The sequence below is a fragment of the Vicugna pacos genome, chromosome 1 (genome assembly GCF_048564905.1).
Source record: "Vicugna pacos chromosome 1, VicPac4, whole genome shotgun sequence".
In the NCBI taxonomy this organism is placed as follows: Eukaryota; Metazoa; Chordata; class Mammalia; order Artiodactyla; family Camelidae; genus Vicugna; species Vicugna pacos.
In genome coordinates this window covers 87,914,552-88,491,267 of record NC_132987.1, presented here as the reverse complement: position 1 = coordinate 88,491,267, position 576,716 = coordinate 87,914,552, and the positions used below count along the sequence as shown (strand labels likewise).

The window sequence follows — 576,716 nt, the reverse complement described above, 5'->3', positions numbered from 1 at the left end:
ATAACAGCTCCTGAGCCAAACAAAGGGAGGTGATTTACACACCTTACATCATATTAGTGAATAGAAAGTCTCTAATCTTCACTCTGTATCACACTTCTGTATCATATTTCCCAAGCTCCCCAACTGGCATATCCATAAAATATCTTATATTTTCTTCCCTTCCTTTATAAAATACCATTTTAAATGTATGTATTCTTGTTGCAGTGTAGAAATAGTGGCTTACTAAAAAGTCAGAATATTGCCTAGGGAAAGGGTGAATGACTAGTCGCCAAGAGTCTCTACCATATTTCCTTGATACTTTCACTAAAATGCAAGTTCTAGTTCTCAGCTTTGCAGTATCCTGGAATGACTAGACTGAAGTATATCCAAAGTCAAAGGTATGCTGGAAAAATATTCAATAGTTGGCTCTAAGATTGGGAGAAAAAAGCTCTGGTTTGCAGGAGTTGTGGATCTAAAGCTATAAATAAGTATACATGCACCCCAATGTTCATAGCAGCACTGTATACAATAGCCAAGACATGAAAGCAACCTTAATGTCCATTGGTAGATGATTGGATGAAGAAGTTGTGGTATGTGTATAGAATGGAATACTACTCAGCCATAAAAAAGAATAAAGTAATGCTATTTGCAGCAACATGGATGGACCTAGAGATCATCATTCTAAGTGAAGTAAGTCAGAAAGAGAGAGGAAAAACACCATATGATATCATTCATAGGTGGAATCTAAAAAAAAGAAAAAAAGAGGACACTAATGAACTCATCTACAAAACAGAAACAGACTCACAGATATAGTAAACAATTTTATGGTTACAGGGGGAGAGAGGGTGGGAAGGGATACATTTGGGAGTTTGAGATTTGCAAATGTTATCCACTATACATAAAAAGAGGTTAAAAAAATTTCTTTTGTATAGAACAGGGAACTATATTCAATATCTTGTAATAATCTTAATGAAAAAGAGTATGAAAACTAATATATGTATGTATATACATGACTGAGACATTGTTCTGTAAACCAGAAATTGACACATTGTAACTGACTATACTTCAATTTTAAAAAAAGTTGGAAAGAGAGGCATATGATTAGCTATCAGGAGTGTTGATGTCACATATAAATGTATAATGAACTAATTTTATCAGTAGAAAGTCACCACATCTGGATTATCCATTTTGGGAGAGAAAGAGAGAAAGTTCTGACTTTTTTTGCATTCATGGTTCAGAGAAAAATCTTTGCGTTCAGAGACTGGAAACATCAAATATGTATCTATATAATCTAACCAATAATAATTCTATTGACAAATTTTTGAACAACAAATTATAATTTCATAAGAAGTTAGATTGATACAATTATCTACTCCAACTAGAATTACAATAATGTTAAATAGGGTAGAGAAAATTACAATGGCTTCTGAAACACAATGTTAAAATTTTCCTAAATATGTCTTTAAAAAGTGAATACAAATATTTGAAATGATCCTCCTCAATTTTTTGAGAAAAATTGATGACATTTTCAGCATTATTTTTATATCTTGTAAAAATTATATTTTTTATTTAAGGTATGGTTTGTTCAATGATTAAGTTCAATTTGGGGACAAGGAGGAAGGGGGAAGGCTGAACATATCACCTATTAAGATGCATTGAAAGTCAAATAACAACTATTAGGGTTTTTTTTAACATTTTATTTATTTATTATTGCATTACTTATTTTTTATTTTGGCAGGAGGGGGAGGTAATTAGCTTTATTTATTTTTAAAGGAGATACTAGGGATTGAACCCAGGACCTCATGCATGCTAAAGCATGCACCCTACCACTCAAGCTATACCCTCCCCCCAAGAACTATTAGTTTTAACAAAGTAATCTGAAAACTTCTCAATACTCTTCAAAACTACCTACTAATTCTGCAGTGTGTTATACGCAGACTTAAAAGTAACCTTGACCGTGAATAGTTCGACATCAATTGATGTTATTAGATGTTTCTCTGGTCAATTATTTTGTGAAACACTGCAATTAGATAACTTTATAAAGTTTAAAAAGCATACGGTTTTAACATTAGCATGTTCATAATCATCATAATTAAACTCGACTTTGAATCCACTACTTGCTAATTCTTTGACTTTTGACAAAACTTAACTTTCCTGAGCATAGCTTCATTATTGGTAAAATACTGGCACTAGGTATGTAGCAAGTATGCAAAGTGTTTTAACAATGTAACTAGTTTCAAAAATATTTTATTAATATTATCATAATTATTTACATCATTTAAATTCCTGAAAGTACTTTGGCCAGTGAAAAGTAGGAATACATTTCCTTTTTTCTTAGGCTTTATGTGATAGAATCATCTTTCTGTTTGCACTAACATACTTTCAGGATGAATTGTATCCATCACAATGTGGCATTTATATCTTTACGTTCTATTTATTGCTATAAGAACAGTTCAGTAAAGATATGATGTGTATTATTCAGGTTAAATCTTGGATAGAGTGTATTTCTGATAAAATTGCTCATAAGGATGTAATCTAATGTAAATTTCTTGTAACTCATTGCTGTATACTATATCCCTTATCAACATAAAAAATTGTGATTGGAAGATTAAGGAAATGTTTTAAATCTGTGCTAAACCCCTCAATGAGTTTTCTCACAAATTAATCCACATTTTAAAGGTGTAAAATTGTTTTTTAGATTCAATAACTGATCAAAGTGTAGACATTTGCAAGACTACAACAGAGATTCTAACAACCATATGTTAATTATTTATGTCTTATATAGTTTTGTTTTCTTAATGCCTCTGTTCATGTTACAAAGCTCCCTTTAGTTTTTAATGTTCCTTTTCTTCTTAAAAATAATGAAGTTATTGGAAAAAATAAACTCATTTTCATTATTTTAATCTTCATTTTTAGTGATTTTCAAGCATTCAAAAATATATTTGAAAATGTATGGCAAAGCACCAAAAAACTAAAAAGACATAAATTCTCAGAATCACTCAGTACTAAATCTTGTTATTGCTTTTTATTAATATAATAGTGCTTATAAATGACAAAAAGTAAAAGAGTGCGTGAGAGCTTTGCACAAAAAACAAAAGCAACAATTAAAATTTGAAGGGAGAATCCCATATAGATTATATACTGATTGCCCTAAATTTCAGATAATGTTTTTTAAACTACTCATAAAACTGAAAAAAGTGTGCAAGCAATTCTGCAATGAAATCAGTACGTTTAAGTGTATCTTTTACTTTTGAAAAAATGTGAAAATATAACAGATCGAATTTTATTTAATTAGGACAAAAAGTTATTATCTACTCCCACAGTAAAAAAAAAAAAAGTTTTTAATTGCAATTGTTCTAGCAATCAAAGTTAGAACCTTCTTGTACTGAGTAAGTTTCATTTATGTTTGCCCTTTCTGAGTTCTCTACTTTTGTGACTTAGGGCAGAAATGTATTTTTATTTTTAGTTAAACTCAATATTTGGCACACATTTGTGAAACTACAATCTTAAGAGATTTAAATTCAACAATATCTTTGTCAGGAAGATAATTACATTAAACAGTTATATCAGTAGGCTAAACACCTTGACTTACAGTTAAAAAGGCAAATGTCTAAACATCATAAAGGGTGAAGAATCATTAAGCAAAGTATTCATGCAAATTAGGAAATAAACATACTTCGCAGAAAATTCCTATCCTGGAATTTTATTGCCCTAATCATCATCTTCATGAAAACTCTAAAGTTTACTCACAGGTAGTACAGGATATGTTCATTGATTTAATCATTTGGTGAAATTTTTTTAATCAGTTAAATTCACAGGGAAGCATCCACTCACCTTGCCTATATGTGATCCAGCATTATTTTACATTTTTTAAGACTTTCCCAGATGTTTGGTTATAAAGATCAATTGCTTTCAGTGTAAAACACTGTGAATCCATTTTCTGGACATTAGGTTTAGTCAGAGAATAAACATAGCATTTCTATTTTTTAAAAGCTTATATCATCAGTCTAAACTCAGAAACTTCCACCTGAAACTGATTTCAATAAAATGGATCTACACACCGAGACAGAGTACAGAAGTTTAGTTTGGTACAAGACAAGCCAGACCCCTTCCTCCTTGGCAGCTTTTACTGCTAGACGTGCCATGAGCTCATCTTTAACAATGAAGGCAGTGCAGTCTCTAGGCTTGGCCTTGGCTCCACGTGGGGCATCAGGTTTCCACTCTGCCTCATCGTCTGTCTGGATACTTTTCCTGCTGTTGAAATCGAATAAACCGGATGACTCAGTGAACCAAGTACCATATACACTTAAGTGATTCCTTGGTAACAAGTAAAAGGGTAGTAACTCCATGGGTTCACTAAAATTTAGTATCCTGGAACCACAGATTAATAAATGGCACTTGGTCGACAACTAAAAACTAATTACAGGTTTCTACGTGTTTCCTACAGATGGGCAAGATGTTTCCACTTTTACATTTTATTTTAATTTCATCCATTGTTTTTGCTGTTGCTGCTGATATAATGTGATTGCAGTTATGCTTTAGGTCATTAATATTTGGAAGAATCTAAAGAAAATATCATTTTCTATTAACTATATACAGAATAATATATAAAGGACAGCTAAAATTAATATTGAGAAAACCTGTTAATATTTAAGAATTATGAAAGAGGAGCAGATATTAAAACACAAATTAGAGCAGTAATAAAGTAAACAGCAAGTGCTTTGTACAAATAAAAATGATCAATGAAAGAGACTAGATTTCCCTTAAATAGAATGTATATATACAGAAGTGTTATGTAATAAAGAAATGTCATAAACCAGTATAAAATAAATATTCAATACATTATGCTGAGAAAACTGGCCAAGGGAAAAAAATTACATAACTTCCTCACCTGCTGTATGTCATGATAAATTTGACCTAATGCTGCCCTTGCTCGTATTTCATAAGTTTCACAGAAGTAATGTGACACACATTGTTTTACTGTAATGTGTTATTTCACAGTAGAGAAAACATAATATTAATTATGACTAACAAAACAGAAGTCCATTTCTTGTGGGCAGGTCCATGTGTAAATATAATTGATCATTTCAAGGCTTTTAGTATAGTGCTGAGCCCATAAATTAGTGCCATCCAATGTTTGTCTAACTGATGGTTATGCATTGAGATTACCTATCCAAACCTTCTAAGTACTATTGCAAATCAGAAAGTTTCTTGCAACCGATATGAAAGTTTGGGCAGATTATAAACACAATGAATAAAAACTGTAGGCTACTTGAAAAATTATAAAAGGCATCTAGTATTCCTCAGACCACCTTCAAACAGTCTTTGCAGAAAGACAGAAAACGATAATTGCCAGCTTTCTTCTGCGTTTGCATTTTGTTTGTTTCTGTTTCATGTTCTGCTGCATTTTTTTTCTTCTCTCTCTCTATTTTTCTTTTTTGGCTTTCAAGACCTATTTATAATATATGTAGCATGTAGTTTTCCATAAGAAGTCTTCCTTGTGTTAATTTCTCTTTGTTCATATCCTGTAACAAACTTTTGTTTTTGAATTTGCACTTATACAATTATTACATTATGCTGACTTATCTTTATCTCACTGCATGTGTCTTTCAATTTGCCATGAATTTACCTATGAATTCTTAGAATGAATAAATTAACCAGAGTAAGTTATATGTAGGAAGAGAGAGATAAAAGCCACAGTCTATAAAAGCAACAAATGATTAACATTTACCTAAAGTATAACACTTTTAAATTCAGGTGTACAGAAATATAAGTTTATTTTGCTAGAACTAAACTTAGTTACTTTGAGCCTTAATCCTGCTGAACTGCTAGGAAACTTTTACCTTAGTCTCCTCAGTAAAATTCCTGGTGGACGTGCGTAAGACAAAAGGGCAAACAGGAGCTGAGGAAAGGAGGGTCATGGAACGCTTGGGCTTTCTGGGGCAGGAGAGCATCTTTCTCAGTCAGTAATTCACATAGCTCTCCATCAAGATGTCCTGTCTGCCTGTGTTTCCTGCCTGCCTTACTGTGCCAACTTTAGGGATCCTGGAAGCTCGTCAGTATTTCACAACGTGCCAAAGGGCTCTTAAGTTTGTAAGAAGCTCTCTGCTGTCACACTTAAGAGTGACAAAACCATTCCTTCTCTGGAGTGTTTCCACCTCCTCAGTGCACATCCCTTTTAGAGGAGTTACATATTTTTAATTTTCACTGCCTCCTGTCTACTTCTCCTCACACAAAATCTCAAACTCTTCTAATCTGAACAAAATGAGTTTGATAAATAGGAAAATGCTTTCCCAATAATAGTTTTCAAAGTTATTTCATCCTTAATCTCTCTCCAAAACCAAAATTCATGTGGTAAATTCTAAACCAATGGGAAAAAAAAATCAACCCCAAATATCATCACTCTTTGATATAGGGAGGATTTTCTTACATAATTTTATTAAAATAAATAAATTTAAATTATTAGCTTTAAAATCTGGATTTCCAGCTTCTCCTAGAAATTTTTAAAATTGGGTTTCAGGAGACCCCCATTCCTGTATCACACACAAAAAATATATCATACTGAGTTAGAGCTGCTCACCTAAGAAGAAACTCATGTTCTCTATTCCATATTCTCTAGTTCCCAGCACTCCTGAAAACTGAGACGAGTTTCAGTCGCCATTCATCAATGACCTTTCACTGCTTTTCTTCTTACACCTGCTCATTTCCCTCTTCCATAGGTCCTGTCTTGGCCGCTGTATGCATTTGCTTTTCATATAGGACAAAGAGCTTAAGTTTTAGGGAAACAAACACAGAAATTCTGGAAATCTTTTTTCTATCTTATCACGTCCCTCCTTGGAGGGCAATGAGTTCAGATTAGTTGTTTCTGAAAAACCAAGGAAAAGAAGGCATACTGGAGAAATAAAGGACATAGATTGATATCTCAAAAACATTATTCCATTATTGACTTGTCAAATTATTTTGCACATTATTTTAATTATAACATAAACTTTAAAACTGTTAATTCTGCATAAAGCCCCCAAGTGTAATGCCATATAATCAAACCCATCGATACGTATACAAGGTGTTAGATTTATGGATGGTTTTAAGAGTCAACCATGAAATTCAGCACCTTTAGAGATTTCATTTTAAAGAAGACCCAAATATAATTAGCTCAAAATAAAACTAAATGACTTAAAATCTGCATGAAAAATTTGAAATTAACAGCTTACCAGAAAGTTTTTTACAAGAGATGGCTAACGTGGAGTTTCAGCTATTATGTCATGCTAGTTAAAGCTGTATTAAAACAAAACCAGAAATGTTTGTCTTTCAGAGGACCAGATCTAGTCTGTAAAAAATTGATTTCCTTGCAGGTGGATACTATAAACATGCTGAAGTTATGCTAATACCTTTCAGAATGCTATATGCATAGAAGGGCCTTGGTATAATTGGGGAGAAAAAAAATGACTGCACGCTGAATGAAAAGGAAAAAAAGGACCACATGAAAAGTATTTCATTTTTCACATAAATATAATATGTCACATATATTGAATATAAAATATGCCTTACACAGGCATATTTTAGAATACAATTAGTATTATTCAGACACAAAATAGAAATCCCTCAACTTACAAAGAAGTCGTATGCATTTAATAGTAGGAGATGGATTTCTAGGTATGTTTCTATACTAACCCACACTTCCTGATCTGTCTTTGCACGCAATAGACTTCTTAGTGGAGAGTTGGCTTATGTCATATTCTTATTTTGTTTTTTTCTTCTAGATGTTAATAGTCCTATTGTACATATGAAGAAATTGAGTCCAAGTGGTTAAGAACATGACCCTACATTCAGACCAAGTAAGTAACAGAGCTAAAAACTGAGTTAACATTTGTCCATGAGACTGTAGTTTGTGTTGGGTTATCACACAAGTTGAATCTAGAGTACTGTATTTCTGAAGCACGCATTTTTGTGTGTGTGCCTCACTCATTCTTTATATACATGTGGAAGAAACAGAAATGTTTTCTATTTTACCTCCTTATTTCTCTTTCTTCAATCTTAGAGAAAAAGCAGTCTTTGTTCAGATAATATAAAGACAGAGACCCTTTTTAAAACCATACAATCTATTAAAATTATGCTAAGAAAGAGGTGAGCAGTCAGTGATCTCTGTCCTTTAGTTTATAAAAGAGGAGACTAAGTCCCAAAGAGTATGTGCTAATTCAATTGAATTTATTATTGTTTGTTTATAGCTCTTTCAAAAAATTTAGACAGGTCATCAAAAGGGCAAATGTCGGACTATAGATGAAACATAAAGGAAGAAGGAGAGCTTGAATTAAATGAAATAAATAAGTAAAGCAACATGACTGAAGCATTGCCTGTAACACCACGCTGCATTAGAAGAAGGTAGATGGATGATAATAATGGCATATGATAAATCCCATAAAAATATTTACAGTGTAAAGTGGTAAACATCAAGAAATGTTTAATTCTATATTGGGGAATCAGTGGGTCTCCACAAGGAACATACACATGAACAGGAATTGGAATATCACAGTATACCCTCTTATAGATATAGAATAAATGTGTCAAAGACTTTGTTATTCAAGTTATTAATTAATGAGGGAACCAGTAAAATGGTCAACCTATTACCAGTGGCATTCAAGAAAAACAGTTTTCTGTAAGCCATCAGGAATGGCATCACTATTTTTAAAAAATATCAAAATAGTATTATGAGCATAGATACAAAGTTAGAGATCCACTTCCAGAATGGTGGTGTGAGGAGCTCTGTGGACCCACTTGCTCTACAGCCAAACAACCACAGCTTGAAAATTTTGTTTTTAAAAAGCAAAACAAAAAAGCCATTTAAAGTCTCTGAAATCATTCTAAGGGCATATAGGCACCCAGTATATGAAGAAACATTTATTCAAGAAACTCTACTAAATCTCAGTAAGAACAGTGAGAATCTGTGGCACTTGGGCCATGGCCCACTCCCTCCCCCACTCCCACACACACAGCTCAAGGTGATGGAAGCTCCATTCTGAATAATTAACACCAAAACAGTGGGATTCTTCTACCTCCAGTCCTTAGTCAGGGGCCACAGTATTCCCCTGGAGTGTCAAGCTTCCAGTATTTCTCATACCTGTCCCCTACCCAGCTGCATGTTGTAGAAGCAAAATTCCAGGTAAGTATAGCTGAGAGACTGGGTTTCCATTTATCTACCCAGCACTCACTGGTAGATGGATGCTTGAGGCCAGAAATAACAGGCAGAAAATACTGGGCCTCCAATCACCTTCGCTCCAGCAAAATCACAGTGTGGAGGTTCTATCAGAAGAAGCAAGCCAAGAAGACCATCCCTGTCCTACAGCTTACTCATAACAAGAGGTCTCATTCCAAGAGAAGTAGGGCTCTGTCTCTGCCCCCAGCTCCAGAACCATGGCTCAGAGATTTTTACACGAGAGGAAAGGCCGTAAGAATAGAGAGTTCCAAAACTCTTCCCAAAGGAAATGCCTTTATTTAGAACAGAGTATGGGGAAGTTTACAACTAAAATTTGAAGACAATGGAGATTCTGGTGGTCGCAATTAAAGGGAGGCTGGTGGCTCCCTTAGAGCAACAAGTTAAACCATAGGTTAGAGAGAAAGAAGGAAATAGGCAGCTAAGAAGAGTCTTCATGAAGCCACAAGTCTCAGAAATTGGCCTCAAAAACTTTCCCTACAAAGGGCCTTGCATTTAATAGAATCATACTGTGAAGTTATTTTTGCTCTATGTCATTAACAAAGACAAAGGAGCAATCAGCTGACAGTGAAGCCTAACATCTGGGTCTGATACCAACAGAGGTGGACAGCTGAACAGACAGACCAGGAGAAAGATAGTTAAAGAAAGCCCTGCTGACACCACTGTCATACCAGGTGACTATGCTCAGGCCCAAGGAAGTGCCCTATTAGGATGAACATCAGACTCACAGGGAGAGAGAAACAGACTCCACTGAATTAGTTGAGCCAAGTCACTAGACAAGTACATAAGCAAAAGCAACGAGTCCTGGAAAGGAGACAGAATCAGTACCCAGAGTTGCTACAATTTATGATCTAAAATACTCAGTTTTAACAAGAAAAAAATATGAGTTATACAAAGAAGCAGCAGTGAGACCCACACACAGGGAGAAAAGAGACGCAAGAAGATTCAAATGATGTTCAAACTGAGTCAAATACGTAAAAGCGCATATTGCAAATGTGCCCAAGGAACTAAAGGAAATCATGTTTAAAAACAAATAGGAAGTTATGAAATGTCTTATTAGGTACAAAACAAAAACAAAGTTAATGTTCTTCGTGGCAGTAAAGTATATCCTTTTGGGTTATCTCCTCTAATAAAATCATTTGCTTCTTATTGGGCGCAATATGCAGGTTAACATGGAACTTCAAAGAGTCTGAACAATTGATTATTAGGGAATAGCACAAACAATGGCATAGTCTTCTAGGAAAAAACAAAAACAAAAACAAAAACCTTACGTTTATCCTTGGGCAGCCCTAATAAACAATTCTTCAGTATGATTATGAAAGGAACTGCAGGTGTCCTCTTTACTTTATTTGAAAGTTTTGGATAATTTATCTTAAAAAAATCCTCATTTGACTAGAAAGACAAAGATACTCAAGACAGAGGAAACAACATGTACAAAAACAAGCAGTAGAAAATAACAGAGTATTTTTGGAGAACAAGTAATGCACTATTGATTAAATGTAAGTTATTAGACAAAGAAGAGGTTGGAGAGTTAGCAGCAAGAAACTACTTGTGTGGTAGAAGTTTGCACTTTATGTGAATATTAATCTGTATCCTTTGCAGATTTTAAATAAGACTGAAACATAATTTTAAAGAACATAGTAAAGAGAAAGGTAGAACTGAAGGGGAATAGACTAAAATCTTACATAGTTGTCTAAATCCATGCTTCACTACACTTAACAAGCATACAAATCACTTGGGGAAATTGTCAAAATTCAGGTTTGTATTTAGTAGATCTGGGATGGAGCCTGAGATTCTGCATATCTATGAAGCTCCCAGGTGATGCCAATGCTTCTGGTTTGTGTCTTACAAACTGAGTAACAAGAATCAAGATCAGCACTAATAGAGTTATAATGCAACCCAAATATTTAAGTTTATTTTTTAGTAACCACATTCAAGAAGAGTAAAAAGAAACCATTGAAGTTAGTATCAAAAATAGATTGTATGTAACCCAATAGATCCAAAATATTACCAGTTCAACATGTTATCAATTCGAAACATTAACAATCAGATGTTGTGAATTCTCTTGTTCATACTCAGTGTCAGATACTCAGTTTGTCTTTTACACTTACAACACATTTCAATTCAGACTCTAAGATTTCATTGGAAATACCTGATCTGCATTTAGATTTCAAAAAACTTACACTTGAAAAGTCAGTCTTATTTCATCATGTTGTCTACTTGTCAGCACTATAATAAAGTCATGACATTCTATTTTATTCATATATTGTATTCTTACATATTATGCCTCATTTGTTTTTATAACTTTAAGTACCTGAAAATAGTAGGTGCTTACTGTGTAGTCTCTAAATTATTTTAAAAACTTTTGCTTTGTTCATACTTGTGGGAAATAGCCAAGAGTGTCCAAAGTGGCATTCCACTTAGTGATTATCTGGGTACACACTGAGAGACTAAGACATTGGGGAGAGAGCTAATACAAATTCAAACTGAAATTGTATTACTCAACTGAAAGTCAGAGCAGAATAAAATTAAAAAGTAATTCAGAATAACTGAATGCTGACTTTAATCACTAAGCTAATTTTTACTCTTAATGTCTACATGTGTGCATTCACTAGGGAGTATTCTGGTTATTATTAAAAAGTCTGTCAGTTGGAGATCAAAATACAAATTGTAACACATAGGAATATTATGTGAATTTGTGTCACTCCCCTGAGAACTTCAGGTCTATAAAAAGCAATGAATGGATTACACGAAGACATAAATATGCTCCTGCATTTTCATCTGTGACAGCTATACTCTTACTGCAATGCAATCTTAAAACTACACCACCCTGGGCTATGAGCTCATCAGAGCTCTCAAGCTCAGCAGGGTCAAATCTGGCTAATGTTCGGGAGGATGACCTCCAAGGAAAATCCAGGTGCAAGGGGATATAATGCTAGTAATTCAATAGATGACATGGTTCCCTTTAAGTCACTAATAAGCAATTTCCCCTCAAGGCTGTTATTAGACACCATGCTACCGGATGCTTCTTCTTAAAGATTTAATATATGTGGACATTTAAGATCTCATGCATTTTTCCTGTCTTCTTTATTTCCATGATAATCATTCTATGTTAATTTTTTTTCAATTTTTATTGAGGTAAAATACATGTTTAAGTATAACAGGGATATTAAGTGCATTCATACTGTTGTGCAATCATCACCACCATCCATCTTCAGAACAGTTTTCATCTTGCAAAACTGAAACTTTCTGCCCATTAAGCAATAACTCCCCTTTCTCCCTCCTCCCAGCCCCTGGTAGCCATCATTCTACTTTCTGTCTCTATGATTTTGACTGCCCTAGGTATCTCATATAAGTGGAATCATACACTATTTATCTTTTCATTATTTCACTTAGGTAATGTCTTCAAGTTTCATCCGTGTTGTAGCATATGTCAGAATTTTGGTCTATTTTCTTGATCTTTCCAAAGAACCTAACTTAGTGAAATTGAGTGAAGAAGGCTGATTACTTGTCATGGCTAATTTTATGTGTCAGCTTGACTAGGCCATGTGATGTGAAGATATTTGGTTAAACACTCTCCTGAGTATGTCTGTGTGTTTCTGGATAAGATTAACATTTGAATTAGTAAACTGAGTAAATCAGATTGTCCTTCCCCATGTGGGTGGGCCTCATCCAATTCTTTGAAGGCTTGAATAGAACAAAAAGGCTGAGTAAGGGATAATTTGCTCTCTCTGCCTGTCTCTTAGCTGAGACATTGGTCATTTCTTGCCTTTGGACTCAGTTGGAATGAAATTTTTACCATCAGCTCTCCAGGTTCTCAGACCATTGTACTCAGACTTACCACTGACTCTCCCGGCTCTCTGGGTCTCCAGCCTGCTGACTGTAGATCTTGGGACTTCTCAGTCTCCATAATTGTGTGAGCCAATATTCATATATTATATGCAATACTGGTTACACCACTGGTTCTCTTTCTCTGGGGAACCCAGACTAATACACATATTACTGCATGCCCAGTTCTATGAGTTCTTTTATTCCTTTTTATACTGCCTGCTTCATAATTTTGACATTTCTACTTTATTTTGTGTGAGCCATTACTTTCTGCAAGTTTCCAAAAGCCATCTTAACAACATGTTAGTACTGTCTCCCATAGTCGTTACCAGAGAGCTAATATATATTTGGACAAAATACCTTAAGATGAATATTCCCTTATTAAACCTTATGTTCTGCCCCATCAATTCTGCAACCTTAGAATCCAGTCCCATGCACACTTCCCTAACTTTGCCTATGCATATAGGTGAGGTTTGACATTCAGGGGGAGTATTCCCTTTTTCTTAGTTGGGTCACATTTCCTTAGCCTGCTTATGCTGTGATTTGATGTACTTACTGATTTGTCAGCAAGAAGATAAGGTGAGTATAGGATTTGAGGAGGATATACAGTGTATATTTTCCTTAAGCAAGAGGGATACTAGTCTTTAACAAGGAGGACTGGCCATATTTGCAGAGTTTAGAGGGATATGGCATTTTTAAATACATAGTTCTTGTTTTTGATTTTTGCCCAACCAAAGCCCTGACCCTGGCAAAGCAGATGAGTAATTGAGAACTCAAATCTCTCTGTATGCATCTCTATTACTTTTATTATCAATTCCTAAGCCTGGATCTCAATTATTTTCTGCCCTTTGGGTGCATGCAAGAGATGAAGGACTTTAAAAATTTTGCTAAGAAGGGCCTCTCACATTCACATTCTGCCTTCATTTGATGATCAGGTACCCTTAGCTTTTCGTTCACTGTATTTTTCCAATAGGGTAATGGTATTCAGCAAAGCCTATCTGATTCCACTGTTGTTATAATTAACGTTTCCCCCAAACCCTCACTCTTCTGAGATATTATACCTGCCGTTGAATTCTTTTATAGTAGTAGTCCATCCTAGTGGACTATCAATAAAACTTTCACAATCGCATTGGTGCAATCCACTGGGGTTATCAGTGTGCCATCCACTACCAGTGAAGAGGTGCTCGTTACTAACTTACCAATGAGTGGTCCAAATCTGGAGTTTCATTTCTGAGTCTGCTTCCACCGACCAATCTAGCATCAATTGTCTTGAGTTAGATTTCCTGGGAAATGGATTCTGAAACAAACATTTGCATGCAACGCTTTAAGTGGGAGTATCATTGCTATCAAGAATTCAGGAGGAGGGAAGAAGGAACTGGCATATAGTCACAAAAAGGGCTCAGTCAATCTTATGGGGTGTTCCTTCAGAGCTGTGCCCCTACAATCAAATAGGTCAGGACTTTATATTCCTACATCAACTAGTTCAAGGGTCAGCAGACTTTTTCTTTAAATACCAGGTAGTAAATATTTTTGCCTTTGTGGGTAACATGCATTCTCTTTCACATGTTCTATTTCTCCTCCTCTCCTTCTCTTCTTCCTCTTGCCCCCTTTATTGACCTTTTAAAAATGTAAATACCATTTTTATATTCTGCACCCAATGTAAATGGAACCCAGGCCACCTCTGAAGAGTCAACAAGTATGTGCTTCCTTCATGAATGGGATGTGAGCTTAGGCCAGGTGGTCCTCTTGGACCTAGGGAAATTCCTAGAGAAAGATCCATCTTTGTGTGTCAACCTCCAACATTTGCAGGAACTAAGTGTAATAAGTGACTCGGTTCTGAGTGGGGACTCTGGGTAGCACACCACCACATATACTACTAATGGAAGCTGTATTTTAGCAGGAGACTCAGACAGTAAACCATAAACGTAATAAATAAGCAAGTAAATCAATAAATAGTACATTAGAAAGTTATAAGTGCTCTGGGAAAAAAAGTAGAGTAAGATGAGGAGGATCAGAGATGCGAGATACATTTCATTTAAAGTAGTTAGATAAACCTCATTAGGATGTTTAAGTACGTCTTTTCATGGAAATACAATAAAACCAACATTTCACATCCAGAGTTTGATGTGTTTTGACAAATATATGCAGTTGTATAAATATCATCACAATTAAGATACAGAACACATCCATTACCCACTCCCAAATTCCCTTATGTCTCTTTGTAGTCAACCCCCTTTTCCATCCTAAGCTCTTGGCAAACACTGTTCTATTTCTATCCCTACAGTTTTGTCTTTTCCAGAACGACATATAAACGGAATCACGTAGTATTTATGTTTTCCTCTTCTTCCGCTTAACGTATGCTTTTGAGATTCATCCATGCTGTTGCATGTATTAATGACCCATTTCTTTTTTATATAGTTGAATAATATCCTATCAGTTTTTTTATCCATTACCAGTTCATGGGTATTTGGGTTGTATTCAGTTTTTTCTTTCTCCTCTTTTTTTTTTCTTTAAGAATAAAGCTGATATGAATATTCTATTGTAGGACTTTGTGTGAACATGTTTCCATTTCTTTGGGGCAAATTATCTTGGGATTGAATGGAAGGATCATAAGATAAATGTTCACATATATAAGAAACTGCCAAAATGTTTTCCAAAGTCACTATCCAATTTTTCATTCCCAGCAACAACATATAAGATTTCTAGTTGCTCCAGATTCTGAGCATCTTTAGGTATTATCAATTTTATCTTAGCCATATGAGTAGTTGCACAGTGATATCTCAGTTATGGCTTTATTTGCACTTTTCTGATGACTAAAGAGGTTAAGCATATTCTTATATGGTTTTTAACCATTTGCATATTTTCCTTGGTAAAGTATTTGTTCAAATATTTTGTCCACTTTATAATTGTTTTTCTGTGGTTTTATTATTGGGTTGTGAAAATGTTTCATATATTTCTGGTGCAAATCTGGCATCAGATATGTGTTCTGCAAATTTTTTTTTCCAGCCTATGACTTGTTTTTTTCCTCTACTTGACAGCAACTTTTAAAAAACAGAAGTTCCTAATTCAAAGTCACAAAGATTTTTATCTACTTTCATTTCCTTTTGAAATTTTACAGATATAGTACTTCCATTTAGATCCCTAGTCAATATCAAGTTAGTTTTTATATGTGAAAATCTAATTTTTCCAGTGCCATTTGTTGAGAAGTCTCGCATTTTAACCACTGAAGTATCTTGGGGTTTTTCTAAAATAAGTGTTCTGTTTTATTACTGATTATTTGTCTATTTCATCGATCTATACACCCCTACGTCTTGATCATTGTGTCTTTTAACTATGTGAGCATAGATCATTTAAATGTGGGATTAGGAGGACAATACAGACACTAATAAGAAGATACAGTATTTTATTTTTAAGCAATATGACAGAACTTATTTCTTATGAGATATCATCTGCTGAAAATAAGGCAATGAAATATATTTAATAAAGGTATCAAGCACATGCATAATATCTGTCATATTTTCAAATAAAAATTTAAGTAACAAGGGTTAGATATTCAAGGATTTAAAATATGTAACATTATTATTCATAAACTTTTTTGCCTCCATCAAAATGAAAACATTGCATATCGGTGCTTTATTAAATTTGTTCCTCAAGGGTTTATTAAGATCAAGACATTCACTTCACTGTGTTTGAAGATGGAACTCTAAAGATTGTCTCTGTCCTCAAGGTTCAAGGTGATGAGGAAATATATACACATAATCACAGAATTCTGTGGTTAGTACTATAAGCATGCAGTCTTTTCATTGAATTCAGGAGGGCCTTCCAGAGGAAAGATGCTCGCACTAAACTTTGGAGACTGAATAGAATCTTTCCTGATAAATTATTAGATTGAATTATATTGGGTGAAGATGACATTTGTGTGAAATTTTGCTTTTGTTTTTCTTTTTTTTTTTAACTGATGACCTGAAAAGTCTTTTTTTTTATTTTTGTCATGCCCAAATTACATGTTGAAGACAAAAATTAGTCAAAAGCTTTTCTCAATAATTTCCTTAAAATATGGTGTTCTTTTCCCTTTAAATGATTGAAGCACTTGCCAAGCAATTACCTGTCTTCATTTCAGAGATAAGAAATAGAAGAATGATACCTACTCACCCTACTGCCTAATAAACATTCAAACCAGGTTCTATCGGCTTAATTATTTTATCAGAGGGCATTTCAGAAGCTCACAAATGTGAATGCATTCTCTAGTGTGGGTAGCCACCTCTTGAGCAGTAATTTATACTGTAGTAGGTTCTGAATGCCTTTGGATGACAATGATGATGATACAGTGCAAGGAAGCTATGATTTATCACAAATTATACACACAACAAACTACTGGAGAAGCATCCAGTGAGACCTAAAGATCTCTGGATCCCTCACTCATCACATTGAGTCTTAAATGCTGTTTCTGTTTTCCCTCCTAGTCTGTCACTGCCACTTGATAAATTATTTAAAATGGAAGGGATTTGATGTGATATTCAAAATCTAGTTCATTAGGTTATGAAATTAAATGAGCATAAATTAATTTTAACCATAGTTATTTCCACAAAATAACCATTGCTTTGACTGTGGGATTAAAGACATTTAGGTGATTTTTTTTTCCTGAAAATATTCAGTTAAATATGATTTAGGAAAAAAAAACTCATTTGTTGTTATCACTGTGTCCAGAAATTAATACAGGGTTATTGAAAGGTAGTTTTATTATTTAACAAACATTATAAAGCTAGCATTTATTTGTATTAAAGCTGCAGGTTATGTAAATTATCTTACTTCCATATGTTTGATTAGAATTATTTTCATTTAAATCAACAACTGATGTTCTAATTCAAAAGTTTTGGTTTGAAATTATAATTACTTAAAATGGTAGAAGAAATAATTAGTTGTTTAGTAAACACGAGACAGTCTTAGGAAGACAAATAACAAAAAGAATACTTTGGGGATAACAGTTTGAGATCACGACACAAGGTATTGCATCACCGTAACTGGGACTGAGATATGTGAGTATCTATAATATTGAATAGCATCTACCTCCTTACATTCTGAATCAAATATGAAAAACATATGCTCAAAAATATTTATTTGTCTTGTTTAAAGAAGTGTTGAAATTTCCTTACCTTCTTTCCCAAAGAAAACTGAAATTCCCATGAAAGCTAAAAGGTTTAATTAACTGTACAATACAGTTATTTTTTGACTTAGAGATTTTTCTTTCAAAGCCCAAGCATATTCTCAGTGGTGCAAGACTCTAGAAGTAATATAAAAGGGAAAACTTAGAGGACTTTGAAGCTGGTATCTGTCCAATAGCTAAATTACATCAAAATTTATACTAGAGTTTATTTTCTTCTCTCAGAAAGTTTCTGTATGCAGTCCTCTGCAAAATACATGTTGGTAATAAAAGGCACATAGACTAAAAGAGCTCCAGAATAAGAGGGGGAAGAATTAATTTTGAGTACCCAAGATATGCCCTCAACTATACACATAAATCGCACAATAACCCTAGGACTGGGCATTACTTTACATGATAGGCAACACACACACACACACACACACTGAGATTAAATCACTTGTTTCGTTTCATACAGCTGATACACAGCAATGTCAAGATTCACATCTAGATACATATGAAACACATTTTCTCTGTAATGTAAACACTCAAGAGGACCTAAAATATATAGGATATATAGGATACAGAAATACCTCATTTTATTGTAGCTTGCTTTATTGTGCTTTGCAGTTACTGTAATCTTTAGCAACCTTGCATTCAGCAAATCGATCGGTGCCATTTTACCAACAGCATCAGCTCAATTCACGTCTCTGCGTCCCATTTTGGTAATTCTTGCAAAATGTCAAACTTGTTCTTTATTATTATATTATGGTGCTGTGTGATCAGTGATCTTTGGTGCTGCTACTGTAATTGTTTTGGGAGCACCATAAACCATTCTCATATAAGACAGTGAACTTAAGCTGCAAATGTGCCTGCTCTGACTGCTCCACCAACCAGCTGTTTCCTGTCTCTCTCCCTCTCTTCAGGCCTCTCTATTCTCTGAGACACAAAAATATTTAAATTAGGCCAATTAATAATCCTACAATGGCCTCTAAATGTTCAAGTGAAAGGAAGAGTCCATCAACATGGCAAACTTCATTGTTTTCTTATTTTAAGAAATTGCCAAAGTCACTCCACCATGATCAGTCAGCGGCCACCAACATCGGGCACAACCTTCCACCAGCAAAAACGTACGACAACCAGAAGGCTCAGATGATGGTTAACATTGTTTAGCAGCAAATATCTTTTAATTAAAAGTATGTACATTGTTTTCTTAGACATAAAACTATGACATATTTAATAGACTATAGTAGAGTATAAACATAACTTTTATATGCACTGAGAAACCAGAAAATTTGTGTGACTTGTTTTCCTGTGATATTCACTTTACTGTGGTGGTCTGGAACCAAACCCACACTATCTCTGAGCTACACTCTGTATAAGAGCATAGACTCCCTAAGAGGTGAAGTAACTTATAAAAATATGTAGATAATGGATTTCTGATCCTGAACAAAGATGGAGTAGATGCCCTTCTTCCTATTTCTCCCCTGAAGTGCAGCTAAAACCCTGTACATTATATATTAACTACACATAAGAAGGCTCTGAAAGGCAGAGAGAAGAAAGCAGATCACCTAGGGAACTCAGGACCCAAGGAAAGACTTGGCAGTGTGTTCCCTGGGTCTTCATTTTGCTTCATATATCACAAACAGAGCTCTGAAGAAGTTGGCAATTTGAAAACACCAACGAGCACAGAAAAAAGTGCCACACTGAAAACCTGTTCTCTGTAGCCTAAAGACCAGAAAAAGGTCAGGAATGCAAGAGAGATGTTTGAATCGTAACTGCTTTACTCCAGTCAAACACCATGGCTCCAAACACAGTGGCTCCATCCCTACTCTCATCAGCAAAGGCTGAGTGGGGAGTCAAGACTTCCAACCATATCAGGCTATAACAAGTTATCTTGTTTCTCTCACAGAGAGTTGGTGTCACCAGACGCCTAGTGAGAATCCAGAATTTCCATCGCTACCCAGCAGTAATGTGCATCCCTGCACCTCTGAGTCAGAATGTCAGAGAAGTCATGGGAAGCTGTGAACCGCATCCCATTCCACCAGTAACATGACCTTCTTGTCAAGTAAGGAAAAGTAACGAGGTGCTCCTCACCCTCACAGAAAGGTGGATGCCTAGAAAATATCCTGAATTCCCACCTACACTGAGGATCCTTCTCCTCTATTCCAGGGTATCAGCAGAAGTTGAGTGGGGAACCTAGACTTCTACCACTACCTGGCAGTAACAAAGCAGCTTTTCCTCTCCCACAATCAGTGGGAAGTGTCCAGAAGACACTTGATAAAACAGAAGATTTAAAACAGATCCAGAGTGTCCTAATATGAGATATAAAATGTCTGGGACAATAGAGAAAATCACATATCACCCCAAGAACCAGAAACATCTCAAGTTGAATCAGAAAAGACAATTAACAGACAGCAACACTGAAGTGATACTAATGTTGGAATTATCTAACAAAGTTTTCAAAGCATCTATTATAAAAGTACTTCAGCCAGAAATTACAAGCACACTTGAAACAAATGAAAACAAAATAGAAAGTCTCAACAAAGAAATAGAAGATATAAAGAAAAACCAAATGAAAATTTTAGAACTGAACATAAAATAGCTGAAATAAAAACTCAATGAATATGCTCAACAATAGAATGGAAAGAATAAAAGAAAGAATCGGTGAAATTACAGATTACAGGTCTGAACAACTGAGAGAAAACACACTGAAAAAAAACAATCAAAAGATCCTCAGGCACCCACGGGGCTTTAACAGAAGATCTAAAATACATGTCATCAGAATCTCAGAAGAAGAGAAAGAAGGTGGTACTGAGAAAATATTGAAAGAAATAAGGGCTAAAACCCCCAACCTTGGCATACAAACAAACAAAAAACAACCCATAAAAACTTACAGATTAAAGAGGCTGAGCAAACTCAAAATAAGATAAACCCAAAGGTATCCATGCCAAGACCCATCAGAATCAAACTTCTTAAAATGAAAGACAGGAAAACAAAGCCCTGAAAGCAACAAGGGAGAAACTATACCTGACTATGAGGGAAGAGGGTTCTAATAACAGTGTATTTCTGATTAGAAACCAAAAAGAAATGATACAGCATTTTTCAGGTAATGAAAGCAAGGAATAGTCATCCTGGAATCCTGTATCTTGCAAAAGTATCCCAGTCTTGCAAAAGTATCCCATAGGAATGAAGCAGACATAAAGACATTCTCAGACAAAGGTAAACTACAAAGAGTTTATCACCAGGAGACCTATCCCAAAAGAATGGCTTACAGAAATTCCTAAAACAGAAAGAAAATGATAAAATATTGGAGAATTAGGAATAAAGAAATAACAACAGCAAGTAAAAATATGAGTAAATACAATGGCCATTCATTTCTGAGGTTTCAAAATTATGTTTGTTATTTGAAGGAAAGGTTATAGCATTTTTCTAATGTGCTTCTCAAGGTGTAGAAAGGAAGTATTTAAGAAAATTTGTATTATAAATGGGTGAAGAAAAAGACTTTAAAAGGAGTTAAGCTTTCTGTATTTCACTGTAATTGGTAAAATGTCTACATCAATATGCCATGATAAATTATGTATGTAAATGTAATACCTAGAGTAACCACTAAAAAATCAATACAGAGAAATACACTCAAAAACACTAAAGATCAATCAAAGGAAATTCTAAAAAATGTCCAAGTAACTATTGATACAAACAACTACTTGGGTGGATACCAAGGACAGTTTGTAGAGTGAAAAAAAAGCCAATCTCAAAAGGTCATACACTATTTGATTTGATTTGACTTATATAGCATGTTTGAAATAACAAAATTTTATTGCTGGATAACAAATCAGTATTTTCTGAGGGTTAGGAATGGTGGAGGAGAAGTCTGGGTATTACTATAAAGAGGTAGCATGAGAGGAATCTTTGTTGCGATGTAGTAATTCTGTTGTCTTGATTGTAGTGACAGTTACATGATTCTATACATGATAAAATGACACAGAACTATAAACACACATTTTATCAAGTCACTTTCCTTGTTTTGTTATTACACTACAGTCGCATAACATAAAACCTTTGGGGAAAACTGGGTTAAGGGTACATAATTATCTGTCTATAATACCTTTTTCAATTTCTTGTGAATGTATATTTCAATAAAAATTTTTTAATTCATGTTTAATGGCAGAACTTGTTTGAGTGTAGGTTTAAAAAATTCCTTGATAATAGCAAAGAAATGCATAGGCTGGGAGTCAGAATATGTGGAATCAAGGTAGCCATATTTTCTTTGAGATTCCTCATCCATTTAAAAATGTATTTCTGATAGTTAATATAGACAACAAGGAAACTTAATTAGACCACCAGGGTAGGAAATCCATATCGAGATACTAGCCAGTCCAGGCCTAAGAACACATTATTACATGGCAAATATTTTTGAGAAAGTGGCAGACTTGCTCTCATTCTTGAGAAGTAAACATCAATTCTTATTTTACGATCTTTATGGTAAAGTGACATTTATAAAATTCATGGCCTTCCATACATTGTCTCTTTGGTGTGACCTATCTCAAAAGGAATGCATTGTACAATTTCTGGGATTTCACTGACTTGCTATTACATCTGATGGGATTCCCACAAATCATCAAAGTGCCTGAGTTTGGGAGGTGAACTTTTCACACACCCTCTGTTTAAAAATACAAGACTCAAAAAAAAAAAATAGTGAAAACAAAGTCGTGCTCTGGAATAAGGCTCTAGGATATACTGGAAACTCATAAACCTTTTTGGCTTCTCAAGTAAGACTAACTAGGTGGCTGTAGTGGTTTTAAACATAAAAAGAAGAAATAAAAGGCATGAGTCAGTATAATGATTATTTTTTAGTATTTATATGGCTACCTAGTGTTTACTAGTTGTCTAATTTATTTCATATGATAGAATGTCAAAATCTTCTTGCTAAATTTTCCAAGTCAGCTAATTCTTTTGCAAGAAAGTCTTCCCATTTCATAAATATTAATACATTAAAATTTGCTTGATGCAAACACTACGTTTGCATCAAATGAATACAGAATATTATTACTTTTATATTTTGCTTTAGTTTAGATTTGTGTCTACCCAAGGAGAGATGATTCTTTAGTATATGTAATAAGAAAAATGTAAATTTTAGGAATGGATGTAGTCACTTATTATTAAAATATTATCAGTGACTATCTGTACTTTTATATATATAGTGAGTGTCAATAGTCATTGTTACTAATTTTATAGCTTATTTCCCCTCTTTATAAGATTATTCTTCCATTATTTTTGTGTGATGGCTATATTTATATTACTTATATCAATTTAGGAGATGTTTCAATGAATAATATAAAACACAATTTAAGTTTTTTATCTGAATATTCAGTCATATTTTCTAAGAAATATATTAATTGATAACTTTTAGTTTTATTTGGACCATGCAATTCTACAAAACTAAAAAAAAATGACCTAAGCCATTTTAATCTTTGCAGAGCACATAGCTGAAATACAGTACTTAATAATTATTAATGAATATGTCTTCATGAGAAAAATAAACAAAGAGTAAATACTTTCAAAAATGAAATAACAGTTTATATGCGTGTAGCCATGCTCTATTTTTAAGCAAAATATGCCTATATGTGTTTGTGTGCACGTATGTGTCTGAAATATCTGACAAGGTATTACTATTCAGCGAGACATTAATAGCTGTATTATGTTAAAATTACCTCTGGAAGGAAATTAAAAAATGAGTGTATCCATAATATTCCCAAAACTCAAAGGAAAATAGCCCTAAAGAAAAATATTCAACAAGCCAAAAATTAGACTTAATACACAGTATCTCTTCTTTTCTGGTGTGCAATTATCGAACTGACTTCACTATTTCTTACTGTTAGTAATGTAAGAGATCATGAGTGTATTAACATGTAGAAGCAAATAAGATTCCTCACTAAAATTTCTATTGTTAAACCAGCTTAGTCATTGTATATAGAAGGGAAAAAAATTGTATCTTGGCTAATGCCTAATTCTAGGAATGCTACACCACTTTCTCTGAGTCTATTTCAGAACCATTTTATGGAATGGTAAATACTTATTACATACACCAAAATTCCCAGCAACCCCAACAAGGCAAACATTATTTTGAATCACAAAACTCTCTTCAAAATTTAATCATGGCCTCAAAATTCTTAAGAAACTAAGAAACTATTGGCAATGGAACAGAAAAATATGATATTCATAATTGAGATCAATTTACCATTCTTTTTTTAGGTAACATGCTAAAGACTTCCTCTAACATCTAAGCCCTACTGGTTAGTGCATCTGAAATGGTTATAGTGAATTTTGTACTATCACAACACATAATAATGCAATCCGTGTCTAAATGTGAAGTAACTGTTGTACATTTCTACTTAGCAACACTGAAATAGAACACATGCATCCCAAATGAGACAGCAATTTCCATCTCTAGTTCTTCCACTCTAGAGTATCTCTTATAGGAGTGGACAAAGGATATATGTAGAATTTAAGTGTTGATAAGAAAATCGATAAATAAATTGCAGTATATTCAGAAATTGGAATATAAGCAGTTAAAGTTAATAAATTAGTACTTTCTATATTAATTCTTTATTCATTCAACAAATATTCTTTCAGCATTTTCCTCACTCATTCCACCCTGAGTCAGATACCTTCCATAATACTTTTCCATATTAGCATTATTTCTTATTGCTACTGTGCTTACAATATAAACAGTTGTTACCAGGTGAAAAGTGGTAATCATTAAGAAAATAAATTTCTCCTGCAAAATGAATAAGTGAATAAGCATTTCATCTATCAATATGTTTTCTTTCATGCTTATGAGAAAACAGTAGCAAAGACACATACATTTACAATTTTTTTTTTTACTTAAAATCAAGTAAGGAACAACTCTCTTCCTGCACTCCTTATCCACTATTTTTCTCAATATGAAAAACACATTTGCCATTTTCTTTCTCCATTATATAAATAAAAAAAAATTCCCATGTAATCTTCTCATTTGCAATGAATCAAACTTTAAAAAACTCTAAACAAATGTTTTTAAAATCTCATAATGTCTTACATTGTGCTCAGTAGAAACAAAAGTTCCCTTTAGAAATGTTAGCTATTATTAGGTTATCTGCTGAGATAATATAAGTAAAAGTGAAGGTGAAACATTTATTATTTCTGGAAGCAACCTTTATTTTTCACTTTATTCAATAAGTCCTGAAATGATACCTCTAATTTTACCCTTTTTTTTTTGCTTTTTCCCCTTTTTCTCATTAGAATACATCATAGTCATATGTAGAAGAAAGTCATAATATTGTCATCAATGCCATTTTGAATGACATCTTATTCTAATAGCATGTCTCTACTACTTCCTGATTTCCTGTTAGACTTTCAGCCTCAAGTTTGCTTTTATACCTGTGTTTGCATTCAATGTATCAATTGGCATTATTTGAAGTGTAATTTTCTTCAATCCAATTCCACCCATATATTTTTCACAGTTATTGGATAGTACATTCCTGAGAGTAGAAGTTTTGCTTTATTTAATTCTGTAATTTGCCATGGAAATTGACATTTCATTCATTCATTCATTTATTTTTAATTTTTTTTTTAAGAGGAGGTACTGAGGATTGAACCCAGGACTTTGTACTTGCTAGGCATGCACTCCACCACTTGAGCTATATCCTGCCTCCTGAAATTGGCATTTTTATCTGCCAACTAGAAAGTAACTACTAATTATTTTTCAAAGAAAGAAATAATGTTCTTGTTTTCTGAGTTCATCTGACTGCCTTTGCCCAGTGAAATTACATTTCTATTGAAGATTGTATTCATTATTGGGCTAAGATAATGTCTGTTTTGATAGCATTCTTTTATTTTTCGTTAACCATAATATCCTTAAATTAATATTTTAATTTCTCTGAACTTTTTAAAACAACAGAAATTAAAACATGTTAATTGTAATTCTTATAAGGAGCAGAATAGATTATATTTTGAATTACACAAATAACTTGGAACTATATTCCTACAATTTAAATATGACTTTCATCTATTTATATACTCTATATGATTGGCTGTTTTAAATAATATGTGTCATATTTCATTTTTAAGATTTGATTCATATGCATGAAAGCACTTTACTTAAGGAGGACTTCTTTTTACCAATTCTATCCTTTAAAATATATTTCTTATGGATTCCAAACAGCAACATTGCATAATGAACCACATAATCAATTTTCTGAATGTATCAGGCTTAATTTTTTTTCAATTATAAAACTAATTTCAGGTGTATTCTAACACTTAATCTTTTTCCAGTTTTATTGAGATATAGTTGTCATATAACATTGTGTAAGTTTATTTTGTACAATGTCATGATTTGATACACTTGTATACGGCAAAGTGATTACCACCATAGGGGTAGTTAACAACTATACCACCTTACATAATTACCATTTCTTTTTGTGGTGAGAAAATTTAAGATCTACTCTCTTAGCAACTTTCAAGTATATAATAATAATATATATAATTATAATTACTTACAGTTATATATTTTATAATATAATACTATATAAAATATAGTGTTGTTATTATAGTCACTATGTTGTATATTAGATACTCAGAACTTACTCATCTTATAACTGGAAGTTTGTATCCCTTGACCAACATCTTCCCATTTCCCCATCCCATAGCTCCTGAAAACCACCATTCTATTCTGTTTCTGAGATTACCATTTTAGATTTCATTTATAAATGATATCATACAATATTTGTCTTTCACTGCATAACTTCATTCACTTAGCATAATGCCCTCAGGGTCCATCTATGTTGTTACAAATGGCAAGATTTACATCTTTCTCGTAGTTGAATAATACTCCATTGTCTATATTTACCACATCTTCTTTATCCATTTGTATGTAGATAGACATTTAGTTGTTTCCCTATCTAGGCTATTGTGAATAATGTTGCAATGAATGTGGGAGTAAAGATAATTAGAAAGTCTAATTTTATTTTACTTGGATATATACCCAGAAGTGAATTTCTGAATCATACGGTAGTTTTATTTTTAATTTTTTGAAGAGTCTCTATACTGTTTACGTAGCAGATGGTACCAATTTACATTCCCACCAACAGTACACAGGGGTTTCTTTTTTCCACATCCTTGCTGAATTACCCCCTGTCTTTTTGATAATAGCCATTCTGACAGGTGTGAGGTGATACCTCATTGTGATTTTGATTCGCATTTCCCTGATGGTTAGTGATGCTGAACATCTTTTCCTGTACTTGTCACCTCTTTGTTTAAATTTATTCCCAAGTATTTTATTGTTTTTGATGTTATTGTGAATAAAAATGTTTTATTTCTTTTTCAGATAATTTAATGTTGCTGTATAAAAATGCAACTGATTTCTGTATGTTGATTTTTGTACCCTGCAAACTAAATGAATTTGTTCATCAGTTCTAATAGTTTTTTTGGTGGTGTCTTTAAGATTTCCTAATATTTCTTAATTTCTAAATGATCATATCATGCACAGAGACAATTTTACATTTCCTTACTGATTTGGATGATTTTTGTTTCTTCTTCTTGCCTGATTGCTCTGACTAGAACTTCCAGGAGTACATTAAATAGACGTGGTGAAAGCAGGCACCCCTGATTTTAGAGAGTACACATCCAACCTTTAATTATTAAGTGTGATGTTAGTTGTGGGCTTTTCATTTATGACCTTTATTATGTTATGTTCCTTCCATACGCATTCTGTTAAGTTCTTAAAATGAAAGGATTTGCATTTTGTCAAGTGCTTTTTCTCCAGTCATTGAGATTATTATATATTTTAAATCTTTTATTCTATTAATGTGGTATATCATATTTATTGATTTGTGTACGTTTAACCATCCATGCATTACAAGGATAAATCCCTCTTGATCATGCTGTATGATTCTTTTAGCAAGCTGTTAAATTTGGCTTCCTAATATTTTGTTGAGAATTTTTACATCTATATTTATCAAGGATACTGGCTTATAGTTTTCTTTTCTTGTATTGCCCTTATCTGGCTTTGGTACCAGCATAATGTTGGCCTCATGAATGAGTTTGAGAGTAATCCCTTCTCAATTTTTTGGAAGAGTTTAAGACTGACACCCATTCTTCTTTAAATGTTTGGTAGAATTCAGCAGGGAAACCATCTGGTCCTGAGCTTTTCTTTGTTGGGGACTTTTTAAATTACTGATGCAATCTTCCTACTCATCATCGGTCTGTTCAGAACTTCTATTTCTTTAGGATTTAGTCTTGGTAGTTGTATGTTTCTCAGAATTTATCCATTTCTCCTAGGTTATTCTTTTTTTTTTTCCATATAATTCTTCATACTAATCTCTTATGAGGGACTTCTCTGCTGGACTCCTGAACTTCCACAAAGGCTGTCACATCCTGATTGTCTGGGACAGCATTCTCCAGTGGCTCCCAGACTGTGGCTGAAAGGGGCTGCAGCTGTCACAGGTGACTGCTGGATACACAACTGGCAGTGAAGTCTGTAGACCAATTACCCCACCCACAAGTGGGTGAGCCTCCTCCCAGATCCCTTGGCATTTAGTTCTGGATCCCACAGCTCCCACAAAGGCACTTTTTTTTGTCTGTGGGTGGATGCCAAACTGTTGTTGAAGGGAAGACACATGCAAGGGACATTTTACTTGGCCATCTTGATAATGCCACTCCTCCAAAATAATATTTTAAAATAATGCGTCTATTAATTTGAAAACTTAATATTTTCACTAAAAATGATTGGTAATCCTACAATTTTCCTAAACCTAGATTCAGCCAATATTATGTAAGTGCTTTTCTATATGATATTTAAGATGATTTTTACAATAATTATGTGAGGTATATAGCAATGTCCAATTGTATAAAAAGAAAAAAAAATGACTTTCAGAGAAGTTAGCTACTTGTCTAAAAGCACCTCTCTAAAGGTGGAAAAGTGAAGAAATCAAAAACACAAAGACAAGAAAATCAAGACTTTTTTTCCCTATAAGGAAGGAAGAAGTATATACACATTTTTAAAAAATCCCAAATAATGTGTTGACTTCATTTGGTATATCATGTGACTTTGATAATAATTTACTAAAAGTTTAAAACTTTCTTTTGCTGAATAGGTAAAGCATACCAAAGTGGTGAAACAAACTATAGAAAGCAAAGTCAGCTCAGTCTATTCAAAAAATAATTAAAAGATTAATAGAACATTCATCTCCCTCAGGTTGGCATGATTTCATCTCTGCTTTTTTCCTATTCTCATCCTGATGATCAATCATGTTATGCACAGCAATCTGTCAAAATGTGCTATATTAGCAAATGTGGGATGCTTTGCTCATCTTCCCCTCAGAGCCTATGCATTTTAATGGGAAAAGTGAACTCAAGTCAGTATTTGGAAGGAAGTAAATGCAGAGAGTAAATCAAGATTATCTTGCTTTGATATTCTTTATTTTTTTTCCTATTGTTTAAAGAAGTGTTTGGTGATCATGCTTCGTTCAATCAGAAAGTATTAGTATCCTGTACGGAAACATATGTTATAGTTTTAAGCAAAACAGGAGAAAACATACATACATTTTTATTTTAAATTCCTATAATGACTCACAGCAGTCTGTAATAAACAACTGACGTAAACTCCTTTTTAGTTAGAAAGAATCTTGCTCATTTGACATTTCTTCTGTCTATAGTTGAACTCTTTCAAGTTAATTCCTTTCATACTAACAATTTATTTTACTTCTTCAAGGATTAGTAACTTTGTCATTGAAATAATGGCACATAGAAATTCCCAAAATGGCAATAATTTTTTAGACCTCCAAAAGAATAACATAAAAATATTTTCTAATCACTTAGAGTCTCTAAGATTATCTGCTAAGCTATTTTATCTCTTTAAAGACATTTATTGAGGCATAATTGACAAATAACATTATATTAGTTTTAGGTGTACAAGATAATAATTTGATATTTTTATATATTGCAAAATGATCACCACAGTAAGTCTAGTTATCATCCATCACCTTACGTAGTTATAACAGAATTTTTTCTCTTCTAGTGAAGACTTTTAAGATCCACTCTCTTAGCAACTTTCAAATATGCAATATAGTCTAACTATTGTCATCATGCTGTACATTATAGCCTCATGACAATTATTTTATAACTAGAAATTTGTACCTTTTGAACCCCTTCAACCATTTCACACACTCCCAACCCCCACCTTTGACAATCACCAATCTGTTCTATCTCTGAGCTTTATTTTGTATTGTTGTTGTTGGTTGTTTTTAATTCCACATGTGAGAACATGTGGTATTTGTATTCGTTAACCTATTTATAGCAGTTAGGCTGCATTCTGCTGTGAGTAATGAAAGACCCAACTAAGTATAGCTTAAAAAAATAAGATTTATTCTTTTATATAATAAGATTTATTAGTTCATATAACAAGAATTCTGTAGAAAGGATGGTTTCATACTGGCTACTTAGAAACTCAATGTGTTTTCCTTCAGAGTCATAAAATGGCTACAGAAATTCTAGGCATCATCATTTTACTCAGCAACATACAAAGGAGCAAAAATTAGGAGAATCCCTAAATTCTGTTCTGTTCTAAGATTGAGAAAACTTTCTGGGAAATGCCTCAGCAGATATCTCCTTACTTTGTATCCATCAGGTTTGCATCACGTGCTAATACCCAAAGCAATCAATGTCAAGGGGAATGAATCTTTTATGAGTGGCTTAGACTTTATTCACTGGTCAAATCAATGCCAATAAGTGAATAAAATCTGGTTTCTGTTATCAAAAAATAAGGGAGATGAGAAAAAGACAAGTATCATATGATATCACTTATATGTGGAATCTAAAAAATGATACAAGTGAACTTATTTGCAAAACAAAAACAGACTTACAGACATAGAAAACAAACTTATCGTTACACCGAAGGGGAAAGGGGGAAGGGATAAATTAGGAGTTTGTGATTAACAGATATATACTACTATATATAAAATAGACAAACAACAAGGATCTACTGTGTAGCACAGGGAACTGTATTCAGTATCTTGGTAATAATCTATAATGGAAAAAGAATCTGGAAAAGAATATATGAAAATATATATATATATATATATACATAATGAATCACTTTGCTGTACACCTAAAACTAACACAACTTTGTAAGTCAACTATACATCCTTTTATAAATGCTAAAATCTCCAAAGCATTTTCTTATTTTTTGTGTGACATTTATTATCAAAATACAAATAGGAACTTGTTGGTCTACTAATTTCACAAATATAATTATTTTGCACCCTCTGAGTGTTATTCTGGTATGTGATATCATGAGAAGATATGTGTGTGCGTATATATATGTATAGTATGAGCATATGTAAAAAATAATCAGAAACATGTCAATGAGGTAGAGAATGGAGAATTGTGAGGTTCATTTTATTTTTTTAGGTGAGTAAAACACAGGCAGCATAAAACAAGGGAAAATAACGTAGCAATGGCACACCACAAGAGAATGACTAATGAGGGCTCAGAATACAGTGGGACGTTTTATAGATCTAGACATTGAGCCCAACAGTGAAGTTTAGTAGATTTCAAACAAAGGAACTGCAGAAGTAAAGTTTCGGTAGTGGTGGAAACAGAATGAACAAGGATGGGCTAAGTAGATCGAATCAGGTTTCAGGGAGAATGTAGGTCCTGGGTGACAACTCTGAGTAGAAGATCAGTTTTGTAAAGTTCACCCTTTCAAATAACTATTTCTGCAAATCAAACAACATATTCCTATGGAGAGGTGACTATGGGGAACAAAAATAAAAAATGCTCTCAATTTCATTTCAATGACAGATTCACTAATTTACTCATATTGACTTTGGGTAAGCTACTTAACTCCCTATGTCACCACCTGTAAAATGGGAATAATTTTCACACCTATTGCCCAGAATTGTCATGATGTGATAAGCAAAAACATGTTAAAGAAGCTTTCATAAATCTTCAACTTTTAGTAGGTGAATTATATACTAGTTATGTATTAGTAATAATACTACCAATTATTTCCTGTGACATAAAAGTTTAGATAGATAGATAGATAGATATAATCCTATTAATAGCTCCAGGTAAACACTTTGAGTATTTCTTGGCACATGGAGTTAATGATGTACTAACAATATTCTGATTCAAAGGAATTCATAGTCTCAAATTGAATATTAATGAGCAGAAATGTTTCCAACAAAAAAATCTATCTTTGTGTTAGTGTGATTTGTAAAAATGACCATATTGGGATAACTTTAGAGTTTACATCAAAACTCTATGTATTTGTTATGAAAATAGGTGGAATAACACCTTTTTTAAATTTGTAGTATTAGTACAAAAACAATATTTTATAAAGTCACAATTATGTATGTTTGGAACTAAGAAGCTATTTATTATTGTAATGACTTTAATCCTCATAGGTTCTTTGGGCAGTATGCTCTCTTAAAATTGTATTTAAACTATTAAGAATAGTTAAAAATAAAGAGTAGATGTCTCATTTGAAAAGGACCTGCCAAATTACTGATATGTGCCATAATACTTTAAGTCTGAACTTAATAGCACTACACAGCCTTAGAAATAGCTGAATCAAGAGCGAGTCTTTGCAGGGCTGTACGTTATTAAGTGATACCTGTTAATAAACAAGCCGCTCCATCTGTTGTATGGTGATGTGTTCTCTCCAGACCTCACAGACTCAAGTTTTACATGTCAGTGTTCAAGTGTAAATCAGAAAGGGCCACCCAAATACTCTGGAAACTGAAGAGCTGTTTAAACTAAATAAAGGTGCATTCAACATGATAGTCTTGTGTGGATTACTTTTAATTTACTGCACTGTGGGGGCATTACCTCACTAGATAAAACTGCATTGTTCTAATGTCAGGTTGCATATTTTAATTCAGGTTTGTTTTTCTTTTCCCCTCAGGCTACATGTATTTTAATTTCATTTACACATGTGTTAAGTGACTTTAAAACTCTATTTTATTTACACCCTATTATGTAAATCCCTCTTCTCTACAAGAATGCCAATTGACTCTTGAATATCTATGGAGTTTGAGAACTAGAATACAATTTCCTTCCTCAACTTCTCACTTTTTCTGTAACACAAATAAATCAAAATAATTTTTTAGGTGGAAACATTGAGTATTTATTGTTTATAATAAAAATAAGTTAACCTTTATCCTCACCAGAAAAAGAGAAGAAATATCTAGAGCTAAAAGGTCAAATTAGTATGGTGTCTATTTCCCTAAACAGATATCTGTTAGTCTATATAGCATATCTTGTTATTCCCACTCAAAATCTTTTGTATATCTGTTGTGGCATGTTTCAAGTATGAACATGTTAGGCAGTTAGATAGAAATGAGCACCGGGCAGGAGAGAGAGGGGAAAGGAGTAACCCAGAAAATGTATGCCTGCACTCAGGACAAGGGGCTCCAAAAACTTTTGCTTTCTCTAAATAAGGGTCAGCAAAGAAGCTGGCTAGAATCGAACACTGAGGCTGCGCAATAGAGAGAAGGACTGGGTTTAACTTGACCCAATGCTCATTACAATGTAATTAACATTGCAGTTTGAGCCCCGTCCTATAGGTTTCTCTGTGTGCATCATGGGTAAGAACATACACAAAAGGAGTGGGCGTTCCTGAGCACAAGAAAACTGAGCTGTCAATCAGCCTGAGCATTCAAAGAACCTGTGCCATGAATCAATCAATCATGAAAACAGCCTCTACGCCAGGATATAAAAACAGGAAAAACAAAGGAGCTGGGCCATTTTTCCTCTCTTGGACTGGCCTGTTCCCAATTCTCGGGAGTGTACAATAGTTTACTACCTTTTTACTTTACTAATAAAATCTTGTTTATATCAGGCTTTCTGTCTCTCATTAAAAATTCATTTTTGGGGGGTGACTAAGAACCAAGGTGATTCTTATTTCCCTCCTCCTGGTAACAAAGAGATTTCAAAATTTTTGTTTTATTCATTAAGTATATATATTGAAGAGCTAAGTGTCAGGGCACTGGGCTAGGCTGTAGACATAGAGTCCCGAATAATAATCACTCCTTTTACTCATAGAGGAAATACATCACCTAGTTTGGACACAAACACACCAATTAATTAAAAATTAGGCATACATTGATTTGTGAAAAGAAAAAAGCACATTCAGGAAAACTGAAATATATACATATATAAATTCTTTCTTACAGTTTTTTTCTCAGTATTTATCAGTGTTGATAAAATGAGAACTACCGGTGAAAGTTTTAGAGAACGTGTTAGTGCATGAAGCACCAAAACCTGAAACCCAGACTGGCTGGAACCAGAAGGCTGATGATTGAGATTCCTGGAACACCACCCTGTTACCTCCCCACCAACCAATCAGAGGAGGGTCACACACCCTGCTGACTTTTCCCCAAATTCTGCCTATAAAAACTCCTCCCTGAAAATGGTCAGGGAGTTCGAGTCTTTTGAACACAAACTGCCCCATTCTCCTTGCTTGGCCATTGCAATAAACCCTGCTCTGCTCCAAACTCCAACATTTCGGTTTGTTTGCCCTCACGTGAACTTGGATTCAACAACACTCCAATGTGTCTGGATTTTTCCCCTTCATTTTGTTAGTCATAAAGTCCACCAAATACAGTAATTTGTATGAATACAAATCTATTTTCGAATTATAAGTGTTCTTCAGACAATCATTAATCTCATTAGTGTAAAAAGAATTAAGCTACATTGCTTTCTTATTATAACCTGAGATCAGCATCATCAAAAGTTGGAACGTATCAGTGATGGGAAAGGAGAGGCAGATAATTCTGAAATTGCATGAATTTTGCCAACAATGGTCAGGCCAGAGTTGTAGTCCTTCAGGGTGGCTGGGGCTTATGAGGTCTCTTGGAAAAGCAGACTAGAAAGGGGAAAAGGCTATCACTAGTGGAATCTAAACAAATGCCAGGAAAGGAAGAGGCTATTTTCTCCTCAAATCTCTTCTCTAGAGACACAGGAATAATAGGCAGATACTATCAGCCAAATAATGGGTTAAAGCAGCTCTTTGTGGGCTTGCTTGGGAGACACTAACATTTAACCTAGTTTATACATAAAAATATGTTCTTAGTCCCAAACAAGTGACTCACAAATGCACTTTGGAATACAATCCATTCATAAATTGTGGTCTCCTCCTATAATTACATTCAGACAAAAATCCTCTGACTCATAAACAAATTAAACAAATAATTTCCTTCCCAAACATCTGTTAGTATGAATTGCAATCTTGTACACCAGCCACAAGATGCCTTATAATAACATGTGTGGTACAACCTTAGCATATGAACAACATGAAGTCATGAGTTCTTATGGGCCTGGTTAGTCACGATTAACCATTTATTCATACCCTTTCCCCAAAGACTTTAGTCAGGACTTTATTAGGGCAGTAGATGGTATTTCATTTCTTTCTTGGACAATCTAGAGGAAACATTATTTTTGAAGATAATAAACTCTAGGACTATTACTAATAACCTTATCTTTTCTTTTATTATCTCCCAAATTCCATTTATATTTTTATAGTTTAAATTAATTAAATCCATTTGACATCAATAGAAGTAGTGGCTTTTCTGCAGAGAATAAATCCATTAATTATTGTCACAGATTTAGAAGGCAGTTGATTCCAGATAACACAGAAATAAAGTAGATAAAGGACATCATTAGACAGAATGTTTAACTAAGTTGGCTAATAAAGAGCCAGCCCTCCTCTAAAATTACTTGCCAGATCTAGTATCTTAAAGTGATAATGAGAAAAGCCAGGTCCTATATCATGTGATAATAATACTTCTTAATAGTTATTCAGGGCTTATAATACCCTGAATCCTGTTCTATAGCTATTTGGAAATATGATATCATTTAATAATAAAAACTTATAAGATAGGCATCAGATTTATGAGAGTCTTAAAATGAAGAAAATGAAGTAGAAAAAGATTAATCTTGTTCAAGATTACACAGCTAAGTGGTAGAGTACACATATGCCATTAAGTTAAGTAAAAGAAATATTTTGTATCATTGATTTTTAAAAACTTAGGTGCTACATCAAAGTATACATTAAGCAGTTTAGAAGCTTTTTGAGGAATTTAGAATTTTGCTGTACTATCTTATATCTAGAAGCTCCTAGCTCCAAAGGCCATATTGCAGAAATTATTTTTCTACTCTTACAGTTAAGAGAGCCTTTATTCTTTTAAGTAAAAAATTATTTGGGTCTCTTCAATAAAATGTACTTTTGCAAACACTATAAGAAATCTGTAGGAATTTAGGAAAAGAAAAAAGAGAAAGAAGGAAAGATGGAAGGCAGGGAAGAAGAAAGGGGTAGGGAGACCTAGTGAGAGAATAATTCGAGTTGTTTCATAATAGACATGTTTCCTGCAATGCCACACCCACTCAGGAAATTAAACCAACACAAATGCCTGCAGTATAATACATAACAATGGTCACAAAAAGAATTTAAATAAAGTGAACAGCCAAAGGCAGTAAAAGTGCATGCAGATACCAGTCTAGGAAAAAAGGCCTTAAAAAATGAACATGTTTAGCTGGTTTAGACATGGACATGACAAAGTGCAAACTGCATTTAATGCATAGAGCATTCCTAAGTTTATCTAACATAAACATTAAAACATACAGAGGAAAAGTAAAAAGTAAGATTTTCAAAAAGGTGTTTGGGTTCTCTACCAGTTATCAGTCATTGTTAATAAATTACCTCAAAAAGTATTGACATACAAACAGTTATTCCCTGTGTCTCATGGAGAGTGGTATGGCCATGTGGGCGTGGCTGGGGAATTACTCTGCTGCTCAGGGCTGGTGTCACTCATCTAGCTGAAGTCATCTTGAGATTTGACTTGGACAGGATTGTCCAAAGTAGCCTCAAGCAAATGTCTGAGGCTTGGAGACAGCTGTTTAAATGTTGGGGCAGTGTTCCAAGAGGGTAAAAGCAGAAGCTGCAAGGCTTCTTAAAGCCTAGCCTTAGAAGACATACATTGTCACTTCTGCTGCACTCTGTTGGACAACACAAATCACAAGGTCAACCCAGACGCAAGAGTTGGGGGAAAAGACTCCACCTCTTGATGGGAGCAATTTCATATTGCCAAGAGGCCTAGAAACAGAGATGCATAATGTATGAAAGGCCATTATTGTATCAGTTCACAACAGGGCCATTAAGTGTTTTGGCTTCTTACTGAATTTTTCCATCAGCATACAAACATGCTGCTAAATTCTTCCAACTTTCAAAAGAAAAATACTTTTTCTTGACCCCACTTGCCTCTCAGATAGCTCATCATTTCTTTCGTTTTCCTTCGTAACACACTATCTTCAAAGAGCAGTCTGTTCCCACAGTCTGATTTCTCTCCTCCCATCATTCACTGTTAAACCCAATCCAATCAGGCTTTAGTCCTCACCACTCTATTCTTGTCAAATTAATCAATAAGCTCCATGTTGTTAAGTCCAGTCATCAGCCCTTAGCCCTCTTCTTCCACCTATCATCAGCATTTTACATCATTCAACACTCCCTCCTTCCTGCTCCTCACTTGCTTCCTAGGACCCCACACTGGCGCACTGTTCTGATATCCTGCTGCAGGGAGCATAGCTGGAGGACTGTCCGCCCCAGTGCTCTCGGATCCACCCTTGTGATTGGGTGTTGAATCTGTGCTTCTGACTGGCTGCTACTAGCCAGGGCTGAGCACAGCATCAGCACCAACACACGATCCTGAGAGATACAGAATTCCTCAAATAGGGACTTCGGCTTTAGAACTCACGGTCGCCTGGCTGAAACGTCCTTAGAACTGCATTGCAGTCTAAGACTCATTCTCCTCGATCCTACTTCCTCTCCTTCTTTTTCCACGGTGCTCAGATCTCCATAAAGATCAGAAAGTTCTCTTTACTCCCTTTGGCTCCCTCCCATTTTTCCTTTTTTGGAGGAAAAAAAAATTTCCCTCCAAAAAAAATCTCTTGTACATCTAACTTTAGTTGGTATCTGCTTCTCTTTGGACTCGAATTAACACACACTTCATTGGTTTTTCCTCTACCTCATGGGTTTCTCCTTCTTAGCGTATTTTGATGACTTCTCCTTTTTTGTACTACATTCTGAATGTTGAGTGACCCCAAAGCCAGTTGTTGATCCTATACTCTTCACAATCTATACTTCTTCCCTAAGTGATCTCATTCAGACCCATGACTTTAAACCTAAAGTCTAAACCTAAATCTCTAAACCAGTAACTATTCTATATGTATATACATATATATAAGTATATATATATCTCCAGTAGAGAACCCTCATACAAGCTCTACACTGATATATCCATTACCTGCCTACCTGAGATTTCACTCTCATATATCCAATGGTAAGTTCTGACCAACATCCTTCCTGAAACAAACAAAAAAAAAACCCCCAAAACAGCTATTCACATACTCTTCACAACCTCAGTTCAGCACTCAGACCAAAGAATTGAAGTTATTCTCTCCTCTGTTTTCTTTCTCTCTCACAGCCCCTATCCAAATCACTACTAAATTCCATTGGGTCTACCTTCAAAAAATTTTATTCTAACAAAGTTTCACTTCTCCAATGGTGCCATCCTGGACTGAGGTACTGTTACGTTGTATTTAGATTCTAGCTTGTCTTCTCAGTTCTAGAATTGCTTAACTACAGCCTGTTCTCATTACATTCAGTAGCAATAAGTGAGTATTTTAAAACCAAAGCCAGATCATGCCACTCCTCAAAACCCTGCATTGGCTTCCCATTTCATTCGGAGTAAAATACAAAGTCCTTGGAACAGTCTTCCAGTCTCTACACAATCCAGGACCCTGTTAGCTCTTCCACATCTCTCACACTCGCTTTTAATACTCCAGCTTTACTGACATTGCTATTTCCAGAACATACCAAACCTCCTCTATTTTAAAGTTTTTGGATCCACCATTACCCTGTCTGGAATAATCTCCAATTATCCATAGGAATACTCAATTATCTGTGTGGCTAACTCTCTTCAAGACTTTGTTCCAATCCATCTTCTCAAAAATATTAACCTGATCACCATATTTAATACGAAAATCTGCACCTATGTCCAATAACTATTCATCAACAGGACAGTTCTTATTCCTTTTAATATGCTCAACTTTGAAATGTTTTCGTAGGCCTGATCACTTTCATACATATTGCTGCCAGTGGATTCAACCGGTGTTCCAGGGTCTTGTCCCGTCCCAGAAAGAATTCAGAGACAAGATGTAGAGGTTAAAAAAAGTAAAGTGAGGATTTATTAAAGGGTGGAGAGTTACACTCTAAAGGGGAGAGTGGGCAGGCTCAGGTGAGCGGCTGCCCTGTGTTTCTTTGACTAGTTACATAGGGTGTAAAAATGAATGGGCAGAATATTCATTGGGGAGGGAGGGGTTTGGGATCGTATTCCCTGATTATCATCCCAACTCCACCCTCCCAAAAGGAGGAGGGATTTTTGTCCTTATTTAGTCTGGATCAGAAGTATCATGGCGTTGGTACATGATGGGTACTTCTAATCTGCAAGGCTAATTTTATTGAAATGAGGACACAATGAGCAAAAGGTTACGTTCAGACACTGCAAATTCCTGTCTTTTCTCACCTTTCTTTGTTCATCTCCAGGCCACTCCTCACCCCAAAAGGTGTGATCCCTTATCAGCCCAAAGGTTCCTGCTTTTCTTTCTCTGCCCAGGGACCCCTGGAGCTTATATGATGTATATTTTCCTACATTTGGCTTGTGCCCCTCCTTTCTGCCCAATTCCTGCCATTTGGTCTGTGTCCCCCTTTCTCTGCTCATATCTAGCTATCTGCCTGCTCTAACAATACTGCATATAACATAATTTATTATTTTTTATCTTTTATTATGTCTCCCTTCTCCAAGAACATAAGTTCTCTGCATAGAAATTTTATCAATTTTGTTCACTGATGTGTCCCAAGCACATGAACATTGCATAGCAAGCAGCAGTTTAATAAACATTTAATAATTCATGATTATTCATCATATGAGTAATATACTGTTATATATGGCAGTTTATTATTGTTAAAATGAAAGTTTTAAGGAGTCTTTGTCAAAGATAACTTTCTCAGCCCAATACTCTATCTTCCTCTAATAACCATGTTTAGTCAAATGCCAATGCTTACATTATGCAGCACTGACTTATTAGAGTCCAACACAAATTACTACTTTAAGTCCCTCAGTAATGCCAGAACTTCAGAATTCTTTAACTTCATTTACATTTACCCTGCTTTTTAAATTGTTTTTGTAATGTTTTAGCTCAACTACATTTTACAACCCACAATATATTACTATTCAATATTTACTCAATATTCAGTCAATTTTTACTTAAATATTTAACAACATATTTATCCTTTCAGTACTCTTTATTCTTTCTTGGTGTAGTCATATGATTGAATATAATGTAGCAATGAGAATGAACAGACTATAGGTACTCCCAACAACTTGAATAAATCTCACAAACGTAATGTTGACCATAAGAAACCTAACACAAAAGAGAATCTACTGGGTTTGCATTTTTGTCAAGTTAAAAAGCAAGCTAAAGTAAGCTATGGTGTTACAAGTCAGGTGGTGGTTGCCCTAGGCACAGTGGGAATATTGTTAATGAAATAGAACACAGGGGACTTCTGAGTACCTAGCTGGGTTCATTTTTTAAAATTTATGACTTTTACCACCTTTCTGTAAGCATACTCCAATGAAAAGTTCATATTAAAAGAAAGTAAATGAAATTTGAAATACAACATTTCTACTTGTGCAGTCTTGTCCTCATACATAAAACACAGATACTAACATTGCCCTTACAAAATTATTGTAAGGAACTAGCAAGATGGTGTATATTAAAAACTTTAAAAATGATAAACATTATTATCACAAAGTAGTTTTATATATAACAAGCTAATAACTAGGAAAAATGAATTATTAATATAATTTAATATGCTGCATTCTCTAAGAAAGCTTTATATATTCAAATGTATTGTATTCTAGATTTTTGTACAGAGTCATAAGTAAACCAAGGGAATAACTGAAAAATTCTTTAACCCCAAATTATATTAAAAACACCGCATAATGTACTAGTGCTTACACAGACAGAAAATGACTTTTCTCAAAGATTCTACTTACAAAAGAACAAAATGTTTACTCACGGCTAAAGAAAACTAACCTAGTATAGATATAAAAAATTAAATAGTAGATAATTAGTATTGTTAAAATTTTCACATTGTGGTTTTAGTAAAATATTGGCTTGAAATTATTTGAGGATTTTGCTTGTTTGCATGAAGCCATTTGTAAAATGCCTCAGTAGTTATTTGGTAGCTATTTATTTGGGTTTATGATGGAAACTATCACATCCACTTTGAATCAGAAAAGAAAGTGAGTCAGTCAATATAGATTTCCTGAGTTCCACTTAGGTTACACTGTGAATAATATTACAGAGGCATGTTAAGTTAGAAAATTAGACTGAGACCCTACAGTGATAATTACAACATTCCAATTACTGACTAACACATAAAGTTGTTAAAAATTAAATATCTGAAACTAGTTTGGTGATATTTAATCCCCTTTCCCATAGCTAGGAGATAAAGGCTGGAGATTTACAGGAGGATTTAGAAAGGTGCTATTCGTGTTCTTTTACCTGCTCTTTCTTGGGGGGTAGAGTAAGGGGTGCCCTTTCCTTCCCTCAGCCGCATGAGAGGAGTTTGACAGGGCCTCCCGGAGAGCTGCATATAGTCCCCTACAGCTGGAGGTATGTTGCTCTGGGGTGTAACCCCTGCTGAAAAATCTAAAGCAGCTTCAGGCTTACATTCTGCAAGTTAAGGAGAAAAGATTCGAAGAATGTATATGTATATGCATATTTGTATTTATATGTTTCATTTATATGTGCCATTTAAAATAATCCATTTATTTTTTTCCAATGAGATACCTAAAAGCTGGTATTTTATTTTCCCTCAGTATAATTATATTATATAAAAGAAAGAGAAAATGGGGGAGAGGGTGCAGAGGGAGAAAAATAAGGGGAAAATATAATTAACATTTCATTAATAAATAGTGAATTTATTAATGAATAGTGAATAAAAAGAAAAAGAGCAAATTGGTAAGCGGATGAAGCAAATGAACTCTGCAATCCTCAGAGAGACAAGAAATAATACTGAAGAATCACTTTAGTAAAAGGAAATCATTTTTCCCAGAATTTTTTGGAATTCTCCTACTGTAACTGAAACCAGCAGAAGGCAGTGGGGTCTGTATTAGCTATCAGTGGCTCAGGAAATCACCCACCGTGATTAACCTCACAGAAGAAAGTGGTACAAGGGCTGGTATACCTTAATTTCATTTAGTTCTACACTCAGAAAAACCCCAAAGGGAAGAAATTAGGTATGTTTGGCTTTGAATACTAGCTAGAAGAAAATATTCTAACACAACAAAAGGAGTGTGACAAGTGATGAGCCCATGTCAAATATTTAGAGGGTTTTATGTCTTCAAATAAGAATATATTCATCAGGGTTTCTCTGGGACAAAAACATCACATTAACAGTTTTTCTTTTACGTTACAGAGACTTTTCCAATTGAATTCTGGCCTGTTGCAACTAAAACTGAACACAACAGAATAGCTGTTTTGAAATAAACACATACATACATGCATGTGTATGTACATATATACCAGTTATGAAAAGTGAACACATATTAAATAGGATTTTAAGATTCTTCAAAACATAGGGGCTAAAAAGCAACAACAACAAAAATACTTTCCCGTACACATTTATTTTAAGAAAGTATTTAATTTGCATGCTATGCCATGCTGAAGGACAGACTTAGACCCTCAGAATGAGCAAGATTACGTTCACATCACAGCTGGAGGAAATGCAGCTGGCTGTGTTGGTTGTCCGATGTCATACAGTAAGTGGTGAGAACTGTGTTATGCTGGTTCTGAGATAGTCTGCTACTTCAAGTGCAGGGGGAAAAAAAGAGAGAGAGAGAGACAGAGAGAGAGTGACAACAACGGTATCAGTCTAGGTGGAAATGAAGTTCCAGTGGAGCAGCTCCAAGAGAACCTGCCTAGCAGGACCTAGGCCCACCCTGTGCAAGAAGCCTAGCTCAGGAGATGCAGGGTGCTGTGCATCTGCAAGATCGATTTATGACAACAGTTCACAGGAGGGTGAAAATCAGCCCATTCAAGTAGGGTTGCCAGGTAGAAAACAAGAAATACAGTTACAATTTAATTCCAGATAAACAATATTTTGCGTTTTCTCTTGCAACCCTTGGAACATACCTCTACTATAAAAGCTATTTGCTTTTTATCGGAAACCAAAATGTTTCCTATATTTTCATTTGGTATATCCAGCGACCCTCCATTCAGGGCATTTTCAGGAGAGGAGGAATGCCGGTAGACCCAAGCACACAAGCAGATACCAAGGTCTCTATGAGTTTTCTGAGACAAGCTATGTCATCACTGATTAGGTGAGTGTGAAAGGATTTTTTTAAAGGCTGCAGTGACTCAGAAATTATCTATGCCTATTTCTAGAAACTTTGAAAAAGTGTCTCAGTTCAACTCTGAAGAAAGAGAATCTTTATTGCCATTTTCTATATCTCTCTCAAGAGTTCTGGGAAAAGAAGACTATGTCAATACAGCAATTTTCTGTTAAAATAAATATCTGCAGAAAAAGAATTATGAGACAATCATGTGGGTGTTACCAAAAAAAAAAAAGTCTTTCAATTTAAAAATAATTACTCTTGCCACTGAAAAATGTGGCTGTTTGTATTAATGTAACAAGTTTTAAGTCAACAATCTGTAGAATAACCTTCAAATTCTGTACTTTTGAAGAAGGGAAGGTTATATGAAAGAATTTATACTTTTTGTTTTCAGGGCCTTATTGGGTGCTTCACAGAGAAGGTGAAATAGATTAATTAATAGACTGAAACAGTCCCATGACAATGATTTCTCATCATATGGTCTGTTCCAACTCATGTAGCTGCTTCCTCACAACATAAATTTGTCTTAATTATTTGATTATTTACAAAGATACAAAGTGATGACAAGACAAAACAGCAAACCACTAATGTCTCATGTGTCGTTACTCTTTTCCATGGTCATTTTTGGTGCAGTTTAACATCACGAGCTTTGTCTTCATAAGGTGGTTCAGATACTTTTAGAAGTTGGAGCAAAGGTGGGGAAGGGACAGTGTTGGAAGCAGGCAACATAAAAAGGACTTGCTCAGTCTCCAAGTTTGGACTCAATTTGTTCAGGTGGGCAGGGTCACAACTAGCTTGGCCTGTTACAATTAACCAACTTCCAGCAAATGACCAAGTGAGGAATTATGTTCTAGATTTTAGGTCGCAGTTTTACATCTGCGTAATAGCTCTGTAACTAGAATTAAAATGAACACACCATGGCTCAAAGTATTTTCCATGATTACGCAGCCAGGAATTGGCCTTGTAAGACTTGACTGCTGCCCTATCAGGACCAGAAGGCAGGCTCTTTTTGCCATAGTGCTCTCTAACCAAACTCTTATGATTTGTGTGGGGGTGGGGAGGTGGGGGGAAGGAGAGGGGGAGGAGCGTCAGGGAAATCTGATTTGTTTTCAATCCTTCCAGAACATACAATACTACAAATAGGTGAATCCCTAGGCAATGTGTGGGTGGGGTGGGGTGGGTTGGGGGGAGGCGGTAAGTTTGACTATAAAGGAAGCATGAGCAAAATTTTTGTGGTGATGATATAGTTCTGTATCTTCATTGCTTTGGTGATTATAGAATTCTACACATGAGATAAAATTGCATAGAACTTTACACATGTTTTACCAAAATTGATTTCCTAGTTTTGATATAGTACTGTAATTGGGTACAGTGCATTGTATTTTCCCAATACATTGGGAAAACTGGATGAAAGTTACACCAGTCTCTCTGTACTATTTTTATAACTTCCTGTGAAGCTATAATTTTTTCCAAGTAAAATGTTTAAAAAATTACCCTCTCTTATAGTTCTGATTACTGAGGTGACAGCTGACCTCCAAGCCTCATGCTAGACACAGCTCATTCTGATCCTTATTTTGCAGACATTCCTAGGGAACTTTCAATGTTTACCTAAGAGGTGAATCTGTAGGGGAGAAAAATTTTCCCTCTACCCTTCTAGGCTGGTGACTGAGACACTCCCTCCCCCTTAATAAAACAGCAGATTAAGAGAAGAAAAACAAACAGAAGTTTAATAACATGGATACCTCTTACATACAAGGGAGAGACCCAGGAAAACTGCGCAACTCCTAGAAATGGCCCGACCACCACATTAAATGCCACCTCCAGCTACAGAGAAAAGATGTTGGGGGAGGGGAGCCGGTTACCATAGGTAACCAGGAAAAGCCACAGTACACAGGGTAAGGCTGTTATGCAAGTTTAAGTTTCTGCTCTCTCCACTGATAAGAGTTTTTAGAGATACAGTTATTTTCCTCTTTTTGGTATAGAGAGGAAGGTATCCTTACAAATGGAGATTTCTTTTATAAATATGAATTTCCCTTGTAAAAGGATGACTTTTACTAGGTTTTCAGAGCTTCTCCTGTGTCTGCTGATTCTTAAAAATAACCAACTCATGATAATCATTTTGCCAAAGAAGCATATTTTGAGGTGGCAAATTCTGCTCCTCTTCAAATCAAACTGGAAGCTTCCTATGTTCTTTTTTTTGATTGCTTAAAGAGTATTATCTCTACAACTGGCCTTCCACATATTCAACATGACATGTTTTGTTATGGGTTGAATTGTGTCCCCCCAAAATGGTATGTTGATGTCCTAACTCCTCATACCTCTAAATGTGGGGTAATCTGGAAATACAGTCTTTGCAGATGTAATCATGTTAAGATGAGGTAATATTCAGTTAGAGTGAACCCTAATCTAACATGACTGATGTCCTTGTCAGAAGAGGAGAAAAGACAAAAACACTGGAGAACACCTTGTGAAGACAGAGATAGATGCTGGAGTGATGTGTCTGCAAGCCATGGAATACCAGAGATTGATGGCTACCACCCAAAGCTAGGAAGAAGGAAGGAAAACTTACTCCCTAAGGCTATCAGAGAATCATGGCTATGCCTACCCCTTAATTTTGAACTTCTAGCTTTCAGAACTGTGTCTGAACACATTTCTGTTGTTTTAAGCCACTCAGTTTATGGTAGTTTGTTATGGTGGTCCCAGGAAATGAATATATATGAAGGCCTATAACCTTTCCCCAAAGTACCATATTGCTCTCTATATAAAGAACATTCATTATAGAGAAAAGGAAAAAGGAATAAAACTAATGGATTCTAAAGACTTTTAGTAAATCAAGTCTTTCAAAATATGATTATAAGAAGAATTTAAGCATAAATAATATGTGTTTGTTATATGTAGAGAAAATGCAAAGTAGAAACTATATGTTTTATAAACTTACATCTTTCATGATACCTTTTTTGTGCTGGGTTCACGTTTTGTCTGGCATAATGCAAATAATTTGTAAAAGCCTGAAATCAATTGTCTAGTTTATGAAATGCTAGTTTTTCAATCAGGACCTCTAATGGAATATTTTCTCCTCTCCTACAGAAAAAAAAAAGCATCTGTAATAATAAAAGTACAGCAATTTGTTATATTATGAGAAGGTGTTTATTAATCAAAGAAAACATCAAGTTAATGTATTGTGTTGTGTTAATGTTTAGCTAATGGACACATTTTTTATTATGTGACCATCTGCTGTGAGGCTTTTGTTAAAGGACTTTTTCAAAGAATTGCTGATTAAAATTAAAACTACTAGATGTGCTAGTTTCATGCAAATCTCTTAAAGGAAAAGGTACCCTTACTAAAATTTAAATCCTCTTTGATTAGTTCAATAAAATTAAGGACTTCTTGACAAAGCTTTGAGTCATGCAGATTTTGATGGACATGTTTAAGTGCACATAAAAACTAGTTTTTAAGAAATAGCTACAATAAATGATTTGATTCATTTCATAAATAATTATTAAACACGTTAGACTTTTGATGGTAAGAAAAACCTCCTGATAACGCCTTATATTTGTATGACATTTAACAGATTACCAAATGCTTCTGTGTAAATCATCTCAATTATTGTTACAAATATGGGAATCAGCAGATATTCTTTTCTGTAACAGATGAAACAGCATTAGAGGAGTAATGACTTTTTCAAGATAACTAAACTAATGAAAGAGAATTTGCATCCCATTGCCAGTGTTCTTTTCATTTCTGTATGGCTAGCTGTCAACCCATGACCACCTCGCACTCTAATATGCAGCTATCTGAACAAAATGCCCTCTCACTTTCTCACTGTTTTTTCCAATTATACCAGCTTTGCAGGGACATATAAACCACACCTTTTGATCACTGTTCAGGTGTTTCAGCTACTCCACTGACCAAACGCCCTGCCAAACTGCCCACAAATTCTTTAACCTGGATAAATTGTTATAGTCCACTCTCTCCATCATTCTAACTAATCCCAGGAGGACAAAATTATATACCATGGAAATTAGAATCACTACAAGTTTCAAACTGCTAACCTCAGTTATATCTATTATGCCACTTGTCATTTCTTTTTATTTCGAGTTGGCCCTCTCTCACACTTCCGTCCAGGAACCCCTTTTTAAAACTTAACTGTCTGCATGTGCTTTGCTTGTTTGTTGGTTGGTTGGTGAACAGTTAGAGTGGGGAATAGGGCTAGTTTACATTTTTCCTTTTTTGAGGTATGATTTACATGTAGTATAAAGCATAGATCTTAAACATCCAATTTAATGAATTTTGAAAATTGTGTCATACAAGTAACACAAAAAAAGAGATAGAGGCTTCCTTTCCCTCCAGAAAAGTCCTTTATGTTCTTTTCTAGTAAACACTGGCCTTCTAGAATTTGACTGAAATGAGTTCAGAAATGTTGTTTGAGACAACAAGTTTACACAACTATTTCATTATGACTTTATGCTTCCAACCAAGTAGTCAATGGAGAATAATAGATATTCAAGAAAATTTATTTTAAAATGAACAAAATAACTATGTATTTAGCTGGCAATTATTACTAAAGAAGGTTGATGTGGAATACAGTGGGAGTAACTGAAAAACTGGCATAGTTTAGAAGGCAAGAGGGATGGACTGTAGCATACATGTGAATAGACTGGTTTAGCAGGAGTACAGACATTAGCTTCATTGTGGCAAGATTAAAACAGAGTACATAGATATAAATGGGATTAAGTCAGTAGGTCTGTCAGAAAAATCATGCAGTAGTTTTGGTTTTATTTTTCCTGATTTTTAATAATGACTTTTAATAGCTAAGTAAAAAGCATTGCCACCAGCTGGAAATTGGATGGAGAGGGAATTACTTGGCATTTGAGAACAAAAGAAAGGAGATGCAAGAGACTTCTTAGATAGGGAAGTAAATATGAGACACTTAACAGATTACACTAAGGACCCATTGTGTGTAAGGGGTTATGAGTTTAAAGGAAACAAATCAGTATGGTCATGGGGTTTCCTTCCAACAATGTTTATTTGGCTGGGCAAGATATGGGCAGTATACGCAGAGTGTTTTATGCAACGAGCATTGGCATTTTCCAGGTGGGCATAATAAAGGGCAAAGAGGCTAGAGAGTTAAGACACTGAGGCCAAGGACTGATTATAATCAAGGACTGACTTAAATTAGATAAAAGAGAAGTGAAGTTACTACTACAAGAGTGAGGCAAAGGGAGATGATGGTTAAATCAACACATGGTTACACCTTTTAAATCCTTTTAAATGATCACATTGTGTTTGTGTGTGTGTTTACTATAACTAAACACATCATTTTCCAAACATAAAAGGGTACCTGCTAAGTAACATAATCCAGAAATTTAGGTAAATCCCCTAAATTTTATACTTTCTATCGCATATCTTCAAATATGTTAGACTTTTTTGTCTTCATCTTTTTAGACTAAGGTATTCTAATTTTAACTTACCATAAACTGTCTTGGTCATTTAGTTGTCTTTCTCTTAATTTTCCCTGCTCTGTTATATCTTTCATTAATGGAATAACAGCTGTGCTGTGACTTCTTAATATTAAGATTTTGTTTGTTGCTTTGTTTCTGCTAACAACATAGGCAGAAGATAATTACTTAAAATATACATCCTCAGGTAAACATAAAGAACATAGTTTATCCCTATAATACAAAAACCTTAATTTTTAATCTGTCAAGGTCAAAAGTGACTTTCACTTTGCCAAATGCAGTGGCTAATTCTCCAGTGAACATGTTGAATCACCCAGTCACCCAGACTTCCAGTCCCCAGAACCCCTGCACTGTCCTTGGAATGCTTTCTTCCCACAGCTTCTTGGTTCTTCCCTTACTTCGCAGGCCATTGTTTTCTCACAGAGTATAGCTTCTTTGCTTGAGCGTTTACTTAGGACTTTTTCTGGTTATTTATACTGACTTTATATGTGATTCATCCATTCTCCTGCTTTTTAATATAATTTATATGGTGATGATTCCCAAATTTACTTCTCTGGCCCAGACCTCTTCCCATGAACTCCAGATTCGTATCTCTAACATCTTATCCAACATCTCCATTTAGATATCTGCTAAATTATTCAAACTTCATATGTCCAAAACCAAATTTCTGATTTTCCCTCTTAGAATTGTCCTTCCTTATCTTTGTTAATGAGAACGCCACTCTTCCAGGTATTCACTCCAGACATCTTGGAGGTGTCCATGGTATCTTTCTAACTTACCAGCATTGTCTATTAGTTCCACCATCAAAGTATAATCATAATCTAACTACTTCATCCAAATACAGTATTACCACCTGTTTGTGTTCCCCCAAATTCATATGTAGAAATCCTAACCCCCAAAGGTGATGGTACTAGTAGGTGGGGACTTTGAGGGTGAGTAGGTCATTAGGGTGGAGCATCGTGAATAAGATGAGTACTCTCATAAAAGAGGTCGTACAGAGCTCCCCAGCTCCTCCCGCCACGTGAGGATACAAGAAGGAGGCTGCAGCCTGGAGGAGAGCCCTTGTTCACCATGCTGGCACACTCATCTCAGACTTCCAGTCCCCAGAACCGTAAGAAATAAATTTCTGTTGTTTATGAACTACGCAGTCAGTGGCATTTTATTAAACAGACCAGAATGGACTAAGACAGTAAATTTTCCCAGCTCACCATAATTCACCTGGAAAACTGCTATGGCCTTCTGCATATTCTCCTGCTTTTGCCCTTAATCCTCTAGAGTCTATGGTCATGATAGTCAATGTGATTCCTTTTAAAATATAAATCAGATCATATCACTCCTCTGTTAAAATGCTTCCGTTAGATTCCTTTCTCACTCGTAATGAGAACAAAGTGTTTACCAGGACCTACAAGGCTCTGTATGGTTTGGCCCTGCTCTGTCCCTGATCTTATCATTTCATCTCCCACTACTCCCTTTCTCACTCACTCAGGACCAATCATATTAGTCTTCTTGTTCCCCAAACACTTCAAATATAATTATAACTCAAGACCTCTGTACTTGCTGTTCCTTTTGCCTGGGGTGCTCTTCCTCATGATATTCATATAGCTAACTCCTAACTCCCCTCAGGTCTCTCTGCTCAAATGTTGCTTTTCTGGTAAAGACGTTCCTGAGAAACCATTCAGAACCCCTACTCTGGTACTCCTGGCTTCCTGAAACTTAGTTAACATACTGTACTCAGATTTTCTTATCAAGGGTTGTACTCTTAGTTTATTCCTTAGAGAGGAAATAACTAGCCCTCTGATCCATGGGGCTAACCTAAACTTGGACTTGAATTAGACACAGCTCACTAGGCTTCTGATTCAGGGACTTGCAGTGGTCAAAGCCCAGAGGCAAGCAGGTAACCAGTGGTAGTTCTAGGTGGTTCCATCTGTGTGGAGGATCCAGTCAGTGGCCAGGGTCCAGGAACACTGGTGCCACATTAGCTGGACCTCTCAAAACACAACACTGTCATAGCCTCGCCAAGGAGCCTCGCGAAGTAGTTTATCATTCAATTCAGCACTGTCATCCTCATGGAGGAAATAAAACGCTAATCAGGAGGCAACCAAGAAACAGACTATAAAAACATCGTAGGAATTAGGTTAAGGCTATGGATCTAAGTAAGCCCATGAGTTCAAGGTTCAACCCTGGCATACAGGATGTTGTACTGACAATAACAAGACTAGTTCCAAACTTTACAGGGCAACGTATCTGCATTTACATATACACTGTCAATGTTGGTTAGGATTACTTGAGCCTGTCAAAGCAGTGTCTGTAAAGCAGAAGCTCAGAGTAGTCCTGGACTCACTTAAAATCTATTATTTCTTTAGGATGGGTTTTACATTTTGGGTAAGGGGAATATAATTTATAATGCCTAATATAATGTAATGAGTAGGGAACAGGAATAATAAAATACAGGAGGATTAAGGGCAGAGGCAGCATACTTAATACCCTAGAATTTCTATTTTGTTTATATTACTGCTAGGCATTTAGAAGTCAAACGATAAATATGAGTTGAATTGAAGGTACTATATCTAAGGTAAAGCTTTTTAAAGCATATAAGCAAAGATATGAATCAAAAATGCAAAAAACAAAAAAGATATATTTGACTACTTAACAAATGAAACTACCATGTCAAAAATAATCCGAAGTTCAAAAAAAATGATAAACTGGAAAAGAATTCAATGCACGAGGCAGACAAATAGCATTATTAATCTTTTATGAGATCATACAAATATGTCAGATGAAAACATATGCCTCAACAGAAAAATGTATAAAAGGCACTGAAAGGAAATTCACAAAAGAATAAATATAAATGACCCATGAATATATGAAAGGAGTCTAGCATCATTAGTAATCAAAAAATGAAAAATAGAATAATATGAAAACTTTTTTTGGGGGGCGGGGTCTAAAACTAACGGTGTCCAAAGTGACGAGAGTTAGAGATAATTTTCACTCCCTGCCCCAGTGGTATAAATTGATACAATGTTCCAGAATTTCTTTTAACAAATTTTCAAGAGGTTTAAATATGTTTGTAATATTTGACTCAGCAATTGTGCTTATAATAATTTAACCTAGAAAATAGAAGAGCCTTAAATTACATGTTTACAGTGGCAACATTGTTACTTGAAACAGAGAAAATTTATAATAGAGAAATTCAAGAATTTTGGAAATTTTAAATAGAACAAAATTTTTCTCTAATATATTCTGTATAATCATTAAATAGCATACCTTTGAATAACAGCTAATAACAATATATAATGCTAATAACTAGTAATAACTTTTAAATTGTATAGAACATCTTATAGAAAAGACAAAATTATAAAATCATATACAGTATATTAAATTTTTTGGAAAATAATTTATACACATGGAAAACAACACAAAAGTAAATTGTGAATGGTGGTTAAGCTTTTAGGTGGTAAGAATATTGTGGTTTTTTTCAAACTTTTCTCAATTTTCTATCTTCCTAAAATGAACTTATATTACTAACAAAGAAAATACTTTATATAATAAAGGTCTGAAAAAAATTAGGCCTGAAAGAACAGAGAAAAACAAACATCAAGTTTGTCCTGCGAAACATCTCCCATTGCCATGGACAGAAAGAAAAAAAAATCAGATGGGATCAGCTATTGATATAAGCCATATTGCTGACTCAATGTCTAACAATTTTTTTAACAAAAAGATTACTCTGAAAAATCTCAAGACCCTTAAAACACTAGTCAGGAATAAGCAGTGATGTTTTATTTTCTACATAGAAAGTTGAGGAACAGTATAGAATTTGCTTAAATTTGAATTTGTAGCTTTTTTTTGTAATTGCCAATTTCTACCTTTTTTCAAATATTCAGGCTTAGATTGGATAAAAGGTATTAATTATATTTTGGTCAGTAAACTAAATATTTTTTTCTATAAAACCATTGTGCTCTTCATGATTGTTATTGGCTTTCCATCAACCACATGACCATCAGCTTAAGCAGCAAATACAGAATCAAGACACTTCGGACAAATGTAGGGCATTTGTATGCACAATCACATTCTAAACAGAAACAGAAAGTTTGCATTATCCTCCCTCTGAGCACTGTCAAGTTCACTGCTTTCCTACTGAAAAAGAATGAGACAGCTATTGCCTTAGCACTTTATACTTAACTTGAATTTGCCTGTAGTCCCTTATGCATAATTTGAATAAACATTCAAAAAGATAAAACACAATGATTTCTAAGGTTTATATTACCTGGTATCATTAATCTATAGATTTTATTGACCTTACACTTAATCAACCTAAATATCTGAATAAACTTTTTTTTTAATTCCACAAAAACATTACATGCTGTCCAGGAGTTTAAAACCTAAAACAGACCAAGATGTACTGAACAACAGGAATAATATCTTCATGATTTTTGTGTCTTTCAAAATGTTGCTAAAACACAAAGTGTTAAACATTGTGGAACCGATTTTACTTCACTGTGTGTTTAATTTGCTTTAAATTTGTATGCAAAAATCCACACTATAAAAAGGAGAATACAGTTCTTTAAGGGGATTTTTCTTGACAAAAGAATTCAAAATAAAATTGCATTAAGTATCAATTTCCTTAGCATAGTTACAAATGCGAAAATTAAATGTGCATCCATTTACAAAAATATTTGTGTAAATTTTCTCAGTTGCATGTCAGATTTAGTATATATATATATATATATTGCACTATTCAAATGTGTCTTACAAATGCATCCTTTTTCAAAGGTGACCAAATTAATCTTCCTAAAGCATAGTTCTAAATAATCACTTTACACCTTAAGTTCCTTTTTGGTTTTTCATTACTTCTACTTTTACTCCAAGAACAGTCCTGGAGAATTCACCTTGTTCAACCATATATTTTCTACTCAACATTTCTAATCTTTTCAAAAATTTTTCCTTTGACCAAAACAGGCTACTTATTTTACCTGGAACATGCCCATATTCCCTTGCCTTTGTTGTGTTGCCTATGTTACTCCTTCTATTCTTATATCATAATTTCCCCACTTCTGTTGGCTGCCATATTGTCCATCCTTCAAAACTTCAAAGGTCTTTTCAAATATTTTTAAACTCGATTTCATTTTTCTCACTAAGAATTCCCTTGATTATTCTCCTATGTCATTTGTACATTTTATAATTTGCTTTGGTTACATTAATGTTTGTATTAGGCCTCTCATTCTTCCACAATCTGCGGAACTGGCAGAATACTTTGCTCAATAAATATTTGTTGAATTGATGGGCAAGGATACATTAAAAGGATAGTATAAGGGAAGGAATGACAGATATAAATGGATATAGCATAAACATCCCTACATGAAATGGAGAGGAATACGCAACCGGGCTTTAGAGGACATGGTCATTATGCAGGCTAGGAAAATCACATCCAGTTTTGTATATGTTCTTAACATTTTACTTTACAAGTATAAGTTCTACTGGACAAGGATCATGTTCTATCCATCTTTGATTCATTTTCTAGCATTGCCAAATCACTACTATTTACACTTATTGATGAATTCACCTCAAGCTTCCCCACAATAATCAGGCACATGCTAACTAAGAATTCATTGGCTTTTGATCAGAATTTGGAAGTTATGATCTTAAATGTCAAAGCCATATAATCTATATTATTTTAAGAATTAAATTGCCTTTTTTGTATGTGAAGACATTTTTAGAATAGTTTTAGGTTCACAGCAATATGAGTGGAAGGCACAGAGATTTCCCACATCCCTCCGAGACTTGACATGTGCATAGCCATTATCAGCATCACCCATCTGAGTGGCACACTTGTTACAATGAACCTATACAGATGCATCACAATCATCCAAAGTTGAGAGTTTACCTTACTGTTCACTAGGTGTTGTACATTCTGTAAGTTTGGAAAAATGTATAATGGCATGTATATAACAACATAGTATCACACAAAATAGTTTCACTGCCCTAAAAATCCTGTGCCCTGACTACTCATTACTCCACCATTCTCCTCCCTTCTATCATTCCAGGGCAATCACTGATCTTTTTTACTGTCTTCTTCATAGTTTTGCCTTTTCCAGAATGTCATATAGTTGGAATCATACAATACATACCTTTCAATATTGGCATCTTACCATTAGTAATATGTATTTGAAGTTCCTCCACGTTTTTTCATGGCTTGATAGCGCATTTCTTTTTAATGGTTAATAATATTCCATTGTCTGGGCCGTTTATTTATACACTCATCTTGAAGGGCATCTTGGTTTCTTCTGAGTTTTGAATTATGAATAAAACTGATATAAACATTTGTGTGTAGGTTTTCATGTGGATACAAGCTCACAACTCCTTTTTGTAGATACCAAGCAGCATGATTGCTGGATCATATGATAACAATATGCTTAGTTTTATAAGAAACTGCCAGACTGTCTTCCAAAGTGTCTGTACCGTTTTGCACTCCCATCAGCAATGAGTAAGAGCTACTGGTGATTTACACCCTTTCCAGTATTTGGCGTTTTTAGTACTTGGGATTTGGGCCATTCTAATAGGTAGGTAGTGGTATCACATTGTTATTTTAATTTGCAATTCCCTAATGACATATGACGTTGGACATTTTTTCTTATGATTATTTGTTATCTGTATATCTTCTTTGGTGAGGTGTCTGCGCAGGTATTTTCCCTATTTTTCATGGGGTTGCTTGTGCCTTTATTTAGAAGTCCCTTGTATATTTTAGATAACAATTCTTTATGGCTTTGCAAATATTTCTTCCAATCTGTGGTTTGCCTTTTTATTCTCTTGACATTATCTTTTTCAGAGCAGAAATTTATAATCTTTTAATTTAAAATTTAATTTTGAAATCCAGCTTATTAATTCTTTCTTCAATGGATTATGATATCTAAAAAGTACTGTATATAAACAGTCATTGCCATACCCAAGGTTATCTAATTTTTGTTTGTTTTCTTCTAGCAGTTTTATAGTTTTGTGTTTTACATTTAGTTCTATGTCCATTTTGAGTTCATTTTTGTGAAGGGTATAAGGTCTGCGTCTAGGTTTACTTTTTGCATGTGGATGTCCAGTTGTTCCAGCAATCAGTTGACTATGTTTATATGCAGCCTTAGACTTAAAAAAGATTTTTCCAGTGGTTGTCCTACTCAAACCATATAATTACAATATTGACTTATGACATTTAAAATTTGAGTTTAAAGTTTAATTTAAACTTTGAAATTTTACATATTTAAAAGACAATATTTTGGAGCTATTTTTATAACAAAATAACACATTTATTGCAGAAATATTATAAAACAAAGTTTAAAGAAAAATATTATAACACCATCTCTCAGAGACAATCACTGTGACATATTTTGGTTTGTATATTTCTGACCATTTTATGCATATTTGTATCTTTTTTCTCCCACAAAACCATGAACTTAACTTACAACATCTTTTTCTCTGAAATACATTGGAAATATCTTTCAATACAAGCAAATATACCTCTACAATGTGTTATTTGATGGTAGAATGCATTTGGTTTATTTTGATATTTTATTTCTTTAGATAATTAATTCCTAGTGTTAAATCTTTGTGTGAGTGTTTGGTTATATCCTTAGGAAAAGATCTTATAAATGAATTGTTGGTTCAGATGTCCCTACCCTCCATGTTCTCATACTTGAGGACTTAGTTGTGTATAATATCTAAGCTTCTTTCCTAAATCTCCAGGTCTGGCTTGTGACGGAACTGGAAAGCTTTGGTGCCATACTGGTGAAGGCATAGAAGGTAGTAATAATAATAATAATAATAATAATAATAATAATAATAAAAGAAGCTTTTGCATATTATGCCATCAGGTGACTTAACAATGAGGTTGAAAGACACTGCTTAAATCATCACCAATGTGGTCCTTCTTTGTTTTCTACTGAAACAGTACCATAGATGGAGTTGCTAAACAACAAAAAATTATTTCCTTGCAGTTCTCGAGGCTAGAAGTCCAAGATGAAGGTGTCAGCAGGGCTGGTTTTGTCTGGGAGCCTCTTCCCTTGCCATATAGTTTCTGCCAGTGTCTTCACTGGGTTTTCCTTCTGTGTCTATTTCCAAATTTCCTTTTCTTATAAAAGTAATGAGTCATATTGGATTACAGTCTACCCTAATGATCTCATTTAACCTTAACTACTTCTCTAAAGACTCTATCTCCAAGTACAGTGACATTCTGAGGTACTGAGGGCTAGAACTTCAACATACAAATTGTGAGGGGATACAATTCAGCCCATAACATTTGCATATTTTAATGTATTTTCTTCTTGTAAAAGAATAGCCATCCTTTTATTTTCCTAAGTTGTGATAGAAGAAGATTTAAGATAGGCACGTTTTATCAATCAGTAAGTAGATCCTCACTTAACCACTAAGATTTATAAGAGTGGGTACTGGAACTGTCTTGTACATCCTTAAACTCATTGACTAGTATGTTATCTAAAACACAATAGGGACATAGTAAAGATTTATGGATTAGATGAATATATGAAGGATATCCACTTACTTAAGAAACTGTGATAATTGGTACTAGGAAATCAAGGAAAATACTATTTTGCTTTCAAAGAGTGTGCAATATCAAAGGAAGGATTATAACATTTGAAGTCTGATAATTAAGCCATATTGCAAGCTCAAATGCCCTCAAAGTTTAGGCAACTAATTTAAATGTGTGAAGAGGCTATTATGAGTAAGAAAATAAGCAATGATAGGGTTTCTATAAACTAGAAAATCCATGCTAAACCAAATCAAATTAGACTTCCTTGAACAACCACAACAATACTGTGCTACGCATCTGAGGGTTTATTTAGGACCACAGGGTATCAGTTCTTGACTCTTACTTAGGCTACGCAGTTGCATTATTTTACAGATTTATAAAAGATAATTAAAATCAAACAGCCAGTGAATAGCACGTCTTCTACAATGTAAGTGGTAAATCTTGGATCTGAGAAAGCATTGTAGGCCTGATAGTTCATTCTACCCATCAGTCCAATGCCAGACAGCAGTAGGATCTGGGCAATCTTTCAATGTCTCCAGTGGTTTAAAATATATAAGTAATACCATGTAGAAATCTTTACCAATTTATAAACTACATTAACTAATAATAGTAAATCTAATTTTTCCCAGATATAATCATCTGTGAGTCCTTGAATTTATACAATAGACTAACCTTACTTAGTCTTTACCCAATTTTTAAAATGTGTTTCTGTTATTCTGCAGGGGCTTACAGATTATTTACAGAGATTCTATGTGGTTAAAAAAAAACCCACTTTGGATCCATTCCCACAAACTAATGTTATGTCTTTGTTTTTTCATAGCCACTATCAGTTCCCTCTCTATTGTAACTATTCATGGTCTCAACTAAAGGAGTATCCAATATTGAATGAATTCCTCAACCAAAACATATTCTCTCACAAAAGAGAAAGTAAATGATGAGTATTTTATATTCTACATTAGTCCCTTGCTTGATTTAATCTAGGAATATATGCACATATAAATTTTCATAGACACAGTTAATATGTTCCAGTTTTATAGCCCTCTCAAACTTTTTAGATAAAGGTGAAGGGCTATAATCCCTTCTCTTTGATAGATTTATGAATAGAATATATGTGTACGTCATCTGACCTCCTGGCTGTACAGTTGGCTTCTTTTTGAATCAGATATTAATTTGGGAAGACATTTTAAGATTTTCAATAAATATTACATGTTGCTGTTTAACACAAGGGGGACTTTTCCTCTTTGAATGAATTTAATATTCCTGAAAGGTTTCAGATAGTATTCATTGAGATGCAAAATTACAAGTTGCAACCAGAAGCAATGGAAATTTCTCCGAAACACTCAGTGAGGACCCTGCTGAGCTCAAACGTCTCCACACACTCTCCTTCTCATATTTAGGAGAACTGTAAATCGCTGGAAACAGCTACTTCATTTCTGTTCTCTGGACAGTGCTGGAATCCCAGAAGACATTCCAGAGGATATGGGTTTGATGGCTTCAGCACATCCTCCGGAGGACTCTGCATACAAACCACAGCTGAACTGGCCGCCTTTGGAAAGAAAGGGCATGTTTCCAGCCAGCAATAAGACTGCATTATCTCTTTTCCCTAGGGAGAAAGATCCCTTTTGATCAAGTCTTGCAGTCACCTCAGGGTCAGAAGAGAGCACCTTGCATTAGTCTTGTTGGCTCTTCCCCAGGCCGTGAGTGGAGCCCATCTGCTTCCCTGCCAGCATTTGTTTAAATTTGAGCAGCCGCATTAAGAAGGGAGGGGTCAGGGAAGGATGAGACGTAAAGAAATCCAGGTATGAATTGGTGACCAGATGTTTCAGCTGGAGGGGGTAATCCCCCAATCTATTGCTAGAAAGCCCTATTTTTATGTTGCTGAACTACACCAGTTTTTAGCACCCCAATTTATGTGCTCTCTCAGATTGAGGGTTCATTAACCTCCCTGCTTTAGAAGCACATTTGCAGGATAACAGATGAATGAACAAGGTTTCCTGCCTGACCAGAGTAGCATTTTTCTAGAAAAATTCCATCTATGTATTAAAACAAATTTTAAACTAAAACTTTGAATTCAATTATCTTGAAAGGGAAAAAAAACACACAAGATTTTATTTTATAACTATCTTTCTATTAGATAGTATGAAACCATATTCAATGAAGCTCTTACTTTACCTATGGAAATTTGTTACCTATACATTTCCAAATGTTTAATAAATCACCATATACACAGTATCATGGGTGATTGGCAAAATATTAAATATTTACTTTTAATTAGCAACAAAACCTCCAAATATTAGCAAATATGGATCTCATCACCTTCTTTAGGGAAGTTATTTCTTTGGTGAGCAGCAAAAGTTTCTCTAGATTCCAAAATGATATGCAAATATTACCAATGTTTGAAGGTGTACTGGAGGGAAATATGGCTTATGGTGGCAGAAAAGATAGAGGGTGAAAGCCAGGGCAGTTAGTTCTTCTAATCCAGCGTCTGTCACTAAATATACAAGGAACACCAAACACACTGTCTTGCATTAAACAAATGCCTGTGACTTCTTTTCTTCCCCCAGTACTCTGAGAAAATTGCCTAGACTAGAACTTTGCTTCTCAAAGCATGGGATGCAGACCAGAAGCTTCCAAACTACTCCAAAGCTTGTTAGAAATGAGAGCTCAAAGCCCTGTTCCCAGAATCACTGACTCAGAATCAACATGAATAAATTTCTCTACCAAACAGGTCTCCCAGTGACACGTACACATACTAGAGTTTGCAAAGCACAGTGCAGATTAACTTCAAGGACTCTGTATGGTCAGGCCACTAAAGATGGCTGTTCTCTTGCTCTTTGTATATCCTCTGATTGACCAGTGCCTGCTTCACCTATACCTTACTCACATGACTAACCTTCCTACATACTTTCCACAGGTCCCAGCTAGTGATTGTTGTAGCTTTAGATCAGAACTCTCCACTATGCTTATCAAAGGGGCAGTAAGGGAGCATGCCCCTCTGCTGGTTTCCCTGGTAACCAACGAGCCAACCAGATGTCAGTTCTTCCCAGAACTGCTAACCTCTCCCTACCCCCGGAGTGAAACCTGCTACCATGTCCTGCCTACCATCTGCCGCACACGGTAGGGAGTTGCTTCAGGACCTTGCTTCAGACATGTAAGAGTCTCTTATCCATTAAACCACTAATGTCTCTGTCACTGACTCTGAGCTCTTTGATCTTGAAGCTGGGTGAGTACAGGACTTGTAGGCCTGCAGGTGCAGCCCAACAGAACCCCTTTTCAATAATCCATGACTGTATGGAATAAAAAGCCCATGAGGTATTGATACATCATCGAGGTATCCCAATTTAGCTCAAAGGAAGATTTTTGCTCTTGTTTTTTGTAGAACTGGAAAGTAGGCAACCACCATGGGCATTTGTCTTTCTACATGAATATATGTGCATTGTGTGTTTGTGTTTCAGTCTGGAAAGAAGGAAAGGCAAAGGGATCAGGGGAAGAGATGAAGATGGCAAAGAAAATGGAAGGAATGAGATGACTTTTGTTCTTGGTATAGCATTAAGAACTAGTTTTGAAGTTCTAACAAAGAGGGCACATAACCAGAAGTTGAATGCCATCATGATAACCCACGATGATTTGGTCTGGGGCAATAATTTCGAGCAGATGCACCTCCCCCAGTTTCTTCAGTAGGGACCAGCAGCAGCATCAGCAGGCATTGTGGAGCAGCAGATTTAAGTACTGTGCCCAGAAGACAATCAGGGAGTCAGCACGGTTAGGGAGCACAGCACTGGCAGTGAGCCTCCCTCAGACTGCCTTTGGTTATTGCACTTATGGCATGTTGCTAGAACAGAAGAAAATGCATGGACCATGGACAGATTTGGGAACACATACACACTGAGGATGCCTAGAAATAATTGTTCTCTAGTCAAGCACTGGTAGTGAATCCATCTTTCCCTTCACACCTGCAAATGTTTTAGTGAATGGTACTCCTATCCAACCAATTGCTCAAGCCAGGAACTAGATAGAATCTTTGACTTTCCTTCTGTGTCATTCCATCATGATACAGTCAATGAGCAAATCTGATCAATTAAAACTCTAATATTCTTTATCTCCAGCAGCTTACCTCTAATTCTCACTATCACTTCCCCACTCAGGGTAACATCTTGTTTCAAGAACAACCTTGCAACTGGCCACACTGAAACTGGTTTTGTTTTCCTCTAATCCATTTATTATGGTCTGAAATTCCATTTTTAATCTTGTTTCTGTATAAGTCACTAGTTTCATCTTTTTTCCATTTCCTTACAACCTATGTGACATTTATGTGTATGAATTTTAATTTTCAAATTTTTTACACTTTGGTTCCAAATCTGAATCTTTCTACATCTCTCCGCAGTTGGGTGGGCTATCCCTTCTCAATTTAGCCAAAATATTGCTCATCCTTCAAGATTTAACTTAGATGAAGGTGAAATAAACTAGATAATTAGGACTCCACAAAAAGTTTTAAAAAGTTAAATGGGACATACAAGTAGAGGTTGCTTCCTCTCAGAGATCAAGGGGAGGTTCCTAGAGGTTTACTGAGACCTCAATTAACACTCTCATCTTTAACAATAAACTAGCTAATGGATTTTAAAGTCAACACTGTCCTATCAGAACTTTAATAGGTGGATGATACATTTCTTTCATAGTACAATTTCTCAAACCACTTTTCATCTGTCGAGCATATGACACATAAGCTGTGACTAATTATAAGTAAATCTGAGTTACTAAACAGATGGACTAAACTACTATTTCTACTTAATCACATGCCCTGTGTTAATGGTTTCTACATGGCTTTGAGCATACAATATCAGAAAATAATCTAATTAAAGGTTATTAGGATGGCTCTATAATAGCTCACTATTCCTGTTTCTTAGCAGATGCTTTGTTACACAGAAAAGCCACCGAGAATTACAGCAACCTTATTCTCCAAACTCATCCTCTACCTCCAGTTACATAAATGACTCTAGCAAGTGGCGTAGTAGGCTTCTCTCTCTCTCTCTCAGATTTCAGACTCACTCCAAAAGGGAAACTTTTAACCCCAGAACTAGAGCATGGCACAGCTCTATAGATTTACTTCACATGCATTTCATGTGACCAGTTCTCTCTGATGTTTATCACATGGTTTTGCACATAGACTTTTCTCAAGGTCAAAAACACTATCAAAATCAAGCACATTAATCTACAATAGCTTTAAATCTCAGATCTCCCCACTCAAGGAAACTGTTTTCAGAAACAAAATTTAACTATGTGGTACACAGTCAATTTAAAATAAAAAAGACTCACAGTCCTGCAAAATTCTCTCCTGCAGTTTACTCACAATTTAAATTCTTCTAAGAGAAGCAGAAAAAATGAAAAAGGCAGTGAAGAAATTCAGAGTCCTGCATCTGTGTCTTTTGGTAGGGGAGGGAGGAGAAGGTCCTTATTGACTCCCAGGTGTGTTTTTACCATAAATGAGTATTATTTCTAACTCCTCTAACATTCACACAGTTTTCAATATTCGGAGAAATCTGAAGCCAAGTCAGCTTTACTTGGTTCCTCTTTTTCCTGGTGAACATTTTACATAACTATTGTGAGATGGTGTCTTCAGAAATTCCTCTCTTCAAAATTCCTTTTATTGGACATAATATCCCTCCCAACTTGGAAATGCAAGCAGACCTATATATTTCCCATTTCTTGACTGTTCTGGCAATTTTCCCTGAAAGGGAGGAAAAACCCTATAAAATTTCTTTTGGCCCCCCAAAGCAGAAACATCTGCTGGAGTCATGAGTAGCTTGCTGGCGCTGCTTCGAAGTCCCAGCCTGGAGTTGATTATCTCCCCACTTCACCAGTGTCCATGCACTCAGCAAGGAACGCACTGAAAGGTTTCTGGGAAGACTCATTATAAATAATGAGAACATGGAAGAGAAGAAAGAGGGAAAAGGTTCAAGCTACTCTGGCCCATGTATTTTATGAGTTTCACAAACTAAAATCATTAGACCACCAAACTGCTCAATTAGAAATCAAGATTTAAAAAATTAGGCCATTGCTTTCTGTAAATACAGCTGCTTGGCAAATGCGAGTGAAAAGAGTGAGAGATTGCTGGTTGATTTTTTTTCCTATCAGAAAAAAAAAAGTTATTTTAAGGGACACTCTAGGGGTTGCTACTCTGTCTGTAAGTTGCCAATTGCATCTTACCTCACAGTGGGGCTGGCAGTGAGTAGAATTTTCTGGCTTGAATGCACTGGTATTTTTATTCTTTGAAATAGTTTAACAGGTGCAAGTCAAGTCTTGCTAGGAATGCTTATGTATGACAACGTACTGAACTCTTTCTTAAATTTATTCACTCCAACCAACGTACAGTATAACTTGTTGCAGAATTTTTAGTGTGCTGTCAATTCAATCAGTTACTTAACAGATGAAAATAACCCTAGTTCTTAGCATCCTCCAACAACTCTGACAATTTTATTATTTTTCTACCATCAGTTTTTCTAATGTTAACAACTGACAGGGTCAAAATGCTTTGTCATTCTGATAGGATTGTAGGAAAACAACATGAACAAATTGGATTTTAAAAGGCCTCATGTAAAGATTTAGATTAAAATTTCAGTGTAAACCCAATAGGTACAAAAGAAAAGGTTAAAAACTAGTGAGCCGTGAGAGAGGAGGTCTACGGGATAAAGTTCATTGGTATAAGAGGAGGCGACTTATTCTCCAAGACAGGCGCTCTCAAACTTGACTGCATCGCAGGCCCCTGGAGGGCTTGTTAAACACATAGTGCTGGGCTACAGCACAAAGTTTCTGATCCAGTAGGTCTGAGGTAGTGCATTTAAATTCCCAGGTACAGGTTATGGAGCTGGCCTGGAGACCACACCTTTCCAACCAATGCTCTAAGGAATAGTAGCAGGAACCACATCAAAATCCCAGAGCATCTGTCTCTAGGAAGGAGGCTCCTCAGATGTCCAGGCTAATGGGTGAGCGCACAGGCTCACTTCTTCTAACCCTGGGTGCCAAGTGCGTCTTCACCTGTAGTCCACAAACCAAGGGCCATACTTTCATGCTAGGATGGTCTAAGCTGACTAACCCAAATGTTCTCTTTTTCACATCTCTATGTCTGTATTATTGTATGTATTATTTTATTCAAATGTCATTTTTTTGACAACTAATTTGCTTTGATGATTTAGTGACTTTTAATTTTTTCATATTAAGGTAAATTCTACCCCAGTACCATACTAATAAAAACTCAGAGACAAACACCACAGGCAAGTGTCTCCTTAAAAATTTGTTTTCCCATCATACACTGAGATGAACTCTTCAGTTGAATAGTCCCACATCAAATCTTGGCCTCTCTTGTATCTTTCAGCTGAGACTCACACCCTGTAAGAGTGTCCTCTGCCCTGTTATCTGCCAATGCTCACCTACTTCTGAAACTTGTCCTTACTAAGTCCCCATATTTCTGCAGTACCTCTTTAACAAACCTCCTCTGCTCGACGGATACGTATACAAACACCAGATTTTCCTGGAGTCTTTAGTTGCTCTGGTGAATTTCTCACTGAAGCCTATGTTGTAAAGTAATTTTTATAATAACTTTTGTGCTAATATGAAAGTTTGGTTAGAAGTGTTTCTTGATAACTCAGAATTTCTTGATAATTATCTTAATAAACTTTTATTTTAGTAGTTTATTATATTTGTATACTTTATTATAGGGACATTAAGGACTATTGAGATTTTTTTAATGCTATATTAAATAATTCCAGGCCAAGATTGATTTCTGACTACTTGTGTCTTTTAATTTCTAACATTTTATTTTGAACCAATTTTAGACCTACTGGAAAATAGCAAACTAGTATTAAGTCTCCTTGTGTCCCTTGCCCTGCTTCCTCTAATTTAATGTCTTACATAACCAAATTATTAAATATAGTAATTACATATAATATAAAAACAAAGGAAGGTCAATATAGAACTTTTATACCAACATTGATCTCTTCTGATAATGCAGAAGTCACTTTGGATGAAACCGAACGATGAATTCAAAGATCCTGCATTTTTCATAGGTACCAGGAATAAATTTCACCCCACACTGATTTTTCTCAACCAATGTAAAGTCAACTCCCAACTCCCACTCTTCAAAGTGTGATAATTATTATCTGAGGTATGTTTTAAGCCTATTTCTGTCTTCCTTCTTATTAGAGTGACCTAGAAATATAAATAAACAATTGTGGCATTAAAAGAAATGAGGGAAGGAACCTTATCACTCAGTGCAGCTCTATGAGAGCCCCAACAACGCCCACTGCCTGAGGGGTCCGTTGGGGACAGACAGCTCGGCTCTGCATTGCAAAGCCAGGGCACAGAGTCTCTGCCAAGGCTGGAAGCAGCAGTACCATATGTCCAGGCTCCCTACACGCATCTTATAGTTAATGCCATCCAATCCTGTCACCCTCACCTGGGTGCCACAAGGTGGTGCAGTGCTAATCCTGACATGGGCTTGCTAAACTCCCGTATCCTTGCCACACAGAAGGCACTCTCCTCCCTCAGAGCCAGCCACTCTCACTTCTGCTTCTCCAATTATTCCCTTTTATCCTCTCTTCTTCACAGTACATCTTCCATCTTAAAAATCCACTAAGGGCTTTCCTTGGTAAACTAAAATGTAAAGCTATTCTCTCATACCCAGGGAGGGTTGGGTAAGATGTGCTAAACTCAATCCATTATTTCCCCCCATAACATTCCCTGTAATACATGTATCTTCAAAGTCTACATGACATTATTAAGAATGTTAAGTATTAAATTGTACTAGTCCTTGATTCCATAAGTAATCTGTTTTTTTTTAAATGTCCTAAGTCTTAAACTTCCAAAATTATACAGAAGAAAAAGAGGATTCGTGTTAAATTCCCAAACTTTTGGTTTGGGGAAAAGGATGGTGGGAAGTAAGACAATGTAGTATTTTGGGGAGGGAAGTTAATTGGCATATCATTATTGTAGAGAACATCAAATTTTTTTAAAAAAATTGATGCTTCCAAATCTCTAAAGACAAAGCTGTTACATATTGCATGCTGTGCATTAATATTCGATAATGTTTTAATTTTCTAGACAAGACAGGCACTAACGTATTTACTTCAGTTTTGGCAGATACGTGAAACACTTGTAACCGCTCTAAATCTTCTTGCCATGACAGCCGTGCTGACGGATCACAGCGGTCTGTAGGGCTGCATCCTGAGGAATGCTCAAAACCATGTCAGCAGAACGCTCCAAACGCCGTCACTGGTGGGCTCAAGTTATAACGGGCCTGCTGGGTCTCTGTGTTTGCCTTGAGGGAGGTGTTACCGTTTTAGTCTACGTTGCATACATTGGCATTGTTATTACTTAGGTTTCAGTCAAATGCTACAACAAATATGATATATAAAATTATATGCTATATAGCATAAAAATACAATAATATACTCAGAAACAGATATTGTTGGAATGTAATAGATGTTTCTTCCCTCTTAAGGTAACAGTCAAAAGTGTTTATTTCTGGTTGACAAGAACTGCATTAATATTAATATGCAATGACCCAGGCTCCTTACATCTGTGGCTCCCTTCTAATTACAATTGCCTCGTTGTCACCGACATCTTCATGTCAGCAAAAAAGAGAAAGAATATGAAGGAGGCAAATATCCATGCTAAAAGCTTTGTTTCAGAAGTGATTCACATCCTTTCTCCCATTTTATTGATAAGATCTAGTCACGCAGACTCACTCAGCTACAAACCAGCCTCAAAAATGTATTTTAGCTATGATCCTAGCCACAATCCTACTATCAGAGGAGAAGAGGATGGACTGGGGTGGAGGGCCAGTAAGTTCTCCAAAAGTTATCAAGACAACAGGACAGTGATGGTCTCTGACACCAAGTGCTTGAATTGCAAGTGCTAATTTCAGAAGACAACAGTACAGCTCCATCTTCTTGCACATCTTACTGGAGAGCAGTTGTGGTTTTAAGGCTTTGGACAGTTAGGAAGCAAGCACAGAGACATGTTTGGAAATATGAAAAAGATAAAGTTGAATTAACATTTTTATACAAGAAAATATATCAGTGTTTTACTGTATTTTAGAGTCAAAATTTCACACTTTGAATACATGGGAGCAACAAATTATTTATTTTCTAAAAACTATACTGAAATTAAACTTCCAAATTTGCAATAGACTATTTAGACATTTGAAAAAAAGCAAGAAAAAGTGATGATTTCTATAACTCATAGTAGATTTTGTACTGTTGTACATTTTAATAAATTGTTAAATGACACTCCATCACTGCAAACAAAATAGGAGTAAGTCTAAAGGTAAAAAAAAAATTGCTTTATATTTACGTTAAATTCCAAACACAGAGAATGTTGATTATTTTCCATTTTTAATGCCATGTGTTCTATTATTTGCATCTCAGGATGTTAGAATGAGACAGATGTAGTGACATTTTCAAAGCCAAGAAAGCTCTTATTTGAGAAACAACCACAAAGAAATCTAGAAATAACTATAAATCCATGGATTAGTCCTAAATTGGTAGAGAAGGGCTAGAAAGGAATACAGTACCATACTTACTCAAGTTCTACTCCACAATAGTAGGCTACAAGTGTGTGTTCATTACACACAATGCAAATAACATCTCACAATGTTTCCCACCCTGTTTTCCTCTCCCAGGTCTTCTATTGGTTTTATAAAATACAAAAGCACATGCAAACACACAAGCTACACAATCAAATGCAGTTTAAGTTTCATATCGGAATCAGACTACATATTCAAAAATTCAGTTACGAATATATTATGCACAGAGAACTAGAAAACTACGAAAAATTTCCAAAACTGAGCCCTGTGCTCTGTATCTTCTATTTGCTTATAACTATAAAAGGTCTTCCTCCTCCCATAGGACAATATAACTAAACTTTTAAACCCCTCAAGATGGCAAATGCAAACAATTTTAAACTTTTATTCTTCAATTTTTGATTATAATTACAGTCAATGATGCTGTTGACTATAATTATAATCTTCACAGAAGGATTGTTCTAGAACTGTATATACATATATAAAAGCCTAAATAAGTATATGGTTAATATGCAGAAGACAATTGATAAATGTCAGCAACATTTATAAATATTTATATGGGAAAATATTTATGAAAAATTGGATGAATATATTAGCTTCATTTTCAATCACATACTGAAAATGTAAAGGTAAACTCTAATATTTGTTCACAGAATGATAACTCACAAGTGGTTCCCTTCATCTGTTTGGTACACCAGTGCCTCATTAGGAAATGAAACACAACACGCCCTACACTTAGCACATGAGAACTCTGCCAGCATGGAACACATTAAGCTTCATCAAAATGCTTTTGGAGTCCATGAAATGCAGTGCTACAAGGAAGCCACACCAGAAGCAATTATTAAGTGACTGGGGAGATAAATGTAGCTATTAATACGGCACACCTGCCGTTCTTCCCGCTGCACTTTGATCTAACAGATGATGATTTGTAATGGCACAACCTCAACACCCGCCCACCTGTAGTTTATTAGGAAATCAGCCAAGTAACAGTATTACTTAGTTACCAGCAGCAGGGAGGTAGGCATGCAAAGAGTCAATTTTTGTCACTTCATGTGTGACACCTTCATCTAGAAATCACCCTTTGCATCTGTGCTGCCCTTGGCCAGTGATATGCAAATTAACCATCCCAGTGGGCATAAACTTCTTCTTCTTATAGAATATTGCATTGTTTTAAAAAGAGATGTTAAGTATGTATTATTTTTGTACAGTGTGTGTTTGCCCAATTTATACCTAAGGAGAGAAAACCATTTTATGTATTCTCCCTTTATTAGTATTTTTCACACACTACTTAAACTTCATCTAAAGGTGGAGCTTTTGGAGATATTTTAAAACATTAGAATAATGACATAACTGCTTTTTCAGTTACAAGAGAGAAACTATTAGGTTGTTTCTGCATTGAACAATGTGGGAAAAAATCATCACAGGAAAAAATTTCAGTATTCATGGAGTCTTTGCACTGACTTGGCAGTTTCAATTATTAGATTGTAATCAGGCTTCAAAATACCCTCATTATAAAACTAGCACTGTAGACAGAGACTTTTTATGGTTATACTTTTATTTTTTTAACATTTTTTATTGATTTATAATAATTTTACAATGTTGTGTCAAATTCCAGGGTAGAGCCCAATTTTTCAATTATACATGAACATGTATATATTCATTGTCACATTTTTTTCTCTTACCATAAGATCTTGTATATATTTCCCTGTGCTATACAATATAATCTTGTTTATCTATTCTACATTTTGAAATCCCAGTCTATCCCTTCCCACCCTCCACCCCCTTGGCAACCACAAGTTTATATTCTGTGTCTATGAGTCTGTTTCTGTTTTATATTTGGGTTTTTTTGTTTTCTTTGTTTGTTTGTTTTTGGTTTTTTTTAGATTCCACATATAAGCAATCTCATATGGTATTTTTCTTTCTCTTTCTGGCTTACTTCACTTAGAATGACATTCTCCAGAAGCATCCGTGTTCCTGCAAATGGTGTTATGTTGTCAGTTTTTATGGCTGAATAGTATTCCATTGTATAAATATACTACCTCTTCTTTATCCAGTCATCTGTCCATGGACATTTAGGCTGTTTCCATGTCTTGGCTATTGTGAATAGTGCTGCTATGAACATTGAGGTGCAGGTGTCATTTTGAAGTAGGGTTCCTTCTGGATATATGCCCAGGAGCAGGATTCCTGGGTCATATAGTAAGTCTACTCCTAGTCTTTTGAGGAATCTCCATACTGTTTTCCACAGTGGCTGCACCAAACTGCATACCCACCAGCAGTGAAGGAGGGTTCCCTTTTCTCCACAGCCCCTCCAGCATTTGTCATTTGTGGATTTTCGAATGATGGCCATTCTGACTGGTGTGAGGTGATACCTCATTGTAGTTTTGATTTGCATTTCTCTGATAATTAGTGATATTGAGCATTTTTTCATGTGCTTTTTGATCATTTGTATGTCTTCCTTGGAGAATTGCTTGTTTAGGTCTTCTGCCCATTTTTGGATTGGGTTGTTTGTTTTTTTCTTATTAAGTCTTATGAGCTGCTTATATATTCTGGAGATCAAGCCTTTGTTGGTTTCATTTGCAAAAATTTTCTCCCATTCCGTAGGTTGTCTTTTTGTTTTACTTATGGTTTCTTTTGCTGTGCAGAAGCTTGTATGTTTCATTAGGTCCCATTTGTTTATTCTTGGTTTTATTTCTATTGCTTGAGTAGACTGTTCTAGGAGAACATTTCTGAGATGTATGTCAGATAATGTTTTGCCTATATTTTCTTCTAGAAGGTTCATTGTATCTTGTCTTATGTTTAAGTCTTTGATCCATTTTGAGTTGATTTTTGTGTATGGTGTAAGGGAGTGTTCTAGCTTCACTGATTTACATGCTGCTGTCCAGTTTTCCCAACACCATTTGCTGAAGAGACTGTCTTTATTCCATTGTATATTCTTGCCTCCTTTGTCAAAGATGAGTTGACCAAAAGTTTGTGGGTTCATTTCTGGGCTCTCTATTCTGTTCCATTGGTCTATATGTCTGTTTTGGTACCAATACCATGCTGTCTTGATGACTGTAGCTCTATAGTATTGTCTGAAGTCTGGGAGAGTTATTCCTCCAGCCTCTTTCTTTCTCTTCAGTAATGCTTTGGCAATTCTAGGTCTTTGATGGTTCCATATAAATTTTATTATGATTTGTTCTAGTTCTGTGAAATATGTCCTCGGTAATTGGATAGGGATTGCATTAAATCTGTAGATTGCCTTGGGCAGTGTCACCATTTTAACAATATTGATCCTTCCAATCCAAGAGCATGGGATATCTTTCCATTTTTTAAAGTCTTTAATTTCCTTCATCAGTGGTTTATAGTTTTCTGTGTATAATTCTTTCGCCTCCTTGGTTAGATTTATTCCCAGATATTTTATTACTTTGGGTGCTATTTTAAAGGGGGTTGTTTCTTTATTTTCTTTTTCTGTTGATTCATCGTTAGTGTAAAGAAATGCAACTGATTTTTGAATGTTAATCTTGTAACCTGCTACCTTGCTGAATTCTTCGATCAGCTCTAGTAGTGTTTGTGTGGACCTTTTAGGGCTTTCTATATATAGTTACTTGTTGTTGGCATATAGTGACACTTTTACGTCTTCTTTTCCAATTTGGATCCCTTTTACTTCTCTCTCTTGCCTGATTGTTGTGGCTAGGACTTCCAAGATGATGTTGAATAGGAGTGGTGATAGTGGGCATCCTTGTCTTGTCCCAGATTTTAGTGGGAAGCTTTTGAGTTTTTCACCGTTGAGTACTATGCTGGCTGTAGGTTTGTCATATATAGCTTTTATTATGTTGAGATATGTTCCTCTATACCTACTAATTTTTTTTTATCATAGAATGAGTGTAAGAATTCAGTAATAATAGACAGGAAACACCTGGAGCAGAAGAAAATGTCACTCCAGACTTAAACTAGATGTCAAAGTCCAGTATTTCTGATACTATTTTGAGAAAACTTAACATATATTTAGTGAATGTCTCCATGGCAAACAAAATAGATACAAACCAAGTGATTGTTTAACATCTAAGATAGTATGATTAAATTTTTTTTGAAACTTGTTTCCATTTATAAACAATATTCTTATCATTATAATTAAAATTCCAAAATCATGAGTTAAGTTGTGTGTTTGTGTGCGTATCTCTGTATTTGAAATATACTTCATCCAGATTCAATGCCAGTGTCACTTGGAAATTTTTAATATATCTACAGTTTTTTTCCTCCTAGAACTGTTTTACTTTTCCCATAAGAAAAAATAAAGTCATTCTTTAATCCACTTTACAATGATTTATCTGATCATTTTGCTTATAACTGTGAGATCACTTGAGTGGTAAGGTCTTCATAACTTGGCATTCACATGCTTCAGTGGAAATTTCAGTAGTTTCAATAAAAAGAAAATAAATACAGTGATTTGAATGTGATAAATACCACACATAAAACAAACCTACACAGTTTAAATTGAGTTTGTGAGAGCAATCTTTGATAAATAGCCACACATCTTAGTCAGCAGGTCTGCTATGGGAAAGAAACTGCTAAATAACAGTGGCTAAAGTAACACCAAGATTTACTTCTACATGTCCATCAGAGGTCAGCTGTGGTTCTACTCCCAGCAATGTTTCTACTGGGCTGAAGCATCAGGCTGGGAAGGTGTAACCGTCCCACAGGAAGAGTCTGAGGGTTAACCTTTATTAAACTTACTCTACTTTTGCTATAATTCATGAGGAAAATATGTTCTGTATTTATAAATAGACATATGGAAAAGTATAAATTATTTGAGAAACTCAGTAGTCAGTCAATCACGTAAAAAACTCATCTATAATTATCTTTGGGCAATGTACTAAGAATATAGAGTGGACTTACATTACCATATAAAAGCAAAGTATGTAAAAGGCAGAGAAGTATACACAGAAATTTTGAGATGAGCAGAAAAGTTTATAGGTATTATGTAAAACTGTGAGAAGAAATATGTGAAATGATGGATTTAAATCAAAATAGCAATATAAGAATAAAGTTCGAATTTCAAACTAATGTTTTTAAAATTTCAAGATATGCTTGATTTTATATCTAAACTTTTTTTTAATACAACAATCAGTAGATTCCAATCCAGTATATAGGGAGCTTAGAAGTTGCCACTCCATCCTAATAAGAAATTAAAAAGATGAACAAACTGAAAAATCAGTAACTCTTCTTAGGTCTGTCAGGAATTGAGGTCACAGGGCAAAGCACTACTCACCAAACTGAAGAGACAGAAAGGTAGATACAGAGAATCAAAATCAGAGCAGAATCCCCCAAGCAAAAACCTCCACTGCAACCTGAGGTAAAAAACCTGAACTATAACTAACAAATTGCTGGAAGTTTAGTTTGGACACGTTCAAGAGACGAAAGCTCCCAGGGGACCCAGTCACAGGAGGGCCCTTACATCTTTTTAAGTTTTATCTCCAGGAATTGGAGCAGGTACTCACAGTGAATATCAGTGAAAAATCTCCTCATGCTTCTGCCAGGGGGAGGTGAAAAAAGGACCAATTTGAAGTACTCCAGAGCACTCTACTTAACAAGGCCTGCCCTCAAGGAAACTAGTTTACCAGCGACTAAACTATGGGATTTTATAAAGCATATGCTTATGTGTAAGTGAAATGAATGACAGCAATGATATAAGGGATGGGAAGAAGAAATCAGAATTTTTTATTATAAATCTATCTATTTTATTATAAATCACACTATCTATGATGTGGTATAGTGTTATTTGAAAGTAAACTTGGATTAGCTCAAAAAGTGTACTGCAAACTCTAAGGCAACCACTAAGAAAAAATTTTAAAAGACATATAACTAATATGCTAAGAAAGGAGAGAAAACAGAATAATAAAAAACACTTAATTAAACCACAAAAGGCAGAAAAAGAGTGGAAGACAAAAACAGAAACAAAGAACAGGAGCAAGAAATAGAAAACAGTAACAAATATGGTAGATACTAATCTGACTATATCAATAATCACTTTGAACATCAATGGTCTAAATATACCAATTAAAATAAATGACAGAAATTGTCAGAATGGATTAAAAACACGACCCACCTATTTGTTCTCTGCAAGAAGCCCACTTTAAAGTCACATATATAGATAAGTAGATGGAGAAAAATATACCATGCTGACACTAATCAAAAGAAGGAAGGAGTAGCTTTATTAAATTCAGAGAGAGAAGACTTCATCAGGTATAAAGAAGGGCATTACATAATGATAAAGAGGTCAATTCTTTAAGAAGACATAACAATCCTTAATGTGTATGCACTTAACAGAATGTCAAACTGTGTGAGGCAAAACCTGATAGAACTGTAAGGAGGAAAAGATTAACCCACTACCATTATTGGAGACTTCAACACTCTGTTATCAGAAGTGGACACAAAATGTTATGATAAATCACAGAGAAAAAAATGTGACAATGAGTGTGTATATGTCCATGTATGACTGAAAAATTGTACTGAACACTGGAATTTGACACAACACTGTAAAATGATTATGAATCAATAAAAATGTAAAAAAAAAAAAAACAAAACAAAATACAGCTGAAAAAAAAAAAAAAAGCAACTGCAGTCAACTCACATAAACTCTTAACGTAAGTTGAATCTATACATGGGAGGTCTTGATACACCATGAAGTGGGGATAGGGAACTTATAAAGTAATAATAAAATGAGGATGTCATATAGGTTTGTAATTCCTTATCTGAAATTCTTGGGGCCAGGTGTGCTTTGTAGTTAAGAATATTTTGAACTTATAAAGTTAATAGGGTGTGTATACCACATACTATGTAATAGTCCAGAAAGGTCTAGGGCAACTCCCCATAATCAAAACATTAATACTTCTGCAAAGAAACTTGCATGTGTACATTAAATGGGATAAAGACTAAATGGCCTCATGTCAGGTCAGATCAGGTTTGACCTCCAAATGAGCTAGGAAAAACCATTGCTTATAGATTTTGGGATATGGAGAATGCAGATAAAGTATTGTGGAGCTGTATTAGGTGCTTTCCATGTGCTATTTCATTTCCTCACAGATGTCATAAGTTAAATATAAGGATATAAGAATATGGGGAACCTGAGTGTCAGAGTGGTTAAGTAACTTTCCCAAGGTCACACAGCAGAGCCAATATTCAAAACTTGGCCTGACTCCAAAAGGTGAAATTTTACATTGTCTACTACATTTACGAGAGATACTAAATATTCTAAAATAATAAAAACACTTTAATTTCAAAAAAAAAAAAAAAAAAAAAAAAAGAAGTGGACAAATCCAGGAGATAGAAAATCAGTAAGGGCATAGATGAACTCAGCAACACCATCAATCAACTTGATATAATTGATATTTGCAGACTACTCCATGCAACAATAGCAGAGTACACATTTTTCTCAAACTTATGTAGAATACTCACCAAGACAGACCACATTCTGGGCCATAAAACATATCTGAACAAATTTAGAAAAATTAAAATAATACAATGTCTACTCTCAGATCACAAAGATATTAAGCTAGAAATCAATTACAGAAAGATGGGACATCTCAAAATACACAGAGATTAAACAACACTCTTCTAAATAACATACAGGTCAAAGATTTCAAGAGAAATTTTAAAAGATTTTGAAATAAACAAAAATGAAAACACAATTTATCAAAATTTGTGGGATACAGTGAAAGCAACAGAGGAAAATTTATAGAATTGAATGCATATACTAGAAAAGAAATATATATAAAATCAGTAAGTTTTCACGTATGAAATCAGAAAAAGTAGAATATATTAAATCCAAAGTAAGTAAAAGAAAAGAAGTAATAAAAATTAGAGGCAAATTTGTAACATTCATTACTAAAAAATAAAATCTATTAAAAAAAGTAATGCTCATATATAACTGCTTTTTAAGGAATTTCTAAAGATATTTCTAAAGGTAAAGGCAAGATTCTCTTTGACACATATGGAGAAATTTGAAAATCTAGATTTCATTTGAAAATCAGAATTTCCATTTGAATACTAAAATTTCATGTATCAATATGTAATTTAATGTTTAAATACTAATACAGGCACTAAATAATACGTAACATCTCTTCCTAAGAAATGTAATTATTGTTTAAGTTTGGGCATGATTAATATTCAAAATTATAAATTGGTACAACTACATCTTAATATACTAGATTTCACTTAGACTGTGCTGCCCAACAAATCACTCCAATACTTACTTGCTTTAACAACCACTATTTTCTTGCTCACAGGTTTGTGAGAAAAAATTAGGGCAGGGCTCATTAGGAGAGCTTTTCTTCTTTCTACCTGCCGTTGGATCTTACGGCCCAATTAGAGATTGTGGGTTCAAGGCCTTATTCACACGCCTAGAGCTTTGATGTTGCTTTGTCGGGAGCCACGCCACCAGACCCTGAGGCTGTACGCACAGCGAGGCCTATGAGGGGGCCACTGCACAGCAGTGGTAAGAAAAGTTGTGGCGACGTTCTCTGCATCTTCTTAGGATTTTGCTCAATATTTGCTTTGCTATGTGGATATATTAAGAATTATGATTCTAGGGAGTCCCTACGGGGACAAGATGGGGGATTTCAGGGGAAGACTGGGGCAAACATGACTAAGGGGCAATTCCATATAAATGTGTCCCAAGAAATCTGTGCAGAGCTGTCTCTTTTATTGGGAGCCAGAGTAAGGGCAAAAAGGATACCTAGAGGAAATTGGGCTTGGATTGGAGGACCATCGAATGTTCCGTGGTGCTGCCATAGTTATTGTTGCGTATCTTGAAGGGAGGACTCTAACTGAATGGGTTAAGTAAAGTTTAAATCAGGCTTCAAAGAATTCTGATGTCAACCTGTTAATCAGCTATTTGAGAATGGTCTGTCTAGGTCAATATAATCTTAAAAATTCTCGGAGCCAAAAAGAATAAAGAGGAATTGGTCGGTCTGAACGTTCTGGTACAGCAGAGTTAATGGAAGAAGGAAAAGGAACAAGATTAAATCAAGATCCTCATGAACATTGAAGCGGCCAAGTGGAACAAGTAAAAGGACAGTGAAGGCGCAGATTGTTCGAGCTGTTCCGGAAGAGCTAACCGCGGAAGCGTAACAAAGACTGAAATTGTTAGTACTGTACTTCCCCCTCTGTACTTTGAAACCGCAAGTGCTTGTAAGCATAAGTATAAATACCACAACATGAGTAAAACTGGCGGAGAACCTGCTGCCATGAGCTGCTGAAGTGTGTCTTTCTTCGCGCCGACGCTACTCCTCCCTCAGGTTCCTGAACCCGCTGGGGCTGGACTCCGGCATTGCTTGAAACTAAGATTCTTAATTTTTTTTTTTCCCATGTGACCTCTCATTCATCAGGGCCTCTTCCTCTAAGAGGTTTGCCTGGACTTCTCTACATGGAAGTTAAAAGTAGCAAGTAAGCAAAACTGGAAACCACTAGCTCTCTTAATTGAAACTCACAGAGTGTTACTTTCACCAAATTTTATTTGCGAAAGCAAGTCACAAGCCCAGATCAGAAGATAGTGGAGGGGAAACAGTCCTCTTAATGGGGGAAGAGGTATGCATATACAGGGAGACAAGGAATTGTTAACAACCATTGCGTATGATAGAGTTATTGTGTAATTGAATCTAACTTGTCTACATTGTTTAGGAATCTATAGATAGATTACACCCAGTTAAACCTGTTGCACAGTGTGATTTGGCTCCATGACTGCTGGGGCGTAACAGACCCTCCTGGAAAACTTTGCCTAAGCTATCCTGAAACCAAGATTTCTCACACTTATCTCCATGGCTCACAACTCAGAGACAAAGTACATCTTACATGACCAGGAACTGGGGAGCTGCATCTGGAACTTTCTAGGGCACTTGATGCTTGCCTGTGTTTTCCTTTTTCTTCTTTACCACATCATTTATTTTTACTGAAGCCTTACATTTGTATACTCAGCAGAGTCTTGTGAGTACCTTCAATTATCTCACCCTGTGTAATCATTTTAGACAATCTATTACAACTCACTATAAAAAAAGAAATAATATAATCCTTTCATTTATAAAACACACACAAAAGTTAGTCCCTAGTGAACTGCTTATAATCTAACAATAAATTGTTTAGAATTTTACATTTTCTATTAGGTGGGAAGGGTCAGAAGTATCTGCTTTTTAAAAATAAATACTAATTTTACTACTATGGATCCTACAAATAATAATAATAATGGCTAATTGGGTATTTACCATAAGTAAATATAATTTATTTGTCACAGAAATACTATGATACAAACAATGCCATCATTATTTATAAAATTATTAGTACTATATATAAATTTTCCAAACACATCAACATTCCTCAAATATATTATACAGTTTATTTGTGCTAAGTGTAGTATCTCTCCACTGTCTTTGATAGTGTTTGTATTTATCAGACCAATGAACTTTCTAAACTTTTCTTTTCCAAATCATGTAAGCATAGGATATTTCTGAAACATGTTTCCTTCTAGACAGATTGATAAGAATACTTAAATTGTTCCTTCTGAATATTCTACATAATTAATTTTGTTTTTCCAAGATCTATTTTACCCAGAGTATCTTCTTCCAGATCTGTCATTAAGGAGCATTCATTACAGTATTAATATTCAGCTACTATCTGATTTGGAGCCCTAATTTTATGACCACAAGAAAGGGTCCATACTTCTAGAAAATTGAACTCCCTTAGTCACCATTCTTTCTTTATCCAAGGGCTCTCTTTTTTACAGTGTACTGAAACTAAAATCTTATTTTATCTATATTCATCTTAAAAGGAATATTTTTATCCCATTTCTCAACACATTTTGTATTGAATTTGTGAAAAAATTTTACTTGGGGCTGAACTTCTGTCTCCCCTTGAATTTTTAGGCACTCTGTTTTTCAGAAGAGTCCCTTTCAGTTATGAGGGTTCCTTCTGTATTCCTGGGAGACATTTGTGTATCCTAGAATTCACTGAAAAATCCCCACTCAAAATAATATCAGTGAAAGCAGATCAGATCATATATTGCAAACACTCCCCAGAAAATGCATAAAAATGAGTAATAAACCCACTGGCCAATAAAATAAACCCCTAAGCCAATAAGAGGAAATAGGGTACTTGGAGAAATAGCTTGTTCTAAGACTAGGGCAAGAAATATACAAGATAAGCCTGGAGCAGCTTGTAGCACCATTAAAAAAAAGGAACACAGATAAGAGAATATCAAACAGACACAGGAGCCAACTGAAAGTGTTCTCAATGGCCAAAACTGGAACAATTTGAGGAAAAAAAAATCAATTAAAAATATGAGTAAGTCTAAATTGATATAAATAATGAAAAAATACATAAATTGAGGAGAAGATACAAATCTCCAATGCAAAAGAATTTCAAATAACATATATAGATACTCCACGTTCAAGGAAGTTGAGCACAGCTCCCCACCTTTTAAAGGCGGGCCATGCATAGTGACATCTTCGAAACAGTATGGTATGAAAATGGGGGAGCAGGGGATGAGTAACTTTACAGTGAGGAAAACTGGCAAACACTACCTCAGCCAGTGACAAAGCTCAACATTAAGGATAAGCGTTAAGTCATGTTGATAATATGTATCCTTGATAAAAATGACATTTCGTCTTTATGGTCTTGTTCCTCAAAACCCATAACCTCAAACTAAACATGAGAAAAACATCAGGCAAATCTCACTAGAGATTTGTTTTACAAAATACCTGATCAATAACCTTAAAAACTGTCAATATCATGAAAATCAAGGAAAATATGAGAAATTGTCCAGCCAAGAGGAGTCTAAAGATATAATGACTACATGTAATGCTAAATCCTGGATAAGATGATGAGACAGAAAAGAACTTGGGTGAAAACTAAAGAAATCTGAATAAACTATAGACTTTGGTATACTGTAATACATCAGTTTGTTACATCGGTTTGTTAATTATAACAAATATACCACACTAATGTAAGAAGTTAATGATAGGAAAAATTAGGTATAAGGATTATCTTCACAATTTTTCCATAAATTTAAAAATATTCTACATGTTAAAAAAAAAAATGAAAAGCCTAGTGGAAGCAAGATGGCAGAGTAGAAGGATGCTTGTAGCTCACCCTCTCCCACAGATACACCAAAACTCACATCTACGGACCTACTCAGCCAACCAGAGCACCTGCCAAACTCCGACAGACCATCGCCCTCTTCGAAAGACAAAGACACCAAAAATTGGTAGGAGAAAAGGAAAAAAGAAAGAAGAAAAAGCAAAACAGTGAGGGACCAATCCCGCGGGGAGGGAGCGGAAAAGGAGGACAGGCGCTCATGCACTGGGTCTCCTCTCTCCAACAGAGAGGCCAGTAGGACAGAGGGGGAGCCTCCGAGGCTCAGATCTGCCCCGAGCACCTCTTGACAGAAAGAACTGAGTTAAACGGGCAAAAAGGGTCCCTGGGACACCCAGCCTGAGACGTGAGCCAGCAGCTGGGGGCCAGGACAGGATGTCCGAGCCATGTGGAGGATTGGGGCGGCTGCATGGAGGCAGCCCCAGGGGACTGCAGGGTGCTGCATGCTGTGGCTAGGAGGGGATATGAAGCAGAACCACCTCAGTCCCCCATAAATTGCAAAAAAAGCAAGCAACACGGCTGGTGTGCCCTGGGGGGAGGGGCGCCATAGCCTTTGTCTCTTCAGACCTGCACCACCATATCTGGCGCTTCTCACGAGAAGAGAGGTGGGGCGCAGCCACAGCCATCATCTCCTCCTGTGCACAGAGCCTGGGCGGGGGCGGGGCGAGACCAGAATCCGCACCAGGGGGCTCCACAACCTCCTAGGCAGGATTGAGACTTGTTTACAGCCCAAGGCAGATAGGATCTTTCTGGCCTGGCACCTCAGAGAACTCGAGCCGCAAAGACAAACAAGGAGCTGAGATTTGGCATGGAGCAGGGGCAGGGCTGTTCTGTGGTCTTCCCTGAGCCCGCCTTCAGAGCGCCCACCCAAGGCAGAGTGGGCAGCTGCACAGAGCAGCAGAGTGACCTGCGCCGGGAGAAGGCAGGGGCCACCCACCTCCCTGGCAGGAACACAGCACCTGACCACAGTGCTTGGAGGGGGCACGATCTGCCCACCTGCCTCCCCCGAGCACAGCATCTGACTGCGGCATCGGGAGGGGGAGCGACCCGCCTGCCCACTGGGTAAGAGCTCAGCACCTGACCCAGTGTTGGGAGGGGGCACGATCAGCTAGCTGACAGCCACTGGGAGCAGCACAGATGAGGGCGCCAACAGACGGCCTCTGGAAACAGCAAGCTGAGTTCACAAAACAGGGTGAAGACACAAAGACCTCTCAAAAAAAATCATTAAGAGCACACCATCTCCAGGAGAACTAGATAACTGATACTCCTTAAGCCACAGTGCCAGAGAGGTATGAGCAATATGAAGAAGCAGAGGAACCACTCCCAACTAAAAGATCAAGAGAAATCCCCTGAAAGCACAATCAAGGAAATAGACATTGATGGCCTACTAGATCAAGATTTCAAAAAAGGAGTGATCAAAGTATTGAAGGAACTAAAAGAGATAGTGTTTAGAGATATAAAATATGTCAAAATGAAATAGAAGTTTTAAAGAAGAACCAAGTAGAATTAGTAAACTCATTTGCTGAGATGAGAGCTGACCTAAAGGCTGTACAAAGCAGGCTAGATAATGCAGAGGAATGAATAAGTGATCTAGAAGACAGGACAACAGAAAGCACCCAATCAGAACAGCTGAAAGAAAAACAAATAAAAAACAATGAAAACAATATAAGGGACCTGTGGGATAATATAAAGTGTACCAGTCTACACATAATAGGGGTTCCAGAAGGGGAAGAAAGAACAAAGGGGATTGAAAAGGTATTTGAAGAAATCATGACTGAAAACTTCTCAAACCTAAAAAAGGGAACAGATATCCAAGTACAGGAGGCTCAGAGGGTCCCAAACAGGAAGAACCCAAACAGACCCACACCAAAACATATAATCAAGATGGCCAGAGCCAAGGATGGAAAAAGGATCCTAAAGGCAGCAAGAGAAAAACAAATAGTGAGTTACAAGGGAACCCCCATAAGGCTCTCAGCTCATTTCTCTACAGAAATGCTACAAGCCAGAAGGGAGTGGCAAGATATATTCAAAGTCCTGAATGAAAAAAAAGATGCAGCCTAGGATACTCTATCCAGCAAGGCTATCCTTTAGAATAGAAGGAGAGATAAAGAACTTTACAGACAAGCAAAAACTAAAAGAGTTTAGTAACACTAAACCTATGCTAAAAGAAATATTGACAGGTCTACTCTAAATAGAAAAGAAGCAAGATGCTACAAAAATAAGAAACTCATAACTGGAAAGGTGATAACTACCATAGAATAAACACAAAATTGTGAAAGAAGACATCCAAATCATTAAGAGTGGGAGAGGGAAGCAAGGAAAGCCACTGTGGGAAACAGTATGGAGATTCCTCAAAAGACTAGGAACAGACTTACCATACGACCCAGGAATTCCACTCCTGGGCATATATACAGAAGGAACTCTACTTCAAAAAGACACCTGCACCCCAATGTTCATAGAAGCACTATTCACAATAGCCAAGACATGGAAACAGCCTAAATGTCCATCAACAGATGGCTGGACAAAGAAGAAGTGGTGTATTTATACATTGGAATACTATTCAGTCATAAAAACTGACAACATAACACCATTTGCAGCAACATGGAAGTTCCTGGAGAATGTCATTCTAAGTGAAGTAAGCCAGAAAGAGAAAGAAAAATACCATTTAAAAAACCCCATAAATACAAAACAGAAACAGACTCATAGACATAGAATACAAACTTGTGGTTGCCAAGGGGGCAAGGAGTGGGAAGGGACAAACTGGGATTTTAAAATGCAGAATAGATAAACAAGATTACACTGTATAGCACAGGGAAATATATACAAGATCTTGTGGTAGCTCATAGCAAAAAAAAAAAGTGACAATGAATATATATATGTTCATGTATAACTGAAAAATTGTGCTCTACACTAGAGTTTGACACAACATTGTAAAATGACTATCACACAATAAAAAAATGTAAAAAAGTAAAATAAAATATAATCTAAAAAAAAAGTCTAGACACTGACTGAAGTCCTTAGAACAGAGGAGAAAATCAACCTACATTCCTAAAAATAGACTAAACAAAGAATTTTTTTTAAATCATGAGATCAATCCAAATTAAGAAGATCCAAAAAATCTAATTTTCTATGTCTGTGAGTAATAGTTTGGAGATTTTCAATTGTTATAGTTCATAGCTTTGTGAACTTTTCAAGTCAAAATCCCATTTATAATAATACAGTTATAAAATGTCAGTAAATTTATAAAGAATTGTATTGTAAGCTTTATAAAACAAGGACCTACGTACCAGGATCTATGTACCAGTTTGAAGTGCATTTCACTGAAAAAACTTAGAAAAATTTTGATTGTTCAAAAGAAAATTGATGGTTTGAAAAAAATTAATGGTTTGAAAACATTACATAAATAAAAATCCTCAAACCCAAAGTTATATTAACAGAGAAAGACAGAGGGAAAGAAAACAAAGGCAAAATTGAAGGAAGAAAAAAAAAAGCAAAAGGCATTGACAACAGAGTAATTCTTATTATAATAACTATGAAGCAATAAAAGAAAAATCTGTAAACTTAAATATGGAGACAAAGAATAAAACCCATTATTTAAAAATGATTAGAATCATAAGAATATATACAAGACAAAAAAATAATAAAAAGTGTTAAAAATCAGTATCAGTTTATGGTACAACATGCAGAAAAATAAGAACACAGAAGACTTAAATGGAAAAGCAATAATTAATAAAAATGTTTTAAGCAAAAATTTTAAAATATATTTGAAATGATCAGTTAATATTCATAAAAATTGATCATGTGCTCAGTCATCAAGACAAAGATCACAAACAGAAATACCAAAACCCCATTCAATGATCACAGAACGATAAAATGAACAATAGAAGTATAAACAAGAAACTCACAATCATTTAAAATTTTAGAATAAGCTTTTAAATAGCAACTAAATCATGATGGAAATTTAAAAAACACATACCAGTATATTTTGAAAATAACAAGTTGTGGAAACTTACACAACAAAATTTTGCTAAAGATTTTTAAAAATATAGAAGATATTCTAGATGCAAGCTATTTTACACTTGCATTCTTACAAGTATTCAAGGAAAAGATTAATTTCTATAATAAAAAGATAGAAAGTTTCTTAAATTATCTCATGAAATCTATCTAAACCTGATGCTATGTCATTCAAAAACAGTACCAGACATCAGTATCTATCACAAATATTTATGGTAAAATCCAAAAGAGAAAGTCCATGCAGCATTATGTAATTTTACACAGAAAATACAAAGATGATTTTACTATATAATTAGTAGATAATATTAAAATTTAAGGCAAAAATCATTCTAAATCAAAACTAAAAACCATACGATTGTTTTATTGGATGCTAAAAAGTTGTCATAAATATAACCCATAGGATTTATTTATAGTATTTTTTTATTTTAAGCATTAAAGTAGAATACTTACTCTGTTAACATGAATCTTTCTGTAATCAATAGCCAGTATCATTCTTAGTACTGATATTCATAATGAAACAAGATGACTACAGTTAACATTAGTCTATTAATTTTGATCAATGGATTAAAGATTCCAAGTGGATATTAGAAGTATTGGGAATATAGAAGAAAAGTTACCATTGTTTGCAGAAATAATAAATTAGAGAGTAGAGTTTTTAATAGTCTAAATTTAGTATCCCCAAAATTAAATTCTCTCCTGGAACACATATCAAATAGTGTTTCTCTACCAGTCTTCCACATTTCAGGAAATGATAACCACATCCAGCCACTTGGAGAGATTTTTGATTCCTTCATTTCTCTTATCACCCTATTCAATCCATGAACAAGATTTGGCGGACCTACCTGTCACTAAGTTAGTCCATTATCTCTCACATATCTATATGATAATATCCAAAACTGAACTATCCCACTTCTATCCTACAGTTCTTCCTTAACTTAGTAGCTCTAGTAATTTTTAAATCAATTATAAGTCATTTTCTAACACTTTCCATTGTGTTTATAAGTACATCTAAAAATCTGAGTACATTATGTTGTCTTGCCTCATTTACCTTCAATGGGCATTCAACCTAAAGGCAAGTATACAGTAAAGGTAGGAAATCATTCTTGCACAAACTAGTAGAAAGAGCAAAAGACATTAGTAGTAAAATCATCAGTTTCTACAATAAGCAGTTAAGAGATACACAAAACAAATGTAAAATGTGACATCAAAAATGTAATCATGAGAGGCGGAGAGTACAAATGCAGGGTACTTAAAATATATTTGAAAATAAGAGATTAGCAACTTAAAGCAATCACATATACATATACAGAGTGTTATACCAAAACCTTATGGCAACCAGAAACCAAAAATCTATAATAGACATAGACACAAAAAAGAAACAGGAATCCAGACATCACACTAAAGAGAGTCACTTAATCACAAGAGAACAAAAGAAGAAAAGGAAGAGAAAGATCAACTAAAACAAATCTAAAACAATTAACAAAATGGCAAAAAGAACATATATGTCAATAATTACCTTAAGTGTAAATGGTTTAAATGCTTCAACCAAAAGACATAGACTGGCTGAATGGATACAAAAACAAGAGCCATATATTTGCTACAAGAGACTCACTTCAGATCTAGAGACAGACTGAAAGTGAGGGGATGGAGAAATGTATTCCATGCAAATGGAAATTTTTAAAAAAGCTGGAGTCCCATTACTTATATCAGGCAAAACCAACTTTAAAATAAAGACTGTTACAAGAGACAAAGAAGGACACTACATAATGCTCACGGGATCAATCCAAGAAGAATTAACAATCATAAATATGTATGCACCCAACATAGGAGCACCTCAATATATAAGACAACTGTTAACAGACATAAAAGGAAAAATCAACATTAACACAATAATAGTGGGGAACCTTAACACCCCATTTACATCAATGGACAGATCATCCAGACAGAAAATCAATAAGAAAACATAAGCCTTAAATAACACATTAGACCAGATGGACTTAATTGATATTTACAGAGCATTCCATCCAAAAGCACCAGAATACATATTCTTCTAAAGTGCACATGGAACATTCTCCAGGATAGATTACATGTTGGCCCACAAAGCAAGCCTCAGTAAATTTAAGAAAACTGAAATCACATCAAACATCTTTTCTAACCAAGCATTATGAGATTAGAAATCAACCACAAGATAAAAAAAAAACTGTAAAAACCACTAACATGTGGAGGTTAAACAATATGCTACTACACAACCAATGGATCACTGAAGAAATCAGAGGAAATCAAAAAATACTTAGAGACAAATGAAAATGTGAATATGACAATCCAAAACCTAGGGACATAGCAAACACATTTCTAAGAGGGAAGTTTATAGCGATACAAGCTTACCTCAGGAAATGAGAAAAATCTCAAATAAAAAACTTAGCATTACACCTAAAGCAACTAGAGAAAGAAGAATAAACAAAACCTAAAACATTAGTAGAAGGAAAGAAATCGTAAAGATTAGAGCAGAAATAAATGAAACAGAGACTAAAAATTAAAACAAACAAAAACACAATAGAAAGGATCAAAGAAACTAACAGCTGGATCTTTGAAAAGATAAACAAAATTGATAAACCTTTAGCCAGACTCATCAAGAAAAAAGGGAGAGGGCTCAAATTAATAAAATCATAAGTGAAAAAGAAGCTATAACTGATACCACAGAAATACAAAGGACCATAAGAGGCTACTATGAGCAACTATATCTCAACAAAATGCACAACCTAGAAGAAATGGACAACTACTTAGAAAGGTACAATCTCCAAAGACAAAATCAGGAAGAAATAGAAAGTATGAACAGACCAATTACCAGCACTGAAACTGTATCAGTAATTTAAAAACTCTTAAAAAACAGAAGTCCAGGACCAGAGAGCTTCACAGGAGAATTATACCAAACATTTACAGAAGAGTTAACGCCTATTCTTTTGAAACTATTCCAAAAACTTGCAGAGAAAGCAGCACTTCCAAGTTCATTCTATGAAGCCACCATCACCCTAATACCAAAACCAGACAAAGATATCACAAAAAAAGAAAATTACAGGCCCATATCACTTATGAACATAAATGAAAAAATCCTCAACAAAATACTAGCAAATTTACTCCAACAATATATTAATAAGATCATACACCATGATCAAGTGGGATTTATCTCAGGGATGCAAGGATTTTTCAATGTCCGCAAATCAATCAACATGATATATCACATTAACAAACTGAAGAATAAAAACCATATGATCATCTCAATAGATCCAGAAAAAGCTTTTGATAAAGTTCAACATCCATTTACAATAAAAACTCTTCAGAAGGTGGGCATAGAGGGAACATACTTCAACATATTAAGGGCCATATATGACAAACCACAACCAATATTATTCTCAATGGTGAAAAGCTGAAAGCATTTCCTTTAAGAGCAGGAACAAGACAGCGGTACCACTCTCACTACTTTTATTCAATATACTTTTGGAAGTCCTAGCCACAGCAGTCAGAGAAGAAAAATAAATAAGAGGAATTCAAACTGGAAAAGAAGTAAAACTGTCACTATTTGCAAATGACGTAATATTATACATAGAAAATCCTAAAGAGATGACCAAAAAACTACTAGAGGTCACCAATGAATTCAGTAAAGTTGCAAGATACAAAATTAACATACAGAAATCAGTTGCATTGCTGTACACTAAGAAAATGAAATAGAAGAAAAAGAAATTAAAGTAACAATCCCATTTACCATCACATCAAAACAAATAAAATACCTAGGAATAAAGCTATTCAAAGAGGTAAAGGACTTGTACTCTGAAAACTATGAGACACTGATGAAAGAAACTGAAGATGACAGGAACAGATGGAAAGATATACCATGCTCTTGGATTGGAAGGCTCAGTATTGTTAAAATGGCCATACTACCAAAGGCAATAGACAGATTCAATGCAATCCCTATCAAATTGACAATGATATTTTTCAAAGAAATGAAACAAAATTTAAATTTGTATGGAAAGACAAAAGTCCCCAAATAGCCAAAACAATCTTGAGAAAGAAGAATGGAGCTGGAGGTATCGGGCTCCCTAACTTCAGACTATACTACAAAGCTATAGTAATCAAAAAGGGTATGGTACAAGCACAAAAACAGTCACATAGATCAATGGAGCAGGATGGAAAGTCCAAAAATAAACCTACACACTTACGGTGAATTAATCTATGACAAAGAAGGCAAGAATATACAATGAAGAAAACACAGTCTTTTCAATAAGTGGTGCTGAGAAAACTGGACGGCTACATGAAAAGAATGAAATTAGAACATTAACACCATATACAAAAATAAACTCAAAATGTATTATAGACCTGAATATAAGACTGGATACTATAAAATTCCTAGAGCAAAACAAAGGCAGAATACTCTTTGACATGAATTTCAGCAATATTTTTTCTGAACCAGCTCCTAGAGTAATGGAAATAAAAGCAAAAATTAAAATATGGGACCTAATTAAACTTAAAAGCCTTTACACTGTACAGGAAACCATAAACAAAATGAAAAGTGCCGGAGTCCAGCCCCAGCGGGTTCAGGAACCTGAGGGAGGAGTAGCGTCGGCGCGAAGAAAGACACACTTCAGCAGCTCATGGCAGCAGGTTCTCCGCCAGTTTTACTCATGTTGTGGTATTTATACTTATGCTTACAAGCACTTGCGGTTTCAAAGTACAGAGGGGGAAGTACAGTACTAACAATTTCAGTCTTTGTTACGCTTCCGCGGTTAGCTCTTCCGGAACAGCTCGAACAATCTGCGCCTTCACTGTCCTTTTACTTGTTCCACTTGGCCGCTTCAATGTTCATGAGGATCTTGATTTAATCTTGTTCCTTTTCCTTCTTCCATTAACTCTGCTGTACCAGAACGTTCAGACCGACCAATTCCTCTTTATTCTTTTTGGCTCCGAGAATTTTTAAGATTATATTGACCTAGACAGACCATTCTCAAATAGCTGATTAACAGGTTGACATCAGAATTCTTTGAAGCCTGATTTAAACTTTACTTAACCCATTCAGTTAGAGTCCTCCCTTCAAGATACGCAACAATAACTATGGCAGCACCACGGAACATTCGATGGTCCTCCAATCCAAGCCCAATTTCCTCTAGGTATCTTTTTTGCCCTTACTCTGGCTCCTAATAAAAGAGACAGCTCTGCACAGATTTCTTGGGACACATTTATATGGAATTGCCCCTTAGTCATACTTGTTCCAGTCTTCCCCTGAATTTCCCCATCTCCTCCCTGCGGGGACTCCCTAGAATCATGATTCCTAATATATCCACACAGCAAAGCAAATATCAAGCAAAATCCTAAGAAGATGCAGAGAACCTCGCCACAACTTTTCTTACCACTGCTGTGCAGTGGCCCCCTCATAGGCCTCGCTGTGCGTACAGCCTCAGGGTCTGGTGGCGTGGCTCCCGACAGAAAAGAAACCTAAGTTAGTCAATTTTAAAACACTGATATTTGCCTTCAGAAAATAATTCTTAGTAAAGTGGAAAGAAGCTTTATGATATAGTCCCTTGATGAAGTTTTACTAACATAATATGTTATAATATAAACATTTTAAATAAATATATAATGAAAAAATATTTTTCATAGTCTTAAGAAAAGAAAGCCAAATTGACAACTGTACCTGTGGTAAGGTTATAATGGTCTATTAATCCTATGCATTTGAAAATAAAAGGCAACAATAAAAATTTAATTATTTTCTGCTGGAATTTTCTGCTAGAGATGTAAACATTTTTTCAGCTTCTCATTAAACCATTAAATTTCTGTTAATTTATTATTATATCTTTAAAATTATCAATATGATGGTTTTATGAATATAGCTATAATAGTACAGAAATTATTTAAGTGACTTGCTCTTAAAAAAAGAAATTTAATGAAAACATCAAAATGAACAAACCAAGTCAAAAAAGAGACATATTACTCTAACTAGGAGAATTCTCTTGGACTTTTTTTCCTCTCATAAAACAAAAATATATGTCAGATTCTGGGTAAAAAATAACTGCAAGTTTCAGAAGCACAAAATGAAGAATCTATTTCCTTTCTCCAAGTCATATTCCAAAGAAAGGAAAAGAATGGTTAAATAGATAAATATTGATGACTGAAAAAGAATAATCTAGATTGGCATTACTCCAATATCCTGATAGAAAATAAGACTCATAAGAGATTACTGTTTTGAGTGAGAATGCACCTGAAAACACTTTTCAGGACAAATGTGTAATGTGAATCAGTTAACAAGGATTGTGTTTTCTAAGAATCATTTATAACTTGTCAAATACTCAAGCCAATGAATCAATATGTGTATAAGTGAGTCAGTATGAGCAAATGACCATTACTCCTAAAAGATCATGCACATAAGTGGATGGATGAATGAAGGGACGGGTGGAGGGATGGAGGGATCAGGATATAAATAATTGGGATAAAAAGAAAATATATTCATTGACATGGAAATGAGCAGGCATTTCTTTTACGAGAACAATCTAAAGCAATCCTTTTAAGAACCACAAAAGTATAATCATTAAGTCACATAAAAAGCTATAAATAAATAACATGTTTTTCTTTGAGTTAAATATAGCAAGATTGAGGGTTACAGATTAGGAAATAAAATTATGTGTTTCTTCCTTGAAAAGCAATGTGTAATATCTTTTTCTTTTAAAACACTAACATTTCTGAAAATTGAAGTGTATATAATAATGTTAATGCAATAAGAAGTCTTATAGAAATTCTATGTAGAAAATGCAATTAGAGCCAAATGGTAAAAATGATAATAATGTGATGTTGTACTAATAAGAATACATGAAGCCAGACTTATACACCTGACTGTAATTATATCACTAACACCTGAGAAACTGAAAGTTGATTAATGAGAAACAGATGCTAATTTTGAAGCCTGAAAATTCAAATATGCTCAATAATGTGAAGATGATATGCAAATGAAGTATGAAATGCATCATATACCAGAAATTATAAGAAAAGAAAAAACTAAGATGTTTTAAAGAACTGTGTAAAATTTAACATCGGTAGGAAAATGGATCAAAACTAACATGAATTAAAATTTAGGAGGCTTTATTTTTTAGCTATTTGAATGCTACTTAATAACAAGAATCAAAACCAAGAAGTTCATAGCTACAAGAAATGCTAATGTGGTTCATTTCATTATGCCAACTTTATTAATTACATATTTGTTCAAAAAATTAATCTGAATCTTAGCCTATAAGCAGACGTTGAGATAAAACATGAAATTAACATTTTTAGAAAGTGTATATTCTGCATGTGACTGAAGTTCCAGTAAACCACATCAACACTGATGGAAAAAATGTCATACTAATTAAATAATTGTACAGCGAAAAATTCCATTTGGATTGATGAAGACATTATAAACTCTGATTTTCTTAATTTCTTAATCACTCAATAAAGTTACTTTTTCTTAATTTCAGCAAAGTCCTTCGACTTCTCTAAGATCTTAAGGTAGATGACACTGACCTATTTTTCAACCTCAGAATAACAACCATAATTAAGATGTACTCTGCATCATTTACATCATTACATTATGCAGATAAGCTTTCAGAATCTTAACGAGGATATTTTACTCCTTAGCACCTGCAGTACAATTTTATTCTTTGTATCAGGAATTGAAGCACCTGCAGTTCAGCAAATCAACAGTATTAGAAAGAAACAAACCATCAAAGTATGATAATCCAGAGAAATCTCTAAAACTTTGTTATTGGGGAAATTTGACTCACTAGGGATGGGAAGTGTTGTGTCATAACTAAGTCAAAGAGAAAAAATAGTATTGAAAATTTGTTCATTTCTTCCAGTGCCCTGAATGGTCAGCATCTATTAAAGAGCCAGAAAATGTCCTTCAAATAAAGGTCCCTACTTTCCTGGAGGCAATAAAATGCATGACACACAAGGAGTGATGAATTTCTGAGGCTCCTGGAGAACATTAAGTCCTTGTAGTTTTTTCACATTTTGTCCTTTAAAACATTAGCTTTGCATTTATGTCTATTTCCTTGAGAGTTTAGTGAGGCTTTTTAAGTATTAATATCATAAGTATTAATACTTATTAATACTTAAGTATTTGATATAAGGCTAAAGCCATAATATATGCTTCCTTGGGAGACAATTTTAACAACAGCAAGGGAGCCTACATCTTTAAGAATCTTTAATTTCCAATGATGTTATTAGAAAAAACACATGCTATTTCTTTGCAAGAAATACTGTTCATAAGAAAATAAAAATAATTATATCAATAAAAATAATTGCTTCATTAGTTTCATATACCTTTGCCTACAGCAGTAATATATATTAAAGATTTTTAAAACTGAATAAAAATAAAACACCAACTCAATCCATTTCTATCAAAGGCACATTCTTTCTTTCCCAGCAAAATAAAAATAATGTCATACTTACTTGAACTGAATAGCAGAAATAGTTCTAAATGAACTCCCATTTTCAAACAAAACAGAGGTATTTTTAAAAATTAAATGTATCATAAAAATTAGGGTAGAAGAAAGGGGGTTTTTTTGCATTTCCAAACACTTAATGTACTAAATATAAAACTTGTAAGAATTTTTAAGTGCTTATAGAAAACAGTCAGAATTATAATTGGAGGTGAGGAAACATCAAGGGCTTTTTCAGCATATCTTAAGAAAATGTAAAAATCTATTTGGTCTGGATATCAGAAGACAGCTAAGTTTAAATGTCCTTTGAAGTGATTTTCTATTTTGCCAGAAATACACACACATACAAACAGCTGAACTAAATGCAATTTAACAAGACCTTAATGGTTTTGTACTTGATCAATTCTTCTCTTGTAAATGATAAGGAAAGGTTTATTTTAAATATTTTCCAACAAAGGCAGAAACATTTACCTCTAAAGATTGGAATCGGCATTTTAAATGAATGCTAAAACAAAAATATACCTAGTGCACACCAACAGGGAGACAGCTGACAATCTCAAAACAAATATTGCACAAATCCACCAATCATACTAACATTAACTCATACAACTCAGTGTTACTTTAACTAAAAGATGCAGTTCTCCATGGTAGCCAGTGCACAATAAAACACAGAATTCCTCCAGGGATTAATTAAAATTAACTGCCTGCACATAAAGGCAGGATTCTAGGAAATAAAGTCGCTGAATAGAAGGCAATGGGAAATGCCCTTTATTACGTGCAAAGAAAATAAAACACAGGAAAACAGAAAACAGCACAGATCCCTCGGGTACACATCAGCAGAACTGGAAACGGAGGAACTTGATAAGGATTGGGGATTAGGTTTACCTTTTCTAAAAAAAATCCAACTTTTGAAAGATTCTCTAAAATCTCCTTTTTCTTTTATTTTTCAGTTAATACGTACATTTTAAACAAGCGGCATTCCTAGAGCAACTTCATTCTCAAGATTAAAGCTAATGTATTGATCCTTGGACTCAGTCCTGGGCCAATTTGAATTCAAGTCTTCATTTTCAGCTGCATCATAAATGTTATTAATTGTGTTCAAGGTTTAATTCAGTACAATTGGCAAGATGACCTTAATGTTTCCCTTGGCTTGACTAAATTTTAAACAGATTTCTCCCTAACTAGAGGCTCCTGACCTTCCTTTTTGTTAACAGCATTTACTTTAGGAAAAACTTGCAATTGTAAATTTTTTCTTTGCCCCTTTGAGATGTAAATTTTTTTCCCAGACTCCTGTCAGTTTTACAAACCAACAAGATCTTTCTCAAGGACCTGAGAAACATCCCTTCGAAATTTAATTATCTAATCAAATGGAAAGGAAAGCAGCAAGAAAGGGCCCCTATGACCCAGTCTCTGAGGGAAGGTAGGAGCCTAACTTTTTCAGTAAAGGTCAGTTTGCAAGCACTAGCTCATCCCAGTGCTTAAAACTCCTCATTGGTTAAAACTCTCCTCCCTGTCATTTCCATGAAGTTGAGTTCAATCTCCCTTGCCTAGCCTTGACCGCTACCTCAATAGTCTTTTTATTTTTTTAATTTTTGTTATTGAAGTGTAGTTGATTTACAGTGTTGGTTTCAGGTGTATAGCAAAGTGATTCAGTTATACATACATAAATATATTTTATTTCAGGTTATTTTCCATTATATGTTATTACAAGAAATTGAATATAGTTACCTATGCCATAAAGTAGATCCTTGTTGTTATCTATTTTATACATAGTAAAGTATCTGTTAATCCTCAACCCTTAATTTATCCTTCCTTGACCTTTCTCTTTTGGTAACTATGGCAAAAATCTTGAATAAATTTTTCCTTGTCTGTTTAACTCCATCTGGTGCAATTTTTCTTTGACAAAATGCAAGATTGACAAACAGATGATAAAACTACTTAGACTGAGAGTAGGTAAAAAAAGAAAGAAAAGGTGCTGGTAGTTTTTCTTAATTAGAAAGAAGAGTGATTTACTCTAAAGATCAGACAACAGAATTAAAACGAGCAGTTGTTAAATGTAAAACACTGAGCTCAGCAGTAGTGTGTTATCTGTCACTATCCTTCCTTAGGGTAAGAACTAACGTCTACTGTATGGCATATAGATGGTAAAAATAAATATATCTGCATTGCAGAGTGAATAAGTAAAGGAATCAAAGGATCAAAAAAAGTGCCCCTCCAAAAATAATTCATGTAGGCAATATTTTTCTAAGCATCTCTTTTTTTCTCTTATATTTGCTCTGCCTTGTCTTCTCAGTTTCCAAAACCAAATTGATTCTCTTGAACATTCCCTTAGCTTCTACAAATATTAAACAAGAGTAGATTTGAAGCCAGTAGTAATGGCAGGTTTGAAATACAACTTATAGGGACATTCTTTTAGAAAAATTTCAAATACATGTTTTCATATAAAAATTTCCCATGTTTTAGTATGTATCCTTAAACAAGACTTATTTTTAAATGTTATTTAATTCATCAGACAATTATGAGTAGAAATATATAATAAAATAATGAGATATTCTATCCCAAAAGAACTATATTGGAAGACAAATCTGTACCTGTAAGATAAGGCACAAGAATTCAAGAAAGAACTCAAACCCAAAATATACAAACAGCTCATACACCTTAATATTAAAGAAACAAGCAACCCAAACCAAAAATGAGCAGAAGACCTAAACAAGCAATTCCCCAATGAAGACATATAAATGGTCAATAGGCATGAAAAAATGCTCAGCATTGTTAATTGTCAGAGAAATGCAGATCAAAACTACAACGAGATATCTCCTCACACCAGCCAGAATTGCCGTCATTGAAAAGCCTCCAAATGATATATGCTGGGGAGGGCGTGGAGAAAAGGGAACCTTCCCACATTGTTGGTGAGAGTGTAGATTGGTGCAGCCACTGTGGAGGATAGTATGGAGGTTCCTTAAAAAACTGAAAATAGACTTACCATGTGATCAAGCAATCCCACTCCTGGGCATATATCTAGAAAAAAGTAAAAATCAAAAAGACTCATGCACCCCAATGTTCATAGCAGCACTATTTATGACAGCCAAGACATGGAAACAACCCAAATGTCCATCAACAGATGACTGGATAAAGAAGATGTGGTACATATATACAATGGAATGTTACTCAGCCATAAAAAAGAATAAAATAATGCCATTTGCAGCAATATGTATGGACTTGAAGATTGTCATTCTAAGTGAAGTGGGTGGAAAGAGAAAGAAAAATGCCATATGACATCATCTATATGAGGAGTCTAAAAAATAATAACAACAAATAATGACACAAATGAACTACTTATTATTTATAACTAAGATGATTGATTTCTTGAATATGTGTAAGCACACTTGACTGTCCTTTATGATTGAGTTACAGTACTCTGTTAATTCTAATTTCTTTGATAACTATGTAAGTTTAAAAAGCTAAAGCTCTAATCTATTCTTAGAAACAATAATCAGTACATATATGTAAACTAAAAAAGTACCATATACTGTATATATATATATACATGCAATATAACACGTACGTGCAGTCAAACTGCAATAATTCTACCTAATAAAACTGAAAAAGGAAAAAAAAAGAACTCAAACATCATTTTCCTTAGAAAGGAACTGACTAACCTACATTTCTATTTGAAATATTTTAATTTGTCTGAATTGCAGATGTGTGTTCTGAGCTAATTCACATATAATTTAACCAATAAACCAGGTTTGGACAGAATGACAAATCAGGAGAGGGATTATCTATAATTGCTTTCAAAATTTTGTAATGCCTCTGCATATTTCTCATATTAAGAATAATTTGCATTTGTTATTTAGTCAATAAAACATCAAACCTTAAATATAACTGTGAATATAAAAAAAACTTTAAATTCTATGTAGTAAAAAAGCAGTGTGTATCTGAATCCCACTATTCTTCTTTTCTAAAAGGGAGATTTGAGAGGAGTAACACCCTGAACATTACACTAGGTACATGCATTCTACATGTTGTTTTATTTTTGCTTAGCCACCTACTACAATGTTCATAATGTTTGAACTACACATATAAGTTAAAATATATATAAATCTTGAGTCTTCAAAAAATAGCTAAATACATGCACATTCACAGATTTTGCAGATGTAAACAACTACAATACTCCACTAAAGATCCATTTAGAAAAAAACAGATTTATGTGTGTGGGTATTCTCTATACAATAACAATGCATACAAAATAAAAATATAGCTATGTGAGATATCATGGAATCCTAGATATGACTATGTAATGATATTGGCAAAGTTTATATACAGTTTATGAAATAAACAAAGAAATGTTCAAAATGATAAAACATAGACAAGGATTGTGTGGTTTGAATGGTGCTTTCAGGAAACAATCTTTTGAGGAGGCTCAAGCTTGTATATAGTTTCATCAAATAAAATATTGAACTAATTAGTGCCATGAAGCTCAGGCACAGAAAAAAATGCCTGCCATCTTGCCTAGAATGCACATCTATGGAAATCAGAGACTAGTATCTCTCAACTTGATTTCCCTATCTTATTAATGTAACTCAAACTGCTTGAAAAATTATGCTTTAACCAATTTTTGTATTGCCATCACATTTTTTAAAATTTCTTATTTCTGGTTGATTTCTATACCATATACAATAAATCAGTAAGGTAGCAACAGGTAGATGAAAATATAATGGATGATAAGTTTCAGAACAAATAAAAGAAAGTAAATCTTCAGATTCAGGAAGTCCAAAGAATCTCAATTAGGATAAATAAAAATAAATATACATCTAAATATATGAGAGTGAAATAGCTTATTACCAAAAATAAAAATAAGATCTTGAAAGTAGCCTGAGAGAAAAACAAATGATTTGCAACAATGCAACGTAAGACTAGTTTGCCAACAACAGTGAAAGACAAAAGAAGGTAAAACTATATCTTGAATGTGCTGAAAAGAAGTAACTGTCCACCTAGAACATATTCTCGAGGAAATTGCCTTTCAGGAATAAGCATGACATAGACATATTTTCAGACAAAAATAAGAGAGTTACTAGCAATAGGCCCTCCACAAGCAAAATTTTAAAGGATATCCTTAAAACAGAAAGAAAATGATCAAGAGGAAAAGTCTAGAAGAAATAATAAGCAAAGAAACTGGTAAATGTATGGGAAATTTAAGCAAATATTAAGTATATTTGATAATATCTGAATTATAGACTAGTATACACATTAGGAAGAAAGTCATTATGGTAGTATTTTTCCAAAGAGAAAGAGAGCTGATTAATTTTAACAGTTAATTGAACTTTATTTTATTTTTTTAACATTTTTTATTGAGTTATAGTCATTTTATAATGTTGTATCAAATTCCAGTGTAGAGCACAATTTTTCAGTTATACATGAACATACATATATTCATTATCACACTTTTTGTTTGTTTTTGCTGTGAACTTTATTAAAATTAGTATGAACATTAGAATTTCTGTTTCTTAAAATATTATAAATACCTTATAAATATGGTACTTACATACTATATATATGTCCAACTAGTAGAGAAAAATATTGAAATAAGTAGACAGGAAATAACACAATTAATCCAAAAAGGCATAAATGAAGTACAAAGGAAAGTATAAAATAAAATAGGCATGAAGCAAATATTCCGGTAATTAATTAAGATAAATATAAATGAGTTACATCTTCAGTAAAATACAGAATTTAAGACTATAGTTGGTAAATCAGAGATATATTCATTATCTGATACATGCCTACAATATAAGGATACACAAAGCCTTTTTAAGATGTGGGAAAACATACATCAAGTTGAAATTGAAAGAATGCTGGTATAATTATTTTAATATCATACCAGACTGTCTTTGACAGAGGTAAGCCACTTCAGAAAAATGGAGAACAAATAAAATGGAACAAATAAAATAAAACCAGCCTCACACCATAAAAATTCTTCATGGATTAAGGACTCATGTATAAAAACGAAATGCTTTAAACTTTTTAACCAATACAGAAATATACCTGTAAACTTTGGGGTAGAGAAAGATTTTCTACATAAAAAGTACAAAGTGTACAGAAAAGACATGATGAATTTGAATATATTGAAACTATAAATTTCTGTTGAGAACATGAAAAAATAATTCACAAAATAAGAAAATATTCACAATGCATAACACTTACAAAGGAATAAGCATCCAGAATATATATTTTTAAACTCACAAATATCTTTAAGAAAGAGACTTTGAAAAATCAAAAAAGAGCAGGCAAATGAATTTAATAGGTACTTTATGAAAAAGGAAAAAAATAATGCACAGTAACCACACCAAAAGGGAGTCAAATTCAATAGAAATAAAGGGAAAGCAAAATATCTGAGATAAGATTTTCCTTCCACCAGATTAGCAAAAATTAAAGTCTCTCAATATGAAATATTTGCAAGGATGAAAAAAATCAGAATGCATTCACTGTTGATAGTGCAGAACATTGGTACAACTGTTTTGAAAAACAAGTTGATAATATTGAATAAAGGAAAAGATCCATACAACTTTGGCCTGAAAAAAATCACTAATAGGTATATACTATGAAGATGTTTTGCTCGTGTACACCAGGAGAAACGTACCTAGATACTCATGGCTTAATTGTTTACAAAAAGATAAATATAATAATCACCGAAATATCCATTAACTGTGGAATAGATTTTATATATATATACATATATATATATATATACACACACACACACATACACATACACACATGCTCCAGATGTTTTGGAAAACATAGGTAAAAACTAACTCTGTAACTAAGTTCATAAATATCAAATAATTCATAAGGAAGGAATGTGATTTTTCTGCTCAAGAGGTTTCAGATGTTAAGTTTTACAGTGATGACTTTGACCACGTAGATGATGGTCATGAAGCTCTGTCTCCTTACCAACTATGAACATATATTAAAGAATCCATATTTATCTTAAATGAACATAGCGAAGGTTTTCTTTAATAAAATTTCTTAAGATACAATCTATAGAAAAATCTTCAAAATTAGCCATTTTATATGTGTCTTTCAAGAGAGATTTTGGTATTGTAGCAACATGTAAACATATCAGATTTATTAGGAAATATCTCACAATAGTTCACACATTTTCAGTTGTCAGTGACTATCTGCTTCCCACTTCTGCTTCCAGACTAGCTTCTTAGCTGCTAATTCATCCCCTTTGACAATAAAACTCAGATCTGTTAGGTTTATAATGCTGAAATTATCAGTTTTCCTCATCAAGTTACTATTTAATTATACACATTCTTGTCCACAACTGTCTTCCATGCATTTGTATGGAAATATGAAAGTATAAAGAATGTACATAGTGTTAATTAATAATGAATTAATAACTCAATTAGATAAAAGCTAACATTAACTATATAATGATGCTAAACACCAATTCTGTGGTTAGTAGTATTCTTTTAAGAGAATCATGATCTGTGCCTCAAAATTAGAACTCCACCTAATTACCTCCCCCCATCAAAAAAAAAAAAAAGAACTCCAGAAAGGAAGTGGCCTAATATGACATATATTCTTAGTAAGTCTAGCCAACATGCTAACCAGGAATTAGAGAGGGACAAGAAAGACACAAAAAGAAAAAGAAAAACAAATACACAATCAAAAGTGTCTGAGTTGATGGAACTCTGAACCTTTAACGGCAGTAAGTGTGAAAACTAGAGAACCGTGTGAAGTACAAAGTAGGATTGACAAGATTTGGAAAGTGATTGTATGTCAACTATGAGAGAAGAGAAAGCTGTCAAAGACGACCCAAAGTTTTCTAACTTCAGAATCTAGGTGAAAAGAAAATCTACAATAAGCTAAAGGAAGAATATGTTTGGAGATAAGAAAAATCATGAATTTGGTTTTGCATACATTTGAAGTTAAGATGTCAAGGTATTACTCAAATCAAAATGTCTAGTATACAACTAGATATATGAAGTCAAAATGCAGTACAGAAATGATAGCTAGAGATACAAATTTTAGTGGGATGTGAAGCCTCAAGGTTAAATGTGCTTGTGTGAGAAAATAAACATTGATGGGGGCTAATACAAGAGTATGCCAAAGATAGAGTCATGTAAAATTGCAAAATTTTAGAGGTTGGCTAAGGTAAATAGTATATAAAAATATAGTCAGAGAAAAAAGTTATTTCTTTAAAGCAAAAGAGGTAAACATCAGTAGGTGTGGCAAGTGGTCGAGTTGAAAGAGGTTGACCATAAATCATTAAGCATGAAAAAACCATGATATAATGAATAGTCAGAATTCACAAGAGAAAAAAAAATTATGGCAAGGTAATACAGGCAACAATGGCTTAATTAAAATCTACATCATGGCTTGACCTTTAACAGGTCAAGGTAGAATATAGCCAGATTTTAAAAGGGGGGGGGAATATTTGATGAGATAAACAATACCTGACAAAGAACAGAAGTGGGTGTTGAGCATGGGTCTTGCAATACAGGGAATGCTACAGGCTTCCACTGAATGAAAACAATAGGTAGGAATGGGCTAGATTAGAAGAAATATCATGACTGGACAGAAAGAAAATTATACTAAGTATAGCAGAAAGAAGAGAAGAGAATGGAGGCTTTTGTGTAGGGAAGCAATGTATAAAACTGTCATCCAATCATGGATTTTGCCAGAAATAATGAATAAATCTAGCTGAATTAAAAAAGCAAACTAGGGGACTACTCTTGAAAACCAGGAATAAGTGGTAATGAATTTGACTAGGGTGATAAGAGAAGAGAGAGAGAGAGAGAGAGAGAGAGAGAGAGAAATATTTTGAGACAAAAAGTAAAAGTCTGTTCTTCATATCCAAAAAATTAAATGAAAGAAATGAGTAGGTCAAAGATGACTCCAAGATTTAACCCTTAAGTGACTGGGAACTTAATGGAAAGACGATATCTGATAAGAAACACTAATTCATGTTGGGAAATATGCTTGCTTCGGTATCATTTAAATTTCATTGTGATGGAATCCATCCAAGACAATATGTTCATTAGGCAACTGGTGAAGGAATTGGAACTTGGGTAAATGAACTTGAATTATGTTATTAGATATGTAAATACATGACAATTGATGATACGTTGTTATAATTTATTCATAGCCATTTGATCATTTTATATATTTCAAACATTTCAAAAATAATATCAGGTATGTACTGAACATGTGAAATACTCCAGGGAACAGTTTCATCTCTTTACATGTCATTTAATCCTTACAACAGACCCTCAATCTAGGTATTATTGCTATTAACCATATTGTAAACATGAAAACACTTGAGACACAGAGAAGTTGAGTAACTTGCCCAAGGTTACACAGCTACAGACAGTGGGATACTCTGAATCCAGAGCTGAAACTGCAGCCAACACGCAGTACTTATTGCAGGTGTGAAGGGGAAATACATTCCAAACACTCACAGAATGAAAATTAGTTGATTCTGCTGAAACTGAAAGACTAAACTACTTCCTTAAAGGTTGTCCAAAAACACTTGTAAAATAATATGTGTCAAAGAATTAGCAGATAATACTAATCATAAGACTGATTTTTTTCTTCTTCCAAAACAGGAAACACTTCAGTTACTCAAAGTGCATATTCATTAAAGGAAGCATACCTTAAGCAATATAAATATGTAAATATTATCTATGTGTATGTAGATTTAATTTTTATAAATTTTTGTAACTTCCAAAGCTTCATATGTTTTAAAAGACTAAAGCAATGGTTTTAACTTTTGTACTGAGCTGTATGCAGAATTTCCATTTACTGATTTGAATTAGTTTTAAAGATTTTATAGATCACCTGGAAATTTTGAATATAATAATTTTCTCTTCATAAACAATGACTATTATGACAAGACAACACAGCTGACGATAAGGCTGCATAGTAATGATAAGTATTTGAAACCAGAACAATGCATTTTCTCAAGATGAACTTTTCAACATACTCCTGTAATTCTGCAAGAACTATGGGGCATGTGTTATAATTATGTGTTATAGAAAATGAATAGAAGATGTTCTTCAGAAACAAATATAAAGCAATATTAGAACTCCCTCTTTGCTCTAATTTGCGACAACACTACCACATGTAATCCAAGATAAATTTTACTTTAAAACTTTCGGAGTCACATATAAACTAGTATAAATACACAAATACATTTACACACACAATAAAATATGGCATCAACACTTTTTTTTCAACAGGTAAAGTTAAACCATCAACATTTCCTTTATTTTTTTCTACTGTGTAAACTAAAAACTCATTTCAAATATTTATATGCCATAGGCTACACATTAGCAAATTCTCAAAAGTGCAAGACAAATTGTGCTTAGTAATGAATTCCAACTTGGCAAATCATGTATTTCCTAAGATATCTCCAATAAACTACAATTGAATACATAGTAAATGCACTTTAAAAATAAATTTCTTTCTTTCTTATATTAGCATGAATCTGTCCATGGGACTTAGTAAAAACTATAGATCAAAGATTGGATTCAGTTAGGAAATTAAAATGAGTTTCTGAGCACTGATAAATTTAATATTTTTGAGTACTTGGTAGAATTGGACATGTTGCATACTGGTATCACTTTATTACTTCCTAGAATTACTGTGTCCTGCTTATTCTTGAGTAGCAAAATATAGAATCTAAGAGGTTAAACACACACCTATATGAGACACTAAGCATCTTTACTGGATTTAATATCGACTAAATGCTGTTGGTCTTGCCCCCAAAACTTCTGACTATAATCCTAAATCCTAGGAAAGTTTAAAAAAAAAAGAAAGAAATCCACTGTTAGGCAATCAGAAATTCCTCTTACCCTGGCATCGCAGTGGAACTTCTAGATTAAAAATAATAGATTCATAAAAATTATTTCTGAAATAATTTGAGCTCATGTCAGTTTCTCTTGTCAAAGAAAAAAGTGTTTTCCTCCTTAACAGTGGTGTAGAAATGTTTAGGCCACTGTACGTTTTCTTGGATTAAACAAGAGTATCACATACTGTTTAATTATTACTTTCTACCCAAAGCCTGATTGTTCAAGGTGAAAGATACTCTGACCAGGAAACGGAGTCACGAACTGCAAATCTTCTCTATCCATCTCATCAAAATTGTCACTTCATCCTGTCAAGTCCACTTCCTAAGTATGAAAATCGATAAAATTTGTTTCTTCTCCTCTCCAATCTACATTCAGTCTATGTTCTATTCTCACTTTACTATATAGGTTTTTCTAAGAATCAGCTGATAAAGAACACCATTTTATTTGATTTTAAATAAGTGTATCTACAAAGCACTTTCACCCTTTCACAATGATAGTGATCTCAGCAGTCCTACCTACTTGCCAAACAATTTCTTTATTCCCTGACAGATTTCTAGAAAAAGTGGTCCATTCCTACTGTTTCTACTTCCTCAGCCTACCCTTTTTTGAACTGTCTCTAGTCCCAACTCTACCCTACTCAACTCACAAAATGCTCTGAAAAATAATCAGAGATTCTCCAAATTCTCCAAATGATGATCCACATTATTTCTTTTGTTTCCTTGTTTTATATAATGTTGGTCCTCCTAGTACATTCACCATCCATTCTTCTTACTCAGCTTCCTCCTGTCCTCAACAGTCTCTCCTTATCTTTCTGTTTTTCTCTATACACTTCTTTTGGTAGGTTTCTCAATCCCATGGCATCAGAAATCTACATTCTATACCTAGTGTTCAAATCTACATTTTACTTTCTTTCAGCATTCCCATCACCATTTCTAATTACTTACTTGCTGAATATTTCTGCTTGGATATCTTACTGTCATAGAAAACCGAGCTTATGTTTAAATATTTAAGTATCATTCCGTTAATCATACATCCTTCCTCCATTTCAACTTCCTTAACTCTCTTGCTACCTATATCATAAAGTCAAACCTCTTTAGCCTATCAGTTTCAAGTAACACCCCTATCCTTATTACAACTACTCATCTTTTCAATAGTTATACTTCAATATAACTTAGGCACTGACTGAGTGCCCCCAAGAAACCTTGCCATTTTCTTTCTCTTTTCTATATACCATTTTAATTACTCACAATCTTTCCCAATTCATGCTCTAAAGCCCATGTATGACTGAAATGTTATGCTGTGCACCAGAAATTGACACAACATTGTTACCTGACTATACTTCAATTTAAAAAAAGCTTATCCATTCTCAAAGAACATCTTAAATCACTTAAATGGTATCTCTATTGTTCTACCAAACTCAGTTTATTTCTTCACAATTCTTAATTACCAAATTTATATATGCTTATTTATGATTATACATATATAATCATATATAAACCAGAGAGACCAGTAGATTATAAGCTTCCCTTTATCACAGTATATGTCTGTTAAAACGTAATCCCCACTGACCTCTCACTTCCATGAATTTCTTATGATCAGAAGCATCCTAAAGTTATTCCTCCCATAAGTCACAATCCTATGTAATACCCTCCCCTTGAGTGCGAGAAAAACCAACAACTTTCTTCTAACCAATAAAATATGGCAAAAGTAATGGAACCCCTCAGGTTATGCTATATGGCAAAGACAATGACATAGTTACTCCATGATTATGGATAAGACTTCACTTTAGCAGACTGGAGAGAGAGAGACTCTCCTGATGGCCTTAAAAAAGAAGCCACCATGGTATTAAATAAAATCTGTCTTTGGGCAATATGCCAAGCAACTGTGGGGGACCTCTAGAATTTGACCTCTAGAAGATAGATGACAGAAGTGAGAAAATGAAGACCTGAGTCTTACAACCACAGGAACCTAAATTCTACCAACTGCCAATTGATCCTGGAAGAAGACTCTGAGCTCCAGGAAATAACTCAATCTGGCTGACACCTTGAATTCAGCCTATGAATGAAACCTTGAGCAAAGGACCTTGTTACCATGCCCAGACTTCTGACCTATAGGAACTATGAAACTATAAATATGCTTTAATCCACTAAATGTGTGGTAACTTGTTACACAGCAATAGAAAACTAATACAGGCCCTGATGCTTTCTTCCTGGACTATCTTTTCCAGAATGGTTGTTCCATAAATAGCCTTGGAATATGAAGTTCCCCATAAACTTGAGGAAAGGACTGCTTACTGACTAGTATAATAAATGTCTCCTTCCAGATCAAAAGGCAGGTGGATTTGCTTACTGCCCATAACAAATGATTTGGGGTCCCCAAGCCCAGGGCTCCTAAGCTGTGATGTACCTGTGCAGCATTGATCTGGGCCCCTTCATGTCACCTCCGTGGGACTTGGAGAACAAGAGAAACTGACCCCAGAGTGAAATTTCTTCTTCTTGCTGTGCCATAATTATAAAGATTTTGACCCAGACCAGGAGTCCCCTACCTATCATCCATGAAACTATAGCAGGGTGATTCATCAGTCTGCAAATAGGGTAACATCACAGAACATCCTCAGTTCTTAACAATCTCTGTCTTATTTACCTGTTTATCTGCAACATCTAACATAAGACTTAGCATAATGCTTACCATTATAGCAGGCATTCAATTAAAACATTTTAAAGTAATGAATTTACTACTGAATCCAGATCAACTACTATAATCCAAAGGAAATTCTCCTCATGAAATATGTCTTTTAAAATCTGTCTAATTAAGATAAAATATAATTTCCTATAATTTGTTTATTAATAAATTTTAAATAAGTAAATTTTATATTTAACTTTTATTCCAAAATAAATCACATGTTTTCTAAAAAATGGATTTTTCCAGTCTATACTTCTGATAGTGTGTACAAAGGAGAGCATTTAATAAATTAAGTATCTAATAAATATATCCATCAATTTATTAAATTTGACTTTTAATGTATCACATACAATTCAAGAAGCAGTAAATTTTCCACATCATTTGCAACTGATCTGCTGACTAATCTGCCAACCTTAAAATAATGAATAAAACACAATCACTATTTGAACAGTTTTCAACCCTGTTAATATAAAGACTTCTAGGGTTAAATACGGTGATTTCTTTAGAAATATTTGGATTATAAATATGAGTGTCTTTTACAATACTCTCACACTTTACCTGTAGCATAAGGGCCCAGGGTGCTATGTTCTCAAAAAGGCTAATCTGACAATGTGATTTTGTTAGAATACATTATATAACATTATTTTTCTGCTTTTGATAGCATTTTCTATGTATTGAGTGAACATTCACATGAATTATCTCTTTCATACTCACTAGGTAGGATGGGTCATTGGTTTAAATGAAGAAACTGAAAAATACAAGTTGTCTGCATCACACACACATGCACACACATGCACCAATAAAAGACTGGTCTCTACGGTCATAGCCCAGAGCATTTTTAAGTAAGTTGCCTCCTTTACAAGCCACAGGAAGTAGAGGAGGACTCATGGAAATCTTAACTATGAAGAAAGAGAAATATATACCTTTGGCTCAAAATATAAAGATCTTTTTAGTTGGCCAGTTACTGTGTAAAATTAAGGATACATGTATACGGACTTATCCTGCCTATGGGCTGACTGGTTTGGTATGTCCAGAAGGGACCTTCTGACTACGGGCATTTAGCCCTAGAAGAGCAATTCAAAAACTAGTAACTGGAATTTTCCATTTTTCACTGGTCATTTCACGTTTTTAATGTATTGAGCTGGAATAGACCTAAACAATCTTCAAGTGACAAATTATCTCCCTAGAAAATAAGAAATTTACTCCGAGGATAAGGCATGGCAACTATGAATCAACAGTAAAATCAGTCTGGTTTTTTAATTGTTTTTCAAAATAAGTTTCAGGGCTAAGAGGTTGCTTTTCAGATTTTTTAAAAGTAACACAAGTAAACAAGATTACACTGTATAGCACAGGGAAATATACACAAAATGTTATAATAAATCACAGAGAAAAAAATGTGACAGTGAGTGTGTATATATCCATGAATGACTGAAAAATTGTGCTGAACACTGGAATTTGACACAACATTGTAAAATGATTATAAATCAATAAAAATGTTAAAAAAAAGTAACACAAGTAAAAAAAATAATTTATATTGCCAATTAGAAAAGATAATTAATATATAGCTATCTGCCCTAATTTAGCTCAATTTAAACATAATTTAAGTGTGTATAGAAAGCTTATTGTAAACAATATTTTTGTCTATCTCAATATTAAGGGAAATTTGTATTTTAAAAGACTTAATCTGAAATGTATCAGATTTTGGGTTAAACTATGGACAATAAATTATTTAGTGCTCTTGGATTATGGAAGAAGTGTGCAAATTACTAGCAAATAAAAATGTGGCAAAGGTGGAGTGATAAAGTATAAAGTATTATTGGGGTAAATGTTATTATTACAGTAATCAACTTCAAGAAAACAAAGGCCATGGTTCACTTATATTTATTTTTCATTCTTAATATTTGACAGCATAATAATTTTTCTGGTTTATCTTCTTGATACAGCATGGACACCTCTCAAAGATCTATTTTGCTGTTTAATTTTTGTCTTATCATTTTAGATTTATAATAGAAAAAGAATGACTTTACACCCCTTAATGCCTTAGCACCTAAGTAAACTCTTTAATAAAGGTCTACTGGAGTGATCTGCATTTTTGCTTCTGCAAACCTATACATGAAAAATTAGTAAAGTGTAATATTCTGTACTGAAAAAGTGCATATAGCTCAGAATTATTAGTTTGCTTTACCTTTTACACTTTCTAAAACAAATTAACCAAATATATTATTAAATGCAAACCAGTGGTTGATTAATATTCTTTTTAAAAAATTAAGCTCCCACATATTCAAAGTTGGAGTAGTGTTTTTCTTCTTTTATGACCTACCAAGGATCCACAACTTTGTATTGTACTCTCCCTCTAATTAGGCTTACCCACCATTGTTTAGGAAACAGGCAAAAATCTGTTCAACATTATCTTCATGCCATCATGCTTTTACGTTTCATTTTTTTCTTACATAAGAGATAACAAGGAAGCTTATGTATGCGTACATTTTCAGAAACTGTTTTAGAAATTCAGCACAATTGCTTTGCACAGAAAAGCATGTACTGAATGGTTTAATTTCACTGTTGTCTGAAAACCAGTTTTACTTTTTCCCTACATAACTTATAGATCCAAAATAACTACAAAAATCTCCTTTGAAGTTGGTCAGAGTTCTGAGCTGAAGTAAATTCTCCTGGGAAAAGAAACAAAAGCTCCAAGATGATTTTTAGAATTGTTTTACTCAACTATATGTCCAGTATTCCAAATTCTATTAAACTTCTAATGATATTGTTGATACATAGACAATTTTGAAAGTTCACCGACTTGCACACTTATTATACTAGCTACTCAGACCAAGCATTCTTTAAAATATGTAGGGGCCCAAATCTTGAAGATTATTAATATTTTGAGTATACTTGTTCTGCCATTTACACAATAAAGCACAGTCTCTGATAATCTTTGATACATTGCCAGCTATTATGTACTCCGTAAATTACTTCAATATGTTCACTTAAGATATCCATTTAACTGGGAATGTCTTAATATAGACAATGCTTGGTACTATGCAATGTGAAAATGAGCTTTTTTCTTTACTGTTTATTATGTAGGGCCATTAATTCACATTATTGGTTGTTAGAGTCATATTGGTTGACAAAATGTATATTCTCTCTTATATTTCTCTCTATTGTGAATCTTGAGCTATTATATTAAAAGTCCATTTAAATGGAAGTAGTGATTGGTTCTCCATTTTATTCTGATGTCTTTTTTTTTTTCCACTTGGTCTTTTTATCGTTTTGACCTTAGGTTAATAAATACAAGAAACAATCTAAATGGAAAGATTAATTTAATGTTCATGTTTTCCTGGTATTAGATCTTTCTGCTCTGCTGGGTAGGAAGTAAACATTAAAGGGAAATGAACACTTAAAAATACTGTTTCATCACTCTCTTTGAACCCTCAAGGTACTAAAGGTAATAAACAAAAGGGGAAAAGAGATGGAATCAAAACGTGCAAGTGACTGTAGTATATTTGAAGTTACTTTGTTCTTTGAAGGTTCTGCTTATTATCAGAGAAAACAAATTCTCCCAAAGCATGAAAACTGAGTTTTGATATTTTGTGAATATTGTTTTAATGGGATTCTTTTAATAAAGTACCCAAGATTTTCAAACTATCAAAGCTGCTTTAAATAGCAATGGGGTTTATCCTACGGCCAACAGGTAAAAATCTATAAAGACAGGCTAAAAAAGATTAAGTGCTCTCTTGGGAAAAACATAATTAAGAAAGATTTCACTGAAATACACAGAACTGAACATGATAGAAATAATGTCAAGCAGACTATTTTCCACTTAAAGAAGATAACAAGATGAGGGTTCAGGAATGGGACTGGGGGAAAAAGGAAATTCAAGGCAGATGTCAGGAAGTACTTTTTCATGAAATAGATCACAAATACTTTGGAAAGAAGTCTAAATAGAAAAACTAAAGGCAAAGTGAAATCATTGGCTGTAGGGATTAAAGAAACTTAAATACACATTTTAAATGTAGAATATAAAATCAGAGAACACATGATTATTTTTGTAGTTTATCATGCTTTTTTTCAATTTTAATTAATCAAACCCAAAATAAAGTAATGCAACTCAAACTAATTTTAAATTATGAAAAAGAAAAAAAGAGGATGTACTAGTTTTACTAAATAAATTATTTGATCTACTACTTGTAAATCACTTATTCAAAAATGTGACTCTGGACCTGTCATGGTCCTTTTTATTGAGTGATTATTCCAGGGGCTCTAATCAGGTGCCAATGTTCTATCTCAGAGTTTTCTTAAATATAGTCACTTTACTTAAAATCATAGACTCATACACTTTTGATAACTGCCAGTATTTTAACACTTCTTAGATTTGATGCTTTAAATTTTATATAAATTAAAGAAATATATTAAATTGCAAACAAAGCGAGAGTCCAAAATCAGAACTTCTAAGACCTCCTTATAATTTCATGTCCTAGCAGAACTCAACCAACAGATCCAAGACTCTTCCCTTCCCTCCTCTCCCAAACTGTCTTGACCTCCTATTTTGTATATTTCTAACCCTGGACCTGGAATCAGTTATTCTTGGAAGCCATTGTTCTCTGCAGTGGGGAATAATTTTTATAGAACATAATTTGAGCTTTTCCAGCAGATAGAATTACAAACTACTTAATTTAAAAAATTATGATATCATACACACACACATACACATACACACAGACACACATGCACGCACACAATGGAATATTATTCAGTTGTGAAAAAAGGAAGAAAATCCTGCCATTTGCAAACACATGGATGAAACTTGAGGGCATTCTGCTAAGTGAAGTAAGTCAGACAGAGAAAGACATGTGATCTCATAATATCATTTCTATGTGAAATCTAAACAAAACAAAAGAACAAAAACAAAAACAACAAACTCTTAGAACAGACAACAAAGTGGTGGCTGCCAGAGGCAGGGCAGGGAGGCAGGGGTGAAATGAGTTAAGGGATTCAAAAGATACAAACTTCCAGTATAAAATAAATAAGTCATGGTGATCTGTAAGATACAGCATGGTGACTATAGTTAATAATACTATATTGTATATTTGAAAGTTTCTAAAAGAATACATCTTAAAAGCACTTATCACAAGAAAACAAATTTTGTAACTGTGTGGTATGGATGTTAACTAGACTTATTGTGGTGATTATTTTGCAGTATATACAAGTGTCAAATCATTATGTTGTACACCTGAAACTAATGTTATATTCCAATTGTTTATCAATATAAATAAATACATAAATAAAATTTTTAAAAATTTTAAGGAATAAAGTGCCTGTATTGAAATAATATCACATACTTGGTGAATGTGCAATAAATATATACTAATTACATACTTAAAATTCATTCACTTAAAAAGGGTTTTACTAGCCATTAAATCCAAATAAGTATGCCAGGCTATGGGGAACAGAGAGCATTAAAATGAATAAAACTGCATTACCGTCCTTAAGGATTTGACAATATAGGAAGGGAGAAAGCATAATAGTAGCTGTTCCATAAAGCAGTTAAAATAAATGCTATAAAATTCTCTTGCCCCTCCCCTTGAGAAGAACAAAAACAGATGAGGAAAAAGCAAAACAACTTAGAAGTTTTTGTGGTGGAATTTCAGGTATTAGATGGAACAGCTTGACAGAAGAAACATAATAAACAGTGTCCACGGGACAAAGCTAAAGGATAGGAGAGAAGCTAGAGTTGAATAATAATACTATAGGAGAGGACTGCAGGTCAAAGAGACTTACTCCAAAGCTAATGACGGCGGATGTCAGAGACTGAATGGAATAGGATGGTAGACGTCCTTGAGGAAAATGCTAACTTAGAAAGTGGACTAATTGTGAACCAGCCAGTCTTTATACTCCAAATGAAATCTCAATATGTTGTTCTGGGTCTTGTTAAAATTCTAATCAAATGTGAATGTTTGTTGCTTGCTGATGAGCTAGCCTCTTTGAGAAAAAAAGTGTGTCAATAACTGTGAAGGGTCTGAAATTTACCCAACTTGCAAGTTAACAAGTTAGCCTCCCAGTTTCATGGATTCTGGCAGAAAACTTAAGACTCCTGGGCCAGAGGCAAAAAACATTATGGTTCACAGTAACTGCAGTAGCAAGAGTCAGTATTTTCTTTAGCTGGTTCCTCATGCCCTAATTCCTGAAGGAAGATCAAGTTTTTCTTAATTAGGTGCTTGGATCCAAGATGACACTCTCCTAGGAAGATCTGGGCATTAAATCCAATTATATGTATTATGAAAAAATTTCCACAGATAATTTTGATTTAAATTTTTTACCAAAACAACTTAATAAAGGGTGAATTTGAAAAAAGTTCAGTAAGCTTAAATCTCATTGGAAATACATCAATTACTGGTCAACTCTTTATTCTAAGTAAACTTTGTATGTGTCTAGCACCATGACAGAAGTAGAAGGGACAAATGAAATTTTAGTGAAATCTATGTTTTCTAAAAATTTGCATTTTAACTGGAAATATAAAAATATAAATCAGAAAAAAATTAAGTACCTGTAATACAGATAAAAAGATTAAAAGTAGGTATGTAAACAGAAACATTTCAAAATAATAGTTCTTATAACAATGTATCAGATCATGGTTTATTAGTTAGGAATTGGTTATCACATGTGCAAAAGATACTTTTTAAGATACCAACATTTTGCCATGAAACTAGAAATCAATGACAGAAAAACAAAAGAGAAAAAAAAGATTTCAACATTTATATTTGTCTATGCTACATGTCATGAGAGGCAATATACATAGTCATTAAAAGTATGCACACTGGAGTCAGGGCTCCAGAGTTGAAATCCAGCTGTTTGTCTTAGAACAAGTTATTTTAATCTTGCTAAACCTCTAAGTTCTCATCTGTAAAATAAGCATTAATAATTGAATTGACTTCATGCACTGTGATAAAGATTAAAAATTTAACATATGTAAATTCTTATAAAACTATCTGTGACACAGTAACTGCTATATTCTAACTTTCACCATTATTTTTAGGGACTGGATAGTTGTCCTCTATCAAGGCATATATATAACTGTTTATTTACTTGACTCTATTTCCTATAAGTTGGTAAATACCATGAGATTAGGTACCATATTGGATTTATCATATCTGCATTGTCAGATCTATTATAACCATGTTACAATTACTTATAAAAGGATGGGCAAGAGGTAGGGGGTAAGAAAAGGAAAGAAGGAAGGAAAGCAAGCATGAAAATTAAAAAACAAAGTGAATGAAAATCGTCACTCACATTTTATCAAGAAGACAGATATACATGCATTTAATTAAAATACAGTTGCAACATTTTGTTGAGGAGTAAGTAAGGGGCAGGAATGGAGATGTCTATCTGAAGGAGAGATCCGCAGGAGTTTAGGAAGGTCATGAGTGGGAGGGTATTCTGTGCAAAGAAAATAGTATAAACATACATATGAAGATGTTAAAAAACATAGAATCTGTAAGGAAAAATGAGTTTTCTGTGGCCTCGGTATTTCATTCACGGAGAAAATTGAACAACAGAAAGCTGTAGTGGTAAATTAGTTCCAGACTTAGTAAGACTTGGTATGTCATTACATGTTTTTATATTGAATAAGATGAACTCAAGGGTTTTTTTTCTTGTTTTTGTTTTTTTGGGTTTTTTTTATTAATTCATATATGTATTTTAGATTTTAGATATTTTTACAGTTTTTTGAAGAAAAAGATAAAAGGTTTTGCTTTGATTTTGCTAGCTTTGGGTAGTTTTGTAAGAAGACTATTTACATAAAAATAAGTAAATGCAGCATGTTTTATCACTTTCCTATTGGAAATTTGAGCGGATCCTCATGCTATAAGACCTTCTGAATAATTACGACACAGGGCTGTGATTCAGTAAATCACGGTGGCAGCCCACCCACTGGAAATGGCCTCAGGTTTTCGACCCCTACCCACTGCTGAATCCCCTCTACAACATCGCCACCAAGTGGTCACAAAGCACCTGCGGGAGGAGCTGGCTTGGGTACACCGTACAAATAAAACTACAAAGCTAAACTTAAAATATAATTAAATAGTTGTGCATTTAAGTTAAAACATGTACAATAGTGATCTCTAATGCCCCCAATTCTTAAAGAAGACTCACTTCTTTTTCAAATAGAGTTTGAGGATTAGATTTGAAACAGCTACTTTTTAACCTTGGAAGTATTCATTTTTAAATATTTCTTTCCATATAACATATATTGGACAGAAGACAAGAAAAGAAGAAGACAGGAATTAACAAGCATGAACAGAGTACAGCAAAAGAAAGCATGAAAGAAGGAACAGGAGTGGACAATAAATGAAAATAGTTTAGTGTGCCTCTTCTATTGGCCTTTGCATTTTATTTTTATTTAAGGGATGAGCACAACTTTATTATAAAAGATTTATTAGTGTCACAAGTAATATTAGATAAGCTAGTGTTTTTATCAACCCAAGCAATAAACACTTAGATGTTTAAAACACTTGGCAAGACATAGGCAGAATTTGAAATGAGTTGAAAGGAATGTTCACAAATAATGAGATGTGCTGCTTGTTCCTAAACATACACAGAGTACTAGCTTCTTATGCCAACTCAATGCTCAGGAAGTAATTCTACTAAGCGGATGCTACAAGTCCTTATTGGTCACATAAAGCAACTACAATAACAAAACAAAACTAAACAAAATAACAGATCCAACTCTGAATCAAAACAAAACTTTCTGCCAAGAAGACACAAAACATGTACCCTATGAGAACAGCAGGTAATAATATTCACTCCTTATCTCAATAAACACAGAATTGCTTATGGATTAAAATAGCATCCATTCTAGAGTTTGCAACTCTGGGTATCTCTTTTCTAAAATAGTTTCACTATTATAGGGGAAACCATCAAACTATAGGTATCATGGATGTGGCATCAAGGTATGTCACATCCAGACACTATTGCCAAATTTTTACTCCTTTACACACCTCAACGTTATTTTTATTAATTTATACATTTTTATATCCTGCTTTGTTCGTCACACAAACATGCGTGTGCACAGGCATGAGAGCATGTAACCCCCACCTCCAAAAAAATTCAGTGTGTAGTTGAGTGACTTAGAATGAGGGAAAATAAGGAAGGGAAAATTATAAAACCAGGTCCAATAAGTCATACCAGGTAGTCCACTGAAGTTGCTAAAAGCAAGAGATGATCACTAGATGAACTTAAAAGTAGGCTCTAAAGTCTTTCTTCTCACACTCATTGGACAGTAATTATTGTCATTACAAAACTGCCATTGCATTGACTGTGTTCTCCACTCTCCATGGCTGCCATCCAAGTGGCATTAGAATCTTCTACTACAGTCAGTCAAAACAACTGGATGTTGCTCTTGGGTACCCCTGCTGATAAGCAAAATCAGTATAGCTTTTGGACTGGGTGTGGGAGAGTGCCCTGAAATGATTGGCTCACTTTTCCCTTTGAAACTATAGAAAGACTGTGTCTCCTGTCACAGGCTTCCCTCTTAAACCTACTCTCTGTGTCTGAAGTTAGTGGGCTCAGCATCCCACATTTTTACAACCGGGCCTGAGAGCAAGCATTCCTTTTTCCTTTGGTGGCGGGTGGGTGGTGAGACCTCTGTTTTCATATTTCAACAAGGATTCATTCCTTTAAAAGCACGTTAGTGGTGGGTTTTTTTTCCCCCCTCTTTTAGGGGAGGAAGAGGGCAGATGATAACCAAATAAAACCAAAGCCTCTATATTTTGAGAAATAAATCTCAAATCTTGCCATTTTCAACTCGTTTGGTTAAATAGAAAGATATTTTAAATGTAGTCTGTGACCAAATATAACTGAAGGTGTGATGAAATTTCCTGAGAAAAAAAATGTAACCTTCTCCATGTGCCTTGAGTTCAGTCCCTCCTCCAAGTATAGTCCCTACAAACTTGTCAGATAGTAAAAGTCAACATTTACAACCACACAGCAGTTATGTCAGTCTCTGTTCTGGTAGTTTGAACATAATAATATAGTTACCCTTTCAAAAACCGTATGAGATATGAATTTTCCCTTCATGACAAATAAAGAAATTGAGGCAAAGAGCCATTAAATAACTTGCTAGAGTCACACAGCTGGTTGGTGGCAAAACCAGGATTCACATACACATGCAATCTGGTTCCCAAGCCCAAGATCTCATCTACTAGGATATTCTGCCTCTCAGAGAGGTGTGGATTTTCTATGCGGACATGTCTTCTAGTATTGGGTTTTAGTCTTATCATCATTTATTTGGATTCCAGAACCAAGTCACCATAATGGGACTTGGCTACTACTTAGATAATCTCAGATTATTTAGGTAGACTCACAACACAATAAACCAAAATTAACCGTGGTGTTGTATGTCTCTTTCAGGGAAGCCATTTTAATGTTTTGTGGCTTGGTCTCTTCATTTATAAATTTAGGATTTTCATATAATTTGCTTCCCAATCACAAAAGGAAACTGAGCGTGAAGTGATTATGTAAACCAAAAGAGTTAAATTCCCTGAAGATTAGTGTCATAAAAGTAGCACTCAAATTGGCAGGACATCTCCTTAAAGATTCTGCATTATTTTTTCTCAATGGATAAATTACATGGACTGTGGGTAAAGGATCCCCTTGGATGTTTCAAAAATGTGACCATGATACTTCCACTTAGACATACTCTATCAAAATCTCTGGAAGTTTGGAACCAGAATATGCATTTTATTAAGCTCCCATGTAATTCTTATATACTAGGATTTGATAATTATTGCTTTTGAACAAGCCTTGGTTCACCAACCTGCTGACACATTCAGCTCCCCTGGGAGCTTTGAAAAAGTTAAACTGAATGAATCAGAATCTTGGATGGGTATGGGGCCTGAGCATCTGATATTGTTAAAACTTGCCAGCTGCCTCATGCCACCTGTGCACTGAAGCCTGAGAACCACTGCCTGCCTTCAAGTTCATAGAAAACCATGGAAAGTGAAGCACGCCCTTTCTGATTTCAATAATGTAGGAATGATTATTACATCACTAACCAGAAAACTGATCATCTTTTCCAGGCTATTCATTTCAATCTGTACGATTATTCATGTTGAAATGCATGTCCCTTCCTTATTTTCACAAGAATAAGTGCCCTGGAAGCTACTGTATTGATTTCCTTTTCACCATTACAGTGTGAGTATCCATAGTCCAACTAGATCATGTAACAGTGGGCTTGATTACATGGTTTTGGGGTTGTTACACTTGTGTTTGTGGAGATTGTTGCTCTGACAGTATATGAACACACTAGGGAAAGACATGCTTTTATACACCCTAAACTTCAAGCCCCAGTTATGCTCTTGAGATTTAAATACTATTCATGAGTGATGCTATACAGCCCGTTAAATCTCTTCACTCTTTCCATATGGAAATGCTTTGCTTAAAACTGTTCCCTAGGGACAAAGAAAAAAGAGGAAATTATTTTTAAAATATGTTGGGAGTTTTACAGGGACATGCTATATACTGTATACACAAGTGACAATTCTGAATGGACCATGATGACCCAAGACTTTAATTTTGTGATTTAGTCTGACATTAACATCTTAATTCCCAGTTCAACAAATTCCAGTTCAACAGCATAATGAAGCTGGATGCCACACTTAATGCTGCTTTCAGAATGTACTTTGGGGAAATTGATTTAGGCCTTTTTTATCCTTGGGAAATATGACTTTACGCTCTTAGCTTTAAAAATGAAAATAATATGTAATAAAATGAACACAGAAATGTACAACAAAAATCAGTGGGGATTAAAAGCCAATTGGCTAGAGACATGTCCCTTAGTCACTCTGGTTAGCAAAATCAACAGATATTTGGAGAGAAAGGTTGATGATCAATAGAGAAAATACAGCATTGCATAAAGAAATATCACTGCAATTCCAGATAGTTAGCTTAAAAGCTTCAAGAAACATGTCATATTTCAAGATAATCCAGGGGAAGAAGTTGTGTTGCCTTGCACACAACTGAGGACAAATCAAATTTTCTTAGCCAACAGAGACATTCGGGGATTTGAAAAGGCTTGCAGATGGTATTCAAAAATGATACCTTGGAGATAATGACATCAACTTTACAGGAGAGGTAAAAATCCAGTGGCTGGGATTTTGACAGCATGTGTTCCATTTAATGACAGTAAATAATAACTTTACATATTATATTGCACATTGTACATACTACCCTGTAGCAGAATCACAGTGGAGTAAACAAGGCAAAACAGATTCATGTACAGTAGGTTGTGGTATGTTTCCAAACACTTTGATGTTCCTTCTTCTCCCTTTCGGTTACATCACATTGTTCCATGCCACCGGGTACCTGGTACCTGCGGTTACCTAGGACTAATACAGCAGTGATTTCTTGATGACCAGGTATCTCATGTAACTACCTCATTCCCAACCAGCAGAATCTTTCTACAGTGACTATATGAGACTCACAGTCCAATAGGACTACGTTTGGCATACCAAGTAGACTCAATTTGGCCACTACAGTTTAAAACTATACAACTTAAAAAGCACTGGTACATGAAGAGATAGGCAGCTTGCTCTAGAAAATAAATCAATGTACCATTGCCTTCATCAAGAAAATCCTTCCCCAAAAATGTCAGCTGAGTCTAACAGTGTGCTTTGTAATGAAATCACTTTATATCCTGGTGCAACAACTTATCTTATTGCAGAGCAGTAGCAAATAATTCACAAACTTAGCAGCCATCTTAGGACTAGATTTGGGTAGCACTGATTAAAATATTTATTTATACCTATAATGTCTGTTATGAGTTGAATGTCCCTACCCTAAACTCCAGAACCTGTGCATATGACCTGACTTGGAAAAATCATCTTTGCAGATGAAATTAAGTATCTCGAGATGAGCTCACGCTGCATTACCTAGGCCCTAAATTCAATGTCAAATATCCTTTCAAGAGACACAAAAGGAAAGGACACAGAGAGAAACTCAAGAAGACCACATGAAGATGGTGGGAGATACTGGAATTCGGCAGCCACAAATCAAGGAACACCTGGAGCCTCCAGAAGGTGGAAGAAGCCAGGAAGGATTCTCCCCTAGATCCCTTGGCTGGACGTGGCCTCCAGAACTGTGAGAGAAGAAATTTCTGTTATTTTTAAGTCACCCAGTTTGTGGTGATTTTTTTTACAGTAGCCCGAGGAAACTTTACAGTGATGTAGATTTTTATTGTTATGGTAACTTCTAAAAACATCATCACATACGTTCTTTAGGATATATTTTGGGGAATATAACTGTGTATTATATATACACATATACACATAAATATATAAAACACATATGTATAAATGTATTTGTCAAGGAAAATGATTCAATAAGAAGTTAAACTTTAATGGTTGCAATGCATAATTTACATAGTTCTTACAATTAGTCAAGCAAGGGACTCTCATTTAGCTCAAGTACATGTAAGTCCGCTGAACACTAAGAATGAAATGAGCCACTTATCACAAACATCTCTACCTAAATTTTTGTTAGTGGAAGGCGACTTTTTCTTTTCTATAGAAATGTCATGCCATGAATTGTAATAATAAGAAATTGGACAAGGAATTTATGGTATGACTTCTGCACACACATATAAGTATACCTAAACATACAGAAATACAAATACACACACTGATATCATTAGGGGCAGAAGCTGAGAAGATACTAATATGTGAGTTCACGATTTAAGTGTAAGAAATTCCCTCAGTATTCTATTTCCAAGTGCAAATTGATTTGGAAAATGACGGCAAGAATGCCCTATAATTAGCTCGACCATTTTATTTTTTGTTCTCTTCTTTCAAAAGGGAAGGAATAGTTTGAATCTCATCACAGCAAAACACAGTGTACAGGCTCTGGATTTGTAACCCATCAGGAATGAAACCCTTTCAGGGATCTCTCACCCGTATCACTTTTCCCCCTCTCAAAGCATTTATCCTACAGTTCACTATGTACAGTTGCACCTGCATGGTATATTCACATTCACTGCTGGAACTGCCAGCAAGTGACTTGCAGTTACCATGTTTCTGTTAAAATTAGCTAGGCTCTTTCTGTCTGTGAAACATCTGCTTTGAGTGATACTGCAGCAGCTGTGATGATCTAATAGTAAGCTAAGCACTTCAGTATTCAATTGTACAAAAGGGGCTTTGAGGAGAATGATAAATGACCTAAATTAGACGACGATTTTTAAGTACCTAATTTTAACCTTGCCTATAATGAATGCTTTTTTCTCAAGCTTCTTTGCACCTGTCGCTCTTGGAAAGCAAGTAAAACACGGCTGCTTGTTGTTTAGCTCAAGTTGCGTTCTCAACAGACTGTTAAGCAACGCCTGAAATGGTGGAATGAACACATATTGTGTCTTTTAAGTCCTTTCTCTTCATTTTGGTTTCCTCTAATTTCCTCTGGTCTTGAAAGGCAGAACGTCCTCCAGAGATGCACATTTACTGCATAAATAACACTATATAAACCTACATATCATCCTTAAGAAATTGTATCATGCTCTTAACATATTTCATTTTTAGACTAATTAGTTTTTTCCCTAAAAACTTTTCCATACAGAAAGAACAGTATTTTGATTCAATTTTATATTTACATGCCTACATTGTTAGGTAAATATGTGTGCTAGATAATGTATGATTATTAAGAAAGTACATATTCATCCCTTTAAAATTATAAAGGTAATTGGGTTCCAGTTGTCAAAAGCAATCCCTTCTAGCTCATCAATTCCCGCCCTTTTTCATACACATTGGAAACAGAATAATGAAATTATTCTTACCATCTGGAAAACAATGGAATAATAATATACACTTTACAAAGTACTTCCAGAACAACAAAGCATTTCTTTTGTTTCTGGCAATAGGATCACTGAGGTAAGCTTCCTCTGTGATAAATGATACAAGATTTAGACAATTTAACTGCACGCAAGGGTGAAGTCAAAACTGATGCCAGGGTCTGCTTTAATTTTATTTTTATTAGTGTTATTAATACTCTTTCCACTATATAAAAATGATAAAAGAAAGGGAGTACATTAAACATAGTTTCAATCATCGGTCAAAATGTCATGCCTTCTATATGTGAAAAGGCATAAAATGCACCAATCTTTTATTATTTTCTTTATTAAATTACTTTCCCAAAATTATCAAAGTAATATTTGCACACAAGAACTGGTAAAGTAACACAGTGGTGTGTGAAGAAAGCTAATATATGCTCTCTTTTCCATTTAAATCTCTGTCTCCAATAGACAACCAGTACTGCCTTTGCCCTGCTCTAAAAATGAGCAAGCGTTCATACACAAGCACAGGGTTTTATTGTTAATGTGTCTCTTTAAGAAAATGTATTAATAGTATAGACATTACTTTTCAACTGGCTTTTCTCTCTTAATAATATGCCATTGGCCTACCTCAGGTGAATAGATAAAAGAGTTTACCTAAGACATGCTCTCAACTTACGCAACAGCTGGCATTTATTTACAGCAGCCTATGGTGAAGGAGACCCTCTGGCCTACTGGCCCCTTTGACCCCTTCCCTCTGAAGGTATTTTTTGTGCTTTATCCTGTATTATCAACCCAGGTCAAGACACCTAGAGGTCCCTGCTAATATATGCCAGGGACAGCGGTTTCTACATATTCCTTTACTTGTTCTTATCTTCTTGCTTTCCATGGTTACCCATTCAAAAGCATACACTTCTGCTTTACCATCTTCTAGCACTTAGAGGACACCCTGTCTTAAAGAATGTCTCAGTCCTGGGTACATGTCTACCCACTGATGGACATTCGCATTACTTCCAGATTTTTGCAAAAATAATTAGCCCAAGAAACATTAACATTACATTATAAAAAGTATGGGTATACATACTCATTCTTTAAATTTTGTAAGACAGTTTTCCAGGAGTGGGGTTGTCAAATTTATGTTGGTGTTTACAAGTGTACCCTTCTGATTTAGTCCTACCTAATAAAAGTTACTGCTTTTTTGCAATTTTTGTCAGTCTTACAACAAATTTTTATCATATTTTTACTTGGTTTGTATTATTCTGACTACTATTATTTAACTATTTAGATTTGCTCTTCTGTGATTTTTCTACTCATAATATTTCTCCATTTTCTTTGTTCTTGGACTTTGGTAGTTTGTTAGTTCAAAATTAAAGATACTAATCCCTTGTGCTTCAAAAATATAGCTATGTAGCTTATTTATCTGTTGACCCCATTTATCACAATTTTTTCTCTATACTTAAATAATCCTATATGTCTTTTTCTGGCATCCAAGTTTCTGGTTGTGTTTTAAAATCTTCTCCTGCCACATTTTTAGTCTCTTACATCTACCAAAACATTTCAGTAATTTTAATGTATACATAATTTATCATTAGATGCAATATAATAGAGTTTGTTTTTATGTTCTCCTAGGGAGATGGTTACTTACTATACTTCATGAGTTTGCTAAGATCTGCAGTGCAGTTGTTAACAGGGTCAATCCACCAAGGGCCCTCAGTATCTTTGTGTATTCCTATCGAGTATGCCAAGAATGAAAAGCCCTCACTGCTCTGTCTCCAGACAACTTCTTGGGGTTCCTTTTGCAGCAAAAACCTGGAGGGATACAGTCCTCTCTTTCTCAGAAACAAAGAACAGGTTTACTTGCCCCTCATTATTAAAGTGGTAGATTCCCCAAACAATTCTTTTGTGTTCTGTAACAGAACCCACTGCAAGGGCAGGCATGCACCCAAGCCATCTACTTCATCTGCGTAAGACTTGGAAAGTGAAGGGAAACGATGCAAACATACTCATGTCGTTTGATGTAACATCAAAAATGAGCCCTTTTCCTCTCATCCATGAGTCTAGTGTCTTCTGCTGGTATCCATTCAACAGTAATAGGCTAACCTAGCTTGTAACTAGAGTAAAATCCCATATCCAACAGCAAAGATTTAGATAGCTGTATACACACATATACAGCCATACATATACAAATAGACAAGCTCAATGAGTATATTTAAGATCTTACCTTCTTTATTATTTCTATCACTTGATCTAATTTTGAGAGCATATATAAAAATCTAACTTCTCTATCCAGTCATCCATTGATGAATACTTAAGTTGTTTCCATGTCTTGGCTATTGTAAATAATGCTTTAATGAACATGGGGTTGGGGGAGCAGAAATCTTTTCAAGTTAATGTTATCATTTTCTCTGGATAAATACCCAAAAGCGGAAATGGTGGATCATATGGTAGTTACATTTTTAATTTTTTGAGAAGCCTCTATACAGTTTTCCATAGTGACTACACCAATTTACTTTCTCACTAAGAACGCACAAGGGTTCCCTTGCCTCCACATCCTTGCCAGCACTTTTATTTCTTGTCTTTCTGATAACAGCCATTCTAACATATGTGAGGTGATATCGAAACTGAGCAGGACTCTGTGGGTCTTTCTCAGGTACAGACACCCCTCAGGTCCCCCAACTCCTGTTTGTAGAAAAGCTTTAGCCTCCTAGTCATTTCCCAACTTCCAAAGAGCAAATTTAATCAGAGAAGTGAGAAAATGCAGAATCAAAGGGAAGAAGTCAAACAAGACAAAATAATAATAGTTTAGCCATTAAAAAAATAAACAAAGGCCTTTAGTTCCTTCTCAAGGGCTCTACATAATATCCTGAGCCATATCCTTGAGTTGCTTTGCAGATACTAAAACCTCGACCAGGTGGAAGAAGTTAACTGCATGCTGACACCAGCACCTAGACCTCAGACTGGTTGGAACCAGACTGAAGACTGAGACTCCCAAAACATCATATTTTTCCTGTTTTTCTGTATATTTAACAAATATATGATTTTTAGTCATAAATATTACATTCTGGGTTTTTATTATTTTTTTCCATTATATAGGACCTCCTTTTAGCCTAAATAATTTTCACTTTAAATTCTATTCTATCAAATATTGATACTGCAGTACTATTTTTAGCAATCTTTTTCTTTCTGCATTATCTGTACAGATTTCTATGTTAATGCCACAATGTTATCTTCCTATTAACGACTTATCTCTTCAACTAAGTCCAGGGAAAGCAACTATTCTGTTTTTTATTTTTAATTTTTATTATTATTTTTCCTGCTGCTTTTAATTTACATCCCCTTACTTTTCTTTATTAATCTCTTCATTTATTTTCTTAGAGGATTTTAAACATACTTTGCTATATACTTGTCAGAATATTATGATAACATTTGAATTTTCTTTGGAAGAATACTCTTTCATTTATTGCCTATTTTTTATGAATTAATATTCCTCAACCTGCTCTGACACTTGAGTTTGAAAGGTTACCTCCTCTGGTACTGGGCTTTTATTTAAATGTGCCCAGGTGTACACTCATGTATGTGTTTTCATTCTCTCTTTTTTTGCATCCGCTTTCCAGTTTGGTGGAAAGTTCTTCATCTGACCTTATGTGGGGTTCTGAGTTCAGACCCAGATTTAATATTGGTACCTTGAGGTTGCTCATCCAAGAAACAAAGCAGGTGCTCAGGAACCGAGGTGTGGCCTTGCCCCAGATCCTATTCCATGGCCATGTATCTCTCTGTTCCCTCTTGTCACTCCCAGAAGTAGGTCAACGAGAGTCCCAGCACTCCGTAATGCGTGCAGTTGATTTCAGCCTCCCAGCTTGCACAGGGAAGCTGGTTTCAGGTACTATGTCTGGTTCTTGTCTCTCATCATATTAGACGGGCTTTGTCCCTCTTGTCACTCAGGAAGGAAATCTCGACAAGCACTGCACATTTATGCCTAGGGCCAGGCGCTTTTCAATTCCTGCCACAGGTTTTCTTCTGCTTCTTGTCCACAGAAATGCTTAGACTGTTTTAAAACATGGCTATATCTTCTTTTTAATATGAAAAAAACTGCAGTCGGAGTGAGTTTGAGAATTTCAAAGGTTACAATGTTATTTTAATGTTATTTTTAACTGGAAGTGCTTAATTAACTTCTATTCTACCTTTAGGGCATATATTTATAAATGTCCTTCCTCTATTCTTCCTCAGTTTTGAGCATGCCAAGACCCAAAAGAGATTTAAATAGCTACAAGACGTTTTGATGTTTGGTGGTTGTACTAGTACTTTCATGGCTCCAAAACATGCCTTCATTCTGAATGAAAATACATAACACACTGCACCACAAACTTCTTATTTTTTGTTTGAAAAAATTCACCTTTAAATATCACAGCCTCTAGCAAAGGCGGTAAGGTTTTTTGTTTTTTAATTGAAGTATAGTCCATTTACAATGTTGTGTTAGTCTCTGGTGTACAGCATGGTGATTCAGTTATACACACAAACACACACACATATATATATTCTTTTTCATTACAGGTTACTATAAGATACTGAATATAGTTCCATGTGCTATACAGTAGAAACTTGTTGTTTATCTATTTTATACATACCAGTTAGTATCTTCAAACCCGAGACTCCCAATTTATCCCTCCCCTGCATACCCACTTTGTAACCTTAAGTTTGCTTTCTATGTCTATGAGTCTGTTTCTGTTTTGTAAATAAACTCATTTGTGTCATTTTTTGATTCCACATATAAGTATTTGGTACTTGTCTTTCTCTTTCTGACTTATTCCACTTAGTATGATAATCTCTAGGTCCATCCATGTTGCTGAAAATGGCATTATTTCATTCTTTTTTATGGCTGGGTAATATACATATATTATATATATATATTTATATATATATAAAAATGCCACATCTTAATCCAATCACCTGTTGATGGGCACTTGGGTTCCTCCACATCTTTGCTATTGTAAATAGTGCTGCTATGAACATTGGGGTGCAGGTATCTTTTTGAATTAGAGTTCCCTCTGCATACATGCCCAGGAGTAGGATTGACAGGTCACAGGGTAAGTCCATTTTTAGTTTTTTAAGGAATTCCATACTGTTTTCCATAATTGCTACACCAAATTACATTCCCACCAACAGTGTAAGAGGGTTTCCTTTTCTCCATACCCTTTCCAGCATTTATCGTTTGTGGACATTTTAACAATGACCATTCTAACCACTGAGAGGTGATACGTCATTGTAGTTTTGATTTGCATTTCCTGATAATTAGTGGTATCAAACATCTTGTAATATGCTTATTGGCCAAAATAAGTATGTCATCATTGGAGAAATGTCTGTTTAGGTCTTCTGCCCATTCTTCGACTGGGTTGGTTGTTCTTTTGTTATTGGGTTGTATGAACTGTTTGTACATTTTGGATATTAACCCTTTGCCAGTCACATCATTTGCAAATATTTTCTCCCATTGTGTAGGTTGTCTTTGGTAATTTAAAAATTAATTTTGAAGGATTATAGTAAATCCTCATGTGTTTTGCATTAGAAAAAATTAATAATTAAGCAGAAATTCAAAGGTTTTTTCAGTATAGGAGAATTTGGTCATTCAGATTAACACTTTTTATAAAAAAGAATAAGATTTAATCAGTGTTTAACCATCTAAATATTTAACAGAGGGTATTAATTCCTAGTATTGTAACAGAAGACATAAATCTGAGCCAGGATGTAATAATCACTTTATCTACCTTCTTTTTGCTAATCCAGAGTCACTTTCTCCCTTTTGAGTTGACATAGATACATATTCTCATTAAGATATCAAAAAGAAGGGAGGGTATAGCTCAGCAGTAGAGTGCATGCTTAGCATGCACAAAGTCCTGGGTTCAATCCTCAGTACCTTCATTTAACAAACAAACAAACAAGTAAACCTAATTACCTCCTCCACTGCCCACTCTTCCCCCCACCCCAAAAGAAGATATCAAAAAAATCACGGGCTATTTTCAAAGATAATATAAACGTGAATCAAAATTTCTTATCACATAGAAAGAATATTAAATTTATGAGACATAAATAAAAATCATAAAATAATGTCTGATTTTCAGCTAGAAAAAATTCTGTATTTCACTGAAGGGTTCTTACTTTTTAAAAAATGTATTTTCTGAGTCATTATATGGAAGAATTTTTCAAAGAAAGTGTCATATTGTATAATGAGATGATAAAATACAACAGTAATTGGTGAACATTAATTTATTAAATTACAATTTGTAGACCTTTGGAGTATGTAAGACAGACCTTGCGGGCCAGACTGCCAAGTAAAATTCTGACTCTCCTGCTTGACAGCAGTGTGACCTTGGGCAAGTTACTCCACTTTTCTCAGTTTCAGCTACCTCATGTTTAAAAACAGTGAGGAAAAAAATAACAATACTTACCTCCTAGAGCTTTAGAAATAAAAGATTAAATATATTTTAAAAGCTTAGGACAATAGTTTGCCCATTATAAAGATTACATAATCATCAATGCCTTCGTGGAAACATAAAAATTCTTAAAATTTGCAAATCAAGTTTGTTACTTGTCATATAAATTTTCTTATCAAAGACAAGGTCTTTAGTCAGTGATATCTAATTGCAATCTGAAATATCCATTTCTCACTGGTATACATATTTTGACTTCTTTCTCATTCTGTTAGAGGATGTTTGAGGCCTTTACATTTGTAAAGTGAAAAGTAGAAAATACTACCATAAATGCAATCATTTTGCCTGCTTTCTAAGGTAAAAATATATTTATTTTTATCCAAAACATAAAATAATAAAGATAATTAAGGGATTTCTATCACTTTACTGTCTAAAATGAAGTATTATTGTAAATGTTACATAAGAATGAACACACGTGATAAAAATTCTATATTATACTGATTGAGTATTCTTCATTCAGCAACTAGTCTATGCAAAATAAGAACTCCAGCTTTGTAATAATGCCCACCTCTTTATATTACATTTATTTTTTCAAATAACCTCTATAATTTTATGACATCCTGTGAGGCAGTTTTAAACAGGAGGCCTTACAGAGTTAATTTTATGCATCAACTTGACTGGGACACTTGATGCCCAGATATCTAGTTAAACATTATTTCTGGGTATGTCTGGGAGAGTGTTCTCAGAAGAGATTTGTATTTGAATTGGTAGAATAAGTGAAGTAGGTGGCCCTCTTCAGAGTAGATGAATATCATCCAATCTGTTGAGGGCCTGAATAGAACAAAAAGGAAGAAAAGGGTGAATTCTCTCTACCTGGCTGAGCTCGGCGTCAGTCTTCTCCTGCCCTTGATGCTCCTGGTTCTTGAGCCTTCAATCTCAGACTGGAATCTGTACCATTGGTTTTCTGGATTTCAGGCCTTCAAACTAGAACACAAGCTTTCCTGGGTCTCTAGCTTGCAGATGTTAAGACTGTGGGACTTCTCAGCCCCCATAACCAGTGAACCAATTCCTTACAATAAATCTCAAAATTAAAAAAGTACTCAAGGCATAATGGAACGTATCAAAACAATGCTGAAGCCAGCTTGAAGGGGCTCTCCCGGCAAGTCTGAAAAAAGTTGAGTATCAAAACATATAACAAATTTATAAAACTTCATCTGTTTTACACCTAAAATGGATAGATAAATAGACAGTGATGTATCATAATTTAATGAATATAATATGATTTCATGTGTTCACATACATAAAACAACTAGTAAATAAGAAAGAGAAGAAAGGGAGAAGACAAAGTTCACCTGTATAGTAGGATAACAAAAAAAAGAATGTGGAGTTAGATAATCACAATTTGTCAACCACTCTAGCAATAATTATTTCAGAATATTCAGTAAAATCATAGTAATTTTTCCTCAAGCCAGTTTCCTAAGGCAAAAGAAAAATCAAAAACAAACAAATGGGATCTAATTAAAATTAAAAGCTTTTGCAGAGCAAAGAAAATCACTGACAAAAGGAAAAGACAACATACAGAATGGGGAAAATATTTGCAAATGAGGGGTTAATATCTAAAATATACAAACAGTTCATACAAATCAACAACAACAACAAAAATCCAATCAAAAAATGGGCAGAATATTTGAATAGACATTTTTCCAAAGAAGACATACAGATGGCTAACAGGCACATAAAAAAGATGCCAACATAACTAATTATTAGAGAAATGCAAATCAAAACTACAATGAAGTCTTACCTTATACAAATCAGAATGGCTATTATCAAAAAGTCTACAAATAACAAATGTTGAAGAGGATGTAGAAGAAAGGGGACTCTCATACACTGCTGGTGAGAATATAAATTGGTGCAGCCACCATGGAAAACAGCATGGAAGTTCCTTTAAAAAACTAAAAGGAGAATGACCATATGATCTAGCAATCCCACTCCAGAGTATAAATCTGGAAAAAAATGAAGACACTAATTTGAAAAGACAAATGAACCTCAATGTTCATAGCAGCACTATTTACAATAGTCAAGACATGGAAGCCTATTGACAGATTAAGAAAATTGGGTTAAGAAGAATACGATGGAATATTACTCAGCCATAAAAAAGAGTGAAATAATGCCATTTGCAGAAACATGGATGGACCTAGAGAATATTATGTTTAGTGAAATAAGTCAGACAAAGAAAGGCAAATACTATTCAATATCACTTTTATGTGGAATATAAAAAATAATACAAATAAAGATATATATAAACCAGAAACAGACTCAAAGACATAGAAAAAAGACTTGTGGTTACCAAAGGGGAGAGGGAAGGGTGCAGGGATAAATAAGGGGTATGGGATTAACAGATACAAACTACTATATGTAAATGGATAAACAACAAAGATATACTGTATAGCACAGAGTGTTTTACCTATTATCTTGTAATACCAATAATGGAATATAATCTGCAAAAATACTGAATCACTATGCTGTACACCCAAAATCAACACAATATTGTAAATCCACTATACTTCAATAAGAAGATAAAATTAATAAATAGAATCAATCTTATTTATTCAATAAAATTTTTAAAAATTCAATGAAATATTAACATAATATCAAGCTATCTACTCACAAACTATTTATTACTAATAATAAAGAAAAATAACAAATAAACAGAGTAACTCTATTCTGCAAAAACTTAATCCTTTTTTAATCAAGTTTTACACCACTTGATAGGATGCAATGAGAAGAACACAGCGTCAAATTCTATGCTACCTCTGCCCCAAATGGATAACCAGAAGCTACACAGTAGGAAACATCAGACAACTATAAATTGAGTAATATTTCACTAAATGACTTGCTTGCATATTCAAAAATGTCAAGGTCATGAAAGTCAAGGAAAAATGAGGAACTAGGAGACTAGAAAGACATAACAACTGTGAGCATTTCATGATCCAGTATTGATTCATAGGGCAACTGACAAAACAGGAGTGGGGCTCTCTGGGTGACTGGTATGCAGTACTTTGAGCTATACCTGTAGACATTTTGTAAATTGAAATTTTTCCAAATTATATTTTTTAAGAAGTGGATGGAAAAACATAAAAATAAAGATAGCTATGGTTGTAGGGTGGGGGGGGTATGTGGAGAAACAAACAAGGGACTTAATAGGAGCTAGAATTCTCTGCATATGCTATGTATGTAGATTTCACTTGAAATCTTAAACATAAAAAAAATTACATTTTATGTTATCCATAAACATTAAAAGTAAATGAAACAAATGAACCAAACTGCATATCAAGTTAGTGGCATAATCATACAATGACTTCAAAACACAGAGATTTGACTGTGCATATACGCTAGAAAGAAAAAGAACTTCAAAAATAGTACATTCCTCTCTGTAGTTTGTTTATTGTGATAATGATGTTAGTTTTATTCTGGGCCTGGTGTGAATGTATGTATGTATGTATGTATGTGCTGTGGAATAAATCAAATGAGTCATTAAGAACAGGAGAAAAGGAGATATAAATATAAGATGGATGAGTTTAATAACATTTCTTTAGTCCTCAATTTGAATTGGAAGTAATAGTAAGAACGCATGATATATTTTCTGTTAAAATACACATATTTTGTAGCTCAGGCTACTGAAAAGACTATCTAAATACGATTTCCCACTAACAAACACTGGCATCCTTGGGAAAGTGTGTGATACCAGATCTGAGTCAAGAAATGCCAAATGTGAGCCTACAACATATTGTTATAGTGGAAAACAAGAAAACTATCAAAACTAGATTTCAAAGCTTGACATTTTTTTCTCTTACAATTTTTTAAAAAATCATCTTTTATACAGAAAACTGGATTTTTTCAATTAATAAAATTATTTTCATAACTTTTTAGTATAAATCTAATATTTTTCTGGATTAATCTTTTTAGTTTTTAATTATATACTGTTCTCTCCTCTAATGTTCATATAGTTTAAAATAATTTACACAAATTTAAAAATAGACTATGTGCGTGGATGTGTACATGTGTGTGGATGTGTACATGTGTGTATTATACAAGATGTGCCCCTGTATAGTGTTCAAAAAAAGCGATATATGTTTTTGGGAGCCCAGTTGTGAAATCTATTATGAAAAAGATCTTCTCTCAGCCTCCGAGATCACAATGACTACAAGCAGATAGTTGCATCTTAAAAAGGCAGCAGTGAGAGAGGCCGTGTGCATATAAACGGACAAGCAGTAAGGCTTCTATGAAACCTCCTAGATGCAAAACATATATTTAGGCCTCACTAAGAATGAGAACAATTTAAAACTCTAGAGACTGCTTGTGCCAAGGAAATTTATTTTCCTCAAAACAGTAAAGCAGTATCTGAAACTACATGCAGATAATATTTGTTGCAAATGTGTCCAAACTACAATAAAATTGTATCTTTGAATAAAAACCTGTCATTTTAATCTCATACTGTGAAGCACTGATACAAACCTCAAACAATTCAGAGATGCAAATTAAAAAAATTATTTTCTTGTATGTGGCTGATTTGATCTTCTTTAGAAGTTTTTCTCATAATTTACTGAAGGAGAGGAAAAACTTTTAATCTTATGTTTTAAATTTAGCCCAGTCTTGTAACTAAAACATTTCTGATAGACACTGTTCCATGAGCTTTGGAAAATAGAAGTTCAGTTGCTCAATCTCTTACATAGGCCTCCTGGCGCCTTGCGTGTCTCCCTGAAATGGGAGGTGAACACAAGCAGTAAAGGAGGTTTATTCATCCTCCCTGCAGTGGCAGAGAAGGGGGCTTCTACCTCCTGTCCCCTCCTGCTGTCCCTGGTCCACCTGAGCTGCTCCTCACGGCTGAATCTGTTCTTTGCCAATGTTCTTTGCCAATCAAAGCCAGGTGTCCTTTCTTAGAACCCAGCTGTTGTTAATGCTACAGACCTCTGGAATCTGGCAGTGACTTTCATTTGTCCCAGTTCATGAGTTTAGTTCTATGGCTGCAGGCACAGAGCCACCACACCCCCACCATCATATCCTCACTTGGAATCTTCTTAGCCAAAATGTCTAGTACTTCTTGCCTGAGACCTAAGAAATGAAAGGAGCAGGGGACTGCTAAACCTCAGGAGCTCCCTCTGCCATTAAAAATGCACTATTAAGTAAGTAATCTCACATCCCGCATTGATACAGAGATCCGGCTGTGAGATCATATCCTTTCAGTGTTCTCAAAACTGAGTTAGGCACAAGCCTCTAACTCTACCTTGGGCATCATTATCTAACAGTATTGTTCTGTCTTCGATGGGGCTAAATTGTTCTCTGGCCTTTTTCTCCCCTCTTTCTCTTTTCTCGGTCCCACAGATCAGCCTATTGCCCTTGCAACAATTATATACTTTATCAAGAACCGAGGTCTCTTTACGGCCCAGATAGATACAAAAATTGAGAGAGAAATTTCTTTAGATGATACCCTAGCTTGAAGGTCTCTTATTCAGTCTTATAATCCAAACTTGAATATGAAAATCACATTTTACTAATTATTCTTCTCTATTTATTTTACCAAGTCCTTGTTTCTGCTCTGGCAGATGAGTACCTCATGTGTACTAGGATGAAGTTTTTTAATAAGAAGGAAAAAAGGGAAAAACACAGCAAAATACAAAACTATTACTCCTTTACTTCTGTTTATTGTAACAGTCTCTTGAGCACTATGTTAGGTACAGCAAGGGGAGCAGTAGTTCAGTATGTCATTGTGGTAATTTGGAGTTCGTATCATTTTTTGCTATAGTGATATATGAGTAGACAATAAAAGGTTGTTGTCTGTCTCTTGTCTTTTTTATTAGCACATAGCATAACAGTCCTTTAATGGCTAAAATTCTTTTCCCATAACCAAATATCTTAAAAATTATTTTCCTAAAACTTTATACTAAGCAAATTGAAGAGAAATAACAAAAATTGGAGAACCATGGAAATTTTAGAGCTGACAGAGACCCAAGACAAAATCAAGTTTAATCTCTTTCCCAAATACTTATTTGTTGTCATGTAAACAGCATGGAGAAAGTTCAACTTTCTGGATTGTTAACCAGGATTTTTTTAAATGTAAACCTAGAGAATGTTAATAAACTGAAATTTTTCAGCAAGCGATACTGAATTTGAGATTTCCTTTGATATTTTGCTATATAAATAGAATATATAATGGATTTAGTAAGATTAATTGAAGAAGGAAAGAGGAAAATTAGTATTAAGTTGTAATAAAGGAATGCACTTGTGTGATTTAAGAATACCTCTGTATTTACCAATGACAGTGAAAGAAAAATTTTAGTTGTATTAGTTCAGAATCTAAACAAAATGTAATTCCATAAAATATGTAATCACTAGTAATTATGGATGAGCAAAGGACAAAATTCTGGAAACAGTTCTACTCATTGGAAAACAAAGGAGAGCTAGAATGGTTAGCAATAAAAGACAAACATGTATCATAGATTGACTATACCACATCTGCAATAAAAAAAAACTAGTAAGTTATTTTTTATTTTCCTATAAAATGTAAAAGAAATACTATAATTGAACTCTTTACAGCCTTTGCCTAAGTCAAAATTACAAATCACAAATACAAAAAATAATTGCTTTTGAATTTATAGGGATTTTTCAAAAATTCTGTAATATTGCTTTCAATGGAAAATAGTTAAAGTGCATGATATGCCACAATTACATCTCTAGTCATATAGCTATGTGATATATTATGTACCTGAATATATTCTGAATATGGATTACATAATAACAACACAGAATTTGCCAATCTCATTGATTAGGTCAATAAAGCCATTTAATCAATTTGTAAATGCATAGTATTTGTCATAAATGATACTAAAAACTTGGTCTAGATCTATGCCCTCACGGAGTTTATAAAATAGTAGCACTGCAATGTAATAAGTGTACTCAGCAGTTAGTCATAGTAAACTAAAGTTCTACTTAAAATGTAGTCCTCAATATCTAAGTTACATTGGTAAAAAGCTAATTTAGATTAGCCCAAAAGTTGGCCAAAACCAAATTGGTGATCAAAGCATTTTTTAAAAATAAAAGCAAATATACCAAATCATCATGTTGTACACTTCAAATATATACCATTTTACTTGTCAATTATATCCCAGTAAAGCTGGGGAGAATATTCTTAAAGCAAGTATTAAGGGTGCTCCTTGAAGCTCTTTAAGGTGCCATATGAACAAGCACCAGGTATGAGAAACTGTAAGGCTCTCAGGAACATGTCCCACAAGCAATTCAACGAGATGCCATATTATATTATTTTCCTCCCTAAAGACATAAAATATTACATAAGAATACGAAAAACAGCACCTGCTTTCAGCTAGACTCCTACTTGAAATAAATCTGAATCTGACAGATGAAGACTAAGGACAAGTGTAAAGTCTCCAAGAAATATGAACCACCAGATGTGCTGTTTGTCAACCCTTCCATCCTACAAACCTATTCTTTGACTGCTGAATTCATCATCCTGTGAAAATAATGGCTCACTAAGCCTCTTCTTGGAAATTAAAATTATGATCATACAAGTATTACTTATTCAAGCCTTCTAAATTTTGAGAAATCAATGACCATGTGACAACTGTTCAAATGTAACTATGTATTATCACCATAATAGAGTTCTAGAGATGTAAGGTAAAAAAAAAAAAAAAACAATTGATTTCTGCTATTACAGACATGATCTTGAAAAGATTTAATTCTTGAACATTCCTGTTATTTAAATAGCACCAATTGGATCTTAAACTCTAAAATTGTGGTGTATCCTTAGTTTTCCATTTGCAAATCCATTTTCTGATAATCAAATTAAAAATCCTGATAGAGTAGTAATGTGGCCTGAAAGATGGTACTGTTTGCAATTTCTTAGATAAACAAATACTAAAAGGCTTGTTGATACTGATTTTCAGTCTTTTATTTTTTCCTATGTGATGATTCAAATAAATGTAAAACCAAAGAAAAGTTAATACTTAAGGGCCTTTATTAAGAATATCTAAAATGGTGAGATTCTGTGTTAAGTTCAGAAACACTGTAATCAATTTGTATCTCTTATTCATATTGAAAATAAATTTCTTCTCTAATGTTACATGATGCAGTGTTGAATATGAACCTCTCTTAGAGAGAAATAACTACTTCCATATGCAACATACATCTGGTTAGGAAATGGAATCTTTCTATGCACATTTATCAAGACCAAGGCCTTCTATCAACTAGCTCCTGTATATTTCCAGGCTTGTCTCTCATTACCACCCAACATGTCCATTGTCTTCTACTGACCATCCAACTGGAGGGAATGAGTGGTTACTGAATGTGACTGACTGGGCCTTGGCCTATGGCTGGTAGGCATGTTATGTTTGTGGTAATTTGCTTGCCCTCATTTACTCTTGAGAATAAATGCTCAACAATCAAATTGGCCTAAGGACATTGTGCCTATATGTTTCAGACTATGGTTTTGCCTTTCATGAAACTTGTTTAGAAATCCATTTTCCTGAAATGTTCACACCCTCCAATTTTAGTATTTTCAGCTATTGGGGCAGCATATAACACTGAGAAGTATAATTAACCCTGCTAGATTAATGGAGGGTAGACTACATTAGTTTAGCATCTGAAACAGGAAATAATTATAATACTACCAATTAAATGATTCTGCATGATTAAAATGTCACATACTATTCTAAGATCTTTAGATATATTTTGTTTTTTACAATGAATCTGTGCACTAGGTATAATTATCACCATTTTATATAGGAGGGAACAGGCATAGCTCATTCAAAAAGTGTATCAAAGGGTATCATATCCAGAAATATCCAGATACTACCTCATGACTTTATCAATGCATCTATTCAATCATTATTCACTAAATCCAAGTAATCTAATATTAATCATTTTAGCTTTATAAATTCTTTAACAAAAAATAGCCATCATTTGTTGAATGCTTAATAGTACTAAGTATACCAAAAGGCTTTATTTGTGTTGAATCCATTGCTTATAATTACAGGGCAATTAAGTATTAACAACCATATTTCACATAAGGAAAATAGGGATCAAAGAGTTTGAGACACCCAAAGTCTCCCAGCCGGTAGAGATTCAAGCTGAATTGAATCCATATGTATTTGACTACAAAATGTGTATCCTTAGCAACACATGAAAGTGTCATACTGATATCACAATAGAAAATATTTTCTAAATGGAAGTATTCTAACCTTCAAACTAAGAAGTTTCAAAATTCCATGAAGCTGTGGGTCACTTCCAAGGAATCATCCTGATACCCAATATCATTGTCTTCAATTTAGTCCTGCATATTAAAAAATTATGTTACGAAATATGATCCAAAGTATTCAAGTGTATTATAATGCATGAAACAATTTATCCCTTTTCAGATGGTAACTCAAACAAATGTGATCCTAACTTACATATGCATTAGGAAAAAATGAGAACTTGTTTGAAATTGACTTCAGCAGTCCAAAGGCTGGTTAAAGCTCCCTGGAGACAGCATTCTTTCCTTTGATGTATGAGACCATTAGAAGACCCAGGTCACAAAATAATAGCAAAGTAAAAGTCATCAAAAATTTCCTACATTTCACAAACCACAAGGGAAATCTCAAGACAGAATGAAAAAAAATGAAAAAATAAATTTCATTTTACATCCTTTAAAAAGCAAATTGTTCTGATGTTCTTGTTGATGGTACTGTTCTGGAACTTATAAATGAATGCTAAATATTAAAATGTTGTGCAATAGTTGCCTAGATGAATGTGAAAGCAACAGAACATTTCCATTTTTCTCCCTAAAATAAAAATTTTAAATACTTCTTAATCATATTTATCTCTATAACTATAAAAGGTAGTAAATTAAGAAGATAATAAAGAAACAGAAACAGTTGCTCAATTAAAAACATGTACACCCACTATACATCTGTTAGAATGACTAAAATCCAAAACACTGACAACACCAAATGCTAATGAAGATGTGGAGTAAAGGAACTTTCATTCATTGCTGGTGGGAATGCAAAATAGTACAGTCACTTTGGAAAAGTTTGACGGTTTCTTACAAAACTAAACACACTCCTAATATATAATCCAGCAATGTGCCCCTTGGTATTTACCCAAATTAGTTGAAAACTCATGTTCACACACACAAAAACCTGCACAGGGATGTTTACAGTTGCTTTACTCATAATTGCCAATACTCAGAAGCAATTAAAACATTTTTATATAAATGAATAGTAAATAAACTCAGGTACATCCATACAATGAGCATATTACTCAGAGCTAAAAAGAAAAGCGCTATCAAGCCATTAAAATACCTAAAAGAATCTTAAATGCTTACTATTAAGTAAAAGAAGTCAATCCTAAAGACTGTATCTTGCATGATTCCAACTATATGACACTCCAGAAAAGGCAAAACAATAGAGACAATGAAAAGATCAGTAGTTGCCAGGGGTATTGAGAGTGTGTGTAGGGGAGCACGAGCGATGAATAAGTGAAGCACAAGGGGTTTTTAGCGCAGTGAAAATATTCTGTACAACACTATAATGGTGGATGCATCCCATCACACATTTGTCAAAACTCACAGAATGTACAATGTACAGATAGTGAACCCTAATGTAAACTAAGGACATTGGTTGCTAATAATGTGTCAATGTTGGTTCATCAGAGTGTGACAAATATGCCACTCTGGTGCAGAATGTTGAGGGTGGAGAAAGCTGTGTATGTGCCTGGGGAAGAGGTATGTGGGAACTCTCCTTACTTCCCACTCAATTTTGCTGTGAACCCAAAGCTGCTCTAAAATATAAAGCCTATTAATTTTAAAGAAAGCACTTGTACTGTATGTTATTTTATATATAAAATAAGCTGGGAGGAAAATCTCAAGAATTAACACACATACTTTGAAGACCAAAACCTACAAATTTAGAAACTTGAGTCAAAATTTAATTATCTGTAAGATTCTTTAAGTCAATTAGGAAGAAAGTATCAATTTGGGATATTTGAAAAGTCACATTTTTGAGCAGAAACTCACGAACATTTTTCAGGTGTCCCTGACTAAATAAATCCACTCTCTGGATCAATATAGCCACACAGCCAAAGAAAGTACTCAGTTGTTCCCTATCCTGGATTTCCTTCCAAATATTAGATGGCTACCTTGGCTGATTCTTCAGCAGAATAACTTGTAAAAGAAAAATCATATAATCTCTTGCCTTATATTATGGGCCAAACAATCCCAGTTTAAAAATATTTCAGGAACTAACTGGAAATATATATCATTTGCACAGAAAGGACACCACTTATCAATTTATTGCCTCTCAATTTCAAATTAGCCTATTAGACAGCTCTGTGATAATAGATATGGACCCTTAAACATTCTTTCCCTTTTACCGACTAGCACTGAAATCTGAAAAGACATTGAAAGAGAAAAAAAGGTGTTTGCCTCCTGGGTCTGGTTGTTCAGACGGCAGGATCCTGCCACATGCAGGGCCGCTTTCTCTTCAGGTTCCTGCAGCTCTCAGAGCTTCTCCAGTGCCCAGGTCCTGCAGTACATGGTGACAGCAGCACTCAGCGGCCAGCAGCTGCCCCCTGCATCTCTCTCATACAATACTGTAGCAGAGTCCCTGGTGAAGTGCCTCCTTGTCAGCAGATTTCCCCAGCAAACTTGAGGGCCGACTTCTAGCAAGTTCTGTCAGTTGGGTACTATGGAGAATTCTCTGCTGCTCAATGAACCAACGCACCACCCTCTCTAACAAGGTCTAAATCTCATCCCTGGGAGCCTCTTCCTTGGATGAAAAATCCCAGCCCTAGCGTTAGAGACTTCTTCTTATATCTGATATTTATGTATCATTTAGAGCTCTCTTTACTTTTTATTACCCAACATCTCATTACTCCAATCCTCTGTTATTGTAAACAATTCTTTAAGCATTCCTCTTTAAGCATTCTCTGTTCAAATTATTATGTGGTTTGTCTCACCTGATTGGGGCCAATCTGATAAAGCTTTAACAGCACAAGTTATACATTAATTAGTTTTATGACCCATAGCTACCTATTCTGTAAAGCATTTAGCATTAACATCATGTATTTAATACTTAACAAGTTCCTACTATGTGACCAAAACTATTTTACATGCTAGGACTATAGCAGCAAACACACAAAACAAAAAAAATTCCAAATTAGAATAAATATGGATAAGTTATCTATGGATAAATAAATATCTATGGATAAAAATGTATGGAATGCAAAAGAATAAAGTTGGATCCTTATCTTATACTACATACAAAAATTAACTCAAAAATGGATCAAAAACAAATGAACGATTGATAAAAATATGATAGAAAACTGTGGGTATAGTAGTAGAGGAAAAAAATAAAGGATCATTTCTGAGCAGCTTAAGTTTGAGATCTCTTCTAAATATTCAGCTCAAAAGCATTCAGAAATGAAATAGAAGTTAGAATAAGCAGATAAGAATATTTAAACAGTTACTATAACAATATTCTATATGTTCAAGGAGCTAGAGAAAAGATTGAACATGTTACTAAGACAAGAAAAATATAAAAAATGATTCAATAGAACTTCATCTGAGATGAAAATGACAATATCTGAGTCAAAAATATACTATGTGGGATTAATGGCAGATAATACATGGAAGAAAAAAGATTAGTGAACTTGAAGAAATAGCAAATAGTAACTTTACAAATTGAAGCACAGGGAGAAAAAAACTGGAAAAAAAAAAGAAGTACATTCAGCATCAGTGAACTCTGGAGCCACTTCAAATGGCCTAATATACATGTAATTGGAGTTTCAAGAAGAGAGAATAGGAGAACAAAAACTATTAAAGAAAAATTTCCAAATTTGATGTACACCACAAATCAAGAGTTTCAAGAAGTTCAATGAACTCAAGTATACCAAACACAAAGAAAATTTAATCAAGGCACACCATATTCAAATTTCTTGAAACTAGTGACAAAAAACAAAATCTTAAAAGCTACGAGATGAAAAAGATACATTGCATTCAGAAGAATAAAGGTAAAGATGACAGCAGATTTCTCACCATTAAAAAGCCAAGCTTATAGTATATGTGAAGGAATGACGTATTGCTTAGAGATAAACTAATAAATTAAAGATGCACACCAGAAGCCCTAAAGCAACCACTAAAATTAACACAACAAAAGGTTAACATGAATAAACCAAGAGAGTAGAAAAAATAGTATTATAAAACTTATTAATTTATAGAAAGGAAAACAGAAGAAGAGGAAATGAAGAACAAAGAACACATGGAACCAATAGGGCACAAATAGCAAGATGGTAGATTTAAATCTATTTATATCAATAAGGACAATAAATGAAAATAGTAACTACCTCAACTAGAGGTAGAGATTGTCAGATTGGATAAAAAAAATCAAGACTTACCCAAATTCTTCTAATAAGAAACTCACTTTAAATATAAAGATACATATATAAATATAATGTAAGCTGGTGTGTGTGTGTGTGTGTGTGTGTGTGTGTGTGTGTGTGTGTCTATGTTACAAATAAAAGCCGTATCATGTGAACACTAATCAGAAGAAAGCTGGAGTGACTATATTAGTAACTCCAAATATTTACTCACAGCAAAGAATGTCACCAAGGATAAAGAGGGTCAATTCATAATGATAAAGGGATCAGTTCATCAGGAAGATATAACAATCATAAATGTTTATGCACATAAACACAATAAAAACAAGACCATCAAAATACTGACAGAACAGCAAGGAGAAATAAACAAACATAAACAATTACAAGAAGAGATTTCAACACTTCCTCTCAGTAAGAACAATTAGAGACAGACTCCTTAAGGATACAGAGCTTTGAACAACATTATCAACCAACTTGACCTAAGCACCATTTATAGATGACTCCATACAGTAATAGCAGAATATACATTATTTCAAGTGCACTTGGGACATATACCCAAAGAGACTATATTCTGGGTCATAAAACAAGTCTCAGTAGATTTAAAAGCCTTCAATTATATAAAGTATTTTTTCATGTAAAATATTTTTATTATGGAATTAAATTAGAAATCAATAAAGGGTATCTTTCTAGAAAAGTTCCAAATATTTGAAAATTAAATAACACACTCTAAATAATCCTTGGAGTGAATGTAACAAAAAAATTAGAATGAAATTTGAGCTGAATAAAAACAAAAACACAGTATGATAAAATGTGCCAGATACAACAGAAACAGAACTTAAAGGGAAATTTATAAACTTAAATGCCTATATTAAAAAAGAAAGGTCTCAAATCAATGGCCTCAGCTTCCACCTTAAAAATTAGAATAAAAAGAATAAATGAAGATGAAACTCATCTTAAAATTACAAAAAGAAGGGAAAGATATGAAAGGGGAAGATGAAAGATTAAAGTAAAAATCAATTAAATAGAAATCAGAAGAAAAACTGACAAAAAGTGAATTTATTGTTAAAAACCTTCCCTCCAAGGTATCTACAGACTCACATGACTCCACTGAGGAATTCTACCAAACAACTACGTAATAATAGCAATTTTGTGCAAAAAACAAAAACAAATAAAAAGAAACCTTTGATCTATATATACCACACTCCATCAAATTTAACTCAAAATGATCACAGACTCACAAAGTCTAAACTACAAAATTTCTAGGAGAAAATCTATGACTTTGTGTTCAGAAAGGATTTTTCAGATACAACACTAAAGGTGTGATCTATAAAAGAAAAAAAGTATATATCTGTGTTCACAAAAATCAAGAACATCTGCTCTTTCAATGACACAACAAAGACGATGAAAAGATAAGCTACAGAATAGGAGACTATATTTACTAAGCAATGTACCTGGTAAAAAACTTGTATCCAGAACATATAAAGGACTCCCAGAAATCAAAAATAAGAAAACAAACAACTCAATTTAAAAACTGACAAAATATTTGAATATACATTTCACCGAAGAAGATGTATGGATGACAAAGAAGCACATAAAATGTTTAACATCATTAATTATTAAGGAAATGTGTGTTAAAGCCACTCTATACCTATTTAAAATACCTAAAATTATAAAGATTGAATAAATCAAGTCTTTAAGAGGATACGTAGCAACTGAAAATCTCAAAAACTGCTAGTGGAAATGTAAAATGGTATGACCGCTTCAGAAAACCATTCGGTGTTTTCTTAAAAAGCTAGACATGTACCAACCACATAAACTAGCCATTTCACTCATTTACCCAAGATACATAAAAACATATGTCTGTACAAAGACTTATTGAGAAATATTCATAGCAACTCTATTTGTGAAAGTTGAATTTAGAAACGACTCAAATGTTCATCACCAGGAGAATCAATAAACAAATTGTTGTATAACTAAACAGTGGAGCACTACTCAGCAATAAAAAGAAATGAAGGACTGATATACCCAACAACGTGGATTAAAACAAAACATTGGAAATAGAGGGACTGATGCCAGTTCATGTAGAAACTTTCCAAGAATTTTGAATACAGAAAGAATTGGATAACGAAGAAGTTGGTGGAAAGGGAAGTGAAGATCAAGAGATTTTATTTTTTAGGGAGAGGGAACTCCTAATGGAGGCATGACAGCATGAAAGAATCCACAGTGGAAGAAAATTTGTTGATGCAGAAGAAAAAGGGGAGAATTTCCAGGGCAAGTGAAGCAACTGGCCTTAAAAAGACCAAGGATTCATCCATTCTAAAGGGAGGTGGGACAGAGCATATGGGTACTGTTGCTCATAGACAGGCAGAAATGGTAGTAGAGATTTTGAAAGGTCTCTTCTGATTTTTAGTTTTCTCACAAATGTACGAAAGATGGCCATCATCTGAGAGTGAGGAATGAGAAGAGAAAGAAGAGAGGTGTTACATTATGGAAGAAGTAGAGACAGGAAGAGAGCATGGACTAGATACACTGATTGTCGGGTGGCATTAAAAGTCCACTTAAGGTTATTAATTTAAAGTGAAACAGCCACATCCTCCTACACAAGTGCTGGCACAGAGAAGAGATGGATTTACTCGAAACTCTGGTCTAACCAATTGAGGAAAATGAAGTAAGACGGGGCAAAAAACTCGAAAGTGAATGCAAGGGAATGAATTTAATGACTGGCTAAAGAATGTAAGCTGGTGAAGAAAGAAATCAGGAAAAGACAGACAAAAAACAAAGACATGATAAGATCAGGTGAAGGGGCTAAAGAATTGTATTTACCATACCAGAGGGAGTGAGAGGAAGCGACAAAAGCGGTTGTCAGAGAGATGCTTGAAATTGAGATTTCTAATGATGTTCGAGATCTTGGTCCTGATAAGTCTAGGGTACGATCAAGGGAGTGAAAAACCTAGGTGAGATGAACAAGGAGTTCAAGGAGCTGAGAGGTCAATGTTTTGTAAGTATAAGCAATGTGGACACTGAAACCACCAAGACATGGTTTTAGAGTGACAGTAAATCAGATGCAAAAGCTTTCAGGATACAGGATGCAGTTAGAGTGGAGGTAGTAAGCAATTACTGCAAAAATGAAGGCAATGGATACCACTATCTGGTACATAAAATTCAAAGTTAAGGGGTCTTAGAGAAAAGGGAGAGAGAATGGTCATGGGACAGCAATTCATATCAAGAAGGACACTCACCCCAGTTTCAGGCACAGTGGAATGAGAAAGGCCTATGGGGGAAGCAGTGTACTCAAGGGACATTTATATTTCTGTTAGAGCAGGAAATAAAGGGACCATTTAGAAAAAAGTTTGAAAATTGGGGGAATTTTTTTTTAGTAATATTCTGTGTGTTCCAGAAGACTCAGTGGGAGGCTTTCAGCAGTTGGGGAGGGTTAAGAGATGAAAAGAGAATTGGAAGTGTGCAGTCTTCAGTCATAGAAGATAAGGATGACCTGGGAGTCTGGGCTTCTTGTGGTCACTTGTGTGATCAGGATAGAGACATGTGGATATTATTTTTCGTGGTCTCAAGACAGAGAGTGGAGACAAGGCCATGATTCTTGGAGAAAAATTTTGGATTAATGTAGACCAGGGCCCTCATCTTCCTTCTTCTAAGAGAAACAGTAGTGACTAGGAAAGGGGCCACTGTGTTCTGCTGTTTTATTTTTAACTTGTAAGCCATGGATGTGAATGGTGGTAGACAGATGGACTCTGTTTTTCAATGCCTCTAGAAATTCATTTAAAAATCTCTGGAGTAACTGATTTGGTTCACCACACTGAAATAATAATGTTAGTCATACATGTCTCAGAGGGTGAATATAATTTAGAAAATGTTGACATGGAATTTGCATATAGACAGTATTTGGATACTAAATATATTTAATTACATTTCATGAATATATTCCCATTTCATTTTTCTTGTGGCAAGATTATGATTATTCTTGTACTTACTGAGCACAAAAGTACCAGCTAGTCTCTTTTATCATTTTGCATTACTACAGATGTTAGAGAAATATATTTAAATATACTCATCCGTGCATTACATAAAAGTAAAATAAAATTTTGTGATAAAATTTCCTGGCTTTATCTTGATGTAAAAGTTTCTAATATATGACTGCTGTAAACTTTGAGAACACTGATGCCCTTATTAAATGTTAAGGTCAGTACCAGGTGAGTATTTGATGGTAATAACCTGCAAAGAAAAGAACTACATTAAACAGGAGTGCCTCATCATGGCTCTTTTTTTCTTTCATAAAACTGTACAACTAATTCATTTTCCCTTAAGTAACAGGTAAGTTATTCATGAATAGGGACTTAAAACACTCCAAGCTGAATATTTGGCAGGTAAATTAATAGGTAAACTATAGTTAAATCAGGGAGATGATTAGATTAGTAAAGGAGGAATCTGAGTTCCAAAAGGTGAGAAATAATATGCAAAGTATATCACCTCTTGATGTTATTAATTTTACTCCAAATCTAATGGGGGTTCATAGTCCCATTAGAGTATTTCTTGGGTCATGAAAATGTGTAGGATTTACACTTTTTCAAATATTTCATTTCCAGTGTGGTATCAGGGATCAAAAGCATTACAAGTCAACCTACTGGGAGAATATTACAGAATCTTGCAAGCCTATCCATTTGGACACACTATTCATATAGAAAAAATAGTAAACTTTCTTCTTATTTGAGAATACTATCCTTTTTCCAATGCTGTTCTGATTTCTTTTCCCACCACTTTACTTGGTCACCTTGAAATAAATCTAATAGAATGAGTTGTAATTTCTCCTGGGACAATAAGTTTACTATATATATGTAACCATCCACAAGAAGGAATATGATATCTGCTATTTAGCAACAAGCCAAAGATGATAATAAAATCATTAATTCTGTCAATATAAATGCTAATAGAAAAGGAAAATTGGATCCATGCCTGGTATCACATTTTCTCTGATAGGAAATTAGAGCAGAGAAATTGAATCTGACAAATCTTAACATTTATAGACCAACATCAAAATTGTAGTCTAGAGAACACAATAAATGGCAGAACGCTTCTTAATTAAACTGTGCTTTTGTTAGGCTAAGATGAATGGCTCCTGCCTCACCAACAAAGTGGTCCACAGTCTCCCAGAGGGATCCTTAAAGAATATAGTACAAAATAAAGACCATAACGTTAGCAAAAATCAAGCTGACAATCCTGCACTAATTATCTTTAGTATTACAACACTGCTAATGGAGCTGAAGTCTGAAAGAGAAAAGAGGTGAACTCATTAGCAGTGCCTTGAACTAATGTTTGGAGGGGGAGCATTAATTATCTGCTAGTTCTTACACAGCCCAACATTTCACAGCAGCATATTAAACAGGGATCTGATTTGATTTGTGAGCATTTTTTTTAACCTCTTAGTACAAATGACTTCATTTGGTGGAAAACAAATTTAAATAAATTGGAAAGTATATAACTTTAAGGGAAAAGATCATGCAACTGATGAAAGAACTATGTTTAAAATTTTTCACTTTGAGAAAGAATTTGAAAGTACATCTAAAGTCCGCCTTGGAAATCTTCCTGTTAAATTTTACCTATGTAAATTTTTTAAAAGTCTGTGATAGATATAAGAATGTATTTTAGCTCTTTCTGCAGTTTGATTATTTTTAGTGAAATTTAACCTTATTTTAATAACACTAATGGAAATGACTTGTTGCTTTATAAAAAGTGCGTGACTTACATATTAGGAAACTAACAACGGAACAATCAGTATGACCAGGTTTATGTTGGTTACTTTTAGTTTAGTGTAGTTTGCTTGCTTATTTGAGTGTAGGGACATAATCTAATTAATGAGGGACATAACCTTTTCTATTTTTATTTGGCAATACCTTTATCAGTTCCCTCTTCCTTCACTCTGTCCATCCTATGAAAACAGTCTATAAGAGTAAGAATTTGCGTAAATGTCAACAAGAAGCTTTATCACACTTGAATTGCCACCATTTGCAATGACTGTGTAAGACACTCTAATAATTTATTTCACAAATATTTAATATGTAGTATTTTCCTGTAAATTTTTTTCTGTAGTAATTTCTTATAGAAAAATTATTCAGTCAATTTTCATTTTATTCAAACTAGTTTTAACTAAGTGATTAAACAAAGCTTGAGTTTTCCCTATCTGAAATTGCATTCCAATGCCCTTTTTCTATGATAGTTTTATCAGAAATATTTAATTTTAAAGACCCTGATGCTATCAAGTGCCCTGTAAAGGAGAAACATGTTTGCAACCTCCATCCTAAGCATGGTATTTCTTCAACTGCTATACATTTCTTATAAAGAAAATTAACATTTTTTTAACAAATGGTATGATTCCTGCTATATGGGTATTAAAGAAAATTAGCCATGTGAGTAAAGCCTTATGTATTATGTTTTCTTAAAATTGTCATCAAATCATATGGTTTAAATTAACCCATACTCATTTCAAACATATCATTCTTCACCTAGCCATTTAATATCTAAGACAAATGCTAACATGAATCCACATCAGTAAACAAAACAAATATTATGAGTGCACAGCTTGATATAAAAGCAATGCAGCAATGTAACAGCTGTGTTTCAGAGCATTACATGTGTATGTTTATAATATATGAGTACTGAATTCTTGTGTGTGATGTATCTATGTACATATATACACCTGAACTTAAGAATTTTATAGATGGGTAGTTATAAATTTAATACCACAGAGAAGATTCAGTATATCTGAACTTACACAAAGTCTGAGTTAAAAGAACTGGAAAATGAAGCAAGAGAAGTTATATAACCTCTCTGTAGTTGGTTAATAAAATTCTGATAATCTTAGAATTGATGTAGGGTAAAGATCTAGGGGAATTATGACCTTGAAACAGTGCACTGCATTATCCATCCTACTCTTATTACCCAGTAATCTCCAGGATACTACCTTGAAGTGCTCTGAGAAGGACAGCTTGTCTTTTTTGAATTGCCTGAGAAGATGGGTCCACCTATGAGGAAGAGGTTTTACAGTTCTCAATGTTATCTTCTTTCACATTACAAAAAGAAATATTAATTGATTAATTTAATCTGTAAATTGATTGCTTTATTATAGTTCATTTAGTAGATTCTGGTGCTTTTTAAAAAACTCCTTAGGTGGCCTCTCATGTCCAAAAAACTCAGAAGTAGAAGCTATAACCAAATACTGAGGAACATTACTAATACATATCATACACAGACACACACAAAGAGCCTTTCCTCTAGCTTCTTCCAGAAAAAAGTACACATGAGGTACCTCTATCTTTGTCCACATCTAAGTAAATTGGTAAAAAAAAAATTTAAAAAAGAATAAAGGGCCATAACTTCTTTTTAAAATAAAACAGAAACAAAACTTGAATTTCTAGTCTCCACACACAAAATATTTCATTAGACCAGCATACCTAAAGGTCTACTTTTAATTATCTCATGTGCTGAAGGAGGGGAAACATTGAAACTGTCTAAAAGGTTGCTGAATGGTTTGATGCAAAGTAACTAAAGTATTTTTAAAACATGGCATGTCTATGGAAGTCAATTCCAAAATAATTTTAAAATCTTACAACTTTTTTAAAAGCATGACATGCCTTATGAATGCAATGAACAACCAATATGTCAACAATTAATAATATATGAACAGGTTTATTCTTTTTTTTTAATTTATTTAAAGAATTGATGGGTATTTTATTGTGGGTCAAGAGCACCGATTCATCTTCATTTTGTTAGAACTGCTGCTTTTTTTTAATTATTGAAGTACAGTCAATTACAATGTGTCAATTTCTGGTGTACAGCATAATGTCCCAGTCATGCATACATACACATGTATTTATTTTCATATTCTTTTCCATTAAAGGTTTTTACAAGATATTGAATATAGTTCCCTGTGCTATAGAGAAGAAATTTCTTACGCATTTTTATATATAGTGGTTATCATTTGCAAATCTCAAACTCCCAAATTTATCCCTTCCCACCCCCTTACCCCCACCTCCGTAACCCTAAGGTTGTTTACTATGTCTGCGAATCTGTTTCTGTTATGTAAATGAGTTCATTAGTGTCCTCTTTTTTTCTTTTTTTTTAAGATTCCACATATGATATTATATGGTATTTCTCTTTCTCTTTCTAGCTTTCTTCACTTAGAATGACAATCTCCAGGTCCATCCATGTTGCTGCAAATTGCTTATTTATTTAATGAATAAATCAATGAATGACACAAACTTTGGAAAGCTTTGAGGAACCTAAACACAGAAAAATGTAACTGAAAGAGGTAAAGAAAACTATGGTAGATATGAAAAAATATTGTTCATTCACACACACACACACACACACACAGCGCCAAATGGTTATGGCTTTCATTACATCAGCAAATCGCTTTAGGAGATACATAGCATAATCGCAGGAGTAAACTGCCATCATGTTCATGAGTTCTTCACACATTCAAGAGGAGATTATAGAGAATGTGTACACAAGAGGGTAGGGATCTTGGGAGCCACCTTAGAAGTCTGTCTACCACAAATCCTCATAAAAGGAACTTCTAAAGGATATTCTTCAAGATAGAAGGATAATAATCCCAGATAGAAGATCTGAGACATAAAAAAGAAGAGCGAGCAAAGAAAATATTAAACACATGGGTAAATCTACGCAAATATCAACTGTTGAAAAATAACAAAATACCTGATTTGTGAAATTAATGAAATAATAAAATTAAAATATTGGGTTACAAAAGTATACAAATTCAAAGGGAATGATTAATGTTGAAGAATTCTAAGATCCATGTATTGTTTAAAAGAAAAATAAAGATATTGATTAAAAACACTGTTAAATATACAAGTTAAAATTTTTAGACTAACCAATAAAGAACAGAAATAGTGTATACTTTCAAAACAAGAGAGGAAAGTTTAAAATGGAAAAATTACTCCACCGCACCCTAAGATGCTCCTAACCAGCCTTCTCTCCTTCACTGAGGGTCAGGCTTGGATGACAGTCTGGTGGATCTCCCATCTTCTCCCCACTTCTTCCAGCTTCTTCCCCGTTTTCTCTCACATATAATTTCCGCATAAACTTTCTTGGAGGGGAGAATCGATATTTCCGGCTCTAAGTTCTTCGTTAGCTCTGCCACCGTCACCTCGGGTTCTGGGGCATTCGTTTGGATGGGAGGAGGAGAGGTGCTGTCCTCTTCGTCTTCCTGTTGAGGTTCAGCACAGCGAAGCAGCTCTTGGGTGGCTGGGTTCCACACGCTCACACCAGGAGGCAGCTTCATCTCGTCCAGCCACAAGGGCTTCCCCTTCACATGGAACGTGGACTCGAGAACTCTAGGGGCAGGGTGAGACTGCTTGTGAGGATCCTGGATCTCCTGATCCCCGAGGACCAGGCCTTGTGGAGGTATCCTGCGGCCCTCCCACAGCTCATCCAGCAGCTTGGCCTCGGCCTCCAAGCCGATGGGCCACTTGGCACTTGGCCATAGTTTGGATCTGGGGGGGTTATGGGCCACACTGGGGAGCCCCCAACCAGAGGCTGGCAGGCCGGCCGGGGCTTCGGTCTTCTCGCCCCGCTGGCACCTGCTGTAGGCTTCCGGGGGAGGTGCTGTGGAGGGTGGAACCAGAACCTCCACCTGCGGGCACACCCAGTGGCATGGCAGGCTCGCGGGGTCCAGGCGTGCCATCGCGGGCTTGTGGCCCATTCTGCGCGGCGGTGCACCAAGCTGCGGTTCCGCGCGCCAGGGCTGCTGTGGCAGGAACCCAGCGGAGGGGCTGGGCGCTGCGGCGCCACGTGGGGTCCTCTGCCAGGTGGGGTTCTCCCTCATCCCGGGGTGTGAAGCGCATGGTCTCCCGTGCCCAGTTGATTGTATATGGAATGCACTGCGGAGGCGAGACGGGGTGTCAGTCCAGCAGGCAGGGGTCAGGGAGAGAGGAGACAGGTCTGAAGGACGCGAATCCAGGCCCATTTGCCGGTCCTGGTAGACTCTGAAGACGGAATCCATGACTCGGTCCGGCCTCTCGGCCAAGATGTCGCCCACCACCTCCTCACCCTCCTCGCGAGCCTTGAGCCCCACTGCCTCCGCCTCAGTGGGCCGTGCAGGCACGATGTCCCCCTGTGGCTCTGGAACTTTAGGCGGCTGCGGCTTTTCCACCGTGGATCCAGTTCCACTGTTTCTTCCGCCCTGCTTCTCCTGCCTCGAGCCTTTGTCCGCCATCGCCACAGCAGTAGCTCAGACCCCGGAGCTACAGAGCTTCCTTGTCCCTCCGCGGCCACCCCGGTCTAACGGCCGCCCCGGTCTAACGGCCGCCCCGGTCTAAAGGCCGCCCCGTCTAACGGCCGCCCCGTCTAACGGCCGCCCCGTCTAATGGCCGCCCCAGCAGCCGTGCCACAGGCTGCACTTCCTGGTTTATTCTTTCTTTCAGTAAATAAAATTAAATTTCCATTTAGAGCATTGCATAAGCAAAAGAAAGTTTAAACAATGGTTGCTTTTGACCAAAATATAATGATTACTGAATTAAAATATAAATGGTTATCATTTTATGTTACCTAAGAAACTATGATGTTTCCGAGGAAAATTTCCAGTTGAACAGGTGGTCGCTTGTTTGCCTTTGTTTGCACAAAGGAGATGCCTCATTTTTACCAGTGGAACAGAAAAATCTAAGAAAAATAAAACAGAAGCAGCAGTAGAAGGTAGAGAGAGCCTTCAGACCTCCATGAAGGCCATGTGGAAGGAGGACTGGACAGGCAGAGAAGATAATAAAGTTTTTGTTTTTGTAATATGGCCTTGCCCCAGTTTTGAGGTTTTGGCTAGAAGTCAGAGTGCCCCTTCTTGAGCAGCTGATTAAGTCTGTACCACATGCTGGGCTTTCACACGCTGGACTATACACAGTATGCACCTGCACCTTCCCTAATAGACTCAGGGTCAGGAACTAGACAACTGAGGACAGCCCCCAGACCCCAGCATCCACAAAAATATTCAAGTTAGCCACTCCACAGGGATCCTGGGACACCTAGCTAACCTCACATTACTTCCATACATAACCCTCCCCTTACAGCTCCAACTGGCTGTTATCCTGTCCTTGAGGGCCAACCTCCCATGTGGCCCTGCATGACTGTTACCTCCATATTAGAACTGTAAGTAAAAGAGAGTTCTGCCTTTGATCTATCCAAGTGTCAGTGTGTTGTGTCCCACCATCAAAAGACTCTTTAAAGTCATATAAAACAAGGAATCTTAGATGTTGCCCATTAGATGGGTCCTGCCTTCTGAACCCTGCAGAAAAGAGCTTGCACCCTGATCGTTGTCTTGGAGTGGCCTGGGGTAGCATGACCTTGGACAAGCAGAGGTGGATACAGGGAGACGGCAAATGGGCCTTCAGCCTCCCATGCTCCCTGCAACAAGTTCTCTTGAAGGAGATCTGAGTTACACATCTCACAAAGGTCACCCAAACCCTACCCCAAGGATATAGTTTAGGCTAATCTGAGCATGAAATTCCTTTGTGACTGCTATTGGTGCAGGAGTAGACTTGTGGTTTCAACTGGCCATCAGACTGAAAGTAAAGAGTGATATTCCACAACCGTGGTGGAGTTTCTCCCTCTCCCTGCACAGCCATCAATTAAAAATTACACAAGTTCCCAATTACCTCTAGCAGACCACTATCATTCATGAGCAGAACCAGCATCAGGATGAAACTCATGCTAAATGGTGGCCATCAAACTCTGCTATACTGGTCGCCTGTCTGTCTTTGGACTTCAAATTATGTGTAGTCTGAGTCTGGGCATCTCTTTGTTCTCGACATCAGAAAGCAGCGTACAGAATTTATTTAGTGCTTTCCTAATATAAGTGTGTGTTTTCCCTTAAATAAGGTAATAGCATCTGAACATCCAAAGCAATCTATTCAGTGAAGGCTCAGCAAAACCCATTCATTACAGCATTTTTCTCTTTCAGTGAATGCACTTTAGCCAGCTCTGTTTATCCCTGCACAGATCAAGGAGCCAAACAGGAATAAAATACATTAAGGACAATGTTTACAAAGAAATCTGATCTAGCAAGCTCTTCTAATCACTCCTGCAAATATTGGCATATTTTGACATTGTAGTTTTAATAAATGCAAGACTCTGCTACAGCTGATTATCTGCTTTACACTTGAAAAGTGTATCGATCACTTGACTTGAATTAACGATGCAAGTTTCTTAATTGGACAATCAGGATCAGGAAGTTGGATATATGCTCAAGGAGAAGAGCTTCTCTTTTATTGACTTCCTCATAGGCACTAATGAAATTATCATTTAGGGTAATTTTGCTTCTTCTACTGATTGAAATATTATGATTATACAATATTGACTTTCCTAGAAAATAAAATGCAATTGGATTATTAAAACTCATTTTAATGGCTTGGGATTTGCTTGTGTAATTTATTGCAGACATTCTTGATTATTTAAGAAACTATATTTTTTTCTAATTACTGAAAATTTTATTTTCTACATAGGGTGGTCTGAACTATCTTGGTTTTACTTTTAAAGTCAAGATATTTAAACTAGGGAAGACACTGAATTTAAAGCTTTAGGCCTTCTCTAAGAAGGCAATTTTCAAACTTTCCTGAAAACGGTGATTGGTTAACTCCAAGGTCTTGATGACTAAGAAAAAAGATACACTCTGAGGAAATTAGAAAACATAGTATAGAAGACAGTGGTTTCCTTAGAATTTCTACCGTGTCTTCTTCTCTTTCTCTTCTTTTTCGTATTATATAATATGTAACACTCGTAACTGCATAGATATTTTCAAATACATCCACATGTCTCATTCTATCTGCTATTCCAATTTGAAGTAGGTGTTATTTCCCAAATATTATAAACAAAAATATTGAATCTTAGGTAATTGGATATCTGCTTTCAGTCAAAGAGTTAGTTGATGTCAGAACAGGAATAAGAATCTTCACCTCTTTTCCTCCCTAAATTGCTTCATGGTCTGATCCAAGCTCTTTTCACTGGACTACAAATTGATTAGAAAATTATTACTGCACTGGCCTGTGCAGTAATAACATATGCAATATATTCATAGGATACATTTAAAATAGGTATTTTTATAACTATTCCTAGTTGTTTTTTCCCAACCCATTTAATGTATATTCATTAGCCCAGACATCTCATATCCAGCATTTTCTTTCAGATATGATTTGAAAGAAGTAGATAAAAATAAGGTTTTTACATCACTTCTTTTAAGAAGATCTACCATTATGGAGTCCTAAATGAAAAGCTTTCTCCAACAGATAAATTTCTCCACTCATTTCCTTTTTTCCCCAGTACAACCATACCTGAAATATCTGGTAGAGAAAGAAATGAGAATTTGGCATATACTCTGGTATCCCAGCGTCCAGCACATGTTTGCACAGCATAGGGCAGACAGGAAATTAGTTCAATATTTATTTTCCATGTGCTTCCTGGAAAGCTAAAGGAGCTGGGGGAATCCAGGACTTTTATAATTGCTTTCTGTTTACTTGATAATAATTACACTTATTAAACACGGGTTCATTAAACCACAAAGACCATTTCATGGGCTTCATGACAGGGATCACTCATCCACTCACCACAAGGAGTTCTCTCCAGAAGCAAATAGGAAGGTAAAAAAGGTTCCTAAAACTCAGAAGCAGCAGTCTCTGAAGCCAGCTTCAGCGTCCAAAGCCTTTGTAGTCAGGTATTCCAAGTGGGATGGAAGGTTTGCCCCAAATAAAATATTAGCATAATTTAGCCCCAAATGCAGAAAGAAATTAGTCAGATTACATATTTTCTCTAGTGTCTGTCAATAAATATGTGATTTCAAAGGATAAGTAAGAAAAGGAACAAGATCACTCTTATTCTGTAAACTCCAAGAATTAAAGTTGCAAATGTAGACAGCATTCTTCCTCTTTAAAAATCTAAATGCTAACAGGAACAAATCATAGACTTTTGCATTCAGAAAAAATATGAACCATCTACTGGTTCCTTCCACTTAATGCATCATCCTTATATTATCTGCATTAAAATTTTACCAGTTAACACTTCTTTAATTTCTTCTGCACTTGCTTCCATAAGACTTTGGAGTATCCAGATGTTGTATGTCTAAATGGCAATGCAATGACTGAAGGACTGCTACCTCAAATATAAAAACCACCTTCTCTACTTCATACAAAAGTCAAAGTAATCTTACTGTTGGAAAATCATGTTATAAAATGGTTTATTATATCTACTTGAATGTGTTAGAGGTCAAATGACACCTCCATTCCTTTATTTTCTTATTCAACAAATATTATCGGGAACCTCCTCTTTCAGGTATTGCTTGGTATTAATCACTGAATGAAACCAAGATCCCTCCTCCCTTCACGTGATATTCATGAAGACTAGCAAGTTCATATGGGACAAATTTAATAAATTATATGCTAACAAAAAGGTGGTGTGCAGGTCATCACCTCGTCTTTGCTAGAAAAGCCCCTGTGTAGACTTAAAGAGAACATTTTTAGGTATTGGAGAGTAGGCGTAGATAATAAGAAGTGGCATAAAGTGTCTTTCAGATGCATCAGAAGGATTGCCAAGTATGGTGCATCAAGAATTTAATGACCTGAAACTCCCCTAAACACCTAGGTTTTTTGGACAGCACATCCTGAATAGCAGGATTATCACTTTCTATGGCATAGATTTTTTTTTTTAATGTGTGATGGCCTGACTATTTCAGACAGTGTGAGGGCAGCTATGTGTTCAGAATTCCTCAGATGTGCATATTTACTTACTCTGCATGGCTTTCTGACTATCGGTACATTCTTTTGAGAGACATAAGGCAGACTCAAGAAATCTGCCCTCACTCATGAATGCTATATCCCTTCTTATGCTTGACCATGCCTATAGGTAGAACTAACTGAGTCTGGAAATTTCTTTTCCATCATCTTCAAACCCATTTCCAATCTTCTTGGACTCTGTGCATAGTACATAGAATTAGTCTACCCTCCATTTCTAATACTTAAAGGAAAATTCTTAGATTATTTATTCCCTTAACTAACTTTCCTATTTCTTATGCACTAGTTTCCTTCTATTTCTAGACCTGAGCTATCCTTTAAGTTAGTATGCTCACTTTTCATATTATTTTTTCATATTAGAAATAATCTCTTTTTAAGCAAGTTGTCCTCTACATCTCTTATGAGTCATGTGCTTTATTTGCCTTTCATGCTCTTTAAAGAATTGGGTTCCACTCCCAAACTCATTCTATGAAGCCACCATCACCCTGATACCAAAACCAGGCAATACACTACAAAAAAAGAGAATTATAGGCCAATATCACTGATGAACATAGACGCCAAAATCCTCACCAAAATTTTAGCAAATAGAATCCAACAACACATAAAAAAGATTATTCATCATGACCAAGTGGGGTTCATCCCAGGGACACAAGGCTGGTTCAACATACGCAAATCAATCAATGTAATACATCACATCAACAAGAGAAAGGACAAAAAACACATGATCATCTCAATTGATGCAGAAAAAGCATTTGATAAAATTCAACACCCATTTATGATAAAAACTCTCGCCAAAGTGGGTATAGAGGGAACATATCTCAACATAATAAAAGCTATATATGACAAACCTACAGCCAGCATAGTTCTCAATGGTGAAAAACTCAAAACCTTCCTACTAAAATCTGGGACAAGACAAGGATGCCCACTATCACCACTCCTATTCAACATAGTCCTGGAAGTCCTAGCCACAGCAATCAGGCAAAAGAAAGAAATAAAAGGGATCCAAATTGGAAAAGAAGAGGTAAAAGTGTCATTATATGCTGATGACATGTTACTATATATAGAAAACCCTAAAAGGTCCACACAAAAGCTACTAGAGCTGATTGAAGAATTCAGCAAGGCAGCAGGTTACAAAATTAATGTTCAAAAATCAGTTGCATTTCTTTACACTAACGATAAATCAACAGAAAAAGAAAGTAAAGAAACAATCCCCTTTAAAATAGCACCCAAAGTAATAAAATATCTGGGAATAAATCTAACCAAGGAGGTGAAAGAATTATACACAGAAAACTATAAACCACTGATGAAGGAAATTAAAGAAGACTTTAAAAAATGGAAAGATATTCCATGCTCTTGGATTGGAAGAATCAATATTGTTAAAATGGTCACACCGCCCAAGGCAATCTACAGATTTAATGCAATCCCTATCCAATTACCCAGGACATATTTCACAGAACTAGAACAAATCATAATAAAATTTATATGGAACCATCAAAGACCTAGAATTGCTAAAGCATTACTGAAAGAGGCTGGAGGAATAACTCTCCCAGACTTCAGACAATACTATAGAGCTACAGTCATCAAGACACCATGGTATTGGTACCAAAACAGACATATAGACCAATGGAACAGAATAGAGAGCCCAGAAATGAACCCACAAACTTTTGGTCAACTCATCTTTGACAAAGGAGGCAAGAATATACAATGGAATAAAGACAGTCTCTTCAGCAAATGGTGCTGGGAAAACTGGACAGCAGCATGTAAAACAATGAAGCTAGAACACACCCTTACACCATATACAAAAATCAACTCAAAATGGATTAAAGACTTAAACATAAGACAAGATACAATAAACCTCCTAGAGGAAAACATAGGCAAAACATTATCTGACATACATTTCAAAAATTTTCTCCTAGAAGAAATAAAAGCAAGAATAAACAAATGGGACCTAATGAAACTTACAAGCTTCTGCACAGCAAAGGAAACCAGAAATAAAACAAGAAGAAAACCTACGGAATGGGAGAACATTTTTGCAAGTGAAACCGACAAAGGCTTGATCTCCAAAATATATAAGCAGCTCATACGACTCAATAAGAAAAAAATAAACAACCCAATCCAAAAATGGGCAGAAGACCTAAACAAGAAATTCTCCAAGGAAGACATACAAATGATCAAAAAGCACATGAAAAAATGCTCAATATCACTAATTATCAGAGAAATGCAAATCAAAACTACAATGAGGTATCACCTCACACCAGTCAGAATGGCCGTCATTCAAAAATCCAAAAATGACAAATGCTGGAGAGGCTGTGGAGAAAGGGGAACCCTCCTACACTGCTGGTGGGAATGCAGTTTGGTGCAGCCACTATGGAAAACAGTGTGGAGATTCCTCAAAAGACTAGGAATAGACTTACCATATGACCCAGGAATCCCACTCCTGGGCTTGTATCCAGAAGGAAATCTACTTCAGGATGACACCTGCACCCCAATGTTCATAGCAGCACTATTTACAATAGCAAAAACATGGAAACAGCCTAAATGTCCATCAAGAGGTGACTGGATAAAGAAGAGGTGGTATATTTATACAATGGAATACTACTCAGCCATAAAAACTGACAACATAATGCCATTTGCAGCAACATGGATGCTCCTAGAGAATGTCATTCTAAGTGAAGTAAGCCAGAAAGAGAAAGAAAAATACCATATGAGATCGCTCATATGTGGAATCTAAAGACTCATGGACAGAGAATACAGACTTGTGGTTACCAGGGGGGTAGAGGGTGGGAAGGGATAGACTGGGATTTCAAAATTGTAGAATAGATAAACAAGATTACACTGTATAGCACAGGGAAATATACACAAAATGTTATGATAAATCACAGAGAAAAAAATGTGACAATGAGTGTGTATATGTCCATGAATGACTGAAAAATTGTGCTGAACACTGGAATTTGACACAACATTGTAAAATGATTATAAATCAATAAAAAATGTTAAAAAAAGAATTGGGTTCCATTTAATTAAAAATAAAAATTTATACATAGAACATTCAAGTGAGGTCTTATTATTTCTTGCATAATAATGAAATATTTAACATTAAAGATAATTCTTGAGGTGGAATGGAGAGAGAAAGAGAAAATTCTACAAGTGAATGAACAAGATCATAAGAAAAATAAATGGTAAATTTAATAAAACTGGCATAAGTGACTGTTATTCCTTGTTAATGGTTCAGAAGCAAAGCCTACCAAACAGACCTCCTTCTCACGTTGTATTGTGATCTACCTTCATAGTTTTCCTGTCTTATATGCAAAATGTATATTGGGATGATTCTTCTCTTTTCAAACTCTTAGAATAATGAATTTGTTTTGAATTTCAATTCAAAAGGAATCTTCTCTATTCCCATTGACGCAATCTTGTTGATCAGCAGCATTTGGTGCAAATACTAATCAAGCTTCAAAATTATGCAAAACATTCCCTGTTTCTCAAAAATTTCACTGAATTATTTAAAACTCAGTGGTGGAAATAAGCACCAGCTGCGGTGTGAAGGGGGTAGGGATTTGTAAATATGCACAAAGGACTGGAAGGATCAGTGAGTATAATTCATATACTTGCACACCCTTCTTCTGGCTGGACTCTGGGAGGATCACGCTGAAACCTAACTGTGCAACACACATTACTTACCCAAAGAGGACTTTTTCTGTATTCAATTTAAAAAGTGTTTTGTCAGAGTATCTTACCATATGTTTAAAACTTTCTAGCAATGTTACATAACTCTAGCTCATTCGTGTGGGCTATGTATTGACAGGATGTTAAATGCATAATGCTGAAATGTATAGCGACGGTATAACCCCAAATGGCACCAACGCAAGGATCAATGTCATCTCTTTCCAAAAGGCTTTCATGGATGGCAGTACATGTTAACTTGGTCAATAAAAATAAAGTTATAATAAAGAGTAAAGCAAAAACAAAAATAAAAGATTGTGGAGCTATTCTACAACAATTACTTTCAGTTATACTGAAAACATCATAGAGATGGCAGAGACTTTGCTGTCTGGGCACACCTCTTGTATACAGCAATGTGATAAAATTCCCTAAATCAAAAGCTGTAGCAACTGCCATGTTTCTACCTTTGATTCTGTCAAAACTGCAAGGTGGAAAGGAGAGGAAGAGGAATAAGAATGCACGTTGACCAGAAGAATTCTAGATACTTCACGTAGATATTCCCTCCTCCAGGAGGTGGATCTTAACTCCAGCCCACCCCCACCCAGGAGTGTGGATGGTGCTTAGTGGTTTACTAAGTGGAGAAACCTGACAAACACCACCCTAGCCTGGTGATCAAGGTTAATATCATCAACCATAAGCCACTGTTGACATGATGTACCACTGATGTGATCTGATGAGATGACACATAAACACTATAATATTCCTCCCCCAAATCCATAATCCCAGTCTAACCATGAGGAAAATATCAGACAAACACAAAATGAAATGCTACAAAATACCTGACCAGTGCTTCTCAAAACTGTCAAGGTCATCAAAAACAAGGAAAGACAGAAACTGTCACAGACCAGAGGAGACTAAGGAGACAAGATGACTGATTTTAATATGGTATCCTGGAAAGGATTCAAGAGTAGAAAGAGTACTAGGAAAAAAAGTGAAATCTGAACGAAGTATGAATAAATAGTCTTAATTAATTGCTTTAGTTGTTACAAATATGCTACAGGAATACAAGATGTTAAAACAGGGGAAACTAGGTGATGGGTACACGAGAATTTTCTGTAAAATGAAAACTATTCTAAAATAAAATGGTTTTTAAAAATTGGACCAAAAAAAAAGAGAATGCACGTTGACCTGTTTGCTGCACTTATATTACTTTATTGGCTTCTGATCTGGGGAACTACCTATCAATTATGCTTTAACAGGACAATAACTGGCTAACATTGTCATTTTTCTTCCTCTCAGGTCATTTCATTCTCTCAACAAAAGTAGATACCATCTCTGTGATTCACATATTTCTCTTTAGTTAAGAGACAGGTTAAGTTTAATTCAATGTATATTTATCAAACTTTTATGATGATTGCTTGAAACTTTGAGATATTCAGAAGAAGAGTAAAAATGGTCTCTGTCCAAAAGGAATTTAAAATGTTATTAGGTAATCTGTGTGATTTACTAATCAAGATACCTGAAGCCGCTGACCTTTAAAGAATGCCTATATTGCTCATGAATTTCATGATAATAAACATTTTAAAAAATTAAACCTCTGAGTAATATATGTTAAAATGGATGTGAGGGAATATATCTTTCTTGTCAATACTTTAGGAAATTGATTCCCCTGTGAATAGGTATAAACCTATCTAAAGAGGTAATGAATCTTTTCAGAACTTGCTGTTCACTGGAGACCATGAGGGGAAAAGTAGTCAAGGTTAGGATATTACTTAATTAATTTGAAGACAATTGTTTTTCCTGGCCTGAGTAGGACTTGCCAAAATAACTTCCTCCTTTGTGCCTTCTCTCCCTCAATGGAAGAGACAAGAAAAATGAGAAGTTGAGAGGAAGAGTAAGAAAGGAAATCATTATTGGAAAGAGAGTAGGCACCGTGGACATCTTAAATGGAAAAAAACAAAAGGGGCAAGATCTAGAAGCAAAGAGAGCTTGGGACAGATCATAAAAATTGGTAGAGATGAGCTCAGTGGTAACTTAATAACTCAATCCCAGAGACCATCAGTTAAAGAAATTTTTAGCATGCATTTTTTTCTCTCATACAACTAAAGGAAATGCCTCTATTATATGTTGCTTTGCAGAGCATGTGTTTAGTCATATTCTGAGTAATTTTGCTTGATATAATATGGCTTTATTGAAAACACAAGCAGGAAACAAGAAGTGTTTATGTCTCAGATGAGGATTGTCATGAACGTTTTGCACAATTTCACTGAACAACATGTCTACTCTAAGAGTATGTGACATTCTAAACTGCCTGTGGGAAAGCATAAAACCAAAGAGAAATTAAAGTAATTCCTAAACTAGAGGGAAAGCCTAAGCCTTCACTCATTTTATTTTAGTACTTCGAATAAAATTATTCTCCTGTATTGACAAATACAAGATTATCTAAAACAAGAGGGATCTGAGATGGCTTTTTTTTTTGCCATTATACATTTAATGTGGGTTCTTTTCAACTTTTAAAAATAAAACATACACTTACTGTGGGCAAAACTGTGAAAACATAATGATTGTGACAGAGTATATTAAAATGTGCAGATTCCTTTTATATGCATAATGTGGTTTAATCATTATAGACACCTTGTAAGTTAGTATCAATGTCTTATTTTTACTGATGAGAACAGAAGAGATTAAATGATTTGCCTATTTTGGTAACTAGAGACTGGCAAATTCGGGACACAATTCAGGCCTCCTGATTCTATGTTCAGTATTCCTTTTCCACCACAAATATGTACTATATTTCTCTTTTTTCCCTTCTTTTCTCCACTCCCTTTTAAGCAAGCAGTACTTCCATTGTTAACTCTGTTTTACTCCCCAATCTTTGTAGACTTTACCCTCTTGTGCAGGGCAAAGTCACCTAAGTAGCAAATTGAAGAATCTGACCCTTGGCTAATTCAAATATAATAATAATAAAGGAAACCTACAACTCTTTTGAGTCCTTAATACATTTTATGTTAAATATCTAAGCATGCCATAAAAAGCCAGGCAAGTAGCTATCTGGTTACACAAATCACATTTTCCCTAAAAACAGGCACCAGTGGGAGAGAGAGCAAGCCTTAAATTCTAAAGGCCATCGGCTTGGTTAGAAATATCTATGCAAAACTGTAAACCCTATTTTGTTGTCTTCTTTTATTCTCCCTAAGTTCCCACTCAGTCCCTCCAGATCTTGTTTTTCTACTTTCCTTATATTTTTGATCCTTGTTTTTCCCCAAAGACCTATTTTGCTCTGTTTTTAACCTGTTTCTAAAACATACTGTAACGTCACATACTAATATATTCTTTATTTGCTTCCCGTTAAACTTTCCTCTAATTGTCGAGTCAGCAAATATTTGCTAAGTAGCAGAAACTGTACCATGCACTGTGGACAAAAAAAAAAAAAAAAAAGATGGTATTTCTTAAAGATTTTCTCCCAAGGCACTTTCCTCTAATTTTAAGAGAAATACAATACAAGTTGTTATATAACCTGTTCATAAAGAACGCAAAATAAGCTTCAGAAACATAGTAAAAGTAAGAACTTGGTAAGAGGGTGGGTGTGGATGGATTTTGGGGAGTTTTAGTATTTGAACAGAACTTAAAGGTAGAATCAGAGATTACAAACATGGGCATTCCAGAGACAGGGTGCACAGTATGTAAAGCCACAGAATATAAAATATTACATTTTTGAAGAATGGCTAGACTACAGATACTTTTTTGGAAGTGGTAGAAGATAAAGTTCAAAAGGTAGGTAAAAGCCAGAATGCAAAGAACCCTTTATGGCACATCATTTATCTATGAGTAGAAGGGACCTACTCAAAGATTTTAAAAAGAGGAGTAATGGAATCCGATATATATGATTTTAAAAGGTATGTTGGTGACAGTGTAGAGGATGGACTGGAGAGGGAGAAAGATAAGAGGCAGGGGAAAAGCTCTGGGAAATAGTTACACACATCTAATTATGTCATGATGAGACTCTAACTATGGCAGAAGCTAAACACAGGCAGCAGATTCAAGTGACTTAGAAAAATAAAAAGTACAGACATGTGTGCAATATACATAAAGAACACAGAAGATAGGTTTGCTGATTCTGGTGCTGGGGAAAGGATGGTTCAAAGGGGAAGCCACAGACTCTAGGAAATTTATAATTCAGTAGAATTATCAAAGTGAATGATTGCCACTCTGAGTGACATTACAGAGGTACAAAAGAAAATGTGATGAAGCTGTTTTGAAGTGAGAGATGTCATATGTCATCTAGAATAATGGATTGATGGAGAAGGTGAAGCTTGCAGGTGGTAAAACAACTGTGAGTCAGAAATTCTGGGTTTCTCGGGGAAAGTTCTCAACAGAGAAAGAATACAGTCTCTTGTGGAATTCTCAGACCTGTAGGGAATCTGACATCCCATCACTTTCTTAAAGGCACCCTACAGCCCCAACATATTTGAAAATGCAATAGAGCTCAGGGATTCCATCAGCTAAACTTCCAAAAGGGAGGATCGCTCGGAGTTCTCTCCTGAAGGGAGACGCAAGTTTGCACCTTCCTTCTGAGCCACAAAACATAAATTATTCATTTAAAACAAGACTCAATATAGAGATTAGAAAGACACTTGAGCAGATGATTTAATTCAGGACTCTTACCCCCCTACCAAAAAAAAAGTAGTCTCTTAAGGGTCACTAACAGAAAAATCTGTAAAATATCTTAAAGCATTTCAGGAGGTAGCTGCCAGGGTAGGGGCTAAAAATGAGATTGCTGGGATAATCATGTCAAGAAGTAGGCTCCTGCAGAGAACCCACTGAGGCAAAAGCAAAACAGATGTGTTTGACAGGTTGGAAAATGGCAGCAAAAGAATGAAACATTGAATTTGTAAATTTATAAAAAATCAGCTTCCCTAAGGGTTTTTCCTCAGGGACTTCTGAGTAAAGCAAAAGAACTTGTTAGGAAGAAAACTGTCACAGTATTTTTAAGGGCTTAGGGAAAAATAATTAAATAAATGAAATTAGTTTAAAATCATAGATTTTAGGTATCAGAAGTTTTCCTGGCATCATTTAGTCTACCACTATGGAGGACTGATATGTTAATAGGACTCATATGACCAAAGGAAAAAAAAAACCATACAGGACAAGGGAGAAAGTTGATATGTATTAAATAGCTATTATGGCCTGAATGCTTTTGTGAGATGTTTTACATATGTTTTCTCATTTAACCTTCATAGAAGTCTTATGAAATAGAAATTAATCTCCCCATTACAAAGGAAAGGTGACTGAAGCCAAGAGAGGTTAAGCAAATTTACTTATTTATATAGCTATCTTGTTCCAAAAAAGATTTCAAGGGTACGAGAATGACTGAAGATACCTACAAGATGACAAAAATAATAATAATCATTTAAAGCAGTGAGACAAATGCTAAAAAGAAAGCAATGTAGAGCCAAGAGTACACAAAACTGCATTTCTCATTCAATCAAAAAATGGCCTAGTTGGACAAATTTCTGTGACACTTAATGATAGAGAAATGTGATACTTCTTTGTGTAGCTCTTATGCTTTCAAGAAAATTATTTCCCAATTTTGGGGAGGTTTCATTAATCATAGTAATTCCTCCAATCCTTTGCTCATGAAGTTCTTGCGGGAGATCCTGGATTCAGTAGGAAAGTGAAAGAAGTACTTTAGGACTGGCTACTATTTAGCGGTGCACATGAAGCAAGCTACACTTTTAACCAAGTTTCAGCAAGATTCTTGATTGATTCTTTGGTGGATGGGAAATTATATTTGGTTTCAGGGCAATAAAAATTCTGTTTAGAATACACAGAAATATTAAGGGGAAAAATTCTTACTGCTAATTTTAGGAGGAATTTGTGCCTGATCTGTCTATGGAGAATAAATGATGGACTATGACTTAAGGGAATATTAAATAAACTGTACGACTGGATAGCCATATAGATATACAGATATATTGAGATATATATATACACACACATACACACATACATATATGAGAGAGAGAAACATTCTTTCTTGCTTATTATCAGGAACTGTACATCAAAGTCAAGAATTCAATATATTGATGCTGGAATTATGAAAGCCTTTAGAATGACTACATGTGAAGTGCTCAGTGAGAGGTGTCAGAATATAAAAGCTTACAGGAACAAAGCTGAGGGCATAAATGACTTAGATAAACCTGAGGAAAAGAATTAGCAAGTGGTGGGTCTGTAATGAATGGGAGGATGTGTTCCTGGCCTGCTGCCTCCACCAAGATTTAGCCAATAATTGCCTGGAAAGATTTCAAACCAAGAGTAAAATACAGAAAAAACTCTTCATTCCACCATTTACAAAGTCTAAGATATATTTAAAATTTACTAAATTTATAAAGAAACATATAATTAAATTGGAATTCAATAACATCATTCAAAGTGACATCATTCAAATCTTAAAGATATTAAAAGATAAGGGAATATTATGAAAATTTTTATGCTAATAATTCAACAATGTAGATGAAATGGACAAATTCCTTGAGAAAGCAACTTATCATACGTAATTAAAATCTTTGTTAAAATAAACCTTTAGCACCAGATGGCTTCACTAAATGTATTCTACCAAACATTTAAGGAAGAAATAATACTAATCTTACACCAACTACCAACATAAACTCTTTTTGAAAATCTAAGAGGTAGTAATACTTCTCAACTTGTTTTATGAAGCAAAAAAAAAAAACTAGCAAACATTTTTTAAAAATCAGTTAACAACAATACCAATCAGGAACATAAAGGCAAAAATCCTTAGGAAAACACCAGCAAAGCAAATCCAACAATTCATAAGAAAAACAATACTCCTAAATCAAGTAAAGTTTATAACAAGAGAGCAAAATTAATTCAATTTTAAAACTCAATCAATGAAATTGACCATGTTAAAAGCTAAAGGAAAAAATTTTTATGATAATTTTATTATTAAACACCAAGTAGAAAGAAGTACTTTTTTAAACTGGGAAATTATGCATTGAAAGGGTGTATGAGGAAGATAATCCTGTTGTAATTCAACAAGTAATTAGAGCCTAAAAAAATGATGGTAAATTATCAGAGGAGGGAGAATGGGGAAGGGGCCAGGAGAAATGTGTTTTGTGATCCAAATGGAATGTAGCAAGAAAATCTAGTAATGACAGAGATGGCAATTAATACAGTAAGTCTCAGTTGTTTTAAGGGTTCCAAGAACTTGTAAGTATGCATGATAATGGAAAGCTAAAACCTGGACTTATTTTGATAGTTCACCAAAAGAAAGATAACTTTGATATATTGTTATTTCAAAAACAAAAGTGTAAAGAAGCAAACCAAAACAGAGACTTTTTTTCTTCTAATGTCCTATTTAAATCACTTAATTTAAAATAATATTAGATCTTTGTAGATGTTATCATTGAACATAAAATGAGAAAACTATTTCTCAGTATTTATCTATAATAACACATGGTATGTAGAAGATACCCAATAAATGTGTTGAATGAATGAATGGATAAATAAGACTTATTAGAATGTTTTTGTGGTAAGCTTTATAATGTAATTTCATAACTGTGAAGTATGGTTAAACAAAATACATTGAACAACTCTGTATCCTTGGGAAAAGATATGTTAAAGTATACAGATGTATAAATACATACATAAAATAAATGTATATATGCTTTCTTTTCCATGCCTTATTGGCCTTGAATTTAAATGTATTTTTGTATGTACATTTCTTAGAAAATAAATGTACATTTTTATTTTTAAAATGTTTATCATGAACCTAGATGCTTATTTTTTACCATTTTAATGATTTATTACCTTTTTATGTAAAGTGCAGGAGCAATATAAATATAAACTTCCATCAGAACTTATTATACCATTTAATGTTGTAGGTCAGAAGAGAATCTGTGAATTGAGTTGATGTTCACTCCACTCCACCCTACCCTACAACACAAATACACCCACACGGTACAATGTAAGCTCTATGAAGACAGGAATTTTTCTTTTTTGATCTAGTTTCCTCCATGCCCAGAACAATTTTTGAAATACAGTGGTAGATAATAAATTGATATGCCAATAAACTTGATGTATTAAAGAATAAAAAGTCAGCATATACTGTACATTTGCCATCAGAATTCCAAGCATCTGATCTTGTGTAAACTTTGTTCTCTCTTGGGAAGTCAGTGTTCTGCAGGGACATGTAGCCTAAATGGTGAGTCAGAAATGAATTCAGAGAATCCCTAGTGGAGACTTTTATTTTAATCATTCTATTTGTTTAAAAGTTCTGAAAAAAGCAAATGATCAAATATCACAAATGTGGGTTATTAAACAGTAGTAGAGGAAGAAGAGAAGATACTGGAAAATCAAGAAGATAAAGGTAAAAGAGAAATTTACTAGTCTCCAAGTATAATGTTATTCCAGTTTATTGCTGTACCTTTCATGTTTGGGCCTTCTGGGATTGTTATTAAAGAGTTTCTATGAAGGAGTAGAGTCACTATTCTTTTCTGTATATATAAAAATACTATAAAATTCTATTAGGCATGTCCAGAAGAGCTTGCCAATAGATCCACTTTATCCATGCTCTCCAACAGAAATCTTTGCAAGATGGAAATGTTCCACATTGTCCAGTATGTTAACCACTAACCACATGTGGCTATTGAGCCTTTCAAATGTAGCTAGTATGACTAAGGAAACCAAATTCTTTATTGGACTTTAACTAATTTAAATTTAAATAGCTACATGTGACTAAAGGTTACCAAAATGGACAGAGGAGCTTTAGATGAATAAGGCAAATCTATTTTATTTTCAACAATAGTATAATACAATATTGTCATAAGGCAGAGTCTGCAAATTTCTTCCAACCAGCGTATCAGTCTAAGTTTAGCCTCTGGAATGACTATAGTCCCTAAAATGAAATGAGTAAGACAAGAAAACAGGAATGTAGCACAAGGTGGGAACACAAAGTAACCTGATAGAGGTGGATGGTAGAGATAATGTTAGGATATGAAAGGGGAAATCACTATTTTCATAATAAAACATGCAGTGTCCACACATAATTATGTTTGTGAAATGTATCAAATGATTCTGCCACAAAAATTAAATTATGATTTTTGATCAAACTTTCATGCTAATTTTAGTAATTGCTTTACTAAAGCTTTTTAAAGATTTTATTGGAAAACTAACCGTATTTTTGGAAGTCTAACATAATCTTCTGTTTATAAATATAATTTTAAGAGTTTGATTATTAATTGATAAGTATGAATCTTTTTGTTCTTTTAGACTTCCAAAATTCAATTTTGATTGCATTACTCTGATTTTGATGGCCACATCATAAGTTCAAGGACCCTTCCTAATTTAAAAGATAATGAAAATATTATAAAAGCTGTATCAATTATGTTTTAAATGTGAAACATGTTTTTCTATTGTAGTCTAGGTAATTGGCTTTAGATTAAGAACAAATACTTTATTTTTCATACACGTATGTCTCCTTTTTCCCTTAATTAAAACATTTTAGCACATATTTTGGTATATCACATAGTTGTACTATCATGTCTCCACTATTTACATGCATATCCATCATTATAAATTGGTTTTTATAGAAAATTCTATAATAGAGTATCTGGACCATATGTTAAAATATTCCATGCAAGCAAACGTATATTTACAATACATACTTACATTGAAAACCTAATGCAGTGAAGTAGATACTTAAAATCCAATTGATGAGGGGGAGGGTATAGCTCAAGTAGTAGAGCATATATATGCTTAGCATGCAGGATGTCCTAGGTTCAATCCCCAGTACCTCCACCAAAAATAAACAAACTCAATTACCACAGCCCCCCACCAAAATAAAATAACTATATAATACTACAATAAAAAATAAGAAACTTTTTAAAAATCCAACTTGATATTCCTTATATTTACCTGCAAAGCCTTTCTTACAAGTAAAGTATTGCACAAAAATCTTTGACCTCAGTGAAGATGAAACCACCTCCACAGTGACATCGTAGGTTCCCCATTATTGGTAAATATTTTAACATTCAATTGTTGCTGCTGACAATCATTAATTTGATTGTAAATCAGATACATTTTTAAAGCATGATTTTTTTCTTATGATATGGACAGCTATAAATCAATGCCAATAAAATCTACAGAACTCATTATATTGCTGACTCTCTCAAATGGGAACAGGACTATCCCCATATAAATTCTGAAATCTTAGAATTGGGATGGAATTCATTGGAAGAAAGAATACCTGAGCATTACTTAAAAGTATAATATATAGACTGTTCATCATTTTCATATACTGTATTACTAACCACTTCAATCACAGGGACTTGTTTCAGGATGGGCAGGCTCAGGAGGGAATAATTCCATCCTGTGTCAATTCAACCTATTAGTTACAACAAGAATTGTTCTTTAAGGATGACATATTCCAGTGTTCCACCTCCCCAAACCAGAAGGTTGTATCTAAGAAAGATATGAGTTGGGAGGAAAGAGAGATCACGGAACCACATTTTGAAACTGCTTTTAGATCACTATCCTGGTATTTGTAAGAAGAAAATCATGTTGCTGTGGTTTCAAACAAATACATTTCAGAAGTCATCATGGGAATGCACTGTTAAACAACAGTTTTCTTTTTTTTTTCTTTGCTCAGTTAATTTTTACTGTCTTCCCTGGCAGAAAAACAATATGTAACAGCTGTATGATTCATGCAATAATTGATGCAAAACTATATTGAATCCCCAGGCCATTCACCATATCTTTTGCCAATTAGTATCAGTAAAAGTAGCCTGACCTGGTTTCTCAAACATGCAAGTGATGTCACTTTCAATGCACTGCAATGCCAAGTGAAACCACAGACTGGTATTTCTGTATTTTCTGTTCAAGTCTGAAAGTAGGGAAATGTTGCTTTAATCACTAGGGCAATGCAATTTTACTGATCTGTTGATTGTGTAGAAGTATCATACACTTTGTCTGACTCTCATCAGGAACTGGAAGTTCCTTTCAGGTTAGAGCACAGGTTGAAGTGTTTTGATGCTATGACACATTTAAAATGGGACGTTTTGGTAAAGGACAGGTAAACAGAGATAGTTTAGTGATGGCTCCTTGTGGCACACCACAACTTGTGGCCAATGCTTCCTTGATTCTAAACTTGTAAAATCTTCTCTTTTCCCCTTAGCATTAATTATCGGACCATTTTCACCCACAACCATAAATTCTCAAATACTCTTAAAAACCAGTTTATGCTAAATTCACTTTCCCCAATTAACAAACAAAATATCTGAAAATAAATTAAACAGCTGCCAGACTCACAGAATAATTTATCTTTTCAAAAGTCAACTGTAGAAGAATGTACTCATGTTTTATCGCTGGCTCTAAGAAGTCCTCACAGGCACGCCTCCCTATAAAAAGCAGTCACTGTCACTGCACCCTGAATGCGAATTATGGTGAAACCCACAGTCCCCAAGGCATTCAGGGACAGTCTCACCACAGCCAGGTAAACTTTGAGGTATTTGTGAAACTAGAGGAATTGCTCTTACTACCACCATCATCGGCCACCACCACTACCACCACTCCAGCAATTCCAGAAGTTCAGACAAATAAGGCTTCATGATTTGAGACAAGTAAAAGATACCTATTGCATGTGTACCTATTGGTATGTTCCCTTCATTCTATTGTGGACAACTCAGTGCTGGCTGTATTTTTTTCTAGTAGAGGATGTTTTAAAAGCTTTAAAGTACAATGTTTTATAACAATCACTCTACTATTAAAAGGATTTTAATCACTCTTCCTTTAGAAGCAGTAAATACTCTAGAGTAGAGGTTAGATGGTTCTGTATCTCTAAAGTTTTAATAAATTCCTTGGTGATATTCAGAATTGATAAATGAGAGGAGAGAAAAAGAGATAATAGATAACAAAAACTAGATGTGGGAAAAAATAGAAAGGTTTTTATCACCAATTGCTTCAGATTCCTTACTTTAAAACCTTGAGTGGTCTGCTAACTCTACAGATATTTTGCAAGTGCCAGTGTTCAAAATAAATAAAATTTAAAATCAAATACTCCTTAAATACAAAGAGGATTACATAATTATTGCAATGCAGCAGAGAAATAATATATAGGTGTATAGTTTAGTCTTGAATCACAAACAACACCAGTAATTATGTATTCTGCTTTAAGGATATTGAATATACTAAACATCTGGATTCAGAAGAAAATGTCAAAGAAAATTAGAGATAAGAGGAACTTCAAAGATCACTGAATACAAGCTGCTACTTCTATGGATGAAGAAATGGAAACCAATTAAACGTGAGGACTTTTTTTCAGTACTTGCTTCAACAGAGTTGTGGAAGCTATTAGTCATCAGAAAGGAATTTAGATGAGGCATGAATCAAAGTTTACTTTTTTCAAATGGCATGTTGTTTTTCAGATATTTGGGAATTAGCCTAATTTTTTTCTGGTGGCTAAATGAGAGTCTTCATCAAAAAGTGAGCAAAAAAGTTATTAATTTTCTCATTTAATTTACTAAAGGATTTATTAGAGATTACTTTTAAATATTAGTTTGTCGAGTGAGAACATACTTAAAGTTGTAAGATTATTTGCTCTAACTTCCCAGGGATGCATCTGTAATATAAAATGGGGGATATATCTCTGGAACCTCATGATGCAATGAATAACATCCTAACAACACCCTTGGTAAATACAATCAAGAACTTGGAACAATTCTTACGTAATTCCAAAACCAATGCCTACTACAATCTGAATGCAGTTCAGAAACAAATATCAGGTGATGAGTTAGGAGAGCAAAATGTAAGTATGATTATTTGATATTTATTTAATTCCAAAGTAGACTGTAAGTTATCTGGAGCAGGAATTCTTAACCTATAAGCCATGGATAGGATTAACAGGAATGTGAACTCACTGTGTATGTACATTGTTATATGATTTTAGAAGGTGTCTGAGACTTGAAGAAACCTGTTCTAGAATACTGATATCCAACAGAAATATAATGTGAGCCATAAATGTGAATGACACAGGTAATTCTTAATTTTATAGGAGCCACATTTTTAAAAATTAGGTGAAAGTAATTTTAATATGTTTATTTAACCTAATATATCCAAAATACTATCATTTCATGTAATCAATATAAAAATTATTGATGAACTATTGTACAGTTTTTGGTTGTTACTAAGTGTTTGAAATCTGGTGTGTATGTAATATCTACAGTCCATTTCAATTTGGACTAGCCACATTTTAAGGGCTCAATAGCCACATGTGGCTACTGGATACTGTAAAGGGCAGTGCATGTCTAGAGATAAGACGCACAAATCAGGAAACCCATCATGAATAATACTTCGTTCTGTTGATCTATTGGTAAGTATTTAGTGCCACTGAATTTAAGGTGATCATCTTTGATAATTACTAGTATCTCTATGTTTCAGGTTAAGGATCAATAGAAAAGATTTTTGGTCAACAGATCTGAGGTACAATTTAAATCTTATGAAAAGTGTCATCCTGAGATAGAAGGGTGTTTGAATGGACCACCCCATCTCCCACAAACACAGGAGAGGAAATGCCTAAAGGGATTATGAAAATGTGCACTGTTGAAATGGCCCTTAATTTCACAGAAAAATCGTCACATGACAAAATGGCCTAGTAGGATTGAGCATCGTTTGTATATATTTAAAAGACAACATTAAAGAGCTTGTGGAATCTTAGTGATTAAATAAGAAATGCTCTTCTTTAAGATGACAGTAGATATTACAATTAAATTTTGTTTAAATGTAATTATACTGATTTATATGCAATTTACTGTGTATGTGACAAAAGCCATAAATTATCTAATGACTTTTTTTCTGAATTTCTCATATTGTTGTAATTAATCCTATCAAAAATTAACCTTTTTCAATACTTACTGGATCTCCTTATTTCATGGAGCTATGGTTAATGGAAGCTCCCAGAGAATTTGATGATGGTATCTTTCTTCTTCCTTTGTAGGGTTCATATAATTTAAAAGGCCACCTGATGTACATTAACTCTCCATGAGTGATAATAGTTACTGCTTTTTGTACTGCCATGTTTAAAATTCAAGGATGTACTGCTGTTATAGTGTAGATAGGGTGTTTGTTTCCTTCACCTCAATTAGGAAGAGATAAAAAGATGTATTCCTTACCTACTGAAATAGAATATCCCCTATCTTGTAAGAATTCAGCAGTAAACTGGTTTTATATCTTGAAATTTGTGACAGGAAAGTCAAATGTAGATAGAATATTGCTAGTTCAATGAATAGTGGAACATGCATATTTGGGCAAGAGGAGAGATCACTTTTTCATCTGATTCTAGTGAATTTAAAAAAATTTTAAGTTCTCATTGGTGATTGCTCATCCCCTGAACCATCTGGCAGGTAGTGCAGCTTTCAAGGGTGCAGCTGAATTGGTCCAAAGAGAGCCATAAGATAGTAGATATTGCAGAAAAGCCTATGAAAGATAGGAAAGGGGGGAAAGAATAGCATTGCTTCTCCCCATCTTTCTACCTCTGTTCTACCCCCAGTATTTCCTCTTGGCCAATCCTATATGTTGATACATGTATTAATATAAATATAACAGGGGTTGAAAAGCTATTCAGGAAATTTGACCAATGCTGAAAGCCAAACTAAATAATTCAGAAACAAGAATTTTTCTTTTTTCTCTTGAGAAGGTTTTTATTTCTGAAGTATTTGGGTCATTTCCTTTATTCTCAATTTAGGATACTGACACATTTCTCAAGTTTGCCAACAGTGAAAATGAATCAGCTTTTATTACATGGATCATATTCATGGAAGGATTTGAGATATCCTGAAGTATTAATGTCATCATGTCATCTCAATTCATCACACACTTATTTTCAATTGAAAATTTATTATTTATATTGTGATGGCTGCTTGCTATTTTCTTAAACAATCAAAATGATTATTCTATTTTTTTTCCTCATTCCAATTTACAATCTCTAGAGGAACAGAATTGTTTATTATTGCCCTTATTTTTATATTAATAGAAAGTAAAATGAAGATAATTTAAACCTGTTCACAGTGATTTTAGTCACTTGCTGTTGTAGGCTATATGGTATATTTTTTCCTGGTTCAGTGTGCCTTTTAAATAAGTTCTTTTTCTTATATAAATTATGTAGGAAAAGTACCATTTATGACTACTTTTTAGTTTTTTATAAATGCATAATTATATGTACTACTTGCATATTGCTCACAATTACTTACATATAGAATTTCATCTCATTAATAAAAATTTTAAGTGAATAAGGCATGAATCAGCAATGTAAGTGATTTTCTGTTTCATTATTGGCTTAATGCACAAACCTGTGACTAAAAAGGAAAATATATTTCCCTTAGATATTATGAAACACTGCTGCTCATGAGAATTTGTCCTTCTACTATGGAGATGTTAAGCAACAAATCACAATCAAATAATACTTATTTAAACCCACCAAACTTGAAAATGCACATGTGTAGAATGATTTATTAAGCACTTCTTCTAAAAAGCAGAATGTTAGACAATATAATATTTATTTACACATTTTTTCAGTAGACATTCATTGCATGTCAGTATGTAACAGTCACTAAACTGGAAATTTCATATAAAAAATAGATGAATAATGGTTTCTGCCTTTCTAGAGGTAAAAATCTGGTAATAAACTCTAGCCAAAATGACCCATAAAATCAACAATAAAATATTACACACACATACACGCACACTCACACCAAAAAATCATGATGAAAGAGAGACATCTTACTTAGATAAGAGTGTGGAGGAATTTAATTGGGAAGGATTTTATAGAAAAGAATGCACTTGAATTGACTTTTAAAAGTTGAAAAGGTGACACCAAGAGAACATTGTAAGAAAATTACAATCCAGGCAGGAATAAAAAGATGCACAAAGCACAGAAGTAGGAAACAGAGGAAGTGCTCAGGACAGCTGAAGCATATGGAGGGGCGTGATGAATGAGGAGGTGAGAGGGGTCTCATTGGGGGGGATCTCCTGGCAACCTCCTGAAAAGACAAACTGATTATCATACTATACCTCTACATTTAGAGTAGCTCTTGTGCGCTAGCCTGGAAAAGTTGTTTACTCTCTAGGATATTGAGTTCATGTAATAAAGCCTGGGAAGAAATCTGTTCTCAGATCACAGCCTGGACCCAAAGAATTTTAATTCACATGTTTAAGGCTTAAGAAATTAGACAGTGGCTGATAGCTTTCTTCTTCAGTCCAGACCTTTCTGGACACCTACATGTTAATTTGGGTCTAGTCAGAGTACCTGCAGATATAAGTCTCTTGGATTTTAGAGATTTTCTTAAACTTTGAATATTCCCTGAGAGCTGACACAAATCCTGACCAAATCTCACAGGCTCCTAAGTATCTCAGACTGTTCACAAAGCTGGGTAGTGTATATAAAACGGGGATGCAACTGCTGGATGCAGAAGGTACTATGTCCTCCCTTATTACAGTTAGTGGTTCAAATGAAATCGGTTTAATTTCTTGCAATTATATTTGAGCCACTACTGTGTGTTAATGCAGTGGGCTAAGGGCTACATGGAATACAAAATTGAAAAAGACACTTTACTACCCTCAAGGCTCATGACCCCAAATCAGGTTGGATGGTATACTCCTATGCTTGACCCCCATGGCCAGTGATGTTACAGCTGCAAAGCAGTGGGACAAGGGATTCTTTTCTACTCTTTCTTTTCTCTGTTGTGTTAATGAAAATAATAATATTTATGAGGCAGTCAGAAAAAGAAAGAAAAATACCATATAATAACACTTACATGTGGAATCTAAAAAAAAAAAGACAGACTTACTTACAAAACAGAAACAGACTCACAGACATAGAAAACAAACTTACGGTTATCAGGGGGGAAAAGGGAGGGAAGGGATAAATTGGGAGTTGGAGATTTGCAGATACTAACTACTATATATAAAACAGACAAACAACCAGTTTATACTGTATAGCACAGGGAGCCATATTCAATACTTTGTAGTAACTTATGGTTAAAAAGAATATGAAAATGAATATATGTATGTTCCCTTATGACTGAAGTATTGTGCTGTACACCAGAAATTGACACATTGTAAACTGACTATACTTCAATAAAAATATATTAAAAAATAATAATATTTATGAGGCAGAAGTTTCCCAAAGTTATAGTGAACCAGGGCAATGGCATAGAGACAAAGTCTGCCTTTAGCTGTGGTCTTTTCCAATAGTAAACCTTTAGACAATCTCACAGTTTCCTGGCCAAGAATGTGGACTTGTAAAAATGAGGGGAAAATGAACACCATAAATGATATAACGAGGAATATTAACTAATTATTGCTACATAATAAACCACCCAACACTTAGTGGTTTACAGCAATAACTTTTCATTTTTGGCTCACAGTTCTGTGGGTGAGGTGGCTGTTAACTAATCTTCATTTGGCTCACTTATGGTGCTACAATTAGCTGGTGGGTCAGGCACTCACCAAATTTGCATGGCCTTACTCAGATGGGTGCCATTTTCATCTTGTTGGCCAGGGTGACAGAAATAACCTAAGGCCCAGGCTTAGAACAGGCACAATATGACTTACTTTGCATTCTATTGGCCAAAACAAGTTATATGGTCAGCTAAGATTTTAGAAGTGTAAAGTCACATTGCTAAAGTCCTGGATGCAGGAACAGGGGGAGAACTGTGGCCATTTATGCAAGCTACCAAATCAGGATTGAGAAAATTTTTAAAATAGCACTGCAGATTTCCACTGTTTTCCATCATATATGCTTTACGGGACTGTATATTTTAATATAACAAAACCTGAAATGGCTCGCAGTGTGACAAGTTGGGGCATTGGCTACCTGAGGGTAGATTAACTAAAAGCACACTTGAAATATTGTTACAGGGTGTCTGAATTAATCAAGGAAAGAAACAAAAAATACTACTTTCACAAGACAAGCCATATGATTGGAAAATTTCCACCAAAGTCTAAAAGTAATAATCTAACCACTAACTATTCTTTACATCTTACAACATCAAACATTCTATGGATGATTTATAAATGTGTAAAAAAAAAGTTTCTCTTTCTAATATCCTTCAGTGCAATTCCAACAATACGGTTGGTTGCTTTCTTGATAATTCATTATCATATCTTTCCTACATGTTTCTCTCCAATGGCATGGCACAGGGCATGTGGCATTAACATTACCTGTGTTATCAGGATACTGGGTTCTGCCTAAGAATAAAAGCCTGCATCCATAACCAAGTTCTTCAGCCAGTGTGTGAGACAGAACAGTCTGGTGACACTCGGGCCTTGGACCTTTGCTAAGTCACTCATGTCAAGCCTCCAGTCCTTCAGGCTGAAAGAAGTGCTGTAACTGTGCACTAAGTCTGGAAGAAGCCCCACTGGTGGCTGCAGTCCAGTTCCGAGAGTGCAAGTCAGGGAGGATGATTTTGAGCATATGCTAGAGCCAGTTGTGGCGGGGAAAAGGCAGGGCTCCTGCTGTCCCTGTTGATCCTTCTGAGGTGGAAAGAACAAGATTTATTGCAAGTTCCACAGCCTTAAAAACAGGCTAGCAAGCTCCATATGTTCTTTTCCTGATTGAAAGCCTGGATACACATTGTGTACATAACTTGGCCAAAGTAAAATAACTCGGCTGACCCATGTTTACATTTCACTGCTGGTGTCCTAAACACAGTTGGGATGGGCCTAGTGGCCAGTCTTGGCACACAGCAGAATGTTTGTGTTTTTCTTCCCTCGCTGCCCCAGACGTCAGCTTCCCTTCTGATTGGCATTTGTGTCTGCAGCTGTTCCTGCTTGTCTGCCGGTAGCGAGTCCCCATCTCATGCCTCTCAGTGATGGCAGCCCTTTATCCCACGCATTCATTCATTCGCCAAACATCACTGAAAATCTATCATGTGAGGAAATTTAAAAAGAAACAATGACTTTCAAGATATGAATATTTTCTCAATTTTCTGTGACAAATAGTCATAAAAACCAAATAAATTTATTCTTCTTTCAAGGCTCACATCTTTCACTTTGAGACAGCAGAGTGCAGTGGCAGAAGTCCTCGATGAGACTGTGTGATGATTCCTGTAACCAGTGTGCTATACATGTCGACCCATGGACTGTGAACAAAATGCAACTTCAGTTCTATCTTCTTCTGGATGTAACCTTCACTATCCAGATGCAAACTTTGATAGTCACATAGCTTTGTTCCCACTGACTCCCAGACCTCACTCCTAGACGACACAATGTCTTCTAATCTTTTTAAGTCAGAAACAGTCTCATTTCAGAATGTAGAAAGTCCACTGCAATATTTTGATCAGTAAATCTTTTCCTCTTCTGCAACCCAGATATGCCTCAGGTTAAAAGCCCGCAGTTGTCGCTCTGCCCTCACCTTGTCCTGATCTAGATCTTCCTTCACTCACTAGCTGCAAAGAATGAAGAGATTAGATAGTTCATAGGACTACTGCAATCACAGGCTGACTGTCATCTCTGATCTTGAGGGATGATAAAAATCAACTTCTTTTCCCTTGGGCTTTGCAGAATTTCCCTCCTGAGAAGCCCTAAACCCTTTGTCAGCTGGTAGCTCAATACTGCAGTCTCAGGTCCTAGGCATTTCCACAGTGCATCTTCTTTCTTCTGCTGCTGAGGTCTTCTTGCCCCTTGGTGCAGCACTGTACAACAGGATCCAAAAGTCTCGTGTTGGCTCTTTCACTCTAAATGGCCCATATCTGATTCACAAGAAATGGTGGCATATTCAGTGAAAACTCTGAGACTTTAAGCAAACCCAAAGCAGTGCTCTTCTTACCACCAAACGTGGTGGGGTCATATCAAATGGTTCTCTCAAAGACAACCTAAGGCTTGGGCTGAGAAATCTGCATGTCCCAAAATTTAAGTTTGGGGTCTCAAAGTAAAGTACAAGCTCTCTCCACAGAAATCTCCTTACCAATTATCTTTACCTTTCCACTATCTCTGATATCTTTTCCTGTCCTTGATCTGGCAGAGGGGTGCAAGAGTCATAGGGGTTTTTTGTGCCATTTCCTTTAAAAATCAGCATATGGGGATGGGATGTCTGCCTACACTCTCTGCTATCTGATACTTTTCCTTATGGCACCTCAGTGGAAACCTGAGGCGGGCACAGTCCCACATTAACTTCCTATTATACTCACTATGTAACTTTGCAGCAACAATTTAATTTTCTGGATCTGTATCTCTTCCTTCATAAAATGAGAGGGTTGAAGCTCAATCTCTAGGGTGCTTTCCAGCTCTCAAATTTGGTGGTTTTGCAGTTAAGTTTTTACAGACAGTGTAACACAATGGAAAACACACTGAGATAGTTGTCAAGAAATATAATCCCAGCTGTAATCCTATTAACTAGTTGAATGACCTGCAACAACTCTCTCAATTTTTCTGGGACTTAGTTGTCTAATATGTAAAGCTGGAGTTTAGATTGGATGATTTGTAAGACTCTCTTTCAGAGCTTATTTTATTTATTTATTATTTGTTGTTTCTGAAGATTTCCCTTATTACAAATTCTTATTTTGTCACATGCAAAATAAGATTTTAAACAAGAAAAATATTGCAATTAAACACAAAACTTAGTTGAGGAATTTCTTGGCCAGAAAAAGCTTAATAAAAAATGCAAGATTGAAGATCATTATTATTTTGGTGTGCTAACCAGCGGGCACTTTTGGAATCTGAACTTGGTTTCTTCTTCAGCTGTATGAGCACAAACATATCACCAAATCTCTTTAAACTTCACTGATGATACTAACAATATATATTCGATGAGGCTGATTTAATGATCGTATGATATAAATTTGAAAGTGATTTTTAAAGAAAAGTATGAAACAAATACTGGTTGCTATCTTTAAATACACTCAACAGTGTAGAAAGAAAATAATTATTTTTCTACATACTCAGAATGATGATGAAACAGAACTTAGTGATTATTACCTAAATCTGCAAGCCTATAATACAACTGGAAACAGGAGGGTTATGAAAACTATGGGCCAGAAAGTGAAGTAATTTGGATGTAGTGAGGGATACATTACAGAACCTTTGTGAATCTACTGTCTAGGCTCTTGATTTTCTCTCAAATCACATTTTAGTCGAGCCACGTGTTTCTTGAGAATATCCTCATGTGGGTAGTTGGAACCTTGGCTAGAACATTCCAGTCATACTTTATCATGTTTCCACAAAGACGGGGTATGCTTGTTCATGTCACTAGTCCAGGTTGTCACTAAACTAGACATTTCACTCTTTAATGTACCTAAAACTTCTATCTCATTAAGAATGATCATTCTTTTAGACTCTTTGATATCTGCTTCACTTTCAACCTCAATGCTATGCTTTCTTTTTAGGGATAATATGAAAGGAAAATGTCTACTTTCATTGTTAGTTTGTCTTTTTGAATCTTCTTATATGAATTTTTAGAGAAATTTATTTACCACCTAGGTGAGACACTTTCATTCTCCAGTGTGTGACTCAAATTCATGCCTCTGCAAAATGACAAAAGCCATCTAATTCATCCTAAAATCCTTGAAACCCTGACCACTGAATCCTCAGGTGCCAAAGTCTACTACCATACCAAACAGCCTCAACATTACATTTTCCTATTAATTCAATTTCCTTTTTTTTTTTTTGATCAAACTACTTCACACTTCTCTCTTCAAAACTCCAACACCCCTGCTTTCTTCCTTTAGCTGAAATCTCACTTTTTAATTAACTGAAAAAGTGGAAATGATAAGATAAGAACTACTCCATGTTCCCAACACCAATTACTCACCTACCTGGTGGCGTCTGTCCTGAAATCACCCCTCTGCCTACATCATCATTTCCTCTTCTCTACTGAATCATGCCCATCAGCAGACAAACAGGCTGAATTCTTTCCCACCTTAGAAATCCCTTTTTGATCACATGTTCCTCTTCCTTTACTGCCTCATTTGTGTCTTCCTCTTCTTTTCTAAACTGTTGTATTTATAATATTTCCTCTTCTACACTGCGTTTAACCCACCCCAGACAGGCTGAAATTCCTACCATGAGGAATATTCCATCCTGATTAACAATGACTTCCATCTTTCAAGATCAGATAAGTGCTTTTTACATTCTCACATTTCTCAAATAATTCATTCTGAGTCAAACAGTATTTTCACAGTTGATTGGTACTTGCTTCTTCAAAACGTCTTGTCTCTTAGTTTCTAGAAAACCATACTCTTCTGACTTGAGTTCTGACATACTAACTGTTCCTTCTCAGTCTTGTTTATTGACTTTTTCCCCCAACCTAAATGTAAGACTGGCCAAGAGCCTGGTCTCATATTCTTTCTTTTTTCTATTTACACAGACTCCCAAGATTGTATCTTTTATCCTTTCTCTCCTCTATTTACACATACTTCACCCACTAATTATGGCTTTAAATAAAATGTAAATGTAGATGAATAGTAAATTTATATCTTAGGTCTCTATCTCTTCACTGAGGTCCAAACTTACAAATATAGCTGCTACTTACTGATTATAATTAGAAATGCAAAACAGGCACCTCAAATTTCACATAGCAAAAATAAGATTTATTTTTTCAACCCCTAAGCCATTTCTTCCAAGTCTTCTCCATCCAAGTAAATGGCACCCCAGCCTATGGAGTTACTCAGACCCAAATCCAAGGAGTCATCTATGACTGCTCTCTTTCCTTCACATCCCACATCCAGCTTACCAGCAAGTCAATCTGGCTTCATATTGAGAATATAACTTTCTCATTTCTCTCAATCTGAACCACATCACTTTAGTCCCAGCCACTCCTGTTATTTGATTTCAGCAATAGTCTCTTAGCTGGTACCCTTGCACCCGCCCTTATCCAAAGTCAACTCATTCTCCATTTAGCACATGTCTGGGCATAAATCTTCTCGAGACCCTCTAATACCTTGGGAATGCTTTTAAAATAAAATCTGTACAAAAGAAACAAAACAACTTTCTCATAGGGAAAAAATGTATTTTTAGTTAAAGAACAGAGATTATAGATACATAAACTGTATGTTTATATGTATATGCATCCATATGCATACACTTAGCAAGTTACTGAAAAATTGAAATTAGTCAGCTAGTAAGAAAATTTAGTTTTTATTTCTTGTAGTAAGTAGTTATCTTTAATTTAAAGCCAGCTGAGAAATACAAAAAAGAATGAAAAAGTATCATAAAATGTTAGGATAATATGATACTTCTAAGAGATTCTGTGTTTTGAACTAATTTCTTCAGATAAAGTACCCAGATTCTTAGAAAGGGCCACCCACCCTCCATTAGTGACTTGGACAGGAAAAAATGTATGTAAATGAAAAGTAATTATCTGTACTCAATGAATTCTTTGTATCAATAATCAGTCCCATTTTTGCTAGGCTCCAAACCAAGACCCTTCACGTTGTCCAGCAGGGGAATGGAAGTGACCCAAGGAGTGATACTCTACATTGTAAAGAAAATGAAATATTCCTGGTTACTTACTTACCCTGTGCATGGCCCCTATAAACTGATATCCAATTTATCAAACTAATCAAGCCTCCAAGAAATCACAAAGAGGATGAAAATCATTAGGCACAAACAACTTGCCTTTTTCTTCACAGACATTCCTAGGTCCTGGTGAGCATGAGCCCTTTATAATCTTCCTGAGTCAATGAATAATGGCACATTATTTAGGGTTTAAAAAATCCCACCTTCCCAGGCTTTCCAGTTTGAAATCACGATAGCGTTCCAGTGTTTGTTAGTGACCATCAAATGTCCCCAGGCTGGAAAGTATTTCTGCACTCCATCTTGTACTGGGCTTTGGGCCAAAATCCTCCTATTGTAGATGTTCCCACTGGCCTCTATAAGGGAGAAATAATTTTACCCTAAACTTTAATTAACAAGGAAATGGTGATAAAACTGCTTCGTCTTTTCCTCTTATGCTAGGTAAAGCAACCATCACATCTCTATACAGATAAAACTCTCTACCTAAAATTTTGCTATGACTACTGAAGTAATGAGAAATATTTCCCTCCTGGCTGACTTCCCCATCTCAGATCCCTTGCCCTCATGGGGGATGGAGCTCAACCCACCACGAAGCAAATCCACTCTCCCTCTCCTGCTTCAACAATTGCTGGTACAGAGCCATGGAGGGAGTTCTGTGAGAAAGCAATCAAGACAGCAGAGTGAGTTAATTTTCTGCTGTCAGAATGAAGTTTCATAACTCACTGATGTGAGGAATTGACAAGGAAACCTATAGTCAAATCAGTTTCTACTCATCAAAGAGTCTCTTTATCCCTGGAAATGATATGAACTTCAAACCCAATCACAATCTGCTTCATTTCCTGTTGCCCAAAGAAATGTCTGTTCACAACATTTTCATTTTAATGGTTTTAACATAAACGTCCTCTTCACCATCATAAATTCACCCATTCATATTTGAAAGATACACTCCGTAATAATGTGAAGTAATTTTGAAGGATATCTTTATAATACGAGGAAGCTCTGTGTGTGTGCATCATATGGGAATGTGTGTGTGTGAGAGAAAGGAGAAGGGGCAATGGAAGGGAAATGAAACTTCCTACAAAGTGAAATTGTTTAGTAGAATAGAAAGATTTTCCAGCAATGCCAGTGAGATCAGCCATAAATAAATTTCCAATGAATACCTCAAGAGGCAACTCTGAGCCCTCCAAGGTTGATCTGTTAGCTCTATACCATCCTTCTGATACAACTCTATTACTCATACCAATAGGTGAGGTATTTACAATAGAACGGAAGCCAATAGCCTAGCTAATAAATCCTTTCCTGGTTCAGTGCATGTAGTGGCTTACATAACCCATAGCCTAGAAAAGCCATGTGTTTTGGCTTGTTTCACTTGATGATCAGCTAATGACTTCATTTTACTATCTCCTCCTTGTGACTAAAAAGAAGTATTAACAAAATTAATGGCAAAATAGTTGCATAAAATATATAGCACTGAGCTGAGATAAAAATAATGTATTAAGACGCCCACAATTCTGATTACAGTACAAGAAGTCCTCATGAATGTAAGATTCAAAGCAGGGACTCTACTCCTTTAATTATACATGACAGTATAGATGGCTAACAGGGTCTGAGAACAGAGCACTGTCATTTTATACTTTCTAGGGAGCCTAGTAAATTACCCGTTAGGGATTAAATGTAAAGAGAATATAGATTGTAGCTCTTGCTTCTACATATGATGCAGTAATTATATAGTTGTAAATATATTTTAGTGTCGTTTTTTTTAGCTCAAGTACCTCCACATGCACCATGGTGTTTAAGCGAAACTTTTCCTATATTTCTTCTTCTCAGATGGCCAAAATAATCTTCGGTGTACATCTATATTTGATGCTTTGCTTTCTGGTCTGAAATGCAAATATAATCATTTAAAAGGCATTTTTGCAGGGATGAAGAATTGCAAGTCCTCAGTGAGCAAGTGGCAAAGAGGTATCATGCCTATTAGCACGTGTTAAGTGAATCTTCCAAATGACAGAAACAATCTGGTCAATTCACTGAGATAATCCTTGGGACCACACATGCAATTTTCAATAGTGCAGGTTTCATAGGTTTCTTAAAAATTCGCAAACATTAATGTGACAAATACAAATCATCTGTTTATTCAGAGTAATTTTCTGTAGAGTATTCAGCTACACTATAAGCCCATTCTAAACGCGATGTACCCTTCAGAATAAAATATTTCAACAAAGTAAGTTTATTTGGGGTTGATTCTATCTGTCTTTTCTTTCAACAGAAATGCACTCCAGATATATATTTTACAATTTGGTTCAATCTTTGTTGGACCAGCAGTAATAAAATACAATCTGGGAAGGAAAAAAAAAACCTTTTCCCATGGTCATGCTAACATTACAACAATTTTATAGAAACACAGACAGGCTGGTATGTAAGTTTCAGTTTGGCAAAATTAAGTGAACCCAAAGATGGATGAATCCTGTCCCCAGCCACACCTTAAAAGTTGTCATTAAACAAAAAACAGGATGTGTTGATTTTAGCTCTATTCAAAACATTTATAAATTATAAAGTTTTGTTTTAGGACCGTAAAGAAAACAATAACGTTTTAGTTAAATCCTAGATATTTTTCTGATTTACTTAATGTTAACAAGGCCATAGATAAGAAGTACATATAAAGAAGAGAAATGTAAGTATAGATGAGAAGAGAATGTAAAAAGAAGTTACAGGACTTAGAATCAGGTCAATCTTAGCTTTTAATTTTTAAAAAAATTTCATAAAACTTTTCCAGCTCGGTGCCTTTCTCCCATCTTCTCCTCAGCACTGTTAAAAAGTGTGGGAAACAGCTGGTGTGTGTGTGGTTTTACAGTCAGGAGAGTTACTAGTATCTCACAAACTGTAAAGAGATGTGCAGTACTGTGTAGGTAGCATTTGGGTTGATTAAATAATCCTCCTTTGGATGAGTCAGCCTCCTTTAAAAGCAAGCTTGAAAAGAAAACTGAGGCCACACAGTAAGTTTCATCAGGCTGTTATTTACAAAGTAACATATCCCACAAGCAAAGGGTGACCACTGCTTTAAGAAACACAACATTAGCTGTACCATATTAAGATGAAACACAGCCTGCCCCCTTCAAAAAAAGTTCATGGTTACCCAAAGCAATGAGATTGTAAAGTAAGCCATATTAATTAAATGCCCTATAAAAATGTTCTTCTATTTAAATATTAGAAACAGCATACTGAAAAGAAAAATAAGATCAAAACTTGAGGGCACTTTTAAAAAGAGTACCAGGAATCACACTACAATAGAACTCTCAAAATCAACATATTTTAAGACATAGTGGAGTGCCATTTACATACATTCAATTTCTTATTCTGTGTGCTTGCACTTTGAGGTGTGGGAGTAGGTGGAGGGAGTGGGAAGATATACTTTATCTTGTCATCTACTTCCCCAGGGTATGAGGTTACAGAGTTAATGCAAAGAGCCTCACTCTCATGATGGAAGGGCAGTATAGAAATTTTTCAGAATAATTTTAAACGTAGGATTTGTCTCATGCTCTTACTTTAGAATCTAACTTTCTAATTAGATGTGAGTCCACCTTATTATATGTATGCACCTTAAAGTATTCAGATAGATTTCTTGATACTTACATTTACCATCTCAACAGACAGAAATTATTTCTGTCTAATTGCCTGCTGTTAAGATTTGAAAAACAACAACTCTTCAAACAAAGTTTAAAGTGAAAGAAGCCCCTCATGGTTTAGATTTTTAACAGAATGTTTTAACTATTGTTGATTCCTTTGTCGGACTCTTAAATATCAGTGTTCCCTCTGACTTTCAGGAGTCACACTGTGATATTTAAAGAAAAATAGGCTTAGATTCCCCATTTCAAGAGATACATAGAGATTAGTTTATCACCCAGTATACAGGAAGGGTGAGCTGGGAGCAGTTCCTCATCATCTTTAGTTCCTTCCTCTGCTGAATTCTCTTTTTGTTCCCTTGTTATGCCTCCTGTGTGTATACTTATTTGTCAACCAATGGGAAGCCAGTAAAGCATCCCATTCCCTTCATTTCCCAGTGTTTACCCAGCTGGCACTACGTGGAAAAGGATCTTCTGCAAGGCTTAGGATGAAACAGAGAAAGTCCTGTCACTAGAGGACAGAAAATGCATTAAAATGTAATACTGGGCATCCTTTATTTAAACTCCCCAACTAGTCTCACCTCCAAAGAACTTTTAATAGTTATTTCTTCTACTCCATCTCTAGAATTCCATCTTCCTTTCCCCTACTCTTCATCTGCTCCCCTAATTAAAAAAGTCTCCTGATTTCTTGTACAATTCACTTCTGCTGTCTCTGTGTATCACTTTTGGCTACCCAGCCATTTCGGGGCCTAGGAAGCCAAAGAAAGGAGGAGAGAGAAAACAGTGCTTCCATAACCAAAACAGTCTGTTTCAAGATGTTGGGCTAAACAGAGAGAGGTCTCTTTTCCTAGGAATAATTCAAAAACCTACAGGGGCTAATCTGGAGGCAAAACAGGGACACAAATGTGTGGACTGGACTGCGGATAACAGGAGCACGCTCACCCCATCCAAAGAAGACAGCAGGGCACCAAGTACTCAGCCTCAGCTGCCGCTGCCCTCTGTGAATCTGAATCCCCTTTGCTAGTGTGTACTATGTTTCAGGAAAGGCCAAAATTTCAGCTAATTCAGTGATATCTCCCAGTGTTTAAATTTGGACACTGTTTTTTTAATGTTTTAAAACACTATTCAAAGGGACAGATTGGGATTTCAAAATTTGTAGATACTGACAGGCATATGCAGAATAGATAAACAAGATTATACTGTATATAACAGAGAAATAGATACAAGATCTTGTGGGAGCTCACAGCAAAAAAAAAATGTGATAATGAATATATGTATGTTCACGTATAACTGAAAAATTGTGCTCTGCACTGGAATTTGACACAATGTAAAATGACTATAACTCAATAAAAAAAAGTTAAAATAAATAAAAAAGAAAAAAAGAAAACACTATTCAGAGCAAATATACCATGGTATAGGTTATATCTAGCCTGTGGGACACTGTTTTGGGGGCAAAGCTGTTCACTTTTATTATGAGCTATGTGTACATGTTAGCCGAACCTTCCTAATGAACAGAAACAATCTACTTTAATTATTACTTGAATTATATGTGACTACATAGCTAGCTAGTAAGTTTCAAAACCTCTCTCATAAATACAGTTTTACCCTCCTAGCTATAAGTATTTATAAACCTCTATTTCTAATCTTTAGAAAAAAAAAAGAAAGTCATTTTAAAATTGAATTATTTCATTTATTTGCTTTCCTCTCAATCTTCTATTCTTTGGGTACATTTTCATAAATGTCTGTATTTTAAAAATCAGGCCCATGTCCCATATATTGAAAGACATTCAGAATTCCAAGATGTCTCATGATTCCCCTAGGGAATCACAGTCATTCTCTCTTTCCACCTCTCACGCTGAAATACAACTGCTGACAGTTATCCTCTTAATGGTCACCATTCTTCTCACGAGGCCTTCTCCTTCATTCTCCAAAGAACCAAAAATGTACTGCATGCATAGATACCTAATGCTTAAGATTAAATGAGGGAGACTCAGTATACCCAGAATAGAAAGGGGGTCTAAAAAGAATGCTGGAAAAAATAAATAAATATTTAAAAATTAAAAAAAAAATAAAAAGAACACTGGACATTAATTTTCTTAGGGTTCTTTTTGCCATGCATACCTCCTATAGCCTATTTTACATCATTTCTTCTCTTTCTCACATACTCTCTCTAAGCAGAAATGTCTACCATCTTTATTTACCTAGTTACAGGTTCTTACCCAGTTTCTCTTTCTTTTCATTTCCTTGTTTCCTTTGTTTCATAGTTTGCTTGTTTTCTTATTTAAGAAAGCCAACCACTATTACTAACTAAATTACACTGTCCAAGTTACCTAACTTCGTTAGAAAAAAAATCTATTAATAGAGCTATTGTTGTGAGGATTAGAAGATAAAGCATGAATGAAACAGTTCATCCATGTGTCCAACATATGGTTGGTACTCAAGGAATCTTCTCTTCCCCACTACACTCCCTGCCTGCCTCTTCTCTCCAACCTTCAATTTTCGTTTCTCCTCCCTGCGTCATTCCTCAATCCAAAGTGAACCAATCTCCTCTTGGTCTCCTCACAGTTATGTAAATTTCATTCAATTTTGTTTTTCAAACATTAAAAAATTTTAAATAGAAAACTAAGCACACCCTTCTGATCCCAACTGACTGACATCTGACATTTTCCTGAATATTAATCACACCTTCATAAGTAGAATCCCACAATCAACTGCATGAGTCCTCCTTTTTCTATTCCTGCTTCACCAGTTTCCCAAAGGATTAGATCATGAAGTCTTGCAAACTCTAACTAACTTGTACTTGTTCTCTAACCATCCATTTTCCCCTACATTTCATTTCCCACCTTTTCATTTCTCCAAATACTTCTTCCTTTCTTCCCATCTCAGACTCTGGCCTTTATCATGAATTGGAAGCAAATTACTTTGGCTTGTTTTCTTTCCAGTTCACCACTTTTGATATCCAAAACATTCATTTCTTCACATATGATAATCTTGCCTGTGACAAAATCCATAATGAATAGAATCCACAATAATTTAAGGAAGATGTTTTTCATGAGAATACCTTAATAATTCTGTTTCCCATGGCAAAAATAATTCCCATAAAAACTCATAGCAACACAAGGTTTTAAACAACTGGATTTTTTTGGTCACAACTTGAATGAACCAGACTTTCAAAACTCAACATTGTACCTACAGATTAAATGGAAATGTTGATGTCATTGCTTATTATTTCTAAATAATTAAATGCTGAGGTATTGTGTTTTTTAGTAAACGTGAAACAGTTGTTCCTTTAGATGCTGTGTTTAGGAATGTTTTGTAAGCAAGAGAAATGGAAGGTTTCTTGTGTAGAAACATAGACAAGAACGATATAATTTAAATATTAAATTCTCCCAGTTGACAGATATTAACAAATTTGGCATTGAGAATCACTATGGCATCTCAGACTCATCTTAGATGTCAACAGGTCATGCATACTGCATCACCAAATGACTTTCCTGGAATGTTTTCAAGACTGATCATACACATTTCTGTTCTTAGAACATCACAGATGGAAAGAATATATGGAATCCAATTCCCTTTTCCAGATTTAGGAGGCAACTATTCCTCAAGATTTCTGAAGCTTCTTCATAGAAGAGAGACACCCTACAACTCTTTGCTTTGGTTGCTCCAAAAGAGATCTCGGTCTGGAGCTTTATAGGGGTCAAGAGAGACCTTTGCAGAAGGATGTTCAAGAAAAGAAGAAAAAGGAAAGGAAGAAAAGGAAGAAAAGGAAGAGAAGGAAGGAAGGAAGGAAGGAAGGAAGGGAGGGAGGGAAAGGAAGTAAGGAAGGAAGAAAAAGAGAGAAGAAAGAAAGAAAGAAAGAAAGAAAGAAAGAAAGAAAGAAAGAAAGAAAGAAAGAAAGAAAGAAAGAAAGAAAGAAAGAAAGAAAGAAAGAAAGAGAAAGAAAGAAAGGAAGAAAGAAAGAAAGAGAAAGAAAGAAAGAAAGAAAGAAAGAAAGAAAGAAAGAAAGAAAGAAAGAGAGAGAGAGAAAGAAAGAAAGGAAGGGAGGGAGGAAGAAAGAAAGGAAGGAAGAAAGGAAGAGAGAAAGAGAGAAAGAAAGAGAGAGAAAGAAAGAAAGAAAGAAAGAAAGAAAGAAAGAAAGAAAGAAAGAAAGAAAGGAAGGAAGGAAGGAAGGAAGGAAGGAAGGAAGGAAGGAAGGAAGGAAGGAAGAAAGAAAGAAAGAAAGAAAGAAAGAAAGAAAGAAAGAAAGAAAGAAAGAAAGAAAGAAAGAAAGAAAGAGAGAAAGAAATTGTTTTCAGCTGCTAAAATCCTACATACTTCAATATCCCAATTAAAGAACACATTGCTTTTGCAACCTGCACTTCGTAAGTGCGGGTTTACATTTGTAACGATAACCTTTCTTATCATGTGCCCCACTGAAGCTTCGTAAGTGAATACAGGGTAAGAAAAGAATGAGCTCAATGATTTAAGATTTACCTCCCTGTACACCTCAGAAAGGCAAACTTTTTTCTCTTTTTTTGAATAATACTCTTTATTTGAGTAAAGAATTTGCCTTCCTTATGTACACTGGAATGTTAAATTCCCTATGTATTTTACAGAGTTACAAAACGTCTCTCACTTTTAAATATTACCCAAAAAGTAATTTCAGAAAAAAAAATGGAAGGAACTAAACTTGACTTTTAAAAAATCATAGATAAGCAACTCTCAAACAAAAATGAATTAATAAGATTTCTCATCTACTTAACTACATGACAGATTTCTTGTCCCAGTCCCCTTCCTCAAAAACCCTTATGTGGAAACCAAGCTAGAGATAAGGATTCTTCCCTGATGCAGTTAAGGGAAAATAAAAGACCCCAAATCTCTTTGGCAAACAATTCCATCCATGGCCATTTGTGTGTGACTACTTTGCTTCAAGTGCAGCACACTCTTTGCAGGAAAGGCCAGATGCTGCTCAGAGTGAGAGTGGTCCTCTCCAACCAGCTGAAGTCATCTGCAGTCATCTGCCTCTTCCCCCTGCCTGTGCCTGCAGCCTGGCAGCAACTCTACCAACACTGAGTGCAATCTTGGGTTAAAAGCCAATGCGTGGCTGGCTGATGCAGTCTTCTCCATTGAAAAAGTAATGGATGAGATGGGGCTGAGAAACAACCATTACATGATGACACTCAACAAAAACAGCTTGGGGGATAAAAGGATTTCAGAGACAGAAACAGATAGGCTGGTGAAAAAGTGCTGGGCAGGCTAGAAGTTTAAATGGAGTATAGATCGGCAATCTCTACATAGCAATATAATCAACAGCATCTTGAAATGTTAAACCCCTGAGGCAAACTTTTATATATATAAACAACAACAACAGCTATATATATATAATGTAATCGTAACACAAAAAAGTAGAACTGCACAGTATGATGCACTATAACCCAAAACATACTCCTTTCACCTGAATTGTCACTTTCATTTGTGTGCTTCCTAAAAACTCAACCTTATCTGCATTAATAAACACATATTTCCAGTTGATGAGTCTTTAATTGTTACTGTTCAGAATATATAAGTATGCCAAGTTCGAGGCTGACTTGAGCATGCTTTCAACATTTATAATGAATAAGAATCAGTAGAAAAATAACCAGGTTTTGGTCAATCGTAAGTATTACATGATTAAATTTTTGAAATGACTTAAAATAATTTAATAGTCTGTTTTAATCAAAATATCAATACCAGAAACAATTCTTTTTGTTTTCTGGACCACACAGGAAAATCGGATTTAATTGTAAGAAGAGTAAACAAGTCTTGAAAATCTAATGATTTTCAAAAATTATTTTCAATGTTGTGTTCATCATAAACATAAGTTTCTTGCTAAATGCATCTTTCTGTAAACCTTACCAAGTATTTTTTATTATGTATTCATGGTGTTTCCAACCTAGGATAACCCAAAATCTAGATATTCAGGGTATTAAGTTTCATTTACATGAAACTGTTATTTTCATAGCTCAAAAATTATTAAACATCAGCAATTTCGTATTACTCAGCCCAGAGTAATGGATGAAAGTAGTTAATAAATGTAATAAAACAAGTAAGTTATTTTTATTTTTTCTATTTTAAAGATTGACACATTATAGGCTGACAAAAATTACTGATTATCTCATGATGACCAGACACTCTAAATGTTAATTAAATATATTTTATTTAATAAAATTGAGAAATAATTATTTAATAAATGCAATTTCATAAAACTACATAGCAGCTTTAAATTTGCCATAGGAGTAGTTCAACCGACTTAAATATTCAAAAATGAAAGTATTTTCCTCTCATTACATTCAATGTAATTCTCAAATGCTCATTTCTCTCAGCAGGAGGAAATAATCTAGATAATAAATATATTCACTTCCTGTTCACATAAAAGTCTTTTTTTGGACAGCCAACCAAATTCAGAGCCCTCTCCCTCTCCACTCCCCTTTTCTTGAGAGCATTCTGAGCTCCAGGAGTCTTACTATTATTATGAGTCTGAAGAAGGAGTGTTCACTTCGCAGATACTTATTATAGGAGAAAAATGTTTTCCTCAACCCTCTTAGGCTCCCTGGCTGAGTGTGAAAATTCAACTGACAAAGACAGATTAGCAGAAGAAAAATCATATAAATTTTATTGAATTTTTACATGTACATGACAGTCTCCACAGTAAGCAAAGATCTGAGGAAATGACCAGAACAGGAAGCTGTTATACCTTTAAGACAAACAATAAATTTGTGAAGAACTGACAAGACAAAGGGGTTTGGGCTGGGGCTTGTAAGCGGCGAAGAAGTAACTAGGAAGGTAAAGGTTAGTTTAACAAGACTTGTTTGTATATTTCTTGACCCAGATTTCCCATTTCTGGTGACAAGAATGTCTTCCCTCTTTCTGGTACAGAGAGGGTATCTCACAAGGGAGTTTTATAATTTGTTTCCAGGAAGAAGGATGAGGGGGTAGGAGGGTCAGAGTTACCTTCCTGCTTCTGCCATTTTAAAAATTCCTTCAGTTTATGATATTTGAGGCCAAGATGCCACCTTTGGGGTAGTGTGTTCTTACCCTCAGGAGTCTGTTACTGATTAACACTTCCATTCTTCTCTCAGCGGGGGAAAGGCAATATGACACGCAGAGAACTAGCAGTCTCATACTATCGGCTCATTCTCCTCAGGTCCCACGTTCTCCATTCGTAAGCCAGCGAGGCTTCTTGTCCGTTGGACTCTACTAGAAAGTTCCTCATCCCTTACTATGACAATTCTTTGGCAAGCATAGCATCTTCAGCTCTTTATTGCTTTTCATCTCATACTTGATCCTACTCTGTATTTTCATATCTCTTCTATACTCAGCAGGAAAATTCAACTGCTGAGTGGGGACTTATTCTGGACCTTGTCTAGCTACGCATACACTGCTAACATTTTTTTCTCTATTGCAATGATTCCATGCTAGCAAAGAACATTCTACAATGATGAATTCTCCTATGGTTTCATACAGGATCTGGGGTAAATATCATATCTATCCACAGATTCTTACATCTAGGAGTTTCCATCCTCTCCACTGGGTAATTGGTGGATGGTAGTGAAAAGGACTGACAAGGAAGGGCGCTCCATGCTGATGGTAAATTCTGCTTTCTTCTTTCAATCATCTCTAACCCACCCCTCCTTAGATCACAAATGGTTGTTACCCCCTTTTTATGTAGAAATAAAACTAAGCTCATGTGTATGATATGTATATTTTTCATTCATTTTTATTCATTCTTTTATGATATAAATATTTGCTCTGAGTTTTCCAAATTTTGCTCTTAGTAATCAAAACCAAATTGAGGAAATTTTAAAAATAAAAAAAGTCAATATGGAAGCCTTCTTTTCTCCAGTTTCAGGCTATTGAAATCAAAAGCCATAAAGAAGTTCAAATAACTATATTTTTAAGACAGATCCACCCTTCATTGTAATGAATACCACTGATTTAGATAATATTTGCAGAGCAGTATTATTAATAAAAAATTATCTTCATAATACTCTCATTTATACAGTTTCTTTCTTATGTTCTTAAAATAACCCTGTAAGTTATGTCAAGTAGAACTGATGTGTTGAGTAGTACTAAATACCATGATTTATTATTTATCTCATTGATTCTCACAGCAACATTTTGTGTAGAGAACTGCCTCATTTTACACATAAGAAAGCTGAGGTTCCACCATGACTTAAGTGGTTATTCAAATTTACCCGACATTAAAAGCTGGAGCTAAAATCTGAGTGCTCACTTGCCTTTCCTACTACATCATTATCTCTTATATGCAGTATCTGAAAGATGTATTAAATATATATATGATCATTTGAATAACTTTTTAAACTATTAGTAAAAAAACAAATAATATTATGGAATGATATAACTATATGTTTCTAAATTTCAAATCATTAGACCAACACAGCTGTATGTTAAAAACAAACGCTGAAATCTCCTCTAATAATTTATCACAGGACACAATTTATGGCTTTCTGCCATTTGATAATGAAAGTTAAGTTTCTGAGCTATTTATTCCTGGAATCAGGTATAATAACTCATTCTCCAAAAACCAATTTATATAGAAAACATATTCAGTACAAAGATGTTTGAGTTCCTTTATTTCTCTTCTGTCATTTGGCAGCAATTTGTGTGTGACTCAAGAAAGACAGAGTAAGAATTGATGGCAGTTATTTCTGCAAGATATGTGGAAAAGACTAAGGATACTGAAAGCATGTGTCAGTTAAAATCATTCATTTTAGATTAAACTTGTGTTCTGGCAGGGGCAAAAGTACTAAAGAAGAAATCTATCTTTAAAGATTAATAGAGTTTTATCCAAGATTATTCTTGGTCAAAAAAATATTTGTTTGGGTTTTTTTTAAAAGCAATTGTGGCCACGGATAGCAGTGGACATGTAAGTCTATGTTTTCCAAGGTGCATAAATTTTGAACTGACTTTTTCATGACTCCACAACTTATTTTGAAGGTACAATGGAATTTGTAACCACTGTTCACAAATACTCAGTAAATGTGTCAGTGATCTCTATCATTGAAAATAAAATATTCTGACTGACAATTTCAACTTTTGAGCTTTTAGTATCTTTTGAGCTTTTAGTATTCCAACTCTGAAGTTAGGATTACAAAATCGTGTCTTTTCCCATATATTTCAAACCATTTAAAATGTTTTTCACTGCAGTAATGGACATTGAGGTTATCTCCTCAACAATCATTCCAAACATTCTCCATCATGAAGTAACTGTGAGTTGGATGGGATTGGGTAGACCCTGAGTATTCCACATTCACTGAGATAATCTCAAATTCCTTACTGCCTCTTTTGTCACAGCAATCCACAAAGCAAATGGTTTTGAAATCTAGGACAAATTCAGTTAATGCATAGCATTTTCCTGGCCACTGAGATTAGCTGAAGATTAGCCCAACCATCACAAAAGTTGGTATTTATGCAAAGAATTCTGGAAACAAATGTCTACCCCCTCCTAATGATATGATTTGTGGGTGTGCCATCAGGCTGCCACTCTGAGGGATATCAATCTAAAAATATAACTGAAACTAGAGTAGACCAGAGACTTGATCAAACCACATTTATACAAGTTTTTTATCTGAAACTTTTAAAATATGTGGGAAAAAAACCCTTATAATTTGTCATTTGAGACAGATTTTATAACAAGGTAAGTAGTCATAATCACATCTCCTTAAGTCATAAGGAGAGTCATAACAAATATTTCTGTAGCTATAAGTATTGTGCCTCATGATTTTTACAGTTACATTATCTTAGATTATTTGCTAAGCAATTAAAAAGGAAATATATTTTTATTAATTTGTTTAAAAGGTTAAAAAGCAAATGATATTGTATTTTAAGTTACATACTTGGCTGATTAGCATCTTTTGTCCTCTTTCTCTGTAATCAAAGAATGTTAAGATGAGAATGGGATCACAATGATCACTTTATAACAGAATAAGAACTCTATTTTTACATCTTCCTACCTCTTATTGTCTTATATTTTACTATTATATACGCTATAAGTCCCACAATATATTGTTATTATTGCTACTTAAAGACTGAATATCTTCATTTCATTTTCAAGAATATTTTGCAAGATTTTTTTCTGAATACTAAATTCTATGTTGAAAAGTAAATATTTTTGGTTTCCTGTTTTTCTTTTTGTTTGTTTTATCTGTTCATTCCACGGCAGTTTAATGATGATTTATAGTCTTCTAGCCACCAGTGTTCCTGGAAATGCATCAGCCATAATTTGTATATTCAGTTTCCTCTATTTAATATGTTCTCTTTCTCTAGCTGCTGGTAGATATACTCAAAAGATATTCTCTTTTTGGCCACTTAACTTTCAAGAGATTAGGTATAATTGTCTTTGCCTTATCCTGTTCAGACATTGCTAAGTTTTTTTGGTGTGTAGGTTGATATAGTTCATCAATTTTGGAGAGTTCTTGGTCTCTATCTCTTAAAATATCTCTTCTTGCCCATTCATCTTCTCTTTCTGAGATTCCATTTATAAATAAACTGGGGACTGTTACAAATCTCTTCTGTTTCACTTTTTTCTTTTTGTCTCAGTAGGGATATATTTTATTGACCTGTCTTTAAGTCCATTTATCCTCTTCTCTGCTGTTTCTGAGCTCCAAAGTCTATTTAGTGAATTATTCATTTCTTATCATGTTGTCATCATTCTAGTTAGTTCCATGTTTTTATACAACAGATCTCTCTTCCTCTTGCCATTACACCAGAGGTGAGAGCAACTATGTTAGTTTCCCTCCCAAAAGCAAGTGTATATTGCTTTTGGAGTTTAGTTCTTTTTGTTTCTTTGTGTACTCAGATCTCTGATGGTTTTACAGAACTAGATTCTGTAGGTTATCTGCATTGTTTTGATTGTTACGGTAAATCTCTTGCCACTTTCTAAATCTGAACTAAAAACAAAAATGTCATGTGGTTTTGTTTAACTGAAAGACCAAAAACTTATGATACTCAATAATATGATTTTGTTTTTAATTCAACCAATAATTCAATCAATAGCCCTGAAAATAGAACAATATATCAATAATCTAGAGACCTATGCTCTGGAACTTGTATTGCCACTGATTACCTGTGGGGCTTGTGGGAATACATTTAATCTTATAGTTTCTCCATGTGTAAATATATTAAAGTGATAAACACTAGAAAGAGAAGAATAGCATTCAAATAAGAAATATTATTTAAAGTTCAGTTTCTTTGAAAAGGACAGAAAGAAGGAATATGAAACAACTATGATATAACGTTAAAAATTATTAGTTCTGGAAAGTCAATAATACCATATTAGCATTTATAATTTTCCATGTTTTTAGTAAATTTTTCAGAATTGAGAAATATAATCATAATACTAACACATCACTCCAACCAGTGTAGCAACAAATAAAATAAAGGGAAAATGTGCTGACTGCAGTTCAGCTAAAATAAGGGCAGTAATAAAGCAAAATCTACAAAACTCACCAGGAAATTTTTAATAGCCTGGTTTTCCACTTGCTGTCAGGTACTTCACTTGTCTGATATGAAAGCTGGCAGATCCAACTGCTAAATCTCTAGAGAAATAACAAGAGAAAAAGATTTCTTTTTGAATTACTAAGGCTTTGCAGAATCCTACGGAGCTCCTCTCCAAAAAGAGGTACATAAATAGGTACGTAAATAAGTACAGTGTCTTGTGTTGATTTGTCATCTCCAAATGTACTTTAAAATACAAGAATTTCTTTAGATTCCACTAATAAGTAAATTATAAGTATCTGTATTTCTCTCTCTGTTTTATTTCACTTAGAATAATGCCCTACAGTTTAATATAGTGGCAGGATTTCCTTCCTTCTCATGGTTAAATCATAAATTATATAATATATATATATGTGTGTGTGTGTGTATGTGTGTATATGTACATCTTTATCCATTCATCTGTTGACAGACACTTAGGTTGTTTCTAACATCTTGGCTATTACAAATAATGTTTTAAGGAACATGAGGGTGCAGCTCTCTCTTTGAGATACTGATTTCATTTCCTTCAGATATGCACCCAAAATTAGGATTGCAGAATCATATGAAGTTCTATTTTTAATTTTTTGAGGAATCTCATACTGTTTTCCATAATGACCACACCAGCAGTATACAAGGTTTCCCTTTGCTCCACTTGCTCACCAAAACTTGTTATTTCTTTTCTTTGTTATAAAAGCCATCCTAACAGGTGCAAGGTGACATTTCACTGTGGTTCACAGTAGAATGTGATCACCAGAACCTGAAGGGTGGGGGAAGTAGATAGATGCTGGTCAAAGGGTATATAAGCCCTCAGTTATAAGATGAACAAGTTCTGGGATCTAATGTACAATATGATGACTATACTTAATAACACTGTATTGTATACTTGAAATTTGCTAGAAGAGTAGATCTTAAACATCCTTACCACAAAAAAAGCAACTATGTGAGGTAATGGATATGTTAATTAACCCAACTGTAATCATTTCACAAAGTATATGTATATCAAATCATCGCATTGTACACTTTAAATATATAAAATTTTGTCAATTATACCTTAATAAAGGAAAAAATACAAGAAATTTAAGCAATATAGCAGAGACACAGGGTCCAGAAAAATAGTGGACAGAGCTGTGATATTTAGCAATCACACAGCAGAACAGAATAGTAGGACTTAAAAGGTCTTAGAGAGTTCTGGCTCATCACATTCTTCTAAATGAGAAACTAAGATCCAGAAAGCTAATATACACTAGAAGTTATTAAAACAAAGAGGTATATAAATCTATTCTTTTAGACTGTTCCTCTCTGCACCATTTCACTGACTTGCAGACAATTCCTACTAGAAATTTCAAGGAGAGTTTAACGCTGTTCTCTCCCTCAGTTTTGACCTACTTCCAGTCAGCAACCAAATTTTATTAGTTCTTCATCTCAAAATTCAAGTTTTTTCAACTTCAACGCATATTTATATTTTTTAATTGTCAAAAGTATAAGTAGAGCTATTGAAAGTACAGAAACCAACCATGTGAATTGTGAAACCAAAGGCCCCACTCATTTTTTTCTTGCCATAAAATCATGTTATTAACCACTATAGAAAATAAAACCCTCTATTACAACATCCAGTAAATCTGGGTACATTCCCATTAAGCATTTGAGACATTTAACTTCCATGCTTCAAAATATCTGTTACTTCTGTCCATTCTTAAACAGTCTTTTTGTCACTAGTCCCCAGTGTTTACCCTTTATATTTCATTTTTATCTACTTCCAGTCTTATTGCCCAAAGACATAAATTAGATTTTGCTATTTCATTCTTCAAAGGTATTCATCACCTTCTAGATACACACACATGGACACACACACTCATGCATGCACATACACACACCCTAAAATACCATAACACGGTATATAAGAATTTCCATGGGATAAAACCTGGAATCAGTTTCTTTGCTTCATCAGAGATGGAATGGAGACTTAAAGAGGAAAAGTAAAAGATACTTAGATTAATACTAGGACTCTAATTTGGGAAGAACTTGGTTCAGGAAAAGGATATTGTGAAGGGCATTGTTTAAATTCCTGAAAGCAGTGGCTAGCATAGAGGATTAAACCTAGCACTACAGCTTACAGTCAACATTTTAAGGAAGAATGTTCCAATGTATCTAAAATCCTCACCCTACCTGTGCTTGAAAAGCAGAGTCATCAATCATTCTCACTTTTATGAGTAGAATAACTTCCATTCCTATTATTTAAGACACTGTTCACTAATCATTGTAAAAAAAAAATACACCGTGAGGAAGAGGCAAGATGGCGAAGTAGAAGGACGCTTGTAAGTCACCCTCTCCCACAAATACACCAAGACCCACATCTACAGACCCACTCAGCCAACCAGAGCACCTGCGGAACTCTGACAGAACATCGCCCTCTTCAAAAGATAAAGACGCCAAAAATCTGGTAGGAGAAAAGGAAAAAAGAAAGAACAAAAGGCAAAGCAGCTCCGGACGGGTCCCGCGGGGAGGGAGCGGCAAAGGAGGACTGGCGCTCACTCGCTGGGTCTCCCCTCTCCAACTGAGAGGCCAGCGGGACGGAGGGGGAGCCTCCGAGGCTCAGATCTGTGCAGAGCAGCCCTTGACTGACAGAACTAAGTTAAACCGGCACAGAGCGCCCCCCCCCCCAACACCCAGCCTGAGACGCGGGCCGGCAGCGGCGGGCAGGGCCAGGCTGCACAAGCCGCGCGGAGGACGGGGGCGGCTGCACGGAGGCAGCTCCGGGGGACTGCAAGGGGCTGGGCGCCGGGGCTGTGGGTGTACAGGACAGAACAACCTGGGCCCCCCATAAAACAGCAAGGTTGATGTGCTCTTGGGGGAAGGGTGCATACCCCCATCTCTGAAACCCCGCGGAAACTTTTCAGGGGAAGAGAGGCGGGGCCCAGGCACAGCCGCCATATTCTCCAGCGCTGAGCACCCAGGCGGGGGCGGAGACGAAACCTGCATCCCCACCGAAGGGCTTAGCAGCCTCAAGGGCCAGACTGAGACAGGCCTACAGCCCAGGGCAGATAGGATCCTTCCATCCTGGTCCCTCAGAGAACTTGCTCCACAAAGACAAACAAGGAGCTGGGTCTTGGCTCGGAGCAGGGAAGAGGCTACCCCTCGGTCTTCCCCGAGCCCACCCGCAGAGCGCGACCAGGGCGGAGCGCGCAGCCGCACAGAGCAGTGGAGCTACCAGCAGCGCAGGCAGAGGGAGAGTGGCCCCTCCCCCGCCTGTCGGGCAGGAACACAGCCCCTGACCGAGGTGCTGGGAGGGGGCACGACCCGCCCTCCTGCCTGGCCAGTCTGCAACACCTGACTGCGGCATCCGGAGGGGCAGTGACCTGCTCGCCCACAGCAGAGGAGAGCTGCATCTGACCCCGTGTTAGGAGGAGGCGCGATCTGCTTGCCGACAGGTGCTGGGAGCAGCACAGAAGAGGGCGCCAACGGAGGGCCTATGAAAACAAGCTGAGCTTCCAAAACAGGACCAAGACAGAAGGACTTCACATTAAAAGCACACAGACTCCAGGAGAACACTGACAACACCTTTTTTTTTTTTTTAAATCTGTTTTTACCTGTTCTATTTTCAATTACTCTCTTAATTTTTACTTAATTCATTTCTATTTCTCTTGGGTTTTGATGTCCTGTTATTGATTAGACACAGGCTTCAAATACATCTATTCATCTCCCCACCCCTTTTTTTTTTAAAGGTTTTAAAAGGACGTCTCAACCCGATTAATACTCTGCTTCAACTCACTCTTCTATTATTCATTATACACTGTTTTCAAACCCTCTTTCTCCCTTCTTTTAAAAATCTTTCTATTTTTTTCTTTCTTTTTTTTCCTAAGTTCTATTCCTAAATAGGCATTAGATAGATAAAATCCTTAAGATCCAAAATAGACAACTGATGCTCCATAAACCACAGTGCCAGAGAGGTATGAGCAAGATGAAGAAGCAGAGAAACCTTTCCCAATTAAAAGAACAAGAGGAATCCCCTGAAAGAAAGATCAATGAACTAGACATCGATAGCCTACTAGATCAAGATTTCAAAAAAGGAGTGATCAAATTGCTGAAGGAATTAAAAGAGATAGTGCTTAGAGAGATAAAATATGTCAAAAATGAAATTGAAGCTATAAAGAAGAGCCAAGCAGAATGGGTAAACTCATTGACAGAGATGAGGAATGATCTAATAGCTGTGCAAAGCCGACTAGGTAATGCAGAGGAACGAATTAGTGATCTACAAGACAGGGCAATAGAAAGCACCCATTCAGAAGAACTACAAGATAAGCAAATAAAAAATAATGATAATAGCATAAGGGACCTATGGGATAATATAAAGCGTCCCAATCTTCGCATAATAGGGGTCCCAGAAGGGGAAGAAGGATCAAAGGGGATTGAAAAGGTTTTTGAAGAAATCATGACTGAAAACTTCCCAAACTTAAAGAAGGAATCAGATATCCAAGTACAGGAAGCTCAGAGGGTCCCAAACAGGAAGAATCCAAATAGACCCACACCAAGACATATCATAATCAAGATAGCCAGAGTCAAGGATAAAGAAATGATTCTAAAGGCAGCAAGAGAAAAGCAAAGAGTGAATTTCAAGGGAACCCCCATAAGGCTCTCAGCTCATTTCTCTACACAAACACTACAGGCCAGAAGGGAGTGGCAAGATATATTCAAAGCCCTGAATGAAAAAAAAGATGCAGCCTAGGATAATTTATCCAGCAAGGCTATCCTTTAGGATAAAAGGAGAAATAAAGAGTTTCACAGACAAAAAAAAGCTGCAGGAGTTTAGCAACACTAAACCCATGCTAAAAGAAATATTGAAAGGGCTATTCTAAATAGAAAAGCAGCAGGATGCTACAGAAATGAGAAACGTACAACTGGAAAGGTGATAACTCATGAATTACAAATAAAGAAAACACGAAATTATAAAAGAAGACATACAAATCACTGAGAGTGGGAGAGGGAGGCAGGGAAATATAGAATTTTTCTTTCTTTTTTAAATTTTTTTAACAGTAGGATGGGTTTGAGATCATGTTATTATCAGTTTAATAAAAACGGGTATAGGTTAATAGATTTACAAAAAAGGGTAACCACAAGTCAAAAATTTACAAGGGAGTCACAAAAATTAAATAAAATCCATGATAATACAAAGGAAAATTACCAAACCACAAAAGGAAGAAGAAAGGAACAAAGAGGATATACCAATTCAACTGCAAAGATAAGTTCAAAATGGCAATAAACACACATCTATCATTAATTACTGTAAATGTTAATGGACTAAATGCTCCAGTCAAAAGACATAGGGTGGCAGACTGGATAATAAAGCAAGAACCTTCAATATGCTGCATACAAGAGACCCACTTTAGGGAGAAGGACACATATAGATTGAGAGTGAAAGGATGGAAAAGGATATTCCATGCAAATGGAAAAGCCAAAAAAGCAGGTGTTGCAGTACTGATTTCAGACAAAATAGACTTTAAAACAAAGGCCATAAAGGAAGATAAAGAAGGACATTTTATAATGATTAAAGGAGTGATACAAGATGAAGATATTACACTCGTTAATATATATGCACCCAATATAGGAGCACCTAAGTACATACAAGAATTACTAACAGAGATAAAGGGGGATATTGATAGGAATACAATCATAGTTGGAGATTTTAACACTGCATTAACATCATGAGACAGATCTTCCAGACAGAAAATAAACAAGGCAACAGAGAAATTAAATACTACAATAGAAAAACTAGATTTGGTGGATATTTTCAGAGCATTACACCCCCAAAAAATAGAATATACATTCTTTTCAAGTGCACGTGGAACATTTTCCAGGATCGATCATGTACTTGGACACAAAAGAAACCTCAACAAATTTAAGAAGATAGAAATTATCTCAAGCATCTTTACTGACCACAATGCCATGAAAATGGAAATCAACAACAGAGAAACAAAGGAGAAAAAAAGAAAAGCATGGAGATTAAACAATATGTTTTTGAAAAAACAATGGATCAATGAGGAAATCAAAGCTGAAATTAAAAAATACCTTGAGACAAATGATAATGAAAGCACAACCACTCAAAACCTATGGGACACAACAAAGGCAGTGCTAAGAAGGAAGTTTATAGCGATACAGGCCTTCCTCAAAAAAGAAGAACAATCTCAAATAAACACGTTAACCCACCACCTGAATCAAGTAGAAAAAGAAGAACAAAAAGCCCCAAAAAGCAGCAGAAGGAAGGAAATAATAAAGATCAGAGAGGAATTAAATACAATAGAGATGAACAAGACCATAGAAAAAATCAACCAAACCAAAAGCTGGTTTTTTGAAAAAGTAAATAAAATCGACAAACCTCTGGCCAAACTCACAAAGAAGAAAAAAGAGAGAGCACAAATTAGCAAAATAAGAAAGGAAAATGGAGACATTACAACAAACAAAATAGAAATACAGAATATCATAAGAGAATATTATGAAAAACTATATGGAACCAAACTGGATAACCTAGAGGAGATGGACAAGTTTCTGGAAACATACTGTCCACCAAAACTGAATCAAGAAGAAACTGAACACTTGAACAATCCGATCACTAGAAAGGAAATAGAAATAGCAATTAAAAACCTCCCTACAAATAAAAGTCCAGGACCAGATGGCTTCACCAGGGAATTCTACCAAACATACAAAGAAGAACTCATACCAGTCCTTCTCAAACTCTTCCAGACGATTGAAAAGGAGGGAATACTCCCAAACTCATTCTATGAAGCCACCATCACCCTGATACCAAAACCAAGCAATACACTACAAAAAAAAGAGAATTATAGGCCAATATCACTGATGAACATAGATGCCAAAATCCTCACCAAAATTTTAGCAAATAGAATCCAACAACACATAAAAAAGATTATACATCATGACCAAGTGGGGTTCATCCCAGGGACACAAGGCTGGTTCAACATACGCAAATCAATCAATGTAATACATCACATCAACAAGAGAAAGGACAAAAACCACATGATCATCTCAATCGATGCAGAAAAAGCATTTGATAAAATTCAACACCCATTTATGATAAAAACTCTCGCCAAAGTGGGTACAGAGGGAACATTTCTCAACATAATAAAAGCTATATATGACAAACCTATAGCCAGCATAGTACTCAACGGTGAAAAACTCAAAAGCTTCCCACTAAAATCTGGGACAAGACAAGGATGCCCACTATCACCACTCCTATTCAACACAGTCCTAGTCCTGGAAGTCCTAGCCACGGCAATCAGGCAAGAGAAAGAAATAAAAGGGATCCAAATTGGAAAAGAAGAGGTAAAAGTGTCATTATATGCTGATGACATGTTACAATATATAGAAAACCCTAAAAGGTCCACACAAAAGCTACTAGAGCTGATTGAAGAATTCAGCAAGGTAGCAGGTTACAAAATTAATGTTCAAAAATCAGTTGCATTTCTTTACACTAACGGTAAATCAACAGAAAAAGAAAGTAAAAAAATAACCTCCTTTAAAATAGCAACCAAAGTAATAAAATATCTGGGAATAAATCTAACCAAGGAGGTGAAAGAATTATACACAGAAAACTATAAACCACTGATGAAGGAAATTAAAGAAGACTTTAAAAAATAGAAAGATATTCCATGCTCTTGGATTGGAAGAATCAATATTGTTAAAATGGTCACACTGCCCAAGGCAATCTACAGATTTCATGCAATCCCTATCCAATTACCCAGGACATATTTCACAGAACTAGAACAAATCATAATAAAATTTATATGGAATCATCAAAGACGTAGAATTGCTAAAGCATTACTGAAGAGAAAGAAAGAGGCTGGAGGAATAACTCTCCCAGACTTCAGACAATACTATAGAGCTACAGTCATCAAGACAGCATGGTATTGGTACCAAAACAGACATATAGACCAATGGAACAGAATAGAGAGCCCAGAAATGAACCCCCAAACCTTTGGTCAATTCATCTTCGACAAAGGAGGCAAGAATATACAATGGAATAAAGACAGTCTCTTCAGCAAATGGTGTTGGGGAAACTGGACAGCAGCATGTAAAACAATGAAGCTAGAACACACCCTTACACCATATACAAAAATCAACTCAAAATGGATTAAAGACTTAAACATAAGACAAGATACAATAAACCTCCTAGAGGAAAACACAGGCAAAACATTATCTGACATACATTTCAAAAATTTTCTCCTAGAAGAAATAAAAGCAAGAATAAACAAATGGGACCTAATGAAACTTACAAGCTTCTGCACAGCAAAGGAAACCAGAAATAAAATAAGAAGAAAACCTACGGAATGGGAGAAAATTTTTGCAAATGAAACCGACAAAGGCTTGATCTCCAAAATATATAAGCAGCTCATACGACTCAATAAGAAAAAAGTAAACAACCCAATCCAAAAATGGGCAGAAGACCTAAACAAGCAACTCTCCAAGGAAGACATAGAAATGATCAAAAAGCACATGAAAAAATGTTCAATATCACTAATTATCAGAGAAATGCAAATCAAAACTACAATGAGGTATCACCTCACACCAGTCAGAATGGCCATCATTCAAAAATCCACAAATGACAAATGCTGGAGAGGCTGTGGAGAAAGGGGAACCCTCCTACACTGCTGGTGGGAATGCAGTTTGGTGCAGCCTCTATGGAAAACAGTGTGGAGATTCCTCAAAAGGCTAGGAATAGACTTACCATATGACCCAGGAATCCCACTCCTGGGCTTGTACCCAGAAGGAAATCTACTTCAGGATGATACCTGCACCCCAATGTTCATAACAGCACTATTTACAATAGCCAAAACATGGAAACAGCCTAAATGTCCATCAACAGGTGACTGGATAAAGAAGAAGTGGTATATTTATACAATGGAATACTACTCAGCCATAAAAACCGACAACATAATGCCATTTGCAGCAACATGGATGATCCTAGAGAATGTCATTCTAAGTGAAGTAAGCCAGAAAGAGAAAGAAAAATACCATATGAGATCGCTCATATGTGGAATCTAAAAAACAAAAACAAAAACAAACAAACAAACAAAAACAAAGCATAAATACAGGACAGAAATAGACTCATGGACAGAGAATATAGACTTGTGGTTACCAGGGGGGTAGAGGGTGGGAAGGGATAGACTGGGATTTCAAAATTGTAGAATAGATAAACAAGAGTACACTGTATAGCACAGGGAAATATACACAAAATGTTATGATAAATCACAGAGAAAAAAATGTGACAATGAGTGTGTGTGTATATGTCCATGAATGACTGAAAAATTGTGCTGAACACTGGAATTTGACACAACATTGTAAAATGATTATAAATCAATAAAAAATGTTAAAAAAAAATACACCCTAGCAAGTCCGACCTTGCAAGAAATAGCAAGTGATCAATGCACACCTAATGAAGTAGGAGAAAAGTTCAAATTGCATGTATGTTGGAGGAAGTGGACTTTATATGCCAAATGTTGACCCTTGCCAGAGAAGACAGGATACCCTAATCGACCACTTACCATTCCTTATTAATATACTCAACTAGGAGAGGGTAAGTGAAGGCAGTCCATCCAATTCACAGGAAATGGGTTCCCCAAAGGAAAGAGGAATTTTTGTGCCATAAAAGAAGGAAAAAGAAAAGAAATAGTTCTGGACAGTATACCAACTAGTCTCTTAAAAAGCATAAAAGGAAATATAAATGAGAATTTGAGAAGAGATCTGCATTCTCTACAAATTTGCTATTGTAATTAAATGGTTAATTTTTAAATACACAGAATTAGGTATAAGCATTTTATTAAGTGCAAATTATACAATGATCAGATTCTGTAACTTCATTTAAATATTTTTGGTTTTATATTCTTGACTACTTTTATTTTACTACTTGTAACTGACTAATATTCCCATAATAATTAGTGTTAATACTCTCCTAACTATTCTGGGTACCATATAGTGTCTCTTTACTGAGGAACCCTAAAACACACATTTGTGGGTCTCCTCCTCCCCCTACTGAAGATGGCAATGATAACATTTTTTGAATATTTACTATATTCCAGGCACTGTTTTAAGTACTGTTATGTTTTAACCATTTAGAGCACATATCCTAATTCAAAGAAGAACTTAGCAAAAGTTTAGAGTAATTATTTGGTTAATTTGGCTTTAAAATGCAAAATTGGCTCTCACATAGCAATGCTGTTTAAATTAAACAGATTTTTTTCATGAGGCTTTTTTTTTTTTTTACAAACTCTCATTTGCATGTGTGAAATCTTGCTGTGAGGCTGCATAAGGCAGAATTAAAAATAGATTTAGTGTGCATTACATCTCTATCACATAAGAAAGACCTAAATGAACTCTGCAGGTCTGTAACACCCTTTGGTTATTTAAAGAACAGAACTAAATTTGTGTGTTCAGCTATGATATCTGGTCAGGTCATACTACAATGTTCAAGACTAGGTCATCTAATTATTGTTCTGTGTACACAGAGCTTACCCACTCTAAAATAGTGACAAATCAAGTTAAAATCATGCAACAGAAAGGCAGAAGGCTTAATGTAGCCATTTAATATATAAATAATCTACAATTGAAACAAAGTGAAAAGACTTTTGTCACAATGACAAGCTACAAATGCAAAATGTGAAAACAGATGGATCCAATCCATGGCTATGGAAAACACAGACACTCTTATCATTATTTTCTATATCAACTTAATTGAGCAACCAAAGTAATTCTCAGAATTGGCTCTATTTGAACAAGGTTGTAAGTATTTCTATGTCAGAAGAACTGATGATTATATCATTACTTGAATAAGTAGGAGTTTGTGTTTTGATAAATACTTGCGGGAGATCATTAGGAGAGACCCTATAATAAAAAGGCAGTTATCATATATAGATACTACATTTAAATTTACAATATTCTTATCTTAAAAATGTAGAGAGAAATCAATATGAAAAACCCTATGCATAAATATGTTGATTATATTTTCCAAACTAATAACTCAGAGATCTACAATAACAAAGGACTTTTACTTCTCATCTGTGATTATTCTAAATGGGAAGTCATGAAAGTAAAATGTATGAACTCGTCTTTTCTTTTTGGAAATGTGATCATATTAAATTAAAACTAGATCATATAAACTATACCTAGAATCCATTCCATAAAGCAGTTTTAAAAAAATTATTTTTGCTTTTATTGTCATTTTCTTCAATTATTTTTTCTATCAAAGCCATTCTTAGGAGATTTCTATTTCTAGGCATCTTAGAATAACAGAGAAAGGATTCACCAAATGATGCTGGAATGATTGAATATCCAAATGCAAATGACGAACCACAAACTTTACCAGACATTATACAATATAGTAACTAAATATGAATGGATCATAAACCTAAATGAAGACCTAGAACTATAAAATTTCTGTGACCCTGCATTAGCAAAGACATATAAGACGTATGACACAAAAAGCACTAACCATAAAATAAAATATTGATAAAATATTAAAAGTAAAGTTTTTCTTTCCCTTTCAAAGACAGTTAAGATAATGAAAAGGCAAGCCACCCACTGGGAAAAAAATATTTGCACAGCATATGTCTAAAAAGGTATTGGTATGCAGAAAATACAAAGAATCCTTAGAATAAGACAAATTACCCAATAAACCATGGATAAAATACCTGAATAGAAAATTCACAGTATGTTATATAAATAGCAAATAAGCCCATGAAAAAGCCTTCAATATCATTAGTCCGTATGAAATGTATAATAAACATCATACCAGTGTACACCCATCAGAATGGTTAAAATACTTTTAAAAACTGGCAAGTTCCACGGAAAATATAGAACAACTGGAACTCATATATTGCTGGAGGAAATTCAAAACAGTATGCAACCTGAAAAACAGGGTAATACTTTCTTATCAAACTAAACCTACACTCATGCAACCCACTAACTCCACTCTTAGACATTTACTCTAGAAAATGAGAGCTATATCCCCACAAAGACTTGTTCCACAAGGTTTATAGGAATTTTATTTATTAAAGATAAAAACTGGAAAAAATCTAGGTGTCCATCAACCAGAGAATGAATAAATTCTGAAATAAAAAGGAAAGAACTAATGATATACACAAGAGCATGGATGAATTTTCAATCATCAAGCTAAAAGAAAGCAGCTTGACAGTAAAGACAGCAAAGACCTACACACTACATGATTCTATTTAAATGACATTCTTAAAAAGGCAAACTATAGGGAAAGAAAGAAAATGGATGCCAGAGACTGGCTGGGAACAGGGATTAACTGGAAAGGGGCATAAGAAATTTTGGGAGTGGTGAAAACGTTCTAATATCATGATTGCTCTAGTGGTTCAAGCCATGTTACTTTGTACACTTAAAGTCAGTATGTTTTATGGTACATAAGTTATAACTCACAGATACAGACTGATTGTTTGTGTCCCCGCAAGTCCACAAGTTAAAGCTCTAACCAGCAGTGTGATATTAGAACGTGGAGCCTTTGGGAGGTGATTAGGTTTAGATGAGGTCATGACAGGGGAGCCCTATGTGGGATTAGTGCCCTTCTAAGAAGAGATACCAAGATCTTTCTCTATCTGTGTCATGTGAAAATAAAGCAAGGAGGTAGCCATCTGCAAACCAGAAAGAAGGCCCTCACCAGGAACTGAACAGGCCAACACCTTGATTTTGAACTTCTCAGCCTCTAAAACTATAAGAAACAAATGTCAGTTGCTTAAGCCACCTGATCTATGTTATTTTCTTATAGCAGTCCTAGAAGACTAAGACATTCATTGAAGCTTAATTTACTAAATATATAAACAGTTAGGTCTTGACCTAAAATTACTGAGGATATCGAACAACCTTTCCTTAATGTATACTTCAAACTCAGTATAACCAAATCTGTGGTTCTCATTGTGGCCACATAGCCAGAGGGCTACTGAGTATGAAGCTTAGAACAAAAGCTACACAGAAAGCCCTGGACCATGAATTTAGGAGAATGCATTAAAGTATTAAGCCCTGGTTGGGGGTGGGGGTGGAATAGGAGAGAGAGAGCTGGCAAATGTTATATTTCTGTAGGAAATAGCAGCCAAGGCTGAGGCAAATTTCCCCGTTTGTAATTCCCTCTATGTCCAACTGCCAAGAAAAACTGAACAGCAGCAGCACCAGCTGTTCCTGTTGCTCCACAGATTGCAGGCCATGTTTCCCAAATTAACATCTCACCAACGCTTACCCACGGAGCTTACATAAGACAGGAACTCAGTCAAGATGGGATGTGGGAAGAGAGAGAAAGAAACAAGGAAGTCTGATCACAAATTAGGGAGCAGACAGCAAGGAGCTGCCTGTCTGAAGGACAAACAGCACAATCTGCTGAGAAATTAAAACAAGGTCAATTGCAGAGGCAGACAAGGAAGGGGAGCAAGTGTCCGAGAAGTGAACGTACGGTAGTAAGGCTGTGATTCAGTACTTTTCCTCCCCCATTTCAGAAGAGAAAGGGGGAAAAGTGAAGAGTACTATTAGTACTGTCCATATGTCAAGTAACGAACTTAATGTACTGTTTCACATTAGACAGATGCTCAAAAGTTACGGATGAAATGAATTATGTCAAGAGTATGCACTGCCTTCAATAGTAAGATGACAGTTCTTCCCAACTTGCTAAGGAAAGTGCCCTGTAATCATATAATAAGAGGAGTCTCATTTATTCTGTTTTGAGAATTTTATCCCTGAGCCTATATGCCTTTGGTGCCTGGAGCAGAAATGCTTTCCTTTAGCTAGTGGCTGCTCTACCAGGGCCAGCACATTCCCAAGTCGCCTGCCTAAAATGCGAAGTGAAAGCTCTTGAAGTGGAAAATTCTGTTGGGAAGATGAAAAAGGGAAGTCACTTTTTCTTCTCTTTTCCTCCTCACCTCACTCTTCCCTTCCTTTCCCCGTTTTCCTCTATCTACCATCTCCTCCTGTTAGGCTCACACTAGACAAGCAGAGCAGGCTGAAATAATTCCCATGCTGTCATAGATGGCAAAACAATAAGGAAGCATCCTCTCATTTCATAAAGTGTCCATCCCAGCATCCTCTAAAGTAATCAATTCAGAACACAAAGCATGATGGAGACAAGTGTACATGATTCTATGTCATATCATTTGGTAGGGCTGGAGTAGAGGGGTTTAACCAATCTAGCAATTTTAATTGTGAACATAAAAGCTTAAAGCATTTATCAGTGCTCCCATAATATGTTTCTTAAAAGCTACAGGAAAAAAAAAAGGTTTTCTAATTTACATCCATTATAAAAAAAATCAAAAATGTTTATGACTTTATTTTGCACAGAATGCAAAAGTGAATATTCCATTTACCTTTGTAAAGTCAAATAAAAATTAATAAAAGCCATGGAAGAATAATTAAAATGAGGGCTAAATATATTTTAAATGAGATACATACATTTTCTCTTTTCTCTGAAACATATAATTCAAATGTTTATGCATTTCTTATTTGAAAGATAAATGAATATAAAAAACTAACTTCAGTTTATAAGACAAAACAGATACTTCCTCAGTTATCAAATAGTATGTGTAATTATCAAGAGTTTTACTGCCAACAAGTTAACTGGGCTTGGGAGTCATGTTGGTGAGCCTTCATTTTCTTATTTGCATTCTAAAAGGATGGCATAAATAATCCTGATTTTTATGAAAAAAATCTTTAAAAGTTACTTTTTTAATAGGAAATAATAAATTTATAAAGTTCTATAATTAATGTCTAAAAATAAAATGAAGAGATATGCATAGTGTTGTGATTCAGACACACTATTTTGTTTGCTATCTCGGTGAGGGCATTAAATTCATTGGTTTTATTCTGCAGTGTTTCTGAGGGTTTCAAAACATTTACGTATTCTGTTGCTGGATCAAATTGTAAATGCCACTTGCAATTATTCACATCCAGAATAAATTTTGCTTGAGACAGGATTATGGAAATCTTTTGAAAAAATAACCTTAGGAAAACAAATTTAAATCCTCTCCGCCCCTCCCCCAAAATAATCATGAAATATAGGTTTCAGGGAGGTAGAGTACTACCATGATTAACAGAGCGAAATAGTGCTAAGAGTCTGATCCATAAGATTAGGACTATCAGAGTTCAAATCCTACCCGACTGCTTTCTAGTAATATAATCTTGAAGTTATTCAAACTCTGCATGAGTTTTCCCTTCAGTGAAATGAAAGGAAGCAGAACCACTGCTTTTATTGTATTCCTGTGAGTAGTAAATGATGTATAAAGCAGTTAAAAGAGTAGCGGAAGCATGAATAAATGTCAGCTATTTATTTCTGAACAAATATTTGTGGAGTGATTGCTCTGGGCATTGTTCTAGTTGCCTGAGAGACAGTAATGAACACAAGACATTAAAATACTTTCCTTCATGAAGATTACATTCTAATGGGAAGATGAACAATAAACAATGTATAAAATATATATTCTTTTTATGAAAAGTATTATATAGAGGAAAGACAAGAAATCTCAGAGTGAGGGATGCAAGGGAAATATCACTGAAAATGTGGCATACGTGAGAAAGAACTTAAGGGAAATGAGAGCAAACCATAAAGTTTTCTCCAGAAGGAAAGTTTTCTAGGCAGAGGAAACTGCAAGTGTGAAGGCCTTGTGGAAAAGTGAGTTTGATCTGCAGGAGGGACAACAAAGAGATCAGAGTATCTGGAATGGAGGGAGCAAAGTGGTGAGTAATACAAGCGGTTAGACAGGTGCAGTTGGGGTGGGGAACAGTGCGTGGTATAGGAAGAAGGTCACAAAGGACATTGAGTGATATGGGAAGCTATTGGAGGGTTTCAAGCAGAGGAGTGGCATGATCTGACTTATAGTTTACCGAGATTCCTGTAGCTAATAATAAATGAAAGTGTCCTCCAATCATCATACCCAACTGAGCTGTTTACTCCAGTTAAATAATTGCTTCTCTTAATTCTCTCCTAAAACTTTAAGGGCTAATTTTAAAGAGTTCTATATTACAGTAACCATCCACACTTTAGAAGAGAACTTCCTCAGCCATTCAAACACAGCTAGAATTTTGAACCCTTAATTTCTATTTGCAATACATCTGTAACCATTTGGAAACAAAATTTACAAAATGTTGGATTATGAAAAGTGTGCATATTTTGTATTACCCAAGCTTGAGAATGTGAAAAAAAAAAACTCAGAGAAAATATTTTGCATCCTTATAGAGAACACTAGGGAAGCTTCTGTGGCTTTTTTATTGGTAACATCCACAGCTCAGTGATAAGTCAATGTTCCTCTTCCTCCAGTTGACAGGCAATAAATATTCAAGAGATCAGTGAGGGCATCAGCCAGTGCAGGAAGCCTGATGGCAGTGCACAACACAGCAAGTTATACCCCTCCTGTCTCTCACACGAGCTAAATAATTGGAGAAGCAGAGAAGTCAATCGGCCAACAGTTTGTGTTGTTTTTATTAAAAGCCTATGGAGCATTTAAACTTTCCAAGGAGAGAGAATTGTCTCGGCTTCAGCTCCTACTCTCTTAAAACCAGCTGTACACCAGCCACTCCCCATGCTCCATAAGGCACCCAGCTTAGAGAATTCCACTTCCTCCCAAAGACCAGTCAGAACTGTTTGGAAAGGCAGGCACTTCAAAGTAAAACAAAGATCTGGTGAATGTTCACATCACTTCAGAAAGCACTTCCCTGCTCAGAGATAAGAGGAGGAAGCTTCAATACTCTGAAAGCCTTACAGAGTCACAGCATTGCTCCCACCTGCTTTTCTGTTTTCACCCAGAAACTTAAGTCATTTGGGAGGCATGCTTCTTGCACAGTTGAGCACAAATAACAACTGGCTGGGAAAACAGGACAACAGAAACCTTTGCTGTTTTGATTTGGAGGGGCTGGAACATGCATATGAAACAGATGTAGTACCAAAGACTGTGACTTCCAGGTCTTGAAAATCTTACAGTGCTTTTGACTGCCAGTTATGTAATTATCTGGCAAGACTGGACTCTAAACTGTTTTAATATTAGAGGACACATTTCTCTTTCCCCTTTACCTTTTCTGTGAATGAAGAATTCCCTTTTTTACAATGAGACTACCCAAAATTGTAATTCAATCATTACAGCTACATCTGAAAATATCTCATCAATGCGGAGGAGATACACTGAACCTGGCAGAGATTCACTATGGTTAGAGACTGGCACCACAGGTATCCAGCTGCCCCCTTTTTGTTCCACAGAATAAACATAGCTTATTTAATTTAATCTCAGATCACATACTATAAGCAATTATATACATAGAGTTCCCTTCCAAAGACATTCAATAAGGAAGACATTCAGATGCTACTTGTGGGTTGCCACTTTCTTGGGGTATGCCTACACAACCAGTCCACTAAGAATACACAACCGCTTTAAAGTTAGTGGTGTGATAATTAAAGTTAAATCATCTTCATATCCCCAAATGAAGAAACAGCTTGTATTAAACTATTTCTGCTTTTATTAGTTAATGTCATAAGCAAAGCAGTCTTCCTTTTAAAAGTATCTGTTCTCTATGTTTAGAATCTTCCTGCTAAATCTTCCCACATTTATCAAGCCAAATAAATCTTACACAGCCCACATCCTCCCACATCTAAATTATTTGGGTTTGCCTGACAAGCACATGAAATGTTAATCAAATAATAAACAGTCATCCCTTTTTTCTAAATAGAGTGACACCTGGCATTTCTCTTTCCTGACCACCCCCCTAAAGACCTCTCCTTCACCAGACAATTAAATCTACCTTTTTTTAACCTTCCCATCAATGATCAATGGCTTCCATCATTTCTGATGATTTGAACTATTCAAAGTCAAAAGTATATGTCATTATTATCATAATTTTAATTTATAGATAATTTCATGTGACAATATAATAAAGCACCAACATGCAGCATTAAGAACAATATGATGTAGTTTTCTAAAAACTGTATAGCCAATTAATGAGCAGAGACGTGTGATGTCCCATTCTTGAGTATCACCTCACCCCTTGTTCCGTCTATATTCTCATTCTACCCCTGAAAGTCTTCTAATTACCACATCCTAAAGTTCTACTTTACCCATCCACCCATGATTCTATCTCTCATCCTTTCCTAACTGGCCAAAAGGGCAACTTCCATTAGGCTGAATTCTCTACTTTTGTATTGAATGGTCACATTATAGGCAAAATAAACATTAATATGTCATTTTTGAATGGGGCTGCCCAGTTTCATCTTAAGATATCTTAAATTCATAATTATGGCATAAAAGAACTTTAGAATCAAAAAATTTGACCAATCATTTAATCAAGACTACTAATTTTATTTTTATGTATTTGCTTTTTTCTGGACATTTATGCAAGAGTTCAACTCTTCAGCTGATGATGTAATCTACTTGTCCATGAAAGATCCCTCACATATAGAATCTTATTCTTCCCTTTATTCCTGATATCACTCTCATTTCCTTCTTTTTTCATTGACTACCCACTATACTACATGTCATTGAGTATCTCTGTATGGTGAAAAAATAATAGAATTCCATGGGATTTAAATGTACACAAAACTACAGAATTATGATACTAAAAGTTTTCTTTTATGTCTTGCTTTTCTTTTCATGCAATGTGTTGTAAAGTATATGAATGTTACTATAAATATATCTCATTCATTGCTTCTAGCAGTGAAATAGCATTCCATGGAACATATAATACTATTTTACTTTTTATTACCCTAGTGACAGACAACTAGGCGTTCTCCACCTGTCTAGTATAATAAATGTGTATAATTATTACTCAAATAAGACAATTTTAAGGAGAATATTTACAAATGGACTATTTTTAAAAGATGTGGATTGGATTTAGGATAATCACAAGGGTTATTTCATTAGCCCAGGGTTAGAAGCTGCAGAACTCTACAACCCCTAGGTTCAAAAAAGTAAGTGCAAGGAGTGGTTGCCAAGCCTGAAAAAGGGGGTTCATACTGAAGTCTACAACCACAGAGGAGCAGTGACCTTGGGTGGAGGGACACAGCCAGCTCAAGCTGCTCTCTCAGGTCTCTGAGGCTCTCTTCAGTTTTTCTTCATTCTTTTTTCTTTCTGCTCTTTAGACTAGATACTTTCCACTGATCTATCTTGAGGATTGCTGATTCTTTATTCTGCCAGCTCAAATCTGCTGTTGAGCCCTCCAGTGAAAATTTCCTCAAATTTATTATAGATTTCAACTCCAGAATTTTTATTTGCTTTTTGTTTTTAGTAAGTTCTATCTCTTTATTGATATTCTGTATTTGGTGAGTCACCAATCTCATATGTTTCTTTAGTTCTTTAGAAGTGATTCCCTTTAGTTCTTTGAACATACGAAAAATAGTTGATAGTTTTGTCTAGTAACTTCAATGTCTGGACTTCCTCATGAACCGTTTTTAGTCTGCTGTCCATTTTTTTCCCCTAACACATGGACCATACTGTTTTGCTTCATACAATTCTTTTTTTTTAATTACATCTAGATACTTTATATCTTTTTTTAATTAAATCTAGACACTTTAAGTCATATGTCAATTCAGATCCCACCCACTCCCCAGTTTTGGGTAGTTGTTGTTCATTGTTGTTGTTGCTGCTGCTGTTTGTTTGTTTAGTGAGTTTCTTGAACTCATTTTGTAAAGTATGTACTTTTTGTCATATGCAGCCACTGAAGTCTTTGCTTTATTAGTGGTCAGCTAATGATTAAACAGAGATGTCCTTAAATGCCTTGAAGCATTTCACCAACAGACTATGTTTGTGTGTTGAGGTACACCTTCAGTGATCTCCCTGGCAGTCAAAATTCTGCTTTAGTCTTTACTTTCTGCTTGCACAGAACTTCAAGATCCATCAAAGATGAGAGACTTCTCAGGTCTTTCTTGGACATACACACAGTCTTGCACATGTGTGCAGCCTTCTCGACTCCCAAGATTATTTCAAGGCTTTCCAAAGCCTTGTCTGTCCATCTCATTACCTAACATTTCCTTTTAAGCTTTTTGGTCAGCTTCTTGTTTGATCTCAACTGTTATCACCACTTCAGGCAGCTTCAAAGTTTAAAAATGACCACTGATTGTTTTCAACAAATGTCTCAAGGAAAAAATGTTCACAATGATTACATTTTGAATCATGTTAAATAAATACAAGCCCTGCAAGTAGGGATTTCCAGGGAATTGTCAGACAAATCCAACAATGACAATTCTCCAGGGATGGAGGTTTTGGGGAGCCTCAGATTTCTTCTGCTCCCTTCAATGAGTTCTTGGCTACAGTAGGTTTTCATAATGACTAACAAACAGTAAAACAGTTGGTTTTCAATGCTACTGCAGAGCTGGAGAGAGAGAGATGGGACTACTGCAAGGCAAAACACCAAGCCCACTGTTCCTTTTGCAATTTAACCTTTTTTTTTTTTCAATAAATGCTCCTCAGATTGTTGGAAGCCTTTGGTTAATTTCAAAAATTCTGAAAAGTTAACTTTGATCATTTTTACCAGTGCTGTCATTGCATAAATGGACAAGAGGCTTTTCAGAGCTTATTATTCTGCAATCCCCACTGATGTCACTATTTGTTAATTTTTCACTTTGAAATATATTTATTTTTTAGACTTTAATCCATCAGTTATTTTTCTAAGGCATAGTTTTTGGAAATTATATTTTTCAATAGTGCTGAGCAATCTGTTTATGCCCCTGTAGATCAACTGTCAATTTTCTCCATCCTGTTTTGTGATCCAAGAAACTGACCTTAGTCAACTGCTTCAGCCAGCCTCCTTTGCCTTCTGGTTTCCAAGTATGCTCAGACAATAGGAGAAAAGTTATTCTGCTGACTTCCTGCCTTCTAGACCATGATTTGGCAGTAGCTGCATTAGTCTACCACATGCCTCTACCACAGGTGCAGTTCTGATACCTTCTGATAATCATTCCTTCCTTTGGCCCCTTCAGACCTATGAATGATATAGGCTACCCACTTACGTTGCACAGAACAGCCTCTCTCCCACTCCACCAACAAATTATTTGGCTCAAAATACAAATAATGCTGGGGTTGAGGAACCCTGCTCTAGTCTGTTCCAATAGTCTGTATGCTGTGCCTACCCTAGTGCCAAATTATTTTTATTACTGTTTGTATAGCATATCTTCATAACATTTAGGATGTAGGCTCCCTTTCTTTAAGAAAAAGATAGGTAGTACCATATAAACTTTATAATAAGTTGAACTTTTCAAAATAACCTGCTGGAGTTTTATTTGGGATTCATATTGATTTTTTTTAATTAATATTGGAAGAATAAACATTTTTACAATGTTAATGACGAAAGGCAACTATGCATGACCCTGGAGATTCCTTCTGTGCCCTCTATCATTAGCTTATCAGAGGACTGACTCAGCCTTTAGCTGATGTCAGCATTCTTGGCATGCAAGTCTGTTCCCATGACCCCTGTATGCAGACCTTGGTCATCCATATGCAGAGTCCTCAGGGTTGGTCCCTGGCTGGAAATTCTGATACTTAATCATCTCCCTTCTCTATCATCCATTCTACAGTGCCCTTCCTTCAGCTAATTCCTATTCTGGTAGGATAACAGTTTTGGTGGGATGACTTTCCTCCCTGAGGAGTCTGATCCCCTAGTTGCCACGCCCTTCTCAGATGATGGCTACCTAGCAATGAGAATCTTGACACCAGTAGTTTGCAGAATGTGGATAGTCCCTAACATTCTATTATAATACAATGGTTAAAGATTTCACTGGATGGCATACTGGTAGAAGGGGCCCCAATGGCTGCTACAACGTATCTACTACTAGAAAGAAACTAGGGAAGTGATCAAAATAAGGGTTAGGAATTAGGTGAAAACTCCTGAACTGTCTTGCTTCATTGAAGAGAGATAATGACAGACTCTTGGTGATTAATCATCAATTCAAGGAAAAATGAGAAAGTACTTAAGGAAAAATGTCAGCATCGTCCCTATCCCAGCTTCATCAACTGACTCCAGGCATAGAAGCATCCTTTGACCCTCAGTCTTTTTAGAAAACATTATCCTCCTGGAACTTACTTAGTTCCTTCAAATTTCAATGCATCCACAGCTTGCCAGTGACTTTAAAGGAAAGCATGATTTTTTAGTTTATCCAGGATTTATTTTTGTTACAGCAATTTGATAGTTTCAAAAATATGTCCAAAAATTCTTCAAAACTGTCTTCCCTTCAAGGGACAAAACTTTATTCTCAGGCACCTGAGTGTGGGCTAGATTTCAGGTCATACTTCTGATGACTAAAATATGACAAAAGTTATGGCTTGTCCCCAAAGACTCCATCTCCAGGAGGATAATTTCTCTGGCTCACTCTCTTAATCAGATCACTTGCTTTATGGGAATAGGCTTCCACCTTCTAAGAATATCCACGCAGCCTATAGAGAGGCCCACATATAGAGAAACTGGGGAGTCCAGTCAACAGATATGTGAATGAGCCTAGTTGGAAGTGGACCTTCTACCAGTGGAAACTAAGATGACTACAGACCATAATGACAGGTTGTCTGAGTCAGAACCACTGAGCTAAACCACTCTTAGATTCCTCACCTTCACAAAGTGTATGAGATAATAAATGTTTTAAGCTGCTAAGGTTGGGAGTAATTTGGTATACAGCAAGAGATAACTAATGCAACAGGACTAAAGATCTTTCAGAGCCTTCCCATCTGGAAGCCATTCATTAGGGAATTTTACCCACTCACTTGGATGGTTACCAAATTTATATCACTAGTTCAGAAATCTCAAACAAGCTTTCACATATTATATTATTTTTTCATTTGCCTCATCCACCTGCTTCATTTTCTGCCTCTCTATTTATGTTTGAGGGACAGGGTTTATATTAATGCCCTGAACTTACCTCTGTCATTGAATTTAGAACTTTGTATGACAAGTTTTGGTATTTCCAACCTACTAGAGAGTGAGCTGCCTGAAGGGAGAAAGAGTGTTCATCTTTGCATTCCTGTGCACCCAGCACATATGGGTCCTCAACACACAGCTGTTAATTAATCAATGAATAACTAATCAATAGTCATGATGGAGTCAGTCACAAACTATCTGAGGCAACTATGAATTGCAAAATGTGGCTGAATGGCAGAGTCACCAAGCATGGAGAAAAATGATAAACATTCACTGCATTTTTCATATAGACTGGTGTCGATTAAGCTTCAGTTTATTGTTCCAGAATCCTTCATCATGTGTTATGAGACATCTCCCAAAGGAAAACGGACCTTCAGAGAAATAAGTAAATCTAATATTGGCCATCTAATAAAGAGAAGATGAGAGGAGGATTAAGATCCATGTTTGAAATGCCAGATGAGTATCTGTGTCTGATTTACTGATTAACTTAGACCAGAACTAATTTTTGTCATCATGGTATTTGCTAGGAATCTAGACACATAAGGTCTGCGGATGCTGCATAACAAGTGCACTAATGCTTCTCAAGTTCATGAACCATGTCTCTTCAACCTTGACATTAGTCTGAATAGAACAAGACCACAATATATTTTTGGTTTCTAATCCCTTGTTATCAATTGTTCACAAGTGCTTTGGCATTAAAAAGGAAGGAGAATGCCATTCCTTTATCCCCTGCTGGTTATACCTCTCCTAAAGTCATAATCCCTGTGACAATAAGCGATTGAAGAGGACATTGCTTTGATGAGGCTATTTAACCTCAATCCTTTTTACATACTGTTTGTAATCTGCACAGCTATACAATTATTCAGCCTCCCTTTTTTTAGGGAATCTTTTCACACTTCCAAAGCTCCCCGAACTTATAATCAGTTTCACTGGCATAAAGACAAAACCCTCCCAAATGCAGTTTAAAATCATGCCACTGTTGGCCTTAATCTCCTTCAAAAGCCCTAAAATATAAATTAGGCCTGTATTCATTGTATCCCAAAGAGCTTTCTTTTCTGAAACTTGCTCTCACTGCCGCAGGGCCTCCCCAATAGTTCTCAACAGCCATCTGGTTGGTGTGCTTTCCCCAGATGGGCTCAGTCAGCACAGATTCCAGGGTTTAAGAAAAAGGAGAGGAAAGAGACATTTGGTAGCTGACTAAATTTAAAATGTACAATATTGAGACAATCTGCATTTCCTTTTCTCTCAGCTTTATTATCACCTGCAAATGTTATCTGTGCCTAATAGGAGCTGCCATCTTTGTTAACAAACTTCACAATAGTTTATGATTTCTTGATAAAAGAATACTTTGAGAGGTAAAGAGAACTGTTCCTTGGTTTTAGGGAAATCTGTTATAAAAATATACATGGATGCTTGAATTATTGTGAAACTGTAAATTAGAATGATGTGTTATGCCCTGCAATAGAAAAGTGGAAGACTGAGAAAGATATGTTGTGCAGTCTTTTAAATAATAATAGAAAACACTCACATAGGGCTTAAAACATGGCAGCAAATGTCCTGAGTGATTTACATATGCAAACTCATTCAATCCTTACGATAATCATGCGGAGTATGCACTATTATATCTTTATTTAATGATAAAAAATAATACAATAAAGAAGGTAAATAATTAATGCCCAGTAATACAGATACTGGCTGAACCAGGATTTGAACAAATGGTCTGGTTGCAAAGTCTGTGGTCCATACTTTTTTTTTTCTAATGGAGGTACTGGGGATTGAACCCAGGACCTCATGCATTCTAAGCAAATGCTCTACCACTGAGCTTTACAATCCCCCTATGGTCCACTCCTGAGCGTTACATTACTTCCTCCATCTTTTATCTTGTGCTCTTAATCAGACTCCCAGGGTTGCTCACATTCCAAGACTTGACCTCTGTAAAGTTAATTTTTCTCTAGTTAACTGTCGCCACAGCTGGCAGGCAGTCCAAGTATGTCCGACAGGCAAGCCTGAAGTATGGTGATGTCCACCATCTGCCATGTTAGAGGAGCCCAGAACCTTGGCTGCTAGTATTAATCTCTCTTAGGCTGAGGGAGAAAAGTAGTTAGACAGATCAGCCAACAAAGCCCTGAGGTTAAGCAAGTAATTGCCGACTGCACCACAGTAACAAAAGCCAGTTTCTGCTGCATTAGGTTTCTGGCCACACCAAAAGCTTTCTCAAACTTTCAGCACTACAGACCATATAATATATATTTATGTGTAAGAGTATGTGTGTTTTAAATCAATTCAGAGTCAATAATTTGATGTCCATACCACTTAGCACATCATTTAGAAGCTTGATAAAGTATATGAGCAATTATCTTTCCAAAAAAATTGAAAAACACAATTAAAGGACTAATATGAAATCCTCTGCCCCCATCAAGCAGGATCAGGAAAGTGTGTGCAAGATTACTGAATTTGATGCCTTCTACACATCAAGTGATCAAGAATATAACTAAGCCCTATTTTCACCTCTATATGACCTCTACATGATAAAGGTGTAAAAAAGTGGCCTTTCCAAGGATGCTATAGCCCATGGGAAAAAAAGTTAAAATATGTGGCTAGACTACACTTGAAGGGGTGACCAGCAGCAGGAAGAATCATGCATCAAAAGAGGCTTGTTCATGACCATAATTACAATGATTAAACTAGAAGATGGAACTCTGCAGGGAAATGAGGTCTGGGAAGACAGAGATGGCTTTGAGCCACTACATCTAGGTAGGTGGAGTTTAAGTCTGCCTTGCCTGGGTTTCAGAGAAAAAGGGATGCCACAGGAGACAGCTGGGTAGAATGGGAAACACTTTCAGCTCTCCTTCCTCCCATGATGCTTAATCGTCCATGAAAGTCACTGGCTTGTCAGCCTCCCAGAAGTTTCCATGCTTCTCCTACAAACAAACATTGTAAACAAAAGGTGAAAATTTCCACAGCACTTTGGGTTCCCTAAGCATTACAAGACAAAAATTACAAGACATAAAATTCTAGCTCTTTTGAGGAATATCCATAAATCTTCTAATTTATTTTTTTCATAAATCTTCTAATTTAAATCTACATCTGATCTCCAGCTAGAGTTAAACCACACTAATAATCTCAAAGAAATATTCATTTTAGTATTTATATTATCATTTATCCTACACATCAATATTAGTGAAGTGTTCATTTTCAACTACTCAAACTACTACCTCAAGCCTTCCAAAAAGCACATGAAAAGATGCTCAACATCACTAATCATCAAGAAAATGCAAATCAAAACCACAATGAGATATCACCTCATACTTGTCAGAATGGCTTTATCAAAATGCACACAAATAACAAATGTTGGCCACGATGTGGAGAAAAGGGAACCCTTGTAAACTGCTGGTGGGAGTGTAAAGTGGTATAGACACTGTGGAAGACAGTATGGAGGTTTCTCAAAAAACTAGAAACAGAACTACTGTATGACCAAGCAATTCCTGGGTACATATCAAAAAAAAAAAAAAAGGAAAAAAAACACCAATTCGTAAAGATACACACACTCCAATATTCATAGCAGCACTATTTACAATCACCAAGATATGGAAGCAACCTAAGTGAAGTGTCCATCAACAGATGAATAGAGAAAGAAGACATGGCATATATATATAATAGACTACTATTCAGCCATGAAAAAGAATGAAATTTTGCCATTTGTAGCAACATGGATGGAGCTAGAGAGTATCACAGTAAGTGAAGTAAGTCAGACAGAGAAGGAAAAACATTATATGATATTACTTTTACATGGAATTTTAAAAATATAACAAACTAATGAATGTAACAAAAAAGAAGCAAACTTACATATAGAACAAACTAATAGTTACCAGTGTGGGGGGCAATATAGGGGTAGAGGAGAGGGTGGCACAAACTATTGGGTATAAGACAGACTCAAGGATGTGTCCATAACACAGGGAATATAGCCAATATTTTGTAATAACTGTAAATGGAAAGTAAAAATTGTATAAAAACAAAAAAATTTTAATTAATAAATGTTAAAAAGCAAAACAAAAAGAAAACTACTACTAAAGCCTTAACAAGTAATAATACAATGCCTTAAATGGGAATTTGGAAATAAATTTGAACTTAACAAAAAAAAATGTTAAGGTTTGTACTATATATGGAATAACCTTTCATGTTGGCAACATACTTCATCTACACTTAGAAACAGCCTCCTGAATGGACTCTCCCCATCTTTCTATGCATGTTAAGCCCACCAATATAAATTATGATACACAGCTGTCCCAAAGCCATCAGTAACCCCTCACTGATTAAAACATTAAACAGAAGCACAAACTTTTTACTACGTATCACAAGATAAAATAATAAAATGGTCACAGCTGAAATTTTACCAAGCCGAATTTCCATACTAGTTGCTTTAATTTGCATGATAATCTGCTTTTCTCTTTTCTGTTGAACAATAAATAATAATACCTTAGCAGTGAACTGTCATTAAGGATCATTCCTCCCAAAGAGAATAATCACATTGATAGTAAGAACTGAAACTCAGTCATGAAACTTGGCCAGTACTATTTCACAGAGTTTTCTTAGCAATATAAAGGGATGGCAGGTTAGACAGTAATAAGAAGAATTCTTGATTTTGAAGTATTGACCAGGTATTAATGTTACATTGTTTGCAGCGAATGCACTTAAGAGTTTTTGGAGGACACAGACATTCTACTTGTTACTGAATGGCAAAAAAATGATGTGAAAATCTACTATCTTTAAAGGAGAATATGAATAAACAGGGCATATATGAAAAGAATTAACTGCCAATCTTTAAACTAATGTGAAAAGTCGTCTAGATTACTCACCTTTAGTGTCTTTGGACATCATTGCATTCAGTGATTTTACACAGGACTGAGTCCTAAACAAAACAGGACATACGCCTTTTGGAGGAAGTTGTACTCAATTCTAAACTTAAAATATGGTTTATCAAATAACAATACTTAACGAGTTTAACATGTTATTTTGTTTCTATAAGCTGTAGAAAATACATGTTCCACACCAATTTTTTATAAGAGGCTGTCATTTTTCTGAAGGCTCACTAATCAGCATTCCATGGCTTATACGGTCTATAGATCCAGTGAATCAGATGTGCCACCTGATGTTTTCAAATTTCAGCTTTATTTTACATTTTAATATTTTAATTAACAACTTTGTTTCTTTAGATAAGAAAGTTGTTATTATGCGTTTATGCTTTTTTGGTTCATTCGAAAGTAGCAAATATATCTGAGCTTTGGGAACAATGACTAAAGACAAAATTGTTTAAAAAATGCATTGGAATAGAACAGAATATATAGTTTTTAAGTTTTAAGTAAAATGAAAGTAAAAGAGATAAGTGGTTTTAAAATGCATCCACAAATTGTTGATACACCTCCCTTCAAGAAGTAGAGCTTAATTTCCCTCCCATTGAGTGTGGGCTGGATTTGATGGCTTCATTTCATCAAATAGAACATGACAGAAATAATGGTGTGTGACTTCCAAGATTAGATAATGAAAGACTTTGCAAATTTCTCTTTACTCTCTCTTTGATTAATTGCTAGGGTGGAAGCCAGATGCCATATCCTGCATCATATATATATCATACTTGAGGACACTCAAATAACTTTATATAGCAGTCCATATGGCCAGGAACTGAGGCTTCTTGTCAACACCATTAAGGAATAGAGGTCTTCTGCCAACAGTCATGTACCTGAGCCAGTCACATTTTCAGATGATAGTAGCCCCAACCAATAACTTGACTTGACTCTGACTCAGAACCATCCGGTTAAGCCGTCTTCAAATTTCTGACCCATAAAAACTATGAGTGAAAAAATGCTTGTGTTTTTCAGTCTCAAGACAATTTGTTATGCAGCAATAGATAACTATAGAAATAGTCTCCCTTACAGACATTGACAAAGGGGTCATATTCTTCAGTGTTCAGAAGTAAAGATTGTGTGACATGTGCTAAAATATGGAAACATTCTGGGAGAAAAACATAACTCCTCTCTTTGACAAATCCAACAATCTCTACCCATTTCAGCTTACCAATGTTTTACACCAACACACTTCAATCTTCGATTTCTTTTTCATTGAAATTAGCAAACTAGAATAATAGAATGTTTTTGTTTAATAGGTCAGTCAACTTTTCATATTCCATTTTACGGTTTTCAGTGATGGGATTCTACACCAATGATGTCTGCTCCTCAGAAATCAGATAAGTAATTTTTTAATCACATATAGGTATTTTTCATTCCCATACCTCTGAATATTCTTATTCTGAACTTAACATGAAATTTATATGTACCTGTAGTCTTCTTACATAAATTATTTTAATATCTTATTTAAAATACATAGAAAATAGTCTGTATTTTAAAATTCTATGTTTGAATATATGAGCATGTTTACCTCTTAATACAAATTTCTCAGTCAAATTTAATGTGAAATTACGTGGAGCAAGCAAACCTGCTGGGTTTTCTGTTAAGTGAGAATTCTGAGGCAAATAACAGCTTCTTAAAGAGACAGTCTTGAGAGTGACATAATTCTGTCAATGGTCAAATTGTCTTCTGAGAAATCCCACTGCTATGTGCAAGGAACTCCTAAATAGAATGCCTTAAGAGTTTCCATACTTTTTGCATCTAATCCCGCATACGTTTTTTGGGAGAGGGGGAGGGCTTACAAAGTGGCAAAATTATTGTAGTGTTTTAGGTAAATGGTTCTCCTTGAAGGAGAAATAAACTCCATGCTGCCATTCTAAACTGGATATATAGTTCTCCTACTAGTTATTTTATTGTTATTGTTTGGCTTGGCCAACTACTGTGTATTTCACGATGATTTTTTTCTAAGATAAACTGTTTTAACTACAAACTTGGAGCATACCTTTCTTAAAAAAAATTGAAAACTACATTTCACTGAAATGGCTGGGGAAGGATGAGTTGTTCCAAATATCCAAGTTGGTAGACTATTGGTAGACTATTTTAAAAGTTGTATATGATGGCTACGTTTAATTAGCTTTCCAAATTTTATAATATTTTAAAGTTGTGATCCAAACAAAAGAATAAAATGTATGTGCAAATCACTTTACATGTCTTCATGCATGATAAAGGAACACATAAGACTACATTATGACAAGAATAAATAATTCATGCATTTCATCAAGAAAAGTTGCCTGCAAATTGATTTGAATATCATTTTGACATTAAATTGGAGTAAGGTATAACCAGAATCCCCTGTTTAAAGACAGGATGACAGTTATTAATTGCTAAAATGAAGTATTATGGCATTTTAAAATTAAGATTAACAATTCTGCCGTCACACCAATCACTCTTGACACGTAAGGCTGAACTGCTTCCCGCATGTTACCAAATTATGACAATACCAGCTCCTGTCTTATACTGAAAGGGACATTTCAAAGGGTTGACAACTGATCCTCAGGAATCTGAAAGGAAATATCAAGTAGGTGTTACTTATCCACATGTGAGGCTTCCAGGAAGACCAGGGGAATTTGCAAGGCTCAATATTGCTGGAAATTCACTTAATGCATTCTGTCCTCTCCCCAGTGTCTACACAGGAATGATTTAGGGATACTGGCTGCCATGTCTTGATTTAGAACTAAGATCTTAATCACAATAAAACCCCTGCCTTGGCAGACCTTTCCTGTTATCTTCATGAAGACCTCAACACTAACAGGCACTCAATTCCTCACAATTCTCACAGAACCACCTTACGGCTTTTCTGGGCAGCCATCCTCTTTTTGGAGTTTGCATTTAGACCAATTGGAGAAAAGATCGGGTGCTTTGGGGAGCAGGTGCTAAGAGACCCAACAATAAGTGGAGCTTTGAGGGTTGCAGAGCGGTGTAGGTTAAAGCCATCAATTTTACTGCAGGACACTGTTTCTCCTGCTACTAACAGCTGCTCAGAGCATAGTGGGGAAGCTACCCTGCTGAGCAGACTGGAGTCAGAGGATGGAAAATCTACCTCATTTCCAGGTTGAAGGGTCCCACATTAAAAGACCATAAAGCTAAAGTCATTTAAATAGTAGCTCCAAGGGTACATTAACTTTTTTTCTTTCACGATGTTTGTTAACACAGATATCAAAAACAAGTTCCTTGTCACTTTAACATTCAACACAACATAACAGGTTTTTAAATTGGATTTCTTGTCTCAGACATTTGTGTTTACACACACACACACACACAAAAGTTCGAGTAAATGAAGAAAAAAAAAGAACAAGCCATCAGTACTTACACATGTGGAAGTCACTGTCACCAAAAAGCTAACACTGGCCATTTGAAACCTCTGCAAAGCATTTAAAGTACTGAAATAGACATTCCATCATTTATGTTGGAAAAAAATAATTTATTGCCACCCATACTGCTACAAACTTTGAGAGGCTTTGAAATTTCTGCATTGTGAATTTAGAATCTCTGTCCTTGAGGAATGCCTTAGAGGAACAAATTTGGAATACAAATTGGCCTTTGAGAAGTCCACTGAGTTAGATGGCTGGATGCATGTCACTTTGTGAATGTGCCACACTCTTCATGGAGAGACCTGAACAGCAGGACTGCCTGTTCCTGCTGCTGTCAGCTGGGTGTTCCCTTGAGAGATGCAGCGTATGGGTGCCGTACTGTAACTGTAAACTACTTGGGAAAAGGGGAAAGACTGGGATTTAGAAATGTCTGGCAGCTCAAGGATCTGGTTTGAATGCCAAGTAGCAGCTGAGACAACTGTGTAATAGCTTTACATTCCCAAAGGAGAAGGGGTTGAAAAAGAAAAAAAGACAGCTAGGTTCTTGTCAACATTTTTGAGAGTAGATACCACCAATGCTTCTCAAAAAGATCATCATTTTCTAGTTTTAAAAATAATACATAAGTATGGTTCACATGCAGGGCAAATGGAAAGACTGACTTTATAATCAATGTGCCTGTCTAAATGCAATTATATAAACTTGGCTATGCAATGCACAAGCTATTAATGTTACACCCTAAAGATAGCACGCTGCATAAAATATCTAGATTACTATATTCAATTATTCTAATACTCTATGCAGTGTAGACACTGGTGTAGGCAAATTTTATACAGAATTTTTAAGTGTTCCCATAATATACAATACAAGCATCATTTTATTTTAAGCAATCAGTGTTTTTATTAAATTATTGGAGTCAGCAGCACTGGATATTTAAGTAGAAAACTGGAATATCAATAATGTAACTCTTCAGCTGCATTTAATATAGGATTAAATGATAATTATAAGCAATAAAACAATAACATAGCATTTACTGACTTTCAAATTTTTTAGTTAAAATTAGGATTTTTTTAAAAAATCAACTACTGATAAACTGAAATGTATGTTATATATGGAATGCATGGAATTTTTCTAAACTTTTTTTATTTTAAGTTGTTTTGTTGTTTTTTTGTGATGTAACGAATTTGTCTAAGCAGAATTTGAACAATCTGCCTAGGTGGCATCTTAGTAACCTCATTGTAAAGAAAATCAAGAAATTTTTTATAATACAAACTCTACTTTCCAGCTTTAAAACTGCAATCAGAGCTTCCAGCAGATGCTCCTTCAGTTTAAGAACATAAATCATCTTTTGGCTAAAGTCAGAGCATCCTATTTAGGAAAATTCTTCTTGGAAAAAAATATCTAATGTGATATCTCATGCAAACAAGGAGTTAAAAGAACTTGCCACCGACTGAGCATGGGGGTCTGTGCCCTGAAGGGTGAGTCAGCATTCACTCTTCTATTCTGGCCATCTGCTCTTGTCCTTACTTCCTTTTATATCTGCCTGTCTCTGATTTCTATAGCTCATCAACAAGGCAGCAGCTGTTGGACTGTCTTCTTGAAGATGCTTAAGCTTCTAGCCTAAACTTCACAGAAAAGGAAATATTAATTTGTAAACATCATCACCTTTCAATCATTTTGTGACCAAATCATGAGGAAAACCCAAAGTGATTTATAAACACACCAGCATACAGAAGTGTTCCCTATTTCACACCTTTTGTTCCATCTTAAGGAAAAGCAGGGTCCAGGTGCTTATGTAATTCCCACCTTAACCCCACACATACTGAAAATTATGAAGGGCAAGGTTGGAAAGGAAAAATACTTGGGTAGGTATGATGCTTACCATATGTGCCAGATTTCAAGTATTTTTCATCAAGCATTAAAATATTCCAGAAATCTCAACATTTTTGCCTCAAAATGCCTATTTTAAACTGACTCTCATATCTGGAAAGCCATGTGTTTTCCATTCCATGTCTTCATTAGTTTGGAAAATAGAGTCCAGAGGGGCTTGGTAGAAAGCCTGTAGGCATATTGTGAAAAGCCTCCTCTCATCAAATTAGCACAATCATCTAGACTCATATGGTACAAGCATATTACTTTGCACACAATATGTGCTTACCAATGCTAATTTTACTTAATTTAGCTCAAAGATAAATATCATGTGGATAATGATACCCAATCATTGTCATTCTATATCCCTCAAGAATATAGACTCACTGCAGCTTAAAGATTCATGTTTTTCACAAGAAAAAAACTGCAAAACAACCAGCAAACAGCATATTTTGATCATAAAGAATGAAGATCATCTTTTAAATGATGCTATATACAATGACAAAGAAATATATAGCAGAAGACTAGCCATGCCCCATAACTTCAAGGTTTCCAAAATTCAAATAATCCCCCAAAGTATGTCTCCATCAGCTTTACCCTATGCCAGAAATAACTGTCATTATTCTTGTTTCTATTATTAAATATATGCATTTTCAGAGGGTGCTTGTATAAAGGAAATACATTATTCATAATGCATAGCAGTTTATCATTTTGGCCTTCATGATCTCACTTGGTAAAATTAGACTTCTTTTTAGCATTCCACCATAGATTAGGAATTATAACAAGATAAGTAGTTTTTAAACAGAGTGTATGCAGTTTTGGTAAAGTCTAAACACAACATAAATTCTAAAATGGCATACACAACTGGGGCAGTGGAGGGTGATCCCTTCAACAGCCAGGAGAATGAGGTCATGAGGACACTGGATTTCTATTAAAGGTTACTCAGGAAAAGGAACTACTACAAAAACAAGCTTTCCACTACATTACTGTTTGGGACTGAATTCTGTCTCCTCCAAATTTATATGTTGAAGACTTAACCCCTAGTATCTCAAAATGTGACTATTTGGAGATAGAACTTTTAAAGATGTAATTAAGATAAAATGAGATCATATGAGTGGGCCCCAATCTAATCTGAATAAAGTCCTTATAAAAAGAAGAGGTTAAGACACACACAGAGGGAAAACCATGTGAAGACACCAGAGGAAGACAGCTATCTACAAGCCAAGGAGAGAGGTTTCACAAGAAATAACATTGCTGTCACCTTGAGCTCAGACTCATACCCTCCAGAACTGTGAGAAAATAAATGCTGTCCATGCCACCCAGTCTTTGTTTTTGCCGACACAGCAAACTAATACCGTCATCTCTTTTTAGCATGTTGGCCAGGATGGAAAGTAATCTTCAGGCCTAATGGCATGCAACATAATTAAAGATTTCAAGCATACTTTAATGAAGTTTAACAAAGTCAAAGAAGTAAAATTCAAAAGGCATCATAGACTTAAAGGAAAGAAATAAATGGCAAAATAAGAAGAAAGACTCCAAAAGACCAAGACAGAAAAACTGTGAATGGGATAGCTTAAAACCAGAAAAGAGACAAGGGAAAAAACATGTAAAGATCCAAATAGTATGCAGTCTACAGTGGTTAATATGGAGCCAAAACTGCCAGTGGCATAAAGAACATCAAATGAAATAAGATATGATGCTCTGACATCCTGGTTAATGGATAACATGACAAGATACCCAAATTATAGCTATGAGTACTCTATGTTACTTTTTAAAAAATCATTATAAGTTTAAAAAAAAAACTTTACTTGGATATTTTTTAGAAAGTCCATTTGGAATCAATGAATAAATTAAATTATAACATTTTAAACTGTATTCTGCACTTATCCATACAGTTCATTAAACTAGGTTGACAAAAGTGCTATGAGAAAAGAATTTAAATATAAAAGTGAGCATAGCCTGTGGCATCCTTTATTATACTGTATGCTTAATTCCGTGCTACTAAATGATTTATTGAAAATACATTCTATTTTCTTAATTTTTCTGCTATTTACTTGCATTATTCAATTCCATCATAACTGAAGAATGAATTGACAAGGTGTCGTATTTAAGAGTAAATGAATATTTAATTGCTCGTTCCATAAGACATGAAAATAAGACATGAAAATGAGTATATAAGCCATGATGAAAATAAAGAGGAGGGGGTAAATATAGTATTTGGGGTTAATTTAAAATGGAACAAGATTTGTAAGATAACAAAATATGGCTAAAGTAGCTTTTCTAATAAATTCTCTTCTTAGGTATTCCTAAGCAAGAGAGACATAAAAGTACTCAGCCAATCCTGAGGGAAAAGAAATGATCTCATCTCTTTATCCCAGAGACCATTTCTCTATTATGGCAGTCATTGCCCTCTAGTAAGTATCTTTAAATGTTTATCCTACCTAATTTGACTATGATTTTGGTACTAAGATTATCTTTTTTTTTTCATTTTCAACTTTTAATCTTCAACACATTCCCTTGTTGAATATTATACTAATTTAGAGAGTATATCTGGATATTTTCTATACCACTGAGGCTGGTTAGTATGAAATGCTTCATGGAACATGTTATTTGCGAAAGTCAAGAAGCCCACTCCAATCAGAGATAATTAGAAAAACAAAAGGTAGAACTAGTGCTGAATGTTTTAAATAAACATTATTCCAGATCATCAATATGCCTTAGAAAGGAAGTGCAGTGGGGCCAAGAACTCAAACAGGAAAAATGAGTATGATGCCGATGCTGCCCAGGAAAATAAAATGGATGCTAATAATACAATTATGAATTTGAACAAACATCTTGAGATTCCTGATAATAGTCTATCTTTATTTTTAGGGTACTATTGTTCAGAAATCTATTAAATGCCTAGCAGTATATTAGATATCTACCAAATTTGATCTTCAACCCTCAGTGCAATAATACAAATATCATTATTCTCTTTGTTACTAACTGATGGTTAGTGGAAAGATTGCCAATATTGGAAACATTCTATATCTTTCCTTCTTTCTGGGAACCAATGTTGATTTCTTATCAGACCCACCTTTTAGAGTTGCCTATTCAGCTCTCTTGAAAAGTACCCCAAAGTTTTCAAGGTTGTCTCATTTTCCATAAATAGGAAAATATAACTATATGCCCCCATATTTTGTTTACTATGTGACTCTATAACACATAAATAAATACAGCTTGTACCTGCAGACTTCATTCAGAGCCTAACTTCTCAGTAACAATAAACACAGCTCCACAAGGCCTATCACAAAAGTCATCCTTGGTAAGTATCTGAGGGATCCACCATGGCTATACTGAAGTTTCCCTTAAAATGATGCTCTTTTCAGAAAGGATTGTGATTCTTACACTTAAACCCTTTTTAAACTAGACTTATTGAAGACATAAATGTCTTCATTTCTTAAAAAAGCATTTTACAGCTTTAAGTAGTCACCTAAACATAAATAGCACACCAGATGCCATCTTTAGAAATCTTCTTTGAACCTTTTAATAATATACTTGAAATTGCTCATCCAACTGTTACCTTCACAGCAGTATTTTTGTCAAGGGGAATTTCTTGGCTGTATCTGATTCCTTCACATTTATTTTATAACGTATTTGGATTAAGGCACTGTTAAGCTCTTTATTGAAATTCCACAATGAACTGACAAAGAACTTCTCAAAGTGCCTTAAAAAACTAGAGTATTAAAAAAAAAACACTAAAGATTATAAAAACTAAGAGAATCAAGATCTAATTCATAAGGAAAAAAACTGATATTCTCCTAAGATCATCAAATTTACCTATAGCACTCTATGATTTTCTTCTAATCTGAAGAAAGCTTTGAAGTCTCCTGCTATGAAACGCTGTCATTGTCATTTCTATTTTCACAGTTTAAATGTTTCCCTGAATCTGTATTCATGTAATCTAGAATTAATCAAGTGCAGCTACTAAGAATAAAGGAAATAATAGTAAGATGGCTTGATTTTATCTCCATGATTTCTGCTTACTGGGAGTGACTGAAGAGAGAAATGGTGACTTCCAGTGTCAATTAGGCCACATGAAAGTGTCAAGGTAACATGATAACAAGAACTTCATTCTGTTTAAACCTGCCACAAATAAGTAGGCTGGCCAAAATGCCAAATTTTAACTACATGATAAATGTGTCTTACTTTTGGCCTAACCCTATAATGCTACTAAATATTTAAACAGAGAATAGATGTCAAATTTAGAGATGCATACCTAAAATATTTTGATTAAGTATTAAAAGATTTTCTTCTTTCAGATATAGTAATATATTTTAGTGGAATGTTATCACATTTGATCTACTCCCTTCCTTGGAAATAACCCAAAAGAAATCCTATGAAAAATCCCTTTACAAATGATCAAATAAAAGAGAATTACTAATCTTAATAATTCTTATCCTGCCAATGTTAAAATATCATACCAAAAACACTGCAATAAGAAAAAACTTTCAACTTTTAGATTGAAAAAGAAAGACACAAGTTAAATATTTCCCTTTCGATCAAAGTGCCACAAACTTGAAAGGATTTGCAAAGTGGAAACAGGTGTAGTCAACTGTTGGAGTATTTTTTAAATTGTTTGACATGTTATAACAGTGTGATCCAAAACTGAAACCTGACGTTACTATAAGCATTGGAAGATCATAAATCACTTTAGACAGCACACTGTAGTCATAGTTTTTTCATACTGGAAGTATGTTGTAATACTTTGTATTTTCTATATCAGAAAACTTTAGTATTTTTAACATAAGAAAACTCTGTATTAACTTTGTTACTATGAGGAAACTTTAATATTTTTAATATGAGAAAATTCTGTATTATTTTGTTTCTTAATAAACAATAATACAATCTTTAAATAATAAGATGGAAATTTAACTTTCTTTCCATATATTCAATACAATATATATAATTCCATATTGCTTGCAAAGCAATTAAATATTCTTTCTGCATTGGCATATTTTAGATATTTTATTAAAGACCAGACATATTAGAATGATGATTTCAAGCAGACTTCACACATTCATATTTTACAGTTGATTTAGTTGGTGCATAATTAAAATTACAAAGAAATTAAAACCCTCATTAAAAAAACTGCATACTAATTTTGTTTTTATAAGAAAGTTTCATGTAAATGCTAACAGTTTCATATTTTGCAACAGCATCTCTCCAAGGATGCCAATTTTTTTCATAGAAACAATCTTAGAACATCTTTATTTAGCCCCATACCTCATAGTGACACTAAGAGTGAAAAATAATTCAGATTAGAAAAATGGTGTATGGGATGCTGGCTCCTTCCCCTGCTCTGTGTATCTCTCTTGGAGTGATAGTCCTATTCAAACTGTAACTTTGCAAAATTAACAGTTATGCTAAATACATACCCAAAAGGGTGTATTTGAAAACTTCACTCTTGATATACGTATTATATCCAATTCTCAAAGAAATAATACAAACAATTTTAACATTTTTAAAAATATGCTTTTCTCATTGTCCACTTCTTTTTGTTTTTCCCTCCCTCTGGTGCCAAGAGATTTCTGCTGTTGTCTACTCAATTCCCTCACCTCTTGTTAATTCCTAGCTCCATTTCAGTCAAACATACTATAAGAAGAATAAAACTCAGATAGCTATTTTTAACATTAAACTATACTTTTTTAATGCTTAATCTTACTACGAATGTATGCTATGACTTGACTTTTTTTCTATTTTCTAAGGAATCCTTTTATGTTGTGAAGTTATCAAAATACATTTCATGGATTGAAGGCATCCAAACAGTCACTAGCAGGAGAATATATACCACACAATCCTTTAAAAATGCTTATAATAACAGTTGGGGTTTACAATAACAAATGAAGGGAAAGATGAAGGAAATATACAAATCATAAGCTTCAAGAAACACATAAATCTTTATGAAATTTAATCATAATTCAGACAAACGTTATCCTTTCAAAACCTGCCAGATCACGCCAGACATTATATCCAGTTTTAAAACTCAGGTGCTTTGAAGTTATCTTTGAAGTCCTCAGCTTTGGAGTGTTGGTGACTCCTCAGATCACACAATGCCTGCGCTAGTTCTATGTCATGCTATTGTTTCCCCATGTCAATCAGTGTTTCTTTCTCTCTTTAACATAAAGGCACATAGCTTTGCTATCTATAATATATAATCTGAAGATGTTAAACTTTTTTCATAAAAGGTTACGTTTATAAAAGATAATGGAGTAAACTGGACTTGGTAGATTGAAAAGAGAAAAAAAATGTTTATTTCAAACTACTGTCCTCTTCAAACTCACTGTGTCTGCTTACTTCTTCTCGCCTGCAGACGACAGTTTATCCAAAATGTACCTCTTTTCTCATATTAATTTATTCATTCATTTAAAACCTATTTCAAATGTCTACTAAATGCCAAACACTGTTCTAGGTGCTTAGAAATACCAATGACCAACATAAATGATTCCTATGGAATCTAGTTAGGGAAAGGCATCAAAAGTGAGCAAGTCTATGGAAAAAATTAAAATAATAAAAGCATGGTAAAAGAAGCCAGGAAGTCCAGTTTGGGAGTAGGGAGAAGTAGGGTAGGTATGTGGGGGGTCTCAGTATTTAGTATTAATTATGGTCATTAGGATAAGCCTCATTGAAATAGTGAGATCAGACCAGGTGGTGAGCTTTGCCAAATTGATATCCAGTAGAAGAACATTCCAGAACAGATAGCATAAAAAGATTAAAATAAGAACATGTCTGTGTATGGCATGTGGAATCTAAAAGAATGATACAAATAAACTTATTAAAAAACAGAAATAGACTCACAGACATAGAAAACAAACTTATGGTTACCAAAGGAGAAGGAGGGGAGGGATAAATTAGGAGTTTGGAATTAACAGATACACGCTACTATATTTTATAGAAATATAGTATGTTCAGATAAACAATGAGGACCTACTGTATAGCACAGGGAACTATATTCAGGATCTTGTAATAACTTATAATGGAAACGAATGTGAAAAAGGAGATATATAACTGAATCCCTTTGCTTTACACCTGCAAGTAATACAACATTGTAAATCAACTATATTTCAATTTAAAAAAAAAGAACATGTCTGGGATGTTTATACAACATCAAGGAAATGTGTGCATATGGTAGGAGACATCAGAAAGGAGAGGAGGGTAGCAGAACATGAGAACCATATTGGCCATTTTCTAGGCCTTCTAATCTGAGTGAAAAGGAAATACGACATAATCTGACATATTTTAAAAGGATAAGTAAGTATTCAGGTAAGAGATGATGGTGGTGCAGACAAAAGAGGTAACAGTGGAGGATATGTTTTGAAGATAGAGCCACCATCATTTCCCAACAGATTTGATAGAATGTGAGAGAAAGAAAGGAAATTTCCATGCATTTTGGCTTGGACAACAGGAAGAATGGAAGTGAATCAGACGTACAGGGGGGAATGGAAAGTGACGGAGCATATTTGGGACAGAACAGTTGGAATTTCAAAAGTTTTATACATGGTGCAATTGTGATGTTTGTTGGCCAAGTAGAGATGTTGAGTAGGCAACTGAATTTGAGTCTGTAGTCATATTACAGACCAGCCCAAGAGAGTTTAAAAATTGGGGAGTCATCAGCATATAGTCTTTAAATTTAGTTATGAGACTAGACGTTTAACCATGAGTTTGTGCCTTAAAAAGAGAAGTCTAAAAACTAAGCTCTGGGCCATACCAATCAATGTTAATGAGTCAGTAAAAGAGAAGAAATTGACAAAGGCAACTAAGAGTGAACAACCAGTAAGTTAAGGAGAAAGCCAATCAAGTACAGTGTCCTGGAAATAAAAATTTAAAAGATTGAAACTCCAACTCTAGTAAAGATATCATTCCATACATGTGACATATCCAAATTGGATTTCAGTAGCCAAAACTTCCATGATAGTGGTGGCTGCTGACTCTGGATCTACAATTTTAGCATCCTCCAAATGCATTTTGCTCTTGAATAGAAGGAATTTTGGAGCAAAAAACTTTTCTATCACTTTTATTTGAAATATAGTCAGTTTACAGTGTGTCAATTTCTGGTGTACAGCATAATGTTTCAATCATACATATACATACATATATTCATTTTCATATTTTTTCACTATAGGTTACTGCAAGATATTGAATATAGTTCCCTGTGCTATGCAGAAGAAACTTGTTGTTTATGTATTTTATATATAGTAGTTAGTATTTGCAAATCTCAAACTCCCAATTTATCCCTTCCCATCCCCTTTCCCCCTAGTTACCGTAAGTTTGTTTAGTATGTCTGAGTCTGTTTCTGTTTTGTAGATAAGTTCATTTGTTCCTTCTTTTTGTTTTTTAAGATTTCACATATCAGTGATATATGGTATTGTTTTCTTTCTCTTTCTGGCTTATTTCACTTAGAATCTACATGGATGTCTCCATAGATAGATGATCTCCAGGTCCATCCATGTTGCTGCAAGTGCCATTATTTTATTCCTTTTTATAGCTGAGTAGTATTCCGTTGTATAGCGTTGGTGGTATACTGGTGAGCATAGGTGCCTTCCATTGTATAAATATACCACAGTTATCTAGTCATCTGTCGATGGACATTTAGATTGTTTCCTTTCCTTAGCTAGTGTATGTAGTGCTGCTATAAACACTGGGGTGCATGCATCCTTTCAAATTTGAGTTTCCTCCAGATATATGCCCAGAAGTGGGACTGCTGGATCATATGGTAAGTGTATTTTCAGTCTTTTGAGGAATCTCTATACTGTTTTCCATAACAGCTGCACCAAACTACATCCCCACCAATAGTATAGGAGGTTTCCCTTTCCTCCACACCCTCTCTAGCATTTATTGTTTGTGGACTTTTGAATGATGGCCATTCTGACTGATGTGAGGTGATATCTCATTGTAGTTTTGATTTGCATTCCTCTGATAATTAGCAAAATTGAGCATTTCTTCATGTACCTGCTGGCCATTTGTATGTCTTCACTGGAGAATTCTTTGTTTCTGCCCATTTTTGGATTGCACTCTTTGGTTTTTGTTATTAAGCTGTGTGAGCTGTTTATATATTCTGGAAATTAAGCCTTTGTCAGTCGCATCATTTGCAAATATTTTCTCCTATTCCATAGATTGTTGTTTTGTTTTGCTTATGGTTCCTTTCACTGTGCAAAAGCTTGTAAGTTTAATTAGGTCCCATTTGTTTATTTTAAGCTCATTCTTCATTCTCTAAACCTTCATAGATTGTTTCAACATACGTTCAATACCATATTTATGGCTGTGACTGACTCTAGAAAACCGATTATATTTAATCCTCTTGCTACTACCTTTGGGAATAGTACACAAGTGCATACTTTGATTTTTTTTCTATTATTGAAGCTAAAAAGGCCATAACAAAACTGTGACACAATAAAGGAAGTCTGCCAAATGCCAATCAATCATATTCCAAAGGGGTCTTTGGGTAGCCATAGATGAAACACTTTCTAAGTGCTTTCTGAATATTAACACCTAATTTTTCAAAGAAGATCTAAAGGCATTCTTAGATCTTTTGGAGCATGAATTCATACTTGGCATCATTCTTCACTGATTCTCTCCACTGACCCATCCTAAACTCAAGGTGCCCAAACAATATCTTGCCATATCAGGAAAGATTGTATAGCTAGATTTTACAATAGTAATTACAGATTTTTATTTTCTGTAAAAGATTTCTTAATCAAATTTAATCATTTTTAAAACTCTTAAAAAAGCATAAGGTTTTCAAACCATGACTTTCATTACAGAATCATTTTAACTTTTAGAAAAATAAAGATGATTTCTTTATAAAAGTTATGGATATAATACAAAAAAAGGACTAGTTTCATTTTAATAAGAAATAGTAGTATCAGCTGTTCAATACATGGTACAATCAGGTACTGTCCAAAAAGCCTAGAATATACATATCAATCAATTGTCAAACAATCTTTTGATTTAGATAAAATTATGCTCACTTTATACATAAGCAATAATATTACCCAAGTTAACTCTAACAGTTGTCAATGAATACTACCCCTTGGAAAGCCACTGTGATATTTGTAGCCCCAGAATATGAACATCAATCTTTGACCTGACAGTTAAGGTTTATATCATCTTTATATCATCTTTCACAACCACTCAAAAGTCTTAATAGCTTCATCTGTAAAATAATAACATTTCCCATGTAAATCTTTATTTTTAAGTGCATTATAGTTGAAAAATGTAAAATGTAAAACTGTAATGTAAAAAATAAAATAAAATTCAAACACTGCTTTAAGTCTAATCTAGCAGACACTGCTAGTTATATTAGTTAGGGTTCTCCAAAGAAACAGAACCAATAAGATGTACAGATAGACAGAGATTTACTTTTAAGGAATTGGTTCATGTAATTGTGGGAGCTAGCAAGTCCAAAATCTACAGGACAGTTCAGCAGACTGCAGACCCAGGGAAGAGCTGATATTGCCATCTTGAGCCCAAAGGCTCTCTAGGCAGAATTTCTTCAAGGGACTTCAGTCTTTCCTCTAAGACCTCAAACTAGTTGAATGAGGCCCACCCATATTATGAAAGGTAATCTTTACTCAAAGTCTACTGATTTAACTGTTAATCACATCTAAAAATTACCATCATAGCAACATCTAGAGTGGTGTCTGACCAAACCACCAGGCACTATAACTTAGCCAAACTGACACATAACATTAACCATCAGAGTCCATCCTTTGTCAATTTGGCACCATATGCATTACTTTAAATATCCTTATCCTCAAAACAAAAATAAAAACAAAGCCATACTTCCACCTAATATGCTACAGTTATCCTGTGCACATCGAAAACACACAAATGCTTCCCCCAGAAGAGTATGTAAAGTCCTTAGGTGATGATCACTCTTCTCCTCAATAGCCTGTAATTTAAATAAATGATTTAAACTCAAGGAATATTATGTTATATAATAAGGGAATACGAGAAGGAAGAAAACCCAGATATTGCCCCCTCCCCCCACCACACACATTTATAACAAAATAAGGAAGAAATACTTCTAACAATTACTGATCTTTACCCAGTAGAGTTACCCAAATCTTTATTCCTAAAATGTCTGGGTTGTTATTAGTCCTGCCTGAACTGAGCTGTAGTTTTCCACTGACTTTAATAAGAGGCATGGTGGTACCAAGGGATTCCCTAAGCGATTTCCTGTATTCCAGACATATTCTTCCTCATTTCCATGGTGGAATAGTAGTCTAATTCCTTCCTGATAATCAGAATCAATTATCCAGCCAGTACAGTAAATACTTCCCATGCCTGTTGATTCCAAGGCATAAGGAACCCAAAGTGGTCAGGTGGCAGTTTTAACTTCCAGTTCAATGAAAACATTTCTGTGTCTCCCAGTGGCAGCATTCGTCCCTCAAGAGCTAAGACTCTTCGAAGAGCAGAGTTTAAGATCATGTGGACAAGAAGCTAAATTTTTACTATCAGACCATAAGGGGTAATGATGAGTAGTGCTATTCTAATTCTTACTCCTTAATTCCTGGATCCATAAATCCTGACTGGGAGAAACAGCACCATAGATTGAACACTGATTTAGAGTATGTACAAACTCCTAAAGAACCTTGCCACAGACCTGCGAGGCAGTGCCACCTAGCTAGCACTGTAACTCAAACTTCAAGAGGCCATTCCACGATTCTATCAAGCCAACAGCTTCAGCATAACACCAGTGGATTCCATGGTTAAGACTAGTGAGCATGGGCCCATTAATGTGCTTCATTTGCTGTAAAATTAGTTCCTTGACCAGAATCAACACCATGTGGAATACCATGAGACTGTATAAGGCATTTGGTGAGTCCACAAATAGTAGATATGACAGAAGCATTGCAAGGAGGGAAGGCAAATCTGTATCCAGTGTCTTTTCCAGTAAGAACAAAATTCTGACCCTTTCATGATACAAGCGGTTCTTCAATATAATCAACCCACCTCCAGATAGCTGGTTGATCACTCCAGAGAATGTCACCATATTAGAAATTCAGTGTTGGTCTCTGTTGCTGACACATTGGACATTCAGCAGTGGCTATAGCCAGGTTGGCTCTGGTGAGTGCAAGTCTTTGTTGCTGAGCTCAATACATATCCTCCAATTCTGCCACCACGTCCGCTTTGTTCATGAGCCCACTGGGTATCGAGAAGGGTGGCTAGGGAAAGAGGCTAACTAGTATCCACAGAATGGGTCATCCTATCCATTTGATTATTAAAATTCTCCTCTGCTGAGGTTCCTCTTTGGTGAGCATTCACATAGGACACAAATATCTTCACATTTTTACCCATTCAGAGAGGCCCATTCATATACCTCTTCCCTACGTCTCCTTGTCATCAATTTTCCAACTATGCCTCCTTCCAAGTCCCTAACCATCTAGCCAAACCATTGGCCACAGGTCCTCAATTGATACACAATCGTGTATCTGACATTTTTTCTTCCAAGAAAAATGAACAACCAGATAGACTGCTTGAAGTTCTGTCCACTGGGAAGACTTCCCCTCACACTGCCCTTCAGGGATATCCCAGAAATGAGCTATAGCACTACAGCTCTTTACTTTCAGGTGATGCATGCCTATTGTATAGAACCATTGTAAATGAGATCCAAATTTTCTCTTTCTCTATCAACTGATCATAGAGAACTCCCCATAAGGTACAGGTACAGGCTGAGAGAGTTACAGTAATTTAATAGGAGAGAGACTGTGGGGATTTGGGTCACTTCTTGATGGAATTTATTTGTGCCTTCAGAGTCTGTTCAAGCCTAATCCTATAAGCACTACTTGCATTTAATGATGAAGTATTACTGTGCACCCCAACCTTTATGGCTTGATGGGTCAGACAATATTCAGTTTATGATGGGCATCTCAGGTCACCTGGTAACTTAGTGGCCCATAGTCAGCATTCAGTTTCTAAGGCCCAATAGCAAACCAAAAGCTGTTTCTCAAAAGGAGAGTAGTTATCCACAGAACATGACAGGGTTTGCTCCAAAATATGAAGATTCTGAGCTGTTATTCATCTATAGGGACCTATGAAAGGCCCCAAACAAAATCCTTATTTGCAACTGAAGCACCATTGGATCTACTGGATCATATGGCCCAAGTGGCAGAGCAGCTAAGCATAGCAGACCCTTCTCTTGTTCTAGGCCCCAATCAAAACTAGCAGCTTTTTGGTCACTTGGTAAATGGGCTGGAGTGACACACCCAAATGAGGAATATGTTGCCTTCAAAATCCAAAGAGGATCACTACTTCTTATATCTCTTTTTTGGCTACTGGAGTAGCCAGATGAAACAACTTATCCTTCACCTTAAAAATGACTTGACTTGCCCCACACCACTAGATCCTTAGAAATTTCACTGATGTAGAAGACCCCTGAATTTTTGTTCGATTTATTTCTCATCCTCTAACATGCAAATGTCTTACCAACAAGTCTAGAGTAGTTGCTACTTTTTGCTCAAAAGGTTCAATCAGCATAATGCCATTAACATAATGAGTTAGTGTGACATCTTGTGGAAGGGAAAAGCAATCAAGATTCCTGCAAACTAAATTATGCCACAAGGCTGAATACTTGATATATCTCTAAGATATGACAGTGAATGTGTTTTGTTGGCTTTGCCAGCTGAAAGCAAACCACATGGTGGTCTTTACTAACAGGAATAGAGGAAAAAATCATTTGCCAGATCAATAACCACATACCAGGTACTAGGAGATGTGTTAATTTTTTCAAGCAATGAAATCACATCTGGTACAACAGCAGCAACTGGGGTTACCACCTGGTTATGCTTACAGTAATGCACTGCCATTCTCCAACATTCATCTGCTTTATGCAGGGGCCAAATAAGCACGCTGAACAGGGATGTGGTGGAATCACCACCCCTGCATCTTTCAAATCTTTGATGGTGGCACTAATTTCTGCAATACTTCCAGAAATGAGTAATTGATTTTGATTTACTATTTTCCAAGATAGAGGCAGTTCTAGTGGCTTCCACTTGGCCTTTCTCACCAAAATAGCCCTCATTCCACAGATCAAGGTACCACCGTGGGGATTTTCCAGTTGTTTAGTACGTCTTTTCCAATTATGCATTTCAGAGCTGGAGAAATAACCAAAGTATTGGCTAAGAGACCCACTGGACCCACTATGAAATGAATCTGAGCTAAAACCTCCCCTCCATAAACTCCTACTCTGACCAGTAGACCACAGTGGCATTTTGGATCTCCTGGAAATAGTGTCAGTTCAGAGCCACTGTCCAGTAATCCCTGAAGAGTCTAATTATTTCCCTTTCCCCAATGCACAGTCACCCGGTAAAAGGCTGTAGATCCCTTTGGGGAAGCCTGGGAGAAAGATTAACTGTATAAATTTTTGTCAGTACAGCTGAGTTTTTACTCAAGGGGACTCAGCCTCCTCTTCAGTCAAGGGGTTCTGGGTCTGTAAACCAGCTCAAGTCTGGGAATTGATTTAGGAGCCATAACTCCCCATTTTTATGATTCAACCTAGACTTTTATTTACTTGGCCTATAACTTTTCTGCTTATATAAACCAAGTGAAAATTTAGTATACTTCCCATCTATTTCACTTCCAGGAACACTTTGATTCAACTAGCCAATGACATAAAACCATTATCATTCAGACTATTCTGATACGTGCTTTGACTCTGCTGTTCATTATTATAACCACACTCACCTTGATCTGGGTGATTAATTGTTGCCACTTGGCTTTTGCCACCCCAAGAACCAATAATCTTCATTGCATTTCGGTTTCCTAGTTAATTTCCCACTATAATCTCTGACCTACAGAGTTACCAGAAGCTCTTCAAAGATGCTAGACGTCACCAAGATTTATTTCTCATAGTTGTGGTGAAAGATGTGTTCTCTAGACCCTCCTAGGATGGGTGAGCAGGTCTTACATGATAAGTCCACTCTTACATTCTCATCTCCCTAAGCCTTTTGATCCCTTCCACTACTGTATACCAAGCCATCTCTGGTATTTCAGCTTATTTAATGCAAGTGACCACCTTTTGACTCATGTTTCAGCCAACCAACCAACTAACCAAACTGTTTGAGCCCTTTCTAACTCCCTGAGTTGCAACACTAAATCCAGAATCTCTGCTTATTGACATATGTCAGTAAATTCAAACTTATCCAACTTTATGTTCCTTCCACTATTCTCCAAAACCCACAATATCCATTCTCTCACATAGTCCCAGGATTTCTGTCTATATAAACTAGAAAAGTAGTTTTTTCAGAATGCAGCACACTTCTTCATGGTTATACTTTATATTTCACCTTTCAGGGCCTGCTGGGAAGTGAGTCTAGTTCAAGGTCTAAAAGCAAAAAGGGGCTAAGGATGGTGGGTCCTAAGGAGAATTAGCAGCATTTTGCAAGGCAACTGACTCATCGGAGGCCACTGTAGTTTCCCCAAGCATATCAACTCCCTGGAGGTGGAGGTAGAACAGCTGCTTCCACTGGCAAAGAATAATCCAAATTACTAGAGGTTCCATGTCCCCAGCCTCATCAGGATGTTTCCATATCACCCCATTTCAGTTTTTAGGATTCCATTCCTTCCCAATCAATGCTCTTACTTTACCAGCAAACACCCTATAAAGTTGAGAATTCAACTTGTTATGTAATTTAGTCACTAGCAGGATGAGACTCTGGGTCTGACTTTCAGCAATCTCTGTGGCTATAGGAGAAAAAGGTTTCTTTCAGGGCAGACATACAAACTTTCAGGTCATTTATGTGGTACTTAGACTGGTAATTCAAATCCTTGAGTTCATCTTTTCCTCTCCCTACTCTTTCCAGCACAATTAGAAGTAGTCAATCTCATTTGACTTGTTAGTTTAACAAAAATGTCCTAAGGTATCAAATATATGATCACCCAAAAACCCACCTTCTCTAAGAATTGATTAGAAGAATTCAAGGTAATATTTTGCATATCTTTATTGCCACATCACACCATGGACTATCAGTGTTCTCTTTACCACTAGAAATAGAGCCATTAGCACCTTTATATCTAAACAGATCAAAGAACCAATTGCAGAAATCCCAGAATAAATTCAGAAAACTCATCCTTAAGATTTGGTTCTTCTAAAATTCCTCTCAGTGCCAAAATTACTCAGAGTTTTTCAAAGAAACAGAATTAATAGGAGGTATATACAGATAGAGAGAGAAGTTTATTTTAAGGAATTGGCTCACATGATTGTGGGGGCTGGCAAGTCCAAAATCTGTAAGGTAAGCCATCAGACTAAAGACACAAGTAAAAGTTGGTGCTGTAGTTTTGAGTTTAGAGGTAGAATTTCTTTCTCTTCAGGAGACCTCAGTCTTTTATCTCAAGGTCTTTGATTGCATGAGGCCACCCACATTGCAAAAGGAAATCCACCAAAGTCTACTGATGTAAATGTTAGCCACATCTAAAATATGCATTCATAGCAAAATTGAGACTTGTGTTTGACCAAACAACTAAGCACTTCAGCCTAGCCAAGTCAACACATAAAATTAACCATCATACTAACCAGTGTCTATTTTTATTTTCTTTTTTTTTAAATCAACAGAACCTAGATTTTGTCAAGGACAGCAATAAACAATTATGTACTTCAGCTTCTCTTCTATTTCTGACCAATGAGATTTCAGCAGAACTCTCTTAGGATGAATTCCAGGAAAACTGTAAAGTGCAAGACTAAGTTGGCACATAATTTTGTCATTTTTCCCTCACCCATCTTCATGCCAGGAATACAGAAACTACATGTAGGGGATGAGGGAGAAGGAATCATCTTTTGAAATACAAGATGACAATGTTAAGAATAAATGCATCACAACACTCCCAAACTTATTCTATGAAGCCACCATTACCCTGATACCAAAACCAAAGACACTACCAAAAAAGTAAATTATAGGCCAATATCTATGATGAATATAGATGCAAAAATTCTCAACAAAACATTAACAAACAGAATCCAACAACAATAAAAGAGATCATACACCATGACCAAGTTGGATTCATCTCAATGTCACAAGGATGGTTCGACATGTGAAAATCAATCAGTGTGATATACCACATTAACAAAAGAAAGGACAGAAACTAAATGATCATATCAATAGATGCAGAAAAAGTATTTGATAAAATCAACATCAATAAAAATTCTTACCAAAGTGGGAATAGAGGCAACATATCTCAACATAATAAAAGCTATTTATGACAAACCCACCACTCAACATTGAAAAGTTGAAAGCCTTCCTGTTAAAATCTGGAATAGGACAAGGATGCCAACTCTCACCACTTTCATTCAACACTAATTGGAAGCCCTAGCCATAGCAATCAGATGAGAAAAAGAAATAAAAGGGATCCAAATTGGAAGAGGAGAGGTAAAACTATCACTATACACAGATGACTTAATACTATATTTAGAAAACCTTAAATACTCCACACAAAAACTACTACAGCTGATAAACAAATTCAGCAAGTTAGCAGGTTACAAGATTAACACACAGAAATCTGTTGCATTTCTCTACACTAACAATGAAATATCAGAATAGGAAAATTTTTTAAAAATCCCTTTTTAAAATCACATCAAAAGTAAAATAAAATAAATAAAATAAAATAAAATAAAATAAAATAAAATAAAATAAATAAAATAAAATAAAATAAAATAAAATAAAATAATTAGGAATAAACTTGACCAAGGAGGTGAAAGACTTAAATGCTGAGAATTGTAAAACATTGATAAATTAAATTAAAGGTGATTTAAAGAAATGGAAAGATATCTCATGCTCTTGGATTGAAGAATTAATATTGTTAAAATAGCCATATTACCCAATTACAGATTTCATGTAATCCCTATTAAATTACCCAGAACACTTTTCACAGAACTAGAACAAATAATCCTGAAATTTATATTGAATCACCAAAGACCCATACTTGCCAAAGCAGTGCTAAAGAAAAAACTAAGCTGGAGGCATAACCCTCCCAGACTCCAGACAATACTACAGAGCTACATTAATAAAAACAGTGTGGTACTGGCACAAAAGCAGACATACAGATCAATGAATAAGAACAGAGAGCCCAGAAATGAACCTACACACTTATGGTCAATTAATCTTAGACAAAGGAGGCAAGAATATACAATAGAGAAATAACAGTCTCTTCAGCAAATGGTGTTGAGAAAGCTGGACAGCTGTACATAAATCAATAAAGTTGGAATACTCCCTCACACCATACACAAAAATAAAGTTAAAGTGGCTTAAAGATTTAAACGTAAGACAAGACACTATAAACCTTCTAGAAGAAAATATAGGTAAGACCGTCTGACATAAATCTTAGCAATGTTCATCTAGGGCATTCTACCAAGGTAATAAAAATAAAAGCAAAAACAAACAAATGGCACCTAATTAGGTGTATCTGATTTTTTCACAGCAAAGAAAACCATAAGCAAAACAAAAGGCAACCTATGAATGGGAGAAAATACTTGCAAATGATATGACTGACAGGGCTTAATTTCTAGAATATACAAACAGTGCACACAACTCAGTAACAACAACAAAAAAAAGCAACCCAATCAAAAAATGGTCAGAAGACCTAAACAGACGTTTCTCCAATGAAGACATAAAGATGGTCAACAGGCATGTGAAAAGATGCTCAATATTAAAATTATACAGAAGTGCAAATCAAAACTTCAATGAGGTATCACCTCACACTGGTCAAAATGTCCATCATTAAAAAGTTCATAAACAGTAAATGCTGGAGAGGATGTGGAGAAAAGGGAATCCTACTATACTGTTGGTGGGAACGTAGTTTGGTGCAGTCACTATGGAAAACATTATGGAGATTCCTCGAAAAACCAAAAAACAGATGTACCATAAGATCCAGCAATCCCACTCCTGGGCATATCTCCAGAGGAAACTCTAATATGAAAAGATACATGCACCCCTATGTTCATAGCAGCACTATTTATAATAGCCAAGACATGGAAGCAACCTAAATGTTCATCAACAGATTATTGAATAAAGATGTGGGCTATAAACTGACTATACTTCAATAAAAAATATATATATTAAATAAATAGATAAATAAATAAAAGATCATGTCATATGTCTGTTCTAAACCTTGTCATGATTTCTCATTTTACTCAGAGTAGAAGCAAAACTTTTATAATCCTAACAAGGCCCCAAAAGATTTACCCCCAACCTCCATTATCACACTGACATCACTTCTTGGGTCAGTTAGTTACTGCTACAAGACAAATACCTCAAAATTGTCTTAAACAACACTTTGCTAGTTCTCATGAACCTAATGGTCAGCTGTCCAGTGTTCACTGTCAGCTAGTGGGTTCCCTAGGGCGGTCTAGCCTATGATGGCCTCAGGCCGATGCCTCAGATCTGCTCCATGTGGTCTTTCATCCTCCCTGGGATAGTGGCATGGCAGTGGCAGGGTTCTAAGAGAAAGGGAAAAAGCTTTTACTAGCTCCCTGGAATCAAGTTCACTGCCATTCCATTGCAAAGCAAGTCACATGGCCAAAACCAGGGTCAGCATTGAGAAGCACTATCAAACGGTATAAGGACCAAAAGACATATTGAGTTCATCAGTGAAATCAATCATCCACACTTTTTATAGAGAAAGCCCCAACTATACTGACTTCCTTGCTGTTCTATGAACACTACAGAGCCATTCCTCCATTAGGATCTTAGCTGTTCCTTATGCTGAAACTGGTCTTTGCCAGATATTGACTTGGTTAACTCCATCACTTCTTCCAAGTTTTTGTTAAACTTCTCCCTGATGAACCCTACCTCCCACCCTAATTAATAAGGCAATCCACCACAATCCCTCTACTTGTTCTATTTTTCTTTGTCTGTAACATGTATGAATTTCTAACATAATGTTATATATTTTGTTTCTTATATATTATAATTTTTGTTGTTATTATTTCTTGTCTCTTACCCTCTTCAGTAAAATATAAGATATGATCTTTGCCTAAAATAACTTGTTAAATAAACTGCATAATCAGATTTCTGCTTCTGTAACTTAAATACAAGAAATATGAACTCTGTGTACATCACAAAGTGTACAACAATCAGGAAATGAGTATGGAATAGACTATAATAAATATAAGAGTTTTCTTCAGAAACTTCAAAATCTCTTAAAACAGATAGCCTCAATATCAGAGCAAATCACAGCAGGTGCAAGCCAAGGATGTGGAAGCCAAAAAAGATCATTTCACCCAACCTTCTTATTCTACTAATGAAGATAATTAAGCCCAAGGAAGTTAAGCATATTGAAAAATGCTGAAAAGTCAGTTAAGGACAAAAACAAAATTAGAATCAAATCTTCTAATTACCAACATTACATTCTTTCTACTTTCTCAAATCAACAAAATCACTGCTCAAACAGAATTTATAACCACCAAAGTGTAAAAGAAGAAATTTCAAACATTATTGAGTATTTTAAAATGTCAGGCTTTAAAATTAAGCTTGCAGTTTCTAATTTCACCAAATTGAAATCCTATAGTCTGATATATTTGTTTCTCAAAAACAGCATAGATGACTAAGGTTTAGTGGCTCTGAATGTAAACCTCTAACGAGATGAGAGACGCCATACTGAATCTAAATCTACAACTTTATAGAACTAAATAATTGGCCTCTGCCAGTCCATGGGAATTTCATTTCCCAAACTGAAATAAGCACGGTAAAAGCAACTACCAAGAGAGGGAAAGACTGTACCAACCAATGATGTGAAGGAAGGAGAAGCTGTCTCTATAAGGGAATACTTTAGTCTACTTTGCTATTGAACAGTTTCAAAAAAAATTTTTTTCTGTTTAAACAACAGGGAATTAATTCAGTTAGGAGAAAAGCATCTATTAATTGTGGTCATGCTTTTACAGACTAAATTTTGCCAGTGGACTGTAACTCTCCCACAGAGTTTTACAGAACAAGAACCTGGGTCAGTGTTTTATATGACTGGCCTCTCCTAACAACAAAGTAATGCGATACTCCCGCCTTGCTGTAACTGAAGACAAAGAAGTTAATAATTTTGTAGCAAAGTTTATAATTTTCTTTCCCAGGCATTTTGCTCTTTTGGTCTTGTGATTCTTTCCCTACTTTAATGTTATAGCTAATTGAGATATATTTCTATCTGACGAAGGCTGAATGAATCTTCCCTAGTGAAAACTGTATGCATTAATAGCTAATATGTCCATATATTTAATTCCCACTTCACTGGTAATGAATCAGTTATTAGGTTTTCTATATGAATTGGCAACAAAAAGTTCATAAAGCTAATCATTTAAATGTCAATATTTATATATATAGTTTTAAAAACTAGACAGTTTATTTCTCTGCTTTACATCAATTAAAGAAGTGTTCTTATATTCAGCAACCAATATGTCTATTCTTTAAAATAAAATTAGAATTTGAGTACCATCTGTAAATTCTCTCACAGTGAAAGTTAACTACATTAGTATTAAACTGATTTATTAAAACTTGAAATGTTATAGTAAGAAGACATGAAGAATTTTTCAAACTCGTATCATATTGGTTTCATTTTCAAACAAAACACTGCGCATGTATTCAATGTAATTTGGTTAACTAACTGAAATGGTAGAATTCTTTATCCTCATTATTGTATGAGCATGTTAAACTGTCTTTTCAGGAGTAAAAACAGTTTATGATAGTTATTTTCTAAATTTTAAAAACTACCAAAATTCTCTTATTTTCCCAGAAGTATGCATTTTTTATTTGAAAAACTTCACTTCCATTCCAGGTACTTCAAACCTTATTTAAATGCAAATAGTATTCTGAAATATTTTCCTTCAACATACAATTGGAGACATAAGCTGTTTTATTTTAAAAACTGATAAGCAATTTATCAGCTGGAGATTTTTGTTAAATTCATGACCTTCCTGGAACTACTTTAATTCAAATATATTTCACATAATATAAATAAAAATAATGTATTATATTGAAAGGAAGGTGATGCAATGACTCGCCAAAATGCCAAAAATCTGAACATGGTTTTATTCTCAGAATTATGGCAAGTTTCTTCTTTACGCCAGGAGCCTCAATAGATAATTGATAATATTCCAGGAAGAGAGTAGATGCAAAAATATTGCAGAAGATAAGTGTGATTCCTCAAGAAAGAAAAATATCTCTAACATCTTTTAATCATGCATGAATTATGCATATAGCAACGCTAAAATTTTGCTAAACGTTTGAACATTTCCCCAGCCATATTTTCTCCTAGCGCCAGCAATGAATACATCTGTGTTTAATATAAAAATCCTCCTAAATTCACAGACGGGATTTTTTTAATTATTTAACTTCTTAGTTCTTAAAAAAGGGAGAAACTCTCTTCTCTTTAACAGAGTGAATTATTCTAAAAAATAAAAATAATAAAAAATATGACAGTATAACCAAATCAGTTTTCAGTTTTGCCTCTAAAATTTGAGAAGCTTTAGCAACATGAGAAAATAGTGCAAGTTCTGACTATGTGTTTTCTATATCTCTCTATTTCTATAGTCTGGAACTAAAAATGCTAAGATGGCCCATTACAGACTAGAAACATAGAACAGATTTCCATTCCAAAAGGGCAGTACTGAAAGCATATCTTCAAAAAATAGAAGTCTACAAACCTGGGTCATCTGGTCAACCTTGCCCTACAGCACTTCACACAAAATGCAATTTATTCTTTAAATTGAATAACAGCCTCACAAGAGAATAACACTATAAAAATAGACAATACTGCTGCCCTGTAGGACCTCAATATTTCTTGCTGCCAAATAAGAGAAAGTACTCAAAGAGAGAAGAGAAACCCATAACTACAGTGGGAAATAATTTTTAAGTATGTATTTCTCTATAAACAAGTAGCAAGAAAAGTGAGATAGAAAGAAAATAAACTCAACAAACTGTTTCAATGAGGAACTATCAAATTATAGGAGAAGCAATAATCTTCAGGACAATAAGCCCACTATTTTCATAATGAAGGGAATGTGGTGCTTGGCATCTTTAGGACAATAAGGAGAGGAAAAAAATATTTAAAGATTTTCATACTTTTTTATTTTAATTGTTTTAAAAAGAAAGTTTTATGTCCTACAACACAGGGAAAAGACAATCACCAAGTAACAGAGTATTTCCATTTCATTGGGCTTGATAGTACTCTCAATAATGGTAAATTCAGGAACTAACAGTTGGAATTAATGATTATAAAGTCTTATATTCTAGCATTACTGTTTGCGGACGCAGAGCAAACCACTGCCCCCAACATTGGAGAGACAAGCAAATACAAGGAGTCACAGCTTAGTGAACCACTCAAAGCCCCCTCAGGAACCAGTGCTGGAGTAGGAAAACTTGAACCATAACTGACAAATTGCTGGAGACTCAGTGCAAACAAGTCTGAGAGTTAAAAACTCCACGTTTTGTGAGTTTTACCTCCAGGAGCTCAACCAACTTCTCACTGTAAATATCAGGGAAAAATTCTCCCATGCTTCCGCGACAAGGAAATATTTTGAAATATACGAGAACAGTATGTTCTTAACAAAGCCTGACTTCAGGGAAAATTTTCACTCAGAATCTAATCTGACAGGGGTTTTATCGGAGCCTAACTAACCTGCAGTGAGGAAAATACCCAACTCTGGCCCACCTGAGCCATCTCATTTCACCTAAGAGGGAAGAAAAAATACTGAGATACACTTGTGAATTTCACAGTCCAGCAGCACAAACAGGTTCACTAAAAGTCATGATAAATCTTTCCCTCATTCTGTGATACTTCTTTTGACGTTTACAAATACAATAAATCTATTAGAAAGCTACCAAGAAAAGGAGGATCTTTGTATTTGTGTGTATGTGTATTGTGTTTATGTCTCAGGAGGTGGGGGTGAAGTGAGGAAAAGACATTAGAATAAAGCTATATAGAAGAACACATATTTAGCTAAGAAGGAAATGAAAATGATACTAAATCTACCACTCAAGTAGATAAAGCTTCAACCATCTTCACAGGAAATAAATGAATAGTGCTAATAGCTGGATCCAATTTACAAGGCACTAAACGGATATTATAGGAGGAAGGGAGATAATTAATCTTCAGCTAGAACAATGAAAGATCAGCTGCAGTATTATCACAGTGCCACATTCCAAGACTCTGGAGGTGCTTTGCCTTCCAATGTATTAATCAAAGACTATCCAGAATTAGGATGTTTAATTATTTGCAAGGATTCTTTGTATTTTTTAATCTCTGCTTGAAACCACTGATTATTGCACATAAAAAGTTTTCCTTTCTTATTATCTACTGTACTGAGACTATAAGAACAATATTAGTAGCCTCTGAGTATGGAAATGAAATATGTGATTGCAAAATTATTTAACAAAGCTATAGTTCTCATGACTATTTCATAGATTAGATATTTGATTTCAAATTCAATACAGCTATAGGTTTTTGGTGATTCCTTGAGTATTTGGTCTATATTTTTTGGATCTTAGAATTTTAAAGAAATAGTTTTACTCCACTTTCAGTTGATTCAAACAAAAAAGCAAAAATCCAAACATCAGTTCCATTTTTTGCAGAAGATTTCAAACATGAGTAACAGTGGCAATGAAGAAAGCTTTGTGCAATCTATGCCACTTAACAAATGCATCAAATGGAATGGGAAAGTGAAAGCTCTAAACATTAATGCAAGTACGTTCTTCACCTTGTAATACTGAACAAGTTTAGTGTTATAAATTTCTACCATTATCAAAGTGTCATCATCATCAAAATGGCATCGGTTGGCCACTTTTCCAATGAACAAGTATTAACACCAGTGTCATTTTTTTTCTGCTCCTCTAACATGTACCCCTTATCATCCAGTTCGAAAAGACAATGTCCAAAGTCTCTAATATCATCCACTCCTTTCTATTGGCTTGACTATACCCCCTCATATATTTCTCAAGTATGACTACATTTGCCTTTTAACTGTCTCCTTAACTCCAATTCTTTCTCATATTTATTTTATAATAGTCAAGAGGTTCTTACCATATGTAGATTGATCATGCCATACTCTTATTTATAAATCTTCAAGGTTTTCTTTTTACCCTGGAGATAAAGCACAAACTCCTTAGTATAGCAGTCACAACTGGCCGTGGGTTGGCCCACCCCACTTACTTATCCAGTTGTATCTCCTAATGCCACTCTCTCATCTGTGATTTATTTCAGTCAGGTCACCAAGTTTCTTGAAATACCCTGTAGATGTTTGAGTTTACTCACACTTCTTTCTTTGTAGAATTCCTTTCCCCTTCCTGCCTGCGTTACTCTTGGAAAACTTGCACTGCACTATCAAGACCTGAATAAGGACACATGCTCTTTATCTGACTCCTACCAGCTCCCCAGAGGCAGTCCCTTATCTGAAGTGCCATCATACCAACACAGATATTGCATCAGTTACTTTACAAGCCTTCTCCCTTGCTTTAGTATGCGCAAAACAGCACATTGCAGGTCCTAATAAATACATGCTGCATTAATTAATGAATTCTCCCTTATTAGCATAGCAGGTCAGCATGCCCCAACCACTGGCATGCTGAGCTACCAGTGACCCTTCACTTTCGTACTCACATGCCCACCTCTAGCAGGCTCACTTTCTTCTTATTCTTCTCCCCATGACAGACTCTATTCTAATCCATATTTTTACTGAATGAAAGTAACTGGAGTCCCAATTTATCCCTCCAGTTAAATAAATTGGGAATGTGGGATTGGCAGATACAAACTACTATGTATAGAATAAACAATAAGGTCCTACTGTATAGCACAGGGAACTATACTGTAGTAACCTATAATAATATATGAAAAAGAAAAAAAGTAACTGGAGTATTATTTTGGTCAGAATATAAAAGAAAAGGTCATTACTTTTAGGAAGTGGTTTTTAGAAGACAGTTGTCCAGGAACTTTAAGCATTTCTGCACAACTTGCAAACAAAGATACTTGCTGCCCTTTTGTTCCAAATAATCTTTTCAAGTATGTTTTCATAGAAAAGAGCCTTGGAAGACAGTATCTCCCTTCAAACAATGCAGGTTTATTGACTGTCCAGTATAAAAAGATAATGGCTTCCTCCAGGGAAAAGGTTGGTCAAATGTGCTTGCAGTGCACAGTAAAAGAGTCAGGTTCCCTAAGCTCAGTGTTCCTCAGATGTGGCATAAATCATCACCTTGGGACTTGGTGGGGTTGGGGGTAAGGTCCACCACTGCAAACGTGACGTTTTGTGTTCCCTGCTGTGCTGTGAGTGATAAAGTCCCTAGTTTCTGACTTGGAGTCTCCTGTCTTCCTCCAGCTTCCATAAAAGTATGCCAGGCTAACTAGTATTCCTCATCAATGCAGATGAGATTCTGACAGAGCCATGACTTTCTGGAAGAAAAAGAATAAGGCCTCATAGGCCTATTTAGTGATATGAAAAAACTCCCTGGAATGTAGAGAGCCTAGGAGTGTGGGGAGTTGAGAGGGAGGAAGTATCTCCTACTGAGCTACTTGTTAATGAATATTTAGTGATTGATGAAGGTAGGAATCAAGCTGTTCCAATAGTGATGTGACTGTTGGCCACTGTTCTCCAGGCAGGAGCAGGTAAGGATATTATCATAACAAGGGGGCAGAAAGCATCGCAACTCTGGCTGAAAGTCAATATGGTTACAGCTATGAGTCAAAGAGTCCCTCCACCTGAAATAGAGCTTGCCACCTGATACAGATATCGGGCAGGTCAAAAATATTAAAGATCTTGTCAGTTAAGCCATGCACCGTTCTAGGACCACTTGAACCAAAAGTAAATGTGCCATGCTTACTGGCATGGAATCATTCTCTCCCTTGATGCACGTTGTCTTTCTATCCTTCCCTCCTCCCTCTACCTCAACCTTAGTTGCTCTATGGTGAAAAATGATTAGGGGTGGGTTGAGGTTTTCCCTTCTTCATCATATACCTGAAACCATATGCACCTGTACAAGTACACTGAGAAACTTCAGAGACAGGAGGGACTCAAATGTTTATGGCTGTGTTGGATATAGGTACCCAATTCACAATCCTACACAGTCCTGCAGAGCAAGAAGATAATCAAATTCAACTGTTGCTATTTGGACAGAGTTCATAGTGAGGTGGAGAAATCTGATGTGATTTTGTAGGTGGATCCTTTGGGGCCAATTCCATGTACTCTGTATAGTCAAATGTAGAGACATCAACATTTGACTGTACAGTAGAACTGATGTGTTGTATGTTTGTACTTCACCATCCTGGAAGTGCCACAATGGCTTCCCTCAATCAAGGAACAGTTAAATGTAAAGAAATGTTAGTGGGACAAACTCCCAGGCAACTTCTTACCAGTGGGTGGGTCAGGAATTAGCATACATGCCTCCACCCTCTAATGTCCAAAGCTTTCACTATGTTGCTGAGGTCCTGTTGGCTGGGAAGTCAGAAGCCCTAGTCTCTATGACCCTTAATGTAGTATTACCATACCTCTTCAGCAGGAGTGGCTCATAAATCCTGAGAAAAACATGTACCTGCATGCAAATTAGTTTCTTGGGACTATATAGGTAGATTCACAATACTCAGTGCCCTCCAAAAATCAAAGGAAAACTGTTGTCTCTTTGGAACCCCCACAACCAAAAAGGAGTCCCACACATTACTGACACTTTAGGCTCTGGGGCAGTATTATCTCATTTGGACATTCTACTTGACTCTTTGTATCAGCTATCCATAAGTCAGCATTCTGCCTTCAGTTCTGCTACCAACTGCAAAGTTAGCACAATTCGTAAGACCACCCTCACTTGACACCAATTATAGGTTCAGTGGCCCCCAAAACCATGCTTATGTTCAATAATTCACTGGAAGGGCTCACAGCACTCACTGAAAGCTATTATAATTACTGTTTGTTACAGGGAAAGGATATATACTAAACTAGCTAAGGGAAGAAGTGCATATGGTAGAGTCCAAGAAATTTCCAAAATATGGGAGCTTCCAGTTGTCCCCTCCCCAGAGTCATGGTGTTACTTTCCCAGAATTGTCTGTGATAATAGGCATGGTGCATTATCAACCAGAGAAGTTCACCTGACCCCTGGTGTTTCAGAGTCTTTATTGGCGCTTGATCACACAAACTTGGTTGTCCCCTTAGGAGACAGACTGAGATGGCAAGACCCAAAGCCTCCACCCTAAATCACACTGTGGCTCAAAGCCCACAGGTAAACAAAGATGTTTTTATCACTAAGACATTCCAAGGGCTTGGAGATTACTTCTCAGGGATGAAGGACAGATTGTACCTCTCTTTTGGATCCTCTTCAGATTTTATTGCAAAATCTATTCAACAATTGGTTAAGAGTCTAGATACTTAATGGACCTTCCACATTCCCTGACATCTCCAAGAATCTGGTGTTACTTAGTTTTGGAATTACCTTTTCATAAACAACCCAAAGAATTTCCTGTCTTTAGCTTTCTGATCTTCTCCTTATCCACACAACTTAGTGAAATAGTTTGGTCACTGAATGTGACCATCGCAGAAAGGAAATAATATGCTCAGCCATTTCCTGGTTAATGATGATGACCAAAGTGTCAGAGTAGTATAGAGACCTGTTTTGAAAATGTGAGATTCTATTCTGACCATTTCTGGGCATGAGGCTACTTTCTTTCTCCTAAGGGCAACCTCAGGCTGACTAGGTTGTCACACCTTCTTGGTGACTGCTGAGCCAAAATGGGGCCTAGAGATTCAAACTCAATTCAGGTTCAGTCACTTGGATCTCCTGTTGGCTCGATTAAGTCAGTCTTAGATAATAAGGATACTGACCATTTGGTAGTCTACTGCTCACTGAGTCTTCCTACAGTAATACACACAGGCCAAAGTGAGGTACCTGTAACTTTTATATAAATGCCCTTGCTGCTCTTGTAACTAATCATTTTGGACAAAAAGACTGGGCATAAATAGGGGGTGACAGGTAAAAGGTGAGTTCATAGCTACTAAAATGGACACATTGATTTTGTGGAGATGAATGAAGAGCAATAATCTTAGCACCTGAGGAGGCAATACCTTGGATGCCAGGAAGAACGAGTAAGAAGGAAAATTCACAATCATTCTCTTTCAGAACATCCTGTGGAATCTTCTGCGTGAAATAAAATGCTCCAGGGCAGCTCTTCAAAACTTAACATTAGTGACTTAAAGTCAACTGAATCCCAAGTCAGCCATCCATCCTCTTCCAGAGGAGTCTGACTGTGATTTGACTGTCATTTCTCTTAATGTTCTCAAGATGACTATCTGAAAAAGCTCTGGATGGTCCTAACTCCAAAAATACCTCTGAGGTCTTTCCCTACCCTGATTCCTGGTCATTCTGTTGGGCAGAGGAATGCCAACCAGTTGGTAGTGTGGGAAAAGCAACAGTCCCTCTAAAAATAAGGAACAGAGTCAATTGTTCAAACTGAACTTAGATCCCTATAGCCTGTAATCCAGCCAGGTGGCTACACTGGAAGCACTCTCAACCTGTGCCCCCTGACTGACGTAGGTTCTATCTGAGGGGCACCATTGACCATAAACAACACTTGCTTTCCAGGGACACCCTCAGGACAGTATTTTTATGAGGAAGCCAGTCATAAACACAACTCCTTCCTGAAAACATGCTTGCTTGCACCTCAGTCATGGTCATAAAAGACCTTCAGTGTTGAAGGAAATACTACTTCAAGCCTGAAAGGCATCAGGTCAGCCCAAACTCACTGACCAGGGTTGATAATGTATGTGAGACGTGACCTGAATTTCTCCTTTGTACAACAAAGTGGAGGCTGAGCAATCTCTAGTACATCTTTCTGTACCTGGCTTAATTCTGCAAGCCAAGTGGAAAAGTCAATACAGAAACTTAAGGAGAAACCATCCGGCTTTCCAAGGGATACCCTAATGGTTCTGGAGGGATGACATGGTTGAGGTAAATAATGCTTGTTAGTCCCAACCTTCTACTTAGAGTCTTGCTGGGAATAGCCTTAAATAAATGCTGTATGAGACAAACCAAATGGTTCCAGTTTCTACTGGATTAATTAGAGTGTTGTACTCGTGGAAATATCTGCCATAACAAAGATGATGTAGAAACAAGGAATTGCAATTATCTGAAGATAATTTCCATGGATATCTCACATTTCTGCACATTCTGTGAGCAAGGACACTATCACTAACTACAATTTTTTTCTAAATTCTTTTCAAGGATATCTACACAGCAAATAGCCTTGTCAGATAAAGCCAATGTCTCCCTCCAAGACAGAGTAAACAAACCCTCAAGTATAATAAAGATAATGTCCCCTTACAGGGCAAAGGTTACACAGGCCTGCTTGCAGCTTATTATAAAATACTGGGGTTCATTAAGCTTGGGGTTCCTCAGATATGATGCAAACCTACTACATACACAGCATCCCCTCAGGTCATTTTGCATCTCCCTACTATGAGACTTAGGGGAAGTGGGGACTGACACATACATGAAGCTCATGCTGCTTGCTGTGCTGGGAGTAACAAGTCCTTTGTCTCTGACACAGAAGTCTCATGTTTTCTGCCAGAATTCAGGCTAAAATCTTTACTTTCAAGTAGAGTAAAACCTCTCTCAGACCCTTTACAATTCTTGATGGTAGTTTGACATTTTTAAAGCAAATTTCTGTAGATAGCATGAGAGATGGGGAGAAGTCCAAAATGAGGGGAAAAACTGCATTCAATTTCCATAAGGGTTCACTGTTAATTTGAGCATTTATTTTTCCTTAGGGATAAATTTCCCCTCTCTATTAAGCAGAGACATACACAAGAACATAGTTCTCACTATTAAGCCTCCAACTGGAAATATATATATATGCATGTATTTATGTGTGTGTGTGTGTGTGTGTGTGTATATATATATATATTTATTTATTTATTTATTTTCTTTATTTAATTTGCATCTTAATTTAGCCAGGTAGCCCTTCGTCTCATAGGTGGATTTTGAGAAATTAGTATTTTTCTATCAAAATATTAAGATACTAAATAACAGAGTAGCAATTGTTTAGAAAAATACTTTTTAAAAGTCATCATTGAAATGGGTTATCATTCTTAGCCTACTGCTTTGCCGGCTGAGCTGTACAAAATATGTGTCTATAATGAACCATTCATACAATTCCAGAAATACTAGAGAAGGAAATACTATAAGGAGCATCCAGTCCCATGGCAGTTACACTGGACCTCATGAGTGCTGTAGATTTTTGCATTATGTGCAAACATGTGGCCAATTAAATTGTTCTATGTATATGCCTGCTTTGAGGGTACGAATATGCTAGTATATAATATCAGTAAATAAAAACAGTTATGCTTTAAGATCATCCATGAAATTATTTATAAAGCGCTTGTAATCTGGATCTTTTCCACAATTGTTGCCAGTTGAAAATGTACTTCATCCTTTCTGGAATGGATTGCAGGGATATATACTCTGGGACATTTGAGTATAAAGGCCCAAAGGGGACATAGGCCTTGGGAACAGCTGTTTTGGGGGCCTGACTCCTTGTAAATATTAAATCTAATTTTTCCCAATTACAGCCAGCACATATGGATGTAATACTAGTAGGGGCATCTCATTTAATAACATCAATATAGTTAATATATTTGGGTTCATTTAAAGTTTATAGTCAGAACAACATAAGCACAAGGATTTAAACTTATCATGTCTGCTAGCTGGCAAACATCCAGGTTAGATAATTCAGTTGGTTGCTGTTTTTGTCTCAAATGAGTTTTATAATTGGTTCTTATTGTTACATAATAGAGTCAGAAATATTCCACAAATAATGTTTAAAGAATATTTTAAAATATAGAATAAGATGTCATTATATATTCTTATGAAAATGCTTCATGTTGTTTTAATTAAATTTCAACATTATAAAATTACTTCACTTCTTAAATTCTTACTAAATTTATAAATACAAAAATAGTAATGTTTAAAAATCAGAATTTTTAAGCTTAGTATTAGTTACGAAGTTTTGAAGGATCATTTTGCCATGACATAATTGAGAGTTCTTCTTTTTTCAGTACAATTCATGAATTTTAAAGTATGAATTATTTGTGACCAAATGTATATGTTTGCAATAGATATGTAAACTAAAACTTAAATTCATTTTATTAATGGGTATCTATTTATGAAGTCAAAAGTTCAGTGACTCCACCATTTTTAACCTGCTTATAATTAGGTCTAATGAGTTGCCAAATTTCCTATAAGAAAAAAAAGAAAAAGTGCATAAAAGGGACGGAGGGAAGAGAGGAAGAGAAAGGGAGAGAAAATGGGAATGGAGGAAGGGAGAAAGAAAGAATGGAATGGAAGGAAACAGGATGGAAGAGAGGGAAGGAAGGAAGGAAAGAGAGAAAAAGAGGAGAGAGAGATTGTTAAGTTAAAGAAGTACAAAAATGCTCATCCACCAGTTAGGGCCTAGTATTTAATATTTATCTTTCAGTTCACTAAATGATAACTAAAGTCAGACTGTGAAAATAATGTGCCTTCCATCAGAAAGCAATATACTTAAGCAGAAATGTTTAACTTTATGTTTAATTACCCATGTCTACATTTCTGAATGGCATGAAAATTCAGGGTATGTGGATAATAAAGGGAAAAAGATTTCCCAAATGAGAACATACAGAGGACTTGAATATGTTTCAAGAACTATTGTCCATGGAACCCGAATGTTTGAGTCAAATTCCCTGCTAATATTAAAAAGTTATAGTTATAGTACCTGTGATCTTGATTTTGACATTCAGACATGCAGGAAAGAAAATAATCTGCCCATTCCTTGAAAGAAAATATTTCTTTCTCTCATCCTTAATGTCAGAGGAATTCTGTACCTTTTCGTGGCTCTTATCACTTCCTGCCACACTTATAGTCATTTTCAATGTCTCCCATCTATCTGTACCTTCCTCAAGCATCTCATTCATCTTTGTTATCACCATACTGCCTAGCATATACCTTGCACAGAAATGTCTGTGATATGAAGTAGTGGAAAAAAGAGTGACTCTTTTATACAACTGACCCTTAGTAGGTAGGGCCAGGATTGTCACCACAGGGAGCCTAGTCCAGAACTTATTTTTCCCTTAAGTCTGGGCATCATCCTGAATGTCATGATCTGTCACCACTGTTGACTAGAAGCTTCCAGATAGCAGTTAAAAGACTAAATCCTGTAGCAAGACTTACCGGAGTCTTAAATCTGCTTTCTTTATTTTTAATCTGTGTAACCTTTTGCAAATTACTGATGTTCTCCTTGCCTTAGTATCCTCACTATAGGATTTTTGTGAGATTTAAACAAGTTAATCTATATAAGGCACTTAGAACATTGCCTGAAACATGGAAAGCACTGACATAGGTTACCCATCATCATCATCACTGATTTGTCATTTCTATACCAAGCACAAACCTATTATGTACTGAAGAGCACCCACAGGCTTTCTCTCTATTCATAAAAGGAGATATACTTCCCCCAGAACATAGGAAAGACTCAATTTCTTTTTGTTTAATTTCAGCTTTTTTGAGGTATAACTGACAAATAAAATTAGAAGACATTTAAAGTGTATATCGTGGTGATCTGATGTTTATACATTGTGAAACGTTTCCTTCTCCTAGTTAATCAACAAATCCATCATCTCACATATTTGTGTGTGTAAAAGCACTTTAAAGTTTTATTCTCAGAAAATTTCAATGATACTACACATTTTACACCAGATCCTCCAGATTCAATTTTATGTGACCTAAAAGGACCCAAAAAAGGGAAGGTTTTATTTCACTTTTCTCAAGCAGATGCATTTCTTTGCCTAAACTTCCTAAAACTGACCAGTCAGATATTGGCTCCAAAATCTTCCTCGACAGCCTTTCCATGCACCATTTTCCTCCTGCCTAGGCCAGGAGATACTTCTTAATTAGTAACCACTATCTCCATTTAATGAAAAAAGTAGATTTCTCACAAGCTTCTGTAACATATCTCACTCTATGAAGTTGATTAGAGCAAGTTTCAGTTCTGAAAATAGATTCAGATTCATTCATTTCCCAACAGGAATGCAAGCATATGCTTCCCTTCTAGAAGCAACCTTGAAAAGACAGTGATTCATGACATTTGATTAATTACATCCTCTTGATAAATACATCCCTGGCAGCAGCATTATGATGGATATTTATACATGAGCATTTATCCTTAATCTTATGTTTTGACTTTTAATGGACAACCAAGCAAAAAAAAATCCATTGTCTGATGGCCAAGATAGGCATATTACACATTGCAACTTGACCACATTATAATTCTTGACATGCTCTGTCAGAGAAACGAGAAAAAGTTCAATCTTGAGGAAGTGAGAGACTGATCTACGATGTATACAAGAAATAAACAGCTCTACTACAGTAACAGAATTCTAATATATCTCATCCAGGCTTAGACGGAACTTGCAACGGCAGTATATTTAAGAGAAATTAACTCAAGATATGTAAATTGATTGAGTGCTGAACTGTGCTGCAGTTGTTAGAACTAATTTCTTCCCTCTGAATCTTATATTGACATTTATACCATTTTAGTAAGACTCTGTAATGAATCTCATATTAGGGGGTAGGGATTCTATTAAGTGAAAGTAACCACATATGCATCCAAGCAAATGCCAAGCAGAACAAGAAACAGATTTTAAATGGAAGTTAAAACTCATATATGTAATGAGTGATAATAATTCTTTTCATTACCAAAGTCCTTTCAAATATTCTGTCTCATGGACTCTTCATAAAATCCTTTGGTAAAGAAAGATATTTATCTCAGAGTTTAGGCCTGACATCTTATGGATTTCTATTGCTGTTTGACAATGCTATCTTATGAGCTGGGAATTTTATCAAGGTAACGTTTAAGAATAAATCATTGAAATTTAATTAGTCATTTTTAACTGTTTTTGGAAAGTCAGTTGTAACTAAAGAACATTACATTTCCTCCTTTTGTATCCTTTAAAAAAACGAGACTAATTTGCCTGAGAGACCAGGTGGTCAATTTGCATAGATAAGACCTAAGAAAATGTGTACCACACTCGAAGTTTAGGGAGGCAGGGAAGGGGAATGTGGGAAGAAGAATGTATTTTTTTATCTTTGGTTTGCTAGCTTAGGCAAAGTCTTAATGGATCAGTGGGGACCAAAAATCTCTTCGTCTGTTTTCTAAAACCTTCGCCATTTTTCACATGAAGTGTATCATATTTATATTTTAGGACACTTAATGAAGTAAACAGTACTAGAATAAAATAATAAAAAAATAAAAAGTTGAATGTAGAATAGTTTTAACTAATCAGAAATTTCATTTTCTTGATATAGCATATTTATTTTAGCCTTTTATTTAAAACATACTATAATATATGTTTTAAATGTATGTTAAAATGTATCTGTTGAAGAAACAATACTGGTTACTTGCATCAAAAGTTGACAGTAATGAATATGAAAATACTCTAAGCTCCTTAAAACTAAGCTAATACACCATAAAACTGACTTTCAGAAATGGGATGTAAACTCTTTTGTCAGACCTGCTAGATTAAAGGAGAGAAAGAAGTGCTACCATTTGTAGGGTTTACTCTGGTAAGGGACAGAATACAACTTCCACTACTACAAAGCACCTCCCTTTTCCACTTAAAATGGCAGCTGAAGGGGGTAAGGTATAACTCAAGTCATAGACTACAAGCTTAGCATGCATGAGGTCCTGGGTTTACTCTCCAGTACCTTCTCTAAAAATAAATAAACCTAATTACCTCCCCCACACTGCCAAAATAAAAAAAAATTTTTTAATACATCCATAAAATTTTTTAAATAGGCAGCTGGTAAAAATTGGAAGCCTGAGTGAAGCCTGAAGTTAACCTTTACACTATGAAAGAGAAATCCCTGGTTATTCATGATAGGAATGGAGAGGAAGTCTGATCTCCCTGAATATAAAATAATTATAGAATTATTCTAAATGTAGTACAACAAGAATTTTTCATTTATCTCCCTGATAGCCCAGGAGACAAGACTCAAGAAATGGGTGCAAGTTCTCTGAAGGGAAAAAAAAAGACCACCTCAACCCACAATGGGAGAGAGTCTCAGATGAGAAACTCCTGGAAAGAAATTCCCTGTGACAAAACACGGGCAATGAATGGTTATTTAAGTAATGTCTGATGTTCAACTTTTAAGTTATTTCCTTTTTAGATTTGTAATTAACCCCCAGCATTCCTAACTAATTACTTAAAATTTCCTACACAGGAAAAAAAAATGTTCATTGTGCACTGAAGAATTAAGACATTCAGAAAGTGAGGAGACCACTCAACCTGATCAAGCAGAAGACCCAGAGCAAGAACACAGAGTGCAGAGAAGAAGGTCTACGTGCTCTTTCTACACTGGAAGCCCTTGGAAATTCTGCTAAATGTAATGGAATTCCCATTGTTAGATGGGAAGCTCAAGTTTTGTTTCATTTTGTTTCCAATACTGAAAATAACACTGTGTGTTAAAAGGGAAAGTTGGAAGGTTAGAAAATATTATATATGCATTTTGTAATTTATATTTACAATTTATATTTCTAATTTATGCAAGGTTCATTCAAAATGTTGTGGTATTTAACAAGCTGGTAACATAAGCTCTTTCCTACTGCTAATTTATTTCTTTGGTATCCTAGGAAGGGCAGAGGACCACTGAACTAGAAAGTGGGGACAATCTCTGGCCCATCAGTGGACAGCAATGCAGCCTGGTTACCACTTCCTGTGATGTAGTTTCCTTCATCACAGGAAGCTGGTCAGGGAGTTTTGTCATCTTTCATACCATATCCCCAGTACCTTGCAAATATTTGGTAAATGAAAATTTGTACTTCTCTCTGACTCATTATTTAAAATTTTTCAAATAAAAAACCCTGTGTTAGTAGTGCCTTAAAGAATGAAACTATGCACAAAGAGTGATTTGCTCAAAAATTCAAAGTACTGAATCCTGAAAACTTATTCTAAAATGGAGACTCTTTACATTAGATTTTAAGATTGTTTCAGTTCTGATAGGAAATTATACAGAAAAGCAATTTTAACTTTTCTTTACTACTTGTATCTGAAACTAAATTTTTTCCCTATAAATCACTCTCCAGATTAATGTCATTTTGAGCATTAACTGCATCTGATGATAGTGGAATTATTGTTTGGGATTTTTAAGAATAATTTTGATGTAATGATTATTTCATTGTCAAGACAATATCATTCTATTCCCTATATACATACACAAGTATTCTTCAAATGTCACAGATCTGAACACTTGATTGAAAAATAAAATTGCTTTTAAAATGTTAAAAATAAATTTCTTTCCTGTCTAATCAAATAAAAAAATGAAATAAAAAGTTTCAATATATACATCAATCTATATCATGATTTCTACTCACTCATGCCTACTTGCATCTCAATATTCCAAGGTAAAGTGTTTTAGGAAAGTACAGCCTTCTGCAGTAGCACAGCTCCTTGCTAATGTTACTTCTCATGTTATAATCTGAAACAAATAAAATTACAGAGTCTGTGAGTTTTAGCGGGATGATTGTCTGTTTTCCTCTTTAGTCCAAATGCTTAACAAATTTTACTTTTCTTTTCACTTGATCCAGTGCTTCTACTGCTAGTATTGCATTCTACTCCTTCAAAGAATGTCTCTAATGTTATGTGTGTGTGTGCACCCACTGTTTTTCCATTTTCTCTACTTTTACTTCTCTATCTTATGCCACTCTCTGGTAACTTTAACTGCCTAACATTGCACACTTTATTAATTGAGGTTTTATAAGTAAAATTCTACCAATAAGAGGATCTGGGGAATGTGGTAGTGGCAAAGGTATATTTTGAATCTCTCCAAATATCCTAACAAAAACAGAACAACTGTGTGAGAAGAAGCTGATGAGAATGGAATAAATATGCAGTGCAGAACCAACAGAAACAAAGAATAAGAAAGTTGAAATTAATGTTGGGGAGAGGAATAGAGCTAGGAAATCTCAGAAAGCAACCACCACAGTGTCAAACACTATGAAGGTATTTTTAAAGTAAAAGGCAGGAGAGGGAGTTTTGTAAAGCTAGGAAATCAATACTAAACCACATCTTTTATTTTAATGGTAAAATGGTTGTTTTAGTTTTATTAAAGAGACTGAAGAAAACACATCTTTATATAAGAAACTACAACATGGATGTATTGCATCATATTTACTAATTGAATATTATAATAAAGATGGTCTTCTGCTAACGTAGAGTGATATAGAATTAACAAGACCAAGCTAACATGAAGTATGATATGAATCAATGTTTATGGCAATAGTAACCTTGACTATGTCAAACAAAAAACAAACAACAAAAAAAACCAGAAGGATGGGATCCTGTATAAAGCAATTTGAACTGAGAATGATTGAAAAGTTTAGAAACAGTGATTACGAGTAATTTAAAAGACTTCATTCAAACCACTTAGATTTAAAACTTAAGATTTAAATTCAAGAAAATTCATTTTTAATTGCATTCAAGTAAATCAGTAAAGTAAATCTTTCTAAAAGTAAGGAAAACTAATTTTATCCAAAAAATTGAGTAACAAAGAAGGTTCATAGTGAATTCTACATGAAGGTGTTTTATGGGAAAAAAAAAAAGAGAAAAGAAACAGTAATATCCCCATAATGAACATAATGTAAGCTATAATACTAATTATAATAAATGTAAATTTTAATTCACTATTTCAAAAGTAGCTAAAGAGTATTAAAATCAACATTATATAAAGATAAAATGACATAAATCTGAATTAGGAAAAATAAATGAGCTAGACCTTTAGAAAGAATAAAAAATAAAACCATCATTCAGAAATGAAAGCTAAACTAAGAAGACTACAAGAGCAATGAATATAACATGTAATGCCTTATTATAAGTAGAATATCAAAGGAAATGAAGTGATAAACAGGATTAAGAGAAAGTCATGATTATAGAAGACAGATAATATCCAACAGATAACAGGAAATCCTGAAAAAGAAAAGGCAAGGGTATAAGACAAATACTAGAAACTATATTCTAAGAAACTTTTCAGAAACTTAAATAAAATATGTTTGTAACTACATATTGAAAGAGTGCACCTCATATATAAGACTATCAAATATCAAACACCAAGATATATTCTAGTAAATTACTAGGCTTTAAAGAAAAAGAAACATTTTCAGATATTAAGGTAAAACATACGATGCTAGCCAAGGAAAACAAATGTGAACTGAAGATTGTATATCCAGCAAAACCAACTTTCAAATATAAATTCATCTGATATCAATGTGCAAGAATTCAAGGAATAATGTTCCTTTGAGCTCTTTCTGAGGACACTACTAGAAAACAGTTTCAAACAACCAAAATGACTAGAGAGATACTGACATAAGGACTGATTGTGAACATTAAATATACAGTTACATGTAGAAATACGACTGACTAGTTAAAAGACATGAAGTGCAGTATGTAATTTCTATATGCCCTGACAATGTAGATAAAGTATCACTTATAAGAAAATGGGAAAATGAGAAAAACAAACGCAAAAAATATTTTTAGTTATTTTCAGTCAGTTCACTTAGTAGTGTTGACATTAGTACTGTTATTCTAAGTAAATTTTATATGTGATGTTGGGCAAAACAACTGAGTAATTCAAATTCTATCATCCTCTTTGGATGAGTTCCTTAAGATTAATGCTACTGAAAAAAAAATGAAAGAAGAAAGAAAAGAAAAAATTGTTCACCTCAGGAAGATAGGAAACAAAGAAACACATTTTCAAGATAAATTAAATTATCTTGTATCTTTTATCCAGTATAAATTATCCTTGGCAAATTTTGGAGAAGTTTCACTTTCCTCTCTCACCCTGGGCTAACTCTACTTTCAAAAAGACTAAAATTGTGTTTTTTCTAGTAATCTTATGAAAATAATTATTATCTCCATTTTACATAGAGAAAAATGAAACTTCAGGAGGCTAAATTATTTGCACAAAATCTCACAGCTACTAAGCTGAGCTATGGTTTAAATCCAATTATTTTGAGTCAAAATCCAATGTTCATTCTATTATGACACATACTCACACAAGCAAAAAAAAATACAAAAGGAAAAAGTAGACTAATTTCCCAGTTAATTCCAATAATTTCAACTGACGAGAATTTTTTTTGTTGGGGAGGAGGTAACTTGGTTGTTTATTTATCTTTTTTTTTTTTTAATGGAGATACTGGAGGTTGAACCCAGGACTTGGTGCATGCTAAGCATGCCTTCTGCCACTAAGCTGTATCCTCCAACCTAGAATTTTTTTTTTAAATTTGTACTAAAATGTAGAATACATGGGGGAAAGTTCACATCTTAAATGTATAGCACAATGAATTTATGAATTTTGCATATGTATACATCCATATAATTACTGATAGAATTTTAAACATCTTCAGTATCCTATAGCTCCCTCATATCCCCTCACAGTCACGATCCTCCCCAAAACTAACCTAACTTCTATCAAAAAAGATATGTTTTCACTGTTCATGAACTTTATAAAAATGGGATTACACAGTATGTTCTATTTTGTCTGACTCATTTGCTCCACGTTGTGTCTCTGAGATTCATCTATATAGTTGCATCTGTGAAAATGTATCCATGTAGTTATTCTAGTTTGTTCTTTTCCATTGATGTATTCTACTGTATGAATATGCCTCAATGTATTTATCCATTGTCCTGTTGATAGAGTTTCTAGTTGTTTCAGTTTGAGGCCATTATGAATAAAGTTTTAATAAATATTTTTTTGGATTTAGTATGATGACCATAAGCACTTACTTTTCTTGAGGATGTTCCCATGTCACGGCACAGGGATGAGCTTAGCTGTAGGTGAGTCCAGCGTCTTTACAACCTAAACAATTTTCTGTTCGGTCCAAATTACTATACTCTCTGAAAGGCATTTACCCTGCTTCCCATTACAGGAAAACCTCAAGGCCAGCAGGAAAGGCCTTGCACTTTTTTGCTGACCGATTTTCTATCCGATCTATTGCCACTACTGACATTACATCTTACTCACTAGAGACAAAAAACTGCTTGAAATCAGGCATGTTGTTAACACACTCATATCCTGGCTAACACTGAACTTTCTGCCTAGAGTTTTTTCCCCTCAGTATTCATTTTGTAACATCCTACACATCTCTGAAGATGCATTTATGTTTCTGACTCCTCCACTAGGCTGCGAGCTCTTTCAGAAGATTCTTCCATTCATCTTTATGTTCCTAATCTCCAGCATCATATCTGACCTAGTCTTAAATAAGTGAACAAATGAATGTACGGAGCATTCAGAATTTAAGAATTAGCTGCAAAGATTGCTTGCCTAAAATTACAAATTTGTTGTACCAGCTCCCTCCCCCAGTTGTCTCTCATAGTGCAATGCATCTCTGAAGATACAATAGAAAATTAGAGTAGATTTAAATAACGTAAATCTCTAAGACTGTTTTATCTGGCCTATATTTTCAAAGATTATGGTCACTAATTTTGAATACAAATGCAAAATTTCAAAAATTACTCTGTACAACTGCCCGTGATCTTAATAATTTCAATATGATGTCCCAAATGGAACTTTCACAACAAAGAATATAAATATTATATTTTTTGTAATTTAAGCATTAGAATTTCTGCACATACATAAAAATTGATCTGGAACCAGACTATACATCTGGAAACATTTTGTAACCTGGATTAGAACCTCATGAGAAATCAAAATGCATTACAGATTTAATCTAAACTTTTAGCTTAATTAGACTTCTCATACCCTATAGGAAGCTATGTTTTAAGACTGGCTTGTCATCAAAGGCATATGGTTAACCAAATGTGTGAAGAAATACAAGGTTTCACAATAAAACATTAGCAATGTATGTGCAAATGAAAGTGTTATATGTATCCACACCAAAGGAGACATATGCTTTAAATAGTTGCCACTCCTCATTGCAGAACCATTTTGGTTTTATGGAGCAGTCCAACTGTGTTTTTTAGTTTGGGAATTCAAGAGACAAAACCCTTTAATAGCTAAAAAGAACATTTTTTGATGCATTAACTCCAGTACTTTGTATGACAACTTTCACTCTGAAGTTCCAAGAGAAAAATCTTATTTCCCCTTCTGTATGTAAAATTTTTGGAAGATGTTTTGTTTTTTTATTGGTTTCCATTGTTGTTGCAAGAAAAAAAAAAAAGCCTGATGTCTGGGCACCATACTGCACTAGCTGATTTTTAACAAGCAATTCCATACGTTGGTCCCAGGGTAAAGGTGAAAACCTCTGCTATTATTAACTATGATTAAATCTTTTCCAGGAACCAGATATTATGACATTATCTGTTTTTTATCTTAAATTTAATAAATATTCTGTAACATATGAAATATTAGAAAGAAATTCATATAGATTTTATAGAAAGAGTAACTTGAAAAGAAATTTTGCTTCCAGATGTCTAAATGATCAAGTCATTGAATTTGGAGAAATATAGAATGATAACAGAGTTTACTAATAGTTTCCAAAGTTTTAGGCATTTCTTAATGCTTTATTACTTTTTAATCTTTTCTCATTTTAAACACCTTTTCTTACATGTTTTATTATTAAACTAGTTCACCGGGGAAAATTTCAAAATACAGAAAACCTAAAAGAACTGGGAAAAAGTTCATCTTTAATCCCATCCAGAGAAAACCACAGTTAACTGTCCTTTTCTAAGAAGGATGGAAGTTGTCATTAAAAGTATGACAATGGCTGATCATTTCTTGAGAATTCTGGATTTTATGCAGAAAACAGACAGAACTGAACTTCTCCCAAGAATATTTGAGCAATTCTTGAGTAACGCTAAGAAAAACTATACTTTAACCAATTGCAACTGGAAACTCTAGGGGTCTGAAAACTCTGGGATCATATGAGCTATATGGAATATGGAAGTAATTAAACTCAGGAAATGGTAAAAAAAAAAAAATGACAACAGAATAACCACAGACAGAAAAAGTTCACAAAGATTTTTTTAAGAAAGAACCAATAAATAAGTAAATTTCTTAAACATCGCCAATGTCAATGACAACTTGCCTCCTTGGACAAACACCTTCAGTAGAAGAAAACTGAGCAATTTCTTGGGGACATTTCAAACTTTGATCCTGGTTTCTGAACATATAAGAAAACTGTAGGTGGGCAGAAGAGAAAAGTAATAGTTTGCTGCTGCTAACTCCAGTCCTTATTTTACCTCACCTTACTGTTTCTTCTTCTATCCAATGTTTGGGGAAGAGAAAGGAAGAAAAGGGAAAAGAAAGGAAGGGGAAGGCAAGGAAGGGAAGGGGAGAGGAGAGACAGGGAGAGAGAGAATAAATGGACAGAGGACAGAGAAACCATCGAAAAGTTTCTACTGGATTCCTCTGAAAAATTACAGAAATTACAAGAAAGAGTGCATTAGGTGAACAAACAAAAACAAGTAGCCACAACAAAACCTGCAAAAAAAAGCACGAAGGAAACTATAATTGTCCTGAGCTGGTCACTGTGGTCAGGAAAATACTTACATTTTGCCCTTTCCTTTCTTCTGTGTCAGTCTGGGAAAATCATGACTTGCCATTTGGCTACAGAAGCCATACGCTGATAACAAGATTGGGCTACCACAGAAGAATCTCATGGTGCTGCAAAAGCCCTGATAGGGTGAGAAGTGGACTCAAACAGATCCAAGCTGACCTTCTGGCCTCCATCATTCATTCTTTAATGCCTTTCTATCCCCAGAACTACTCAATTACAAACTAAGGAGACTGCCTTCTCCCTTTCTTCCCAAGAGTTAAAAGTGAGTCCCTGACCACAGAAGCAGGCTGACAATAAGCAAATGTTTCTTATCATCAGTGGTCCACATCTGATGATGATAACCAAGAGTGAACAATGGCAGTTCTACAGTGTTTAAAATTCTCTACCTTGAGCCTCACCCCTTTCCATTTTCAAAAATTTATCAGGAGAGGCAGAAATTATCATTTAGCCCTCGGTGTTTTTCAATACACATTACCAGGCAGAGTAGCTGATAATCAATCTCACAGGGTAATGTGCTTAAAGACAAAACAACAGGTACAACCACCATAAAAGAAAACAATGAATTGAACATGTATGAATTAAAGCTGAACAGAGGAATAAAAAATTAAAGCATAATAAATAACAAATATACGAAGAAGAGGTTAGCATTATCAAATGGGAACAAAAACTGAAGAACTGATCAAATAGGTCTAAGAACAACAATCGTTAAAAGAAATGAGAGACTGAACAAACACCATGATGGACAGAGTCTAAGAGTAAAACAACTGAGCAAGAAGTCAGATTTAGGCAACCTTCCAAAAGGTAGCAAGAAAAACTAAAATAATATAAAATATAAAATAAAAATAAAGAGATAAGGAAAGGTCTAGTTTCAGATGGTAGGAATCCCTGAAATAGTAAAAAAGGAAAGAAGAAACAATGAAGATAAATTGCCCAGAATTAATGAAAAGTGAGACTTCAGAATGAAAGTTCTTGGGGCAATTTAAAAAAAAACAGTAAGAAACTTTACTTCTCGACACATTATTGTGATATTTAAGAATACCAAAGACAAGAGTAGAATTCCAAAAGCTTCCCAATAGGAAAAGCAACAGATCATCTACAAAAGGATAGGAATCAGTCTACCTTGGGTTCTCTGCAGCGAAGATTCACGCCTTAATGAACTGAAGGGAAATAATTTTAATTTAAGAATTTTATCTCCAGCTATATTATCTTTTAAATATTAGGAAATGATTAAAAAAATTTCTCAGACATACAGAGTATTGAGTAATTTGCCATATTAAAGACACCTTGAAAACAATCTTGAAGAAAGTATTGAAACAAGAAGATAAAGATGGTTATAAAAATTTTATATTGAGCATTATCAAATCCCTTGATAATATATGTAATCTAGAAAGCAAGAATCAAAGAAAAGAAAAAGAAGATATACATCTGTAACCAGTCAAAAATAAATACTATTAAATATCAACACTTGTAGTGGGTGATTTTCCTGCAGGGCAATCAACAAAATCAATAGACCAAACTATTAGAACTAAAAAAAGTTGACATAGATTTCCTGATATAAAATTAAATTGCAAAATTCAATAGAATCTCTTCAGATACAAACAATAACAATAAGAAACTATAGTAAGAATGAGATACTACCTAAACACTATATATTTCTAGGACTTACTTTAAACACAAATACTCAAGACTCCAGGGGGAAATTTTCTGGCATAGATAAGCTGAATGGATGGAGAGACAGACCATGCCCTTGGGTGAGACAGCTTAAAAGTATAAAAAATGTCAGGTATCCCCTATAAATTCAGTATATTCTTAATCTAAAAGAAATTTTTGAGAAATGCGACACATTTATTCTAAAATTCATATGGAAAACAAAGGTTCACAAATAGCAAAATCTGTATTAAAAAGAAGAGAAAAAGGAAATTTGGCATATCAGGTATTAGTTCATTCTATACTGCCTTAGTTAAACATGTGTGTGTATATATATATCTCCACAGTGGCAATATATTATGGCACAAGAACAATGATTCAATGGAAGAAAATAGCTTATACTGATCCATGACCAGAAATATATGATAAAAGTGGCAGCACAACCAATGGACAAATGGTAGATTGTTGAATAGATGGAGTTGGGGAAAATGTCACTACATGGAGAAAAATAAAACCGAATCTCTGTCTTCATCTACTCAGGCTATTATAACAGAATACCATAGACTGGGTGGCCTAAAACAACAGAAATTTCTCACAGTTTTTGAAGCTAGGAGGTTGAAGATCATGCCACCAACAGAGTCACTGTCCGGTGAAAGCCTGCTTCCTGGTAAGAGACAGCCATCTTCTTGTCATGTCCCCACGTAGGGGAGGGGTAAAGGAGCTCTGTGGGGTCTTGTTCATTAGTGCACTAATCTCATTCATAAGGGCTCTACTCTCATGACCTAGCCACCTCTCAAAGGTCATACCTCCTAACATTTCCACATTGGGGATGAGAATTTCAACATATGAATTTGGGAGGGACACAAACATTCAATCAATAGCAATCACCATTCACACCACATATCAATGTAGACTCCAAATATACTAAAGACTCAACTATGTAATGAAAAACTATAAAATTAATAACAGATAACATGGAAGGATAAATCAGGGACATTTGGTGGGGAATAACTTTTTAAGCAAAACCCAAAAACACACACACAAAAAAGCCCACAACTTATTACAACAAACTCAAGGACCCTGCTCAAGGAATGACTTCATGAAGATCAGAGAAAATGAAGAAATGAAGATCAGAGAAAAATGGAAGATTGTAAGAAATTTTCAATGTCTAAAACTATTAAGTTTCTAATGAATAGACCATAATGAGAAAATCAAAAGGAAAAGATATCAATTCCAATTGAAAGTGAGCAAAGTATTTGTTCCAGCAATGTACAGAGGAGGTAGTCTAAAAGGCCAGCTAACATACGAGGAGATATTCAGACTCACTAGTAATCAGGAAAATGTGTGGTAGAGCAATGAGACATCAAAAACAATGAGATGTATTTTACATGCCTATATATTTTACACCTATGCCAACAAAAATTAGCAAGCTAGATAATGTCAAGTGGTGGCAGATTTGTGGGAATATGAGAATCCTCAGGAACTGCAGGTAGGAACATGGATTGGTGTAGACATTCAGGAAGCAACATGTTAACACTTATTTAAATTAAAGATATATATAACCTGTAACCCAGCAACCCTGTTTGTATGTATATGTCAAAGAGCTCCTCACATATGTTCACAGGGATCTTGTAGCTTTGTACGTGGGACAGAAGGCTGGAGACATTATAGGAGACACCACTGAGGAAGGGGGTAGGCTACACCTGGTAAATGCACACTATGGTGACTATATTACACATAACCACAAAGAGAATCCTTAAAACATGTCAATGAGCGACAATGGTAATAAGAACACGAATGAGACCTAGTCCAATACCATTTACGTAAGTTAGAAATAGATGCATGTGAAACAGCAATACATATTATAAGACTGTATGAACAGAAAGATACACACTATGCTTGCCTTTTGTGGAAGAGGGGTTGAACATGGGAATAAAAGAAATGCATCAATAAGCAAAATAGGGGAGGGACCTTGTTCAGAACAGTGTTGGGCAGGTCCCATAAACTGAGGAACATGATTAAACTTATTGTATAATTTTAAAATTAATAGGAAGAAATGAAAGTACAGGACAAAAAGAGATAAAAGAACATGAAAAGATGAGACTCAAATAAAAATAAATACAGCGTAGGGCTGGTGTTCTCTACTTTTTGTCCTCATTGAGGGTGACAGATTTCATCCATTTGCGACAGCAAGTATAATGCCATACTTCTCTCCTGCCTCAGGACTGACAATAAGGAAATTGAAATTTGCTTCATTTGAATAAGAATATTCTATATACTTAATTTCCCAACTGGCAATTATAAATCACAACAAACACAATGATGATGGTAATTTTTTTTTCCATTTTCTTGTTTTTTTTTTCCTAGGGCACAAGCATCATTACATGACTGTAATAATCAGAATTTTAAGGGTTCAAAAACAAGAAAATACATGTCCCTAAACTATCCAATCATTCATCCCTTGAACAAACATATTGAGGGCCTATTATGTATTTACCTTTATATAAAAATATATCTAACAGAAATATAACAAGAAAACAATATACAGCAATAAAGATGAACACTTTCATACCATAAAATATAGATCATTATCATTAATAAAGCAATTTAACTTGAAATTTGAAATTATCAGTTGTAATTCATTAGGCCACGTATATGTAGAGAATTTACATAGTTCATATCATAATAAGGTCTCAATGCTAGACCAAAATTAGCCTTTACAACTTATCTTGTTGTTTCTTTCAATATACATAATGCATACCAAGAATCTACAGTAGAGAAATCCATTTGGAAAATAATCTCCTGACCATCTTTCCATGCCTGGCATTCTGGTGGCCCTTAGTAATTATCTCTCATAAATCTAGTCTTTGACACCACAGACAAATACAACTTTATTAGCTGTGAATCTGTTTGGCGGCCTCTGAATGGCTTTCTCAAATTGCACTGCTCTCACAGTGTGACAAGTCCTTTCATGTTGATTAAAATATTTGAAGGATACAAACAACAACAACAGAGTAACAGGAAATCCAGTCATTCCTTTCATCTTCCCAGTGGGGGCCAGTCAGTGCAATTTGACTTTCTTCAAACAAAACTCCCCTTTTTGTGGCTGAAGAAAGCCTTTGGCAAACACTTATCCTTTGATATGATATGCACTTGACAAAAATCACAGAGCAAATCAAGCCACTGCTTTGAAGAAAATGCTTATTAGAAACCTGAAGCTCTTAAGTGCACTAGGACTTAATGCTATTGCCAGTGACACGAAGCCAAATGCTTCTGTGGCGTCAATTTAAAGTCAGGTCCAAATGTATTGACTTCAAGGCTGCAGCTGCCACCTCATTTCTTAGTTTAATTCCAAGTATACCTTGAAGAATTGTTTGGTTTTCAAGTACATTCTGGAATGTCAGTTCTATATTTCATTTCAGTGAAGCATACATTTTATTATTTAGGTAGAAAAGAATGTGAGAAAATTCTTGTTCTACAGCCTTTGCTCAATCTCCCAGAGCCTCCAGTAGCATGCTAATTTCTTTTCCAAGTAGAAACTCAGTTTCTGAGGTGAGAACGCTGAGGCTTCCAGGGTCAAAACAGAATTCCAAAATGAAAGCCACAGCTGGAAATCCTAATATACTTTTGGATCCCATAGAAAACAGATGGCACATTCAAATTAGTATAGTTTAAGGGGAGCCTAATAAAAAGGACTTCATAAATGTTTGGGCAGGGGTGGAAAAGCCAGAAGGGATAAGGCAGTTACCCTAGCCATGTCAGGAGAAACATTAGCAATCGTAGGTCTGCAGGGGAGTGAGTGGTGACCAAGAGGGGCTGGGTGGACAGCAGCCACCCTCAGCAACCCCATAGGAAGAGAACAAGGGGAACAGATCACCAAACTCATCTTTCCTCCCTACTCCCTGTCTCCAACTGGTTTTCCTCACTGGCCTCACCTAACCAGTGAGGGGACAGACGGCAAGGGAGCCGGGTGACATAGTCCCTACAGTTCAGCTTCCCACGTGGCTGTGGCTCTGAATAGTATGCAGAAGACAGCTACCATATATATCATCACCTCCACCTAAATCACCCCTGAAAGTAAACACAGGTACATTCTCTAAGTTTTGACCCCAGGTAAAAGGAAAAATTCAAAACTCTCCGATTTTCTGTGATAAAGCCTTTTCAATTTTCTAAGATAGTAACACGGAAGTCAAGTCAAATTTGTAATTAAGTTTAAAAACATATTAAATAGACTCTGTTAATGACTTAAACCCAAATAACACAACAGTGTTTCTTAAAATACAGATAGAATACCTCACTGAAATAACTATAACCAAGGTACATGATATATGAATAAATTGTAAATATTCCCTGAAATAGCATATTTTAATAGTTTTATCAAAATGTTTTCCTTGATTTATACACAGCTGTCCAGTTTCCCCAACACCATTTGCTGAAAACACTGTCTTTATTCCATTGCATGTTCTTGCCTCCTTTGTCAAAGATTAATTGTCTTTGATTCAAGAAGTCATCACTGAAGAGAATGTCTAAATAGAAAACATTTTCTCCAGTAGCTCAGCTCTTGCTAATCTCTAGACATTTCTGCTTTGATCTATTCCTGGCACTTCAGGCCCAGCATGTTTGGAAACGAACTTGCGAACTTGTGAACTTGCGTTCCCTTCTCTCTTCCCACCCCAACACTACTTACTAATTCTTTGATGATACAGCATGTGTGTACTGGGAGGAGGGGGCAGGCATACATACACACGGTGAGCTTTTTACTTGGTATATATTCAATAGATATGTTTATTGATTATTGAACAATTATGCTTTTTTAATATCTACTTTAAGAGAATGAAACTTTGCATGAAAAATATGAGAATCATAGCTGAGAAGGTGCTAGTTCCATTGCTATCCTTAGGTGATCAAGATTTTGGAAGAAGGAACAATGATTTACAAATAAGCCCACCCTATTTAGTAAAGTAAATGGAGAATTTTTTCCAAGAATCTTTATCAATAAAATTAAAATAATAGTCTGTAAAGGAAATGAATGACTACATTAATAACCTGTCAAAACCAGTAAATCTCAGAAATGCAATCTTAAATAATTAGGAGATAGTAAAACTAGCACACCCAAAAAAAACTTCAATTTGAAAGCATAGTAGTGGAAAGAGTAATAGCCCACAGGCAGGAGTTTCATGCCAAAGCTGGGACGAATTACTAGTATGACCATAGGCAGTTCTAAAGTGCACAGGGTATAAATTAAACAAGATGAGTCATGAGTTGATAACTGTTGAAGTGGGTAAATGGGGATTCTATGCCAGTGCTGTCCAATAAAAATATAGTATTAACCATAAATGTAATTTCACATTTTCTAGTAGTCACTTTTAAAAAGTAAAAAGAAATAGGTGGAATTTGTTTTAAAATATATTTTATTTAGCTCTTTGTGGATCCTGTGCCAGAGGAGACGCGCGCTGCTGACATTGTCTTCTTCAGGCCACCCTTACAGGCATCTTGGGAACTTTCTCTCCTCTGTGCTCAATGGCAACTCTTAAGGAAAAACTGATAGCACCAGTTGCAGAAGAAGAGGCAACAGTCCCCAACAATAAGAATCACTGTAGTGGGAGTTGGACAAGTTGGCATAGCGTGTGCCATCAGCATTCTGGGAAAGTCTCTGGCTGACAAGCTTGCTCTTCTGGACGTTTTGGAAGATAAACTCAAAGGCAAAATGATGGATCTGCAGCATGGGAGCTTGTTTCTTCAGACACCCAAAATTGTGGCAGATAAAGATTATTCTGTGACCGCCAATTCCAAGATTCTGGTGGTGACTGCAGGAGTTCGCCAGCAAGAGGGGAAGAGTTGCCTCAATCTGGTGCAGAGGAACGTTAATGTCTTCAAGTTCATTATTCCTCAGATCATCAAGTACAGTCCTGATTGCATCATAATTGTGGTTTCTAACCCAGTGGATATCCTCACACACGTTACCTGGAAACTAAGTGGATTACCAAGCACCATGTGATTGGAAGTGGGTGTAATCTGGATCCTGCTAGATTCCGCTATCTAATGGCGGAAAAACTTGGCATTCATCCCAGCAGCTGCCATAGATGGATTTTGGGAGAACATGGTGACTCAAGCATGGCTGTGTGGAGTGGGGTGAATGTGGCAGGCGTTTCTCTCCAGGAACTGAATCCAGAAATGAGAATGGACAATGACAGTGAAAATTGGAAGGACGTGCATAAGTTGGTGGTAGAGAGTGCCTATGAAGTCGTCAAGCTGAAGGGATACATCAACTGGGCTATTGGACTAAGTGTGGCTGATCTCATTGAATCCATGTTGAAAAAAATCTCTCCAGGATTCACCCAGTGTCAATGATGGTGAAGGGGATGTATGGCATTGAGAATGAGGTCTTCCTGAGCCTTCCATGTGTCCTGAATGCTCAGGGATTGACCAGTGTTATCAACCAGAAGCTGAAGGATGAGGAGGTTGCCCAACTCAAGGAAAGTGCAGACACCCTATGGGACATCCAGAAGGACCTAAAGGACCTGTGACTACTGGCTGCTAGTTCTAGGCTGTAGAAACTTAAAAACTACAGTGTGATTAGCCACGAGCCTTTAGTTTTCATCTATGTACATGAGGCATAGTTTGCTTTTATCTTCTTAAATCTGTGAATCTGGGTTCACAGAATCAAAGCCTGTGCTTGGTTTAATGCTTGCAATATGAGTCCTTGAACAAATAAAATTAACTATCGTACTGTGAAAAAAAATATAGATATATATATTTTATTTAATGTAATATATCCAAAACATTATCATTTCAACGTGTGACACTAGCCACCTGTGAACTGTTCTCTAGCCATACTGCCAGTGATTACCACATTAGATAGCAGAGTCTTGGGTTATTCATTTTACTTTTATGCATGTTAAAATCGTTTTTATAACAAAAAGTTAAAAGAAAAAAGTCTACAAACTCTTGCTTATCTCTCTCCATGGCTCAGTTTCCCCACCTGTGTCTTGAAGGAGATGTACTGGTTATTAGTTTCTCAAGTTCCTTCTAATTCCTTAATTCCTACTTTCCCTTCCTTAAGCATTCTCTGTCTGATCTATCATTACTCTATAGGAAAATGTATCTTTAAAAAAAAATTCCTTTATGCTGCCAAAAATATTTGACCTGGAAATTACCATTTTCCATTTATCTTAGAAATATTTGGTACAAATGATCATTTATGTATAAAATAATTTTTCTTCTGCTTCATGACCAAATGGTCATATATGAGCTCACTTTACATTGACCACTGTTGTTCACACAGTTTTTCCTTTCATATAAGATTAACCACTTGATCCTGGTGAGACGTGGAAGAGGCAGATTAAAAACATAAATATAAATCAAAATATATGTTCAATAAGTGATTTTGAAGGAATAAAAATTAAAATATCTTAGCATTTTTCCCACTATGTTTAATTTTAATTTGACTATTCTGGTGGCCTGCAGACCCATTCTCCTCTCTTAGCTCAATATTTAGGTCAAGCTCAACCATAAGTATGCTCCTGGTCATTTAGAAGAAATGTTATAGTTGCATTTTTATTATTCCCCAAATAGAAGGAAGTTGCACATTTGACCAATTTAAGAGATCTTGATGAATGCGAAAAATTCAGGCTTACTAAATATTGTTTACATTTTTTATATGTATATATATAACGATTATTTGCACTATTTAAAAAGTTAATTACCAAAAAAAACCCCTGTAATTTTTTTTAATAGGAAACTATTTTTGGCACACTTGCAACCAATTTGCACACAAATTATTTAGGGACATTTTCACTACAATAAATTAGTTTATATTAATCTATTTTCAAAAATAAGGACAGAGTTAAAATCTATAGAAATATGTATTCAGTTAAATGGTATAAACCTGTTGAAATATTTTCCCCAATCATACAGCAAGTGTCTGGTAGGCACAGGATTAACACAGTCTCTTACCAATCTTTATAATGTAGAGTAAGATGTTTTTATACCACGTACACTATTTATCCCCTTCAGTTGTTAGTTTAAAAACTGTGGCTGATCTCCTTTTGCAGCTTTAACAACATGCTCTACATTTAAGTGAGAGTTCAGGGTACATGAGCTAATCCTATAAAGCAATACAATGCGTAGCTTGAAATCAGACAAACAGAAATAATTTTTTTCTAAATTCTTTCACTATTATTTCCAAAAAGAAATATTAATATGGAGACTTTTTTTGACAAACAAAAAAAATCATTATCATAAATCAATTGTTTTGTTTATCATTTTTTCATTTAATCAGCTTGTCTGGTCTTAATTATCTGTGAGGTTCCAACTATCTTATTCTACAACACTGATGAAAATAAAGGTCCATTTCCCTCAATGGGACTAAAAATCTACTGGCATTAATAGGAACAGACGTCTTTATGCAATTATGGGAATAAAGGTTGGTTCTCAATTATGGGAATATGGCTTCCTCCCCTGAATTGACAATCCTTAACTATAGCATGAAGAAGAGAAGAGAAGAGTGAACAGAATAAAAATAGAACTATATTACTAATTATACCCTAAGCACACATTTCTACTTACCTAATGACTAAAATATTTAAAGATGCAAATTTAATTTAATTAATTCAACAAGCAACTTTTCCTGCCACCAATTTATCCTCAAGGGCCTCAAAGTTTTATCACACAAGCTCAGCATCTGTGGCTCCTACTGTGGCAGAAAGTTCTCCAGGAGAATATTTCTTTAAATGGAAGCCAAGGTAAAACAGAAAATCTGCAATATGACTTGAAGCTGTATATTCTCTTTGTGAAAAATCAGATGCCCAAACACTGGTCACCTTCAGGTCTCATGTGTTCAAGGAGCTGTCATCTGCAAAGGCAAAGTTTCTTTGGAGGAAATGCCAACTTTCCTGCAAGAAAGCTGAATCCCTCTGGCAATATTTAGATTTGTATTCGTAGTAACAGTCAGTGTCAGGAAAGTATTACTGGATATGGTAACTCCAGATGTAGTACCCACAGAGAACATTCAGTTGTTCAAGCAAGAAGAGTAGAATATAAAATAAGGAGTGGCCTTTAAGATCCAATTTTAAGAATGATCTATTTAATAGAAGTTAAATGGATTTTATAAATAGAGAAAGGGAAGTGGTGAGAATTAATACAATTTTCTGTTTTGAAATTGTTCATTAGTGAAAAATATAAAACTAAAATGTGCCTTTCTCTCTTGTGAACTTAGGCTTTTCCAGAGCTGTTTTCCAACAATATATAACTTTTCATACACACTGTTCAAGTCTAGTATCCACTAACAAAAGTGAAACTGCTAACGCTGCCATTGATAACTGCTGTCATTCATTTTTTATGTGGTATAAACAAGACCTCTAAACTGTTACAGCAAAAGGAGGATAGTGAGCAGGGAGTGATGCACTAGACGGTAGTGCATTCAAGAAGAAATGATAGCAAAATCAAAAGAACCAGAGAAAATAACTGGCATAGCATCCAGTTACTCAACAAACGCATTATAAGGATCTACTACCTGCCAGTCAATGGGATTAACACTTACAAAATAAAAATGTAGACCTCTCTTCTCAAGGATCTCTAGTAGGAAAGACAAAATCTCATAAACAAATGTATAAAGAATAATAAATGAATGAAACATAAATCACAAGGGAGATTTAAATAGCTTTGCTTGATGGTGGAGGCGGTGGCCGGGAAACATGGCTAGCCACATTGGCAGCTTGTTCTCACTGTGTTGCCTGATTTAACACAGCACCAAGCTCTCTGTGGACCCTTAATAACTACCAGTTGGCAAATGGATAAATGCCAGCGGTTAGGGAAAAGAGATGAGTGTGTTATCTCCCAAGAAGCCCAGCAAGCTGGTGTGGATGGGGGGAGGTGGGGGTGTGCTTCTTGGCTGTGACAACTACACAGTGACTCCCAGTGGTCACAAGTTGAACCTCATCTTTGATCATAGTATAACAAATATATATTTAGTACAGTATAATTTATATATAATATATATACACATACATGTTATATAATTTAGTATAATAAGTAAAGCTATCACCCTTTTAACAAACTTTAGTACTCATTCTGCTTAAAAGTGAATAATATTTCTGCCAAGCACAATGACATGAGCTAAGTGAACAATAAGTTCTTTTCCAATCCTGAAAGTTAGATTCTATAATTTCAAACTAATTTTCTAACACAGCCAGGGTGATATTAAGTTTAACATGAAGCAGAACAATCAGAAAAGATGTTTATTCTGAGAAATAAGCCTTGTTGTCTCCAAACTAACAAGAATGCCCCCCTGGGGGAAAGACATGAGAATATTTCTCTAAGTTTTGCCTAAAAATTAGAAGCATTTTTGTTTTCTCAGAACACTCATTTGCTTGATAGGAGTTCCAAATTGTCCCAATTACTTTAAATTGTGTACATTTTCCTCCTTCTTTATAAAGAAAAAGAAGAGTGCATCATTATATTTTTGGCCATCATTCCATGGGTACTTCCACTGATGTTTAACATTTATCTACCAATAAAAATAACTATGTAGGAGGTCATTCTGGCATATTAGTATTTACTTAGAGTTCAGTTCAGTTCAGTTCAAAAAACACAATCAGTCCCAACTATGTGCCAAGCACTGCACTAAGTACTGGAAAAATAAAGATAGGTAAGATATAGCCCCTTCCTGGGAAGGACTCGTGATACAGTGAGGAAGAGAGACCTCAGTATCTTCCAGAAACCAGAGGAAGCACACATACACACATTCACACACACACAACAGAAAAAGACAGTTAAAGCATCATAGTTACAATGTCACCCTCGTATACAACTCCCACATGTCAGTCACACCCCAAATCCAGTCATTCTGTGAGCAACTGTCATTCTCACTCCCAGTCATAAAGGCTTGGGGAAGACTCTGACCTATGTTTCTGTTGTTGTCAGCCATTCTCTTGTTCCTGCATATTAAATTAGATAAAGGTTCTGAGTTGACATCAGAGAGGAGAGAAAAGAGACAGCTAAGGGAAAAGAACAGTTAAGGTATATACTGAAATCCTTTGAGAAATGCCCTGTCAAGAGTATAGCTAGAAAATTCAGGATGCAAGAAGCTGGACATGTACGTATCCAAGGAGATTCTTCTAGCCCCAAATGAAAAGACACTACATGAAATCAAATAATAATACTGTCCTAAACTAAAACTGGACACCTAAGTGATATATATAGACATCTGTTCATGTAGACTGACCCCTAGTGATATAAACTGATTGTTGCAGGAATAACAGTCTCAGAAAACTGTCTTTAAAAGAGCTAGAGAGACCAAGATTACTCTCTTCAAAATGAAGTGCTGTATAGTCTCATAAACATGTACAGTCTAAGTGAGATATGTGGGCATACTGTTCTCTCTAAAAACTAAACAAACTATCCACAAAATTTACAGTGAAGGAGCAAACAATTTAACAGATAACAGACCTATCTGGAGTTGATGGAACTACCTCCTTTAAATGACTAAACATATGTTAACTATATGGCCTCTACCATTGTCCCCACACCTGTGTTCCTACGAAACAATATTTTGAAAGTCTTAATAATTGGTTGCCAATGACTTATAACAAAGATTCTTCCCAATTTTCTGATTTTACTTCAGAAAATTTGGACATACCACAAAATAATCTGGACATAACCATGAAATACAGTCTTTAAAAAGTAATCTATATGTTTCTAACTAATAAAAAACTAAAACATATATTATCACTAATACATTAACTAAATAATAATCACAAATAAAATTGACTGTTAGTTAAAATGAAGATCAACTTGTTTCATATATGATGTGCTCATTTTTATAATGAAACAAAAACTACATATCGAAGTCAAAAGTATGTTTAGGTTTAAAGAAAGATGAGACAAGAGTAAGTAAATGGTTTCATACATATAAAACTAAAAACAAATAGCTTCTTCTACCCCATCAATGTCAAACATGGATTGACTAAGATAATTCTTGTTATAATTACAGAGTTTGCAAACAAAAGCCACCCACAAAGTCAAGTAAGAGGTCTCATGTGTATTTTCTTTCTTCTATATGTTCATTTTTCCATTTTTCTATTGGAATCCCAAGAAGAAACTGCAAGACCCTCTATATACTAGACATTATTTTCACTTCTCAGAGAAAATTTTGTTTTTTGGTTTTTGCCCATCCTTACTAGATAAGTCTACAAGTCACTTATGAGGAGGCAAGATGGGACAGTCACCCAAAGTATGAGTGCCTAAAGACATATTTTTTGTATATCCCCACCTTCTTTAAAATGGTTACTGTGAATTTCATATTAGAAAAACATATTACATTACATAATACACAGGCCATTTGGAAATTGTTCCACCGTGAGTAACACATACTACAATGCACTGCAGTGCATGTAAATAGTAAAGAAACCATACCTTGCTAACTATATAAAGTGCATACCACTGAAAATGAAAATCAAAAGAAAGGAAATAAATGTAAGCAGGCCATTTCTGAAATAGTGGAGTTAACCTGAAATGATTCTGTAAATTCAGGAATTCTTGAGATCAATTTATTAAGAAACTCCTAAAGGACATGGCTTCTTTCTAAGCTATTGGTGTCCTAGCGGAGTAATATTCTTTGAATTTTTCCTCCTCCTCCACAACCAGAAACACAATAACCAAAGAAAACTAACAAACAAGCAGAAAGAGACAAAGTTTTCCTGAAAAGAAGAAGGAATTTGAAGATGTGGTACATATATACAATGGAACATTACTCAACCATAAATAAATAAATAAATAAATAAATAAATAAATAAATAAATAAATAAATAAAATAATGCCATTTGCAGCAATATGGATAGACCTGAAGATTGTCACTCTATGTGAAGTAGGCTGGAAAGAGAAAGAAAAATGCCATATGACTTCATTTATATGAGGAATCTAAAAAATAATAACAATAATAATGACACATGGATTAATTATTATTTTGATTTCTTAAATATATGTAAGCACACTTGACTGTCCTTTATAACTGGATTATCGCATTCTGTTGATTGTTATTTTGTAGTTGGCGTTATTCCTTTGATAACTATGTAAGTTTAAAAAGCTAAAGATCTAATCTGTTCTTAGAAACAATAATTAGTACACATATGTAAACTAAAAAAATGTGCAGTATACTGCATACATGTATTTACATGCAATATAATGTGTATGGGCAGTCAAACTGTAATAATTCCACCTAATAAAACTGGAAAAGGAGACAAAAAAAAAAAAAGGAATTTGGTCAACAGTAGAAAGACCAAGCAAACGAATGCTCATTCATGACACTATATATCCCAGCATTTCACTAGAACAACTCGGAACGTTTTAAAAACTCAAGCTCCAAGGTTTAGCAGTCCTAAAACTTTCACTCCATTTTAATTTTTGCATGTAATTAGAGAACCAATAGTAGTAATTCTAGGTAGGATGACTGAAGTTTGTATCAAACTGGAAGGTGGGGAATAGGTTTTAAATAAACATGTATTTCCCAAAAATAATTTATAACAGACTATAATTTCCAGGTCATTTGTGCAAAATTAAAGTTCACTTTAGATTTTTTTCCTGCACATTGTGTTCCTCTTAATTAACTCTAGCTTCAAAAGCACTTCAAAATCTATATTGCTAAAATTCCCTGCATACATTTTCTAAGTTTTCCCAAAGTACTGTCAGCAACTCCTCCCATGAACAATAGGAGACAACATACAAGATGTGGAACTCAATAACTAGAAACCTCTTCCTTATATTTGAAACCATTAGTGACAGTCATGTTTGTTTACCAAATTTTCTCTCATGCTTTCTGCTCTTTACCTCTCACACCAGTATTGTGAGACTCCAGTCTAGTCCAATGGCTCTCAGCACAAACACATCTACTAATAAAGCTGTAATTCAGTTGCAGAAACTCTAAAGCTTAGGACCATCAAGCAAAGAAGAGACACATAAAAGCAACAAAAGAGGGAAGAGCTAAAAAAAAAGAGGAACCCTTACTCCACATACCCTAACTCAGCTTCCACTTTCATCTTCTCTTTTTTGCTCCGTTTTTTGTTTTAAATATATTCTTCCCTTGTATTGAAGTCATGTCAGTGATCTATCACAGCAAACAGATTCAGATGGAAAACAAAATCATGTTCTCCCATTCACACTACAGAATGGACAAAAGGGCTCAGGTTTAATATCCACTACTACATAAATAAGTCTCTTAGGTACTCTTGCATTTTCCAGCTTTAAAGTCTTTAATTTCAACATGTGGAAGATTTAGCCACATTGGGCTGTTATTTGTATTAGGTCTTGCCCTCCCTCTCTCCAACAATACTCCATAGAGTAATGAGCAAATATATTCCCCTTACAGTTAAAGAGTTTGGAAATTAAAACTATCTACCCAGAGGTAGATAAGTAAAATCTCACTTTATGAAAGCTTTCCAGATGTCTTTACATCCGCTTCTTTCCCTTAAGGCAAAGAAGAATCAATGTGGAAAACCCTGATATTTTAAATAATTCTCTTCCTGTCCGGCAGTTTTTTTCTGCACAAGTCAGGCTCTGTGTACGATGCTACTCATACCTCTTTTGGCAGACTGATGTTCACAGTCACATGCATACTGTAAGAACTCAAACATTTTGTTTCTTCTAAGCTCAACAGCTACCACTGGATGTAAACTTAGCTGCTTTGACTTGGGAAATCATAACAGACAGAAATTTCAATTAAACAAACTATGCTCTTTTCCAAACAGTCCCTAAGGCCAGATTCTCAGAGTCAGTCAAATATAAATCCCACTGCAATCATTCCACATGCAAAAATCTGGAGCAGTCGACTTTTTTAAGCTGAAAGACCTACCAATAAGAATACCTCATAGTTACTTAAAACCGGTCTCCAATGATTTCAATGTTTTATCAACCCTCTGCCACTCAAGTCATAGGTACGGAGAGTGTTAATATTCCATAATTTAGGCAAAAGCACTTTGAAATGGACTAGCAACCAAGAAGACAAGAGAGCGGCAAGAGTAAATCCAGCACCACCTAACAGAATGAGAAAGTGAACAAGATGTACTAAGCAGAGAGGAAGAGAGAACCGAGGACGGGTTGGCACACTTCGGCAAGTGGAGAGGGCTGACCGTGGCACACCTCCTTTTCCACCGGCAAATGGGGAAGCTGGGTTGCTCGGATGACCTCTAGAGTATTTGAAGCTCTGGATTACGAAGACAAGCAATAAATGTAACTCCATCCTTTATTTCTTCTTCACTAATACTCAACATGATGACTTTTTAAAAACATAGAATAAAACTATTTTAATTTCATGTGGAATTCACTGGTGACTCTTAGGGGCAAAAGTAATAGTTATGAACACAACTTACCCATTTTAAATCAAGAAAGGATCTTATAGGTCATTTTTCCCAATCATTTCCACTGCAGAAAAGAAACTGAGACTCGAAAGGGTAACACGAATTGTTCCAGATTATACAACAAATAAGCGACAGAACTGGGGCTAGAACTTCAATCTACTTACTCCTGGTGTATGGTTTTTCCACTATTCCATGTGGTGGCTCATAAACAAATTCTATATTTTTCAGTTTATTACTTCATCCATCGTGGTATCTGCGGAAATGCGCTCTCTCACCTCGATACACATTCTGTCTCGGTGGTCTGCCCTGCTCCTCCACACCTGGGTTGTCAGCACCCTCCACTCCTTCCCCCTGCACGGAAGGGCTGGAGGACCAGGGGGGTCCACAGCGTCTCCGCACTCGGGTGCGCACGGGGACCCGCGGCAGGGCCGGTGCTGTGCCGCCTGGCCTTCGGGAGCGTCTGCTGTCCTTTATTCTTTCCCCCAGTCTCATCATCCTGGCCTTTCCACTGGTCACTGTGTTCACAACCCCTGTGACAGGGACAGGACCTAGAATGATTCCGCTCTGCTGCCCGCCGACTGCCTCGCGGAGGAACTCTACAGGGACTGTGAGGACCCCGGTGCCACCGCCTCTCCTCCTTCCACACCAAACTCCACAGTCTCTCCATCTCCAACAGTGCGCAGGAGCTTGTGGGTGATTCTTCCCTACGACAGTCCGCTGGTCCAATACATTTTCCTTGGTGTTCATTCCTGTAGATGAAACCACATCCGTTTCTCACAGGAAATGTCTGACTGTTCTGGAAACCTTCTTTGCCCGGCGTGGGTGGGCAGAGCTGAGGCATGGGGCGGGGGCTGCGGCGGCTCCGCCCCCATGCTCAGGGGCAGAGAGTGGTGCCCTGGGCAGCCTTCGACAGCTGCGCCCCACATGGTGTGACGGTGACTCACACCGGTGGCGGGGTCTGCTCCGGGTCTGCTGGGCTCCGCGCTCCGCTCCACCACCGCTCCCACTCCAGATGGAACTCTGAAACAAGTTTCTTAAATGGCCATCACATTGGAACAACGTCCTAAAAATAATGCCTTATTTCATTCTTCAGTTTTTACTAAATTGGAAGCAAACTATGACTTAGGAAAGGAATATGGGTGAATTTTAACTAATAAGGACTGTTAGCTGTGGAAACCTATGTTGTGTTCTAAGGAAGGGCTCTTTTGTAAGTAATTTCTTTATTGGATAGTAGGAAGACTTAGCACATTAGATTTTTGTAACACTGAGATTGAATCTGATTTTGGTAAGACTTAAACCATTTCTGTCTTCAGTATAACTTGTATTAAAAGCTTCAAGTAAAACAGAATTTCTAATTCCAACTATGAGTATTTTGCCTTAAATATATATATTGAACTTAAAAATCACATTCAATAATTGAGACTTGTAGGTACAATATGCAAAATTTATTTTACAAGAAAACTGGGAATAGTGGGTCCAATACAATGAAGAGAAGGTGAGTTTTGCTGGTAAGAATACATACATGAATTTTTAGAAATATGGTTTTCTTGGGCCAAAAACCATTTATTATGGTTTTTGAGGCCTAGAAATTTACAGTATCTCATATTATAGGGGAAGAGGAAACATGACTAGTTTTATTTTTTACTACTGTGAAAAATAATTTACTGAGCTCTGTGTAAACACACAATTTTTCTAATGGCATATTTTGCTTTCACTGATAATGTATTTTGCAAACAAAGCCTTTAGGGATAATAGGATCTCCAGACTGAGAATGGAAAGCAAGCTTAATGTCTGACTTGAAAGTGACTGTGATAAAAGGTCAGCAGACATCATCAATATCTGATGATTTCTCATCTGTGCCTCACAAGGCAATTTCAATCCAACAAATATTTATTGAAAGTTTATGTCATGGTAAACCAAACCTTATTCTGGGTTATTGTTAGTTCGTATTCATGTATTCTAATAAGCAAATTCTAAGATAGCCCAATTATACAGATGGCTGGTCTGTCTAGCAAGAATAAGAAACCATCCAGGTAATTTGAATGATTGTCAAAATGCAGGATTATATATTAGTTTGTAAAAGAGTAAAAGATTTTATTTCCAGTTCTCAGTTTTATATGCTCTTTTGGACATTTGGCCTGATACATGAAATATGAAATCACCCACAGTGACAGTGCCTATGAAAAAACTGAAGGTTCTCCTTTTTTCTTAAAGATTCTGCCCTATTTTATAATTTTAAAACAAAACCATGTTAAAACTAGTGCTTCCAGCAAAAATCTCATCATTTCCATTGCAAAAGCGTAAGGAGCTACTGAATAGTTTCTCTTGTGTACTCAAGGATCTTTAAACAAGAATGAGTTTCACAAATAGAAAGAGATGAACAAGATAGGAACAAAAGTGAACCACAAGAAAATCGATTCATCACCCATCTTTTGTCAAGTTCTTATTAAGTGAACAGCTCATGGGAGCAAGAGCTTGATGTTGGCCAAATTCTCAGTGTATATCAGTTTTTAAGTGGATAGAACATTGGATTAGTAAAAAGCCTGCTTGCTCAGTGTAGAGACTACTTGGTCCTGAGCCTCACAGGTTTGTTTTTCTCTCCTTCTGGACTCAAAGCCTCTGTTGCAACCATGCTCCGCCATATCATTGGTCAGGCCAAGAAGCATCCTAGCTTGATTCCCCACTTCATATTTATTGCAGCAGGAAGTACTGGAGCAGTGCTGTGTATCTGGCACCTGGCATTGTCAATCCAGATGTTAGTTGGGACAGAAAGAATAACCCAGAACCCTGGAACAAACTAGATCCCAATGATCAATACAAGTTCTCCTCAGTGACTGCAGATTATAGCAAACTGAAGAAAGAAGGTCCAGACTTCTAAATGAAATGTCTCACCATAAAGCTGCTTAGAATGAAGGTCTTTCAGAAACCATCCACACACAATTTTCCACTTAACCAGGATATATTTCCCCTCTGAATACACAAAGTCATGTTGGTGTATTGTACTGGGGTTTACACTGATAAATATGTGACACTTGGGGGAAAAAAGAACCTACCTTAGTTTGGGTATGAGCAAGTCTTTATGTTGAAATATATTGAATGACCAAACATTAACTAAGACCCTCTCTGTGTAAGCAACTCTGATAGATACTATAACTGCATATCCATTTATTAAAGAAAATGTCTTAAAAATAGGAGTTAGAACAGTTGAACACAGAGCTCAAATTATAAGTATAAATTTATCTCTAGTATAAATACAAATTTATGATTCTTACTAGGTTATCAGAAAAAGCTGCAAGAAACAAAATTAAACATCAGTTGACCTGTACATTCCAGAGATGAAGTACCTAGAATATTTTTTAGTTATATATTTATTTGAAATATTTCTATATTGTCCAGTGGTAAGTCAGTTATTTAATGCATGATGATTTTTAAAAAATAATTGGCATTTTACATACTCTATTTTGAAGTGTTTACAATGAGAGTAACTCTTTCTCAATTATGAATTTATCCTTTGAATTACAAGCCAGAGCCTAGAAAATATGTGAATGGCTAGTAAAATTCGGTGAATGATGTTCTAATTTGTCAAATGGGTGAAAATACTCTGGGATATGGAAACTGAGAATTCTAAAAGTTACTTTAATATTAATCTAAAGCTTTTGGAAGCTCCAATATAGGGCAAATAAATGCACTGAATGTAACAAAAATATATTATTTTTTTAATTTTTTCAAGAAATTTTCTCAAATTATATACTGTACTCACACTTCACTACACTGGACCACATTAGATTGAGTGGAGTTATAATACTGAAAGTAACCATGAAACCAATCAATAAACAAGTCAATAAACCAGATGTGGAACTAGCCACAAATCAATAAACCAGATGTGGAACTGTCTTAGTGTGAGATGCCAGAGAAAAGTAGTTTATCACATACTCAAATTTTGGAAATATCTTCTCAGTCCCTTTCACGTGCAAGGCCTTAGTGTATATTGTATAGAGTATGTTAAATCAAAGAGAAAAGTTTTGACCCGGAGGAGCTTACAGTTTAATGTGAGAGGTGTGCACAGTTCTTAGGAGGACCATACACTTGGTGATAGAGACGCTAAACAGCAGTCCTAGAAGAGGCTGGCTATTTGTAAGGTTTGGAGATCTTGAGATGAATGTTACAGGAGTTGAGGAAAAAATCAGCTCAAATGTGGGGCAAACAGGGCAAAACCAGCATCCCCAGAATGGGCCAGCTTTCAGAGACCAGTCGTAAATACAGAGAGAACATACTGGATGGCAAGTATAGGAAATATTTAAATAAGAAGGCAGATACAATGTAGTGTTTGTTATGAGCCAGGTCATCAACAACATCTGTTGAAAGATTATATGGAGAAAAGAAAGAGAACTCATCCAATTCCAATTGTTTCACAGAAAATAACTGCCAGAAAGAAGTAGGCAAGACGTATCTGGTCAACCAATGGTGTACATGGTCTCCCAAAGACCTAATGCCCCGAGCACAGAGGTGAGAATGGGAAAGACAGAAAGTGGGAAGGAATAATTTCATTTGGAGCATCCAAAAGGGCTGCAAGAGAAAGGTATTATTTTAACTGAGACTTGATTTAGAGTTTCAGACAAGTAATAATTTTGAGAAGAACATTTAAACTCCCATAAAAATCAGGTGTGTAAGAAATATATTCTCAGCACAGAGAGTCAATTGCTGCAGGCCAGTGAAGAGGTGAGGGTGCAGCACAGATTCATCAGCTGGGTAGCTGGAAGCCAAGGAAGCTTTCCGAGTTGGGGGACATGAAGAACTGGCAAGGTGCAGAGGCAGCCCCATGGTTGGGAGACTGAGCAAGTTAGTGTGTGTATGTGTGTGTGTGTGTGTATGCGCGCGCGTACGTGTGTAATTTCTCACCATCAGAGAAGAGATTTACAGGCATGGACAGAGAGAAGGATAGAAAGAATCTTCAGGGGGGTTTCAATAAGACATATTAGCATGAATTTTTTTTTTACAATTCTAAGATACATATAGCAATCTATGGAGACATATGAATACATGTATTTGCTAGTTCTGTTTTCCGACAGATCCTTGAAGCAATGCCATCTCAAGAGCAATGAACATGTTGAACACCCAGATCGTGGTTTCTGAATACCATCCCCCATCAAAAGGAACCAGAGCCTCTTGGGAAGATGGCTGATTCCAGGGCTGGAATGAGGCAAAAACAAGATGAATCTGGGACATCTTGTTATGCCAAATAGCAAGAAAATGCAAAAAGACATAGGAGTCAGCTTGAGAAGCCAAATCTATAACAATTTGCATCAAAATAAATAATGAAAGTAATGGATTACTAACTCATTGAACAAAATACAAATTTGTAAGTCCATTTATAGCATAGAAAACTAGAAAATAATAAAATAAAGTCCATGTAATATAAACAAATAAATAATAAATAAATAAACAAAAAGAAAAACTCTCCCTTACAGTAGAGTAACAAGTTACAAATGAAGACAGAATGATGAAAATGGAAAATCACCCATTTGACAACTGTTATAGACTTATGACTAATTCAAGAGAAAATCATCAATGGATGATGAGGCTGGTAGGAGGTTTGAAAAGCAACAGAAGAGTAGTATAATATCAGAATTTCTCCTCAGAGAAAACTAATAAATTACAAATGGGGAAATGGAGATGCCTGGTACATACCAACTTGACCAAGTCATTTCATTCTTCTTGCCTCCAGAACTGTGAGGAATAAACTCCTGATGTTTATAAACCACCCTGTCTATGGTACTTTATAATAGCAACCAGAACAAAGATAAATGCCATGTTGAATAAACAAACTGAAATGTGTTTGTTTGTTTGTTTTTGTGGGGGGAGGTAATTAGGTTTATTTATTTTAATATTGGTACTGGGAATTGAACCCAGGACCTTGTGCATGCTAGGCATGCACTCTGCCACTGAGCTATATACCCTCCCCCTGAAATGTGTTTTATTTGTCATAATTTTTTCATAACAGTATAGTTTGCTTACTTCAGGATTTTTCTAGATTAGAAAAGTGACAAATTTCTGACTGACATTATGCAGATTGAAGCCATCAGTAAAATGTTTATTGGAGAGGAAGTCCATAATTTCAGTAGACAGTGAACCGTGTGGAGCCTGGAAGGAGCAGAGTGTGGCCTGTTCAGGGACCTCAGTAGAGTGTCTGGAACAGCATCCCCCTTGTTTTCAAAAGCAGACATGTTGAAACTCAGCCTAAAATTACGTGGCCAAGCTGTGGGTGCTGGACACGTATCACAGTAGTGAGCCAGACTGCCTGACAGCTTCCTGTAAAGGAATGTTTCCTCTCAAGGAAAGGTTTTTGTGAATCACAAGTCTAGGTAGGGCTTCCTTTCTGAAAAAGCAAGAGACCCTGCGAATAATCAATCCACTGAAATAAGCGGTCCTAATAAAAACTTTAGAATATTATGATGTATGCCTCAGTGCATCAGTTAGGGTTCTCCAGAAAAACAGAACCAACTTTATATTTAAATAGATAAACAGATACAGATATAGATGACATACATATATCATATATGTGTCGTATACAGAGAAAAAGAGACAGGTGGAGAGACAGAGAAACAAAGAGAGACAAAGAGACAGAGAAAAAGAGACAGAGGGAGAGAAAGACTTATTTTAAGGAATTTACTTACACAATTCTGGGGACTGTTAAGTCCAAAATTCGTAACAAAGGCAACTAGGCTGGAAACTCAGATAAGAGTTAAGAGCTGATGTTTTGGTCCTGAGTCTGAACTCTGTAGGGAAGGGTGGCAGGCTGGAAACTCAAGCAGAAGTTCTGTGTCCAGTTTGAGGTAGAATATATTCTTCTCCAGTAAACCTAAGTTTCTGCTCTTAAGTTCTGACTGAATGACACCCATCCAAATTACCTATGGCAATCTTCTTTCCTAAAGTCAGCTGATTATAAATGTTAATCATATCTGCAAAATACCTTCACAACAACATTTAGACTAGCATTTGATCAAACAACTATCCACCATAGTCTAGCCAAGTTGACACATAAAAGTTACCATCACCCTCAGTATCTTCTGGAAAATTTTTAAATTCTCAACAAATTATTTTCAAAGAGTATATAAAAACATGAAGATGGCCATTTAGAAAATTACTGTTCAATGTCTGCACTTCAAAGACATATAAACACACATATATACAAGACTCTAACATATACCCAAAATTATGCCCAGAAGATTATTACTTGTTGATATAATCTATTCAAATACATATGTAATGACTGAGGTTTAACTACTCTAGTCCCTAACCAGAGCAGACTGAGAAGGAGGAAGAGATTTTAAAAAGGAAAAAAAGAAAGAAAGCAGGCAAGCTAGCCTACAAGGTGAGAAGTTTTACTGAAAAGATGGCAGGAGAGGTGAAAGAAAAAGGAAAGATAAAACAGAGGCAAACAAAGGAGAGGATTTTTACTTAAATCTGTACAAATAATGACACCAGCTAAATTTGAAAAAATGGGCCAGGATAGCATAGCTAATGAGAGTTAATTTGACATACAGCATTACAGACAATTAGGGTGTATCCAGACTCACACTTTAAAAAAAAATACTAACCTCAAAGGCAATAATAGAAATAGACTTCCTTTTTTAAAGAAAATCAAAAGGCATGGCACATTCTAAAAAATCTTGTATGTAGAAAAATAAGGGATCTATAAATCACATATAAATTCAGAGAACTTCCCAAAATGGACACAGTTAAATTCTTTTGTAGAGAGGCACCAATACAAGCCTTTTTACTTTGCAAACCTCTCTCTTCCCCGCCGTCCTTGTTCTTCTTCTAACCCTGTTTATCTCCTTTATACAAGACATTCACTTTAAAGTTAATAAGGTTGGAAAGAAATCATGCAGTGAGCATTGGAAGGGAAAAAGGCGGGAAGGTTCAGATTAATTCACCATGAAGATCAGCCACATTCTGTCCACAGCCTTATCCTCTTTCATTCTTGCATATAGTAAAACATCTTTATTATATTTTTCACAAATTAATTGGGTTGGCTTAATCTCAGTAAAGCACTTGTTTCTTTAAGTAGGTTAAAGTACTTGAAATTTTAAGCTTTTCTAAAATAATTTAAATATTTCACTTGTGGAAGTGGCTTTTCTACTGGGTTCATATGATTGCATTTTCCTAGCAAAAAATAAAAAAGTAATGTGCCTTGAGCTTACTCTTCAGAATTTCACTTTAAAAGCCCGGATCTAAAGTTCAAAACAACACATTTCTTATAAATTAGTAATTATTCAAAGAAAAGTTGCAAACAGAAGAGAAAAATAAGACATAGGGCATAAGTCAAAAATTAGCTGAAGACCTCTGTGGTTTGTTTTCCTGACATGGTAGTTATAGGACTGAGTGCACACTTGATTCAGTCCTGCAGAGTTTAAAACAGTGCATATATAACTGCTTAATAAATGCTTTTTCTTATAACATTGGTAGATTGCAAATAATTAACACTGTCCTAGATAATTACATTGCTCAAAATATGCTCATCATCTGATATACATCATCTCACTTAATTTGTCCCTGTAAAATAGGCTGAACAGGTAGATAATGTTAATCTAATTTTATAAACAGGAAGCCTTGACTTAGAAACCTAACAAGTATAAAGGTGAAACTAAGGCTCAAACTGCTGACTTGAGAGTTTTGCTCTTTGTAGTACTCTTGGCTTTGGTTTAGTTTATGTCGAGCTAATGTCCTTGAGAATATTATGCTAAATGGCATAAGTAAAACAGAAAAGACAAATACTGTATGATACCTCATACATGTGGACTCTTAGAAAATCCAAATCATAAAAGCAGAGAGTAAAATGGTGGTTACCAGGAACTAGGAGGTGGGAGAAAGGGAGAGATGTTTGAGGGTAACTAGTAGATAATTATCTAAATCCTAAAGACCTAATACACAGTGCAAGGATCATAGACAACAAAATTGTATTATAAACATTAAACTTGCTAAGAGACTAGATCTTAATTGTCTCCACCACCAGAAGAAATGATAATTATGTGATGTAATAGGGGTGTTAGCTAACACTACAATGTCAATCATACTGCAATATAAATGTATCAAACCATTATGTTGTACACCTTAAATTTATACAATGTGATATGTCAAATATATCTCAGTAAAAAAATGTTAATTAAAATTAAAAAGGGCTTGCTATGTGCCAGGTGCTCAAAATGTATTAATTCATGTAGTCCTCACATTTATTCTTGAGGGACATTACATTCTACACATTGAGGCCCACAGCCCTCCCCACTTGATAATGTCAGAGCTGAGCTTTGCACCTAGCAAAGTTTTGGAGTCTGCTTTTAACACTTCTCCCTATTTTTACCAGAAACTAATCCAAGATAATGGTTACCTAATTAGGAGTATAGGTTCATTCTTAGAAAATCCTTTCCTGGAAAAGCATGCAATCAGTGGAAATTGTAGCACAAGCAGAGAGAGATGTGAAGGGAAAGGAAGCATGTTTATCGACCACACTCTTGGGCTAGATTTGGGGCTTTATATTTATTCATCTGACTCACTCAGTCATTAGTCACTGAAAGTACTGTGTTTTATTTAATCATCACAACTACTGCATAGGATAGGTACTATTCACGCGACAAATGAGAAAACTGAGAACCAGAGACGTTAAGTAATTTGCCGGTCATCAGAGTCAGGATTGAAAACTAGTTATATCCAACCACAAAGTCATTATATTTTTATTTTAGTGCTTCTGCCTAATATTCCATTTAACTCAGTTGAGTAAATGTAGATCTGATAGTGTCTGGCAATAAATCGTAAACAGCTCTGATCTTAGCAGCCACATTTGAGGCAGGCCTTGAGGCATTCGTAGCACTTTTGTGAACAGTCAACTTCTATTGAGAGGTTTTGCTCCACTCCCAACCTTCACTCCAAACCCCTCCCCCACTTCCCCCAGCCTGGTCTACAACACTAATGCAGGTTTTCCCCCAGTGCTTCTTGTCCTTATCATTCAAAAGTTATTTCCTTTGCAATGTTATGATAGATGTCCTCGTATGTCTTACACAGATGAACTTGCAATTTCTATTTTTGCCTATGACCTCTGCTAGGGCCTAAAACTCCAGCTCTGGCAGTAAGTGGAAGCATTTTAACAAAGGAAGATGTCTGCTATCAGCTGGAATAAATAGGTCCTGCCTGAATTCTCCCAACAGCTCACTAGTCATAGTCTACCTACAGGGCCTGAGGCCACTTGGTAGGAGAGATTCTAATAAAATAGCTGGTCATTTCTCACTTAATGTCTCTCCCCTCATGGTGAGATGTCCTCATATAATAACAATATAATTATGTAGCATTCATCTTTGATGCTAGTACCTATCACTAAATAGGCATTCAATAAACATGTATTGAATGAATATAAAGTAATCCTGAAAATGTCAAACTAGTATTACAATGTTTCACCAGGCTATTGATTCTTCTTGTTAAATTAATATTGATTCTTCTTCTAAAATTTGTATTTGTCATCAAGGAATCAGGATGCATGTGAAAAGTAGGTTTTCAATTACTGCACAAAGCAATTAAACATCCAAATCTGTAATAAATCAGGCCAATGTGTGATCTTAATATGTGGAATATTAGTTTTTCTTGATTGCCAAAAGTTTAGCATCTTTTAGCATCTAGGAGTTCTCTATCTCCTTTGTTATATGCAGAATAAAATCTCTTGTATCGCTTCCATGTATCAACAAAGTCATTTTAGATGCAGGAACCATTAAATTTCCATGTCTTGGACCATATTCAGTTATTCATCCAAAGCTCTCAACAGAGAATTACAATGCTCATTCTCACTTAACGTCTTAGTAGATCACCATAATCACTAAATAAGATATTAAATTGATGGCAAGAAGAAAAAGTAAAACCTACTGTAATAAACAAGTAGGTATGCAAAACTATTTCTTCAATGATATCTTCATGCTTTCCTTTTCTGCACCTCAACTCTATGTCTGCATCCACCACTACCAATAACACAGTAGGCAACCACAGAAAAACAAAAGCCCCTAAAAATAGTAATGTTACATCATAACATACCTAATAACAAAAGTATTGTTCTACCTCTAATGAGTAAGTGGAGAGTTAAGGAAAATTCTCAATCTGCTAGTGATCAGGGCCTAAGGCTAGCCTAATGTAATCTAATATGCATGCTAATTTTATATGCAATATAACAACCACGGTTTGCCAAAGTTTAGAGTCTTGGACTCTTAACTAAAGCAATTACTGTAAGATGATTTCCAGGGGGGCGGAGGGTGGGAAGGGATAGACTGGGATTTCAAAATTGTAGAATAGGTAAACAAGATTATACTGTACAGCACAGGGAAATAAACACAAAATGTTATGGTAGCTCACAGAGAAAAAATGTGACAATGAGTGTGTATATGTCCATGTACGACTGAAAAATTGTGCTGAACGCTGGAATTTGACACAACATTGTAAAATGATTATAAATCAATAAAAAAATGTTTAAAAAAGATGATTTCATTTTTTAATATTAAAATTTCAAGAAACTGATCTACAGGGTGGAAAGTCACTAGAAAGATAAATCAATATATTAAATAAAAATGTAGCTTGAATTTATAATAATTGTTTTAAAAATTCTAAGTTGGTCAAGGCTAACAATTTTGTAGCATCCAAAAAGTATAAATATACTTAAAATAACAGCAGTTCTTAGAACAAAAAAAGCAATTTGTTCATAGAGAAATTTATCTGTGTGGACTGGGAATTCTGAGCCCAAAGAGAATAAGAGAGGCTCACTGAGGCAGGGAAGGACTGCTAACTCTGGCCACTTGTAGTTTTATTTTGTGGTTGCGTTAAAAGCAAAAGGGTTAGAATCCAAGAAGCAGCAGCCATAACTAGTACAGGTGAAAATAAACACACTTAGTGGTGGTGGTAAAAGAAACAGTAAAAGAATAAATATTAAGTGAGTCTACATTGTGATCTAGACCCTGTATCAGAACTCTTAAAGCCCTGCCACTTTAAGATTCAGAGAACAGAGGTTAAATACCACCAATCCAGTCCCATTTCTTTATTCTACAGATAAATATCCTTAACCATAATGGGAAAATAATTCTCCAAAGCAGCAAAGCTTCTTAGTGACAGAGTTAGCACTAAAACTCAGGTTTCCTAGTCCCTGTTTTTGACCAAGTACACCAAAATGCTTAAAAGACTAGTTTTCTTAATGTGTTTAGACAATTCAATGAATCATTGTGAAACTAGGTATTTCAACATTCTGTTGCTGAGTAACTTGAAAATGCTAATATTTTTTTAGCCATTGTAATAAACTGTTTCAGAGCAAAAGAAACAGAAAAACACACATAATGAAAAATATTCTTAGACAATGCTCATTAACTGAAAATAGCATTCTTCACTGTATAATTGCATGTAGACTTTTACAGAAGAATAAAGAATACAAGTCCATGTCCATATTTTAAAAGTTTTCTCTTTGGAGTAAAATTTTCTTGAGATCTTTTTATTATACATCATCTATCTCCAACATATCAGAAGAAGCACCTTTGCTGTTCAAATGTAGTATAACAGGGTTTCTACCAATTAGACGCATTTCAACTAGGTCTTAACAAATGAATAAGAATTTGCTGGGCAAGGAATGGCTATAGGAATAGAGATTATTTCCTGCAAGAAATGACCTGAGCAAAGTACCAAATTATGTAAGTGGTAGACTGAAGTGAGAAAGACCCATGGAAGAGTCTTTGAAGGCTCATGCAATGGTGAAAGATGATCAGTAGAGAACAGCGACAGTTTGGTAGACGTTAGAGAGATTCAAAAAAATTCTGGTCAAAGCATCGGCATGACTTAGGAACAAACTCGACATGGACAGTAGGAGAAAATGGAGAGTTGTTGAGCGTGACATCAAGTTTTTAGCATGGAAAGCTGGGTGGCTGGTGATGCCTTTAACTAAAATTAAAGAACACAAGAAGAGAAGCAGATTCAGCCATGTTTGGGCTATGGTTCTTGTGGGAATCCACATGTGTTTTCTTGGTTGAGCTGAGATTTATATTCAACATGTTGATGGTGATGATACACAGATGTCTAAGAAGACCCCCAATGATTCCTATGGGCTAGAATTCGTATCTTTATATAATTCTTTCCCCTTAAAAGTAAGTTTGCTCTAGTAATTTGTTTCTTACCCATAAGATATGACAAAAGTGATAGGATGTCACTTCCATTATTAGGTTAGAAAAATTGTGACTTCCACTTGGCTAGCAGATTCCCTTTCTTCCTGGCCTTGATGAAACAAGTTGCCATGTTGGAAAAGCTTACATGGAACAAACTGAGGCCAGCTTCCAGCCAATAGTCAGTAGGGAAGAGAGGCCTTTTGTTCAACAGCCCTGAATCCTGCCAGCAACCATCTATATGAGCTTCAAAGGAGATCCTTCCCTAGTCAAGCTTTCAGGTCAGACCCCAACCCTAGCTGACTCCTTGATTACATTCTTACAAGAAACAAGAGGACCCAGCAAAGGTCTGTGCCCAGCTGTCTCACACAAACTATGACCCACACAATTATGAGATAATAAATGTGTGTTATGTTAAGCCACCACATTCTGGGGTGATTTGTTTCACAGCAAATATGGTAGTTAAAACCATGGGAGCAAATGAGATTTAAAATAAATAAATAAAAGTTATTCCAAGACCAATCTTTCAAGAAAATCAGGAATATTCTTGGGCTCCTACCTGCTCTTTCATTACCATTTCGGGTTCCTAGATTCTCAGTTCTTTACCCTGTCGCCAGGTCTCCTTGTCAAAAAGGAAAAAACCTGGCAACTTTATTCCTAGTAAAGAGTTATTTTGTCATAATGTGCTGATTTGGTGGGAGGGAATACTTTTATTTGAAGAGAGAAGATAAGGAGATAATCTCTAATGCTGACGTATCAGGCACTGATATTCACAGGTAAGAATTTTACCCTGTCCATGCAGCCCCTTATGTCACTTCACACGGACTGTTAAATGTGAACTCTTATGTCACCATAGAAATATTTAAATACACTGTAAGATTATGGTTTAAGACTCTTAAGGATGAGCAAAGTTTAAATTCATATCAAAACAAGGCCATGAGTAAAATACTTGTGTGAGTTATCTTTTACTTTCCAGAGTGACTTGGTTATTCAATTTGGACATTGCCCAAATGGTTATAGTAATATCAGGTGGCTTCTGCAGCAATTCCAAGGTACAATGACAAAGATGAATCCGCAGAGCAAATGATTTTCTTTCTGATAAATTTTATTTGGCTGCCTGAAGTGTTTAATTATGATTCTTAGTTAAAACATCACATAGGTGTATTTTTTCATATTATACATTTGGGGAGCAGACTTTTTTTTTCTGGAGTAAATCTAAATGTATTTCAAGATTATTACTCTGTTTAGGGGAATATAAGTTCCAGAAAAGGGCCTGAATTGAAAATGTGAATGAAACTATGGTTTCACCACTAATGCTAGCCCCTTTAACAATGACACACACCAAGAACTTATGGATTTATATGATACATATTTGATTACCTACTAAATGACTCTGTAGTAAAAGGAAAATCCAAGTTGTCTAAAAGCGTAAGCCTTCATGGATTAATAATTTCTCTACCAAGATATTCTTAAGAATGTGCCACATTTTTATAAACAAAAATACAATTTCAGGTTGCAAAGTATTTAGAATAGTTTACAAAAGCATCATTCACAATATCCATGATATTTCCACCAAAAGAGACCCAGACACTCATGAGCATCACATAATTTATGCGTCTTTGAATATACCTATCAATGAAGCAAAAACCTAACAGCCTTCCAGGATTATCTCCTGTGCTTTAAAAAACTGGATTCCTAGTCGCTAGACCACAGAGGTTGTGATTATACTCTGGAGAGGCATTTAGGCATATGTGCTCTAGGACCCTTTTTGTATGAGTTATACCAGGGTGCCAGGGTTGAAGCACCACAGGTTATTAGGATTTTTGAACACAACTGAGCCTAATTCTTTCCACTTCAATAACTGAGGTGTCAGTACTGGAGAGAGCAAAAACCACCAGAGGTGTGAGAGGAATACATATATGCAGATATTCAAACAACTTCTATATCAACCGACTTCCATGGCTCCTGGAATGGGTCAGAGTGTGAAGAAAGTGTGAAGATGCCATGAGGAAAATATCATTGCGGTAATTATCACTCACCCTAATGGAAGGATGTCTTTCCCCTCACCTAAAATCTTTCTAGGAGACTACTCTGAAAGCTTTGAAAAGTGTTCACTGGAGTTCAGCAACCCAGAGGATAGGTACCAAATCATGCCTGAGACAGTTAGATAGTGGCTTGAGTATAACTCCCAGACAATATAGGGATGGAGAGAGGGTCTGATAACTACTTTCAAACAGAATCAGGAGACTTCTGCTCTGTGGCCACTGGGCTGCTCTCTCAAAGGTGGTCAAGGCAAAAGACAGCCTGGGGGTCACCTTGGTTACTATTCCATAAGGCCCTTCTAGGGACAAAAAGAACACAGCCCAAAAAAAAGGTTGGATGTGTGAAGCTCGATGCCCAGCACCTGAGAAAGGAGCCTGAGTCTTCATGACCTCTCAGAAAAGAGGTTTGTGGTTTACCTTCTGGTGTCAGTGGAACCAAAGGAGAGCAGAAGGACTCCCAGAAGCCTACGAAAGGGCACTATGAAGGACTCACCCACTGGACCCAGACAGCACAGTCAGCTAATGATGGTACAATTTCAGGTCAGATCTCTCCAAAGCCCTCACTTCACTTTCTTTTTCCTGTTCCCTTCAAACATACAAGGTAAGAAACAGCAGCTAGCAATGGACGGAGCTAGCAAGTGGTGAGAGCGGGGTGATGTGGTGGTTCAGGCTTAGTGGAAGGAAAGAGAAGCCAGGCATGGCTGCTTCCCTGCTGTAGACTTCCAGACTGAGGCTCCTCAGTCTGGGGATTAAGAAAAGACTTTGGTGGTAAGTCAAGCTCATAGTCTTTATTAATGTAGGACCAGACATCCTATTTACCAATTTGAGACTATGTTTAAGACTTAAAATTAATAGAAGACCTATTATTTAAGAATTATAGAAAAATCATGGTGCCTGCATCTATTTTCATCCCTGAAGGAACAGCCTCACTGAACACATTTTGAATGGGCAGGGGGACACAAAAATAAAGTTGCCTCTTAATCATGTCATATGACACACTTGTTTGTTAAGTTATATTTATTAACTTAACAATGATTTGATAACAGGGAAATAAGAGGGACCATGAAATACCACTCATGATGTAGGTAAGTATTCTGGATGATTCGTAAAAAAAAATTGATGTTTGCACTTAAGATCACTTATACAGCATTTTTATTTTCTATCCATTGGAGAAAAAATGGTTATTTCACATTCAGCTTCCTAGAGACCAAAACACTCAAGAAAAACCTCAAATGTGTAATGTTTCTTATCAAAAGTAAATGTCGGATAACCTAGAGGAGATGGACAAGTTTCTGGAAACATACTGTCCACCAAAACTGAATCAAGAAGAAACTGAACACTTGAACAATCCGATCACTAGAAAGGAAATAGAAATAGCAATTAAAAACCTCCCTACAAATAAAAGTCCAGGACCGGATGGCTTCACCGGGGAATTCTACCAAACATACAAAGAAGAACTCATACCAGTCCTTCTCAAACTCTTCCAGGCGATTGAAAAGGAGGGAATACTCCCAAACTCATTCTATGAAGCCACCATCACCCTGATACCAAAACCAGGCAAAGACACTACAAAAAAAGAGAATTATAGGCCAATATCACTGATGAACGTAGACGCCAAAATCCTCACCAAAATTTTAGCAAATAGAATCCAACAACACATAAAAAAGATTATACATCATGACCAAGTGGGGTTCATCCCAGGGACACAAGGCTGGTTCAACATACGCAGATCAATCAATGTAATACATCACATCAACAAGAGAAAGGACAAAAACCACATGATCATCTCCATCGATGCAGAAAAAGCATTTGATAAAATTCAACACCCATTTATGATAAAAACTCTCGCCAAAGTGGGTATAGAGGGAACATTTCTCAACATAATAAAAGCTATATATGACAAACCTATAGCCAGCATAGTTCTCAACGGTGAAAAACTCAAAAGCTTCCCACTAAAATCTGGGACAAGACAAGGATGCCCACTATCACCGCTCCTATTCAATATAGTCCTGGAAGTCCTAGCCACAGCAATCACGCAAGAGAAAGAAATAAAAGGGATCCAAATTGGAAAAGAAGAGGTAAAAGTGTCATTATATGCTGACAACATGTTACTATATATAGAAAACCCTAAAAGGTCCACAAAAAAGCTACTAGAGCTGATTGAAGAATTCAGAAAGGTAGCAGGTTACAAAATTAATGTTCAAAAATCAGTTGCCTTTCTTTACACTAACGATAAATCAACAGAAAAAGAAAGTAAAGAAACAATCCCCTTTAAAATAGCACCCAAAGTAATAAAATATCTGGGAATAAATCTAACCAAGGAGGTGAAAGAATTATACACAGAAAACTATAAACCATTGATGAAGGAAATTAAAGAAGACTTTAAAAAATGGAAAGATATTCCATGCTCTTGGATTGGAAGAATCAATATTGTTAAAATGGTCACACTGCCCAAGGCAATCTACAGATTTCATGCAATCCCTATCCAATTACCCAGGACATATTTCACAGAACTAAAACAAATCATAATAAAATTTATATGGAACCATCAAAGACCTAGAATTGCCAAAGCATTACTGAAGAGAAAGAAAGAGGCTGGAGGAATAACTCTCCCAGACTTCAGACAATACTATACAGCTACAGTCATCAAGACAGCATGGTATTGGTACCAAAACAGACATATAGACCAATGGAACAGAATAGAGAGCCCAGAAATGAACCCACAAACTTTTGGTCAACTCATCTTCGACAAAGGAGGCAAGAATATACAATGGAATAAAGACAGTCTCTTCAGCAAATGGTGTTGGGAAAACTGGACAGCAGCATGTAAAACAATGAAGCTAGAACACACCCTTACACCATATACAAAAATCAACTCAAAATGGATTAAAGACTTAAACATAAGACAAGATACAATAAACCTCCTAGAGGAAAACATAGGCAAAACATTATCTGACATACATTTCAAAAATTTTCTCCTAGAAGAAATAAAAGCAAGAATAAACAAATGGGGCCTAATGAAACTTACAAGCTTCTGCACAGCAAAGGAAACCAGAAATAAAACAAGAAGAAAACCTACCGAATGGGAGAAAATTTTTGCAAGTGAAACCGACAAAGGTTTGATCTCCAAAATATATAAGCAGCTCATACGACTCAATAAGAAAAAAATAAACAACCCAATCCAAAAATGGGCAGAAGACCTAAACAAGCAACTCTCCAAGGAAGACATACAAATGATCAAAAAGCACATGAAAAAATGCTCAATATCACTAATTATCAGAGACATGCAAATCAAAACTACAATGAGGTATCACCTCACACCAGTCAGAATGGCCGTCATTCAAAAATCCAAAAATGACAAATGCTGGAGAGGCTGTGGAGAAAGGGGAACCCTCCTACACTGCTGGTGGGAATGCAGTTTGGTGCAGCCACTATGGAAAACAGTGTGGAGATTCCTCAAAAGACTAGGAATAGACTTACCATATGACCCAGGAATCCCACTCCTGGGCTTGTACCCAGAAGGAAATCTACTTCAGGATGACACCTGCACTCCAATGTTCATAGCAGCACTATTTACAATAGCCAAAACATGGAAACAACCTAAATGTCCATCAAGAGGTGACTGGATAAAGAAGAGGTGGTATATTTATACAATGGAATACTACTCAGCCATAAAAACCGACAACATAATGCCATTTGCAGCAACATGGATACTCCTAGAGAATGTCATTCTAAGTGAAGTAAGCCAGAAAGAGAAAGAAAAATACCATATGAGATCGCTCATATGTGGAATCTAAAAAACAAAACCAAACAAACAAACAAAAACAAAGCATAAATACAGGACAGAAATAGACTCATGGACAGAGAATACAGACTTGTGGTTACCGGGGTGGGGGGTAGAGGGTGGGAAGGGATAGACTGGGATTTCAAAATTGTAGAATAGATAAACAAGATTACACTGTATAGCACAGGGAAATATACACAAAATGTTATGATAAATCACAGAGAAAAAAATGTGACAATGAGTGTGTATATGTCCATGAATGACTGAAAAATTGTGCTGAACACTGGAATTTGACACAACACTGTAAAATGATTATGAATCAATAAAAAATGTAAAAAAAAAAAAAGTAAATGTCACACCATGAACCCAAAGTTTTCCTACAACTAATCTCTAAAAATAAATTCTCATTAAGTGTGGGATATACACCAAGAGATGCCAAACAGAAGCAAAATATGCCTTAAAAATACGCCTTAAACAAATAAAGATGCCTTAAAGCCCAGCTGTTTACCAAAACTCTGGCATCAAAACTTGCATTGTACCTGGTCTTTGGTAATAAGAGTGAAAAAAAATACACTGGCACATGTAATTAGTTTCCTGTGGCTGCTGTAACAAATGACCATGGTCTTGGAGCTAAAACTAAGAGAAATTTATTCTCTCACAAATCTGGAGACCAGAAGTTCAAAACCAGTTTCACTGAGCTGAAATCAGGTGTTGTAAGGGGGTCCTGCTCCCTCCGGAAGCTCTAGAGGAGAATCCCTTCCTTGTCTCTTCCAGTTTCTGGCAGCTGCCCAAATTCCTTGGCTTGTGGCCACATCGCTGTAGTCTCTGCTTCCACTGTCACATTGCATTACCCTTCTGTCTGTGTAAAACCTCCACTTCCCGCCCATTTATAAAGATACCTGTGGTTGTACTGGGACCCACGTTGATAATCTATAATAATCTCCCCAGCTCAATATCCTTTATTTAACCCCATCTGCAAAGACCTTTTATTCCAAAGTGAAAATAAATAAAGGAAAACTTCATGGAAAACAGAGTCAGGAAGGCCTGAAGGGAGCACTCTCAAGCATGCACCACTAGCTGCAGCCTGCCTGGTCAGCAGGGAGAAGGAAGACTGTTTGTGTATTTGTTCGTCTAAAATTCTCTAGGTCTCAACTTCTTATCCATGACGACAAGACTTACTTTTCTTCTGGTACAAGGTAGAACATTTTTCACATGGGAGTTTTCATTTCCTGCTTTTAAGAAAATGAAGGAAGATCCCTCCTGCCCCAGCAACACACTAACCACTGCTTGCAGCCAATGAGAAACAGCCACAAACTTGAACTCTTGTTTTCCCCAATAAACTTTTGTTCAAAACAACCCTCCCCAATTTCCTCCCCAAACCTAATAAAAGCAAACCCCTCTCTTTTTGTTCTCTGGGCTTGCCTAAGATTCACCATAGCTTGCTTGTCCCAAATTGCAGTTCTCAGCTATTCCCAAATAAACTCATTTTGTTGGTGAAATAACTGGCTGCTTTATTTCTGAGATTGACATCCACATATAGTAACATTCTCTAGTTTCAGTGGCTGTCTCTTAGGGGATCATTTTTCAGCCTACCACAACACATAAACAGCAATAGATATATTACATAACATGTAGAATAAGACTTTTAATCCACCCATATACTTCAGGTAATAAACTAGCACTGGAAATTCTGAAATTCAATGGGATTCAATAACATCTTCATTAATGAAATTAATTCTCCCATTTTATCTACAGATACAATTTTTACTTCTCAGCTGTAGTGAGAATAGAATAGGTTTCTGGAAGCCAAGGGTGTTGGTGAAATGGTCTGTGTAAATGTGGGACCAGATTATTATAAAATTCCATTACTCACAAATGCCTCTTCTAAGAGCACTACATACAGAAAGGAAATTTATTGCTCTCCCTTTTGGATAGTAAAATCTAAAATAGCTCAATGTGGGACCTTAGCTTACCACAGAATTTTAGTGCTGGACGGTATCTCAGCCCATCATCCTTACTTTTCAGATAAGAAAAATGAGGCTCAGTCAAATGACTGCTCATAGGTCCCACAGCTAATACATGGCAGAATGAGATCAGAATTAATACTTCCTCACTTCTTGTTCATGCTCTTCCTTTTAAGCTATGCACTCTCTTTTTCGCTTGGTCATTTACTAAAATAAAAGCCAGCTTTAATCACTTCCTTGTTTAGATTTTTCAGCCGTTAGAATTAAAGCACAGTAATTAGTATGTACACCTTTACTTCTGGATTTAGTAATGTAAACATTCCTACTGATCCCTTATCAACAAAAGTCTGATCTGCAAAAGAGGGAATTCAGAAGGACAGTGCTTAATACTCAGCTGCTATCAGGCTAATTAAAAGGAGTTGGTTCAGTTAAGATTTAAATGTGCACAAAAGGAAACAAAACCTGCAAATGTACTCGGTACAGATCTATCTACTAGCAGCAGTGAGCAGGGCTGAATTTGTAACAGCTGGGGAGGTTCCTATCTACAAATTAAATTAAAGATGCAGAAATTTTCTCTCCCACACCAAACAAGCTGGTTTGTGGTTTTCTAAAAAATCTCACTAGCTGTATATCTTTTTTTTTTTTCTCACGAAGAGAGACTTGATAGAAGGGCAAAATGTCACTCTGATATCCTTTGTAAACCATCTGCTTTCAAGTTTGCCAGGCAAGCCTAGCAAGGAGACAGTTGATTACAATGTAAGCTGCCCCTGTGTCTCTTAAGTGATGCCAGGACGCCATTTGAGAAATCCAACTTAAAAAAATCTGAGTAGGTGATTTTGAAATGATTTTGTTCTTGTAATTGCTCATAACATAAAATATAGGAGACGTTACAACGCTGTCCAAACTTTTTCTCAGAATATTATACATCTTGTTTAGACAGTTAGAACTCCCTGCTATTATTTATTTATGCCAATATAAATTATTCTCTTCAAATGAACTCAAGTCACGTAAACTCTGGCTTCCAGGAACTAGAGCATGCTTTCTTTTGGAGAGATGTGAATTTCACCTCATTCCTTGAAAATTGAAAAATCAAATAACAAACAAGCCTAGTGTTTGCAATCAATACCTAGTTCAGTAACTCCATGAAATTGTTTACTCCAGTGTGAGTTGCAGTCTTGGAAGTATTAAGGACTTGAAGTCATTTTTTTGCTATCAACTCCAAAACCAAGATCCACTATAGTAGGGAGTTGCCTTTATTATGGGGACCTGAAGGGGTGTCTGGTTTGGGTTGTTTTTTTTTTTTTTAAAGCCAAAAGCCAATTCAAGAATGATGAATGGTGTTAATTTGACAACACCAAAGACTGAAATTCTTCATTTTTTCCAAGGTTTAGCCAGGCAATGACTGCAATTTCTTCTACAATTTACACAGTGAAGTGCATTAATTCTTACCCAGATAAGCTGATTCTAAAAATGTGGTATCAGGATCATGATCTATTCCAACGATTCCTTTTCTCCAGTAGCCCATGTAAATGTGAGGGTAGATGTATTGAAAGAGATTCTTTTTACTTTTTAAAAATTTTTTTTTTTTAGTTGGAACTGAATAAAGCTTTCTGATTGAATTTATTTAGGCCAGCACACTGATTAACGGCTAGAGCTGATCTGGACCTGACCCCAACAATGACTGTTCTATGGGCCCAATCTCAGATGGGGTTCAGATTTATTAACCTGAATCCATTGTCAGACTGGAAGAAAAATCTCAAGGAGAGTTTATACTTACACTGTCTACCTTTTGACTTTAACAAAAGCTTTACCCAGCTCTGTGGTTGGCACCAGTAACAGTGGTGATAAGGAAGAATGGATATTCCTTCATTGCTAAGGGACAGCTGTGGAATATGGAGAGAAAAAGTCACGTTCATCTAGTGATTACCATCCAGGTAATAACAACTTCTAGTTGCTAATATACAATCCAGCTTTGAATGAGAATCATTTCTTTCTGGAGACAATTTGTTTTTCACTTATAGACTCCTATAAGTAACTAGTTTACAGCATTTAAACAGTTTCATTGAAATAATTATAGAAACTCAATGAAAGGATGGAAGACATTACTTCATTCATTATTTCTATGCATTGTTTCCTTCAACTTTTTAAATATCATGCATACTTTTTAAAAGAAGGTTATTAGTAGAGATGGAAGCTGAGTCTATATGAATAGTAGTTGAAAATTTGAAGAACCATTATGATAATAACACTGCTGAAGTTATGATGCTAATTAAATTTGTGGGGCAACTACAATGTAGCGGTTGTTGCTAGAAACTTTTGGCATAATGAAAATAAACTTGTTTCAAAGTGTTATCATCACCTCAGAAAAGTAATAATACACTGAAAAATGTGAAACAAAACTTCAGTGTTACCATCAAATATTGCATGTTCTTTTGATAATTAGTCTCCTTTAGAGTGAATCTTTTTTTTACATAGTTGAGTGTTAAATAATGTGGCATGGTTTCCAAATACTGATGGAATTCAAATAAAAAATAAATTTAATGAAGTATGGAATATTTGCATTGTGAACTAGGATTTAGAAAAAAGAAAAAAAATTTTTTAAATAGGATTGGAGTAGGACATTGCTTATTAAAAAATACCACCAAACACGTGGTATGAGAATGAATTATATTGGAACAGAGAGGCTTTCTCATTTCTCTGGTGGATAAAACACACTTTGCAGTGACCTTAATGAATATTGTTTTTTTCCTTTACACAAAACTTCTAAGAAGTGAAAAACTGAGTGATTGTTAGGATAATTTCAACCCATATTTTTAAAAAAAGCAATTCATAGCAAATTACGTTTGAGAGAAAAAAAAGACAAAACACTATTCCTCTTCTTGAAGGATTAAATTTGGGGGTTAAGATTTGCTGCCCACAAGATTGACAGATTTTTTTTTAAACTCTTTCTTGATTTAAAATAACGAAAGCTAAATGAGAAATTTTCTTGGATTCATTAGACTTACATAGCACTTCATAGCTTACAAGTATAATCATTTACATTACTTATTTTATCCTAGACTGGAGAAACAATAGCTGGTACAAATGTCATGACTTCCTAACTGTATGCCTTTGTTCTTTCCTTTTTCTATTTAAAGTTTAGTTTTTTTCTTCTGTTATATGAAAATAATAATATTTATCAAACAGAGTTTTCATAAATATTTTAAACATGTAGTGCTTGGCAGAGAGTTGGCAATCAAGCACAAGGCCACTGTGTAGACTGAGCATTGCCACCATTTAAAAGATGACTTAAATCCAGGAAAAGTCAGGTATCTTGCCAAAGATTTCACACATCAAAGGGTAGACATAATAGTAGTCTTCAGAACTACTATCCTGTGATTTTTCTGCTATATTGCATATCTTCAATACAAATAATTTTACATATGATCATATTGATTGATGTGAGAGTCTCCAGACACATTTTTATTTATATTTAACAAGGCCTATATCACTTTTATATTTTAGTGGTATGTCTATCCCTGCTATGCTGCTTAAACGATGTAGTCATGCGGTATATGCTGTGTGCTATTGTTTTTCAAAATCACACATTAAACTTGGAGCACCTTAAAGATGGCAGGGGAGGAATATTTTATATTAAAATAAGCAACCATATATAAACCATATATAATAAGGTCAACTTACTATTTTTAAATATTAAACAAAAATGTGCTTATAGAAGTTTGTTTTAAATCATTTTTCAATCCCTAGTTTATATGATCACATTTGCTGCTGTGCTTGATACTTTTTGAAGGAAGTATTGGAACTGAAAGAAATACCATGTTAAAAATCACAAATATTACGTTAAACGGCATTTGTGTTCCCCAGAAATCCACATTTCACAGGCTAGAGATTGGCATGGTTTCTAATCCTCTCTTCATACTGTAATTTCTCTATATTCTTACATCTACTCTTCCCATTTCTCCTTCTCCTCCATTTTGAAGATTTTGAAGGAAGGAGTACTAAGTATAGAATGGTCAAAGTCACTCTAAGGAGGGAAACAAGCCCAATACTTTATGCTACGTATAGTATTTCTGTATTCTAAAGGGCATGAATTTACTTGAGGTAAAATTAAAAGTCTTAATTATATTAATTGTTCTCAAATCAGTGACATGTATGCTGGGTAGTAAACTTTATATTCAAACTTCTGTACTGCTCTTTGTGATGCTGGGGATGGAAGTCTGTAAACCATATTTCTGCTTTACCCAGCTGGGTCCCTGTTGGACTGCACCAACAGGGGGCGCTAAAGGGAGCCAGGAAAGCTGAAGGAAAAGAATTGCTGCTTCCTGATCTTGTCCCACAGGCCCCAGCACACACATTCTCCCTAGCAGTGACACTTCTTCAGGAAGCACAGCTAATTCCAATTTGCAGTTTTTCCAACATTCCCATTGTCTTACTTTGAATCACTGATTTCGGCACTATTTCTTTTGAAATCATTTCCTAAGTGCCTTGGTTATTGTCACAAATAACACTGACAGATTTTTCTTGTTTTTCTTTTCTTCTCCAACTTGATCTCTGTCAGAAATCTCAAGAGCAGTCATCCTATCTTTCATCTCTCCCCCAAGAATTCCAGATGAGTCGGGTAATCTCCTTTTGCAATTACTAAAAAGAGAATATTCAAATAATTAGAATAAAATTTGTCTCAACACTACAAACCATGAGACCATGAGATTTTATTTCAAACCCTGTTTAAATGTGTCCTTGTAAAATATTATTGAATGAAGTAATTAATTTGGACTTGCAATTTTTAAAATTCTCCTGAGAGCTTCTATGGGATTAGAAACTATTTTTTTCATTTTCCTCACAGATGCAGCATAAAATATACCAGAAAACTAAAACACTATACTCCTCACATCTGTTTTTCCTACTTTATACATCAAAGTCTTCAAATTTTTTCTTCCTTTTTTTTTGTTCTCTTTGTAATGCTGCAAAGTACCTTGTGAAACAAAATATTTTCAGTTTGCTACACTTGCATAGGAAATGAGTACTCACAAGTTAATTTTTAAAGTGCTTTAAAGCTCTTACTTTGAAGATTTTTAGTCTTCCAGAAAAGTAGACAGAGTAATATAATAAATTTCCATATGCCCATTGTGATGGTTAATTTTACATGTCAACTTGGCTCAGATTGGGCCAACCTTATTCTAGACATTTCTGTGGAGGTACTTTTGGATGAGATTAACTTTTAAAATGATGGATTTTGAGTAAAGCAGATTTCCTTTTATAATGTGGATGGGATTCATCTAATTAACTGAAGGCCTAAATAGTAGAAAAGACTGGCTTCCTTCAAGTAGGAGAAAATTTTGCCCATGGACAGCATTCAGACTTCAACTGTATCATTGTCTCTTCCTTGTTTTCAGCTTGCTGACCCATCCTACAGATTTTGGATTTGCCAGCCTCCATAACTGTGTGAGTCAATTCCTTAAAATAATACACACACACACACACACACACACATCCTATTGGTTCTATTTCCCTGAAGAACTCTGAATGATACACAAAAATAACACCCATCATCACCATTAACAGTTGGCAATTGCTATGTTTATCAATTTTTGTATGTAATAATTTAGAGTAAATACAAGCATCATGACATTTTATCCCTAAATAGGTCATTACATTACTTTCTGTAATCTCTGAAAGTAGTATTTTCCTGCCTAAGAAAAATTATCACATTTAACAAACTTAATAATTCTTTATAACATTTAATACTCACTTCATCTTAAAATTTTCCCAATAGTCAAAAAAATGTCTTGTTCAAACAAGAAGCCAATTAAGAACCAAATGTTATGTTGGGGTGTGATGAGACATAACATGTTATAGATGATGCTGTGTATCTCATATTGTATAAAATAAGAAGCACAGAATGTCTGTACTATTCGTAATGCTAACATTGAACTCCCTGTTAAGGGGATGATGGCCTGATCCCTCCTTTATGAAGTAACATCTTTTTCCCTTTGTGAGTTTCAAATAATCTTTGTGAGAATATTTTGGCATCTTATGAATACCTGCAGCACTCTTTCATATAGTGATTTCATCATCCATTAATGGTCCTTGCCTGAATCAAATATTTTATTAGAAGCTGCAAAAAGGTTAGCAGGATATCCAGTGATAATTTATTGTAGTATTACAAGAGAGCCAGTTCTATTCCCAGTCCCTTCCTAATTTGTTTAACTCTGAACATACTAGCATGGAAATTTGGGTTCTTATGGCTGCAATCAATAAAATCAAGTAAAAGAGAATTACTGTGGATGGAAGAGAGCCTACTTTAAGACCTGGTTTGTATAAGATGACAGGAGTATGAAGGAGCAGTAACAGAAATATTGATGTTCAGAAGTCCCAACCCCCATATCACCTTAAAAAAAACTATTTTGTATACATTACATGCAATTCTCTGATGGGATGAGGTGTTAACAGATAATAGATAAATTATGCTTAGCAGTACAAACCAAAAGAGCTAATAGCTTGAATTTTTCCCCCAGCCTTAATGAGGTTTAATTGACAAATAACTGATTCTTTTCATAAAGATCTTAATTAAATTACATTTAGTGTATGCAACCTATTAACAACACTATTTTCACCTATTGTCATGTATTTTTGCATGGTTTGAAGAAATTTTAATCTTTTTTCTTCAATTTGTTTCTCCTATTCACTTTAAATCAAAGGTTTGAAACTCCGAGCTTCACCTCTTTGGCATTAGATCTTCACCTTTTTCCTACCACTGTGTATCTTCTGCATATATAAACTTACCTTCAACTTTATTAAGTCTGTGATGAAGGAACACCCACTGAGGATGAATGGAAAAGATATTAAACTTGAGGGATATGGGAATTCAGAACTTAACATTCTGATAAAAGCAAGAAGATTCTGAGACAATACTGGAAAGTAGCCAGTTCTGTCTAAGTTTTTGGTCTGCTCTAGTAGATTGTGGAGGTTTAATTAAGATCCCAGTAGGCTTTTGAACTCAGAATACTTATTCACACTCACTGAACCCTTTGAGGTTGGCTTATTGCTAATATTTTTCCATTTTAGGGTAAGATTTCCCACTGACACTAACCAACACCACCACCTCAATGTGGGTAAGTGGAACAGGAAGTTCAAGATCATTGCACTCTTGTAAAATGACTTATTTATTGCTTTTACTTAATTCCTCACACATACTTTGTGGGCTTTTTGTTATTATTATTATTAGATTTTTAAGGTCTACTTTCCATGCAGTGGCCCTGATCTTCCTAGGAAAACCCTGAACAGCAGAGACAGCTGTTAAAAGAATGATCTCACTAATTAGTTTCATATTGGGAAAATAAATAGTGTAACAAGTAACTTACCTTATTGTTTATTTCTTAAGGGATAGTGTGGAAAATGTCCACTCATGACTTAACTGCAATAAAATAAATAGGATTCAATTTGTGTGCTTTGGTTGATGAATTTTCTAAGAGCAGTACTGGTCCAAATTAAAATAAGAATCTGTCACCGTAAGTTTGGTTGTTATTTATCTGTCTATTTATTTATCTTTTTAGTCCAAGAAAAACTCAGTGTTGAATAAATTATTCTCTGAAATCCAGATGGCATGCAACAGTCTGCTCCTTAGAGCACTCCAGCATTCAGTCTGCGTGCCATTCAATCATGGGAAGTAATATGAGAAAAACCGTCTACTGAGAAACGACAGGTTTCTGTAGATTCTAAATAAGTATTTCATACACTGACAATGGAGTCTACCCATTTCAATATTTTTTTAGGTGGCACATTGCTTTCCTGAAATGTAGATCTCATTTTTTTCATTCTATTTCCATTTTTCCTTTTCCCTTCTTCACCCAAGAAATTATTGCCATATTATGGACTGCATGTTGCATTCTTCTAAAATTCATAATATGGAACCCTACTGGCCAAATGTGATGGTATTAGGAGGTGGGGCCTTTGGAAGGTGATTAGGATTAGATGAGGTCATAAGGGTAGACCCCTCATGAATGGGATTAGTGCTCTTACAAGAATCTCAGAGAGACTGCTTCTTTTTGCTCTCTGCCATGTGAGGACACTAGAAGATAGCCATCTACACGAGGAAGTGGGTTCTCACCAGACACTGGACTAGCAGGCGTCTTTGAGCCTGGATTTCCCAGCCTCCGGAACTGTGAAAAACAAATGTGTCTTATTTTAAGCCACCTGGTCTGGGATAATTTATTCTAGCAGCTAGAACTGACTAAATTGTCTAAACTAAATAATTGCATGTCACATACAAAAATAAGAACATTTTTGAAAAATAATGCTGGTCAACGTCAACATTGCATAAAAATACTGTATTGCACCTCATTTAACGTTATTACTTCTTACTCAAAAGATTCAGTGTTCTGCAATTCACAAATTCATCATTTTTCTGGACAAGTTTAAAATTTTATGCCCGTCAGAATTATTATGTGGTTCAACACAACTTTGCTTTTCATTTTTGCCTGGCGCCAGTCAAAGTGAAGACAAACCCACAGTCAGTTCCTGCTGGGGCACAGAATGCCAATTTGTGTTTCCCTGTGATCACCACAGTCTAACTGGTGTCTAACCTGGGACGTCCTCAAGAACACTCAGCCATTTCGAAATGCCTTTCTGATGTTATGTCACCTCAGCCAGAAGAAAAGTGAGGAAGAAAGTGAGATTAAGAGAAATAGCGAGGAAAGGAAGTGATTGAAGAGAAAAGAAAAAACACAATAGTTAGGAAGTATGTACAGCGGATTTCTGATTTTCTTTGCAATGTTCGCTAACAAAGTCCTGGAATAAAGGACCACTGTAACATGCTGTGGAACTAGTAAACTATGTAAAAATGGGTAGTTTTACAGAGACCATTAATTATAATAATGAATGCTCAAAACCAAATAAAATATTTTGTTGAATTTATTATTTTATTAGGTATGTTATTAAATTTTAGCAAATATTTGAGATATTAAAATAGTTAGATACATTTAACACACCAATGTGAAAAAAAATGTGTCACATGTTTGCCTCAATGTATGACATTTAGCTATAGAGCAATTTAGGGGCTTTAATTTGCCTTCAAAATCCTTTCCAAAGCAATTTGTTATACTTTTCTTCTTTCCTTCTGTTTCTTACATCCAGCCACTTTTCACATTAAAAATAAGTTTTTTAAAAGTTTGTGCTAAAACTCCTGCCTTTCTTTGTAAGTAGGCACATTAGATTTAATATAAATAATATCCAGTAAATCAGTAAATCACTGAGCTACATATAAGCTCTTGTTGGCTTTTGCCCTTGCCTGTTTGGTGATTCTGAAGTAAAAGAAAAGTATTTATGATTGATTACTTGCTATGATAGACTACTGTAAGAGAAGATGTGATTAGTGGTAAACCAAAGAGAAGACTCCAATTTATACCCCATCAAAGCTTGTTAACCATCTATAGTGTGGCATAATGTATTTTCAGAAAACATCCACAGCAATATTTCTTGTTACAAAGCAGTATTTTCAGATCCCCTGAAATTCCCCCAGCAAGAAGTAGAGTCTACTTTACCTCCACTTGAAATGGAGTGGGACATCATAAAAAAATGCACCACAAGTGATGCTGTGTGACTTTGAGGCTGAGTTCTTATAGGTGGCATGGCTTCTGCTTGGCTCTTTCTCAGTCTCTTGGGACACTCACCTTTGGGACCTACCCACCACATGGAACTTGTAAGTGTTCAACTGACATCCCCCACTAAAATCCTAGATGACTGCCAGCACCAGGTGCTGGACAGGTGAGTAAGTGACTCCAGTCCCCAGTCTTTTGGCTGCCCTGTTGACACTGAGTGGAGCAGAGACAAACTGAACATGCTGCACTTTGGCCAGCTGAATGCCTGTGAGCAAAATCCATGTTGTTTTGTTTTTGAGCCACTAAGTGTTTTGAGTGTTGAGAGTTTGTTATTGTCATGGACGGAACTGTGTACACCCAAAATCCGTATGTTCAAGCTCTAACCCCTCATGTGACTATATTTGGAGGTAGGGCTTTTAAGGAGATAACTAAGGTTAAATGAGGTCATATGGGCCTTTAATCCAACAGGGCTGATGTCCTTATAAGAGGAAGAGACACCGTAGGCTCACTCTGTCTGTCTGTCTGTCTGCCTGCCTGTCTCTCTCTCTCTTCATGCACATACAGAGGAAAGACTATGTGAAAACAGAGTGAGAAGGTGGTCTTCTGCAAGCCAGGAAAAGAGAACTCACCAGAAACCAACCTATGGGCACCTTAATCTTGGACATCAAGCCTCCAGAACTGTGAGAAAATAAACTTCTGTTGTTTTAACCACTTAGTCTATGGTATCTTATTATGGCGACCTGAGCAGACCAACACAGATTTTGGTATTATGAAGTGAGGTGCTACTGTTAAAAAAAAAATATATATATATATATACATATATATATATATGTATGTATGTGTGTGTGTATATATATATATATAACAGAAACACTGCCATCTGGGACTAAAGAGGACAGAGAAAATGGGATGGAATGAAGGAAGGCTGTTGGACTTCAGAGATTTCAGAGGCTGGGACAATAGAGATTTCCAACTTTGAACATGCATTATTCTTTGAGAATTTGAAGAATCACCATGAAGGCAATTCAGAGACCATCAGGAATGCCACTCCCACCAGCTTCAGGGGACAAAATTGCTTCTTCAATGATTTCCGAGGGTGAGGCCACCCCCCATCAGTTTCTGCAGGCCAAGATGCTGCTGACAAGTGCTCAGAGGCAAGGCCACCACAAAGAACCACAAGGGTGAGACTGCCACCCAGAAATATGGGAGTGACACCACTACCACACTTGGAGTCAGACACAGAGCACTGAGCCAAAAAGGGTTATTCTTAAGCTTTAAGATCTAATGGAATTTGACTTGATTAGTACCTGTCACCCCTTTTTTATTTCCAATTTCTCCCTTCTGGAATGGGACTGTCTATTCTATGTATATCCTATCATTGTATTTTGGAAGCACATAACTTTTCTAATTTCAGAGGATCACAGCTAGAGAGGAATTCTGAGTCAGGAAAAATCATACCTCAAGTCTCACCTGTACCTTATTTACATGAATTTAAATGAGACTTTAGATTTGGAATTGATGCTGGAATGGGTTACTATTTGGGAGGTGGGGTGGATCTGTTGAGATAGGGTGAATGTATGGTATATGAGAAGGACATGAATTTGAGGAGTGAGAGGGCAGAATGTTATGAATTGTGAGGCCCTAACCCCCAGTGCGGCTGTATTGGGAAATAGGGCCTCTAAGGAGGTAATTAAGATTAAATGAGGTCTTAAAAAAGAATGAAATTTTGCCATTTGCAACATGGATGAACTTGGTAGGTATTAGATTTAATGAAATGTCAGATAGAGAATGACAAATACTCTATGATATCACGTATATGTGGAATCTAAAAAATAAAACAAATTAATGACTATAACAAAAAAATAAACAAACAGAGTTATAGGGAACAAACTAGTGGTTACCAGTGGGGAGAGGGAAGCAGGGAGGAGCAAAATATGGGTAGGGAATTAAGAAGTAGAAAATACTATGTATAAATAAACAAGCTACAATTATACAACACAGGGAATTTAGCCAATATTTTATAATAACTACATGGAGTATAATCTTTAAACATTGTGAGTCACTGTATTGTATACCTGAAGCTTATGTAAATTGTATATCAACTATACTTCAATTCGAAAAAAGCAAAAAAAAAAAAAAAGGATTCTAATCTAGTGCTCTTATAAGAGGAAGAGACACCAGGAGAACAAATACACAGAGAAAGGGCTTTATGAGGACACAGCAAGAAGCTAAACATTAAAATCTTCAACTATAATTGTAGGTTTGTCTATTTACCCTTTTATTTCTGCCCATTTTGGTTTTAATAATTTGAAGCCCTGTTATTAGGAGCATACATATTCTGAATTCATATATTTTCTTCATAGAGTTACCCTTTTATCAATATGTACTATCCTTTCTTTATCCCTGTAAATAGACTTTGTTCAGAAGTTTACTTTTCCTGATATTGGTACAATCAAACCAACTTCCTTATGTTTAAAATTTACCCAGTTTCTCTATTTTCCACTATGTGGCTTTAACATAGATATGTCTTTATATCTATAGTGAGTTTCTTATAGTCAACATATAGATAGGGTTTGCTTTTTCATACTGACAACTCTACCTTTAATTAGTGTGCTTATATTATTTACATATAGTGTGGATTAAAATGAATATAACAAGTATAAAGTTAATTATAAAGTAAATTTATACAAATAAAATCTCACTTTATCTGTTGAAATTCTGAATAAGATATTTTTGAAATGATTTTGCCACCAAAATTATTTCTAAGCCACAGGTCTTGTTTTGATTGATTAATACCTTTTGGTCAAGTGGGTTAGTTCTGATTGATCTGAACTGTGATGTCTTAGCAGATGCTCCAATGAACTCCTATTTCTTATTATAGAGATGGGTCACTGTTTCTCACTTATGTTAATGGTACCACAATACATTTCCAGAACTAATTCTGCCAGCATCTGGTAAGTCTACCATGATCATGTGCCTTTGAGACCTTTAATTTTACTAAAGTGAAAAACGAAAAGAAAGGGAAACTGTTTTCTCATAAACTCTGCTTCTCTCCAGAAGTTTGTTCTGGCTTCACCATCTTACAAATCTAAGTCTCCATTCTAATACCTAGAATATAAAATGATATCATCTTTCTCAAAAGGGTTTAAAGAGCATGGTCACAAGAGAGCAGGTGATATTTGCTAAAGTTTCCATTAATTCTATTTCTCTGAATACAAATCTTGTCTTTATATTACCTTCCTTTTCTGAAAGTACATTCATATTATACATGAGATATTTTTCTCTCTTCTCCTTCATTTGATAGATTTAACTGCAGAAAAGCAGAATGCTAATATTATTTACAGTCAAACGCAATTACCTTTAAAGAATGGCATCATTTTCTGAGCTTTAAAACAGATAAAAATACAAATAATAACAAATTGATGTAACAAACAGCATTAGGCTTAAGCATTTTACCGTACATTTCAAGTTGGTGTTAGCTAGAAAATGACAGGTCGGGGCCAAAGGGTGTGGGAATACTGCATGGAAAATAACAAAAGTTCACTCTCTTTTAATTGAATGAATGTGACTCAATTTTTGAGCTCCTATGTTTACTCTAGAAAATTCCCTCACTTAGTTATTTGTCTGTAAAAATGGAGAAATTCAATGGAGAATTTCAATACACCAAATCTACACTTCTAGATAATTTTTTGATGGATCTGAACCTAGAGTTCTTAATTTACATAATTAATTGTGCAGTTTTTAATTCATCTAAGCTGCTACATATTTGTTTAAACTTTAATAAAACAACATTTTGAAATTTGAATAGAACTTAGAGATTATCTACTCTCATTATATTACTTTATAGTGAAGCAGATTTAGGTTTCAAGAAAAGTTGAAACGCTTGTCAAAGACATTGCTGTTAGTTTGCCAAATTGGGATCAGAACCCACATCTAATGACTTAAAATAATGATAATAATACATTAAAATGCAGTCATCCCCCCTTATTCATGGTTTTGCTTTCCATAATTTCAGTTGCCCACAGTCAATAGCAGTACAAAAATATTAAATGGACAATTCCAGAAATAAACAATTCTTAGTTTTACATTGCAAGCTTTTCTGAATAGCCTGATGAAATTTCTCACTGTATCACTCTGTCCAGCCCAGGATGTGAAACATCCCTTTGTCCACTGTAACCTGCCCATTATTTACTTAGTAGCCGTCTGGGTTATTAGATCAACTGTCTCGGTATCACTGTGCCTGTGTTAAAGCCTTGTTTTACTTAATATATAGCCCCAAAGTGTAAGAGTAGTGATACAGGCAATTCGGACATGCCAAAGAGAAGCCATGAAGTGCTTTATTTAAGTGAAAAGGTGAAAGTTCTTGACTGAATAAGGAAAGAGAAAAAAATCATATGCTAAAGTTGCTAAAATCTATATAAGAACAAACCTACTATCCATGAAATTGAGAATCAGGTAAAAGAAATTTGTGCTAGTTTTTCTGTCGCACCTCAGACTGCCAAAGTTATGGCCATAGTACGTAATAAGTGCCTAGTTAAGATGGAAAAGGTATTAAATTTGTACAATAAGATATTCCAAGAGAAAGACCACTATTATATATTATATATCACATATTATATGTCATATATTGTTATAATTGTTCTATTTTATTATCAGTTATTGTTAATCTCTAACTGTGCCTAATTTATAAAATAAACTTTTTCATAGGTATGTATGTCTAGTAAAAAAATAGTAGATATAGGGTATGGTACATCTGTGGTTTCAGGCATGCACTAGAGATCTTGAAACAGACCCCCCATGGATTAGGAGGGACTACTGTAATAGAGTGCGTTACAATTAGAAAAACACTCCCAATCAAACTTTGTTTTATCTAATCCACTTTCGACCACACCAGGTTGTTTTTTCCCTCAATTTCGTTTCTCCTGTTTATTCTCAGTAATTGTATGATTGTACAGAACAAACTATTTCACTTTCCTTTTACCTAGCTGCTTTTTACTTAAATGGAACAGCTCATCTTCTTAAGATGAATGCCATTCTTCCATCTTAAGCAAAGTGACTTCCTTACATGACAATCAGTAACATTCAGATTTACTGACCCTGACAAATGAGGACAGTGAATTTTTAACTTACAGTTTTTAACCATTGAAATGTTTCTTGATTAGGAAATGATTTTCCATAGTCATCTGGTCTAAGCTAAAATTCAATGATTCATTTATATAAAATCCTGTATTTGTATAGTAGTTTCTTTCCCTAAAGTACTTATCAGAAGGATATGAAGTGATCTTTGAAAAGTGTTCTAACGTACTACAATAGCAGAAAATATAAGGCTAAATCACTTTATTCTATTTCATAGTGAATTGTTCACTATTCTGCTTTTTTAAACATTTTCTTCTAAGCTTCTATTATATAAAATGTTGGTGGTTGTTATCTTGAGAGAAAAGAGATACTTGCAGAACAGAACTGAAATTATAATAAGTGTCTCTAGTGGGGATTAGAATATAAGAAAAAGAAAGGAAACATGCTGATTTGAATAACAGATGGAATTTGTTGACACTCAAACCCATCATTTTAACATTTGGGGGGAAGTACCAAAGATAGATATGCTGAAAACAGAAAACAAAAAAAGCACACTATTAAATAGCACAATATTAAATTGTTTCATGCAACATTTATGTCTACAAGGTGCAACAAATTATATGAGACCGTGTCCCAAAATTAGATTGATCTGCAAATAAAGTTGAGTTTATACATGTAGACATAGAATGTCCCTCTACCTGATTTACATTTATGCTTGTCTGTATATATTTACTTCCTCTCACATTAAAACTGTGATCTGTAAGATTTTGTATTTATAAGAATAATTTAATTTCATATCTCAGGTGTGATTTATTTTTCTTCCTGACTAGGGAAATGGGCTAATTCTCAGATTATCTGGCATAATATATGGTTTCATTATCTTTGTTTATTCAGATATTATTCAATTATCAATTTGATGATAACTATAAGACACAAGCTAGTAAAAAGGAGTTTTTCATTTTGATATCAAGAAGTCATTAGGATTAACAAGTTAATGTTTATCAAACTACTCTGAACACTCATGTGTATGATTCTGCATTAGTACAAAGGATTATCTGGTAAGCCAAATTAACAGAGGTGAACAGCATGGCAAAACAAGAATCATCTGCTTTTAGGAATTAAGTAATTATATATAATTAATGGAAAGGAATAATAATTAGTGAATATATAATACTTACACAATAATCAGTTAACACTTTGAAAATAATTAACTTTCCTAATGACCATTTTCAACAGAATTAATGTAGTTTGCATGAGTAGCTGGTGACAACTAAAATACTAATAGCTGCTCATTACAGCATTGCCAGAGGGGGTGGAAAGAAGACAGTTGAGAGCTAAGCTTCGTGTTTTTCATTAGAATACTCTTCATGGTTCTTTTGCTGAAAAGTAATAATTCTCCAGAAAATTTAGCTTTGGTAGAAATTTAAGTATTAAAAAATATATACATACACGTACACGTATATGATATATATGATACAAATACATATCTGTATTTATAATTACTGTTCTTAAATGTATTAATTTCAGAGGAAGTAATTTTTAAACTATCTCAGTATCATCTTTGACACTTTCTCTTTCCTTCTCCTTATATTCAGTCAGTTACCAATTTGTATATTATTTTCCTTCTAGACCTACTTCAGTTTTTCCAATCCATGTTCCCTTTACTACATGATCTCCTCTAGGTGTCTTGCTTTGTTCTAAACGCCTACATTTTATTTTATACATAGTCAGCAACCTTGTTTTTCCCCTAAAACACGGTTTATAACTAGTCTTAACCAACTCAAAAAGTATCAGTGTTTCCCCATTGCTTATAAGGTAAAGCCCCAGCACTGCAGCCTGGCATTCAGTCTGATCAAAGTCCAATCCAGCTTCCTTCTCAAATCTTACTTCACTCTTCTATTCCTGCTTCTTAACTGGTTCTTGTATGAATTAGGTGGCTACCCTTCTTTTCCTAAAGTTAATAATGCAGATAGTCAGTGGTACAATGGTGATCAAAACTCAAAGTACTCTTAGTTGCCAGCTATTGTGATGATCTTGCAACTATGCTTAGCTTAGGATAAGTATTCAGAAAAATAACTAGTTACTAGTTAGCACCAGAAAGAGAACTCTCTTTGTCAAGGAAACAATAAGATAAACCTTCCTGCTTCTAAGTGCTCTGTAATTACTGCCTCTCTTTCTAGGCAGAGAGTATACGCTGTATGAATTTTCTTCTTTTTCTTATCCTTGACTTTTGGACATTTGCCAACTGGGTGGACCCAGGTTTGCCCATCTTAGACTCTTACAGACTGTTCATGGCAGGGCATCTACTGAGAGTCTTTTTGGAACAAGACATCTAGCTAAATTACAAAAGAGTAAAGTATGAGAGACTAACTTGGCCCACAATATTGTCTCAAAAGCTACTGGGGCATCACTGTAGTAAGAGGAAGATTATATTAAGAGATGGGTCTCCTGAGAAGGTGAAAAAGACAAAAAAGACAGGATGAATTCAACACGGTGTGGTGTTAGGTACAGGGAAACTTGAAGTTATTTAGTCCAAAAGCCTTATCTTGCAAACAAGGTCCAGAAGACGTGGAGTAACTAGTATAGTGTTCTATAGCGAGTCAATGAGTGTGATATAATTTAAAAGTGAGCCTTCTGACTGCTGGTTGGTCCACAGTTTTCCTACCAATCCACACTCTATATCAAGGGTCTCCAAAGTGGAGGGTATGCACCTCAGGATGTGAATAAACCAAGCCACTATACTAACTATAGAAAATGTTGGCATTTCTAATTATATTTACTTTTTAAATTTAGAAGAACAAAAGAAATATGCAATTAAGCTTTACAAGATTTTAATATACAGATTGACACTAGTCCCCTCAGTGGAGCAATATATATTCAGATGTTCATATCACCTACAGTTTTCAGCTGTTCTGAGGGAAAAGTGGAACATCTACAGTTAGGAGAAACGGGACAGAGTTTCCTTCATTTATGCATTTGCTTTCATCTTATTGATGCATGAAGTAGTCTGCATTTGTGCCAGAAAGTGGATTTTTAGATTATGTTACTCAATTTTAACCAACAGGTGAACTTATAAATTCTATTATCCAGTTTCAACTAAATTAAACCTACATAAAATGGGCAAGCGGCTAGGATTACATTATTGCTAATCTAAGTATAAGAACCTCACTGGTCACATTGCAAAATAAAATCAGTTAAAGTCTAATCAGATCTGTCAAGATATCAACATAGAAATATTAAAATCATTAAGAAAACAATTAAAAATCTGAGCATATATCCACTGCCAATAACAAATAATCTTACCCTAAATGTACATTTTGCATTGAGACATTGCTTAAGGATAATGGTATTTGTAAATTATAATAGATAAATGAATAAACAGCTGGTATAATCAAAAATATTTGGAGACCACTGCTCTAGTTAAGAAGATGGGTAACAGTAGGCCAAAAACTGGAGACAATCCAAATGTCCATCAATAGAAGAATGGATAAGCAAACTCATATATTTACATAGTAGAATACTACTCTGCAACAAAAAGGAAGGAATTGTGGATACAGTCAGCAACATCTGGAGCTAAATCTTTGAAATGTTTTGCTGATAACATGAAGCTGGAACCAAAAAAAAAATAATAACATACGAAGTGGTTTCATTTTTATGAAGACCAAATTAAAATTCTGTGGTGATAGAGACTAGAACAATTGCTAAGAGATGGGAAAGGAATAGAAGAGGACTTTCCAAGAAGAGGAAGGTGTCCTGTGTCTGATTTTGGATGTTGGTTACACAGATGCATACACTTATTAAATTCTTTAAATGTCACATATGACATCTGTCCATTTCACTATGTATAAAGTTTGCCTCAAAAAATTCTAACAACACATTTAAGTGAATAACATTAGGTGGAACTCACATTTTTATCTTTTTTTTATATGATACTACAATTTTCATTCATATGTCTGTCTCTCCTCCTTACTGGAGGTGGATATTGTGACTTATTTATTCCTGATTTATTCTACCACATACACAATATCCTTGGCACTGGCTCAACACAGGTGTTTTTGAACAAATAAATAAACGAAAGAGGCACTACATTTTATTTACAAGTTGTTTATTATCCTTTTAACTAGTGAGCAGTTCCCCTACAATAACTCCATCAGGAAGCTTCTCATTGCTCCTAGAACAATAGTAAATAAATTTCTCCAAGTCCCTGAAGGCACCTTGGACTTTAAATCAGCCAGCTTTGGGCCCCAATTCCAGATGGGCTTCTGACTACGTTGGGGCTTTACGTAAATCAGTTAACCTCTCTGAGCCCATTTTCTCATTGATGTAAATGACGATAACAAGACCCAACACAAAAGACACTGAGGAATATAAATGGTATAAAAAGCACCAACACATAGTATGACACATGTAATAAACATGCCGTAAATGTTAGCATTATTCCCACATTCAATAAGCAATGTAAGTGTGTTTCTCCTGTAGTCATCAGAATACAGTCAACTGTTTCTCTCAACCTTTAAATGTGTGCAGATGGCCAGAGAGGTTCAGTAATTAACCTCTTGTTCCTGCATAATTTAGAGTTGCCAAGCTACTTCTCCCCAGTCCTCTGTTTTTAATTTGGTGTGACTGGGTAAGTGGAAGTGTTAAGCTCCACACCTTTTGTGGCCTCTGTGTCAATAACCCTCTTTTCAACCGACTAGAAACTTCCTCCAGAGCAAACTGAAAACTCTTCCAGGATGTGACAACTGAATCCAACAGCTCCTGGTAGAATTCAGTTTTATGAGGCTGCTAAATTATCTAAGGAGCTTCTCCGTTTCTACTTACTGTTTTACTGCCCATTCACCCCAAAATGTGGTGTGTCAGTTGTTTCCTGCTAACTGCCTCATAAGATATCCCGTTAAAAAAGGCAAAAACTGTTGGTAAAAAAGCTGGCAGTTTATATTTATTCTGTTCCCTATAAATATCTTATTTAAAAAAGAAGACCAGGCAGTGTTTTTATTTATAGCAATAAAACTGAACTCTAAACTTAGGAAACTGAAGGTTTTTCTAGACTCAATATTCACGAGCTATCACTGGAAATTCATAAGTCTCTAATAAGTCCTAGTTTCCAAACCACAGGCATATCACACTAAGCCTACAGATCACAGATATAATAAGCCCTGAAATTTTAACCTTTATGAAACAGTATCTACCAACTCTTTTAGATATGAAATACACTCAATTTTTTTTATTGAAGTCTAGTTGATTTACAATGTTGTGTTAATTTCAGATGTACAGCAAAGTGATTCATATATATCTCTTTATATATTATATATATATATTATATATATATATTCTTTTATAGATTATTTTCCACTATAGGTTATTATAAGATATTGAATATCGTTCCCTATGCTATACAGTAGGACTTTATTGTTTATCTATTTTATACATGGTAGTGTGTATATGTTAATCTCAAACTGCTAATTTTTACCTCCCCTGCCTTTCCTCTCTGGTAACCAGAGTTTGTTTTCTATGTCTATGAGTCTATTTCTGGTTTATAAATAAGTTCATTTGTATCATTTTTTTAAAGATTCCACATATAAATAATATATATTTGTCTTTCTCTGACTTACTTCACTTATATGATAATCTCTTGGTCCATTCACATTGCTGCAAATGGCATTATTTCATTCTTTTTTATGGCTAAGTAATACTCATGTGTGTGTGTGTGTGTGTGTGTGTGTGTGTGTGTGTGTGTAAATCTTCTTTATTCACTCATCTATTGAACATTTAGGTTGCTTCCATGTCTTGGCTATTGTAAACAGTACTATTATAAACGTTAGGGTGCATTTGTCTTTTTGAATTAAAGTTCCCTCTGGATATATGCCCAGAAGTGGGATTGCTGGATCATATGGTAACTCTAGTTTTAGTTTTTTAAGGAATCTCCATACTGTTCTCCATAGTGGCTGCACCAATTGACATTCCCACCAACAGTATGGGAGGGTTCCCTTTTCTCCACACCCTCTCCAGCACTTACTATTTACAGTCTTTTTAATGATGGCCATTCTGACCAGTGTGAGGTGACAACTCACCATAGTTTTGATTTGAATTTCTCTAATACTTAAAATAATTAACAAAATAACACAATTTTCATGTGACTATTGGCCATCTGTTTGTCTTCTTTGGAGAAATGTCTACTTAGGAAAAATGCCCATCTTTTGACTGGGTTATTTGTTTTTGGGTTTTTTGATATTAAGCTGTATGAGCTGTTTGTATATTTTAGAAATTAATCCCTTGTCAGTCGCATCACTTGCAAATATTTTCTCCCATTTCGAAGGCTGTCTTTTTGTTTTGTTTAGGGTTTCCTTTGCTGTGCAAAAGTGTTTAAGACTAATTAGGTCCCATTTGTTTATTTTTGCTTTTATTTGCATTACTCTAGAAAACAGATCCAAAAAAATATTGCTGGGATTTATGTCAAAAAGTGTTCTACCTATGTTTCCCTCTAGGAGTTTTGAAGTATCTGGTCTTACATTTATGTCTTTAATCCATTTTGACTTTTTTTGGTATATGGTGTTAGAAGATATTCCAATTTTATTCTTTTGCAAGTAGCTGCTTAGTCTTAGGACTGCTTTGCTGAATCCCATAGGTTTTGAATCATGTTTTAGTTGTGATTTGCCTCTAGGTATTTTTTAATTTCTCCTTTGATTTCTTCAGTCATCCACTGGTTGTTTAGTAACATATTGTTTAGCCTCCATGCATCTGTGGTTTTTTGTAGTTGATATCAAATCTCATAGTGCTGTGGTCGGAAAAGATGCTTGATGTGATTTCAGTTTTCTTAAATTTACCAAGGCTTGCTTTGTGGCCCAGCATGTTACCTGTCCTGGAGAATGTTCCATGTACTTGAAAAGAAGGTGTATTCTGCTGCTTTCAGATGGAATGCTCTGTAAATATCAATTAAGTCCATCTGGTCTAATGTGTCCCTTAAGGCCTGTATTTCCTTACTGATTTTCTGTCTAGGTTATCTGCCCGTTGATGTAAGTGGGGTGTTAAAGTCCCTTACTATTATTGTGTTACTGTCAATTTCTCCCTTTACATCTGTTAATATTTCCCTTATATACTGAGGTGCTCCTATGTTGGATGCATATATACCTACAGTTGTTATATCTTCTTCTTGGATTGATCCCTTGATCATTATGTAGTGTCCTTCTTTGTCTCTTGTAACAGATTTTATTTTAAAATCTATTTTGTCTCATATAAGTATTGCTACTCTGGCTTTCTTTTGATTTCTATTTGCTTAGAATACCTTTTCCCATCCCCTCATTTTCAGTCTGTATGTGTCTCTAGATCTGAAGTGAATGTCTTGTAGGCAGCAAATATACAGGAAATACACCCAAATTTATTGTGTATGATTTCAAGGAAGAAAAGCATGACATTGGAAACTACTTTCTTAATATGAAAATACTTAGATTTTAGTATTTTAACATACAATATTTTTTCCTGAATCCTTCTAATTCTACCAGATTTTCTAACTAATTAAAATAAGGAAATAATTAATTTAATTAATCTAATTTAAATAGGAAAAATTCTTTACTTAACAAAGTGGTACTTTTACTGGACGTGATGGAAGGAGATCCATGTAACCTCAGATGACTGCCAAGCCCTGAGGAAAGTGACCAGAACTGGTCCTTTCCTATATATGATGCTTTCAAATGTATATTGAGTGAAATCAACCTCAGTCCTTTGGCCACAACTGACTGCAGCAATAATCAGTGTGCTAGTCAAAGGCAACCACATTGGGGCAGGTCAAAAGTGAGGCCAACCATCTCTGAAGGGCTTTGTTCTGAAACTCTACCCAATAAACTCACCCTATATTGAAAGATGATAAGCCAAGCCAATCAAATCCTCATTTTTAGAAATAAAAGTGTTAAATGAAAAGATGTCTCACATTCCTATTAGATCCTAGATAATACTGAGTTATAGTTTCAATTCTCCAAAAGGGGTAGTACATGTCAATCTTAGAAAAACTTTCAACCCAATGTTTCTATATAAACTTAATAAGCTCCCTTTGTCAAGGCAATTCCTATGTGCCTCTTTTCTGTGGTATTAAAGAATCTGACTGATAAAACAATACCAGTGCTGGGAATAATGTATTTATTTTTATGTATATAACAGAATAATAAAGTAAAATAAAGCCTTTTTATTGACATTATAGACTGTATTTCTTACTTGAAGCTTTCCTTACCATGGGAACATGTTTAAAAGAAATACAATTTGAAGGAACAAAAGGAATTAATTTAGCAAAGCAGCTGACCGTGAAAAATGTATAACTAAGAGGAGAATACTAATTGCAAATAAATAAATGGCCTAGTTCATTGTACTAAACTCCCATTTTCCTCAGGCTGGCCTAGGTAAAAAGTAGAGTTTTGTTTTAAAATAAAAGGTTAGCAGATACCAAGTATAAAATAAAAATCTCCCCAATTCACACCACAAACCAATTTCAATCATTACTGACTTTCCACCAACAAAAGCAGATAACCAAAAATAAGGTAAATACAAACACTACCCAGCCAAAAATAAAGAAAAACACCAAGTTGCAGCCAAACTTCTTAAATAAATAGAAAGCACTGTGAACTATATTTTGGATCATATCAATATCTAAAGTGGGTAATAATTAGATACAGAGGGCTTTTTATTTTAGCATAGTTAATTGTTATTTCTTTCATAATTTTACTTTCTCAATAATGTTAGCCCCTATGCAGTTTGTACAAATGTCTTACACTTTTCCATTATATATGTTATCCTATTTATAATGCAAATCTAATTATATTTAGTCATAAAAAGATTAATGATATTTTGCTACTTATAATTGGTTTTAGCAACAAGTCTTGTTATCACACAATCTCTGTTAAAGGCATGTGGTTCCAAATATTCCAATGAAATTAAGTATTTTCTCAGTTTTAGTCTTGTCTTTCTGATTTTAACCCTCATTCATTTGCCATAACTTAGATGTGAATGTATTTTGCTACTCCATCCATTATATTCCACCTTCTACATACCCAGCCTTGGACTGTTTTATGATCCCTCTTTATCCCAATTTTCTTGCATGGTGACTCCAAACCAGACTCACCATCCCTTTTTTCTGTCAACTCCCCTTCTTGTTCAAACTTTAACCCAGAAATCTGTGTTTTTTGTTAGTTAAGTTTTTAGCTGGAGGGATTGAATTGGTTTTGTGGCTAGGATCTAGTCAAACAGCTAACTGAACTAATTAGTCTTAAGCTGCAGAAAGGAGCCGAATTTAGTAGAAGAGAGTTAAGTAGCAGAAGGCAAGGGTGAAAATCTTGGTTTCCAAAAAATATGTTACATTTAAATAGCTACCAGTTTTACTTGAGGTTAACAGCATTGAATGAAACTATTCAAAGGCACCAGTGTAGGCTCTGGCCTACTATTAGACTGCAAATACAAAAGCAACTTTATAGGAAAGTTAGCCCATCTTTTCTCAAAATGGCAGAACAAATGTAGCCTGGCTGATTAACATAATCATTCTTCATCTACCCACCACTTACCAGAGGGCAATTTAATTCAGTCAGACTCATCAACCATTTACTGATATTCTGTAAGTGATGGTCATCCATGATAGGTATTGTGAAAAATAAAACAATAATTTCAAAAAACATAGTATAATAAATTCAATATAAAGAATAATACAAAAGGAGATAAATAAAGGCCTGCAACTTGACCTTAAGATACTAAGAATTCTAGTGACTTTGCAACTTTAAATTAAACTATCCTTTTGTGAAGGAGCAGATATTGGATTTTAAATCCAGAAAATGAAAGTTATTCTAAATACGCGTCCTGATAGCTCCCTGTACTTCTTAGCAGGGAGAGATAGATAGAAATCGAACTTCGAAGTATTTAAAGTGCAATGGACCTATCAGCCCTTGCTCTCCACACAAATCATATAAGAAAGAGGCTACCTTTTGAAACTCTAAGGCCATGAAACAAGATAAAGCTAAACTGAAAGCTTTTGCCCCTGAAATTCAGAGTTCAAGTTGCACTGGAATTTCATTATTCTAATGCAACCTCTCAGTAACATCAGATGAGATTCTTTTTTTGGCTCAGAAGTTCAGGCTATGGTGATGGAAAATTAGAGGGTCACTCCTGGGTCTGACAACATTGGTATCTGTGATTGGATTGGTCGGTTTGTATTCATGATTTATGAAATAATCCCTAGGTCAATATTTCTAGAATTCATAGAAACTTAGAGTGGAAAGAGACCAGAGACATCACCTGCAGAAAGATGATGTACTGACTTACTGATGGAAATGAACTTCCATGACTACTTAGGGGAAAGGGAGGACAAAAACCAGTTTTTCAGCCTTGTGGAGCAGTGCTTTACTGCATTAAAGCAAATACAGAAAAAGAAGTTTCTGTACACTTGGTAGTATCTTTTGGTTCCTAGACTCTTTTACACACTAACACTGCTTTCCATAGGTCTCTACGCTCTGCTGAGGTGTTATTTTTCAACATTTTCTGCTGTAATTGCTATTTATCTAAGCAAAAGAATAATTCTGTTTGATTCCTTTTTGGCTTGCATCTCATCAGAAAATGTGAAATTTCAGCCCTAAGCTATTCTTTCAAATAATAAATACTTTATTTTTATTTGAACCAAAATTGCATGTCTTAAGCATGTGCCAAATCATTGTTTCAAATTACTTCAGAAACTCAAAATGCTATGTGTAGCCAAAAGGAAATACTTTTCTTTTTGTTATTAGAGCCCTTATCTAAAAAGCAAAGGTTCAACTATCAATTCAACAACATTTTACAACAAATCTATTCTAAATGGTCTAAAAATACGTTCTTATAATTTTCAGTGGAATGCATAACTCTCCTTAATAAATTAATTATTTATATACTGGCAAAAATCTATATACACATATATATAGTATATGTGCGTGCATGCGTACGTGCATGTATGTGTGTGTGTGTGTCTGTGTGTATCAGGACAATAGTTCAGTCACCAGAAATAACTCATTAAAATACAGCTGAGCGAAAAAATAGAGAGCCACATACAAGAAAAACAAAGGAAATAGAACAATGTAAAATCGAAGATTTGTGTAAGAGTTTTCTTTCCATGTAGAAAAAAAAAGTGAATATAATCTTCAGGGTCCGAAAATCATAAAAAAAAAAGTAAATTTGACTAAAGCATAAGGAATAGACTGACAAGAAAGAAAGAAAGACACTCCAGAAAACAAAAATATTTTTGACTAAGATTCTTATTTTTGTCTGTGATACATACTCTGAGTTTCTGCTATATGTTTAATTTTGTCATTTCTATGTAGGAGTAAGAAATCAAATGAAGAGGGGGAAAATGTATCAAAAAAAAACCTTCTCCTTAGCCAAATTTTAGGGAAGAAATTTCCTCCAGGATCTGGAAATTGAGGGGAGGAATGCATAAGCTGAATGGTAACAGGATTAAAAGAGGCCCAGTCAGCCTTTTTGATCATCTCCAGTAATGACTAATATCAGTCACGGCTGGATCTGCAAAGCTTCCAGCCCTGCTGGGTAACCATCTGAGTATTGAACTAAATGACCCTCCATGATTCTCAAATACTGTAGTAGATCAATTGCGTCTTAACATTTACACAGCTGGTTATTTGGTTAAATGTGGGCAATTCCCCAAGTCCTCATTTGATTTTGGAATGTATCTGTTCACTTAAAACACACTGTAATCTGCTGCCTTGGATACTGTATTTGTACCAGGGGAATTCATTCAGCAAACCTGTGTTCCCACAAGCAAAACATCCCTCCTGGAGAGACGGTGGAAGGCATTCTGGCTTCAATGGTCACAGCTCAAATACACGCTATCTGATAATGGATATTTTTAAACAGAGAAGCGATTAAGATTTGTAAAAGAATCAAAAGCTTAAAAAAAAAAAGTTCAGGTGGCAAAACTAATCCCCAAATGATTTATGATCCAATATACAATTTATCAACGTTGTCTGAATTTTCCTATGTACACTTAAAAAGCAACTCCCTCAAAGAATTTCATCACAAAATACCAAAAACTTGCCCACAGATTCTAAAATAATTTAGTAGGACAAATTATGGACATTTTTACTAATTAATGTTAATTTCTGACATTTTAGGCGTATCAGAGAGCTCTTATGTCTTTTTTATTCATTTTAAAAATGTATACTCTTTATTCCTATTATGTGGGGATTTCTTTCTAGTATCCAGTGAGAAAAACAAAAGCAATCGGTTCCTCCTTCCTCAGAAAGGGCAGAGTGAGATGATTGGGTCAGTTTAATCCCAGCAGCCCTCCATAGCTGCTCCCGACAGGAGGCTTCAATGCTTTTCTGCTGCTGCTGTTTAACACCGGCCTCCTGGTCCCAACCCTGAGATTCTTCCCCCGAAAGCAGATTCTTCTTTCTCAGTTACTTTAGCTTCAGGAGAAAAATACGTGGACACTGCATTTGTTCAATTACTTCTTAAGGAAGAATTGTCCAGATGATGTTTACATCCAACCTCTCTAAGTCTGGGTATCTCCATCTATGAATGGGAATGATTTCAAAACTTATCTCCAAAAGTTTAGCGAGAAATAAAAAAGCAATGTAAGTAATGTATGTGGTACAGCACCCAACAATTAGAACGTGTATCATGGATGTTAGCTCTTATGCTCAAGTGTCCTACTAGAAGACAAAGGGGCACTTTGAAGTCTTAAAAGTCATTTGTAGATTAATATTCAAGGCAGAAAGAGAGCAAAGAACAGTAAAAGAGGATATAGAATAATACCAAGGGCAAAAGACACTTTAATTCACTCTACTTCACTTTAATTCATGGAGCCACATTTGCTTTGAGGTCTAACTAGATGCTAAAAGGATGTAATTTGAGTTGCTTCTCCATTCTGTTCCTTTTTTTTTTTTCCTTTACAGAACATTTCATCTACTTCAAAAGAGCTACAGAAATATTCCATTTCTGAATATAATGGAAACCAGTTAACACTATATTTTTATTTGTTTATACCTTGTGCACCTAAAATAAATAGCACCTACAAAGGAGTGGGAAGTGGTAGTCAAGAGTGGGCTTTGAGTAATGAAAAACTTCACATATCTGACAAAGCTATACCTAAAATATCTCCAAAACAACAATCTGAAGTGGATAAAGGTATGCATATGTATGAGTCTTCTCTACTTTTAGATGCTTCAGAATTCATTATTTATTTTAAAAGTGAGTGAAAATGAGGATGCGTATGGTTTCATGAGTACAAAGTTAAGAAAAAATGTAAATCAAAGAACCACTTAGACTCATTCAGGTGTCAGCATTGCCATTTATGCCTTTAAGGACAGACTTAATTACTTTTGTTTTTCCAGCTGTTTCCTAGAAAGTTCTTGAAATTAAAGGTTTGCATCTTTTGCAAAGAAGTGAGAAAGGATCGGACAGTAAAGGAGCAGGAACCTACCCCAAGGGGTTAATGAGGGTGGAAGAGATGGATGGGAGACAGGGCTAGGTAACTGGTACAGCTGGGGATCGTTAATAGCAATCAAGGGCCACTATAAACAAATCAGCAGGAAACAGAGAGGCTCTACATTTTCCTGGCCTAGTAGCAGGAACCATCTGGACAGAGGGAATTTGGCTTAAAACTCTCGTAAGGGAACTTGGCTTTTTTTTTCAAACCACGCCAGCATAGTAGGACACTGAAGTAAACAAACTGAACCTGCTTATGCTATAACAGAGTAAATTACTATCACAAAATATAAAACCCACAACGGATTATGACGAACTTATAACAGCATAGGAAGAATTTTACAGCTAGGGAGAAATGAGTGTAGTTTTAAGAGTAGCCAGGGAAACTTAAAGAAAGGAGAGAAAAGAAGAAAAAAGTTATGAGTTTATAATACATAATAATATATTCTATTCTCCAGAGTTTCAAAAAGAAATCATGGATTGTTTAATAGCGTTCCAGTCAGCAGAACTGATGAGCGTGATCAAATCTGTTTGAAAACGTCTCGTAGGCAGTCCTGGGTCAGAGGACTACTAATGGGGATAGAAGTAAGAACAATCTGGAAAAACTGTCTGAAAGGCTTTCCCTCCAACAAAGGGACTGGCTAGTCACAATAGAAAGAATGGCAACAACCAAATGGTGGCTTTTTCCAAGACTTTTCCTTCTATCTGTACATTTACAAATCTCTATCATCTCTGCCCAACTTCCAAATGTTTACTACACCCAAACCGGACTCCAGATATTTTTTTAGCTTGGCATTTGCTTTACTGCTCAATGGCTCCCTTTGTTTCTATCTATAAGATGCAAAATTTCACTTGTCAAGAGATCAAGTAGGCTCATCACTAGGGGCAAGGGGATTCTCCATCTATGAATTAGAAAGGTTTATTAGCTCTCTCTCTCTCCTGACTTTCTCTTTTTCAGATGTCAACTGTGTAAGGCTGACTCAAATATTGAATGTAGTCAAAACTTTGACTCTGGAGCTTATATTAGCTAAAGAACTGATGTAAACAAGTCAGTCCCTGTATTCAACATGACTTTGCATTTTTCTGTGTTTGTTACTGATGGCAATGAAAAAGCAGATGTTAAAAAGTTCTGTGAAATACACTCACTGTTGCTACCAGTTGGGTAATTTAATCCTAAGAGATACCCTAAAGATGTCTGGCCCCATGGAGTTAAGCTTAAACAGTCAAAAATGGCTATCAGGCTTGCATCCAAGTTGTGGCCTCCATGTACATACAGCACTACATTGTGTAGTTAAGAGGACCACACAAGGCAGCATCTCTGACCTACCACTTAGCAGCTGTGCAGTAACAAGGCAAGGTGCATAATCCCTCTGAGATTCCATTTTCTCCTCTGCAAAATGGAGAAAATAGTACCCAGCTCTCAGTGTTGCTGGAGGACTTAGCAACTGAATGTGAGCAAAGTCCTAAGCATGGTGCCAGGCACAAAGATCAGGCTATTTTAAAATAGATCAGCTCTAATTTTTTCCAAGAACTACTTTTGAAAAAAAAATTACTGCTTTCCTCCATTTTAGGCCGATTCATTTGACCTGTAACCAATTGTGAACTTATATTTTGCTATGAGTACTTCTACCTCTCCTTTGTCATTATTTTTTGTCAAATGCATTATATGCACACAATTCCCAGCAAATAAAGGCTGAAAAAATTTCTTGGTTTTGCTTTTCTCTCCTGGGCAGCAATTATAATTTGCTTGGAACATAGTTTATTTTAAATCATCAAATACATTTCCCTATGGTGCCACTGCATACCACCTATCTAAATATTTTTCTGCTGATTTATTTATTTATTCTTTGGAATAAAAATAAAGACAGCCATATGACAAAAAATATAATTTACTTATGCAACAGTCTTACAAAAGGAGTGTACATCTTTAATACATTAACCCTTTACTTACAATGATTTCAAATATCATAGAGGTTTTAAACTAATTCTGTGCTTTCCAAAATCCTTAGTTTAGACTTACACATAAATGGAGAGATTTACATTAAACACAGGTTACACTTAAAGAAGGAAAAACTAAGTTACCTGACCAGACATGGTGAAATCATTCTTTCTTTCAATTTTTAAATTAATAAACATGTATAGAACTCTTAGCTGTGCCAACACTCTGCTAGGCACTGAGGATATAATAATGAAAAAAAAAAAGCCTCACCCTCATAGGGCTTAAATTGTGGACTCAAAGATAAGAAACAAACAAATAAATAACCTACATGATATGCTAGATTGTAATCAGTGCTAAGGAGAAAAAGGTAAAGTAGAAAGGGAGGATATGAAGTGTAGAGGTGGGAGGCTGAATTTTTAAACGTTGACTAGGGTGGCTCACTGAGAAGGTAAATTTTGACGAAAAACCTGAAAGCACAAAAGAGCTAACTTGATCAATATCTGAAGGAACAGTATTTCAGGAAGAAGGAGCAGCAAGTTCTAAGTCTCTGAAGTCAGTAATATGCTTGGCTGTGTGAGGAAGAGTGAGGAGGGGCATAACTGGTATGGAGGAAATGAAAGGAAGAGAAGTAGCAGTAAATGACAGAGAAGTAGTCACTACCTTTGTCTGTTCGTTTAATCAGAAATAAACATTGCCTTGAAAATGTTTTACTATCCTATAAAATACTTACCCCAGATTAAGATTCCCCAAATAGAACATTTTAAAGAAGGAAATAGTCTTTTGGCTAGTCACACCGAAACTTTATTTGCACGTATATTACCTCTAGTGGGTCTTTTATAGACATCATCCTCGATTTCATCTAAGGCCAAAGAAATATATTGGAGAAGATATGCCCATGGAATCGTTTTTTTCTTACCTTCTAAGATAAATCACAGGGTTAATCATTTAATAATTTATCTTTAATTTAAAAATATGGTAAAGGTCAAGAGAATCCATTTTAAAAGTATGGGCCATAAAGCAATGGGTAAGAAGCTCTACCCAGGAAAAAGAACATTTAAACCCCATGGCTAAGGAGTCAAAATCCATAATGCTCAGTGAAGAAGATTCTTTCGGAAACTCCTTGAACCCAACATAGGGGAAAATCGTTAACAGCAGAGCACTGACAGGTCGATAAAATGATCTAAATGCTTTACAAATTTAAGACAAAAAAATGCTCAAACTAAGGGATAAGAACCATTAATGAAGTAAAGGGTTAAGTGCTGAACCTCTGCTAGAGAGCAGGCAACGGTTAAGAGGATCAAATTCAACTGACATCAATTAGGCAAAGTGAAGAAGAGGATGCTAGACTCCCAGAGAGGAAATGACATTACCATCTAATGGGGAAGACAGATATTCCTTTAAAAATCACACTGAAATTTAGAACCAAAATGAAACCAAAGGTTTTCAGGATCATTTTTATAACTTCAAGTATAAATTTACTGAGATAAAATAGAAATCTTCAAGTAGGGCATGTGAGACATATACAGCTTCTTGATCTATATTTACTTACTAGTAAGGAGAAAAACATGTTTTCTCGTAATTATCTTGAATTGTTTAGACACTTCTCTGTTTTGCAGCTATTATGAAGTTTACTCTTCCCATATCTGATTGTTTTGCAATAAAAAAGTATGTCTATCAGTAGAAATATATTTATTTTGATATGTGAATAATAATGCTGACCTCTGAAAAGGAAAAAAAAATATGCAGGAACAGGTTGGAAAATTTCTCTCCTCCTGTCTAGAAAGATAAACCTTTCAAAGATGAAACACAATTTGGTTTCTATAATTCTAACCTTTCAATTTCAAGTGAATAGAACCATTCAATATGCAAAAGATACCTTGGCACCATCACTTCTTTTTTTTTTTTTATTGAAGTATAGTGAGTTTACCATGTTGTGTCACTTTCTGGTGTACAGCATAATGTTTCAGTCATACATATACATACATAAATTTTTTTATATTCTTTTTCATTATCGGTTTCAAGATATTGAATATAGTTCCCTATGCTATACAGAAAGACACTGTTGTTTATCTATTTTATATATAGTAGTTAGTATCTGCAAATCTCGACCCCCAGTTTATTCCTACCCACCCCCTTTCCTCCCTGGCAACCATGTTTGTTTTCTATGTCTGTGAATCTGTGTTTCTGTTTTGTAAATAAGTTCATTTGCATCTTTTTTTAGATTCTACATATAAGCAATATCATATGGTATTTTTCTTTCTCTTCCCAGCTTACTTCACTTAGAATGATTATCTCCAGTTCCATTCATGTTGCTGCAAATGGCATTATTTTATTCTTTTTATGGCTGAGTAGTATTCCTGTGTGTGTGTGTGTGTGTGTGTGTGTGTAAACACCACAACTTCTTTATCCAGTCATCTGTTGATTTAGGTTGTTTCCATGTCTTGGATATTGTAACACACCCATCACTTCTAATATTACATCCTTCTTCCTGATCAGCATCTATCAGGATTAATACTTACCTGAGCTATTCAACCCAGGTCAATTGATGGTTTACTGTGAGCCAAGCCTAATGGGAATATATCATTTTGCTCAATGGTGAAAAACAAAATCTGGAGACAGCCTGTTCTGTTCATGCATTTCCTACCCCATGCTTGAAGGTGGAAGAACCCCACTTACTACTCCCAACCATTACACAACAGCCTTCTCACCTAACTCCCAGCACTACCAACAGTGTGCTATCAATGTTTCAACTGGATCCCAAGGTCCCAGAGTTTCTTCCCAGAGTTCAAGGATGAATGGGAGGAGGAGAGGAAGATGAGTAGGAGGATGACGTCCATAATCTCCAGCCTGAGATTTCTGATTGCAGCCAATCTAATCTTCACCTGAAGGGCAAACCATCCTAAGATGCTGAATGAGACTCATCTTGAATAGTTATGCTTGTCAAAATCAGGCATAGTTTGATCTTTTTATAGTGTATCAAATTATGCCACACCCATTAGGTACTGTAACTTGTTTTCAGGTAACTTCACTCACCACCGCCAACCACAAAAGTATGGATAGAGGCCATGAAAACGTTTGTCTAGGCTCATCTGCATAATGAAGTATGAGTTTATGGCCATGGTCACCTCCTGCCTAAAATTAATCCATTTCAGTCTTTTCTTCTATGAAGTCTAAGAAATAAGAGTTATCAGAAAGTCATTTCCAAGTAAATTAACCTTAAAATCTGATAAATAATTGTCCTTATCTATCTATACATATGTGTATGTACATACACATGGATATATATCATGATGAATTATACTATTTCCATTTTAAAGATTGTAGCATAATCTATTATAAATCCTAGTACTTCTACATATATACTCTACCCCTGTAACTTCTCTATACAAAACTCATTTTCATTATCAAAGCCACAGTTAATTGTCTCTTTTTTGCAGGACGACTCATTTCATGTTCTTAAAAGGATTTCCCATAACATTCTTATTAAAATTAACACCTTTTTTTCTCATGTCTCTTTTGAATCCACACTGATCCATCTCTAGCTTTCAATGCCTAACTCTCTTTTTAACTTTCTACTCCCTAAGTTCTCCTAAGCAGTCCACAATGTCACCCTTCCCAGAGTTCCTCCTTCCTCCCTGAGGCTTTCTATAGTGAATAGAAAGAAGCTGGCACCCCTTTCCCCCCAGCTACAACATAAAATCCCCATGATTTCCTTTCTGCTTTTTTTGCAGATTATGTACTAACTCTAGTTTTTTGCACATATCAACTTAAAGTACTTCTCTGATTTTGTTTTAAATAGAGCTAAGGCTTGCACATTTTATGTGGGTCAACTTATTTAATCTTCACAACCATTATGTGAAGTGAGTATATTCTTAGTCCCATTTTACAGGGGGGGAAACTGAGTCACACAGAGGTGAACTGCCAGATGACACACATTAATAAGCATAACAGAGGCATTGTGTTGCTCAACCAGTATACTAATCGACTCCTTTGTGTTCAATATTTGTCCTTTATTTATATCTTTAAAGCCTGTGCATCTCTGTTGTTTGTTCTAGTACACTAAAGACTCTATTGTTACAAGGACAATGAAATTTAATTCAAACTACACTTGAATTTTTTTAACTTGTATTAATCTTTAGGAGCTGATGCATTCAGGGGACTATAACTTGGACAGTACTGTACAAAAATGCTAATACATGAGAAAAACAAAGAAGAGATGAGAGAACTATGATGAAGCTGTATAAATAATATATGTGCTGAAATTTTTCTTTAGGAAATTCATCATCTCTTTTGAAAGTTGTCTACTGCCTCAAACCATTGCTGAAAGATTATATTAATATTCTAGTCCCTTCAAATGGATTACTTGCTTTGTCAGAGGTATCTGTGGGAGGCTTCTTGGGGATTGGACTAAAATATACCTCAAATGTTAAAACTGTGCTGCTGTTTATAGTGTACTTTTATACACATGACTTCACTTAACTATATCAGCCATGACCTCTTTCCTTTTCCTGACATGGAGTAAGTAAAAGGGACACAAATATGAGAGTGAATTTCTCAGGAAAACCTTTATTTTTATAAAGTGGAAACTAGTTCTTCATAATATACATACATCTCCCCTTTCCTAACAATGAAATAGCTATCTTAACTAATAAGAAGGTTTAGGCTACCATTGCAGGAGCATCATTTTTTGTGTGTCAGTTTCTACTAAATAGTAATCAAGCCAAAGAAATGAGGAAAGTTTGAGAGCTAGTGTCCATTCCCACAAGGTGGTAAGTAAGAATGTGCAGATCTATCTAACCATGCTCTCATTTCTTATGAAAGATATGCGTGGGTGAATTACCACAAATCAAAACCTAAAACTCTCTCTCTCACACACACACAAGTAAATATTTTTAAAAATCATTTTATTAATGTATTAATGTATAATCCTTTTCTTTTATAAACTTTTAAATTAAGTAACAGCTAATAGAAAATAGTAGTTGGTCTCTTAACTGATATTATTTATTCCTATTTCAGAAGATATGTGTCAGGTTTAACAAAACAATTGTAGCTAAACTGTGAAAGTGAAGTTACTTTGTATATATTGTACCCCTTGGGTTCCTATTATTTGGGGGGAAATTTTGTACTTTTTATATTGTTTTTTTTATTTCATACTTTTAAAGGCACTGTTCCCACTAAGTTAACAACAAAAACAATACTTAAAAGATTTTTACTGGTCAGCAAATAACAACAAATGAAGTTAAGAGCCTCATTAAGGAAAAGATCACCAGCGCTATTCTTTGTTCTGCAACCAGTAATTTTACAATAAACAGGAAATAGGCCAGTTGTTTCTCCAGTATAGACTTTTTCATAGGAATTCCTGTGATGTGATTGCCAAGAATAGATTTCTACATTTGCTTAATGGTCATTGGAGAAATGATACATTATCAAAGTAAACCAATCAATTTCTTCAGAAGCTCTCTAACTTTAATATAATAAAAACAGAACAAAATACATAATAAAAGCTTCTAGAGTGCTTAAAGAATGTTTCAAAGTGCAAGTTTCACACCCCTAACATTAATAAGCACCAAGCGCATCTCTAAACTGAGAAATAGAGTCATTATTCTCTCTGAGCTTGAGACTAAACCACTAGATAGGGTATATACCAATCTTCATGTCTGTGAGTTCTCCATTCACAGAAGGAAATTACTCAGCACATTTTTACCACCCAACAACACAGATAGCCTGCAATTCTGTTTAAGACAAATCCATATTGTGGAATCAAACAATCACTGCTGTATTAAAATTCCTAAGTAACACAAAGATCACATTAATTCACAAAATCAATCAGATTGATGTTTGAAGTCCACAAAGAAGTCACTGTAGCTGTTCTTCAACTAGTCCTTTGAATTTTTTTTTTTTTTGGCTTCCTTCCCAAAAATCAGACCCTGATACCAGCAAGTTGAATTAAAAACCTGTCATAGAGACATCTGTAAATGATATTGTAACCAATGGCCATGGCCAGATCCCAAATTTAATAACGTGTAAAATGATAAATAAAACAGGAAAAGTCCCAGACTCAACTAACATGGTGAACATTAACCAGACTCAATGGGTATTAAATTTAGAAAATCTCAACATTTAGCAGGCATTTAAAGCAAATGTAGTATTTTTCTTTGCATCACACACAACACTAGTCATGAATGAGAGCACGCAACAACCAATTTAAAACCCTTCTGAAACTGTAGGCGTATTTTTCTCCACACAGATACATCATTGATGACACTACACGGCTCCATTAATGAGGAGGCTAGGCCAATGGCAGGCAAATAACAAAGGTACAGAGGACAGTTCCATGTCACTCACTGGAACCTGCTCATTTTGTTCTTCTGGGCTTAACAGAAAAAACTTTTCATGTTATTCAGATTTTTTTTCTAGTCTGAGATATTTTCCAGGAGTCTATTTTTGCTCCTATGCTTGAGGACTGGTGGCTTACATTCTGGCCTTTAGTTAGAAATGTCTTTAAATGCCTGCACAGATCACTGAGGCAAATGATCGAGGATGCCAAATGCCAGCAGTCCTCAAGTGGTGAGTGAGCTGCAGGAAAAACACGTATTCACCGCCATGCACTAATATTTACAAGGTAATAATAAACAGCAAAAGCTCTGGAGCCAGAGTGTCTGAGCTCAGGTTCCTGCCCTGCAACGTTCTGTGCCTTTGGTCAAGTTACTCTACCTGTCTTCACTTCAGTTGCCTCGACTGCAAAAAGGAGATAATTATAAGGTGGTTGTGAGAATTAAATGAGTTAGTATGTATATGTCAAACTTTTAAAGATATATAATAGTTATATTGTTACATCTCATAACTTACAGTGGCTCAGGGGATGTTTTGATAGTATAATTATTTTCTCTATTCCCAGCAGAAAATGTAGCTTCTTTATCTACGCCACTGGTTTTTAAACTTGACTGCACGTTGAAATCGCCCAGACAATGTTTAGAAATACTCATAACTGGTATAGGCTAAAGACTAGGCATTAGAATTTTTAAAACTTCCAGAGCAATTCTAGTGCACAGACAAGTTTAAGAACCACTGATCTGTGCTACTTCTTACCTGGATGAGACACCTCTAAAAATAGAGTGAAGTTGGAGGTAGATAATGCTAATTCCTAAATTTCCCTGTGGCCTATGGCATTTGTTCTTCATCTTTTGCATACTTAGGGATTATTGGGAGGTCTTGTTAAAATAAAGATTGCTAACCACACCGCGGAGTTTCTGGATCTCTGAGGTCTGGGATGAGGTCCAAGGGTTTGCATGTCTAACAGGTTCCCACGGAGTGCTCACGTTGCTGGTCCAGTGATCAGGAGCGGCCGCAGATGAGCCGAGTAAGGACTACGCTGTTCACATCTTACGTATGGTATAGTCAGAGTTCTCCAGGAAAACAAAACCAAAAAGATGTGCATGCATGTGGAGAGAGAGGGAGAGAGAAAGAGAGAGACATTGATTTGAAGGAACTGGTTCACACTATGTGGGAGGCTTGGTGAGTACAAAATCTGCAGGGTAGGCCAGCAGGCAGAAGATCCAGGGAAGTGTTGCAATTTGAGTCCAGAGACAGTCTGCTGGCAGAATTCTTTCTTGCTTGGTGGAGGTCAGTCTTTGTTCTATACTAGCCAACTTTCAACTTTCAACTGATTGGATGAGACCCACCCACATTATGGAGGGTAATCGGTTTACTCAACGTCCACCAACTGAAATGTTAATTTCCCCAAAACACCTTTATAGAATGTCTGACTAAATAGCTGGACACCATGGCCCAGACAAGTTGACACACAAAATTAACCAGACATGTTCTCATCAGTACACAAGTGCTGAATCCAATATGAAAAAGAAATAACTTTCTTCTCTCATTCTCTTTATTATTGGAAATTACCTTGGAAAAAGTTGAGATTAATCAAATGGTGATGGAAACAATAAGTTGAATGATCCAAAGTGGTTGTGTTTGGCTATAAGCAGTGACAAAGGTCTCAGAAAACTTAGTGACCCAACAGGAACAGCTTTCTAAATAAACTTTTGAGAAGTTTATGAAAAATGGACACAGGATTCACTCCAGGCACAATTACAATGCTTACTCTTCTCCTTCCCAGCAACTCCTCCACCTTAGTGACAGGGCTCCAGAATGGTTAAAAGCCCTCTCGGTTGTCCTATTCTCTCCATCAAAATGTATTTGTCCTGTGTTCTAAAGGTTCTTAATCTCAGCTGTAACTATAATAACAAATCAAACTATAGTGTTAATATGTCATGAAGTGCAGAGATAATTTGCTGACATTGACTGATTTTTATGTGGCTTAATAAACCAAACTCCTGCCAACGTTATTTTTCCAAAGAACTGCAAAGAGACAGCAGAACTAAGCACGTGAAGGAACTTATTTTTCACGCTGGAGTCTACTGTAAGATAAGAATTAGTAGGAGAGCTTTTTCAAAACATATGCTGTGTCACTAGGCACACAGGATATAGTAATATGCCCAGTGATGGGACTGTTCCAGATAATTCAAATAAACCCCTGCCATCAGGGGTTCTCAATCCTAATTGTGTATTAAATCACCTGGTGAGATTTTATTACATACAGATGCCAGGGCTCCTCCCTAATCCAATTACGAAAGAACATCTATGTTGGCTGAGGAATCAGTGTGGTTTAACAGCTCCCCAGGTGATTCTAATATGCAACCAAAGTTGAGAACCACTGCCTTATATTAAGAAGAAATTACAAACCATGAAGTCACAGAGTTTGTAAGGAAAACTACACTATTTACCATAAAATATATAAAACCTTATGGTATCAGTTTTACTATGTATAGTTACCAACTTTATACTTACAGTCAACTGAAGTTAGAAACAGCCTAGTATGGGAGAAAATTTGGGGGAAAAACACATACAGATCTTCAGCACCTTCTAACTTATTCTCTCAGCTTTGTAATTTTCATTCACTGAAAAATTCTTACTCACTAAAGAATATCACTATGAGTACACCAGGCTCTTATTCATAACAACAATTTTCCAAATAAAATAATGATTAAAAATAGAGGGTTTTTTTCCCCCTTAGTGGGCTTTTTGTTTGCCAGTCTTGAAAGCAAACGAGTTTGAAAGTCAAATGCCCTACAACTATTCTGAAGTGTTCCTGTAATATTTGATCAAGTAGAGGAGAGGCGCTGTCCTAAGTCAAGTGAGGAACCGCCACAGTTCTAGCCCAGACAGGTCAATAAGTATTACTGATTGGCAGGTAGAGGATGAATTGTTTTAACCTGTTTATTTTAATTTCCAAAGTATTTAAATATATATCATTTAATATCTGTATTTAAACAAGATAAGATATTTAAATACTTTGATTTTAGAAAAGCAAAGTAAATCTTCAGAAATCTTATACTACAAAAGCTTTTGTCAATCTCAAAGAGGTAACTTGGGGAAAGATCAAAGAATTAATGCATACAAAGAATAAGAAATATCAGAGGACTGTTATTTCCAAAATATTTCAGATTCTAGTTTTAAGAATATTTTAGGTATCTGGGGGGAAAAAACATTAAACTATTATGTATACTTATTCAAAAGAGGCAATCTATAAATAAAATAATGCAAATGTGAAATTGTGAGTGAAGTAGGCATGTAGCTTCATGGTTGGATTATAAAGGTAATTGCTGTAATGCCATACTTCCCCACAAAATCCCAACGATTATGACTGAAATGACAACGTTATTAAGTACAGTTTTAAGCACTGATTACTTGCAGTAAATACTCCTGAGAAAACTTGGCAATCCCAGTGAATCAAAGTAAGTTTAACAGACTATGAACTGAAAGTAGGTGGTGTGAAGAGCAAGATTAGGGGCTTCCAGACAGCAACAAAGTCCACCTTTGTCTACTTTTCAGAAATTGAAATAATGAGATTAATTTACATCTTCTCAAGATCAGTCTCTTCAACTAAAGTAATACTGTAGAGCTATGGAAAGTTGGAACCACTGACAATTAGATATATTTGAACATGATTTTTATAGCTGAGAAATTTGAAAATCTAATTTATTTTCACGAACTTTAAATGTAGAAATAGAAATAGAAAATGTTTACCAAGAGCAGTGTACTCAAATAGAAGTTGAGGGAAGACACTGGGGTAGTTTGTTAACAGCAAAAAGGAAATTTTCAAAGACTTTACCAGAATGCCAGGGGCTAGTCTACAATAAACATGAGTATCAAATTGAAATTATTTCAATTATTTTAAGATGATATATTTTATTAATATGAAATTCCCAAGTGGGTAACGCTGGTGATATTTTTAATGGTGCATTTTGTTGTATTCATTTTAATTTATTTAGCTTTTCAGTATTGTTTCATCTTATTTGCAATTATGCCGTAACTAAAATAATTGCAACCATATTTGCAAATAAAGAAAGATGGAATGAGATTGTTAACAATATTGATATTAATTAATTTTGCATAATGTTAATAATTGTGACATTTATTTATATAATTTTATTATTATGTTAATTTAAGTATTAAAGTCATTATTGTGATATTAATGATACGGTGCATAATTAAAATGCAAATATTAAATATTTTAAATGCATACAGTTAGGGGGCCGGGGGGTGGGAAGGGACAGACTGGGATTTCAAAATGTAGAATAGATAAACAAGATTATATACGTATAGCACAGGGAAATATATACAAGATCTATGGTAGCTCACAGAGAAAAAAATATGACAATGAATATATATATATTCATGTATAAGTGAAAAATTGTGCTCTACACTGGAATTTGACACAACATTGTAAAATGATTATAACTCAATAAAAAAAAGTTAAAAAATAAAATAAAATAAATGCAATTAAAGCATTGTACCATATTATATGGATGTTATTTGTATAAGTCAGGTTTTTTTTTTTAATTCTTGTTTTTTATTAAAGTGTAGTCGATTTACAATGATAGTTTCAGGTGTACAGCAAAGCAATTCAGTTATACATATACATACATAATTTTTTCTTCAGATTCTTTTCTATTATAGCTCATTACAAGAACTTGAATGTATTTCCCTGTGCTATACAGGAGGTCCTTATTGTTTATCTATTTTACATACAGTAATGTGTATCTATTAATCCCAAACTCCTAATCTATCCCTTCCCTTCCTGTCCCCCATGATAACCACAGTTTGTTTTCTGTATCCTTGAGTCTATTTCTGGTTTGTAAATAAAATTTGTATCTTTTCTTTGTTTTTAGATTCCACATATAAGCAACATCACATGGTATTTGTCTTTCTCTGTCTGACTTACTTCACTTAATATGATAACCTCTAGATCCATCCATATTGCTGCAAATGGCATTATTTCATTCTTTTTATGGTTGAGTAGTATTCCATATATATATGGAATATATATATATATATATATATATACATATATACACACATACATACATATACACATATCACATCTTCTTTATCCAGTCATCTGTCAATGGATATTTAGGTTGTTTCCATGTCTTGGCTATTATAATAGTGCTACTGTGAACATCAGGGTGCATGTGTCTTTTCAAATTATAGTTTTATCCAGATATATGCCTAGGAGTGGGACTGCTGGATCATATGGTAAATTTATGGTAAGACACCGACCACTCTCCTCTGCTTCAAGGAGGACTTTCAAGAAAAAGTTCAACAAGTATGGCTGTAGTTTCTCCTCTTGCTCATTGAACTGTCGACTACATCTCTCAGCCTGCATTATACAACCAAAATGTTGCTACTCTGATTAAATTAAACAGATAATGAGAACATATTATGACAGCACTGTAATATACACTTGAAGGGATGCTCAAGGATAATACACAGTCTTTGAGGAAAGAAAGATAGTAATTTTTGTAGTTTGCAGACTCAATAAGCATATAGGACAGATGCACAGAAAATAATACATTTTAACAAACCCCGTTATAGCTCCCACAAGAAATATAATAATTACTAAGCACATATGGGAACGGGAGAAAAGCCTAAGCATTAAAGTGAGGAGCTGTCAGTACTCTAAGACAGGAGACTTCCTTTTGTTCTTAAAAGAATTGGATATCCAGTCATCTGTCAATGGACATGTAGGTTGTTTCCATGTCTTGGCTATAGTAAATACTGCTACTATGAGCATTGGTGTGCATGTATGTTTTTGAATTAAGATTCCTTCTGGATATATGCCCAGGAGTAGGATTGCTGGATCATATGATAAGTCTATTTTTAGTCTTTTGAAGAATCTCCATCCTGTTTTCCATAACGGCTGCACAAAACTACATTCCCACCAACAGTGTAGGAGGGTTCCCTTTTCTCTACACTCTCTCCAGCATTTATTATTTATTGACTTTTTAGTGGTGGCCATTCTAACTGGTGTGAGATGATATACCTTATTGTAGTTTTAATCTGCATTTCTCTGATAATTAGCGATATTGAGCATTTTTGCATGCGCCCACTGGCCCTTTGTATGTCTTCACCGGAGAATTGCTTGTTTAGGTCTTCTGCCCATTTTTGGATTGGGTTGTTTGTTTTTATTATTATTATTAAGTTGCATGAGCTGTTTATATGTTCTGGAAATTAAGCCCTTGTCAGTCTCATCTTTTGCAAATATTTTCTCCCATTCTGTAGGTTGTCTTTTTGCTTCGCTTATGGTTTCCTTTGCTGTGCAAAAGCTTATAAGCTTAATGAAGTCCTATTTGTTTATTTTTGCTTTTATTTCTATTGCCTAAGTAGACTGCCCTAGGAGAACATTGCTAAGATTCATGTCAGAGGATGTTTTGCCTGTATTTTCTTCTAAGAGGTTTATAGTGGCTTATCTTACTATTCAGCCATAGTAAATAGAATAATGCCATTTGCAGCAATAGATGGACCTGGAGATTGTCATCCTAAGTAAAGTAAGCCAGAAAAAGAAAGAAAAATTCCACAGGATAACACTTATATGTGGAATCTAAAAAGAAAAAGACAAACTTATTTACAAAACAGAAACAGACTCAGACATAGAAAACAAACTTTTGGTTTACAGGGGGTGGAGAGAGAGTGGAAAGGGATAAATTGGGAGTTCAAAATTCACAGATATTAATTAATATATATAAAATAGATAAACAAGTTTATACTGTATAGCACAAGGAACTATATCCAATATCTTGTAGTAATTTATGGTGAAAAAGAATATGAAAATGAATATATGTATGTTCATGTATGACTGAAGCATTATGCTGTACACCAGAAATTGACACAATATTGTAAACTGACTATACTTCAATAAATATGTATATGTATATGTATAAGTATATGTGTGTGTGTGTATATATGTATATACACACACACACATATATATATACACAAAAAATGGAAAAAAAGAAAAGAAAAAGAATTGGATAGAGAGGAAGGGGGCAGATTTCCCCATTTATATCCTGAATAAAAGCACATCACTGGCAATAATCAGGATCTGAGAAACATTATAAAGAAATTACCAGTTATGAAAGACTGGACAAGAGTGAAGATGACTATAAAAGATTTCTAAGTTCCAAATCTGAGAACAGGAAAACAAAGTCAAAGTAAGTCTGAGGGGAAATTTCATGAGAGAAAAGTTTGTTTGGGTTTGAATATGTTGAATTTTCAGTCATTTGGAGGACAGCCAAAACAAAATGAAGACCAACATGAGAAATGACAACAGAAGGCCACTGTTACCATTTCTGCTACTGGGAAAAGCACCATCACTGCATTTTTTTTTTAAATTTTGACCACAGGCTCTCTTCTTTCGACATGAAACAGAGAGCAATGGATATTCTCAGTGAAGGTTTCAGTGGAATCCCCAGGACTCCACAATTGCCAGTATCGCTGAGGAATGAAATTCAACTCAGGGACCTTGAGTCAAGCCTCCTCCCACAGCTTTTCTTATAGGCTTACTTTCCTACACTCACCAAAAGTTTTTCTAACTCTTCCAAGGGTCTTGGAACTCATTAACTTGAACTTTACTCCAAAGATGCTAGAAAACTGTGCATCTGGTGAAGGGCCTAGAATACCAAGGTAAAGAGTAAGTGGCATGATCACCTTTCACTCTCTGGAAAGATGGCAGTGTGCAAGCTCCCCACCAGGAGATTAACAAAATGACCACAAGTGTTTCTCACATTTTGCAACCTGATGTCTTCTAGAAATACAGAGTAACCCAAGTAACAACCAGGTCCATGTTATCCAGGCTCAGCTCAGACTTACAGTCAAGGAAACATAATTCTGTCCTTCCTCAGTATCTTCCAGAGGTTGGTTCTGGGACAACCCCCGCCCCCTGCCCCATACCAAAATGGGGTGGTATTTGCACACAGCCTATGCACAGCCCCCATATACTTTAAGTCATCTCTTGATTACTAATTATACTGAATACAATGTAAGTGCTATGTAAATAGTTGCCAGTGAGCAGCAAATTCAAGTTTTGCTTTGGGGGACCTTCTGGGATCTTCTAAGATGTCCTTTTTAAAATGGCCACAAGTGGGAAACAGACTTTAAAAGCTACAAATCATCTTACATATCCATTGTCTCCACTTTTATAATTCTTAACACTCCCACAAGGATAGTGCAGCTCCTAAAAATCTTCCTCTCTGATACCCTCAACTCCCAACCAAGCACCCTACTCAGCTCCACCATCCTGTGAGGGTTTTTGCCTTTCCTTCCTCTCTCAGTTTCCCACTATCCTATTCTTTCTTCTCTTCTCAAAGTAAATACTCCACCCTCTCTTTTTGAGTTTTTGCTCTTTTTGAGTTTTTGTTTTTGTTTTATTTCAGTGGCCCAAAGCAGCATCAGAGTAACAGAAGGACTGATAAGAGTTATCCTTGGATGTCTGGGGCAAGGAGGAAAAAAGGGACAAAAGGGGAGGGGTAAGCATTCACACATAAACATTTTTTTTGTTCCCATCACATGTGAACACTTAGTTTCCAAATAATTTACTGTTATTGTCTTTTATTTTACTCTCAAACTCCAGGCTCTTCAGAAGACAGCTAGAATTCTCAGGATGTCTACAGATCATTCTCTTTTAGGACCCCCTGGGCTTTTGGAATCAGTGGGAAACCGAATAAAAATCTCCATAGTGAAATGCAACCACAGAGACCTCAAGAGTCCTCTAACCGTGGAGATGCCAAATGTCTTCAATGCTTCCCTGGCACCTGAGATGAACAGTGGGGCACACTGCAGGCCCAGGTGCTCACAGTCTGTGGCTCTGCTTCCACTCACCAGGAGGCAAGTGTGGGACTTCTGTCTGCCCCAAGAACTAGTGAGCTAACATTTCCACTTTGCCTCTTTTTCTCACAGACTCTGTTTTTGTCCTATTTTGCATTTAATGAGTAAGGAGAAGTATGACTTACTGATTAATCAAATTTTATTTACTTTTTTAAGTGTTAGAGTACTACCAAGAAAGAAAAGCCCTATAAAAATATAGAATATGCTCCTTTTTTCCATAAAATGTGCAAGGAATTTTAGGTTATTGGTAGTAAACATCTAGCGAAGCAGAGATTTTTTAATATCAATATCTTGTTTCAATTACATAAAGTACAAACATAAAAAAAAATCCTTTGGCACATACTTGTACCTTGATAAATATTCATAAACTAACCATTCTCCTTCAAGAGACTAAGTTATTGATAGTGGTTGCAGATAATAGTCTCTTTGCTAGAAAATTAAAACATTACTTTTTTCTGGAAAAACAAAAAAAATTTAAGCAGATTTGCTCTTAAGGAGTCTAATTTCAGGTAGTTTATTTGAATCATGTTCTCTATGATAACTGTACACATCTTAGTAGTTAGCATAAATGTATCAGGGAGCGTCACATTCTTAATTTTCATTACAGAACAAATCACAGTGTATAAGTTTGGAGGGGTTGTAACTGTGGTAGCGAATGTACTTCCTACTCAACTGGTCCAGCTCCAATTCAATTATGTGATATGTAACTACCCATTATACCTACTTAACTGTTTATTCAGCTGAGTACAGAGGCATCAAGCTAAGTAGCACCAAGTGGTTTCAGATTTTACTTAAGTGCAAGATTGCTTTATAGACATTTTAGAGTTATAACTGCATAGTAGATAACAATTACATGAAATAAATGAAAATCATCCAGAATGAATGAATTCTTATTTAAAGCGTAAGATGAACGCTTTACTGGGATGAAAGAAAATCTGAGTTTTTCTTAATTTTGGATAGCTCTTCTGTGGATGCATATGTTTAATAGCATTATAAAATATCACTTCTAAGACACCATTATATTTGCAGACAGCATATTCTCAGGTCACAAAGTTATGATTCGTATATATCACGTCACTTACCATGCTGGCAAGTGTTGCCAGTCTGAAATATAAAACAGAGAGGATAATAAAACTTTAACAAGCAGCAATAAAACTAATGAAATATAATCTCAAATATACTGCTCTAATTCATCCAGAGAGGAAACACAATCACCCAATCCTGAGGATGAGGAAATGAAGCCAGCTCCATAAAAACACATATTCATCATAGTAGCATGGGTCATTTTAGAATTAGAACTAAAGAGAATTCAAGCTGGTTACAGTAGTGTAATTATCATGGCCAAATAGATGAGGATGACAGTATGAAGCAACAGTTCACAAATGCTTATTTTGGCTCCATATTTAAAGCTATGGAAATGAAAATATTGATGTTATTTTTAATAGGGATAATCTTTCATGCTGAGGACAGAGAAATTTCATGATAGTTAGATTGAGCAGCATTTAATAAGTTAGTTATGACTTCCAAGATCAATATGTAAGTGGGTCATAAGTTTATTTACATATGGTTTGTGTGTGCCTATAATAACCATGCAATCTAGTCCAAAATAACTTCAGGTTGATGTTTATTACTGTGTCCCTTGAGGTTGTAATTTGACAATTGTGTTTCCCCCTCTTTATTTCTTGTCATTCTCATCTGCTTTTGAGAACCTAGAATTCCAAATTTAAGAGTAAGGGAGGAGAAAGGAAGGGAGAGGAAAGAGGAAAGGTACAATTTGTTACATAAGTCCTTTCTCTGTAGCTGTGATGTTCTGCACACAAAAGTGATTTAAGTCAGCCAGCTAAACAACAGGCAACGGACTTACCCAAAGACAAAATTAGATAGACAAAGCTTTCTTTTCCTTTCAGTAGACAACCTCTGTGATTGTGCATATGGTATAGTTTACGCATCCAAATAAATTAGTAAAGAGGAACAGGTGGATAGTTGCTCATTCTCAGAAGTATCCACAAGACAACTAGGAGTTCTGTGCTTAGTTCCCACTGAGGAAGAGTTTGGTAAAAATTAGAGTAATTCGTATCAGTGATTGACTTCTATGATCCAAGGAGGCTAAAGAAATAATGTCAAGTGGGGTCAAGCAATGAATAAGACTAGATACGGGGTTCTGTTCAGGTATATTTAAGATGAGCAGAAGTAAAGAGAAAGATGGTGTACAGAGATTACATAGAAGTTTGGAACTTTTGTTAATCGAAGAGAAACGTAAATGGACTAGCAGAAATATTTCCCTAATAGAATGAACTCGCAAATAGATCATCTACCACAGGCTGAACTGACTGAAGCATTTTAAACAACTCAAACTAATAAGGTGCTCGAAGTACAACAATGGAAAAAAATTAGGTGTCACATGAAAAAAAAAGTATGAACGTACGAGTGAATTTTTCTTTTTTAAGTCTAGGTTTTTTCAGAGTAGAAAATAAAATATAAGGTTTGACTTTAATATAAATAATCAAATTCATTGTACTGACTTTCTGTTGTCTTGTTTAATCTTTTAAAAATATACCCCTACCCACTGGTTTTATTTGTTTGGTTGATAGGAGTACAAATGTTGGCCTCAAAGTTGTCCCCTTCTAAAAGACACTCACTGTTTCTAAACTGGCCTGAAATGTTAATATCTAGGTAATGTATTTTCCATCTTTAAAGTGATAATTATTACTTACCTCTAAGGGGTGACCCGAGAATACAAGAGAAAAAAAAAAAAACGCTTTATAGTAATGAAATAGTGAGGTTTGCAAGAGTTCTAGATTGACAAAGGGTTAGCACCACTATTTTGGTACTCAGTATAAATGGCTGATAATTCTTTTCACTAAAAGTAGAGCCAAAACAACGTCTGTATCGCCTTCCTGCTTTCCCTGATCACTAATAATTCTCTCAGTCTATGATGGAAGAGGGGGAAACCTCAATATAAAGAGTATATACTGATAATATCTTTAATATGAAGAATGTTCTGTGAAATAGGAGAACCAAATTAATTCACGTTAATGTTTTAATAGAAATTTGGGTTCTTAGATTAATAAAGTTTGAAAGTTTGAAAATGATTTTTTTTTTTTTTTGGAGCTTACTTTCGTTATAAGGCATTCATGTAGCGCCATCGTGTGGTAAACTAAGCACATATCAGTTTGTTTAAAACAGTGTGAAAAGTCCCTAAAAACAAAGGTGTTATTTGTTTTGGTTTACGCTGATAAACTTTATCTTCTCAAAAAGAGTCTAGAAAGAGTAACCTGTAATAACTTCATACCCTGGATCTAAGCCCAAGCACTTACTTACCAGCGAGCTTGGTATAGTGTGTGTTTGAAGTCAGAACGAAGACATTAGCTGAGAGGATCGGAGGGAGCAAATAACATTTCCCATTGTTTAATATGTTGGGTATCATATGTTAAGGCAATAGACATGCATCTGTGAAGCTGACCAAAACTTCCTCATTAATGTTAGTTACCACATAGCTAGATTAGAGATTATCATAGTTACTGAAGTAAGACAGAGAAAGACAAATATCATTTGATTTTACTTATATGTGGAATCTAAAAAAAAAGATACAACTGAACTTATATACAAAACATAAATAGACTCAAAGACATAGAAAACAAACTTATGGTCACCAAAAGGGAAAGTGGGGAGGGATAAATAAGGATAATGGGATTAACAGGTACACACCACTATATATATACTAAATAAATATACAACAAGGATTTACTGTATAAAACAGGGAACTATATTCAATATCTTGTAATAACCTATAATGGAAAAGAATCTGAAAAAGAATAGATATATGTAAAACCGAATCACTTTGCTGTACACCTGAAACTAACACAGCGTAGTAAATTAACTATACTTCCATTCTTTTTAATGGTTAAAAAAAAGACCTATCAACTATTCAAAATTGTGTTCTTATGTAATTATTTCCAAAATCACAAGTTAGAATTAAAATGATCGTTTATAACCATAGTGCCTTTTTATCTCACTGAAAAAGAATCTGGGGACATGAATGGACAAATTTAAGTGCACATATGGGGCAAATCAGAGCAATTTAAATTGGAAATATTAAACACACAGCATGACATTGTACTTTTCTCACTTACATCATTTGCATCTGTTTTCAAAAGTACAAAATCAAATGTTAGCTCCAACTCTCCTCTAGTTAATTTTCAATATCATCTCTAACACTGATGGATGGGTATAATTATTCCAATCATGGTCACAGTGAGGTTATTTTAACGAATTTATATTTTACAAGTTAAAACTTTTCTTGCAAGGTCAGAACATGGAACTCAAAAACACAAATTGGTAAAGGGCTGATTCTGGATTTGAATATGAAAGGTCTTCTTATAAAGCCTTTTAAATTCTTTTCAAGAAATATACAAAAACTTAAATACAGCAAAGACCACAGAGTAATGAGATTCTCTTAGTGACTTCTCTCACTTTAGAAAGTTATTAAATGAGCTAGTAAAATTTTGGCCTGTAATTAATAGTTTAAAATGAAAGAAATGGAGTCATTTCATTTAAACTCCATTATCTTTGTTTTTTCTTTATTTTACTTTCTGTTTTAATTGATTTTTTTGTCGGCGGGGAGGGGGTAATTAGGTTTACTTATCTGTTATGGAGGTACTTGGGGTTGAACCCAGGACATTGTACATGCTAGGCATGTACTCTACCATGAGAGCTATACCTTCCCCCACTCCATTGTCTTTATATGTGGTTTTAAGAAATGTCAACTGCTTTCAAACATATTTCAGATTATAAAATTTAAATACACCACTCCAACTTTGTAGGAGAAAATCCTAACTTACTTTATTCTGTTACCGTCTTTATAACACCAACCACAGCAGGTGAGGGAGGTTAAGAAGAAAAAACTTCCAGTTGCAAAATAAGTGAGTCATGAGTGTGAAATGCAGTGTGAAAAATAAAGTCAATAACTATATAATATCTCTGTGTGGTGATGTGTTTTTAAAAAGCACCAATTACTAAATTTAAAAAACATAAAAACTATCAACAGATAATAAAATCGGAAAGGACATAACTATAAATCTAAATTTTTGGCCTTAAGCTGTCATTAATTGTACAATTTCCTTCAATTTGACATAATGTCTTTCTACAACACATTCATGAGTTTATAATAGTTCATATAAAATGTTTGTTCTGATGAAATTTAGTAGAAAAGAAGAGTATCTGCATTTGAGAGAGAAGGGGGAAAAATGGCATAGTAAGTAAATGTCCTAATGAAGAAAGAAAAAAAATGTATTGAGTAGAGATGGAGATTATCTAACCCAAAGATAAGATTAGCACTATTATTTTGGTTATCGGTGTCTATTATGCAAACAAAGCAAACTCAGTAAACAGACATAATAAAACAAGTAGAAAGCCTAGAGAAATCTTGACAATCTTAAAGGACTTAATAATTAAGGAAGGTGAGACCACAATTAAGACCAGTCCACAAGTTAGTTACTTAATTGCCTGCCAATCCCACAAAAATTTTAATTCAGCCACCACAGGTTTGATACAACACGAGTGTCGGGGCAGTTGCTGATGGTAGGGCTGCAAATCAAAAGTCTCCTGAATCTTCAGCCCTCGTGAAGGAGATGAACAGCTTCCAGTCAATATGGCTATGGGGTAACATCAAGGAAGGACCATTGTTCAGCTTTATAGATACATGCCTGTTGTCTTAAGGACAAGGAAGAATGGAGGCAATCATTAGTCAACATTCTTTTGACTGCAAGTAACTGAAACTCATTTGAGATGACTGAAGCAAAGAAGGGTATCCGTTTTATGGATGTAAGTGTATAGTGCTATTCAAAGAGTGATCCAAAGACCTAGTGTTACAGAAACGACAGGCCAGTCAAGAAACAAGCACCACTCAGAGGGTTGGAGTACTTAGATGTATTATGCGGGCGGGCTCAGAGGGGCTTCTGCTCCAAAGCTCTGAGCCCCTTCAAGATGTGCACATGAGGTTTTATAGGGTAAAGTACAAGCTTAGGGTATTCGGCCAATAGGCATGGAACAACTTTAGCAGCATTATCATCACAAAAGTGGAGGCGGGGAGGCAGCAAACCAACATTCCAAAACCAGATATGTATCTTTGAAAATCCAGCTGGCTAGCAAAAAAACATAAACAGCAAACCAACACTAATTAACTTAGATTTACAAGTTAGTCTAGCAGAACTCAGATCAGTATTCCAATACTTAGATTTGTGAGTTATCTTGTTAGACCAGCCCTGTTTTTCCTTCACACTAGGTGGGATTAGCTACAGAAATTGAGAGGAAGCACTTAGAAAGCTGTGCAGCGTTGATAGAGTACTTTTTTGTTTACTGAGTCTTTAATAAAATCTGTATTAGTTTTTTGTGGCCACTGTAACAGATTAGCATAAACTTGGTGGCTTAAAGCAACAGAGATTAAGTCTCTCCTAGTTCTGGAGACCACTCCAGCCATCCTCTTTAAAATGCCTTGAGCTCGTGAGGCATCTTTGCCAGCATAAGCAGAGAGCCGAAAGTGCTGGACAGTTTACAGCCACCACCGCCCCCCAGGATGGCTGCAAGCCAATGACTGATGGGTGAGGGAGTACGAAAGCCCAGCAACTTTGCCTTATGTCAGGACAAATAGTGCATTGTAACTTACATTCCAAAGTTCCCCTGCTGGATCAGGCTGTCACCACCCTTGCTTGAAATAGCACCCTTGCTGCTTACCTTCCCTCTCTTGCTTCCCTCACTCCCTTACCAGTTTATCTGGGAGCACTTCCTTAATAAATTACTTGCATATGAATCCCCTGCTTCATGTCTCCTTATAGTCAACAAACTCACCTATCACAGGGGTATTTCACAGATAACTTATTTTATCCCCTTAGACTGGTGAACCCAACCTAAGACAAAAGCTATCTCATACAAAGGATGATACGAGCATCTTTAATGAGGACTGAAGAACCAGAACCAGATCATCCAGCTTGCTTTCTGGGCCTCTGGAGCCTCGTGAACTATTCCCTGTGCTTCTCTCTGCATGTCTACTTTATTTTTGTCTCTGCACACATCCATCTCTCCTTTACTGTACATGACCATAGCTTTCCATCTAACTTTTTGCTCTCCATTTATAATTTCCTTTCATGTAATAAAGTAACTTTCCACAATTTACTCATTAAGTTTCCAATATTTTATATTAAAAAGTTTATTTCAATGATCATGACACAGCTCTACAGATTACAAAACTCTTTATAGTGTTAAGTCAGATTGGGGGGCAGGGTATAGCTCAGTGGTAGAGCATGTGCTTTGCATACAAGAGGTCCTGGGTTCAATCCCCAGTGCCTCCATTAAAAAACAAACAAATAAATAAGTAAACCTAATTACCTCTCCCCTCAAAAAAAAAAAAAAAAACACCAAACGAACAAAAGTCATAAGCCAGATTGATTACTTCTCAGTCCCATTCAAGTGTGGAATACAAGTGGATCTGATTAATCTAGCTTATACTGGGAGAAAGTGGTAATGATGTTGGGTAGGATCAGTAGAGTTGTATAGTATACAAATGACTGCCAAGTCCCACCCCTGTTGGAAGATTTTTCTCTCTTAAGCGAAGAGACACATGGTATGGACAGAAACCACCCATGTCCAGGCTGCAGGGGACATTGGGAGGGAAACACGAGAAGCCTCATTCTCGGACCTTGGAGAACAAACTGAGAAACCTTGACTAGCAGGGAAGCATATCTTGAAACAGTAATGTATTTGTCTTAGATTAAATAAATTAAAACCTAATTCAGTATAATGTGTCTGAGACATAATTAAGTTCTTGTTCATTCAACACACACACACATGTATATATGGGGTAGGGGAACATTCTTTAGGAACTGGAGATCAAAGGTGAGGAAAAAAAGATATCATTTTTGCTTTAATGTTACACATTATTTAGAAGGGTAGATGGATATTAATAAACAAATGATCATTACAAACAGAGAAGGCTATGGTGCTAGAGTAGATAATAAGGGAAACTGATCTGTCACAGGACAGGAAGGGCCTCCCTGAATAAGTGATGATTAAACTGAGAAGTGATGGCAGAGTCAGGGTGAGCTAAATAAACTGAAAGGAGGGGCTGGTGGAGTTCTAGGGTGAAGGAATAACATGGGCCAAAGCCCTGTGAATAGTCATTTAAGAGACCGAGTAAGGCCCTGAGTGACTTGAGAGCAAAGTGACTTGGGGGTGTGGCAAGTATGAGACTAGTCTGGTAATGCAGGCCAGACAGTGCAGAAAGTAGAATGTTAAGCTGAGAATGTTGATCTTTATCTAGGAAACTTGGAAGCCACTGAAGAGATTTCAACCAGAGAGTGGTGACTAGACCACTGAGGAGAATCAATAAAAAGCAGCAAACATGTGAATAATGAACAACCAGACAGCAAATGATTGTAGCCATAACAAGTGCAGAGTGACTGTGGCCAGAAGCAGTGGTGCTGAAGATGGACAGAAATAAATACTTTTGAGAAAGATTTGGGCACTAATATCAACAAAGATATACTAAAGCAGAAAAATGTTTGGTCCGAATACAGACAGAATGAATCATTCTTTCTAGAGTAAAACAGAGAGTCTTCACAGAAATAGCATTAAGTATACACTTGAACAATGAATTAAAGTTTGACAAGGGCAAGTGAAGGTTACGTAGAGAAAACAGCATGATAAAATCAGTGGACACTTAAAATGAAGATTCTTGAGAGTAGAAACTTTTTTTGATGCTTTTTTTTTTTCTTTCAGTCCTCAGGAGTTATCATAATGCTTGCCCTACACTAGTTCAATAAATGAATGTGTTCATCAAAAAGTGCACAAACAATAAATGCTGAAGAGGGTGTGGAGAAAAGGGATCACTCCTACACTGCTGAAGGGAATGTAGTTTGGTGTAGTCACTATTGAGAACAGTATGGAGATTCCTCAAAAAGCTAAAAGTAGACTTAACATATGATCCAGGAATCCCACTCCTGGACATATATCTGGAGGGGATTCAAATTTGAAAAGATACATGTACCCCAATGTTCTTAGCAGCACTATTTACAATAGCCAAAACATGGAAACAAGGTAAATGTCCATTGACAGATGACTGGATAAAGAAGCTGTGGTATATTTATACAATGGAATACTACTCAGCCATAAAAGAATAAAATAATGCCATTTGCAGCAACATGGATGGACCTGGAGATTGTCATTCTAAGTGAAGTAAGCCAGAAAGAGAAGGAAGAATACCATATGGTATCACTCATGTGTGGAATCTTAAAAAAAATAAAAAGGACACAAATGAACTTATTTACAAAACAGAAACAGACTCACAGACATAGAAAACAAACTTATGGTTACCCAGGGGGAAAGGGTGTGGGAAGGGATAAATTGGGAGTTCAAGATTTGCAGATACTAACTACTATACATAAAATAGATAAACAACAAGTTTCTTCTGTGTATCGCAAGGAACTATATTCAATACCTTGTAGTAACCTATAATGAAAAACAATATGAAAATGAATATATGTATGTATATATATATGACTGAAGTATTGTGCTGTACACCAGAAATTGACACAACATTGTAAACTGACTATACTTCAATAAAAAAAAGGAACAAAGTAAAATAAATGAATGTGTTCAGAAAATAAGTGCATCCAGGGTAGCTGAACTGTGGACTGAACGGAAGAAATTCAAGATAGAGAATGACCATGGAAACAAAGACAAGAAGATGAGTTTGAACCTCCTCCTCTAAGCAGTAGACACCGTTTTGAGGCACAAAAATAACTTGATGGAGCTTTGTTTTCAAAATATAAGTATTAACAAGAAAATAGGATGAATACAAGGCTATTAGAAAGTTGAGGCAAAAAGACATTTGAGAGGCAAGTGCATAACCTGGGTGAGACAGAATGTGAGCCTAGGGCAGGAGCACAGTGGTGGTAGATGAGAAGAGGTAACAAATCCCAAGCACATTTTAGTGATAGAATTGACGAGACATGGTAACCAAATGAATATGTGGGAGGGAAACAAAGGGAGAAAGAAGCATGAGATCACAGATGAATGAGGTTTTTAGGGAAAGTGCCTAAGTAAATTATGATCCTTTTACTTAAGATAAAGAACACAAGAGGAACAACAGACTTGCAGGGGTTAATAAAAGTGCAGTTTGGGGCTCTATTAATTTTGCAATGCCAGGTATGTGTTGGAGATATTCTAGAGTTACAGAATGAAAGCCCAACAGAAATCAGGGCCAGAGATAAACCTTTAGAAGCCATGTTCAAAGAGTTCAAACTCTCCAAATGGAATATGCACACAACAGCTGAACTCAGCAGTGCAGCAATTTACAAGAAGTCACAGGAATAAGGGCTGTTCTCTTGGAGCATCCATTTTACTCTATGGCAAATAATTTCAAGCATTTGCCATGAAAAACAATTTAAAATTAACCTCACAGTAGGTAATTCTTGCTGAAAAATTCAGTTTCCAGGAAGAGGTTAAGGAAATGATTCCTAGAATATGAGAAACAAAAAATCGTTCGGGAAAAAAGAATCCAAGGCAAATGGAAAAGTACCACATGGTGGGTTAACTGAGAAATTTTATGAACAGGAATGGCTAATTTCAATTTGTGGTTGCTTCTTTTATGGTACACTTAATTGACATCTGGTACATTGAAGGGGTTCAAAATGAGTCTCCCCAAAATGTGCCCCAAAACTTTTTCAGGAGGATTATTTTAAGCTAAAGGCTTTGAGACCCTCCAGATTCAACAGAAACTTCTGTCCCTTCCTTAATTACGTAGGAGAATTTAAATTGGTCTTTCCCAGAATAAAAGTTATGAGAAGATATAAGTTTTATCCAGGTGACCCATACGCATGGCAGGGCAAACATCTAACTATCCCACATCTGCTCTTCTTCTTACCGTCCTGTGAATGACCCATCTGTCTTTGGAAGCCCCAGACCGCATCCAGTTTCTTAGCTCAGAACAGCATACAGATCTCACTTTCCTTTCTGTCTTTGAACCTCTCATATACATGGAGTGTCTGACCTTCCCATGTATGTGAGATTCCCATACATACAAAATTAAATTTTATGTTTTCTGTTATTACTTCTCGTATTAATTTAATTCTTAGACCAGCCAGAAGGACTTAAAAGGGTCGAGGAAAGGCTTTTTTTCCCTCCCCCACAGTATCAAACCTTTAGTAAGTCTGTTACACATTGTACCAGCTACGTTCAGGAGAACGTAGGTGGAGAAAGGAGTTCATCTTCTATATCTGGGCTGATACTGTCCTTACAGATACCAGAATGATAGTGAAATAGTATATAAAATAAACTACACCAGAAGCAGCAGGAACTCAAAGTCAGAGGTGGCTAAGGGAAACTTAAATGCCCTCCCTGCCACCCCTACACACCACATCCCAGAGAGATGGCATCGGACCCATAGTATATGGGATGAGTTTCAAGCAAAAACAATAATAGTAATTCCCAAAGACAGACCACCTCATTTGACATCTTAGTTACACCTTTTATAAATTAAGCAATGGTGGGTATAATGTTGATCAGAATATAGTATCTACCTGAACTAAGAAAAAACTCAGAAATTCAAAGTGGTTTTGTGCTTAGGGTGAACAGCCTCAGGTAGTACTTCCAAACCCCTGAAAGACACAAATTCACTCTCACAGCTGCTTTTCCAGTTTGAAAAGCAACTAAAATAGAAGGCAGGAGATGCAACGAGAAATTATGAAATCAACCATGGAAGTGTATAAAGTGAATAGAAAGCCAAAGACCAGATTTGGAAAAATTCACATTTAAAGGAACACTTTACCAGACTTGCCAAAAAAGAAAAAAAAAATTCAGAGAAGCTGGAAAAGAATCAGGAGAGAGACATGACACAAAAACTAAAACCTAAGAGTGTTTCAGATCAAACAGAAGCCCCTGATCAACAGGGTGAAATTTGGACAAAACATCTTTGAGAATTATAATGAAGACATTCACTTTAGCAAATGGGATATCAATGATGACTCGCACAAGAACAGTTTTAACGGAATAGCTGAGTTGGGCAGTGAGTTACCTTGTAAATAGAAGTTGTTTTTGTTTTTGTTTTTGTTTTTTAATGAGCAAGAGAAGATGGATTACTCTCTTGAGAAGTTTAGCAGTGATGAAAGGAAGGAGAAAAACAGGTAGCACCTGAGAGATAAGAATTGACCAAAAGCCTGTTTCAGAGTGGAGAAGTCATGAATAAGCTTGCAGACCAAGGAAAACAGACAGAAGAAAATACTGATTAAGAATGCAAGGAGGCAGGGTATTTGGTGGCACAGGGTGCTCACAAAGTGGAGGGAACAGGACAGGAGTGCATTGGGAAGGATAAATCCTGGGCAGGAGAAACACTGCTTTCCCTCCGCATGGGGGAGGAAGGGAGGAAAGAGGGTGGAAAGCTAAGCAGTCTGAGAAAAGACTGTGGGGTCTCTGCCTTCTCAGGGAATTTAGACGTTAGGTAATCTGGAGAGGGCTGAAGGCACAGGGTTGAGCTCAGGCATGAAGAGATAATAAAAGTTCGTTAAATTTATGAAAAGGGGGGTAAACTGGAGAGAAGTAAAATAATTAGTGAGTACATTGTGAATGCACTAAAGGCCACTGAATGACTTTAAAATAGCTAATTATATGTTGTGTGAATTTCACTTCATTAAAAAAAAAGTCGTGAGTGCAAGTGAGAGCCGGAAAGCAGTCAGGATTAATATGCGACAATAGGAAGGGATATGTTCTGGCAAATGTGCTAAAGTTCTGTTTTGACTTACTGACCTGACACAAAATTAAGATTGAAATATGAGTTTATCTTCAAAGACAGAAACAGAGAAAAAGCAGTATCCTAGGCAAAAAATAGAAAATATTCAAAAGGAAAAAATGTAGTTGGATATTGGACTTTTAAGCCAGGAGGGGAACAAATAAGTCTGTTAAATGTAAATAATTGGGGTTTTTTTTTCTTTGTGACTGAGTAGAATTCATTTGAGTTATTCCCAGGGATGTCAAAGCAATGACGAAAACATTCCTTTTGTAAGAGTATTTGAAAAATAATGACATGCTCAGGTTGATATAAAAGTTGAGGATTTCCTTGGAGACAGTTTTGGCAAGATTTGTGGATGTGGGCTGTTCTACAGTAATATGAGTCATGTGTTTTGCCTGAAACATAAAATTCCAAGAATGAGAAGGAAAACAAGGTGAATCTTTGCATGTCAATATCCTCCTTATATGGTAATAGCTCTTTAGAGTGTAACTCCTTTTACCCTAAATCGTCTTGTGCACTTGCGTAAGAATGGTGCTTTCTTGCTTCTTTATGGACAAAACACAAACACAGACGCCTTCAATGATTCCCTTTATCTCCTGCAAATGCTCTGCTATAAACACTCAGCTCCAAAAAACTTCATTGTAGGATATTTTCTCTTCAAGACAAGATGATGCTGAAGCATAATATAGCTCATCTCAGCACGCTAAAAAAGTGCTTACTAAAACTCACACAGCCCGTTCTTTGTTTACCTAATTCCTTGTTCTCCCTTTAAATCTCACCGGTGCCATGATTTTAATGAGCCTAGCTTTTTCAAGTATCCATGGGGTCACTGGTATTTTAGGAGGCACATGTTCCCTGTACATAAATGTTTGCAACCTAGCTGGAGAGGCAGTAAAGCAAGTACATATAAACAACAGAATTTCTTTATTTATTCAACAAATATGTATTGCTTATCAAATACTAGGCACTGGAGTACAGGTAATGTCCCTCCTTTCATAAAAATTATGGTATATGGAAGAACATTTTGTAAATAAACAGTATACATGAAAATGTATGCAAATATGGGTAAGTGCTACAAGGGAGAATGGATAGACTGATTTGGAAAAGTCTGAATAAAAGTGGGGAAGGCTATTTTAGTGAAATGAAAAACATAAGCCAAAGCAAAACAATGAAGACAAATGGATTAAGTGGCACCTGTGAGGGGCCATGGAGTAAATGACCTGATGAGGTAGAGATGATATCTGGGGCCACAGGAGGGGAAAAGATAATGAAGGACCTTGGGAAGCCTCCAGAGAACATAAAGGCAACTGAGACAGGAAGAGGGCAGGGCACAGCCACTCAAGGATTAACACAGCAATTAACACCAGAAGAGAAAGATTCAACCCCAAAGAGGCCTTAAGGCTCAAGACAGTGGGAGATTTGACTTCCTTTAGCTTCATTATACACCCATCGTAACGTATTAACATGGTAAATATCATGCCCACAGGCACCATGGCAGTCCCAAGGCTAGCCACAAAAGGTCAAGGAGTGGGAAATGGACAGCTTCCTGGAAATCCCAGCCCCTTCCCCGGGGTAGTTAGACTGGTCCTTCCACTTATTAGCATATGAAGCCACTGAGCTCATAAAAACTGGTAACATGGCGCCTCCCGGCCACCCGCTGTCCCCTCCCCACCACCCCTTCGGAGACGGCCCGCACTCTGTCTATGGAGTGTGTACCTAGTTTTACTCTAATCTTGAAGGAGGATTAACAAAATGGCCACACTTAGGCTAACAGACTGCTTATTGTTATGCTTGCCCTTAAAACGGTCAACTGACCTGACTGACCAGTTGCTACTCACAGTTTCGGGCCCATAGTTAAAACTAAAGCTATTGATCTTACTGTTTCTATTTTATTCCAGTAATTGAAAGTAATAATCAAGCTTGGTCTCTGAGTCCTCCAAGGAGAAGGTCACAGGACTGTAACCTTACAAAATAGCCTGAATTACCAAGAAGACCACACCTTGAGTGCTTACGAGATAAAGAGATCTGTTAGCCTCTATAGAACTGGTAGCCTGGAGGCATCATGACGCCATTCTGTCTCATCATTTCTGATGAGAAAATGATTCTGTTGATTGTTATCAATGCTTTATTGTTTGAGCAATGGCTATATAATCACCCCACCCCATCCCCAAGGTGGGTTCACAGTTTTGAAGGGACTCACCAGCCTGCTGTGAGTCCCCTTTGCCCAGCAAAGCAATAAAATTGCCTCTTTTCTTCTAAGCTCCAAGACCTTGTCTCTGGGTTATTTGGCTCATCAGGGACAGGGGCCAATCTTTCAGCAACAATCTGAGCACCCAACTCCCACACCTCGCGGCCTTTCTCTTGCCTCTGAATGTATCTCTAAATGAATCTATCTTTACTCAACTATGGCTTGCTCTTTAATTCTTTCCTGTGCAAAGCCAAGGACCCACACTTGGCAGGGCATGTCCCAGGCACTCAGCCAAGGCCTGGGACACGGCCCTCCTCACACCCCACATCTGTTTTTCCTGCATCACTATGAGGGAAAGATTTTGCAAGTGAAGAAGGTAGGGGTCAGGGAAAGGAACTGAGGACATGTAGCAATTTGTCCCTCATTACAATGGGTTTTACTTGTGTACTAAACTGAAAGCATGAGATGAGAGAAAGTGGTTGCAAAGTGCTACTTTAAAGTCTGAGTTATCAAGAACAAAAGTGAAAGCGTCTAATCATATTATTAAATTTGGACAATTCATAGTAAGTATTTCGTGCTTCTCTTCTTAGCCCTAAGATACACTTTATATGTGGGTACATTTTATCATGCGATTAATTAGAGCTAAATATTTCTTAAATTTGAACTATTACTGAATGGTCCCATGAATGACGAGTAACAGAAAATCACTAGAATAATTTAGAAATATACATTCTTTTCCTGACTTAATCTCAACCTGGTCATGAGACCACTTCTCTAGGTCTAATAGCCTGATGTTTTCCAGTTTCTAGTCAGGCATGAAGGTAATAATAAAGTAGATAAAAAATTGCTTTCAGAAAGAGCTTTATTAATTATACAGATATTTTCCTTATTTGAGTTATTTAGCATCTCCCATTCTACTACCCAAAGAGGTCTTATATTTATTTTTAATAAAAGGGATTTTAAAAATTAAAAAAACAGAAGAACAAAGCATTGATTAATAACTGCCTATATAGTTGACTAGATCATGGAAAAGAATTTTGTTTGAATAAATTTATGGTCTACAAATGAGGGCCAACTTGGAAATGAAATTCTAGAGTCTTCTTTTTACTTTCTAAACCACACAATCAGCTATCTGAAAATTACATAGGAGAACTACAATATATCAGTGCTTTAAAGTAATTCCTGCAGGAAGCAACAGAGACATTTTAATGCTTTCAGAGGAAACACATCAAAATGAATTATTCTAGTTAATTATTTCATAGGTTCCTTACCTTCCCTCTCACATAATTTACAAGACAATCAAAATCTACTTCTTTTGTTAAATGAACGTTAAAATGAGTGCTTAGTGGCTTAGCATTTCTGGTTTTGCACCGTAATGAATTTGAATGTATGTTCTAGTGGTACTGGTGAAAATTGCGATGGTGTAAATATATAGCATAGAAATATCTTCCAAGGTTTTCAAATTTTACCTTTTTTCTAAATCTGGCACTGTCAAACAAAGGAACAAATTTGAGCCACTTTTGATCAGGTGGAAATTATAGTCCCAATTCTTCAGCACAAAAATGGAACCAGACAAAATAAAGCAGGCTGTTACCATTTTTAAGACAGGCCTGGAATGTAACAATGAATAAAGTTGGATCTGTAGGAATCAGTCCTTTCAAACCTAGTTTTTGGACTTCCAGATGGCAAGTTTCTGATCCTACAAATTTGAAGACTTTCAACCATTGTAATGTCACTACTTTAATGAAACTTATAAATATAGCCAAGCTTCCTCTAATAAATAATAATGATAAAAATAACAATAATAACAAACGCTTACATATCCCTTACTATGGGCAACTTAATTTTCACACCAACCCAATAAGCAAGGCACTATTATCATCCCATTGTATGGTGAGGAAACAGACAGAGAGAGAGTAAGTAACTCGCCCAAGTTCACACAACTAGTTAGTGATAGGACTGGCATTTAAACCAAATAGCCAACTCCAGAATTCATGCTCATAATAATATGATATTCCTCCCAATCTCCTTACTTTCAAATTTTAACACCAGTTAATACAAATTTTAGACATACAGTAAATATAATGGGATGAATGGTGCACCCCGCAAAAAAGGTATGGCCACATCTTAATCCCCCAAACCTATGGATGTTACTTTGCTTGGGAAAAAAGTTCTCTGCAGATGTAATTAGATTAAATTAAAGATCTTGAGATGAGGAGATTATCCTGGGTTACCCTGATGGGCCCTAAATCCAAAGGCAAGCATCCTTGAAAGAGACAGATGAACAGGAGAGAAGACACACACAAAGGAAAAAACAATGTAAAGATGGAGACAAGCTGGGGTGATTTGGTCACAAGCCAAGAAAGCCAAGGAATTCTAACAGCCACCAGAAGTTGGAAGAGTTAAGGAATGGAATCTCTGCTAGAGCCTCCAGAAGAAGCGCAGCTCTGCCAGATTCGGAACTTCTGGACTGTAGAACTGAGAGAACAAATTTCCATTGCTTCCAGTAACCACATTTGTGGTAACTGGTTACAGCAGCCTCCAGAAATGAATATGATAAATAACAAATTGGTTTTGGAAGACTACAATTGGAAACATATTTTGAGAAACTGTTAAGGGTGATGCGCTGGAGCCAGCTCAGACAGGCTGGCAAGAATCGATTTTTGAGTATTGAAGCATATTGCAAACTGGTTGTTGAACTGCTACCAATCAGGGGTCCCCTCAGCCCCCAAGTCACTTTGCCATTTCACTGCCACCTCTACTTTAAGCAATCATGGGGCTACGGTGGTTCCCTCCCAGACGGGGTCTCCAGTCTGTTCACAGTTTCCACTCACTGGGCTAGTAGCCCTCTAGACTCTTAACACTAGGAAATGTCTTCCTTTTCTTGGGAAAGGTGTCTTATGTCCTGTAGCTAGTTTTAATTATTATTGATAGTATGTATAAGATAGGAAGGGGTGTGGATAAAGCAAGACAGGAATACAAAGAGTTGCTAAACATAAGGAAAAGGATTTTTATAATAATGGACCTATCATGAAAGCTAGTTAAGCAGGGCATATTCAAACCCCACCCCACTTATCTCCACCCATCTCATACACATATTTCTACACTAACATTAATTTTATTTATTTGTCTAGATTCTTGAGATCAGATATTCTTAAGCCAAAAGACATTTTATGTCAAATCCTGGGGAATGGTGACTACATAAAACCTATGAACATGGGTCTACAGCCTGAGTGTCTGTTGATTTACTGTATACTTTTTCTTTCCAAATCAAAACTTTCACCTAAGGCCCAGCCACAGAAAACCTTCTGTTATGAATTGAATTGTGCTCTCCCAAAATGTTGAAGTCCTAATCCCTATTATCTCAGTATGTGACCTTATTTGAAGATAGGGTCTTTACAGAAGTAATCAAATTAAAATGAGGTCATTAGAGTGGGGCCTAATTCAGAATCAGTGAGGAAATGGAGACAGAGAATACTGATATAAATTTGAGGGAATATAAGTTGGTGTAGAAATTTAGAGAAATTTGCAATATCTATCAAATTTTTAAATTAACTTTTATTTTCACCTGTAATTTCAACTTTTAAAAACTACCACTTAAAAATACTTATTTATAAATTTGTGCATTTTAAATTCTTTTACAAAAAGCATGTTTAATACTTGCAATTTTAAAGAAACAAATAAAATTAAGTATTATCTGAAATGCTAGGTTTCTAGCCCAACAGAACTGGTGAGTTCTGAGGCATTATGGTGCCCACTATATGTCAGCGAGCCAAGGCTTCATCAATCTGTCAGTCTGAAATTACAAAAACTGTAAGATATACAAAAATTAAAGACTATTAGAATGGAATCCTACTTCTATAAAGTTCATATATGTTAGTTCGTGACCTCCTAGGGAGCTGCCCAGCTGTAATCTGAAATCAACCCCATCTGCGGAGGAAAAGGTGAGAACAAAGAAAGAGGCAGAACACTTCAGATCGGTAGGTGAAAGACTTAATAAGAGGGAACTTACGTAAGAGGCTCATCCTGGGCAGCTGCAATACAAGTGGATCTCTGCACCCACCTGCCAAATCTTAAAAGTTGATGTATGACCCAGTAATCCCACTCCTGGGCATATATCCAGAAGGAACCCTACTTTAAAAAGGCATGTACACCCCAGTGTTCATAGCAGCACTATTTACAATAGCTAAGACATGGAAACAGCCTAAATGTCCATCAACAGATGACTGGATAAAGAAGATGTGGTATATTTATACAATGGAATACTATTCAGCCATAAAAACCGACAACATAATGCCATTTGCAGCAACATGAATGTCCCTGGAGAATGTCATTCTAAGTGAAATAAGCCAGAAAGAGAAAGAAAAATACCATATGAGATCACTCATATGTGGAATCTTAAAAAAAAAAAAAAGAACATAAATACAAAACAGAAACAGACTCATAGATGTAGAATACAAACTTGTGGTTGCCAGAGGGAGGTGGGTGGGAAGGGACAGACCCAGAGTTCGAAATTTGTAGATACTGACAGGTATATATAGAATAGATAAACAAGATTATACTGTATAGCACAGGGGAATATATACAATATCTTGCAGTAGCTCATGGTGAAACAGAATGCGACAATGAATATATGCATGTTCATGTATAACTGAAAAACTGTGCTCTACGCTGGAAATTGACTCAACATTGTAAACTGACTATAACTCAAAAAAAAAGTTGATGTAGAGGCCTTAACTGTGTTCAGTTACGGATACCATCCAGATAGTCTCAAAAACATGTTCTCTCAAGGCTATGTCCTTGAAAATAACTCCTCCTTTGGGAATGGTGAGAAGAGCATACATTCCAAGCACAGGGGAAAAGGTGAGGAACCTCCACTTGCCTAGGTCCAGTTCTCAGGTCAACTGGTGCTCATTTCCTCTTGATGACCTTCTCCAACACTATGCCCTTCCTGACCAGCTCTTACAATCTCACACACCCTCTGCTCCCTCAATGTGCCCTGATGGAGTCAGCAAGGGATTTCACTAGCGTGGAGGTGACTCATTTGGTGGCTATCTGGCTGCACTGCAGGCAGATACGACAGCAGCAATACAAGCACATGCCACAGAAAATGCAGGCTAAGACAATAATTCCCAACATTGGTAATAACTTTGTCCACCAAGAGTTCTGTGACCTAAACCAGTTACTATCCTCTAGGCTGGGGTTGGGAATCACTCAGGGTGTTCAGTTGTGCCCTCATGTGATTAATAAACATGACACATTAGCAGACTCAGCAGGTATGAACACATAACATTCTGTTTGGATGATGGCACAGATGTCTCCTTGTGAGGCAGCAAAAATGCCCAAGGCCATTCTATTTTCGAAGGCAGCTTTTGTCATTAGAGACATTTCAGTGTTCAGTAAAGACAGACTTTATTGGCTATCATTTAAGGCTTGCTATGTGGATTTAATAAGGGGTTCCAAGTGTGCTATAACGTCCTCCAGGCCAATGGGGGGAACAAAGACATTAGCCAAATGATGGTCCTGTTGGGAAACAGAATTTGTCCACCTGACCTGGAGGAGAAGGAGGTCCACAGCTTTAGGAATCTGACCTGGTTGTGCATACCATACATGTTGGCAGGGAGAGGTAGCACCATTGGGCATGAGGAGGTAGACTGGGGGTAGGATATGCCAGACAAGAACTCCCACCTTCTCCCCTCTTTCCTCGGTGAGTGTTCAGTTCCAAGAACAGTGCATTTCAACAGGTCCAGCCTGGCAGCAGGACAATGGGCTCCCAGTAGAGACTGAGTAGTTCCCCCTCACCTAGGGGTGGGAAGTAACTCAGCCAATCCCAGTGGGATGTCCCATTGCAAATTCCAGTAAATAACCTTTCCCAGGCATGATGGGGCTTGGTGTTTTCAATATCATAGCATGTTGATCCTTGGTGAGAGTCGGGGCAGTAGCTGTTTTTTGAGACTTTCACCCTGTTACAGTACTGGGTACCTGGGCAGGGTGCTCCAATCTGGCATAGGGGATAACAGGCCCTACTGGTTGATCATTCAAATGCATCAAAGCCTGGGACAGTACATTAGTCCACCGCCAAAGATGGTTTTATCTGTAATTTAATCTACTGCTGTAATATTCCATTTTTCCTGGGAGATGAAACTTCCATCAATATTATGTTCTTTTGTCAGTCTTGCACATTATGACCTTTTAACTGTAACCCTCAATCACTATCTATTTGATGAGAGTGTCTGTATACAGTAGTCAGCTTCTCTAATCCCCTAATAGTAGCAACATGGTTTGCATGGCAACAGGAGAAATGTTGAGTTAAACCAAACATGGTGTCCACAGAAACCAAGGCATATTTAGAAATTTCACTCACAGGAAGGGTGCCAGTATAACTAATTTGCCAATCCTCCACTGGTTGGGAACACTGGTGAATGACCCTAGACGCCTTGTTTGTCACCTTGGACATTGTTTAGATCACACAGGACTTACCACATTAACCAAGACACTATATTTTAAGGGCAACCCACATCCTTGACAATGTGCCATCCCACCTGAGCACTGAAGTGGCCAGTCTTTCTTTGCATTCAATCAGCTGTAGCTACTGAAGAGTCAATTGCTAGGACTGGTATCCAAGCTAGGGCATCAGCTTGCTGATTGCCAGGGGTTGTCAGTCCTTTGACCTAGTTATGCATACCATGGACAGGACATGGAAAACAGTGAGGACTGCCTCAGGCTCTTGTAAGTGAATCCAAACATCCCTCTACACGTCCTGACTTCACAAGGTCTCACTCATGAATAATCTACCTCTTGGCTTTCCATTGTCCGAACCATAGGGTTGATCTCTTTAGAACATCCCAACTGTCAGTCCAAGGGGTTAATGGCCAGGGTTCATGAGTGATCATCAACCAAACCACTCTGAGTTCAGCCTTTCCCAAGAGGCTTCACCTGGAGGAGGGCTGTGTATAGTGCCAGGAACTGCTGCTCTATGGGGACACATCAGGTTTCTGTCCCCTTCCAGAGCTGGGGCCAAAGTCCTAGGAGCACTCTCCTCTTCTGCTGTCTCTGCCACAGTGTCTCACCCATACCTTCTGGAGTTACAGATGTATCTAATTCAAATGATTGCCCTGTTTGGGAGATGCCCAGAGAGTTCATCTGCTTTACTAATATTATTGTCTTCTCCAAGGCAGCTTGTTGCTCTGATCCCCAGTCCAACATGTGCCCTTTCTTTACCAGTGGTATAAAGGATGGAGACACTGTGCCAGATGGAGAATAAAAATCCTCCAAAACCCCCAAATACCTACAAAAGTTTGCACTTCTTTCATGTTGTTAGGGGTTGGATAGGCTTGAGACTTGGCCCAACTCCTGAGAATTTGTCATACTACCTCTCTAGACTTTCAAGGCCTCTCATGCCCAGGGGTTAGCCCTCACTGGGCCAAGCACCCCTGCAGGACAGAATATTCCAATCTATAAGGGAGTGATTCCCTTGAATGCCCTCTCCCCAACATCATGCAGGTGCTGCCTGCCAAAGGATGGGGAGTGTGGAGTGGTGTTGCCCATTTTCTCTGTCTTCTGCCAGGTCAGAGAAATGCCAACACCCCCTGTATCCCATAGCTGCACTAACCATGCCTAAGTACGTTCCTTGTCCATCTACTGGAACTTGGCAGCTATATCAATAAGCTCAGAGGGAAGACATTTTCTCATTATGACTGCTTCCTAAACTGGGGACTGCCCCACTGGCTGTGGTCATCGATGCTGATATTTTGCTTTCCTTTGTGTTAGGGGTCAGACGGACATGGGATATTTCTTCCATTTCACTGTCATTCAAGACAACATTCTCCTCTTTACTCTCCTCATTTTCCCAGGAAAGTCCTAATCTTAGAGTCTTAATCAGGCTTTGGCACAAGGTCTGTGACCTGAATCCACAGCATTTTGCACCCTCCTAGCTTTGCAAAATGCACATCAAACTCTCCAGCTTCTTATCCTGCTCTCCCAGCTTGTCTGCCAGCTCCAGGGGAGCAGGACAGTGGATACCCGCCTGTCTTTCTCTAACCTCAGCTCTTCTTCCAACTTTCTAACTCAAGTTTCATCCTCTAGGTGGGCAACTGGATCCATTGACTTACCCATGGTGCGGGCCAGCCCATTGGCAGCCATACATTTCTCTTCTTTGCTGCAGTTCACTTTGTGCAGTTCCTCAAACATGCACATTAAATTCTTGTATTCATGCATCAGTCAGCAAGCATTTAACACACAGGCCACCCCTCCCCACATGTAGGTCAATGCCAACCTGAGATTTCTCCCTACAATATCTCTTTCCCAATGCCCATTGCTTGGGTCTTGCCACTTGTGTTAGAAACCTCCCCAGAAGGGAGATGCCCAGGAGAAATCTGAAACTGGACCCCCATACAGGGAAGGAAGGCAGGCCACTCCTGATTGGTAGGTGGCAGGTTTCATAAGCAAGGGAACTTACAAGGCTTGTCTTGGGCAGCCAGAAGATGAATAGATCTGTGTACTTTGCCCACCAGAATTTTAAAGTTTATATAGAAACCTCACCTGGGTTCAGTCACATATACCATCCAGATAGTCTTAAAAACAAACTGGTCTCTTAAGGCTGCATCCTTGAAAATGGCTTCCACTGTGGGAACAGTGGAGAGTGTATGTTCTAAGCACAGGGGTGGGGGTGAGGAGTCTCTGATTTCCCAGGTCCAGCTCTTGGATCAAATGGGGGTCATGCCCTCTTGATTATCTCTTCCAACAATATGTCACCACCACATATTTTGTTTACAATAAAAACATTTGTAGAAGGTAGATTTTTTATTTTTCCCCAATTTCAGAGAATTTGTGTATAGTAGAGATAATATAAGGTAATTTCCTAAATGCAGCTTTGTCAATGGCAGATTTGAGATATTTGTTCATATCTACATACCAAAATCTTCACAATCTGATTGCTGAGTTCCCAATAAGTTTTTAAAAAGTCAACTCTGACAGCAAAGTAGTCCATTTCATCTAGAAATCCATGTATATATGTCTGTGTAGTATTACAGAGAGTACTTGTTTATATTACAAACTTCAGATATGAACAAATAAAACAAAATCAAAAAGTGTGATAACTTGCAAAAGAACCACTTAAGTTTTACTAAGACTTTCTAACCCATATAAAGGTAAATTCAAGAGAAAATTTGATATTTCAATCCAGCAAGTGTTGTTTTTAGAACATTTTTAAGAGCCATAACATACACAGCATGAATCATGTAGAAGAGACTTGACACCGGGTGCGCCTCTACCCCCAGGCAAGAAATAGTTACTCCCAGGCCTTGTGATTGATTGGTTGGTTGGTTGGTTGATTGATTGTTTGACAACTCAGTTTCCCTGCACTCTGGCTGATTGGGAGCTCAGGTTTCTTGTGTTCCGGATTTTTCCTTTCCCCTTCCTCTCCCTTGGCCCAATCCTCATTTCTTCCTAAGCTATCTAAGATTCCCCCTTCTAGTCATAAGACCCCAAATCTTGGGGACGTAGAGAGCAAGGACCACTCTAGCTACTTCCTGCTGATCTGGGGTGATGAGGGAGCTCACTGGGGTCCCAGACTACCTGGCTGTCCTTGGGCCTGATGTGAGTGAAGGGTCGGTGTTCATCAAGGGGCTTGTATAGAAGTGGTCTTGGCTGATTGGTTGATTACTTTGTTACATAATCATCTGAAGATTATCTCTAGTCGAGAAGAAACACTTTTCATAAGAAGGTTGAAAAGACAGAGGTCAAATATAGAGAGCTAATCCTAGCCAAAGGATGAAAGGGGCAAACAAGGGTCTCAAACAACATTGATTTCCGTGCTTTCTGTTGGTTTAGGTTTTAGAAAGCAGATGTTGGAGTTTTAGTCCAGTGAACTAAAGGAGGAGTCAAAAGAGGGACCCTAATATCAGAGACATTTTAAATTAGTATTAAAACAGTTTGCTGGGGGCCGTAAAAGACAAAAGATTTGAACCAGGGGACATTTAAGAAAGAGGTTTATCTAACAGGGATCCATAGTCCCCTAGGGCGATGGAAGAGTCTCACCAGAGTGTTGCTTGGAAAGCAGTCGCAGATAGTTAAAAGGGTCACAAGAATATGTGGCTCCCATCAGTGAACCAGATCTCATCAAGGTTTTCCAGGGGTTGTTTGGTGAGTTCTGTTCTAGCTCCTAGAATGGATAGGGTCTCATGACATAGGTGAAAGGGAAGAGACTCGTCTGATGATGGTAACAGTGTAGCAGGATTGAGTGTCCCACAAACAGAGACAGTGACATCTGGGTTTTCCAGTAAGAATGCCTGCTATTTAAGAAGCCGAGCATCTCATATGACTTAACAAGAAAGAAACAAACAACCCCATCCAAAAATGGGCAAAATACCTAAACAGGCAATTCTCCAAGGAAGACATACAAATGATAAATAGGCACATGAAAAAATGTTCAATATCACTAATTATAAGAGAAATGCAAATCAAAACTACAAGGAGGTATCACCTCACACCAGTCAGAATGGCCATCATTCACAAGTCCACAAATGACAAATGCTGGAGAGGCTGTGGAGAAAAGGGAACCCTCCTACACTGCTGGTGGGAATGTAGTTTGGGGCAGCCACTGTGGAAAACAGTATGGAGATTCTTCAAAAGACTAGGAATAGACTTACCATACGACCCAGGAATCCCACTCCTGGGCATATATCCAGAAGGAACTCTACTTCAAAAAGACACCTGCACCCCAATGTTCATAGCAGCACTATTTACAATAGCCAAGACATGGAAACAGCCTAAATGTCCATCAACAGATGACTGGATAAAGAAGCTGTGGTATATTTATATGATGGAATACTATTCAGCCATAAAAACTGACAACATAACACCATTTGCAGCAACATGGATGTTCCTGGAGAATGTTATTCTAAGTGAAGTAAGCCAGAAAGAGAAAGAAAAATACCATATGAAATTGCTCATATGTGGAATCTAAAAAAACAGAACATAAATACAAATAGAAACAGACTTATAGACAGAGAATACAAACTTGTGGTTGCCAAGGGAGTGGGGGGTGGGAAGGGACAGACTGGGATTTCAAAATGTAGAACAGATAAACAGGATTATACTATACAGCACAGGGAAATATATTCAAGATCTTATGGTAACTCAAAGCAAAAAAATATGTGACAATGAATATATGTATGTTCATATATAACTGAAAAATTGTGCTCTACTCTGGAATTTGACACAACATTGTAAAATGACTATAACTCAATAAAAAAGTTTTTAAAAAGTTATATTAAATCCTATTATATTAGTTTCTAATAATAATAAACCATTAATTAAAAAAATAAAAAGCCGAGCATCTGAGAGCCAGAAATGTCCCTCGCCTTTTAAAAGGTCAGAAATTTGATGGTTGGCATATGCTTTTATAGGGGCCCCCAAAGTTAGCTTAAAAGCTTCCTCCAGGAGAGTGGAGAGGGCTCCCTACACTCTTAGGCAGGAAGGCCAGCCTCAAGCAGTGGGATCTAACCATGTGGAGAGGTATCCAACAGGCTGTTGGGTAGGATTCATCTGTTGGGTGAAGATCCCCCAAGGCTATTCCTCCTCTCTCATGAACATAGAACTGGAAGGGCCTTGTGGGATCTGGAAACCCCAAGGCCAGGGATCTTACTAGCAGACCCATTGCCAAAGCAGTATTTTCTTAACAATGTAAGACGATTTAGAAAGAGTTACTTACCAGAGTATGTTTTATGCCAAAAATTCAGTTTGTTTTAGAAGCACACACATTTTCACCCTTTTATTTTCTATATGAAAAGTATACTTAAAGTGAGTTTTTTTATACAACCATGATTTTTCACATGGTGTAAAAGGTATGTTGTATACTAGAGTAAGTTATTTTCTTATGGTAGAAGAGGGAATTTTTTGGTATTTGTTTTTAATAAAGTCTTTTTATCAGAAAACATGGGAAAATAAAGATATACTTCAAAAATGTTTTGTAGAAATATAGCTTTTACTGGATGCCTTAAATAAGAAGGCTTCTGAAAAACAGCAGGAAGTTTTATTTCATAGTGGGCATCTGCAAGGGGTTGCCAGGACCTCTTCTTTGGGGCTGCCTGCACTCTCATCCCCATCCCATCCACCTTGCTTCAGGAGGGAATCTTATTTTTGTGATGCTCCTTAGAATCACCTGTAGGGTTTTTAAGCTCTCTATTGCCCAGTCTATACACCAAACCAGTTAAATGAGGATCTTGAGCTGGAGGCTAGGGGCTGGGGGCATGGGAGTGGAAGAGGAGGTGAATTGGCAGTGCTTTTAATGGTCCACAGGTGATTTCACTATGCAGTCAAGTTTGAGAACCACTGATTTTATATGCCTTCACATCACTGTTGATTGACTTGGTATTGAACACTTAACCCAGGCTGAGCCAATCAAATCTTTCCCATGGAATTCTGAAACTGAGACTGAAAGATAACAATGATTATTACTGTGCCATGTCAGAGCTGTATGTGACATGAAAATGTCAATTCAGAGCAGTTGTCAGCCATGTTCCATAATGTAACTGAAGAGTTGAAGACACCAGTATGTTATTACTAGAGCAAAACAGAGAGAAATAGCGATGAGAAACAATATTGAGGAAACTTCCTTAGTTCACTGCAGCAACCCAAGCTCTAGGACTTTCAACCCTTGAATTTCATAAGTTAACCAAATACCTTTCCAAAAATTCTCTTTTTGCTTAAGCTAGTTCCTACTGAGTCTTCTATTGCCAACCAGTGCTGTCCTAATTCTTTTATGTCAGTAACAGAGGAGCATTTAGTGTTAAGTATTGAGAGTCTGATTTTTGTTTACTATAAAGAAGAGCTTTCTAACAGTCAGAGGTGACCACGGCAGACATGGAAGTGTACTGCTTAGACCATCTTCAATAGAACCTGCTAGAGGAACAGAGTTGACTGACAGCCCCATTCTTGGCAAAATGTTAGAAGACCATGATCCCTATCTACTACAGCAGATTCCTTGATGACAGATTTCCAGTACTTGGGGGTATACATTCTCTAGTAGCTACTTGGCCAAGAGCTCCACCTCCAGGGACATCATCTCCACTCCAAGTCATGGTTGCCATCCTCACCTTGGATAATCTAGTTTAGCACCCTCCTCTTCTTTCTGCCTCACTCTGTTTTTCTATCTCTTTTTTCTGACTTCATCTCTATCACTCTGTTTCCATGTCATTTCTTTCACTTTTTTCCTTTTTAATTTTTATTATTCTATTTTCCTGCTTTGTTTTTCAGACATATTCATGTTTTTATTGATTTCTATGTCTGCCTCTCTTTCTTGTTGTTTCTCCTGGCATTCTTTCCCTTTTTCTTTCCATTTATATTTGTTCTTTCTTTCCATCTCTCCTTTCTCTATGCCTGGCTCACCTTCCTTTGTTCTACCCAATTCTTTTCTCTCTTTCTATGTTCACCTGGTCTTATCTTTTCTTTCTCTCTCCCTTTGTTCTTTCCTAAACTTCTCTTCTTTCAACTTATTTTTTTTAATTTCTACTTCATTATCTCTGTCTCTCTTTAATCTCTCTGTAGATCTCCATTTGTCACTATTTACTTTTATTTGTCTACAGTAGATATTTCATTTCTTTTCAAATTTTTTTCTCTATGTCTACTTTATCCTCTTCACTCAGTATCTTTTTGTAGTCTTTCCTTCCTCTCCTTTATTCTTCATTCTGTATCTTGCCGAATATTTCACTGAATCTGTTTTCATATCCTTCATATCTTCTCCCATTTTCTCTTTTCTTCATTGTCTTCTTCTCTCCTGCTGGCTTTGTTCACACACACACACACCCTGTTCCTCTCTATTCTTTTCTCCTGCCCCGATTTTTCACCCTATTTTTTTTCTTTTTGTCTGTCCTTCTGTGTGCACATGCTTGCATATATGTGCGCATGTGTATGTGCATATGCCTGTGTGTACACATTCATATATACATGGGAGACAAAAGGATGAGGGGGATGCATGAGGTTAGAGAGGTACACAGAGCCTGGATCTGTGGCTTGTTACTCTGGCTACCCATGAGAATGTTCTGATTTAGTTGTCTGGGATAGAGCCAATGAATCTAAGAAGCATTTGGGTTGAGATTCACTGGTTTAATGATGAAAGCCCTTGAAAGCCAGGAGTGAAAATATGTACAATGTATATTACTTCATTCAATAATTGGTAGAAAAACAAAGGAAGTTTTGAAGATTATAGAGAAATAAGATCTCTCTGTGAGAGATCATCTGAAAACATTGTGGTAAACAGGGCTTGAAAGCAGAGAAACTAATAGAAATTCCTATCTATCTTACTGAGCCTGATGCAAATAGCACTTTTCTAAGTTTCCATTTAAATCCATTTCTTTCCTCCCATAATCCCCTGTAAATGTTTATTTCTCTGTTGCATCTCTTATGAAACTTGGGTTCATATTTGAATTACTCCTCCATATGTCTGCTATCCCCAAGACTGAATACATTGATGGCAGGGGTAGGGCATTTTCTCCATTGTTTTCCTAGGATAGTATCTAATCCAGGGTTATAATTACAGTAGTTTCTTGGTATCCAAAGAGGATTGGTTCCAGAAGCCTCTCCCACAGATTTCAAAATCTGAGGATGCTCAAGTCCCATATATAAAATGGCACAGTATTTGCATATAACATATGCACATACTCCCATAGACTTAAAATCACCTCTAGATTACTTGTAATACCTAATACAATGTAAATACCATGTAAATAGTTGCCAACGTGTGGCAAATTTTGAAGTTTTGCTTTCTGGAGCTTTCTGGAATTATTTTTTTCTGAATATGTTTGTTCCATGGTTTGTTGCATCTACAGATACGAAATTTGCAGATATAGAGGGCCCACTGCATGTAAGTTTTCAGAGTCATTATCAGAATTTGCCTAATCGAATTAAATAATATGAATTTGTCTTCAAAACCATTAAGTTGATAACACTGTTGATATCATGTTGATCAACTAAGACTCAGTGTCACAGCAGGTTATACGTAGAGCTGGAGAGAGAATTTGTTCACTCCAACAATATAACATTTACTAAATGATGTGATAACTAGTAAGACTGTAGGGGCAGTAAAGAATTTTAAATTTGGCCATGGACTCTTGAGCCAGGTATCCTGGGTCTGAATCTCAGCTTGGCAAGTTGCTACATGGACAAAGAAAGCTAAGACTGTGCCTACTTTCCAGAACAGCCAGCTCCTAGCTTCTGTGGCTACCTTGTACCTGCCAGGTTGGCTCAGGAAAATATTCCATCTCTGAAGGCTCCAGCTTCAGCCTCAGTGTTCAATATGGCTTTGTTTAATTAAATTTTTATATGTATTATTTATATTTATATAAAATAATTTACTGTTTTTTATATTTATTTATTATTTGGGAACTCCAGATAATGTTAGACCCTTCCTATGTCAGTTAGATATTGGCCCAATCTCTCTTCTCCCCAAATAAGATCAGAGTCAAACAAGTGGTTTTTCTACCTGAAGACTAGTTATAGAAGAGATTTCAGATTCCACCATTTGAAACTAGCATGGAAGAGAATTTTGCACTAGTAAAATACAAGTTTTATTATATTATTTCTCTCACAGAATTAGGGTTATTTATGGAGAGGGCTTCTTGTGGGAAGTAGGTTAGCAAAAAATGAGTTTATAAGTTCACTGGATTCTATTCTGACCCACAAAGTTATTGCTGTAACATGGCAGGTCCAAAGCATTAAAGAAGCAGTTGACTGTGGCTAGGGAAATTCCTCCCAGCCTCTAGGCTCTGCTACTTGTTCCAAACCTCCCAACACTTGATCTCCATCTATTTCTGACGCTCTTAGCTTCACATATCATTTCAGTCCGATTTGATAATCTGGCCTTGCACTGTTTGTATTAATATGCACCAGAAAGCCTCATAGGATGCTGACCCAGGTAACTGCCCCTCACTTTCACACTCGGTAAACATGAACACAAGACAGCCGTGGACTGGGTCTGGACCTAAGCACACACTGGGTGAACCTCTGACCAATGCCTCTTCTGCAGGAGAAAATCCAATTTTCAAATATAAGTTCTCTGTGAAAGCTTGAAGCCTGGTATAACAAGTAATGCACGTTCAAGATCACAGTTAAACCAGTCTCATTTGTAAGAAACAAACTGCTCCTATATAGAAGCAATGATTAAGTTTTATTGCTTCAATTTCTTAGGACAACCTAAAAGGACCAACTATGAAACTCTAAAGAACAGGAGGAGTCTGGAGTCTACCATGGGCCTGAGTACTGTCACTTCCTATTCAGTTGAACTTAGGTCTTCAGACTTACTACCTTTGACTGCACATGCACAGAGTAGGTGCTCAATGAACATTTGTTGCTGAATGAGTTAGAAATTTATCACACTTGTTCCAAGAGGTTCTAGAGAATCTGTCTTCTTTCAAACTTATATTATTAATAGCAATATCAGGAAATCTGAACTGAAATTATTTCAAACATCTGTCTTTTTCTCTGTACTGACCATATAGATTAAACGCCTAAGGGATTTCCAAAAGAAATAAGGCAATTACTAAACAAACATAGAAGAAAGGTCCTCTCTCCACCAATAATATCAATTCCAGAATGAAAAGAAAATTGGAAATACTTCATAAGCCTCACATAAGGGGACTGAGACTGGAATTATAACTTCCAACTGGAAAATGAAGTAAATAACTCTGTTCTCACAAATTAACCACGCTTTTCACTAATCTGTAATCCATCTCTGCAAGTGGTAGTGTCTAGAGGAATCTGTAATGACCTCGTCACTTAGATTTTTCTTTCATGACACAAAGCTCAAATAGCTCCAAATACCCGACTTGGTCTTCATGAAACCATTGTTCCCTATCACACTTTAAAAGTAGGAATCTGTATTTCTTGGCCAAGTTTAAAATCAAAGAGCAAGTGAAAGACTCCTAGCCACAGATCTAGACCCTCTCTTTCTAAGCCATACTGAAGTGCATCTCAAAAGACAGATGAAGTTCATAAACAAGCCTCTTGGAGCCCCTATGAAGATCACCACATGTTGAAAGGTTTCTGTTTTTGATGGGAAATGTGAAATTGATTCCTATAACTGTCATTGTATTTGGACGTAATTAAATGAGAATCAGAGAACTTCTCCCTAAAGAAAATTCCTTTTTCCCTTTCTTCTTTTTTTCTTTTCATATACTTTCAGTTTTACTACTTCCTTGCTTTTTTTACAGCAATGTAATTATCAGTAGTTCCTTGTTGTAATTTGTCACCCACACAGTACATGCTGATAACCAGGAGAGAAGTTACATTCAGTAAGTTGATTTAACACAATTTCTGGCATGTGTCAACACTCAATACATGTTACTTTTGCTTTTCTTTACTTTCTGAGCTTCAGTCTACAACTCAACCATAACTACTGATCAAATATTTCCGTTATCTGTCTTTCCTAAAGAACTATTGTGCAGCATATAGAGTTGCATGTATGTTACATAATTTTATGTTCTGTTCAAAGACTTGATAGAATATAGATACTATTCATATAAGTTGTCAAAATATCATCAATTAATTACATCTTACATGATGTAAAATATCTATAGTGGAAAAAGTTTATTTTCCAAAGCTGTCAGTGAAGCAACTGATACATTCCTAATGTGCATAGTAGGCTTGAGAGGGAGAAAACTGCCACTCGAAATGCACTGCCAGCAAGTACAAAGCAATCTTACCTCCTTACTTCAAAGACACAGCATTACAAAAGCACAACATTAACTATGTCCCTCTGTGGTTATCCTTTTATTAAAATCTATTCTAGTTCTCACAGTTCCTTTTGTCCTTCAGCAATAATATTCTGGCAACTTACTCTGGTAACTCAAGTTGGATTCAAGAAAAATTATGAGCTTCCACATTATTTATCCTCTCATTCATTCTTTCCATGATTAGGTTTTGCTTTTTCTAAATGGTCACTTGTGTGACCCACACAGCCAAATTTACGGAATGTACCCATCCCAGGTTTCTATACCCTTTCTAACACAATCCAGTCTCCCAACCTCATAGAATCCAATTACTAACCAGCAAGATCCATGTGCTGCTCTCATGAAAATCTGCCCCACTTCAGTAAAGCTACTGGTTCAAATGCTAAACCAGGTGAAAGAAAGATAGTCAAAGCTCGTCCCCCTGAAGGATTGTTCTGGAATAAAGCCTTAAAGCCCTCCACTCCATTCATGCTTAATAGGCCACTGTCTCTTCTGCCATCATGCGAAAAAAATGAAAACCAACAGCATCTGCTGTGATCAACAGTGTCACCGGCAAAGCCCAATAGCAATTCCCAGGAAATAAAAACAGAATCTGAGTAATAAAATAAAGTCTAACCTTTTTTTTTCCTTTGTGCTTAGTCTAGTTTCACTTGCTCACAGGGCGCTGCATGCAGAGGTCTTGAACCTGGCCCTTCAGACCAGAGTTCCCCGTGTGAAACAGCAGCGCCCAACACCTCAGCTCAGCGGGCGGTGCAGAAGCTGCTGGTCACGACACTGCCATTCAAGATGGCGGCGACGGGCCTGAGCCGCTGCGCTGCGGTCCGGGGCATGAGCAGCATGGCTGTGCCCGTCCCGCGAGAACTCCGGCCCTGTCCCGCGAGAACTCCGGCCCTGTCCCGCGAGAACTCTGGCCCCGCTCTCCTGAGGAGACCCGCCCACAGCCTGGCATGGGGTGGCGGCGGGGAGCGGGAGAGCGTGTGCTCACACGGCTCCATCCTCTGATCTAAGAATAAAGATTTCCTTTGCTTCTTAACCGAACTGATGTCATTCTGCTGGCATGGACGACACCAGGTAAAAGGACTCTTGTTCTGACCTGAGAGGGCTAGTAACATTATTTAGTCAAATGCACTTTTGTTTGGGTTCCAACAAGGTTTTAACATCCGTGCCTTACCAGAAAAATAAATATTTAAACACTAGTTCACGATGATCAAATTGAATCTATCTTTAACAAACATAAAAATGAAATCTCAATTGTAACAAAAAATTCAAATTAAAATTTTTCTGTTTCATTATTTAATTTCTAGACAGCAACAGAGGTAAAAAAAAAAATTAATGTGATTTACACCACAAGAGAATCTTGTTTTCTTGAAAAAGGATCTTTTTAAAATTCCAGGGAGGTTAAAGTACCACAAAATCATCCAGGTCTGCACATTGCAGGTAAAACCCTTCAACTATTATTGAAACACAAGCATAATTACACACAGGAAAAAGATAGTATCAGCAGAAAAAAGATGCCTTAAGTATTTTTTGTGTTTTTCCAAACTGATGGACACGAGTGAGCTCTAATATCATTATGTTTAGAAATGGCTTCATCCAGATCCAACTGCACACCATTAATGTTCACTTCCATGCAGCCATTATAAAAGGCATTCACTGGTGTGGCACTGAATGGGACATCTGTAAAAACAAAATATTAAAATATTAGCCCAAGACTTTTAGCATCTTATTTGCTTACAGTTAGAGGAATTATTCAGACTTCTCATTTCCAACCAAATTCTAATTTTAAAGGAAAAGTTAACAATGCAATTCCATTCAATAAATTCATATTAAGTGACTCCTGTATATGTAAGGTATTGTGCTTGGCACTGAATTCACCATATCATGAGCTCCTCTGATTTCATAAACAGTTCCACCCAAACCTCAGATAAATAAACATACTTTAAAAGGAGTAGAAAATAGAATATTCTTACTAGTGATGTTCTACTTTATTATTTTCTCTTTAAATCTGACCAACAGTTTAAGCATTATTAAGTCATTGTTTTCAACTCAAAATTATAGCTACTTGGAAATCTTTTTAAATGCCACGATAAATATATCTCTTTTGTTATTGCTAGAAAAAGCAGAATTCTATGTTTTCCAAAAAAATAGTGTCTTGCTGAGTACACAATGGCAGGTCATGATAGGGAATTCACTTTCATGTAATGTTTGGTGTTCTAAAAAACAACAATTTTAATAATGCTTCAATGAATAGTTTAGTGCCTTTGGGCCTTTCTACACTTTCACTCTCCTTATCAAACATAATACTTAAGCAACACCTCTATGGTTCATTTTCAAAACATCCATCTCTCTACTTGCGTCCTCTTTTTTTGGCATCTCATCTCCATGAATCTGAATTCCCAATGGATATTCTTGAGTCCTTATTCTTCCTCCTTATTACCTTATGCAAAAAATGTATACTTCAAATTTTCTACTTCTAACTTGCCAACACACTGAATAAAGTCCATACATTTCTATGGGCTCATAGCATTTTTAAGAAACCCTTTCAAGTCTGGCTGAGTATCATAGAATATTATAAATATCTGCTATTATAAATATCCTCAGAATCATCAATTTCCCCTGATTTTTAATTCATAACATGCAATTTAACATACCTATTTTGCATATAAATTAATGTTACTCATCCCATTGTTCACACTCTCAATGCCTCCATTTTCAGTTATCCTCAAGTTTCCCTCACTCTTTTTTCTAAACACACCTTGCCTGAAGTCAGTCTTCAGTGCTACTGCCAAATTCCTGGAACCACTGAACTTTTGATACTTTTACTTCTTTTAAACTCTTTCATTACTTGTTTGATTTTCTAAAACTGCATTCAGCTAATGTGTGAATCAGGTAGTAAGGGATTTTCAACGTAGAATTCATTCATTTGAACCATAATTATACTTCCTCGTAATTAACCACATTAAGGTAACTATATCTATCTATGATCTATTTATAACTTTTATAGCCAATTTAATTCTATTCCCCCAAAACCCAGATGAAATTTCCATATAGAGGAAATGAATACACTGAGTAGTTAAAGTAATTTAATGAAAGTTACCAGAAGTCTAGACATCAAATTCAGAATTCTCCCCATGAGAATGACATGTAAATGGTATTTGAAAATACTTCTGAAGAACTTTCTGCCTCCACTTTTTTGCCATGTAAAGTAAAATGCTGATGCCCATTTCATATTTTCCAATATTAAGTTAAAGATAACCAATTTTTCCTTCGATTTTCCCATCTTGGTAAATGGAATCTTCACCCATGCAACTGCTCATGCCAAATACTCAAGAGATTCTTTGTTTCTCACATGTATCTCCGGCCTATTCATTGTATACTATCTCCACTGCCAGCCTTAGTCCAGCAGCAACCTCAGCTTCCTCACCTGTAAAATGGAGATAACAACAGTACCTGCCTCACAGGACTGTTTTAAATGAGTTGATACGTTTGGCGCACTCTGAACCATGCCCAGACTGTGTATCATGCACTAACTGACGGCAGTATAGTTTTCACTACTGTTATCATTACTGCTTGCTCATCTGAACTACTTCAGTAGCCCCCAGCTCAGCCCATTCACTTGTTCTTCCCACCTGGCCATCTTTGTCCATCATGCAGGGGGATTTTTTAACTGCATTATTGATATATCAGTTCCTTGTCTAAAACTTTTTAATGATTCTCATGACTCTTATAAGACGCAGGACCCTGAACCAGGTCGACAAACCTGCCACCCATTCACGAACTTCCCAGCCTCCTCTTGCACTACCATCCCTCTTGCTCAATATGCTCTCACCATACCACACTGATCTATATATTCCTCAAGCATGTCAACTCCCTTTCACTTGGCACACACATGGACAATTTTACTTGCATACATGCTCCAATCTCCACCCTCATCGCCTGGTTAAATTCATTTAATCTTTCAAAGATCAGATTTGTATCTTAGCCTCTCTTCAGAGAATTTGTTCCTGGCTCCCACAACCAGACCAAGATTCCAATTTCAGGATCTAAAAGCAACCCTCACTTTTCCTTCATGGAAATTATGACAATTTTAATTTTTTGGATATTTTCCTAATCACTTGTTTAATATTTGCCCCTGCCACTGGGTTGTAAAAGCCTAAACAGCAGACATCATATCATTTGTTTATTACTATGTCCCTGCTGCCTGGGACACAGGTTCTTAATAAATATTGAGTGAGTAATGGTTGGATTGAAGAATAAATATTAAACTCACAAGATAATTGTGAAGATAAAATGATATAATAAATCCTTTCTGGCTAGGATCATCAAATGCTGCAAAATTTGGTTAGTTACAGTTCACTATTAAAAAATAAATAAATAAAAATGCACCAATAAAATGTCCATGCAAACCCTCAGAAAAAGAATAATGGATGTTGGGATTCTGACTTCCTTCTGATGCCCGTTTACTACAATTACATATGCTGTGCATATATATATAGATAGATACATATATAGATATACAGCTGTGGTTTTACCACAAATACATATTTAAAATACTATCAATTTCATTAAAAATACACTTTTTAAAACTGAAGAAAAAGTAAGCAGATACCTGGAAGCCCACCCAAGTAAGTGGCCAGTGTTCCTTGCATTGCTTTGTCCAAGATGGCAAATTGTCCTTGAAAATCTTCAGAGTAGATGCTACTTTTTTTAAGTTCAGTCAACAGCTCCAAGTTGTTTCTATTGACTCTGATTTCCAGATAGAATTGTTGACTGGAACACAGACTTAAGACCTCTAGCCGAGCTATTACCGTATTTTCAACAGATACCAGGATATCCTGAAGAACAGAGCAAAGACTCAATATTAGCGAGTACTAATGGTAATGCCACTTAACAGTGCCTTTTTAGTTTCCAAAATTCAAAAACTGAATTTCAATTAGGGGGGGAAAGTACAATAGAGCCTTCAAGTTTAAATGAAAAAACTACTTGTTACTATAATAATCATAATTTTAGAATATACATTAGTTTTACAAACTCCAAGTTTAGCTGAGATACAAATGTATAGCAGGTTTTGAAAATTCAGTACATCGAGTTGTCTCACCAACAATGGGAACCTTACATAGTGTCTTAAGCAATATATTTCTGCTTATGAGCCTTCCTAATTTCAATATTTACATATGAAAAAGGAAGGAGTTGAATCACTCTTTGTTGGAGAAAAGACTTGGAAAATTTCAAGTGCTTTAGTAAGCACATGCCAGCAAGACTGAAAGGTTTATTTGTGCCACACAAGCAATCCTGTAGACTTGGAACAAACTGAGTGAAGTCTCTGAGAGAGAAAAACTAGGATCGCCAGCAGTAAGCTACAGAGTTATTTACCAGAATATACTCAAAAAAGAAAATATATTTTCTGAACTTTTAAACTGCTGATACACTACACAACTCAAGTTGCTGAAAGTGACGTATGCATATAGCTTACATGTGTGTAGAGGAAAGGTAAAAAGACAGAGAAAATAAAACCAAACCCAGGGAGACAAGTGTTATGACCAGATAGTAGAAAAATAGTCTGAAATGTTTACTTAGGAATCCAAGACACCCATGTTAAATGAAGTCTATACTTCCCAACTACAGGTTATTTGAGGAAATCTGTTACTGTGTTACACATATCCATACTCTAAACTTATTGAAAGTCTTAAAGATGGGCAGTGAGAAAATGTTCTAGAATGATCAATAGCATGTGGAGTAATGTTATGAAATGTTTTACACAGGTCTTGAGATGGCAACTTGATATGCAAAAAAAAAAAAGCCATGAAGACAAACACAGAAAAGACAAAATAAACTTCAAAGATATGGCAGGCGTTAACCTCCTCTACTGCATGAATGTAGTGTTGAAGGTAGGATTTCCATTTTGTTTAAAAAAGAAAAAGAAAAAAAGAAGCAAACAAAAAGCTGAAATCCAAACATAGTAATGTCCTGTGGTCAAATGGAGATAAAAACTCAGCAGAATCTTTTTAGGTTGCTTACAGTTAACCACCAGAAACTGCCCCCAACCATCCTTTAAGCTGCAATCAGCACTCCTTTTTATTACTACAGGCATTAGTCAGTTATATGTGTCTTTCTAAAAGCTACAGAGAGCATCTGAGCCACCCTTGGCACAAACGCAAGCTTCTTGCTGTAACTTGTTGGAACCCACTGTGGATGACACATGGACAGAATTATTAGCCTCTAATAGAAGGTTGAATAATACAGATCTTCCAATAAATCTCATGTTTCCTTTTATTCAAGAGTTTTTCCTGTTCTTCTTCCTAATTTCAAAAAAGAGTTTCCAGAAAGAAACCAAGTGGATTGGTTTTAGGTTTCTCTAGTCTTTCTTAATTTACTTAGGGGAGAAAAGATTAAGAGTGCCAGAAAACACAAAATATTATAATTAGGAACTGAATATTTCAGAGTGGACTGCGGTCTGACTCACTTCTATTTTGTTAGTACAAACTCCCATGACACTTCAAAGACTTGGAGTAAGGGTGGGTCTCTGTGCACTTAGAGAAGGCTCCAAGCAGGCCATGTGTGAAGCTGCCTAATCTTAGCTATAGATGCAAGAGACTTTCCCATATTCCCCCCTTACTTCTTGGTTCAAATCTTGGAAATAAGGCAGCAAAAAAGTAATAATAATGAACATTTTTTGAGTCTTTAATGATGTGCTAGAGATTGTGCCATATATTTTATATAAGTTATTTCATTTAATCTTCAAAAGAGCATGGATAAATACCACCATTTTATCCATTTTACAGAAAAAGCAAAGATAAAAATTTAAAAATAAGGATCATATCATATCAGATAAGATCAGATCATACCATATTTAAAGGTGTAGAGTAAAGTTACCTGAAAATTTTCAGAGGTGGAGTCCACCAAGGACAAGGCAAAGGGCACTGTGTTATCAGATACCAAGGCCAACATAACACCAGTGCCCGCTGATGGGCGAATATTCAAGGACACATTCATTTGCCAAGCCTCACCATTGGACACAGTCTCTGTTTAAACAAGAAAATAGAAGCAGGATCAACGGACTCCTTAGATGCATCAGAAGGAATTATTATAATCTTACTAATATCTCAAAGCCATCTCTGTGTGATACTAAAGATTTTAGTTCTCTTTCTCAATGATCTGTATAACCTAGGCAAAACAAAACAAAAGAAAAATATTTTTTTAATGCAGGCAAGAAACACTCAAATGGAGCCTCAGTCTTTTGTCCTTCTTCCTAGAAATGAATTCTGGATTGTGGTGTTTAGGATTATTGTGAATTTTCCGTTTGCTCTTTGAACAGCTTTTCTTTCTGTCTTATATATTCTCCTATGCTCAAATCTCAGAGTGGTCATACTTTAAAGTACTCACCGGAAGGAAATTCAACAAATCTAGGGGCGAGGGTATAGCTCAGTGTTACAGCACGTGTTTAGCATGCATGAGGTCCTCGGTTCAATCCCCTGTATCTCCATTAAGATAAATAAATAAACTTAATTACCTCCCCACACCAAAAAATGTTTTAAGTGGGGGAAAGTATAGCTCAGTAGTGGAGCATGTGTTTACCAGGCACAAGATCCTGGGTTCAATTCCCAGCACCTCCATTATAAATAAACAAACAAACAAACAAACAAACCTAATTACCTCTCCCCCTCCCAAAACAAACAAACAAAAAAACAAATCTATTGCAAACCTTCTGAGGAAAAATGTGGGTATAGTTGCCACTCCCACCCCACCAATCCTCTTTCATATAGAGGTCAGGTTACAAAGTGGGCAAGAAAAATATGATCCCTACACATAGCGGAGTTGGATAGTTTGATAGCAGAGAAATACTCTGAAGTCAACAGTCGGCTCTGAAATTCTAATAGGAACTTTCCGTGATTCTCTCGTCATAAGACTTAAAATTCTTCTTAATCACTAGATTAATTGTCTACCCCACTAGACTTCAATCTCTACAGACCTCTACTATCACTGTTTTCCACAGGAGTCACTTACCAAATATTTGTTGAATTAATATGATTTCAAAATAGTTTGAGTTCTGAAAATATTAGTTCACAATCTGAATGAAGTCTTCCTCATCTAATATAAAGTAATACGTAACAATAGCCCTAATACCACTTCGAGGCTTTGAAAGCATGAATGTGAATGGAGAGAATACTTTTCTTTTGACAAGATGTTCTTCCATTTAGTCACATCTAATACATTTTTCACAATAATCCTTTAATTCCCACCCAAAAGAAAAAACAATACATATAACCATCTTGAAGTTAAGTTACTACAAGATATTAACAAACTCAAACTAAAATGAGTATGCAAATGTACAGAAATTATAATGCAGCATTAAATATTAATTATAAAGTAGGTCATTTTCATGCTATCCATTAAATAACTAATTACTAATGAAAGTAATTTTTTCCAGGTACAATATAACTCTTATTTTCATTTTCTCTTGAGAGACTTTTTTTCCTTTGAACAAATTATTGTGGGCCTAGTTTTTTCCTATATTCAGTCATCAACCCAATTAAAACTTTTTTTAAAAACCTTCATATACAGAACAGAGCTAAAGTTAAAGACATTGTATTGATTTATGTTAAGAAAACAGCACTAGTGTTTTAAGATTCTTTCTTAAAACTGCAGTAATACTCTTTAAGGCTGCAAATAAACACATTTAAAATACCATTTTTCCTTAAAGCAGAGATATCAAATTAGTGCTAAATTTATAATACAAAGTGTTAGTAGCTCAAATAATGAACTCCTAAAACAGAAAAAGACAAAGAACCCAACAAAATAATTAAGATACACAAATACTTAATAAACATATGGTGAGATATTCAACTTCAGTAGAAACTGGGGTAATAATTAAAACTAAAAGATTTACTCTATTTACTATACTCAACATCTTGTAGTAACCTATAATGAAAAACAACATGAAAACGAACATATGTATGTGTATGTATGACTGAACTATTATGCTGTGCACCAGAAATTGATATATTATAAACTGACTATATTTCAATAAAAAATAAATGATCAGATTGAAATATGACACAGATGTTGGAACTATCAGACAAGGAATTTAAAATAATTATGATTAATAAGTTGAAGACTTAGGTGGAAAGGATGGACAACATGTATGAAGAGATAGGAAATTTCAATGGAGAGGTGGGCACTTTAAGAAAGGATCAAATGGAAATGCTGGAAATAAAGAGGAATCCTTTTGATGCATTAATCAGTAGACTCAATACAATTGAGAAATTGGTGAACCTTATAATGTCAATTAAATTTATCCAAAATTAATCAGGTTATGTGCCAATAACCATTAAATAATAACATAGGCATATTCAACTACCTTTCTTCTCCCAATATACTGGGAAATTTTCATTAAAAATATGTAACAGTATGAATAAGCCTAACACTATGTCTGGGACACAGTAAGCACTCAATGACATTTACTGAAGGAGTCACTGCTGTGTATCAATGAATAAATTTAGACATAAATGAGAAAAGAGATAAAATGGAAAATCACTTACTATAATCTATGCTAAATTGAGCAACTCCAGAACCAGGATAGTAGGAACCCTTCTCCACAGTGACAAGACAATGCTTATTTTGTTTTTCTTGAATAATTTCCTTTACTCCTGAAGCTCCTTGATTCATCAAATTCCAGCCTCGAATACATCCATCTAGACGAGGGTTAATCTAACAAATTAAAATATAGATCAATGAATGCATTTTAAACTTAAAAAATACAGACTCATAAGTGGCTTACCTTGATTATAGATAAAGGTTTTCATTTAAAGGGAAAATCTTTTCTTTGATGACACTTAAAAATGTTTAAAATATTTTGATTTTATCTTAAATTTTTTTCAAGGTGTCCTTCAGATGGGCGGTCTTTTTCAGTAAAAGTGCCGTCACAAACCGCCTCTCGGAACCTGATGATTTTTAATACCTCAAGCCTTACCTGCCTCTCCTGTATCAGCCAGTATTAACTTTTCTGCTCTCAAGTAACATATTTGCCTCTAGCTGTGGCCCTGGGTTCTAAGCTGCTTTCTGTTTTTCTTTAATTGCATTTACAATTTAGGTTTGTCTTGCCATCAGAAACTAAGTCTCTTCAGGAACAAAAGTGTATGCATTCTTTAGTCTCACAGAGCACCCAGCAAGACTCAAGACATGTAGCCATTTCATAAATAGTTGATCCTTTTTGAATAATTTATTTTACTTTTATCTTGATTATTTTACTTTTGTCTTGATTTATCAATTTCAAAGGACAGGTATATTCACTCTGACATGAGTTAACTACTTCAGGTTTTATATCATATCACAGAAATCCTTTAAAAGTTAAGGTAACTGAAAGATGGATATAAAATGGTAAATATTTAAGTTAAGTCAGCAAGCGTAAAACTGGAAGACCCATGACTTCAAATGAAAATTTTAAAACTCTTCAAGGTCAGTGATTGGTCTCCTTCAAGAAAATTTTTCCACAGAAGTTAGACAAACACCATGTACAGAAAAATCATCTACCATATCTAACTTCAATTTATGACAGGCTACAGTCATATTCCCACCAGAGATTTTTCTTCTTAAAAAGTTCCACCCTATGTGCTCTTCTTATCTCCCCAATTTTAGTCCTAAAATAGACCTAGGAAAGCTCTTTGATTGGATTCTACAAAATACTGTATTTTTGGACTCAAATATACATATTTATTTGTTTAATGGCTAAGTATGGACTCTTTTACAATGTTAACATTGAAGTGAAGCCTGGAGAATCTTTAAAAATCTACTTCTCCATGAGTAATGCTGGGAATTTAAATGGACTCAAAAACACTACATTCATTTTATTACTTCCTTAACATAATTTCAGGGGTCGATAATGTTCATTTTACACATTCAGTTCAAGTTGTCACAGTTGGTATGTTCAACAAAATAACTTCTTTTGACTCTCAGAAAAACACATTTTCAAATCTATTACAGACAAAAGGAATTCATCCATGATGAGTGATATAAGCTTGTATCATTACCGGTCTAATAAGTGCATTCTCCACTTTCCGAGGCAGTCCTGCAAAGTATACTTTGGTTTCTAGAAACCCATTTGTAGGCTTAAAAAGGCTTCCAGGTTTATTTATATTCATTACAGCTTCTTTAGCTATTTTTACACTAATACTATGCTCTAATTCTTCCACAGAGACCTACAATTAAAAAGACAAAAATTATGAAATAATTAAACATTACTGCACTTCATTTGCAACACTAAGATTGAAAAATCCTGTTATTATTCCAGTACATAATTTTCCAAAGTTACCATTTTAATGTAGTTATCAATTTTCTTGACTACATTTGAAATGTCAAATTAGTATAAAGGTGATAAAAATGTGTTTTAACATGATAATACTTGATCAACATTAAATCAACACCATATTTTTAAAGTTTTTTTAAAGTTTAAAGTTAAAATAAATATTTTCCTGTTAAATACCCATTTATAATATATAATCTTTCAACCCCAGTCAGCCATAAAATTAACAGTTTTAAAAAGAAAGTGAATCACTCTACAAAATCTTGGAAAACTTTTAAGTGCTCTTATTCTGCAATTGTCTGATAGTACAAATAAGAAATCACTAATGTAAATAAATTTTCCATATAAATTAAGAAAAGTTCGTACATTCAGCATTTTGTTTATTGCAGACATATTATTTTTATTTCAAAATTCAAAAGCAGTTGAGGTATTTAGGAAGCACAATACATTAAATTAAATTGGGTTGTTCCAATTTTGAAAGTAGTTTGGGTTTTTTAAAAAGGTTGGAAGTAAGTAATGGCAAACAAACAAACAAAAATCCTGCCATAAAGGCAATTTGTAGAGCCACTGCTGTAACCTCATGTAAACCTATATCACTCAAAATGCAAGTTCTTCATTTACTACATTTACTACTCAATAAGGAAAGACAAACGACAGGCATATTAAAGCACTATTACAGGAAGGTAAAAACTATGCTCTAAAGGAGGAGAAAAGGTAACATTTTAGGTTTAAAGGTGGTCAAGGGTCTGTCCTTAATATAACCAATCAGCATCATCTTATTCTAATGATTATTTCTCCTTGAAAGAGGTTCTTAGCCTCCCATTCCTCCTCCCCCTGGCTTGCTTCTCCTCCACACTCTTACCATGCCTTCTCATCTCTTTGCTGGATCCTTCTCTTCTTCTCAATCTTTATAATGAGCTCCAGAGCTCAGGCCCCAGGCCTTTTCCCTCTAGTCATGCAAATACTTCAAAATAGGGCTTTGCTGCCCTACTCTGGGGCAAATTTGGGAGTGGTGAGCACTTACAGTTGGCACAGTGAGTAGCAGGTATGGTGACATTGCAGGAGACTAGACACCCTGCAATATGCATGATAGTCATGCCAAACAAATAATAAAATATCCACTATCCTGCAAACCTTCTGAACACCCCGACTAGATATTCATGTAGGGTATACTCATGTATACAATTACCTGTGTTTGTGTATATATACATACAAAATTTTTGCTGCCCCATTTTAGCATTCACTGAATTTTTCTAGAATCTAATAGTCTTGTAAACCAAGAATGGATTGATGTTTGTTTCATTTGGATCTTTACTAAGATTTTCTCACCATTTTGGAAAATTACTATTACTGATGGCAACACCATTTATGCACTTATGGTATTTGAGTTGCCAATACAATGCCCAGCATAAGTCTTCATCTGTAGTTTTCATGTTATTCCATGTATAGGAGCAAACTTTCACAAGTACTATACTTGAACGTGAGCATTTACATATTGGAATATATGTTATTTATATAACTTACCTTCTTTTTCTATAATAATTAGAGCATTATGCTGGATGTGGTTTAAAACCACAGATTGACAATACTAATTTCATGGCCTTTAAAGCCCTCTTTACACTGAACATCCAGAAGTTTTTATCTACCTTAAATTGAAGGCTGAACCTTACAAACATCCAGAATCAGACCACTTCTCACCACTCCCACTATCAACAATCCAGTCAAAGCTGCCATCTTCTCTCCATGTGTTATTACAATAGTGTCCTAATCCCATATGCTCTTGTATCCTTACTCTCTCTTGTCTAGTTTCCACAAAAGCCATTAGGTCCTGACCAGGATTATCTTTTAACACGCAAATTAGATCCTGTCACTTTTTGAAATCATCTAAGGTCTTTCTACTTGGCATAAAGTCCAAATCCTCACTACCGTTCTCATGCCCCTACATGATCTTATCCAAGACCATATTTCTGACCTCATTTTCTGCTATTGTCTCCCACTCTCACTCCATTGCATCTACCCTGACCTTGTGTTCTTCCTCAAATATAACAAACACACCCTCTAGCCCAAGACTCTACTTGCTGTCACCTGGCACAGAATTATTTTCCTCCTCCCCTCCCTCAAATTTCTCGTGGCTGTGCCCTCCAGTCTCTGGTCAGATGTGATCTCATCAGAGATGGCTCTTCTGATGCACACACACCATCATCATTCTCTATTGCCCTGCCTTGCTTTTCTTTTTTCCTCAGAGCATCAATCACTACCTGACATATCTATTTGTTGATGCACGTGTGGTCTTCATCTCACCACCAGTAAACAGGCTCCGTAAGAGCAGTGATTTGTTTTATTCACTGTTCATCCCTACCACGTAGAAGAAGGAATAGCACATAAATATGTGCTCAATAGATATTTTGTTGAATGAATGAAATTATGATACAAATTACATATTTCCAATCAGTGTTAGGATTATACCCAACTGTGAAATATAATAATCACTTACAAAGTGGCAATACTTATTTCTATGGGTTATAGCCATTGTAATACTTAATTGTGCATTCTGTCTTATTTATCTGAATTACAAAACAATTCTAAGTTGTACATTTCAATTTTAATTTCTCATTTCTTAAGTATTTTATTTGAAATTTTAAAAAAATTAAAATTAGTGAAACAACTGCTACAAGTGAATAGTCCAGTTTATAGATTAATTTAACAACTTCATTATTAATTAAAATTAAAATGCTTACTTAAAATGTTTATTTATTTGAAATAATTTCTGTGCCACAAAAATTTGTTTGAAACAAATTTTACAATAAAGATAAGCCATCAAGATTATATGCTAGTAAAAAATCATGCAGTAATATTTAAAAAATAAAATATGTGGAGAAAAGAAACCCCATGTACAGGGAGGGGTGTTAAAATGCATAAATTGTTAAAATATGGAATTACAATTTAAAGAAAAACAACTAGCACCAAGTTTATTACCAGATTAACGTTTTTCTCTGATTTCTTTGTCCTTAAATTTTATTTTTCACATATTGCATTCAGTTTACAGGGGGAGATTTTCATTTAAATGTTTTAATTAAAGCATGGGCATATCATTAAATGATATTTTCTTTTTAACAAGAATTATAAACGTCACAGATGAATGGAAATGAACACCTGCCTTCCGTCCAGCCTGCATCCTACCTTTAACAATACCATTCATGAACAATTCTTTAGTAAACACTACCTGCCACTCATGATGTTAACTTCACAGGTAAGCATTTACCTTCTTCTTTATACCTAGAAATTTATCTAAATTCACCTTCAAACAGCTGATATTTTCAATCTGTATAAACTCATTGGAAAAAAATTCTATCTTTGCTTTCTTTTGCTGAAAAGTGATTACAGTGATTTTAGATAGGTGATTCAGGAACTCTGGGCATTAAAGTGTACCCTTCAGCACCCTGGAGGAATAGCTGTATGCACCAAGTATTCTAGATACACATGCAGTAGGAAAGATGTATTAACAAAGCTACACTAACAAGCATCAGAAGTCAGAACTTTAGTAACTTCTCTAACAATTGCATATGATCCAGTGAAGACACTATTCTTTTAGGGTTAGAAGCCCAAAAATCCATGGCTGTGAAAAGGCAGATACCCCTCTTTTTGGTGAACCACAGCTGTATCCAATTGTTCTTTATTAACACCTCAACTGTAACACATTTCACATTACATTGTATCAGTTCATAAAGCAGCATCAGCTACTAAACTGTGAGGACCTGAGCTCAAGAGCAAGGACAATCTCTTGCTACAGTTCAAGTGCCTTGAACCCAGGAACTTAGCACTTTAAACATGCTCACTAAAAGCTTATTGAATATATGATTGCAAGAGTGGCCAAATACAAGAATGAAACAATTTAGGGATGACTTTATATGACTGCTCAACCGAGATCTCTCCTCAGCTCCCATAGGCTTAGGAAGTATCTCCTTTGGGCCCAACATTCTAAGGTGAAGCTGACCTTCTCCCAGCTGTTCTCTGCTGAAAGTAGCAGTGACGTAACTGCAGAGAAGAATTGTCCCCACTGTAGACTAATAGTATCCCTTCTCCAAATAACCCTTTCTCCAAAAAAAGGTCCATTTTAATACAGTAGATTAAAGTGCTGCTTTGATTATTAAAATAAAGGGTCATTATGTAAAAATGCTAGTTTCTAAGTACTATGATTAGTACCAGCTAGTGTATCCTGTTTGTATAAATTGATTACATTTATTTGTTAACATTTAAAATTAAATTAACCCTTTTGATTTTGTTACTGTGTGTATTTCTCTTTCATGTTAAAGATATTAATGGCTATCCAGTGTAGATGTCTTTGATCAGTGCTGTCTTTGCATAACCTTTGATCTGTCAGAGCAATATCACTGTTCACCCAATGAGAGCCACTAAAAAAGGTAAAAAGTTGAAGACAAAGTAGTTCAAGCAAATAGTTGAAAACAACTTCATTTATGTGAAATCTGAAATATTTTAACAGAGGTGACCATTTCTCAGGCCGTTTCAGGGATTTACAGTGTGTAGGATATACTTCACACATCAGATAAACCCAAATCCATTTTGATTTGGTATCACTATTTTAAAAAATTATTAATGATTTTATACAAACTGCATAAAAGTGGAAAGAATCTCTATGAATTCTGCAAAACATACCATATTCCATAGACCATTATTAATAATTTTGCCTCCAGTTGTTATTTTGGTTGTATATTCATTCTTAAACTGAATTTCAATCTTTCCATCACGAAGTGCAATCAGGAACCAAGCTGAGTGATCAGAAGATTCTGCATACAGGATAACACCTTCTGAATCATATGTCCGGAAATCAAACTCAGCTGAAAATCTAAGCAATGAACAAAGAGAGAGCCTCAGTAGTGAGAAGTATGGAAAACTATCTTATTCTTTTTCTCTCGTACTGGCAAACAGCAGTATGTTGAAATAGTCAACTGTTCTTTCCCTGGAATTAACAAAACAGTAGAGCAGAATTAGGTTGTTCGTGTATTATCTCTGGCTACATGTATGTTTAAAATCAAGTTATATTTTCTTGCTTATTCTTGGAGAATTTTTTTCCCAATGAACAGATGCTTTGATAATTTTCTATCTTTTGGCATTTGTTTTGAAGGCATTCTTTAAAATACTGGAATTAACAGACATATACAAATATTAGGCATATTGTCTCTCTCCTGGAGCCTTTTACAAACTATGACATTAAGATTCTTTTTTTTTTTTTTTTGCTGTATCCATACATGATTAGTAAAAGATGTTACAATTTCGTGACTGGTTTATCCATCAAAAAGCATATTTTCCCTATGATTTCACATATGTCAGGAAGGAACCACTCACAGAGACATACAAGATAGCATCTGGATGATTGCAAATATAATTAAGCCTTTTTGCATGGTAAGGAAGTCGAAAACTTTTAAATAAATGTATTAGCTTAATTTCAAAAACCTTCCAAAACACTAACTGCATTAATCACTACACTAGAGTATACAGAAGGAGAGCTTAAAAGATAAAATCATGTGTTTGGGGCTATCTGAGCTCTGTCAATGCCTGTTGCTATAAAGACTGCACATATATGTAGCTACTACAGGGGAAGAAAAAACTCAAGGATGCTGGACTGAAAAATAACAATTTTTAGATACTTTAATGAGATTAAAGGCTTTTAGGATTCTTTAATGAGAATCAGCATTAAAGTTTCCAAGGGACCAGCAAAGCAAAATGATTGAAAAAAGACACAGGGAATAGGAAAAATAATTGCATAACTATGAGTCATCTGAGTTAAGTTAAAATAAAGGTAATTTAAGTTAAAAAGTCAAGACTTATGATAATTACTAAATAAGGCAAGAAAGAATCCCATACGCTTTCTTATTCCATATACAGTGGTCATAGTAACAGAGGTGCCTTTTGCAATAGGGCACAAATCTACCTCAAGTGGGACAAAGAAAAAGTGATAGAATAAACTTTTAAGTCTTCAGAATTCCAAGAAAATATTATAAAGAGATAAAGTGCAGTAAACTATGTTGGACAGATAACAATGTAGTAGGAATTTACTGAACTCAGATTATATTAAAAAGAACCATTTTGCTTGGAATAGGGACTTCTCTTTCATAATCATCACATTTTGCTGTGGTGAAGAATGTATTATCTTGCCAAAATCCAAATCTGTGTATGCACTGGATCTTCCAGAAGTTAATCCTATTATGGAGATAATTTCCTTCTTTTTGTAAACTCATGCTAAACCAGTAATTCAAAGAGTTGTGTTCTGCATACTTCCTGTCTGGAATACTCAGCATATTGATTCATTACATTGGGGAACAATTCATTCTTTTTCAGAAGTATTGTAGAGTGAAATAAAGTGAATTTGTTATCTTTGGGGTAGGGTAAGTATTTGATCATGGGAAATAGAGCTGACGGAATTTGCAAAAAAAGAAAAAAAAACAAGCTTCAGCTGTTTTTGGTGTTGGTTACACAGGTAGCAGCTAATAAAAATTCATCAAGCTGTACATGTAAGATACATGTACATTTCTGTGTATATATGATACTTCAATAACAAGTTTAAACTAAATAAATAATAGACAAATAAATAAACACCAAAAAAAAAATATTTGGCTAATTTGACCCAATAAGAGTCCAGGGTTTTGTGAATTGTCAGTGAGAACTGAATACCCTGAAAAGTGCCTGAAGTTATGCAGTAATTAATTCTTCTCTCTCGTTCTCATTATTCTCATAGCAAGGAAAGGCTATCTCCAATCTATATCACTAGAAGATATTATTTGCTTTGAGATATTAAAGGGGAAAACCAGGGCTTGGAGGCAATGGAAGTAATGAAAGAGACTGATTATAACAGTGAATAAATTTCAGTGTTCCTTAATGATAAGGTTTCTATGAATTGAGTTGAATTATTTAATGAATAATCACTCATATATCTAATGAATTACATTCTAAATATGTGTGCTTATCTAATTAAAATATTTTAAAATTTGGACTCTATAATCAGTATCAAATATGTTTCCTTTCCATTATTCCAACAAAATTCCAATCTCTTTTTTCTATTTCTAACAATGTATGGCTGTGAGAAATTTTGATAATTAACGTCACAGCTCAAAAACAGAAGCACCTACTCCCTTCCTAAAGCCAATCTAACTACAGGAATGGCAGATAAAGTATTCAGATAGTCAACTAAAATCATGTGATGCATTTCTTTAAAATACCACTTAAGCAGTCTTACACAGTTTCCTTAATAATTATGAATGCAGCTATATTCTAAAAGCAATACTTTTAGCATTTCTCATTGCTTAGTTTTTATATGTATAAAGAAAACTGAAATTTTCACAAATATATTAAATCTACTTTCCAGCTTCTTAGTAAATGTATATTCACTAGAAAAGGAATAATTATGGATTAAGGTAAAATGATCCTTGGAGAAGATCAGCCTAGAATGACCCAAAATGACGCAAGCATGAAAATCACATGTGTGAAGGAAAAAAATGAACTTCAGGATATCTCAAATCATTTGATTGACAATATACCTAAATTATCTGATTGATAATAAAATTTCACACATTTCAAACCTTTTCAGTCACTTTTCTTCTGACCTGCTTACCTCTAGAAATTATCATTGACATTGGTACCTCACCTGGTGATATCCGGCAAACGAAATTTTAAATACAAAACAACCCCTACAAACTGCTCTGCCAAGTAGAGCAATTCATAATTTTTGTCAAGGTTCAAAGGAAGGCACACTGGAACAGCCTGGCAAAAAGGAAACAAAACAAACCAAAAGCATAGGTTACTGCTTGATGTTTGTGTCAGGCTGTCATCCTTTCTCTGGTTCCTAGTGTTCTAGTCAAATGTATCCTCTGTAATGTACTAAAATGAATTAAGAACACCCTTGGTAATAATACAGTAATGTCTAACTTCCTTGTATAGTCCATCAGTTTAACGTCCAAGAATATGTATGTTTTAAAGTCTTATTAAGCCAAATTTTTTTTCTGAGCAAACATGTGCTATCTAGATAGCAAAGGAAATGGTGGAAAATCTGAATGAGATAAATGCAAATTAAGATATCATCTTAATCTCTAAGAAATTCACACACAAAAAAGTGATTTAGAGTCATTAAACCTATCAAACATCTTTTTTTCCTAAGAGTGAAAACAAACATTAAAATGAAAAGCTTTTTAAGGGATAAGTTCTTAAGCATACATATGGAGATATCCTGGGGGGAATTGTGTAAACAGCAGTCTATTAAATCTAGGTCCAGAAATAACATCTCATTTCCTCTTAGAACTTCAATTAATCTATTCCAAGGTAGCTGGTGATGTGTAACTGCAACAAATACTGAAATAATAGGAAACTAAATTACAAAATAGACACAGTACATTTCAATGACATACTACCGAAGTTACTAGTATGTCAGCTAGCTTACTTTATCTTCCTTTACCAAGCAGATGGCATAATATGAAATGTTACTTTTTTTTGGACATAAGTAGCTTTCTCTTGGTAGCAGATATATATATACACACACACACACACATATATATATATAAACCCACGATTAAATCATTATTTAGTTTATGGGTATTTTTACTATCTGCCTCATAATCATATAAAATTTCACCTTCACTTTTAAAATTTATAAGAGATTCAAGAATTGGACTAGTGATCACTACATGTAATCCTTTTTTAGAGGGGAAAAAAAAAACTTCAGTGTTGACCTATTTATTTCAATGGAAGGAAAACTAATAGAGCCTACTCTCAACGTTCAATTGCTGGCTCAATTATGAATTAAATCTGAGTAACTAAAAGCAAGTTTGAGAGACATATGTTAACAAAATTGACCTCTCTGAATTTTGATACACTTGAACTCCACTAAGTCCTACTCTGACAAAGTCGTTTCCACCTGAGATTTTATGAGCACTCTTATAAGTACTAACACGCCCAAGGCATGATCAAACTTGTCAGTGGGATAAAGAAAAGTAGATGCTGGCAAATGTTTTCACTAAAGTTTCTGTGAAAGATTGTTTTCTCACGAAGAAGAGTATAAACCTCAGCTTTTCTCAGTTTCTTAAATAAACATACACTTTGCCTTTTGTAAATGTCCAGGCTATCTATACAAATGAGCAGTCTCTGAACTGTGGCTCTGCAGCATTTTTTTTTTAATTTAGTCACCAATTACCCACAATATTTACCACTTACTGACCAAAATTAGTAAACAGATTGTGACTCATAACCTGCTTAGAACGACAGCAATTATAATAGAACATCTGTATTTTCCTGATTTGTCTCATTGCTCATTTTTAAAACGAGACAGGAAGGTTAGCATTGCAAAACATTACCTCACAACTCTTCTGATCTTGGGCAAGTTTGAATCCTTTCTTCCCATCACAATAACAAGAGTAACCTCCAGGGTAATTGACACAAAGCTGAGTACACATGTTCTCAGAGCATTCATCCACATCTTGGGTAAAAGAGAACATAAATTTCAATATCTCCTAAATGTTCAAGCCAATAGAAGAAGGAGTATTCTGATTTTAGTATGAGATAATCGACAATAAATCCTCAGCAAAAGAAAATCAAATAACATTTATACACTTGTCAAGGAAATTTAAATAAGTTACAAGTGTAATTTCTATTTATTTATACACCTGAACCAACAAACTTGATGGATAACCTTCAGTAATTAATAATTAACAAAAATATAACAATTATACTAACTTTCTGATTTTGAAGGAAAAAAGACTAAGAGTCTCAAGGTAACTATCACTTCTGATAAATGCCACTGACACTACTTCTTAATTCTTTGCTTTGAAGAAAAGAAAAGGAAAGGAAGGGAAAGGTGGGAGGAAAGGAGAAGGCAGGGAGTGGAGGATAGGAAGACAGCAAAGGAAACAGAAAAGATCTCTTTTAACTGAAGGTTAATGTAACTAAGAATTAAATGACCATATCAAGAACACTTCACTCTCCATAATGCAATGATTAATGCTGGAAATAAATCTAAGGACATATTTTTGTTTCTTAACTGATTTAAAAAAAATCACCTCACTGTGCTATTACTTATTGTGAACTCTTCTATATGGTCTCTATCCACACTCCATATTTTAAGAATATCATTCTTGAAAAGTTTAGCTTCAGCTAAAGTATATTTCAGAGCTACATAAGATCCTTGACCTTTTCAGTGAACACACCCTGTGATCTCTGAAAATTTCCACTCATTAGTACATTAAAGCATAAGTTTCCCCATAAAATGGCTTAGAATAGAACCCCAAAATTAGTGAGCCCTCAATATCATTAAAATTGAGTAGTATAATTAAAGTAATAAAATGTTATATATATATATGTTATGTTCAAATCCTCTTTAAAATGTCTGTCATTTATTGAATACAACTACAATACTGATGACGAAGCCGGTTAATAATAAATCTGCAAGTGCTTAGGGCTTCTACACCTACTTCCATCTGGAGCGGTGACACAGCAGAAAGGGTGTGAGGGTGGGGGATATTTTTCAGTGAGGGCATGAGGTTGTAAGATACCAAAATCTCAAAAGGAGTATAAATAGTTGAAAAAACCTATTCTAAGATTATTATTGACTTAGGCAAATTCCTAGAGACAGAAGGAGATTATCAGGGGTTGGGAAACAGAGGAAGGGGAATTTATGGCTTACTGGTTACAGAGTTTTGTTTGGAAAAATTTTGGAACAGATAGTGGTAACAGCTTGCATAACTGTGTGAATGTAATTAATGTCATTGAATTGTACTCTTAAAAGTGGCTAAAGGACACATATCTTATATATATTTTGCCACAACAGAAAAATTACTGTTGATTTGATTAGTTTTAGTCATGGTATTAAGTTCATTTTGAAATTTTTAAAAATTTAAAGGAGAACGTGAGAAAATTTGTATATATGTCCATGATAAAAAAAAAAATTCCTTGAACACGTCCCAGCTACCTGAGGCACACACATGAAGTAATTATAAGCTCCAAGAGGCTCTCCCAAGTCCGCAGGCACTAAAAGTACTAATCAGCATTTCTCAAGGTTTTAGAGCTTGGTTATCATTTGGTTACGATGAGATTTTACTTTACATGCATTTAATTATAACAGAAATAGGTCATGTCCTGTTTTACAATAAATGACACACTGCTACATGTACAGAAAATCATTGAAAAGCTTGGTGTAAAACCAAAGGTTCTAACCACACTTGTAATGACCACATGATTTTTAAACTTGTCTTTTGTGTGTGTGCGTGTGTGTGTGTTTCCTTCCAGCTTGAAGTCCTTCTTATCTTTGACTATTACTTAAATGATGTGAAAATGTGTTTAAATTGCTTTCATCATACATGGGAGGTCTCCAATTCATACGCAGCTTAGAGGGCCAATCGAATCACACAACTCTAAACCTAAAGACCACGATATACTTTTCTGGAAGGAAGCCAATCATTACCCAACTGATCAAATTATATTGTGGATTTTACCACCTTAGAAGACCTGACTACGATGTCAAACAGAACCGATGCTTCTAAAATCAAGTCAGGGTGCAAACCCACCCTCTCTCTCCACCACCAATGATATCACCAGAACTCTACCTTGACACGACTTTGATGTGGGATCGTATCTGTAGCCTTCAGGACATTCACATTCAAAGCCTCCTGGGATGTTCTTGCACACAGCTGTGCCACAAATGCCTGGCATCACAGAGCATTCATCTATATCTGTAAATGAAACCAATATATTACAAGACATTTTTCCCATAGCAGAAGATGCTAGCAAAGAGCCCTTAATTTGTATTTCCTGGATCTAGTTTAATGTAGTTAATGAGACAACAGAGTGGCGTGGGTATTACAAAATATTAAACCCATCATCATATTTTAGTTCACTAAATATGGTTTCTTTATACAAATGCATAGGGAATTCGACTGATGTTTGTCATTTCCTTTATAGTCTTGTAAAAGAAAAAGAGGGCTTTAGTTATTTTCTTATCTACCAGATTACAGTATGAAAATAAAGGGAAGAAGAAACTCACCATAGTCTTAATATGCATTCCTAAATATATGTTTCTGAAATACGGTCTTAAAAGCATGTTTACTCAGTTATTATCACAAATATAAAAAATAAAAAGGAAATGGCTCATCAGTCTTACATTTTTCCTTTGGAAATAAGCAATAGTTAAATCTGCATACTATTAGTGTTGCTTAAAGCATTCAAAAGTGATTTGAATTTAAAATGGGATTGAGTAAAGTCTTAAAGTATTTATAAAGCTGCTGTTAATCCAGAATAACTTTAGTGCTAAAGTAATACTCCAGAAATTTCAGATGTGTTTACTGTATTATATTTGTAGAGTAGGAGACAAAGTATCGATTGCAGCTAGTTACTGAATAAGTACCTGTGAGAATAACAAAACATGTGACACACAGTAGTCATAACAATTCAACAGAGATGTAATTATTAGTGAATTTTTCTCATCTGTACTCTCTGAAGAAAGACAAGCTCAGAATGAAAAAAAAAACTCTACTCTAAAAAGTTGATAGTTTAATTTTTCCATAGACTAAGCCAAATTTTCAGACATTTCTCTATTTACAAAAACATGCCTCCCCCCTCAAAAAAGAATCAATCCCTTACAGTAAGAGAATTTCTCTGTATCTTGACTGTATCAGTGTCAATATTCTGGGTGTTAGAATGTACTACAGTTTCATGAGGATGTTACTGTTGGGGGAATTGGGTAAATGGTACATAGAATCTCTTATTATTATTTTTTACAACTGCATGTAAATCTGCAATTACTTCAAATTAAAATACTTAATTTTTTAAAAGAGCTATAAAATTCACGTTTTTAACAGAAAGTAAAAACATATGACTAAACTTATTTGCTTTGAGACATATCATGAGGAATTATTTAAATCATATGAGTTTAGGTTATAGCACATGAATTTTATGACTCTACTGACATCTAATGTCTGATGAGAAGCTGCATTCTCGCATTTTTAGACATTTGCTAGCAACTTAATCCCAAGTATATCCATATCCTAGGAAAGGCCCTATTGTAACATTTGTATCCATATTCTTCTGATAGTTCTGCACTTAGATATTCTAGTTTATCCAGGATATGTATGTAAACGAAGCACACAAGAACATAAGTTCTGATCATCAGGGACACTCTTATTCAAAAGAGAACTTTTTATTAATGTGTATTAAGTCAGTGGATAAGGATTAAATATCTTTCAATTAAAAATATAAGTCACAAATTCTTTAGAAGTACAGACTAATTAAGTATTTAAATGTAGAAGTATGAATGGGTACTATTTGCTAACAGAAAGCATATGGTATCCTGCATGATGATGGTTTTCTATGATGCTCTAACGATATTGATATTCTAAACACCTAACCTCAAACAGCCCTTCAAATAGGCAGGCAAGAAAGATACATAATCACAAGTTGGATAATTGTTTAGAAGAAATTGTTAGTTAATGCAGTCCACTTTAGAGTCATTTAATTGCACTTTAAATAATATTATAGTAAACTATGCTTGACATTGCAGTGCAGTGGGGCACAAACCATTCCTTGAATATGAATTCAATTTAAGGATTTACCAAAGAAGATACAAACAGAGATGAACAAGAAAACTTTACATTCTAACTTGGTAAATTTTTCTACCTCTTTGCAAGAAGAGGAGGAGTAGGGAGGAGGGGAAGAAAGAAAGAAACAGAAGGGGGGAAGGGAGAGAGAAAAGGAGGGAGGAAGGAAGGAAAGAAAGGAGGGAAAGGAAGTAAGAAGGAAGGAAAAGGAGAAAAACTTGCTCCCAACTTGTAAAGGCAAAGTTTAACTCCAGGCTGGAAAATTTCATTTTTAGTCACTCACACGCCTAGCACTTATATTTGAAGATTTAGTAATTCTTTAGAAGTTAAAATGGGGGTGGGGGAGTAGAGAAGTATTAAAAAAAAGGAAATATGCTAGTACAATGACTTGTTAAAAAGCTAAACTGACAGGAATTATTTAAATCTGAAATTTAAAAAAAAAGTTATGACCAGTGATATGATCTAAAATGCATAAAGAGAAAGAAAACTAGATCTTCATCTTTTATAAAACCACAACAGGAAATGAGCTGCAAGATGAAGGGTTGATATTGGAAATGAGAAAGGTATTTCTGACAAAGAAATATAAAATGTAACAGAAGAAGTTAAGGACTGTGATGGATTTCTTTATAAGCTGTTTATCTTATTGGAATAAAAGAAATAATGTTATAGTGGAAAGAAGAAGGATAAACAATGACTTTACAAAGACTGTAGTATGCAAGGACTTGCACTGAAACTTCACTTTATCACCATATAATGAAATTATTCATTAAAATGCATGCATGTGCATGTACACACATATACACACAATAAGAAAACAACAAAATACTCTATAAGTAGTAATTATATAATAGGAAAACAATAAAATACTCTATAAAGATCCTATAAACAATAAACAAAAAAAGCAGTCTCTTAGTATCACAAGGCTTCAAGGTGAATAATAATGTGTTATTTATTATAAGCGCTTATAATCCAAGAGTTTTCCAAGAATTTCCTGGGGAAATTTCTCTAACTGAATTTTGCTCTCACCCAGTAAATACCATTTTATTCTACCTTCTTACTCTTACCTTTGCAGTCCTTTTTATTTGAAAGCATAACAAAACCACTTTTGCAGGAACAGTAGTAACTTCCAAGTATATTATCACAAATCTGGCTGCAACCTCCATTTACGTTTGAAGGATCTTTGCATTCATTTATATCTAAAAAGGAGGAAATAAATTATCTTTAAAGTAATAAAGCTTCCAGAGAACTTTTCAGGAGGCCAGTCCAGATGAGCCTGGGTGTATCATACGTACCAAGTTCACACTTCTCTCCTTGCCAACCTGATTTACAAATGCAAGTGAATGCAGCTTGGCCATCTTTGCAGATCAAATATCCAGCTTCATTGCATGGCAGAGGATTACATTGATCTGGAATGGCTGAAGGAAATACACATCTGTTTAATTTTTACCACACGCCATGGTGAACAGAATTATATGCCCAAGGGGAGCGGGGTGAGAAGGGAAAAACTGGGAGTTTGAGATTTGCAGATACTAACTGGTATATATAAAATAGATACACAAGTTTATACTGTATAGCACAGGGAAATATATTCAATATCTTGTAGTAGCTTACATTGAAAAGAATATGAAAATGAATAGACGTATATTCACGTATGACTGAAGAATTGTGCTATACTCCAGAATTTGACACAACATTGTAAACTGACTATACCTCAATAAAAAAATTTTTAATCTTAAAAATTAAAAAAAAAAGAATTATATGCCCTTAATTGAAATCCTGCACACAAAGCTCACAATCAATGGGAAAAAACAATTAAACTCCTTCCTTCAAATAATACCTTTTCTTTAAAAAAAAAAAAGTGAATCCATCAGACAAGTCTTTATAATTATTTTCCAGAAGGGAACTACTTTTATATTTGCAAATACATAGCATTTTTTAACTGCAATTTGACATTCATATATACTACTTTGATCATTAAAACAATTCCATGAGTTAAGCAGAACAAATAAAACTACTCAGTGTTAATAGAAAAATTTGAGACTTCCAATTTGGGCTAAGATGGAATAACAGGGACCGGATTTATTCTCCTGCCTCAAATAAATAGAGCTCTGCTCAAAAGGTTTTCAGACATTGGGCAACAGATAGCAGAATACTGTGATTCCTGGGGGAAGGACATTTTCTTCAAAAAATGTCACATTGCTTTATCACTATCTTAAATGATACGCCCATTTGTTTCTTGACTTATTTGTGGTCTTTCTCCCCTCACTAGACACTGCAATGGTCCCTGGTTCCTGCGCATTTCCACACCTGTTTAACCTGCCTGGTCAACTCTACAAGTTCTTTCCATCCTCCCAATACATTCTTCTTTGCGTAAGTAAGCCAGAGGAATTTTCTATTACTTGCAAAAAGAATTTTTTTAAAACCTAGCTGAAGCCTAATTACTGAATTTTTCAAAAAATGTCCTCACAAAATTAAGTTTTTTGAAAAGCAGTAATACACTCAGTATTAGTTGAAATGACAGAAAACAGGCCAATCAGGAAAATATCAAATTATTTTTCTGGCCTTCGGTAAATTAAAAAAATTAAGTATGGATTAAATACACACATTCAGGCAAACTTTCACCTGTGTAGTTACACTCAAATTTAAATTACAGAAAATGCAGATAAATGAATTTTGCCAATGCTGCATGTAAAATACTCACTGGACAAACATCTCAGTTTACAACTTGCAATTTCACTTTTTTTTCTCTGATTCTCAGTTGGGAAATTGATAAACTAGAAACAAACAATCTACCAGAATTAGCACTAGCCCTCATGTGAACTTCAGAGGGAAAAGGCTAATATGACATCACAGTATTTTCCACATTTATATCATTGATGCCAAAAGTCAGAATAAATGTGGCTCCACTTTCACCTGTTCATCAACTGGAACATTTGGCCATAACTACATGATCAAGCGACAACAGCCAAAATAAAGCTATTGGGAATAAAATTCTGAAGCCAGTGACCTAAAAGTTCAGCAAACAAGGAACACTGTTCAATTTAAATGTTAGGTGGTAGATTCATTTAAAAAAAAAAAAAGCACCTCCTTGAGGGGCCTGTAGCCCATCAAGGGCTCATTCCTTGATTTTTAAACATTAGTTCTATCTACATGGGTGTACTTTACTTGCAGATTTTTGTTTTGTTTTGTTGTTTAAGTTGATGGTAGAGGTGTTTACCATTGACACAGCTCCTTAGGTCAGGGTAGGCATTAGTTGAGAGAGGTACAGCGGTGAATAATCCAGCACGAAAAGAGCCAAGACAACCTGTAAATACAAACAAATACAGTCTTCTTGGAGTAGACGTACTTATTGACCCGAAATCATGGCACAAATTATCCAAAGAGGCAGCCATTTTTGGAAAATGCAATTTATCACAGATGGGTTCAAAGGCTCCTTTGAAGTTAGCGTGGTCATTAGTTTCCTATTGCTGCTGTGACAAATTGCCCCAATCTTAGTGGTTTAACACAACGTACATTTATTCTCTTACAGGTATAGGGATCAAAAGTCTAAAATTAAGGTGCTGGCAGGACTGCATTCCTTCTAGAGACTTCGAGGGAGAATTATTCCCTTGCCTTTTTCCGGCTGCTTGAGGCCAGCTACTGCATTCCTTGGCTCAGGGCCCTATCCTGGCATCACTCCCAACTCTTCATTGTCATTTAAACTACTATGGACTCTGATCTCCTGCCTCTCTTTTATAAGGGCATTTAAGGATCTGATGGGCCCACCCAGATAATCTAAGATAGTGTTCTCATCTCAAAACCCTTAAATTAATCTTCAAAAATAACATGCAAGTTAACACGCAGAGGTTCTGAAGATTAGAGCATGATCTTTGGGGAAGGTTATTTAGTCTAACATGGTGAGTTAGAATAATTTCCCATAGAAACAATACTTTCTATCACGGCAGTCTTTCTGGAGGCCCCGAGAAACCTAAGCAGCCTTAGGTCTTGAGTATTCTTTCCCTGAATTCTTTTGTCCCTCTTCCTGAATCACCTACTCCCAGAATTAGCTTATTCTAGTGTGAACATTTCATTAGAATCCTCATTTGTAAGAAAACCTCACTTTGTACCTCTGGACAAATCTGACGGCCAAATTTTAAAAGCCCTTAAGCTGGAGATCCAGGTGAAATGCTCCCTGTGGTAATTAGAACCCCAGGCCAGACTACAAAGTAGGTCCAACCTTTAAAGCACAGTATGTCCTGGTCTATACTAATATATGTGATAATGTTTTTTTGGAAACCTGCATTTAGAATTACAGTGTGGAGAGCCAGCAGCATGGCCTTCCCACTTCTCTTTCTTGATGCACATCAGGAATGGATGAAGCTGGAGAGAATAAGCAGGAAGGGGAGAGCTGGAGAGAGACTGTTCCAGTTGTGGCCTGAAGCAGAAGCTCTCCTAAGAAATGGAATTAGAAATAGAAATCGGGGCCATCGGGAGGAAAGCCAAGGAAAAGGCACTTTCAGGAGAGGATCCACTGGGCCGGGCAGAACATCCTAGAAAGAAATCTTGATTCTAGACTATGACTGTTCCTATACACACCCTTTATTTACTATTTTCCCCATTGGCCATACTAATGACCCAACTATCTGATTTATCACATGCTGTAGGGACCACTGTCCTATCTGCCTCGATTCGTCAACTCGAAAAAATAGTTCAAAAATAGTGCCACATAAACAACAAAGGTTGCATTGGGATTACAGTGGGGTCAGTTCAGTGAATTTTCCTTTCCTTCAAGAAACCATTTTAGATCCTCTCTGTCTATAAGTCACAAAAGAGCCATCACATAAAAGTCTGAAAGTTTGCTTGTTCTGACTTCTTGAATGGAAGGCTGAGTTAGTCATACTCCTCCTTTGGTGGTACATTATTATTATTGGTCTTTGAAAAGTCCATCACCTGCTGCTTTTAAAAGTATACATTACTTTTAATCTCCATTTCCATTCCCATTCACCCCTTAGGCAACCATTCTAACTGGTTAAGATTTTTTTTTCCACTTGTATGTTCTCATAAAATACATATGTATAATTTTGTGTCCATGAATTTTCATTTCTGTAAACAGCTTCGTATTATGTCACACTCTCTAATGTTTCTTTACTCAGCACTTTTTATGATTGTATTTATAATTCATCCATTCTGCTCACATAATTTATTGTTTCTAAGTGTTAAACACTACTCATGGCATGCAACCACTGGTTTTATAATCCTCCCTACTCATGATAGACACTCATATCTAACTTCCGACCTCTGCAAGTGGGGCTGCAAAAAATATCTTCTTGCATGTCTCGTTAGGACGTGCATAAGAATTTCTTTGGAAACCCAGTGGTTTCCAGAATTGTGGCATCATTAGAAAGGCATGAACTTACCAGCTCTCCAGAGGCACATTCCCACCAGCAGAGCATAAGAATGTCTGTATCTTGACTTCTTAACTGTTGCCATAATTGGCAATAAAGTAATATATTGTTTTTTGATTTCTAGTGAGATGGAGCATATCTTCATGTCATTTAAAAAACTGGGGGGTTTCTTCCTCTGAAAATTTTATTATTTTTTAACCATTTTTCTATTGGCACTTATTTATTGTTCATGTGGATTTACACACTTACAAATATCATCTCTCGTTCTTTTACTTGTTTCTTAAACATATCTTTTATGTCTGTCTTTTAAAGGAAATTCTTAATTTTGCTGTAGTTAAATTTACCAATAATTTTACCTTATGGCTTGCTGCATTTGAAGTTTTTTCCCATGCCACTGATCACAAAGATATTCTCCCATGTTTCTTCCTTTAATTTCATAGTTTTACTTTAACATTTTTGTCTTTATTCCAGCTAGAATCCACTTTATATTTGGTGGTAGTTAGAAGCCCAGATTTATTTTTCTGATTACAGTTGGCCAGTTTTCCTGACACCATCTTCTAAGCAATTCACAGTGATTTGTGGTGTCATCTTTATCAAATATTAGGTTGCCATATATACATGGGTCTGTTTCTGAACCCCATTATATTTATTAGTCTACATATTCTTCTGACAATATTACATGGTTTTCTTTCTATGGCTTTGTATAATTTGTATTTTATGAGGTGTTTCCTCCTTTTGCATTTTTAAGGTTTATTTAGGCATTTGTGGACTTGTATAATCTGATTTAAATATAAACTTGAACTTACTGAATTCCTAAAAAAAAAATCAGTTAGAATTTTAAATGGCATTGCTCTGAATATATAGATTAATTTGAGGAGAAATGATCTTCTTTCGTATTCAATTCAGTTCAATTCAAGGCCATGAAATGTGTCTATGATTTAGTTCATTTTTTATATCCTTAATTTGAGTTTTAAAGTTTTCTCTATAGAGGTATTATGCATTCTTGAGATATTTCCAGATATTTTATGGGACTTGCTACCATTGTGAATAGTATCATCTTTTCATTCCCTACTGAAACTTGTTTATGTAAAGATCCACTACCGATTTATATAGAGTAGTCTTAGAATTATCTAAAATCTCTTATGTGTTCCAATATTTTGTCTATGGATCCTATTTTTTCTAGGTATATCATCATTTTAATTACAAATAATGATGGTCATATATTTTGTCCCATGATCTATACAAATCTTACTTATTTTTCTTTCCCCATTGCATTGGCTGTAACCTCTAGTGTGTCTTTTCTTGTTCTCAATCATAAAGAGACTATAAAGTTTATCCATGAAGTATAATGTTTACTGTAGGTTTTCTTCTTTTTTCTTCCTTTCTTTTTTCCCCTTCCTTCCTTCCTTCCTTCCGTCTTTCCTTCCTCCTTTTCTCTCTCTCTCTTTCTTTTGTGTGTATATTGTTAGAGTGACCATACATGTCTATTTGCCCAGAAAATTTTTATTTTATTCTGTTTCACTTGGCAATTATCTAGTGGAGTACTGGTCATAGACAAAGTATCAAAATTTAGAAGAAAAATTGTATGGCTATTCTATACATACTTTACCATGTTCAGAATGTTCTCTTAAAGTTTGCCAAAAGTTTTTATCATAACTGAGTGTTGAATTTTATCAACTGCTTTTTCTGTATGAATAGTAATAATATACTATTTATCTGGAGAATTACATTAATATATTTTCTGATGTTAAATAATCTTTGAATATTTGGAATAAGTCCTACTTGATCATGATATATTATTTTTAATATTCTTAGATTAGATTGAATATCATTTTACTTAGAATTAATATATGTAAATTTTTTTTTCTCATGTTGTCCTTCTCTGGTTTTGGAATTAAGATTATATCAGCCTTAAAATAAGCTCACATTATATAATCTCTTTCTATTTTCTGTGGTAATTTTATAAGAGAATTTAACAGCTTCTTTAAATTTGGAAGAACTCATTTGCAAAATATTTGGGTCTGAAATTGAGGGGAGATATGGAGATGTCTTAGTTTATTTAGTACTTATTTGTATAACTAAGTTTTAGCTTATTTAGTAATTACTTGTATAACTAAGTTCTCTATTTCTACCTGTGAAATTATAGATGTTTTATATTTTTCTAGGAATGTATCCATTTTATCAAGCTTCCAAATATATTTTGGTGTAGATTTTTGTAATATTTTATGACTATCTTTTGTAATACTCTATGATTATATTTTATTCTATAATCTGTATGATGATAAATCCAATCCATGTTGAGGTCATCGTATTTCCTTCTTTTATTCTACACTTTGTGTTTTGGCATTCCTCTTTCCCTTTTTTCCTTCTCCTTGATTATGCTTGCCAGAAGTCAGTCTAACTTACTATTTCAAAGAGTGAGATTTTCTTTTGTTAACTCTCTCTTTTATTTTCCATTTATTTCTATCCCTATTTTTGTTATTTCCTTATTTTTGTTACTCAGGGTTTGCTCTGTTGTACTTTTAAAAATCTGCTTGATGAATGCTCAGGTCATTTTTTAAATACTCCAATCTGTCCTCTTACAGCTGCCTCAGCAGTCAGCGCCTGAGATCCCTACACACACACTCACACACTACGTCAAGCCAGCCTTCAGTCTCACATGGATTTCTCGCATTTCTTGATGTTTTCATTTTACTTTGTTATTACTAGTGCCTGGAATGCTATTGTTTCTCTTTAGATGATTTTAAGAGAAGTCAGCAATCTGGGCTAACCCACCAATTTGGCAAGAAGTAGAAACTAAAAACTATTTCTGATGTTTACTTTTTGGCTCAGAATTTGTCATTCTTCTCAAATTCTTTTTCCCCCATTAATTTAATCATCTGTTCTACTGGGTGATATTTTAAAGGCCTAGATAGATGGTGGAGTTATTTATTCTGTTTGCTAAGGAAAAGAGCACAACTTAAAAACTTATCTTTATATTATGAAACCCAAAGTATTTCTGTCCAAATTCCATGTTTTCGGTGCAGTACATGAAATACATGGATAGACTAAAGTGCTTTCTGAAAACCCTTACAACTCTAAATCTAAATGCTGTCTAAAAAGTATGAATTAGTGTTAGTGGTCTAATTTTTTGGGTGACCTTATCTCACTGCAGGGAGCTCCCAGCATGACCTGTGGTAATTAGTAAAATTACTGTTAGGCTTTCCAAAGACAGGATTATAAACCGGTCTTTGTTTTTTTTCCCCCCCCAATTAGGGTGATTGGTCTACAGAATACACACATCAAATGACAAAAACATTTAACTTCGCTGGAGCATTTCTTTTCTGTTTTCATCATTGGAATTCATCACACATGCTTATAACTAAATAAAAACCAAAATATAACATGTGAATCACAAAATAAATTGTAATAAAACTGATTTTTGTTTCATTATATACATTGATCAAATAATAATACTTCATATTTGAAGAAAGTTCTACATAGTGAAAAAAAAATCTATCTACAGACATGTACTTATTTGGTATTACCAACAGCTCTGCAATTAGAAAATACAGTTATAGCATAACTTAAATACAGAACCTGAGAAGTTAAATAAGTTGTTTAACCTGATGCAGTAGAAATTTTTAGGTTTGAAATTAGAGCCCACATCCTACTACCTTTTTTTTAGGACTTGACTTTTCTATCATGCTACCAAATAAGATAAACAAAAAAAAGAGAAAGTTGAGTAGAGACAGAGAGAAAGTTGGTAAGAATAGAAAGAGAAAAAGAAAAATAGTTTATCTACCTTCTCCAAAACACATAATGTATTAAAAGGTTATTTATCTTTATCCAAATGTACTCTGTGATCAAAGGTACGTTATCTTCCAGAGTGTTAATGCCTGCAAAAATACACCCACATTACATGGACCTAAGAAACAAGGATTAATACTACATTTTTAATGTAAGCTGTAATTTTTAACAGGAAAATATTGTCTATTTTAATTATAAAATATTAGAATTCTTACCTAAAGTGGAGAGACTGAAATAGTATTGATATTTTATCTTTTCTTCATTTTAATAGTATAAACTCTTATTTCTGCTTTGGAAAGTGAGGAGTCAAAGTACACCTTTACAAAAGAAGAAATGTTTTTTATGGATGTATACCTATATTCCAATGCCCTCCTAAGATATGGCAGCTATAAATTTTAGAAAAACTTGTTGAATTTTCTATCTAGACATATAAATAATAACACTACATAGTTTTTATGGTGTCCTCTTTGCAAACGTAAATGAAACTGCTTAAGTCTGTTATTAGCAGCTAGAAAAGGGAAGGGAAGGAAAGAAAAGAAAACGGGATTAGAGCAGAAAGCATGGGAAAAATTAAGAGATTAGCATGACATATTTTACTAACTGCTTTGAAAGCATTACCTCATTTTATTTCTTGGTAGAAAATTATTAGGTAAATTGTTACTATCCATTTGACAAATGGGAAAACTATAGCTCCTAGACGTTAAATAATTTTAAGATCTTGCAGGGGATAGAGGATGGATTGGAATTAATAAAAAGAATTGTAATAAATCAACTGTAAAACACCCAGCAGCCCAAGAACAGAAATAGGTCATGCTATGGAATTCTAAAGAGAGATACTACTGAAACAATGTCCTGCAGTTGATGAAAGTGTAAAGTGAGAGGCAGTGTATTGTAGCTGGGTCTCCTTGGCTCAGGAAGTGACAGCCAAGATTCACACCACCACGGACACTCAAAATACAGAAAAGTAACCACTTTAGGAACTATGAAAAAGAGCACCTGGTTCTGAGAGGGTCTTCTACCCAATGATGTTGCGTTCTTATCTTGTTAACTGTCCTGAAGGGTAAATATATGCACATACCATCAATTCAGTGCAAGGCTCCCTAGGAAAAGGGGAAAGGTATAAATATTCCTCTATCTAATAATGGCCTCTGGAATTTCTGCATGGGTATTCAGGAACAAAACAAAAATAAACAAAATGTAACACCCTAAACTAACAAAGCCCTCAGCTTCCTCATATTTCAAGACAAATGAGGGTTTAATGGAAACAGTTATTTGCTTAATTATATTAACAATGTTAAGCTGCATACTTTTTAATATGAATCAGATTACACTTCTATTTTTTTTTCAAGGAAGATTTACTTTTCACTTCTGCAGGCCTTGGAGTCTCATGTTGGCTGGCTTGTGAGTGGGGTAGGAAGATAGCTGCACAGATAGGGAAAATTCTGAGCTAAAGGAGGAGGAAGACTTCACCTCTTTGGGCTGGACCTAAGAGAATCTCATCAAATTAAATTCCACTTTCATTTTTTGGAAATGCTGACAAGTCTCCCCTCAAAAATATTAATAAAATGTTTTTTCTATTTGCTTAAACCAAACTGAAGACTTTTATCTTTAACTGACATTTAGTTGAAATCATCTAATCTCTCTGGGTATGGAAATGCTACCTCATTCCTTGAGCGTCCAGAACTGTATCCAAAACCAAAACATGGTTGGAGTATTGCAGGAAATGATACAATGATGTTGCAAAGTGGGAAGTTATTAATGATTTCCATCAATATTTAAATAATTATTTATGTCATAAGCTCTGAAGAGTATAGAGATCTTTCCTTTCATTGAAAGATAACCCTTGAAAACTCAAGTGCTTACAGACAATGTTCTGGTACCTAAATATAACATTGCATCAGCTCAGTGACTTTTTATGAGAAAGACAAGAGAATGAAAATGACTAAAATTCAAAATGTTATACAGCAATTAAAAGGACCATTCCAAATCTGTCTATGTATCTTTAAATAAAAGGATAGAAAACGCATATAGAATGAGATCTTATTCCCAAGGTTAATGAAATTGTACTGGATGGAATACATATGGGTGGAGGGTTGGACTCGATCATAGTTAAGTTTTCTTCCATTTCTAAGATTACAGAACTGAGATTCTTTGAACTTACCTAAATATTTTGGATAAAAATATTCCTAGAAAGAAAGAAAAAAAATCTTAGCAAACCTAAATTTCACTGTAGAGTTAAAAGTTAATTTAAAAATGTTTTTGCATTAAAGATGCAAACAAATTACACATAACAGTCTTTTTCACATTACAATAGAGCATTTTTCTCTAGTAAAATATTTATCTGGAGTAGACAGCTAATAACATTAAGCCAGTAAGATGCTTAGATTTAAAGCAATATTGATCAATTAAATCACATTTCAAAAGCTTCTAATCTGAAAACAGGTTCCTTTGAAGATGTTGAATGTGATCATAAATGCCCCTGTTTTGTAAATCCTTTCATTTTTTCCATGATTACTAGATGCCTATTTGGTACATTTCACATCATGCTGATTACACATATCAGATTCAGTGTTGAATAACAGTAATACAATTTGAGTTAAAGTGGATATTTATCTTTCAGCATCTTGTGTACATGTAATCCCTTACTTATAAATTGGTTATGTATCAAGAATTTGTCTGTGAATCAGTAATTCAGACTACGGCATGCATTTTACCAAAAGGAGAAAAATGTTAAAAATGATTTCTGATGGTAAGGGCCCCAGGCTGGTTCACAAAAGCCTTCTCAAGCCATAATTGATCCAATGTGCAGCATTAATAACACAAGAATTTCTCATGAGAAAACAGTGTTTCTCCCCCAAACAGCCTCGAGTACAGAACATACCTCCATCCAGGACAGAGTTAAAGCCCTCAATCCTTCCTCCTCTCACATATAAACCTACACAACACTTCACTTTTCTACTAGTTTATAAGGATATGCTCTCCCTCTAAGCAACTGAGACAGCAGTGTTGTCGTCTGCAGAACAAAGGCCATGAGGATAAGCAATGATGAATGGGTTCAAAGGAGATAATGTAATAGGGAAAGGAATATATCAGGGACAACGTGGGAAGAAGCAATAGGGTGGTGATGGGGAATGTGTACCAGGGTATGAGGGATGTGGACAGGGAGAGTTTGGGGCAGATAGAAAGTGAGAAGCAATAACAAATGTCTTTTTCTTTCCTTTCATTTCTCCCACTTCTTCCTTCCTCTCTCTGTCTCCTCTTTCTTGTCTGTCAATAACGCCATTGCCAGAAGAGTGGAGGGGAGGAAACATGTAAACGAGTTTCTTTCTCCATTCTTTTCCCTCTCTCCACGTGTCTTCTGCCTCACTCCCCATTTGCTGTTCAGAGGCTAAGCTATGAGAACATATCTATAGGGTCAGAAACACATGCCAAATATTTATGAGTGATACATTAATATGAAATCTTGGGCATTCAGGCTTGCCTTGACATATTCCAGCAAAACAAAACAAAAGTTAGAGTGCGTAGGATAGAGAACGGGCAGAAGAATGGCAGATTGTTACTACTCATTGAAAGGGGAAGCAGATATATTGAGGTTTATTATATAGTTCTCTCTACTTAGGGATATGTTTTCAATTTCTGTAATAAAAAGAACTGTGTGTGTATATATATATGTGTGTGTATCTATTTCCTACACAATCAGAGTACATTGTTATATTGTGTGGAATAAAATATTTTTATCTTGTCACTTGCTTATCCACAGAAAGCAACAAAACTAAGAGGAGCATTTTGATTTAATCCTGGAGCGTATTAAAAATGAATCTTTGGGTACCTTGGGAAAAATTCCCTTTGAACCTATTACAGTAGGTGGAGGTAAGAGGACTAAAGGGCAGTCCCAGAGAATGCAAGTTAGTACTGTCTTGGACACGTTCTCTAACTAGAAACAAGTGGCTCCGACTTGTTTCTCATCTAGTCTCAGGGTCTCAGGAGCCGTGGCAGAGGTAAAGGGGGTACTTTGAATATATTCTCTCCCTCATTTCCTTTTAGTTCTATAGTTTATCTCGGGAAAAAGCATCTGCAGTAATCCTGAAAGTTATCAAACTTGAATTCTCAAGGTCACCCTCACCCTAATTCTTAGAGGCGCTACTGATATTCCTGCTACATGCAGGACATGTTAGAGAACATCCTTCTTTAGGAAAATTAGGGGACTAAAGATCAGATCTAGGGCTCCCATATTTCTGTATGATATTTAGGGGTCTTTAGGATTATATTTTTCTAGGCTAACTTGGAAAAATGTATACACTGAAAATATAAATTCTAACCCCAGGGATTATTGATGAAGTTAAGGTGGGCTCAGAAAACTTTCCAAGGGTTTATGGAATAAAGTAAAAATATCCTCAGGGAACACTGTGCTGTAATGAATTCTTCAGTAAGCATTCACTGAGTAGCTGTTATGTACCAAGCACTGGGTTAGAGACCCTGTTTTCTAAAGCTTGGATGAAAACGCCAATGGAGAGATTTAATGAAGTCTAGTGGTAACAATGCAGTCTCACACACACACACTCAAGATGCCTTGCCTTCACCAAATACTACAAAATTCTGGTTGGGAGAAAGTAGTTACAAACTATGAGGTTCCTACTATTTGCGATAAGTAGACATAACTGAATTATAGTTTGGTCAGAGCACACTGCTTTTGGCAAATAGTGTCTCTCTAACAAGTCAACTTTCCTTTGAAGGTACTTCCCCCTGAAAAGCTTCAGTGGTTACGTGCAGAAGGTGACATACACATTCATTAACTTTAAAAAGAAACACAAGGGAAAACAGATTCAAGTCGAAACGTCCCGTCTATAGTTGTATGTTGAGGTAAGCTAACTTACCAGTTTTCATGAATTCTTACCGTTTCAGGGTCATTTTCAAAGACCTCCCTGGCTTCTTCTTTGTTGCACAGCTCTTCAATGCATTCTCTTTCAAGATTACCCTTTTTCGTTTCTTCAAGCATAGAATTTGCACGGCGTTTCCTAACCAGGACCTGCGAAGCATGTTGCTTTGACAAAACTGAAAAAAAAAAAAGAAACTTTACATGAACAAATCTTTCATTTCTCCACCTAAAATATTTTATTAAACAATGAGAATTTAAACCATGTTCTGCCATAAATTGCATGACACTTAAAGTCAGTAGGGTTGAATTGAGGGAAAAATGCAGATTCACAGCACTTTGGTTAACAACTCAAAGAGCATTTGGTATGCAGCTCCAGCACTGTCTAAATGATCTACATAAATTATTCAAATTTATGCTTGAAGTCAAACATACCAGATGATAATTTAATGTTTACTTCATTATAACTACATTGGAAAAAACATTGTGCTGAAATGACTGTCAAAAGTCATGGCTACATCATCTTTAAAGCTAGGGTAACAAACTTTCTCAGTTTAAATGGAAAAATTGTGTAATCTCTGCGGAGACAGAGAAATGTAGGAATACAGTCCTATCAGCTATTTGAAAGACACTCAGCCTAAAACATTTGGTTATCTACACAAAAGGAAATAAAAATCCATGGCAATCGGAAGACCTTATGCAAAGCATAAGATACAGAAAGCAAAGAGAAAACAATTGGTAACTTGGACTACATAAAAAATTTTAAGCTGTTGACCAAAATTAACAGAACAAAGTTCAACATCAAGCAACAGAGTGGAGGAAAATATTTGCTTCATACAGAATAGAAAAAATTATATACAGAATTTATATAAGCAACTTTTGCAAATTAAAGAAAAAATAATATAATAATAAGCCAATTGATATAGGAAGGTGTGCATGGTTAAACACAAAATAATTTAAATAATAAAAATAAAATATAAACAAAATCATGTAACCATCACTATAGAAAAAAATTAAAATAGCCAAGAAACACATGAAAAGACCTTCAATACAAATTTTTTTAAATGATTGGATTTTTGCCTATCAGATTTGCAAAAATTTAAAAGACTAAACATATTAAGTATTGGTAAGTACAAGGGGAGACAAGTATTCTTGTACAATGGTGGTGGGAATATACTGATGGGTTTATATCTAAAGGTAATTTGGTAGTATCTGAAAATTAAAAGTACATATACTCTTCAACAATTCTACTTCTATGTATGTCCTACAGATATTCATGTGTCCTGGAAAAGTTATGTATATAATGTTTGCTGAAAGATTGCTTATATTATCAAAAAATTAGAGATGGCCTAAATAACTATCAATGGAATGAAAAAATTATATAATACAACTGTACTGTGGAATAATATGCAGCTATCAAAAACGAGAAAGATACCCTTACACTGAAGATCTCCAAGGTATATTATTAAATTAAAATTGCAAATTGTAGATGTCATACCTATAGCATAATTCTGTACATATCAGCCACACTGGTAGATATGTAAAAATCATGTGGATAAATTCATAGAAGAGAGCTTGGAAAGACATTCAAGCTACTACCTGCAATTATATTTGAAGAAAATCATGAAGAGTACGAAGTTTGGGCTTTATTATTTTAGTATGTGAGTAGAACATTGCTTTTTAATGAAAAATGTTTGTATCACAAGTAAAATCTACAAATACATTTTTTAATCCTTATTTTAACCACAAATGGTTTTTTCACTAAGAAAATAAGCAAGCAATATAAACAGCTACATTTATTTTTCTCTTGCTTCTCTTATAACCCAGTAAATAATAAGAAATAGATAAATAGAAGTTGAAAATAGAATGAAGAAAAAGAAAAGCAAAAGGACTAATTAATCAGTACTCACTATAATTATTAGTAGAATAATTGAACATCTTTAAAGGGTGAATGAGGTAATGTTACTTTATTTTTCTTACTTGCCAAAACAGGAGTTTAAATGTGATGATTAACTAACTAAAGTGTTTGAGTTACATTTTTAAACCTGTTTCTCACCATCTTTATCACTTCCCAAGATCAAGATTAAATCAAGGCTGTATGTGTCTAAAGGATGCTATCCTATAAGCATGCTACCTGCCAAGTGTATTGCTGACTGATAAATGGCAGGGCAATCAACAAGAGTCTGACATCGCCAATTATCTCATTAACTTGAAGTAGTTTTAAGCACACTACCTGATAATAAATATGAAAAAGAAATTACGTGGTTCTGTAGTGGACAAGTTTGGTATCTTACTGTCCTTTACAAAATAAACCCATCCGTCTAACAGAGTCTGCTTTCCAAAGTGTCCACTATTCCTTGTCAAAAAGATATAAACATGACATCACAGATCCAAACTAAGAACTACAGAACTGTAGGGTAAGACAAATAAATGGTTAGAAGTGTTTTTATCAGCTGACTCAAAGTCTTTCTGCCCAAAAATATCTACCCTGCTGGCATACAGGAATGTTTAAAAAGTTCCATTAATTATCATAATAATAATCATGGCACATAAGCATGTAAATGCTGTTTTTTCATTATCTCCTATTAATCCTACTCACAACTGATTCTAAGTAGACAGTAATTTTTCCATTCTATACATGAACAAACTAAAACTCAGAAGAAGTTGAGTTTAATTTCACCAATTCACACAACTGACAAGAGTCAATCAAGCCTGCCTCCAAAATCGTTTCTCTTTTTGCATTACCACATTGTTTCTAACCATTTGTTTCACTTCTTTAGATTAAAAAGTTTTTCAAGAAAGTCCTTGCTAAAACCCAACTATGTTGCTTGAAAAGTGTTACATCCAGATTCAAAATTTTAAGGTTATAATGTTATAATGTTTAGTTAATGAGCCTTTCAAGATTAGAAATATGACTGAATCTGCTTGATTTTTTTAAACTTATCTGAGTCATTCCTTTTTCAAAATAGTGACTATAGAAATTGAACAATTAGGTCAATAACAACCATTGTGCAGACTTTAACTATAATTCTTTTTTGAAATTATCTTCACAGCCTTCATATATTCCCTTTAATATTTTCTGTGGGAGGAAACCTTTTTTTTAGCATTAATTTTTAGCATTAATTTGATTGTAAAGTAAATTACTGTTGTTGGTGCTTCATTTAAGTGCCTGTAATAAGGATAGTGGGGAGCATCAACTCCACTTAAAGGAAAATTCCCCCACTGTTCAATAAAGTTAGACCTTGGTTAATGGTTAATAAAAAATTTTAAAAGCCCCTTTCCCACTTAGTTGTCCAAGCTTGCTACCCTCCATTCAGGAAGTTCAGGACCACAGATCTGCAGGTTGTCCAAAACGGATCAGTCTGATGGAGGAGGTCCAATCTTTATGATAGTTCATTCTCTGAACCTCTTCCGTTCTACTCTTTTGTCCTTTACAAAGATGGTTCTCACATTTTTCCTTCCAAAAGCTCAAAGCTTATCTCTTTTTTAATTCTCCTTTGGCCTTATTTGGCATCCCAAGAATGAAAAACTGTCCCTAAAAAAACATATTTGAAAAGAGAATCTTGGGCTAGCATTTGTTTTGGCAGAGTGCTTGAATCTTTGTTTCTTCCTCAGCGTGGGACGAGGTCAGGGAAAATAGCATTCAATATACAAACAGAACAGTTAGATAATACATTATGATATAATTGTGACTCTGATGTCCCAACGGTTGAAATGGCATATTCTGCCTAATCAAAGACTGATAAAAATAGAATTGCACGTAATATTGAAAAACTTTTAGTTAATAATGATGAGAAAACATATGGCCAGATATTAAAATTTTTATTTTAAATAATTTCCTATTAACTAAGTGTAAAACTTTTCATTTTTTACCATAAATATTTCTACCACAGATGATTTACAGTTCAGAAGAGGTATTAAAAATGGGAAGATTGCAAGGACTAAGATAAACCCAAAGACAGATTTTTAATTAGGCATTCATCAGCCTACACAGTTATTACCAACATAAAAACTTATGTTAGCCTTCAGAAATAAATGCTATGTCTGTATGTATGTTATACTTCAATATTAAAAAAAGTTTATTTTTTTTTAAAAAGAGAGCTAATATACTTGGTTTTCTCTAAATTTCAAATTTTGTTTTATATTGAGGACTACATTGTTGACCAACTGATTCTTCTCATATTATTATATTAAGACTTAGAAACATGTTTTAAAAAAGTATTCTGTAAAGGTGAACTATGCCCCTGTCTTAATAGGCTGACGAGAATAATAATAATAATAAATAGGCTGATGAGAAATAATTTAAGAGAATCAAAGATCATAAGAGGTAGGTCTCGATTGTGTTTAAATCTGGGAAAGAAAAAGAGGGAATAACCTGTGAATTACATGTTGCACATATAAAGGTGAGTTCTAAAACTTTTGATTAGAAGGGGCGAGGGAAGGGTTGGCATTTATTTAGAAGTAGGAAAGCCACTAGTGGCATTAAAAAATGTGACCATTGACCCCCATTCTGGAACAAATCAATGAATGAGTAGGGAAACAATGTCTGAACTGTTTAGCCACAACAGAAATGAAATGGACTTCTCCTAACTTGAAGATTTAATTGTAACTAATTTACAGCCCCTAGTCTAGGGGAAAAAAAAGAAAAAGAGTAAATCACTGCCAATCCTCCCCAACATTAAACCTTTGCTTTAGCCATAGACAGAGAAAGCAGCACATTTTAGCTATTTCTCCCAAAATAACAAATACTTCTATCCAAAAGACAGAACAAGCAGCTTATTACTCAGAAACAAAAACAAAAACAAAAAGCAAAACACTAAAAACTATTTCTGTTATTTCATTTGCTTGCTTTTGGTAAAGTGATCAATCAAGGTACCCCATTTGAAGGACCTCAGGGTTCAGATTTTGTCAAGGTATGAAGATGAATTTTCTATAGCCCTCTCTTTTCTTCTCTAGACCACTACGCTGCTATACTTTCTGAGGCTACAGTGGGAGGTCTCTTTTTAGGATGTGCAGTGGATCATCACATAATCAGTTTGCTTTGTTTTTTAATCTCCTATACTTTAGGACACCAAAACACCATCTGATTTGATGTCACGTACGAAGAGGTTACAGCACAGTAAATGTTTTGTTTTTGTTCTATTTGACCTATTTTGTTAGGGTGGCATCAATTAATATTATTAGTTCACTGGCCTGTGTCTGTATTTATGTTTGGAAAAGCAAAAGGCAATAATGAGAGAGCTGGCCTAATTCTGCAATTCCCCACTTCCTGCAACATCTTCCAGATCTCCCCAATAAGTAAGTCTGAAGTGTGCTTAGAGGCTTAGAAAGAATTTAGCTCTCAATGGCTTGCTTCCTTTTTGATTCTTATGATATTATTACTGTTATTATTATTGTTATTATTATTATTATCATTATTTATTGAAGTATAGCCAACTACTACTATGTGTCAATTTCTAGTGTACAGCATAATGTCCCAGTCATGTATATATATATACATATATTCATTTTCATATTCTTTTTCATTAAAGGTTGTTATAAGGTATTGAATATAGTCCTCTGTGCTACACAGAAGAAATTTGTTTTTTATCTATCTTTATATATAGTGGTTAACATTTGCAAATCTTGTGTTGATTTTTAAATTTTTTCCTTAACAGAGGTACTGGGGATTAAACCCAAGACCTCATGCACACCAAGCACATGCTCTCCCACTGAGCTCTATCTCCTACCCCCAACATTTGAAAATCTTAAAACTCTCAAATTTATCCCTTCTCACCCCTTTCCCCCCAGGTAACCATAAGATTGTTCACTATGACTGCAATTCTGTTTCTGTTTTGTAGATGAGTTCATTAGTGTCCTTTTTTCTTTTTTCCCCCAAATTCCACATATGAGTGATATCATATGGTATTTTCCTTTCTCTTCCTGGCTTACTTCACTTAGAATGACCATCCCCAGGTCCATAGGATATTATTATTTTTAAGTGCTAAGGTGGAAATGAGATTATTTCAAATATTGGTAAAGCATCAAGTAGGTATTTATAATTCAATACAATTCCTACCAGCTTTTCAGAACTCCCTGTTGACTTTCTAAAAGGATATAAGACACAGTCTAAATGACAAAGGAGTAAAATACTAACTTATTAAGAAAAGGAGGGAAAATAATTGAGATAAGGAGTCAAGGAAAAGAAGGAAAATAAAACAGGTAATAAGGAAAGGTGCATTTAGTACACAGAAACTCAGGCCAACTTAAAAAAAAAAGGTAAAAACAAAGTAAATAAACAAACAAACAAAAAAACATAACTCTCCCCAAAGGAAACTCTTTTACACTGTTGGTGGGAATGTAAATTGTTTCTACCACTATGGAAAACAGTATGGAGGTTCATTAAAAAAAAAAAACTCTAAAAATAAAGTTATCATATGATCCAGCAATTCTATTCCTGAGTGTATATCAAGAAAAAAATGAAAACTCTAATTCAAAAAGATACATTCACCCCAATGTTCATAGCAGCACTATTTACAATAGCCATAACATGGAAGCAGTCCAAGTGCCTATTAATAGGTGATTGGATTAAGAAGATGTGGTATATATTGACAATGGAATATTATGCAGCCACAAAAAGAATGAAATATTGCAATCGGCAGCAACATGGATGAACCTAGAGAATGTCAGACAGAGAAAGACAAATACTATATGATATCACTTACAAGTAGAATCTAAAAAAGGATACAAATGAATCTATGTACAAGACAGAAACAGATTTACAGACATGGAAAACAAACTTACGGTTACCAAAGTGGGTGGGGGGACAAATTAGGAGTATGGAATTAACAGATACAAACTAGTATACATAAAATAGATAAGCAACTGAATAGCACAAGGAATTATACCCAGTATCTTATAATAACCCATAATGGAATATAATCTGCAAAAAAACCAAATCATTATTGTAAATTAACTGTATTTCAATTTAAAAAAAAGAATTGAGGTGGGGGAAACTACCTCTCCCCTTCCATCGCAGCAGATAAAAATTAAACATTTATATTCTATTTGATGAGAAATTATGGACTGAATGTTTGTTTTGCACCCTCCCCCGATCCCAGCAAATTCATATGCTGAAGCAGTAATCCACAGTGGGGCTGTTTTTGGAGATGGGGCCTCTAAAAAATAATTAAGGTTGAATGAGGTCATAAGGGTAGGACCCTGATCCCATAGGATTAGTGTCCTTATAAGAAGAGATACTAGAGAGGTTATTCTCTTTTTCTCCCTGCACGTACATATGAACCAAGGGAAGGTCAGGCGAAGACACAGCAAGAAAGCAAGATCTGCCAGCCAGGAGGGGAGCCGTGACTAGAAACTGAATTGGCCAGAATCTTGATCTTGGACACTCCAGCCACTGGAACTGTGAAAAAAACAAATTTTTCTGGTTTAAGCCATGTAGTCTGTGGCATTTTGTTAGAGCAGGGCAAACAGACTAATATATAATGCAAGGAAGCTAGTGACTATTTCTAGTTGCTCTTTAAAGACATGGAAAGTGGCGTTTATGCTGATGCTGTCAGATAGCATTTATCTATTCTCTCTCCAAGATGGTATAAAAGTGATGAGAAGAAAAAAAAATTTTTTTAAAAAGAATAACAACAGTTGAGAGAATGGAAAAGGTCATTGTTAAGAGAAGTGATTTCAACAAATTCTCCAGGATGGAAAAGTGATGTAAACCTGTTGATGAATAAAACAAAGGCAAGACAGCCTTGATCCAAAATGCATACACAGAAGTACAAGGCAAATAAGGACCTTTTTGCCTTTTGGAAATAAGAGGTCTCAGAAAGACTGCAATACACCATTAGCAGGAGAGTGGGAGAAAGGCAACTAGGACCAGGAGGATTAATTTGAAAGTCCAGCGATGACGCACAGTACTGGTTTTCCAGGTCCCTGGTTTCCCAGTACATCCCAAAGTACATGAAGCAGAACACTCATAGTAGGCCCAACAAACATACTATATAAATGAATCAACTAATGAGTGTACATGGAGCTACCTGCTAACTCTTCCATTTAGAAGAAAGACTAGCAGGAAACCAGACCGATACCTATAACAGCAGAAGAAACCCACACAAATCTACTAAAACCAACCTGATATTGTTGCTTAAATATGAAGAGGCAACCAAGAATCATGAGAAATATGGAGGAAAAAATTAACAGCTACCAGCAGCATGAAAAAGAAAACTGACAAAGGGGGAAAAAAAAGTAATTCAGAGAAGATAACTTTAAGAAACTTTTTATAGTCCAATGAATATCTTCATAGTGCCTTAAGATAATACATTCATGAAAGAAGGGGATGAAAGTTAAATCAAAGAAAAAAAAATACTTCAAGAAATTTACAATATGATTTTCAATAATAAAAGTTTGAGAGAAAAAGTTAAAGAAATCTCCTGGAATACAGAGCAAAATTCAGAAACAAGTCAAAGTCATAAAGGATCATTTCTGGAGGAGTTCTAGAAAGAAAACAAGATTTGGAGGAAAGAAATTATCATAAAAGTAGAAAAATTTTCAGAGCTGATGAGAAAGACTAGTCTTCATGTAAACAGAGTCTACTGAGTGCCAAATAAAATGAGTGAATAAAAAGCAAATTTAGACATAGCATGACACAAGTTTAAAACACCTAGCAGCAGAAAAGCTCTAGAATCAATTGATAGTAAGAATGGCCATCAGATTAATGGTACAACTCCATTAGAATCACAAAGCAATTGGAATCTCTCTCTCCTTCCACTTACAGAAGAGGCAATGATTTTAGTCTTTAAAATAAAACCTGAAAACTAGGGAGATACTGCTTGGGACGGATCCATGTGTGTCATTAAGATGACAAGAGCAGAAATTCCAGTCACTCCAACCTTGTCCCAGTTACAATTTAGAAGAAAGTGGGTAAAGCAACTAGAAAGACTTATTTTCTAAAAGTAATGCCCTTACCTTGACAATCTGCCCTCCCCTAGTTCCCACACAGGCTCCTAATGAGAAGCCTGGCTATTGACACAACTGCCTACTTACATGGAATTAATGAGTTTCCCCAAAGGACCATACTATTAGAAAAGCAGACCTAAACAACCACAGAGGAATCCTATGCCATACACCTAGCCTATCTAATCAACTTGGCGCTGTCTTCAAAAAATATGAAACAACAGCCAAAGATCACCAGATATTCGTATAAAATTAATAGTATGAAAGAGGAACATACAGATCCCAAATAAAATAGTGGTAATTGAAGATACAGAAGATAACTTTAAAAAATTTGTAACTAATATCCTAAATAAACTGAGAAGATCAGGCATCCATAAAACAAAAGTAGGCTGCTATGAAAAAGGAGAAATAGAGAACTAAAATATGATTTTAAAGGAAAAAAATTAATGTATTAACTGAAAAATAGAATGGACTACTCCCCCCCATGCCAAAATTGTCAGCTCTTTTTTATCCCTATTGCACTGACAAAGATTTAAAAAGAAGTTAGTAGCCAATGCTGGCAAAGATGAAAGCAATTAGGCACTCTTAAAATATCTACTTTTATAAGCAGATTTCCAGGGACAAATCTCACAATGTGTCTTTAAAATCTCCATAAGAGGCACACTCTTTGGATATTCAGCTAACAATTCTATTTCTAGGAAATTAACCTGAGGAAATGAACATGGACATATATAAAGAAGTATATATGAATATATTCATCACAGTACTATGGATATAGGCAAGATATTGGAAAAAATGTAAGTGTCAAAAATATGGTTTTGGTTAAATATTATGACTACATGATGGAAAATTACGAATCTATTTTAAAGTATGACATATTTTAATTTACTGATATGAAAAAATCATCATATTTAGGTGAAATATCAAGTCATAAATAATATGTAGAGCACAGCTTCATTCTGCATTTATATATTTTAATTTCTAAGAATGTATGGATACAGACAAAGGAGCTTAGAAGAATATAAAGCAAAATGTTACACTGGTTTCTGGCTAGTAAAACTACGAATGCATTTTTTTTAGCACATATCTGTTTTCAAAAATTAGATTGCATCAAGCATGGATCATTTGAATGGTTTAACAATGTTAGTGAGACAGTAGGATATAGCTAGCAGTTTAAAATGGAGAATGATGTCCAATGAGGCGAGAAGGTCAAAATGGAACCCTGGGACTCTCCAACATTTAAGGACAATCAGAGATCATCAAAACAGTAAAAGCAGAATTAGTAATACATATGTAGAGAAAGAAAATTTGAAGAAATGCTTATAGACATGAAAGGAGGTCAATTTCAAAAGGTTAAGTTTCCATCACACCAGTCAGAATGACCATCATCAAAAAGTCTACAAATAATAAATGCTAAAGAAGTTGTGAAGGGAACCCTTCCTTACTGTTGGTGGGAATGCAAATTGGTGCAGCTACTATGGAGAAAAGTATAGAGGGTCCTTAAAAAACTAAAAACAGAGTTACTACATGATCCAGCAATCCCACTCCTGGGCACATCCAGAAAAGATGAAAACTCTGATTTGAAAAGATACATGCATACCAATTTTCACAGCAGTACTGTTTACAATAGCTAAGACACTGAAGCAATGTAGTGTCCATCAACAGAGGAATAGATAAAGAAGATGGTCATATGTGCACGCACGCGTGCGCGCGCGCGCGCACACACACACACACACACACACACACACACACACACACAGGAATATTACTCTGCCATGAAAAAGAATGAAATAATGCCATTTGCAGCAACATGGATTGACCTAGAGATTATCATATTAAATGAAGTAAGTCAGACAGAGAAAGACAAATACCATATGATATCACTTATATGTGGAATCTAAAAGAATGATACAAACGAATTTATTTGCAATACAGAAAGAGACTCACAGACATAGAAAACAAACTTATGGTTACCAAAGGGGAAAGGTGGGGGAGGGATAAATTAGTAGTTTGGGATTAACAGATACCCAAGGTCCTATTGTATAGCGCAGGAAACTATATTCAATATCTTGTAATAACCTATCATGGAAAAGAATCTGAAAATGAACATATACATATATACATGTAACTGAGTCACTATACTGTACACCAGAAACTAACACAACATTGTAAATCAACTATATTCACTTAAAAAAAAAAAAGATGCTTCAACAGTATCAAATGTTGCAGAGAAGTTATTAATAATAATTACTATTATTTAGGATGAGAGTTAAAAAGTATCCAGTCAGTTTAATAATAGGATCACCATTAAGATTCTCAGACACTAATACCAGTGGGAGATTGAAAAGAGAGGAAATAGAGACCCCTAGAATAAACTATTTCTTCAAGAAGATCAAATGAGAATGGGGGGAGGGTAACAGCTCAGTGGTAGAGCTGGTTCAATCCCCAGTACTCCACTAGAAAAAAAAATCAAATGATAATAGAAAGAGAAAGAGAGTGGATAATAACTTTACATAGAAGCAGAGCAAAGCTAACATTTCCCTAAAGTCAGGAAGGTGCATCACAGAATAGCTGTGAGACTCAAGGACAAAATGCCAAATATGCTATTTTGAAAGATACAAAAGTAACATATAATTGCAGGAAGTTAAAATTTTACCATTTTATGAATATTTTAAAGCCAGTGTTCTTGAATATGTCCTTTTAAAGTCCATTCCAAAAAGTGGATATGAAGGCTAATAAGGATCATGTTAATGATGGTAATGTCCCAGATCCAGTGAAAGCTGGTTCCTATAACCTCACTCAGAATCTACCTAGATGAATTATCCTTATTTCACTTCCTCTCAAGCCTCAAGAATTCAATTTCTGTATTTAGAACAATGTAATACAAATAAACCTCTTAAATAAAAGGGTTATTTCCAATGCTAGAGCTAGTAACAGTTAATTTATTATTGTATCATTAAAAAAAACTGCAACTTTAAAAAATTAAAGCAACTTTTGCAGTTTAAAGTTGAGTTTTAGAAACACCAGTTCCTAAGGTCCTCTGTCCACCTCACATCTAATAATTTCTTACCAGAGACCTTCCCCACAGCTGCGTTCTCGTGCTGTGGGGTTCAGCCTCTTTGCTCCCTTCTCTGACATCTTCTCCCCTTCTCTCTCCCTGGCTGCCATCCACTGCCACCCCACCCACTTTCTGTTCACTTCTTACAGAATCATTTATCTATCTTCTGCACTGTGGCCTGATAGACCAGAATGACTCGGGCTTTAACTGTGTGTAGAAGTTACCTGAGGGTCTTGCTAAAATACAAATTCTGGATCAGTAGGTCTGTGGTGGGGTCAAAGATATTTCATTTCATTTCTAATAAACTCCTGGGCAATGCTGCGGCTGGTCCATGGACTACACTTGATTAGCAGAACTACAGACCATGTTCTCAGGACTTGACTTTCTAATCTAAAGCCATTTTTTCAAGGCAATTTCTAAAATAATAACAGTTCTCACCACAGGAATAATTTCAAGATCCAATGTTATCATATTTTTTTTTCACCCTACCACATTAATAACCAACTCAATGTCATTATCCTAAGTCCCCAGCGGGTCTACTAGCATGCATAGTTAATTATGCCCACTCTCTAAATTTTATTCAGAGTTAAAAGAACCTCACACTCCGTAAAATATATTACCAAAGGTTAAATAGGTAATAGGTATTTGCATCTCTTTCAAAGGAATAAATAGTAATCTTACCCTTAGAGAAAAAAATCTGTAACAGGAACAATGCTGACCAAATATTCCATGTGCTTCCTTGGGCTGGGGCTATTTAAGTTAAAAGCAAGTGTGAGTTTTTGTCACTTCCATGCTAAGACAGTTAATAACAAGTACGCCTCCGTTCTTGCGGGGGGGGGGGGGGGGGGGGACATTGGAAGCCATGTGTTCCAAATGGCATAACTAAAGATGTAAGAGATTTACACAAACCACATTGGGCTTTACATGATTAAAAAATAAACTCTTATTTTGCTAAGCCACCAAGATTTGGTGATCTGGGAATTAATTTGAAGATTTGTGGATTAAAATGTCATCACTCCATAGCATATCTTACCCTAACTAGCATAAAATTATGAAAATTTAAACTAATGCCTGTAACAGGATATTCAATAATGTGCTAATTTGCTTCTTCATTAATTCTAAAAATTAAGAGGGTTCTAATGAAAGTAAAAAACACATAGATAAGATAGATAAACTTCAGTTTATTCCTTAAGTAAAACAACCAATAAAGCAAAAGAATTTTTTAAAAAAGAAGCCCCAAGTGTATTTCAAGTTTAAGAGAATAGCAATCAAGAAAGTAACAAACTTCTAAATTATCTTTTAATATAAATGGGGATATAAAGATCCCAAAAGCATTATCACACACCGATCCATGATACAAAAAAAAAAAAAAAAGACAGAGAGAGGAACAGAATCTTATAAAATATCGTAAAGTCTGAGAAGAATTTGTACAGATCATCTTGCATGGTGATGGGAGGACTGGAATGTGAAAAGATCACAGAGGAGAGAGGACACAGAATGACCCTTTTTGAGAAGAAGGGCAGGGAAAGGTTATTTGGAGGAAAAGATCTGGAAACCTCCAGATCATGAGCCTCGCACACCACCAGGGTCAGATTTCAGAACCAGAAGTAAGAGATTAGAAGCATCAGCAGATGCCTCCTCCTATCTTTTAGATGCAAACTGCCATGAAGTAGAGAGGGTCACCCGGTGGGAATGGTGGGTGCCCTCAGGAGCTGATAGCCTGAGCTCTACAGCTGCCAGAAATTGAATTCTGCCAACATTTGGTGAGTTTGGAAGAGGATTCCTAGCTTCATTTGAGATCTTGGCTCTGATTGACCCCTTGATTTTAGCCTTGTGAGAACCCTGAGCGGCTCCTTGAACTTGGACCTGGACTTCTGACCTATGAAACTATGAGATAATAGGTTTTATTGTTGTAAGATACTAAGTTTGTGGTAATTTGTTACACAACAATTAGGATACTGATACAAAAAGGCATCTATAATTTTGAATCAGGCTGAATGTATTAATATTGCTAATTTCATTCCATGTGTTAGCTAGGGCCACCAGCTTCAGTTCTAACAGTTGGCTTGGTTGCCTAATGCCATCCCAGATAAACCCCTGGCACATACCGAACAACACTGCAAAGCTAGACATAATATAAAAGCTTGGCATAATATAAAAGTGCAAAGCTTGGCATAATATAAAAGAAAAAATACACAAAGCTGGAAGACAGACATTCTGGCTTGAATCATTCATGTGGTTCCTACCTATTCACCTCCTCACTTATCCATCCTACCCACTGATACAGAAGACATATATACATGTATATATATATATTTTTTCATGATTATTTTAGCAGTAGACAGTTGAGGAAATCATTGGAATTTTAAAAAGCATTGTAAAATCAGAAACCCTGCTGGGAGGGCCTGCAAAGGAAATGGGCTCTCAGATGTCAGGTAGAATGGGGGGAATCTGAGGCACTGAGCTTAGGTAGCAGCCCAGACTGACCTGAATCAAAGTCAGAGAGAGCACAGTGATCAAATCTTGGAGAAAGGGTTAACACGCAAAGATCTTCCAAGAATGAGAAAGAAAGACAACCCACAAAATTCTTCACTGAGGTTTTCACCCCCAAACTCTATGGGTTAGCAAATCGAGGTTGCAGAGTCTCAATGTAAAGAAATCACCATCTCTTCCTAAAGGCCAATCTTGAGTCAGTGGATGGATCCAGGACCTCGTGAATGAAGGAGAGGGGGGATGCCCTTGAAGAAGCATCCGTAAACTTTTCTCCTAGTTTTCTTCTTCAAAGCAAAATAAATGCAACGGATAACTGCACTAAAGAAAATGATTCCCAAAACTGGAGTCATTATTAGATACTGGCATTGAGGAGGCAAAACACCTAAGAGTAAGGTATGCAGTTTAGAACTGAGGTTTATGCGGCTCAGTTGATAAATGGAATTCTGTCCTGAAGGTACCTAACTATAGGCCCAATCAGACTCAGTCTTCAAACCAATTCCTTCCCCAGGCCTGAGAGCACTGAGCTATTTTCAGCAACAATTTGGTCACATTGGAATATTCCTGCCCAAGTGAAAGATGTTGCTATCAAATCTGGGTGTCTGTCACTAAGATGGAAGAACAGATTTTGATGCACCTTGCATTCTGGGGGTATATTTCATCTTTAGATGTTCTGCTCTGATCTTTTTACAGTATGAGTCCAAAAGCTGCCAAATGTAGGTGGGAACCAAAATAAGAGAATGCCCCCTGGTTAGTTCAAAATTCATCAAGCAGTCTGTCATGCAGCCTAACCAATGACCAATCAGATCCAGTTGGGTTCCAGTGGTCTACAGATGGCAGGGTACTCTTGAGAGACCGTAGCAAGTCCCGGAAGAAGGATTTTAGTAGAGATCCCTATGAGTTGGGAGGAGTTCACATTTCCTTCAGCAATTATTTTCCCTTTGAGAGACTGTTCCCGATATCCTTCAGGCTTTCATGGGCCTGAAGATCAAACTGCAGGATACTTCATGATTTGAACAGCTCATCATGAGCTAGATGCTGTGTTTTTCTTCTAGCCATAAATTTAGTTGTGACAGCAGTTCAGTGGTGAAATGTTCGAATGGTATGAATGGAATGAGCCCCAAGCACCACTGAGTGGCCTGTGCGGGTTGCTCGCTCTCCTGACTTCTTTCTCTCCTTCAGGTTCCTTTTATGGACTCACGCGGAAAGGCCTGTGACCCCAAAGATGAAAATGAAGAGATGCTCCAGTGTGACATGCCAGCATGAACCAGAGGTAGGCCTGCTATGAAACTGCACCCAGAAATGAACAAATTAACAAACTCCAGCCTCTCTCAAGGGTGATCCTGAAAAGCACTGGAGAAGCAAAACCTTCTCTACAAGCAGAGAGATAAGCAGTATTTCTCACTGTCCACTTTGCTTAGAATGAGAAATTATCTGAGATCAGGGTCTAGGCTACTTTCTCAACGGTTACAAATGGTCTGTCCGGTTGTTAAGAGACCTGTGAAGAGTTAGATCTTAGGCCTAAAAACACGGATGTTTGAGCAAGAAATGCCCAGAGCTGAGAATACTTCTGTTCCAAGTAAATGTTCACAGATAGCCCCATACCAGAGAGGTTCTTAAACGTAAGTGGGGACAGAATGGTCCACTTAAGGACTGTCAGCTGTGTTTCTTCTCAAGGTAATCGAGTGCAAGGCTCATGAACTCAAAAATCTACAAGCACTAGATAGGTGCCATAAACAAGGGAAGAGGCTTGGTGACACAATGATGGATGCTCAGAATTATGGCAAACTGAAGAGGGGACAGTCTATCTAAAGAAGGTAGCTCTGGGGGGAGGGGGGTGGGAAGGGACAGACTGGGAGTTTGAAATTTGTGATACTGACAGGCAAATGTAGAATAGATAAACAAGACTATACTGTATAGCACAGGGAAATATAGACAAGATCTTGTGGTAGCTCACAGTGAAAAAGAATGTGGAAATTAATGTATGTATGTTCATGTATAACTGAAAAACTGTGCTCTACACTGAAAATTGACACAACATTGTAAACTGACTATAACTTAATAAATAAAAATGTTAAAAAAAAAAAAAGAAGGTAGCTCGGAATCAGCTCTAGCTAAACTGTGCTATGTTGAAATGTGCACCCAGTGTTGCCAGATCTTCCTTTGTTTTCCAAGAGAAGTCATGAAACCAAATTTTTAGATGAACTTTTCTGATTTTTAAGTTGCCATGAGGGTGAACACACAAGTCTGTGGGCACATATGGCCCTCAGGCTGCCGCTCTGCGTCACCCGGTCTAATATCTGTTCAATAGTCATTAAAAAGTAGCTATGGTCGCAGGGATAGAGGCTACATGTAGACTCACCCTCACAGATTTTCCCTCACAAATGTCCCCCTACTAAGAAAAACACCAAATCTGTTAGCAGAATTGCTGCTTATTTAGCTGTTGGAAACTGGGCAGATTACTAAATCCAATCAGCTACCTGGTGAATGGCTGATAAGTTAGGGTACTTTTTTTCACAGAAAAAAAAGCAGCAATTTGTACTCAGAGGTAGAGACATTTATTCTTTATTTGGATTTAGCTTTTCCATCAGCACCACTACTGACAGACTCATTCAATGCTTCACGCTAAGCAATACAGCTTTACCTCTAAATAAGAAATTAACTCCACAATTAAGGAAATACGTCAATGGGATGATTATTACGGTTTTCATTGGTTTTATTATGTACTCTAATACCTGGAAAGAGCTAGCCTTATGGAATTATGAACTGACCAACTATTGAGGGCTCAGTTACTGCCTTTTGACACACAATTCTATCTTCCAAAATATGGCAAAAAAAAAGAGGTACATTTTCTGAATAAGCAATCATTAATATACAGTGCTTTTTTCTCCTAGAGCCAAAATCCACAGGTCAGGAATGAAAGTAGAAAGGGAAGAAGTACTTGTCATGATTTGATGGTTAGTGAACAAGTGGAATTGTGTCTGCTATAAAAATGGTGCAGTCCTAATCCCCCAGACCCTGTGACCATGACTTTCTTTGGAAATAGGGGCTTCACAGATGGTCAGATTAAGAGAAAGTCCTACTCCAATATGACTGGTATCCTTATGAAAAGGAAAAATTTGGAACAGAGATAAACATATATAGAGGAAAGATAATGTGAAGACATAAGGAGAATGCCATCTAGAAGCCAAAGAATGTTTGAGGCTACCAGAAGCTAAGAGGGAGGCGTGGAACAGTCCTCAGAAGGAATCAGCTCTGCTGGCACCTTGATCTCAGATCTCTGGTCTCCAGAACTGTGGGACAATGAGTTCAGCTATTTAAGCCGCTCCATTTGTGGTACTTTGTTATGGCAGCCCTGAGAAACGAATTCAACGATCTATTCTCAATTATTTTGCTTTCTTTCTTTACAACTAGGTTCTGCTCATCCAGAAACTGGGACCTCAGGAAGAAATGCATTCACTGTGACACCTAACATACTTCCCACTTAATCTGAAGCTGAGACTGCTATATGGCCACTTCAAGTTCTTTATTCTTGTAGGAAAAAAAGGAAAGAGTTATGCTAGAATGACAATAATTTACACAAAATAGTGCTGCTGCCACATACACATCAGGGTCAGAAGAAGTGCTGCTTCTCCAGGATGACTACTATACACAGTAGAAATTGTAAAGGAAGAGAGATGGATGCAACCATCCACAGGCAGGGCTCAGATTCTTCCTGAATAAGGACCTGGTTCATCTCATTGAGCAGACAAAAAAATCAAGCATGAGTTAGACACTGACAGGCATATGTAGAATAGATAAACAAGATTATACTGTATAGCACAGGAAAATATATACAAGATCTTGTGGTAGCTCACAGCGAAAAATAATGTGACAATGAATATAGGTATGTTCATGTATGACTGAAAAATTGTGCTCTACACTGGAATTTGACACAAGATTGTAAAATGACTGTAACTCAATAAAAAAAAGGTCAAAAAAAATCAAACATGAGGAACTGCCTAAAAGCAAGAGGCATATGAACTGAGTAGTGAAGGAGGAAGTCATAAATACCAGCTCTGGCTTCAAACCAAGAGAGACAGGCAAGCCCTAACGCCAGTAACTGTATTCCTTTGCTTGTCTTTTTAAAATTATTTTTGGCATACAGGATGTTTTGGGTTACTACGATGTATCATTTCATCCATAAAACATAGCACATCGACATAGGATTGTGACAGAACTAGAGGAGGCATGGACATCACCCGATGGTACCACCCTAGGAAACAGTAGCCTTGAGCCTTCTTCTCCCAGTGTATTGAGTGGAATTTATTGAGGAGGACGTCCTTTCTACTGAACATTAGTTATTTGCATTATATTAGAAGTCTCTGCATCATATCTGAAATACTTTCAAATGGTATTTATGGAAAGCAGGGCATGTGTGTATGTTGTACAGCCAATAATTAGAATGTGTAGATTCCTCTTTTTTCTGAGACAGGAGGGAAGGGGGCCGGGCATAGTCATTAAAAGGATGACACAGCAATTGAGGATAGGATATAAACTATTTAGAACCAACTAGGCCCAACTTGGCTCAAGATGGCAGAAGACTTAACTTCCAGTAGAACTTGAGCCTTATTATAGGTTCACTGTAATACATTAGTATGCGAAATGACAAACCTACCAGCACCATGACAGTTCCCAAGTTGACCATACAAGCCAAAAAGTGGACGGGGGCCCAATTCCTGGAAATTCTTAACCCTTTCCCAAAATAGTGGGGAAAATCCTCCCACTTGTTAGCATATGAAATTACCCAAACCATAAAAACTAACAACCCTGGGGCCGCCTCGCTTGCCCTCTGAGATAGCTCACACTCTGTGGATGGAGTGTATATCTCCCTGAATAAATCTACTCTCTCTTTACTATGACTTGCTCTTGAATTCTTTCCTGTGCGAGACAAGAACCTATTCTCCATCAACATCTTTGCTTCCTTCCCAGCATCCATTACTTTGTGTCCTTCTGGCATTCTATCTGATTCTAGTGAGCTGTCAATCACAGGACTCCACAAACAAGCTAAGCCAAAATAATCAGGTTCTCTTTTCTAAGAAATTCAATCATGAGCAGGGATATACAAGACCAGAAGACAGAACTGAGTCATCTGATGGCAGCTCCTAATATAGTGAGCACATGAGTTCGTACTACATAGATCACCTAAAACACCCAAGTCCTTGGCTTCCCTAGGCCTGGTTATTCAACATGCCATTAAGTAGTCTTCCAAGAAATCCACTCGGCTTTTTTTTTTTTTTTCCCTTCCTTTCTTTCTTTGTTTTTCTTTCTTTTGTTCCTTTATTTTATTCTTTTTTTTAATTGTCTTTCTTCCTTCTTTTCTTTCTTTCTTTCCTCTCTCTCTTTCTTTCTGCCCCTTCCTTCCTTTCTTCTTTAGTTAGCAAGAGTCATTACTGTTGCTTGTAGCTAAAGAATATTAATTAATAAGTGAATTCTCAGGCTTCTCACATTTTTTCTCATAGTATTTTGAAAGCTTAAATGTGCATACAGATCATTTAGCTATTAGAGAGGATATTGAACTTGGTGGTCAGAAAAGGTCTGAAATGAAAAGCACGACTGTAGATCCTAGATAGAATTAATGGCAAGAGAATATAGCATAGGGTGGTGGTGTTGCATACCAGATATTGCCTCTAACTCTTCCAGCACCAATCTCACTCTAACCTAAGCTTGAAAAAATCTCTTCATCAGTGCAACATTTTGGACTCTGAAATGAAGTGAATTTAAGAAAAGACAAAGGCAGATAAACAGTGAAAAGAATAGTTAGAGAAGGAAAGAAGAAAGTAAAAAAGAGAAGGAAAATATGAGTCAGTAATGTCAAGGGTAGTCTGCTCCTAAGCAGAAGTGGAAGTCTGCAAAGGGCCAAATTAGCACAGCCAAAGGGGACATCTTTCTTCTATTTTTCTTCATCACAGCCTTTAGTGGGAAGTGACACAAAATATATAGACAGTATTATTTTAAATCTCTCTCTCTAGATAGATACAGATACAGATACTGATATATAAAAACATGTCTGGGAAATCAGGTAACATTTCTGAACAATTTCTTCATTGCTAAAAAAGTTAAACTCGATGATTTCTAATAACTCTCTCAAAACTAAAATTGATCTGTAAACTTTTCTTTAAATAGAACTGTATTTCTATGGGCTAAACAGTTGTATTTCTACAGACTAAACAATTAATTATAAACAGAATATTTATAGTTCTAATTTGATCTCAAATTTAAAATTTTAGGTAGTAAAAATATTCCATCTGTATCTCAGTTTTCTCATTAGTAAGCCAGAAATTATTTTTAATCCAATTAAACTACCATACTTTTAAAAATAAAGGCATTATGGGGACAACTATTCTTTATGCGATGTAGCTGTAGAATTAATTTATCTATTCTATCAGTGTCTATATATATATATAAACAAGTGTATTTCCCCATGTATATGTTTCGATTATGTATAATACACACAGACACACACACACATCATTTTTAACTCTACCAAGATTCAATGAAAATGTAACAATTTCTACAAAAAGAAAGAATTAGCAAATTCCTGTGGTGACAAGCAGTAAGTGGCAAGCCATTTTTGCCTTTTTCTCTTCTCCAAAACACTGATCATCGGACAAATACTTGATTGTCCTAATGAACTATATAGATAATGAGTTAGTGTTATGTGGTCCACATATAAGCTTAATGATAGGAGTTTGAATGTTGACATTCTGCTATTGTAGGTCTTTAATGTAAGATTAACAAGTGTTGTTTTAGCTTTAAAATTGGAATTCTTCAATATCTCACTCATTCTGATCTATAACCAATAAAAATTAGTGGGATGTTAGTAAATTCCTATTTAACTCTCGTGAAATTCTCATCTTTGAAAAACTTACACTGGAGCTTTAAGCAACCTAAAAATTATGGTGTACTTCAGAATTTATCTCTCCCATGCCATTTCCTGAGAATAAAACATAACACAAGTAAGCATTTTTGACCAGTGAACATGCTTAAACTTTAAAGAACCAACAAATTAAGTGACAACTAAAATGTACTAAATGCCCTGACATCCCTACATATTTTTTAGAGAAAACTCAGTATCTTGCCTTGAATCAAGGAAATACAAAGATAAAGTACAAAGAATTCATGTGGCACTCAGTGTCAAAAATCCTCAGTACAAGATGATCTGAGAACTACAATATTTAACAGTCCTTTTGATTTCAAGGTTAAAAAATGACATCTCCCTACTGCTATGCAAACCCGCAGTCATCCCAAAACAATTCGTTTGTCAATGTTGAGATAAGCACACCAAGCTCAAAGTCCAGAAATTGCAGACGGGTGGTAGGCTGCAGCAGGGGGTGCTGGTTCTGGCTGGGTACGAAGGGAAGACAGCGTGGGTTGCCTTTTCCTTCCTAGTTTTACACTGGAACGTGTTCATCCTTGTCCTCTGACTGGGAACTTCAGCTATTGAAGGCAAATAGGTAGATTTTCTAATTCCTCTATTGACATTTAGTGTCACTGGGGCTCCTGAACCTGTCCTGTAGGCAACACTTGATTCCCAGAGCAGGGCAAATACTGACCCTGCCCCACCATTACACTGCCCGCTAAATCCACGGCTGCTTCCTTCAGCCCGGCGATTGTCAGACTCCCTGGAAACTTTCTAGGAGCCCTAGGAAAGAAAATCCTACCACCCGCGCTCGCAGTTCAGTTGGCACCGCTGAGGGAAGGAGAAGACAGCACGCTTTTGATTACTCACAGTTCGCCTCCAAGACGGGAAGCAGTAGGGCGAGGCACGCCAGCAGCGCCCCGCAGCGCCCACCCGGGACCCTCATGGCGCAGCGGGCGGAGTTGCGGGCGGGGACGGTGGCGCTTCGTCGCGAGGACCCTTGCGCTCTGCGCGCCGCGGAGCTACGACCCGGGCGCCGCTCTCTGAGGACTGCGGCGCGGCGGCGCTGCGAGCGAGCGCGCCCGCGGAGCGGCCGAGCCGGGGGCGGGGGGACCGCCCGCTCCCAGCCCCCAGCCCGACGCGGGAAGCGATAACAAGGACATTTCCAGGAAGCTTTTCTTTTCGGAGCTGGGGGCAGGGCTGGGGGAGAGTGCTGGAGGCCTAGTAAACACTGTCCAGACATCCTTCCTCGCCCTTCTCCAGCGGTCACTGGATTGTGAAGTTTGCCACGGAGAAAGGGAAGCAAATGGAGTAAAAAAAAAAAAAAAAAAAAAAAATCCTCTAGCGACCTGGGGTGGAAGGCTGAGTGGCCAAGAGAACTTTGAGAACCCAGAGAGAGGATGTGGTGTCCAGGTTTAGAGGAGAAAACTGTGAGGAACTAACGCTGGGAATGAGGATGTTAATCAACACCCTTAGAAGCGAATGAGACCTCTGGGAAGGCTACAGAGAGCAGAGATAATGGAAGCAAACGGGATAGTTTTGATCTACATTTTTGTTTTGTTCTTACAATTATAGTGCAAAAAACTATAGCAAAAAAAGATGTTTGGGGGAAAAAAAGAATGTCTCAAATTCCCTCGCCTTCAAACAGCTCGTTTTGTTTTTTGCATGTTACCTCTGCTTTTGTGCTTAGACGTACACATTTGAAATATGTTACTTGATGTTTAGGGCTGCCTCTGGAGCTAAACTGCCTGGATTCAAATGGCAGTGCTTCCACTTAATAGTTGTACTATTTGTAAATGGAGATAATAGTAGGTTTTCACAGTGTTAATGTAAACTTAAAGAGATGACACATGTGAGGCCATCAGTGTGTTAAATAGTAGTACATACTTAAGGCATTCTTTCTATTATCACTTCTAGTATTTCTGCCCAAACGAATGTATCAGTTGATTTCCTGTGTGTGTGTGAATAAAAGTCAATAGGCTGATGATCTCTCAAGGGTCTCTTCCAGCTCGTCTGTGGTTCTGTGATCCAGCTGGATGGACATTGATACTGGAGTCACTTTTTCTGATAAGAACATTTGACATGAAATTGTTGAATATATCCATCCATATTCTTCCCTCTTTTAAATTCTCTTGCTTCTTGCAGTGTCTGACTCTACCATATCAATCTATTCACCACTTTATTCCCAGCCCCAAGTGAGTTAGTTATAAATATAGTTCTAGTCTCTGTAGAATTGTTTGGTGTGTTAGCAATCAATCATAACATAAAACAAAATGACCTTTAAGTACTATATTTAATTACTGAATATTTATATATATTTAGGCTATGAATCTTTCCTCATCTTGTGAGGAGGAACTGAGTAGAATATCAATTTTGAGATCTCAAAATTTCACAAGGAGGGAAAACCTCCAAAATCATGAATCTACAACATTCATTTGTTATTTTTGTTTTTAACTGCTTTTTTTTAAGTTGCTATTCTTTTTCTTAATGGTTTTTTATTGCGGGGGGGGGATTAGGTTTATTTTTTTTTTAACGGTGGTACTGGGGATTGAACCCAGGATTTCGTGTATGCTAAGCACACGCTCTATCACTGGAGCTATACCCTCCCTCCCAACAGCAATCATAACAAATCATCTCGATACAGACATTAAAAAAAATAAGGAATATGAAGACAGAAATGTTAGAGAAATGTGAGGTACCTAAAAGAAAAATCTTGCTCTTTCAAAGACTTCAACTGAAAGTGAGTATCATTTTAATACTGCAAATGTATGTCACAGCATCAGCAACGGTTGTCAGTGCTAAAAAAATTATGTGTCCTACCAATATAGTGTAACGTCAGACTTCGAAAAATTATACACTTGAATGTTTTAATACAAAATTTAGTAATTCATCTTTGGATAAAATTTTCAGGTTTTTAATTTATCTCACAAGTTCACTCTATGATGTGCAATTAAATTTTATCCAAAATTTAACTGCTAATCTAATCCCCTCTCCCAGTCCTAATTCTAGTCCTTTCCCCTCATTCACTTTTATGTTTCTCCATATAATCTACTAATATGTTGTCTCATTTAATTATTATGTTTTTTATCTGCATCCTCATCCTTCTCCTCCATTAGAGTGTAAAATCCATGAGGGCAGGGATTTTTTTTTTGTTTTGTTCACAGCTATATTCCTAGTGCCTAGAACAGTGATGGGTACATAAATATTCAATTAAATTCAATTTAACAATACAAGCCTACGAATATTTATGCCCAAATATCAACGGTGATTATTTCCAGGGGTAGGGTTATGGATCATTTTCCTTTTGCTGATCTGTATATTTTATTTTTCCACAATAGTCTTTTAATATTTGCTTTGTAAAAACTAACAAATACTAAAGTATTTAAATCCCAGGCTTTGAGGACTAGTCTTATTTTATTTGTTTGTTTATTTTAGATAGAGTGATTTTTATGGCTGTACTTTAAGAGTGTTGCCTTGTTAAATGTTTACAAAATGGATCAGAGCTGGGAATGATTAGAAACCAAGTACCATTTATATAAGAGATAAGTGTTGGTGAGGATGTTGAGAAAAGGGAACCCTTGTTCACTGTTGGTGGGAATGTACATCAATACAACCATTATAGAAAACAGTACAGAAGTTTCTCAAGAAATTAAAAATAGAAGTACTATATGATCTGTAAACAAAGAATGTCCCCCACCACTCCAGTTCTGCAAGGTTCAAGTCATTAATCACTGCAGTCACAGACTTACAAGTACATGCTGAAAGAAACCCAGGGTGAGATGTCCTGTGTTTTGGATATATGGGCCCCTAGATAGTTAAAATTCATATCTAAGGAAGAATTTTAATAACCCCAGACTCTTGCATCTTCCTTTACAAAGCACTAAAATCCTTAACTGGCGATACCTGTTTTTTGTGTGATTATCTTTTACCAAGATGTATGCTTGACTGCATGTATTTCCCAGCCAAAATATCGAGATATATATGTGCATGTGCGCACACACACATACACACACTGGCTCCTACCTCTTCAGAGAAGTTCCTTAGAGCTATCTGAGAGGCTGTCTCCTGAGCTACAGTCCTCAGTAAGACACTGAATAAAACTCAACTCGCAGCTCGTACATTGCGAGTTTATTTTTCCAGTCAACAGATCCAACAATCCCACTTCTGGTTATATATCCAAAAATAAATGGAATGGCTATCTTGAAGAGACATCTGTACTCTCAAGTTTATTACAGCATTACTCACAATAGTCAACATATGGAAACAACCAGCTAAGTGTCCATCAACAGATGAATGGATAAAGAAAATGTGAAATCAATCAATCTATCTATCTATCTATCTATCTATCTATCTATCTATCTATCTATCTATATTTCACATTTATACACGGCATTGGGGTATTATACTAAGTGAAATAAACCAGACAAAGACAAATTCTACATGTTATCACTTACATGTAGAATCTAAAAAAAGGCAAATTCATAGAAATAGAGAGTAGGATGGTGGTTGAGGGGTAGAAGAGTGGGGAAATGGGGAGAGACTGATAAAAGGTACAAAACTTTCACTTATAAGATGAATAAGTTCTGAGGATCTAATGTATAGCTTGGTGACTATAATTAATTATACTGTTTTGTATACTTGAAATTTGCTAAGAGAGTAGATCTTAAGTGTTTTCAGAAAAAAAAAAAGAAAAAGAAAAGCAAGGTAACTATGTGAGGTAACAGATGTGTCAGTTAACCTGACTGTGGGAATCATTTCACAAGGTATACATCTATCAAATCATCAGATTGGACACTTCAAATATATTACAATTTTATTTGTCAATTTTACCTCAGTAAAACTGGAGGGGAAAAGGAAGAAACCAGGTAACATTTAGGATGCAAATTCAACCATTCCTGGGAGATGAAACAAGAGTCTTAATTAGAATGACATCAAGATTGTTTTCTTCATTTAGAATAAACTAGATTGTACTGTGGTAAAACAGCCACAAAGTTACAGTGGCTTAAAATAAGTGTTTATTTCTTGCTCATGGGAAGTCACCTAAAGGACTTTCCAGGCAGCTGTCTCCCAAGTGCTGGCTCAGCATTATATGCTGTTTTGATGTCATAAGTACTTCAAAGGTAAAGTAGGCTTCCACAGTTACTATTGTAAGGGAAGAAAGATAGAACATGGAGATTGTGGACCAGCTCTTAGATGCTTCCACAAAGAAGTGATACAGTCACTACAGTCACATTTCAATGGACAAAGCAGTTCCCATGACTTCAAGAGGGTAGAAATAACTCTCTCATGTGCTTATAAAAGAAAAAGACAACTGGAAGTAGTGAGCAGCATATATGTCTACCAGACCACTTAATATATTGAAAAACTAATAATCATCCAGTTAACTAACTGACCAACTGTATGTTGGCACCAGAAATGTTTGGTAATGTAACACTATTAGAATTAGGGAAAAGAAGAAGTAGAGCTAAGGTTGCATATAGTTTGGGGAAAAAGGTGGGGTTGAGTATTGAGTTTCAGAAATGCTTGAGGATAGTAAGTAAAGAAAGGCCCTTCAGGCACAGAAGTAGTCATTGGCTTCTCGAAGAGAACATGTTTTTTAAAAAGGAAAGCAGAAGGATAGGGTCAGATCTTAGAGAATATATATAGGAAGTTGAAAAAGGAGTAACCAATGAGATTGGAAGAGAACAAGAATAGTATATAATTGTGAAAAGCCAAGGGAGGAAAGAATTTTAGAAGACTTACCTGTATTAAATTTAGTAATAGAGGTATTATAGTGTCTGGACAGGGTAGTCTGGGCAGAGGCAGCCCAGCACTGATGACGAAGGACAGGTTCAGTTAGGAAAACCAGTAGAGGCCTCGAGCAACTGGAAAGAAATTTTAAGTTATCAAGGCAGGACAATGAGAATAGTGAACAAGATCCCTAGCAGTTTGGAGGCAGAGGTAGGGGGATACATACCATTAAATGTTTTTAGGACAGATGACACCAACTTCAAAATCTGCTATTACTTGCTAGAAATTGCACTTGAGCTTTAGTTCTCTCATTTCATCATCTTAGCAGCCCTGCAAAGTAGGTGTTTTCATTCCCATTTTACTTATAGGGTACTTGAGTTCAAAGCCAATAAGCTGTAAGAGATGTATACGAGTTTGAACTAGGGTTACATGAGTGAGTAAAAGAGAATAATTTTAAAACTTGATCTACCTTAGTCCTAAACTACTATTTTGTCTTGGATACACTGGGCTTCCCAGGGTCCTCTTCTCCTTTTACCAAGGTTTGAATATATGTATTTAAGTAGAGGCTCAATGGACACACAGCTCCCTACATACAATACATTCATTTTTTTCTGTAGGAGTGTGCTTGTCATTTCTTTATTTCCAAAGAATATAAAGGAAATGTAGATATTATGTATTTCTTTTTTTAACATTTTTTATTGATTTATAATCATTTTACAGTGTTGTGTCAAATTCCAGTGTTCAGCACAATTTTTCAGTCATTCATGGACATATACACACTCATTGTCACATTTTTTTCTCTGTGATTTATCATAACATTTTGTGTATATTTCCCTGTGCTATACAGTGTAATCTTGTTTATCTATTCTACAATTTTGAAATCCCAGTCTATCCCTTCCCACCCTCTACCCCCCCCAGTAACCACAAGTCTGTATTCTCTGTCCATGAGTCTATTTCTGTATTTCTTTTCATAAAATAAAACATGTTACAAAACAGCCAATAGATCATGATCTCCATCTTGCAGAAACCAAATAGCTAGCAATCTATGTATCTAAAAATCCTGGAAAAAATATACATCAAAGTGTTAACACTAATTATCTTTGGGTGGTGAATGTGAGATTGTATTTTCTTCAGCTTGTTCTTTTTTCAGTGTTTTTCCCATTTTCTACAATGACTATGTTATTTTTTTTGGGTAATCATAACCCTTCACAAAGTATCATACAATTCCATCTCACATTTTATGTAACGAACAGCAATAAACGTTATACAGATTAAAATGTCACTCTAATCTGAACTATTGGATAGTTAGCAAATTAGTTTTCCCCTCCTTTTTTCTGTTTGCTTTTATTGTTGTTTTTTGGTGGGGGGAGGTAATTAGGTTTATTTATTTATTCTTAGAGGAAGTACTGGAGATTGAACTCAGGACCTCATGCATGCTAAGCACGCGCTCTACCACTTGAACTATACCCTCCCTCCTTTTCCCTCCTTAATTGTTTCTGTAGTTGCGTAGCCAGAGTCGGCCGGAATCCCGTAGGATCCCCACCTTTGTTTCATAAAACAAAACAAAACACGCGCAAGTCCTGAGATGTCTGGATCTCAGTTGTAGTTGGAGACAGACGAGGAGCAGCGCCCTTGGTTGGCAACACAGTTTGAATAGGTATACAGATAGATCTTGCCTGAAATCTGTCCGAGGTCCCTCAGCTCATCTCAGGACGCTTCCGTTGCCTAGCTACGAGAACCACCTTCCCCGCCATTGCCACCTCCTTCTAGACCACGCCCCTTTCTCCCTCCCTCCTCTCTGGCCGGGGCGGGGAGCCGGGCCACTTCAGCCACTCAGAGCCCCCCACCGCGGGCCGTCGAACGGTGATTGGAGCAGTGCATGGGCGGTGTTTGGGGCGGGCCTTCCGCGCCTGGGAGAACGTCACTACGTCGACGCGGGGGTTTTCTCTCGCCGGCTCGGCTATCCTTCTCCGGTCGGTGTAACTGCGCTTTTGGCCCGGCTGTGCCCGGGCGAGGAGCGCGGTCGTTGTCCACTCGCTGGCTGGCGCGGTTATTGGGCTTGTTGCTTGAACTGACCGCCCTCACCTCCCTCCCGTCGTCTCCTCCGGCCCTACGCCTTAAGGGCGCCTCGGAGCGGTAGCGGCGGCCCCCGGGACTCGGCCTGGGACTGCTAGGGGCCCATCCCCGCTCCGGGCTCGGATGGGAGGCGGCGGGAGGAGCGGCCTGGGATGTTCAGTCTGATGGCCAATTGCTGCAGCTGGTTCAAGCGGTGGCGGGAGCCCGTCAGGTAGGCTGGAGCCGTTAGGCCCGGTACTGTCCTAGGGGAAGGGGACCACTGCGCCCCGAGGGCCGGGCAGAGCGCCGCCTCTTCTCTGCTGGAAGTGTCTCTCCCAGGCCGCAGGGGATGCTTTCCCTCCCAGTTTGATTTATCCCCGGAGGGAGGCATAGGAGGACGTCGCCTTTTTGTTTAGTTGGAGTTAAATTCTCATACATAATGCCGATTGTTATCATTTAAATGAGTCTTAATTTCTTAAAAAAGTTGTGGATTTCATGTGTGTGTGGAATTGGGAACTATCCGTTGTGTAGTCTTCCTCTGAAACTTTTATAATGGGAATTTTTTTTTTAAATGGGGAAACATGGGATATTGTTTTCTTAACATACACACACCCCCTTCCCAACACACACACATTGGGGACTTGGGCTTGAAATCTGGCTCCACTGCTTAATAATTGTATGACTTAATCTCTTTGGCCCCACCTTCCTCACATTAAATGACGGTGGTGATATCTATGCCGTGTTGTGTTAAATGAAAATAACTGATGGAAAGTTTTCTTAGCTGTAGTGTAGCTTCAATTTCAAAATGGGATCTAGTTAAGCACTTTAATTGAAAGAGTCCATTTTTTTAACGTTTCATTTTGAAATGCTTAATGTATTAATACTTAGCACCTGCTGCTTGATATTCATTCATTTGTTGAGGACATACTGTGTGCCAGGCACTCTGCTAGGAAGTAGTCAGTGAAAATGATGCTTTTAAAATTGAGCGGCCCAACTTACGAAGAAACGTTGTTTGTTAGTCTTTATAAATAATGACAATTTTTTATAGTTCTACTTTAGAATCAGGCCAAGGGTGAATTATTGCAAAAGCTTTTTTTTTTTAGGATCATTAACATTTCAAAGAAGTGTTTGCCATAAAGATGAACTGTCCTTTATAGAATGAGTCTGAAAGCTACACTTTTAAAGAAGAATACATGTATACATTTGGAAATTTACTTTAAATGAAACTTTTAAATTCTTCTCCATTAAGTCTTAAATGAATGTAAATCTTTTAATTATAAGTGATATGATCAACTCTTTAGAGTCGAGATGTGTTTGGGTGTGTAGACTCATTTAATTAATATGTTTTAATCATGTTCTGATCTGATTGTAGAGTCAGCTAAGGCTGGACAGCCATTCATAATAGTGGGCCCCTTATGTTTTTCTCTATGTCTCTCTCTTTTTTTTTTTTAAACATTTCTTTTTTGGGGGCAGTGTGGGTAATTAGGTTTATTCATTTATTTATTTTTGCTGCACATACAGAGGATTGAACCCAGGACCTCATGCCTTCTAGCCATGCACTCTACCACTGAGCTATACCCTCCCCCTTCAATGTCTGGTTTTTTTAAAAATACATTTTATTTTTGTGAGAGTAGCATGTGTTCTTTTAACTAAAACACTCAAAAAGCTTGCACTCTGAAGGAGTTTTCAACTTAATTCATCATTCTTTGTGTTTGCTTCTCTCAGAAGATATAGTATAATAATCTCTGGGATGATTAAAATAAAAACAAAATTCAGAGAACAGAGAATGTATTGATTTCCAAGTAGAACAGATAATTGGATTTGATTAATAAAGCAGAATTGAAATTTAACACTATAACTCAGAGTTTATTTTCTTCTTTAATAAGTACTAGCATCAAGGTCTGTGTTGTCCAATAGGGTAGTGACTAGCTGCATGTGGCTAGTTGGATTTGTGTGCTGTAAGTGTATAATACAAAGTGGATTTTGAAGATTTATTATGCAGAAAGGAAAAAGGTAAATATCAGTCTTTTTTCAGTTTGATTACATGTTGAAATGATAACTTCTGCATATATTGGATTAAATAAAATACAATGCTTAACTTATTTTCACCTTTTGTTTTCGTTTTCTGGAATGCAGTTACTAGAAAATTTAAACTAGAAAACAAACTTATATATGTAGCTTGTAGTATATTTTTATTGGACCTCACTGATATAGATCATGGCCAAATATATAGGAAATGGGTAAAATCTCTCAATGTTGGATAGAGTTAAAGAACTTAAAGAACTGTCAAAGAACTTAAATAGGATTACACTTATCTTTTAAGTACTCTTGTTCAATACCTGGTTCATAATAGTGGCTGAATAAATATTTGCAAAGTACTGTATGTAGTTTGATTACTTCTTAGCAATAATCATCCTAAAGTAAATAACATTAGCAAGTAGTCCATTTACTGGAATAAATGAGAAGAGAGCAAGCTGATTTGAGAAATATATTAAATTTTGTGCATTTATGATGTATTCTGTGTTTTTTAAGTCTGAGATGAGATCGGGCGTGTTCAGGGTGGTATGGCCATAGACAGTATTTTTTAAGTCTTAGACTATGCAACCCTTATTAAGAGTCCTCTTCATGTTTACATTTTATGAAGATGTGTTTGCACATGTGAGGAGTGCGTGTAAGAGAGATGATCATTATTATACACTATGTTCTGAGGTTACTTTGCTGACTTTGCTGTTATATGGCAGCCTTTGGATTTACCCACCTGTCCTCACTTAGATGCTCTCCGAATGAACATATTATTCTAGAGACTGGGGTCAGGGTTTGGATGACAGTATTCAGAATGTGTAATGTACAGGAGCCAGAGGTCAAGTGTTAAAGCACCAGTCTAGGTCAGGAGTCAGACCAGGAAGCCAGGCAATTCAGGAACGCTGTATGTGCTATTGTTAGCCACCAGGCAGAACCTAAACATAGGCTAATTCAAATTAACCTTGAATAGACTGAAAGCTAGACCCACAGGTAAATAAGTGGCTTGCTCCTGTGGAAGCAAGCAGTGCAGTATAGTGGGTTTTTTTAAACTTTTATTTTGAGATTATGATACAATGATCAAAGCTGAGATTAACTTTGGTATCATACTATTAACTAAATTATGGATTTTATTTTGAGTTCACTAGTTTAACACCTAATGCTTTCCTTATTTTTTTTTTTTTTCCTGTCCAGGATCTAGTCAAGGATTCCACATTGCTTTGTTTTGTCTTTGTTCTCCCTCAGTCTGTAATAGTTCCTCAGTCTTCCCTTGTCTTTCATAATCTTGAGACTTTGAAGAGTACTTATCAGTTGTTTTGTACAATACCTCTCACACTGTTTGATTTTTTCTTGTGATTTGATAAAGGTGTTATTGCAGAATTGGGTAAAGGAATACCACAGAGGTGATCTGTCCTTGGTACATCCTATCAAAGAGTGAATAATTTTGATGTCTTATTACTGATGCTGTTACCTTGATCACTTGGTTATAGTGCGTCTACCAGATTTCTCAATATTTTAGTGTTTTTGAGTCAAACAGATTTGCGTCTGAATCCTAGGAGTTTTGACACTTTTCCCGCAGTCAGTTGTGGATAATTTCTGTCTTGCAACGTTTTGAGAAAGAAAATTTATGCAAGTACCTCATGCTTTGCACATAGTAGTTACTCAGTAAATAATACCTCTGATCTTAGAAGGTGAGTGCTGATTAGTAGATTACCCTCCTCAATTCATTTTATATTTATCAGTATAGATACTCTTCCCTTCCTCCCTTTCTGTTAATGGAAGAAGAGTTCCTTTTCCTTTCCAAGGCTAATTTTTAACGCCTGTGCTCTTTATTGCATTTCTTCCCATTGCCTAGTGAACTTCAGTCATTCAACATTCAACCAGAGATCACAGAGAGAACTTCTGGGATACAAGAATAAACCTCAGCTTTTATCCCAAAATTTACTGTTCAGTTTTATCATCAACAGTACAAACTCTCTTTCTCTTTTGTCTTCAGAGCTTCACTTCTGTTCTTTCTTTAGTAAACATGCTCAAGCCTCTCTTACTAAAAAATAAACCGAATGAAATGTTTCCTATTTCTACTGTAATAAGTTGCTACTAACTTAGTGACTTAAATTTATTTCCCACAGTTCTGAGATGGGACGTCTAAAATGGGTCAGCAGGGTTACTTGCATACCTTCTGGAGGCTTTACGGGAGAATCTGTTTTTCTTTGCCTTTTCCAGCAAAGAAAGAGGCTGCCTGCATTCCTTCACTTGTGACCCCCTGCTTCCATCTTCAAAGCCTAGAATATGGTATCTTCTCTCTTCTCTGATCTACTTCCCTCTCATAAGAAAGGACTTTTGTGATTACATCTAGTCTACCTGGATACTCCAAGCTAAGGTCCCCATCCAGAATCCTTAGCTTAATCACACCTATAAAGTTCCTTTTGCCATGTAAGCTAATGTATTCACAGGTTCCGGGAATTAGGATGTGGACATCTTTGGGAGGTTGTTTTTCTCTGTCTGCCATCCTAAACAACCCTCTGTCCCTGCAGCCACTACCCTTCCTCCTTCCCTTTACCCCAGACTTAACAATCCACAGTGTATGACTGGTATTTTCTCAACTTCCTCCCCTCTCATGCATTCCTTAACTTCTTGCTTTTGAAGTCTTCCACTAGACCCTTCAGTTCTTGCCTACACCAGGTGCTGCCTGGTTATTAAATCTAGTGGATTCTTTTCAATCTCTTGGCATCATTCGACTCTTACAATCACTCTCTTCTTGGAATTCTCTGATTTCTTTTCCCTGAATTAAAATTTTGTTTTTATGTCTCTGCCTATTTCCTTTTCTGTTTTTGCCAGTTAGCCTTTCTTCCTCTGACTCTCAGGTTTGCCCAGCTCCTGTCTTCAACTCTCTTCTTCTTCTTCCACATATTCTCCCTTTGTGGTCAGTCTCACCATATAGAAGACTTCAGCTCCCACCTCAGCATTGACTCTCAAGTCTCTATTTCCAGCACAGAGACTTCATCCACCACTAGAAGACTTACGTATCTAATTACCGCAGGATCCTCAATCCCAGCACATCCAAAACTGAACTTACATCTTCTCTCATTTCTCTGCCGAATTGCTTCTCCCTTCCTATTACTGATCAGAAGTCTAGAGTAATCCTGGACACTTCGTTGTGCCTTGTTCTCAAATCAGGTCCTTTGCTTTCATGTCTTGCACTCTTTCAGACTTTCCATACCCACTGCTCTGTTTAGATAGGTTTCTTTTATTTCTCCCCCAGATGTCTTTGACAGACTTTTCACTATTCCTTTCTGATTAATTCTCTACACTGTCAGTGGTCTTTTTAATATGCAACTGATTTTAAACCTTGAGTCTTTCCTAGTTGCTTCGGGATAACATCCAAGCTTCTTACTTACTGGATTCTTGGATTTGACCTGAGTGTGGCTATAGGTCTCATCATAAGCCATTCTTTCTCTTCCTGTCATTCCATATTTGGGGTACTTAAGTTCTCTAGTCCCTCTATTCCTCCCTGAATGCCCTTCTCTTTTCTGACTGTTCTTAATCATGTTTAAATCTCAGTTGGGAGATTCTCTTCATTGGGAAACTTTCTTTAAAGTTAGATTCTTTACTTTGCCTTGTGTTTGTTTATTAGCACCCTGTATTAGTCTGTACTTATCCATTAGTTATGATGAAATGTTTATTCAATTTCCCTAGTCATCCAGGATGTCTTGTGGACAGGAGCTGCTGTTATTTTAAAACATTTAAAAGTAATGTATGTTTATTGTTATTTAAAGGTAATGCATATTTATTGTAGAACATTGAAGGCAAAGTTAAGTACAAAGGGGCAAATTTAAATTAAGCTTTTTTTTTACTTTAATTCATAATTAACATCTTTTTGCATCACTACATATTTTTGTTGAACATCTTTTTAATAGCAGCAGAGTATTTTGTTACACAGATTCACCAAAGTGTGTTTAATCATTTCCGTTATTAAATATTTAGAATATTTAAAATTTTTCACTATTATCAACAGTGCTTTGGTGAGCATCCTGATTTAAATGTCTTTGGAAATGGAATTCTAGATCGAATGACATAGAAAAGCTTAAGGTATATGATATATATTGTTAAATTGCTCTGCAGAAAGGCTTCTTGTTTTTTTTTCAACCAATTTCTACTCCTGCCAGCAGAGTATGAGAGTGTTTTTTTTCTCAAAAATATGAGTCATCATTTTTTCATTTTTTTCCAGGTTATAGTAGGAAATACTATCTGCTTTTAGTTTCTATTTTCTTGATTACTGGTAAGATTAAAAGTTTTTTCCTTGGACATTTGTATTTCTTCTTTTCAGAATTTCCTGTGAGTCCCTTTGCTGTTTTTCTATGGAACAGGTCCATTTACTTACTTATTTTTCTAGAAGAGGTTTTAAGTTTTTGTACTAGTAACCCTTTCTGTATAGTATATGTTGCAGATATTTTTCTTTCATTTGTTATATTTTTAATTTTTTGGTGGTTTTTTTAAGCATACATATTAAAATTTTTTTATTCAAATGTATCACTTTCAGTATAATAGGAGATTCATCACCACTCCAAGAATATATTCACTTATATATTTTTTTCCCATTGTTTTGTTTTATTTTGGTGGTGGGTAATTAGGTTTATTTACTTACTTTTTATAGTGGAGATACTGGGGATTGAACCCAGGACCTCATACATGCTAGGCATGCACTGTACCTCCGAGCTATACCCTCCCCCCTTACCTATACTTTTTTCCTAGTACTTTTATGTTTTAATTTTTAACAGTTGAATCTCTGTTGAAATTTATTTTCTGTATAGGGAACAGCCTTCATCCTGGACAAAGAACACAAGGTCTATCAAGTGTGATTCTCAGTAAATATCTGGACCCTGTCAGCAGGTCCTCACCCTTACATGTATTATCATCTATTTACTCTGAGCTCAGGTTATTTATACCACATAGCACCTAGGTGGTAAAATAGTGCACATAAAACATGATAGAATATGCAAGAGTTTAGAGATGATTTCCAAGATTTCTAGCAAGAATTGGAAGCGGAATTTTGATAATTTTATCTGAGTCTTGAAGAAATTTGTGCTTCCTGTGCTTACAATGAGCATGATTTTAGGAATGAGCCACCTAGAGAGGCAGAAAATTAACGTCAATTTAAAGGAAGGAGTTCTGGCAGCAAGAATGACGTAATTTAAAATAATAAAAAATGTTTTTACTATTATTTAAACAAAAAGAAGAATGTAATAAGTACTCATGTGTCCACTACCCAGGTTTTACAAGTATTAACCTTTGGTCATCACATTTCAGCTTTTTTCTGAAGAAATAGATAAATCTGTGAAACTCCTTGCATCCTATTCATCTTCTACCATCCCTGCCCTAAGGTAATCACTAGCTAGAACTAGTTTCTTGCCCATGTGAGTTTTTCCTTGTCGCAATTCAGCCTATCAAAAAGTTTTACTTCAAATTTGTTAGTAAATTGTTATTCACTGTGGCTAAGTTTGAAAGAAGAGACACAGATGTCACAGTAAGCAGTGTGGATTATGTATCAGTGTAGTGTCTGGTAAAACATACTGTGATATTATGAGATGTCATCTCTGCTAGGAATTTTTTCAGTGGGGAAACAGCACCCTAGTCACCATCTTTCGTAGTCTAAGTAAATATAACTGTAAATCCTAGACTATTTATAGAAATTGCTGGTTCTTAATTTCTTAATTAAGCTGTACATACAGATTAGCAAGGATTATCTGATGTGCCATGTGCAGATCTGGGCTATATTAACTTTTCTTTTTGTGTCTTGCCAGCTTCTCGTTTATTCCTAGTAAGGATTTCCAAATTTTAGGATAGAAAGGGATCTAGAGACATTCTTATTCTACTCCTTTGTATTTTAGAAATGAACAGACTGACACTAAGAATTTCACTTGATCAAGACTTCAAAGCTAACATATGATCCTAAGTTTGGTCCTCTTACTGGTGCTTCACAAATGTAGATAGTGATTTTGATGTAATATTGTCCCAGACTCTGCAATCTTTATTAAAATGTCAGCAAGTAGTGCATTTATACAATAAAATCACACCATAAATGTTTTTGGTAAATTTTTATTGTATCAATTTTTTTTGTGATAGGTTTTTTTGTTCTTTCACACATATATCATAAAGTAGTGTTTCCAAGTCCCTTTTAATATGATTTGTTACTTTTTTAGATTGTGCCATATAGTTTTAAATATTTTAGGCAATAAATATCAACTTTGTTGTATTAAATTGTGCTTTATAGGTTTTTTAGTGAAGTGTTTTAACATGCATAATATTTTTGAAGTTAGCTTTCATGTAATTATGTCATTTGAAGTATTGTCTTCCTTAGTTGACAGATGAGGAAGTTTAGAGTTGTAGATATTCAAAAGATTATGATGTCATTCAGAAAAGTTTCAGAATTCAAATGTTTTCTAAGTTCAAAACTCCAATATTATGTTTGCTTGTATTTATGATGTGTTATTTTTGTATATGCGTTATAGAAAAAGGGTCCCTAAGATAAAATACATGAAACAGGCCTTTGGCTCTCTTAATCCCTACTATTTTTTTTTTTTAACTCAGAATTATTTTAGTTTTAAAATCTTTCTCACTGCTAATCATTACCTTGAGTCATAAGCATGTAAATTTTCTCAGAAGACTTTAGCCAATTTGATGTAAGGAAATAGATAATTTTAATTACATTCTCTAATATTGATTGAACTGCTACTTTGCTGTGAAGATTTATATAAATTATATCCATTATAGTACTTTCTGAATGTAAAGTTACGTGTTTTAATTTTACTTAATATTTACTTAGTAAATGGAGGATCAAAAATACATATATTTATGTTGTTTTCATTTAGTAAAGATGCCTGCTGTATGCTCAGCACATTTGATCCTGGGGCTGTAGAGCTGATTAAGACACGTGCTAGTAGAGCAGACTATATGAAAAGTTGCACTAGAAAGTTAAGGTTCACTTGCTGAGGTAACAAGCTTGTCAGGAAGGACTGGGGGGCAGTGGGGGAGGGATCTCCAACCTTGTAAGCCTGCTGGGGTGTGGCAGAAGAGGAGGCTGCAGAATTTGGACTTGATTCTGTTTAAGGATTTTAAGCAGAAAAATGCCATTATTAGATTTTCATTAACATCATGGTTAGGTTTTATTAACAGCATCAATTCATGACCTTAGTTAATCTACCTGTTACTAGGTAATCTACCTTCTCTTAGCTCCAGGAATTAGGTTATGATAATGATAGACCTGGGGGGAAAAATAGATATACTTTGGTGAAAATGAGCCAGACTATCTGGCTGTCTGGGGTGTGTCTCTCTGTGTGTATATATATAAGTGTGAGTAAGTTTTAGGATAAATAAGATGGTTCAAGTTGCCCTTTAAATTAATAATTATTATTTTTACAAACCATTCTATTCAAACTTCCTATGGAAACTGCTGTTGACTAACTTCTTATTGGCACTGTGACTTTGGGCAGCTTGTACCTGCTCTTCCTGCAGGGTCAGCATGAAGACATTGGTAGGGTAAAGTAGCTTTGAACTATCAGGACATGCTGTATAAACTCAAAGCATTGGTATTGCAGAGTTTGGGAAAAGTTGAGAGCATTTGTCTCTGAGATAATTTGTGGCAATTACTGAAAAGGTCCTTTTATTTTACAAAACTTACAATATTTGATATTCATCTCTTAACCCTTCTGGAAACTGTTCCTATCACTGCCATTTCTTTGGTCTCATTTCTTTCTGGCTACAATTTTAAGGGTTTCTTCAGAGGTTCTTGGAGTTCCATGTCCCCTGTTCCCCAGCTCTTCTCTTTCCTGTGGTCTCCCTGGGCTGTTTCTCCTATTCTTAGTTTTAACTACCATGTGTGTGTCTCATAAACCCAGTCCAGAGCTCTCCTCCAGCTTCAGACTTCAATGTGAGACAAGCATTACTGTCAATATGTGCAAAGCTGAATCTATTAATCCTTCTCCATAATCTGGTCCCTGCCCTACTCTCTGGTCTCATCTTGTAGACTCCCTGCTTTGAATTTTAGGCAGTAATAAGAACAGCTATAGTTGAACACTTACTGTGTGCTATAGGCATTGTGCCCCTGACCTGCATGTCTTACTTAATTTTACCACATCCCTGTGGATGGTTATTTTTATTATCCCATTTCACTGATGAAATTCTGAGAAAAATAGTATGTCCCAGGTCATATATTTTGGAAATGGCGGTTCTGGGACTTGAACACAGGTGGCTCTAACACCAGGTTTATGGTTATATATCAGAGTACCCATGATCTCTGTTATGTTACTTATTGCTAGTATGGGCATACTGTACAATTTACAGTCCTTTCCATATCAGCCTTTCTAGTTTAGCATATAATTTAAGACTCAGGGATAACTGTAATAAGAGTGAAGTGATCACTTTCAGCTTAACTATTTATTAACTATTTGATGAAGTTGTTCCTTAAGGAGTATGTATTCCTTCTGTGTTCCTTTAGCATCTTGTGTACATGGGTGAGCATTTTAAACTGTCATAGTGTGACAGTGTACTCACATTTGTTTACGTTTTAGTCACTCTCATTAGAGGATGAGCATTCTGGAATGGAAACTATGTCTCAGGCATTTTTGTGTTCATAGTACTTAAAAAAGCCTAACGTATTTTTACCACATTATTGTCTGAACAAATGACTGATTCTTTTTATTGCTAGTGTCAATTGTCTATTGTCTAGACACTATAAACCTAAGAACACTGTATATTATTTTTTTCAATTCAAGGGCTAATGTACTTGATCAATACTCATGAGTAAAAGACATAGACAATCTTTTGTTTCTTTGTTATATAGCATCACAACCAAACTGTTCCCAATCGGTGATGATTTACTGTATTTTAAGCTGTAATGACATGTACATTTTATCATGTATTAGATTGAACATCTTCACTGTTTAAAGAGTTGCATAGAATTTTGAGTGTTAGGTGAATGTTAGCCTTTGAAACCTTTCTATTCTGAAAGTATACATTTAATGCTTTCTTACCAGGTTTTGCAGTAATTTATGCTGTAACTTTCATTTGTACTGCTAAAGTTGTGGGGGTTTTTTTGTTGTTGTTAAGGCTCTAATTACCTCAAATTTTTAATTAAAGCCATGTTTTCAAGTATATGGCATAATGATCTTAAAAATTAGCTATGTACTTGCAAGGTAGTCAAAATAAAAATAGAAACCCAGAGAGACTGATTTTGGGCCAGTCTCAGCATAATCATATTTTCCAAAGTGATTTTCGTGTTCGAACCTAAAAGGAAAAATTTTAAGGTAAAATCTAGTATCTTTCCTTGGTAGCTAGCTTTAAGAGCAATGTTTCAAAATACATAACAGTAATTATTTGGAAGGTGGTTTTTTTTTTTTTTTTTAACTGAAATCTTGTCAAGAATAGGGGAGAGCATAAGATGCTACCTGTATAATAGAGAATGAAGGGCCATTTTCCTTAAAAAGATATATTTGATAGTTCTTACTCCGACTCATAAGGAATCAGAAAAGTTTCCATGATGTTCCGAGGAGTTGCTGACCCAGTCGATGTGTATTTGTAGAATGGTCTTCCGTGACTTCTCACCTAGGCGTGGGTGGCTGCTCTCTCTCCTGTGGCTGCGTGTGCTTTCCCTTCACAGTGGTCATCACACGTACTTACATTTCTAATGCTTCTTTTCCTGCTGAGCTCTAAGGTTATGAGGGCTATGGATTGTGGATGTTTGTTTGTTACTGTGTAATACATGTTTAATCAATATGTATAGAATAAATGATACAAACAAGCAGAAAATGGGAATTTATTCCTAAAAAGTAATTGTTTTGGTCATGGCAATGTTTGAAGCACTGTAGATCTTGAAATAAAGTATTATTATTATTATTACTTGGATTATTTATTTATTTATTTATTTATTTATTTTAACATTTTTTATGGATTTATAATCATCTTACTATGTTATGTCAAATTCCAGTGTAGAGCACAATTTTTCAATTATACATGAACATATATATATATTCATTGTCACATTCCTTTCTCTGTGAGCTACCATAAGATCTTGTATATATTTCCCTGTGCTATACAGTATAATCTTGTTTATCTATTCTACAATTTTGAAATCCCAGTCTATCTCTTCCCATCCCCACCCCCTTGGCAACCACAAGTCTGTATTCTATGTCTATGAGTCTATTTCTGTTCTGTATTTATGCTTTGTTTGTTTGTCTGTTTTTGTTTTGTTTTGTTTTGTTTTTAGATTCCACATATGAGCGATCTTATATGGTATTTTTCTTTCTCTTTCTGGCTTACTTCACTTAGAATGACATTCTCCAGGAGCATCCGTGTTGCTGCAAATGGCGTTGTCGGTTTTTATGGCTGAGTAGTATTCCATTGTATAAATATACCACATCTTTATCCAGTCATCTGTTGATGGACATTTAGGCTGTTTCCATGTCTTGGTTGTTGTAAATAATGCTGCTATGAACATTGGGGTGCAGGTGTCATCCTGAAGTAGGGTTCCTTCTGTATATAAGCCCAGAAGCGGGATTCCAGGGTCGTATGGTAAGTCTATTCCCAGTCTTTTGAGGAATCTCCATACTGTTTTCCACAGTGGCTGCACCAAACTGCATTCCCACCAGCAGTGTAGGAGGGTTCCCTTTTCTCCACAGCCTCTCCAGCATTTGTCATTTGTGGACTTTTGAATGATGGCCATTCTGACTGGTGTGAGGTGATACCTCCTTGTAGTTTTGATTTGCATTTCTCTGATAATTAGTGATGTGGAGCATTTTTTCATGTGCCTGTTGATCATTTGTATGTCTTCCTTGGAGAATTGCTTGTGTAGGTCTTCTGCCCATTTTGGGATTGGGTTTATTTTCTTCTTATTGAGTCATATGAGCTGCTTATATATTCTGGAGATCAAGCCTTTGTTGGTTTCATTTGCAAAAATTTTTTCCCATTCCGTAGGTTGTCTTTTTGTTTTACTTATGGTTTCCTTTGCTGTGCAGAAGCTTGTAAGTTTCATTAGGTCCCATTTGTTTATTCTTGCTTTTATTTCTTCTAGGAGAAAACTTTGAGATGTATGTCAGATAATGTCTTGCCTATATTTTCCTCTAGGAGGTTTATTGTATCTTGTCTTATGTTTAAGTCTTTGATCCATTTTGAGTTGATTTTTGTATATGGTGTAAGGGAGTGTTCTAGTGTCTTTGTTTTACATGCTGCTGTCCAGTTTTCCCAGCACCATTTGCTGAAGAGACTGTCTTTATTCCGTTGTATATTCTTGCCTCCTTTGTCAAAGATTAGTTGATCAGAAGTTTGTGGGTTCATTTCTGGGCTCTCTATTCTGTTCCATTGGTCTATATGTCTGTTTTGGTACCAATACCATGCTGTCTTGATGACTGTAGCTCTATAGTATTGTCTAAAGTCTGGGAGAGTTATTCCTCCAGCCTCTTTCTTTCTCTTCAGTAATGCTTTGGCAATTCTAGGTCTTTGATGGTTCCATATAAATTTTATTATGATTTGTTCTAGTTCTGTGAAATATGTCCTGGGTAATTTGATAGGGATTGCATGAAATCTGTAGATTGCCTTGGGCAGTGTGACCATTTTAACAATATTGATTCTTCCAATCCAAGAGCATGGGATATCTTTCCATTTTTTAAAGTCTTCTTTAATTTCCTTCATCAGTGATTTATAGTTTTCTGTGTATAATTCTTTCGCCTCCTTGGTTAGATTTATTCCCAGATATTTTATTACTTTGGGTGCTATTTTAAAGGGGATTGTTTCTTTACTTTCTTTTTCTGTTGATTCATCATTAGTGTAAAGAAATGCAACTGATTTTTGAACGTTGAAATAAATTATTAAAGAGCAATTGTTATTGTCTAATTTATTATATATCTAGTAACTTGAATTATCCAAAATATTGTTTCAGTGCTATATTATCCATCTTCATTGCATAGTCATTTATTATATTTAGTTAAGGAAATTATTTTGTACTTGAATCTTATTCTTTGATATTTGGTAGTTATGAATTCTTCAAATAAAATAATAAAGTTATACTCTACATATCCCGTGGCTTCTTTAAGAAGTAAGCTCATATTTTTCAAAGTTGATAATGCAGGTAAAATTTTCAGATGAATAGAGATACCTAGACCTCACATAATTCCTCAGCTCTGTAAATTAATCGTCTGCTGTGTGTCTCTTTGGCATTTCTCTGGACCCCACCAGTGGCTGACTGGGAATGGGTGTAGGGATGCTGCTAATAGTGACTTACCACTGACTCAAGGGTAGACATACTTCCATTTGTTCTTCATGGTGGATTGGGATGGTTGAAACATTTAGAAAAGGCCAAGACTCCTAGATAACCAAGGTAATTAACATGAAGAGTAAATTAACTTCACTCACTAAGTCAAGGTCCTTACTGTGACCTACAAGGCCCTATGTGATCTGGCCTCTGGTGTGTTTCTGACCTTCCATCCTTCTTCCCTTCCCTTTCTCATTGGGTCTTGCCACACCAGCTTCCTTGCTGATACTGGAACATCCCTGCATGCCCCCATCTTAGTGCCTTTGTTCCAGCTGTACTCTTTTGCCCCAGATATTTGCATGACTGACTCCCTCCTGCAAGGCCTTGCTCACACTTTACCGTCTCAGTGAGGCCTGTCCTGATCACCCTATGTAAAACTGCAATCCACCTCCCATCCCCGCTCTTGCTCTGCCTTACCCTGCTCTGCTGTTTTTCTGTAATATTTAATTACCTTCTCACATTCGATATAACCTATAATTTGCTTATTTCTTAAATTTATTATTATTGTTCATCTCCTGCCACTAAGCTGTAAATATAATAAGGAAAGAGTTTCTTTATTAGTTTTTGTTTTTCATTGTTGTGGTTCTTTTAATAAGCAGGTATATCTCAAATACCCTAGAACCCTGGTATAGGTGTAGAGAAGGTGGTCATAAATTATTTGTTTAATAAACAAGTCCAGATCCAAGAGAGCCAGGCCTAGACAGATGAAAGAACACCCTTTCTTGCCATCTAAGTTCTGTTTTTTAACTCTTCTTGGGTTGATTGTCAGTGAAGAATGACTACTTGGTGGAAACCCTGACCCTACCTTGTACAAATGTGGCCCTGTTATGCTGTGGCTTTCCCTCTGTATTCCCAGATCCATGGTGTTAATGGATGGTTTCACCACTTACGTTGTGCAGTAGTTCAGCCTGGAACAGAAATGAGCTTTAGTGGTAAACTGAATCGCCAAGATAATAGGACCGGTATAGTAGATTTGTACCTTTATAACCTGTCCCGGGTTTGAGAAATCCCTACGAGTTAGATGAATTAAGTTCTGGTTCTGACTGTAACCAACTCATTGTCTTATATTGTATGGCTCTGGGCTTATATTTCTTCAGTTAAAAATTGAACTAGACTGTATTTTTTTTCTTACTGTGAAGTTTAGCTATATCACCAGAAACATTTTAAGCTTTATAATTTAGGAACCCTCTTTCAAAATATGTTAGCATTTAGGTTAATAATCATGTTACTGTACTATACATAAGATTTATACTTGGTAAGATGCTGCATATCTAAAAACAGTTGCAGATACTAGTAGTGTCTAGAACCTAACAATCATTCTTTTCTTATGTAATTTCACAAGAAAAAGCAAATTTGTGATAATCCGTAGAATTTAATTAACTAAAAAATTAATTGAGTCTTTTTTGTTGTTGGTTTTTTGGGGGGAAGGAGGTAATTAGGTTTATTTATTTGTTTACTTTTTACTTTTTATTTTTTTAATGGAGGTCCTGGGTTTAATCCCATGCATGCTAAACACACACTCTGCCACTGAGCTATACCCCCTGCCCCCCACCCCAGTTGTGTCTTTAGACTTGATAAATAACTCATGTGCTAGAATCGTCTCCCTCTCTTTCTCTCTTCCTTCTCTCCATTATTTCTTCTCTATCCTTTGGGTTGTCTATCCGTTTGATTATCTATTGTAGATCTATTGTATCTAAAAAAAAGTTTCCCTTTTTTTGCTTAGAGAACAAAAGGATGACACTTTACAGGTATTTTTTATAAATTCTGCTTTTTGAATATATATTTTATTCATCATTATACCCCCTAGAATCCAGCATATTGTTTAATATGTAGTAGATGCTCCTTAAGTGTTGCTTGGATGAATTAATTTGCTTTTATTTTTCCCCCAATATTTAATTGACTCAGAAAGTGATTTTTAAATTTTTATTATTTTAAGAAAGGTGACTCTTGTGATGGTGGGACTTGATAATGCTGGTAAAACGGCAACAGCAAAGGGAATCCAAGGAGGTAAGCTGAAAAAATTTATTATTAAATTATGCCTATTTACTTATTTATTTAAATTGCTTTATTATGTCTTCATTGGCTACAGAGAGTGTGCACTCTGTTACTTTATAGTCTTACTATAGTTATGGGTAATGTGGTGAATAAACTCCGGCTTAAGAGTACCAGCCTGTTATGTTTCAGATTTGAATGAATGCAGAGATGCAGAGGCTTCTTGAGGTGTTTGATTAGCCAAGAGGGATCACATCTGTCTTCTAACCAACAGGAAGGAAAACTGAAAAAAAAAAAAAAGGACATGTACCTGCCTTTAAAGATTTACCCTTTACTTATGTTCTCTTGGCCAGAATTTAGTCACAAGGCTACACCTAAATGAAAGGGAGGTAGGACAGTAGTTAGCCAGCACAGCTCTCTTTGCATCTCTTGAATTTTTTTTCAACATGATACGTAATTTTTACAGTTATGTTAAAGATACATTAAAGGGTTTTATGTTATTTACATTACATCTCTTTGGATGTATTTATTTAGTCTTAAATCTTATTACTGTTTTAAGAAATATTTAATTCCTTTTATTTGAAGTTCCATCAGTCTGTGTGTACTATTTAATGCTTTGTAATTTCAATATAGAAGTTACTATGGTTAGTGAATTTGTTGTGTACCCAGAAGACGTAGCATGAGCCAGACATCTGAAGGGTATGAATTGGAGGAAAACCTAACATTTATTTGTTCCTGAAAATGGATGTTGCAACAAGATAACATGCATACCAAATAGTCAGGAAGTATTTATTTATGAAAGTATTTGTTTATGAAAGAAAATTAACACCTTGTAGAACTTGTAAAACTGTTGGAGAAAAATGTTTTGTCATTCCAAATTCTGCTATGTAAGATCAGACACAAACTGTATATTACTATCTGTGGATTCTTCTAAAGCCTTTTTGGTACCCCTAATGCTGTCACTTAGCTTATATGCTCATAGAACACTCACTGTCACCATCTAAATCTGGGGTTTGCAAACTTCTTCTGTAAAGAGCCAGATAGTCAATATTTTAGACTGAGGGACAGATGGTCGGGCTCCTTTCGAGCTACACAACTCTGACATAGTGCTGTGAAAGCAGCCATAGACAATATGTAAACAAATGAGCATGGCCATGTTCCAGTGAAACTCTATTTATAGATACTAAAATTTGTTGTGTTATGGACTATTATTTTGATTTTTTCCAGTAATTATTTTAAAACGTAAAACACCTTCTTAGTTAGAGGGCTATGTAAAAAACAGGTGGCTTGCCAGTTGGCCTGCAGGCCTTGATCCCTCATCTAAGTGGTCTTCTCTTTCATTCCTTCAGGGTCTCATGTTTAAGGGAGCAGGATCTAGGAATCTGCTAATCAGATCATCTACTTATTTGCATGTATTTAGACCATCAGGCTTTTCTCTTCTGAATTCCATCTCCATATATCCATCAGTTTTCTTTTTCCGAGTCTAGAAAATGTTCAAGATATCACGTCATGAACAAAAGTCAAAGCTGCCTTCAACTTTGAACTCCCCTCTGGTTCTGTTTTTGTTCTTCATTTAGTACTTACTCTTCAGCCTATTCCAGTGACTGATTTCTTACCTTTTTTTCTTTTTTAAAAATTCTAGTTATATAAAACTACGTGACGTTTTCCAAATTGAACGTTTTGATATCTTTGTATTTTTTTGTGCTGTTCCCACTTGTCTCATTAGAAAGAATGTCAATTTATCCTTAAAGACAGAATATCTACTTGTCTCTAAAGACATTTTGGTCATATAGTATCCTTTATGATGTCTCTTCTGGTCTCCTGCTGCCTCACCCCTTGCCACCACCATCAGTACAATTGACTACGTCTTCTGTTTTGGTCTACTCTTATCTATATCTACTTATATCTTACTTAATTGTCCTTCTGTTTTTGTATCTCTATACCTTTCTAGACTGTAAATTCCCCAAGGGCAGTTTTGCTCATTTTGGTGTCCCAGTTCAGGCCATGCCTTAGGTGCTGTAGGCAGTCTCCTTCAAACGTTTCTCCCATGTCTTCTGTTCTTTAGCTTATTTCTGATTCTTCTCTGTTTTTTTTTTTAAATTAAAAAAAATATTGTATATGTGCTCCTTTCTTTTGATATAATCTTCCTCTGTAACTGTATTGCCATCCTCTAAATCCAACCCTGGATTTAGTGTTTCATCCCTAATGTTATTATAGTTTCTTAATCTAAGAGTACTTTCCCTGTCTTGAGCCTCACTTCCTTTAGTCAGCTTCTCTTCTTCATGGCTGTCAGAGTGATTGCATTAGTTGGATATAGATTCAGTTGTACTAATAGATACCTAAAATAACAGTGGCTTAATAAAGGAGAAGTTTATTTCTCTCTCATATATCAGTACAGGCAAAAGTATTATAGGGCTGACATAGCAACTCCATGATCAGGGACTCAAGTTCCTTTTCCTATTTGCTTTGCTATTCCTAGTGTTCTCCCTTGCCTACCTGGTCCAAGGTGGCTCACTACTACAAGTGCATTCCAGCTAGAAGGAAGAAGTAAAGGACAAAGCGAGGCTGTCCTTTTTTTAGAGTGTGTGAACCAGAAGCTACCACATCACTTCAGTTCACATGCCATTGGCTAGAACCAATGGTTTTCCAGACCTGGCTCCTCCTTGCTCTTACCAGCTTATATCAGTTAGTGAGAGTCAGTTAGGCACCTCTCCTCCCAACTCTGTGCCTCACATTGGTAGTTTGAAATTGGCCATAGTGGGAGTATTTATACCATCAAAATTGGCGAACACTACATATCAGAGTTCCACAGCTCCCAAAGCCAGTTAAACACTTAGCAGTGTACCACTAGCACACTACCTAGAATCTGCTCTCATGGTCACCTTTAGCTGCCTTTGAGACTGGGAATTGCAGTCTTTATCCTAAACAGCCATGTGCTCAGCTAAAAAATCCAGGATTCTCTGACTATCCAATGCTATTTTCTGATAGTTCTAAGGAACTGTTATTATGGGTGGGAAAATTCTCTGTGTAAATTGGTCCCTAGGATTGTTGATATTAACACATTTTTATTATATTGTAGTTACTTGTTTATGTACATATTTCCCCTTTTCCCCTCTATGTAAGAGCTCTATAAGACTAGAAAGTAGATCTTACTAATCTTTGTATATCTAGGACTTGCATAGTACTTAGCATATAACATATACTCAATAAATAATTATTGATTATGTATTTTCATTTTACCTTGGATTTTCTAGGGATTGTCTTAACACATGCTTTACTGAAATCCTCTTACGTCTTTGTACTGGCTCTTGTATGATACCTAATTTATAATATGTGCTCGATAAATGGTGACATGCATGGGATGCATAGATAGCTATTAGGAAGATATATGCTACTGTGAAGACCAGCAGGCAGATAGAATATTATGATAGAGGGTGTAGGTGATACTGAAAGGAAGGAATCATTAGAGAAGGATTTATAGAAAAGGTTGTAACCTGAACATTTAGTCTTGGGTTTTGAAACAAAGAATCATGAGTAGGAACCAGAGGAAAGAACAGAGAATTTGGGGAAGGTATTCCATTATCAGAAGAAACAGGTGTTTAAAGTCATTAATACCTGTATTTGAGTCCTGGCTCCATCTGCCATGTAACCTTGAAAAAATTACTTAATCTGAATTGATTTCCAGGGAATATTGCCGCCATTTTATCTGTGCTTACATTGCTTCCCTGCCTGGAATGTTCTCCCTTCTTGGTTATAATTTTTTCTCTTTTAAAATTTAAAATCTCGCTTCCTCTCTGAAGCCTTTCTAGGACCGCAACTCACTCCTCCCTCCTCTTTACCTTTTTTCTCCTGAATGCCCTACATTTGGGCTGCTGTAACAAAATACCATAGATTTGGTGGCTTACACAACAGTAGTTTCTCATAGTTCTGGAGGGTGGAAGTCTGAGATCAGGGTGCCAGTATGGTCTGGTGCTTAGTGAGGGTTCTCTTCCTGGTTTACAGACAGCCCTCTTTCTCACTTGTATCCTCAGGCGGGGGAAAGTGGGAACAAGCTCTCTGGTGTCCCTTCTTGTAAGAGCACTGATTACATTATGGGGCTCCACCCATGCGACCTCACCTAAACCTAATAACCTCAAGGTCCCACCTTCAAATACCATCACACTAGGGATTAGGGTTTTAACATAAGAATTTTGGTGGGGACATAACCTGCAGTCTGTAACACCTTTACACTGTCCTCTCCAGACTTGTTCACAGAACATACAGGTTCTTGTGCCATGCCCATTAGTATTGTGTTTCTCTATATTGCACTGTATTTCACTTGAGGTCAGCAACCCTATTTTATTCATCTTTACATTCTAATGTGTAAGAAATGCCTGATTCTGAGTAGGTGTTCTGTATGTTAGTTCTTTTGTTCCTACCTCATGATAATTGATTTATTTTTGCTGATAATTTCCCAGGGGTATCTCTCAACTCATACTCAAAAATGGCTGCCTGTTTTAACGGTGGAAACCAGTTCTCACCTGGATCCACATTTTTAAATATCTAGTATATTTCTGTTTTTGAAATATATGGCTGCTTATATTGCTTCTAAACTTGCCTTTTTGTCCTTCTAGGTAAGAAAGGCATAAAACAAATGTGACTTGTGTGTACCTCTGTTAACTTTTTAGGGAGCTATGTAAATTGCCCTAAGGTGCTTGCTGAAAGGGAGTGGTGCATTGCAAATCTGTTTCTCATTATACCTAAGCCTAGCAGCAAATGCCTTTCAGATTTATCTATGTGATAGCAAATGTTTTGCTGAATGTGGAAATTAGACCCTCTAAACTAGTGTCATTCAATACAGCTATTTGCAGTGATGGACATGTTCTGTATTGGCTCTGTCCAGTAGGGGGGGCCACTAGCCACATGTGGCTTTTCTGTACTTGAAATGCAGCTAGTACAGCTGAGGAACTGAATTTTTTATTTTAAGTTTAATTGATAAAAAATTTAAAAGCCTCATGTAGTCACTGTATTGACCATGCAGCTGTAAACAAAATTCAATACAATGATATTGTAGATGCCAGCGATGAAGAGAGAATGGAAGAGGCAGACATGAAGTTTGAACTCTTCTCTGTAACCATTAGGTCACCAGGTTCTATTAATATTTCATGAGTTCTCTCTTGCCACTCTTCTATTCTGTTTTCATTCTTCTCCAAAAAGTAGCTGTCACTCTCATTTTCAGTCCATTCTAGAGACTTTTGCAATGAACCTTAATAAAGAACTACTTTAGTCACCTTAATTATATTATTAATCTGCTGAAATTCCTTCTGTAGCTCCCAATTGTCTATCTTCAGAACCTTCTTAGGTCTGCATTCAGTCTTAAGGGCTTGCTCCAAGTAAAGTACAGTGTTCAGTTTGTTTGTACTTCTTGCCTTTGCCATTTCTGTTACTTAGATCACTCTTCTGTCTGTCTAAATCCTACCTCACTTTAAGGCCCAGGGCCCAGCCCCTGGTTCAAGTCTTGAACGTGATCTTTTTAATCTCTAATGGTCATTACCGCCCTTTGGCAGTTACAGTCGTATACATCCTGTACTTTCTTCTTTGTGCTGTCATATGCAGAAGTCCAAGAATATTTAATTTTAAATTTATGAGATTATCCAAAACATGTTCCTGTAGAAAAATAATAATTTTTCTCTTATTTAATTAACTAATAATTTTTCTATTCAATATAATGATATAATAATAATAATTATACAATCTACTCTTTATATTTGTAAGCTGTCCTCAGAAGTCTTTTTATTCCAATTATAACTCCACGGTGGTTGTAATGGTCCCTGGGAATGGCTGTAGTGTAAGGGTTGAAATTTTTGTAGTAGCCTTAAAGGCAAGAGTTCATTTGTTTATTCATTCTACAGATAATTATTAAGTAGCTGTTATATGATAGGCATTATTCTAGGAGCTGGGATTATAGCAATAAAAACAAACAAGTAAAAGAAAAAAAACAGACAAATTCCTATCTGAGAGGAGTATAAATTCTAGTTGAATATTTTTATTTTATAGTATCTGCTCTTCCCCCAAACCAATGTGCTTAGATGTAATGCTTATTGTATAAGCAAATGATAAACACTTTATTTAGTACTAAAGTATGATAAATAACACTTATGTCATTTAAGCTCTGAAGTTAAATTATCAATTTAATATCTAAAGATTTTTTCTTTTCTACCATTTGAAACAGAGTATCCTGAGGATGTAGCTCCTACTGTTGGATTTTCCAAAATTGATCTTAGACAAGGAAAGTTTGAAGTCACCATCTTTGACCTGGGAGGTGGAAAAAGAATTCGGGGAATCTGGAAGAATTACTATGCTGAGTCCTATGGGGTAATATTTGTTGTGGATTCCAGTGATGAAGAGAGAATGGAAGAGACAAAAGAGACAATGTCAGAAGTGCTAAGACATCCTAGGATATCGGGAAAGCCTATATTGGTGTAAGTAATGTTGATTGTCATTGTAAACATAAAGGCAGCAGCCTTAGTCAATAAAGAAATTTACCTAAGTTGCAAAATACTGAATAAGCTAGAAGTGTCATGCCCTAGTTTAATAAAATGTATGTAATTAACTGGGAGTTTTTAATATACCAAGGCCTTATTATGATGCTATCTATAGGGATTAAGGGTGAGGCTTTATTATGAAGAAGCCTTATAATTTAGATCTTCTGGGTTTTCAAATATAAATTCGTTGTTTTATTTGATAATTTACTTCTTATCAAATTTTGCATTTTTGAAATGGTCTATTAACAAGGTTCTACAAGGTTTTTCAATTTATTTTCCTCTTTTAATAACTTACTTGTTACATCTTTGTCCTTTTTTTCTTGTATTCTTGTTTGAAAGTTATTCAGATGGTTTATTCTTCTAATGCCACATTGATTTCCCAGTTTTTACTTATGTATTTACAATCTGAAGATGTGATCCATGTCATTGTCAGCTTATTCATATGCTTAGCATCATTTTGTCTAGCCACCTAAACATTTTTAAAAAAAGCAAAGTGATAAAGGACTTTTGCACTACCTGCTTGCATAGCATTTCTGCATAGTAAACAGCAGATGGTGCTGTAACTTTGAGACGTAGTAAAGTGAAAATAGTTAAAATTACTCTTAAAATTGGAGTAAGTGGAATGAGTGCTCTTGCCTTCTTGTCCCTTTTCCCTCATTCTTCTGATTCATTACTAATGATTAAAAAAAAAAACCCAAACCGTCACGTGGTTACATGAAAACTTATAAGCAGAATTTCTCAGTGGTCCTCAGTAATAAATAAACATTTAAAAGTGAAGCAGTTTGGAAGCTCTAATTACAAAAAGTAAAACTTTATTGCATCATTTATTGGTAAGCTTATACTGTTTCATTTTTATACATTTAATCAGGGAAGTTATATATATATAACATATATATAATATATATAACATATATATATAATATATATATAAATAAAACTAACTTTCACCTTAAAGAATCTGAAAGAAACTTTAATAGAGATGTACACAAAGAGTAAACTTTGTTGAATCCCATAGGCTAAATTAGTCTCTACAAATATTGAAGCAGAGAACCAGTGACTTCTAAAGTAAAAGGTATTAATGAATGATGTTCATTTGTAAAATAACTGCTTTTTTTTAACCCAGTAGTCACTTATTTAATTTATTCTTTATTCATGCATGCATGTATTCATTCACACATGTGCTAATTCAGGAAATATTTATTGAGCGTCCACTCTGAGCCAGGCATTGTTCTGCTGATAGGGATCCATTCAAGAACATAAACAATAAAACTTCATGTATGACCTCAGGAGCTCTAGGGGGTGAGACACACAATAAATGTAATAAATAAATTATGTTGTACATTAGGTGATAATAAGTACATTGAAAACAGAGCAGTTAAAAGAAGATCAGGAATCCCATGGTAGTGATGGCAACAGGGGCATGTTACTCTTAGAATTAGGATGATCACTGTAGGTCTTATTGAGAAGATGATGCTGGAGGTGAGAGTCAGTCATGTAGATTATGTGGAAAAGCCCCGAGGCAGAGGCATACAATTCATAAGTGTCTACAGTATTTACTGAATAATTAAGTAACTGTCAGCAAGATACCTGCTTTCAGTTCTGTCACCTCTTTGTTTACTGAAGTTCCAGAATAGGGGAAAAAAACTCACAATTAGGGTGATTGCTCACCATTATAATTTCATAGTCAGTGAGATCTCACAAAGACATGAGAATTAATTATGGATCATATAATGTTTATGAAATATAGAATGGTGTATCATTTGACCAGTTTTTCTCAAGGGAGTTTTATAACTGTAGAATTTTTATCAATAAAGGTAAACTCCTTTTTAAGATGAATGTGCTTCAAAAATATATAAAATTTACCAAAAAGTCCATATTCTTAATAAATTTAGAAGACGTAGGAAAGAGAGGTTAAAAATGATTGACTTATCTTGCAGAGCCAACTACTGGTGACATTTTGATGAATTTTCTGTGCTTATTTTTATAAAACATGTAACGTATGCAGTGTTCATATAATATATAAAATTTTATATCCCACCCCTTTTTCTGCTTACTACTCCCTCTTAAATATCTGCTCAAGCCCCATATTTGGAAGTTCTCCTGTTTACCTTTTTCTCTGTGACCTACAGTTAGTCTTATTGATGTTACTGTCTCAATATCGTTTGAGTCCCTTTACTCCTGTTCTCCCTGTGATGTTACCTCCTTTTGTCCTTCCTTCACTTCTCCCCTAACCAGCCTCCCTGCTGTTAGCTAGCAGTCTTGCCTATTCTTTAAGTTCTCTTCTGCATTGCTAACGGGAGCCCTTTTCTTTACTTGATATTTTTCAAATTACAAAATTGGTACATGCTTTAACAAGTGAACAATACGGGAGTATATAAAGAATATGAGAGCTCTTTTTAAAATACAGATTTGATCATTTTACTTTTCTTATGCTCAGAGTCTTTCAGGTTGCCTTCATAGCGCCACAAAGATAGGAAATGGTGGTTTAACGGATATAACCCTAGCACAGAATAAGTATAACACTGAAAAGTCCATTGGATAGTAAGTGGGAAGGGCCTCCCTCCAGTAGAACCTGACCAAGCTCAGTGCTAGGGCTGGTGGATGTGGAGAAGTAGGGGGTGGGCACCTGAAGTAGGGGGCAGACTGCAGTGCTTCCTGCTGCACAGAGCTGCTTCCTTCCTGCCCACGGATATCTGGACTGCTCGTCTGCAAAATTCAATTACAGTATCTAATTTCTTCTGCTCACCCCTTGCCTGAGCCTAAGCTAGTTGATTTAGGACCACAAAGCCTCAAAGAATTCACTTCAACACCTAATTTTCTCTTCCCACCCTCTAATAATGAGCAAACAGAAGAGCAGACCTCTTGAGAAGATTCAGTCATTCAATAGAAGGAGATAAACCTGAAGAAATTACTATCTTGTCTTTAGAAGAGCAGGATCCATTCATGCTATGGGAAGCAAGTAGATAACCACAATAGCAGGTCCTGAACACTCTCTAGCTCTGCCTGACTTGATTCTGCACACCAGTCTGACAGCATGTGTCACTGCAGATGAAGCTTCAGCCAAATTTCACTTTATGTCACAGCTCTGAAGATTCTCTTGAAAGGTCAGAATCATAGAACATCACTAGGCTTCTCTGTTTTGTTAGCTGAGAAGTTCTGTTTTTCAATTCTATAGTATTTACTACCTAATCAGCACAATATTTTTACTATGAATCTTCCTATGCTTATCTTGCTTTGAAAGCAGTATGTTCAAATATAAATGCTACTAGAAAATTACTGCCTTACAAGTCCATCTGGATATAATTATGCTAATGAATATTAAATAGAACTTAATATTCTCAGTTTTCAAGATAAATAATTTAAGAACAGTTATAAACAAGTATCATCAAGGCACTACATAAAAGAATATAGCAGCTTTAGAAGGGACAGAAGAAGTATGTCTGTTATCACCTGATTATTATAATGGTTTTAAATTTGTCTTTTTTAATAATGTTCCTTAAACATTTAAGGCTGACATGTGGGAAACATCTTTTTGCTCATTAATGTGTGATAATTGACACAGTAGAAAACTCTTCAATGTCTTTATATTTTATAAATTAAAAATTACTTTATAGTGTTAGGAGATGTATATATATGTATATGTGTATTTCTTTCAAAATTACAAATTCACTTACCTTTAATGCAGCAAATCCAGCAGTGTGCTTTCACACATTCAAAGTGACACATGTACATGGTTAGTCATCATAGTACCGTCTATAAAAACAAAAGACTAGAGAAAATTTAAGTGTAAAACAAAAAGGACCAGTTAAATAAACTAGGGTACATGTACACCATAGAATACCATATACCACATAGTGGTAAAGAACTAAGTCAAAAAATTACATATATATATATACACACACATATATATACACACATGTTTTCATATTCCTGTTTTTCCTTAATCCCACTGTGCTTTCAGTAAATAGTTTTGCCTCATAGTTCTCTAAGGAAATAAAAACTGTCACATAAGAATTCTCTCTCGTTTTCCCACCACCAAATTTGTTCAGTTGTCTGCTTTTATTCCTAACCTTGCCTTCCCTCCTATACTATGGGAGAAGTGTTTCTGCTTCTATCCAAGGTCAGCTTCTCCATTTTCACTCCAGTCCTACCCCTTTCTACTATTGTATATTGTCCCTTCCCCTTCTTACATGAAGAGTTTTCCTGGATCATTCTTGTCATCAGAATGTGCTCTTGTATTTCTCTAAGTATTGTGGAATCCTACATCCTTCTCCACCTGTTGACTCGTTTTTACAGTATTCTGTTCAAAATTCTGGACAGCACTGTCTGTAGCAGATGCTGTGCTTACTTATGTCACAGTCTTTCCTCAGCATACGCCGTTTGTGCTTTCGTCCCTACAATTCCTAGACACTGCTCTTGCTGGAGTCAATAAAGTATCTCCATGTTGCCAAATCATTGTCACTGCTGTTCCTATTTTACCTAAACTTGACTATTTCCTCCACTTTATTTTCCTTTAAGCACTCTTACATATGCATGATATGCATTGCGGTGTACTTTCTTGGTTTTCCTCCTACTTCATTGATGGTTCCTTCTCAGTCTCCTTTATTAACTCCTCTTCTGCTTTAAGCCTCAATTTTAAAATACCCTAGGCTGCTTTTTGGTCTTCCAGTTTTTTACATCTATATACTTTTCAGGTTATCTTCATCCTAAAGTCACATGACCTTAAGTACTGTTTATTTACTCAGATGACCCGAATCTGTACTTCTAGCTTTGACATTTCCCAGGAGTTCCTACTGATATAGATAATATCTTGAAATCCTCCACCTGGACATTTTATAGTCATCTCAGATTCTCTTGACCAAAACAGAATTTCTTGATTTCCTTCTTACCCCCAATTTTGAAACCTTCATCTCTGTCTTTTCCCAACTCTGTGAATAGTATCATAATCCAATCAGTGTCCTATAGTTTCTACCTCTAAAATCTTTCACATTTTAGTCTAATTTTTTTTCTATAGTCACTACATGGTGTATAGTAGTTCAGTTATAGGATCAGATTGCCTAGGTTCACATGCCAGTTCTCTGTATAGTTTCTGTGGCCTGAGTCAGTTACTTAACCTTGCTGTACTTCAGTGTTCTTGTTGGTAAAATTGTGAAATTATTAGAACAATGCTGGGACATAGCAAGTATGTATTTTATTAGTCTTGAGTATTAATACTGTTGCTACCACCATCACCATCTCCACTCCCATCCTAGCCCACGCCTCCATCATCTCTTACTGGGGCCATTGCATTAGTCTTCTAATTGTTTTTCTATACTTATATGCTTGTCCTCTACTCACCTGCCCCAAATCCATTCTAACCCATTTTCCATACAGTAGACAGGATGGTTTTTCTCAAGTATAAATTACATAATATTATTCCTAGGTCAAAAGTAGCCTGAGGGCTTTGCATCGGTTATACTTGCTGTTAACTTCAGACTTACAAAGCCTTAAATCTAGCGCCTGCTGGCCTTTCTTAATCTCATCTCTTACCTCACTGCTCTTTTCCCACTATGATACAGCTGTGCTGCTCATTCTTCCTTGAACGGAGTCAGTTATACCCTCCTCAGGGTCTTTTGTACTGTTTGTTTCATATGCCTGGAATGTGTGTCCTCATCATTCAGGTCTTCATTTAATACTACCTTTCAAAGAGGCCTAGAAGCCACTCAGACAATCTCTGGCTTACCACCCTTGTTTTAAATCTCTGTCAAGAACTTAACATTGTCTAATACTGATATTTGTTGTTACTTGCTTTCTCCACTAGAGTGTTAGTTCCAAAACTCTGTCCCCATGTAAGTTCAAACGGTATCCCCAGCCCACAGTATAGTGCCTGGCTTCACAATAAAGTGGTGGAGAAACTTTTGAGAATACAGTTGCCTTTATTTTTTACTTTATTTGCCAACCTTCTTGATCTGTAGTACAGTGTGCTATATGGACCCAAGTTCAGGAAAACAGTGTGTTCACTTAGCTTTTCAGGTCTTAAACTAGATTCAGCTCCCCATTACCAACTAGCCTCTTCTTTAAGTACATAGTTGAGTTTTCCCAGGGTTTGCTTTACCTATCTGAACATAAAAGATTTGATATAGCTTCTAGTTTGATTTTGCTTTAATATAGCACCCTTTGATGCCTTGTTTTATACAATTCTTAACTACCAGAATACTCTTAAGTGAGCCAAAAGGATTGTTTAAGTAGTTGTCATTTAGTGGCATTCATCTTGTTAATGCTTTCGAAGTTACAAAAATATGTAATAGAGCTTGATACCTGTCTAGAAACTAAAGATCATTCATCTCATTTTCAATAGTTAACCCATGAATTTAAGCTAATACAGTATTTTTAGTGTAATCAATGAAGACTTGTTTTATGTTACTAGCTTAGAAATTTCTGTAATTAGAGTGGGAAAGGGCAAAAGGGAAAATTATAATTGACAGTGATGAAAGTATGTGAATGGCTCTATGAAATGAAGAAAAACGATACAAGACACTAAAATATGGCACATCTTTTACTCTACAATTGGAAAAATTTCTAAATAGCTTCTTTATTTTAAGCCACAGCATGGACAACACCAACAACACAATACCCTGCAAGGATTTCTTTTTTTGTATTTTACAGCTAGTCCAAATTTTTCTTTGGTAGTATTAACATATTCTTTCGTGCCATTCACTATCATCTCAATATTGTTGATGCTTTCTCCCTGTTCCTCTACTAGAAGAGATATCTGAATGAAAAGGTCTCTTAAATCCTTTATTTGGTTCTCCAAATTAACAAGTTCTTTGTGTCTCTGTTCTATTTCTGAGAGTTGTGCTTTGGTGATACTGATTTCTGTAAGTAAACTTTCATTAAAAACTTCCCATTTTCCTTGATGGAGCATATCATTTACTTCTCCTTCAGGCACTTCTTTCCCAGCAACTTCCAGCTGACGGAAAATAAATGTCCTGCACTTCTCTTGCTTTGCTGCTATTGTGTCGTTGTATATGAACATGATTTGCTGAAAATGGCGAAACATTGCAGCATGCTGAGATTTAAGTATCCTTGTGACCACTGAGGATGGACCATTTTCATCCTCTGACTTTTTAACTTCTTTTACTAAATTATCCAGACCTCTATTAATGTGTTCTGCTTGGATTTTTATCTCTTTTGTAATGCTAGACTCTCTCTTAAGTAGACTAAACCTTCTCATTGAAGCCAACAGACTTTTCTGTTGCTGCCCAAAGTTTTGAATATCATTTGTCAAATTGTTAATACTCTCCTGTAGTTTTTGGATCTCATGTAGGTGTCTCTCAGTTACAGGCTCTCTTTCATAAATAACAGCTTGCTGCAGAAACATCCCCTGTTCCTCTGCTTCTGTAGTTGACACATCCTTGTCTCTAGAGAGCTCAATTTCCTTTGTTCGTTGCTTTAGTTCTTGAAGTCGGTCTTTCATCTTTTCTTTCCTCCTAAGAAGCAAAAATGATTTTGTTGAACAAAGAAAAGTTTGGTATTTTCCCCTAGTAACAATTGGCTTCGCATGGCTATGTCTATGTCTCAGGAAAAAATCCTCCTAGTTTTCTGAAAAGGTGTTAAAAAATTAGAAAAATTAATAAGAATTTCCTCATAATGATCACTGAAATAGGAAAAGTAATGTAAAATATTTTGTAAATTACTTTGCATAATATGAGGCTTCTGTGAGTCCCATTCAGGTGAGTAAAGTAGCTGAGTAAGCAGTGATAGAGGTGTAATTGACCCAAAATAAGTTCTTCAGTGTCATAATACTGCTACATAATAGATTTTTCTTGATATAGGAATATATATATCTTAAAGTAGAAGATTTCATCATATCTTTTTAGGATTAAAAGGCCAGTCCAAATGTGCCCCAGTTAATTTGGTCTATATAATGTTAAAAACATACTCATTTTGCTAAATATGCGTAATTCAGTAAAAACCTATAGTAACGGGGAAGACTCCATATGAGAGCTTTAAGCAATATAGATAAGGTTGAATTGATCTTAAAATTTCTCAGGCTTCCAAATTGATTACACATTATTTGACATAGCTTTTGTTGTCTTACCCATTGCATACATGTACAAACATATTCTTGGTTTGATTATGCTGATTTCTCAATCTTAACATTCCTTTGCAAAGCTATCCAGACTGCCTTAGAAAAAAATTTATATCAATTCATAGTAAGTGATACTTTTACAAACATGGGAATGTATTTATATAAAATCTTATTTTGGGGTCACTGATAATATTGACACTTATATCCTATGTTGGTAGTTATTCATGGATTCAAACTGATGTGCATAATTTGTACATAGTGGTATACATATACATATATAATGATATGCATATATATATATATATATAAAATTAAGTGAACAAAAAAACCAAAAAGCAACCCTTGTTAATAAAATACTTTACCTTCACAGCTCATCTTGACTTTAGAAAAAGGCATTTATAATGCCTTCCATGATATTTTTGTGGACAAGAAGAAGCTGTTAGGGAGTTACAAGTAACTCACTGAATCACATGTAATCTCAGTATCAACTAGAGAGTAGAGTCTCTAATGTTAGGCTGTTATGCTGTGGGACTCACTGTTGATGTGTTTATGCAAATATTTTTATCAGTGATTTGGATGTCATAGAAAGCATACTTATCAGAGATGTTGATGGCACGGAATTTGGGTAGATCTTTAGTATGTTGAAGTACAGAGTTGGGATTCAAAGATTAAAACAGCATAGAACACTATGAAATAACATGAAATAAAAATATGTTTAACTACATAGATGTGAAATATTGCACCTAGTTGTTTAGACACCTTTACATCTATAAAATGGAAGGCCTTTGAGTTCATAGCAGTGCTTATGAAAACCACTGGAGCTTTTAGTTAGTTTTGAGTTTTCTATCAGAACTATCAGAATAGTTATTATACTTTCATACTTATTTATGCTTTCATGAATAATAGTGTGTTGTCTAGATTGACTAAGAAAGATATTTGTTCCACTAACTCTATGCTAGTTAAAGCAAATTGGAGAGGGTCTTTGTTAAGTTCTGAGTATATTTTGAGATGAAAATTCATAAATTGGAAATTTCCAAACTGTTATGGAAAGGATAAGACTGGAAGACCATAATGTATGGAGAATTGTCAAAAAAAATGGAAGTATTTGTTCTGGAAAAGAGAAGTTGTAGGGAATATCTAAAACTGTTTTCTAAAATGTGTAGTTCTGTGTACATAAGAAGAATTAGACTTAACGTGGCGTAACTCCAAAGGGCAGTGGGTGGAAATTATGTGGAGAGAGGTTTGTTTTAGTATAAAGAAGACTTCTCACACAAGGAGAGCTGTCTGAAGATGAAATGAACTGCTTTATGAGATAAAAACCTTGCCATCACCAGAGATGTTCAAGATTTTCTTGAATGTGACCAAGTCAGAGATGTTGTAGAAATGATGCCTGCATTACATAAAAAGTGAAACCAATGTCCTGATAATATTCCTTTTGTTTTAAATAACTAGCATTTTGTCAGATAAGTTTTAAAGCTGACTATATGCAAAGTTTTAAATGCTGTAGTATATATTCAATAATAGCTGTCCTTGAGTAATTACTATCTGAGAGGAGATGGACAATATGCAATTAAACAGATAAATGAGGTAATTTTAGATCTTGATAAATCAATTAGGCAAGGCCTCTCTAAGGAGCTGTTTGAGCTCTAAGACCTAATTGTTGGGAAAGTAAAGAATGTGTCCAGAGTATTGGAGATTGGGTGCCAGGGCAGTACTTGGGACCGATACGTTTTAAGAGCAAAACAAATACCTGTGTAGATAGAAATGAATATAAACAGTAACATTGGAGGAATGAAGTCAGGATGGTAGGCAGGAGTCAGATCACAAAGGGCTTTGTGGGTCAAACTAAGGAATTTAGATTTTATTCTAGATAGTGGATGACAAAGAATAAATAGGATGTTGACATAAGATTTACGTTTTTAAAAGATCACTGTATGGTGAATGGTTTTCTGATGACAGCCAGGAGAAACGTGGATGATGAAATTAGATGGAATAACTGGGAAACACTGGGGATGTATTTTGGAGGCAGAAGCAATAGGACTGGTGATGTTAACCCATCAGCAGCACTTAACCACCATTGCTTCTTGAGAGGCTTTCAAGTGTTTCTCCTGGCTTTCCTGTTGCCTCTTTGGCTCTTCCTTCATCATTTTCTCTGCCCTGGTTTCTTCTCATCTTTCCTACCTCCGAACACAGGAGTGCTTCCACACACGGTCCTCTTTCTATCCACCATTATTTTCTAGTCTCACGGCATTAAGGTACAAAGTTGTATCTCAAGTCTAGACTGCTCTCATAACCCCTACCTACTCAACAGCTCCATTTGAATGTCTGTGTCTGAAATAAGCTCCTGATCTTCCAACTCCCAAACTGCTGCTCCATCTCAGTAAACTGCACCTCTTCCAATCTCTTCTAGTCTTCTTCCAAGTCACCAGACCAAAAACTTTGGAGTCATTCTTGACTATTCTGTTTTGCTTCCCCACCCCACTTCCACTTTATATTCAAACTAATAGCAAATCTTGTCAATCCCCTTTTCAGGGTACATCAGGAGCCACCTCCCTGGGTCAAGTCACCATCATTTCTCACCTGCATTATGGCAGTAGTCTGCTACATGGTCTCCTTATTTCTTCTATTAGATCCCCTTCTCCTTTGCTGTTTTTGGTTTGTTTGTTTGTTTGGTTTTTTTTGGTCTTGTCTTAACACAGAAACCAGAGTTAGAATGTAAGTCAGATCATGTCATTCCTGTGCCTAAAGCCCTCCTTTAGCGTGATCTCTCAGAGGACAAGCCAGAGCCTGCAAGGTCCTACGTGACTTCTCTACTCCTCCTTTTGCTTCTCTGACAGCACCTTCTACAACTCCTCACTTTTCCTCTGCTTCAGCCACACTGTGCTCCTTGCTATTCCTCACACAAACCAAGCAGGATGTTGCCTCAGGACATTGGTACTTGCTGTTTCCTCTGGAATGCTCTTCCCCATGTAGTGCTGTTTTATTCCACCAACTCCTTTACATTTTACTAAATGGCACTCTCAGTAACCACCCTTTCCAGCCTTTTTTTCCTAGCACTTTTCACTGTATTTTACTTATTTATCTTCCTTTATTGTCTGCTATGTCCCCCAAATATAAGCTCCATGAAGGCAAGGATCTTTATTCACGCTGGTATTCCCAGCACCTTGACAAGTCTCATATTTATTCAAGTTCTAATATTGAGCTCTTCGTACCTTATGTTTTCTTAAGTTCTTAATATGTACCAGGCATTGTTCTAGGTGTGTTTTATATTCTTTTAAGAACTCTGAATTAGTATTACCATGGTCTCTGTTTTACAGATAATGACATTAAGACCTGAGCTTAAGTAACTTAAACCAAGATGTCAGCTGGTGGTAGAGTTAGGATTCAAATTCAGGCAGTCTGGTTTGAAGGACTCACTCTTTGCTGTGCTATAAAGCCTTTTTCAATGGCGTCAGATGCTCTATAGAGATCACCTCGGATAAGTTCTGAGAAGTGACAGTTAGGTAAGTGGAGTGTTTGGGAAAGAAGCCAGGGGATAAGACCTTGAAATCTGTTTTTGATGAAAAAAGGCTTTAACAAATATTAACAGTTTATTCAGAAACATTTGCTGTGTACCTGTTTTGCTGAGCATTTTAAGTCCTGATTGGAAACATTTAAGAGCAAGTTTTTGTTGTCTGTAATGGTCTTAATTTTCTGTTTATTTTAGATTATTTAAATATTTAATTCAAATAACTCACAGTTCTTTATTTTACCACTAATTTGCTCTATTAAAAGTAAAAAAAAAAGTTTCAGTCTGTACAATTTATGCAAACAAAATATTCCTAAGAAGGGATTTCATTCCTTCCGTCTCCTCACCTTTCCGTTGTCTGAATTCTATCTTACTTGCAAGGAATAAATTTTTCTACCGTGGAAATAAAACTGACCAAATATAGTGTTATACTGGGATCTGTGGGAAAAAATAATAAGTTATAATATTAAACCTGGAAAATTTGTGAAAGGAAGATGTGTCAAGGAAGAATTTAAGAAGGCAACAATATAGATAGGACTGTAGACTTTGGGTGTTAGGAAAAGATCAATATAAAACACTTAGTTATTATTGACCTATATGTTAGGCATATCTTCTAGGAATCTAATTTTTGGCCTTTGCCCTTACAAGTAGTAATTAAGCAAAATAGAGAAAGTAAATATAATAGTATGTGAGCATATTATTTTTTAAGTCTTTTGTTAAAATGAAGGCAAAGTGATTTTAACTGAGAAAGATTTCAGTACTAGAGCAACCAATTAAATCTGCAGAAAGTTTGATATTCTCACTTTTTATATTTTTCCCTCCTTTTAAACTATAGTAAACAAATTAATTTGTAAGTATATATACTTTCATCTATTATTTATAATTAATTACAGTAAATTGTAATTAACCTAATATTGTTAATATAAAAATTCCAATTTTAAGTGATAAATTGTAAAGGCTTTTAGCTTTATAAACTAACTTAGGTTGGAATTTTTTCTGAGTTTCAGATATTCAGTTTATGAGAAGTTCTGCCTGGTCCCATTTTACCAGTCAAGATATACTTGATTATCCCACAGTAATACCTAGTCACCAAATCTTGGTGGATTACAACCACAAAGATATATTTCTTGCTCATATTTCGTGTCCATGTTGGATTAGAAGAGGCTTTGGTTCCCAATCTTGGTCACTGAGGCCCTAAGATCCACCTTTCTGAATGTGTAGGTTGTAGGGCAGTTGGAAGCACCATCTCCTAGACATTGAAATGCGCTAGCCCTGAAAAGATGCATGTTGCTTTGTTCTGCAACTCCTCTACCAGCTGAGGGAAGGTGACCATGATGTGTTGTCCTCACCTGTTCTCCAAAGGAGAGGTGAACCTGGTTTCGTCCACATCCATTGAATATTGTAATTTTATTCTGAAAAGAATCCTTTGAAGTTAATTAATCAATTTCTCATTTTTCTTATGGGGAAATTGAAAATCAGAGAAATTAAATGTTTTACCTAGATCTTGTTAGTGGTAGTACTGGTATAACAATGCAAGGTTCCCGGCTGCTAGACCAGTGTTTTTTTCATTGTAAGATGCATAGTGTAAATTTCCTAGAATGTGTATGTTATGTAAAGCTGGGAGCATGTATATGCCCTTATATTCAGTATTTTATAAATATTTGATGATTATGCTGGTGCAGATTTTTAAGGACACCTAAAAACTTTGGGAAGTGATTGTAGAAGCTTTCTCATGTGACAACTTTGAGAAAGCAGAATTATCACCCATGATTTATTATCTGCCTCTGATAACTAAGACTAATCTTTCCAGTGTAGAGGGAGGTAATTACTAAAGTCAGTTAGCTTAGTGATTTATCTTGAATAATTCCATACTGTTCTTTGTTTGATTTAGTGTTTATTACTTTCTTATCTATACGCTCTCTTTGGTATTACCATATTGATGCTGAAAATAAATTCCTCCACAACGTGTTTAAAATGTCATGTTGCTTTTGATATAGCCGTAGCTTTTTCTTTTTCTTTTCTTGTTTTTCTTTTCTTTTCTTTTCTTTTCTTTTTTCTTTTCTGTCTCTTTCTTTCTTATAAAAAGTATCAGGAATCAGATGGCAGATTTCTCAAGGAGAATAGAGAAAGTTAGAAGAAAACAAAGTAAAATTTTCAAAATTCTAAGGGAATACAATTTTACACAACTAAAAAGTGGCAGAGCCTACATTCAGATGTAAGTCTACTTGATTGCAGGTCTGTGGTTTTTCACTATGAAGATCACCTTCAACAAATGAAGTTGATCTGTTATCAATTATTGTATTATATTGTTAATATACTGTGTTTAAAAGAAAAAAGTTTTTGCAGGGGGTAATATAACATATCAGATCTAAAATAACTATAGTAGCAGTTGTATTAGGATCTTTAATCAGGCCTAATTAAGCACTTTACAGTTTAGAAGAAGAAAAAGAATTAGTTCTGATCTCATATACCTGTATCACAGAAAATCTCTAAGAAATTTTGAATCCTATCCTTGGCACCATTGAGATTCTTGTATTTTCTTCTGCTGTACCTTATAGTCATAGGCTGAGATAAGACAGATAGGAAGCGAGGTATATTGCATTCCTATTTATGTACGCAGATTTCTATTTCCTGTTCTTGTACTTACCTGTTAACTATGAATTCTTACAACTACAACATGTATAGCAAATGTGATGTTTGTTGCACTAATTTTTTTTTTAAGCTGACTTTTGTTTCTCATATGGAGAAAAGAAAAGTGTAGCAAGCAGTACTGGAGGCTCAGATGAGAAATGGGGGGGTATCAAAACAAAACAAATTTTGATTTTTTTATTCATGAGAATTAAGTCTTATCTAATGCTAACAATTTTAAAATTTCACAGTTTTCAAGAACTCAGTGACTCTAACTTTGTCTTTGGTTGCATGGCTTGAAACAAATCCTATAACAACCGCCTCTAAAATTTTTATGGCTAGGTAGACCTTTCTCTTTTTCATTTTAATTAGAAATAAATGATCAGTGCCATCAAAAGCCTTTTTCTGAAGCATCATAGTATAAATTTTTTTTTAAGAAACAGAATATTTCAAATTGATATTGTAGCACAAAAGCACTTCTGCAAGTGCTTTTGAGAAGGTAACTTACTGTCAGTGATTTTGGAAATGAAGATATTTAACTCTGACCCTTACAAAGGTGGTCCTATGCTGGGTTTCTGTGTTCTTGGAAGAACAGTTTCTTGAAGGAGTACCACACTTTCACATTTGAATAAAAGGTACTTTAAGGAACACTTCAAAATATATTGATATGTACTTTATATTTATTAATCTTAATAAATTTACTAGCAAAAAAATAAATAAATATTCTGAATCTTTTTTTTTCCCTACAGATCTCTATATGTTAGTGATAGTAAAGGAAAACCAGTCAGATTTCCTTACAGTGCTATATATATCATGGCATGCATATTATAGTAAATGATGTTTATATAAAATCAACTGTAAGTGGGGAGGGTGTTGCTCAGTGGTAGAATGTGTGCTTAGCATGCATGAGGTCCTGGTTCATCATCCCAGTACCTCCATTAAATAAATGAATGAATGAATGCATGCCTAGTTACCTCCCCCCAAAAAATAAAAAAAAAATTTTTTTAACTTTTAAATACTAAGATCAACTGTAAAGTTTATACTATGTTCATCTTGGTGTATGGATTCTTTGTCTTCATTTATTTCTTTTGAACATTTAAAATATATTTATGTTCAAGATCCTTTTACATTATTAGGTAATTTCTGATTTCTTAGAAATAAATTCCTTTGTTTATTGTAGCTACCAGTTGTTTTCCTCGGTGGTGGGCAAGTGTGTATAGTGAACTCTTCAGTTTGTCTTCAGTGAGTGCCCTGTGTTACGGATAAGTTCTTAACCCTGTTTTTGCGGTTGTCACTACTAGGGCCCCATGGAGCTTGCCCATCACAGCTCAGGTAGTATAAATACAGTTGTCCCTCCATGTCTGTGAGGAATCGGTTCCAGGACCCCCCCAGATACCAAAATCTACAGATGCTTAGGTCCCTTATATAAAATGACTTATATACATCCTCCTATATACTTTTACTTTAAAAGTGTACTTTTAATCATCTCTAGATTACTTATAATACCTAATACAGTGCTATATGAATGGCTGTAAATAAAATGTAAATGCTATGTAAATAGCTGATGATGCGTGACAATTTCAAGGTTTGCATTTTGCAACTTCCTGGATTTTTTCCTGAATATTTTTCTTCTAAGTGTGGTTGAATCCATGGATATGGAACCCTCAGATACAAATACTCTATGGGCCTAATCGTTCTCTAGTGATTTCTGTAGCCCAAGTAGTATATATACATATGGGCCTGATTTTTCTGTAGTGATTTTGTAGCCTGAGGAAATAGCCTCACTTCTTGCTGTACTCCTGGACAAGTTAGCAGAGATTTTCCTGTTTCTGTATACAGGCAGTGCTCTGTATTTCTGGTTCACTACTTCATTTAGGAAACCCAATTTTAGTTCCTGATTATAAACACTCTAAACTCCAGCCTCTAAGACAGAGTATTTGCTTCTAGCAGCCCATGGAGTTAACTTTAATTCCTACTCTCCATTTTGGCTCTGAGTGCGTTCCCTCTTCATTTCTGGCACCTGAAAATTTTTCTTATTTCGAGTGTAATGATACAGTTTTAAAATTTATCTTTTTTTTCCCTTAAGATTATATCAAACACTTCTATATTTATAGCAAGAGGGAGAAATTTCTGTATTTTTGTATCTTCACTGAAAGTCATAGGTGGTTATCTTTACAGGGTTAACATAATTCAGAATGTTCCCCAAGTCCTTATACTCATATGTGCAGAAGTTGACTTAATGTAGGTATTCAGGTGCACTTACATGCTGTACATAAATTACATTTTCCAGTAGTTACATACCCATAACTACATGTATAAATATTTTCAATTTAGTTGTTTAATCTTGTATCTTCATAAATTATAATACTACGCAAAGTGAGATATCTTAGCATATTAGAATTTAAAAGTTGGAAGGGACACAGTTCATAAAGGCATAGAGTATTAAGCTCACAGTTGTGAAATCATTTAATTGCTTAAGCTAAGTGAAATTGATGAAACTATCATTTTATGCAATCTTTCCTGTACCTTAAGTTTATTAATATCAGAAAGGTTCTATCTAAATATGAGTCATCTTTCAGCATGTTTAACTTACTGCTTTGATATACAGTTTTGAATTCTACTGTCAATAACTGACTATATCTTTGAGCTTAAATGTGATATTTGCAAAAAGAAAGTTAGAACACTAATTTTTAAATATGGTAATCAAGTTTGACAGTTTGTTCTGGGAAATACAAAAATAAACTTTTATGATTCAAATAAAAGGTTCTTCACTCTATTCCAGACAGGGAACATTTCCAGAGACAGAAAAATGAATAAAAATTATCTAGTACTTTAAGACATATGCCCTGGGATAGATACTTCATAGATTTATAGATTTTTTTTGAAGTAAGAAAATTCTTTTTATAGTTACCATATTGCTTAAATATTTCAAAAAACGTAACCAGTTTTTATTTAACATAAAATGGAATATTCTTTGGCTTTTGTGTATGAAGGCAGCTTGCAACATGTCCCTAGTTCAAGGTAAAAGCACCTGTTACTGGAATATTTACCTTTGGCTACTTAAAAGAAAAAAAAAAACTAAAAAAATTATTGCAAATTGTTTAATTTCTTTTGAAGTTTAAATTATCTGACTTTTTTCTGTAATTGAGCCTTTCTGTGCTTTTTAAATTCTACTTTTTATTTAGTGTAAGTAAGTTAATTGTTAACTTAACTTGTTTAATGTTAACAGTAGGACTGTTTTTGTTTAAATATTAAGACTCATGTAATTTTGAACTCTCACTTACCTGATTAAAGTAAGCTATACACACATTAAATGATTTTTATATTAAACTTCAAACTGCATATCCACAAAAATAATGTGTTCTAGGTATTGCATAGCCAACTTTCAAGTCCACCCTTAAAACATTTATTAATAGTAATTATTATTTTGATTTGAAATGGGTTATGTATTAAAATCTAACCAAACAGTTATAAAATGACTTTGAAGAAATATAAAAAATAAAACATGTTTTGGTTAAGCCTCTATGTACTGCTTAGTTTTGAAAGTATCAGACCTACCTATATATATGTTGCATTTAAATGATGCTGACTTAAATTTTTTAAATTATCAAATCGAATATATTTATATTCGATTTGATAATTTAAGTACTTTCAGCACACTAGCTGAAACATTTAAAAATTTGAGTACTTTGATATTTTACAGTAATCCTTTTACAATAAGATTATTTTTAACTTCCTCCCATTGTAAAGATTCTGGGAAACAGCAATGAAGAAATTAATCAAAGGCTTCTAGAAAATTATCTTAAATTTTGAAAGGTTTTATATATATATATGTGTCAAATTGAGCATAAATTTCTTTTCAGAATTAAATGTTAAAGTGTTCTCTAAAGCAAGCACAGTATGACCAGTTTATATAATCTGTTTATAAAAGAAAGAATTTAAAGTTAGTTTTTATAGGATCTGACTTTCTAGCGTTTCCAAAATGAGAAGTTATTTTTTTAAGGAACTTAAAAGAAAAAGTTGATTTTTATTTTAGTGGTCTATCTCTAGGAACTCTAAAGCCAAGTCTCATTAAGTACGTCTGTAATAGTATATATATATATGAGCAGTTCCGCTGCTTGTAGCCTGATCCAAATCTGAGCAAAACAAGTAACTTTAATTATCTGTTGAGTTCTTTTTAAATGTCACAGATTTCAGTCTCTGCATGGCTTATATTAAAAAGGAGAAAAAAGACTGGTTTTACCTTTGTCTTGTTCCTTTTGTTTCTTTCCCACCTGCGCAGTTGGAGTCCTGAGTATCATCCGTAGTGTTTTATTCAAATTATTTAAGTCTCTGTCTTTTAGTTCACAGACTAATTTCTGTATGGTTTTCATTTAGTTAATTTAATTGAAAGCCACATAATGAAGTCAAGTAAGTTAGAGATAAAGTTGTCTTTTTGCTGTTAATATCAAATGAGAAGAACAAATTGCTTACCTCACACCTGGAGAATCCGGTTCTGCCTGTTAGCTGCCTATTTAGATTAAAGGAAGGTGGTTTTCTTTGGAGCTAGTTAGTAACAGGAAGTCTTTGTTTAACTGCCTACAATGGAATACTTGGGACAGGCTCTGTAATCCCAATCCTATATTATATATAAAATACATTACTCACAAAAGGGAGGTTTGTAATTAAACAAAGCTTACTTTGTATTCTTTAGGTATGAAAACTTGCTAAATGTATGGAATTTGGAATAAAAAGAAATGGAAAGAACCTTGGATAAAGGTTTTTCATTCAATTTACTTTAAAATGATAGAATTCTGCCCTATTTTAGGGAATCCTCAGGGCTTAACTCATAAAATTGCCGAATTGCAGAACTGCAACAGCCAGAAAAGAGCTCATGTCTTTAAACCTTCCACATTACCTTTCTTTTTACTCTGCCTGCTAATTTTTATTTTAGAATAAGTTTCTTTCATAGTTTTCAAAAAGAAATTTTTTTTGCAGTACTACATGTTACACTGTTTGTTATATAAATACAAACAATTCAAAGTTAATTTTTACCAGAGTGAATATTTGTAGTAAAAATCAGGAGTGAAATTCTCTCACATTATTAAGTTTTCTTACCATCCCTTTTTCTCTGGCTGAGTTCTTATGATTTGAGAGTGAGAGGAGGGACATTGCTATAATATCTATGAAAATAACATTTATAGTTATTCTTTAGTTCAGCAGTCCCACCACCTGGAGTCTGTTCCCAGGATAAGAACACCTTCACACACTTATTCCTCACAGCACTCTTAGTAGAAGCAAAACATTGGAAACAATCCAGAATTACTCCAGTGTAGTCCTTCAGTGGCTGAATAAATGATGAAACACCCATATAATGAGCATTTTGCTCTTTAATAAAGAATACAGTAGTAAAGAAGATTTCTTTATACAGCTTCAGAGTAATTTTAGGATTTACTGTTATAAAGTATGGCGATGCACAAGAGGGTGTATAGTATGCTAGCTTTTGAGGAAGAAAGGGAGGGTAGAGATATACACACACAAACACCCCCAACCAGTCAATAGCAGTGAATGTCCGTGGTGCCCAAGTTGTGGCCTTTAAAATATCATTTCCCCCATATACATGTTTATATCATTGGAAAAAAAAAAGACTGGGAGGATGAGTTAAAAACTAATGAAAATAGTTACCTATAGGAGAATAAAAAAATGGAGGGAAAGAGAGATGGAAAATAGTTCTTTTTTTAATTTCATTTTGTTTTTATAGTTTGAATTTAGAACCATACAAGTGTTTAAAAATTAAATCTTAAAATATAAAATAAAACTAACTTTAAAAAACAAAAGCAGCCTGAAACAAATAAACCTAGCTATATATCTAGATGGTGTCGTAACGACAGAGAAAAGAATTATTTCAGGTAATTTTAAACCAATATTTTGACCACATTCTCTTGTGGGATATAACTTTTAGACAAGAATAACCACAAAAAAAGATCTTACTGTGCATTTAGTACTATTATTTTTAACAATAATGTTGGTTTTGTTATGTCGAAGCTCATATGTTGTGGTATGAGCAAATAGTTAATGTCAATGTCATTAGGAACTATAGTTTTCAGCATAAGGAAAAAAGATAAAAATTAGGAAGCTAAGTGAAGACTTGGTAATATTTGATTGAAAATGGAAAAATCAATGTAAGCTTATGATTTAATTTTTTCTTTCTTAAAAACTATATTTTTCAGCTTTGTCCACTGAAAGGGTTTAGAAGCAATGGCAAGTCAATAGCAGTAAATGTCCCCAGAGTGCGGTCTTTAAAATACCAGTTCCTACTGAAAGGAACCAGGGCTTCTTGGGGAAACAGGTGATTCCATGTCTGAGCCATTGTTTCTTTCAAAAGAACAAAGAAGCTGTCAAAGACTGTTGTACCAAAAGAACACAGGCATCAACACAAAAGAGACTCCCACTGACCAAAAATGCGTAACTTTGAGCCTCAAAAAGAGCAGTAACTACAATAAATTGAAACACATCAAATATATTTTAAAAATCCACGAGTTCATAATGATGTCTTCCACAAACCAAAGAAAGCAACTTGATTCCCTTTGGAGGTTGATAGGACACCAGTTCATTATTATGAAGATTAGGAAATGAAGGCAAAGGACGACATAATTATCTTGACTTTTCTCTGAGTTATATTTAAATGAGTCACCACGTAATTGATAAAAGCTTTTTAGCAAAAATACAGCTAGTAAATGCAGAAGGAATAAACAACTAGATGAGTCATGGTCTTACAATCTCTCACATAAAAATGCAGTTAAACAGAGGTCATCAATGGTTGCTAAAACCATTAGGTGAAAGGTTAATGGGGAACTTTATTTTGGACAAATCAGGCTGATTCCAGCCTGAATTCACCGATCCATTTAACCATCACTGAAAGTGGTACAACCAGATGTTGTATTGCCTCCGAAGCACTAGTACCATCTATGAAATACACTTGCCAAGAAATTTCTGCTTGAAAGTCATCCAGTCTGTATGTTTAACTACTAGATGTAGGAAATACAGAGCATGTAATGTTAAATGACCTCATAAGGAAGATATCAGCCAAATCCTAAACTTGGGAAATTCTATAGAAAAATGACTTGCTTTGGTTTACAAATAGATGCCATGGGAGAAAAAGAAGTGGTGGTAGTGCTGCATGAGTTGGGGGGAGGGTGTTGGCCTCGAGGGTGATATTGATTCAGAAACACTTGAAAGAATAAATTGTAATATGTGTCTGGTTTGGATTTGAATTTGGACATAATGTAAAAAGATGTTGAGAAGGATGAATTTTTTTTTCAGAGCTTAGGTGTGATAGTGGCATTGTGTTTTTTTTAAATTTTGAGGTGAAGTGATATAACTGAGGGGAAGTGGAAGATATACAGATGATCAAGAATGGTATAATACTGAGCGAGAGAGATAAATTAGGACTTTGGGGTTAATAGATGCACTATATATAAAATCTATAAACAGTAAGAACCTACTGTATAGCACAGGGAACATATTCAGTATCTTGTAATATATAATGGCAAAGGATCTGAAAAAAGGATAGATATATATGTATAACTAAATCACTTGACTGTATACCTGAAACATTGTAAGTCAACTATATTTCAATTTTTAAAAAGTTTACACAAAATCAAACAAAAAAGAATGGTATAATATTGATAATTTTTAAAGATAAGTGATAAGAGTTCATTAGGTTTATTCTGTGTATGTATTAAATAATTCATATTTGTTTGAAATAGCTATCAAACCTTGACCAAGACAGTGTTTTACTCAACTTTTTGACCTCTGCCCTCTGATAAGCAAATAGTGGTATTTTGTGGTAATTCTTCTTTTTTTTTTTTAGAATTTGTTTTTTTGTTGTTGTTCCCCGGTTTGTTCCTAGTTGAGTATAATGTTTTCTGTGCCCAGTGCCATGCCAAGTAAATTAGATAGAAGTAGCCTCACCTCTCCAGTAAGTTGAACATTTATGTGGACACATTCACACAGTGGAGATGCAGATGAGCTCAAATAATACAAGCTCAGGATAAATATTTGGGTATTTAAAACATGATAGTTTGTATTTTAAGAAGGAAAGGACATGAGATAACGGTCTTTACATCATGATGCCGTGTGTTTTAAGAAGATAAGGGAGCTCAGTGGAAGATTGCATGCTTAGGATGCACAAGGTCCTGGGTTCAATCCCCAGTACCTCTGTTTAAAAAAAGAAGATAAGGATATAATTACTGGGAAAGTTGGAATTGATGGCTGAGTGCTGTGGAAACTAATCCACTTACTTTTCTATTTGTATCTTTTTTGTTGGACTATTGATCTAGTGCTTATTTTCTTGACCTGCTTTCCCTTTTACAGGCCAATTCTTATGAACTTATTTTAGCAGTACTAAAGGAAAAATGATGAAATAGAGAGTACAGTACTCTCTAAAACCAGTGTGTTCTGTAATCATAGAGTTAGAACTTTGGAATAAGAAGAACATGGCCAAAATATTTAAGTGGCTGTCTGATTATATATTTGCTATAAAACTACTTCACTTATGTCTCTCTAGGTTGGCAAATAAACAAGATAAGGAAGGGGCTTTAGGAGAAGCTGATGTGATTGAATGTCTGTCTCTGGAAAAACTGGTCAATGAGCACAAGTGCCTATGTCAAATAGTAAGTTTTTGCTCTTTTGCCCTATGGATGATGTTAATTAATTATTAATGAGTTTTGAAAAATCATGTCAGGAGAGTTATTGTGCAATCTTAAGAAAGATGGACAGATTTAATCATTTATTCTGGTTTCAGAAACTGATCATTAGGCTGTAAATCCTAAAAGATGCTTACTGCCATGAATTCCCTCATGTGAGGAGTTAAAACATTCTGCTATTTTTAATAAGGAGGAGTATTTTTCTTCTGTAAGTTCAGTTTTAATCTGTCAGTGAGTTTGTTTAAAATTTAACTGGCACCTTCAGCTTCTTGTGTCTTAATAGCTCTCATAGTTCATAGATATAATCCATAAAATATTTCAACTCCTATATGTATACTAATGTAGTGATCATTGCAAAGGTGTGTTTTGTAAGTTAAAGAAGCAGGTGCTTCATATCATTAATTTAATGGCTTAATTTTGATTTTCTAGTAATTATACTTAATGGTTTATGAATAAATTTTTGTAGAGAACTTTTTGTTTTAATCTTTAAGTCAGATAAATTGCTATTTTTCAGGAACCTTGTTCAGCAGTCTTGGGATATGGAAAGAAAATTGACAAGTCCATTAAAAAGGGCCTTTATTGGCTGCTGCATATCATTGCAAGAGACTTTGATGCCTTAACTGAACGCATCCAAAGAGACACAACAGAACAACGAGCTCTTGAGGAACAAGAGAAACGAGAAAGGGCTGAACGAGTACGAAAATTACGGGAAGAAAGGTAAGTAGATTAATTTTGTAGCACAGTGTGTATGAAAAGTAAAAAACACCGCACTTTTATAAACAATTTCTTAGTTTTGCCTATTCAGGTTTGCCTCTTTTTGTATGAAGGAAGACACTAGGTGAATTTTTTTGTTTCTGTAGACCTACACCAGTTTGGGTGATAGGGTTCTGATTTTCCTGGTGGTGTTAGAGTAGTTAAATTTATTCCTTAGGTATTTATATTTCCCACAGTTTTAAGATTTTTCTCTTTTCTTATACATACCTTCAGTACAGTGGTTCTCAACCCATGGGATGATTTTGCTTCTCAGAGGACATTTGGCAATGTCTAGGAACATTTTTGCTTGTCATGGCTGTGGGGAGGTGGAGTGCAGTTGGCATCTAGCGGGTAGAGGCCAGGGATGATGCTGAACATCCTGTGACGCACAGAACAGTCTCCCACAGCCAGGAATATGTCAGCAGGCTGAGAAACCAACCCTTCATTAGTCTCAGCAAGAATACAAGGGAAGCTGTGAGTGGATCAACCAGATGAACCAAATCTGATCTTCAACACTAGTTTTGTCTGAAAGTAGACTAAGTTGCACTATCTCGGGTTATTAAAACACATTAAAAATTTTTTTAAACTATGTTGCCTGAAAGGAATTTTTAAAATATGTTTAGCAAACTCTAAGTTCAAAAATAAATTTACATAAATTCTACCACAGAATCATTTATAATAATCAATGCTGCAAGAAAGTACTCAGATTTGATTAGAAGTTGAATTTAATACTTAATACCACGATTTCTCTTCCGCTGGATTGTTACATGGCAAAGGAGGAGAGAAGAAACATTTCTAAGTGAGCTCGTAGAAGATCCAAAGTTGTCTTCCATCCACCTACGTGATGTTGGCCTTCCATGTGCTTCTGTAGTTACAGCCTGGGAGGCAAGAAACCACTTGGTACCCTGGTGATGCCGTTGTGAGGTGCTCCTTTACCCTGTCAAGGAAGTCCTCTGGTTACTGATATCTTTCATTTAATTCAGAGATAGGACTTAAAGGAAATAAATATTTGGAGAAAACTCTTCTGTCCTCAAGTGCTCAATATCATGAGCAGGTCAGTCATCTAGGTCACTCTTGATACCAATATGAGGTTCTATTCCTGTGAGAATCTTTGGTTTTCTATTCTAGAGTGTATATTTTCATGATATAAAGCTCAGTACACCCAATCATTCATGTAAGTATACCTTTTATGTATTTATAAAAATAAAATATATGGCCGTACTTTTCTGAAGACTCCTTTGCTTTTCCTCCACTTAACAAAACAAACGAAAAGATCAAAAAAATTGAGTTGGATAAAAGAAATCTAATTAGTCATTTTTTTCCCGGTTTTTACTTTTTCCATAAAGATATTCCAGATCATGTTACCGGCATGCTTTTCTGATACCTGTTCCCCTTTCCTCCTTTCTCCTAGGCATGCCACTTGTGGTCTGATATTCCTTTCCTTTTGAACAGAGACTCCATAATTAGAAGTAAATTGGCATTTAGACAGGTGTAATTAAAAAAATAAACAAAACCTCTACATTGTTAAGTCTAATCCAATAGGTTCAGATATTTTTGAAAAAACAGTAAAACAAGCTGCTATTGGTTTCTGAAAATAGTATATTAGTATCAAATACCTGAAATTGGTTACTAATAAATGAATAACACTAATAACAATGACTGTCCTATATGTATGTTTATTTACAGAATGCTTTCACATATACGTTATCTGAAATAACCCTATGAAGTAGGTATTTTTATCCGCATTTATGGGAAAGCTGAGGCTTGAGGATCCAGATACATGTCCAAGGTCACAGGGGCGGTAAATTGCAGGTCTCTTAATCTTGGCTTCCTAGGTATAGAATGAAAGGATGTATCTTTCCATTGTAAAACTTAATTAATAAATGCCTTAGTAATGAACATTGACATTGCTATACTACACTTACAGTCTAGTTGCAAATCTACAATAGTCATGTTTCTGTCTTCAGCTGCTTCTTTTAGTAACTTATTACCTTCCTCTGTCGGGCAACATTAACTATAAATCACAGAGATGATAAAAAATATAGAAGTACTTATTTAATCTGATTGATAAAGGGGAACTTATTTTTATAGCCTTTTCTACTTTTGCAAAGAAGAGTTGTTGTCTAGTTCATATATGATATATATAACTTGACACAGCCCTTAAGAAGAGGATTTATTTATCTGGTTAACATCAGTGAAGAGGGCAACCAGCATTGGTTTGAGAGGGTAACTAATAAATTGATAAATATAAGCCCTTGTCACAAAGAAAAATAGTAATATGCACTGTTGACATTAAGAAATCAGTCATAACAAAAGTCATTTTTGTTAGCATTTCTTTTAAAGTTCAAATGATTAATCTTTACATGGAGATAGAAGCCTTTTACCTGAATAAGGATTTCTGAAAATCTCTCAGTAATTCAAAGCCATGTGTAGATGTTTAAATCACTGAATATAATGGCCTTAAACCTATTGCAAAACTTGTTTAACATGGTTCATCATTTTCTCATAAGGAATTCCACTTTTTTTTTCCTCAAAAAAATAGAGAGCAAAGAGAGCGAGAGCAGGCCGAATTCGATGGCACCAGTGGTCTGGCTGAGTTGGACCCAGAACCGGTTACTGTTAATCCTTTCCAGCCAATAGCATCTGTAATCATTGAGGTATGGATGGTGGCAGATGTGATGTTTATATCTTAAATCTTAATATCAAGTTGGAATTTGAGAAAGGAGGCAGGGAAATAGAAATATTTTCTAAAAGAAATTAAATGGGAGAGATGGGCTAAACATTTGCTGCTTTTTCTTCCTCTTCATATTTACCTCCTGATCTTGTATAAAAAGGGAAGATGATTTCAGAATTAACTGAGAATGAAAATGAGGATTGAATGTAGCAACTGTCATAGTTACTGTTCTATAAATCTTTTCTTGTCACTTATTTCATATGACAGTAATATGTTTACTCTTATTTACATTGTCTTTTCCCTTTATTGCTGTTATTATCCCTTTACAGTAATATTTAGACGATTATGATGAATTAGAGTACATAAATGATTTTCTAATTATTTTTCCAGGATACTTACTGTTTGAAACTATAATAAATTCTTTTATATCTGAATATCATTTATTTTCATTTTAAATATCAGAATAAGTAGTTTACCAAAATTAATTTGTAGATTTTAATCATGAAGAAATTAAGGGGTTGTGTGTGCACGTGTGTGTGTGTCTGTCTGTCTGTCTGTCTGTGTATCTGTGTCTTTGTTTTCATTTTCTCCTGGTGTCCGGAGTTTGCGTTGGTCCTGCCTTCCTCGCCCTCAGCAGCCATGCCTCCTCAGCAGCAGAGCTTCCTAAACCTCCTCTCCATTCACTCAGAGCTTAATGTGGCAGCTGGCTTGCTGGACCCACCTCTGTGTTTTCTATTCCTCTTCCCCTATCACTGCCTCCTTCTACACAGGTATTCATCTAGAAAGATGGATGATTATTTCTTCCTTGGGGCTGCTGCTGAGGAGGGAGGCAGCTCCACAGGTAAGAAGACAATTGGATAGTTTTTGATATTGCTTTATTTTGCAGAATACTTGGAAATATGAGATATTTGGTGTTAAGTTGCTTAGATAGCAGAAGGCTAATTGTATTTAATCTTTTTATTAACTCCATTGCATTTTCCTTAAGTATGTACTTTTCTAAGTAAAGTAGACTTAATAGCTTGAGCTATTGTTTTGTCTTCATCCTATTAAATATTACGTTTGTCAAGTTTGTCTTATGGTCTTTGAAAAATATTGATAGAGAAAAGAGAAATCAGGTTTGATTTTTCACTTTGCGACACTAATTTACTCTATGTGTGTGATAAAGCTTTCCTTGTAAATAATGACCAATTATTTTATAGTACCATAGCTATAATTTCGTAGAAGGCCTTAGCACTTCTACCAACATTGTATTTTTCACATTATAAAGATAAGAACAATACTGACATACAACATAGAATATCTCATATTGAAGTCCCTGAGTTAATTGGTGGCATAGGGAAAGGGCAATTATTATACTTTTAAACTATAGTAATTTTAAGAAGGCCGTCAGTAAAGAAATGAAACAAATGAAAATAAATTATCCATAGTCTCCATTTTACCAGGCAAGTTTTCTTTTTTCCATAAAACTTCTCCTTTGAAATGTTTGCATTTTAGAGAAGCACCTCATTCCTTTGATTTTACCACAGGTAATAAAAATGATGAAGTATTGGTTCCAGAACAGACAGATCAATGAAACAAATAGTAACTAAATTAATACAAACACTTAGTATAAGATAAAGGTGGCATTTCAAATCTGAGAGAAAAGAATGTTGGAACAGCTGAACAATCAAAAAGTAAAATTATTGAACACTGCTTACCAAATTAAATTTCAGAATACTTAAATGTATTAAAAAAAGAAGCCTTAAAAATACTAGCACATAGTATAGTTAAACATTTGTACATCCTTGGAGGAGGAGAAACTTTCAAAATTGGACAATCAAGCCACAAGTCATTAAGTAAAAAACAGGGAGATCTTACATTTAGTTTTTAAAGAGGTGTTCTACAAAGTTAAAGACAAGAAAACCCAAACAAATCCTGATGAAAAATATTTGAGACGCATGCAACAACAACAAAAAAAAGAAACTGTAAAAATATTACTGTGTAAATAATGAGAATCTAATAGAAAAATGTGTATTGGGTTATCATGGATAGCTCCTTAAAGAAAAAAAAAGAATGGCAATAAGGGTATTTAATAGCTTATCTTCAGTAGTGATATCAAGAGTAAATCAAATTCAATCAGCATTAGGTAAAAAATATTTATTAGTTTGGTGGTGATATGAAAGACTGGTAGTGATATATAACATTTTAAAGTTATAGGGAGGGAGGAAGGTATAGCTTAGTGCTAGAGTGTCTACCTTGCATGCATGAGATTCTGGGTCCAATCCCTAGTACCTCCATTAAAGAAAAAAAAAAAAAAACTAATTACCCCCTCCCCCATGCAACAAAAGTGAAAAGAAAACCCTGAATAAATTCTTTAAAAAAAAAGTTGTGGAGAAATGTCACTCTCTTAATCCTTTGCCTGTAATTTGACCTTAGTTTTTCTGAAGAAAAGTTTGTAGTATGTCATATTTTAAAATGTGCTTACCCATCGATCCAAAAGCTCAACTGTTAGGAATTTATTTCTAAAGATCTAATTCAATAATTATAATTCTTACAATAGTGAAAAACTGATAATCATGTTTTTGTTCATTGATTGGGGATTCGTAAAATAAGTTATGATAGAACTATTCAAAATGATAATGAAATTGATGAAAGTAATAATAGCTAACACATACAGCATTATATAATACTTTCCTACCTAACAGTTTGCTATGTGTGTGTCAGCACTATTCTAAGTACTTCATATATTCATTGACAAAGAAAGAAATGTATATTCTTAGTTCTTTTTTGTTTAAAAAATACATGAATATATAGAGGAGACAATCGATCACATTTATGTGTGTCTGTGGGGGTGTCTGTCTGTATGTGTGCTGGGTAAGCAAAGAAGAGCACCTCTTAGTAACTACACACACCAGAGAGCGGTTATCTCTAGATTGGGGAATTACTGGTAATACTTATTTTCTTCCTCTGTACTATCTTTGTTTACTGAATGTTTGGTAAATAGAGTGTTTTAATGATAGATTCAACAAATAATTTTTTGTTTTTGTTTTCCTTTTTCAGTTTTATTAGGTAGAATTATTACACTTTGACTGCACAGATACATTATATTGCATGTAAATACATATATACAATATACTGCATTTTTTTCTTTACATATATGTGCTGATCATTGTTTCTAAGAACACATTAGAGCTTAAGCTTTTTAAACTTACATGCTTATCAAAGTAATAAAGCCAACCACAAAATAAGAATCAACAGAATGTGGTAATCCAATCATAAAGGACAGTCAAATATGGCTTACACATATTCAAGAAATCAATCATTCTTAGTTATAAACAATAAATAGTTCATGTCATCATCATCATCATCATTATTATTTTTAGATTCCACACATAAGTGTTTTCATATGGTATTTTTCTTTCTCTTTCCAGCCCACTTCACTTAAAATGACAATCTTTAGGTCCATCTGTGTTGCTGCAAATAACAAATAATTTTTTCATAGAAATATTACAATGCCCTGAAGTTACAGAGTGCTCTTGGATTATTTGATTTATCCCTTAAAACTGTCTTACATACAACTGTTATATTAAAAATGATTTATTTCATTTTTGTTAGAATGAAAAAAAACTTGAAAGAGAGAAAAAGAGGCAAAATATGGAGAAAGACAGTGATGGCTGTGCTCTGAAACACAAAATGGAGCATGAGCAAGAAGAGACACAGAGCCAGATCAGTGACAGTAGCCAAAAAAACAATGAGTTTGGAATAGTAGAAAATTATAAGGAGACATTAACACAGCAGTTGGAGAATGAAGATGAGACAGATCAGCGATCATCAGAATCAGGTGATAAATCTAGTTGTTAAAAAATATGTATATGTAATCATTTATTTATTGTAAAGTTTTATATGTTAATATATAACATATAAATAACAAATGAACTATATATATAAAACTTAAAAAATACTTTTCATTTGTCATGATTATTTTCATAAAAAATGCATTTTATCTCCAAATGTGATATGTATCATAGTTTTCTTATGAATTTTAATTATTAGTCAATTTGCTAACTTACATTTTTATTCATAGTCATTTGTAAGAAAAGAATTTCAAATTTCAACAGAAAATTCTGTTTTTAATTGTACTTTTTAAAATTTGGAATATTGCATAGCCCCAGGAATCCTTGGAATGTATTTGAAACCTTTAAGGCTTTTGGAGGGTTTGTTTTGTTTTGTTTTTCTTAATTCTCATAATGTAACAATCATCATCATTTCCTTTATTTACTTGTTATTTCTGTAGGATGCAGACATAATTAGCTGAATATTTTAAAAGCTTTATCAAATAGTCATTTTCCTCTTAATATTACATAGAATTTTCAATTCATAATTGCTTTTCGTTTTCTAAGTGGTTATGTGATTTAACAGGAAGTTCAGGTCTTTTGGTGTCATAAAGAGATAACCTTCGTTTGGACTCAGACAATCTGGGATAGCAACCTGACTTTCTCATCTACTGGATAAATGTTTTTATATAGCATTCTTCAGTTCTAGTGTCCTCACCTCTAAAATGGCATTGTGCCATCTTTTTTTAGCAGGCTTGTAGGTTTACTTATAATAAAAATAACCCTACAGTGTTCCTAGCACAGGGCCTGACACGTGGGAGATACTCAGTAATCATCTCTACATCAGCAGTATGGTTCCATGCTATGTAAGAATTTTTGTACAGTATCAGAGTTATTGAAAATAAGATCTCAGTCCCTGAGGTGCAGATTAGCTAACGTGGATATTTTGCAGTATAAAAATAATCAGATTTGAAAGTTATGTTTTTTTGTAATTTGGGGAGTTAGGGTAGCAACATTTGTACCCATATAGCTCTGTCAACAGAGTAAAACAAAAAGTAGACTTAAAGTGTCCTTGCAATATATTGGAAGAATTCTTTCTAACACTAATGTGTTGGTAAAGAGCAAAATGACTTGATAGATGATGTGAACATATAGCATAGGAAGATCTAAGTCAATTGTATAACTGTAATAGTAATAATTATAATGTATTTTATACTTTAAAGCATAGTTTCAAAAGCTTTATATTATTTAACACAGCATTATGTTATTCAGCATAGCAATCCTAGGATATATTATTCTCATTATATGGAACAGGAAACCAGGGACTTGGAGAGGTTGAGTAATTTAAGATCATATGTCTCATCTGTGGCTGTGCTGAGACACGCTCCCTTCAACTTTAGATCAGCTTCTCCATATCCTATGCTCTTCCATGACCCTGTACTACTGCCCATCCTCAAGTCCGTGTGGTTCTGGAATCTCTCTTTCCTTTCTCCCAGCTGTAAAGCCTACAGCTTTAATTGTAAAAACATGTCTCTGTTTCTATCTGGAGTGAAATGTCTCAAATGACAGTAATTTATTTAGAAAAATAGTGTTTTTCTAAATATGTTTGTATTTCTCATTGCTTTGTAGGTTTCATAGATTTGACTGTTCCTCACGTTTCCCAGATAATTCCCATTTTAGAAAATGTATAACATATGTATACAAATTTAGCAGTTTGGGATTTTCAACTAAAATATTTCAGTGACTTTGATGTTTGGTTGTTTAACTACTATGCCATCCTGGTTTACATTGTTAATGTTCATACGTTAACGATATAGATGCACTTAAAATGTTCTTATGTGCTTAAATGAGAATCTGTAGATAGTTATTTAAAAAAAAATACAAATTCAGTTCTTAAGGTCTAATAATGTGGGTGTGGTTATAATATTTGTATTGAGCATATCTTGTTTGGGGGTTATTTTAATGGATAATGTATTTAGATTTGATTGGGGTCTTTTTTCATATTTCAAAGGATTATTTTTGGACTTAATACCTAGAATCATTCTATATATCCTACTGAGACAAATCAACACTTCTTTTTCCCCAGGCCATTCTTAGTTTCATGGAAATCCCTGCAGTTAGATAGTTCCATTTACTTAATATGACATTTGGGGGAAAATGTTTCTTTTGGAAATATGAACCTTTTTTTATTCTGAATCATCTCTCATAGAATGTGCCATTTGTATCATATTTATTAATCATTCATTCAATAAGCAATCACTTAAAAATTATTCTAAGTAAAAGCAAGTTCACGTTTCATTATTGGTAACAATTTTTAAGTTGAATATATAGTCCTATGGTAATAATAATAGCAATAGCCTAATAATCCTATTCTTTATTTTTTGTTATAGAAGCTTACATTTTCCCAAAGGCATAACGTTCCTTGTTCATATTCTTACAGATAACAGTAGAAAGAAAACTAAGAAACTAAGAATGAAGAGGAGCCACCGTGTAGAACCTGTTAATACAGATGACTCTGCTCCTAAGAGCCCAACACCACCCCCACCTCCTCCTCCTGGTGAGTAAATTGATATTGATACTAAATTTAGAAATAGTGCTGTAAACAATATTAGAAGAAAAAGAAATTTTGTAGCTTTTATTCAGTATATGCATTATCTTACAAATTTGTGAAAGGGGTAGAATTCTTTGCTCCATCTACTTTGTTCAGAATTTATCAACTTAATTATTGACTGCTTTTTTTAGTAAGAAAATAATGTTTTATGAAGGTATAAAAACAAGTAAAAATTTTAAAAATTAGTAAAAATTAATAATAAACCTTTACCTGAGGACTTCCTGTAATGGATTCAAGTCCTATTTGAAATATCAGTACCCAGCTTGCTAAAAGGAATTTGTTTAATGAATGGATGGCTAATAAGAGTTTTTAAAAAAATGAATCTTTCATCCTTAAAGTTGACATTTGAAACCAACATGTGTCTTATTTCCAGTATATTTCCATTGTACATACTGACCTTCTTAGCTATTCATGAGGATTAAATGGGATATTGCATATAAAGACATACTAACTGCACAATAATTTTGAGTAATTTTTTAGCATTAGGCATAGTAGCTCACATACTCAAATATCTAAACGTATATGTTTATAGTGTCTTTTTAGCCCTGCCAGAAGGCTTTAGATGGTAACGTTATCAACTGAGAATTATTTTAAGACTCATTGCTAGTATTACATTTAATAAGCATACATTTCTTTTAACCTCTGCTAGGAGTTAGAATAGGAGCCCAAGGTTATTTATGGTGGTGATGCAGATGCTTATATTTTTAACTAAAGGTAAATAAAAACTTAAAACAGATATTACCAACCTACAATTACATTTTTAAACAGAAGCCATTTCAAACAGGTGTATGGTTACTCAATACCATATTATTCAGTAATATGTGAACTGACATAGAAGTTAAATACATTCCTGTGAGAGAGGGATCCTCTCAGCAGACCTAAAGAGACATTGTTTAACAATGTTTTTAAATGTTTTTCTTTTCCTTTAGTTGGCTGGGGAACCCCCAAAGTCACTAGACTTCCAAAACTTGAGCCTCTTGGTGAAACACGTCATAATGGTAATGCAAAGGATCAGTTTTCAAGTATCTATACGTATCACAGTCACTTTTCTTTACCTCATTACTTCAACAAGCTTTTACTTTTGGAAGCCTTTCAATTCCACAGCCTTTTTCACTATACTTCACTTTTTTTCATTTATTTAATTTTTTTTTATTTTTAAGTGCCCTTTGCCTCGATATAATTTGATCTGATGTTTACCTTAGAATACAGAAGTAGATAATCGTAGCTCGTGTTTATCCATTAGATGTTAATGTAAATAGTTATGAAAAGGGAAAGATTTTAAAGCAACTTAAATTAGATATGAGGCATTACAATTATACGTAATAGTTTTAAAAAGAAACTTCATTGTCCTGTATGTGTCTAATATCCTCAATGATAATCTCACGTAATTGTTTTTTCTCTGCTTCTAATGACACAGCTGCTGAATATTAAAATGAAGCAAAGAGTATCACAGTTTGTAAAATCAGAGACCAAATCAGTAAACCAAATAAAGTTCAGCTAACTGGAAAGGAAGTTACGAAAGGGTTCACTGACTCAAGGAAACAGTCTTTTTGGATGAAATTAACATATGATTTAGTACAGCCAGTATAGGGCATAAGAACTCCAACTGGAAAACTAGAGAAAAGACAGTTGGGAGTAGAGAACTGCCTAATACAACAGGCACAAGTTCTGATTTCAGACAATCAGCCCAGATTCTTTCAATAAAATATTTGTAGAATGCAAAAGGATAAATAAATAAACAAGTAAACAAATAAAATATATAATAACTTAATAAACTTTTTTATCAAGAATATCCAGTTTTCTTTTTGATAGCTCTGTTTACCTAATCTAGACCTTAGCTTTCTAAGAAGACACATTTACTAGGAAAAAAAATTCAGAAGTTTAATCTTTAGAAAAGTGTTACCAAACAATCTGAAATTATATTAAACTGTATAAAATATTTCTATTCAAAAAGTATATCAATATAAATGTGCTGTTTGCTTTCAGTTTTCTGAATACTATGTTAATAATGAAATATTTCTTCTTAATCATTACTGAAAATTGTTTTTTATTACATTATCTGTTTAAATATTTACTGTTTTAGAAACAATTACATTATATATGTGTATATGTGTATATGTAAGCATACATGTAATAAAGATATTAATTTCATATATAACAGATATTATTTTTTCTCTTACTGAATTAGGCATCCAACAAACAATTATTTTGTATTTGATACCACCCAAAACATTTGTGATGCCAAGATAAATGAAACGTAAATTCTGCATTTCCAGGGATCTTAGTCTGATAGAAAAGATAATACTTCAGCTTTCTGTAGTATATATGACAATTTACACTATGGAGGAATAGGTTCTATGGTGTAAAATTGGAGTACTGTGCATAGACTGCCTAGGCAGTGGAAGTGGTATTAGACCTGTATCTTTGAAGAATACAGAAAGTCAGGAAGCAGAAGAAACAGACTGTTCAAAGGTAGAGAGTTGGGAAAGAATATTGCTTATTTGAAAAACAGAAGTCACTCGTGACTAGAGCTTAGGTTCATGTGGGTAGAGTGGGTAAAAAAGAGGAAATTCAAAGTTACTGGGAGTGTTGAAACTGAAATTATGACTTATAGCCAGATTGTTTAGGGCCTCACATATATGTTGAGATGTCTGGACTTGCTATAATTTTACGTGAGACACAACACGTTTTTAGCAGGGAAATAGTATTACTAGATTTATTGTTTAGGAAAATAATTTTTGTCACAATGTAAAGTACAGGCTTAATTGTGGCCACACCCTGAAGTAAGCGTCCCATTTGGAAGCTGTTGGAGTAGTCAGGGTGAGAAGTGAGAAATAGGAATTGGAATTGAAAATAAAAATGTATACAAGAAATACTTTCACATAACCAACTCGACAGGTAATGTGAGTGCCTGTAATAGCCAAATAATCCTAATTCATTCCTCCTATCCCTTGTTTTATTGCTATCATCCGTTTTATTTATATGTAGGCATACGTAATCAAAAACATTGTTGCTATTAGTATTTTGAACAGATTGTTATCTGTTAGATCAATTAAGAATAAGAAAAATAAGTTTTCATTTTATCTTTACGTATTTCTTTGATGTAAAAGTGTTTTTTCCCTCTGGCTTCTTTCAGGGTTTTTTTCTTTTTCCTGTAATTTGAAAATGATATATTATACCTAGATGTAGTTTTGGGGTCATTAATCCTGCACAGTGTTCTCAGAGTTTCTTGGACCTGTGGTTTGGTGTTTGACATTAATTTGGGGAAATTCTGAGTCATTATTACTTCAGATATTGCTTCTGTTCCTTTCTCTCTTCTCCTCGTATTCCCATTACACGTGTATTACACCTTTTGTGGTTGCACAGCTCTTAGATGTTCTCTCTCTTTTTTTTTTTTCAGTTTTATGTTTTTAGTTTTCAAGGATTCTGTTGATATATCCTCTTATCTTAGAAGTTCTTTTCTCAGCCATGTGCAGTCTACTAATAAACCCATCAAATGCATTCTTTATTTCTGTTACAGTGTTTGTTTGTTTGTTTGTTTGTTTCTCTAGCATTTCTTTTTTGTTCTTTCTTAGGATTTCTGTGTCTCTGCTTACACTGCCCATCTGTTTTTGCATGCGGTCTACTTTAACCATTAAAGCCCTTAGCTTATTACTCATAGTTGTTTTTAATTCCTGGCCTGATGATTCCAATATCCCTGCCAAGTCTTGTTCTGATGCTTGTTCTGTCGCTTCCAACTGTGGTTTTTGTCTTTTGGAATTTTTTCTTGATAGTCCAGCATGATGTACTAGGTAAAAGGAACTGCTGTAAATAGGCCCTTAGTAATAATACCGTGGTGATGTGGGGTGACGGGGAAGTGTTCTATATTCCTGTGATTAGGTCTCAGGTCTTTCAGTGAGCCTGTGCTTCTGGAATTTAACTTCACAAGAGTTTCTCAAGTTTTTTTCCCCCTCGTTAGGTAGGACAGAATCCCTCGAGCCAAGTGGAATTGGTCATTTCCCTTCTTGGGTCAGTTAGGTTCTGATAACACCCCAGCAGGTTAGGTTCTGATTAACTAGTTTTCTCTGAGCGCAGGCCTTGTTGAGAAGAACAAAGTAGCTGCTGGTAGCGTCAGTTTGCAATGTTCTGCTTTAGGTATGTGTCATATGGGAGCCTGGAAACTGCAATAAACATGATTATATTAATATATTATAATATTTTATTTTATATATATATAAAAATAAAAAGATGAGCAAAGTACTTTGCAGTATTCATAACGGGAGCTTTTCCCCTGCTCTGCCAGAAGCAGGAGGGAGTTTTTCTCCAGTATTTACTGTGGGAATTTGTTCAGGCTTCTGGAGGTGACTCTCACAATATTATGGTGGGGGGGGGTCATAAGACTGAAGTTCCCTGGAGTCGTTAACTCTTGGATTTATCCACACTAAGTGTCCAGCAGCTCATCAGTCACCATTCTGATTTTCTTATCTCGCCACCTGTTCCTTCAGCAATTTCCATTCATGAATGTCTGCTCTGGTAAACTGACTTCCTATATTTGCCTGTCTGTCTCTTGAATATCCAGGTCAATGGTTTTTGTGACCTCCCCTCTCTTACAGATTTCAGAAAAATTGGTGATTTTTCAGTCTATTCAGCTATTTACTTCTTGTTAGTATGGAGTGACTTACAAGCTCCTTAAATGCTGTTATGACTTTGCTAAATTAACATTTATTACCATCCAGCATCCAGCTACATGCTGGATGGTAAGCCTTGGTTTAAAAAGACCACAAGAGAGATCAAAATAGTGAAATTACTCACAGTTCCTGGAGGAAGTACATGGCATGCTTCAGGGGTTCCACAGTGGGAGCTGGGAGATCAAGGCAAGGTGCAGGCAGAGAGAGCTGCAGGACCTGGGCCACATGCCTTTATTAGGGTCTGTGGGTGGAGTGCTTTGGGATTCCCAGGCTAGGGCCAGATTGGTCAGTTCAAACCCCAAACAGCAGAGTTTTGGTAAGCTCTTCTGGGGTCTTTTCTAAGGGAAGACAAGGGAGACAGTTGATCTGGAGGGCCACCAGGAAGTTATATCAGGGACTAAACATTTACTTGTGATTCTGCAGGCTGTTTTCTAGGGTGTGTTTTTGCATGAGGTGCTGGTATCTATTTAAAGCCTCCACTGGCCTGGTGGCCAGATGAAATAGATGCTGAGGCAACGACACCATGCAGTAGTTTAGCTGAACTCTGGTACATGCAGAACTGGAAATAGGCCCCTAAATACATTTTTAATATATTTATTTCAGTGATCCTGCACCCGTGCTTCTAGAATAATTTCAAGGTAGTAGGTCAGAAAATAATTACTTATTGAAGGTTTCCATATGCTATTAAATTTATAGACCAATTTATGATAATTAAGGGATACAAACTTATTATGAAGTACAAATTAAGACTTTTTTGGTATCAAATATGTCCTAAATCACTGAGCTATATTGAAGCATCATTGTAAAAGATTCCTACTTACCAGAATACTAACATAATTAATTTTTCTCCCCACATTCCTAGAAGTAATAGCCTTTGGATAAGAATGCAGATTGTACAAATACTGATTTTTATCAGGGCTTTGGCAACAGGTTCCATAAATTTTGAATGTTTGTTTTATTCTAATATGAACATGTGATTGGAAAAAGTAACAATAATATATACATTAGATACAGCTTTTATTAAATCAAGTGGAGATTAATTTATAACCTAGAGTTGGGAATTTGCCCTACTGATTGTGTTTTGAATTTACTCAAGTCTTCTTTGATTCTGACTTTTTCCCCCTTATTCTCTCCGCTCATTGCTTCACCTGTAAAATCAAAGTGTTTTACTCATTAAATGTGTTGGCTGGAAATTAATGAATTGTGTCAAAAATCTTGATGTAATGTAACAGTTTTGCATTTTTGGTCTCCCTTCTTTACATAGATTTCTATGGAAAGCCACTCCCTCCCCTGGTTGTGCGACAGAGACCTAACAGTGATGCTCACGACATCATCTCGTAACCAGGTCATACGGTCGCACTCTCTTAATATTGGCCGCCTGAACTGGAGGACCTTCTTTCTCCAAGGAGAAAATCCCTGAACATTGATGACTGGGGCAGGACACCCTTAGCAGTTTCAGTGAGCCAAAGACCTGACTGATCTGATAATTACTTTTCCATGTTCTTCATACTTTTTTTTGTTTGTTTTGTTTTTGTTTTGTTTTTTAAAGGGGAAGCAAAATGAGCAGCAAATGGGGCGAGCAAGAGTTGGTAATGACTCTGGTTTATACATCCCACTCATGGGCATATTCCTGAAGGGAAACCTCTTCAGAAAAAGAGCCAGTGGGCTCTATACCCTTTCTTTACTCTTTATTTAATTGTCTTTATTTCTCCATCTTTAACATTTGTAAGACATGTACATGGAAAGGGAACTCTTGGGAATTTATAAGCTAAATTTTTAACTTTTTATATTTTTCTAAAACTTTTAAGGATTTTAATTACTATGACATTGTGCACTTTTCTACAGATGCTATGTTTAAATTGTGTTTGGAAAATGGAGTTGATTTACTTGACAAACACGAAACTATACAAACAGGATATATTTATATGGTTTGAGGTATGTTTTTGAAGTATACATCCTAATTTGACCTAATTTTAAAATATCTTTTAAAATTAGATTCTCATATTTTTATTCTACCAAATTGTTATTTGACAGCACTAATTAATTAATTTTTGCTGTTATTTGTTTTCTTTGGTAATGCTCCCAATAAATGAAAGAGACTTGCAAAATACCTTTTGACTTAAATGCTTTTTAAGTTAATAAAAATGTTTTATGAAATATCATTAAAAGCCCCAATAAAACACCTCTTTCAAAGGTTAGACCTTTTCAGAGATCAAGGTGCTACTTGTCACTCCCTTGTTCTATCAGAAGCTGCAGTGACTCTTTAAGGTTATTCTAATTCTTTTGTGCCTTGAAATTCAAGGCAAAAAGACCAGAAAAGCTACTGTAGCCCAGAAATTTGTATTTTTTAACTGGGAAATGCTTAGATAGTAAAGAAATAACAATAAAAATGTTGGTTTAAATTACATCTATAAAGAAATAATTTCAAAATAATTTCTCAATTTAAAGTAATAGTACTTCTGTTGCACTGAAGAATGGCATCTGTAGTATTCTGTCTTCTGGCATTTAGACAAGCTTTTAGATACATATTTTGAGTAACAGATTCATAATGGTCCATTTAATTAGAAGCAAACCTTTACTCAAGGTGAAAATAACATAAACAGTATGAATTATAATTACCCTGTTAAAATTAGTCAGTTTGGCAAATTGTACTGACAACAGACATATACTGGTATCTGAAAATAACATGATTAAGTATGCTTAAGGCAGTTTAATATGATTATTTACTTGTAAAATTTTTTTTTAGAATATTGCATTTTATTCACATTTTCTAACTCATTGAACTTTCATTAATCAGATTATTTATTACTCTAAGTCAGCATCGTATGCAATTTTTGGAGTTTTGTACTTGAGACTTACCTTCCACACTGGATAAAAGCATTCTATTTCAGATACAGAAGTCCTAACAAGCTGAATTTGTAAGGAAAAGCAACCCAAGAAGACAGTATGTAAATTCTGAGGTGGATTTTAGAGAACAAACTTGTATATCTTCTTGGTTCCTTTTTTGTAAAATTTATATTTATTCATTTTTTAAAAACTAAACTCATGCTTTTGCCATTTTTTAATATTCATCTAGTATGAGATAAATATGTTTTAAGTTTTTGTTTCCTACCAGTGATTACTATAATGTATAATAATGTATGAGTCCATTTAACAAAAATAAATAAAAATCATTTTGAAGATCTTGAATTTAAATATATGATAAAATGGAATAAATGTTTTATATATCTCTCAAAACTTAATTTGTATTCTTAAAGCATTCTAAAAATATTTTTAAAGTTTTGTAAATCCAGGTGGCTTTTAACAAGTATAAATGCCTATTTTGTTATATGCTGCATTTTTATTCTTAATTATTATGAATTATGACATTTTCACACAATAAAAATAATTTATATCAGTATGCTGCTTTGCTTTTCATTTGATAAACTTAAATGGTTTCTTTTTGGTAATTAGTGCCAAATGAAGGAGCAGAATTCATCTAATTTGTGAATTTACCTGTGAATAGCCCAGAGACATTCAACTATGGAATATGCCATTGTATTTGCAGCTGATCTGTTAACCACACGTCCTTTTACTGACAATATTTTATTTCATTTGATACTTGGTTCTGTATGCTACGCTATTCACATTACTCATTTTCTTCCATTCCACACTAAAGAAATACTTTATGCTTCCAGATGGCAAAAGCTTATCAGAGCTTAGGGGCAGGGCGTGTTTAGTGGTAGAGTGCATGCCTAGCAAGCACAAGATCCTGGGTTCAATTCCCAGTACTGCCATTTAAATAAATAAATAAAACCTAATCTCTACCCCACCCAAAAGTGAAACTGCTTATACAAATAAAGCTGGAGCTTATAAATTTTGTTATCCTTGCCTTTGCTACCTAAGTTTTTCGCTAACTGGAATACACTTTGCAGTTGAGATTCTGCTAATACTAACCTTCTAATTTATCAAGAAATACATTCCAGCTGATAATAAATTCATATACTTCAAAACTTACATTTAAGTATGGTAAGAACTATCAAAATAGCAATAATCCATTGTCTTTGTGGAGGCATAATAAGAGAAGTCTGGTTTTTTGAGAAAAAAGTTATCAGATATGAATTTTCTTTAATGAAATATAATTTAATATTTAAATTATATTTAATTTAATAATTAAATATTTAAATTAATTTAATAAATATAATTTAATATTTAATTATAAATTAAAGGGAAAATATGAAGAAAATAATTTGCTAATTTAGAGCATGAGTTGTAAGTTCCTTTTTTGTGCTGATGAGGAAACAGTATGACCTAGGTAAATGAATCAGTGGTCTCCAAATTTGATACATCCTTTTCAGTACATATTTTTAGTATACATTAAATATAAAGTTACTGTATTAGTTTGCTAGTGCTGCTATAACAAAGTACCACAAACTGGGTGGTTTAAACAACAGAAATTTATTTTCTCAGTTCTGAAGCCTGAAAGTCCAAGATCAAGGTGTTGGCAGGCCTTGTGGGAAACCTCTCTCCTTGGCTTACAAGTGGCCTCCTTCTCCCTGTGTGCTCACATGGTCTTTGCTCTGTGTGCATTTGTTGCTAGCTAATGTCTCAGGGTATCCAAATTTCCTTTTAATAAAGACACCAGTTAGATTGGATTAGGACCCACCCTAAACAACTTTTAATCACCTCTGGAAAGGCCCTGTTTCCAAATACAGCCAAGCTCTGAGGTACAGGGGAGGGAGGTGGTGGTGGCGGAGGGGTGGGGAGGGTGCCAGTGTGGAGTTAGGTCAACATAGGAATTTTGAAGGGAATGGGAGAAGTTTCACTTTTGTTTGTTTGTTTTGGGTTTTTTTGGTTTGTTTTGGGGGGAGGTAATTAGGTTTATTTAAATTTTTAAGAGGACTTTTTTGAACCCCAGATCTCCTGCATGCTGAGCATGTGCTCTAGCACTTGAGCTATATTCTACCCTCTCAGCTCTTAGCAGTTATATACATATTCTATCATACTTTGTACATATACCTCCCTAAATTTTTTCAAAAATTAGAAAAAATAAAATAAAAATACAAGTGGTTATATTTACTTCTGAGTCCCAGTCTGCTGGAGTTTGTACAATACCACTTTGAAGGCCTATAATTTAAAAAATGAGAGCCTCAGCTATCTACTCACCTAAAGCCTGTAACTATGCTTTGTTCTCTTGCTTTGATGGTAAGTTTCTCTGTTGTGCTTTTCTGCCATCCAGTTTAAGGAGCCAACACTCTTGATGACAGATTATTTTACTACAAACCCTGTCTTTATCTTTTGACACATATATCTCTGTATGAACATGAAGGGCTTTGAGAGCTGTTATATATAATTATGAAAATCCATTAAAAAGTTTGTTCTGTAACACTTCTTGTATCAAATGATTTCACAATAAAATTGCTTGAGCATGTAAAAATTAACTTCCTGCTTAGCAGTAAGTCCTTATTAAGCTGCCTCATTCTTTAACACTGTAATGATAACAATAATAATAACAATCTTAAAACCATAGTACAATTTCTGGTATTTTGTGTCAGCTTAATTTCTTATGTCTACAGTGGGTCTAAAACAAGTTGGCCTCTAACAGTTTCTACTCGTAAAATCTCAATGTGAAACTTTGTTTATTCTTCGGTAGCAATTTGGTGTCAGGGAGTGGAAATCCATTAACATTCTCATGATATACTAATATTGGTTCTAGATGGGTTAATGGGTTAAATGTGAAAGATCAACCTGTAAAGAAAAAAGAAAGGAACAGAAGTAACTCCCTTCTATGGGAAGAAATTTGCAAGCAATGAAGTAAATTACAAATTCAAACACTTGACTGCATAAAAATTCACATTTTTTCCACATTCAGAATCTAATGGTGGTAAGAAAAATTGGCAAAGTACTTGAAAATGTGGTATGGTAACATCTGTAATATAAATTAAAATAGCACTAAGATCGCTATAGATAAATGAGTATGAGCAAGTAATTTACAAAAGAAATATGATACTAGTAAGATTTGAAAACTTACCTAGAATAAGGACATAATTAAAAAATTGTATTATCAGACTTACAAAGATTTATGAGCAAAAATGTTTATCAAATAATAAGAATATAGCTAGTAAGTATAATCTCCATACCTTCAAATACTATGCAACTTGTAGAAATTATGTACTGTATAGGAAGAATTTTTAATATAAGAAAATGCCTATAAAAGCAGAAGAGCATACATTATACATAGTTTGATCAACCTTGAAAATGCATAGTTAAGAGAAATATACCAAAATATTAATAGTGATTATCTCTAGTTGTGTTATACATGATTTTCATTCTTATAGGCTTTAAATTTTGGTTTCTTCAATGAGCATTAGTTTATTTAAAAGCCAGAAAATAGAAATACGCTAAAGAAATTACAAAAGAATAAAATAGAACGAATACGACCTCTTTCCAAGCATAACATATCCTCTTTCCCTAATAGAAAAATAGTACATACGATTTCTACTACCACCTTAAAAGTTTTTTATATGTCTACACTGCAAATAGATTACTCTTTTAATTCATTAAATGAAACAATTTGTAATGAGTACAGAAAAAATAAACTACGAAATTTCTTACAGGCTGAAATGTAAACTAACGACTTTTCCTTAAACATGCAACGAACTAATGCATTTAATCATCTCACATCTTAATAATATATTTTCTTTTACACAAAATCTAAATTCATTTTAAAATTATTGGGCAACTTGTTTAAATAAATAAAATATATTAGACTTCAAATCATATTAGGGGTAATGAAGTTTATCTTTTTACATGATCCTAAGATTTGCACCTATGATATACACTTATACTGATATTTTGAGCATCAAGGGTGTCAAAATGATGATGTTCATTAAATATTGGGAACTACGTTAAGCACTGACTTTCTGATAAATTGCTGATTGATGTTAACAAGGTAGCAAATAAAAAATAGCACTAAAAAAGCAAATAAATTGCTATTCCTATCAGAATGGGTGTTAACACTCACTCTCCTGAGAACTAGTAACCCTTCCGTTACTAAAGGTGGGTGAGGAGGGTCAGGTCATTTTGGTCGTCAGGCATTTGGTATCAAAACTTGATAATCACGAAGATCAAGATAATAAAGTAGCAGCTAACATTTGGGCGTTTACTGTTTCCTAGTCTGTGCAAAGCGCTTTACCTGTGTACTTCAGTCAGTTGAACCCTCCTCCTTAAAGAGAGAGATTGTTCCAATTGGCCATCTCTAGGCAATGCTTGACTATTTTTCGTCATATCCATTATTTTATCTTGAGTTCTGAATATTTGGGCTAATGGCGGTCTTCGGATTTGGTAGACAAGCTCCGTAACTAGCTTCACCTCTAAGAACATCTTAAAACAACGCTCGTACTACAAGCCTAATAGGGACAAACATCCCCAGTCGTTCTGAGCCCCAAGTACACAGCAGAAAAGATTGTGAAAGGCGTGTCTATCTAAGCACCGGCCGCCCAAAGTTCCGCCTACGGGTCTCGACCACGCCCCCGGGAGTAGTTGGTCACCGCCTCCTCCAGCCACCCGCCCGAGTAACCTTGCGCTTGACTCTCGAGAGACCTAGGTCTTTTGGCGAGATTTCGTTAAGTCCCGCAAACCAATATCTCGCGAGATGTTGAGTCGGAAACGTGAGGGATAGGAGAGAAGTCTGGCGAAATTCGTAAGGCGGGCTGTTGTTTTTGTTCCCTGCAGGCTTTAGATGCCCAGCGGTATTGGTTTCTCGTTTGACCCCTCCTGACTGGAAGATGTTGACCCGGGTGAGGGTTGGGACCCAGCCGGGTGCCTCTGACTGAACTGCACATTTCTTTACTGACCGGCATGGCGGGGCAGAGGGCTGGGACGGGGGAACTTCTTGATCTCTGGGTTTCTCTAGCTTCAGTCCAGAGCTCTGGAATAATGCTGTTTTTTTGACGCTTGGTAGTTGCATACTCTGTCCGTTTCTCCCGAGACTCACCTTCTCCTCAGATAACCTGTCTGCAGTCCAGGCTGCGGGCTTTAACATATCCATTCCTTTCAGCTTTGAGCAGAATGCAGGCTCCTGCAGGACTGTCACTGCCCTATCCTGGAAACTTAGAACGGTATCTGTTACATAGAAGGCCCTCGATAAACTTTTCCGGGATTAGTACATGAGATAGAATTGTAAGGAAGTTTCCGCAGGAGCCCAGAGTGACTTTTTCTAAATAAACTTTATTTTGGAATAATTTTATATTTACAAAAAAGTTGCAAAGATAATGGAGTTAGCATATGCTTTTCACCCACTTCTCCCTGATGCTAACATCCAGAGTGGCTTATTTAAATTTTGTTCCTTTGACGTATAGTCCTCTGTTAACACCAGGATTCTGCTTTAACCTTTGCTTTACATTTGAGCAATAGTCATTTGGAGAAACCTTTTTTCTTAAGTAGATAAGAGTATTGTAATACAATTTTGTTATGTGTGAGGTACAGCTCCTGTTTCAAGAACTAGTAATTATCCAAAAAAAAAGTTTTTATCTTAAGAAAAGAAGACTTTGCTAATGTTGAAGTTCAATAAATTTATAAATCAGTGTGTCAGCAATTTTTTCTTATCATCATAGCTGAAAGCAAAATCAGAGAGGAAGCTTGCAAAACAGATTTGCAAAGTTGTATTGGATCATTTTGAAAATCAGTATTCCAAAGAACTTGGAGATGCCTGGAATACAGTAAGGTTAGTATAATTCATCTCGATGGTTTATGATAGAACAAGAAATAAACCCTTCTTGAGGAGGGGTGCTGGGAAGATAAAAAATAAAGGAATCTAAACCTGGCTGCCATTTCCTGCTGAGGCTTCAGAAGGGGTGAATGAGGAGGAAATAGACTGAATCATAGGGAGATGAAAAGAGGAGAAAGAAAACTTTGTAGTGATAGCACAAATTGTTCTGCCCTTGCCTTGTGCAATTGCTTTGATCTTTGAAATAGGAATGCCCACCACTTTGACAAAATTAATTCTCTTGTAACAGAAAAATTTTAAAGGAAATTTTTGACGATATTTGACTAGTTTCTGAAATTCAGAAGATAAGCAACAAGTCTTTAAAGCCAACACTGCTTTATCTTAGCTAATGTCATTTTATTTAGTAATCATGTTTCTTCCCTATGTAATAGCTGGCTATGTCTTGAACACACGTGTTAACACACACACGTTATTTAAATGTATTATAGAAAACAAATAAATATTTAATGCACGGATGTGAGAGAAGTTTAATTTGTATGTTTAGTGAGTTTTGCCTTTGGTATGTTACTCTGTGTTCTTTACACTGAGTGCTTGATACATTATACCCTGTGACATACAAAGAGCAAGACTGTCCCCATGTCCAGTTTGCTGACAGTCTGGTGTTCCTGGGGGAGGAGGAGCATGATTAAAACTATATAAGCTGCTAATTCCATGAGTATCCTAATAGAAATAGTCAGGAGTACCTAGTCTTACCTGAGGGAAGCCAGGTTTCTTGGTGACTTAATAAAGTATAAGGTGGTTCTGAGATAATTTTAAACAAATGAAACTGTTTTAGAAACTTGTAAATACTATAATGTGAAAATGTAGCTTGAAGTTTTATCTCAAGACTAAATCTTTAAATGTGTGTCTTCTATCACAGGAGAAAAAGGAATAAATAGTGGAGTGTGTAATTAATTTGTGAGGTTTTCAGTATGCAAAGGTACTCAAATAGAATAGCACAATAACGAAACACTTACTGTGTGCTTATTACGTGCCAGGCAATACTGACTTCATTTGATCCTCAGAAAAACCTTTGAGATTTGTTTCCCATTTTTCACTGAAGAAACTGCAGAGTTTAAGTAACTTGCCCAAGTTCACTCAGCTAGTTAAGTGGGAGAGCTGGGATTTGTGCCCAGACTCTCTGGTTCATAAACTCCCACTGCTAACCCATATTCTATATGCCTCTCATACCTGCGATGTAACTAGGCATAAATGGATGATTTTTAAAAAAACAGATTTCAAGAGGTATATTGTCTTCAGATTTTATAGTAATCTGGCTATTCATACCCTAATGTAATGAGTTACTTTTCTATTTAATGTGCTCAGACAGATTTATAAATTATTATTTGACCCTAACCAAAATGAGCGGTGAACCTCAAATCCATTTGATTAGCTGTGCCTTCTGCTTCATCTGCCTTTTTGTTGGGTTTTCATGGTAGTTTAAGTTTTGCATAAACATGTGCTAAATTTGCCATAGGCAAAATAAAAGCTTTCTCAGCTTAGAAAGTACTCTGTGCATGCAGGAAGGCATGGGGAAATGAAAACAAATATTTTTGGCTTTTAATCATTTATTTGAAAGACATAGTACTGTGCTTGCAGAGTCTATGTACTTCCAGAGAAAGGCGAGTGCATTTTTGTGCTACTTAGAAAGTAATTTACTCAATAGTCCTGTAATAGTAGGGACAATTTAGTATTTATTTTAATTTTATTCTGTAAAAACTCTCCTCGCCATTGCCCTCTGAGCAGCCCTTTGGAGTTGGGGTTTACCTTGGTTCAGTTTTTGCCCTACTTGTCCTCATGTTCTCTTTCAGGTGAGCCCATTCTTGGCATGGCTGTAAGCTTCCCTCAGTATGCTGTTGTCTCAAGTGGTGGGGTCCTTCCCAAGCTTCAGCCCCACGCTTCTAAGTGTTTTCTGATCACATCACTTAGTTCCACAGCAGGAAAACTCAAAAGCATATTCTAATTTTTCCTTTCCAAGCTTATGTTGCCATTTGCTACTTGCATATTCTATCTCAGTGGAAGGTATCATTATCAGCTGGTTTCCTCTTTCCTCCTCCACACTTCACTACCTTTGTCGTAAGGAATGAACCTTATTCAAAAACGGGTCTGACGTTTGCCCTCAGCTCCTTGGAGGTGATCTGTAAGCCCTTGGAGTGTCCTGCTCAAGAGTGTCTTTGTTTACCTGGGGGCTTGGGCAACATGAGAAAGTCTAGCAATGTGATTTATGGTGGGGGTTCTGGGCCACTGTGTTAGCTAGGCCTCCCACCTCCTACCTCCCGAGGAACTCAAGTCTAAAAAGATCAGTGAGTGGGCAGTCACTCATGCTTGTGTGACTGAGCCCAGTAAATCTAGACACCAGGACTCCCTGGTTGGCAGTGCTCCTATGCGTATTGTCACACATTGCAGGGAAAAGTTATCCTTGTCCATGATTCCACCGGAGGACAAGTGGAAGCTTTATGCTTTGAACGCTTGTGCCTCTGCATCACACATCTCTTACCTTGACAGATTTTAACCTGTATCTTTTCTCCATAATAAACCTCAACCATAAGCATGGGTCTAAGGGTGAGTTCTGTGTGTCCTTCTATTTAATAATCAAGCCTGAGAGTGGTCTTGGGGACCTGGAACTGTGTGCTGCCACCACACACCACTGCCCTGCCCCCATCAAAATCTAAATGCCCGCCAAATGCTTTTGCTTTTATATGAGAAGTTTCTTACTTTGGATCTCCTGCTTATCCTCACTGTTCCTGCTTAGCTGGGCCTTCGTCATTTCTTACCTGGCATATTGCAGCAGCACTTTTCGTAGTCGCCCACCTTTAGTGTTTACTTATTTGCTTATTTTAGCAACCACTTTTTTGGCACAATATGGCAGGCAATGTTCTTATCACTTTACAAATAATGACATAATCTTCTGTATAACCCTTGAAGATGGCTGTTATTATCATCATTTTACAGGTAGGAAAGCTGAGGCATATAGAGGTTAAGTAATTTGCCCAGTGATACACAGCGCACATTTGGAAAAGCCCTGGGAATTTGTCTTACCCACCTTTGTCGTGCTGCTTCTCAGTGCTGCCGTATTCCGTTGTGTCCCTCCTGGAGTACGAGCCTCCTTTGTTCCCCCACTGTCTGCAGTGTTACATTTGGACTAAACATCTTATTGTGATTAGACAGACTTTTGGGACTGAATATGTTGTTCCCTCTGCCAGGAATGACCATCTCCTTTCTTTCTGTACAGTGGTTAAAGTGTAGGTTGAAATCCCACCCTTGCATCTTGTAACGTGACTCAGGAAAGTTATTTTAACATCTCTGTGTCTCCTACCTTTGTGTATAAAAAGGGAAAAATTCTATGTTTTATATAATTATTTGGAAAGATAAAATAAATTTACATATATACAAAGTATTTAGAATATTGACATATAGTAAGCCCTTGATACATGTTAGAATTATTTTTATTACTATTACTATTATTAACTAATTCTTCATCAATCTGCCCCACATACACTCAGCAAAATTAGTTCTGCCCTTTGTGTTTCCATTGAATTTTGTTGATACAGCTGTTGTAATTCTTTCAAGACTGTTCTTGTCACAATTTAATAACTTGCTTGTCTCTTTGGCAAAGGAGGGTCAGGAAGAACCAATTCCTAAGACTCGTGTGCAAGCCATCTACTTAATCACAATTTAGGCTGTATTTATATGCCAGACGTTGTGCTGAGCACAATGGGTTATATATATTCTGCCTTCAAATATATATGAGGGGAGGATTAATTGCAAATGTTTACAAACTTTGGAAATTTTGTGTGCACTTTGTGGAAAGCAAAAAAAAAAAAAAAGGTTGGGGGAAACATGGTTAATTCTGGCCTGTCTGTAAATTTTTTTTTTACCTTCTCCTTATTAATCCAGAGTTCACATAGTTAACATATAGAGGAAGAAATATATAACCAGATTGTATTACCAGAATCTGTGAAGAGGGGTGTAGTGGGCTGGTTGGGGAAAACAGAAATGAACTAGTACCTCAATTTCTATTTTGTCCCTTATGTTGACTTTGCACACATGTTCAATCTTAATCTGTGAAACTACCCTGTGAGTAGTAACTTTTAGCCCCCTTCAAAGTGAGAGGTTAGAAAAATTGCCAGGTGTCTCAGTTTATGGCCAGTCCAAGCTTGTGACTTGAAAGCCTGTGCCTTTTCCTCTACCAAGCATGCTTCTGTGAAGGATTTGGAGTCCCAGCCTTGTGTATGCACACATCTCCTGATGTAAGGGACATAAGGACTTCTTGTGTGCAGTATTTTCAGCCTTTTTTTGTCTCCACCAGAAACACAAGCCTTCCCTCAACGCTTCCTGAGATACTGTGGCTAGAAATAGGGACATAGATTGTCCTTCTATGAGAGACAAGGAGGAAACAACACCAAGAAAGAACAGGAGGCAATCAGTTCATCATTAGAATCTCTGAAGAATAAAAATAAAATAACTGGAAAACATAACTTTGATACACTTCCATGAATTGGTTTATTCTGATTTCTAAACCAGGCTTAAAATGATTGAATGAGTGCCCTCTAGTGGATAATGATAGCAATAAAACAAAAGGGATTTCTATTTTTTAAACACGAACATTTAGTTGATTTTGTAATCTGCAGTTATACCAATTGTGCTTAACATTGTCTAGACAAAATGATTCTTTATCCTCATCATTACATAGGAAGGTAGAGAATAGAATAGTAAGGTAAAGTAGTAAAAATCACAGAAAAGTTGAAAATCATCATATATCAGACATTGTCCAAATAATATATTATGCAATTTTCAAGGGATATGTGAGCAGAGGCAAGTTAGAGCAATCAACTTCCAGATTCTCAGCTTTCACATGTGCTCTTCCAGATTACTCTGCTCCTCTGTTGCCTGAGGGGGGACTTACTCTCCTTTCCCAACCTGCCCTTCTGCTGTTGTCTTTGTCCCACTTTACAGAGGGGGTGCACTTTCACCATCCTGTCTCTTCCACACTGCATTCCTCCGGGCTGTCAGGAACTCCCCCTGCCAGAGACTATTGGACTATCACTGTAAGGGTTTAGAAAGTAAATGACTAACGACTAACAAACTCTTTCCTGACACGTCAGACAGTTTCCAAGTTTTGCTTTCAACAAAAGTAAAGGATTTCCAATTGAATTGTCAGCTAATAGAGCATTTAAAATATTTTTGAAGATATGTCATTTAGTGATTTGAGATTATAGCTCAAAAAGAAGTTTAACAAAAAGGAGACATTGCTTTAACAAAATGTATTTAATTCTTACCTACTTATTTAAGTGAAGGTTTCTCTCAGCCCTTCTACAAATACAAAACAGGAATAAAATTGATGTTGAACCCTGATCATTAGAGCACTGGTAATATTCATCCTTGGATATATGAGGGGGGGAAAATCTCATTTCATTAAGAGATACATTGCTTATGAATTTTTCCTTTTTATGTTTAAATAATTATCAAATCTGTAAGTTATTTTGATCAATTGTGTACAAATAATTTTATTGATAACTGAATCCAGAATTTACCATTTTAACGCTTAGACCTTTAAGGCTACAGTGAAAACAAATTTAGTATATACATGTGTGTATGTGTGTGGGAGAGAAAAAGAGAAATATAATAGGGTAATAAGGATTAAAAGCACAAAAATATATTAGGATAAAGTTATATGAGGAATTATAATGTAAATAAAAGGAAAAGGAATGGTGTAAAATTTCCACCTGTTCAAGAAGACTCATTCCATGAATTTTTAAATGGACAGTGATGGGTTTCAGAATTAGTCTGGTATTTAGGTTCCACTGGATACATTTAAAAAAGCAGTGTAATTTATATCTTAAAATGTCAATCTTTACAGTATGCTGGAAATTACATCCTTAAACATATGAGGAAGATTTTGATTTCAGCTTAAAATGTTCCAGAGGGTATATAGTTTTTTTGAAGTGGTATCAGTGGATATACTAGCAAAACATTTGCAGGTCACTGACCTTGTAGGTCCCAGTTCTGCTGTCTGCTGGTGTACTTGAACTTCTGGCCTTGGAGTCCAGTAAGTGGAGCATTTCAGGCTCCTCCTCATGAATCTTGGGAGGAGGTATGGAATGTGGTGCCTGGCCAGTGTCTTCCTGAGCCTTTTCATGTGTACTCCCTCCACTGTCTGCTGGGCTACTAGCCCATCCGTCAGAGCTTTTGAAGAGAGTAGCCACTAGACCACCAGCACCAGGACATCATCCTACCAGTGTAATCACTGGAGGGTCTGTGTGTGTGTGTGTGTGTGTGTTTGAGGGGAGAGGAGGTTGCTGGCAGGTGGATGCAGGGGAAGCTGAGATCCACATTAATACACAGCTTTGCTTTCTCAGGGCTGGAAGCACCAACCTGGGCAGCCTTAGCAGTCATGTCTTTGAGTTTGTCCTGCTGCAGCTGGTCCTCAAGGGCTGAGTTTGTCAAGCTGTTCCCACTGTTAGAGGCAATAGACCACTTCAGGGATACGGGCCACTGGCAGTAGGTGAGGGTCAGAGTAGAAATTCTCTTCCCCTTCCTGCTGTATACCACTTGTGCTACTGTACTAGGGCCTCACGCTTCTTTTAGGCTCTAAAGCCAGCGGATTTTGAATCAGGGACTTCTGCTTAAGCAGCAATGTGACCTTGGGTAAGTTGCCAAATCTGAAAGCTTCAGTTAACCTGACCTCTAAAATGGACATAATAGCCACCCCTCATGGTTGTTGTGATGGTAAAATGAGGCAAGCATGCAAAAAGCATATTGTAAGCTTCTGATCAGTAATTTTTGTTAATATTATCAGGGTGAGGTGGAGTGGGGAGAGTGGGTGGTAGATAGAAAGGCTTTCCTGGGGGGATAAAGCCTAAACTGCCCCCTGAGCAGCGAGTAGGAGAGTTAGCCAGGCTGCAAGAGGGTGAGAGAGGAAAGGTCATTCTAGGCAGAAAGAGCAATTGATGCTGAGGCTGTTAAAGGCTAAAGAAAACTTGTTTCAGGAAATTTAGGTGGTTCAGTAGTCAGTTATGGGGGATCAGAAAATGTATTTGTTCTGAGCAAGGCCTTCTTTTATCTAGTTGTTAAAAATGAGCTAGAATAATTCCTGAAGACTCCTGCCTTACTGTGCCATTTTTAAATCTCATGAGGCTCTTCCCGTTAGAATCTTTCCATGACTTCTTATTTATAAGAATTTACAACTTATTAGATAAAATTTTGAAACTTTATCCTATGCTGAACCCATATCATCTTCTGTCACACTAGACTACTTTTAGTTCTGCAAGTGCACTGTCCATCATACCTCTGGGCCTGCACAAGTGCTGTAGCCTTGACCCTGGAACTTCCCTTCTCATTTCGTCATATGGCTAATTTCTCCTCATCCTTCAAGATTTAACATTGGATAATGTATAAGACTCAGTAGTGTTTCTAAACTAACTGTCCTTTTATACAGTAAGGCTAAATGAAATATGCAAGATTAATAACCTTTCACTAAGGGACCTGAAAGAAAATGTGAATAAAGGGAGAAACATATTGTGAAGGTTGGAAAGAGTAAATACAATAAAGATGTTAATTCTCCCCAAATCTAGTGCATTTACTTTAACCCTAGTCAAATTTATAATCTGTCTATATAAATATTTTATGAAATATTTAACTGACCAGCTGTTTCTCATGTTCATCTGAAAGAATAAACATTCTAAAATAGCTTTGGAAATTCTGTAGGAAAAAAAAATGGAGATTTGCCTTGTCAGATATTAACCAATTTAAAGTATCCAAAGTGTGTTGAAAGTGTTCAACCCTTTGTTAGCTGAGGGATGGATACATGATGTAAGCCAAGCCACTTCAGTCTGTATTAATTAAATTATGTTTTCTGAACATTATTTCCCTGTTGCTGCATGACTCAAAACTCTGGACAGATTTTCATCCAGTTTGGAGGGTAAGATTGGGATGGACTGATGTCAGATTCACAACAGTGGCATTTATAGATTTCCCTTTTGGGTCCATTTTAATGCAGTGGTTCCCAAAGTGTGGTCCTGGGGCTCAGCAGCATCAATATCACCTCAGAGAACTTGCTAGAAATGCAGATTCTCAGGCTCCGCCCCAGACCTCCTGAAACCCCCAGGTCAGGCCCAGCAGTCTTACAGACACTTGATGCATGTTAAAATTTTTGAAGCATGTTCTTAAAAAGATTGCCATCTTCCAGTATAGCTGAAACACAAGGCTCCTATGATGCACCACCACAGTGAGAGGCAGCGAAAGGAGAAAGCAATTTCATGTATTAGCCTAAATTGAAATTCACATGGCACACTTTGAGTCACAGGTGTTACATTTCAATCCAGCCATTCCTCACACAAGCAACACCAGAGTGAGTAGCATCTGGAATTTATTTAATTGACCATGGTTGATGAGGCTCCCAAATAACTCAGCTAGAAAGGTCAGCTGGTAAATAAATTATTTCCTGATGTATCATTTGTCAATTGATGTGATATTGTGATCATCAAAAGATCTAACTGTTGGACCGAATAAAAAGTTAGGAAGTTAGATCTGCTGGGGGATGGTGCGGGGAGAGCCTGCACCATCCATCCATAAGTGATTTTTAAACCATCCTTGGTTTCGTATCATCTGAGCCACTGATTGCCTCATTAACTCTGTTACTGTAGGGTTCAGTGTAGTTAGCTTTTCGTACTTTTATCTTTGTCAGAAGAAAAATTTAACCCTTACTCCTTTAAACACCCTTTAATGATGGTACTTCCCTTCAATATTAATAGATTCAAGTTTCAAATTTTGTCTCTAAGAAACTCTTTCTTGTGCAAAAAGTGGTAGACTAAAATCAATTTTGGTGGATTTAGAAGTATGCAAAGACAGGCCATGTTTTTTTTTGGCAAGATAATCTGCAGGGAGGGACTAGACTGGGGCAAGTGAGGCATTCCTCTCTGGTGCAGAATTTAAGGTGTTCCTAAAACTCGATAACCAAGATAAATACTATTTTAATGACCCAAATTGATACAAAATAGAAAACGCACAATGGACACAATATCAATGTTTTAAATATAGACAGAACCGTAACAGTGCTGGGTTGAGCCATATGGGAGCCTGAGGCAAAAGGAAAAGTCAGTAATACTGATATGGCTCTCACAATCCCAGGTAAGGAAGATATAAAACTGGGACCACATTCCCTCGCTTAGTAATGTAAAGTATTGCTTTGTACAATATTAATATCCCTTTGTTTTTCTTTTTCTCTCTAGGGGTGTACTAACATCTCCATCATGCTGGCAATATGCTGTCCTTCTTAACCGATTCAGTTTTCCTTTTGAACTAGAGAAGGATTTACATCTGAAGGGCTATCATTCACTCTTTCCAGAGTCTTTACCCTACTATCCTAAATCAATGAAGTGTTACCTTAGCAGAACTCCTCACAGGATGCCTTCAGAAAGACACCAGCTTGGAAACCTGAAAAAATACTACCTCCTCAATGCCGCCTCTCTCCTCCCAGTGCTGGCTCTGGACCTGAGGGACGGGGAGAAGGTCCTGGATCTGTGTGCCGCCCCTGGAGGCAAATCTGTGGCTCTGATGCAGTGTGCTTATCCAGGTAATGTGCTCTTCTTTCCATAATCGACAGCTTTTGTTACAACTATATGTTACAAAATACTTTTAAAGTGTTTAGAGAGAAGTGTAAGATTGACTTTGCAGACTTTAAAAGCCTGAAAACTAGGCCAGTGTGGAACGAAAATTTTAGCTAAGGAAATAGTGTAAAAACCTTTTTTTTTTTTTTCCCAGCTACTTAATTCTAGCAGGAAATTTGTAACAAAACTACGTTTTGTGACCATGGATCTATCAGATAATGTGAATCCTGATAAGCCAATGACAAAGATTTTTTTTTTATTTTGTTACTTTTACACTTGAGAGTCTTGTATTGATATCTTTGTCATACTTCTATGCAACAAAAACATAAACATTTAAAATCATTTTTTGTATCATTGGACCATAAAGTTCTAAGGCAGTTCTGTCCAACAGAAATGTAACATGAAGTACATATAAAATTTAAAATTTTTGTGCAGTCTCAGTAACAATAGGAAGAAACAGGTGAAATTAATTTTAATTATACATGTACCCTAATAATCCAAAGTATTATTTCAACATGTAATCAAAAGAAAAATTATTAATGAGATATTCTTCATTCTCATTTTCTTACAAAATCTTTGAAATTGGTGTGCATTCTGTACTTATAGCACATTTCAATTTGGACTAGCCATGTTTCAGGTGCTCATAGCCTCATGTGGCAAGTGGATATAGTACTGAACAGTGCAATTCTTAACATTTTAAAAGTTCTTTTGAAATGACTTATCATTACTATTATTAGTAGTATAAAAATGATGAAATGTATATAATATACATTTTAATAAATACTTGTTTAAAGTAATGCATTCATTGTAAATTATTTTCTTTAATGAAACGATGGGACTTTTAAAATATCATTTCCAGTTTCCCTGGATGAAAATTACTCATGGCTAGATGAGACAGGGTTCAGCGTCAATTCCGTCCGGTTGGTGTTTGATGGTTTTGTTTTTGTAAGTGCAAATGCTGTTCACCTAGATAAAAAGATGGAAATGGTGGGGCTTGTATTAGTCTCACTAGTTCTTTAAACTCCTCAGTTATAACCCTGAATCACGTAGATCTCTTTCACTGAGGGTTATTTTAATCATCTACTAGGTGAGCACTCTTTAGGTCTGGTTTTGATTTTGATAAAGGCGAAGGATTGGAAACCATCTCAGTTACAAAAGGCTGTGTCATCTAGTTAGGAGACTCATGCACTTTCTCAGCCCAGGCACCACTGTGTTGTATGCCTCTGTTTGGGTTTTGGAGGTTTCTGTGCCCTGGTACAACTTGTTGTAATAAGATTCCAGATGGTGGAAAGCTTGCTCCTCATTTGTAAAGTTGATGAAGGGCCAGCCACTGTGGAAGGAGAAGCCCTGACCAAGATGTTCTCCTCCTTGAGGAAGTCAGTGATCTGAAAATTCTTTTACAGTTATCCAAGTCATCCCTTAGGAAGTTATGTATCCCCAGGGCATGCATGTCCCAGTTTGAAGACTGCTAATTTATATCTTTCTTTGAGAGCATTCCTGTTGAAATAGATTACAAAATTTTTTATGAGAACTGTGAACCCAGTGTACTAGGCATTGGCACACACATATCAGTTAACTGTATATTTAGGTGAAAACATACTGTGCATTTTCAAATTGCAGTTTAAATTCTGTTACTGAATCTTGCTATACTTTTTATGTGAAAAATCAGAACAAAAGAGATTATTTTGTAACATTTTACTGTTTTTATAATTGGAGCTGAAAATGAAATTTTATGGACTCAGGTTATAGGGAATATTTGCTTTTACCTTCACCCTGTGTTCATTGACAGTACCCTTATTTTGTTTGTTACATCAATTTTGAATGTAAAACTTTTAGTATTGTGAAAGGTGGAAGAGAAATGCCAAATTTGGATACCATTTTGAGGAGAGGGCATTTTAATCCTAGATTATCCTCATTAGTAGGCTATGAATATTTTACGTGCTTATGGTAAGGAAATTCCAGATTAGGAATCCAGAGGCAAATGGGATATATTCTAGGAGTCTGAAGTGGAAAAGAATCTTTCTGTTCTTACATCAAGGGCAATGAACCACAGGCAGTGTTCCAAGTAAAGCAGCCTTTCATCTAAGGAGGGCTAATGATAATGGCTTACTAAGAAGTACAGATGTCTTCATGCTGATGCTCAGAGCCCAAATTAGGTTAGCTACAGTGCTTGAATTTGGAATGCAGAAGCCATGCAAAGAAAAAAAAAAAAGCTTTTATAAGCAAAACTTAAAATGATGGCTCCACTAAACATGCATTTATCCACCAAATTTCTTTAGATCAGTATTGGCCTTTATTCTGGGCCAAGAGGCTCACAGCTTTGAATGATTGAAAAGCTTATATTTTCAGATGATTAAAATTAGTCTACTTTTCTTCTGGTCCAGCTGCTCCCACCCGTTGGCACAGTGAGGGATTGTCCATTTGTTGTTGTTGACCTTGTTCTGTTTTTGTCAGCATAGCATTTGTAATGTCTTGGTGCTGATAGAAAAAGATCAAACAATTCTGATTCTAAATAGGAAAGCATTAACTTTCATATAAATAAATTAATTTATTAAGAATGACCCAACTTAATGGAGTGGCTTGATCAACTTTCTTGCTGAGGGCTACATCTCTCCAGGCATGAAATTCTCTTTGCTGTCAGTGATACCCTTTTCACATCTCCTTAGCCTTTGGTGGTGGAAGATTAGAAGGACTCCTTTCTTTACTGACTTGATTTTGCCCTCCTGCCTGCTCCCTCAAATCTCAAGTTTTTTGCACACCCTATGGGTACCACTTTCGTCTTCCACTTCCTCTGCTAATTCCTTTCTGTTCTTCAGCTTTTCACTCAGAAATCAGCTTTCAACAAAAGCCTTCCTAGAACTCCCTGCATTAGGTGCACCTTCTATTTGGTAATAATAAAAGCCATGACCATTTTGGAACAGGTAGTAAACAAAATAAAACATAAAGCTGAGACTCCAAAATACTATTCCTGAAAAGCCTCAGTGACTTTTTCAGGAATTTGTTAAATTCACCCCCTTTCCTACTTAGATTAAAAAAAAAATTGATTTATTTTGGACAATTTAAGCATAAAATTAATTCTGTCTCAATGTAGTAAGTCTTAGTATATGTATGAAACTTGGATTGTGATGCCTTATATTGCATATTTTTAAAAGTTTAACCAATCTAAGACTTTTTCAAATAAAATCTACATCTAGACCAAACAACAGTATAGCATAAAGCTGTATTTCAACTGAGAGTTATTTTAAAATGCTGAATTGAGAATCTTGACTAAAGCTACAATTTAATGAAAAGCTGTCCTGATTTTCAGTTTTAGCAATTTAAATATTCTTTATTATAATGCCATGTTTCCTGTCAGGTCAGCCACATTTAGTCAGCGCATATTCTGTGCAAGGCATTGGATGGCGAGTCTAGAGCTGTGAAGGACGTAGAAATAACTAAGACTTCTGTTTCCTGTGCTGTGACAAAGTAGGTATTTTAACCAGCCATCCTGCTGAAATTAACAAAAAAAAGTAGGATATAATATTAAAGGAAAACAAAATCTTTTTAAATGCATCAATGATCTCCAAATACTCAGTGGCCAAAATCTAAGAGTTTGGTAACCTTGAATGTAGATTGAGCACTAAAGCAGGCTTTTCACTTGAGAGCATCCACTTCACCTGAAAAATCTGCACGTTGATTTTCATTGCTTCTTGAAAATGTGGGAATAAAAGGCGAAGCCAGAGCCTGCCCTAGTAAAGTATCTGCTAGGAGACTAAGTTACGTAAAGCTGAGACTCCAGAATTATATTTTTACCATGTTAGGCAAACTAGGAAGAAATTGTCCTCTCTGAGGGACTGAAAGGAATACTGTCTGTCCTCACCTTTGGTGGTGGGGGAGGAGTGGATGTACCCTCTGAAATTTTGTAATCACAAATACACCAACATAGACCATTGTAGTGAAGTTTGCTGAACACTGAATTTAAAAAAACCGTCTAGGTGCGGTCAGAGAGGACTAAGAGACTGAGGACTGACCTTTGAGAGTAACAGTGGGAACTAGCATTTAGAGGAATGATGTTTTCCTTGTGCTAAGAAAAGATGACTATCATCCAGAAATACATTCACCAAAATACCCCTGAGCAGGAAGGTGAAAGGGGCATTTTTTTAGACAAAGAGAGAGCGAGAGTATAAATTTGTCACCAACAATTTAAAGGAGAAAGGAAAGCCATCCTAGATGGAAAATAGAAGCTACAAAAAGAAATGAAGAGCAAAGAAGGTGGAACTATATGGGGGAAAATCTAACAGTTATTGACTACAGAAGACAAAGATAATAATATTTTATGCAGTTAAAAAATGTAAGCCCCTATAAATCCTAAATACCATCTAATTTGGGAGGGAGTGTTATAAAAGTCTTACATCTTTTAGGGAAAATGGTGAAGATGGACTTAATTTAGATTTTTCTTTTACATATGCCTGTTAAAATCTCTAGGGTTACCACCAAAAGAAACAGAATGTGAAATATTTAAACCAGAAAAAGAGAGAAGTGGAATACAAGATAATTAAGACACAGTTCTTTCCTTTGAGGCTCTTAGTATCTGTTAGGTAAGGCGGTAACAAGGTGTGCCTTCGGAGGCTGCCTTGCCCGTGGTGTACCCACCTCACAGATGTGTTTGACTTAACTTTTCCTACCACCTTTCACCTTAACGCTTGAGCTGCTTGAGTTATTAACAGGCTGGGGAAACCCTAGCAAAGGCTCATGCCACCCTGCCGTCGTCTGCTGCTAATGCTGCTGTTGCCACAGACTGAGGAGCCTCCGGATGGGTGCCAGCAGGGAGGCAGAGGTCCCACACCTGCGTGCTTGCTGCATCGGGGCTAGGGACTCTGGCTTTCTTACTGCTTGCCCGGAGGGGCCAGATAACACAAACCCGAGGTATGTGGGAGTCATCAACGCTTGGAATGGACTCTAACCACTGAGAGATGGGAGACAGGAAGAAGCTAGTAGATTGCTCTTCTTCCCTATTCCACAAAACCCCAGTTTCTTCCAAGGCTCAGTAATGTCAGAATTTGGGCATATCCTGAGAGACTGAGCAAAGCTATAGCCAGCTTGATTATGAACCTTCTTATGCCTGTGCTCCCTCCTTGGATGATTTACTTCCTTTTTCTCTCGCTCTTGCTTTCCTGGGATTGTACCACTTCCATGATGTAAGCTTTTGTTTTAGACTGTTTTCTAGTGATTTCAGGCTAAGACAAGTGCTTTCAGACACCTACCCATAAGCTGCATTAGTGACTTCTCCAAAAACCACTTGAAATAAACATGTAAATGAAATCAGAAAGAATGTACTATCTGTGCAAATGCAGCTTTAAGGTGATTTTCTACTCTTTCTCCCTAACGAAATTGATGCCATCTCCTGAGCTCCTTGCATATGGAAATCTGGAGCCCTGGTAGTAGCAAAGGTAAGCAGTGCACATGGACAGCCTCCGATGACATGAAATATGGTCAGTGCTACAGGAGGGGTACAAAGTATGTTTGAGAGATGGTCTAGTCAGTCAGGTTTGGTGGGGCACAGAGTATTGTGGTGAAATAGTTGGGAGGGGGTGGCTAAAATTGAAAGATTCTCTTGAGGTCTTGCCATTACAGACCTTGAATTAAATAAAGCTAGATATTTGAACTTTATTTAATGGGTGATGGGAAGTCATTAAAAGTTTTTAACAGTAGAGTGACAATGAGAAAAAGCAATATATGTATAGATATATAGATGTGTGCATGTATACACACACATTTTTGAGCAAAGAGTTTACAAAAATTTTTCCCACTCTGCGTTAGAATTTCACCTTCAGTTAGTTCCCTAGCTTTGTTTCCCTGGTAACCTGACAGAAATTGTCACTTTGTTTCTAGGGAACATTGCTTATGATAAAAATGACCCTGATTGGTAAAATGTATGTGCACCGGGGAAAAGAATAAATAAACTCTAGAGAGCTGATGGGGATGCCATGCTTTGGGCCTGAGTGCAGTGACTCTTGTAATTGGGCATGTCCCCCGTGGGGACCCTGCCAGCTGTGCCTGTGGAGTTGTTAAATGAAATATTGGCTCCTGTGGGGCATGTGGGTTTTATACCAGGACAACTCCTGCACCTGCCTGATGTGAGTCTCTTCTCGCACCTGAATTACCACCTGTGGGGACCACAGCAAAGACTTCCATTAAAGCCTTCTTGGCAAGATGTGATTTCTGTCTTCTGTCAGATGATGCCAGATATGGCCTGTGTGAATGTTTAGTTGAATTAGACCTGTAAATCTAATGGTTGAAAATATGACCTTAAATAAGATCAAAAAATGTAGAAATTATGAAAGTGATATGATTGAATGTAATAAAATTGTAGGGGGAGGGTATAGCTCAAGTGATGGAGTGCATGCCTAACATCCATGAGGTCCTGGGTTCAATCCCTGGTACCTCCATGAAAAAAATAAATAAGTAAACCTAATTACTGCTCCTTACAAAAAAAAAAAAAAAACATGAAACTTACGTATTTAAAAAGATACTACAAATAAATTCAGAAGGCAGTTTAGGAAACATTATTTGCAAATCAGATCGCAGATAAAGAGTTAATATTAAAAATATGAAAATACGTCTTACCTGTTAATAAAAAAAATATGAATAATGCAATTGGGGAAAAAAAGGTCAAAGAAGAATAGGCAGTTGACAGAAAAGCAAAACCAATGGTGACTAGACGAAAAGCAGCTCAATTGTGTTAGAGAGCAAGGATTATATTACAGCATAACAAACCATGTCAGACTAATAGTAACACTGACTTCTTGTGGGATTTTGGTGGAGGGACAGGGAAGTGTTTACTAAAACTAAAAATTCCCCTACCCCAAAGTCTCTTTTCTTCTGGTACCATCCGTAATAATAAAAGCACATTACGGAAGGAGCCCTTTATGAAAATGCTTATTGACTATTATCCTTACTGACAACAAGAATGAATGCCCAACAATTGGTGATGGTTGAGTAAAGGAGGACATTTATCCTATGTACTGTTTAACAGCCTTTAAAAATATCTCTACCAATTAACTTGGTGCTCTTGCCTTTGAAGTATTAGCATATGTGGAGAGTAAGGGACAGAAAAGTGTGTAAATATAATCTTGGGTATGTGGATAATTATATAGCATATGTATATCAGGTTGATAGTATAGGTTCCTTTTGATGGTGTATTTGGGGAGTTGGGAAGGGGGTAGATGAAGAAAAAGTGGAAAAAATGACACTACAAAAACCTATAACTCCATTCATATGCATTTTATATGCAGGTATAGGCATACAAACATAGAGTATTTTTATTTATTAAAATGTTAAATTGTGCTTATCTGAAGGCAGTGTGTTTTAGGTAATTTTTGATGTTCTTTGTTTATACTTTTAGGCATTTAAAATATGCTTGTATTTAAATATGTATTATATGAAATTTATGTTATTATGTGATAAATATATTAAAATATTTATAAATATATGTTTAAGTAAAGAAAGGCAAAACAACTGTTTTATTAGGGAGAGAACCACTTGCTAAATGCCTGCTATACTGAGAAACAGCATAGATAGTGCTTGAAAGTAGTTAGGGCTCTTGAACTAAGGCGCCTGGGTTTCTTGTTCTGTGAACCTGGGCAGGTTTCTTAACCTGTCTTGGCTTCAGTTTCCTTATCAGTAAAATAGAATAATATTAAAATTATCTACTCACAGATTTGTGAAGGTTAAATGTGTTACTATGTGTAAAGTCTTAGAACAATGCCTAGCCTTCAGTAGGGACTCAAGAATTGTTAGTAATTATTATTAACATTTGTTACTACTTTTACAGTATTATGCTGCATATGTTACTAAAGTGTCACAGTTAATCATTTTTTCTTCCAGTTTCATTGAGATATAATTGACATACAGTACTATATAAGTTTAAGGTGTAACGGTTTGTAACAGTTAATCTTAACAACTACTTTGTAAGGTACTAGCATAGGGGAAGTAAAATTTCTCCTCTGTCCTGTCCTCTTAGGGCTTCTGGCTGTGACTGACATAAGACAGGGTAACAGGAATAAAGCATACAAATGTTATTCTTTAAAATTTTATGTGTTCATGGGAGTTGCCACAGGAAAATGAAGACCCGAAGAAGTGGCTAGGCGTAAGTGCTTACATACAAGGTTGAATAAATAGTGCCCGTTGTGGACAAGTAACTGAAATATGTGGGGAGAAGAAAGGAAGAGTTATTTTGAACAAAGTCTGTACGCATTTCTCTTGGTCTTGATTCCCTGTCTCTGGTGATAAGGATATTTCTTACCTCCTGGTACAGGGAGGGTATCTTTCACATGGGGGTTCATCTCCTGCTTTCAAGAAGTAAAAAAGGTCAAATGCCATTCCAGTATCTGCTGTTATTCAGACATCTTTAACTCAAAATAATCAATACGCCAAAGCAGCATTTTTGGAGTGATATGCCCCTCACTAGGTACAGTCCTCATTTTACAGGTAAGGAAACTAAGACTCTGAAGAGAGCTAGGTGGCTTCCTCAAAGTCTCACAGCTCATAATCTGAGCCCAGATCTTTCTCGTCATAAAGTCAACAGCACTTTACATGCTTTTTCCCCACATGCCATGCACCTTCCTTTATTTAGAATGAAAGTGTTCTGTTCTGGAAGGAACTTATGTATCATTTACTGTTAAGAGTTTATGATTTACTCTTTACGAACTTCAAGAGAGAACTCTGGGGTATTGGTTGTATAGCATATCTTTAGGAATCCATATTTCTCTGAAGGTTTTTACCGTGAAAATTAAATTTGAATGAGTGAATGGTGAGAGCTTAGGAGAGGCTATGCAGGCATGACTATCTTAAATGTTTTATGAAGTGTGTGTGTATGTGTGTGTGTGTGTGTGCGTGTGCGTGCGTGTGTGTTTTTAAACATGTGGGAGTCATAATGTTTACGTCTGAGCCCTATTTCTGTGTAATTATGATGAACCGATTTCTTGCTGAAATGTATTTGATCAAAACTGGAAGTTTAACAGTTCCATTGTATTCATTTCAAAACTTTTTAATCCTTTATATTTAGGTTATCTTCACTGTAACGAATACGATAGTCTGAGATTGAGGTGGCTGAGGGAGACGTTAGAATCCTTCATCCCACAGCCGTTGGTAAATGTAATTAAAGTGTCTGAATTGGATGGCAGAGAAATGGGAGATGCCTGGCCTGAAACGTTTGACAAGGTACTTTTATTACATTGTGACAGACTGATGGACTCCCAGTGATACCACTGTTCTGTTGCTTTGTTGCTGTTGTTTTCCGTCTGCTTCCAGACACAGCCTGATACAATTTCTCAGTGCCCTGGGAAATGTTGATAAAGTGAGCATGGAAGCGGTTTTCTTTTGATGGTCAGCATTTCAAAGGAAGCAGTGATGCTGGGACTGGGGATTATGGAATGTTTTTATTTCCAGGTGCCTCAGAGATACTCAGGGAAAGATCAGATATTGTTTGGGTCAGTACACAAATACGTGCACTGTATTGCTTTAATTCGGTAATGTTTCATATCAGGGTATGACAGTTGAAGAAAAAGAGAGCATTTCAGTAAACTGAAATTGAATTATTAGTTCTTAAAAATAAATGCTGAGAATTCAGAAATATAGTAACGTCTGTTTAAAATGAGTAACTATTGTAAAAGTTCTTGCTGTAGTCATCAAAAATATGACATATTAGTGGACATTAGTAGACTTTTACTCCTCTCAAATCCCCTCCCCACTTAAAAAAAAACCTCAAACACTGAAAGTGCACAGGAAATTTTTCTGTAAAGTATTAATGAAGAAATGTCATAAAGAATGTGGCATTCTGTATTTTCAGTTTTAAAATAACCGTATTTATTTATTTGCTATTTTTGGTCACAATTTGCATATCTTCCCTATATACTTTGTGTCTGAGGATATATTTTCAGTGCATAGTTACATTATATGTCCTTTTTCTCTCTAGGTGTTAGTTGATGCTCCATGTTCAAATGATCGAAGTTGGTTGTTCTCTTCTGATCCTCAGAAGGCAGCCTGTAGGATAAACCAAAGGAGGAATTTGCCTGTTCTACAGATAGAACTCTTAAGGTGAGGGCTATTAATACAAATGTTTATTTTGGTTTCTAGTGTAATTTAAGTAGACATGACAAAACATGACACAGAGAAGCCCCTGAATGGAGAGTTTCCTGTGTAGGTGTCAATAATTAATCCTTCAAAGTCTGCTCCCAGAAAATTCTCCACCTTTTTCCTTTTACCTCTCATGTTGTAATGTCACCTCTGCCCCCAGCCTTGCCCGCTGCATGAAATCTCGTGTTGCTGTGCATTGTCATTTAAAGGACACAGTGATTTTACTGTGGTTTAAAGTTGTTTGCTTCTCAGGACCATCCCAAGCTTAGGGTTTATCACCCTCTTCTTTCACCAGAATATGAGCAGCCCCCCTGTAAAAGTAGTTTTGGACCAGGGTGCATTTATTTTTTAATGATGGACACATTGTTCTGGAATGAGGAAGACGCTATAGTTCCTTGTTAGCATGTATCCTCCCTCTAAGAAATTTCTAGAAGGACATGACCACCAAGAAGTAGTTGGTTTCTTCAGAACAGAGCCGTTTCGGACATCCTGTCCTGGTCTCAGAAGAGATCCCTTAATCCCTGCCTATTTAATGCTGAACAAAAATTCTTTGGACAATTTAAAATATAGTTAAATGATGCCTTATCACTCATAACTTCGTCCATGTGGAATGAGGATGAGTGACAGTTTTGATGCACTGATGACAATGTGCTTTACTTCCAACTTCTGACTGATGCACAACAATGAACACATGCAATTGCCCACACACTACAACCAATACTACTACGTAGGCTTGTTCTTGTGCCAGATCAGTGACCAGCACACACTGCTGATTCCAGGTAGCACCGCCTAGAATGCTCTCAAACACGAGATGTCGCATAGCTCCAACTCTAGGTATTTTTCCTCACCTGAACTTTCTTGATCTGGCTGTTCAGTTAACCACTCCTGCTCCTCTGGGCCTTGCTGTTGTTATACCTCACACCTTATAACAGACACTGAATCTTGTGATGGCTTATTAGCATTGTGATCTCTGTTTTTTTTTTTTTTTAAGCTGTAAGCAACCAGGCTTCCTGAGAATATAATTTTTCTTTTCTTCCATGAAAATCCTTCCTTCACTTCTTTCTGTTCTATACCAAGCTTTCTGTTTTATATTCTGTCTACTGCTTTTCCTCCCATTTAGTCTCAATTCATTGTAATCTATCTCCTGTTCCCTTTATTCTTCCAAACATAAACTTATTAAAGTTACTAAAAACCCATTAAATCAGCTAATGGTTATTTTTCAATTTTAATTTTGCTTAATCTCTCAATAGCATTTTTTAAATGTGCTTTATTATACAACTATTAAATGGCAACATTTTTCATTGTAAAAAGTTCAGAAGCTACAAATGAAGCAGAAGGTCCCCATGACCACAGACCCAGCTAAATATCAACTTTCTTCGCAGCATTAACTGTTGGGCTTAAGTCTGTGGTATATTCTTCCAGACTCTTTTCATAGCTTTTCTTACAATCATATATCCATAGGGAAATACATTAAAAAAAATAGCTGCTGTCATTTGTATATACATTGTTCTAAAACTGGCTCCTTTTTGTGCTTAATATTTTTTAAAAACTTTTCCTGGTAAACCTATTTTGTTCTCTTCAATTTCCATGAAATATTCAATAGAATTAGTCTTAATATCCTATTTAGCCTTCTGTTTTTGGATTTTTACATTCTTTTTTACTTTTACAAACTGGTCTTCAATTTGTCTCATTGGACACACATGCTCACTTTTTTTTGATTAAATATCAAAAGTGGAATTAAGGATCAAACATTTTAGTAGATACAGTTTATTGCATTGTACTCTAAAATGACCAGTCTACATTTTCTGTTGCACTTGACTTTGTTGATAGCTTGTTCCTTAAAATAGTCCCTTCCCTGATTTTTGTCATCATATGCTTTCCTGGTTTTCTTCCTACTTATTTTCTTAATTTGCTCTTAATCAGGTCATCCCATAAATTTTGGGTTTCCTTAGGCTGCTGATGTTGGCCCTCTTCTCTGTCTGATGGTTTCAGCTGATAGATGATGCTGCTTCCCAATTATGTGTCTAGGCTCAGCTCTTTCTTCTTAGCCTCAGACCTGTATATCCAATGCTCTATCAGAGATCTCCACTTAGAAGCTCCTCAGACATATAAGACAGAATTTGTTGAGAGGGAACGTGTAATTTCTAATGCTCTCCTGTCCCTGACCCCTGCCAAAATCAACAACAAAAAATCAGATAGAAACCCCATCAACCTGCGTCTTTTCCTCTCTTCTCCATCTCAGCAACTGCCATGGCATCATGCACTTGCCTATGTCAGAAATCCACCTCTGAATCCTTTTACATCCAGTCAATGACTAAGATGTTTCAATTGCACCTGTTACATATTTCTCAAGTCCATTCAATTCTCTCATCCTAATAACGTAACCTAAGCACCAGTATCTGTCACCTAAAGCATTGCAGCTGGCCCCTGACTGCCCCGCTTGTCTTCAGGTGTGAGCTCTGTACTTCAGTCTCCGCAGTAAAGTGAGTCTGACCTGAAATGTAAATCTGATCATGTTATTCTCCTTTTTGAAATCTGCAGTGGTTCCCCATTACCATTAAGACTTCAAATTCCTTAGTATGATATTCAAGTGCCCTTTGAATGTGGTTCCTTCTTACTTCACTAGCTTCACTGTCTCAGGACTCTTGCCCTGTGTTCCAACTGAGCAGTTTCTCAGACTCGCCTTATGTTTCTGAGGCCCGTGCATTTCCTGTTCCTTTTGCTTGGGTTCTTCATCTAACTCATTCTCCCCTTCCTCTTGGGTAACTACTGGTTCTTCAAGAGTCGGCTCTGAGATGTCCTTGGTGAAGCCTTACCTGACTCACTAGGACTGGGATTGATATTCCCCTCATTCCCCACCCTCATTTACAGACACATTGATTGTCAGTTCCTCTGCTTGATATTCGCCTAGTACTTGTCTCTTCAAGACTGTAAGCCCCATGACAGCAGGGATTGTCTTATTGTTTTTATTTCCAGTATGAAGTTTGGTGTCTGGCATGTAAAAGGGGGTCAGTAAATAAATGTTCAAAAACACTAAATTACAGGGGATGAGTATTTAGAATTTATATTAAATTTATAGTTAAGTTAATCAGACAAAATAATGACATAATCATTATTGAGCTGCATGGTAATTAGGCATAAATGTAAAGCAATTCACACAGTTTATTTTGATTAGTATTGCTTTTACATAACCAAAGCATGGTTTTAGTTTTTGTTTATTTTTCCCCCGCTTAATACATTTCCCTTAGCATCCAGTGTTTCGGTCATCATCACTTCGTTTACATAGATCATCGCATTGTTTACATAGATCATCGCATCGTTTACATAGATCATACATCTATGTAAACCTCCCATCTGTACCGTCTTGTGCCCCAACAACTGAGGCTCTTCTAAAGTGTCCACCTCTCTCCCTCATCATCTTTCTCCCCAGAGAAATGGCTTTAGCACCACATCACTTTAGTAGCATATTAACAGGGTGCAAAGTAGACATCTCAGTCATGAGTATAGGCTTTCATGTGATTACATGTGACTGGGAAAGACTATCACATCAGCCCCCTCTCAGTCTTTTCCTTGAGCAGCTGCTCTGCATTCTCTGCCTCTGATGCCTGGTCTGTATGAGAGGTTTTGGAGCCACTTGAAGCAGCTGAAACTCTGAGCCCCTTGGCTGTGTGATTATGATGATAAAGGGGAAAGAGCCTGATACACAAGCTATAGTCACAGAAAATGGTTCCAATTCCCTGACATCTACAAATCTGGGGGTTAAGAAGATAAAGGAAAAAATGATAATGCCAGCCGCAGTCTCTCTTTTATCTCATGCCCCTGACTCCAAAAAAATAAGAAAAAAAGACTATAGTAATTTTCTCATCAGGAATGGCTCTTTTACTATATCACATACAAAGAAATTTCTCTTACTTTCTTCCAAATCTTCCTCACCTAGTTATTGCCTTACCATCCTTTAACAAAAGACAGTCCTTTTATTCCACAGTAAGGAATAAAAGATTTTAAACGCAAATACATGCAGGAGAATAAATGCATTGATGTGTATGAGTTTGAGTCAGAGGTGTAAAGTATTGATAGCGGAACCTTATTTGCATTTGCAAAGAAAAATTAGAAAGCAAACAAGCAAATATTGCCTAACCTGATCTTGTGGACAGAAGATGGAACTCAGAAGGGAGAAAAGAAGTAGGAAGGACAGCTGAGAGGCAAATAAGGAAAGCTTTTTGTTTGTGCTATTTTGTCGAAGACTGATGTGTACGTTTCTGCATTTGTCTGCTGACAGATAAATGGTGTTCAAAGGTATTTTATGCCTTCAGTGGGTTATTACTCATTCACTTTACCAGAAATCATTCATGTTTACATTAAATAGGCAGCCTGCATAGTGTTCATAATTTTACCTTTTAAAAACTCAATATTCTCTTACTAAATATGCCCCCACCAAACATTAATCTTGCACATTTTCTTGATTGTGATACTTCAATGAAATCAATGCTTTATTTAATAGAAGTTTCTTGATGTTAAGTTTTTAAAAGGAGTAATATCAGCAGATATGTAATAGTTTTTAAAAATTCTTTAAAAAAATGAATGCATTAATTATATATTATTGTATATAATCGTAGAAACAGTAATCTGATTTTTTTAGCATGAAAAGCATATTGGAAGGCACAGTGAAGACAGAAGATCCCATATAATTTTATTGTACACTTATTGAGGACTCTTTAGTTTATTCATGCGGAAGTGGAAAAAGTAGAATCTTCTATTAAATACAATATGATATATAAGTTATATACAACTCTCTCACACATCTGTCTCCAAAACCATTTTCAGAAGATGAGAATGTGGGACAAGGATGTAAAGAATAATTGAATGTAAACCAGTTCTATTAATGAAATGTCATTTGAAAGTATACCTTTGTTATAAGTTCTCAAAATAATTTCTGAGACCAATCATTTCTGTCACATACTATGTATGTGCACACTATGTAATCAGATTCTCTTGCTTGCCTCATTTTTATTTCAATATATCAGGAAAAATAGAGTGGAAACATATGCTAAAAATAATACACACATAGTCTTTTTAGAAAGTGGCTATGATGTTTGTGCAAGAGAAGTTTACATGATTTTTAGGTGGGGAAGTACCTGAACTGAAGAGTATGATTTATAACAAAAATATAGGTATCTTATTGCAGTAATGTATCATGTCACCCATTTCCTCAGAGGAAATCAATCACGTTTAAAATACTGACCCCTTCTGGTTTTCTTTTTTCATTACTCGATAGGTGAAATCCAATTTGTGAACTCATTGAAAAAGGCAGCTTAGATTATTTGATAATGTTTTGAAATTTTGTATAAATCATCCAGGTAACAGTCCTTAAAGAGTGTTACTTTTACAGAAAGAATTGTGTTTTTAAAAAAAGCATTTTAAAAAACCCTGCAACACCTCTTCCATCATGCTGTTGAGCTGAGGAATACCTAGTGACTGTGGAGCATGGGTCTTCATCATTCATCAGTGTAGTGACCAAAAACGTGATATGCTCATACTGGAAAAATAATATTTGGACATATAGTTCTATCAGAATGGAAGAATTTCAGCACTGTTTCAGCTATGTGCATATTGTCTTTTTAAAGTTTAACTAATTCACTTAACTTTGCATCATATGCTGAGTCATATGTTTGGAATCCAGAAAACAGAAGCGAGCCACTATGAATACTTCGACTGTCACTGCTACTACTGATTTTCTTTCTCATTCTTCTCTTCCTCCTCCTCCTCTTTCTTCTTTTTTCTTTAAGTTAGGTGGCAGGAGTCAGAGGTTCTGAGAGGAAAAATCTGTAATGTGGGCAAAGTACATGTTTCTTTTCAGTAAGAGTTTATAGATTAAAATATTCCACATTAAATGAAATTGTAAAATGTTGAGGAGTCATCCATAGCTAGAGTTTGTAGCTATTGTACTTTCAACCATAAAAATGTTTCAAGGGTAGATTGACAGTGTAAAATACAGTCTTGAAAATAAGAGTTTATCAGCATTTACTAATTTATCCAACATTTATTAAATACCTACTTTGTGTCAGGAACTTTGGTAGGCACTAAAGATACTAAAACATATATGAAATGATTCTTGTTCTCCAGGTCCTCAGGGTAGTTATCATAAACTATGGTAAGAATGTGGTAATAGAGAGAATAGTTAGGGTGCAGAGTGTGCAAAAGGGGGGACACCTAACTTTGCTTGGGTTAAAGATGGGGTGCGGGCTTAAGAAGACATATTTTTCAAAATAAGCGACAGATAAATATTTAAAGTGAAGGTCTTTTGCTAATAATTTGTCCTAATCATGAAAGTAATATATAAAAGCATTATATATAAGCATATATATGTATACATATACTTATAAAAGCATTTGGAATATACAGAGAAATATAAAGAAGAAAATAAGCAATCCATTGAAAGAAACTTATTATTTGGACTTATTCCCTTTGTGTATAGTATTTATAATGATGGAAATCATAGGAATATATAATTTGGTATCTTTTTATGCTGAATTTATTATGAACATTTAAATTATTAAATAGTTTTTGAAAACATACTTTTAAAATGGCTACATCATATTAAATCACTTGTTCATTCATTCATTCATTCATTTATTCAGTTAGTTGAGTATCAAAGACTACTCTTTTTAATGACAGAATCTTGTTATTGCAAGAGATAGTTACAAAAACATGTCCTACTGAAAATTAAAACATAAGGTTTTTTAATGATCCATGCAAGAGCTTGATAACTCTTTGGGGAAGAAGCTGGCAGCTGGCCTGTGAGCCATTCCTCTTTTGATTTCCAAGGAGACACTCCCACAGAAAGAAAAAATGCAGGTGACCCAGTTAAACATGTTGATAACTGACCTCCTTGGTAAATAGATTAATGAATTTTGCTAAGAGGAGAACTCTTACTTATAGCATACTTTGAGCAGAATGTCCCTGGTTTAGGATTTCCTGTGGTAAGCAGAACCTGAAATCTATAGATTTATGAGGCATGGCTTCCTGAAGAATGTTATGTAAGCTGTTCAGCTCCATAAGGTGTAATGGTGATGTGACAGAACCTAAATGCTCCCCATTGAGTGAGGTGACCTATCAACTTGCTTACAGAAATCATCTACTATTCTGGGCTAGAAAACATTCTGAGCTAGAAGCAAGACTTAGGAAGCCACATGGATATCCCTGCTTCTTTTGTGCCACTCAGTTGCTTATATACTTAAAATTATTTTGCTGAACTTGATAGTAGGTAAGATCTCTGGTTTATGAGAATCTGATTTGACACTACTGTCAGTTGTGTAGGCGCATCCCTAAACCCCAGCCAGCCACCTCTGATGAAGCTAAGTTGAGGAACATGATTTGGACCTTAGTCCAAAGTGCAAGGCTCTTACTCCAATCCCACATCTAAATCTTGGGACTCAGTCAGCTCATCCAGCCAGCTGTTAGAAAGTAAGAGCCTTCCCCCTTATATCTTCTGCTTGGAAACATAATTAAGAGGATAAACTGTTAGGACCCAAAGTGCCAGAGCTCAGGCAGGTACAAGAGAACAAAAGAGGCAGTGATACTCAGGTATAGTGACTTTTTCCATTTTGGCTCCATACACTGTAACAACAATAGCTAGCACTCATTGACTACATTAGCTACTTTTCTCCTTGTTTGAAGGCTCAAGTAAATAGGTAGAGAGAGTCTTGAGTTGTTCACTCCAGCAAAATGCTTAACTCTACCTTGTGGGGAGGGCAGGACCAGGAGGAATCTTCTCCTTCACAGAAACATGAGGCAAGGATGGTAATGGTTGTCCCCGAACCGTTTGTTCTTTCTGTAAGTATTTTTTGAGTACCACCAGGCACTAGTGGTAAACAGGGCAGATTTAAACCTTGTTTGACTTGGCTACAGTTATTTTTGTGAGTAATTAACTGTCCATCATTTCTGAATCGGGAGTCTCGTGTCTTCTACCAACATCCATGAAACTGATGGGCTAACTTTTGAGCCTACAAGCGGGGTGAAATACCAGCTCCTTCAGTTTTCTTCATTGTAGTACAAATATCTTCTCCCAAATCATGGCTTGCCTTTTTACTCTCTTTGGTGTTTTTGTTTGTTTGTTTTTTACAGAGAGAGGTTATTACTTTTCATACCTGTATTTTTCTTTATGATTAATGCTTTCTTTTTGTCCTGTTTAAGAAGTCTATACTTTTTCTAGTACTCTGTAGTGTTACTTCTGTCATAAAGCAAATGTCCACATTAACATGGGTCTGATTTTATTCCATTTAATTGCTTTGCCCTTGAGCTAGTACTACATTAATGTAATTACCATAGAACTAGTATCATAATATATAGGTAAAAATCTTCCCTGTTTTTTTGTTTCATTTTATTTTGTTTGTTTTGTTAAGAGCATCTTGGCTATTTTTGACACCTTTGCATTTCTATATATATTTTAGAATCAGCTTGTCAAGTTTCATGAAAAACTTGTTGAGAGTTTGATTAGAATTCTATTGTCTGTTTAGAGAGTTTAGATGTTTTCCCATTATTTCACAATATTGGTAAATTTATTAACTCTAAAAATTTGTCTATAGTTTTTTTGGATTTTCAACAAAAAACTTTCATAATTCTATAATATATGGAAATATATATATATGTAAATTTTTCTGGACTCTGGTAATATTTTGCTTAGGATTTTTCCATTTATGTTCATAAGTAAGACTGGCTTATAATTTTTTGTTCTTAAAATATTCTTATTAGAGTTCAGAATCAAGGTTATTCTAGCCTCATAAAATGAATTGAAGCTCTCATTTATATACTCTAGGATAGTTTATGTAACATAGCAGTTACTATTTTTTTCCTTGGATATTTGATAGAACCTGCAATTGAAGCCATGTGGGCCTGGAGTTTTCTTTGTGGGATGAATTTTGACCATTGGTATAGTTTCTTTAATGGTTACAAGATACTTAAAAGTTTTCTCTTTTTTTTTTTTAACTTTTAGCATAATTTTTATCTTTAGAAGTTAAGAAATTTTATGAATATAATCAATATAAAACATGTAAAATATTATAAAATGATAATGACATTTTAAATACATATTCATATGCACAAAGAGGCAAAATTATTTATTTTTAAATTTCCAAATATAATCTATTAGCATTCGCATCTGGAGAAGACTCCATTATATGGAATATTGTTGATGACAGAACACAAATATACTACTTCGTTTTAAAAGTTTTCTCTTTCTTCTTGAATAAGTTCCATGAGTTTTCAAGTTTCTGTTTGTTTGTGTTTTTAGTAATTTTTCCATTTCATCCAAGTCTACAAACTTGTTGACACAGAGTTGTGCACAGTATCTTGTCATTAATCTTTTTAATACCTGCAGGATTTATAATGATGTCTTTTATATTTGTTAATCAAATTTTTATGAAGATTTAGCATTTGAAACTTTGTTCGTTTTTTTTTAATTGTAGATTTGTTTTCTGTTTCCAAACAATGGGATTTTCTGGTTTTCTTTCTTATTATTTTCTTATTTTTATTATGATCAGTGAACATATGCTGTATTATGTCTGCCCTCTGAAATTTATTTTGACTTGATTTATAGCCCTATATTAGGTTAGTTTTTGTAAATATTTTATGTTGCTTTGAGAAGAATATGAATTTTACATTTGTTTGTTAGTACAGTGTTTTATATATGTCCATTTGATAAAGTTTGTTAATTTTGTTATTCAAATCCTCTGTGATATTACTTTAAAAAAATGATTCTTCAGTCAATTATTGAATGAGATGTATATGATTTGGATTGGTACATTTCTCCTTGCAGTTCTGTCATGTTTCACTTTATATAATAACACATGTTATTAGTAGCATACAAATTTCATTTTGTTAATGGTTTTTGTACTAACTTCAGAATGTTTAGGGGCTACCCTTTTTGGCTATTAAAAAGTATGGCTCTACTTAATCTTGAGCTTGACAGCACTGTTTCTATTTGTTTTAATTGTCTGTGCTTTTGAATAATATTTAATTTGAATAGCTTATTCTATAATTTAACACAACTAGTAATGTATACAGTGGGGAGCTGCTGAAGTATTTTTAATAATGGAATGACATGATTACATTTATATTAGAAAGATTTATTGATTCTATATGAAGGATGGATAGAAGGGAGTAAACAGAGAAAGGAAAGCTAATAAGGAAGTTATTGAAATTTTCAAAGTAAGTAATGATTATCAGTGGGTTAATGTTAGAACACAAAGGTATTCAAAAGATGATACTTAAGCATTTTATTAACTCATCATAGCTGAGTCAGTTTGTAAAATATCACTGTTGTTAGCAAGAATCTATTTTTTCTTAATAAATTGAAAAGCCTCTAATGGATAGCAAACAATGAAACTGAGCAAATAATTTTAATAATAAGTATATAATAAGTATTTGAAAAATGGGAGCACATACATTTTTCTATTTTAAAAATGTTGAATTTTTTTTTTTTTAATTTCTAAATAGTGACAGAAAAGTATAGCAGAGGATGATGTGGCTATTTTTGACTTGGGAGGAAGTGCTTCTTTGTCATTTGAGTATTCCTGATTGTCACTTGTTGATCTGTTATTTTCACCTCTCCTAAATCTTCCGAATCTTCTTTCTGCTGGGAACAATGACTTTTACAATCCAAAAGATTTGACCTGAGGCTGCGAAGGCGAGATTAGACCAGCCTGTCCATCAGGAGCCTCTGTGACTCCTTTTACTTCCGTCAGATCGATTTTCCTGGTAGTTGACCTCATTCTGACAGTCGCTACAGGTATCTGAACTTGCCATGCTACTGACCTAAATGGAGTCACTAAAATGCCTTTAGTAAACTTTGTGGGCTTTTAATTCTTTTATAACCTGGCCACTACAGGAGTCAAATGATTTCATTCTTTAGTAGGAGATAGCTGTTGTTTTTCTCCAAAGAATTATTTACAGGACAGTTGTTTTCAGACTCTATTCTGTAAATATATAGGGTTCCTATAGCATTGTTTTAGGAGCATTATTTTCGGTCTTGAGGGATAATCCAGAGAGCCTGTTAGTTCACCACAGCAAATCCAAGTAGAGCCATAGTCTTTCCATCCGGTTAAACCTGTAGGATTTTATTTGAAGGAAGTTTCTTGTTCCAGAAAAAAAAAAGGTCTGAAAAACTGCTTTAAATCAGTGATAGACGATCTCTTCATTTTGCCATGGGCCAAAATCAAGTCAATTCTGATGGTTTTCTTGAAAGCTTTTTAGTTCTTTTCCCTTGTATGAGTGAAGGGACCAGATCAAAGACCCTATTGTAAAGTTAGGCAGGCCTAATGTGGTCTGTCATCACTCTTCTCTATTTTAAGCAACACAGAACTGGTTTCCTTATGTTCAGTCCCAGCAGAGAGCTTTTTATTCCTAACCCACCCCCCAATACCCATCCTAATGAGGTAATTAACTGTTGAGAAGATGTACTAAACTTGTACATCTTGTACAAGTAGAAACCGATAACAAATTTGTTAAAACTTGTCATTTATGATCTATTTCATGGGTGTTTAGTGTCATTGCTCTACTGGTACTATGTAAAAAATAATCTCTTCTTCAAGGTAAAAACTTACTGCCAGTAGACAGAAGATGTTATCAGCATAGTTTTGTTTCTTAGGCTGACAAAGGAATAGCTGCTGGATATGGTGTCTCTGAAAGTAGCAATCTCAGTCATGCTTCTTTATCTTGAATTTACAGAACTTTTTTGATAATAAACAGTTTGATATCTAGAAATTTGATTACTTACTGTGAGTACAGTGAAGATTACCCTCAAGGCTTGTAAAATAATACTTTTAAAACTGATGATAGCACTGGGTAGCTATCAACCTAGAAATATCTGTGTTTTAGTTGCTTATAGTACCTGAAACTTAATTTTGCATCTGTGTTTATTTGATAGATTGTACATGGACTTCAACTTTTCACCTTAATGTTTTCTTTGATTGTAGTACATAATAGTGGTAGGGATTTTTTATTTGCTTTCTTGCCCAGACTGCTGCTTGCCAGCAGAAGTAGTAAACTGATACAGAGTGATATGATGAGAAATAAGCAGTGGGAAAATGAAAGAAATTGGAATTGCTGAAAAGGTACAAAAAAAGAAAAATTGGAAAGGAATACTAGAAGCCAACAGTGTAACATGGAAAAAAAAAAGAAATGTTAAGAAAAAGTAAATGAAACAGAACTCCCTGAAATGCTTAAAGGAAGAAAAGATATGAAATACAGTGGAATTAAACATTTAGGGTTGGGGGCAGACAAAAAAGGGAGCAATTTAGACATAAAAATTTTACAGAACTCATAACAGTTGGTTAAAAGTATGTTTTTCTACCATCTTAAAAATTATCTTGTAGTAATTAAATGTTTCTATTTGTATAGCAAATTAGGCTAATATATTTTTTTAAAGAGTAGATTTATTTTCTTCCTTTTAAATCAGTCTTCCTGCTCCCCTACCCCGGGCCCCAACTTCCTTTGTTAGATTTCCCTTATGGTACTAGAAAGGCAGTGTCAGGGACTACATTCGTTTTTTAAATATGTCTTAACAGCATTTTTGGTACCACATATTTCAACTTTAAAATAGTGATCATGATTTTCTTTAGAGTCACGTTCACTTACTAGAAGTTACCAAACTGTTCCACTCAATGAGAAATGACAGCACAATTGCTAAGCAGTAACATTCATTAACAGATTATTTTTACTTTCTGTAGGAGTTTATCTGTTGATGGCAAGAGGAAAAATATTTTTTCTCATTTTTATAAATTACTTGTTGGCAAAAGCTTTATTTTTTCCAAATAAGGCCTCTGACCTCTATCATTTCCATCTGTTCTATAACGTGAGAGTTGTAGGTTGCTTGAACTGTTCCCTACTCAGACTTCTTGAGCATTAGTTGCAACTCAGTATATGTCTTTGTTTTTCACTGGAAAGTTCTCTGATTGACCCACCTCTTGATTAAGGTGACATTCATTCATTCACTTATTTAATAAGCAATTTTTGAGAGTATACTTTCTAGTTATGCAATATATAAAAAATACAAAATGAATATAGCATAAACCCTGTTTTCAAGGAGCTGAAAATTTCTTGCTTGGGAAAAACAGAAGAGGGAGGAATTCCATGAGGAATCAGTGAAGGTTTCAGAGACTATAAGCTTTGAGGTGTGTCTGGAAAGATGAATACAAGTTCACCTGCTCAAAAGGAAAGTGAAAACTAGTATATGTAAGCATTAAAACTTAGTAAACATCTAGAAAAACGGGACAAAGAATCATCATGGATCTTCATGATTATCAGAGATCCAGGTCCTGTCTGTCTTCCAACTCATGATCCAGAGTGACAATTCCAACTCTTACTGCTTAATCTGCATTGCAGCTGGTAGGAAGGAGCACACCTCACATTACTTCCACGCACATCTTATGGGTCAGACTCAGTCACCTTTAGTGAAAGGCAGTTTAGGAAATTAGTCTTAGCTAATGTCCAACTAAAAATTCCATTACTACAGAAGTGAGAGCAGATATTGAAGAACATTTAGAAGTGTCTGTCACAAGCCAGAAACTCCTTGATCAAATAACAAAGTATGCAAAGAAAATTAACAAGAAAATCCTTCAGTGAGAAAGCCAATATGAAAGATTTTACAGTAATCAAGAAATAGATGACAAAAGCCTTAACTAAGTGAATGGGAAGGGAATAGAGATGTGTGATCAGATCTGCAAGATATTTTCAATAGAGAATTAATAGAATTTGGTGATTGATTGGCTCTGGGATGGGAAGAAAAGGAAAATGCCGAGGACAGCTGGTTAAGAGTATGAGCTGTTTAGAGTTCTATTGCAAGGATTTGAATCCTTGTTTGGACCCTTACTGAGTGGCCTTGTGCAAGTTGCTTAACCCTCTTGCCTTAGTTGCCTTATCTGCATAGTGAGAATAATAATAATTCGTGTCCCAGAACTTAATTGAAAGATTGAGTGAGATAACATGTGTAAAACATCTAACTTTAGGGAAAAAGATAAACCACGGATAAAATTATAGGGAAGACTGATATTTAAGGGGTAGGAAGAAGAAGAAACGTAGTTAAGGAGGCTAGAAGGGAACTTCAGAGAAGTAGGAGATGGCCAAAAAAAGTGTAGTGCCCAGGAAGATAAAGTGGGAGAAAGTTTCTTAAAGTTGAGGATGAATGACAGAATCAAATAGTGTGACGAGGTGAAGGCTGAAAATAAACCTCCTAACTTAGGCTAGCTTTGGACTCATTTTATCAGCAAGCTTCTGAGGAAAACAGATATTTTAATCTACCATTTGGGGTTGTGGAAACAAAATTTAGTTAAAGGAATTACCAGATTATTTGGAATTTGCAATAACTACCAGATTACTCCAAATTATTTGGAATTTTAATGAAGGAGTAAAGTACCTGTGAGTTTCTAACCATATAGTGGAATTTGTTAAAATTCTTTAAAACTGTGATCTCGATGTCAATCTGAGATGAAGGGGTTCAAATTACGTTTCAGCATGAGGTATTTGCTTTCGTTTACCTCATAAATTCAGTGCAGTAGCGCTTTAATCGGTGAAGGTTATAGGCTCTATAAAGGAGCAGGTAGCCAAGATTCTCAGGTCATAGCTTCAGACCTACTAATTCTTAGTTCCTTTGTATTAAAAGTGCCTAAAAGTCCATAGTTACTGTCAGCTGAGGGAGGCTGATGTGGGGTTCTAGGAGGTGAGCGGCCCAAACAAAAAAATGCACGAGGTGTTGCCATACTGCTGGACAGACTTCAGCGGGAGACACCATGGGGTTAACAACACTTTATTGCCACAGGGAGGTGCGCCTATGATGCACCTGTCCCGCTTTTATATGTTTTCCATCAGCACATGCGCGGTCCGAATTTTTTTGTTCATTAGGCTTACAGAATATCTCTAGCACATGCGTACTTGTATTTTCTTTGTTCTAAATCTTATATAATTGACGCATGCGTGCAGCAATTATTTACCGCATACTATAAACATGCTCTGATCACGGCCTTGGGTCCCACGACCTTAACTCATCTCAAGACCAGCTCACAGTTACTCTTTATCTTCAATGAGTATTTGAAACAGTTGGGATGGTAAAATGTATGCATGTGGCATCCTCTGTCTTATTGCCCCAGATTCTGTACTTATTTTAGCAGTTACGATATTTGCTTCAGGGTATACAGCAGTGGTAAAGCTTGCGGTCCTTTTCCTGGTGTTAGATTAGGGTGGCCGTCTTTGTGCTGCATTAATTACCTGTGTAACTTCAGGCAGGTCACTGAGTCTTTGTGACCCTCCATTTGATAAATTGGGTCAGACTATTTACCCTGTACACCTCATAAGGTTTTATTAAGACGTCATGTGTGAAGTGCTCTTTAAATTAAGCACCAAATAAACATAAGGTAATGTTATTAATTAAGCTGATCACTTGTCCTTCACTTGGTTAACATAGGAATCAGCATCTCATTTGAGTCTTGGACCAGAGCCACATTCCTGTTAATTCAGGAATAGGCTATCCTAAAGGAAGAGTTAGAATTTCCTCAAGGATATGTGTGCAGTGGCCTCTAGAAATGTTTCACCTTTTCAGTTTTGGGTTTAGTTTTTGTCAGTAAACTTGAGCAGTAAGATACAAGGACTGCCAGTAGTTTCCATACATTTTTCACATTGTTAAGTATACAACTGTTTTTCTTTTTTACATAAGTTGCACATAACCTTATAAAGTAGCCTTATATAGAACTTCTGAAGTGTTTCTTGAATATTAAATGGTTACAAGGGACCAACTGCAAGATTGATGCTCCTACGCTCATTTTAATTTTTTTTTAAGTTAGTACATTCTTACTTGGCTTAAAAAATATTTAATGCTAGAGTTTCTAAGATGAGTGGAATAAGCTTGCTAATATTGTGGCAATAAAGGAATTTTAAAGTCTATTTCACTTGATTACTTCCTCATATTTATATCTGAAAGAATGGTAGATGTTGCCTTGATGCTTTAGCGGTGATAGAAGGGACACGAAGAAAATGAGGAATAAATGTATTAATTACAGTAGCGTTTAGCTGTAATCTTAATTATTCAAGAATACAGACATCTATGATTGTTTTACCTCTGCACCAGAAGTTGTTACAGGAGAGACAGTGCCTGTAACTTCAAACATGTTACAGGAAGATATAAAAAGAAAATGTTTATCCCTTGATGGTAAGTCATGAGGAGTTAAAATAAGTTAAAATAAGAGAAACTTTTTCTGCTTTGGTCAAAAGATGGCACTATTGCTGTGCTGATTGTGTTCTCCTGCAGTTTGGGCTGAGTATTTTTAAATGTGGAGAACAGTTAAAATTATTGATCTCATTAACACTGACCCTTCCAACGGAATGCCAGATTTCTAACTAAGGGCCAGAGGGATAGACCAGAAAAATGGAATTTATATTTTTAAAATGTGGCAGGTTGTTTTAATAGTAATTTGTGAAAATAACATTCTCTGAGACTCAGATTTGCCAGAGGAGCAATAGATCACCCTGCATCATGTTTTCAATATTGGTTAAGTTGGAAATACCCTCCCTTTGGAACTTTGATAACTGTCAGGGTTCAAAGACATTTTGGGGTTTTGTTTTGTTTTGTTTTTAGTTTTTAAAGGTCATTGAACATATTCTTTCATTAAGGCGATACTTTTTTTTTTTCTTCAAGGTGTTAAAATCAGGTCATCATTTTTCTTTTATTTTCCTCGGTCATTATATTTTACTAGTTAGTAGTTGGAAGACTTAGTGAACTAGTCTGGAAAAGTAAAAGTAGACTTTTTGCTGGGAAAGCAGCATGATTTCATTTTATTTCTAAGCCAGTATTATAGAAATGACTCTTGGGGCTTGATTCTCTGTCTTTCCTCTAAGCAGATCTTTCAAGGATAGAGAAATTCAGTGAAAAGCACTGAACAGAATGATAAAATGAGCTCTTGAAAAAAATGGCTTTATTATTGATTGTACAAAGTGTTCTCTAAAAGATACAGACAAATCAAAACGCTTTCGGGAGGGGGCAGTAGGGAAGGACCCTTGCTGTATTGAGAGAACACAAAAGTCCAGTGTTTTTTTCTTACTTTATATTAGAATAAGGAAATACTGATGGACTCCTGCATATAGATGGCAGATTTGCCTGTCTGCTGCTTTTTAAAGTTAACGTGTAAATGATTTCCTTTAAAACTAATTAAATTTCATCAAATAACTGTGGCTAGTTTATCATGTAGATACAGTACAGAAGATACTTTATATAACTTTGCATTATAACTCGTTTGAATCTAAAATACAAGTCCAAAATCTTATTCAAAATCTTCGAGGCCAGATGTGTTTGAGAATTCTGATTTTGTTTTTAAGGTGATGGAGTACGTATTTGGTATATCACCTCAACCACTTCCCTCAGTAGGGTCTAGGGCAGCGCCCTATAATCAAACACTAATACGTTTTCAGCAAAACATTTGACTACTTTTACCACATGGGCTCATTCTTGACCGTAAATGGCCTCACATCAATTTTGAGGCCAAATGAATCTGCCACAAACTTAAGAAAAAAGTTGTAGTCTGCAGAGCTTTTTGGATTTCACAGTGGAGTGTAAGAGGTAGAGACCTGAAGTACCATTCAGGTGTTCTCTGTGAACTGCCAAAAATCAGTTAAGGTTTTCTATTTGTAAATGGGGAAAATTTGATTTGACTTTATATTCTATTTAATGGTTTCTGTTTTAAGAATATGTTTTGTTTTGAGCTGCTTCATTAACTAGGTGGTTTAAGTACAAAATGCATTTCAGCCTATTTCCATAATACGCTGAAAGACAACCAAAGATTTGGAAAAATTTTTACAGCCAATATCTGCCATAAAGCAACAGAGTATCTTGTGTATCTGGTGTATGTTCTGTGGCAAGAAAGCCATCATTCTTTTTCTATTAGGGGTCCTGTGATAAAAGCATTTCTCACTCTATTTTATGCTATACTGTTAATCAAGACCAGCTTTATTTCCTACAGTAGTGTTGTAAGATAGAATCTTATTTCATGTTTCAAATAGGGTAAAGCCTGATCAGCACTCAGGTGGGAGGCTTCTGAGGATGATACATATGTTTCGGGGAAATGATGGAGGGGTTATACTATGTGCAATTCTGCTTCCTTTAAAAATACTTCCCCCAGCTCTGCATTATAGTTTGGATATTGTGTATAGAATTATGTGTAAAACCCAAGATAATGTCCACTAGTTTCCATTTCATTTTAAAGTATTAGGTTAGCTTTCCTCCTAATCTGATCAAAATAATACTTTTGCTTCATCTGCTGTGGTTAGTCATGTCATCCTTTTCTGCCTTCTGCTGGTAAGTATGATTAGAAAGCTCTGCTGACCACCTCTTTATCATCAGTTATAATTCAGTAGTAAAGAATTCCCATCTTAGTTCAACTTGTAGTTTCATGTAATATAGTTAGTGTTACAGCACAAGTGAAAAACACCCCATTACTCAGGATCTTGCTAAGCCATGAAACTTGTCGTTGAGAAGCCAAAGTACACAGCTTATTTGGAGAAGGTAGCAAAGGATTCCATTGTATCAAAATGGTTGTTGTTTAGTTAGTTGTTTAGTTTTACTTCCTCTTATTTAAAAGACAAAAAACAAAAAACAAAAAACAACTGCATGGCACAGAAGTTTACACAAGCATAGAGAACTCTTTGCCTTCTACCAGACCCCAGATCCAGCATGTCTTATTTTTTTTTCTTTAATCCTGACTTACCTTTTAATGTGGTCATTACCACAACTTTCCCAGTTTATTAGTATTATTCAAGTCTCTCTAACTTCTAAATGTGTTTTAGAATTTAAACATTTCTTACTAGGCTTGTTAAGACCTCCTAAGTAGTATCTTTCTTCTGATTGTCGTAATTTCCCTCCTGAAGCAACACAACCTTTCTCACACCCTATTGTCTAACTGTCCTATATGTATATACATATATATGTATATGTATATATATATATAGCTTTTTATGATTTGGATGAAATCTATCCAAGTTAATTAATTAATGTAATGATTACTTGGTTCTTATGGGCTATTTCAAAATATTTGTGAATTGTTATGAAAGCAAATGGTTTATCCTAGACCCTATGGCATAAAATAATTCCCAGTATAGAAAAATCTTGGCTCTATGAACTATGGGAGTGAGTTTTTTTTTTGACATTACCTGTACCTTGATCTTTGAATACAAAATTATGGTATTTTTCAAATCTATGACTACTACAAGCGAAAAGACAAAAATGGTATTTAAAGAACAATCAGCAGCAGCAAAATGGCAACAAACGTTGGACAGGAATCCCTAACATTTGCCCTGGTATGTTGAGATTCACCCAGTCTGCAAAAAACCCTTTGTATTGCCACACACGAATTCCTTGTTAAGAAATTAATGTAGCCAGTTAAGTTACACCAACCTAATTTTAGAAAGATAAATTATGACTGTTGGAATGAAAACAAAGCAGGAGAATCAGCCAATGCTGGCAACATTATAGAAATTAATTTAAATTTGCATCAAGCCAGGAACATATTGTTTGTAAATGATGAGGCTTCTATGTACTTTTGTACAACTGTAATGAGAAAGAATCATACTTACTTGATTAGGCACTGGCTTCGCTAATTGTGGAACTAGGATCAAAGTAAGTCCTTTTAATGGGAGTTTAAAGATACCTGCATTCAAGTCTGTATATATCCCTTGCATAGAAATCTAACTTTTTTCAAGAAAATCTTATACCCGTTGCCATAGTCAGTAGAAAGATCCAAAAAGAGTGTAGTTGTAACTTATACAATTTTAGCAAGATCTGCTGATGCCTTAGTATGTCACTGTAAAAAAAAAAAAAAGCCATCACCAAGTGTGTGTTAGTTTCCTATTACTGCTATAACAAATTACTACAAATTTAGTGGCTTACAAGAATACAAACTTATTATTTTATACTTCTGGAGGTCATAAGTTCAAAATCAAGGTGCTGACAGAGCTTCAGTTTCTTCCAGAGGTTCTGGGGGAATGCTGTAGACTGAGTGTTTGTGTCCCCTCAAAATTCATATGTTGAAATCCTAATCCCAAAGATGATGGTATTTGGTCTTTGGGAGGTGGTCAGATTATGAAGATGGAGCCCTCATGTATGGGATTCGTGCCCTTTTAAGAGACCCCAGGGTGCTCCCTACCCCTTCTACCACCTGAAGACACAGTGGCTGTCTATGAACATGAAAGCATATATCCTCACCAGATGCTGGTGCCTTAATCTTGGGCCTCCCAGCCTCCAGGGCTGAGAGAAATAAATGTTTATTGTTTAAACCACCCAGTCCATGGTATTTTTGTTATAGCAGCCCAAACAGACTAAGACAGGCAGTATGATTTCCTTACCTTTTCCAGCTTCTCAATGCAGCCCACAGTCCTTGGCTCATGGCCTTTGACCAGCAATCCCATCACTCCAACCTTGGCTTCAGTCATCACCTCTCTTTCTCTGACTCTTCTGCCTCCCTTTTCTATTTATAAGGATCCTTGTAATAACATTGAGCCACCCACAAAATCCAGTGTAATCTTCCCATTTTAAGATCCTTAATTCAATCACGCCTGCAAATGCCCTTTGGCCATGTCAATGAGACATTTAAACTATAGGCTGTTATCCCATTAACAGTTCACATCACTGGTGTCTAGATCTGAGCCTTTTGTTTCTGTGGGGAATACTTAGGGGATAGTGAGAAGTAAGAAGACACACAAAAAATTTTTTAGAGAACAAAAAACACTGAAGGTTAAGTAAGCCCACAGTGGCAATCACCTCCCAAATATTTTTTACTCAATAAATGGGTACATGAGAAGACTAGAAATACTGGATACCATACAATTTTAGTTATGTGGACCTCAGGGAATAAGTTTTCTAGAGAGTTAATACTCTAATAGTCAAAATTAAAAACCAGAAAAACAACTAACCTCACTGGGAAATTTTCTGGTATTTATCCTACTGTCATAGCTGCCCTTTAATGTGTGTTATTATAGAAATACATCACATGGCTAAAACATTAAAAATTTAAATGAACTTTTGGTTAAAAGGAACATAGCCCTACCACTGCCCCGCTCTTCCCCTAGCCTTGCTCCTCCAAGGCAACCACTTCTGTTTGTTCTTTAGTTATTCTGCAGGTCACTCCCAAACCTCTTAAGTCATTTGTTTATCCTTTATTTTCGTATTTATCAACTTTAGACATTGTCTGCAGGCATACCTCATTTGATTGCACTTCTCAGATACTGTGTTTTTACAAATTAAAGGTTTGTGCAACTCTGCATCCAGCAAGTCTGTGGGCACCATTTTTCTAACAGCCTTTGTTCACTTTGTGTCTCTGTGTCACTTCTTGGTAATTCTCTCAGTATTTCAAACTTTTCATTATTATATTTGTCATGGTGATCCGTGATCAGTCATCTTTGATGTCATTATTGCAAAAATATTAGGAATTGCTGAAGGCTCAGATGATGGGTTAGCATTTTTAGCAATAAAGTGTTTTTAAATTAAAATATGTACACTTTTTTTAGACATAATGTTATTGCACACTTAATAGACCACAGTATAGTGTAAACATAACTTTTATATGCAGTGGGAAACCAGAAGATTCATGACTTGTTTTACTATGATGTTTCCTTACAGTGGTCTGGAACCCAGCCCGCAGTGTCCCCGAGGTGTGCCTGCACTGACTTCTCGCTGGGGCTTATCTCCCTTACCCCCAGCACCACTCTGTAACCTGTTACAGTTTCTCCCTCAGTCAGCTCAGACATTTAGTGCTACACGCGTAGATTGACATTTCTTGTTCTGCTAGTGGTGGAAAGTATCTCCAAACACACTTCAAGCTTTATTCTTTTTTCTTTTTTGATATAATCAGGGCAGTATCTCTTGGTTTCTCTTTTTGTAATGCAAGAGTGTTTACACCCCCACCCTGTCTTACAATTCTGTCTCCCTTCTGCTTCCCAGTGTCTTACACCTACACCTTTATGCTTATGTTGTCAAGGTTGACAGTATTCTTTCTGAAATTTTGTAATCTGTTCTGAAACATTACTAAGATCAGTCTATGGAATGATTCTGAACATTGAGGATCAGTAATCAATACATAGTATTTAATTCTATAAATGTTGTTCATAGCAGAATGGACTAATACGTTAGTATTAAATTTCCTTCTTTATTGGTTCATGTTAAGATCAGAGTGACTCTGAGAGGAAAATTTTCTTACAACCAAATTAAGAAGGACAGTCTCTCTCTTCTCTCTCTCCCTCCCACCCCTTTCCTTCCTCACCTTGCTCCTTCTCACTCAGCCTGACCCCACCACCCCAGTAGGATGTACCGAAGCTTCCAAGTTTTCTCAGTTTTCAGTCATTTCGTTTCATCTGTCCCTTCTTACTTCTCTCTGGAGTCTCCCCTCCTAATCTGGAGTAGTTAACCCCTAAGGGCTCCCATGCAGTTATCAGTCTGGGGCTTCACCCCCACTCTGTTCTCCTGTGTTGCATTCACTGTTTTCTGTGACACATTTCTCCTCTTTCTTGATTTACCTCCTTGTTTTGCTAGAGGTAAGATTTCTGAATCATCAGGTATCTGAAAGCTTCTGTCTCCCTCCTATGTATTTATCTGACTGTGTGGCAGTAAATAGCATCCACTTTAAATGGCTTTTTCCCCAGGATTTGTAGCACACTACTCCCCTGATGCCGGTCTGATTCCTGGACCCTTACAGGGATCAGTTTTTCTCTCTGGAGGCATTTACCATTTTCTCTTTGTTCTTGAAGTCTCAAATTTAACAATAATGCATCTAGATGTGGATGTTTTCCATTCATTACGAGGTTAAAGTTTTTACTGTGTTATATAAGACCCTCTCCTCTTAGCTCTCTGAACTCATCTCATTCTGCCACTACCTTCCTTCCTGTGCCGCTGCCACTACCTTCCTTCCTGTGCCGCAGCCACACTGGCTTCCGTGTTCCTCAGACATGGCCAGGGAGGGGGGGGGTCTCGGCACTGGCTATTCCTTTTGTACGGGATGCCCTTCACCTTACATATCTATATGGTCCACTCCCGTACCTCCTCGGGTCTTTGTTCAGTTGTCACTTCCTGAAGTGTCATTCTATTCTAATTATCCTACTTAAATTTGCAATCCCCCTCACCATCTGAGCGCTCCTAATCCTCTTACCTTGATTTAATTTTCTTCGTAGCACCTATCGCTAAATAAAAAATATATGCAAAATGTGATATTGTGAATATATATTTGATCTTGTTTATGGCTCCAGACCAGAGCTCATAAAACCCTTGTAATTTCCTAAGTGATAAGAATGTAAGAGTGATAGGAATGTCTTTTTTTTTTTTTTTTATTATACCTGGTTTTGGTAAGGGTGAAAGGAGCCACTTTTGTTATTCATAGTAAGCTCTTTTCAACTATACCTGAGTTTATGTTAATGAGGTGACTTTTGAACAGTCCCTAAGGATGGGGGACTAATTGCCAAGTTGCCAGGGGAGCCAACTGTGTAATTAGAGGGTTGGAACTTTCAGTGCCACCCTCTCCCCACTTTAGGGAGGGGGAGAGGGGCTGGAGATTGAGCTCAATCACCAGTGGCCAGTGATTTAATCAATTATGCCTGCTTAATGAAGCCTCTATAAAAAACCACCACTAAAGAGATATGGCGGGTTTGCAGGATGGAGAGAAGGTACTGGGAGGGTGGTGTGTCTGGAGAGGGCACAGGAGCTCTGCACCCCTCTCCCAGATTTTGCCCTGTATATTTCTTCCATCTGGTTGTTCTGAACTGTGTCTTTAAATAATAAATCAGTAGTGTAGTAAGTAACTGTTTTTCCTGCAAATTATTTAACCCAAAGAGGGGGTTTGGGGAACTCCCAGTTTATGCTGGTGAGTCAGAAATACCAGAGACTTAGACTTGCAGTTGGCATTCGAAGGGCAATCTTGTGGGATCTGATGCTAACGCCGGGTGTATAGTGTCAGAATTGAATTAAATTGTAGTACCTGCAGTCATCGTTTTCAGAGAATTGGAAGTTTGCTAGGTGAGGGAAAAACATACATGCAAACACACACCCATATATACATATATATGTGTATATGTAATTATATGTGTATATGTGTGTGTTTATATGCATATGTGTGTGCATATATGTGTAAGTTCTTCGTATTAGTTTGCTAGGACTACTATACACAGTTCTACAGATTGAATAGCTTAAACAACAGAAATTTACTTTCTCACAGTTCTAAAGCTGGCAGTCTGAGATCAAGGTGTCCACAGCGTTAGTTTCTTCTGAGGCCTCTATGCTTGGATATCTCTCTTCTCCCTGGGTCTTCACTGGGTCTTCCCTCTTTAATTCTGTGTTCATATTGCCTCTTCTTATAAGGACACCAGACATACTGGATTACGGCCCATCCTAATGATCTTGTTTTAAACTCAGTTACCTCTTTAAAGATATTATCTCCAAATACAGTCACATTCTGAGGTACTGGACATTAGGACTTCAACACATGAATTTTGAAGGGTACAATTCAGCCGATGACAGACTTACTTATTTTTTATAGTCTATCTTCTCTGGCTAGAATTTAAGCCTCATGAAGGTGGAGTTTTTTGTTGTTGTTTCTCTATTTCAGTATATACCCAATATCTAGAACAATGCCGAGCAACATAATAGATCCTGAATGAATAATAATGAATGTTGTGGCCTTTTGATGAGTTATTTTAATCTGAACACGTCTATCCTTTTCATCTCTGGAAAATTCTCTTCTTATTATTTCACTAATTCAAGTCCTCCTCCCCCCCAGTTCTCTGTAATATTTTCCCAGTACTCCTATCAGTTGAAATTTGGACCTCTACTTGATTGATCTTCCCTGTCTCATTTTCAATCTGTTATTCTGCTTTTTTTTGGAAGATTTTTCGACCTTAACTTCCAAACACTTCTACAAAACATTCTTTATTGTGGTAAACATATATTTCATTCCTAAGAGCCCTCTTCTTGATCCTGTTTGATGGCATTCTGTTATTGTTTTGTGGGTGCTGTATTTTTGCTGATCTTTCTGCAGGTACTAGGTCTTGTTATGTCTCTCTTGTTCCCTGAATTTTCTGTTCCTTTGTAGGACGTTTTTTGTTTGTTTCTTTTCTTATCTCACATATTACTTAAGCATTTCTTATTCTTAATTATCCTTCATTGCCCATTTTTATTTAATAATGGGACAATACTAGGAGGTTTACGTTAGGGATGAGACTTTTTTGCCTGGTGATGTCACTTTATGATTTGCTGAATACACAGATCTTTGTTTTGGGGTAGTGAACACTCACAGCGGCTGCCTTAGGTCTCCCTAAACAGTTTATTCAACTTCCTTAGATAAAAACCTTCCAACTTTTTACGCGGCTGCCCAGCTTGCCATCTGTGGGAGTCTGGAATCCATGATTTCATATATTCTTCAAATTAATATCTTTTTTTGTTTTGTTTTGTGTTTTGTTTTTTGGGCGGGAGGTAATTAGGTTTATTTATTTATTATTTTATTTCTTTTTTTAATGGAGGTTCTTGGGGTTGAACCCAGGATCTCATGCATGCTAATAAGCATGCAGTCTACCACTGAGCTATACCCTCCTCTCCAAATTAATATCTTTGTTTTTACTTTTTACTCCCATCACATTTCATCTGGTTTTTCCAAGTTCCAAATCCCTCTGTAGTTTGGGAGGTCAAATTCATGCCGTCTGTGACTGTAGTCCTCTTTATTTGCTACCATTTCTCTGTCTGCATATCATCTTTCAAAAATGTATTGAAATTCACTGTTAATAATTCTCTCTATCCTTTTTACTTCATTGTTTTGAGTTAGTATTTTTTTCACATTATATTTAAGTGTGTCTGAAGAAGGAGAGAAAAACCTTGTTATAAGATTGATTGCCTTGAGTTAGAATTCTTTGATCCTTTAATAATTGAACATCGAAAGCAGAATTTGAACTTACTCTGATGTTGTGGATCTTTATTATAAACCTCAGTTATTGGTATGTGCTCTTGTTTCTTAAATATAAGTATGAGACAGGGCTGAGTGCACTCTTAAATCCAGTAGAGTTCTGGAACATGATTTCTTTAAAAAAAAGGAGGAGGAGGAAGAGGAGAAGAACTTGTTCTTGATTAGTAATTGCTCTGGGGTTATCACCACAGCAGCAGGACTAAAACTTTTCTAGTTTTCTCTCTCAGTCGATGACCTTGCTTCCCACTCCAGTCTTATTATCAAGGCTATGTATCATGAACTTTTGTTTACCTTAAAACATCATGGTTCCCTGTTCATGCTCCCATCTTGTTTTAGATGAGGAGCTGGAATCCCATCTTTTCTGAAGCTATCTCCTCCATTTGCAGTCTGAAGCCCTGGGACTGTTCTTCTTCTGGATCTGCATTTACAAATATGCTCAAGTCTTCCCCCTGAGGTGGAGAAAAACCCTTCCTTCCCATCCTTTCCCTGAAGCCACACTTTCATCTGGAGAAGGCTTCTTAATTTTCTTTCTAGGTTCTGCCTCTCTTTACATATGGCCATTCTCTGAGTATCTGTCTTCAGTCTGCTTTTTTTTGTTTGTTTGTTCTTGCTCTATTCCTGGGAAATCCTATTTATTCCCATGACTTCAGCTTTCACTGAGCCCTAACCCCTTTCCTGAAGTTCAAGTTCTCCTTCCCACCTACCCATTAGTACCTACACTCATTATATTCAAACGCAAACCCAGTACTCCATGCTCTGCCTCCATCCTCCTATGTGTAGGAAAACAAAACAAAGAATCACGTAAACATATTCTGTTTTTCCCATGTTGACTGGTCTGATTATCACTTCCCCAGTCATCCAGGGGTCCATTAGAAGTAATTGCAAGGCTAGGAAACATCCGAAGTTATTACAGTCTGAGTTAGAGAAAGGTTAATTTCAAGTATGTAAGCTTTCTTGCCCTCAGTCCCCACAGTTCCTTTTTAATGTACTAACCAGTCTTCTGCATTTTCTTGATTACATGCAGGTCTGCAATTAAGGCCTTACGTCCTGGAGGGCTTCTTGTGTACTCCACATGCACACTTTCCAAGGCAGAGAATCAAGATGTGATCAGTGAAATTTTAAACTCCTACAGTAACATCATGCCTGTGGACATTAAGGAAATGGCAAGGACTTGCTCCCGAGACTTCACATTTGCTCCTACAGGCCAGGAATGTGGGCTCTTGGTGATTCCAGATAAAGGTAAAGCCTGGGGCCCAATGTATGTAGCCAAATTGAAAAAATCATGGACTACTTGAAACTGGTGATGTACATTTCGTAAGCCTTTCCATTGGTTATACATCAATGTTTTATTATATTTATTTTTCTAGGCTTTCTACATGTTAACGTTTAAATAATAATGGAGTCACTTTTCTTGGGTCTGTTTGGAATCCTATTTAGTTAATACTTCAGCATCTCAGGATCTGTGGTTGAGAAGTTTTCAAGTGTGTTTTTTTCCTAGAAATATATCTATAGTAATGATTTAAGGTGGTGCAGATGGTGTTTGTTCTGTATAATAAATCTACTGTCTTTTACTTGGCATTTTGTAGTTAAATTAATCAAAGTACATGGTTTTATGCATAAAATGTTTAGAAATGCATTCTATCCATAATGTTGGTGCTTTGAATCTTTAAAACTGCATATTTGCTGGCCCCCTTATCATTTTCTCCTGATCAAATACACAGATTCTTCCAGAGATTTCCCCCACCTTTTCTGTAAGAACTGATTGATATTCTAAGACTAACTTCTTAAACAGCACTATTTCTAGTTCTAGCAAAATAGGTTTCTTATTTGCCAAGTTGTTTTTCGTTAAGAACTGTCTTCTGTTTTCTGCAAAGGTCAGTGACTCTATTGACACCAGCTTTATGTCTCCACTTTTTTTTGTATTCACAAATACAAATTGAAAGGGTAAATTATGTTGAAAGGCCGCTAGAACAGCAGATTCACATGCACATGTTTGACTTTCGACATTCAGCTTGTAGAATAATGGAGTCTATCCAGCAGGCTATAAAGCAAGTACTTGAAACAAAACCAGAATGATTAATAACCACAATAACTGAACTATATTTGGAGAGTTTGCTACATAATTGCAGTCATAATGAGCACTACAGAATCTGATTATCTTACAGTTGCAATCTGGAGGGGCTTTTTATTTCACTCCGTTATGAAATGTTATCCGAGAGTATGATGTCACATATTAATGCACAAGAGGGAGATGCCTAATGAGAGTGGATTATACTATTACCAAAACCCAGTACTGTTTACTAAGTGGCTCTCCTTATTTACACATATCCTGGGAATATTGTATATATTTCTGTGTGTGTACTTAGGGTTTTAGCCTCAGGTTAGGATCATGTGTTTTCTCTAGAAATTGCTTCACTCAAATTCCAAACATATTTTTCCACCTATTAAGAAAAAATATGCAACATATTTCAAAAGATTCTATCTGTTTAGAAATCAGCTTTTAAAAATAATGAACTCTGAATATAGAAATATAAAATTCTGCTGAAGCTGAATCCTTTTGTTTATTACATTCTGTGTATTCAAACTAGAGACTATTTGCTCACTTACTGTTTTTGTTTTGCAAGCATGTGTAACTGGGAAGACAGAGGAATAATGTTTTTTTCTGTACTTTTATTCCATTAGCCATTTTGTTTCCTTTGTATCTAACTAATGTATTTAAAGAAAAGCTGGATCTGTCGAACTCAATCAACTATACCGGGCTAATACAGAAGATTAATAATAATGGAAAAATTTGTGTGTGTGTGTATGTCTTTAATTTGTGCTTATTAGTTTGTTTTCTCAGTTTGAAATCCTGCTTTCAGATACTATAGGTTTAAAAACACATTTATTCTCTAGATTAATCAGAAAGTAAATGTTCACAGTGCACTTTGTTGAATGTCATTATTTTCCCAACATAATGCCTTGAAGCCTAATCTGAATACTCCATGTGCCATTGTATTAGACCTTTCTATAATTACTGAAAAAGGCATATATAGTTTACATGTAGCTTGCTTTGTTATTAATAATAATTATAATGAAACAGCTGACATTCATTGAGCATTAAATGTTTGATTAAGTGCTTTATATTTATGTTATCTTTTTTGAACTTTAAAACAATTCCAGGAGTGAGTATTGTAACTACCTTTTGTGAATGAGAAAACCCAAGTTTAGCACTGTTCCATGCTTGCCAAGGCTACACTGGTAAGTAAAGTGTGAAACAGAGATTAAAACTAGCTTCAAAGGCCCGACCCTTCTCCCTCCTCCATGCTGTCTCACAGGATATAG

At 35.4% G+C, this 576,716-nt stretch overlaps 5 protein-coding genes, 4 long non-coding RNA genes, 2 other non-coding genes and 2 pseudogenes across 26 annotated transcripts; 7 read left to right on the top strand and 6 right to left on the bottom strand.

Annotated features, from left to right (window-relative positions):
* The first annotated feature begins 60,719 nt into the window (after nucleotides 1-60,719).
* Nucleotides 60,720-66,937, top strand: LOC140698108 (uncharacterized). Its single transcript, XR_012075572.1, has 3 exons — nucleotides 60,720-60,757; nucleotides 65,646-65,798; nucleotides 66,764-66,937. It is a non-coding gene; the product is annotated as an uncharacterized lncRNA (long non-coding RNA).
* Nucleotides 66,938-149,225: 82,288 nt separating this feature from the next.
* LOC102532571 (uncharacterized protein C2orf81-like) lies at nucleotides 149,226-151,346 on the bottom strand. The gene has a single exon (XM_031672328.2). It carries the CDS (start codon nucleotides 151,250-151,252, stop codon nucleotides 150,017-150,019), a length of 1,236 nt encoding a protein of 411 aa, XP_031528188.1. The 5' UTR covers nucleotides 151,253-151,346; the 3' UTR covers nucleotides 149,226-150,016.
* A 31,244-nt stretch (nucleotides 151,347-182,590) lies between these two features.
* On the bottom strand, nucleotides 182,591-452,171 carry PROS1 (protein S). 12 transcript variants are annotated; one of them, XM_072967074.1, is made up of 22 exons: nucleotides 451,794-452,171; nucleotides 429,550-429,707; nucleotides 426,817-426,841; nucleotides 418,700-418,786; nucleotides 416,775-416,897; nucleotides 416,547-416,678; nucleotides 413,497-413,622; nucleotides 411,253-411,374; nucleotides 409,554-409,669; nucleotides 406,568-406,757; nucleotides 401,622-401,789; nucleotides 400,134-400,302; nucleotides 397,468-397,616; nucleotides 395,204-395,429; nucleotides 391,211-392,271; nucleotides 268,527-268,630; nucleotides 225,862-225,914; nucleotides 223,786-223,926; nucleotides 198,098-198,186; nucleotides 196,486-196,516; nucleotides 184,760-184,867; nucleotides 182,591-183,343 (listed from the first exon to the last, which is right to left on the bottom strand). In XM_072967074.1, exons 1-15 carry the CDS (start codon nucleotides 452,164-452,166, stop codon nucleotides 392,111-392,113), a joined length of 2,325 nt encoding a protein of 774 aa, XP_072823175.1. In that variant the 5' UTR covers nucleotides 452,167-452,171; the 3' UTR covers nucleotides 182,591-183,343; nucleotides 184,760-184,867; nucleotides 196,486-196,516; nucleotides 198,098-198,186; nucleotides 223,786-223,926; nucleotides 225,862-225,914; nucleotides 268,527-268,630; nucleotides 391,211-392,110. The 12 variants fall into 12 exon arrangements, with proteins under 12 accessions (XP_072823175.1, XP_072823149.1, XP_072823181.1 ...); XM_072967048.1 differs by lacking the exon at nucleotides 196,486-196,516 and adding an exon at nucleotides 189,451-189,602; XM_072967080.1 differs by lacking the exons at nucleotides 196,486-196,516; nucleotides 223,786-223,926; nucleotides 225,862-225,914 and adding exons at nucleotides 189,451-189,602; nucleotides 256,176-256,235.
* Nucleotides 222,766-222,841, bottom strand: TRNAS-AGA (transfer RNA serine (anticodon AGA)). The gene has a single exon. It is a non-coding gene; the product is annotated as a tRNA-Ser (tRNA).
* Nucleotides 281,832-283,047, top strand: LOC102530152 (L-lactate dehydrogenase B chain-like; annotated as a pseudogene).
* Nucleotides 294,292-294,539, top strand: LOC116277694 (cytochrome c oxidase subunit NDUFA4 pseudogene; annotated as a pseudogene).
* On the top strand, nucleotides 365,172-365,248 carry TRNAA-UGC (transfer RNA alanine (anticodon UGC)). The gene has a single exon. It is a non-coding gene; the product is annotated as a tRNA-Ala (tRNA).
* On the top strand, nucleotides 391,598-417,847 carry LOC140698111 (uncharacterized). Its single transcript, XR_012075574.1, has 3 exons — nucleotides 391,598-391,665; nucleotides 405,012-405,143; nucleotides 417,752-417,847. It is a non-coding gene; the product is annotated as an uncharacterized lncRNA (long non-coding RNA).
* A 4,546-nt stretch (nucleotides 452,172-456,717) lies between the features above and the next one.
* On the bottom strand, nucleotides 456,718-458,400 carry LOC140698847 (uncharacterized). Its single transcript, XR_012076857.1, has 3 exons — nucleotides 458,330-458,400; nucleotides 456,880-457,046; nucleotides 456,718-456,787 (listed from the first exon to the last, which is right to left on the bottom strand). It is a non-coding gene; the product is annotated as an uncharacterized lncRNA (long non-coding RNA).
* A 192-nt stretch (nucleotides 458,401-458,592) lies between these two features.
* ARL13B (ARF like GTPase 13B) lies at nucleotides 458,593-520,468 on the top strand. 3 transcript variants are annotated; one of them, XM_006215605.4, is made up of 10 exons: nucleotides 458,593-458,940; nucleotides 474,965-475,035; nucleotides 481,232-481,481; nucleotides 504,300-504,405; nucleotides 504,953-505,155; nucleotides 507,734-507,848; nucleotides 511,460-511,685; nucleotides 514,118-514,234; nucleotides 515,218-515,286; nucleotides 520,220-520,468. In XM_006215605.4, exons 1-10 carry the CDS (start codon nucleotides 458,882-458,884, stop codon nucleotides 520,294-520,296), a joined length of 1,293 nt encoding a protein of 430 aa, XP_006215667.1. In that variant the 5' UTR covers nucleotides 458,593-458,881; the 3' UTR covers nucleotides 520,297-520,468. The 3 variants fall into 3 exon arrangements, with proteins under 3 accessions (XP_006215667.1, XP_015104475.1, XP_072823234.1); XM_072967133.1 differs by lacking the exon at nucleotides 458,593-458,940 and adding an exon at nucleotides 466,043-466,108; XM_015248989.3 differs by lacking the exon at nucleotides 515,218-515,286.
* On the bottom strand, nucleotides 488,089-500,329 carry STX19 (syntaxin 19). 3 transcript variants are annotated; one of them, XM_015248993.3, is made up of 2 exons: nucleotides 500,225-500,329; nucleotides 488,089-489,013 (listed from the first exon to the last, which is right to left on the bottom strand). In XM_015248993.3, the coding sequence occupies exon 2, from the start codon at nucleotides 488,998-489,000 to the stop codon at nucleotides 488,116-488,118; it is 885 nt and encodes a 294-aa protein (XP_015104479.1). In that variant the 5' UTR covers nucleotides 489,001-489,013; nucleotides 500,225-500,329; the 3' UTR covers nucleotides 488,089-488,115. The 3 variants fall into 3 exon arrangements, with proteins under 3 accessions (XP_015104479.1, XP_015104477.1, XP_015104478.1); XM_015248991.3 differs by lacking the exon at nucleotides 500,225-500,329 and adding an exon at nucleotides 499,995-500,216; XM_015248992.3 differs by lacking the exon at nucleotides 500,225-500,329 and adding an exon at nucleotides 492,196-492,666.
* Nucleotides 505,894-526,492, bottom strand: LOC116277669 (uncharacterized). Its single transcript, XR_012075569.1, has 2 exons — nucleotides 526,130-526,492; nucleotides 505,894-506,128 (listed from the first exon to the last, which is right to left on the bottom strand). It is a non-coding gene; the product is annotated as an uncharacterized lncRNA (long non-coding RNA).
* A 103-nt stretch (nucleotides 526,493-526,595) lies between these two features.
* On the top strand, nucleotides 526,596-576,515 carry NSUN3 (NOP2/Sun RNA methyltransferase 3). Its single transcript, XM_006215607.4, has 6 exons — nucleotides 526,596-526,733; nucleotides 527,550-527,659; nucleotides 536,932-537,275; nucleotides 546,356-546,510; nucleotides 547,265-547,386; nucleotides 574,417-576,515. Exons 1-6 carry the CDS (start codon nucleotides 526,722-526,724, stop codon nucleotides 574,685-574,687), a joined length of 1,014 nt encoding a protein of 337 aa, XP_006215669.1. The 5' UTR covers nucleotides 526,596-526,721; the 3' UTR covers nucleotides 574,688-576,515.
* The last annotated feature ends 201 nt before the right edge of the window (nucleotides 576,516-576,716 follow it).

Coding starts and splice junctions, on each gene's coding strand:
- LOC102532571 (XM_031672328.2), bottom strand. CDS start 151,252: ATGGCGGACAAAGGCTCGAGGCAGGAGAAGCAGGGCGGAAGAAACAGT.
- PROS1 (XM_072967094.1), bottom strand. CDS start 452,166: ATGTCTGGACAGTGTTTACTAGGCCTCCAGCACTCTCCCCCAGCCCTG. Junction 426,842..429,549: donor TTGAAAATGACCCTGAAACG/GTAAGAATTCAT, acceptor CTTTCTTTCTAG/GAATATTTTTATCCAAAATA. Junction 406,758..409,553: donor CGTTTGCCGGATATCACCAG/GTGAGGTACCAA, acceptor TTCATTGCTTAG/ATTTTCAGCTGAGTTTGATT.
- ARL13B (XM_006215605.4), top strand. CDS start 458,882: ATGTTCAGTCTGATGGCCAATTGCTGCAGCTGGTTCAAGCGGTGGCGG. Junction 458,941..474,964: donor CGGTGGCGGGAGCCCGTCAG/GTAGGCTGGAGC, acceptor TATTATTTTAAG/AAAGGTGACTCTTGTGATGG. Junction 511,686..514,117: donor TCAGCGATCATCAGAATCAG/GTGATAAATCTA, acceptor ATATTCTTACAG/ATAACAGTAGAAAGAAAACT.
- STX19 (XM_015248993.3), bottom strand. CDS start 489,000: ATGAAAGACCGACTTCAAGAACTAAAGCAACGAACAAAGGAAATTGAG.
- NSUN3 (XM_006215607.4), top strand. Junction 546,511..547,264: donor GGCCTGAAACGTTTGACAAG/GTACTTTTATTA, acceptor TTTTCTCTCTAG/GTGTTAGTTGATGCTCCATG. Junction 547,387..574,416: donor CTACAGATAGAACTCTTAAG/GTGAGGGCTATT, acceptor GATTACATGCAG/GTCTGCAATTAAGGCCTTAC.